The following is a 576,716-nucleotide window of genomic DNA, read 5'->3' on the forward strand; positions in this document are numbered from 1 at the left end:
AACTCAATACTGAAGGCAATTCTATGCCAGTGAATGAGATTCAAATCCTAATTCGAACACTGCTCAAGTGTGCAAGATCCATATTATGTTTGAATATCATGGGAAATTGAACATCTCTAATGAGCTTGGAAGGTAAATCTTAATCTTCAGGTGAAATTGAGAGTACACAATGGTGTGCAGCCCGGAGAATCACATGCCTGTACGGCTCTTGGGATAGTGATTCAAACACTTAAAATGTGAAATAGCAGAAACGAGCGAGGAAGAGCAATTGTTATGGCACTGGACTCGCATTCATGAGGGGTGATCCTCATCTGGCCATCCAGATAAAAAATTTTCTGATTTCTCAAAATCTGTTAAGGTGGTTGTCAGGATGGTTCTTTTGAGAACCACAAGGCCGTTTTCTTTCCCCATTCTCCAGCTACCAATGCTTATCTACTTTCTCCAACGATCTTAACGTCGACAGGAAATTAAACAAAATTTTTCTATCTTCCTAATTTTCGACTGATGGACACTCAAAGAAAGAAACCTAAGATTTTACGCAAACCTACTGAGACAATTCCAAAGAACGGGTTTCCGAGAGTTAAGGTAGGCTATACGGAAAACTTCACCTCATTGCATATCAGGCCTGACGACAATTTGAAGATAGCATGAGACTTATAATAAATCGCACAACGGCATGGAAAAAGTTATTATTACTAAGCTCTATCCATGAACGAAACGCCGTAAAACCGTTATACTATAAAACGTACCTGTTGCGGGACTAGTTGTATTTACTTAATTGCAACATAAAAACACACCCTAACTCATACGACACGTTTACTAGAAAATTAAACAACAGAACAGCATAAAAACAAATGAGGAAACATAAGTCAGAGACTGCGCCAGAGATAATAATTACAAATGGCAATCACTCGCCCACAGCATTACACTGCACGTAACACTGCACTTCACCACTCCCCCCTTAGTGACAGCGGTACTTTCTGTTGAAACGAACATGTCGTCCGGGCCGAGTTACAATGGGTCGTGCACAGGCTGCTGATGGTGCATTAGAGGTAGTCTGAGACGTCCGCTGAGGCTGACCTGTGACGTGCAGTGGAGTGGCTGGAGCTTCACTCATGTTCTTAGTGTGTGTACCAGTGTAGGGAGCGCGGAAAGCTGGTTTGAACCTGTCGACGGAGACAGTGGTTTGTGTACCCATCACATCGACATTGACTGTCTTGTCCTCCCTACTGACGACACGATAAGGTCCGTCGCAGGGTGGCTGCAGCGGCGTGCGTTTTGCGTCATGCTGTAAGAAGACATATTGGCATTCCCGTAGCTCGTCAAACATAAATGGGCCACGGGTCTGCTGATCCCTTGGGGCATCGGGGCTTAGTTGCCGGATTTGTGCACGCAGCTTTTGTACAAAATGCCGTTGCCTGGCACATTAGTAAAGAACTCTCCGGGAAGTCGTGGCGTTCAGGTCTTGCTTTAGTGACGCACGGAGACCCAGGAGGGCAATGGGCAATGTCTCTGTCCATCGCTGTGAGTCGTGACATCGAAGCGACACTTTCAGTTGGCGGTGCATGCGTTCGATTAAAACATTTGCTGACGGGTGGTAAGATGTCGTTCCAATGCGCCTTGTACTCAGTAGGATAGAAAGTGCTTTGAACAAATACGACTCAAACTGTCCTCCTTGGTCTGTTGTGATTCGTAACGGCGCTCCGAAACGGGCGTGCCATCCCCTGAAGAATGCAGTCGCAACAGTTTCGGCGGTGATGTCAGCGATCGGGAACACCTCGGGCCAGTGTGTAAAACGATCGATGGCTGTAAGGCAGTAGGTGTATCCTTCTGATGATGGGAGAGGTCCTACTAGGTCTAGGTGGACATGTTCAAATCTCTGATTTGGAGGAAGAAAGAGGTGACCTAACGTGCCGGCTAACTTTATTCCGTTGACAGGACACACATTGTCGCACATATTGCTTGCAATCTTTGTCCATGTGTGGCCAGACAAAAGCTCGCTTCACCATGTTGGTAGTGGCTCGTATTCTAGGGTGCGACAAGATATGTAAAGAGGCCATTGCTTGTTGGCGAAAGTCAGTAGTCACAAAAGGTCTCGGTTTGTTGGTGGCGACATCACAATACAGCATCACATTTGACAGTGGCGGTGTAATACGGCGACAGCTACAATGGCTGCCATCCTCTAGAATCCGCCAGTTGAAATTAGAAAGGGAACAGTGGGTCCAGAATATATTTCTTGCCATTTCTTCAACGAAAATCGTTAAAGCGACCTAAGAAAACGGGACCAAGATCATCCAATGATGCAACACCTCCACCCAGGAACCGCTTGCACAGCATATGGAAATCGAAGTCTACTTAACAGAACCATAAACTCACTCATTCAGTTTTCTGGAAGTCGGTATCAGTAACTTATTTGCCCAAGGATCAGTATACAATAATAAAGGATCTATTTCATTAATACAAAGAAAACATATCCATTTAAATCTGATGCCCCTATTTTGTCAAAATGCACTAACTCAGTCGGTTTCACCGTAAGTACAGTTCTCTTATGCCTTATATATAGATGTACTCGATTAGTTCAGTAATATAAAAAAATAGTTATGCACACATCAGGGAGACTGGTTCCCCATCTTGTCTAAAGAAGCGTGTAACAAGAAGTTAAATTTTGCCTTTGAAATTGCTCCCACTAAGCAAAACGAACATATTTAGTAGATCTATATACACCGAGAGTAAAAATAAATAAATAGATAAACGACAATTGCCACAGCGACAAGGAATAACAGCGGAGTAAGATTACAATTTAAAATTCTGTCAACGATGGAAATGGAAATGCCGTGTGGCGAGGGCCTCCTGTCGGGTAGACCGTTCGCCTGGTGCAAGTCTTTCGAGTTGACGCCACTTCGGCGACTTGCGTGTTGATGGGGATGAAATGATGATGATAAGGACAAAACAGCACCCAGTTCAAATGGTTCAAATGACTCTGAGCACTATGGGACTTAACAGCTGAGGTCATCAGTCCCCTTGAACTTAGAACTACTTAAACCTACCTAACCTAAGGACATCACACACACCCATGCCCGAGGCAGGATTTGAACCTGCGACCGTAGCAGTCGCGCGGTTCCGGACTGAGCGCCTAGAGCAGCTAGACCACCGCGGCCGGCCACCACCAGTCCCTGAGCGGAGAAAATCTCCGACCCAGACGGGAATCGGACCCGGGCCGTTAGTTATGACATTTCCGTCGCGCTTACCACTCAGCTACTAGGGGCGGACTGTCAACGATGAGATCATTAGAAACGGAATGCGAATGCGGTTGCTAACGAACCACTTTGGCACCTTGCAAAACTGGGAAAGAATTAAATTATGATGTGCTGACAGTGATTTGAACACTATTCCTCCCAATGCAACTAAGCACCGGTATCTTAAAAACTGTGTAATCCCATTCGGTTATCAAGAAGAAGTGGGCTGTTGGCTGTAAAATACAGCAGGCAGGTAAATTGAGAATACATAATATTTTGATAGGTAAAGAATGTTGTATTGTTTGGAACCGTACGGACTATCACCCATCGCTGATAAAAAGGAGCTCCATAGCAACTGTTTAATAGTGGAATGGAATTCTGATTCCACTTTTTGACGATCTGCTGAAACAAGGGACGAGCTTAGATATCGCCTTCAGCGTAATTTGACGCTTATTTTTACTAAATGCTCATTACTGTACTTCAGGAGACTGACCAAGAATTCTGGACTCAATGGATACTTGAGGGTAGACGTAAATGACGGCCAGGATCCGAGTGGGCTCTTCAGACTCCTCGAAGACAGTGCCATCTGATCTGCTAAAGAATTGAAACAGGTCGTACTGTTTCATTTTCTTTTGTCCAGTCACAGGTATAAACACCGTTCCATATTCTGCAGCCTATTCGTATTATTTACAAACGTTTAACGGAAGAACAGCTGATGTCCCAGAAATCATTACAAGTCCTTTCGCTGTCACCTGACCACAGTCGCTCAGTTTGCAATGGTGTCATGGGAGGGCACGTAAGACGGCAACAAATTGAAAATGAGATGTCTTTAGCGAAGAATCTAATTTGTTTGTGGGCATTACCGAGGTCCAGATCGTGCTTTGTGGTGAGAGCTTCAGTCTTGATTTGGCTGCGTCGTGGAGCACTGTCCCCAATATTTTGGTATATTGTTCTCCGTGGCTGTTAAATACGACACAGTGTCACCTTCATTAGAGATAATAGCGGAAATGACAACGTAGTTTTATGCGCAGGACGTGTTCCAGTCACATATGTTAATTAGTACGTGGGTATCGAGAAGGTATTTTCAAGCTGGATAGCTCGTGACCTCACACGGTTGAGTGACGTAGTATTTTCTAATGTGTGTATTTCCTTCATAGAGTGTCCCACAACTACTTTTCTTGATCGCCCACTGAATCTTTTTTGTCGCTATGTTGAATGTCCTCTCTCGAAACCTGCAACAAGTGTCAGTAACTGAACATGAGGATTGATAATGGCACATGCAGTACAAACCGAGGCTTCTAGTAGCGATTCCATCGCCAGGAATCTTCTGTTCTACGACTGTAGCCTCTATGATGAAACAATTTACCTTTTTGTGGGGTACTGTCCTTTAGTCTTCCATTATTAATACTGCAGCATAAATACAAACTATGACTGTGTAACCAACACATAAACATTATAGATAATCCTACTTTAGTCCTTATATTCCAAATATTCCTCGTCTTTCTCGTGCTGTTGTAGTTATGGGGTGTTACCTTCTTATTGGTGTTGGCTGTGACGCCCAAGTACGAGTAGCTTGTTCATACATTACATGCCTAAAAGACCATTCTGCATTCTACGTTTTAGCGTTTCTTTACCACCTGGATATGGGCTGTTTTATAAATCGTGGCCTGTCATTCTTAACATGAACACAAAGTTTTGTACCTCTGTTTCAACATTTTTAGAAAAGATGAGAACATTGTGCATCCCGTCTAGTAGCGGAGAGTTCCATTGATGGATAGAAGTAGTTCAGTTTCAGGCTTTCTCGTGCACATAAGAGGTGTTGACATAATTTACAGACTTCCTCTGTTGCATCATAATTTTTACTTCCCTACAAAATGAATACCAAACTAACCCCTGCTGTGTTGTTAACTCTCTCTCTCTCTCTCTCTCTCTCTCTCTCTCTCTCTCTCTCTCTCTCTCTTTGTCTCTCTCCCCATCTGCTTCTGCCTGGCATATTTTTGTTACACCCCTAGTAATTCCCAAATAAAGAGATAATCTTTTGGTTGGTTGGTTGATTTGGGGTAGGAGAGATAATGTCTTATGTTTTTGTTCATACATTCTAGTGAACGAATTCCTTCTTTTTCATATTTTGCTTTTTCGGAAAACTGTACCACACACAACAATGGAACTAGAAATTAAAATCTGGTATACAGATTATTTGTCAGACGGAATATTTTATTACATCTTCATTTACTTGCTCTTCTTACAATGTTGAGTGTGCTCCGCAGCAGCTAAGTAGGCAACGCATTTGACTGCTATGCGCAGGACATCTACATTTACATCTACACGCATACTCCGCAAGCTACCTTTCGGTGTGCGGTGGAGGGCAACGGTGCCCATATGATAGCTCGTAGGAGGGGAGGGCTACGCATGGGAGTATGGTGTATTTTTAATATTCTGGAAGACGAATGGCGACTTGTAACCATTCACAAAAAAGTTCAAATTAAAAACTTGCATAATACCGACTTTCTAGCCATTTTCTTGAAAAAAAAAACACCTGGCTGCACTGCATTTTTTTCCCCTGGTATGGGAGACCTTGGTGGAGGGTACTTCTGGTACCGTTATCTTTTCTTCCTTTCCTGTTATATTCACAATTGTCGCTTGGAATGAATTATTTGAATTATTGTCGATAAGGCTTTGTATGACATCTAATTCCTCTTACTTTTTTGTCGTGATCATTCCGCAAGTCGTATGTGGAAGAAAGTCATAGGCTGCTCGACACCGCTGGAGTTCTTTGAGGATAATGCTCCAGACGTTCTCAACTGGACAGAGCTCTGGCGACTTTTCTGACCAAGATAGTGTTTAGCGAGCACGAAGACAAGGAATAGAAACTCTCGCCGTGTGCGGACGGGCATTATCTTGATGAAATTTAAGCACAAAATGGCTTGCCATTAAGAGCAACAAAATGGAGAGTAGAACATCTTCGATGTACCTCTGTGTTGTGAGGGTGCCGCCGAGAACCCTGTTATGAAAAGAGTTGGTACCCCAGACGATCACTCCTGGTTGTCAGGACGTATGGAAGGCGACAATCCGGTTGGCATACCACTACTGTCCGGGGTGTCAACAGACACGTCTTTGGCCTGCAATCTGGATCTTGGTTGGAGTAGACTAGTCGTCAGTGACGAGTTCCGCTTCGAACTGAGCCCCAGTTACCAGTGGATATGTGTCTAGAGACGTCCTGGACAGTGATGGGATACCAGATTCACTGTCACCTGCCTTACCGTCCCACAACCAGGAGTAGTGGCCTGTGACGCTATTTCTTTTCATAACAGAGTCCCTTATAGCACAGTGGTATGTCGATTGGTTCAAATGGCTCTGAGCACTATGGGACTTAACATCTGAGGTCATCAGTCCCCTAGAACTTAGAACTACTTAAACCTAACTAACCAAAGGACATCACACACATCCATGCCCGAGGCAGGATTCGAACCTGCGACCGTAGCGGTCGCGCGGTTCCAGACTGAAGCGCCTAGAACCGCTCGGCCACCAACGGCCGGCTAGGTATGTCGACAATGTTCTATTCCCTGTTTGTTGGCCATCACCGCAAGCCATCCTGGCATTACAGTTCAGCTAAGTAATTCCTGCTTGCATACGACGAGAGTTTCTACTGCTTGTTTTCGTGCTTGCCAAACCTTACCTTGGGCTGCAAGGCCGCCAGATCTCTCCCCAATTGAGAATTTATTGAGCATTATGGGCAGTGCCCTCCCACCGTCTCGAGATTTTGATGATCTAACGGGCCAATTGGACAGAATTACAGTATTTGGTAACCCTTTGGAGGACATGAGACAACTCTGTCAACCAACGCCAAGCCAAATAACTGCAAGCATAAGGCCCAGAGGTGGACCATCACATTACCGACTTGCTCAATTTGTGAAGCTGTTTCTCTTGAATAAATCATCCATTTTTTTCTGAAATTTTAATCACTTTTTGTTGATACAAGTACATCACATCTACCGATTTCTGTACCTTTCGGATAATTCCTTCGTGGTGCGTCGCTTTTTTTTTTGGTTAGTTTATTAACTTACGTTCAAGGGCAACTACCAGTCCTTGCACCAACCATCAATCTCTGCTGGTCTTCCTGCATATTACTACAGCCTTCTGGTGCTGCAGTCAGTTTATAGAAAACAGCATCGTCCGCCAATAGCCTCAGGGAACGTCCGACATTATGCACTAGATCATCAACACAAATTGTGAATGGTAGCGGCCCTAAGGCACTCCCTTGGGATACTATCGAAAATACCTCTACATGTGTCGATTTCGTTCAGTTAAGAACGACGTGTTGAGTTCTATTTGCAAGGAAGTCACAAATCTGGTCCGATATGACCGGTAAACTAATCACTAATCACTAATCATCAGTGCGGAAGCTATCGAATGCCTTCCGAAAGTTAATCAACATGGCATTTCATTACCTGAGTGCCTTTGTCTACGGCGCTCTGAGCGCGCTGAGTTTCGCAAAGATCTCTGTGTCAGGAATCAATGTTGACGTCATAAAACTTGAATGTCAAACACGTTCCATAATCCTGCTACAGTTTGGCGTCAGCGATATGGGTTATAACTATGCGCGTGACTATGACGACACTCCTTGAAAACAGGCATGACCTGCGCTTTTTTTCCAGTCGCAATGTACCCTTCGTTGTGCCAGTGATCTATGATATACTGCCGCTTGAAGATGAGCAAGTTTTCTCACATCATCTCCTTGGAACCTCACAGGTATCGGTAAAGAATCTGGGCCAATTGCCTTTCCACTATTGAGTAGTTTAACATGATTTTCTATTCGACGATCGCGTACTTCATAACTGCCGTTTTGGTATTGGCTCGATGACTGAAAGGAGAAACCGTATTCCGATTTTCTGTGGAGAAAGTTTCAGAAGACTGAATTCAGTATCATGCTTCTCTACGTAATCTTCTGTTTGGTCACTGAGGGACCGAATGGGTGATATCGATCCGCTTACTGACTTTACATTAGAACAAAACTTCTTAAGATTTTATAGTTTGGCATATTATTACTTTGAAATTTATTGAACGCTTCTGGTATCCCTCTCCGTATGCTCAGTTTTGCTGCTTTCAACTTCCGTTTGTTTACTAAGTTTTAACTTCGCTTTTGAATCAACTTTCTAACACAGCTATTGATTCATGGTGCATCTTTTCCATCCCTCACAATCTTGCTCGGTACGCACTTGTCTAAAGCACATGCTTTTGAGTTTTACCGATTTGTGCTTCACTTCTTCGTCCTCAGATCTGAATGTTTCTTATTGACTACGCAGATACTCTATAATTTGTATCCTGTCACACTTGCTAACAAAAAAAGATGCTTAACTTCTTTCAGCGTTCTTTTATGTGTAGTCATTGATTCCGTCGCAACATTATGATCATTAATTCTGTCCTCGTTGTTAACTGATTCTAAAAGTTCGGGTCTGTTAGTTACTAGGAGGTCTAGAACATTGCCGTCACATGGCGGTTTTTTTAATTATCTGCTCGAAGTAATTTTCAAACAAGTCATTAGAACAATTCCAAACGAATCCCTTTCTATGGCACCCGTACAGTTCCCGGCATTGCCAGTGATTTTTCCTAGGATTCATTCGGCCTATTAACGTCATTTCAGGAGCGACTGGAATGAGAAGTAGTGGCTCCAAGGTATGGAGAGCTGACAACGACCAGAGCGGTGTGCTGACGTTACGCCCCTCCATATCGCATCCGAATAACAACATGTGGTAAAGGATTGCACGCCTGCCATCCAGCATCGTGCGGTCCTCTGGGACTGATCGCTGAAAATGGCTCTGAGCATTATAGGACTTAACATCTGAGGTCATCAGTCCCCCAGAACTTAGAACTACTTAAACCTAACTATCCTAAGGGCATCACACACATCCATGCCAGAGGCAGGATTCGAACCTGCGACCGCAGCGGTCGCACGGTTCCAGACTGAAGCGCTTAGATCCGCTTGGCCACACCGGCCGGCACTGGTTGCTGAGTTTGGTTCTAGTTTTAGAATGCTGATTATGACGGATACACCATTTGCAGGTAACAGTAGCTTTTCATCGCTTCAAATGTGTTTTGCACTGAAGAACTGGCAGTGGGTGAAGGGGTGAAGCCATCCTGCACAGTAACAAGACCTTGTATATGCCGCCTATTCGTTTAAAGAAGGTCCTGGAACTCCTCCACGAAAGAAACTGATCTCAAAGAGAGATCACATTTCATTGGTGGAGATTAGCATTGCTATCTGACAAGAGAGACTCTCGGGAAAAAAGCTGTACACATGACCTGGGTCGGCTGTACACCGTCTGAACGTAAACGCCACGGAAGGAGCGATCCTTACACTCAAGGAAGACCGCTGGGTAGCGCAAAGGATCAAGGGACACTCAAATATTACATCAAGATTACGTTACCAGCATTACATCTCTAAGTAAAATAATACAATATATCGTTGATCGACGGAAGATCCATCAAGAGGAGCTCATATAATACTAAGTGCAGAAACCTGGCTAAAACCCGATACTGGCAGCAGCGATATTTGTCAGATATTTTTAGAGCGTAGGCAAATGGGAATTGGAAGTGGTATACTTGTCGCAGTAGACAAAAAACTCAGATCCCTCTACACAGAAATTGAGAGTGCATGCGAGAATAATTAGGGAAGACTTCGTCGCAACAGTGGGCATGTACTTATAACTGGGTCTTTCTAATGTCCACCAAACCCACCATCAGGCGTAATCTAAAATTTTACAGAAACCTTCAGTTCGCTAACACATATGTTCCCTAATAACACTGTCAGCATGGGAGGCTCTTTAATCATCCAACACACTATTAGGAGAATTAGGGTTTGTAAGTGAAGGCGTGACAACACATCCAGCGAAATAATACTAAATTATTTTAACTACTTGGAACAAAGAACTAGGGATTCCATTCTTAACAGAAATATCTTAGATCTAATGATAACAAGTAAATCTGACCTCTTAGAGGATGTCCACAATGAAATTGGTATAACTGACCTTCAGGCAGTTATAGTAACAATGCTTATTGAAGGATGTAAGGCGACTAGAACAAGTAGATAGTTTTTCACGTTCTGTAAACTACATAATGGGGCTGTAGTGTCATATCTAAAAGAGGAGCCCCAAAAATTTATCTCTGGACAGGCGCATGTAGAGGAACTATTACTTAACTTTAAAAGACTATTTCACCAAGCAGTGAATAGATATGTACCTTTTTATTTGTATAAATCAAATGTCCCCTAGTATTACAGGTAATTCTAAAATATTTCTGTTTGCTGATGATACTAGCTTGGTAGTAAAGGATGTTGTGTGCAGCATTGGCTCTGTTTCAAATAGTGCAGCTCATGACATAAGTTAATGGCTTGTAGAAAATAAGCTAATGCTAAATCACAGTAAGACTCAGTCTTTACAGTTTCTAACACACAATTCAACAAAACCCGACGTTTTAATTTCACAGAATGGGTATATGATTAGTGAAACTGAACAGTTCAAATTTCTGGGTGTTCAGATAGATAGTAAGCTGTCATGGAAAGCTCACGTTCAAGATCTTGTTCAAAAGCTTAATGCTGCCATTTTCACTATTCGAATGGTATCTGAAGTAATTGGTCGTTAGACACGAAAAATAGTCCACTTTGCTTATTTTCATTCGCTCATGTCGTATGGTATTATAATTTCGGGGTGCTCTTCCCATTCTCAAAGGACATTTGTGGCTCAGAAACGGGCAGTTCGGGCATTAAGTGGTGTAAATTCGCGAACCTCTTGTCGACCCCTGTTCACTAGTCTGGGTATTCTGGCATTGGCCTCTCAATATATATATATATATATATATATATATATATATATATATATATATATATATATATATATATTGTCGTTTCTTGTCAACAATATCAGCTTATTCCTAAGAGTTAGCAGCTATCACTCAGTCAATACTAGGCAGAAAATCCAATCTGCATTTGGATCGCACTTCCTTAACTCTTGTGCAGAAAGGTGTGCGGTATACTACTGCTTCCATTTTCAATAAGTTACCACAAGAATTCAAAAATCTTAGAAGTAATCCAAATCGTCCCTGAAGAATTTCCTCATGGGTCACTCCTTCTATTCTGTTAAGGAGTTCCTTAAAAAATTAAGCTGATTCCTATGTTATGTTGTTGATCGCGTTTACTTAATCTTGTAGTTTGACCTTTTTGGGTTCATAAAGATTTTATATTAGTTGTTATTACTTTTATGTTGTAATTTCCTGTACTGACACGTTCCATGACCTTGGAGGTTTGCTCCTCAATTTGGTCCTACGGAACCAGACGTGTAAATAAAATAAATAAATAACAGTTCAGGATGGGAAGGACTCTCCACGGTACACGGTCACTGTAAAGAAACGCTACCTGACAAAAAAGATGAAGCACTCGAAAGACGTGGTCGGATGTTAACGCAACTTCTTACTCGTACACGCCATCGGTAGGTATTTAAATGATTACAGTTGAAAATTCCCTGTGACTAGTAGTGGTACGTGATACCCTCCGCCATGCACCATACGGTGGCTTGCGGAGTATGTATGTATGTACGTAAACCGGCCACCAAAATGCACTAACAACGTTCATGATTAGTGTTGTTACCAGTTCTGGTGGGGCATATAACGGGTAGAATCAGCGTCTGATGTTGAGCGATCACTGTGAAGTACATATATATATATATATATATATATATATATATATATATATATATACTAACATGTCCGAAAGAACAGAGACGTGGGAGGCGTGCCAGAGATAAATCCTTGGAGTCGCTCTGTCCTATGTGTCCTCGGTGGCTCAGATGAATAGAGCGTCAGCCATGTAAGGTCCCGGGTTCGAGTCCCGGTCGGGCCAGACATTTTCATCTGTCCACGTCGACGTATGTCAACGCCTGTAAGCAGCTAAGAGTGTTCATTTCATTGTAATGAACACGTATATGCCACATACTCGTGTGACACAGCGTTATCATTTCCTGACATAGTTTGAAAGTGATCTCAGTTTGGGTCTTCATTTATCTGGATTGTCGAATCGTGAAATATACAGATTTGTGAGACATTCGGAAGTAACAGTGGCCCGATGTTGGACTGCATGGGTACGTGAAGGTAGGCCTACTCGTCGTGAACGTTCCGGTCGACCATGTGTGACCGCCACCAACAACATCGTAACCCCTTCACATCTGCCATCCGAGAACAAGAACTCCCCGCAACGTTTTTACCATCCCACTCCATTTATCGGAGACTAGCAGCAGCCGAACAGGACAATAATTACCGTCCTATGCGTAAGCTGCCGCTAATAACACAACACAAACGGCTGCCATTACAATGGTGCCGTGACCGGGAAGCATCGACTGCTGATTAATGGCGTCGCACTGTGTTTGACGACGAATCGCAGTTCTATGCTACCTCGGATGACAGTTGTCCACGAGTATGCCGGCGACCTCGGGAGAAGTCACATTCTTTTCATATTTTGGAGAGGCACAGAAGTGTTACTCCTGGCGTCGTGGTGTGGGAAGCCATCTAGTATGATTTGAGGCCGTGGCTGATTGTGATTGAGGGAACTCGGCACAACAGTGCACCACGGACATCCTGCGTCCTCATATGTTTTACCAATCATGTGACAGCATCATGGTGCAGATTTTCAACAGGACAATGCTCGTCTACACATGGCACGTTCCCCCATGGTGTGGAACAGGGTCGGACGCCAACTCCGTCCCATTGCCAGTATCAAGGATATCAAGGACCAGTTAACAACAGTTGTGGGTCAGTTTGTATCACGAGAGAATATAACGTCTTTATGACACCCATCCCGAAGGGATCAGTGCATACATCCAGTGCAGAGGGGGGTGCAACTTCATAGTGGTAAATAGGCTCATACTGCAAATCTTTGTAAATTTGACTGGATATTGTAATCACTGATGTTACATTACATAAACTGTCAATATGAGAAGTTTCATTTCGCTTCCTCCTCCCCTTCTGGGTGCTTTACTTTTTTATCAAGCCGTGTAATTGTGAAACAAAGCATAGCACTGTAGATAGAGAGATGCTTAATGAAATGCGTATGACTGCCAGGAGGGGCATACGTGAAACCTTTAATGATTAACGTACTAGAAACTTATCGAAGAAGCTCTCACAAGCCCCAAAGAAGTTCTGGACATACGTAAAGGCCATCAGTGGCACCAAATTTAGTGCCCATTCAGTGATGGATGACAAATGATACGAAACTGAGGGCAGTAAAGCAGGAACAGAAATCCTGAACTCCTGTTTCAAATGTTTCTTTAAGAAGACAGTTACAAAAGTAGGCCTACTGCTTCAGTTTAATACTTGCACAACTACAGAAATGATCGATACAGAAATTGGTAGCAGTGGCTTTGAGAAACATCTGAAAAGGTTAAATTAAATAAGACTCCCTATGGAATCCCTATATCTACATATAATTTACTGAGCTCAAATTTGATGAGGTGTCTCGGACACATCGACCTCTTTCGTGTCAACCACATGGATTCAGAAATCTTTGCTCGAGTGAATTGCAACTCGCCATACCCAGGAAGCCATATATCAGAGTTATTGGTTGGAGGCAGTGTTTATTGACTTTCGAAAAGCATTTGTCTCACCACCACACGAACGATTATTAACGAGAATATGAACATATGGGCTGTCAAACAAAATTTGTGACTGAATTGCGGATTTATTGGAAGGGAGGACACAACATGTCTTTGGATGGATAATCGTCGACAGAAATAAACCTAACGTGAGGAGTGACCCAGGGACTCGTACTGGTACCCTTGCTGTTCATCTTGTGTATTAATTATTTGTGAGATAACAGTAACCTCAGACTTTTGCAGATGATACTATCTTAAAAAACAGCAGAAACTCCCAGGTAGAACTTATAAGACTTCAATGTGGTGCTAAGACTGACAACTTGGTTTAAATCTACAGAAATGTGAATGCACTTATAAAACATCAGAGTAGTCAAACGTCGTAGTTCGATAAGTTACAGAACGAGTCGCAGGAAAAGACGTACCTCTTGCCAATTAGCTTACCAGAACCTTTTACTTATTCACACATCTAGTGCAGGCGGACCTGTTACTCTTCCATTCAGTGGCGACAATTCCCTGCTCAGGATATGTACTTAAGAGCGCAGCTGCAAGTTACTTGTAGAACCTGACTCAGCTCCAAGACTCTGCTGTGTCTTACGATCTCCGTGGTGTTTCAACACAAATGCTACTGAGACCTGCATCATTCAACATCGCAGTGCGGACAGTAGTCCTTCATTTTCTACTATGAAGTAAAGTTTAATGACAGAGATTAGTTATTTGTTTAGGTGTATAACATTTCGATCCCTGAGTCGTGAACAAATGTCAGGGTGTTAAGTTTCTTCCGCTACCTGCAGTATTCATATATACTAAAAATACTGTTTCAAATGGTTCAAATGGCTCTGAGCACTATGGGACTTAACATCTGAGGTCATCAGTCCCCTAGAACTTAGAACTACTTAAACCTAACTAACCTAAGGACATCACACACATCCATGCCTGAGGCAGGATTCGAACTTGCGACCGTAGCAGTCGCGCGGTTCCGGACTAAAAATACTGGAGGAGAGTTTCTGCGACAGAACTCTACTACAGTAGTTCTTCACTAATTATCCTCCTAATATTGAAATTTGTTTCGCATAACATTTCTACTGCAACATCAAAAACTGTTTAAAAACAATTTTCTTCCCAGATAGATTGTGAAGTACGTCTTTTCTGCCATTACTGTGGTGATAGCAACAAGTGCTACAGCTTGTACATAAATGCAGCTTGTAAGAAAAATCGGATGGAGGAGATGAGTGCAACGTTATGCACTGAGGTGACAAAAGCCATGGCATACCTCCTAATATCGTGTCGGACCCCCTTTTGTCCGGGGTAATGCAGCGTCTCGACGTGACATGTACTCAAAACGTCGTTGGAAGTCCTCTGCAGAAATACTCAGCCATGCTGCATCTATATACCTTTATAACTGCGAAAGTTTTATCGGAGCAGGAGTTTGTGGACGAACTGATCTCTCGATTATGTACCATAAATGTTCGCTGGGACCCACGTAGGGCGATCTGGGCGGCCAAATCATTCACTCGAATTGTCCAGAATGTTCTTCAAACCAATCGCGAACAACTGTGGCCCAGTGACATCGCGAATTGTCATTTATAAAAATTTCATCGTCTGTGAATAGCTGAAAATGACCTCCAAGCAGCCGAACATCACCATTTTCAGTCAATGATCGGTTCAGTTGGACCAGAGGACCCAGTCCGTTCCATCTAAACTCAGCCCACACCATTATGGAGCCGCCACCAGCTTTCACAGTGCGTTGTTGACAACTTGCGTTCATGGCTTCGTGGGGCCTGCGCTACACTCGAACGCCACCATCAGCTCTTACCAACTGTAATCGGTACTCATCTTACCAGGCCACAGTTTTCCAGTCGTCTAGGATCTAACTGATATGATCACGAGCCCAGGAGAGTCGCTTGCAGGCGATGTTCCGTTAGTAAAGGCACTCGCGTCGGTCGTCTGGTGCCATAATCCCTTAACGCTTCATTTTGCCGCACTATCACAACACGTACTTTCGTCGTACGTCCCACATTGATTTCTGTGGCTATTTCACGCAGTGTTGCTTGTCTCTTAGCACTGACAACTCTACGTAAACGCTGCTGTTCTCGGTCGTTAAGTAATGGCCGGCGGCGACATAATAAGAGATAATGCCTGAAACTTGGGATTCTCTTCACACTCTTGACACTGTGGATCTCGGAATATTGAATTCCTTATCGATGCCCGAAATGGAATGTCCCATGCGTCTAGCTCCAACTAGTGTAGCCGGCCGGTGTAGCAATGCGGTTCTAGGCGCTTCAGTCTGGAACCGCGCGACCGCTACGGTCGCAGGCTCGAATCCTGCCTCGGGCATGAATGTGTGTGGTGTCCTTAGGTTAGTTAGGTTTAAGTAGTTCTACGTTCTAGGGGACTGATGACCTAAGATGTTGAGTCCCATAGTGCTCAGAGCCATTTGAACCAGCCAACTAGTGTTCCGCGTTCAGAGTCTGTTAATTCCCGTCGTGCATCCGTAATCACGTCTGTAAACATTCCACGTGAATCACCTAAGTGCAAATGACAGCTCCGCCAACGCACTGCTCATTTATACCTAGTGTTCGCGATACTATACTACAGCCGTACATACACTAAGTGATCACAAGTATCCGGACACCTGGCCGAAAATGACTTACAAGTTCGTGGCGCCCTCCAACGGTAATGCTGGAATTCAGTAAGGGGTTGGCCCACCCTTAGCCTTGATGACAGCTTCCACTCTCGCAGGCATACGTTCAGTCAAGTCCTGGAAGGTTTGTTGGGGAATGGCAGCTCATGCTGCACTGAGTGCTGCACTGTGGAGAGGTATCGATGTCGGTCGGTGAGGCCTGGCACGAAATCGGCGTTCCAAAACATACCAAAGGTGTTCTATAGTATTCAGGTCAGGATTCTGTGCAGGCGCTTTTGATATGTTGCAACCGAGGATAAAGTGCAAAAAAGTTATATACTCGAATTCCATGATTCATACCTTCTTCGATGCGCGGCAACGTTTATGTTTACAGAATATACACATTAAGTCATAGGAATAGGATTCCCCGACTTCCTTGATTGCACAGGCAAAAGCACTGGTGCGCAACTTCCGTAATTAATCAGTAATGAGGGCGGCTATTGGACAGCACGCGCGACCAATCAGAGAGGGCGGCGGTTGTTATGGTGACAGGGCGGCCGCCAGTGTCACTCGGCGCTTCGCCTTAGACGCCAACAGGTACGCTACGAGGGCGCACGTCGCTGTCAGCCGGCTCGTGTTTCAGAACGCTCCAGGCATATTTCTGTGCTCCAGGGCCATTCGCAGCTCTTTCTTTGAATTGCTTGTACGGGTAAGTGACAGTTAATTTCAGTTTTAAATGTCTATGCTTAAATCGTACTGGTTCAGTATTTGTCGGCACTAAAATACGTCGTACATTCGTGTAGGAATGATGAGAAGTGGTTGACGGAGGCAGTCTGACAGTTGTTTTTGAAACTGTAGGATTCTGGAGTCTGTACTGTTTTATCAAGGCTATTTGTCTTTTTGACTATTCTTTAGGTTAATTATTGTTTGTGACTATGTGCGCTTTCCCTGAAGTTTCTGTACAGTAGGTACTTCTTCAGTCTTGTCTGCTTGGTTACATATTATTGCCTTTAGCCATTAATATTTTTTCTCCTATAATGCGTTTCTCAATGAGAACTGCTTTGGTGTAACTGCCTTTTGTAAGGAAATTAAATGTATTTGGCTGTTGTTGAAGTAGCTCTATATTATACACGGGGTAAAAACAAGTTTCTTCAGTTGTGTTAAATTTTGTGGCGGCACTTTCTTCTATATTAACGACTACTGAAGTGTTTCATTATTGCAATTAACTAATGTTAAAAAGTAAAAATAAGATGCCAAGTATAGACATTATATATTCCTGTTCATTTCGCTCCATCTGTAATGCATTAGAGATAATGTACGTTGCAGTTACATTGTTAAACACTACCTCAACCTTACGTTTCTTTTTTGCGCCTGACTAAAACGGTCTTTGACGGTTTAAATTTTGTCTGGCATTATGAATGGAGTTATCCACGTCTAAGTTGATGCACGGGACGTGTCTGCTCTCTCATTCCTTCCCTTCCTATGTGACCATCCTTTCTTTAAAAGAAGTATTGCAACAGTGCAAGTATTTCTTCGAGTATATAGCTATGTTACAGCAGTCATATTGAGAACAAGTGACGACGGTGTTCCGTTTTAAGCTCTTAATGTATTATGCTAACTGATTATACCGGAAACCACCAATGTAAGAATGTTGCATTGCCAGGAATGCACCAGTTAATATCTTTCGATATACCGCTGTACGACTGCGTTCTAAAACTAGAAACGATTGTTAACCGAGGGTATTAATTCAGTGTCCATATTATTGTTGTTGCACAACCTATGGAAGTCGGAAGAACACGGCGATTCATTTCTAGAAGCGCGCAGTTAAAGCAAGAAGAGTTCTGTATTAAATTAGAGTTCATCAGTTTCTCCTTCGTTTTTTCTCACAAAGAAAGAAAGAATATTGGTTCTTTGTGAGCAAACGACGTTCCTGAAAGGTCCTCCTGAAACTATAATCTTTCCCCTGAGTCAGTCATCCTAAAGGGAAATTCTACGAAAGGGAGTAAATTCTCACGAGCTGAAAGCATTGTTTACGCAGCGTTGTATTATTTGACTAAATCACTCTAGAACCAGTCGTAGATACCCCTATAATTGATAATGTATATGTATGCTTATTTGATTCATTTAGGACTCTTAGTCAAATAAGAGAACATTTCACTGGCACCTTTTTTTCTTGTGGTTGTTTAGTTTTTTGCCGCTTATTGTTACGTGTAGCCAACGAGACCATGCCACTGGTATGTTCTGGAATGGGACCACACTCTGTGTTGTGGAGTCCCCTGAAAAGACTATCTACATATTAAATCACCTTTTTCTTTTATACTGTTATAGTATAACGTTGACTGGATGCTGTAAGATAAATAAGACGGTTTAAGTACATACTGCGCTTCGTTTGCTCCTAGAGACATTGACTTCTTTATTATTTGTGCAAGGATGGCAGTTGTGATTGGTTTATGCTTTTCCATTTTACACACAGGGTGAGGTACCTATCGCTTTTACCTCAGATGTCTTTTGATGTCAGCGAGATACTGAAAATCTACTTTCACTTTAAAGAATAGTCACAAGGTAGCCTATTCGTAAAGAGACCAAAGCGTGTTTTCTTAACATTATTAACCACCGATACTTAGACTTCGACAACTCATTTTTCAAATGAAATTATGCTATTGTTTGGTTGCTCAACAGTAATGCTCATTGAGACAAATTCAAAAATATTACTATTTTGAACATGTGACAGTGAATTACAGAATAAATATGCATTTAAAATTTCCATTTTCCTCTGTTTTTGTGCTTTTCCTACATTGCATTCTACACAGAAGCTTTACAATACTAGCAGTGGTCACTTCTACTAGCCTTTAGAAAATTGACGTATCAGTTAAAATTATTAGTTTGCGCACAATGTACGATTTGTCTGCTGTCTCTGTGTTTACTATTACGGTTAATGTATGGTTTGGCTTGAATTATTGTTAAGTATGTTCTGTTTAATTGCTTCATATTCTACTATCGTGTAATTACCTTCTTCTGCAACGATGTAAAAAATATAACCTTAAATTTAACGAAAATACTATCTACGTTTAACGTATGCTTTGCCTTGCCGCGAAAACAGCACCTTTGTACACATCGCATTTAGTGACGGTACCATCTCAAATAACTTGTGACGCTTTCGTGTGTTGATGAACGTTGCTGTTCTTCATGATATAGTATCGATGTGCTAATTATCACAAGAAAAGAAGTATGTTAGCTCTCCCTCGAGGCGAATACCGGGCTAGGTCCTTAGAAAAGGACACGTCTCTTCGAATTTGTGTTGCGTCTTCAATGACCTCATCGTCAACGGGCTGTTAAATCCTAATCTTTCTGCTTTCCTTCATTTCACGGAAGTTCAAATCACTCAGAGTAACAATAACTATGGAGCGACCGGTGTTCGCAGCAGCAGGGTGAACGTCGATAATGCGATTTATGTATACCATGTTGTAAAGAATTGGTTCCGTCACGTATAATTTCATAAAAATATCAGTGAAATTTTACTGACTGGATAATGAAAATTTATACAGGTGAAAGTAGTGTAGATTATAGATAGCCTCGATAAAGCGTTAGATCTCTAATCAAAAAGTGTAAAATTACCTCAGTTTAAAAGTATTCGGCGTAAAACTAATTGTATCACTTGATTTAGGTTACCAGAATAAAGAAGAATGCAAGCAATTCAAAATTTATCCTGTTACTGTGAGCTACCAAGAAACACAGAGATCTTCACTATTACAAATCATTTAGTACGATAATCGGTGAACATAAATGGAAAGTTCACTGTTTGTGAATTTCACTTTCTTTTCAACTGGCTGTTAAAAAAATGAACTGTAGTATTTTATTTAACTGTATCCAGTATATGAATAGTAACACTTAGCCATTTTGCGAAAGAAAATGCAAAGGAGTGAGGACGCTCGAAAGAAAGTATTGTCTGAGTGATAAAACTATTCTAAATCATATGACCGTTCGGAAGTTTTGAGTATGTTCATTGTACTGCAAGACGGATTTTCAGGTCTAGTGACACAATTAATTACGTTCATTTAGAAACACAGCTTTTCCATCTACATGCGGGATTTTTTCCGGAGGAAAGATAAGGTCTTGGCAGTATGGAAATTATGCTGCGTTGATCGATACGAGTGTTTATTTGCCTTGGAATTTTCATTCTGTGAACCAAGTACTGCAGGGTGGTTATCTCGAACGGCCTATCTCCCGAGCATGCGAGGGGAGATAGCAGCGCCAACGTAGCTACTTCTGTTCATTGTGTTCTCTTTGCTAGTTGGGAAATAATTTGGCAGTATGAATTACTACAGTCATGTTTTGCATTAGATTTAGGCTCAAGGTTCCACATGGACCTCCTCGTGGGAAAAGAAACTGACAACCACACTTGTAGACACATCTATAATCCCCATATCTCCCTATAAAATCGACGCCGGTAACTGATATGTTAGTTCTTTCAAAAGATTTCGGAACATTTATACGCCGCATCTTATCTCAGTTAAGCAACGCTCATTATTAATGATGGGAGGTTAATGCCATATAACAGAAATATAATAAATGAATTCACCAATGCCATTCTAACATATGATGCCTTAGCTGAGCAAGAAATTTGTGTTACTTATCGAACGAAACGCACTAACCTGTCTCTTGCCCTATGAAACGAAAGCCCAGATGATGATGGCAAAGACTGGCTTACGATTTCATTGTGGCAAGTATTTATCTTCTGTGTACAGAATCTCGAAGTATCCTGTTCGGTATAGTTTTCTCATGGTTATTACTATTAAATAAATACCTCTTGATGGACAGCTGCACAATGCTTTAGGTACTATCTATTGTCTGCAATTTACTTTGAAAGAATGTTCCTCTTAAACTCATCATCGCCGGTTGAATTTCGCTACCACAATGTATACCCTAGTATATCACGTTCCCCTGGAATTTGTAAGTTATAAACAGTGGTGGATGCTCTGTAAGAGCACAGGAACCCGTGAACACTCTAACTTTCGACACCTTGCGGATTCTTTTTTTTTTTTTAATGTTGCTAAACGTAACACAGCTGCAATCTGAAAGATATGGCACTTAAATATACCGCGCTACTGCTCCTCTAGACTCCGTGAAACTTGGCATCAGTGTCGCTAGCACACCTCCAGTTGTGCACGTTTTAAGGAGCTTTTACACATGCACAACTAGCGTGACGTAAAATACGAGGGTAAGTCAATTATTATCCACAAAGTAGTTATAAAATTTTATTCTAATCGAATAGGAAACTTACAAGAACATCATTTTTCGACATAGTCTCCTTGCGTTTCAACGCATTGGTACGTTGTTGTACAAGCTTTCTGATGCCCTCATAAAAGAAGGTTCTCTGTTGAGCTGCGAGCCAGGAATGCACCGCTTCTTTCCCTGCTTCGTCCGAGGGAAATCAACGCCCCCTTAATGCCTGTTTGAGTGGACCAAACAAGTGATAGTCAGAAGCGGCAAGATTGGGAGTATATGGAGGATGATCCAGTACTTCAAATTTGAGTTTCTGGAGCGTTTCAGCAGTGTGGGCAGCAGTATACGGACGGGGACTGTCGTGCAACAACACAACACCTTTTCAGAGCAATCCTCGGCGTTTGTTTCGAATTGCAGGCTTGCCTGGCAGTAAGCATCTCACTGTAACGTACGCTGTTTGTTGTTGTGCCCCTTTCCCCATAATGTTCCAGTACTGGACCTTGTGCGCCCCCAAAAAAAAAAACAGTAAGCATTAGTTTCCTGCGGATAGTTGGGTCTTGAACTTTTTCTTGCACGGCGATATGGATGTTTTCATTTCATACTCTGCCGTTTACTTTCCGGCTCGTAATCATGAATCCATGTTTCGTCACCAGTAATGATCCTGTCTAAAAAGTTGTCCCCTTTGTTATCACAGCGATCCAAATGTTTGGTGCAGATGTCCAAACGCATTTTTATGCAACCGTGTGAGTTGTTTTGGGACCCATCTTGCTCAAACTTTATGAAACCCAAGTTTGTTGTGGATGATTTCGTAGGCAGAACCGTGACTAATTTGCAGCGTCATGTGCCACTTCGTCAATAGTCAATCGTCCGTCTAAAAGAATCATTTCATGTGAACACTCAATGGTTTCTTCATTTGTGGCGGTGAACGGTCGTCCAGCTCCTTCATCGTGCGTAACACTTGTGCGGCAATTTCCGAATTTTTCAATCCATTCGTAGACACTCAGTTGTGGCAAAACACTGGTCCCGTACTGTACCGAAAGTCTTCGATGCATTTCGGCCCCTGATACGCCTTCCAAAAACAAGAAAAGGATCTCTGAACGTTGCTCTTCTTTGGTGCAAATAGACAGTGGAGTAGCCATGATTAACAGCACGGCAGTGATATCGAAACTAACCTAGAAAATTGAAAATTGCAAGGATATAACAACAAATAAACAAAGCATGCATCATCAACATAAAACGACAGTACTACCAAAATAAACAAAAATATAACTAAATTGCGGAAAATAATTGACTTAGCAGGCCGGAGTGGCCGAGCGGTTCTAGGAGCTACTGTCTGGAACCACGCGACCGCTAAGGTCGCAGGTTCGAATCCTGATTCGGGCATGTATGTGTGTGATGTCCTTAGGTTAGTTAGGTTTAAGTAGTTCTAAGTTCTAGGGGACTGATGACCTCAGCAGTTAAGTCTCATAGTGCTCAGAGCCATTTCAACCAATAATTGACTTACCCTCGTACATACGGATTTGATGAACAATGTGCATGGGTCACGATGTGCACAGCTCTTGCTACTCAACTAGAAGGTTACGTCAGTGCCACCAAATGGTAGCATACTGTGGCAGACTTTTATCCCCGTTCTCTCGGATATAAACCCTGCTAGATGATGGCACACTGCTCAGTTACGCTAATTCACACACTATGTAGTAAAATTAGATGACAGCACACTGCTCAGATACGCTAATTCACACACTATATAGTAAAATTAGATCGGACTTCAGTATATGTTTAAGTTGTACTGATAGTAAACCTACTTTGCGGGTATCTGAATGAGTTATAGAATATTAAATTATGAATTTTATTGTACAGTAATCCATTTGAGGCGCTGAGAATCATAAGGTCCCAAAGCACATCACCGTCGACTGTGAGACTGTGGCATTCATTCATGCTTCTGAAATGTGAAAATTCACGAAAATCCGTGTAACTAGTTTATCTGATATTCACTTAAATGTTGGATCGACGGCAGTGTGCTTTGGGACCTTTATGGATCTCAGCACCTCATTTCTATTCTAGTCAAGTGACGATGTCGATAGACTTACTACTTGAGTTAAATCATTTCCACAAACCGCACTTCATGTTTGGAGTTGGTTATTTACTGTGCGAGAATCGGCTTTCGTGTGCAGTGTAAAGTTGAACTATATTGAGTCTATTTTAAATGCCAACAGGAAAGTAAAGCTGTGAGAATGGGTCGTGAGTTGTGCTTGGGTTGCTTAGTCGGTAGAGCACTTCCTCACGAAAGGCAAAGGTCTCGAGTTCGAGTCTCTGTCCAACACACAGCTTTAATCTGCCAGGAAATTTCATATCAGTGCACAATCCGTTCCAGATTGAAAATCTCATTTTGGGCACAAATAGGTAAATTACCAGGAAAAGTTAGCCGCGAAGGAACTAGGGCCTCCGAGAACAGATCCTTTGATTGACAGAGTGACGAAATCAAATACTCGTGACTACAAGCGAACATATAACAAGGAGGTGTACAGTTAGCACAAGCTGTTATGTGGATGCAGTGTAAGAATATCTGATTTTCAGCCCGAAAATAATTTCGACAGTTAAAACATCTGTTAGGGATTTTGTACATTTTTCCAAAAAAATAGGAAAGCACAAAAACTCACAGGGTTGCGAAAGCTTACACATTATTTCGTTATTGCAATAACCTGTACTTAATTATGGATAAAACAACAAAATTCTACAAGAACGATTCTTTCTTTTGTCAGCTAAGTTATGCGTATTACTATTATTATTATTTTTACTGTTGTTATCCCCCCCATGAACCACAGACCTTGCCGTTGGTGGGGATACAGCGATACAGATAGCCGTACCGTAGGTGCAACCACAACAGAGGGGTATCTGTTGAGAGGCCAGACATACGTGTGGTTCCTGAAGAGGGGCAGCAGCCCTTTCAGTAGTTGCAGGGGCAATAGTCTGGATGATTGACTGATCTGGCCTTGTAACACTAACCAAAACGGCCTTGCTGTGCTGGTACTGCGAACGGCTGAAAGCAAGGGGAAACTACGGTCATAAGTTTTCCCGAGGGCATGCAGCTTTACTGTATGGATAAATGATGATGACGTCCTATTGGGTAAAATATTCCGGAGGTAAAATAGTCCCCCATTCGGATCTTCGGACTGGGACTACTCAAGAGTTCGTCGTTATCAGGAGAAAGAAAACAGGCGTTCTACGGATCGGAGCGTGGAATGTCAGATCCCTTAATCGGGCAGGTAGATTAGAAAATTTAAAAAGGGAAATGGATAGGTTAAAGTTAGATATCGTGGGAATTAGCGAAGTTCGGTGGCAGGAGGAACAAGACTTCTCGTCAGGTGAATACAGGATTATAAAAACATGGACGATAAACAGTTTGGATAAGAAGAGAATAGAAGCTTTCGAAATGTGGTGCTACAGAAGAATACTGAAGATTAGATGGGTAGATCACATAACTAATGAGGAGGTATTGAATAGGATTGGGGAGAAGTGGAGTTTGTGGCACAACTTGACTAGAAGAAGGGATCGGTTGGTAGTACACGTTCTGAGGCATCAAGGTATCACCAATTTAGTATTAGAGGGCAGCGTGGAGGGTAAAAATCGTAGAGGGAGACCAAGAGATGAATACACTAAGCAGATACAGAAGGATGTAGGCTGCAGTAGGTATTGGGAGATGAAGGAGCTTGCACAGGATAGAGTAGCATGGAGAGCTGCATTAAACCAGTCTCAGGACTGAAGACGACAACAACAACAACTGTTATTATTATTGGCAGTACCCGTAGTTGTATAAGTTTGTTCATAAGCATAATTGTTATACAGCAGATGCTACTAATTCCACACACTCAAATTTATGTGAATCTAAAAATTTGTGAACACCCAGGATGTATACTCACGAGCCGCCACTGGTTGTAAACAACTTTTTCGTAATAGTGTCACATGAATATGCCTAAGGGTAATTAGTCTACGTTCTGAGTGCTAAATCGTGCTTCATATTTTGTGGTATTGGTGCTAAGTTAGATGTTCGTAATGGCGTTATACCATGTAATAGTCCGATGTTAATGTTAACTATAGCTTAGAGCAAGTCTTCACACCACGTATTTTGTGGATTCCCTTCCCTGTGGCAGCCAGAATAGCCCACAACGTGCATTACTCCAGAAACACATAATTAAACGTGAATACGAGAGATAGTGAGGGGGGGGAGGGAGGAGGGGAGGGCAGGGGATGAGAGGGAGGGGTGAAAGGAGAGGAAATAATAACAAATAACTTTGCGTGAATTTATATCCTAATATAGTGGATGAGCTCAAAAATACGTTACATATTAGAATCCAGAATTTTTTAAAAAATCGTTTTGTGCGAAGATAATACGAAATTAAAGGAAACCTGGACAGAAGTTTGCGAGTTTATTTGCGTTAACAACTCCACTTAAGAGGAAGATTTCTTTTCTCTCATGAAAATTTTTAGATCCTGTTTCTGTTGAGTCCGCCCCGATAACTGAGTGGTCACCGCGGCGAAATGTCACGCCAAGGGGCCCGGGTTCGATTCCCGGCTGGGTCGGAGATTTTTTCTGCTCAGGGACTGGGTGTTGTGTTGTCCTCATTCTCATTTCATGATCATCAATGGAAGGCAACGGGAAACAACCACTGGAATCACTTCCCTAGATGCTCATGCGGTGGACCTCTCTGATGAGGCTTCCTCCATGACACGACTTGCCGTAAGGCAGAACACAAAGTTAGTTTGTGTTGAATCCATCATGGGCGCAAAAGAACTCTACATACACTGGTACAGTTAAGACGACTTCAAACATGATGTAATCCGTCATTTTGATAGTGCCACTTTAAAAAAAAGTTCTGAAGCAGACCTGAGGACGTTCATAATAATTGAGATACTTTGTAACTGGCAGTTGAGAAAGTCTGAAAAGTTAATGGAAACAAATCACAGTGAAATTTTATGAACTGGACGACAAATGCCACGTGTACTCTACGTAAAAATAACACATATTAATAAATAAATAAAAATGTGTGTTCGTCAGCTAGAAGAGTGTCTAAGAACTATATCATAGTGCCTGTTGGGGGCAGGCTCTTTGTTTGCATGAAATAATTCAAAAGCTGCCCGGGAAATAATAAGTGCGGTGGCAGGACAGAACGCTGAGTTTATTTCCGGCTCCCCAGAGTGCGCGCCACACCACTCGGTTCGGCCGAATGCCAGGAAGCTGCAGTCAGGGGAAAATCTTCGCACTGGGGCTTGGCGGTTCGATAATGCCTTGGCGTCAAGCCCGGTCGTTGTCTAGGGAGGTCACTTTTCAAGGAAACCCACTGTTGTAGATATTCTATGAATTTTTATGCTTAACAGTAATCTATCTGCCCTTTCTGTTTTCCTTGAAACACACCCTCCATGATATTCACAGTGCACCATCGCCAATAAACTTCTGCTTCATTTTAGTGGAACCCTACAGTCATGCCGATTCTACTAGTAGTTTTGTCATACGGAACAAGGAGATAACATTTAAAAACTGAAGTAATTGACGAAAAATATGAAAATAACTAGCTCCACCCCGCGATCTTATCCGCAGTTAAACAATTATTTGTAAGAAAAATGACAGGATATGTATTTATTCCAGTCTTCCACTAGTTCATCTCCTACTTACGCCTCTCTCTGTCGATCTTTTCTTCCCTTTTCTCCCTGTCCATCTCCCCCCCCCCCCCCCCACCTATTCACTGTCGACCTCCTCCTCTCACTGTTCATCTCCTCTCTCTCTCTCTCTCTCTCTCTCTCTCTCTCTCTCTCTCTCTCTCTCTCTCTCTATATATATATATATATATATATATATATATATATATATATATATATATATAGTAACTAATACGTCTACCAGATTGGACTGAAATCGTTCCAGGGGCTTAGAATCAGTTATTTACCCGTGGCTTTGCCCGCGTACACACATGTCAAATACATTTCACATATGTTTAACATATTATGACGTCGTATCGTCTGTACTATGCGTCGCACAATGGTACAACTTTTGAGGTACATCCAGTGGTACATTTGGCTACTATCTGCGCAATGTGTTTTGAATAGAGCTAGCAGTAAAGAAGCAACAAATTTAAAAGTTGTTTATGTTGCCGCAGTTTTTCAGGTATCTCGGTGATTGTGACATCATATCTCTTGAACTATGTGTCGTGTAGTGACATATTTTTGTAGGTACATTCAGTCACGTATGCGGATACTGTCAGCGAAATGTACTGCAAATATACGAGGGTTGTCCAGAAAGTAAGTTACGATTGATCGCGAAATGAAAATCACAGTGAAAATCAGAAATGTTTCATTTGTAACAGTTAGCTACACCTTTCAGCTACTTCTCTACGTAGTAGCCGTTCTGACTCAGACATTCGTCGTAGCGTTGTACCAACTTTCCAATACCCTCATCAAAGAAGCTGCCGTCAGTGCTTTCCGCCAATTCTCTTCTCTGGCCTAAAGCTCGTTGTCTGTTACAAAATGTTGTCTTCATAGCCAGCGATTCGTTTGAGCAGAGATGAAACTCAGTGGGAGACAATTACGGGCTGTATTGTGGGTAACCAAACATTTCCAATTGAAACGATGCAGGAACATCTTCATTGCCCCTGCAGAATGAGGCTGAGAATTGTCTTGAGGAAGTAACCGCACGACAGTTATGTAATGTTGGTTGCATAGCTTCAGGGGAAAATTCTCACCAGGCCCTCGTACTTGGCAGGAGACACCATTTTCTATAACATCTTTACGCGCTCACTAAGAGCTCAGGAATGAGAAGAACGACATAATTCTACCTAGAGTCATACTAGAGACACTGCCCAACACATCTTTGCAAAGCTTTATCAGATTTTCATAGTCGTTTCCATTTCGCGACCGATCGTAACTTACCTTCTGGACAGCCCTCGTAGTTAGTAGCAGAGAAGTAATAAATTTAAAAGGCATACATGCTGCGACAGTTTTTATCAGCTCCGTGTTTATGACGTCATATCTCCTGAGCTATGGATCGTACAATGGTATAATTTCGCTGATATATACAGTGATATACACTGATAAGCCAAAACATTATGACCACTGCCACCGCGATGGTCGACGCCGCCTGGTGGCATTGCGGGCACGTGACGCAGTAACAAATGGCTCTGAGCACTATGGGACTCAACATCTGAGGTCATCAGTCCCCTAGATCTTAGAACTACTTAAACCTAACTAACCTAAGGACAACACACACATCCATGCCCAAGGCAGGATTCGAACCCGCGACCGTAGCGGTCGCACCGTTCCAGACTGAAGCGCCTAGAACCCCTCGGCCACTCCGGCCGGCGACGCGGTAACGAAAGTATGTAAGCGGAGCCGACACGGACGGGTGACCACCCTGCCGAAGATATGAGCTGCAAATGTGGAAAACCGTTGAGATAAGCGACTTTGACGAAGGGAAGTTTATTAGTATGCAGTAAACGAGTATCTCGAAAACGGAGAAGATAGTCGTATGTTCACGTGCTGCTGTCGTGAGCATCTAAGGAAAGAGGTAGGACAGTGAAACTACCACTAGGCGCCAAACTGTTGGACGTCCACGGTTCCTCACAGAAGGTGGTGTGCGGAGGCTTGTCTACTCTTTAAAGTAGGATAGGCGGTGATCTGTGGCATTAATGCCGAAAGAACACAATACGGGTGCACGCACAAGTGTTCTGGGGCACACCATTGTAGAACACAGAGCTCTGCAACAGACCACCCTTACGTGTTCACTTGTTGACCCAACGACATCGTCAATTACGATTACAATGGGCACTGCACCATCGGCATTCGATCGTCGATCAAAGGAAACGTGTCGGCTCTTCGGGTGAGTCACATTTTTGCTACAATAGATCGATGGTCGTCTCCACAAACGCCGTCATCGAGGTGAACGGCAGCTCGAAATGGGCAGCGCGCCTCGGACGCAAGCTGGTGGTAGCTGTATTATGCTATGGTAGGCAAACCACATGCATCCCTTCAGGCTTGATGTCTGCCCCGACGGCGATGTCATCTTTGAACTGTATAATTGTCCATGTGATGGAGCCAGCACCGTGCTACAGCGGTTTGACGAGCGTTATAGTGAACTCACGTTGAGGTCTCGGTGACCAAATTCGCCTGATGTATATCCCACGAAACCTATTGTTGTTGTTGTTGTCCTGAGACTGGTTTGATGCAGCTCTCCATGCTACTCTATCCTGTGCAAGCTTCTTCATCTCCCAGTACCTACTGCAACCAACATCCTTCTGAATCTGCTTAGTGTAGTCATCTCTTGGTCTTCCTCTACGATTTTTACCCTCCACGCTACCCTCCAATACGAAATTGGTGATCCCTTGATGCCTCAGAACATGTCCTACCAACCGATCCCTTCTTCTGGTCAAGTTGTGCCACAAACTTCTGTTCTCCCCAATCCGATTCAATACCTCCTCATTAGTTATGTGATCTACCCATCTAATCTTCAGCATTCTTCTGTAGCACCACATTTTGAAAGCTTCTATTCTCTTCTTATCCAAACTACTTATCCTCCATGATTCACTTCCAAACTTGGCTACACTCCATACATATACTTGCAGAAATGACTTCCTGACACTTAAATCTATACTCGATGTTAACAAACTTCTCTTCTTCAGAAACGCTTTCCTTGCCATTGCCAGTCTACATTTTATATCCTCTCTACTTCAACCATGATCAGTTATTTTACTCCCCAAATAGCAAAACTCCTTTACTACTTTAAGTGTCTCACTTCCTAATCTAATTCCCTCAGCATCACCCGACTTATGTCGACTACATTCCATTATCCTCGTTTTGCTTTTGTTGATGAACATCTTATGTCCTCCTTTCAAGACACTATCCATTCCGTTCAACTGCTCCTCCAAGTCATTTGCTGTCTCTGACAGAATTACCATGTCATCGGCGAACCTCAAAGTTTTTATTTCTTCTCCATGGATTTTAATGCCCACTCCGAATTTTTCTTTTGTTTCCTTCACTGCTTGCTCAATATACAGATTGAATAACATCGGGGAGAGACTACAACCCTGTCTCACTCCCTTCCGAACCACTGTTTCCCTTTCATGTCCCTCGATTCTTATTACTGCCATCTGGTTTCTGTACAAATTGTAAATAGCCTTTCGCTCCCTGTATTTTACCCCTGCCTCCTTCAGAATTTGAAAGCGAGTATTCCAGTCAACATTGTCAAAAGCTTTCTCTAAGTCTACAAATGCTAGAAACGTAGGTTTGCCTTTCCTTAATCTAGCTTCTAAGATAAGTAGTAGGGTCAGTATTGCCTCACGTGTTCCAACATTTCTACGGAATCCAACTGATCTTCCCCGAGGTCGGCTTCTACTAGTTTTTCCATTCGTCTGTAAAGAATTCGCGTTAGTATTTTGCAGCTGTGACTTATTAAACTGATAGTTCGGTAATTTTCACATCTGTCAACACCTGCTTTCTTTGGGGTTCTAATTATTATATTCTTCTTGAAGTCTGAGGGTATTTCGTCTGTCTCATACATCTTGCTCACCAGATGGTAGAGTTTTGTCAGGACTGGCTCTCCCAAGGCCGTCAGTGGTTCCAATGGAATATTGTCTACTCCGGGGGCCTTGTTTCGACTCAGGTCTTTCAGTGCTCTGTCAAACTCATCACGCAGCATCGTATCTCCCATTTCATCTTCATCTACATCCTCTTCCATTTCCATAATATTGTCCTCAAGTACATCGCCCTTGTATAGACCCACTATATACTCCTTCCACCTTTCTGCTTTCACTTCTTTGCTTAGAACTGGGTTTCCATCTGACCACTTGATATTCATACAAGTGGTCCTCTTTTCTCCAAAGCTCTCTTTAATTTTCCTGTAGGCAGTATCTATCTTACCCCTAGTGAGATAAGCTTCTACATCCTTACATTTGTCCTCTAGCCATCCCTGCTTAGCCATTTTGCACTTCCTGTCGATCTCATTTTTGAGATGTTTGTATTCCTTTTTGCCTGCTTCATTTACTGCATTTTTATATTTTCTCCTTTCATCAATTAAATTCAATATTTCTTCTGTTACCCAAGGATTTCTACTAGCCATCGTCTTTTTACCTACTTGATCCTCTGCTGCCTTAACTACTTCATCCCTCAAAGCTACTCATTCTTCTTATATTGTATTTCTTTCCCCCATTCCTGTCAATTGTTCCCTTATGCTCTCCTTGAAACTCCGTACAACCTCTGGTTCTTTTAGTTTATTCAGGTCCCATCTCCTTAAATTCCCACCTTTTTGCAGTGTCTTCAGTTTTAATCTATAGGTCATAACCAATAGATTGTGGTCAGAGTCCACATCTGCCCCTGGAAATGTCTTACAATTTAAAACGTGGTTCCTAAATCTCTGTCGTACCATTATACACTCCTGGAAATGGAAAAAAGAACACATTGACACCGGTGTGTCAGACCCACCATACTTGCTCCGGACACTGCGAGAGGGCTGTACAAGCAATGATCACACGCACGGCACAGCGGACACACCAGGAACCGCGGTGTTGGCCGTCGAATGGCGCTAGCTGCGCAGCATTTGTGCACCGCCGCCGTCAGTGTCAGCCAGTTTGCCGTGGCATACGGAGCTCAATCGCAGTCTTTAACACTGGTAGCATGCCGTGACAGCGTGGACGTGAACCGTATGTGCAGTTGACAGACTTTGAGCGAGGGCGTATAGTGGGCAAGCGGGAGACCGGGTGGACGTACCGCCGAATTGCTCAACACGTGGGGCGTGAGGTCTCCACAGTACATCGATGTTGTCGGCAGTGGTCGGCGGAAGGTGCACGTGCCCGTCGACCTGGGACCGGACCGCAGCGACGCACGGATGTACGCCAAGACCGTAGGATCCTACGCAGTGCCGTAGGGGACCGCACCGCCACTTCCCAGCAAATTAGGGACACTGTTGCTCCTGGGCTATCGGCGAGGACCATTCGCAACCGTCTCCATGAAGCTGAGCTACGGTCCCGCACACCGTTAGGCTGTCTTCCGCTCACGCTCCAACATCGTGCAGCCCGCCTCCAGTGGTGTCGCGACAGGCGTGAATGGAGGGACGAATGGAGACGTGTCGTCTTCAGCGATGAGAGTCGCTTCTGCCTTGGCGCCAATGATGGTCGTATGCGTGTTTGGCGCCGTGCAGGTGAGCGCCACAATCAGGACTGCATACGACCGAGGCACACAGGGCCAACACCCGGCATCATGGTGTGGGGAGCGATCTCCTACACTGGCCGTACACCTCTGGTGATCGTCGAGGGGACACTGAATAGTGCACGGTACATCCAAACCGTCATCGAACCCATCGTTCTACCATTCCTAGACCGGCAAGGGAACTTGCTGTTCCAACAGGACAATGCACGTCCGCATTTATCCCGTGCCACCCAACGTGCTCTAGAAGGTGTAAGTCAACTACCCTGGCCAGCAAGATCTCCGGATCTGTCCCCCATTGAGCATGTTTGGGACTGGACGAAGCGTCGTCTCACGCGGTCTGCACGTCCAGCACGAACGCTGGTCCAACTGAGGCGCCAGGTGGAAATGGCATGGTAAGCCGTTCCACAGGACTACATCCAGCATCTCTACGATCGTCTCCATGGGAGAATAGCAGCCTGCATTGCTGCGAAAGGTGGATATACACTGTACTAGTGCCGACATTGTGCATGCTCTGTTGCCTGTGTCTATGTGCCTGTGGTTCTGTCAGTGTGATCATGTGATGTATCTGACCCCAGGAATGTGTCAATAAAGTTTCCCCTTCCTGGGACAATGAATTCACGGTGTTCTTATTTCAATTTCCAGGAGTGTATAATCTATCTGAAACCTGTCAGTATCTCCAGGCTTCTTCCATGTATACAGCCTTCTTTTATGATTCTTGAACCAAGTGTTAGCTATGATTAAGTTGTGCTCTGTGCAAAATTCTACCAGGCGGCTTCCTCTTTCATTTCTTTGCCCCAGTCCATATTCACCTACTATGTTTCCTTCTCTCCCTTTTCCTACTACCGAATTCCAGTCACCCATGACTATTAAATTTTCGTCACCCTTCACTATCTGAATAATTTCTTTTATTTGATCATACATTTCTTCAATTTCTTCGTCATCTGCAGAGCTAGTTGGCATATAAACTTGTACTACTGTAGTAGGTGTGGGCTTCGTATCTATCTTGGCCACAATAATGCGTTCACTGTGTTGTTTGTAGTAGCTTACCCGCATTCTTATTTTCCTATTCATAATTAAAGCTACTCCTGCATTACCCCTATTTGATTTTGTATTTATAACCCTGTAGTCACCTGACCAGAAGTCTTGTTCCTCCTGCCACCCGAACTTCACTAATTCCCACTATATCTAACTTTAACCTATCCATTTCCCTTTTTAAATTTTCTAACCTACCTGCCCGATTAAGGGATCTGACATTCCACGCTCCGATCCGTAGAACGCTTTCTTTCATTCTACTGATAACGACATCCTCTTGAGTAGTCCCCGCCCGGAGATCCGAATGGGGGACTATTTTACCTCCGGAATATTTTACCCAAGAGGACGCCATCATCATTTAATCATACATTAAAGCTGCATGCCCTGGGGAAAAATTACGGCCGTAGTTTCCCCTTGCTTTCAGCCGTTCGCAGTCCCAGCACAGCAAGGGTGTTTTGGTTATTGTTACAAGGCCAGATCAGTCAATCATCCAGATTGTTGCCCCTGCAGCTACTGAAAAGGCTGCTGCCCCTCTTCAGGAACCACACGTTTGTCTGGCCTCTCAACAGATACCCCTCCGTTGTGGTTGCACCTACGGTACGGCTATCTATACCGCTGAGGCACGCAAGCCTCCCCACCAACAGCAAGGTCCATGGTTCAAGGGGGGGGGGGGGGGGCGAAACCTATATGGGGTCATTATCGGGCGCCGTTATCGCAAATCAGCGGCCCGTTATTTATGCGAATTGCATGACCTATGCGTAGATATCTAATGCCACAAACCTACCAACAAACTGTCCGATCTTTGGTACATAGAAACAGTGATGTATTTCGTTGCAAAGCCGGACAAACAAGCTATTAAGCAGGTGGTCATAATGTCTCGGCTCATCGGTGTAAGTGAATACTGTCTGCAAAATACATCGCGAATACGGTAGAAGTAAAAAAGTGCGGTGGTTTAACTGCATGAACAGCGAAAAAGTTGTAAACGGTAAACTTGTTTTCTTCCATCATTTTGTGGGGTCTGTGAGCGAAAAAAGTTTCATAAAATTGTAAAGTTAGTTGCAAGTCACTAAGTGCTCTCATTCTCAAATACTGGATAAATAAAGTCTGGGCATTCACGCGTCGTGAGCTACGCTTCTTTACACCCCCACCCCGACACCTTTGATAGGTAGCGTACATATTAATTCAGGGTATAAGCTATCTCCATTCCAAATTTCATCTAAATCCGTCGAACGGCTTAAGCGTGAAGGAGTAACAAATATACCATTTCATACACATACACACACGCAAACACACACACATAAACTTACAAACTTTCGAATTTATAAAAGAGAGGGCTATTCTTTTATTCAGGTCCGATCTATCTCGAAATGGAAACCACGGTGAAAATCAAAAATGATTTATTTGGAACAGTTTGCTACACGTTCCAGCTACTTTTCTGCATAGTCGCCGCTCCGACGACATTAGTCGTATCGTTGTACCAATTTCCCAATACCCTCGTCATAGAACGCAGCCGCCTGTCCTTTCCGCTAATTCTCTGCGCTGGTCTGTAGATTTTTGTGTGTGTCAAAATATTGTCATAGCCTGCGGTTCATGTCAGGAGAGACGAAACTCAGAGGGAACCAAATTCGGGCAGCAGGGTGGGCGATCAAACACTTCCCATCGAAATCGCTGCAGGAGCGTCTTCATTGGCTCTACAGAGTGAGGCCGAAAAATGTCATGAAGCAGGAAATGACAGATGCGTTATGTGGAATGCATAAAATCAGGCGTAATCTTTCAGCAAGCACTCATACTTTGCGGAAGACACTATTTTCTAGGCATCTTTACGTGCTCACTGTTAATTCAGAACTTACAAGAGAGACGTGAGGCGATCGACGAGCATACTAGAGAGCGTGACCAACACATCTGTGCAAAGCTTCATCGGAGTTTCACCGTGGTTTCCATCTCGCAGCCGATAGGATCTTAATAAACGAGTTGCCCTCGTATGTAATACTAGGAAACGTATTACCGAGTGTCCTGGCAGGTAAACTATTCCATTCTTTTGCTCAGTTTTTGGGTGAGTTGAGCTGACCGTCATCGTCTAGTGTGTGAACCATGATTTTAGACGTGCACACTACCTGGACTGTGAAGTTGAAGTGTCCAGACGGTGATCACATCTAAGATTACAGCATATACTCAAAGCTTTAAAATGATTTTATTAGCTCATTGTTTCAGTTATTGTTATATTTACAGTCTGTATTAAGGAAACTGAGTTAGGTAAGAAGATTGCAGATTTTCTTATAGCAGCAATACATAAATAAATACTCGTAACACTCGGCGAAGACAGTCAGTCCATTTTTCAAAATACTTTTATCGCTGAATAATAGCATCGTTCACTGAGCTGGACATACTTACGCTACAGGTTACTACAATTGCAACAAATGGAAAGATAAAAAATAACGAAGTTTTACTTATTGTGCGCTCATTTGGAAGTAAGGTATATACATGATTAAAAATTGCAGGTGATTTGGAGGCATACAGAGTGAGAAATTTAGTACCCAGAAGAGCTGTCAGCTCTGGCAGCAACAGTGGCTCAGTTAAGTTGGGTATCGAGTCGAACTGAGCTTGGATGACAGATACAGATACGTCATTACGTGCTCCTCTACCTCGATACCAGAGTTTATCAGTCATATTGGCTGGCGACTGTTGACGTTTCAGTGTGCAAGATCCCCTGCTGAAGTATCTCAACCTAGCTAGCGAGTCCGTGGAAGATGGCATAAGAGGCGTACAGTATGACTGGCCTGCTTTTCCTTCCTAGATTTGCAGAGATTACGGCAATCCGCCCTTGAATTATCTTACTGAGTCTTCACCTATTCGCCTTCGAAGCCCTCATGATTAACGTCCCTCGCATAAGCTGTAGCAGCGCCATCGAACTCTCTAGAAAGAGGAGTTCTACATCTTGCAATTTTAAGTGACGATGTGGGTAGTTACATTACTTGAAATACACTTATGTATGACATTATGACCTTTTTTTCAGAAAAGCTTTAAACTGATAATAATGAAACAATATATAACTTATTAACTCAAAAACTAGCACTTCTCGAGAGCGTGATCTTACAAGATTTTCTCGGAAGACAACTTGCGAGTATGGCGCGCAGTCGAGATCTCGTACTTCACCATGTAAATTTAAACTGCGGGCAACCGAATCCAAATTTCCACATTTTGAATGAAATGATCCGCACTGGCTGTAGAATACTTTTTATTAAAAGTGACGACCACTTTCCTGCTTGTGGCACGATCGCCTGAGGATGCGTTTTCAATTGACGCGAAGCTGGTGGTCACTTTTAATAAAAAGTATTGTACAGTTAGTGCGCATCATTTCATTCAAAATCTCGTACTTAACAATCGTGAAACATCGTAGCTGTTCGTACAATTTCGTTAACTTAAAAATTAATTTGTTTATTCAAATGACTGGCCGGCCGCGGTGGTCTAGCGGTTCTAGGCGCGCAGTCCGGAACCGTGAGACTGCTGCGGTCGCAGGTTCGAATCCTGCCTCGGGCATCGATGTGTGTGATGTCCTTAGGTTAGTTAGGTTTAATTAGTTCTAAGTTCGAGGGGACTGATGACCACAGCAGTTGAGTCCCATAGTGCTCAGAGCCATTTGAACCATTTTATTCAAATGACTAATTTCTTGCTTAGTAAAATTGGTGTAAGAAAGTACTTGTGACCGATATGTTTCTCCTAATACCTATAGTAGAAAAAATGGCTTTTTTAGTAAATAATTATTTCAAAAATCACTTGTTTCGCTCCAGAATGGCTAGGGCTGCCCTACGTAAAGTGTGCTGATATTCCTGTCTTTCTTACCGCCAGCAACTGCCCCTCACCCCACCATCTACTGGAAGCGGCATATGGTCCTGCGGTTATTCAGCAAGCGTGAGCAATGAAATCGTACGCCCTGCAATTGCGTTCTGCAGTACTACTTGAGTTCACTGAATGTTACTGATATCTGCAGACACGACATAAATGCAATTTTGGAAAATAAGATGTAGTCCAAAAATGAGGCATACCTTACAAGTGCCTCGGTAAACCATGACCAGATGTTTACAATGGGCGAGAGATCTGCAGAACATGATGGCCAAGTCAACAGGTCAGAATGCCATAGGCAACCTACGGTCTTGTATTAGCTTCATGGAGAAAACTGCTATGGATACCTGCTGTATATGGTACTCTTATGGGACTTAGCACTTCAGCCTGCTATTCAAGTTACCGGCAATACGAACCAGAAGTGATTGCCTGTGGGGTATCGTGATCTATTGGTACCACGCCGCACCAATCCACGTCTAGAAGTTGGCAGCAATCCATGTGACTGCACCGCCGATCTGCAGCCGGTTCCGAGACAAACCCTCCTGTGCCCAGGTGGCCAGCACCGCCACGGAGACGACTCAAAGAGCGCCGCACCGAACTCTTCAGTCTAGTCTGTCAGTTCAGCTCTGTCTGTCTAGTCTAAGCGTTGGCTCTCAGCCTCTGTTGGTAATGTGGATATCAGACTCGTCCTAGCTCAAGGACTTGTATTATATATTGATCTGGACTTGCATTGGGAAACCAAGTTAAGTTAAATAAGTCTATTAAAAACTAACGTGTGCATATTATTATTTTGCTCCCTATATTAGTATCCACCAGCGGGGTGGCCAAATAGTTTGTGCACTCAATGGCAATCCATACCATCACGCCATGTGCTGGGCCTTGAGACGATGACGAATGCTATCTGGCAACGTTTGTCATACTTAGGCTCCACACATGGATCGTGATGTACGTAGAACTAGGACTCCTGTGCCCAGTGTAGTTGTTGGCGCTTCACTGACAGCACTGTCCACTCCAGTCGACATCGCGCTGTCTGTGTAGAGACTGGTATTTCTGCAAAACAGCTAATTTCCTGGCTTAAAGTAAATGTCGTGGCTGAAAAATGCTGCATGGAAGAGCAAACAGTATTTATATCCTACAGGACACTAATCTGGTGGGGCCATTGAGATCCTACATATCGTCGGTTACAGTTCTCCTCATCCTATTGTTTCCATATTCGCTTCACAGTCGTGGGATCCCGACCAATGAGAGTAACAGTATCGCAGAACAATAAAATACAATCTCTAGTGAGCATCATCCAGCCATCGTAGAATTCTGACACGAACTGATAAATGTTTCTCCTTCTTACATGGGACATAACACAATCTTGTGGCAAGTAACTGCTTTCAAGTGCCATTTCTAAATTAGAAGTCCGCTGCATAATCTTTTTTTGTAGGTGGGAATAACGCCATCTACATTCCGTATACTTGGTACCATAGTGCTGAAATGTTAATCATTTGCATATACAAGTAAGTAGTGCGCTTCATGCTGCCTTAATGGTCCTGCAATTTTAAAGACTTGCAGTAGAAATTTCTGTATGTAAATAAGGCTCAAGGTGGATCGTGGTGCCTGTATGTTGTCGATGAAGTGACTCGGTCGCCTTATCTGCTGCTACATGAACTTTCCCCCAAGTACAGCTTCTGAGGCACACACGTAGTCCTGTATTTTTGTGTCTGAGATCAGAATCAATATTTTTGTCACACTTAGTAATACAGAACTTACCGTTTAAGAATGGCCTGACGCCGAAACCAATAATGGAAAATAATAAAAAGTATCACTGCTACAATGGAATCACGATTTTGTCGATAACATTGTAATATCAGAACGTTCATCCTCTGTGAAAATGGGTAAACATGCAGGATGCCGCAAAGCTTCAGTCATAAAGCAATCATAAGGCACAGACTGTAAAAGAAAACAAACTCATTAATTGTGTGATTGTGTGTTCTGATACATGTGTTAATGTGTTGGACGCACAACAGGAGTCATTTATAGACGGCAACCAATCATTCTTTCAAGAATATTTTTGAAAATTTGTTTATTTTAATTGATGTTCTTTGTAACCCCTCAACATATAGTGGACATTCTTCAGAAGGAAAGTAGTTTGTTGGAAATCAAATTAATTATTTTATTTTATGAATTTTGCTCTCCTACTTGTATAAAGGATGGCAGTGATCTATTAAATCTCATAGCGAACCAGATGTCTTTCCAATAATTTATTTACATCTTACGAGAATGACGTGTTAAAGCAGTTAGATTACTGATAACACTTATCAGTTTGGCACAACTGTACTCTTTATTGAGAAGTCAGAAGCACTGTAAAAGCTACATAGTTTTGTAAGGATACAAATAAATATACTGATATAATAAATATCATAGACCTACAGTTTATGAAGTCAAACCTTACTACCATTTAATTTGATCCTATTTTTATTGAAATAGAAATTGTACTAAAGTTAAAGACTGGAAATAATATATATATAACAAAAAACAGGTGTATTAGATCAATCAACTAAAATGAAACTAGCTGCATTATTTGTAAAATATATGATCAATATCCTAATGATGATAATGTGAACAGAAAATTGGCTAAACAGTTAATTGAATCAAAAGTATATAACTTCAAAGCAAAGAAAAAGATATGGAATGAATGAATGTATGTCATAAAAAATAAATACAGATATGTTTTCAGAACTTGATATTGAAGACATTACAATACACTGGCTAGAAAATATTTTTGGACATTAGTCCATTTATTGTAGTATTTATATACAATGCATATTTTAACAACATTCAGTTCAGATAGATAATTTGCAGTCTCATTAGTTAACTGACTTATGAACATAGACACAGCATCATCATCAGCATAACTAATGGATAGATAAACTGAAATGTCAACTTCATAATTTATTTTATATAATAACATTATCTTTAGTTACCCACTATTACATGAATCATAAAGCCCTAACCACTTTACACATAATTTGTCTCCTTTTTTTCAATAATTGCTGCCAAGTAGATCACATGCTAATTTGTTAATTAATGTGTGTATTATACCTTTTTTATATTTTTCACTTTTCCAAAATGTATATGGTAAATTATTCTGAGATCTAATTCAACAAGGTATACCCTCTGGATTGTTCTAATGAGGTAATTAAATGTACTATTAACCTTTTAGTTTTCCAATTTTTCCATTGTGATAATTTTTACTACCAGCAATCTCGCACTATGAATAATCATTAACCTATCTATTAATGGCCTAACACCGTTCAACCATACACATTCAACTGATTTTTCTGTATACTTTTTAATAAATGCTTCAGCTTTCTTCTCAACTTCTGATGAAGAATCTGTAGTTGGTCTTAATTTTGGTCAACGAACATCAACAATTTCGTTTCCTCAAATTATTGTGTTTCATATCCCTGCTTGATTTATTCTATTTCTGTTTTTAGCAGTGTATAATGATCCCAAGTTCTATATTATATCTGCAAAGTTTGAAAAATCACTAGATTTAAATTTTTCTGTATTCAAAAATTCATAGTAATATATTTTTCAGTTAATAGATCCCTCAGTCTCTTTGTTCCTGCAGGTTCTTCTTCACCAATAATTAATTTATCTCCATCAAATTTAACTGCAAAATTACCAAAATACTTAAACATACTGACAGGTCTGCTCCAAACACTGTGCCTTCACTATTGTCCATATAATTTAACATTCTTTCAGTTATATTTTATTTAAGATTTTTTACATTTTGTCTCTTCTTCATATTTAGTCACTACAACCCATATTTGTGATTCAGTTAATTTATAACCTGTACTACTGTTTCTACACAACATTTTAAACCCAAAATGTCACATCAAACATATTGTTGTATTGTGATAGCGAAACAATAATAATTCCTGTTGGTCAATACACATTAAAATCTTTAGAAAATTTTAATCACACAAAAAGCCTAATATTTATATTGAAGTAGATGAATGTTTAAATCAACTGAGAGTGATGTTGAGTTGCATATCGATTCAGTTAACAAATTATTGAAGCTAATGAAACAACTATTGCTAATTATATTCCTAAAATTATTCCATTTGAATTAATAAATATTAATTTTAAATAAGGTGTTGGAATTTATATAAAGCATACTGATCATTTTCACAGCAAAACAAATATTATTTGTTCACTTAAGTATAATGTAAAATTTTGTGCAACAGTGATTTATGAACCAAACCATCATTTATTTGTTCCAATTGATGAGAAAATTCAGGATTTAGCAATTACTATAGCTAATGAATAAGATAATCTAATTATTTTCGACAGTGCAACTGTAACAGCTATGTAAGAAATGAAATAATGATTGTTCTCTATTAAATGAACAAAATTTAAACCATCAGTTTCATTCATTTTCTGTGAATGGAAAGATTAAAAATAATGTCAATATTCTTAACACGGATACAGAAATTACCTTTCATATTGGTGATGAATGGGTACATCCTAATCATGTTCACTGGCATTTGAATTTCGAAATTGGTCAAGCTAATGAAACAGATGACCAACATAAAATGGAAAATACAAAAAAGCTAATTGATAATTATGTAGCAAAACGATTTGTCATTATAACAATAAAAAAGGGAATCTAGAATTGAACATCAATTTATTTGATCATCGGGTAGTTACATGTGACTTCATACCTTGTTGATAGAATAAGCATAGAAGGGGATATAGTTAGCAATGCCAAAATAAAAAGCAAGCATAAAGAAATAATTTATGCATTTGATATATGGTGGATTTTATAAAAATGGTACATGAGTAGGTTGTATTACTGTATATTTCACAGAGTCTAGTACAAATGACTGTATTCATTCATTAGCAGATCATAATGATGGTTGCAGTGACGGTAAAGATACTCTTCGAAAAGAAGTTAAAATTGTTGTAGAAAATATGGAAATTCGAATACCAGTTATTAAATGTGTACCTGATTATGAACTTGAACTATGAGGGAAAAGTTGAAAAATTCTAAAATACTGAAATCATTCTATGAATTACAAACTATGGAGGTTACTGGATTAAGTAATCAGAGAAAATTTTGAAATATATATCACAAATAACTATAATGCCAAATTTTGAAATATATATCACTAATTACTATAATGCCATCGAATACTATTTATATTTGTCATATTTCAAACTAATCATAATAATAGCCAAATGATAGATGCATCATTGAACTTTGCATATTATATTTTAAAAATGGAAGAAATAAAATATTTCCACAATAAATGTGGAATTTAGAGACACAGATAATTATTTTAAAGTTTCTGGTGCATTCCATGATTTTAAATGTGTTAGTCAGTTAGAATGGGAGATGCTGGTATAAATCCATATAGTTATATAACAAATTACCCAGTCTATGTTATTAATGTGACATGCATAAAAATATAAGTAACATAAAACCTATGAAATTGTGTGATACTTTTAATGATAACATATTAAATGATACACTAGCCTACCTAATTAAATATGGTAACAAAAATCTCATGTATGGTGCACAGCATAGAATACTAAGTGAAAATTTTTCATTCTGATCCATCCAGGTTAGCTAATGTTATTTCATCATATGTTACTGGTACTGTACCAACTCTAAAATGAGAATCCATATATTCATCCAATTCCTTCTGATTTGAAACATTTCAAATGGATTCATCTTTAAAATATGCACAATTAATTAAAATTATGATGGGTGCTATGTATTTTGTTAAGAAACCAATATTGTACAATACAGCAGTCCTTCCAATAAAATATTTATGTGGTAAAACCTTCCCTTTATATCACTTGTTAAATATATAAACAACTCCTCAGTACAGTAAATTCCATTTGCTTTAAATGTAACCATATGCACTTCCTCATTATCAGTTTAATAGAAATTCATTAAATTCTTATGAAAATATTAAGATTACACCACACCACTTAGTACAATTATTACAAACATTTGGTTCATTATATTCAGCCTTTTTCAAACTGCATCATTGAATGTATAATATGTATAACTTCTGAAAAAGTTTGTCCTACACTAACAGCATGTTTATATCTATTTCAGAAATGATTTAAGAAGCAGAAAGTAATAAAAATAGAACTATATTTTCCCACTTTTGGAGTGATTAGTGATTTTATTGAATTACATATTGCTGAACAGGTCTTTTTGCATAGATACAGTTAGTACGTAGAATTTTTCAAAATCGTTTGGTACTTGTCTGAAAAATTAACAAAATAAAATTTACCCTTTTCCCCTGCTAGGTAGGCAACCAAACCCACAACCATGTATTCAAGGTAGAATTTTTAGGGGTGGTATTATCTAGAAAAATAAAAAAATTATAACAAAAAAAGTTTCATGCACCTTGAGTCAGGCAACCAAACTTACACATGTAACTAATGAAATCACTGACTGAGAGGAAGTGAACTAGAGTGGTGCCATCTATGAGTAGCATAGTCAGCATACTGCCATTTAGTAGCTAACTAGCTAATTGAACTTAAACTGCATTTTCAGTTTTCACAATAATATATATAGTTTTCAACATTTATATGTGACATGTTTCCTGTGATGAAGTATGAAAACATGTTTCCATATATTTTCTTTTTACACCTTCCAAGCATAACATACACTGCACGTTTGGAACAACCATATTATAAAATCTTTTTGCATGCACAGCATATGGTTTGTCGAGGAGCCATTTCACATCCCCCATACAGTCCCAATCTCTCCTTATGCAATTTCTATATTTTTTGAGCCTTGAAGGAAGACATTCAGGGCCGCTGATTTGATTTGGACGAAAAGGTGCGTGGCTGTTACAATTATGGTTCCTCAGGCAACTACAAACATTTTTCCTTGAGCTTGTCTGACAGTTGGATAAATGTATTAACTTTAATTCCAGTTTCTTCTAAAATAATGAACAGTTTACTTACTTTTTTTTACACCTGTTACGTTTCCATTTGACTGAGCCTTATATTTGCAACCACTGTGCGCACTGACATGGTATTTCTGTATGCGTTTTGTAATGGAGACCCTGCTGTTGCTTATAAAAATATAGTAGACGATTTCCTAAATGAAGAATACTGGATTCCAGAGTCAATACTCGAGGTTGCAGTAAAATTCAGAAGTGAAGTGCAACCTGCAGCAGTCATGTTTTATCTCAATAGGCAAATGAACAAAGTGTGTACAATGTAGCAGACTTTATTCAGTTGGTCGAACGTAGTTCTTCAGTTAGCACATGCAGAATTTCTGCTCGTATTTGTGTTCCACATAATGGAATATGGCAGGCAATACCTATACATGATGGATTCAACACCTTAGAGAAGGAGATGAAGGTAGACAATTGGAATTTTGCTGTTTCCTAGTTACAAATTGCCTAGTACTTACACTGATACTATTTACCAATGAAGCCACTTTCCCTTCACACCAGTGGTCGTCAAACTGCGGTCCACGTGCTGCACGTGTCCCAAATCAAGTATTCATGCATCCCACTGTTCTCATCCGTGTTTTAAAATAATATGCATCAAGCAATCAACAGCCGAATTCCAAAACGTAAATTAAGGTTAAAGTTAAGGTGTGTTAAAGTGGCCAAGGTGGGAAATATGGTCATTGCATATTTTTTGCCTTGAACAGCGCTGCTGTCTGCCCAGATGTGGTTAGAGTAGTTCGAATGCGTATCGCCGTGTTGACAGTGAGATTGACGGAGGAAGCTTTTTCTGTTAATTTTTAGTTTTGTTTTCGAGTCGTCTGATGCAAAACAAGTCATTTATAGCATACTTGTTACCTCATTGCTATGGAAAACAATACTTTCTTACATTATCACTCTTCAAACAACGTCATTTGGCTTACAGATGTAGCTCCTTGTTATTTATTATAGTTTAATAGTTTCTTCTGTGTATAACTAATGACGACATTGCTTCCGATCTGGAAAAGTGACTAAGTTGCACATTCCAATAAGAGTTGGTTACTTCCAAAAAAATGCGTAATAGACTGACTTCTAAACCCTATTATATTCAAAGCTGTCATCCACACTTCATGACAGATTTGAATTAATTATTTAAAACCATTTCTGTTCTATTATATTTGGCTGTACAGTCACTTGATCTTCTTTTGGGTAGTTGCATGTGAAGATCCCTAGCAAAGGTAGCTGGAAATGAGAAAAACAAACATGGGACACTGCTGCGATTGCACTGGTCACAGTACACGTTTAGGTATGGAAAACTGGTCATTACGTGAGCCTTTAGAAAAATATTTTCTTTTCTATTGCACTTAAAATGTGTGGTGTGATACATTATAACAATTCAAAATGTGTAAGCAGTAGGCCCGTGTCTATAACCAGGTATTGGTGAAAATTACATTTGTCTTTGGGCGACCACTTTACTCCCCCCTTCCTATGCAGCCCGAAGTGTGGTCCTACAATATCAATGTCGCTCTTAAGCAAAACCATTTGACGGCCACTCCGATCTATGGACGTAATTAGTAACACTCGTAACTCACATCAGTGGTCCAACAAATGCCTTAAATGGGAAAGAATTTCAGGAACGCTTCACTGTAAATATGTGATGTGCTATGATAATCAATCAGGTGACTGAGTCTGTTGTGTTACTGCTTCGTCTAATAGACCCCTTTATCTATATTTTCATAGGAGGGGCTACAAAAATTGCCATTTTTAGAATAGAGAAATCCCTCCATACAGCAGCTAAAGATACGCTCAGATTTCAGAGTGTGAAGAATTCAATTTCAATTAAAGAGAGTAGCATTCGTCATCGAAGTTCAATAAAGAGAAGGAATTTGTTAATATAATATTAATTAACTGCAGGGTGTTTACGGAAAGAACCCGGACTTACCTTCACTTATAAACGTAACAATGCCCACATAGTACTCGAGACAAACCTAATTGAAACCAGATGTTAATAGCAATTAAATTGTTAATTCCCACTGGAATGTGTATCACAAAGATAAGGCCTCGCTGCGTGTTTATAGCCGTAAAAAATACGATAGTATCTAGTGAGGTTAGTATAGATTCCGAATGCGAAAAGATTTGGGTGGAGATAAGTATTAAAGATTCATCAACGATGGACGTAGGATGCTTTTATAGTTCCCGTGCCTCAGGAGCAGTAGTGACGAAACAAATTAGGGGAAACTTGAAAAATATTTCTCGTAAATTTGCTGTTCATGTTATCGTGTTAAGTGGAGATTTAAAATTAGCAACTATAGAATGGCAGTCTTAAGTTATTAAGGCAGGTAGATGGAACAGGCAAGCATGTGAAGGTTTTCTAAACGCCTCATTCGAAAATTACTTTGAGCAGCTAAACAGAGAACAGACACATGAAGGCTTCATATTAGATCTCCTGGTCACCAACAGGGTAGAACGTTTTGACCCATTGTTGAACAAGGAGTTAGTGACAGTATGGTCATTACAGGATCATTGAATATAATTCTAAATAGGAATGTAAAGAACGGTAGGAAGATATTTCAACACAGTTCGTGAGAAGAAATAGATTTCAGAGTGTCTAACTGGTAAACAAGAAAATTTCATCTACAGCGCTTATTATCTTATGCATAAATAGACAAAGTTCAAGAGTATCTTAAAATTCCCCGTAGGCAGTTTTGTGCTGAGAAACGTTGTGAGGTATAGGAAAGACCCGCCGCGGTTCAACAGCCACGTTAGAAAGCTGCAACGAAAGCAAAAGGCCTCGCTGCAAATTTAAACGTAGCTAAAACTTCAGATACAAACGAAAACTGAACTAAGCAAAAAATAACACCAAGGGAGCTATGCCTTAAGCGTTCAAAGAATTTGAAAGTAAAATCCAAAGAAGTTTTTCTCTTATCTTAAGTCAGTAGAGAGATTGTAGCCACGTATCCAGGAAATAATTTTTACCCGTTGCTTCAGTGAGGTAAGCAACCAAACTTGCATCCTACTTTTGCGGGTAGCACTTCTTCAGGAGTGGTAGTGGTATCCAAAAATTCAATCAGAACTAAATTATCATTCAAAATAAGAGATTTACAACAAAAATGAATTTCATGCTGCTAACACTAGGCAACCCAACTTACATGTCTAACTCGCGGGACCTTTGAGTGAGACAATGTGAGCTAAAGTGACGCCATCTATAAAAAGTAGTATGAATCAACATGTGTTAGAGCCATCTGGTAGCTACGTAGCTAATGAAACTGAAACTATATTTCCAGTTTTCACTAAATGTATATAGTTTTCAACATTTATAGGTAATGTGTTTCCTGTGATGAGGTATGAAAACATATTACCATGTATTTTCTTTTATTATTTTTAGTATTTAATTTTCTGAGACCATTTGTGTTTTCCATAACTAAGTTTATATACAGGGTGATAATTATTAAAGTTAAACTTCCAAAACGCGGTAGAAATAATACCACTGGTCAGAATGACGTCAAATTGCAACAGAATATTATCGAAGCAGGGGGAATCGTATGGGAGAAGAAAAAAATTGTGTGAAAATTGGTGAATAGATGGCGCTGTATGTCTCAGAATATGTAAATGAAAATGCCCATCATGTGCACGACCCATTTAAGTTGGTACAAACACGCTGGGTACAGGCCTTTTCCTCCTTCCACGTCTGCGACGTTCGCCATGACTGTCTCAATGCAGGATCGCACTCTCCTTGTAAAGCTGTATTACAAGAACGGTGACTGTGCACACGTCGCTCTGCAGAAGGTCCGGACACTGAAGGGTTTGAAAAAAGGTGTTGGTCCGATGACTGCCGTGGGCCTGGAGAAAAGATTCGAAAATTTGAAAAGTCGGGTTCTTTTGGCGTGCAACCTTGTAGAGGGAGGATACGAATTGATTCGACGTCAGTGAAAGCAGTGGCCACAGCAATGCAGAAGGAGACGAGTGGGGTTGTGCAAACATGTAGTGAACGGAGAGTTGCCCGAACATCGGACATACCCGTGGGATGGTGCGTAAAATCGTACGAAACATCCTTCTTTGCTATCCATCCCAAATTACGCATGTGCACGAGGTGCTCTATGTTGACCTGCCAGAGAGAGAGACCTTTAATTTAGAATTTCTTGCTCGCATGGAAGTGCCCGACTTGAGAAAAAATCCAAAGAAGTTTTCCTCTTAAGATAAGAGTGAGCAGACCCGTTGCTCCTGCGAGGTAGGCAACCAAACTTACATCCTAGACTTGCAGGTAGCATTTCTTCATGGGTAGTAGTGATATAAAATAATTCAATTAGAACTCAATTCTCTCTCAAAATAAGAAAGCTACAACAAAAATGAATTTCATGCAGCTAAGACTATGCAACCCAAATTACACATGTTGATTCATAGTACTTTGTATAGATGGCACCACTTTAGTTCACAATGCGGCAAATGTGCCTCAACTTGACGACCACTGGTCTGGAGGGAAAGGGGCTTCATCAGTAAATAGTATCAATGGACTTACTCGGAGATTTATAATTACGAAACAGCAAAATTCCAATCGTCTATCTTCATTTCCTTCTGTAAGGTGTTGAATCCATTATGTATAGGTAATGGCCGCCATATTCTATCATGTGGAACACTAATACATGCAGAAATTCTGCGCGTGCTCTATGAACGACTACGTTCGAACAATCTGCTACATCATACACACACTGTTCATTTGGCTGTTGAGATAAAACATGGCAGTTTCCACATTCCAGAGGGCATTTGTGGCCTTTGATTTGCTTCGAATGAAGAGGTGCGTGGCTGTGTACAATCATAGTTCCACAGGCAACCGCAAACATTTTTCCTTGGCCGTCTTGTCTCACAGTGAGATAAATGTATTAACAGTAATAGCGGTTGCTTTTAAAATAATGAAGAGTTTACTTACTTCTTTTACGTCTGTCATATTTACATTTGACTGCTCCTAGTATTTACAAACGCTGGGCACAGTGACATGGTAATTCTGCACACGTTTTGTAATGGAAACGCTGCTATTGCTTCTAAGGAATATGGTAGACGATTTCCTAAATGAAGAGTACCAGATTCCAGAGTCTTCACTCGAGCTTGCAGTAAAATGCGCGAAAGAAGTGCAAGTCGCAACAGTCATGTTTTATTTCAATGGGCAAATGCACAGTGTGTGTATGATGCAGCAGACATTATTCAGTTGGTCGAACGCAGTCGTTCAGAGAGCACACGCAGAATTTTTGCACGTATTGGTGTTCCACATAATAGAATATGGAGGCCATTACCTATACATGATTGATTCAACACTTTAGAGAAAGAGATGAAGATAGACGATTGGAATATTTCTATTTAATAATTAAAAATCGCCTAGTAATTCCAGTGATACTGTTTACTGATGAAGCCCCTTTCCCTCTAGAGCAGTGGTCGTCAAATTGAGGCCCATGTGCCGCATGTGGCCCGAATCAAGTATTCATGCGTCCAGCGGTTCTCAGTCGTTTTTCATAACAATATGCATCAAGCAACAGGCAGCCGAATACTCAAATGTTAACTAAGGTTCAGATCTTCTTAAGGATATAATTTTCTTGCGTGAAGAAACCTAGGAAACGGAGCCAAGAAATGAAAAAGACAAACATGTGATACTGTTGCAATGTCAGTGGCCACAGCACCCGATTAGGAACGGAGAAATAGTCACTATGTAAGCCTTTAGAAAGTGAATGTTGGTACACTATTTTTTATTGTTTTTCAGTTAAATATATTTGGTGGAGTACCTTGTAACAAGTATATTCAAAATACATGAGTGGTAAGCTTCTATCAGTATCCAAGGTTTGGTGTGATGGCATTCTTTTTAGTGACCGCTTGACTCGGACAACTGCTCTAGACGTAATCAGTAACACTCGTAACTCACATCGGTGGTCCTACGAATGTCTTTGAGGAGGCAAAATTTCAGTAAAGGTTCTTTGTTGACTGGGCTTGTTCTGTAACCACACTGTCTGATACAACCCGTTGTCTATATTTCTTGAAACTAACTTGCTGCAATTTTGGATATAAGATGCTTTTACAGATCCCGAGTCACAGGAGCAAGCAGTAGTGACGCAAAATACGAGGGGAAACTTGGAAAATAATCCGAGTAAATTCGCTGGTTATGGTACACTATTAGAAACAGATTTCAACCTACCAGCTATATACTGGAAGCCTCAAGTGATGAAAGCGGGTAATAAGAACAGACAAGCGTGTGAAAGTTTTCTAAACGCATAATGCGAAAATTACTTTAAGCAGCTGAACAGAGAACGGACTCGTGAAGGCTACTTCTTACATCTCCTGGTTTCAAATAAGCTTTTCGATTCAGGATTGAACAAGGAGTCTGTGACAGTGAGTTCATTATAACATCACTGAATACGGTTCTATATAGGAATATAAATAAATGTAGGGAGACATTGGTAGTTAGCAAGGGGTACCAGAAATAGATTTTATAGTACCTGACTGGTAAACAGGAAATTTCATCTCCAGCTCTTACAATGTTGAGCATCAATGAACAAATTTCAAGAGTATTTTACAATACGCTGTAGACAGTTGTATGTTGAACGAAGTGGTGAGGTATGTGAGAGACACGCCGTGGTTCGACAGTCATGTTAGATAGCCACTAGAAGAGCAAGGAGCTCCGCTGCAAACTTACATTTTGCTTAAGTCTCACATACAAGCAGTAACTGAACGAAGCCGATAACAGCTCAAGGAGAGCCATGCGTGAAGCATTGAAGGAATTCCAAAGAACTTTTCGTCTTATCTTATTTCAGTAAATGTATCAAAGCCATGTATCCAACCAATAAATTTTACCCTTTGCCCCTTTGAGGCAGGCAGTATTTTGTAGAGGTACTAATGCTACCCTAAAATTCAACCACAATTCAATTATCTTTCAAAATAAGAAAGCTACAACAAAAATGAATCTAATGCAGCTAAATCCAGACACCCTAACTTATGTGTCTACCTTGTGAAATCTTTGAGTGAGTCAATATGAGCTAAAGTGATGCCATCTATGAACAGTAGTTTGAATCTACATGCGTTACTGCCATCTTGTAGCTAACTAGGCAATGAAACCGAAACTATACTTCCAGTTTTCTCTTAATGTACATAGCTTTCAATCTTTATTAATAACTTGTCTCTTGTGATGGAATTATGAGAAAAATTTTTCCATATATTTTCTTTTATTATTTATACTATTATACCATATTCTCAAATGTTCTCAAACCAACTTTGTTTCTCTTAATTAACGATATATACAACGTGATAGAATTCTCTTCATTGTGACATCTGCTGTGTATGCGAAACTCGTTTGGTAATGTCTTGCTCAGATAGTACCAAACCGGTTTCTCATGCACAGCAGTTCTCACGTTGGAGACCCGTTGCCCAACCCCCGTACAGTCCCAGTCCGTATCTATGCAGTTTCCACATTTTTCGAGTCTCGAGGGAAGACATTCATGGCTGTTTATTTGCATCAGATGAAGAGGTGCGTGACTGTGTACAATCATGATTCCTCAGACTATTGGAAATATTTTTCCTTGAAGCACTCACAGTCTTCTCACACTGTGGTATAAATGTATTAACAGTAATACCGGTTTATTGTAAAAATAATGTATGCATTACCTTTTTTTTACAATTGTCACATTTCCATTTGACTGCTGGGTGGGGTAGCCACGTGGTCTGAGGCGCGTTGTCACCGTCTGTGGGTCTCGCCCTGTCGGAGGTTGGTGTCCTCCCTCGGGCATAGGTGTGTGTGGTGTCCATAGCGTAAGTTGGTTTAAGTTAGATCAAGTAGTGTGTAGGCTTAGGGACCGATGACCTCAACAGTTTGGTCCCATAAGACCTTACCCCAAATTTGCAGTTTTTTTTTCCATGTGACTGATCCTTATACATACAACCGCTGAGCATGCCGACATGGTATTTCTGTATGAGTTTTCTAATGGAAAAGCTGCTGTTGTATATACAGAATACAGTACACGGTTTCCTAAGAGCAGAATACTAAATTCCAGAATATTTACTGCTCTAGACATAATCAGTAACACTCATACGTCACATCGGTGGTCCAACGAATGCTTTTGATGAAGCTGAATTTCATGAATGTTTCTCTGTAAAGATGTGATGTGGTATGATAAACAACCAGTTGTCTGATCTTGTTCTGTCAGCACAGCGTCTGATAGAGCCCATTATGTAGATTTCTTGAAAACTAACTTGCTGCAATATTAGACAGTGTTTCCTGGGGTACAAGCATGGACACCCTAAGAATAGAGAAGTCCCTCCACACGCATGATAAAGATACTTTCTTATTTCAGAGTGTACCAAATACTGTTTCCATTAATTAAAGAGAACAGCATTCGACATGGAAGACCAGGAAAGAGAGAGAAATTGTTAATATAATATTATTTCGCTGCTGGGTGTTTGTGGAAAGGTCCTGGAACTAGCCACGCTAATGTACAAGGTAATGCCGACTTATTACTTGGGTCGAACCTCGGTGAAGCCAGATGTCAATAGCAATTACATTGTTAATTCCGACTGGAATGTGTATAGCAAATATAAGTTGAGCGCTGGTGCTTAGGAAGTATATTTATATCTGTATAAAATACGATAATATCTAGTGAGCTTAGTATAGATCCCTAATGTGAAATGATTTGGGTGGAAATAGGTTCTAAAGATTCATCAATTATGGGCATAGGATACTTTTGTAGATCCCGTGCCTCAAGAGCAATGGTGACGCAAAATACGAGGGGAAACATGGAAAATACTTCGAGTAACTTTGCTGGTCATGATACAGTATTAAATAGAGCTTTCAACTTACCAGCTATATACTGGGATCTTCAAGTGATGAAGGCACGTAATAGGAACAGTCAAGCGTGTGAAAGTTTTCTAAACGCATCATGCGAAAATTACTTTGAGTAGCTGAACAGAGAACAGACTCTTGGAGGGTACATCTTACATCTCCTGGTTACCAACAAATTTTATCTTTTCGGCTCAGTTTGCGTAGAACAAGGAGTCAGTGACAGTGAGTTCATTATAACATCACTGAATACGGTTCTATATAGGAATATAAATAAATGTAGTGAGACATTGGTAGTTAGCAAGAGCGACCAGAAACAGATTTTATAGTACCTGACTGGTAAACAGGAAATTTCATCTCCAGCTCTTACAATGTTGAGCATCAATGAACAAATTTCAAGAGTATTTTACAATACGCTGTAGACAGTTGTATGTTGAACGAAGTGGTGAGGTATGTGAGAGACACGCCGTGGTTCGACAGTCATGTTAGATAGCCACTAGAAGAGCAAGGAGCTTCGCTGCACACTTATATTTTGCTTAAGTGTCACATACAAGAAGTAACTGAACGAAGCCAAAAACAGCTCAAGGAGAGCCATGCGTGAAGCATTGAAGGAATTCCAAAGAACTTTTCCTCTTGTCTTATTTCAGTAAATGTATCAAAGCTATGTAACCAACCAATAAATTTTATCCATTGCCCCTTTGAGGCAGGCAGCATTTTGTAGAGGTACTAATGCTACCCAAAAATTCAACCACAATTCAATTATCTTTCAAAATAAGAAAGCTACAACAAAAATGAATCTAATGCAGCTAAATCCAGACACCCTAACTTATGTGTCTACCTTGTGAAATCTTTGAGTGAGTCAATATGAGCTAAAGTGATGCCATCTATGAACAGTAGTTTGAATCTACATGTGTTACTGCCATCTTGTAGCTAACTAGGCAATGAAACCGAAACTATACTTCCAGTTTTCTCTTAATGTACATAGCTTTCAATCTTTATTAATAACTTGTCTCTTGTGATGGAATTATGAAAAAAGGTTCCATATATTTTCTTTTATTATTTATACTATTATAGCATATTCTCAAATGTTCTCAAACCAACTTTGTTTCTCATAATTAACGATATATACAACGGATAGAATTCTCTTCATTGTGACATCTGCTGTGTATGCGAAACTCGTTTGGTAATGTCTTGTTCAGATAGTACCAAACTGGTTTCTCATGCACAGCAGTTCTCACGTTGGAGACCCGTTACCCAACCCCCGTACAGTCCTAATCCGTATCTAAGCAGTTTCCACATTTTTTGAGTCTCGAGGGAAGACATTCATGGCATTTTATTTGCATCAGATGAAGAGGTGCGTGACTGTGTACAATCATGATTCCTCAGACTATTGGAAATATTTTAACTTGAAGCACTGACAGTCTTGTCACACTGTGGGATAAATGTATTAACAGTAATACCGGTTTATTGTAAAAATAATGTACACGTTACCTTTTTTTTTTACAGTTGTCACATTTCCATTTGACTGCCGGGTGGGGTAGCCACGTGTTCTGAGGCGCGTTGTCACCGTCTGTGGGTATCGCCCTGTCGGAGGTTCGTGTCCTCCTTCGGGCATAGGTGTATGTGGTGTCCATAGCGCAAGTGGGTTTAAGTTAGATCAAGTAGTGTGTAGGCTTAGGGACCGATGACCTCAGCAGTTTGGTCCCATAAGACCTTACCTCAAATTTGCAGTTTTTTTCCATGTGACTGACCCTTAAATATACAACCGCTGAGCATGCCGACATGGTATTTCTGTATGAGTTTTCTAATGGAAAAGCTGCTGTTGTATATACAGAATACAGTACACGGTTTCCTAAAAGCAGAATACTAAATTACAGAATATTTACTGCTCTAGACATAATCAGTAACACTCATACGTCACATCGGTGGTCCAACGAATGCTTTTGATGAAGCTGAATTTCATGAATGTTTCTCTGTAAAGATGTGATGTGGTATGATAAACAACCAGTTGTCTGATCTTGTTCTGTTAGCACAGCGTCTGATAGAGCCCATTATGTAGATTTCTTGAAAACTAACTTGCTGCAATATTAGACAGTGTTTCCTGGGGTACAAGCATGGACACCCTAAGAATAGAGAAGTCCCTCCACACGCATGATAATGATACTTTCTGATTTCAGAATGTAACAAATACTGTTTCCATTAATTAAAAAGAACAGCATTCGACATGGAAGACCAGGAAAGAGAGAGAAATTGTTAATATAATATTAATTCGCTGCTGGGTGTTTGTGGAAAGGTCCTGGAACTAGCCACGCTAATATACAAGGTAATGCCGACTTATTACTTGGGTCGAACCTCGGTGAAGCCAGATGTCAATAGCAATTACATTGTTAATTCCGACTGGAATGTGTATAGCAAATATAAGTTGAGCGCCGGTGCTTAGGAAGTATATTTATATCTGTATAAAATACAATAGTATCTAGTGAGCTTAGTATAGATCCCTAATGTGAAATGATTTGGGTGGAAATAAGTGCTAAAGATTCATCAATTATGGGCATAGGATACTTTTGTAGATCCCGTGCCTCAGGAGCAGTGGTGACGCAAAATACGAGGGGAAACATGGAAAATACTTCGAGTAACTTTGCTGGTCATGATATAGTATTAAATAGAGATTTCAACTTACCAGCTATATACTGGGAGCCTCAAGTGATGAAGGCAGGTAATAGGAGCAGTCAAGCATGTGAAAGTTTTCTAAACGCATCATGCGAAAATTACTTTGAGTAGCTGAACAGAGAACGGACTCTTGGAGGGTACTTCTTACATCTCCTGGTTACCAACAAATTTGATCTTTTCGGCTCAGTTTGCGTAGAACTAGGAGTCAGAGTCAGTGAGTTCATTAAAACATCACTGAATACGGTTCTATATAGGAATATAAATAAATGTAGGGAGACATTGGTAGTTAGCAAGGGGTACCAGAAATAGATTTTATAGAACCTGACTGGTAAACAGGAAATTTCATCTCCAGCTCTTACAATGTTGAGCATCAATGAACAAATTTCAAGAGTATTTTACAATACGCTGTAGACAGTTGTATGTTGAACGAATTGGTGAGGTATGTGAGAGACACGCCGTGGTTCGACAGTCATGTTAGATAGCCACTAGAAGAGCAAGGAGCTTCGCTGCACACTTATATTTTGCTTAAGTTTCACATACAAGCAGTAACTCTACGAAGCCGAAAACAGCTCAAGGAGAGCCATGCGTGAAGCATTGAAGGAATTCCAAAGAACTTTTCCTCTTGTCTTATTTCAGTAAATGTATCAAAGCCATGTATCCAACCGATAAATTTTACCCTTTGCCCCTTTGAGGCAGGCAGCATTTTGTAGAGGTACTAATGCTACCCTAAAATTCAACCACAATTCAATTACCTTTCAAAATAAGAAAGCTACAACAAAAATGAATCTAATGCAGCTAAATCCAGACACCCTAACTTATGTGTCTACCTTGTGAAATCTTTGAGTGAGTCAATATGAGCTAAAGTGATGCCATCTATGAACAGTAGTTTGAATCTACATGTGTTACTGCCATCTTGTAGCTAACTAGGCAATGAAACCGAAACTATACTTCCAGTTATCTCTTAATGTACATAGCTTTCAATCTTTATTAATAACTTGTCTCTTGTGATGGAATTATGAGAAAAAGATTCCATATATTTTCTTTTATTATTTATACTATTATAGCATATTCTCAAATGTTCTCAAGCCAATTTTGTTTCTCATAATTAACGATATATTCATCGTGATAGAATTCTCTTCATTGTGACATCTGCTGTGTATGCGAAACTCGTTTGGTAATGTCTTGCTCAGATAGTACCAAACCGGTTTCTCATGCACAGCAGTTCTCACGTTGGAGACCCGTTACCCAACCCCCGTACAGTCCCAATCCGTATCTAAGCAGTTTCCACATTTTTCGAGTCTCGAGGGAAGACATTCATGGCTGTTTATTTGCATCAGATGAAGAGGTGCGTGACTGTGTACAATCATGATTCCTCAGACAATTGGAAATACTTTTCCTTGAAGCACTGACAGACTTGTCACACTGTGGGATAAATGTATTAACAGTAATACCGGTTTATAGTAAAAATAATGTACACGTTACCTTTTTTTTTTACAAGTGTTACATTTCCATTTGACTGCCGGGTGGGGTAGCCGCGTGGTCTGAGGCGCGTTGTCACCGTCTGTGGGTCTCGCCCTGTCGGAGGTTCGTGTCCTCCCTCGAGCATAGGTGTGTGTGGTGTCCATAGCGTAAGTTGGTTTAAGTTAGATCAAGTAGTGTGTAGGCTTAGGGACCGATGACCTCAGCAGTTTGGTCCCATAAGACCTTACCCCAAATTTGCATTTTTTTTTTTCATGTGACTGACCCTTATATATACAACCGCTGAGCATGCCGACATGGTATTTCTGTATGAGTTTTCTAATGGAAAAGCTGCTGTTGATTATACAGAATAAAGTACACGGTTTCCTAAGAGCAGAATACTAAATTCCAGAATATTTACTGCTCTAGACATAATCAGTAACACTCATACGTCACATCGGTGGTCCAACAAATGCTTTTGATGAAGCTGAATTTCATGAATGTTTCTCTGTAAAGATGTGATGTGGTATGATAAACAAACAGTTGTCTGATCATGTTCTGTTAGCTCAGCGTCTGATAGAGCCCATTATGTAGATTTCTTGAAAACTAACTTGCTGCAATATTAGACAGTGTTTCCTGGGGTACAAGTATGGACACCCTAAGAATAGAGAAGTCCCTCCACACGCATGATAAAGATACTTTCTTATTTCAGAGTGTACCAAATACTGTTTCCATTAATTAAAGAGAACAGCATTCGACATGGAAGACCAGGAAAGAGAGAGAAATTGTTAATATAATATTATTTCGCTGCTGGGTGTTTGTGGAAAGGTCCTGGAACTAGCCACGCTAATATACAAGGTAATGCCGACTTATTACTTGGGTCGAACCTCGGTGAAGCCAGATGTCAATAGCAATTACATTGTTAATTCCGACTGGAATGTGTATAGCAAATACAAGTTGAGCGCCGGTGCTTAGGAAGTATATTTATATCTGTATAAAATACGATAATATCTAGTGAGCTTAGTATAGATCCCTAATGTGAAATGATTTGGGTGGAAATAGGTTCTAAAGATTCATCAATTATGGGCATAGGATACTTTTGTAGATCCCGTGCCTCAGGAGCAGTGGTGACGCAAAATACGAGGGGAAACATGGAAAATACTTCGAGTAACTTTGCTGGTCATGATACAGTATTAAATAGAGATTTCAACTTACCAGCCATATACTGGGAGCCTCAAGTGATGAAGGCAGGTAATAGGAGCAGTCAAGCGTGTGAAAGTTTTCTAAACGCATCATGCGAAAATTACTTTGAGTAGCTGAACAGAGAACAGACTCTTGGAGGGTACATCTTACATCTCCTGGTTACCAACAAATTTGATCTTTTCGACTCAGTTTGCGTAGAACAAGGAGTCAGTGACAGTGAGTTCATTATAACATCACTGAATACGGTTCTATATAGGAATATAAATAAATGTAGGGAGACATTGGTAGTTAGCAAGGGGTACCAGAAATAGATTTTATAGTACCTGACTGGTAAACAGGAAATTTCATCTCCAGCTCTTACAATGTTGAGCATCAATGAACAAATTTCAAGAGTATTTTACAATACGCTGTAGTCAGTTGTATGTTGAACGAAGTGGTGAGGTATGTGAGAGACACGCCGTGGTACGACAGTCATGTTAGATAGCCACTAGAAGAGCAAGGAGCTTCGCTGCACACTTATATTTTGCTTAAGTCTCACATACAAGCAGTAACTGTACGAAGCAGAAAACAGCTCAAGGAGAGCCATGCGTGAAGCATTGAAGGAATTCCAATGAACTTTTCCTCTTGTCTTATTTCAGTAAATGTGTCAAAGCCATGTATCCAACCGATAAATTTTACCCTTTGCCCCTTTGAGGCAGGCAGCATTTTGTAGAGGTACTAATGCTACCCTAAAATTCAACCACAATTCAATTATCTTTCAAAATAAGAAAGCTACAACAAAAATGAATCTATTGCAGCTAAATCCAGACACCCTAACTTATGTGTCTACCTTGTGAAATCTTTGAGTGAGTCAATATGAGCTAAAGTGATGCCATCTATGAACAGTAGTTTGAATCTACATGTGTTACTGCCATCTTGTAGCTAACTAGACAATGAAACCGAAACTATACTTCCAGTTTTCTCTTAATGTACATAACTTCCAATCTTCATTAATAACTTGTCTCTTGTGATGGAATTATGAAAAAAGGTTCCATATATTTTCTTTTATTATTTATACTATTACAGCATATTCTCAAATGTTCTCAAACCAACTTTGTTTCTCATAATTAACGATATATACAACGGATAGAATTCTCTTCATTGTGACATCTGCTGTGTATGCGAAACTCGTTTGGTAATGTCTTGCTCAGATAGTACCAAACCGGTTTCTCATGCACAGCAGTTCTCACGTTGGAGACCCGTTACCCAACCCCCGTACAGTCCCAATCCGTATCTAAGCAGTTTCCACATTTTTCGAGTCTCGAGGGAAGACATTCATGGCTGTTTATTTGCATCAGATGAAGAGGTGCGTGACTGTGTACAATCATGATTCCTCAGACAATTGGAAATACTTTTCCTTGAAGCCTGACAGTCTTGTCACACTGTGGGATAAATGTATTAACAGTAATACCGGTTTATTGTAAAAATAATGTATACGTTACCTTTTTTTTTACAAGTGTCACATTTCCATTTGACTGCCGGGTGGGGTAGCCGCGTGGTCTGAGGCGCGTTGTCACCGTCTGTGGGTATCGCCCTGTCGGAGGTTGGTGTCCTCCCTCGGGCATAGGTGTGTGTGGTGTCCATAGCGTAAGTTGGTTTAAGTTAGATCAAGTAGTGTGTAGGCTTAGGGACCGATGACCTCAGCAATTTCGTCCCATAAGACCTTACCCCAAATTTGCAGTTTTTTTTCCATGTGACTGACCCTTATATATACAACCGCTGAGCATGCCGACATGGTATTTCTGTATGAGTTTTCTAATGGAAAAGCTGCTGTTGTATATACAGAATACAGTACACGGTTTCCTAAGAGCAGAATACTAAATCCCAGAATATTTACTGCTCTAGACATAATCAGTAACACTCATACGTCACATCGGTGGTCCAACGAATGCTTTTGATGAAGCTGAATTTCATGAATGTTTCTCTGTAAAGATGTGATGTGGTATGATAAACAACCAGTTGTCTGATCTTGTTCTGTCAGCACAGCGTCTGATAGAGCCCATTATGTAGATTTCTTGAAAACTAACTTGCTGCAATATTAGACAGTGTTTCCTGGGGTACAAGCATGGACACCCTAAGAATAGAGAAGTCCCTCCACACGCATGATAAAGATACTTTCTTATTTCAGAGTGTACCAAATACTGTTTCCATTAATTAAAGAGAACAGCATTCGACATGGAAGACCAGGAAAGAGAGAGAAATTGTTAATATAATATTATTTCGCTGCTGGGTGTTTGTGGAAAGGTCCTGGAACTAGCCACGCTAATATACAAGGTAATGCCGACTTATTACTTGGGTCGAACCTCGGTGAAGCCAGATGTCAATAGCAATTACATTGTTAATTCCGACTGGAATGTGTATAGCAAATATAAGTTGAGCGCCGGTGCTTAGGAAGTATATTTATATCTGTATAAAATACGATAATATCTAGTGAGCTTAGTATAGATCCCTAATGTGAAATGATTTGAGTGGAAATAGGTTCTAAAGATTCATCAATTATGGGCATAGGATACTTTTGTAGATCCCGTGCCTCAGGAGCAGTGGTGACGCAAAATACGAGGGGAAACGTGGAAAATACTTCGAGTAACTTTGCTGGTCATGATATAGTATTAAATAGAGATTTCAACTTACCAGCCATATACTGGGAGCCTTAGGTGATGAAGGCAGGTAATAGTAGCAGTCAAGCATGTGAAAGTTTTCTAAACGCATCATGCGAAAATTACTTTGAGTAGCTGAACAGAGAACAGACTCTTGGAGGGTACATCTTACATCTCCTGGTTACCAACAAATTTGATCTTTTCGACTCAGTTTGCGTAGAACAAGGAGTCAGTGACAGTGAGTTCATTATAACATCACTGAATACGGTTCTATATAGGAATATAAATAAATGTAGGGAGACATTGGTAGTTAGCAAGGGGTACCAGAAATAGATTTTATAGTACCTGACTGGTAAACAGGAAATTTCATCTCCAGCTCTTACAATGTTGAGCATCAATGAACAAATTTCAAGAGTATTTTACAATACGCTGTAGACAGTTGTATGTTGAACGAAGTGGTGAGGTATGTGAGAGACACGCCGTGGTTCGACATTCATGTTAGATAGCCACTAGAAGAGCAAGGTGCTTCGCTGCACACTTATATTTTGCTTAAGTCTCACATACAAGCAGTAACTGTACGAAGCCGAAAACAGCTCAAGGAGAGCCATGCGTGAAGCATTGAAGGAATTCCAATGAACTTTTCCTCTTGTCTTATTTCAGTAAATGTATCAAAGCCATGTATCCAACCGATAAATTTTACCCTTTGCCCCTTTGAGGCAGGCAGCATTTTGTAGAGGTACTAATGCTACCCAAAAATTCAACCACAGTTCAATTATCTTTCAAAATAAGAAAGCTACAACAAAAATGAATCTAATGCAGCTAAATCCAGACACCCTAACTTATGTGTCTACCTTGTGAAATCTTTGAGTGAGTCAATATGAGCTAAAGTGATGCCATCTATGAACAGTAGTTTGAATCTACATGTGTTACTGCCATCTTGTAGCTAACTAGGCAATGAAACCGAAACTATACTTCCAGTTATCTCTTAATGTACATAGCTTTCAATCTTTATTAATAACTTGTCTCTTGTGATGGAATTATGAGAAAAATTTTTCCATATATTTTCTTTTATTATTTATACTATTATACCATATTCTCAAATGTTCTCAAGCCAATTTTGTTTCTCATAATTAACGATATATACATCGTGATAGAATTCTCTTCATTGTGACATCTGCTGTGTATGCGAAACTCGTTTGGTAATGTCTTGCTCAGATAGTACCAAACCGGTTTCTCATGCACAGCAGTTCTCACGTTGGAGACCCGTTACCCAACCCCCGTACAGTCCCAATCCGTATCTAAGCAGTTTCCACATTTTTCGAGTCTCGAGGGAAGACATTCATGGCTGTTTATTTGCATCAGATGAAGAGGTGCGTGACTGTGTACAATCATGATTCCTCAGACAATTGGAAATACTTTTCCTTGAAGCACTGACAGACTTGTCACACTGTGGGATAAATGTATTAACAGTAATACCGGTTTATTGTAAAAATAATATATACGTTACCTTTTTTTTTACAAGTGTCACATTTCCATTTCACTGCCGGGTGGGGTAGCCGCGTGGTCAGGGGCGCGTTGTCACCGTCTGTGGGTCTCGCCCTGTCGGAGGTTGGTGTCCTCCCTCGGGCATAGGTGTATGTGGTGTCCATAGCGCAAGTAGGTTTAAGTTAGATCAAGTAGTGTGTAGGCTTAGGGACCGATGACCTCAGCAATTTCGTCCCATAAGACCTTACCCCAAATTTGCAGTTTTTTTTCCATGTGACTGACCCTTATATATACAACCGCTGAGCATGCCGACATGGTATTTCTGTATGAGTTTTCTAATGGAAAAGCTGCTGTTGTATATACAGAATACAGTACACGGTTTCCTAAGAGCAGAATACTAAATTCCAGAATATTTACTGCTCTAGACATAATCAGTAACACTCATACGTCACATCGGTGGTCCAACGAATGCTTTTGATGAAGCTGAATTTCATGAATGTTTCTCTGTAAAGATGTGATGTGGTATGATAAACAACCAGTTGTCTGATCTTGTTCTGTCAGCACAGCGTCTGATAGAGCCCATTATGTAGATTTCTTGAAAACTAACTTGCTGCAATATTAGACAGTGTTTCCTGGGGTACAAGCATGGACACCCTAAGAATAGAGAAGTCCCTCCACACGCATGATAAAGATACTTTCTTATTTCAGAGTGTACCAAATACTGTTTCCATTAATTAAAGAGAACAGCATTCGACATGGAAGACCAGGAAAGAGAGAGAAATTGTTAATATAATATTATTTCGCTGCTGGGTGTTTGTGGAAAGGTCCTGGAACTAGCCACGCTAATATACAAGGTAATGCCGACTTATTACTTGGGTCGAACCTCGGTGAAGCCAGATGTCAATAGCAATTACATTGTTAATTCCGACTGGAATGTGTATAGCAAATATAAGTTGAGCGCCGGTGCTTAGGAAGTATATTTATATCTGTATAAAATACGATAATATCTAGTGAGCTTAGTATAGATCCCTAATGTGAAATGATTTGAGTGGAAATAGGTTCTAAAGATTCATCAATTATGGGCATAGGATACTTTTGTAGATCCCGTGCCTCAGGAGCAGTGGTGACGCAAAATACGAGGGGAAACATGGAAAATACTTCGAGTAACTTTGCTGGTCATGATACAGTATTAAATAGAGATTTCAACTTACCAGCCATATACTGGGAGCCTCAAGTGATGAAGGCAGGTAATAGGAGCAGTCAAGCGTGTGAAAGTTTTCTAAACGCATCATGCGAAAATTACTTTGAGTAGCTGAACAGAGAACAGACTCTTGGAGGGTACATCTTACATCTCCTGGTTACCAACAAATTTGATCTTTTCGACTCAGTTTGCGTAGAACAAGGAGTCAGTGACAGTGAGTTCATTATAACATCACTGAATACGGTTCTATATAGGAATATAAATAAATGTAGGGAGACATTGGTAGTTAGCAAGAGCGACCAGAAACAGATTTTATAGTACCTGACTGGTAAACAGGAAATTTCATCTCCAGCTCTTACAATGTTGAGCATCAATGAACAAATTTCAAGAGTATTTTACAATACGCTGTAGTCAGTTGTATGTTGAACGAAGTGGTGAGGTATGTGAGAGACACGCCGTGGTACGACAGTCATGTTAGATAGCCACTAGAAGAGCAAGGAGCTTCGCTGCACACTTATATTTTGCTTAAGTCTCACATACAAGCAGTAACTGTACGAAGCCGAAAACAGCTCAAGGAGAGCCATGCGTGAAGCATTGAAGGAATTCCAATGAACTTTTCCTCTTGTCTTATTTCAGTAAATGTGTCAAAGCCATGTATCCAACCGATAAATTTTACCCTTTGCCCCTTTGAGGCAGGCAGCATTTTGTAGAGGTACTAATGCTACCCTAAAATTCAACCACAATTCAATTATCTTTCAAAATAAGAAAGCTACAACAAAAATGAATCTATTGCAGCTAAATCCAGACACCCTAACTTATGTGTCTACCTTGTGAAATCTTTGAGTGAGTCAATATGAGCTAAAGTGATGCCATCTATGAACAGTAGTTTGAATCTACATGTGTTACTGCCATCTTGTAGCTAACTAGGCAATGAAACCGAAACTATACTTCCAGTTTTCTCTTAATGTACATAACTTTCAATCTTCATTAATAACTTATCTCTTGTGATGGAATTATGAAAAAAGGTTCCATATATTTTCTTTTATTATTTATACTATTACAGCATATTCTCAAATGTTCTCAAACCAACTTTGTTTCTCATAATTAACGATATATACAACGGATAGAATTCTCTTCATTGTGACATCTGCTGTGTATGCGAAACTCGTTTGGTAATGTCTTGCTCAGATAGTACCAAACCGGTTTCTCATGCACAGCAGTTCTCACGTTGGAGACCCGTTACCCAACCCCCGTACAGTCCCAATCCGTATCTAAGCAGTTTCCACATTTTTCGAGTCTCGAGGGAAGACATTCATGGCTGTTTATTTGCATCAGATGAAGAGGTGCGTGACTGTGTACAATCATGATTCCTCAGACAATTGGAAATACTTTTCCTTGAAGCACTGACAGACTTGTCACACTGTGGGATAAATGTATTAACAGTAATACCGGTTTATTGTAAAAATAATATATACGTTACCTTTTTTTTTACAAGTGTCACATTTCCATTTGACTGCCGGGTGGGGTAGCCGCGTGGTCAGGGGCGCGTTGTCACCGTCTGTGGGTCTCGCCCTGTCGGAGGTTGGTGTCCTCCCTCGGGCATAGGTGTATGTGGTGTCCATAGCGCAAGTAGGTTTAAGTTAGATCAAGTAGTGTGTAGGCTTAGGGACCGATGACCTCAGCAATTTCGTCCCATAAGACCTTACCCCAAATTTGCAGTTTTTTTTCCATGTGACTGACCCTTATATATACAACCGCTGAGCATGCCGACATGGTATTTCTGTATGAGTTTTCTAATGGAAAAGCTGCTGTTGTATATACAGAATACAGTACACGGTTTCCTAAGAGCAGAATACTAAATTCCAGAATATTTACTGCTCTAGACATAATCAGTAACACTCATACGTCACATCGGTGGTCCAACGAATGCTTTTGATGAAGCTGAATTTCATGAATGTTTCTCTGTAAAGATGTGATGTGGTATGATAAACAACCAGTTGTCTGATCTTGTTCTGTCAGCACAGCGTCTGATAGAGCCCATTATGTAGATTTCTTGAAAACTAACTTGCTGCAATATTAGACAGTGTTTCCTGGGGTACAAGCATGGACACCCTAAGAATAGAGAAGTCCCTCCACACGCATGATAAAGATACTTTCTTATTTCAGAGTGTACCAAATACTGTTTCCATTAATTAAAGAGAACAGCATTCGACATGGAAGACCAGGAAAGAGAGAGAAATTGTTAATATAATATTATTTCGCTGCTGGGTGTTTGTGGAAAGGTCCTGGAACTAGCCACGCTAATATACAAGGTAATGCCGACTTATTACTTGGGTCGAACCTCGGTGAAGCCAGATGTCAATAGCAATTACATTGTTAATTCCGACTGGAATGTGTATAGCAAATATAAGTTGAGCGCCGGTGCTTAGGAAGTATATTTATATCTGTATAAAATACGATAATATCTAGTGAGCTTAGTATAGATCCCTAATGTGAAATGATTTGAGTGGAAATAGGTTCTAAAGATTCATCAATTATGGGCATAGGATACTTTTGTAGATCCCGTGCCTCAGGAGCAGTGGTGACGCAAAATACGAGGGGAAACGTGGAAAATACTTCGAGTAACTTTGCTGGTCATGATATAGTATTAAATAGAGATTTCAACTTACCAGCCATATACTGGGAGCCTTAGGTGATGAAGGCAGGTAATAGTAGCAGTCAAGCATGTGAAAGTTTTCTAAACGCATCATGCGAAAATTACTTTGAGTAGCTGAACAGAGAACAGACTCTTGGAGGGTACTTCTTACATCTCCTGGTTACCAACAAATTTGATCTTTTCGACTCAGTTTGCGTAGAACAAGGAGTCAGTGACAGTGAGTTCATTATAACATCACTGAATACGGTTCTATATAGGAATATAAATAAATGTAGGGAGACATTGGTAGTTAGCAAGGGGTACCAGAAATAGATTTTATAGTACCTGACTGGTAAACAGGAAATTTCATCTCCAGCTCTTACAATGTTGAGCATCAATGAACAAATTTCAAGAGTATTTTACAATACGCTGTAGACAGTTGTATGTTGAACGGAGTGGTGAGGTATGTGAGAGACACGCCGTGGTTCGACATTCATGTTAGATAGCCACTAGAAGAGCAAGGTGCTTCGCTGCACACTTATATTTTGCTTAAGTCTCACATACAAGCAGTAACTGTACGAAGCCGAAAACAGCTCAAGGAGAGCCATGCGTGAAGCATTGAAGGAATTCCAATGAACTTTTCCTCTTGTCTTATTTCAGTAAATGTATCAAAGCCATGTATCCAACCAATAAATTTTATCCATTGCCCCTTTGAGGCAGGCAGCATTTTGTAGAGGTACTAATGCTACCCAAAAATTCAACCACAATTCAATTATCTTTCAAAATAAGAAAGCTACAACAAAAATGAATCTAATGCAGCTAAAACCAGACACCCTAACTTACGTGTCTACCTTGTGAAATCTTTGATTGAATCAATGTGAGCTGAAGTGATGCCATATATGAACAGTAGTTTGAATCTACATGTGTTACTGCCATCTTGTAGCTAACTAGGCAATGAAACCGAAACTATACTTCCAGTTTTCTCTTAATGTACATAGCTTTCAATCTTTATTAATAACTTGTCTCTTGTGATGGAATTATGAGAAAAAGGTTCCATATATTTTCTTTTATTATTTATACTATTATAACATATTCTCAAATGTTCTCAAACCAACTTTGTTTCTCATAATTAACGATATAGACAACTTGATAGAATTCTCTTCATTGTGACATCTGCTGTGTATGCGAAACTCGTTTGGTAATGTCTTGCTCAGATAGTACCAAACCGGTTTCTCATGCACAGCAGTTCTCACGTTGGAGACCCGTTACCCAACCCCCGTACAGTCCCAATCCGTATCTATGCAGTTTCCACATTTGAGGGTCCGTTGGGAAGATATTCATGGCACTGACAGTCTTGTCACACTGTGGGAGAAATGTATTAGCAGTCATACCTGTTAGTTTTAAAACAACGAAGAGTGTACTTTTTTTAAAAGTCTCACATTTCCATTTCATTGCCCCTTATATATACAACTACTGAACATGTGCAAATGGTATTTCTGTAGGCGTTCTGTAATGAAAACTCTGCTGTTGAAAAAAATATGAAGAATATAGTACACGGTTTCCTAAAAGGAGGATACTGGATTCCAGAGTCTTTACTCAAGCTGGCAGTAAAATATAAGAGTGAATTGCGTCCCACAGCAATCATGCTTTATCTCAACGGGCAAACGAACAGAGTGTGTAAGAATCAGAATACGTTATTCAGTTGGTCAAATGTAGTCTTTCAGCGAGCACACGAAAATTTGCTGCACATATTACTGTTCCATATAATAGAATATGGCAGTCATTACCTGTAAGTGATGGATTTAAGACCTTAGAGAGGGAGATGAAGGTAGACCATCGGATGTTTGCTCTTTCCTAATTACAATTCGCCTAGTATTTCCATTGATACTGATTACTGATGAAGCCTTTTTCCATCAAGGCCAGTGGCCGTTAAGCTGTGGCCCATGTGCCACATTTGGCCTGACTCAAGTATTCATGCATCCAGCGGTTCTCAGCGGTTTTTCGTAATAATATGCCTCAAGCAACTAGCAGTCCAATGCAAAAACGTTAACTAAGGTTTTGATCTTCACAAGAATATGTGCTTCATTTTATTTCAGATTGATGAATTTGGCCAAGCTGATAAAGTCTGCCGCTTAAGTGAAGTGTGGGGTGGTACATAGTGCAGCCTCTGCAGGGTAAACAGAAGTGAGAGGGATAATATTTCATTGTTTTTCTACCAATGCTGGGAACTCACATGCGTAACTAGCACCGATCAGCTGATGTGGTATTAATGTCAAGCGAAAGTGGCATGGATTCGTAAATGCGCATACAGAAATGTTCATTTTCAAATGTGCTACACGTTTGTAGCACGTAATATGCAGGGAAATGAAGGCTTTTGTAGTACAGTGGAATGAGTGAAAGAAAAATTATATCCAAAAGATTTAGGCCGGCCGTTGTGGGCGAGCGGTTCTAGGCACTTCTGTCTGGAACTGCGCTGCTCCTACGGTCTCAGGTTCGAATCCTGCCTCGGGCATGGATGTGTGTGATGACCTTAGGTTAGTTAGGTTAAAGTAGTTCTAAGTGTGGTGTCACCGCCAGAAACCACACTTGCTAGGTGGTAGCCTTTAAATCGGCCGCGGTCCGTTAGTATACGTCGGACCAGCGTGTCGCCACTATCAGTGATTGCACACCGAGCGCCGCCACACAGCAGGTCTAGAGAGGCTTTCTAGCACTCGCCCGAGTTGTACAGCCGACTTTGCTAGCCATGGTTCACTGACAAAATACGCTCTCATTTGCCGAGACGATAGTTAGCATAGCCTTCAGCTACGTTATTTGCTACGACCTAGCAAGGCGCCAGTATCCGTACTATTGATACTGTGAAGCATGTACCATAAAGAGCGACGTTCTCCATTAATGGATTAAAGTTAAGTATTCCACCAGCTACGTCCGTTTTTCTCAATTCTAACTCCCTTGTAATGTTCCCAACCCCACGCCAGCCTGCGTGAGCTAAAACGCGTGCATTTCGGCCTCCTGTAGTAACGGTGTTGGCTCTCCTGCCAACCACAACACTAACTCTGGGTGGACTGATGACCTCAAATATTAAGTCCCATAGTGCTTAGAGCCATTGGAAACATTTTTTAACCAAAAGCTTTAGTAAACGTTTGTGATTGTGTCTCATATTGCAATTACTGTTATTAACTAATATAACATATTAATTTATTTAGGTTACCAATTAATAGTGAGACCGATAGAGGAAATTGTGGTAAAGTGGGCAAGATGGGAATAGTGGTCATTACATATTTTTTGCAATGAAGAGCGCTTCTGCCTGCCGAGATACGGTTAGACTACCTCCAATATATGTCACCATGTTGTCAATGAGACTGACTGAGAAAGCTTGTTACGTAGTTTTTTGTTTTTGTTTTGAGTCATCTGATGTGAGACGTGACATTTATAATTTTCCTGTTACGTCAATTGTATAGAAAACAATAATTTCTTATAATATCAATGTTTAAACATCTGTTGGCCTACAGATATAGTTCCTTATATTTATTTCAGTTTTATAGTTTCTTCCATGTATTACTAATGTCGACAGGGCTTCAGATCTAGAAATGTGGCCACACTAGTCGTCGTGAAAAGTGCCTAATGAGCATATCCCAAATAGGGATAGTTATTTCCAAGAAACATGCATAATAAAATAAATAAAACTGACCTGTAAACCCTTTTGTATACAATTCTATCACCCTCCCTTTGTGCCAGGTTTTAATTAATTGGATTATATTATTTAAAATCGTTTCTCTTCTGTCATATTTGTGCTGAAACTGCTTCATATTATTTTTATAATGGGGCGTTAAGACCCCTAGGAAATGGTGCCAGGAAGTGAGAAAAAGAATCATGGGATACTTTTGGGATGGCACTGGCTACAGTACGCAATTAGGTACAGAAAAATGGTCACTATATAAGCCTTCAGAAAAGTGAACGTGGGTCCAATATTTTCGTTCTTTTTCATTTAAAAATATTTGATGTGAGACCTTGTAACATGTACATTCAAAATGTGTCAGTGGCAAGCTTCTATCAATGTCCGTGGCTTGGTGAGAACTTAATTTCCCTTTGTGTGACCCTTTTATTCCGAGCACTGCTCTAGACGTAATCAGTAACACTCATACGTCACATCGGTGGTTCAACGAATGCCTTCGACGATGCTGAATGTCACGAACACTTTTCTGTTTAGATGTGATATAGTATGACAGACAAACAGTTGTCTGAGCTTGTTCTGTTACCACACCGTCTGATAGAGCTAATTATCTAGATTTCTAGATAACTAACTTTCTGCAATATTGTAAAGAATTTGCTGGGGTACAAGAATGGACACCTTTAGAGTAGAGAAGTCCCTCCTCACGCCCGCTATAGATAAATTCTGATTTCAGCGTGTGAAAAATACTATCCCCATTAATTAAAGAGAACAGCATTCGACACGGAAGACCAGGAAATAGAAAGAAATTGTTAATATAAGATTAATTAACTGCAGGGTGTTTGCGGAAACGTCCTAGAACTAGCCACGCTAATAAACATAGTAATTCCGACTGAGTACTCGGGTCAAACCTGCCTGAAGCCAGATGTTAATAGCAATTGAATTGTTAATTCTGACTGGAATGTGTATCACAAAGATAAGTTGAACGCTGGTGATTAGAAAGCATACTTATAGCGGTAAAAAATACGATAATATCTAGTGAGGTTAGTACAGATTCCGAATATGAAATAATTTGGGAGTAAATAAGTTCTAAATATTCATCAATGATGGACATAGGATACTTTTATAAATCCCGTGCCTCAGGAGCAGTAGTGACGCAAAATACTAGGGGAGACTTGGAAAATACTTCGAGTAACTTTTTGGTCATGATACAGTATTAAATAGAGATTTTAACTTACCAGCTATATACTGGAAGCCTCAACTGATGAAGTCGGGTAATAGGAACAGACAAGCGTGTGAAAGTTTTCTAAACGCATATTCCGCAATTACTTTGTGCAGCTGGACAGAGAACCTACTCGTGAAGGCTACTTCTTACATCTCCTGGTTAACAACAACCTCAATCTTTACGACTCATTTAGCGTTGAACAAGGGGTCAGTGACAGTAAGTTTGTTACATCATCACTGAATACAGTTCTAAATAGGAATATAAATATAGGTAGGGAGATGCTATTAGTTAGCAAGAGCGACAAGGAACAGATTTCAGCGTACTTGACTGGTTGTTGTTGTTGTGGTCTTCAGTCCTGAGACTGGTTTGATGCAGCTCTCCATGCTACTCTATCCTGTGCAAGCTTCTTCATCTCCCAGTACCTACTGCAACCTACATCCTTCTGAATCTGCTTAGTGTACTCATCTCTCGGTCTCCCTCGACGATTTTTACCCTCCACACTGCCCTCCAATGCTAAATTTGTGATCCCTTGATGCCTCAAAACATGTCCTACCAACCGATCCCTTCTTCTAGTCAAGTTGTGCCACAAACTTCTCTTCTCCCCAATCCTATTCAATACCTCCTCATTAGTTACGTGATCTATCCACCTTATCTTCAGTATTCTTCTGTAGCACCACATTTCGAAAGCTTCTATTCTCTTCTTGTCCAAACTAGTTATCGTCCATGTTTCACTTCCATACATGGCTACATTCCAAACAAATATTTTCAGAAATGCCTTCCTGACACTTAAATCTATATTCGATGTTAACAAATTTCTCTTCTTCAGAAACGCTTTCCTTGCCATTGCCAGTCTACATTTTATATCCTCTCTACTTCGACCATCATCAGTTATTTTACTTCCTAAATAGCAAAACTCCTTTACTACTTTAATTGTCTCATTTCCTAATCTAATTCCCTCAGCATCACCCGATTTAATTGGACTACATTCCATTATCCTCGTTTTGCTTTTGTTGATGTTCATCTTATATCCTCCTTTCAAGACACTGTCCATTCCGTTCAACTGCTCTTCCAAGTCCTTTGCCGTCTCTGACAGAATTACAATGTCATCGGCGAACCTCAAAGTTTTTACTTCGTCTCCATGAATTTTAATACCTACTCCCAATTTTTCTTTCGTTTCCTTTACTGCTTGCTCAATATACAGATTGAATAACATCGGGGAGAGGCTACAACCCTGTCTCACTCCTTTCCCAACCACTGCTTCCCTTTCATGCCCCTCGACTCTTATGACTGCCATCTGGTTTCTGTACAAATTGTAAATAGCCTTTCGCTCCCTGTATTTTACCCCTGCCACCTTTAGAATTTGAAAAAGAGTATTCCAGTCAACATTGTCAAAAGCTTTCTCTAAGTCTACAAATGCTAGAAACGTAGGTTTGCCTTTTCTTAATCTTTCTTCTAAGATAAGTCGTAAGGTCAGTATTGCCTCACGTGTTCCAACATTTCGACGGAATCCAAACTGATCCTCCCCGAGGTCCGCATCTACCAGTTTTTCCATTCGTCTGCAAAGAATTCGCGTTAGTATTTTGCAGCTGTGATTTATTAAACTGATAGTTCGGTAATTTTCACATCTGTCAGCACCTGCTTTCTTTGGGATTGGAATTATTATATTCTTCTTGAAGTCTGAGGGTATTTGGCCTGTCTCATACATCTTGCTCACCAGCTGGTAGAGTTTTGTCATGACTGGCTCTCCCAAGGCCGTCAGTAGTTCTAATGGAATGTTGTCTACTCCGGGGGCCTTGTTCCGACTCAGGTCTTTCAGTGCTCTGTCAAACTCTTCACGCAATATCGTATCACCCATTTCGTCTTCATCTACATCCTCTTCCATTTCCATAATATTGTCCTCAAGTACATCACCCTTGTATAAACCTTCTATATACTCCTTCCACCTTTCTGCCTTCCCTTCTTTGCTTAGAACTGTGTTGCCATCTGAGCTCTTGATATTCATACACGTGGTTCTCTTCTCTCCAAAGGTCTCTTTAATTTTCCTGTAGGCAGTATCTATCTTACCCCTAGTGAGATAAGCCTCTACATCCTTACATTTATCCTCAAGCCATCCCTGTTTAGCCATTTTGCACTTCCTCTCGATCTCATTTTTGAGACGTTTATATTCCTTTTTGCCTGCTTCATTTACTGCATTTTTATATTTTCTCCTTTCATCAATTAAATTCAATATTTCTTCTGTTACCCAAGGATTTCTAGCAGCCCTCGTCTTTTTACCTACTTTATCCTCTGCTGCCTTCACTACTTCATCCCTCAGAGTTACCCATTCTTCTTCTACTGTATTTATTTCCCCTATTCCTGTCAATTGTTCCCTTATGCTCTCCCTGAAACTCTGTACAACCTCTGGTTCTTTCAGTTTATCCAGGTCCCATCTCCTTAATTTCCCACATTTTTGCAGTTTCTTCAGTTTTAATCTACAGGTCATAACCAATAGATTGTGGTCAGAGTCCACATCTGCCCCTGGAAATGTCTTACAACTTAAAACCTGGTTCCTAAATCTCTGTCTTACCATTATATAATCTATCTGATACCTTTTAGTATCTCCAGGGTTCTTCCACGTATACAACCTTCTTTCATGATTCTTAAACCAAGTGTTACCTATGACTAATTTGTGCTCTGTACAAAATTCTACTAGGCGGCTTCCTCTTTCATTTCTTAGCCCCAATCCATATTCACCTACTATGTTTCCTTCTCTCCCTTTTCCTACACTCGAATTCCAGTCACCCATTACTATTAAATTTTCGTCTCCCTTCACTATCTGAATAATTTCTTTTATTTCATCGTACATTTCTTCAATTTCTTCGTCATCTGCAGAGCTAGTTGGCATATAAACTTGTACTACTGTAGTAGGTGTGGGCTTCGTATCTATCTTGGCCACAATAATGCGTTCACTATGCTGTTTGTAGTAGCTTACCCGCATTCCTATTTTCCTATTCATTATTAAACCTACTCCTGCATTACCCCTATTTGATTTTGTGTTTATAACCCTGTAATCACCTGACCAGAAGTCTTGTTCCTCCTGCCACCGAACTTCACTAATTCCCACTATATCTAACTTTAACCTATCCATTTCCCTTTTTTAATTTTCTAACCTACCTGCCCGATTAAGGGATCTGACATTCCACGCTCCGATCCGTAGAACGCCAGTTTTCTTTCTCCTGATAACGACATCCTCCTGAGTAGTCCCCGCCCGGAGATCCGAATGGGGGACTATTTTACCTCCGGAATATTTTACCCAAGAGGATGCCATCATCATTTAATCATACAGTAAAGCTGCATGTCCTCGGGAAAAATTACGGCTGTAGTTTCCCCTTGCTTTCAGCCGTTCGCAGTACCAGCACAGCAACGCCGTTTTGGTTAATGTTGCAAGGCCAAATCAGTCAATCATCCAGACTGTTGCCCCTGCAACTACTGAAAAGGCTGCTGCCCCTCTTCAGGAACCACACGTTTGTCTGGCCTCTCAACAGATACCCCTCCGTTGTGGTTGCACCTACGGTACGGCCATCTGTATCGCTGAGGCACGCAAGCCTCCCCACCAACGGCAAGGTCCATGGTTCATGGGGGGGGGACTTGACTCGTAAAGATGGAAATTTCATCTCCAGCACTTAACAATGTCGAGCATCAATGAACAAATTTTAAGAGTATTTTACAATACGCTGTAGACATTTGTGTGCTGAACTGAGTGGTGAGGTATGCGAGAGACACGCCGTGGTTCGACAGTCATGTTAGACAGCCACTAGAAAAGCAAGGAGCTTCGCTGTAAACTTGTACTTAGCTAAACGCTCACATAAATCAATAACTAAACGAAGCCGAAAACAGCTTAAGGAGAGCCATGCGTGAAGAGTTCAAAGAATTCGAAAGTAAATTTCTATCTAGCGACTCGACACGAAATCCAAAGAAGTTTTCCTATTATCTTAAATCAGTTAACGTATTAATGCCATGTATCCAACTAATAAATTTTACCCTCTTCCCCTGTTTGGTAGGGCAGCATTTTGTAGAGGTACTAATGGTACCCAAAAATTCAACCACAATTCAATTATCTTTCAAAAAAATGTTACAACAAAAATTAATTTCATGCAGCTAAAACCAGGCATCCCAACTTACTTTTCTAACATATGAAATCTTTGACTGAGACAACGTGGGGTAAAGTGATGCCATCTATGAACAGTAGCATGAATCTACATGTGTTACTGCCATCTTGTAGCTAACTAGCTAATGAACTGAAACTATATTTTCAGGTTTCTGTTAACCTAAATAGCATTTAACATTTATTAGTAACGTGTCTCTTGTTCTGGAATTATGAAAAACATGTTTCCATATATTTTCTTTTATTATTTATACTATTGTGGCATATTCTTAAATGTTCGTCATAACTAAGGGTACATACAACGTGATAGAAGGCTCTTCATTGTGACATCTGCTGTGTATGCGAAACCGTTTGGTAATGTGTACCTCACATCTTACCAAGCCAGTTTTGCATACGCAGCAGATCTCACGTTGGAGACCCGTTACGCATCCCCCATACAGTCCCAATCCATCTCTATGCAGTTTCGACATTTAGAGAGTCCGCCGGGAAGACATTCATGGCTGGTTATTTGCTTCAGATGAAGAGTTGCGTAGCTGTGTACAATCATGGTTCCTCAGACAACTGAAAATATTTTTCATAATAATATGCATCAAGCAACTAACATCCGAATGCAAAAACCTTAACTACGGTTTTGATCTTCAAAAGAAAATGTTTTTCATTTTATTTGACATTGATGACTTCAGTCGAGTTAATAAAGTCTGCCCCTTACGTCAGGGGTGGGATTGTATGTAGCGTGGCCACTCCAAGGTACGTAGAAGTGAGAGGGATAATGTTTCACTGTTTGTCTTTCAATGCTGGAAACTCACATGCGTGCGTAATTATCACTGATCTGCTGATGTAAACGAAATGAACAGGGGTTCGTAAATTCGTATTATAGAAGTGTTCATCTTCAAGATTTACTAAACATTTGTGTTTGTGTCTCAAATTACAGTCATTCTTATTAAGTAATATAACATATTAATTTATTTAGGTTACCAATTAATAGTAATACCGATAGTGGAAGATGTGGTGAAGTAGCCAGGATGGGAAAAGTGGTCATCGCCTATTTTTTGCTCTGAACAGCACTCTAGTTTGCCGAAAGATGTTTAGATTACCTCGAATATATGTCGCCGTGTTGTTAGTGAGACTGACTGGGTAAAACTTTTTCCTTCATGCCTCAGTTTTTTTTTAGTCATCTGAAGTAAGAAAAGTCATTTATACTTTTACTGTTACGTCACTTGCATGAAAAATAGTAATTTCTTATCATATCAATGTTTAAACATCTGTTGGCCTACAGATGTAGTTCCTTGTATTTCTTTGAGCTTGATAGTTTCTTCCATGTGTCTCCAATGTCGACAGGGCTTCCGATCGGGAAAAGTGGCCACCGTACTCGTCGTGAAAAGTGGCTGATGAGCATATCCCAAGTAGGGATAGTTACTTCCAAGAAACACGCATAATAAAAAAGATACAGCTGACTTCTAAACTCTTTTGTATACAAGGCTATCATCCACCCTTTGTGCCAGGTTTTAATTAATTGGATTATATTATTTAAAATCGTTTCTCTTCTGTCAAATTTGTGCTGAAGCTGCTTCATATTATTTTTATAATGGGGCGTTAAGATCCCTGGGAAATGGTGCCAGGAAGTGAGAAAAAGAATCATGGGATACTTTTGGGATGGCACTGGCCAAAGTACGCAATTAGGTACTGAAAAATGTCGCTATATAAGCCTTCAGAAAAGTGAATGTGGGTCCAATATTTTCGTTCTTTTACATTTAAAAATATTTGATGTGAGACCTTGTAACAAGTACATTCAAAATGCGTCAGTGACAAGCTTCTATCAATGTCCGTGGCTTGGTGAGAACTTAATTTCCCTTTGTGTGACCCTTTTATTCCGAGCACTGCTGTAGACGTAATAAGTAACACTCATACGTCACATCGGTGGTTCAACGAATGCCTTCGACGAGGCTGAATGTCACGAACGCTTTTCTGTTAGATGTGATATAGTATGACAGAAAAACAGTTGTCTGAGCTTGTTCTGTTACCACACCGTCTGATAGAGCTAATTATCTAGATTTCTAGATAACTAACTTTCTGCAATATTGTAAAGAATTTGCTGGGGTACAAGAATGGACACCATTAGAGTAGAGAAGTTCCTCCTCACGCCCGCTATAGATAAATTCTTATTTCAGGGTGTGAAATATACTATTCTCATTAATTAAAAAGAGTAGCATTTGTCATGCTAGATCAGGAAAGAGAAAGGAATTGTTAGTGTAATATTATTTATCTGTGGATAGGTCCTGGAACTAGCCTCGCTTACAAATCTAGCAATGCTCACTTAGTACTTGGGACAAACCTGGCTGAAGCCAGATGTTAATAGCAAATATTGTAAATTTCGTCTGGAATATATATTGCAAAGGTGAGTCGAACGCCGTTGGCGAAAGCGTGTTTATAGCCGTAAAAGTACGATAATATCTAGTGAAGTTAGTACAGATTCCGAACGCTAAATAATTTGGGTGGAGGTAAGTGTTTAAGATTCATCAATGATGGACTTAGGATGCTTTTATAGAACGTCTGTCTCATAAGCTGTAGTGGCGGAACATATGAGGGGAAAATTGGAAAATATTTCGCGTAAATTTGCTGGTCATGTTGCAGTGTTACCACCTATATACTGTGAAGCTCAAGTGATTAAGGAGGGTTGTGGGAACAGGCAAGCGTTTGAATGTTTTCTAAACCCCTTATCCGAAAATTACTATGGGCATCTAAACAGAGAACCGACTCGTGTAGACTAGATGTTAGATCTCCTGGTCATCAACAACGTCGATCTTTCGACTCAGTGTTGAAGAAGACTCGGTGACAGTACCATCGATACATCATCACTGAATACGGTTCTAAAAAGGAATATGAAGAAAGATAGGAACACATATCTAATTAGCAAGAGCTACAAGAAACAGATGCGAGTACCTGATCGGTAAACATGGAAATTTCATTTCCAGCACTGACAATGTTGAGCCTCGGTGAACAACGTTCAAGAGTATTTTACAACACGCTGTAGACGATTGTGTGCCGAACAAAGTTGTGACGTATGCGAAAGACACGTCTTGGTTCGACAGCCACATTAGAATGCCGCTACAGAAGCAGAGAGCTTCGCTGCAACTTCAAACGTAGCTAATTCCTCACATACATACGAAGACTCAGTGAAGCCAAAAGCAGCTCAAGGTGAGCCATGCGTGAAGCGTTCAAGGAATTTAAAAGTAAATTTCTATTTACCGACTTGACAGAAGATTCAAAGAAGTTTTCTTTTTATCTAAAAACAGTAAACGGGCCAAGCCACGCAACCAGACACTTTCTGACCATAATGACAGCGAGACTGAGGATAACACAGAAAAGGCCAAAATACTAAATGTCTTTTTCCAACCCTCTGTCACTGAGGAAGATCGTACTGTAGTTTCTCCTTCAAATCGTCACACGAACGTCAAAATGACACATATCGAAATAAGTGACCATGGGATGAAAAAGCAACTAAAGTCACTCAACAGAGGGAAGGCCAGTGGTCTTGGTGGGATACCAGTACGATTCTACACAGAACATGCGAAAGAGCTTGCTCCTCTTCTGGTCGCAGTGTACCGTTGGTAGCTAGAGTGGCAAGTGTTCCTAGTGATTGGAAAAATGAGCAGGTTTTATCTTTAAGATGGGTTTTCAAATAGACACACTTAACTATATCTTTGACTTTGTGTGTTGCAGAATTTTTGAATATGTTTTACGCTCTCGTATTGTAACACTTCTGGAAATCGAAAATCTCCTCTGTAGGAATCGAAATGGATTCCGAAAATAAGGATCGTATGTAACACAGCTCTCTCTGTTCACCCACGAGTCCCAGAAGGCAGTAGATATTGGCGCTCAGGATGCATCCTCATTCTTTGTCTTCCGGAAGGAGTTCCATGCAGTTTCGCACTGCCGCCTAACGTACGAAATACGAGCGTACGGAATATCAGACAAGCTGTGTGTCTGGATTATGGAGTTTTTAGTCTGCTGAACACAGCATGTCATTCTCAACGGAGAGAAATCTTTAGTTGTAAAAGTAACATTTTACGTACCCCAGGGGTGTGTTAATAAGACCATTATGTTTCACAATATACATAAATGACCTAGTGGATAATGTCGGAAGTTCCAAGAGGCTTTTACCTGATGATGCTGTTGTATATAAATAAGTCGCAGTGCCAGAAAATTGTAACAAAATGGAGAAATACGTACAGAGGATTGTCGCTTGTTGTAGTATAAATAGTTGGTTCTTAACAGAAACAAATGTAACTGATACTGTAGTTCAATAACTAATGCCCCACATTTTTTAAAAGAGCTGTTAATATACATAGACAAACGTCCTTTTTGTTGCTTAACGTTGGATGTTTGTTCTGTGCGCCGGTGAAGTTTCGAACCGTTCTGGCAGATGGCAGAGCCGTAGTACAGCGTTAAAATGGCGTCTACACACGATTCACGTTACAAGCAGCGTGCTGTTATTTAATTCTGGTGTTCAGAAAAATAAATCGTGGTGAACATCCATAAACGTTTGTGCGCAGTGTATGGCGATGCTGCAGTTGATAGGAGTACAGTTGGGCGATGGATAAAGAAAGTTACAGCCTCAGGAAATGCAGACAGAGCTCCATGATCAGCCACGCTCGGGACGTCCTGTCATAGCCTCCAGATATGCTGAATCGTGGGGATGTCATTATTCGTGCCGACCGGCGCATCACAACTCGACAATTGGCTCTACAGTCGTCGGTCAGCATTGGAAGCGCATCTGAAATGATCGAGAATTCTGATATTTAAAGAGATGCTCACGATGATGGATTCCACGCATGCTCACAGCAGACCACAAGATTCAAAGAAAGACCATTTCATCTGAGTTGTTGGACCTTTTTGAGACCGACCTAGAGGCGTTTCTGTCACGGATCGTTACAGCTGACGAAAGGTGGGTGCACCACTTTGTGCCAGAAACAAAAAGGCAGTCCATGGTGCGACATCATCATCATTCACCATAAAAGAAATTCGAGACTAACCCCTCTGCCAGAAAAGTCATGGTGACAGTCTTCTGGGCTTGAATGCGTCATTCTCGTGGATCTGATACCAAGAGGGTCAACCATCAATTCAGAGGCATACGTGAAGACTCTGAATAAACTTAAGATCCATTTTCGACGTTTTCGATCGGACAGGAATCCAGCAGAAATCTTGCTCCAACACGAAGATGCACGCCCACACACATGTCTGAGAACCCGGAAACACATCATCAATTTGGGGTGGGCATCATTGCCTCATCCACCATACAGTCCACACCTGTCACCCTCGGATTTCCATCTGTTTGGGGCGCTTAAAAATTCTCTACGGGGAACACACTTTGAAGATGACGACAGTCTCAATCATGCAGTGAAAACATGGCTACGCCTACAGGACAAGAGCTTTTACCAGCAGGGAATACATGATCTTCCACAACGTTGGCTTACGGCCATAGAACGTGACGGAGGCTACGTAAAAAAAACAGGACATGGACAAGAGATATTGATGTATATTGTCACCAAATTCTGACTCTTAACAATTAATATGTTCTGAGAAAAATGTGGGGCATTGCTTATTGAACGCCGAGCGAGGTGGCGCAGTGGTTAGACACTGGACTCGCATTCGGGAGGACGACAGTTCAATCCCGCGAACGGCCATCCTGATTTAGGTTTTCCGTGATTTCCCTAAATCACCCCAGGCAAATTCTGAGATGGTTCCCCTGAAAGGGCACGACCGACTTCCTTCCCTAATCCGATGAGACCGATGACCTCGCTGTCTGGTCTCCTTCCTCAAACAACCCAACCCAACTTATTGAACGACCCTCGTATTTCGCACAAATCAGCAGGATTCATTCTTGTATGATTACATTACTGCAGAACAATCACTGGAAGCACTCACATCCTTAAAATATGTATGAGTATGCGTACCACGAAATTTAAAACGGAACGGTCACATAAAAAAAACGTAGTAACGCAGATGACAGACTGAGGCTAACTTCAAGAAGCCTCAGGAAATGTAGTTGACTCACAAAGGAAGTAGCACACAAAAACCTCGTTCGACCATTAGTTGAATATTTGCTCGTCAGTTTGAGATCCAACCCTGATATTATTGATAGAGGAAAAGGAGAAGATTCAAAAATGAGCATCGCTTTCTTTACAAGCTCATTCAGTAAGTTTGGAAATGTCACTGAGATGCTCAGCCAGTTGCAGAGGCAAAGGCTGCAAGAGAGGCGTTCTGCGTCAGGGTGTGGTTTACTGTTGAAATTCCGAGAACTTGTGTTTTTAGAAGAGTCAGTCAGTGTAGTGCTTCGTCCTACGATTGTTTCGTGAAAAGACGATGGAAGTAAAACTAGAGAGATTCGAGCTCGCATGGGAGCTTACCAACAATCGTTGTTCCAGAGAAACATTTGCGATTGGAACAGTAAAAGGGGGACTTTAGAACGGTACACGAACTACCGTTAGTCACACACCGTAAGGTGGCTTGAGTATACGTGTATACATGCAGATGTAGATTACGTTCTTCCAGCGTCACGGGCCCCTGCACATTGTTGTCAGGTGTGACACATCGTCTAAACCTAACACTCTCTGGAAGATGGATCGGCGGAAATGGTCACGTTACTTCGCTACCCGTGACCCGGACTTTACCCTTTCAGATTGTTGTCTGTGGGGAGGCTGAAAGGCAAATTCTAAAAAGAAAAAGTAAACACAGGAGACGAACTGATCGTTCGGATAATACCGAGACGACCTTGGAAGAGGTCTTGTCTTGAGTATTCGAAAGTGTATCGAAGTTGGAGATGGAATACATGAAAATAAACTTTCAAATTAATCGATTGGCGATACTTAACACCTTCTGCCAGGATTCGTTTGGGTTACATTCTAACAGCTGTGTCTCTGTAACAAATAAAACTGGGGTACCCATTATATGGATGTTTTATTCGATTTAGTCTAACCTACCGCCTCATAAAATATTCATTATCCATTCTGAAATTCTGTATATTCTTCGGTATGTTAACACAGGTTTAATCAGTGTCTTGTTTCTCAAGCGCTGCTAGCAAAGATTTTGAATCTGAGCCTAAAACTTTCAGTTTATGACTCCCAGTCAATGTGGTGATACATAACATACGCACTGCTCTGTTCAGTTATTTTGTTCATCACCTGTAAATGTGCTACGCGGCTGCTGAAAGTTTTCTTGAAAATGCTGTACATTACGTACAAGCCGCTGATAGCTGTATTGTTCCTTTTACGTATACAGTATTCTTTCTAGTGAAATAGAATAATTCAGGATCTGTTAAAGTTGTGGGGATCTGGCTTCATCCGCTAACGTTGCGAAAGTAATGTTACAAGTTCCGTTTTTATTTCCATATCTCCAGCTTCTACCTTAACTATTGAAACACCATTGTTTCTAGGCGCCTTCACTTCCTTCACATGTAAAGTGGCATTGTGTAACTTACATGGTATCGCTTCCGGAATAGCCTGACCAGACGTCGAATAGGCTGATCGGATGTCCCGGTTTTTCCGGGAAAGTCTCAGTCTTCACATAAATGTCCTGCTGTCCCGACGGAACCATTCCCGGTTTTTAATCGAGAAACAAAATACATTCAATAATATTTTTCATTTAATTAAATATTTGTGAAAAACAAGTTTCCTAGAAGTAAAATGCTACAGAAATATATATTTTCACCGCATGTGGTTTAACTCACTTTATGCCTAAAGAAATAAGAAGAAATATGTTGGAAAAAAGCAGGTATTACCAACCCTCGCCTCTAATTTGCCGACCTTCCACTTTATGACTCTCGAGACAAGAAAAAACAAAACCAAGGGACGTATAAAGGAGCACCCGTTAACTTAAACGATTTCTCTTAACCGAACTGCAGCCATATGAAATTTAATTTTGTGAAGAATGTGAGCGATCCGCGTGTGGTAGTAGTGCTCACTGTATATTGTTTGTCATGTATGCACGCTTGCTCTAACAGTTTGAAATCTTAAACTTTAATACGAAATGTATAATTTGTATTTGATAACTGATTAGTAATATTACATAGGTACAATTTGTTAATCCTAAAATACTAAGTGAATAGTGAGTGACTAAGCACTGCAGAAAATATATCCAGGCTACTACAATAAAGAAGTGTATATCAGCCTCTTTTATTTCTGAAGATAACTTTATTTATGTATGATGTATTACATTTTCCTTTCCCATTCGCAAAATAAAGATGTATTCTTGCTATGGGCTCTTTACCTGATGCATAGTCATACGCCTGTTGTCGATTTTAAAATATCAGGATAACCGACAAGAAAACTGAGCGTAAGTGCAGTAATGCAGTTAGATATAAAGTAAAAATACAAGGGTACCTGTTTTTCTCTCTGAAATCTAGTCAGCTTATTCCGGACTACCATTATCTTCAACGTGAATGATCTGGATTTGTCATTTATTTCATGAATTACAAAAACATTACAAGAAATTTTGGAATTCTTGTACAGTTGTCTCTATTTTGTCAGTTACTTTGCAGGCTGCCGTCTTAAGAGCTGAAATGTGGAGTGTACGGAACATGAATTTCTGTTTTATCTCCTTCATATTGCATGATGCAAAATGTGGGGTAGCTACACATGTTACGAATGAATTGGACAGTTGAGTCAGATTTCCACCATATCATATTTATTTTCAGACTCTGTACAAACCCAGAGCATTGTCCAGTTGTACACATTGTTCCGAGACGCCGCTGGAGTTTCAAAAACGCCGATTGGGAGACATTCGGTAAACATGTGTAAGATAATATGAGATGAATTAAACATTTTTCAAAGAACTATGGGAAATTGTGTGGCTTAATTAAAGCGACGTCCAAGAGAAACGTCCCATGTGGAGTCCGAAAAGATTTTATACGAGGATTGAATGTAGAGAAGAACAGACTGGCTGCTGAATTTATGGAAAAGAACTCACATGTAACAGCTTCGGGTCTCTTGAAATCGTTGAATCATGCCAGCAAAGATAAACTGGAGAAAACTGTCCAGAGCATGAATTTCAGTCACTCTAGCAGGGAAGGAAAGTCTCTCATTCTTATACTAGTCTCTATGTAAAACCAACGAGGAAGTGTGCTACAATTCAGCGAAAGGATCAAACCTTAACTGCGTAAGACGAAAAGTACAGCTCAGAGACATTATTTGTATTCTCAACCATTTACATCTTCAGAAGCGCTGATCTCCGAATTGGAACGACTGCAGGCTTCGATGGGATATTCTCAGAGCTATTCAAATGGTGGGGATCTGCTACTAAACGCTGGCATGCTTCCTTTTCCAGATGCATATCAGAATTAAATATACTACCACCAGTCCTCAAGAAGACTAAAACTGTAAAATTGACGAAAGTTTCTGACCATCTGCAAAGTTATAGGCGAATTGCATTGCCCTGTCGTATACAAATTACTCGTAAAGTCGTTCCCTAAACAGAATAGCTTCGACAACTGAAATGCTAACCCTATCTGAACAAGATGGATTCCGCCCCAGTCATGACTACACTGACTAAGATCTCTTCTTAATCACGGTTTTGCAAAACTTGCTTTGAGAATAAAGAAAAATTTTGCTGTCTCCCTATATCTAACCGGAGCATATGACGCAGTGTGAGCAGAGGGATTTCTAATGAGAGTAAACAAGGTATTTCCCGGCATAAAGATCTCCTTATTGGACAATATACTGAAAACCCACCTGTTCCAAGATTACTTAGAACACATGCAGCGTAGTTCCACGAACTGAAGAACGGGCTGTCTCGCGGTTGAGCTCTCTCCCCTACACTGTACAGTCTCTGCAGCTACGACCTGTCAGAAAGACTGCGTCTCGCAGATTTACGTACACAGAAGATATCTGTTTAATGACACAATGATTCAGTTTCTTAGAGGTAGAAGAAATAGTGACGGAGGAACTGAGCGAATTATATTATTTAAGGAGCTGGAAAATAAAACATAACTTGCTGAAGACAGAAGTTGCAGCATTCCATCTGAGTAACAAATATTCAAACTAATGCCACAGGTGTAGAGCTGCAATTATTTATTGCAAAAGCTGACTAGAACTTGTAGAAGAGGTAAAGTAAACCCTTTGACAACGACAGTAGTGGCATTAGTCTTAGTGACTTGCAGTGTTACGCAACATCAGTCCACCTCACGTAAAACGACAGCAAGCTCTTGCTCAGTTTTTTTCCGAGAATACAGAAAAATCGGCATTTTTCCATAGATGATCTAATTTAGCAAGTTTCTCCAGCCCGAGTGAAATCTCGCTTTCAATCTAGTGAGTGCCTAGAAATCTAAGAAGTCATCTTCACCCCAGCAAGCCTCTTGGTGAATCGGAAGAGGCAACCATAAAAATCCAGGGCTTTAGTTTTCCTAGCAACACCTGGCTCGAACTGAATCGAATCACACGAGGGTCAGAGCGAACAGCTGCTACTCTCAGCAGCTGGGGGTGGTGATACTCGTCAGGCTGTGCCTCCGGCAGACTACAGACGCTATTACACATCGTTCAGGACTGCATCGCACGTGATTTCGCCAGATCCTTGGCAAAAGTTCATCAGATTGGCTCTAAAGCTACTGATTAATATGAAAACATGGATTCAAATTCAAATGGCTCTGAGCACTATAGAACTCAACATCTGAGGTCATCAGTCCCCTAGAACTTAGAACTGCTTAAACCTAACTAACCTAAGGACATCACACACATCCATGCCCGAGGCAGGATTCGAAGAGCACTATAGAACTCAACATCTGAGGTCATCAGTCCCCTAGAACTTAGAACTGCTTAAACCTAACTAACCTAAGGACATCACACACATCCATGCCCGAGGCAGGATTCGAACCTGCGACCGTAACGGTCGCGCGGTTCCAGACTGAAGCGACTATAACCGCCCGGCCACATCAGCCGGCTGGAAACATATACATTCATGTTTGATTCCCCTCTTGTTTATTTAACCGTTTTTTTAATAATATATTTGTTTATAATTGTTAATAATTGTCCAAGAGCGTCTACGCTAAATAAACTGCATCTTCCCACATCCTCTCGAAGACATTTCCGAATAGTTTTGTTTAATTCAGCATGTTCTATCGTATTCCTGGTATCATTTGCTTGAAAATGTCGCCTTCTATTTAATTGTATCCTCCTTGCATTCAAAATATTCATTTTTTTGGACTCTTCATACCTGCAACGTCTTTTGGTGTTTGCACAAGTCCGTTTTTAAGCAATGCCCTTTTGGTCTACCTCTGCAGAGCCCTCATATTCTAAGTTTCTGAAATTGTTACTTAATATGATCTGTGATACCTCACTATTCTTAAATATATTTACATAATCTATATTTATGGTTTCCCGTAAAATGAATCTGTTACCTTCTGCATTCAACCTGGATCTTAGTAGCTCATAAACGGCTTAAATATAGCCTCGGGACGGAATAAGTGTAGTTAACAAAAGAGGGGACTAGGAGTCTGTCTGACAGATAAATTAATTTGTTCAAAAATTGTATTTACATATTGATTCTTCGCCAATCGTCTTCCTTAGTTACTCTCCCAGGTTACTGCAATTTCTTCGATGTGAGGTCAATAATGTTATTACCTCCTTATCACTGCTGTGCTAGATTTCGTCAAAAAAAATTGTAATATACCTCTACGAACAGAAATTCTATCGTGTATCCAGTTTTACTCATTTGTCTTATATTTTTCATATTGAAAATGTTATAGTTACCCTTAAAGGTAGTATGCATACCCTATCTTTGGTAGACGCACTCCAACTCACTGCACTCTTATCAACTGATGTCGCTGAAAATTGGTAAGGGGTCTTTTCTGTGTCATCTTCATCGCGCCAATTACACGGTCACTACGTAGCGAAACTTCCTTCACTGGAAAATACAAACGTGTGTCGCAGATCGGATCTAACTAGTGGCATTACCTGAAATAGATGGTGTATTTCAGAACGCAGATATTTCAATTAGTTTTTATATCATACGCAAATAATTACTCTTTACGATAAATAAAAATCACTTTTTAGTCAGTGACTTATGATTAATACTCTTCTATCTTTATCGAAGAGTTGTCCTTTGCTATTAAATGAAAAAGCTCACTTTAAGGTCTATTTCCCGACAAAGCATCAGACATTTAAAGCAGTATTCCAATTGCAATTTATGATTATTTTGATTATTTTACGACTTATTTCCTGACACTTTCTGACAATGCCAGCAACCATGTAGGCATCAATGTGTTACTTCAGCAGTACGCCCTCGCTCAGAACACTTTCCCAGCGAAAATCCGTTTCCCTTCGTTAGAACTGCTACATTTCCTGGAAGTGATTAAAAACCAATCGGCGGAGCGCATCGATTCATTTCAGGCTAAGCGCCCTACCGTTTCTGCTGAAACGTCGAGCAAGAGTTCCCCTTCCACTGAAAACAGAATTCGGTACCATCTATTACAGTACGGACTCGCATTTTATCCAGCAGTATTAACAAAGACATCGTAAGCTATGTATATACACTCCATAATTGATGGTCGGTGAGTCGATGGACAATGTAATTTCGTTTGGCCTGCACTTTGACTGAAGACAATTTACGTCGAATCATTCTATTTCTGTTATTTTTATCCGTATGCAGTTAAGAGTGTTATCCACCAATGAAGATATTAGTCTAATAAAAAATAGAAGAAACGACGGCACATGCGCATACCATCACAGAAAACTTCAAATTGAAGAACGACACATGTTTCTTTTTGGATTTGCAAAGAACAGTTTGTTATCGAAGATTTGTTCGAGGACAGTTTTGATACTCACTTAGAGGCTTTATAAAAAATTATGCACTGATTTTGAAAGCAAACACTGATGGCTTTTATAGTGGGAAATGTGCTTTATTTACGAAAACATATGTCCACACACTGCACGGGCTAATATGAACCAAAGCAGTTCTTCGGATGGCAGATTTGGAACATTCACCTTTCAATTCGTGTGTTGGACGTAGTCCTTAGTCAACAAAACCAACTCATTTGTCCCTGATACGCATTTAGTTTTTTTTATTTCTTTGCTCACTACTAGTTTTTAGGTCACAGCCCTATTCTCAAGAGCTCATTTTCGTCTAGATCACTCAAAGTATAGGTAAGAAAGAAATTAAAAATGAAAAAAAAGTCGCTGAGGACCTGGTATTTTCAGGGAGAATTGTTTAACAGCTACGAACCTACACAAAAAATAATGGAGAAGATCATGAGGAAGCCAGCTGAGTTCAGCGTTGTAGCGGAAACTGACTTGGTCGAGTAACAAGGTACAGCCATGCCCAGAGTAACGCATATTATTGAAAAATCACTGGAGGTATGTACAGTGATCAGACATAACATCCCCGTGGACGTGTGCGACGATTTTCTTTTAACGTCGAGGCGAAGAAACGAGTGGAATGGCTGACCATATGAGACGAACTAACGTGTTAGTAAAAAATTGAAGTTGGGAGAATCGACAGGGTGCGAATCACAAATTACGGGATGAGAGACGCAGTGCATAGACTAGTGGAATTTAAATAGCTACCTGAGCAAAGAAAAGGCGAACTACTTATAGTAAGAATTCTGTTGGCGATATGGATACACGCACTGTTAGCTGAAGTGGTTCGGGTGTAGTGCAGAACGTGCTTGCACGCAGCCGGACAATTGCTGGGGCCGACCGGAGCTACCCACGTTCTATGATAGTAAGGAAAAATATAAAAGTTCAAATGCAGGAAATGCCTGAAGGAGAAATTAAAGAATCATCTACATCCCCTTCTACATGATTATTTTGCAATTCACAGTTAAATGGCAGGCAGAGGGTTCATCGAACCACTTTCAAGTTATTTCTCCACCGTTCCACTCTCGAAGAGCACTCGGGAAAAAAGAACCCCTAAATCTTTCTGTGTGAACTCTGATTTCTCTTATTTTATTATAGTAATCGTTCCTCCCTATGTAGGTGGGGGACAACAAAATATTTTTACACTCTGAGGAGAAAGTTGGTGATTTCATGAGAAGATCCGGTCGCAACGTCAAACGCCTTTGTTTTAACGATTGCCACCCCAATTCTTGTATCATATCTGTGGCACTCACTGCTCTATATCGTGATAATACAAAACTAGCTGCACTCCTCTGAACTTTTTCGAAGTCCTCCGTCGATTCTATATGATGCAGATCCCACGCCGCACAGTAATACTCCAGAAGAGGGAGGATAATCTTAACGTAAACAGTCTCTTTAGTAGACCTGTTAGATTTTCCAAGTGTTCTGTCAGTAAATCGCAGTCTTTTCCCCACGACATTATCTATGTGATCGTTGCAATGTAAGTTATTCGTAATTGTAAATCCCTAAGTATTTAGGTGAATTTACAGATTTGCGTGTTTTATTCTGTAACCGAAATTTTTAGTACCCATGTGGATAACTTCACACATTCCGTTATTTATAACCAGTTGCCACTTTTTGCACCATACAGAGATCTTGTCTAAATCATTCAGCAATTTGTTTTAATCATCTATTATTTTATATCTGCAAAGAATCTAAGAGGGCAGCTCAGAATTTCTCCTAAATTGCTTATGTAGATCAGGAACAGCAGAGGGTCTATAACACTTCCTTGGAGAACGCCGGATATTAATTCAATTTTTTTTTCGATGACTGTCCGTCAGTTACTAAGAGCTGTGACCTCTCTTACAGCCGGTCGGTGTGGCCGAGCGGTTCTAGGCGCTTCAGTCTGGAACCGCGGGACCGCTACGGTCGCAGGTTCGAATCCTGCCTAAGGCATGTATGTGTGTGATGTCCTTGGGTTAGTTAGGTTTAAGTAGTTCTACGTTCTAGGGGACTGATGACCTGAGATGTTAGGTTCCACAGTGCTCAGAGCCATTTGAACCATTTTGAACCTGTCTTACAGGAAATCACGAATCCTGTCGCACAACTGAGACGATATTCCATAGGCACGCCATTTGATTAGGAGTCCCTTATGAGGGACGGTGCCTTAAGCCTTTTGGAGTTGTAAAAATATGGAACCAATTTGACATCCCCTGTCAATAGCACTCATTACTTCGTGAGAAAAAAGAGCTACTTGTGCTTTCGAAGCACGAAATTATCTGAAACCGTGCTGACTATGTGTCAACAGATCATTTTCCTTCAGGTAATTCATAAAATTTGAACACAGTGTATGTTGCAAAATCCTACTGAAAATCGACGTTGGCGACATGGGTCTGTAATTCTGTAATTTTTTCCTTGGGTCTTGGTGTGACTTTCGCAATTCTCCAGTTTTTAGGTACAGATCTTTCGACGAACGAACGACATAGTCGCTAAATGTGGAGCTATTGTATGACCATACTCTGAAAGGAACCTAACCTAGTATACAATGTGGACCCGAGGCCTTACATTAAGTGATTTAACCTGCTTCGCTACACCGACACCTACTTCTAAGTTACTTGTATTGGCAGTTCTTGATTCGAATTCAGGGATATATACATTGTTTTCTTTGGTGAACGAATTTCGGAAAACTGTGTTTACTAACTCTGCTTTAGTGGCACCGTTATCCGTAACATCACCATTGTTATCACACAGTAAATGTGTTGATTGTAGCTTTCCGCTGTTGTATTTTGTATTCTACTATAAATCTTTGGATTTTCTGCCCGATTTCGAGGCACAGTTTCGCTGTAGAAACTCTTAAAAGCATTTCGCATTGAAGTTCGCGCTAAACCATATCACAGTTTATATTTTGTCCTTTTAGTTAGGAAAATAACATATTTCCTACGGATGTGAACTGATGATTTTGTAACGCTACCTGTATCCATTACGCAAGTAAAGGATTTTTATCTATCTCTGCAAACTCATACTTACACTCATAAGTCAACGGAATCACAGGCACCTCCTGATGTCGTGGCACGTACTCCTCGATACATGGCAATCGTTGGGGTGACGTGCAGCTGCCTGGCCGTTCAACTATCAGTCATAAATCACGAGAATTAGTTTAAGCTGGATCTAAGGGTTACACTACTCGCTCGATGGTGTTCCGGACTTCTTTAATTGTACTGAGGTCAGGTGACTTGCAGAGGGGTTGGGGGTGTCGTCAAACTATCACACTCATGTCCATGGAGTGTTACCCATTTCTCTCTCTTTATTTCTCTTACTGCCTCTCTCTTTGCTAGCCGTTATTCCGTCGCACAAGGACAACCGTTTTCATGATTTCACAAATCTATTTTATGTTTTAACTTTGAGTTCAATGCTCTTCCTGCTTCACATTTGTCAGTTATTCTAAAGGAGTGAAATCGTGGGCGCCATGTGCTTCTGAATCATGTAGACTTTATTCTGCATGTTAACGTATTTTAACTGTTTGTGCATTGTACACACATCAAAAAAGTTTTGCATCACCTCTGTTCCGATAGTTCCGAAGTCTGTACAGAAAATTGGAATAGAGATCAACATAAACATCATTTCCGCCATTTTATTGGTAATGAAAACCACACATTGCCTATTGTACAACCATACAGCGAAATCTTCAGAGGTGGTGGTCCAGATTGCTGTACACACCGGTACTTCTAATACCTAGTAGCACGTCCTCTTGCACTGACGCATGCCTGTGTTCGTCGTGGCATACTATCCACAAGTTCATGAAGGCACGGTTGGTCCAGATTGTTCCAGTCCTCAACGGCGATTCGGAGTAGGTCCCTCAGAGTGGTTGGTGGGTCACGTCGTCCATAAACAGCCTTTCCCAATCTATCCCAGGCATGTTCCATAGGGTTCATCTCTGGAGAACATGCTGGCCACTCTAGTCGAGAGATGTCGTTCTCCTGAAGGAAGTCATTCACAAGATGTGCACGATGGGGGCGCGAATTATCGTCCATGGAAACGAATGCCTCGCCAATATGCTGCCGATATGGTTGCGCTATCGGTCGGAGGATGGCTTTCACGTATCGTACATCCGTAACGGCGCCTTCCATGACTACCAGAGGCTCACGTCAGCCCCACTTAATGCCACCCCAAAGTAGCAGGGAACCTCCACCTTGCTGCACTCGCTGGGCAGTGTGGCTAATGTGTTCAGTCTGACCAGGTTGCCTCCAAACACGTCTTCGACTATTGTCTGGTCGAAGGCATATGCGACACTCATCGGTGAAGAGAACGTGATGCCAATCCTGAGCGGTCCATTCGGCAGTTGTTGGGCCCATCTGTACCGCGCTGCATGGTGTCGAGGTTCCAAAGATGGACCTCGCCATGGACGGCGGGAGTGAAGTTGCTCATTATGCTGCCTAGTGCGCACAGTTTGAGTCGTAACACGACGTCCTGTGACTGCACCAAAATCATTATTCAACATGGTGACGCTGTCATGGTTCCTCCGAGCCATAATCGGTAGGTAGCGGTCATCCATTGCAGTAGTAACCCTTGGGCGGCCTGAGCGAGGCATGTCATAGACAGTTCCTATCTCTCTGTATCTCCTCCATGTCCGAACAACATCGCTTTGGTTCACTCCGGGACGCCCGGACACTTCCCTTGTTGAGAGCCCTTCCTGGCATAAAGTACCAATGCGGACGCGATCGAACCGCGGTATTAACCGTCTAGGCATGGTCGACTTCAGGCAACACAAGCCGTGTACCTCCTTCCTGGTGGAATGACTGGAACTGATCGGCTGTCGGACCCCCTCCGTCTTATAGGCGATACTCATGCGTGGTTGTTAATATCTTTGGGCGGGTTTAGTGACATCTCTGAACGGTCAAATTGGCAAGGTCTGTGGTACAATATCCACACTCAACGTCTACCTTCAGGAGTTCTGGGAACTGGAGCAATGCAAAACTTTTTTTGATGTGTGTATTTTATGAGGCTAAGACTGGGGACGAGCGCAGAATTTGTCTAAACGAGCTTTGAAAATCACCCAAAAACCACACTCAGGCTAACTTGCGTACCGGCCTGACTTTCGGTAATTCACCACGTGGATTCGATCTGTTGCTAGCTTACCTTCCTGTTTGAAAATCAATGTTTCATCGCATGTAGACATCCCCCGTGCTGTAATATATCCAACACTTGCCCAGTTAGTAAGCTGGATGCATCAACTCATATAGTGTTTTTTACTTGTGCCGTGCTATCAGTGTGTACCAACATGGCGAGCGTCCAATAGGGGCACCCCTCCACCCATGCCAATATATGTGGCATCTGACCTATGTTGCACATGCGTGAAGTGCTGAATTCTAAATTCTATAGCGATGTTGTGTTTCTGGACAGCACAGATACTTAACATTTGTTGCATTTAAGCACTGAGTAGAGTATGTTGTACTGCACTGTGGTCAACATATCTGCTGTTTCTTATTAAAATAATGGACAATAGTCTTTGTCATCAGCACAATGTCAGGTAACGCTGGCGACAGCGGATTTTCCCAAATCGAAGTACTCGCAATACACCCTTAACACAGAGGCACGTGAAACGCCCAGAGATTACATTTTGTAAGAATTATAGTGTTCCATTCGTCATGCGCTAAAGTGTTTCCACTATAAAACGCTTTGATGTTACACGTCTTGCCAATACTGTGCTCGACTGTTACGCCATATTTATCTTACTGTGCGTTTAGATTATAGTTGGAAGAATAAATCAGTAGGGGATGTATGGGTATACAGGGTGTGAAATTTAGTACCCAGAACTACCACCTGTGGGAGCAGCGATGACTCTAACCCGGCTGGATACTGAATCGAACTAAGTTTAAATGACCGTTACCGGTACGTTATCAGCTCTTATTTTTAGTCGCTGGCGAATGGTGGCACGCCAGTCTCTCAGCAAACCATGACCAGATGTTTCCAATGGGTGACAGATGTAGAGAAGCTGCTGACCGTAGGTCAGAACAGCACGGAAAGCGTGCGGTCGTACGATAACTTGTTGAAAAATAACGTTATAGAAACCTCAAAATTAGGACACAGCTACTGGCTTTAATACGTCAGCAATGCAACTGCCGCTTTCATGAATGGAAGTCAGAGGTGATCTTGTTGTGTTCCCAATAGCGCCAGGTGCTTAGCTAGCATGACAGTAACTAATGCAAGCTGGCAATGTTCCTTCTTCTTCGAGCCTCCACATACAGCTACGTCGATCATGGTAGTGTACGCAGAACTGAAACTCGTCTGAAAAGACGAAATGGTGCTACTGGTGTGTCCGTTATTGTCGTTTGGCCCGCGGTTATCAGTGTGTCACTCTCTGCTGCCACATCAAAGGAAACTGCAGCAACTGTCGCCATGCTGACAGTTCGCGCTTCTGCAGACGTCGTCGCACTGCTGGCGTGGATAATTATCTTGTTAAAAACATACACACTTCCTGATTCGAGATACGTTGCGTGGCTGTAGGATCCTGCACGATCGAACGAACAATATGGCTCTCCTCTGAAGCACTAGGGTAGCAGTTCCACTGAGATGCTGCATACAGTAGAGTTGACTCTCCTGAGCCTATTGATTCCATATTCAGAGGATAGTTGTGGCATCCTGACTAGCTGGGGCATCAGTGCCACAGAACAATAAACCCCAGTCTCGATAAGACACGATTCGGCCACCTTCGGATTCCAGTGAGTGTTATGACATGTTCTCTTTCTTACATGAGGCATAACATGATTTTTTCACAAACAGACAAGATTGAAATGCAATTTTTTTTAACAAGAAACCCACTACCTAAAATTCCCTTATATACTGAAATCCAAAGAGACTGGTACACCAGCCTAATATCGTGTAGGGCCCTCGCGATCACGCGGAAGTGCCGCAACACGACGTGGCATGGACGCGGCTTATGTCTGAAGTAGTAATGAAGGGAACTGACACCATGAATCCTGCAGGGCTGTCGATAACTCCGCAAGAGTACGAGGGGGTGGAGATCTCTTCTGAACAGCTTGTGGCAAGGCATCCCAGATATGCACAATAATGTTCATGTCTGGGCAGTTTGGTGGCCAGCAGAAGTGCTTAAATTTAGAAGAGTGTTCCTGGACACTCTGTAGCAATTCTAGACGCGTGGGGTGTCGCATAGTCGTGGTCGAATTGCCCAAGTCCGTCGGAATGTACAATGGACATGAATGAATGCAGATGATCAGATAGGATGATTACATAAGTATCACCTGTCGTATCTAGACGTATCAGGGGTCTCATATCACTCCAACTGCACACGCTCCACACCATTACACAGCCTCCAAAAACTTGAACAGTACCTTGCTGACAGGCAGGGTCCATGGATTCATGAAGTTGTCTCCATACCCGTACACGTCCATCCGCTCGATACAATTTCGAATGAAACTCGTCCGACCAGGCAACATGTTTCCAGTCATCAACAGTCCAATGTGGCTGTTGACGGGCCCAGGTGAAGGGCCGGCCGGGGTGGCCCAGCGGTTCTAGGCGCTACAGTCGGGAACCGCGCGACCGCTTCGGTCGCAGGTTCGAATCCTGCCTCGGGCATGGATGTGTGTGATGTCCTTAGGTTTGTTAGGTTTAAGTAGTTCTAAGTTCTAGGGGACTGATTACTTCAGATGCTAAGTCCCATAGTGCTCAGAGCCATTTTGAACCAGGTGAAGCGTTAAGCTTTGTGTCGTGCATTCATCAAGGGTATACGAGTGGGTCTTCGGTTCCGAAAGCCCATATCGATGACTTTTCTTTGAATGGCTCACACACTGACACTTGTTGATAGCCCAGCAACGAAATCTGAAGCAATTTGCGGAATGATTGTGAACGATTCTCTCCAGTCGTTCTTGCAGGATCTTTTTCTGGCCGCAGCAGTGTCGGAGATTTGCAATTTTACCGGATTCCTGATATTCGCGGTACACTCGTGAAATGTTCGTACGGGAAAATCACTACCTCGGAGATTCTGTGTTCCATCACTCGTGCGCCGCCTATAACACCAGGTTCAAAATCACTTAAATCTCGATAACCAGCCATTGTAGCAGCAATTACCGATCTAATAACTACGCCACACATTTTTTGTCTTATTATCTCCGACTGCAGTACCATCTTCTGGCTGTTTTCATATCTCTGTATTTGAAGACGCATGCCAATACCAGGTTCTTTGGCGCTTCAGTGTATACAGAATTAGCAGACGTTACTCCAGTGTTCGTTGTGCTGTTGCACTGAAATGGTTATCATGTGTGCACCCAAATATATGCCACAATTCATACTAATTTGACTAATTTTGTATGATATCTTCATGGTGTTGCACTTTTAATGGTCAGCATTTTATTAAAATGTTTCAGCTCCCCGTGAGACCCACGTTCCCAACTTAATGTCCTCACACTATATTCGTAGTGCCCCTGCCCATTACACTCATTACTCGTCTCAAACAATCTTACCGAGTCCCGTAAGAGTTCGGGCAATACGAGTGCATTCGCACTGAAGGAGAAGGTCAATGGCCGATTAGTCTTAACTATATGAAGATGGTATCTGTTCTTTCGGACATGTCCGAAAGAACAGATACCATCAGTGACCATGCAGCGCTCTAGAATGAAATGATAATTAAATCAAGACCCTATGAATGTGGGTCTCACGTGGAGCGTGCAAGGGATAAGTCCCTGCAGTCGCACTATCCTCTGTGCCCTTGGTGGCTCAGATGGATAGAGCGTCTGCCACGTAAGCAGGAGATCCCGGGTTCGAGTCCCGGTCGGGGCACATATTTTCAATTGTCCTCATTGATGTATGTCAACTCCTATCGGCAGCGTAGGGTCTTGATTGAATTATCATTTCATTCTAGAGCTCTGCATGGTCACCGATGGTATCTGTTCTTTCGAACATGTCCGAAAGAACAGATACCATCTTCATATACCATCAAGTACTGGTCTGCCTTCCACTGCCTTAGTGGCAGCCATTCCACCACGCATTATTCCCTTCTTCACGATCACCACCACCACTTCCCTGAGAGCCTCAGTAAGCTAGCTATTTTGCTATCCACCTCTCTTAGGTCTTCTCCATTCCCAAAAATCCTCACTTTGATTACTCCATCTACCCCACAGTCCTTGAATGCTCCAATACATATGCCCCGCCATTCGCCTCCAGTTTCCTACTTGGATCAGTTATCCCCTCAGACATAAACACTCCCATTACTGCACACAATATCAAACTCATACTCAACTTCAAAAGCAACACCATCCCAGGTCACGACAGTGTCACCTACTGCCATCTTAAGGAATCCTCCCCTCCTTCCTGACTGTCCTTGCTACCCTGCGTAATATCCTCCTCTCCACCATCTTTTACCCTGATCTGTGGAAGACTCCCCACATCCTGCTGTTCCCTAAACCCAACAGACCCCCCTCTGACATCTCCCTATCTTCCCATCTGCCTTACCTCCATATTCAATAAGGTCTTCGAGTCCATCCTCTCCCACCATGTTCATCACCAACGCAACCAGCAACATCTCCTTCGCCTTACGCAGTGTGCCTTCTGGCCCTCCTTCTCAACCTTACCAATCTTATTTCCCTTGAACTTAACTCTCATCAATCTGCTATCTTTGCTTCCCTCGATCTCCAGAATACCTATGACCACATCTGGCATTCTAGGCTCCTTTTTAAACTCCCGATCTACACGCTTCCCATCAATTTCGTCCATCTCGTTTTCCTCTCCTGTTGTCCCTCCTATGTCACTATCCACAATACCAACTCCCATACTTTCTATTCCATTGCTGGTGTGCCCCAAGGCTCTGTCTTTCCTCTATCTCCTGTATACTGCAGATATGCCCAAAACCTCCCCTGCCTGTTCACCACCTCCAATTTGGTGATAACACCACCTTCCTGGCCCTTTAACCTACCCTTCAAGGCCCCAAAATACCCTTCAAATCCATCTTGATCAGTTCACCTCTTGGTGCAACCAATGGCTCCTTCACATCAATCCTTCCAAGACACAGGCAATCATCATAGGTCATACCATCTGCTCATTCTGGCTCCATAATTTTTAACTCACCATTTATGGTGGTCATATCTACCTCACTCCTACCCTGAAATAGCTTGGCCTCACCCTTGACTGTCACCTCACCTGGACTCCCCATCTCTCTATGATAAAACGCAAAACCCAAAATAGACTCTGCCTCCTGAAATTCCTGTCAAGCCAGGCATGGGAACTGCATCCTTCCACCATCCTTCACACCTGCAAATCGTTGATCCATCCCATACTTTTTCATGCTAGCGTCACCTGGATTTCTGCACCACCCAGATTCTATAAAGCCCTCCAAATCCTTGAATACCATGCACTCTGCCTCTCCTTCTGTCTCTGCCTCCCGTCCTCGACACAGATGATCTATGACCTCATCCCCTTCCCACATCTCCTCCTTTTCCTCAAACATCATCTGCACCCTATACATCATCTGCAGACTCGATCTCACCCCCCCCCCCCACCCAACCTCTCGTGTCTTCTATCCGCTCTACCCCCACCCCATTGCCACACCTTTACCATCGCGTCCTGCCCTCTCTTAACACTCTCCACCTCCATGCCCAATGCAACTTCCAGCACCTACCACTCCTGGATGATGAGCTTCGCCCTGATATCTACCCCTCCTACCAACTCTAATCCGACCTTCTTCCTCCTCAGCATTCCCTCTCCCCTCCTCTTCACTTCCCCTGAACGGTTTTTTCCTCCCTCCTCCACCCCCTCCATTTCCATTGCACCCCTTGTGCATCTCTGCACTCCCTCCTGATTTTTCCCTCTCCATCCCTCACCCCATCTATCTTCCGTCCCTTGGTGCATCTCCGAGCCCCATGTTTTTCCTCCCACCCTCTCCAGCCTCCCCTCTCTCTGCCCCCTCCTGTGCCCTGTTTTTCCTCCTCTCGGGCCTCCCTTCCCCTGGCAGGTCCCTCCTGGCAGTTTTTGCTCTTAGTCATATATGCTCCGTCTAGTGAAGTGGTTTTAAAGTGTCGTCGTTCTGGTGTGTTAGATGGTGGCCAGCCTTTTGCTTGTGTGTGTGTGACTTCAGTGTTTTTTACGTACTACGCAAATCACCTACTGTGTTTTTTTTTTAATTTTATGTGGACTGTTTTTGAAGTGTCTCACAATGAACGTTTCCGAGTATGTGTACATTTTAACCCCCACTGTCTCCCCTTATTTTTTCCTTATGCCCCCATTTATCGTCTTTTACATATATCGTTGTCATCTTTCTATCAAATGTATCACTCAGCTAAAGAGCGGCGAATTGTGCTGCTACCAGCCCTGGACTGCCCGTATGGGACAGGGGAATGAAATCACAATAACAAAAAAAAAAAGACAGTTCACGACACTCAGTTTCCGTCCCTGACGAAGATGATGGTGGATATCATCGAAACCTTGGAATTTTACTCGAATTTGACGTGGCAAGTGAACTGAGAATTTCTTATGCAAGGACTATGCAGAGAAAAACTTCGTAGCCAGCTTGATGTGTATATTGCTTCTCTTCTGTAACTTATGTTACTACCAACAGAAAGTCCCCATCACACCCCCCTCAGATTTAGTGGTAAAATGGCTCGGTGGTTAGCCTGTCAAAAACTGAACACTGCGAACAGACACGTCAATGACCGGTCGGACAGTTCAAAATTTTGTGGAAAAACAAATATGAGGCAAGTGACCTGGAAGTTTGAACTCAGATCTCCCCCTTCGCAGGCAAACACGATGACCACGTTACCACGACGACGTCGCTGTTCAAATGCGCTTGATGTTGCACGTCTTGAGCTTGGACCATTTACTGTTTCTATTTTGATTCTTTTTTTCACACTTCAGTAAACTTTCTTTGCATTTCCATTCTTGATCTGTGTTCAGTTTTTGACGGGTCTATCAATTGGGCCATATTACCACTATATCTGGGTTGGGGGTGGGGGAGGGGGAGGGGTGCGATGGAGAGTTTCTCTTATGAGGAACGTCGTGAAGCAGTTATCAGATTACTTAAATCGGAGGGAAAATGGCTGTAACTTAATATCAAAACTTTAAAGCCATTTGCAGATTTCTAAAACTAATGCAGCTAAAAAAGTTTACGACTTTTAATGTAAAATATTTTGAGAAAGAATAAAACGGAAGATGATGAGCAGCTTCCTCTTAGAAATATTGTGCAGTTTAGGCAATACCATCCAGTCCTACGATCGCAAATATTTCTCACACTCGAAATGTTTCAATGCGAATTCCGATTTCTCTGCCCATTTCTCCCCATGTAGGTGTGAGTCAATTACGTATTTTCACCTTCGGAGGAGAAAACTTGTGAAATTTCGTGCCTCGCCACAACGAAAAAAGCATTTGTTTGAATGATAGCCACTCCCAATATCTCATCATATCCGTGACTCTCTCTCTGTCGTGACAACAGAGAAGTAGCTACCCTTCTTTGAACTTTTCCGATGTCCTCTTTGAATACTATCTTGTAAGAATACCCTCCCACGGAAATAAAACTTCAGAAGATGACACGAAAGCTTAATTAAACTAGCCAATCTGTACTGTGGATTTGTTGCACGTTCTGAGTGTTCTGCCAACAAAACATATACTTTGCTTCGCCTTACCCGCAAAATTTTCGATGTGATGGTTCTAATTTAAGATGTTCGTAATTGTAATCCCTAGGTATTTAGATGAAATTTAAATTTGTGTGACTTATTGCGAAATCGATTTTTTGAGTATTCGTATGAAGGGCAATAGTCTTTTTGTTGTTCTCATTTTTGGCACCGTACAGAGATCTTGTCTAAATCATTTTGTAATTTGTTTTGATCATCTGTTAACTAGACGGTAAACGATAGTGTCATCTGCAAACAATCTAAGGGGGTGGCAGTTCAGATTGTCTTCTAAATGATTAATATAAATTAAGAATAGTTGAGGGCCTCTAACGCTTCGATGGAGAATCTTACAGTTATAATTTCAGTTTCACTAATTGACTTTTCGTCAGTTCAAATGGTTCAAATGGCTCTGAGCACTATGGGACTTAACTTGTCAGGTCATCCGCCCCCGAGAACTTAGAACTACTTAAACCTAACTAACCTAAGGACATCACACACATCCATGCCCGAGGCAGGATTCGAACCTGCGACCGTAGCGGTCGCGCGGTTCCAGACTGTAGCGCCTAGAACCGCTTGGCCACTCCGGCCGGCTTTTCGTCAGTTACTACTAACTGTAACATTTTTGGCAGCAGATCACGAATCCAGTTGAACGTTTGAGATGATACTCCTTAGGCAGGTAATTTGTTTAGGAGATAATTCAGTAACTTCGTAAGATACATCTGATATGAGGTTCTGAACAGACAAGACGGGCCTCTGACGGAACTACTTATGTTTGAGTATGATCCAGAGTGGTCGAAACAGGTCATGTAAATAAAAATGTGCAGCTGAGACTCAACGATAAAAGAATTTTTTAAATCTCAATACAGTTGCTGATTCTCTCGAAACGAATACGTCGGCTATAGTAAAAGTACTAACATCCTAGACAACAATACATCTGTACTGAAGCTATTTGTTGATGTCTTCCTTTATAACTCAAAAAACACAGACCTCACATACTCGTTCCATTTATTATAGCTTCGTGGCGTTTCACCCAGATATCTAAACGACTTGAATATGTCAAGCAGGACACTACTAACGCTGATCCGGATATAACGGGTTTATTTTTCCTACTCATTCGCATTAATTCGCAAGCTCTCATTCATCACACCAACTAGAAATTTTGCCTTGCAGCATCATCAGCAAACAATCGAAGATTGCTACCAACACTGTCCTCCAAATTAATATGTATATAGAGAACAACAGCGATCCTATCACACTTCCCTGGGGCACTCCTGACGATACCCTTATCTCTGATGAACACTCCCCGTTGAGGACAACATGTTGGGTTCTATAACTTAGGAAGAGAACGAGCCACTCACACATCTGTGAACCTAATCCATATACTCGGACCTCCGTTTACAGCCTGCGACGGGGCACTGTCAAATGCCTTACGGAAATCTAGAAATATGGAATGTGCTTGTTGCCCTTCAGACATAGTTCGCAGTATCTCATGTGAGAAAAGGGCAAGCTGCATTTCGCACGAACGACGCTTCCTAAAACCATGCTGATTTGTCGAAGTAAGCTTCTTGGTATAAAAAAAATTTATTTTATTCGAACTCAGAATATGTTCAAGGATTCTGCAGCAAACTGATGTTACCGTTATTGATCTCTAATTTTGCGGGCCCGTTCTTTTACCCTTCTTATATACAGGAGTCATCTGCGCTATTTGTTCCAGTCGCTTGGGAATTTGCGCTATCCGGGAGATTCGCCATAAATGCAAGCTAGGCAAAGCATACTCTTTGTAAAACCGAACTGGGATTCCAACCGGACCTTGTGACTTATTTTATTTCAACTCTTTCAGTTGTTTCTCTACACCATGGATCCTTATTACTATGTCGTATACCCAGGAGTCTGTTCGATAGTCAAACGTCGGTATGTTTGTACTATTGTCCTGCTTGAACAATGTCTTCAACGCAAAATTTAAAACTTCTACTTTCGTTTTGTATCTTCAATTCCTTGCACATACGGCGGCTTAAATGTTTAATATAGTCTATATTCAATTGGAGAGAAGTCTCCTGTTGAAGAATGTTCAGTAGAAGACATGGTTTCACTCACTTCTCGCTGCACGGAGCATCGCATTATCTTGAAAAAAAAATGTTATTTTAACTAACGTAGACCGTTAAACTTGTAATTTTTACGCATGTCATTGCACTGGGAACATTATTTCCCAATATTAATTGTTTTATAAGCGTTTCAGAGAGAAGGAATGTTATGTCTCTTAATCAGGTAGCGAGGTTAGAAAATTTAAAAAGGGGTATGGCTAGGTTGAAATCAGATATAGCGGGGATTAGTGAAGTTTGGTGGCAGGACGAACACATCTGGACGGGTGAGAGCTGGGTTACAAATACACAGTCAAATAGCGGTGATGCAGGAGTAGCTCTGATAATGAAAAAGAAAACAGAAATATTGGTAAACTGCTAAGAGAAGCATAATGGACTTATTGTCGTAGTCAATGTAGACACGAAGCCAACACTCACCAATGTAGTAAAAGTTCATATGCCAGCTGGATCCGCAGATGATGAAGAGATTAAATAAATTATTCAAATAGTTGATGGAGAGGAAAATTTAATTGTGATGGGGGATAGGAATTCGAAACCAGAAAACGGGAGAGATGGCAAAATGATAGGAGGATATGGACTAGAGGAAATGAATTAAGAAGGAAGTCGCCTGGTTGAATTTTGGAGTTCGCTAACAACTGGTTTAAGAATCATGAAAGAAGTCTGTATACGTGGAAGAAACCTGGAGACACCAAAAGGTTTCAGATTGATTATTTAATTGCAAGATAGAGATTTCGGAAACAGATATTAAACTGTAAGACATTACCAGGGTCAAATGTGGACACTGAACACAATTTATTTTTTATGGACTATAGATTAAAACTGCAGAAATCGCAAGAAAATAGAAAATTAAGCAGATTGGACCTAGATAAGTTGAAAAAACCAGAGGATGATGAGAGTTTCAGAAGGATTAGTAGGCAACGAATGGACAGAACAGGAAACAGGGAATAAAGAAGACGGCTGGGTAGCTTTGAGTGATGAAATATTGAAGACAGCAGAAGATCACGTAAAAAAACAGAGCCTAGTAGAAATATTTGGACATAGCAGAAGGTGTTGGATTCCATTGACGAAGCTGAAAATATAAAAATGCAGCAAATGAAGCAGGACAAAGGGAATACAAAAATCTAAAAATTGGGATTGATAAGAAATGCAAAGTGGCTAAGCAGGAATAGATAGAGGATAAATGTAAGGATATAGAAGCAAATATATACTGCCTATAGGCGTTTGGAGAAAAGCAAAGCAGCTGCATGCAAAGTGGCTAAGCAGGAATAGCTAGAGGATAAATGTAGGGCTATAGAAGCAAATATATACTGCCTATAGGCGTTTGGAGAAAAGAAAAGCAGCTGTATGCATATAAAGAGCTCAGACGGAAAACCAGTACTAGGGAAAGGAGGGAAAAGATGCAACGTGGAAGAAATACATAGAAGGGCTATACAAGGGAAATGTGCATGAAGCCAGTAATGCAGAAAGGGAAGCGGACGTAGATGAAGATGAGATGGGAGATTTGATACTGCGAGACGAATTTGACATAACACTGAAAGACCTAACTCGAAACAAGTAGTAGAAGTAGACGACATTCCCTCAGAAGTACTGATAGTCTTGGGTGAGCCACCCATGGCATAACTGTTCCACTTAGTGTGCAAGAAACAGAAGAAATACCATCAGACTTAAAGAAGAATGGAATAATCCTAAAAAAGAAGGTACTGATAGGTGCGATTATTACCGAACCATCAGTTTAATAATTCGTGGTTGCAAAACACTAACGCGATTTTTTATAGAAGAATCTAAAGGCTGTAGTAGTCGACCTCGGTTAAGATCAATTTGTATTCTGCAGAATTGTAGGAACACGCGAGGTGATGCTGACTCTATGACTTATCTTAGAAGATAGGTTAAGGAAAGGCAAACTTACATTTACAGCTTTTGTAGATGTGGGGGAAGCTTTTGATAATGTCGGCTGATTAGATTCTTTGAAATTCTGAAGCTAGCAGGAGTGAAATACAGGGAGTGAAAGGTTATGTGCAACTTGTAAACAAACCAGACGACAATTTATAAGAGTCGATGCTCATGGAAGGGAAGCAGTGGTTGAGGGAGTGAAACAGTGTTGAAACTTATCCCCGGTGGCATTCAGTCTGTACACTGAGTAAGCAGTAAACGAGATCAAAGAAAAAAATTTGAAGAACGAAGAGAAATAAAAAGTTTGACGTTTGCCGATGACTTGCAATTCTGTCAGAGACAGCAAAGGACTTGGTAGAGCAGTTGAAAGGAAAGGACATTAACATAAAAGGAGGGTACAAAATGAACTTCAACAAAAACTAAGCAAGGGTAATGGAATATAGTCGAATTAAATCAGGCGATGCTGAGGGAGTCAGATTAGGAAACGAGACATTTGAAGTAGCAGATGAGTTTTGCTATTTGAGCAATATAAATACTAATGAGTGTCGAAGCAGAGAGAAAATAAATTACAGACAGAAAATGAGAAGAAATGTGTTTCTGAAGAAGAGAAATTTGTTAACATCAAATGAAGATTCAAGTTTTAGGACGTTGTCTCGAAGGTATTTGTCTGGAGTGTGGCCTTATTAGGAAGTGAAACGTGGACAATAAAAATTTTGGCAAGAAGCTAAAAGAAGCTTTTGAAATGTGGTGGTACAGAGGAATGCTGAAGATCAGATGAGTACATCATGTAACCAATCAGAAGGTACTGAATAGAACTTACTTAGTTACATGTTCCATAGATCATTTGAACGATTCTTTTATCTAAATGAAGTGGAATGACTCAGTTTACAGGATATGTATACATGATTAGTGTTAACATTAATGAACACATTTTTTTTAGTCTTACTAATGAAACTACACTTAACAGTTTTTTTAACTGGCTATCAGTTTTTAAGTAGAAATTCATCAATGAAATAGAAGGCGAATTTCAGGAGAAGTGATTTTAAGTTTAATTTAAAACTTACTTAACTACCTGTCAGGCATTTAGAGATTTTTTATTATTATTGGGAAAAATGATCAAAGATTTTTGTTGCTGCATACTAAACTTCTTTCTGAGCCACTGACTGCTTTAAGAATGGGTAATAAATGTTCTTTTCAAAAAATGGTGGATTATTTATGACGAATTTCATTAGCAAATATATGCACTGTGACGGCACAGTTAAAATTCCTAGTTCCTGAAGAGGTACATAAATGACGTCTGTGGGTGAACACCATATATTATTCTTACTGCTCATTTTTATGTAATCGACACTTTCTTTCTGGGTGGTGAGTTAACCCAGAAAATAACTCCACAAGGCATTACTGGGTGGAAATATGCAATATACTGAAGAAGGTTGATTCGTCTGTTTCCAAGATTAACAATTATACGAAGAGCAAAAGTAGCTGAATTTAATTGTTTGAGAATCTCTGTTGTATACTTCTTCCACTTCAAGTTTTCTTTAATATGTACACCCAAAATTTGGAGCATTCTACGCTATTTAGTGACTCCTGCTCAATTGCTACGTCAAATGTTGATATGACTGATGTGTTTTTTCCAAAATTTAGTGACAGTCCATTTTCTGAGAATCACTTTATAATTGTTTGGAAAATATCATTTACCATCTCTTCTGTTGCCTTCTCCTTAATGGGATTTATTGTAACACTAATATCTTCTGCAAAACGAAGCAATTCTGTTTATTGAATATTAAGTGGGAGGTCATTCACATATAAAAGGAATAGGAGTACACACAAGATTGAACCCCGTGGGACTCACACTGTGATTTTTGAATTGGGGCATATTTTGCCCCCCCCCCCCCCAAAAAAAAGAAATTGGTTGCTAGGGCACAGTCTGAGACATCAAGGGATCACCTTTTAGTATTGGAGGGAACTGGGAGAAGGGGGGGGGGGATTGTAGAGGGAGCCCAAGAGATGAATACAGTAAGCAGGCTCAATAGGACGTAGGTTGCAGTAGCTATTCGGAGATGAAAGAGGAAGAGGCTTGCTCTGGATAGAGTAACGTGGAGAGCGGCGTCAAGTCATTCTTCGGACTGAAGAACACAACAACAACAACAACAACAACAACGCAACAGAAAGAATATAGCAGCCAATCGCTTAACATGTAATATTCACTCTCTGGAAGAGATACGTACAGCGTAAATGGGCCCTCACCAGAATATGGACATTGTACGTAGAAGCGATGATTATATTATGTTATCTATTTTTCATCGTAAGTAATTGATAATCGGAACATTTATATCTCGGAAATAAGGACGAAAGCACACTTTTTGTCAGCCTGACAGGTGATATTCAGAGGTCGAAAGCAGGTAGTTGTATTTAGAGCTTCATCATTATTCCAAAATCTGGTAATTTGGTGGAGAACACGGTAATAATACCATTGCTGTATCTTGCGGCATATGTCTCCTATAATGTTCTATGTTCCTATCTGTTGGTGTTTCACAATGAATGTCGCTTGTGTCAGTCCTAGAGCTCGTACCTTTTATTACGGAACATTGCATGGTTCGTTCATTCACTACGACAGTTTAAAACGCCCCTCGCAGTTATTAGTTTCGTCTACTGCGTCTTAATCATACTTTAGGAGAAACTGAGCGGAAATATAATGTAGCACAAAGGCTATATAAACGCTGCCGGACGTCAATAACTTTACAGACACGTTTGTGAGATGTTACCCATGGTACACTCTGCGCAGATTAATATCAACAAACGTTTTAATGGGCATCCCGTATCAGTACTCACACGCACTAATCGCCAAGTGCATAGCCCTGTTCTTGTGCGCTTTTATCGATTGCAGGGCTTTATATAAAGACGCGGGGGTTGAACGAACGGTCAGTCTAGCCGAGGTGTTACTGGCATGACGGGAGGCAGCAGCTCGCAATGTTCAGGAAAAAATGGAAGGTTACCTCTCACAGTAAGTGCTTGTGTTGTCGACAACAGTAGTGTTGCATGGCTCTTCGCTTTGGTGGTGTGACTAGCTCTGTATCAGTTTGGAGCTACCACGTATGAATTCTGCTGTTTACTGTTGTGCCGCATATCTAACAGGAATTAAACAACACCCAGTGCCCATGAGAACAGCTTACGTCGATAAACTTGATACGTTGCCGTGCATCGTTTCATTGCTAGGGAAATTGACTATCGAGACGAAGTCCACGTGACAAACATGAACGATAGAATTTAATTAATGAAATGTTAGTTACATCAAGCAAAACAACTTTTTGCTGTTTCATGCAGATTTATTCTCATGCATATCAAGATCTAGGATTAGATTCTGGGTGAAAGTACAGCAAAAATTGAATTTATTAGCGTTTTACCGTCATCACATGTTAATCTGATTGCATTCTCAAAAATTATCCATTGCTGCTAGAGAAATATTATTTTATTTCTATAAGTTCTGTCTTATTGTCACCTGTTCACACTTCAACATTTTCACTGTAGCGTCATAAACAGCACTTTTTATGGTACAGCGTTCACTGTTGAAAGCTGCCACTGTATGAGACGGATAAATACCGTTAAAATAACGTGGCAACTGTGGTTATCATTTTGTAGCTCCTTTTGTATGCAGATAGTAACAGTAAGAACTGTGTTGAAAAGTAAGAATACACATAGCAGCAGCCAAATGAGTTTATTTTTCTTTTTTGTTGTCTGTATATAACCGTGTAAACAGGTAGAGATGCACACGTGCTCGAGACGTATTTTTATAAGTTTAGTGTATACATGATGTTCCGAAATTTCCGTTACAAACCTTTAGGATTTGTAGAGGGGAGTGAGTACATAATATTTTGAATAGGAACTCACGTCCAGAAACGTACCGATTCCGCTCTACGACGGCTTCATTTCAGATGTTTAACTAATCCACGTCTGCTTGAGGAATTAAATGAGGGAATCACACAATAAAATTATTACATAACAATTCGAAAGGAAACACAATGAACCACTCATTTATCACTTAAGCACACTTGTTTGCATTAACACTTAAACACTGTCTGTTTACATTATTCCGAATCAACCATACTTTACGCATAGAACGTGATGTTCAAGTGTTAATGCAAACAATTGTGCATCAGTGATAAATGGATGATTCGTTACGTTTTCTTTCGAATTGTTATCTAAAAATTTTACTGCGTCACGCCTAATTCAGTTCCTCAAGCAGAAGCTGATGAGTTAAACATCTGAATTGAAACCGTCGTAGAACAGATACGGTACGTTTCTGGACGTGTGTGTGTGTGTGTGTGTGTGTGTGTGTGTGTGTGTGTGTGTGTGTGTGCGAGTGAGAGAGAGAGAGAGAGAGAGAGAGAGAGAGAGAGAGAGAGAGGGTGGACAGAGGCATATACTCTCGTTTCTTGCATTAGTAACATCTGACATATCTGCTGTAGCTTCAGGCAAGGCTTTCATTTTCCCGAAACTAACTGTTTCGTACTGTTGTGTTCCTCATTTAGGTAAAGAGTCGACGTTTGTCCAAAGCTTTTTTCCAGTTCCAATGGATATGATTTCACCTCACTCAGGATGAATTCGCTTCCATTACTTCGACGGCTGATTTATTTTGGAATTAACGTCAGCTGTGGAACCGCTCCGAATGGTAGTTTTCTTAATTTGATACTAGCTGCATTTCATTTATCGCATGGATACGGGTAACTAATATTAAAAATGTAAATAGATTCCTCATTCTCTAATCGCTTGTTTTATGTCTTAGGCCTCTGTGTATCACCGCTCCTTCTACTACGAAACCCACCAAGCGAGCTGGTGCGCTGGTTGAGACATTGGATTGGCGTTGTGGAGAGCGGGACTCAAATCCCCTTCAAGCCATCCAGTGCTTCCATAAATCGCTTAAGACAAATGCCAGGATGACACTCTTGAAAAGAACACGATCGATTTCCTTTGCCGTCCTTGTGCATACCGAGCATGAACCCCATCTCTAATGATGTCGTTGTCGTTGGGACGTCAAATCTTTTTATGATATATCCTCTGACTGACATCAAATTAAACATTTCTGTTCCATTGTTGTGTGTGGTTTGGTGGCTGTGCGTGTAAGGCAAACCACATTTCCTAATGTCTGGGGTTCGAGTCCTGTTTGGTCTTTTTCTGGTAACGTTTTGACAATGTTTTGTGTGTGTTAAAAAAAATCGAGTTGCATAACGGCTGGATGATGCAGTTTTCATATCACTGGAAGGCAAGGACACACAATCTTCAATAGAACCATGTGCAGTAACACTGTCGAGTACCGCGACCGTTCTGAGTGATGATAGCTTTCACTTCCTTTCACGACGTAACTAAGCCACGGAACTAAGACTAGCTAATACCGCGTCTCGATTTCGTGTCTCCGTTCGGCTATTAATTTCTAGTTCTATTCGACTATCTCGGAACCAAGTCCAAGGGCAGGTTGCTTGTCTAACGGAATCCAGGGCCAGAAAAAACTTGATTTGTATACTTCGCGTAATTATTGACCGAATTTAAAAATTTTGAATGTTGTCACAACCTACTCATTAAAAGGTGTAAAACGTTTCAAGCAACAAGACAAGTATTAAAGTAAAAAAACGTTATGGTATGTTTGTCTTGAGGCAGCGTAAGTGGCCATGCGGAAATACTAAGATTATACTCATTTAGTATTGGAGAATGAGAACACTTAGCGGCTTCCATCGAACTTTACACTTAATTCCACTTCCTTACGAAACCTTTTATCGCTGACACCCCCCACAAAATCATGAAAGGAAAAACGTTTATCGCTAGCTACATTTTTACTGTTCATGCAGTCAGACTTCAGCTCCAGGCATGACGTTTTAATTTATTACTTCTTTGCTTCAGAGACTAAACGCAACATATTTTGCACGCAGTATCGACATAAGACTTGCAAAATTATATCATTGCTCGAGACATTGTTCAGGAGACCAAACGTTATAAACATTCCGATGCATGAAACACGTCCTTTGGCTTAAAATGGAGCGGAGATTACCCAGGCTATATACATCAAGTGATTTATAGCGAGACAACTTAGCAATTTCCAATAAATTGTAAGTATAATTTTAAATCTTTTCTATACATTTTTTCGCTTACCTACTTAACGTCAAATATTTAAAACATTAACTAATTTGCAAAGTAATCAGACGTTTGAAGCTGTTTTGTACATGGGAGTCCGATTCTTTTAGAATCGCGGATTTACCGGTTGTAATGACAGTTGATTAGGATTTTTCAGAAAATTCTGAACGCATATGATAGCACTTTACACTAGTTATAGCGAAAGCGCAGTGTATGGACGTCTCGGAGCGTCAATGTCTTTCGGAGACAGATGATTTAGACAGCCCCCACTCCGAGATTTTTTGTTTTTAGCTATAAGAATCGTTATACGTATATGACAGAGTCTTACAATCAGAGAGCAAAAATACTCCCAGTTACAAGTAAGGACGATGTGTTCCGCTTGTCCATGTTAAACAAGCGCGAAGCTATAATGACCTGAAAAACTGATATTTGTTTTTGACAAAATATTCTTCTGTAGCCCTTAATGTTATTTGGCACTTGATAATCTGAAACTGTATTAAAAAATGTGACCATGCGCTAAACATCTCACTTATTCTTCGAAAAGTATCATTAAATTGTTACGAAATGCCGAATACACTTTTAGGACATTATATTCTCAATATCTGCAACCATTCTTCCTCAGCTGCTATTTAAAATCTTTTTTCTCTTGAAGATAAGAATTTACTGCTTCTCGTCGTTTGCAAATGAATTTTTTAATTATTTTTAACCAAACATGTTCCACGTTATTGTATTAAATGTCTTCAGTGGTCTACAAAGACCGTTGACTGAATACACCTAAGCTCGTCAAATGAAAAATATTTGGTTAAAAACTATACTAAAAATTAGTTGCAAAGGAGGAGCTATAATTGTTATTTTCTACAAGATAAACAGCACTTTTAGAAACATTTTATTTCGGCCACCTCGTGTTTAGTAGACAGATCTATAACCCATCTACTACATATGAGCTGACTTTTTTATGTGGACTTTTAGCTGGACGATATAATTTGGTTTTACTCTCGTGATTTCACCGTAGCACGGTCGTTGAACTCCCAATGTCTACACTCACTTTCGCACTCTGCATGCAACGGGCGATCGATAGCTGCGCCACTGCCCCTAGCACGCTCCACCTTTTTCGAACTGCTCTAAGAGTCTGGAAGGCCAGGCGTTTTAAGTTCCGTACTCTCTGCACGATCACAACAATTATCTGCTTTCACCGTTGTGCCACTGTACCATGGAGCTTATGTCATTCTGAACGGAGAGAAGTCCTCAGACGTAAAAGTCTCACGCGAGTATTATAGGGCCATTCCTTTTTACAGTATACATAAATTACCTAGTAGATAAAGTCGGAGGTTCCATGAGCTTTTGCAGACAATGCAGCTGTATTCAAACAAGTCGCGGCTGTATAAAATTGTAGCGAAATGCAGGAAGACTTACAGAAGATCAACGATTCGTGCAGGGAGTGGCAATTGACTTTCAACATAAACAAATATAACGTATTGCGAATACATAGACAGAAATACCCCTTAATGTACGATTACAAGATTTCAGAAGTGACTGGAAGCAGTCGCATCCTTAAAATATGTATGAGTATGCTTACGAAGCGATTTGAACTAGAACGACCATATAAAAATAATCGCGAGTGAGGCATGTGCCAGACATATTCATTGGTAGGATCATAAGGAAATGTAGTTCATCGACAAAGGAAGTAGCTTACAAAACATTCGTTCGACCAATCCTTGAATATTGCTTATCAGTATGGGATCCGTATCAGATGGAACTAATGGGACAGAGAAGAGCAGCACGTTTCGTAACAGATTCATTTAGTAAGCGCGAAAGCGTCACTGAGATACTCAGCCAACTCCAGTGGCAGACGCTGCAGGAGAGGCATTCTTCATCTAAGTTATGGCCAACTGTTAAAGTACCGAGAATGTACATTCCTCGAAGAGTCAACCAATATATTGATTCCTCCTACGCATGTCTCGTGAAAAGACCATGTAGATAAAATTAGAGAGATTCGAGCTCACACGGAGGCTTAGTAGTAATCGCTCTCGCCCCGAACCATACGCGAGTGGAACAGAAAAGACGGAAATGACAGTGTGCACAAAGTACACTGCGCCAGGCACCGTAAGGTGGCTTGTGAAGTACAGATGTAGATGTAGATGTGACGCACTGTTTGTACCAATTGTCTCCCATGATCAGCATTTCTTTATAAGCGTAAGTGTACCAGATTTTTTAAAAAATTAGATGTTAGAATCGAACTGTTAATTTTATTATACGTAAAGCTGTAAATACGATGCGCTTTCCAAATAATCTTAGCCTGATTACTAACTTTATTTACTTTTATCGTACACATGAAAGTGTGTTGTGTAACTAACAGATATTAATGGACAACAGGAAAATAAATCAATAAATGTCCATGTGAGCAACGGTGACAGCACGTAGCACATTTAGTCGATATTAAATTTCAGTCTCATGTATTAGCCTGTGTAATGAGAGAGGTCAAACGGGATATGTTTCGTTTCAGAGGGCTCGTTTTCGAACGTAGATCCCTGGAATCTCACAAAAATAGTTGTTGAGCATTTCCGTGACACTCTCACGGTGACTAAACGAAGGGCGCAGTTCTTCTTTGTTTTTTTTTTTTTTTGTCTCATCTATGAATACAACTTAGTAAGGGTACGAGACGGTCCAACTACTCAAGAATTGATCGATCGAGGATTTCACATGCGGTCTCTTTAGGTCGCGAATTATAGTTCCTAGGGATTCTTCAAATAAAATTAAGTCTCACAACTGCCATCATCCCTTGCTAAATTGCATATGTGTTCATTCCACTTTACATCGCTTCGCACGTATACTCCTGTATATTTCACGATGGTGAATTATTCCAGTAACTAGGCAAAGGAGATCACATATTTTTGACTAGTTATTCTCTTAATCTCACATTTGTGTTATGAGATAGATACTACGAGAGTAGCTGTAAATAACGGCAAAATATAGTGACGAAGTATTTTCGGGTAACAAAATTACATTTATAGATAAAGTAATTTGTTAAGCTCGCCAAACAAACTCACAATGACATCATTTCGTAGCAGATGGCGAGCTATATAGTAATGCGAAGAAGGTTCTATAGAACTTAACTTTCTAGAAAGTAGGGGTAATAATCACAACTGACATAAACTGAAGAGTGGTAATGTTATACATTCTAAGTGCTAAATATCACAACCACCAGGAGAATCAATAAGCACTGTATCTCTTTTTGTACATAACTTATCTCTATCCAAAAGTAGTGGAGAAGATATTCTGATTCCACGGAATTACGCTACTCACCTCATCAGTGGAAAAATAATGAGACAAATTAGAAAATAAATTACGTATTAATAAGGTTCTAGGTGCCACACCAGAGAACTTATAATACAAGTACAGAAATATAGCAGTAATGTTTTAACTATCAGAACTGAAGTCAACAAAAACCGTGTCTGATATCGTTCAGATTTTTACAGGAGACTAGTAAAATTAAGGTAAGCAAAAAGTCTTTTAGTATTGACTTCTTTTTCTTATAGAATACCATTTGTGGGACCGTATGCAAAGTTTACCGTAGAACTCGCTCTACTCTTGAGGTAGATATGGTAACATCTGCAATAGGTCTTTCTGTTTTTCAGCATAAACATGGGTGGTCTTTCAGATGAAGTACGAGATGGCATACATCAACCATGGAATTCCCTCCTCTTTTGGACACATGGATATTTTTTCATTCTTCTGTTTCAGAGCAAGACATTTTAATAGCTGCTTGATATGGATGAGTGTGAGATACTTCGATAATACTGCTTTTTGCTTTTTATGCTATTTCTGAAACTCAAATTATCTCCTTTTATTGTAATGATGTTTTATTGATACAAACAAAAGCTTACATGCACACTGCTTAACGCACAAAGTACGCATCAATTAAACGGAGGAGACCTCGACAAATGACACTTGTAACTCCTGAGGGAAGCTTTGCTTGGCAGAAAGACCATGCACCATTTAGTAATGAATCTTTGAAACATTTTCTCTATGATTTGACAGTTGGAACAGATATAAAGACATTCAACAGAGTACCGAGAATACAGCTGCACTGAAAATGTGTTTTGTGAAAAAAAATAACATGAAGGACGTTTGACATTTCCACTCTTGAGTTGTTTTTAGGCCTAATTTCGTTGCAATAATTATTACTTAAAATATGTTTGCATTTTACAGACATGAATAAAAATGCCCACTGATGATGGCCCAAAAGATACTGAAACATGTTCGAGCAGTAAAAAGAACAGTTGTTTGTCTACTAGGAGGCTTGAATTCCCGTTATTGGTACATATTTTTGTTAGGAAGTCTTCATTCTCGTAACATACGTGCTCGGTTATTCTGTATTAATGTATTCTACTAGCTAGAGATTGTGAAAAAATTTATAGAAGATTTTTGGACGTCAAGGGGCGTGGCATCAACCTGAGATCTCTGTTTACTGTCTTCTGGATCTCAAGAACGAATGCAGAAAGTTGCGTATCACACGACCGGATCATTCCAGAAAAATCACCATACACAAGCACAAAATACGTCCCATCACCCTACCATACATGGACGTCAGTGAGATAGGCCCATAAACCTGAAAATCATCTTAGAGATTTGAATATTCTGCTACTTTGCCCAGTCACATGGCATGAAACCCGGAGTCGTTGCAGTGACTTATGATGCACTGTTGCAGGAAGTGGGACTATATCTCCCGCATAGTCGACGTACACTATCTGAATACTTGATGTCATGCTCCTTGACGTCCAAAACTCTTCTATAATTTTTTCACAATCTCTAGCTAGTAGAATACATTAACACAGAATAACCGAGCACGTATGTTACGAGAAAGAAGACTTCCTATCAAAAATATATATCAATCACGAGAATTTAAGCCTTCTAGTACGCAAACAACTGTTCTTTTTAATGCTCGAACATGTTTCAGTATCTTTGTGCCATCTTCAGAGGGCATTTTTATTTAGGTCTGTAAAATGCAAACGTATTTTAAGTAATAATTATTCCAACGAAATTAGGCCTAAAAACAATTGAAGAGTGGAAATGTCAAACGTCCATCATGCAATTTTTTTCACAAAACATATTTTCAGTGCAGTATCCGAACGCTCCAAGTAATGCAGAAATGTCCACTAGATGTCACGAGAGGTGGACCTGCAGGTCTAAAAAGCAGTCAGGGGGCATTTGTTGTCAGCAGAGAAGCAGTAACACCAGAATGGATCGGCCAGGAGAGCTCAATGACTTCGAACGTGGGCTAGTCATTTGACGTCACCTAAGTAACAGATCCACCAGAGATATTTTAGCCCTCCTAAAGCTGGTGATGTGACTGTGAAGTGGATGCGCGGAAGAGCAACCGTAGCTAAACCTAGACCAGCCGGACCTTATGCACTAACGGACAGGGAACGTCGAGTATTGCGGTGGGTGGCTATAACAAGTTGTATGAAATCACCAAAAGGAACCACTCGTGAGTTCCAAAGTGCTACCAGCAACCCAGCTAGAACAGTGACTGTGTGTAGGCAGTTAAAAAGAATGAGGTACATTGGTCGATCTGTTCCTCATAAACTACACATTTCTGCAGTCGCCACTCGACAGTGGATGACAGGAAGCGAGATTTGGAGTGATAAATTACGCTGTACCAAATGGCAATCCGATGGAACAGTTTGGGCTTGGTGGATTCCTTGAGAACGTTACCTGCCATTATCTGCAATGCCAACAGTGAACTACAGACGAAGAGCTGTTGCGGTATGGAGATCCTTTTTGTGGTTAAGGTGGTTGACACCATTGTGTAAGCGTACAGTAGGGGAACAGTTTCGACACGAAGATTGATTGTATGAGCATGACAATACACCTTATCATAAGGCAGATTTTGTAAGGCAATTGCTTGTGGACAACAAAATTCCTGAGACAGATTGGTCTGCCCAGAGTCCAGACCTGAACCCTATGGACCGCCTTTGGGATGAATTAGACGTCTATTTCTCTCCAGACCCTATTGACTAACATTGTTACCTTCTCCGGTTTCGACTTTGAGAAAGAATAGGCTGCCATTCCTCCCTAGATATTCAGACACCTCATTGTAAGTGTCCCCAACAGAGTTCAAGCCGTCATAAAGGGCTAAGGGTGGATATAAAACACATCAATGTGCAATAATAGGTGTCCCGATACTATTGATCAGATAGTGTAGAATTTAACAGGAATACCGTCAGATACAGTGGCCTTTATCGAGCTACTTGAACTAATTTTCATTTCCGGGCTCGCATGTATCCATATCTGAGATTTTCACGTCTGTGTGACTGTCGAATTCTGAACTACGTTATGGCCTTCTTCGATTTAGTATTTCAGCTTTCATTTGATCATCTTCAGTTCCAGTGCAGTCTTGGTCAATGTGAACCTGTGCAGACGATTTTGTTCCATCGACTAATTTTACGTGATACCAAGCCGTTTGAGATTTTTTTGACAGGCAGACAGAAATGCATCTCGTATAGTTTTCCTTTCGCTCGTTCCGTTACTGTTTCGAGGAAATGGATCAACATACTGTTCACTGTCTAGCACACACACTAGTTGTTGTTGGAGTCGCACCTGCTACGGCGACAAGATTCATACAGTTTGAGTTAACGCGTCGTCGGTTGTAGAGGAAGACAGTCATCGCCACGGACTTCGCTCACCTAGCTACACCTACAGATGTGTTTTGTCGTGTAAAGGTGTCGCGTTTGTCTGTCCCTTCTGTCGCTCACGAAGGACGCGACGTACTTTCTTTATGCACGCTATATAGCTCGCGGCAGTGACCTACATTATTTGTTTCACTTTACTTTGGACACTTCTGTTAATCAATAACACGTGAAGGCAAAATATTGTTGCGGTTCGACGAGAATCACTACGGCAATTTGTTCGTCGTACATCTTACTCCTGCTGCGACGTCGATGTGAAGATAGGAGGTATAATGTCGTGAAAGAAAATTTACCTATTTTCGAGACAAAGGAAGTACGGTGGGTCTGGGTGTAAGTCGAGACACATTCCAATAGTGCGTGAAGGTTTCCAGCAGAGCACATAGACGAATACCAACGGTCAAGTGGAACTATCAATATCAGCGTTGAATAAAATTAAATGGAAGGCGACTTCCCATCCAGTCCAGATAATGACTGCTGTAAGAGACTTGGAGGTATTGGTTTAAGATACAAAGAAGAGCAATCACAGAGGAGACTAATGAAACCCTGTTACTGTACTCAACTGCTGAGCCTATAGCAACAAAGTGTCAAGAGTTTAAAGCGCTCCTAAAAGGCATTGATCTTCCACAAAACTAGATACCGAAATGAGACTAAAACTTGAAATCGATATCAGTGGGGTTTTGTGGCTATCCCTAAGCGTTTATCGAAAGGATATGCTATTGGGAAATACAGGTAGTGTAGGGGAAAGAAGGTAAAATGGCCAAGTTGGGAAAAGTGGCCACTCTTTATGTCTTCAACAGTGCTGCTTCCTGCCGAGAAATGGCCAAACTAGGTGTAACCGACACCATTATTATCGTCAGTGAGTTGACAAAGGAAGCTTGCTCCGTTGTCTTTCTGTGAAAACGTTTAGGTTTTCCGATCGTTTGATGAAAGTAAGTCACTCATATTACTTTACTTGTTTCATTTTTTTGCGTTATCGCGGCTCACTCAATGTCTTTTGGCTTCCAAATGTAAGTCACTGTCGTTTCCTTCTGTTGTATTGTTTCTCGTGTTAACCACTGATACAGACATGGCGTCCGATCGGAAAAACTGACCACACTACATGTCGGGAAAAATGTCCAAGATGGCTACTTTTCCCGACGATTGGCCTCTATTCGCGACAGTTCATCTTCAATGTGTTTATCCCAGTGAGAATTAGCTAATTCCATATTTTGTGCCTCGTATAACAATTGAAATTAAAGCATTACAAATCTTTTACATACAAAAGTAATATCTGTTACTCTGCACTTCTGAAAGGGTTTGTAAGACAGTTTCTCAAGCATGAGATCGAAAAGTAGTATTACGAAATTTTTATATAATTTGGAATCGTCTTTTTCTTCGATATAATTTATGTGATGTCCTCGTTTCTTCTCTTTCCACTTTCTAACAAACAATCTTGTCATCACGAATTCTGTAACTATTCCTGCCATTGTCAAAAATTATTCTCCGGTTAACTTCACTAACCCTCCCAGAATTACCCTCGTTTATTCCCCGGTTAGGCATTATTATGTATTTGTGCACTTACGACAACTGAACTTACGCGGCTGTTGAGCGGGAACTGTATAACTGGCCCTTAGTAGTGTAGCGATTTGGCAAAAAAATTCTGTCAAAATTTCATTTTCTTGCATACACCGAGAAGATCACATGTAATCTTACTTATTTCTTATTTCTGTTAGCCGTTTATTCCCACTCTAGCAGTCTGAATCCATGGATTTCACTAATAATTATAACAACGCTGATCATTCGCACACCCAATCAACCACATAAACAAACAGCGATTGGTATCCACCCGTTCCGGTTTATTCGGCTCAGCTGGTATAGACCGTCCCCTTTTGTCTGTGGGAAAGTTTTTTGTTTCTAGATGCGACGGGAATTCCCCTGGCAGAGACAGCACGTACATTATGCACTCATTCAAAAATCAGCTTGTGAAGAAATCAACTTAGAATGTGTTCAAAAATGTTCAAAAACCAACAGGGATGCGTTTCAAAATCATATGAATAATCGACAGACCAACGTGCGCTGGATGCTAGCCGTTTTTTTAAATTCTTCAGTAATATGAATTTGGCGCCTCTGAAATTGCCGCCCGGGCAGGTACGCCGGTGCACCCCCCCTTCCCCCCCCCCCTCCCCCAGCGCTGTTGGCATTAGCATTCAATACTGCGGTTACGGTGCCATGGTAGACGAAATGCGGGTGTCGAATATCATTGTCCCTTCGCGATCTCGCACTCAAGGGGCTCCTTGTCAGTGTTTATGGCGTGGTATCTCCTGAACTGTGTGTCGCATAGTGATATAATTTTGCAGGTACATTAAGTTGTATATGCGGATACCGTCTGCAAAACGTGTCGCAAATACAGTTAGTGATTAAGAAGTAATAAATTAAAACGTCATGGCTGATGCAGCAGTTTTATTGCATGAATGGCGGAAATGTAGTTAGGGGTAAACTTTTCCCTTTCTCGTATTTTTTGGAGGGGAGTGTCAGCAATAAAAAGTTTTCTGAAGGTTTTTAATTACGTGTAAAGTTTATTGCAAGTCACTAAGTGCTTTCATTCTCAAATATTGGACGAATATAGTCCGATTCATTGAGCTGCTCATCAATCATTGTTGTGAGAGCGCTGTTTTCCCATACAGGAGACTAATATTCACCAGCAAAATTCATAAGAGCGAGTGCACCAGAGCGTAGAGTATTGGCAATCTTGAACCAAGCTTCTTAGATAAGATCCAAAGTGGTTTCTAGATGTATTAGAGTGTAGTTGTCTTTTGCTTTTGTAACGGTCTCCAATATATCAAAAGTGTGTCTGTTAATCTGCTTGTCGAATTTTCGGTTTTGACTGCTAAGGTTGTTGGCACGTGTTGCAGGGATGTGGAACCGTCCGCAGTCAGCCAACTCCCGCCAAGAGGCGGACATGGTGAACAAAGCGCGGCGGCAGTTGTCGGCCGCAAAGGACCCCGTGGACAAGCTGCGCCTACTCTGCCTCTCCAGGGGCACCACGGGAATCCTCGGCCTCGGCAGGTACAGCGCTGGGGCCTCTTGCTCTTCTCTTTCGAGTGCCGTCCTTTACATCCCTTACCTCTTCCTCAATCTCCCATCGTCATCTTCATTTTACATCCTTCATATTGGCTTTCTCTTAATAGACCAACACCGTATGGGTCACAACTCTTTATTTACCGACAATCGGTTACAATCTACGCAGCAGATCATCTTCAGGTCTAGGCTGGAACAAAAAGGCGATAACAATAATGGTATTACAGAAGTGTGATATTACGAACACTTATCTCTGGATAGTAGAAACAACAACAAAATATGATGAACTGACCTATATCTGGGGCCGCAAAACACAATTTGTCAACGCTGTGTGAAACTAACATAAAAAAACAAGGATGTGGTGGGAAAAAAATTCGTACAGTCACTTGTCATGTGCGACAGTCATAGATGAGTACATTAAATCAATGTAACACTTTTATTCCATATATAACGAAATTTTAAAAAATTTAAAAAAAATTCAGACGTTTAGGACAGTTAATGAGTACATTTCGGCATGAATGACGCCTTACACAGTAATAGATTACAAACAAACATTGCAGCGCGGAGTGGACGCGCGGTTAGAGCCGCCATGCCACTGACTGCGCGACCCGTCCCGCCGAAGGTTCGAGCCCTCCCTCGGACATGGGTGTGTGTTGTTCTTAGCATAGGTTAGTTTAAGTAGTGTGTAAGTCTAGAGACCGATGAACTCTGCATAAACATTTGAAGATTTTGAACAAACATTATAACCATACTGAGAAGAAACTGTGCATCGTACATTTTCGTTCTTCTACACATATTATGAAAAGCCAGTGCAAAGTTACCGAACATGTCTGAGGCTTTAAGATACTGTCTTCATTTTAATGAATAAGAATAGAAATACACTGATGTCTCTTACTATAAGGTAAAACGAGGGGAAGATAAAAAGAAGACTAGTTACGAAATAACTGCGTTAATGTAGTAAATTTCAGCGTGAATGATGCGTTACACGGTAAGATATAAAACAAGTGTTACATATATACTGACAGCAACCTGTGTATCGTAAATTTTTGTAATTATTTACATATTTTAAAAGGCTGTGCAAAATCACCGAACATACCTAAGACTCTTCGAATTCGCCTTCTTTTTAATAAATAAGAACAGAAGTAAACTGAGGAGACTTTCTGTAAGCTAAAAACGGTGGAAGAAATTGGAGATAAGTTTCGAAATAATCACAGAAGAACTGAAAAAATTAGCCTAATTACGAAATAACCATTGACACTTTTAGCAAACAATTAATACAAATTACCGAAGGTGTTACGTGATAATAGTTTGAGAATCGGCCATTATGTAGGCGTTAGGCCGGTATTACACTATCAAATATCTTTGTCAAAGATATTTGATGGTGAATAGGGAACTTTGTCAAATGTCATCCAATATTTGATCAAATCTAGGGTCTCGCTGTAGATTTGATCAAAGAAGTCACTTGTCTTCTGTTCACTGCAATGTGACATGTTACCACGTGGAGCGCTAGCATCGCAGCAGCGTTCTGTCGTCTGTACTGTTTTTATAAACATTGAGGGTAAATACAATTGGTGTGTGCCGACGACTACAGAATTAATAGAGATGTATGGAGCTGATGAGGCGCTTTAAAACGTGAGGCACCCTGAATACAAAAATAGATTAAGAAGATTGGAGACCTGACCTGACCTGACATAACCTAACGTAACCTTACCTAACCCTCTCCTGTAACAAGAAATCGGAGTGTTACAGTGAGCCTGTCTTCCGCAGATGTAGAAGTTCTTAAGTGAATATTGTGCTTTGTGATATGAGGATCCACTTCACTGAGCACATACAGAAATGTGCAATTGATGTACGACTTGACGTCCTCCACTATAAGCTCATGTAACAAGTTTTGTTGAATGCTTTTATCGTGTTGTCGTAAAACCCATGGCTTCGCCCAGGTATATTTCTTTTTCTCCCCCGCTTTTCTTCGGCATGTGCACACGATACGATTGTGGTACATGCAACTGCTGCGGTTAATAACAAGTTGTTGTTGTCAGCCATCTTGAACTTTGATGAGAAATATGATGACAGTGTAATACCCCTTCTAGCGCTACGTCAAAGATCGTTGTCAAATATATTTGACAGAATATTTGATCACACCTTTGATTAAATCTTTGACAAAGGAAGTTGACAGTGTAATACCGGCCTTAGCAACACAACAGCACTCTACTTTTCAAACTGCTTATCCAGTTCCTTCTTTTGTTTGAGTACGAGAGGTATCATAAAATTTTAATAATCAACTAAAAAAAAATAAAGATAGATAATTTTTTCCTCGTTTGGAAGTACACATCCGCAGCCCTGACACACATTGAAATCCCAGTGGAAAGTTACTGTAAAATTACTCGATTGACGAGAAGCAGAACACACGAGCTGACCAATTATATTCGTGGACATAGCAACATAAAACTTTGAACAACAGCAGGAAAGAGATCGTTCCAGTGAGGAAATTCTCAACTAGACGTCAGAATAGAGACTTCGATGCGAATCTTGACGAGAGACACTTCGCAGCAGCTTGCTGGTCGCTCAAGATTTTCTTCCGAGCGTCACTACCGATAAAGTGGAATAGGTACAGGGGCTGCAGAAAAATTACGCAACACAGCGAGAAGTGCATGCTTGAACACAAATGCAAAAAATGTTAAAATGTGTGAATTCCTAAGGGACCAAACTGCTTAGGTCATCGGTCCCTAGACTTACACACTACTTAAAGTAAGGTATGCTAAGAAAAACACACAAACCCATGCCCGAGGGATGACTCGAACCTCCTGCGGGAGGGGCCTCGCAGTCCGTGACATGACACCTCAAACCTCGGGGCCACTCCGTGCAGCGAACATAAATGTAGATGTTAGCTAAGCGTACAGGCTGTGCTCTTGTATTTGACCACGAGCTGCACCTGTGCAGTATCTCAAACACGTTATAAGTGTCAGTGTGGTAACAGTGTTTAGTTGTGAGTGCACTACGTTGGAGTTAAGCGAATTCAAACAGGGGCAGATTGTTGGTGCTCGTTTGGTGGATTCTTACCTAACCAAGTTAGACGAAGTGTTTGCTATTTCAATGGCCACAGTACCGAAGATTTACATCGCATAGAGGCAAAAACATCATCCGCTAAGTCACAAAGCGGATGAAAATGTGCCTTGAGTGAGGGTGAGACGGCCAATGAAGAGATTTTTGACGAAAAATAAGCTGACGACAGCTGCAAAAATCACTGCAGAACTGAACGTTGCCCTCGCGAACCCTGTCAGCACCAAAACAACACGAAGGGAGCTCCATAAACAGGAATTGCAGGGCGAGCTGGAATTCCAAAACTACTCATCAGTGATGCGAATGCTTGTAAGAAGAAAACCTGGAGCCGAAACCATAAAACTTGGACTATAGAGCAATGGAAGAAAGTCATTTGGTCGGATGAGTTTTGTTTCACACTGTTTACAACTTCTGGCTGGGTTTAGGCCCCAAGAGTGAAACATTGTGGGAGTTCGGTGATGATTTGGGCAGCCACATCGTGGTATTCCAAGGTCCCATGGGTACTCTGCAAGGTCGCGTTATTGCCAAGGCTTCTGTGAACATTATGGCTGATCAAGCCCATATCATGGTACAATGATTGTCTCCTAATGGCAAAGACGTGTTCCAAGTCGACAGGGCCCCTATTCAAACAGTGCGCATCGTCCAAGACTGCCTTTGTGACAGAGAGAGTGAATTATCACATCTCTCCTAGCCAGTAGATCCCAATATTATTAAGCCATTGTGGTCTGCTTTGTAGAGAAGGGTACCTGGTCGCTATCCACCTCCGTCATCGTTACCTGAACTTGCCACTATTTCGCAGGAAGAATGGTATAAGATTATATATGAAGATGGTATCTGTTCTTTCGGACATATCCGAAAGAACAGATACCATCTTCATATATACGAGGGGGGACCCAAAAGTAACCGGAATCGTAATGCTGCACATCGTGTACTTGTAGTAGCAGGTTACACCACCAGGGGGTTGTAGTAGGAGCTCTGCTGAGTCATTCTGCCACGCGGCGTCACCCAACAGTGAGAAGTGTGATTTCTTTGGCAGTTCTTTGAGTGTGCGTACAGTGCAGACGTGATACGAGGAAATGGCTAGTTCTTACGAACAACGTGTGACAGTGAAGTTTTGTTTCTTGCTCGGCAAGAACGCAGCAGAAACTGTTGCGATGATTCAGACAGCCCACAAAGACCACGCTCTTAGTAAAACGCAAGTGTACGAATGGTTTTCTCGGTTTAAAAAGGGAGAAGTGGTGGTTGAAAATCAGCTCCGTTCCGGTCGACCTTCAACTGCTCGAAGCGAAGACAACATCGACAAAATCTATGATCTCATCAGTGAAGATCGACGCAGGACAATCGACCAACTCGAGAACATGTCTAGGTTGTCCTGGAGCTCAGTTCAGCGCATCTTGACCATCTATTTGGGAATGCAAAGAGTGGTAGTAAAATTCGTGCCGAAGCTTCTTACTGGTGATCAAAGGGATCGTCGTGTTCAAGCCTGTCTCAAAATGGAGGACGCATTCAAAGATGATCCACATTTTTTTAACAAAATCATTACAGCTGATGAGTCATGGTGATATGGGTACGATCCAGAAAGTAAACAACAGTCATCACAATGGAAGTCACCTGGCTCAGCTCGACCAAAAAAAGCTTGAGAAGTGAAATCGAATGTGAAAAATATGTTGATCTGTTTTTTTTTTGACATCAAAGGGATAGTACACTCTGAATTTGTCCCTGAAAACCAGATAGTAAACCAATAATTCTATTTGGAGATTATGAAACGGCTTCGCGGAAGTTTGTCGCGAAAACGTCTGGCTTTGTGGGATTCTGGCGTGTGGCTCCTGCATCACGACAACGCTCCCGCGCACACAGCTCTCAGCGTTCGCCAGTTTTGGGCCACAACGAAGACCATTACATTGACCCACGCGCCCTATTCGCCGGATTTAGCACCCTTGGACCTCTTCCTATTCCCGAGGATGAAAAGAGACTTGAGAGGGAAGCGTTTTGCGGATGTGGAAGACGTAAAACGCAATCTCATGAAAGTGCTAGCAGGTTCAAAGAGGGCGAATTTAAAACGTGCTTCGAACACTGGAACGAACATTTGGACAAGTGTATTAATCCTAATGGAGAGTACTTTGAAGGAGATTAAAGTTGTATTTGAAAACAATAAAGTACATACCTGAGCTTCTCCTGGCGTAAACTATGTTCAAAGTACTTACGGGCATTCAGCCAGGTTGAATTTTCGACAACTGCCGATATTTCGGCGGATGCACCCTCCGGCATTTTCAAGGCTTAACTGCAACGACCAGACGAAGTGCAGAAAACACGAGAGCTCGGTTCTGCGAGTCTAACAGAAAAGATAACACACACCTAAACAAAAGCCTACCGAAACTACATAAGGAGGGGGTCCCTCTCCGCCCCATAGTCAGCAATATCGGTGCTCCAACATATCGTGTGGCTAAGCACCTTGCTTCAATGTTAAGCCCACAAGTTGGACGTTGTGAACATCATATTAAGAACTCAGCTGACTTCTTACGGCGTTTGGAGGGAATGCAGTTGAATGACTCTGATATGTTAGTAAGTTTTGATGTGGTCTCGCTCTTTACTCGTGTTCCTTTGTCTGATTCGTTGCGGTTAATTGAAGTGAAGTTTGGATTGGAACTAACTAATTTGTTTCGACATGTGTTGACGTCCACGTATTTCTTATTCAATGACCAGTATTACGAGCAGACAGATGGAGTTGCGATGGGTAGCCCGTTATCTCCTGTGATTGCAAATCTGTTCATGGAAGACTTCGAGGAGCGTGCATTGGAGTCGGCGCCATTGAAACCTACCTGTTTTTTCAGATACGTTGACGATACTTTTGTTGTTTGGCCGCATGGCAGGGAGAATTTGAATGCCTTTTTAGAACATCTAAACTCGATCCACCCTAATATTCGTTTTACCATGGAGGTGGAAGAGGATGGTTGCCTTCCCTTTCTTGACGTTTTGGTTAGGAGGAAGGTGGATGGATCGTTGGGACATGCAGTTTATAGGAAGCGTACTCACACTGACTTGTATCTGCAGGCGGACAGTTGTCATCATCCGGCCCAACGTGAAGGGGTACTTCGTACCCTGGTACACAGGGCAATATGTCATCTCCGACGTTGAGACTTTGCCTGCTGAGCTGGCCCATCTTGAGGCTACCTTCCGCCACAATGGGTATAGTGAAAGACAGATGGAACGGGCGTTGCGATATCAACCAACTGTGCGCCAGGTGACTGATGATAATTCTCAGTTGACTCCTAAATCTATTGCCTTTTTGCCCTACATAGGAAGCACTTCAAACAAGATAGGTCGTATTTTACGGAAATACAATGTGAAATGTGTTTTCCGACCTCCATCTAAGATTAAAGCGCTTTTGGGGTCTGTTAAGGATGATCTTGGTTTACGTAAGGCAGGTGTTTATCGCATTCCTTCTAGCTGTGGCATGGAATACATTGGTCAGACCATCAGGACCGTGGAGGACAGGTGTATTGAACATAAACGGCACACGCGACTACAGCAGCCTAGCAAATCTGCTATTGCCGAACATTGTTTGGACACTGGTCACCCCATGTGGTATAATAATACTGAGATATTAGCATGCACGTCCGGCTATTGGGATAGTGTGATTAAGGAGTCTGTTGAAATTAAATTGGCTAGCAACCTTGTGAATAGGGATGGAGGCTTTTGTTTAAACTCGGCCTGGAATGCTGCTCTTTCACTTGTTAAAAAACATAGGGACAGAGTTAACGTTTCCTCAACTACCAGTCCATAGTTTCTTACTATCGATAGCTCTGACTTCGTTCATCTTTGGTGGCTTTTGTTTAGGTGTGTGTTATCTTTTCTGTTAGACTCGCAGAACCGAGCTCTCGTGTTTTCTGCACTTCGTCTGGTCGTTGCAGTTAAGCCTTGAAAATGGCGGAGGGTGCATCCGCCGAAATATCGGCAGTTGTCGAAAATTCAACCTGGCTGAATGCCCGTAAGTACTTTGAACAATAAAGTACATACTTTTTAGAAAGAAATTCCCGTTATTTTTGGGTCCCCCTTCGTACATAGTTAAGGCTCACCGACCATTTGACCATCTTCCCCTGTGCGGATGCACGAACAGATCCCGAACTCTTACGGGAATCGGCAGTAAAGCTGCGAGTAATGAGTATGATGGGCAGGGGCACTATGAATATAGTACAGGACAGTATGTTACGAATGTGGGTCCCACGGGAGGTGTGCCAGAGGTAAGCCCCTGCAGTCGCCTCTGTAATAAACAAACTGAGTGGAAGGATCAACAAACGAACTTGAACGGATGTCATGTGACGTCTGCAGCGATCAAACACAACGATCAAAAAAATAAATAAATAAATAAAATGGATAGAGCATCTGCCACGTAAGCATGAGATCCCGGGTTCGAATCCCAGTCGGGGCACACACTTTCAACTGTCTCCGTTGATTTATATCAACGCCTATATGCAGCTAAGGGTATTCGTTTCATTGGTATAAGATTCCCTCGAAAACCACACAGGACAGGTATTTATTCATTCTGAGGCGACTGAAAGCAGTATTGAATACTAACGGTTTTCCTGTACCATATTAGGCGTGGTAGTGTGTTGTGTTTTTCGTGTTTCCCATTTTTTTATTCACCCCTGTGGCTCTCGCCGCATTTTCTTTCACTGCCACAACTCACCCGCGCAACGTGAGTTGCCCCGCGTCGTCGACAGACCATCATCGCCTGGTAAGGATATGTACTTAAATGCTCCCCGACATAGTCCGCCTGCAAATATTCCGTTTGTCTCTTAATAATAATAAATAAAATCACTGGTGTTGGTCGCGAAATACGCCAGGTAGTCGAAAAATTTAATATCACCTCAAAAAAATAAAGTTATATAAATAATTTTTTGTTTGTTTACCGGTGAATGTTCAAATGTGTGTGAATTCCTAAGGGACCAAACTGGTGAGATCATTGGTCCATAGATTTGCACACTACGTAAAGTAACTTATGCTAAGAATAACTCACACACACAAACGCCAGAGTGAGGACTCGAACCTCGAACTGCTGCGCAATCCGTCGACTGCAGGTAAATGTCCGCAGTCCTTGTACACACTGAAATCCCAGCACCACAGTACCGTAGCACTCCGCTAGAGGATCCGCAACAGAATAGTGAAACCCATTTGTGAAATGGACACCACTGCAGCGTTTCCGATTCTGTCGAAACCGAATTGTCACACTATACCCCACTTTATCAATGGGCTGCACCATTTACTTTTTTCTCTTCTATCGAGATGCTACGACACTATGGCGCGGAGACTTCAGTGTGTACCAGGGCTGGAGACAGGTAGTTAATGTCGGGCTGTTCGCGCCAGGGATCTTCAGCTGAGAAGCCTACCGCAGCTGGCCGCGCCACTGGTGTCGGCGTCACAGCGGCGTGTCGGAATAGTTCCACATCCCCGTCGGTACCTTCCACAGCTTCCTGCACGTCTCGCGGCGGTTCGCGCTGCAAAAGGTGGCTATTCAGATTCTTGATAGGTATGACATTAATTGACTGGACAGTGTAAATTCTGGATCGAAGCTAAGAACCGGTGCTATCACCGAGAATCCCGGGTTCGATTCCCGGCGGGGTCAGGGATTTTCTCTGCCTCGTGATGGCTGGATGTTGTGTGTTTTCCTTAGGTTAGTTAGGTTTAAGTAGTTCTAAGTTCTAGGAGACTGATGACCATAGATGTTAAGTCCCATAGTGCTCAGAGCCATTTGAACCATTTATCACAGAGAAAATAGTGACTAGGATCAGCCTGTGTAATTCCCAAGCACTGGGATCGAGCTGGCGAGGTGCGCCGCTACCAGTCTGCACTGACGTAGATGCAAAAAGAGATCTAATCATTTAGTCGACGTCGAGAACATTAGAAGCGCAGCATTAACAAAACTGGACAAATGTGAGCAAGTAACTGGACAAGGCCTTGTGGAAAGGACTGCCACAGGATGCACCTGAAGTGATTAAGGGAAACCACTAAAAGCCCAAATGAAGATGGAAGAAACGAAGCTTCAAAATAAAGCCCTCAGTCATACAAGTTCTGCTCTCTATACGCCTCAGAAAGAATATGGGAGGCCGATATGAGTTAAATATGTTAGATATAAGGAGCACACCTAAATATTAGGAAGTTAAAAATGAAACACTGCTTATAACAGGATTTTTTTGGTATCTTGTACGCATTTTGAATTTTGTTATATTTTTGTCTCTGAGAATGGGTGTATATCTTTATATATGACGAATCTTATGTAACATAATACAAATTTGAGGGCAGTTGTTAAAAAAAAATGGTTCAAGTCTTGATGACAGCTTCCACTCTCGCAGGCATACGTTCAATCAGGCTGGCTAACTAACCTAAGGACATCACAGACATCCATGCCCGAGGCAGGATTCGAACCTGCGGCCGTAGCAGCAGCGCGGTTCCGGGCCGAAGCGCCTAGAACCACTCGGCCACAGCAGCTGGCACGTCGTTGTCAACATCTGTTAATGTACGTCTATGCAATTCAATTTTGTATTAGATTACAAAATTGGGTTTTGAAACCAACTGTTTGTCACATTTTTCGTTTTCCGTGTTAGATGCAACTCTGTTGACGTTGATGGCTGCCACTGCGGCGTTAACTTCAAGTGTAAAGAAAAAGTCCATACTGAGGCTAGAAAACTGCGTGGTGCGCTAGTACTCAGTTGATTTCTTGTTCACTTGCAGATTCGTGTATCTATGAATCTCCCATTTACTCTGATTTGCAGCACAGTTTAGAAATATCCAGATAACGTTATTCTTAAATGGATTGTATATTCAACAAATCAACAGTGTCGTTTATCCTGATTTCAAACTACTGTTTTCACTCATATTGCTCTATGAGGATTCCATAACGTCGTATCGTACGTCTACATCTGTCATAAAAGTTGCATATTGTCGTCAATATATTCCGACAATGTTGTCTGACAACATTGTGGGCACAAGTATTGCAGTCACATGTATTAAAACATTACCGGCCACTATCTCCAGGTACAGTTTGGGGGAATGCATTTCAGGGTCAGATGTGTTTACAAGGGGCCACTGCTACAAAATGGACGATCGGGAGCTAGTGGAAGTCAGTGCAGCTATAACTGATTTTACATCACACAAGGAATCGAGTTAGAAAGACTAAGAGACTTAAGGCTTTGTGGATGCCTTGTTTTTTAAGTCAGCAGAATGCTTCGGAGAATTTAACTACTGATTTGATCCTGGATGCACACTTGTTCCTGAATTTTACCAGGATGTATAAACACAGGTTCTGATATCTTGTACAAGCAATTTGTCCGAGAACTGCGAAAATGATACCTATGTGAGAGAGCGAATACCAGTTACAACCCGTTTGTCGATCACCGTTTGCTTTTTAGCTACAGAAGATCAATGTACCTCTTTAAAGTTCATTATTTATCAGTATGCAACATGGTACCAGGCAGGCCGGAGTGGCCGTACGGTTCTAGGCGCTGCAGTCTGGAGGCGAGCGACCGCTACGGTCACAGGTTCGAATCCTGCCTCGGGCATGGATGTGTGTGATGTCGTTGGGTTGGGTGGGTTTAATTCGTTCTAAGTTCTAGGCGACCGATGACCTCAGAAGTTAAGTCGCATAGTGCTCAGAGCCATTTGAACCAGCCATGGTACCAGAAATATACAATGCTTTTGTAGAAGGATTGGAAGATTTCACTAAAGCAAGTTTGGAATAAGAATAGAATTTTCATTCTATTTTATTGTTTACTACGCATCATGGTTTACTACGCACCACGGTTTACACTATCAGCTCCTGTTTCTGGTACATCTCGAGATATTTTGAAACTTGGGGTATCAAATGCATGTCAAATGGATGAAAAGCCACATGCGCTTCCATTCTTGCTATGTAACTTATCTGGCATAGGTTCGCGGCTTAGGAATTTTTTGTATGCTTCATCAAGCGTGATTCCTGGCCAACGGCTTGCCAACTGTGTGTTGAATACGATCTTTGCATACATTACTTTCTGCGTCCCATAGCTCTGGTCATAGATAGATCACATTCATAAAATACATAATTATCTCCTTCGTTCTCCATTCTGTACGCAAAAACACACCACAGCGAACGAGTTAAAAAACATGTGGTATGCGTAACAGCACATGACAGTATAGGTCTGACGAGTTGCATAGATCGTCTCCGGTGGAAGTGAGTTATTGTTTCATACTAACTAAATACTTCATAGTTACACTTTTAAATACAGTCGAGGTCTTCGATAGCATATAACAAAGTTAAAGGATTTAGGGGGTACCTTTTCATTCACATACTGATTTTCCTTCCTGCCCCCAGACACAGCCAAGCGTTCACAATATACGTCAGGCAAGGAAACTAGCATGACGTCAGTAGTTCGTTGCGGGTCAGTATTTTACGTGGGCCCCAGGCCATATGTACGCCCACAAACGTTCGAACAGAAGCAAAACGATACTGTTTACACTCAGATAACCACAGGGCTGCTGGTGAAAGAAGTAGGAAACAAAGTTGAGAGCGAGAGGAAAGCGTTTACAGACAAGGGCATAGAGAAATCTTGCCATACAACACGAAATATTCTCCACGCTTGGTGGACAACACTACCAACCAATCGAGAAATTTTCTATAACAATCTGCAACATCAGCGGTATTTCCAGCCATACCGCTGAATCGCTGTCTGTTGCAGCTAAGTTAACGTAAGGCTACAACAGCCAAATATTGTCATACAAATGACTCATCTCAACGCACTTTACATTTTAAAACACGGCTAACGTACACATAGAAGTGGTAGCACTGTCTCCAGTCGTTGGAAGTCCATTTCTCTGCACTGTCCCGGTTTCCCTAGTCCCCTGTGACGCCATTTTGGAAAATTTGTTTACTGCCTTCAGCGTTGTGGCCATCCAGTTAACAATTCTCTCGCCTCACATAAAAATGTAAGTCAAGTATTCAAAAGTCAAATGGTAATAGGTATTGTCTGATTAATGCATCAATTCAGAGAGTCACTGTACACACATTTAATGTCATATTACGCATAGCTTGCTGTCATGAATGAATTCGTCAACTAGATATGGAATAAGTTTCCTAAACTGATGCATTCAAACTCTCCCTCGTACAGTGCCAGTTAGGGATAATGCAGACTCAAATGTTGTTGAAACTTCCTGGCAGATTAAAACTGTGTGCCGGTTCGAGACCCGAACTCGGGACCTTTGCCATTCTGTCAAATGTTGTTGCGGTCTTCAGTCCGAAGACTGGTTTGATGCAGCTCTCCATGTTATTGTATCTTGTGCAAGCCTCTTCATCTCCGAGTAACTACTGCAATCTACATCCCTCTGAATCTGCTTACTGTATTCATCACTTGGTCTCCCTCTACGATTTTTACCCCACACGCTTCCCTCCAGTTTTGTGTTGACTGTAGCAGAGGACACATGGCAGCCCCTAGTGGCTTGCACCTCTGTTGCATTTTATTTTAATTCCGACTATCTGACGCTGTCAGGTACGACGCAGTTTTCATATTTTTTGGTGCGTTATGCTGTAACATTTAGTTTTAATTTTGTCCGAAGTAGGTGTCCCTTGTGACACCGAAACCTAGGTCACAAATTAATTGTGTTCGCGACTGAGGGCTGTGTTTTTCAAAATTTTATATTATACCACAGTCGCTGATTGACAGCCATGTTAAAAACCTTTACATTTTTGGCGATCCCCTGATGTCTCAGAATGTATCCTACCAAACGATCCCTTCTTTTGGTCAGGTTGTACCACAAATTTCTCTTCTCCATAATTCTATTCAATACCTCCTCATTAGTTATGATATTTTTCTTTCCGCGATCCAGTTTAGATGAAATAAAGGCTATGCGATACCACAAGCTACGTTCACATTACCTGTGAAACCCCCACGAAAATTTGCGTAGTAGTTTTGCAGATTCGGGTGTTCAAACAGACAGACACAACAGTTTTGCAGTTTTATTAAATCATAAATCTTCTTTTTTGTGTGTGAGAGCTAGTATCTCACTGAATTTAATTTAAATAGAATAATATTTAATATATATAACAGCAAAGACTGAGAAATATTTAACATTGCTTATGCTTGTGCTAATCTGGGACATGCGCGGTGCTGTTGCCAGGGTCGGTATTATACGGTAGTTTTCTGTTGTAATGCTCGTGTGCAAACAGTTCTGTTCACTGTTAAGTGACTGACGGACCTCGAAGTAGCTTGTATCGGCCTCCTACATTACCGAGTGGCGTGTAAGAAGTAGAAATCCAGCGATGCACCGAATGCTGAATAGCGATCCTTAGTGAAGTTTTTCTTCTGGCACTGAGAAATTTATAGCTTCGCTACACTCACTCTCTACTTCAAGCTCCCGAATCTTCTAAAAGAATACATGAGGGTATTTGTGATTCATATGTTCCTTTCTTTGAGTGAAATTTGGAGGCTCACTCTCTGTCTCTGCTCGGTCATAGGCGCAACTTTTCCCCGTGATTTTTTCGGCCTGGACAGCAAGCAGTCTGCGTGACGGAGCGAGTTCAGGGGGAGGCGTCGTGCCTATTACGTACGCCAGGAATTCTCATCTACATGTAAACAAGGAATAGGCCACAGGAAATAAGACTGGGGACCCTGAAAGCTGTGGTGTTCCTGCAGAGCCCATGTATGTGTGTCCACTGTATCTTCAAAACGTACCATTCGAGTTCACATATGTTATAATAAAACGAAGAAGAATGTCCCATTTATTTAAAAGTCATACATGTGCGTGGAATATCATTGCTACTTCCAAGTCATATGTCTTTTATATTCTCAAAATTTTGTGGCGGAAAACCATGTAACTTAATTTTCCAGAAAATCCTGTCTTTTTCGATACTTGCCACCATAAATACTGAACAGTATTGGGGTTTTTACACATATCAGTAATCTGTAAAATCGTAATTCATAAATTATTAACATGGTGTTTAGAATTCATTAACTAAGTTCTTAAAGGCTCATTAATTAAAGGTTTATGACGCTAACTTGATAGCTATGAATTGTTCACGGAAAAGGAAGATGCCACGCTGCACTCTCATATTCATGTTGTCTAAGAAATGATCTTATGTTCGATAATTTTCCACTCTACATTGGCAGTTATCGGGTTATTTCATGATTTTCGAAGTCTATCCAGCAAGGTGGACAAAAAGAAACTCACAGTTAAAACAAATGCTTCACTTTATTACTGTAATGACTGCCCTCCAGGACTGCTCCCAGAGTAAAGACAACGAGCAGCATATGCGTGCTGCTTGTGTCACAGAGAGTATAGCAAGTAGATGACCACCGATGACAACAAATGTTAAATTCCCACACACTCTGGCATTCTAAGGTTAATCCTAAATGTTAAATTTAGTGTTGTACTTCTTAATGAAATACAGTTATTACGGTCTAGAAAAACAGGGGACAATTATCCTTAACGTGTGACACATGATACAACCTCGCTCATAATGCCTACGAGCTCGTAACTTCCAGTGTAGACAACTGATAAGCGCAACTAGTATCTTTAAGATCTTCAGAGTCTCCAGGAATTCGACCTGGTGGAAGTTAAAGATACTATTGTAACGCTATAAGTTTAAAGGTGCTCATTACAGTAATCGGAATTTCGTCAGTGAAAGTTTTAAGCCGTCGATTTCTTTTACGTGATTTTATGAATGAATTAGTATTTAACTCGTGTTGGCATTTACCAAGAACTTAAGTTAGATGAAACTGGGAAGAGACTGTAATCTTAAGAAGTGCCTTCCAAACTTGTATTCCTACATATTGAGTCCTGAAAACTGAATAATTAGCTAATTACTTTAACCAAAAGGCCTTCTCGCATGATCATAGTAACAGACTAAATTGCTGCTCGTTCTGTTCAGCGACCCATAACAGACAGATGGCATGTAAAAGAACGAATATTTATGTATTTTCTCTTTACAAATGTATCAAAACTGATGAAAGACTGTTTCACGTTGTAATATTACAGGAGTAACACAGTAGATGCATGCCGAAACACTAGCGACGGGCGTCACAAAGAACAGCTTCGTTCTAACAGCAGATAGTCACGCGATCCAGTGTCAAGGGGCGTGAGTTGAGTATCGGGTCTCCCCCTTCATGAATCACGCTCACTAAGTTTGTCAACGCTGAGCGGCATTGAGATACTTGCTACTAACCTAGGGGAAAACGTCGTTGCTAAAATTCTTCCCTAATATACGTTAATCAGATAGCTCAGAGTGGAAACGCATCACGAATGGTAACGGAGTTAGTACATTCGGCAATGTCTCGGCAAAGACAAGTTTGTACAAGGTAAGACAAGCGCAGGCGACTCACGAAATTTGAGACGTGACATTTCATTTCAAACTTGGTAGCGTGTCACCCCCTGATGGTTTATAACTCTTCGTGTTAGGCCGTGAGCCATGTCGTGTGTTGCTAAGAGATATAGCGCGTCGCGCAGGTCGATATTTGTGTGTATCGCTTCCTGCTGGCCTGACTCATCCACGACACCTGGTCTCACAGCGTGCTTCATTTCGCACACGTTTTCCATCGTCTCTGCTTCCTGAAAGCTTAAGCTTCTCCTCTAGAAACTGTCGCACGCTAACCGCAGAGTTAGTTCCGAGCAAGTAAACAGGGTCCATTTGCAAAGAAGAGTTGTCAGGTTTATTCAAATAAAAGCAGACATGAGAAAACTACTGAAGTGAAAGCGAGCAAGAAAGTATGTTTGTATTTACAAATTTTGAACTTTTCCTGTTTCCAGCAACGCAGGTGGTTTCAAAAAATAGCTCCAAGCACTACGGGACTTAACATCTAATGTCATCAGTCCCCTAGACTTAGAACTACTTAAACCTAACTAACCTAAGGACAACACACACCTCTATGCCCGAGGCAGGATTCGAAACTGCGATTGTAGCAGCAGCGTGGTTCCGGACTGAAGCGCCTAGAACTACTCGGCCACAGCGGCCGGCTTGCAGGTGCTTTCGTAAGCCGGGATAAACTACTATTAAGCCGGAAGAGAAATTTCAATTGAGTTCTGGAAGGATGGAATAACGTGTTGGGCGTTAGTACGTACAGAAGTAGCACACACATACATATTACTTCATACATACGTCAGTACATAGATGATTTAAAACAGATAACCCAAACATATCCAGGTCGATAAAATATATCGAGATACTGGTTTTGCTGAATTACAGTGCAGAATGTGGCGAATTTTCTGACATATGCATGTAATTCTTAACGTTTATAGCGGCCGAATTATTACTCCGACTTTTTTGTAATGGAACTATATTCACGGTCTAGTAACATTAATGTGACCACCCCCCTCTGTTCGATGCCAACGTGTAGTAACAACTCGCAGAGAGCTGGTGACAGCATCAGCAGTGGGGGTACATAAAGCGTGCCGGGGGCACACGGAAAACAGTGCAGTTGTTGTCGTAAGGAGAAAACGGAGCGATTTATCTGACGTCCAAACGAGTATGATCATTGTCCTTCGGATCAAGGTTGGAACCATTTCCGAAACAGCTAAGTTCGTAAACTGTTCGTGTGCCACCGTGGTTAAAGTATACTGTGTATGGCAAAATGGCGGTATCCAAAAACGACGCCAAGGCAACTATGGTGCATCACGGGCCACAGATGACACGGATGATAAACGACTTCGGAGATGCATGCAGGCGAACAGACATTCAACTGTTCAGCAACTGAGTGCCCAGATGAACCAAGGAGCTACTGACAGTGTCCCCTCAACGACCGTTCAGCGAATGTTGCTGATTACTGGGCTCGGGAGCAGGCGCGTGACTCCTGTACCCATGATGACTGATGTTCATATCTACATCTACATCCATACTCTGCAAGCCACCTGACGGTGTGTGTCGGAGGGTACCTTGAGTGCCTCTATCGGTTCTGCCTTCTATTCCAGTTTCGTATTGTTCGTGGAAAGAAGGATTGTCGGTATGCTTCTGTGTGGGCTCAAATCTCTCTGATTTTATCCTCATGGTCTCTTCTCGACATATAAGTAGGAGGGAGCAATATACTGCTTGACTCTTCGGTGAAGGTATGTTCTCGAAACTTTAACAAAAGCCCGTGCCGAGCTACTGAGCGTCTCTCCTGCAGAGTCTTCCACTGGAGTTTACCTATCATCTCCGTAACGCTTTCGCGATTACTAAATGATCCTGTAACGAAGCACGCTGCTCTCCGTTGGATCTTCTATCAACCCTATCTGGTACGGATCCCACACTGCTGAGCAGTATTCAAGCAGTGGGCGAACAAGCGTACTGTAACCTACTTCCTTTGTTTTCGGATTGCATTTACTTAGGATTCTTCCAATGAATCTCAGTCTGGCATCTGCTTTACAGACGATCAACTTTATATGATCATTCCATTTTAAATCACTCCTAATGCGTACTCCCAGATAATTTATGGAATTAACTGCTCCCAGTTGCTGACCTGCTATTTTGTAGCTAAATGATAAGGGATCTATCTTTCTATGTATTCGCAGCACATTACACTTGTCTACATTGAGATTCAGTTGTCATTCCCTGCACCATGCATCAATTCGCTGCAGATCCTCCTGCATTTCAGTACAATTTTCCATTGTTACAACCTCTCGATACAGCAAAGCATCATCTGCAAAAAGCCTCAGTGAACTTCCGATGTCATCCACAAGGTCATTTATGTATATTGTGAATACCAACGGTCCTATGACACTCCCCTGCGGCACACCTGAAATCACTCTTACTTCGGAAATCACTCTTACTCCTGCAGAGTAGATTGCTAGTCTCCAGAAAAGTCATTATACTCGACCTCATTATACTTGACCACATAGGTGACGAATGCTGGAATTCTCAAGACAATACCGCAAAGCAACGTCCAGTGAGTGGTGACAGATGGCCTTTCCAGATGAATCACGTCTTATGCTCAGTCTAAAAGATGGCCTTTGGTGCGCGCGGCTTGAAAGTAAATACCCTACAACAATCGTCGGCAGGGACCACGCTGGAGAAGGGAGCGTTATGGTCTATGGTCTCGGTTATCTCGTTATTCTGGAAGACACAATGGATCAACACAAGTATGCATCTATCCTCGGGGACCATGTCCGCTCCTACATACAGCTCGTTTTTCTTCGGCACGATGGCACCTAGCAGCAGGACAACACAACGTGTCACACAGCTCTTAGAGTACGTGCGTGGTTCGGAGAATACGGGGATGAGTTTGCCGTATTCCCCTGGTCACCAGACTCCCCAAATTTAAACCCAAACGAGAATTTGTGGGGCCACCTCGCTCGGGCTCTTCGCGCCATGGATCCTCAACCGAGAAACTTAGCCCAGCTGGCCACTGCACTGGAGTCGGCACGGTTGCACATCCCTGTCGGAACCTTGCAGAACCTCGCTGACTCTCTCCCTGCACGCATCGGAGCGTTCCGCGCTACAAAAGGTGATTATTCAGGCTTCTGACAGGTGGTCACTTTCATGTCATGACAGCGAACCTTAGCTGCGGAGTTTCGAGGAATCTTCTAAAAAACTTCAGCGACATTACAGTTGTAAAAATTGATCAAACAGGGACAAGATAACACCGCCGCAAGCCACTGTCCTGCCGCCAGGAGAAAATATAGCACAAACGTCTTTCCTACTATACCACGTGAAAACAAGCACATAACTCAGGTCATGTGTTTATTGCTATGACTAGTATAACAAGTTCTTGTATCGTTGACCTTGAGCACTGATATGTACAGGCTGAAGGCAGAAATAAGGGAAAACCACAAACACAACACATTACCATGTCTAACACGGTGTAGGAAAGCCGTTGGTAATTAAAACAGCTTCTTTTCATCTCGGAATGGATAAATACAGGTCCTGTATAATCCTCAGAGGAGATTTACACCATTTTCCCAGCAAAAATAGTGGGAAGTTGGAGTAACGATGATGTAGGAGGATAGCGATCACGCGCCCTTCGCTTCAAGACAGGCCAAAAAAGTTCAATAATACTGAGATCTGGAGATTGTGGTGGCCGGGGGAGATGAGACAATCCATCCTCCTCACAAAACCAGTACTGTGTGAACAGGGGCTCTGTGGTCTCGGAAGACAGTATCACCACTGGGTAAGAAACATTGAACCAGGGGATGAACCTGATCAGCCAAAGTGGTCACATAATCCTCGGCAGTAATGCGACTTTGGAGAGTATCCATAGGTCCTGTGGAAACGCACGATACGGCTGCCTAAATCGTCTCCGAACCCCAACCATGTTTCACTTTTGGGACGGAAACTTGGCCGGAAGTTGAAAACACTGTGAAATAAGATCCATCCGACCAAATGACTTTCTTCCGTAACTACATGGTCCAGGTTTCATGGCTTCAGCACCACGTTTTCCTGTTACGGATATTTGCATCATTAACGAGTGGTTTTGGAATTCCAGCTCGCCTTGTAATTCTCTGCTTATGTAACTCTCTTCACTTTGTTTTCGTTCAGAATGGTTCAAATGGCCCTGAGCACTATGGGACTTAACATCTGAGGTCACCAGTCCCCTAGAACATAGAACTACTTAAACCTAACTAACCTAAGGACATCAAACACATTCATGCCTGAGGCCGGATTCGAACCTGCGACCGTAGCGGTCGCGCGGTTCCAGACTGAAGGGGCTAGAACCGCTCGGCCACACCGGCCGGCTGAGTTGTTTTGATGCTGGCAGTGTTTACGGCTGCGAGATTCACTTCTGCAGTGACTTTTTATGCTGTCTCCCACTAATTTTTCGTTACAATCCTCTTCAATGGCCGTTTGCGACGATCATTCAGCACACATTTTCGTCCGAGTTTTGGCTTAGCGGATGATGTTTTTTCTGCTTTATCTGTATGCAGTATAAATCTTCTATACAGAGGTTCTTGAAAATCAAAAATTTCGGCAAGTTTGGTTACGCAACCACACATCATACGCTCACCAAAAATTTGACAATGCTAGAAATCACTTAGATCTAATACAATGCAGTCACAACAATACAGAACACTGAACAGTGACACAACTAAAATATGCAATACTTGTGAAAAATGCACTTAAAGAATTGTATAAAACTTACGTTTAAATAGTATAAGCTTCCTTTAAATTTCAAGTAAATTTCAAGTAAGTATTTTTGACAGTTTATTCCATTATATTCTATACAAGAGTAATATGGACATTTAGTTCTTTGAGTTTTCACTTTTCTTGTTTTTCTAAAAATTATTTTGGTTTTGTTATGACCCATCATGACTTAATCACTTTTTCACAACATGCATACTTTCTGTAATATAGGACGGCGTTCGAACCTCCGCCAGGCAAAGCTAGTCCTCACTTTAAAATAAAAAATGAAAGAAAGTTGAAAGTGTTTCATTAGAAAAATACGAAAGAAAAATTATAATTTATGAAGATTAATACAATTTAACAACTAACATCAGTTAGGTAAAATTTAAAGAACTGAACTTATGAAAACATACAATCATAAATTGGTCTATGTAACGCAGAAATACTTTTCGCCGAGTAAAGGGATACAATATGAATCTTCTTTATGGCAGAAATTTCCATTTTTTTCTTGTCCGCTGCAACGCACGAATTTTCGTAACATCTACAACACCTGTAATCGTCAAAACCGGGTCTGTTCCTTCTGACATGCATGCATGTCTCAAGAGCATTGTAATGTAAGATACAGTATACAGACACTGTATAAAGCAGACAGCATAATAATCAAGGACATTAAAAATTACATTCATTTTTCTTATACGTGAAAGTGTCACAAATCAGAATGCGCCGCTGTTCTTGAACGACCCGTGAATCCTGCCTGTAGCAACGCGACACTATTCATGCCGTGGCGAATCGTGCAGTAGCTTACGACAAAACTGACACCACTGCCCTGAAGTGGACAAATTGCGAGATAGAGGTGTGAAGTTTGTCGTGCACGCTGGGGCACGTCACACGTATTTTTCAGTGACATAAAATCAAAATTTCCGTTTATATATATATGTTTATTTACTTGTGGCAATTTTTTACTGGGGTGCCAGTTGCAACATATTGAGGACATTCTACAGCTGCCGTTCGTCACCATTACAACGGTGTAACCTGCAGGCTTATGTTCAATCATGCGTTTCTCGTGGTGTTCCATATTTTTGCCCCACCCCTGTATTACAAAGCGATTCCTCGCTGTAAGAAGTGCCTGTGGGCTTATCACAGCACAGGCCTGGTTATACTGTATTTCACGTTGTTGGCAGCCGTTGGTGTTTCCTTGCATATCTCTCATTTTAATTTTTCCCGGCGATAAAACTCTAAAGTGTCAAATGTGGGAAAATTACAGGCCATTTTGTGTTTTCCGAACGTTCTGTTAAGAGGAAAGACCACAGAGTGATCAGAAAAGGGTGTTGCACTGCATATTGTGCTGAGAAATAATTGTTAAGAAAAAATTCTATTCGTTGTTCCGTTTCCGACTAAATTAGAGTTGAAGTTAGCCAATCAGACCGTTGCGCTCGCAAATTCAAGCAGCTCGCTAGAGACGGTGTCGCCGAACATTTATTTCGTTTGATTTTCTAAAACCGAATAAGCGAGCGATACAAAAATCGAATAAGAGGCGGTAGTAAGGAACGAACCCGAGGCAAAAGCCAAGCAGTTTCGCGAGCTATTATCTACGCTCTGAGAACAGCTGAACTAATTATGAATCTGGTGGGCTGCTTGAGTTTGCGCGCTTAACGGCCTGATTAGCTAGTTTCAATCCTAATTAACTTGTAAACGGCTCAAGGTAACGAAATTTTTCTTAACAATTATTTCTCATCAAAAGCTAACCTGAAACACCGTTACAAGCGTTTCTGACTGTTTCTGACCACTCTTTATCGTTAGCTGTGCGGAACGGCCCGAACATCTGGCATGTTCGTACCATATGGACTACTTTATCACTGCAACCAATTTTGAAAGTCATTGCCATGAAGCTATTGATGGAGCTAAATGTGGAAAGGACGAGATCCGACTGGAATGTAGTGATGGCACATCGCTTCCTTGGCTGATCTCACTTGAACATTGTCCGCCGCTGGTAGCTGAGTGGTCAGCGCGACGGAATGTCATGTCTAACGGCCCAGGTTCGATTCCCGGCTGGATCGGAGATTTTCTCCGCTCAGGGACTGGGCATTGTGTTGCCCTTATCATCATCATTTCATCCCCATTGACATGCAAGTCGCTGAAGTGGCGTCAACTCGAAAGACTTGCACCAGGCGAACGGTCTACCCGACGGGAGGCCCTAACCACACGGCATATCCTTATCTTGAACATTCAAGGTGCCTCTAAGTGACAGGAATTGTGTGTTACTACTACAAAAATGTTATCTGCGTTTCTCTCATCAGTTACTATTCTGTTTCAATGGTGTATTTTATTCTTCAAGCTTCCAGTTTCCTACATTCTTTTGTAAGGTTTGCAAAGGCTGGTCGTGAGGGATTTATACAGTAAGGGTATCTACCAGCTTACAACCGCAACGCTGCCCAACCTCTCAACATTCGCCATTAACGAAAACTATGTCCAGTTTTTCGACTGACTTGTACAATGAGAAAGGCTGAATAGCTTCTTGAGCAGGTTGTCTCACTACTACAAAAGCGGAGTAAAGACTGATGAGCTTCAAGCTCACAGGCAAAGCCACAACTCCGTACATGAGATGCGTGTTTGCTAAAATTTAGTACACCAGTGCAGATGTCTTTTGCGACCTCTTCTCCAGACGGCAGGACAGGGGATTGCGACGCTGTTACCTTATTACTCTTTGATCAAATTCTTCACATGTTATGTCTTTGAAGTCCTCTTCGCAGGCTCTTTCCGATGCCACATAATCTGGTATCTGCGAACGGTAAAAATTAATTGCATTCGTCAGAAAATTAACCAAATTGCCGACTATAACTTAGCGAAAATTGCATGTTGATTTATTTACTTATACTGGATATATCTGGGGGTGATCTATCTTAGCTTCCTTATCCTGTATAATAAACGTTACAGTGAGGCGTGCTAATGTCACACTCGGTGAAAGAAGCAATAAATAAATGTTCCAGTTTCAGTAACCATTACTCAGTCTGTGTTTATTTAAGTAGAGGCTGCTTTCTCTTGCCCCCGGAAAAAAGTGTATCCACTAAAAGTATTTCAGAATATTCAATTTTACGTTGGTGTAATCATATAGGTTAAGATCACATTTGCCTACGGAGGACAAACTTTGGAATATAAGTGGATGCACACATGAAACAAAAATATAAAACTGTGTCATCAATATGGCCAATGACTGCGCAAAAGGTTAATGGTTTATAGAGAAATCCAGGCAAATCATGAACAAACATCAGTACAGTCATATAGGTGGATATCCACCAGGTTGGGGATTTTATCTGCCCAGGGACTGGGTGTTTGTGTTGTTCTCATCATTTCATCATCATTTGTGGCAGTGGCTAGAGGAGACTGTGAAAAAATTGGACTGTGTAACAAGTGGGACTTTGTACGGGCGCTGATGACCGCGCAGTTCAGCACCCCACAAACCAGACATCATCATCTAGATGGATGATGGGCACAAATAGCTGGCTGTGAAAATTAGATCTGAAAACGAAACTCTGATGCAAATTTACTGACTCAACGCTTCCCTCGCCTCAATGGCTGCAAACGACGGCCCGTACTTACCACTTTTAAGATGTATGAGGGCAGAGGACGGCTGAAAATTTTAAGTTCAGCATGACCTCTGTTCTCTCCTCTAAGACAGAGACATCTTACTCTGCAGCTCTGTGATCCAGCGTACTGGCTCAAGCCCTGGAACAAGTTTCGTCTGTGGTGGCCTAAGGAGAAGTGTCTTCTCTTCGATCTCCCTGAAGTAAGTGTCTTCTAACTCTTCTCAACAATACATAGCTCGTTCTGTCAGCTTCAGAATCTTGGAGGCCAATTGCGCCAGACCTTCCGACATCTGACCGATGACAATTAATTAAGTAAGCTTAATAGATTCCTACTAGTGCAGATTTTGTCATGGTTAACCAGTAAGGTATATTTCTTTGGTGACATGGGGGACAATATAGAAGGTCTCTCCCAGTACATGACCGATTTTCAATCCAAGAACTGTCCCATATATATATGCACGGGAACTCACACCTACTATTGAAATAATTTATATGAGCCAACCATAGATCCCGTTACTAAAATTTGAACAAACATTCCAGGTGCCTCTGATGGGCTTAATAGCTGGTCCCATGCTTTGTAACTCATGTTTTCTCCTGTATTTCCAGTTTCTATCTTAGCTAAAAAGGATTCGGATTCATTTCACTTCTTGCACAATGCAGTTTTATGGCACACTGCCCATCCTCACTCCAATGTCCTGCTGGTCTGGGGTAGTAGACTGGCCTCCTCTGCTTTATACCTGACGGTGATCGGTTTCCAGCAAAAAACAACTCCATGACCATCCCGTTTCCCTAAGTGAAACTTCCCTTTCGCAAGCCCGCTAAAAGCCCCAATGCTACCGTAATTACAACACCTCTCACCATACCAAGAGGAAAATATATATAGAAATAAAGAAATGCAATCATTGACAATGGTGAATACTGCTTACAGTCATGCATCATTAGTGATTTGACTTGATAGGCTATTAGGATCTACATAATAAATTATAAAACAGGTTACGGGATAGTTTGGGAATAAACTGTCATGTACAGCACACACACACGTACACAGTATAATGTACCACCACTGAAAATACTGTACTATCTCATAATTTAAATTTCATCTACAAAATATTTCCAATCTGTCTCATCATTATAACATATTACACAGGCAATGAAACGAAAAAAATATGTAGATATAAAGTTTATTATAAATTTTTTTCGCAGTGAACTTCTATACTTTATATTGTCACACGCACTGGAAACATACGACTTTAGTGCAAATACTGCTTTATCTTCAACGCGTTTTGGAATATCATCTATTGCAAACAGTTGGTTGTTATAATCTGAGTAAATATTTGAGATATTTCCATCAGATAGCCAAATTTTGACTGTTGTATCTGTCTTAATAAAATCTATATGGCAATGAATTGCATTTAGAGGGAAAACTGTATACAGCGTGAATAACGTATCGTTAATGTAACAGTAAGCCAGTTTGGCATACTGGAACAGGAACATTTCAGTGTAAAACATGCATTCATTCATATCGTACACTTAAAGTATTCAGAATGTGTAAAGCACTTTCTCTTAAGCAAGTGTATTATCATTGCATTCACTTCTAAAAAAATATTTAAATCACCAATGTCTTTATATATTTTCCAAATTAAACAAGGAGCCACTAAAGTCCCCTTATACAGTTCTAATATTTGTATTTCATAGAACCATAGCGTGCTACTCTGAATAGATGCGACTTGTTTTTCTATTAGCAAGTTTTCTATCTTGTTGCTGACACAGCATCATCTTCCGGGTTTCCCATATTTGCAAGAACATGATCAAAGCTTCAAAATACCTGCACAATCAAGGAAAATCAACCTCTACAACAGGGAACAGATCGGCGTATTTTGCATCTCTGAGTACAACTTTTGCAGCAAAAAATTACACCCTTGAGGCATGTATAATAATCTGGACACCACACATCTTAAGACACAACACCACTAGTTAACAGTTGCTCACCTCTCATTCAATACGATAGGTACCCTAGCTGAGCGCGTTTATTTGTATGCGAGACTCTGCAGACGTAATACTGTCTCTGCAATTCTGCATATATTTTCAATTGCTCTGCAGAATCGAATATGATCTGTCCAACAAGATCCTATGCGTGCAATAATTATGTGAACTGTTTATACACTTTTTACCGACATCTCTCAACACGTTGAATGTTCCCAAACGCAACTACAATTCGTCATATAATTCAAGAAATAATCTCTATTTCGCAAAGCCAACTCCTATGAACATTCTACCTAGTTTACACGAGCAATCGCAGGCGATATGCCAGAGTTCACTACCATTCGTTTGTACACGCATTTACACTGGAGGAAATGGAAGAGAATACGAGCATAGTTTATGAACACTGCATTGTTGTTTCTTCACGTAAATAACTTGCGGAAAGAATACAATACACTGATCAACCAGAACATTATGACCACCCTCCTAATAGCTGGTATGTCTACCTTTGGCACGGATAACAGCGGCGACGCGTCGTGGCATGGAAGCAATGAAGCCTTGGTAGGTCGCTGGAGAGAGCTGGCACCACATCTGGCCACACATGTCATCTAATTCCCGTACATTCTGGGGAGGGGGACGATGAGCTCTGACGCCACGTTCTATCACATCCCAAATGTATTCGATCGGGTTCAGAGCTGGCGAGTTGGGAGACCAGCACATAAATTGGTACTCCCCACGGTGACCCTCTAACCGCTCCATCACACTTCTGGCCTTGTGACATGGTGCATTATCTTGCTGAAAAATACCATTGCCGTCGGGAAACATGATCGTCGTGAAGGAGTGTACGTGGTCTGCAACCAGTGTACGATACTTCTTGCCCATTATGGTGCCTTGCACAAGCTACAGTGGACCCATGGATGCCCATCTGAATGTTCCCCAGAGCATTACGGAGCCGCTGTCAACTTGTCTCCGTCCCCCAGTACAAGTGTCAGGGAACTGTTCCCCTGGAAGACGACAGATTCGGGCCCTCCCATCGGCATGATGAAGACGTTATCGGGATACATATGACCATGGACCTATCTACCACTGCGCCAACGTTCAGTGTCGATGGTCACGTTTTCCAACCCAACGACGTCTGAACGTGGTTTCACTTTGGTTTAGCCACGTGTTGAAGACACTCACCACAGCACTCCTCGAACACCCGACGAGTCGTGCAGTTTCCGAAACGCTCGTGCCGACCCCTGGGCCATCACAACTGTCTTCGGCCAAACTCAGACAGATCGCGCGCCTTCCCCTTCTACGCACGCATAGGACGCTCGCTGGGAATACATGCACCTTGCGTCTGTCTGGCTAGCAGTCATCCCTCGCCAGGGGACGCTGCTATCCCCTGGACGAGTTAATATTGATAGTGGGTCGATGGTCATAATGTTCTGTTTGACAAGTGTAATTACTTTTTAGCAAAATGGAGTAGGGAAAGAAGAATTTAGGTGATTCAACAAAAAACAGTCAATCTAGATCGCAAATTATGTTAACCGGCTTGATTGGAAAGAAATCGCATTGTAAACTCATACGAAGTTTATCATTTTGTATTTACGTAAGATCAGATGGCTCCAAGCCGTATGGAACTTAACATCTGAGGTCATCAGTCCCCCATACTTAGAACTACTTAAACCTAACTAACCTGAGGACATCACACATCCCCATGCCTCCGGCACGATTCGAACCTACGAAAGTAGCAGCAGCGCGGCTCCGGACTGAAGCACCTAGAATCGCTCGGCCACAGCGGCCGGCTATTTACATAATAGTTACTAGTGAGGAATAACGAATATTTGGTTACTCACATGTATATTGGTGAGACAGCTACGATTGTATTTAGTCTAAGGCAATGGTTTGAAAATGGACGTAATGGTCCAAGACTAGTCACCACAAAGAAATGACTTATCGCAAGTCTGACGAATATTGGAAGAAAATGAAAAAAGCGGACGTAGAATCTTTGGTTGGAAGCATCAGTATTTTGCTATGATGTCACACAGTCTAGTAATATGGCGTTGGTTCAGCAGGGAGTTTACCTATATATGTATGGTATTTCTTATAAATACAATATCTTTGGCTGTAATAGAGTAGTACTTATAGAATTTGCTATGTTGTTATCAGTACGACGTGACGTTATTATTTGTACCAGCATGTTCGTTTCTAACACACACATTGTGACGTCACACACACTAGTAATGAAATGGTGACTCAGTAATGATAAATAAATGTGGCCATATTGTATTTTGAATAGCTGAGTGCATCAGGACGTCAGCGTGACGTTGGGAGCAGTGGAATGGACTCACGTTAGTGGATATGATTTTGGAAAAATATGGAAAAATACATAAATTGTGGAAAATATGGCAGAAATACGAAAGTGGGAGAAATATACATAAAATTGGGGAGTGATAAGAGTACTTACATATCTGCCTAGGTTTGGTACCTCGAATGACTAAATATTAAATTATTATTAACAAATAGACCTCGAGTCACATTACTTAAGGTAATTTGTTATTAATAAATAGACGCAGCCTGATTCTCTCCGTATGCTACCCTACTCCAGAGTGAATCCCACTCACTCAGTGTCCCAGTTTTAAGAGATGATGATAAGGGTGAGTACGAGTGGGCGCTTGATCTTCATTGGTCCAGTAGTTTTCCGCCATTTTATTGTGCTCCCATTGTCTGAGAGATAGAGAGAGGGTCTTCCGTCATTCTTATATCATGTGACCACTGCCGAACAATTACCTAAATATTGTGGGGAGTCCCCTACATCTACATCTACATCTACATCACTACTCTGCAATTCACATTTAAGTGCTTGGCAGAGGGTTCATCGAACCACAATCATGCTATCTCTCTACTATTCCACTCCCGAACAGCGAGCGGGAAAAACGAACACCTAAACCTTTCTGTTCGAGCTCTGATTTCTCTTATTTTATTTTGATGATCATTCCTACCTATGTAGGTTGGGCTCAACAAAATATTTTCGCATTCGGAAGAGAAAGTTGGTGACTGAAATTTCGTAAAAAGGTCTCGCCGCGACGAAAAACGTCTATGCTGTAATGACTTCCATCCCAACTCGTGTATCATATCTGCCACAGTCTCTCCCCTATAACGCGATAATACAAAACGAGCTGCCCTTTTTTGCACCCTTTCGATGTCCTCCGTCAATCCCACCTGGTAAGGATCCCACACCGCGCAGCAATATTCTAACAGAGGACGAACGAGTGTAGTGTAAGCTGTCTCTTTAGTGGACTTGTCGCATCTTCTAAGTGTCCTGCCAATGAAACGCAACCTTTGGCTCGCCTTCCCGACAATATTATCTATGTGGTCCTTCCAACTGAAGTTGTTCGTAATTTTAACACCCAGGTACTTAGTTGAATTGACAGCCTTGAGAATTGTACTATTTATCGAGTAATCGAATTCCAACGGATTTCTTTTGGAACTCATGTGGATCATCTCACACTTTTCGTTATTTGGCGTCAACTGCCACCTGACACACCATACAGCAATCTTTTCTAAATCGCTTTGCAGCTGATACTGGTCTTCGGATGACCATACTAGACGGTAAATTACAGCATCATCTGCGAACAGTCTAAGAGAACTGCTCAGATTGTCACCCAGGTCATTTATATAGATCAGGAACAGCAGAGGTCCCAGGACGCTTCCCTGGGGAACACCTGATATCACTTCAGTTTTACTAGATGATTTGCCGTCTATTACTACGAACTGCGACCTTCCTGACAGGAAATCACGAATCCAGTCGCACAACTGAGACGATACCCCATAGCTCCGCAGCTTGATTAGAAGTCGCTTGTGAGGAACGGTGTCAAAAGCTTTCCGGAAATCTAGAAATACGGAATCAACTTGAGATCCCCTGTCGATAGCGGCCATTACTTCGTGCGAATAAAGAGCTAGCTGCGTTGCACAAGAGCGATGTTTTCTGAAGCCATGCTGATTACGTGTCAATAGATCGTTCCCTTCGAGGTGATTCATAATGTTTGAATACAGTATATGCTCCAAAACCTTACTGCAAACCGACGTCAATGATATAGGTATGTAGTTAAATGGATTACTCCTACTACCCTTTTGAACACTGGTGCGACCTGCGCAATTTTCCAATCTGTAGGTACAGATCTATCGGTGAGCGAGCGGTTGTATATGAGTGCTAAGTAGGGAGCTATAGTATCAGCGTAATCTGAAAGGAACCTAATCGGTATACAATCTGGACCTGAAGACTTGCCCGTATCAAGCGATTTGAGTTGCTTCGCAACCCCTAAGGTATCTACTTCTAAGAAACTCATGCTAGCAGATGTTCGTGTTTCAAATTCTGGAATATTCCATTCGTCTTCCCTGGTGAAGGAATTTCGGAAAACTGCGTTCAATAACTCCGCTTTAGCGGCACAGTCGTCGATAACAGTACCATTGGCACTGCGCAGCGAAGGTATTGACTGCGTATTTGCCGCTTGTGTACTTTACATACGACCAGAATTTCTTCGGATTTTCTACCAAATTTCGAGACAATGTCTCGTTGTGGAACCTATTAAAGGCATCTCGCATCGAAGTACGTGCCAAATTTCGCGCGTCTGTAAATTTTAGCCCATCTTCGGGATTTCGCGTTCTTCTGAACTTCGCATGCTTTTTCCGTTGCCTCTGCAACAGCGTTCGGACCTTTTTTGTGTACCACGGGGGATCCGTTCCATCTCTTACCAATTTATGAGGTATGAATATCTCAACTGCTGTTGCTACTATATCTTTGAATTTGAGCCACATCTCGTCTACATTCGCATAGTCAGTTCGGAAGGAATGGAAATTGTATTTTAGGAAGGCTTCTAGTGGCACTTTATCCACTTTTTTAAATAAAATTATTTTGCGTTTGTTTCTGATGGATTTGGAAGAAATGGTATTGAGCCTAGATACAATGACCTTGTGATCACTAATCCCTGTATCAGTCATGATGCTCTCTATCAGCTCTGGATTGTTTGTGGCCAAAAGGTCAAGTGTGTTTTCGCAACCATTTACAATTCGCGTGGGTTCGTGGACTAACTGCTCGAAATAATTTTCGGAGAATGCATTTAGGACAATCTCGGAAGACGTTTTCTGCCTACCACCGGTTTTGAACAAGTATTTTTGCCAACATACCGAGGGTAGGTTGAAGTCCCCACCAACTATAACCGTATGAGTGGGGTATTTATTTGTTACAAGACTCAAACTTTCTCTGAACTGTTCCGCAACTGTATCATCGGAGTCTGGGGGTCGGTAGAAGGAGCCAATTATTAACTTAATTCGGCTGTTAAGTATAACCTCCACCCACACCAATTCGCACGGAGTATCTACTTCGACTTCACTACAAGATAAACCACTACTGACAGACACAAACACTCCACCACCAATTCTGCCTAATCTATCTTTCCTGAACACCGTCTGAGACTTCGTAAAAATTTCTGCAGAACTTATTTCAGGCTTTAGCCAGCTTTCTGTACCTATAACGATATCAGCTTCTGTGCTTTCTATTAGCGCTTGAAGCTCAGGGACTTTTCCAGCGCAACTACAACAATTTACAACTATAATTCCGACTGTTCCTTGATCCAAGCACGTCCTGTAATTGCCAAGCACCCTTTGACATTGCAGCCCATCCCGCACTTTCCCGAGGCCTTCTAACCTAAAAAACCGCCCAGTCCACGCCACACAGCCTCCGCTACCCGTGTAGCCGCCAGCTGAGTGTAGTGAACTCCTGACCTATTCAGCGGAACCCGAAACCCCACCACCCTATGGCGCAAGTCAAGGAATCTGCAGCCAATACGGTCGCAAAACCGTCTGAGCCTCTGATTCAGACCCTCCACCCGGCTCTGCACCAAAGGTCCGCAGTCGGTTCTGTCAACGATGCTGCAGATGGTGAGCTCTGCCTTCATCTCGTAAGCAAGACCGGCAGCCTTCACCAAATCAGATAGCCGCTGGAATCCAGAGAGAATTTCTTCAGATCCAAAGCGACACACGTCATTAGTGCCGACATGTGCCACCACCTGCAGCTGGCTGCACCCTGTGCTCTTCATGGCATCCGGAAGGACCCTTTCCACATCAGGAATGACTCCTCCCGGAATGCACACGGAGTGCACACTGGATTTCTTCCCCTCCTTAGCCGCCGTATCCCTAAGGGGCCCCAATACGCGCCTAACATTGGAGCTCCCAACTAGCAGTAAGCCCACCCTCTGCGATTGCCCGGACCTTGAAGGCTGAGAATGATCCTCTGAAACAGGGCAGGCAGCTGCATCTGGCTCAGCCAGAGACAGTGCCTGAAACCGGTTTGTCAGACGCACCGGGGAGGCTTTCTGATCAGTCTCCGGGGACGCCTTTCGCCGCCTGCCACGCCTTGGAACGACCTCCCAATCAACTACAGGCGAGGACTCAGCCCCACTGCGGGCAGCAACCGGGGCAACCACAGCGGCAGACCGATCTGGGGACAGACGGGACGAGGTTGACATCCCCGTGATACCCGAGTCCGGCTCCCCACAGTGGTGCCCATTGGCAACAGCCTCAAGCTGCGCGACCGAAGTCAGCGCCGATTGCAGCTGTGAGCGAAGGGATACCAAGTCAGCCCTCATCCGAACACAGCAATCGCAGTCCCTGTCCATTCTAATCGATGTTTAACAACAGTTACCGAAACACGAGTCCGTGCCTAGATAACGCAAGCGGAACACGCAAAGAATGTATCAACTAACCTGTACAAATGCCTAACGACTGCGCTACAATCTGCTGAATTTACGATTACAGTAACTAAAACTCGAAATTGCACCTCCTATACGAAACTCACACGCAATTTAAATAAGAATCTACGAAGTAAACACTAAAGCGCGATGCTACAACTGTCAAATACTATAATACGCCCGAAATATATGAATTAAACAATGCAAGTACCCAAAAACACGCAAAGGAATTAATTAAACTATCTAACAAATAAGTAAGCTAGGGTTATACGACTTGCTGCTGCAGCTGCTTATCCAACGGCGGCAGGGAGCACAATGGCTGTGACCAACCGACACTGGCTGTTCACAACAAAAACAGAAGACAGAGGACTACGCGAATTTACACTATTCAGGTACTAAGGCGCGATGCTACAACCCTCAAATACTATAATACGCCCGAAATATATGAATTAAACAATGCAAGTACCCAAAAACACGCAAAGAAATTAATTAAACTATCTAACAAATAAGTAAGCTAGGGTTATACGACTTGCTGCTGCAGCTGCTTATCAAACGGCGACCCTAAGTGACCTTCCAATCCCTGGTGGTCTCTGGGGATGGGGAGTGGGGGTTGGAGGTGGGAATGGGGGAGAGCGGGGAGAACCTGAATATAAGTTAGCCAAGGGGGCAATATGACACCAGTTGTGTAACCTAACACCGGACAGCCAAGGGGGCAATATGACACCAGTTGTGTAACCTAACACCGGACAGCCAAGGGGGCAATATGACACCAGTTGTGTAACCTAACACCGGACAGCCAAGGGGGCAATATGACACCAGTTGTGTAACCTAACACCGGACAGCCAAGGGGGCAATATGACACCAGTTGTGTAACCTAACACCGGATAGCCAAGGGGGCAATATGACACCAGTTGTGTAACCTAACACCGGACAGCCAAGGGGGCAATATGACACCAGTTGTGTAACCTAACACCGGATAGCCAAGGGGGCAATATGACACCAGTTGTGTAACCTAACACCGGATAGCCAAGGGGGCAATATGACACCAGTTGTGTAACCTAACACCGGATAGCCAAGGGGGCAATATGACACCAGTTGTGTAACCTAACACCGGATAGCCAAGGGGGCAATATGACACCAGTTGTGTAACCTAACACCGGACAGCCAAGGGGGCAATATGACACCAGTTGTGTAACCTAACACCGGACAGCCAAGGGGGCAATATGACACCAGTTGTGTAACCTAACACCGGACAGCCAAGGGGGCAATATGACACCAGTTGTGTAACCTAACACCGGATAGCCAAGGGGGCAATATGACACCAGTTGTGTAACCTAACACCGGACAGCCAAGGGGGCAATATGACACCAGTTGTGTAACCTAACACCGGACAGCCAAGGGGGCAATATGACACCAGTTGTGTAACCTAACACCGGACAGCCAAGGGGGCAATATGACACCAGTTGTGTAACCTAACACCGGACAGCCAAGGGGGCAATATGACACCAGTTGTGTAACCTAACACCGGACAGCCAAGGGGGCAATATGACACCAGTTGTGTAACCTAACACCGGACAGCCAAGGGGGCAATATGACACCAGTTGTGTAACCTAACACCGGACAGCCAAGGGGGCAATATGACACCAGTTGTGTAACCTAACACCGGACAGCCAAGGGGGCAATATGACACCAGTTGTGTAACCTAACACCGGACAGCCAAGGGGGCAATATGACACCAGTTGTGTAACCTAACACCGGACAGCCAAGGGGGCAATATGACACCAGTTGTGTAACCTAACACCGGACAGCCAAGGGGGCAATATGACACCAGTTGTGTAACCTAACACCGGACAGCCAAGGGGGCAATATGACACCAGTTGTGTAACCTAACACCGGACAGCCAAGGGGGCAATATGACACCAGTTGTGTAACCTAACACCGGACAGCCAAGGGGGCAATATGACACCAGTTGTGTAACCTAACACCGGACAGCCAAGGGGGCAATATGACACCAGTTGTGTAACCTAACACCGGACAGCCAAGGGGGCAATATGACACCAGTTGTGTAACCTAACACCGGATAGCCAAGGGGGCAATATGACACCAGTTGTGTAACCTAACACCGGATAGCCAAGGGGGCAATATGACACCAGTTGTGTAACCTAACACCGGATAGCCAAGGGGGCAATATGACACCAGTTGTGTAACCTAACACCGGATAGCCAAGGGGGCAATATGACACCAGTTGTGTAACCTAACACCGGATAGCCAAGGGGGCAATATGACACCAGTTGTGTAACCTAACACCGGACAGCCAAGGGGGCAATATGACACCAGTTGTGTAACCTAACACCGGACAGCCAAGGGGGCAATATGACACCAGTTGTGTAACCTAACACCGGACAGCCAAGGGGGCAATATGACACCAGTTGTGTAACCTAACACCGGATAGCCAAGGGGGCAATATGACACCAGTTGTGTAACCTAACACCGGATAGCCAAGGGGGCAATATGACACCAGTTGTGTAACCTAACACCGGATAGCCAAGGGGGCAATATGACACCAGTTGTGTAACCTAACACCGGATAGCCAAGGGGGCAATATGACACCAGTTGTGTAACCTAACACCGGATAGCCAAGGGGGCAATATGACACCAGTTGTGTAACCTAACACCGGACAGCCAAGGGGGCAATATGACACCAGTTGTGTAACCTAACACCGGACAGCCAAGGGGGCAATATGACACCAGTTGTGTAACCTAACACCGGATAGCCAAGGGGGCAATATGACACCAGTTGTGTAACCTAACACCGGATAGCCAAGGGGGCAATATGACACCAGTTGTGTAAGCTAACACCGGATAGCCAAGGGGGCAATATGACACCAGTTGTGTAACCTAACACCGGACAGCCAAGGGGGCAATATGACACCAGTTGTGTAACCTAACACCGGATAGCCAAGGGGGCAATATGACACCAGTTGTGTAACCTAACACCGGACAGCCAAGGGGGCAATATGACACCAGTTGTGTAACCTAACACCGGACAGCCAAGGGGGCAATATGACACCAGTTGTGTAACCTAACACCGGACAGCCAAGGGGGCAATATGACACCAGTTGTGTAACCTAACACCGGACAGCCAAGGGGGCAATATGACACCAGTTGTGTAACCTAACACCGGATAGCCAAGGGGGCAATATGACACCAGTTGTGTAACCTAACACCGGACAGCCAAGGGGGCAATATGACACCAGTTGTGTAACCTAACACCGGACAGCCAAGGGGGCAATATGACACCAGTTGTGTAACCTAACACCGGACAGCCAAGGGGGCAATATGACACCAGTTGTGTAACCTAACACCGGACAGCCAAGGGGGCAATATGACACCAGTTGTGTAACCTAACACCGGATAACCAAGGGGGCAATATGACACCAGTTGTGTAACCTAACACCGGACAGCCAAGGGGGCAATATGACACCAGTTGTGTAACCTAACACCGGATAGCCAAGGGGGCAATATGACACCAGTTGTGTAACCTAACACCGGATAGCCAAGGGGGCAATATGACACCAGTTGTGTAACCTAACACCGGATAGCCAAGGGGGCAATATGACACCAGTTGTGTAACCTAACACCGGACAGCCAAGGGGGCAATATGACACCAGTTGTGTAACCTAACACCGGACAGCCAAGGGGGCAATATGACACCAGTTGTGTAACCTAACACCGGATAGCCAAGGGGGCAATATGACACCAGTTGTGTAACCTAACACCGGATAGCCAAGGGGGCAATATGACACCAGTTGTGTAACCTAACACCGGACAGCCAAGGGGGCAATATGACACCAGTTGTGTAACCTAACACCGGATAGACAAGGGGGCAATATGACACCAGTTGTGTAACCTAACACCGGATAGCCAAGGGGGCAATATGACACCAGTTGTGTAACCTAACACCGGATAGCCAAGGGGGCAATATGACACCAGTTGTGTAACCTAACACCGGATAGCCAAGGGGGCAATATGACACCAGTTGTGTAACCTAACACCGGATAGCCAAGGGGGCAATATGACACCAGTTGTGTAACCTAACACCGGATAGCCAAGGGGGCAATATGACACCAGTTGTGTAACCTAACACCGGATAGCCAAGGGGGCAATATGACACCAGTTGTGTAACCTAACACCGGATAGCCAAGGGGGCAATATGACACCAGTTGTGTAACCTAACACCGGATAGCCAAGGGGGCAATATGACACCAGTTGTGTAACCTAACACCGGATAGCCAAGGGGGCAATATGACACCAGTTGTGTAACCTAACACCGGATAGCCAAGGGGGCAATATGACACCAGTTGTGTAACCTAACACCGGATAGCCAAGGGGGCAATATGACACCAGTTGTGTAACCTAACACCGGATAGCCAAGGGGGCAATATGACACCAGTTCTGTAACCTAACACCGGATAGCCAAGGGGGCAATATGACACCAGTTGTGTAACCTAACACCGGATAGCCAAGGGGGCAATATGACACCAGTTGTGTAACCTAACACCGGATAGCCAAGGGGGCAATATGACACCAGTTGTGTAACCTAACACCGGATAGCCAAGGGGGCAATATGACACCAGTTGTGTAACCTAACACCGGATAGCCAAGGGGGCAATATGACACCAGTTGTGTAACCTAACACCGGATAGCCAAGGGGGCAATATGACACCAGTTGTGTAACCTAACACCGGATAGCCAAGGGGGCAATATGACACCAGTTGTGTAACCTAACACCGGATAGCCAAGGGGGCAATATGACACCAGTTGTGTAACCTAACACCGGATAGCCAAGGGGGCAATATGACACCAGTTGTGTAACCTAACACCGGATAGCCAAGGGGGCAATATGACACCAGTTGTGTAACCTAACACCGGATAGCCAAGGGGGCAATATGACACCAGTTGTGTAACCTAACACCGGATAGCCAAGGGGGCAATATGACACCAGTTGTGTAACCTAACACCGGATAGCCAAGGGGGCAATATGACACCAGTTGTGTAACCTAACACCGGATAGCCAAGGGGGCAATATGACACCAGTTGTGTAACCTAACACCGGATAGCCAAGGGGGCAATATGACACCAGTTGCGTAACCTAACACCGGATAGCCAAGGGGGCAATATGACACCAGTTGTGTAACCTAACACCGGATAGCCAAGGGGGCAATATGACACCAGTTGTGTAACCTAACACCGGATAGCCAAGGGGGCAATATGACACCAGTTGTGTAACCTAACACCGGATAGCCAAGGGGGCAATATGACACCAGTTGTGTAACCTAACACCGGATAGCCAAGGGGGCAATATGACACCAGTTGTGTAACCTAACACCGGATAGCCAAGGGGGCAATATGACACCAGTTGTGTAACCTAACACCGGATAGCCAAGGGGGCAATATGACACCAGTTGTGTAACCTAACACCGGATAGCCAAGGGGGCAATATGACACCAGTTGTGTAACCTAACACCGGATAGCCAAGGGGGCAATATGACACCAGTTGTGTAACCTAACACCGGATAGCCAAGGGGGCAATATGACACCAGTTGTGTAACCTAACACCAGATAGCCAAGGGGGCAATATGACACCAGTTGTGTAACCTAACACCGGATAGCCAAGGGGGCAATATGACACCAGTTGTGTAACCTAACACCGGATAGCCAAGGGGGCAATATGACACCAGTTGTGTAACCTAACACCGGATAGCCAAGGGGGCAATATGACACCAGTTGTGTAACCTAACACCGGATAGCCAAGGGGGCAATATGACACCAGTTGTGTAACCTAACACCGGATAGCCAAGGGGGCAATATGACACCAGTTGTGTAACCTAACACCGGATGTGATAACATCGTTATCTGTCCCCATACTTTGATAACCTACTAATGTAATTTGCAGTTTCTACAATTCCATGCCATTTCCGACACTTTGTTTTCATGATACTTTATTCTTTGTACACAAGTTACCTGTGAAACTTATAAATTGATTAGGTGCACAATTGCGAACGCTTCTTCTATTCCTTTTTTTTCTTTTTTTGAGGGAAGGTATCATGACACCCGTTATGCACTACAGCGAGAAATGAGGAGGAAGAATGTAATTGGTAGAGAAAACGAAAAATGAAAACATATATTACCTTACAGACTCATGAAGCCAACAGTAAACAAAGAAAAATCCAGCTGGAACAACTTATTGAGCTGTATGGTAGTATGAAACGCGAACAGACAATTATCCAGAATTTAAAGTGGGATACAAATAATATTTTTCTCACATTTGTTTCTCCATCACCATGCGAATCATTTATTTTTACTCAAACGCGTTCCGCAAAGTGTTGTGATTTTTATTGTTTTTGCTTTTTGTGAAAAAATTTCCTGAACGTATTTGCGTGAAAACAAATGACGATGCTTCTCGTCAGTTAGACTTTACGAATCGAGTAAGTTTTGTGTACGCTTCTGTTGCATGAATAAATAAGCCCTAAATGTTGTCTCGTGTAAAACATGAGATCTAATTTTTTACAGCTTTCAGCAGCTGTTGATGGCTGCTCATTCAGTTCACAAAGCCAATTAAGTGGTTTGCACATAAAAATTCACTTTCTACTCGTTCGCACCTGAGGGAGATTACGGATAGGCGGAATCTCATCTGACTGATTCAAATAGGACTTTAAAACCAGTTTTACTTTTGTTTTTATTGTTATTCCGTGGCCAAAACAGACGTATCATGTGCATTTTGAAACCACTAGATGTTAAGTACATCTTTGCTTATTCATTTGAATTCTTTTACCTAGCGAGGAAGCTAATACCTACTATAAAATGTAATACATAATGTTCTAATTATCAGTGCCATAATTACACCAACAGTCTTGCTTCCCTCCAAAGGATGCTTTCCCTAAACCGTTTAAAGCAAATGCGGGGACTGCTCCTTTGACAAGGAGAGAGCCGGTTTTCTTCCCCATCCTTGCCCAGTGAAAGATTGTGACACATCTCCGATAAACTCGTCGTCGACGATACGTTAAACCCCAGCCTTCACTCCTTCCTTCCATGTGAAGTACGCCGCTGTACGGTCCTACCCTCATTGCCTGGTATGCATTTCGCTTGATCGATTTTAGGGAAGAGCATGATCTAGTTTGTCCAGTTGTTTTCTCGATTTTTATCCTTTCCGTCATCCGAGAATGTTATCGAAGAATTATTTGGAATGCACAGTAGACACATCCTTTCACATTTCCTCGTAATATCAATTCGGATGTTACATTTCATCGTAGACTTATCTTTGCCAGAGTCATCTACTTGAAGTTCTGTTAAGTTTTATTTATGTCTCTTCATAAGCGCCTTCTTGTACCTTCTTATTATCATTATGTTATCAATGTTTTACTAGGCTAATTTTTTCATTACTACTTTGACCTCTGCTAAACATAAGTCCAGACCGAAATGCTGAAAATCATTATAAATTCATTAATATTTTATGAAAGATTTCATCGATGGAACGATAACTAGAAAGGGAATGCTATGTTAGGGTATGTGGATGCGAGAGTTACTTAGCTGTGCAGCCAATGAAGGAATCAGCGTGATATTCACCTGGTGTGATTCAAGAGAAGCATGGAAAATTTCATACAGAGTTCCTAGAGTGTGTCTTTGACGCAGCACTGTCCAGTTAAGAGCTCAGCATTTTACCGATATGTCTTTTAACAATAAATGGTTTTCGATTAAAAAGACAAATTGGAGCAGATTGTGTATGGTGGTCTTCAAATAAAGCTACACAAGTAACGAAAAACTGTCATCTCAAAATATATCTGCAAGATTAGCACATTTTTGTAATAACAATGAAATAAAATGACAAAGAAAAAGTTGATGAAGGAGTCCCACACTAACAAGTAATACATATCGAGACAAACATCACTAGCTATACAGCTGCTAACACCACTCGCACATAGGCCCTGAACGTTTACTGCACGACGAATCAAGCACGGTAACGATTTTTCGATAGCTTGACACAGGAACTACGACGTACATGCTGCTCAATAGCAACAGACGTCTCTATCGCTGTGCTAGGAAGGACGCGCCAAGCGAGCAACCAGCACCTTATTTGCATAACCTCATGAAGCGAGTGTATTTTTGAGATGCTTTACCCAGTGTATGAGTATAGTCAAGGAGTGAAAATAATTATTTCAGTTTGGAAGCTTGCTGGTCCTCATTTTGGAAATTATTCCAGGTTTTTCATCGAATTAGTCTACCATAAATTTCTACATCAGCTCAACCACAAACGCGTTGCAAGGGAGGCGGCATACTTGTTTTGAGAGACGACTTTCTTCTGAGTAGTCTGGCGGGTCTTTCTGAACAGATGGTTCAAATGGCTATGAGCACTATGGGACTTAACTTCTGAGGTCATCAGTCCCCTAGAACTTAGAACTACTTAAACCTAACTAACCTAAGGACATCACACACATCCATGCCCGAGGCAGGATTCGAACCTGCGACCGTAGCGGTCTCGCGGTTCCAGACTGTAGCGCCTAGAACCGCTCGACCACACCGGCCGGCTTTCTGAACAGACACGGCTGTTTTCTTGCAACAAAAACGGATTCTTACAACATACTGTTAACTTTGAAAACATTCCATATCTTACCATAAATTATTTTTTAGGAATGAACTACATCATTGAATTACTGTAATATTTGCCATTGACTAACAGCTACATCAGCATTTTATGGAGTTATTAACGTGTTACCTTATAGTTAGTACTATTAGAATCTATCAAACAGATGTAAATAAGTCGTTAACTGGCGGCGAGCTTGAATATTACATTTGGTTGTTGGGTGTGGTCGAATTGAAAGTGGTGTGCGCTTGCCTTCCGTCGATCAATAAGCCTGCTTAGCGGGCTACTTAAGAGAGCCCAGAGTTTACTATGCCGTCCTAATAATGGTGCAACTTAACGGATAAGACCTTTGATTTTCTTGTACATTGTGAGAATAAATTCCTCCGTATTGACGCCTTTAACAATTGTGTTCAAATCACAGGCTAGCAGTTTACAGTGTTTGATTTCCGTCTATTCCGTTAAAATATATGCTTTAGCATAACGCTTTTACCATAAAAAGTTTATGGTTAATATTATTTCCTTCAATATTTTAACCCGTCCGGTATGTAATTTTTTACCGGCTTTCCTCTGCTACAGTATTACATCGTGATTCTTCGTGATTTCAATTAAATTACACTCTAAAAAATTAAAAATACGCACCATGAAGGAATTACTCGAATGGGATGGAAATCCGTAGATGTGATACATTTATAAAGACAAAAATATGATTACAATTTCAGCAAAATTGGATGATTTATTCAAGAGAAAGAGTCTCACAAATTGAGCAAGTCAGTAACGCGTTGGTCCACCTCTGGCTCTTACGCAAGCAGTTATTCGGCTGGGCATTGATTTATAGAGTTGTTGGATATCCTCCTGAGGCATATGGTGCCAGGTTAGGTCACATTGGCAAATTAGATCGTCAAATTCCCGCTGCCAGGCACTTTATTGTGAATGGCAGAGTAATCACGTAGATGTAAATGTAGATGTAGGTGGTTGGAGGACCCTGCCCATAATGCTCCAAACATTCTCAACTGGGGAGAGATCCGGAGACCTTGCTAGACAAGGCAGAATTTGACAAGCATGAAGACAAACAGTAGAAGCTCTAGCTGTGTACGGGAGGACATTATCTTGCTGGAATGTAAGCTCAGACTGGCTTGCCATGAAGAAAAAAAACGGGGAGTAGAATATCGTCGAAGTACTGCTGTTGTGTAAGGATGCCAAGGATGACAACCAAAGAAGTCATGCTGTGATTATGAAAAGAAATGGCACCCTAGACTATCACTCCTGGCTGAATGGTGGGTGACAGTTAGGTTGGTACCTAACTGCTGCCTGGGACGTTTGAAGATACGTCTTCGTCCTGGAATCTGGATCTTGGCTGGAATAGAATTGTCTTCAGTCATGAGTCACACTTCTAAATGAGCCAAAATGACCAAGGAAGACGTATCTAGAGACGCCCCACACCAACCTAACTATCACGAACCATACGAACTGACAAACAGGAGTTTGGTGTGCCATTTCATTTCATAGCAGAACCCCTTTGGTTGTCATCCGTGGCACCCTTATAACACTGCGGTCGACGACCTTCTACGACCCGTTTAGTTGCTCTCCATTGGTAGGCATCCTGGGCTTACATTTCAGCAAGATAATGCCCGCCCGTACACGGCTAGAGTTCCTACTGTTTGACATCGTGTTTGCCAAAACCTAGCTTGACCAGTAAGATTGCCGGATCTCTTCCCAACTGAGATTGTTTGGAGCATTACGGGCAGGGTCCTCCAAGCAGCTCGGGAATTTGACGATCTAACTTGCCGATTGGACAGAATCTGGCACGATATCCTTCAGGTGAACATTTAATAACTCTATAAATTAATGCCCAGCGGAATAACTGTTTGCATAAGAGGTAGAGTTGAACCAACGCGTTATTGACTTCCTCAATTTGTGAAGCTCTTTCTCTCGAAAAAATCATCCAATTTTTCTGAAACTGTAATGCATCACATATACCGATTTCAGTTCCCATTCGGATAATTTCCTAGTGATTAGAGTGTGGTTTACACTGTTATCTATATCTTTGGATAGTTCGTGGGATGTACTGAAACACTAAATTCAGGCTACTCCTTTTTTAGCGAAATGCCACACGTATATTGTGCCTTATGGTTAGTAGTTAGTACTCAAACAGAGTAGGATTGTGACTGTTTTGTCATGGATGTTTATTGAAATGGGAGGAAGCGAGAAACCTTTCCTTACTATCTTAAATCGTCGCTTTCCGCTCTAGGAATGTGAATTGTCTCACGGATAGTTGTGTAGTGTAGATGAATGCGAAGAGAAGCAAGTTTGCTGTCGGTGGCACAAGTGGAAGGGTGAAATCCGGTGCCGGCACTTCATTGACTTCTTCGAATTCTACCAAAGGTACTAACAGAGATTAACACTCATCCACCGGACGGATCCAGTTTACAGTGTCACACATGCTAACTCCATGAGGGATTGCAGATAGGTTTGAGGAAGAACATTGACACGCAATCTGGTAATAAATAATTGTACGTCACCACTCCTATTCCCCCTTCTGCTCACATAACGGCCGAGAGAAATTTCTTCTGGCGCTAAGATTAGAGCTGGTTACGTCATGGTCGAACGCCACAGCATCATTCTTTGGTAACAGCCTCGGCTGAGCAGTGGGGTTATGATTTAATTGAGGAATTCTTTTTAGTTAGAATTATAAAACAGCATAAATGGAAGAATAGTGAAACTAAGACAAAAACGAGTGTACCCCTTATTCTATTCAAACTAGTGGCCTTTGTGTTACGCCAACCTCACTCTGAACATTACAAAAAATCGTAAGGATTCGGGTAAGATCTGAGATGTCAAAACATGAGACGAAACAATGCCAAAGACATTTTGAAGGAACCGCCTCTATATCGTCTGAGGCCCAAGTAACACATAGCAGCTATCCCTGCTCCGTATGTAGGCTACTTCGTCCGCTTCCGTAACTGAGGGTTCAGCGCGGCTGACTGCCATCCAGGAGACTCGGGTTCGATTCTCTGTATTGCCAGGGAATTTTCCTTAGTGGGAGGACTGGTAAGGGGTGCACTGAGCCCCGAGATCCCAGCTGAGGAACTGATCGACCGATTAGTAGCGGTTCCAAGGTCAAGGAACCCGACAACGATCGGGAGAGCGGGGATTCGAGCAAATGCCCTCCATGCGGCACCCAGTAAGGCCATTTGCGGGAGATGACAAGGCTATCGGTCAGTACAGGACCAGAACGCGGAATTTTAAATTTATCTTTATCTAGACTACTTCGGTAGCTCGTAGGAATGAACAGTTAAGACATGAGTAACACTAACTCTGTTAAATACGAGGGGTACCGCGCGACTGCTACGGTCGCAGGTTCGAATCCTGCCTCGGGCATGGATGTGTGTGATGTCCTTAGGTTAGTTAAGTTTAAGTAGTTCTAAGTTCTAGGGGACTGATGACCACAGCAGTTAAGTCCCATAGTGCTCAGAGCCATTTGAACCATTTGAACGAGGGGTAATAATGCAATAATTAATGAATAAATTTCTGTTTTAGGCCAGTTTCCGTTGCAAAATTGGAAAAATGCGGAATTTGTAATGGGACATCGTGGAATACCCTTTGCCCAGCTCCCCACCTCACCCCCCCCCTCTTGGACCATGGACCTTGTCATTGGTGGAGAGGCTTGCGTGCCTCAGCGATACAGATAGCCGTACCGTAGGTGCAACCACAATGAAGGGGTCTCTGTTGAGAGGCCAGACAAACGTGTGTTTCCTGAAGAGGGGCAGCAGACTCTCAGGTAGTTGAGAGAGCAACAGTCTGAATGATTGATTGATCTGGCCTTGGATCATTGACAAAAACGGCCTTGCTGTGCTGGTACAGTAAACGGCTGAAATCAAGGGGAAACTACAGCCGCAGTTTTACCCGAGGGCAAGCAGCTTTACTGTATGGTTAAATAATGATGGCGACCTTTTGGATGAAAAATTCAGGAGGTAAAGTAGCCCCCCATTTGGACCTCCGAGCGGGGGCTACTCAGGAGGACGTCGTATCAGGAGAAACAAAACTGGCGTTCTACGGATCGGAGCGTGGAATGTCAGATCCCTTAATCGGGCAGGTTGTTTAGAAAACTTAAAAAGGGAAATGGACAGGTTAAAGTTATATATAGCGGGAAGGTCGGTGGTAGGAGGAGCACGGCTTCTGGTCAGGTGAATATAGGGTTATAAATACAAAATCAGATAGGGCTAATGCAGTAATAGGTTTAGTAATGAATAAAAAAATAGGAGCGCAGGTAAGCTATTACGAACAGCTTATTGAACGCATTACTGTAGCCGAGACAGACACGAAGCCCACATTTACCACAGTAGTACAAGTTTATACGCCAACTAGTTCCGCAGATGATGAAGAGGCTGAAGAAATGTATGATGCGATAAAAGAAATTATTGAGACCGTTAAGGGAGACGAAAATTTAATAGCCATGGGGGACTGGAATTCGATAGTAGGGAAAGGAAGAGAAGGAAAAGTAGTAGGAGAATATGGAATGGGGGTAGGGAATGAAAGAGGAAGCCACCTGGTAGAATTTTTCACAGAGGATAACTTAATCATAGCTAACATTTGGTCTAATAATCATGAAAAGAGGCTGTATACGTGGAAGTGGCCTGGAGACAATGGAAGGTTTCAAATAGATTATATGATGGTAAGACAGAGATTAAGGAAGCGGGTTTTAAATTGTAAGACATTACCAGGGGCAGTTGTGGACTCCGACCACCATTTATTGGTTATGAACTGTAGATTAAAACTGCAAAAAAGTGTGAATTTAAGGAGATGGGACTGGGTAAACTGAAAGAATCAAAGGTTGTAGAGAGTTTCAGAAATAGCATTAGGGAACGATTGACAAGAACGGGGGAAAGAAATACAGTAGAAGAAGAACGGTTACTTTGGGAGATGAAATAGTGAACGCAGTAGAGGATAAAGTAGGTAAAAAGACGAGGGTTAGTAGAAATCCTTGGGTAACAGAAGAGATGCTGAATTTAACTGATGAAAGGAAAAAAATATAAAAATGCAGTAAATGAAGCAGGCGAAAAGGGATACAGACGTCTCAAAAATGAGATCGACAGGAAATTCAAAATGGCTAAGCAGAGATGGCTAGAGCACAAATTTAAGGATGATCAGGCATATATCACTAATGTTAAGATAGATAATACCTACAGGAAAATTAAAGAGACCTTTGGAGACAGGCGGACGAACTGTATGAATATCAAGAGGTGAGATGGAAAACCAGTTCTTAGCAAAAAACGGAAAGCAGAAAGGTGGAAGGAGTACATTGAGGATCTATACAAGGGCTATGTACTTGAGGGCAATATTGTGGAAATGGAAGAGGACCTAGATGAAAATGAAATGGGAGATATGATATGCGTGAAGAATAATACAGAGCTGTGAAACACCAAAGACGAAACAAGACCCGAAGACAACATTCCATGAGAACTACTAATAGCCCTGGGAGAGCCAGCCATAATAAAACTCTACCATCTGGTGAGCAAGATGTATGAGACAGACGAAATACCCTCAGACTTCAAGAAGAATGTAATAATTCCAATCCCAAAGAAAGCAAGTGTTGACAGGTATGAAAATTACCGGACTATCAGTTTCATAAGTCACGGCCCTCAAAATACTAACACGAATTCATTACAGACGAATGGAAAAACTGGTTGTATCCGACCTTGGGGGAGATCAGTTTTGATTCCGTAAAAATGTTGGAACACGCAAGGCAATACTGACCCAACGATTTATCTTAGAAGATAGATTAAGGAAAGACGTTTGAAGCATTTGTCAATTTTGACTGGAATACCCTCTTTCAAATTCTGAAGGTGGCAGGGATCAAATACAGGGAGCGAAAGGCTATTTACACTTTGTACAAATACCAGGTGGCAGTTATAAGAGTTGAGTGGCATGAAAGGGAAGAAGTGGTTGGGATGCCAGACTAACAATCAACAAAGCGAAGAAGCTCATGCATAAACTTGCAGACTGCGCCTGCAGACAATGAGGACATATTACACAGCGTTCTTTGAGTCAATAACTTGTTTTTCGGCTTGTGCTTGGGTACATCGATTATGCTAAGGAGGCATAAAACCATTGTGAGGCGCTGCCAGAAGAGTATTCTACTCAGAACCTCGGGAGCTTTCAGCACGACCTCGATTGAGGCTCTGTGTAGCACTGGGTATACCCTACAGGTATTACTATTCGCCACATAGCAGCGGTCTACTGAGTGAAGAGGGGAAGACTCGACAAAGTAAGAGAAATAACTGGACAAGATATAACCGACAAACGAAAATGAAACAAGTGGAGAACTGATGCGTGGCAGACAGAATGGGACACAACTGATAAGGGAAGACGAGTCTACTCTATCTTCCCCAATATCCGAGAGCGGATGAACTTTAAGTACATAAATCCAATACGCGGCATGGGCCACGTTCTCACGGGCCACGGCCTGCATCCTGTGCATCTCCACAGGTTTGGCCGAAAACAGACTCACGCTTGTGCCTGTGATGAGAATGGCACACCTGAACACATAGTTCTTATCTGTGGAAGCCGTATGTGGATGATACAGAGATTATTAATGCAACAACACGTTGGCTCCGGCGTCGACCAGTAGCGTGGTATCATACGGGCAGAGAGTCCCCCCAGTAAGATGGCGTAAGGCCATTCCATTGAACGAAGATTAAGTCGACAAATAGATTATTGTAGCCAAAAGAGTGGGAAATTATACAGTACATTCGAATCCTCATAAAACCAACCTGCTTTCAGAAAAAAGTAGTGCATTACTTACTGAACGCCCCTCGGAGCATCAGAACACGAACCCTGTAAGAGAGCTGCAGATGCACACGCTGACGAAAAATGTTTGAGCGTGAAGGAAGTAAGAGCATTTGAACAGAGCACATACTAGGACTCGATCAGGTTCAAAAATGGCTCTGAGCACTATCGGACTTGGGACTTAACATCTGAGGTCATCAGTCCCCTATAACTTAGAACTACTTAAACCTAACTAACCTAAGACAATACACACAGCAATCCCCGAGGCAGGATTCGAACCTGCGATCGTAGCAGCAGCGCGGTTCCAGACTGAAGCGCCTAGAACCGCTCGGCCACACCGGCCGGTACTGGATCAGGACGGAAAAGACGACTATGGCCTTCTTTTGAGGAAGTACTCAACCATTCAATTTAATTAATTTAGGAAAATCATAGAAAACTTAAATTATGTTCGCCAGGTAGAATTTCAGGTCCCTAACAGGTATGGGAGTATCTCAAAATTCTGATTACGATTGCTCAAGAACGTTACCAATGTTAATCGTAGCTCTTTGGGTTTATACATTCTTTTATTCTCGCTCTCATTACGTCAGTCGTTATACATCACTTACAGTTCTTCCGCAGTGTTCGCCATCTGCAAGAAATTTAGTACTTTCGCATGTAAACGTGTGACTCACAACACAACTCCAAGCAGTCCACGCCCATAATTTGGTGTTCTCGGTAAGCGTGGCCAAGGTGTCACGCAAAGACAACGTGCGCGTTGCGTGCATGTCACTTACACGTTCCTGTGACTGTTGAATCTAGTGGATTAATGTAGCCCTACAGTTACCATCCTCGGGTAACGTTCTATAAGGAAAACGTACTAGAAAAATCCCGTAAATCACTACAGTGTTAGGCACTTAAGACAGGTCATCCCAAAATATATCGAGAACGAGTGAATATAGCGAGATGCGGCTTTCACTAAGGTATGGTGGACAACGCGATGAATTTTCCGACGTATGGAAGGAAGTTGTAATGTTCATAGCTATCGAATTATAACACCTAATTTGTGTTTTTATGCAGTTGTATTCTTGTTATGTGGTAACGCAAAGATCATGCGAAAAGGACTTCAACAACAAATTATTTGAGGAACTTGAACAAATATTAAGAAGTTACCAGCACCGTAAAATACTTTCCCGCCGTCAGGAAAAGTGGCTGTCTGCCCTACTGTACCAAATATACGCCAATTTGTAACTCAAGTACGGTTCGCGTCTTTACCCCTGCGTCTGAAGGCCAACAGTCTGTGCTCTGTTGTTATAGCGATGAGATCGCTTGCTCGAAGCTATTAAAACTTTCATAACGTGTACGAAATTCTAAAAAGTGGAAATCGTGTTCGTTTATGGCGTATGTGGTCAAACAATTGGAGCAGCTGTGCATTTGTATGCAGAAAGGTCTCCTGATCGTGCCAATCTGTCACTATCAGCCTTCGTAAACATTATAAAATATTCAATAGACTGGAAGTGAGAACAAAATACGGCAACGTAAAACAACAGCAAATGCAACTAAAACTTTAGCTCACAATTCGTATGTCGCAAAGAGGCACCTTGAATGTGCAGTTGGGATCAGCTGGAAGAATGTTCTACGAATACTAATATTCCAGCTCATTTCATACTTTCCGCATTTCGCACCATTAAAATCAACAAGGCAATGACATTCTCGATCGGTTATAGTTCACCAACTGATGTCTACGAAAACGACAAAGTGATGCGGCGTTTCTATGCGAGAATATGCTTCCGATTGTCAACTATGGGAATAGTGTATCTATAGAAGACTTACCATACGCCCGGGATAGTTCGGACAGTCCAGGTTTTTTAATGCTGTGCGGTTAATGGCCGTGGTTGCAAAAATGTCCAGGTTTTGAGAATGTCATGAATGATGACGAATTTTTTGTTTTTAACTTTAGACATATATGTCCGACATAGCGTTTTTAAACATTCTCTTACAGCCGTGCTTCTCTCAGCCGACTTTGAAGCAATTGCTGACATCTATGATGATTTGTGGCCACCGATTCCGCTACAAGTTTTCACTTAGTCATTTCGTAACATAAGAGGGGCAATAAGTTTGTTATTTTCATCCGTGAAGTAACTCGTCTAAAGGTTTTTGATCTTTTGATATCTATTCACTTTTTGTCTCATCGTGTAGAAAAGGGCAAACGAAAGTGCGTGTTTAATGTTAATCTGCAACAGGAACGCAAATTTTGAAATTGTGTAACGACAGTGGTAATGAAATGTTTATTGCACACTGTGTACTGGAGAATTTTATGTTGCACATAAGGAAAAGGTGATAAATATTAAAGACTATGTGAAAACAGCTAAACATAAAAGTGCTATTAATGCTACTGCTTCACCAAACACAAGAAATTTTTTTTAATCCAAAGATGCGAATAAAAGCGATCTGGAGTGTTCTGCCAAAAAGGCAATTTTTAAGGTGGCGAAGGATTGATATTTCAAGTTGCAATGTTTTTAAAATGGCTGAATTTGGGAGCATGTGATCTGCAGAAAGTGATAGACTTTCAGTATCTACACGTCTGCTACATGTTAAAATTAACTTCCGTGTTGTGAATTTCAAAAATATGGTAAACCTAATCCATGGGGTGTCCACCACATAGTTCAAGTTTCCATCACTAGTCGCCACTGCTGTCGCAGCACTGCAATCGTTGACAGTGGTAGGAAATTAAAAACTTCAAGATGGCTGCAGACTCTCCACCTCCCCCCCCCCCCCTCCCTGCTCTGTCTCCTTAATCAACTGACATGAATTCATGTGAACACCTTTTGCCAGCCGGGATAGCCGAGCGGTTCTAGGCGCCATAGTCTGGAACCACGCGGTCGCTATGGTCGCAGGTTCGAATCCTGCCTCGGATATGGATGTGTGTCATGTCCTTAGGTTAGTTAGGTTTAAGCAGTTCTAAGTTTTAGGGGATTGATGACCTCAGCAGTTAAGTCCCATAGTGCTCAGAGCGATTTGAACCATTTTGAACAGCTTTCGATTTCTTTGGCAGGAGAGATGTGGGATGCTTACACTGTGAGCTCTGCCATTTGCCCTCGGGCTGTCGAACGGAATTATCCTGTTGCCCGATAACGCCCGCCCCCACACTGCCAGTCGGAAGAAAAGCTATTCTTCAGCTGTACGAAAGACATTTGTGGATGTCGGTTTCAGTTGGACGAGAAACGGCAAGAACGTGTGCGGTTGTGGATCCGTCAGCGAGCGACCGCAGTCTACTAGACAGGAATTGATCGTCTCGTCTCCCACTGTGATAAATGTCTTAACGTGTGCGGCGATTACTTTTGAATGGAACCATACAACGGTCCCGTTGTGGCAAGTTTTCAGTTTTCATTTGATTGACCCTTAAAAAACCTAACAGTACACTCACCATTACCAGTATTTTATAAAATAGTAGCGAACCCAGAAATGCTTCGCAATTGCTAAATATGTGTGGCAAGTGCATATATGTCCTAATCTCCTTCTCTCTCCTGTCTCCGCTCATCTCCTTCTCCATCTCTGTGTCCAATCTCCACCCCACCCCCTCCTCCCCTCTCAATCCCGTGTCCTTGAAATTTGTGGTAAGGTCTTATGGGAGGTCATCAGTCCCCAAGTTTACACACTATTTAATCCAACTTAAACTAATCTACGCTAAGGACGACACACACACCCATGCCCGAGGGAAGACTCGAACCTCCGACGGGCCGATAAGCCATATATACAACTTAACTGTTTTCTGTTAAAACCGACTGGGAGGAAGAAAACAAAACAGCTTGAAATTATACAGGTTGGTCTATTGATCGTGACCGGGCCAAATATCTCACGAAATAAGCGTCAAACGAAATAACTACAATAAACGAATCTTGGCTAGCTTGAAGGGGGAAACCAGAGGCACTGTCATAGGTCAAACGGATATCAACTGCGTTTTTGAAACAGGAACACCCATTTTTATTACATATTCGTGGTGTACGTAAAGAAATATGAATGTTTTAGTTGGACCACTTCTTTCGCTTTGTTATAGATGGCGCTGTAATAGTCACTAACATATGGCTCACAATTTTAGACGAACAGTTGGTAACAGGTGGGTTTTTTAAATTAAAATACAGAACGTAGGTACGTATGAACATTTTACGTCGGTTGTTCCAATGTGATACATGCACCTTTGTGAACTTATCATTTCTGAGAAAGCATGCTGTTACAGCGTGATTACCTGTAAATACCACATTAATGCAATAAATGCTCAAAATTATGTCCGTCAACGTCATCGCATTTGGCAATACGTGTAACGACATTCCTCTCAACAGCGAGTACTTCGCCTTCCGTAATGTTCGCACATGCACTGACAATGCGCTGACGCATGTTGTCAGGCGTTGTCGGTGGATCACGATAGCAAATATTCTTCAAAGTTCCCCACAGAAAGAAATCCGGGGACGTCAGATCCGGTGAACGTGCGGGTCATGGTATGGTGCTTCGACGACCAATCCACCTGTCATGAAATACGCTATTCAATACCACTTCAACCGCACTCGAGCTATGTGCCGGAAATCCATCATGTTGGAAGTACATCGCCATTCTGTCATGCAGTGAAACATCTTGTAGCAACATCGGCAGAACATTACGTAGGAAATCAGCATACATTGCACCATTTAGATTGCCATCGATAAAATTGGGGCCAATTATCCTTCCTCCCATAATGCCGCACCATACATTAACCCGCCAAGGTCGCTGATGTTCCACTTGTAGCAGCCATCGTGGATTTTCCGTTGCCCAATAGTGCATATTATGCCGGTTTACTTTACCGCTGTTGGTGAATGACGCTTCGTCGCTAAATAGAACGCGTGCAAAAAATCTGTCATTGTCCCGTAATTTCTCTTGTGCCCAGTGGCAGAACTGTACACGATGTTCAGAGTCGTCGCCATGCAATTCCTGGTGCATAGAAATATGGTACGGGTGCAATCGATGTTGATGTAGCATTCTCAACACCGACGTTTTTGAGATCCCCGATTCTCGCGCAATTTGTCTGCTACTGATGTGCGTATTAGCCACGACAGCAGCTAAAACACCTCCTTGGGCACCATCGTTTGCTGCAGGTCGTGGTTGACGTTTCACATGTGGCTGAACACTTCCTGTTTCCTTAAATAACGTAACTATCAGGCGAACGGTCCGGACACTTGGATGATGTCGCCCAGGATACCGAGCAGCATACATAGCACACGACCGTTGGGCATTTTGATCACAATAGCCATGCAACAACACAATATCGACGTTTTCAGCAATTGGTAAACGGTCCATTCTAACACATGTAATGTATCACGAAGCAAATACCGTCCGCACTGGCGGAATGTTACGTGATACCACGTACTTATACGTTTGTGACTATTACAGCGCCATCTGTCACAAAGCGAAAAAAGTGGTGCAACTAAAACATACATATTTCTTTATGTACTACACGCATATGTAATAAAAATGGGGATTCCTATTTTAAAAAACGCAGTTGATATGTTTGACCTATGGCACCGCCATCTAGCGGGCCAACCATAGTGCCATCTGTATTTCCCCTTCAAGCTAGACAAGTTTCGTTCTTTGTAGTTTTTTCGTTTGCTGCTTATTTCGTGAGATATTTGGCCTGGTCACTATCAATAGACCACCCTGTATATAAGGAGAAAGAATACAAATGGGAGAAACAATTTGTCTAAAAGTTTAAATGCCCTTCTATCGTAGAGAAAGAAAAGAAATCGCAAGTCATGCACTTTCACGGGACAGCATAATACAGCATTTTCTTTCTCTAGTCGGTTTTAACGGAAAACCTGTACATTGTTGGTTAAAAAAACATGTAACCTATGTCATTCTAAATGTTTATTAGAGAGATATGTACAAATTTGAAGTAAATCAGTCAAGAACTTTTAGGTACTTTTGCTAAAACATTTTCCTGGGATTTTTGGTAACAATGTTTACTCTTTTATATTATGCATAGTGTGTCTCTCCTAAGAAATGTCAGGCGCATTTCCTCTGAAGTTTCAGCAGACACTTACATTTTATTTTTTGCAACGTGTAGCTGGAGTCAGTCCAAATAAACATTACCCATCACGTCTTTCATGCGTCGCCCAGCGTCGATAGAAAGTGTGGGTTTGTTTCCCGTTACGAACAGAATTACTTGTCAGTGAATTACAGGTATCCATCTCACGGAGCAGTCCGAAATTAGTCTAGTGCGATATTCCTTTTATCGTTATTCATTAAAAGGGACAGTGAAGCGCGAAGAATAGCCAGTACTCCAGCAGCACTGACTGCTACCGTCATGCAGAAGCGCTTCGGGAGAATTGATTATTCTTACTGTTAATACATATCGATAAAACGAATAACCCAGTAGACTAATCTGGGACCGCTCTATCGAATGGGTACGCGAAATTTCATTGTAAAAATCATTTTGTTTGTAATGGGAAACAAACCGACGTTCTCAGTTGATGCTGGGCGTCGTACTAAACACGCGAGAAGCAGAATTTGTTTGGGCTGATTCCAGCTACAAGCTGCAGAAACAAAACTGCAAATACCTTTCGAAACTCCAGAGAAAACGTGCCTGACTACTTATAGGAGGGGCACCCGGTATATATTTTTTTTATACTACATGAAAAAAATATGTAGGTTCTATCTATCCGAACGTTCATCATAGTAACGTGTAAAAATTTGAATTAAATCTGTCGAGATTTTTGGTAACAACATTAAACAACCTTTTGTTTGTATGTAATAGTATAGACTACGATTAAGAATGCAGGCCTGTAGATTTTTGCTTTGCGAACCTGTAAATGAAGGTAATGCTGTTTCTTTCAGTCATTTTTGCCTGCGTTCGGGAAGTCGTCTTTTACGTTTTATCCTTTTTGCAGTGAGGTGCCCTTTCCTTTGTCTTCCGTTACTCAGTTTCCTGAGGTTTGTTGACAGCAATCGCGGTCAGCCTTTGAATGTGCGCCTTTACCTGACCAGGCCACGAACCCAACCCCGGTGGGGAGTCACTCATGCGAGCAAGTGAAGACTATTCTGTATTAATCGTAGCTTATTGTTTCTAGAATTCCATGCCGAACCGAGACTTTTAAATTTCATGCTACTTTCTTGTCTTAAAGTAATCTGTCGCATTTTTAATTGAAATATGTGAACGCTTCTACCATTTTTTTTTTTTTTGAGAGGGAGTTATGACTCCTCCCCCCCCCCCCCCCCCCACACACACACACACCCCAGCGTACAGTTTCTAACACTACAGCATTGCGGCAGCTATTAGCAAGAACGCTGAAAAATCGTCATCTGTTACTGGTACATTAATTCTTTTTCCTATCTTACTGGTGGGTTTTCCCATCCCAGAATTACTATCTCCTTTTGTGTGAGTCAGTCCACCTATTATTAGGAATTTTCTTTCTGCTGCCTAAATTGTTTCAACTTATGCTCTGTTTTTTTACCAGTTCACGGTTCTGTTTTTAATTTATGGTTTGACACAGCAGTTCTGTATGAATATGGTCGTCTTTGAAATGGCACCTCCCAGCATAGGCGATCGAAGCACTGAAAGAAATTAATCTGAATCGGTAAACCGGTTTCCATATTACTACAAGGCGATCAGCACTATAGTACAAAAGCATCGAAAATCACGTGAGACCTCTAATGGCTCTTGCCGGGAACATTGAGTATAGGCCAGTTGCACATCTTAGCCGGCCGCGGTGGTCTCGCGGTTCTAGGCGCGCAGTCCGGAACCGTGCGACTGCTACGGTCGCACGTTCGAATCCTGCCTCGGGCATGGATGTGTGTGATGTCCTTAGGTTAGTTAGGTTTAAGTAGTCCCCAAGTTCTAGGGGACTAATGACCTCAGCAGTTGAGTCCCATGGTGCTCAGAGCCATTTGAACCATTTTTTTTGCACATCTTAGTACGTACACTGAAGCGCCAAAGAAATTGGTATATGCATGTTTATTCAAGTGGTGGTAATCGTTTCTCCGCCGTAAAATCGGCACAACAAGACCTCCTTATCAACAGCCAACCTTTAAGTACCATTCCTGAATGAGGAATCCTCTGCATGATGTTTCCTTGTACACAGAGTGTAGATTGTGTTATACATTGCAGTGCCAAAGAAACTGGTGTAGGCATGAGCATTCAAATACAGAGGTAGTAAACAGGCAGATTAACGGCTCTGCGGTCCACAACACCTATATAAGACAACAAGTGTCTAGCGCAGTTGCTATTGCTACAATGGCAGGTTATCAAGATTTAAGTGAGTTTGAACGTGGTGTTATAGTCGGCGCACGACCGATGGGACACAGCATCTCCGAGGTAGCGATGAAGTGGGGATTTTCCCGTACGACCATTTCAGGTATGTACCGTGAATATCATTAATCCGGTAAACATCAAATCTCCGACATCGCTGCGGCCGGAAAAAGATCCTGCAGGAAGGGACCAACGACGACTCAAAAGAATCGTTCAACGTGAAAGAAGTGCAACCCTTCCGCAAATGGCTGAAGATTTCAATGCTGTGCCATCAACAAGTTTCAGCGTGCGAACCATTCAAAGAAACATCGTCGATATGGGCTTTCGGAGCCGAAGGCCCACTCGTGTAACCTTGATGACTGCACGACACAAAGCGTTACACCTCGCCTGGGCCCGTCAACATCGACATTGAACTGTTGGTGACTGGAAACATGTTGCCTGGTCATACGAGTCTCGTTTCCAATCGTATTGAGCACATGCACGTGTACGGGTATGAAGACATCTTCATGAATCCATAGACCCTGCATGTCAGCAGGGCACTGTTCAAGCTGATGGAACTGCGTAATGGTGTGGGGCGTGTGCAACAGGAGTGATGCGAGACGCCTGATACGTCTAGATATGACTCTGACAGGTGCCACGTACGTAAGCATCCTGTATGATCACCTGCATGCATTCATGTACATTGTGCATTCCGACGGACTTGGGCAATTCCAGCAGGACAAAGGGACACCCTACACATCCAGAATTGCTACAGAGTGGCTCTAGGAACACTCTTCTGACTTTAAACACTTCCACTGGCCACCAAACTCCGCATACATGAACATTATTGAGCATATCTGGTATGCCTTGCAACATGCTGTTCAGAAGAGATCTCCACCGCCCCACCCCCCTTACTCTTACGGATTTATGGACAGGCCTGCAGGATTCAGAGTGTCAATTCCCTCCAGCACTACTTGAGACAATAGTCGAGTCCATGCCACGTCATGCTGCTGCTATTCTGCGTGCTCGCGGGGGCCTATATAGTTTTAGGCAGGTGTGACAGTTTCTTTTTCTCCTCAGCAGGGAAGAGCCGCTGAAATGTCGGAACATAGATGCTGTTGATGACCTCCTGAATGCTGTTTTCAGCTCAGCGATGGTTTTGGGGTTATTGCTGTGCACTTTCTCTTCAATATAGCCCCACAGAAACGAGTCGCCTGTGTACAGATCTGGATAATATGCTGGCCAATCAAGGCCCATGCCAGTGGCCTCTGGGTACGCCAGTCAGAATGCTGTTCCCAAAGTGCTCCTCCGGGGCATCCTGTTTCGATGGGGTCGAGCTCCGTCTTGTATGAACGACATCTTGTCGAAATCAGGGTCACTTTGGATAATGGGGATGAAATCATCTTCCAAAATCTTCAGTTACCGTTCAGTAGTCACCGCGCCATCAAGGAATATGGCATAGATTATCCGTGACTAGATGTTGCACACCGCACGGTCACCTGTAGATAGTGATGAGACTTCTCGATCGCGAAATGCGGATTCTCAGTCCCCCAGATGCGCCAATTTTGCTTGTCGATGAACCCATCCAAATGAAAAGGGACTTTGTCGCTAAACTAAAGCATACTATTTCTCATCGTGCCCCGCTGCCAACCGTGCAGTTTAAACGTCCTAACGCAAACCGTTCAGAAGTTATGACGATTTTATTTCATATAGTTCAATAACTGTCACCCTGTACCTATAATATTTATATACGTGCAGAATAATAGAAACAAAAGAAAATTCTAATATAATGCGTTACACAGAATATATCTATATTATTGACGGAACAGGTCTATGCGTACTCTATGGATCGTTGATGAGCAAATTTTTGTGGGAGAGTTACGTAAATATATTGATTTCTGCGAAAGTAAGCAAATTCGTGTTAGCTATACACCGGTTCTCTAACTTTCTGTGTACACTCTTTGGGTTTTGTACTAAAGACTAGGCATCTAACAGTCCAGAGAGAAACTAATGCGTGAATGGTACAGGAACAAACGTTAAATTATGCATTCCATTCAACAGCATCTGCTGGGTGAAATGATAATAATTCTTACATTGGTAATCAACTTGGTTTTGTGATAACAATGTCCACTACTGAGGGACAAACAGTAACTGTTATACGTTGTAGTTATCCTGATGAGTTGAGCCGATGATATTCAACACGGGGTATAATTTATAGTTTCGTCTAAGATTCTATCTCCTTCTTGAAGAGGTGCTTGTCAGGTAACCTTTTTTCTTCAGTTAGTGCAAAGTTTATACATATTTTTTTCTACATCTTTTTGAGATAGGTCTGTTATATATCTCCACCAACTTGGTGAATGGTAAGCATTTCTTGAGAACAACTAAAAAACAAAGTTCATCAAAAATGTGTTACCTGATGTAATGGTGGGCGTCTCAAGAGATGAAAATTTTTACCATCACATTGAAAGACAGTAAAAAACATGAAGTGAAACTATGTCTACCTGTCCCTTGTAGGTGTTCGCACTCGAGTTGTGTGCAATTCATTTAATTGATTACTATTTTCTTACACATATTATCGGAGGTATAATTGAATTTTGAGCTGAGAAGCAGTTACATCACCAATTTAAAAATAAAGTAAAAGTTGTATGCATGATATTCATTTATTATTGTGAAGAGTTTATGGTTGTTACTGCTGTGTATCGACTATGTTAATATCTGGAGAGGAAGTTGCTAACTGCCAATGTTAAAAAAGCGCAGATGGATATGTATGAATAAGGACCGTCTGCAATATGTTTCGAGAGCGCACAGTTGGCGATTTGTTGTTTTTCTCAGACGCCCAGTGCGTGATTTCTAATTTAAATTATTACCGACATTCTGTCAAACGTAATAACGCGATTAAATCATTCGTGGCAATGGAGCACTTTCTGCGTAAAAATCTGCACCCGATAGCAGCGGCTACAGCAGAAGCTCACTTTAAATTAATACTAAAATCAATCAGTATATCATTGGTATTCTCCAAGGCCAGTTCATTAGCTATATATGAGAAGAAATAATATGTTGTCTGTCTCTTCTTGGAACACACCCTCTCGGAATTTTAACAGTAAAATTCTCTGTGATTCACATCAACTCTCCTGTGGCGTGTGCCAATGAATTTTGAGGAGTATTTCCGTGCCGCTCTTGCGCTCACTCAACGAACCAATGACAAAACCCGTCGCATCTCTACATCCCCTACTAATCCTGCCTTTAAAGCTCCCATGCACACGGGCGAAGCTCAAGAATCAACCGAACAAATATCTTGTAAGATACCTCTTTTGTGGGTGAATTACGTTTCCCTAGGATACTTGCAGTGGTTCTATCTTGTATCTGACTTTCTCACAACTCCTTTAATATTGTCGTTTCGTTCAAAAACATTTGATGGTTCGGTATTGTTCTCGGTGATTAATAGCTGATAATGTAATCAAACAGTTATTAGTCTTTTAGTCAGTTTAGGGACATTAATTTGCGTTAAGGGTCACTTAACCAAGGAGCATCCAGCGTTTCCCATCACATCTACGGGCTGCTGAACATTAAAATTACTGTTAAGTTGCATGCAGTCTTATAATTCTTACACTGGTCAATAGCTGGGCTCCTGGAACCGCTGTCGAATGATTAGTACATTCTTATTGAACATTCTGTTAATAGAGCACCACAAATCCACAACGTCCACTCCAGGTATAACACCCGTCAGAATCTGTCCTGGTCGAGACTAAGTACATTACACAATAAGACATTTTCCAGAAGCTATCACTGTCCAGAACTAAGTCCGTTATCGACGTCTGTGAGCGGACGTGGCTGCAGCGGCTGCTGTACCCGTGAACTGTAGACAGCTGATTCCACATTGCCACTAACTCGCTGGGGTGAGAGTTGAATACCCGCGAGGATTGATACTGGGAGACTGCATGACTGGCTGTGGCCGCTGAGTGATAGCATGCGCCCAGTCATTGGTTCCTCAGACAGAGTGATGTCATCCCTCTGCCTGATTGGTAACGTGACAGCGACGCTTAAAGTATTGTGGCCTCTGTGGAACAGAGACAAAATACTAACGACTCTGGCTTCGCTTTAATGTTGGATGAACCCACATGCCGCCCGTGACACGAGCGGAGAACGCAGCAAGGCTTGTGGCGTAGGACACAACAATTACAACACCATGAAGGTGACTAGCAACAAACGCCAAATTGGCATGAAATGTATTAATCTTCATAAGATGCTCACGACCATTTTGACTCACAAGGATTTTTGGTGGTCTATAATTTTGAAAATATTTATTTTTAATAAACTGCATTCATCGACTTTGTTTGTCCCTTAGTTAGTACATTCTGACAAAAAAAGAACATTTTAGAGCTTTAATTTGGCATCACCAGAAATAGTACTTCTCAAGCTGTTTGGGTCTCTTTAGACGCTGCGTATTTTAACCTTCCTTATTACAGCAAATTCTGTCAATATTCAATTTGCTAATATTGGAAGGTGTATGGATGAGCAGTAAGATGTGTATAAAGAAGAGGATTAATCGTTGTTTTGAACAATGGAATGTTTATTTCCGTGGAAAGGAGGGAAGTGGAGTTAGTCTTTGTTTTACCCTGTAACCAAAACAATTTGTAAAGTGATTCACTTCTACTCAGATCATTAGGTTTCTACCTTTACAATTCACATAGTTTGTAAGTATTTTTCTTCACGATAATAGACTCATTTCTGATAGTGATAAAGTAGTTTCGGAGAAAGATGATCTCGTTTCGGAATGCAGCTCTTCATCTTCACTAGAAAGCGCAGATAATACACCAGAAGAGCAAATGGTAAGCAGTGCTATTACGATGTCAAAGGGTAAATCATTTGAATGGAAGACAGAACCCCTACATCAACTGTGCGGTTCTAGGCGCTTCAGTCTGGAACTGTGCGACCGCTACGGTCGCAGGTTCGAATCCTGCCTCTGGTATAGATGTGTGTGATGTCCTTAGGTTAGTTAGGTTTAAGTAGTTCTAAGTTCTAGGGGACTGATGACCTCAGATGTTAAGTCCCATAGTGCTCAGAGCCATTTTTGAACCCTACATCAACTCGTACGGCATGCAGCATGTAATACTATACGTGATCAAAAGTATCCGGACACTTCCAAAAATATACGTTTTTCATGTTAGGTGCATTGTGCTGCCACCTACTGCTAGGTACTCCATATCAACGACCTCAGTAGTCATTAGACATCGTGAGAGAGCAGAATGGGGCGCTCCGTGGAACTCACGGACTTCGAACGTGGTCAGGTGATGGGGTGTCACTTGTGTCATACGTCTGTACGCGTGGTTTTCACACTCCTAAGCATCCCTAGGTCCACTGTTTCCTATGTGATAGTCAAGTTGGAACGTGAAGGGGCACGTAAGCACAAAAGCGTACAGGCTGACCTCGTCTGTTGACCGACAGAGGCCGATGACAGTTGAAGAGGCGTAATGTGTAATAGGCAGACATCTATCCAGACCATCATACGAAATTCCAAACTGCATTATGATCCACAACAAGTACTACGACAGTTAGGCTGGAGGTGAGAAAACTTACATTTCATGGGCCAGCAGCTGCTCATAAGCCACACATCACGCCGGTAAATGCCAAATGACGCCTCGCTTGGTGTAAGGAGCGTAAACATTGGACTATTGAACAATGGAAGAACGTTGTGTGGAGTGACGAATCACGATACACAATGTGGCGATCCGATGTCAGGGTGTGGGTGTGACTAATGCCCGGTGAACGTCATCTGCCAGCGTCTATAGTGCCAACAGTAAAATTCGGAGGCGTTGATGTTATGGTGTGGCCGTGTTTTTCATGGAGAAGACTTCCACCCCTTGTTGTTTTGCACGACACTATCACAGCACAGGCCTACATTGATGTTTTAAGTACCTTCTTGCTTCCCACTGTTGAAGAGCAAGTCGGGGATGGCATCTTTCAACACGATCGAGCACCTGTTCATAATGCACGGCCTGTGGCGGAGTGATTACACGACAATAACATCCCTGTAATGGGCTGGCCTGCACAGAGTCCTGACATGAATCCTACAGAACACCTTTGGGATGTTTTGAAACGCCGAATTCATGCCAGGCCTCACTGACTGACATCGATATCTCTCCTCGGGCAGCACTCTTTGAAGAATGGGCTGCCATTCCCCAAGAATCCTTTCAGCACCTGAGATTGGACGTATGCCTGCGAGAGTGGAAGCTGTCATTAAGACTAGGGTTGGGCGAACACCATATTGGATTACAACATTACCGTGGAGTGTTCCTCGAACTTGTAAGTCATTTTCAGATAGGTGTCCGGAGACGTTTGATCACATAGTGTATACTTGTACTTGACATGACTCCAGGATGAACAAGATATGCCACTTCTCGCATTACAAATGAATACTCAGCTTTCAAATTGTTCGCCGCGCGGGATTAGCCGAGCGCTCTGAGGCGCTGCAGAAATGGACTGTGAGGCTGGTCCTGGCGGAGGTTTGAGTCCTCCCTCGGGCATGGGTGTGTGTGTTTGTCCTTAGGATAATTTAGGTTAAGTAGTATGTAAGCTTAGGGACTGATGACCTTAGCAGTTAAGTGCCATAAGATTTCACACACATTTGAACATTTTTCTTTCAAATTGTTCCTTTCTCCGTCAACTGGTAACATTATACTTACCCATTCTAATGCCGAAGGGCTACTTTTACACGGAGATAAGCGGAAAAAATTAGATGTTCTTGATCTGAATGCTTACATAGGTCAGTAGGAGTTTATAAGTCACATAATGAGTCTACTGAAAGTTGACAGGATGAGTACAAAGGTCGCCCAGTTTTCACAGTTGTAATGCCACTAGAAACGTTGGAAATAATATCTAGGACTATTCGATTTGAGGAGCTTGAGATAAGACTACAAAGACGTGAACAAGATAAGGTTGCACCTATAAGGGATTTGTGGGTCAAACGGGTAGAGATATTACCTAAATTATACAATCCCAATTTGTTTGTTACAGTAGATAATCAACTTGTTGCAGTCGGGGAAAGCTGCCCCTTCCGCCAGTAAATGACTAGTAAACTGATAAAGTATGGCATCACGTTTTGGGTATTTTGTGACAATAAAACAAGTCCTGTACGGAATATTCAGCTGGGAAACGACTAGGTAGTGCTCCTGAAAACAACCAAAGTGTAAGTGTTGTAACTGACTTGCCTTGTGGCTTGAAAGGGCATAACAATACCTGAGACAACTTTTTCACCTCCTACGATTTACGACTAAAGCTGATGAAAAGAAATATCACAAAGATTGCAACTGTGCGAAAAAACTAAGCCTTTCATCCCACCAAAAACTATTCCAGACAAGGGGGATTCCTAATTACAGATCAACATTTGTTTTCACAAAAGAGAAAACACTTCTATCATACACTCTGTGCCACTATGCAAAAGTCAGTGACTGTACCAAGAAGAAACCTCAAATTATTTTAGACTACAGCGCTACGAAACGTGTTGTAGACACCCTTGACAAGACAGTGGTGAATTATACAGTAAAGAGGAAGACAAAAAGATAGCCTAGTGTTGTGTTCTCAGATATTATCTACATATCCGCATATAACTCTTACGTGCTATGCATTGCAACTTATCTCCAATGGAAAGCAAACACCCTACAGCAAACAATAGTATTCCTACAAACACTTACCGAGAAGCTAACTGATGAGTATATGAAGAAACGAGGACATCTTCCAAAGGAAAATGCTGCAAGAGAAGCTGTAGATAAAAGAACGTCGTTTGAATCTACACCCACAACATCATAAGAAAACGATCCTAGGGGTAAGAAGAGAGGCAGATGTCACCTATGTGGAAAAACTGATAACAAAAGTTCTGTTATGTAAGGCGTCAGTATTTTACGGACCTTACATGAACTCAGTCCATAACAACAGTACAATACAGTATGAGATCCTAGGAAAACTATATTATCAGCAAAAAGCAATTGCAGTAATCTCATGTACCGAAAACTAACAAAACAATATCTACCAATATAAGGACAGGGGCATGCATAAATGTGAAACGCATTTTGGAGACGAACCGAGCAGATGGTTAATGGCATTGGTAAACTCCACTGAATGGTTCGCACGCTGTCACTTTTTGATGGCCCAGCACTGAAATCTGCAGTAATTTGCAGAAGGGTTGCACTTCCGTCACGTTGAACGATTCTCTTCAGTCGTCGTTGGTCCCGTTCTTGCAGGATCTTTTTCCAGCCGGAGATATGATGTTTTACCGGATTCCTGCCTGATATTCACGGTACACTCGTGAAATGGTCATATGAGAAAATCTCCGCTTCATCGCCACCTCGGAGATGCTTTGTCCCATAGCTCGTGCGCCGACTATAACACCACGTTCAAACTCACTTAAATCTTGATAACCTGCCTTTGTAGCACCATTAACCGATCTAACAACTGCGTCAGACACTTGTTGTCTTATATAGGCGTTGTGGACCGCAGCGCCAACTTCTGCCTGTTTACATATGTCTGTATTTGAATACTCATGCCTATAATAGTTTCTTTGGATAGTTTCTTTGGCGCTTCAGTGTATAACACAATCTACATTCTGTGTACAAAGAAATATAATGCAGATGATTTCTCATTAAGAAATGGCACTTAAAGGTTGGCTGTTGATAAGAATGTCATGTTATGCCTCGTCCATGGCGGAGAAGCGACTACCACATCTACCGAAGTTCTACAACCTCATGATCGTGGCCTATTGAGACTCCTCGACTTGTTCATGGTTTCCACGACTGTCATGCGAACACTCAGCGCAAAGTAGAAGCCTGAAAGATCGAATAGGGAAAAAATTGGTGTAGTTGCAAATTTTTGTGTAGTAGCAGGATGGGATACTATGAACAACATACTAAAAATACCCACAGGTGGTGTGTAAGCGTAGGGGTAGGGGTAGGGATGGGGGGGGGGGGGTCTCCTGAAGGACAGTTATTTACGTTTCTCTTGAATAACTCGAAAACCGCCGCTTCAAGTGAAAATATTTTCCAGTACAAAATTGAACTACATTAAATTTCTTCCACAAAAGATCTTATTCGTTTTTCTCTAGAACTAACAGTTTTCGCGTTCCAGGAGATGAAAAAATTGCATATTATTAAAAATAATGTTTTAATGGTATATAATTCATGTTTGTTGTTAAATGAAGTGGGTTAACAACAAATATTGTTTGTGTTTAACATGTCTAAGTGTAGTAGGGCCGTATTAATAGATACATTGCGTTCTGGGGACGTAAGATGTTTGAGGGGGAGGGAGGAGAAGGGTAGAAGCGTGAGGGAAGGTAGGGTGCTGATTTGTGGTTGTACTCATTCCTCTTTCATATGTCTGAAAACTGAATAGCGAGTAGAGGATTCGCCGCTCTATCTGCCACATTACGCCTCAAGAAGCAACTAAATGGTTTTCACATAGTTATAGTGACTCGCGATTTCTTGACTTACGAATCACTGGCGAGACAGTGCGCAGACATGTCCCGTGGCTGATTATTTTCCGCGAAAGGCGTTAACACTACACAGAATACAGATATGAGGTACCAACAATACTAAAACAAGAAATGCCTCTGGACATATTCCACGTAAATCTATGAACACTGTTCTACACTGCCAGTGAGAAAATTGAGTTTTGGTCATATTTGACGGCAGCTATAGTGTTCTTCTGGGAAAGAGAGCTTGCCCCACCATTAATGAGTTCGTTATTCAGTTTATAGACTATACCTACCCAAAATTTCCTGTCCAGTTCTCTTAGACAAAATAATTTTACTGACACGTCTTTATGCAGTGTAGTTATTTCCAGTTAATTGACTGTTTATTTGCAGTTGTTAAGTGAGCTATTATGTAAAAAAGCTCAGCAGTTGGAGCTGTCAACTGTCTACCACATTGAAGAACTGTCCCAAGTGTAGCATGCTGTCAGTATGTGTTCGGCAACGTCGATTCATTATCTCCACTATCAATGGCTGGAATACGTTTCATAGCATTAACAGTATGAAACACATCAACCCAGACGCAGCTGTCCCAACGTCTGAAGAGGCCCAGAGTCTTGCATTGTCTCAAAATGAAACACAAGTAGATCACCTATGTGTTATGGAACTTCCGATATTTCAATCAGTGCTTTACAGCAGATTACTGTACTGTATTTGATCAGACATATTAACACCAACCTTGAAAGGTATACTGTGAATGCGTAGTAAGTGGATCCAGTCAGTGCAGCCTACTCTAAAAGTGCCAACAATTCCTGAATGGAAGAGATTTATGCAGTCTACCTGTCAATGAATGGTGAGAGAAGTGCAGTAACTTTCTGGTCATATGTTTATTTACCGCCAATTGACTACAGTTATACGGCTTTATAATACGCTGTAAACGATAGAAGGAAGCAAGGTGTCACATTTACCAGTCTCATTCTTTTCGCACCAACACTACATACGTCACTGACAACATCACACTTATAAATTACACACTTCTCAGTCATCGTTTATAGGAACGTATTTTACATAGAACATCTCTAAAAAACTGAAATAATACCACTATATAAACACGTGCTTGTTGTTGTTGTTGTTGTTGTTGTTGTCTTCAGTCCTGAGACTAGTTTGATGCAGCTCACCATGCTACTCTGTCCTGTGCTAGCTTCTTCATCTCCCAGAACCTACTGCAACCTACATCCTTCTGAATCTGCTTAGTGTATTCATCTCTTGGTCTCCCTCTACGATTTTTACCCTCCACGCTGCCCTCCAATGCTAAATTTGTGATCCCTTGATGCCTCAGGACATGTCCTACCAACCGATCCCTTCTTCTAGTCAAGTTGTGCCACAAACTTCTCTTCTCCCCAATCCTATTCAATACCTCCTCATTAGTTACGTGATCTATCCACTTCATCTTCAGCATTCTTCTGTAGCACCACATTTCGAAAGCTTCTATTCTCTTCTTGTCCAGACTAGTTATAGTCCATGTTTCACTTTCATACATGGCTACACTCAATACAAATACTTTCAGAAGCGACTTCCTGATACATAAATCTATATTCGATGTTAACAGATTTCTCATTTCCTAATCTAATTCCCTCAGCATCACTCGGTTTAATTTGCCTACATTCCATTATCCTCGTTTTGCTTTTGTTGATGTTCATCTTATATCCTCCTTTCAAGACACTGTCCATTCCGTTCAACTGCTCTTCCAAGTCCTTTGCTGTCTCTGACAGAATTACAATGTCATCGGCGAACCTCGAAGTTTTTACTTCTTCTCCATGAATTTTATACCTACTCCGAATTTTTCTTTTGTTTCCTTTACTGCTTGCTCAATATACAGATTGAATAACATCGGGGATAGGCTACAACCCTGTCTCACTCCCTTCCCAATCACTGCTTCCCTTTCATGCCCCTCGACTCTTATAACTGCCATCTGGTTTCTGTACAAATTGTAAATAGCCTTTCGCTCCCTATATTTTACCCCTGCCACCTTCAGAATTTGAAAGAGAGTATTCCAGTCAACATTGTCAAAAGCTTTTTCCAAGTCTACAAATGCTAGAAACGTAGGTTTGCCTTTTCTTAATCTTTCTTCTAAGATAAGTCGTAAGGTCAGTATTGCCTCACGGGTTTCAACATTTCTACGGAATCCAAACTGATCCTCCCCGAGGTCCGCATCTACCAGTTTTTCCATTCGTCTGTAAAGAATTCGCGTTAGTATTTTGCAGCTGTGACTTATTAAAGTGATAGTTCGGTAATTTTCACATCTGTCAGCACCTGCTTTCATTGGGATTGGAATTATTATATCCTTCTTGAAATCTGAGGGTATTTCGCCTGTCTCATACATCTTGCTCACCAGGTGGTAGAGTTCTACATCTACATCTACATCAATAATCCGCAAGCCACCTGACGGTGTGTGGCGGAGGGTACCCTGAGTACCTCTATCGGTCCTCCCTTCTATTCCAGTCTCGTATTGTACGTGGAAAGAAGGATTGTCGGTATGCTTCTGTGTGGGCTCTAATCTCTCTGATTTTATCCTCATGGTCTCTTCGCGAGATATACGTAGGAGGGAGCAATATACTCCTTGACTCTTCGGTGAAGGTATGTTCTCGAAACTTTAACAAAAGCCCGTACCGAGCTACGGAGCGTCTCTCCTGCAGAGTCTTCCACTGGAGTCATTCTATCATCTCCGTAACGCTTTCGCGATTACTAAATGATCCTGTAACGAAGCGCGCTGCTCTCCGTTGGATCTTCTCTATCTCTTCTATCAACCTTATCTGGTGCGTATCCCACACTGCTGAGCAGCATTCAAGCAGTGGGCGAGCAAGCGTACTGTAACCTACGTCCTTTGTTGTCGGATTGCATTTCCTTAGGATTCTTCCAATGAATCTCAGTCTGGTATTTGCTTTACCGACGATCAACTTTATATGATAATTCCATTTTAAATCACTTCTAATGCGTACTCCCAGATAATTTATGGAATTAACTGCTTCCAGTTGCTGACCTGCTATTTTGTAGCTAAATGATAAGGGACCTATCTTTCTATGTATTCGCATCACATTACACTTGTCTACATTGAGATTCAATTGCCATTCTGTGCACCATGCGTTAATTCGCTGCAGATCCTCTTGCATTTCAGTACAATTTTCCATTGTTGCAACCTCTCGATACACCACAGCATCATCTGCAAAAAGCCTCAGTGAACTTCCGATGTCATCCACAAGGTCATTTATGTATATTGTGAATAGCAACGGTCCTATGACACTCCCCTGCGGCACACCTGAAATCACTCTTACTTCGGAAGACTTCTCTCCATTGAGAATGACATGCTGCGTTCTGTTATCTAGGAACTCCTCAGTCCAATCACACAATTGATCTGATAGTCCGTATGCTCTTACTTTGTTCATTAAACGACTGTGGGAAACTGTGTCAAACGCCTAGCGGAAGTCAAGAAACACGGCATCTACCTGTGAACCCGTGTCTAAGGCCCTCTGAGTCTCGTGGACGAATAGCGCGAGCTGGGTTTCACACGACCGTCTTTTTCGAAACCCATGCTGATTCCTACAGAATAGATTTCCAGTCTCCAGAAAAAACATTATACTCGAACATAATACGTGTTCCAAAATTCTACAACTGATCGACGTTGGAGATATAGGTCTATAGTTCTGCACATCTGTTCGACGTCCCTTCTTGAAAACGGAGATGACCTGTGCCCTTTTCCAATCCTTTGGAACGCTTCGCTCTTCTAGAGACCTACGGTACACCGCTGCAAGAAGGGGGGCAAGTTCCTTCGCGTACTCTGTGTAAAATCGAACTGGTATCCTATCAGGACCAGCGACCTTCCCTCTTTTGAGCGATTTTAATTGTTTCTCTATCCCTCTGTCGTCTATTTCGATATCTACCATTTTGTAAACTGTGCGACAATCTAGAGAAGGAAGCACAGTGCAGTCTTCCTCTGTGAAACAGCTTTGGAAGAAGACATTTAGTATTTCGGCCGTTAGTCTGTCATCCTCTGTTTCAGTACCATTTTGTTCACAGAGTGTCTGGACATTTTGTTTTGATCCACCTACCGCTTTGACATAGGACCAAAATTTCTTAGGATTTTCTGCCAAGTCAGCACATAGAACTTTACTTTCGAATTCATTGAAAGCCTCTCGCATAGCCCTCCTCACACTACATTTCGCTTCGCGTAATTTTTGTTTGTCTGCAAGGCTTTGGCTATGTTTATGTTTGCTGTGAAGTTCCCTTTGCTTCCGCAGCAGTTTTCTAAGTCGGTTGTTGTACCACGGTGGCTCTCTCCCATCTCTTACGATCTTGCTTGGCACATACTCATCTAACGCATATTGTACGATGGTTTTGAACTTTGTCCAGTGATCCTCAACACTATCTGTACTTGAGACAAAACTTTTGTGTTGAGCCGTCAGGTACTCTGTAATCTGCTTTTTGTCACTTTTGCTAAACAGAAAAATCTTCCTACCTTTTTTAATATTTCTATTTACGGCTGAAATCATCGATGCAGTAACCGCTTTATGATCGCTGATTCCCTGTTCTGCATTAACTGATTCAAATAGTTCGGGTCTGTTTGTCACCAGAAGGTCTAATATGTTATCGCCACGAGTCGGTTCTCTGTTTAACTGCTCAAGGTAGTTTTCAAATAAAGCATTTAAAAATATTTCACTGGATTCTTTGTCCCTGCCACCCGTTATGAACGTTTGAGTCTCCCAGTCTATATCCGGCAAATTAAAATCTCCACCCAGAACTATGACATGGTGGGGAAATCTACTCGAGATATTTTCCAAATTATTCTTCAGGTGCTGAGCCACAACAGCTGCTGAGCCCGGGGGCCTATAGAGACATCAAATTACCATGTCTGAGCCTGCTTTAACCGTGACCTTCTCTCAAATCATTTCACAATTCGAATCTCCGTCAATTTCCTTCGATACTATTGCACATCTTATCGCTATAAACACGCCTCCCCCTTCACTGTCCAGCCTGTCTCTGCGGTATACATTCCAATCTGAGTTTAGGATTTCATTACTGTTTACATGTGGTTTCAGCCAACTTTCTGTCCCTGGTACTATATGGGCGTTGTGACCGTTTATTAATGAGAGCAGTTCTGGGACCTTTCTATAGACGCTCCTGCAGTTTACAATTAGCACATTAATATTGTTATTCCCTGTTGCATTTTGCCTACTCCTGCCTTGCCGCGTCTCAGGAGGCGTCTTGTCGGGCCTAGGGAGGGAATTCTCTAACCTAAAAAAAAACCATGTGCACTCCACACGTACTCCGCTACCCTCGTAGCCGCTTCCGGCGTGTAGTGCACGCCTGACCTATTCAGGGGGACCCTACATTTCTCCACCCGATAGCGGAGGTCGAGAAATTTGCACCCCAGCTCTCCGCAGAATCGTCTGAGCCTCTGGTTTAAGCCTTCCACTCGGCTCCAAACCAGAGGACCGCGATCGGTTCTGGGAACGATACTACAAATAGTTAGCTCTGATTCCACCCCGCGAGCGAGGCTTTCCGCCTTCACCAACTCCGCCAGCCGCCTGTACGAACTGAGGATGACCTCTGAACGCAGACGGCAGGAGTCATTGGTGCCGACATGAGCAACAATCTACAGTCGGGTGCACCCAGTGCTCTCTATCGCCGCCGGTAGGGCCTCCTCCACATCTCGGATGAGACCCCCCGGCAAGCGGACAGAGTGAACACTGGCCTTCTTCCCCGACCTTTCCGCTATTTCCCTATGGGGCTCCATCACCCGCCTAACGTTGGAGCTCCCAATAACTAATGAACTCCTTCCCCCATGTGCCTGCTCGGACCTTGCTGAAGGAGCGGCCACATGTCCACTCACAGGCAGAGCGGGAGATGCCATACGGCCAGCCTCCACATTGACCCTCCGCCTCGTGCGCCGCGAACGCCGCTGAACCCGCCACTCCCCTTGGGGAGAGGGTGGCCCAACCGCGCCCGGTACCCGCGAAGATGTCTCGACAGCAGGGACAGTGGGTGAAGCATGTAACACCTTGGGTGTACCTTGCGATGGACCAGACTCCCCACTGCCGCTACACTCCGAGGCAGCAGCCTGAAGACGGCTGACCGCGGCCATCAACACGCTCAGCTGTTCGCGAACAGTGGCCAGCTCCTCCTGCGTCCGTACACAGCAGTCACACATCCTATCCATCCTAAGGAATCAATGTACTGAAGAGACTTAATCAACTTTTAACTAGACTGCTAATTCACTAAAGGCGGCTGATTATTGACTAAACTGTGATTGCTAACCACTTCTTGTAGAAAACAATGAAAATAGCACTACCTGTCTCTGACTTGTATTCAAAACAAACACTAGCACTACTAGCACTATGACTGACTAAAGGGACTCTCTGACTGTATTCAAAACAAACACGAAATCTATGGAACACTATTACTAGCACTCGACAATTAAAGCTTCCTAAAAGCAAAAACACACGTAAGAAGAAGTAACAAGTAAGAAAAATACAGTTAATACTTAAATTAAGGTAGCTCGCTGCACAGCAGACGTGAAGCAGACGGTGGTTAGGGCGACATGACTGGCTCTCCTAAGGCCGTCTGCAGTTCTAATGGAATGTTGTTTACTCCCGGGGCCTTGTTTCGACTCAGGTCTTTCAGTGCTCTGTCAAACTCTTCACGCAGTATCTTATCTCCCATTTCGTCTTCATCTACATCCTCTTCCATTTCCATAATATTGTCCTCAAGTACATCGCCCTTGTATAAACCCTCTATATACTCCTTCAACCTTTCTGCTTTCCCTTCTTTGCTTGCTTAACGAAGTTATTTTGTCTGCTGACCTAAGAGACCTGATAGGAAAACTCTAAGCAGATTCAGAAGGATGTAGGTTGCAGTAGGTACTGGGAGATGAAGAAGCTTGCACAGGATAGAGTAGCATGGAGAGCTGCATCAAACCAGTCTCAGGACTGAAGACCACAACAACAACAACAACTAAAGTCTGCGTGAGACCGGGTCATTTAGCAGGTTACCTGGAGAGGGACGCCGCCGCACGGTAAGAACGCTGCAATTTGAGAAAGCTGTCTTGCAGCATGTGGAGCGAGATCCTTCAATAAGCACTCGTGCAATTGCACGTAACATGGGGACGAATCAGACGAATGTAAGAACAGTCCTTCGAGAACAATTGTTACGACAATTTCACTTACAGCGTGTCCACAACTTGGAACCAATTGATTATCCACTCAGAGCACAGTTTTCGCAGTGGTACCTGAAACAGTGTGAAATGCATCCTACATTTCCATCCTCTGTGTTGTTTACCGATGAAGCAACGTTCGGTTGTGATGGAGTCTTCAACATGCACAATTCGCATGTTTGGAGTGAGAATAACAGACATGCCACAGATACTAGCGCTCATCAAGTGCTGTTCTTCGTTAATGTATGGGTCGGTGTTGGAGACTGTTTAATTGGGCCGTATCTGCTACCTAGGCCATTAAATAACAGGCACTATTACAACTTTCTCACCAGAGTATTGCCAGAATTGCTAGAAGACGTCCCGCTCCCTACAAGACAACGCATGTGGTTCCAACATGACGGGGCGCCGGCACATTTCAGTCGTCGTGTGCATCGATTCCTGGACCGACGGTTCCCAGAAACGTGGATTGGCAGAGGTGGTTCTGTACTATGGCCTGCTCGATCCCCAGATATGTCCCCTCTGGACTTTTTTGTGTGGGGAGTGATGCGCAACCTTGTTTACGCAACCCCTGCTGCACCACAAGAGGATGTGGTTGCCCGGACAGTAGCAGCAGCAGGAACAATTCAGGATACTCCTGGGGTTTTTGCCCGTGTCAGACAGAACATGATCCGACAGTGTAACCTTTGTTTACGTGTAAATGGAGGCATTTTCGAAAATCTACTGTAATTGAAATTGGGTTGTGTTACTGCGCTGCCTCTTGGACATAAAAATGGAAAAGTGTTTGTTGGTTTAATTAATTTGCCGCCATAGAAATCTTCCTCTACCGGTTTAAATACTCCTCATAGGAAAAAATGACATTAGGGAAAAATATTTGTTTTGATGTCCCCTACAACCTCCCAGAGTTTGTCGGTTTCGATACCTTTCACCCTGTAGTGGCTTTGTGATGTAGTCGGCTAGATAGAGTTGGTGAATCACCTGCTCGATCTCCACCTATGAACGTCGGAAGTGGATGGCTACATACCTGCGACCTGCCTTCCCTCGTGCTCGCTTCCCCACCAGACCCATTACACAGTTTATAACTTAATACGGCTGTACTGCACTTAGTCGTCGCATACAAATTAAATATTTGTTCATTCCACACTTCATTTAACAGTAAACATTAATTTTATACCATTAAAACACAATTTTAATAAGTTGCGAATTTTCCATCGCCTGCAAAACGAAAAGTATTATGCCTAGAGGAAAAATTAATACGAAGTTTTCCATAAGAAATTTATTGTAGTTCAATTCTGTACTGGGAAACATCTTCGTTAGAAACCGCAGTTTTCGAGTGATTCAAGAAAAACATAAGAAGTTACCTTTAAACGCCCCACCCCCAACCGCCTTTTCCCTTCACGCACACCCCACCGGAAGGGGATTTCTAGTTGTTGTTCGTGGTACTTCCTCCTACCACTATACAAAAATTTGCGACAACACGAATTTTTCCTTTAATTTTCCTTCGTTGACTGGACTGCTAAACGGCCCCAGGCGGCTACTACACTTGAGGACAGACATGAGTCAGGAAATTGGCTTGTTTGCAGCAAGACCAATATCCACACAGACGGCGCGACGTCATCCGGAGCTTGGTTCAAATAGCTCTAAGCACTATGGGACTTAAAATCTGAGGTCATCAGTCCCCCAGAACTTAGAACTACTTAAACCTAACTAACCTAAGGACATCACACACATCCATGCCCGAGGCAGGATTCGAACCTGCGACCGTAGCGGTCGCGCGATTCCAGACTAAAGCGCCTAGAACCGCTCGGCCACAATGGCCGCCCATCCGGAGCATTATGGAATGTCAGTACGGCAATCACTATTACCTTGATTCGGCCTCAGAGAGAGGAACAGGCCCTAATTCTGCAGATAGAGTCACGACAGACACATTGATGTGTGGAGGTCCCAAGGAGAACGAATATTACCAGATTACTTTCGTCATCATCATATGAGTCAGGAGAAGGCGTGATGGTTTGGGAAGTGTAGACAATGCGATCACCTCTGGTTCAAGCAGTCTGTAATTTGACAAGAAGGAAACTTGTTGAAACGTTGTCACAGAAGATCCCTTGACCTGGCTGATAACCCGAAAATACTTCATCATAGAGATTCACCAAGAAAGTCTAAATTCGCATGTGTAAGGGTCTACGCAGCTGTGCGTACGTTAACACGCGCTCGCCAGCCGACCTGTCTGGAATGCTGACAATTTGCTTGGTCAGTAGACGCGCGTCCGGCCGCACTCCACAGCGCAGCCTCGGGCGTGATATGTCTCTTTTCTTAGCTCACCATGGAGCCTTTCGATAAAACCGTAATTAACCGGTGTTAGGATTTCAGACACAGTGATGATGGGTGCGCGAAACGTGCGTGTTTCATAATCCGCCTTTGTTAATAAAACTGTTTAAACTTACTTCTCGTGTTCGCGTAAGGCTGTACCTCAAGGACCCACCGCTTACAAATCCTGACAAAGTATTCGTGTAATCATCACCCGGGGCAACAACACAAAAAAACCTTATAGAAGTGGTGTCAGCATGGGGATAATTATGGAAAATCTAGTCCTGAAGAGGCGCAGTACAATGTGAACTTCGAGCAGCAGCAGCATGAACATCTCCCGACTACGCGGGGACATCCAAGACTGGAATTCAGGTTGGTCTACTCCAGTTTGGCTAGAATACGAAAGGCAGTGATGGATTTTTATTTCACATTTCAGTAACTCATTGGTGATAAATTAGACAAAATGTCGCAATCCAGTCAGAGTAACTTTGTCGATCTACAAACTGTTATTAAAAAAAGAAGTGAGCGTAAGATCCCGAGAGACTTCTCACATAATAGTTGATACAGTACAGGTATAACTACGACAAAGAATTTTTCATTATTGCTATCAGTACCAGAGTTTAGCGGTAAACCTGAAGAATACGTGAAAGTATTTTTTTCGTAAACTTGAAGGTGCCGCCCTGTTAGGATCATGGACAGATTCCGATAAGCTAGTGGTTGCCAAATTAAGAATTCAGGGAGCGGCACGAGATTTCAATAGCGCGGAGCCTACTTGCGTGAAAACAGAAGATTACAACGAGTTTAGAACGATTGTTGTTCAGAGATTTAAACGTAAAAATGCGATCAGATTTTACAGAGAGCAGCTTTACAGTTTGCGAATGCGACGAGACGAATCTAGCGAGCAGTTTGCCGACAGAATTCGAAACATCAAAGCTCAAATGTACGAATTAGTAGAAGATGAAAATGAAAATCGCATTCAGTTGTTCGAAGCCGACCAGAGAGCCTTGGACACATTCATTCATGGGTTGCACGGAGAGGAAGTAAGCAAAGCTGTTAGATTGGCGAGATGTAAAACGTTTCAGGAAGGAGTAGAATCAGCTATTGGTTTCGTTGAAGCACTAAGACGACCGAATGAGATGCAGAAACAAGAACGCAGAGTTTTCAACACAATAGTACAATGCTACAGATGCAATAAGCTGGGTCACAAGCGTATGGATTGTAAAGAGAATCGTATCTGCTATCATTCGGGAGGACGGCGGTTCAATCCCGTCTCCGGCCATCCTGATTTAGGTTTTCCGTGATTTCCCTAAATCGCTTCAGGCAAATGCCGGGATGGTTCCTTTGAAAGGGCACGGCCGATTTCCTTCCCCATCCTTCCCTCACCCGAGCTTGCGCTCCGTCTCCAATGACCTCGTTGTCGACGGGACGTAAACACTAATCTCCTCCTTATCTGCTATCATTGCGGGATGCAGGGTCATGTGTCGAGAGATTGTCGCAACAATAAGAAAGGTAATGCGAACAACAGACAATCTGCCAGATCTTTAAACGGGTACAGGTACGTACGGGCCACCACTCCGTCTGCCCCTTGCCAGAGGCAGTGATTCCTGATAATTCCAAAGAAAATCAGACCGAAAATGAGTTCGTGATAGTTGCTGTATGTCGTGGGAGAAACAACAAACTACTTATTGACACAGGAGCACAGACCTCATTAGTGTGATATTGCATAGATAAACGGGATAAATTGAAACCGCCGCTATTAGAAGTGAGAGGATTGAACGGAGGAAAGCTACGTAACTTTGGAGAAGTTGATGTAAAATTAATTCTTGGCCAAGGCCAAGATGAAAGTGAAAATAAAGATAAATACACAGCATGGGTGCAAGTAGTTTCAAATAACGTAATGCGTTACGACGCTGTTCTTGAATTTGATTTCTTGTCCGCTAACGAGGCAGACATATTTGTCGCAGAAAGAAAGATCAGACTAGGCCGTAGTAACTACAACCTTGGAAATCATTCTTCAGATCGTACTCAAAGGAGCAGCAATACTGACGTCGTGGGAATGGACCGCCCAAACGATGCATCAGTTCAAACCGTCTGAGTCGATGTTCAAATTGATCAGCCTCAGCAAATTCCCATCGGAGCAGGAAAGACAATCTAAATTGAAGTTAAGTCACCCCGATGCAAGGAAGGAACTTTGTTATTAATTTAGCGATCCGAGAAAACTGAGTTATTGGATACAATGTATTGTTATGTTGCTAGAAGTATAGGTGTCGCTACAATGGTGAGACAGAATGTCACAAAAGTTCCGGTTACAATAACGAATATGAGCAATGAGGATGTTGTTTTGCCACGAGGAACGAAAGTCTTCTTGATGCAATAATTTACCACCAGCCGTATGTATTATAGAAATTTATTTTATTTTATGAACTTCTATGTGCTACCAGTTTTGGCATTACATTGATGCCATCTTCAGCCCCCACTCGTCATAGCCGTAAAATCGCTATACACGGAAGTAGCCATATAACTGGATCCGTGAATGAAATCGTCCTGCAACAGCTCCTGGTGGCCAGGCGACTCAGACTCAGTGTTAAGTAAAAGTGACCTAATCCAGATTCCAGATGAGGTAACAAATGGTTCAGTTATAAACATAGATTTTTGTAACACTACCGCAAAATTACAAAGAGGAGACGAAGTTAATAATGAACTGAAGCGCAAGATTTGGAAGAAGACAGAACATTTGACAGTTGATGAACAGAAGATTTTAGTGCCTGTTTACTTGGAGTATGCAGATTTATTCCGAGAACGTGTAAATTTACCAGTCACTCATTTGGTTCAGCATCGTATTCATATAGGGAATGCAGCCCCAATCACACAGAAACCTTAACGAATACCATTCAGTCAAAGAGAGTTGGTAGAAGACATGGTTAAAGAACAATTAGAAGCCAGAATTATAAAACCAAGAGATCCTCAGGCCCACCGTGGTGTTCGCCTGTTGTAATTGTAAAGAAGAAATCAACTTCTGGAGAACCACAGTTCCGTTTTTGTGTTGACTACCGATCTGTGAACGTTGTGACCACACCCGCCATTTACCCATTACCAAATTTAGTGGAAACCTTGGCTTACTTGGGCAGATGTCGATGTTTTCAGTATGTGGTTTAACAAGTGGTTATCACCAGTTAACAGTGCATCCAGATGATCAAGGAAAAACTTCATTTGTAACAGCAACAGGAGTATACAAGTATCTTCATATGCCATTTGGACTTCGTAATGCTCCAGCTACATTTCTACGCCTGATGGATTCAGTTTTACGAGGGCTCACCCCATCACAAGCACTTGTTTACCTTGATAATGTAATAATTTTTGTGGAAAACATGAAACAACATACTGAGAGGCTACAAGCTGTTTTTGAGCGTATAAGAAGCGCAAACCTGTCTTTATCAACAGATAAATGTCATTTTACACAAAGTAAAGTTAACTATCTTGATCATGTTATAACTAGAGAAGGTGTTCCACATGATCCAAAATTAACTGAAGATGTAAATAATTTCCCTGAACCACAGAATTTGAAAGAACTACAATCATTCTTGGGAATTTCAAATTTCTACAGACGATTTATAGCCGGTTATGCGGATATAGCACGTCCAATTACACAGCTATTGAAGAAAACAGCCACATTTAATTGGTCAACAGAATGCAAAAAGGCAATGGAAGAACTTAAAACTGCTCTAACCACAGTCCCAGTGTTAACATATCCGGATTTCAGTAAGCCTTTTATTCTTTCAACGGATGCATCCAGTTTTGCCATAGGTGCAATCTTGTCTCAAGAAGTTGATGCTCATGAGTATCCAATCTCATTTGCTTCAAGACAATTAAACAAAGCAGAATGTAATTATACTACTACGGAGAAGGAGCTTTGTGCTTTGGTTTTTGGTATAACTCATAACAGATGTTTCTTAACAGGAAGAGAATTTACAGTTATTACAGATCATGCCACACTTAAATGGTTATTGAGCTTAAAGGATCCAATTTGCAGATTAACAAGATGGGCATTGAGACTGAGTGAGTACTAATTTAAGACCTGGTAAACTACATGTGATTGCTGATGCAATGAGCCGAAAAGTCAATGTTTGTGTTACAATGAGTCGAGAAGAAGAGTTAAAGGAAGTTCAGGAAGAATGTCCACAATGCAAATTATGGGAAAATAATTAACGTTTTGTCGAAATAGATGGATTATTGTGCAAAATCACTAGTAAAGGAAACCGCCTAGTTATTCCAGAAATCATGAAAGAGCAAATCATGAGAGAGCAACACGAGTCTTTATTATCAGGACATTGCGGTAATAAAGCAATAAACATTAAAATAGCTCAAATTTTTTCGTGGCCGAGCCGAAAATCTGACGTTTTCGAGTTTGTTTCACAATGTGATTCCTGTAACAGACGGAATAATGTAGGAAAAAGTAGAGCAGCATTGCAAGAACTGCCAGAGACAAGTGAACCATTTGAACGAGTAGGACTAGATGTCGTAGGGCCGTTGCCTAAGACTGAAAATGGAAACAAATACGTATTGACAATGCTAGATCATTTCTCTAGATACCTTCTCATGATACCAATACCTGATCAGAGCGCTGATACTATACCTAAAGTTTTTGTAAAAGAATGGATTCTTAAGTTTGGATCACCATTAAGTATAATTAGTGATCAAGGAACGAATTTGATGAGTGAATTACTTAAACAGTCTTGTAAGCTCATGCAAATAACTCAGTTATAGACTACACCAGCACACCCTGAAGGAAATGGAAAAGTCGAGCGGGTCCATAGAACAATTGTTAATATGGTTAGCCATTATGTGAGCAGTAAACACGACAATTGGGATGTCTGTTTACCGTACTTGGTAAGTTGTTACAATGCCAAAATGCACAGCTCAACTGACCTAAATCCATATGAGATCGTCTACGGAAAAAGAATGCATTCACCCTTGGACTTTGCACGATCGACTGCCGAAATCAGCAATGAACACGTAAGGTATTTAGCACGCAAGCGAAAGAAAGCATGGATGGGAGTGAAACAGCGGAATCATCAATCCTTTCTTCAGCAAGCAAGGCAACACGACCGCCAAGCAGCAGTGTCACAGTATCGAGTTGGAGACCTTGTGTATCTGAGAAACGTGATGTTAAAGAAGAGTCAAGTCAAAAAGTTGAAGAAGTTTTGGAGGTGTTGTCGCCAGTCACTCTTAAGGTCCAACTGCCCTTTCGTTCGATTGTCGTTCATGTCAATCGTGTAAAGCCATTTCTGGCTAGATTTCCTGCAGTATCGCAAGGCGACGAGGACCGACCGAGAGGCAGACCTGCTGTTCTCAAACCCAGGAAGTGAGAATTGCGAGGTCGCAGTCCAGACTTCGAGGCCAAGGCATCGCCACGTTCCGAGCGATCCTGTTCCAGACACCCCTACAATCTTCGTAAACATGTGTAGTGTGTGAGAGTGCAATGTGTGTGTTTATTTCAGCCACGTGCTTATGTGAATGTATTGTGAAAAATTAGTACTGAAGCTATTGCACGTGTGCACAAGTGAAACTAAACCTTTTATTCCACAGATTACCACAACAAACTCATTTATTTTATGTTCATTGTTAACTCTAGTATTCAGAACTAATTAACCATGTTCGTTTTTATTCTAATGCTTGCTATGACAGCGTATTCTAATAATGCTGTAGTAATAGTACCACAGAGTACAGGTGTTTTATTTGAACCACGATCAGACATGGTAATTTCAACAAGTAATATAAAACTTGTCCTCAAGTGTAATCTGAGTGAAATCCAAAAGAAGCAAATTGACCTAATTCGTTCTGTTAAGGGTAATGATACAATTTTGGAAATGGGTACATCTTGGTATAACAACTGGATCACAGCCAAAATGCAGGTAGAGACTACATTTGCTAATTGTGAACAAGAGATTTACTGTTTTTCAAAGCTTTTGACATACGAAACTTTAATTAGGCATAAACGTACCTGGTTTGATTTTGGAGGGAGTATCCTTCGTACTGTATTTGGTACTTTAACTAGTCGAGATTTACTGGAAGTTAAAGGCAATATATTAGCTCTTGAACAACAGTCCAGTGCAGATTCAACTAACCTCTCTAATGAAATTATCGTATTAAAGAATATGCAAAGAACCATTACTAACCACACAGTTTTCATTGAACAGATTGTAAAGCAATTTATTTCACGTTTCCACGTAATTCGTAATGAAACGAACGCAGATATCCAAGAACTATTCCAAGGATTAAATGATTCTAGTGCACACTTAAATTTAAACACTCTTTTGTTAAGGATAACTGATAGTTTATCAAATGCTGCGATTGATGCCCTTGACTTAAGAACAGCCATAGAAAGTAGTTCAAATGATTCTTTGAGCAGTGTACTACTACATCCAGAACAATTTTTACTGATAGTACTATCAATTGAACGAAAGCTAGATGCAACATATACTATGATTTACCCTGCTAACGCTTACAATTTATATTCTTATTATAAGTTAACCACCACACACTCCTTAATGATTGTAGATGAATTAACTGTTATTGTTTCTATTCCCATTGCTAGACAAAGAGTAATTTTGAAATGTATAAGATTTATACTTACCCTGTGAAGTGGAGACAGGCAGGTATTCGTGTAAAGTATGTACTGAATGATTATCTACTGATCAGCAAGGATCGAAGATATTTTGTGTACCTAAATGAAACTGATTTGCATCTGTGTAAACATAGTCATAAACTAATTCGCCCTGAATCGGCAGTATTTTTTAGACAGTAGAGTGTACAGTTGTGAGAAAGAATTGTTTATGAATCATCTCCCAAGAGATGATTGTCCAAGAATTTTAACGCATCGTTATCATCCATTTCTTAAACGATGTTCTGAAGGTATAATTTTCTCATTTGACTCCACCCTTGACGTCACATTTACATGTAAAAACAATGATAAACCTGAGATACCCTTTACACTAAATTTGAACAATAGTGGATTAATCTTGAATGCCACACATTGTGATTTATCATCTGAGCTATTTGATATGCCTAGTGTGTTGCTGACTACATTGCATGCAACTGGACATTTGCCATTAACTAGAATGTTATCTGTTTATTACAGTGATTCATACATACTAACATATGGAAAGCATTCGTTCTCAAGTTTTTCTGAAGACAATAATTTAATTAAGGACATCGGGCTGCACGTCACACAGATAAGTGGAATCATGCTTCCAAGTTCTCTACAAATTTAACTCGGTATTGCAGTCACCGGAATAACATCACATACCTTCTAAACCCGTAGAATTTCTTTTCGTTTCCTTCTCCTCTTGTGCGTGCTTCACTTTTTTTCAGGCAGTGTATTTCATGAATAGTAACGATCTTATAACTTTATAACTCTCCTGTGGTGTACTCTTGAAATACTTTTATATTTGACGATTTCACCCCTTCCTTTCTTTTCATCCCTACATTATTTTTTCTATGATATTTGTACCGCATGTCGTTTATGGACAGTGTGATTACTGCGTTATGCGTTCTTTTATATATATTCTCTGGGGATTGAGGGCCACTGGGTTGCAACAAAAGATTCTCAGTTCTTGCGTTGATTTTCGGAGGCTGATAGTACAATCACTATATTCTTGTAATCTTTGGATATACCGGGTGATCAAAAAGTCAGTATAAATTTGGAAACTGAATAAATCACGAAATAATGTAGATAGAGAGGTACAAATTGACACACATGCTTGGAATGACATGGGGTTTTATTAGAACCAAAAAAAATACAAAAGTTCAAAAAATTTCCGACAGATGGCGCTTCATCTGATCAGAATAGTAATAATTAGCATAACAAAGTAAGACAAAGCAAAGATGATGTTCTTGACAGGAAATGCTCAATATGTCCACCATAATTCCTCAACAATAGATGTAGTCGAGGAATAATGTTGTGAACAGCACTGTAAAGCATGCCCGGAGTTATGGTGAGGCATTGGCGTCAGATGTTGTCTTTCAGCATCCCTAGAGATGTCGGTCGATCACGATACACTTGCGACTTCAGGTCACCCCAAAGCCAATAACTGTACGGACTGAGGTCTGGGGACCTGTGAAGCCAAGCATGACGAAAGTGGCGGCTGAGCACACGATCATCACCAAACGACGCGCGCAAGAGATCTTTCACGCGTCTAGCAATATGGGGTGGAGCGCCATCCTGCATAAACATCGTACGTTCCAGCGGTTGTTTATCAGCCAGGCTGGGGATGATTCGATTTGTAACATATCGGCGTACCTCTCTCACCCGTCACGGAAGCAGTTACCGGTACAAAACCAGAATCACGCATTTCCTCGAAGAAAAAAGGCCCGATAACGGTAGATGTGGTAAATCCAACCCATACCGTGACTTTCTCGTCGTGCAATGGAGTTTCGACGACAGTTCTAGGATTTTCGGTAGCCCAAATTCTGCAGTTGTGGACGTTGACAGCCCCTCGGAGCGTGAAATGAGCTTCGTCGGTCCACAACACGTTACTCAACCAATCATCGTCTTCCGCCATCTTTTGAAACGCCTACACAGCAAATGTCCTCCGCTTCACTAAATCGCCTCGTAACAGTTCACGTTGCCGATGGATTTTGTACGGATAGCATCGGAGGGTTTGCCTCAGTGCCAACCAAACAGTAGAGAATGGAATGCTGGGCCGACGTGCCTCTGCACGAGCGCGTTCTTCCCCGTGCATAGACGAACCCGCTACAGTCTCCATTTCTTCCTGAACTGTCTCTGCAGCATTACGCCTTGTGCTCGGTCGGCCACTACGGGGTCTGTCATCTAAACAACCTGTGGCTTCGAACTTCGAAATCATTCTCGCCACAGCTGCATTTGTCAACGGACCTTTATCCGTTCGAATCCCCTTCCTATGGCGATTGGATCGTAACGCTGAACTAGCACATTCCCCATCCTGATAATACAGCTTAACTAAAAGCGCAATTTCAGGTAAAGCCAACATGCTGCGACTGCTGGCGCATCTGATTCTCTCTCTCATTACAGCTCCTTTTATACATGATTTTCATGCGCAGTCACTGACGTTTTGTTGTCCAGCGCCATCTTTCCGACATTTTGTGAACTTTTTTTTCTAGTAAAACCCCATGTCATTCCAAGCATGTGCGTCAATTTTTACCTCTCTATCTACATTATTCCGTGGTTTATTAAGTTTTCAAATTTATACGGACTTTTTGATCACCCGGTATTTAGGTTCACTGACTTTATTGACGCAATATACATATATTTTTGGTTTTCCACTCTTGTGACAGTTTCGCCGCACAGTACTTCGACAACTGCACTAGTCACCTCTGTCGGATGCTGCGAACGGTGATCTTAGAAATGCTCGCAGCATTACAGCAAATATACTTCTCTTGCTAACATGTTTTTGATAGATAATTAGTAGTTTTGTCTTCTTGCGAGATCAAATTGCGTTGGCTGTCACTTTGCAAACGATAACGGGACACATGCGCGAATAGAACTGTTCCCAACTGATGTGCCAGGTGAGGTGCAAATAGTCCTTCCTGTGATGAGTAGTGAACGATAAATACATGTTACCTTGCCTCTTATACATGAAGCTCTCTGCTCACGAGACTGCACGATATTATCCTAATGCTTCCAATATATAACTGCACATATCGACCGACGGCGCGTCTCTTATCGTTTGGCCACCCTTGACTGAATCTTCTGAATGCTGAACCAGCAACATTTTTGCCATCTGCATATTTCGGTGTGAATAGTACTTGCCTCCTTATTGTCAGAGGTAGCTTAACGCAGTTCGTCAAACAAATAATGCCTCGGTGTCATTACACCAATACGATTATCCTACGTGCCTTCTTCTACTTCTCTGCGTATCAAAGTATCAACTGCCCTCGTACTCTCAAGCACAAAGATAAATGCTTTCTGTGTGCAAATGGCGCTAACTGATTGCAGCGCTGCTGTACAGGTGTTATCATTTGCTTAAATTCTGCACCTCCTATTTTATGAATATTAACGTAGAATAATAGTGAACGAACCTATGTATAAATTCTGCTGCCTGCCTTTGTTATTGTATCAAGAAATTAACGCAGATTGACAGTAAATATAATTATACAGGGTGTTACAAAAAGGTACGGCCAAACTTTCAGGAAACATTCCTCACAGACAAATAAAGAAGTGATGTTATGTGGACATGTGTCCGGAAATGCTTAATTTCCATGTTAGAGCTCATTTTAGTTTTGTCAGTATGTACTGTACTTCCTCGATGCACCGCCAGTTGGCCCAATTGAAGGAAGGTAATGTTGACTTCGGTGCTTCTGTTGAAATGCTACTCATTGCTCTACAGTACTAGCATCAAGCACATCAGTACGCAGCATCAACAGGTTAGTGTTCATCACGAACGGGGTTTTGCAGTCAGTGCAATGTTTACAAATGCGGAGTTGGCAGATGCCCATTTGATGTACGGATTAGCACGGGGCAATAGCCGTGGCGCAATACGTTTGTATCGAGACAGATTTCCAGAACGAAGGTGTCCCGACAGGAAGACGTTCGAAGCAATTCATCGGCGTCTTAGAGAGCACGGAACATTCCAGCCTATGACTCGCGACTGGGGAAGACCTAGAACGACGAGGACACCTGCAATGGACGAGGCAATTCTTCGTGCAGTTGACGATAACCCTAATGTCAGCGTCAGAGAAGTTGCTGCTGCACAAGGTAGCGTTGACCACGTCACTGTATGGATAGTGCTACGGGAGAACCAGTCGTTTCAGTACCATGTACAGCGTGTGCAGGCACTATCAGCAGCTGATTGGCCTCCACGGGTACACTTCTGCGAATGGTTCATCCAATAATGTGTCAATACTCATTTCAGTGCAAATGTTCTCTTTACGGATGAGGCTTCATTCCAACGTGATAAAATTGTAAATTTTCACAATCAACACGTGTGGGCTGACGAGAATCCGCACGCAATTGTGCAATCACGTCATCCACACAGATTTTCTGTGAACGTTTGGGCAGGCATTGTTGGTGATGTCTTGATTGGGCCCCATGTTCGTCCACCTAAGCTCAATGGAGAACGTTTTCACGATTTCATACGGGATAGTCTACCTTTGCTGCTAGAACATGTGCCTTTACAAGTACGACACAACATGTGGTTCATGCACGATGGAGCTCCTGCACATTTCAGTCGAAGTGTTCGTACGCTTCTCGACAACAGATTCGGTGACCGATGGATTGGTAGAGGCGGACCAATTCCATGGCCTTCACGCTCTCCTGACCTCAACCCTCTTGACTTTCATTTATGGAGGCATTTGAAAGCTCTTGTTTACGCAACCCCGGTACCAAATGTAGAGACTCTTCGTGCTCGTATTGTGGACGGCTGTGATACAATACGCCATCCTCCAGGGCTGCATCAACGCATCAGGGATTCCATCCGGCGGAGGGTGGATGCATGCATCCTCGCTAACGGAGGACATTTTGAATATTTCCTCTAACAAAGTGTTTGAAGTCACGCTGGTACGTTTTGTTTCTGTGTGTTTCCATTCCATGATTAATGTGATTTGAAGAGAAATAATAAAATGAGCTCTAACATGGAAAGTAAGCGTTTCTGGACACATGTCCACATAACATATTTTCTTTCTATGTGTGTGAGGAATGTTTCCTGAAAGTTTGGCCGTACCTTTTTGTAACACCCTGTATATTAATTGTACATTTCCTATTGATTGAACGTAAGTATTTGTTGTCCTGTTCCTTTGTTCTTGTTAATTACAAATAAGATAACGTTATTTCAATCTTCATCATTTTGATGTGCAGCTCCTTGTATTGGCCGTGTTTGCAGTTAAAAAATATTTTGGATTTGAGGTCCGCCAGTTATGCAAAACACCGTTTTTCTTTAACACCCAAACATGTTTCGGCACCACTGTGCCATCATCAGTGGGTTTCCTTTTTATTTTGCACTGTAATATGAACATTTATGTTAGAAGTTTGTAAGGTTATGTTAATATTTAGTAGAAACAATCGATCGCTTTTTTGTATATACCTTTACATTTGATGAATGTGAAATTTACAGATCCCTTTTATGTTGTAACTTGTCATCTGTAACCAAACAATGTTGTTTAGTTCTAAACAACATTGTTTGGTTACAGATGACAAGTTACAACATAAAAGGGATCTGTAAATTTCACATTCATCAAATGTAAAGGTATATACAAAAAAGCGATCGATTGTTTCTACTAAATATTAACATAACCTTACAAACTTCTAACATAAATGTTCATATTACAGTGCAAAATAAAAAGGAAACCCACTGATGATGGCACAGTGGTGCCGAAACATGTTTGGGTGTTAAAGAAAAACGGTGTTTTGCATAACTGGCGGACCTCAAATCCAAAATATTTTTTTGTTATTTCAATCATAGCCCATAAACCCATTATGCTTATTGAGAAATAAATAAAAGTTTCAACCGTTTAGTGACTGACCTAGAAACTGAACTGTTGAAAATGTAACTGTTGGGGAAGGGAAGTGGGCCCATTGATAGTATTATATTTACCATTATCATCATAATTTAGCTAACAGTGTTACTACTGCTTCAATGAAAAGCTTAAACAGTTCACTCCATACTCAAGGCCCCATGTATTTATTACCTTCCCAACTGAGCTATAATTCCCACATCATAATGAATTACGTATGAGGCTGGAAGTGACCTGAGAGATCATATAGAAGGCTCCGGAATCTAGGAGTGAAACAAGTAGGAAAAGATATATAGAAGGACACAAGCCCACTGTGGCTGCAGTGGTGTTTTAACTTTGTCCATTTGGCATACTTTGAATTGCTCGTCATTTTAAGGGTTTCGTACCCCAACTGGCAAAAACGGAACCCCTATAGAATCCGCCTGTCTCTTTATCCGTCTGTTAAGACCTTTATCTGAGGAACGGGTAGAGGTATGTACACCACTGGCCATTAAAATTGCTACACCACGAAGCAGACGTGCTACAGACGCGAAATTTAACCGACAGGAGGAAGATGCTGTGATATGAGAATGATTAGCTTCACAGAGCAGTCACAGAAGGTTGGCGCCACGGGCGACACCTACAACGTGCTGACATGCGAAAAGTTTCCAACCGATTCCTCATACACAAACAGCAGTTGACTGGCGTTGCCTGGTGAAACGTTGTTGTGATGCCTAGTGTAAGGAGGAGAAGAGCGTACCACCACGTTTCGGACTTTGATAAAGGTCGGTTTGTAGCCTATCGCGATTGCGGTGTATCGTATTGTGACATTGCTGCTCGCATTGGTCGAGATCCAATGACTGTTAGCAGAATTTGAAATCGATGGGTTCAGGAGGGTAACACGGAACGCCGTGCTGGATCCCAACGGCCTCGTATCACTAGCAGTCGAGATGAGAAGTATCTTGTCCGCAAGACTGTTAACGGATCGTGCAACCACGTGTCGATCCCTGAGTCAACAGATGGGGACGTTTGCAAGACAACAACCATCTGCACGAACAGTTCGACGACGTTTGCAGCAGCATGGACTATCAGCTCGGAGACCATGGCTGCGGTTACCCTTGACACTGCCTCACAGTCAGGAGCGCCTGCGATGGTGTACTCAACGACGACCCTGGGTGCACGAATGGCAAAACGTCATTTTTTCGGATGAATCCAGGTTCTGTTTACAGCATCATGATGGTCGCATCCGTGTTTGGCGACATCGCGGTGAACGGACATTGGAAGCGTGTGTTGGTCATCGCCATACTGGCGTATCACCCGGCGTGATGGTATGGTTTGCCATTGGTTACACGTCTCGGTCACCTCTTGTTCACATTGACGATAGTTTGAACAGTGGTCGTTACATTTCAGATGTGTTACGACCCGTGGCTCTACCCTTCATTCGAACCCTGCGAAACCCTATATTTCAGCAGGATAATGCACGACCGCATGTTGCAGGTCCTGTACGGGCCTTTCTGGATACAGAAAATGTTCGACTGCTGCCCTGGCCAGCACATTCTCCAGATCTCTCACCAACTGAAAACGTCTGGTCAGTGGTGGCCGAGCAACTGGCTCGTCATAATACGCCAGTCACTACTCTTGATGAACTGTAGTATCGTGTTGAAGCTACATGGGCAGCTGTACCTGTACACGCCATCCAAGCTCTGTTTGACTCATTGCTCAGGCGTATCAAGGCCGTTATTACGGCCAGTGGTGGTTGTTCTGGGTACTGATTTCTCAGGATCTATGCACCCAAATTGCGTGAATATGTAATCACATGTCAGTTCTAGTATAATATATTTGTCCAATGAATACCCGTTTATCACCTGCATTCCTTCTTGGTGTAGCAATTTTAATGGCCAGTAGTGTAGTTGAAATTTAAGTAAAATACTAATGGACTACGGTTCCTTGGCTGGGTAAAGAATTTATGCTTGTTAGTCCATCATATCCAAATATACGCCCATTTATGTCACATATTTTGATACCCACAGACTCACTCCTCAAAACCTATAATGAACAATCTACATACATTATTAAGTTTCTAAGGAACAGTCAGAGCGCGACTCCTACTCACACTTGTCCGGTGGTCTACAGGTATTTGCTCCATGTGCCTGAGCTGGAGAAATTGTGTAGTATTCAAACTTTGATCCAGTACTATAGGATAGCTACAGTTAGACGATCCTTCTGTTGGGTATACAAATGGTCTAGCCCAAGGGGTATCCAAAACACTTGATACTACCTTTCTATCACCAGTAGAACCCGAGGTATTAGCTCCACTGTCGCATGCGTACCGGTTTAGTAGTAGAATTGGTATATTAGCTTCGACTTGGATTTCTCTGAACTTTTCTCTTGTTGAACTCTCTAAATACGTTAAGAGCTTTTCTTCTTTAGCGCTTTCCAGTACCATAAAATCAACTTGGATGGAGGCTCAGGCCTAGAAACAAGAATACTGCTATGTTTGGCCAAACCAAATACCGTTCTGTTATATAGAATGTGGCTTTCCAACGCGTCCCTTCATCCATTTAGAATACCTGCTATTTTCTGCTCTTGTCTCAAATGTATTTAACAGTCTCTCTGATCTTCATTACTGAGTTATTAATTACTAAATGTTCCTCATAAAGTGTTATAGGTAAGTATGATAGCAGAAATACTTTAAGAATCTTCTTTTTGCTAAGTTCGATAGGACGTGTGAAAAACAGTGATGGTCTACCTCTAATACCCAGTGGAAGTGTACATAAAATATACATGAAGTAGAAGTATACATAAAGCCCGATGTGTCGTTGAAATTTGTCGATATAAAAGATATATCCGTAGTATAACATCGATGTGCGAACTTCGATATTATTTCTGTGAAAGATAGATATTTCAGCTACACTGATATATCATTGTCCTTCTAGTTTCGAAATAGAAACACTTCACCGATCGTCTCTAACCCTGCTTAGGCCGATAATATGTCATCCCAAGAAGCTTGCTCCTTCTTTAAATATTCCCAATCTCTCCCGGTAATCATAGTCAGAATCTCAAACTGACAAACAATACTGAAAACTGTTTGAACGAGGGGTTTATAAGCGACCACTTCCTCAGATTAATTTCAAGTTCTTAGGATTCCTCCGATAAATATCACCGCCACATATGCATTCCCAATTTATTTTTTTCATTGCAAGTTCAAGCACACCTTGTGTACTACACCTATTGCACCAGAAAAAGATGACTCCTTAGTGTCTTGTTTTATTGGAAGACACTTTTTTTCTAATTATTTGTTCGCTACTTGATGTGACAATAAGTGCATCAGTGTAGTTTGAAACTGTTCGCAGAATATTTCGTCGCATGGATGACGATGGCAGTAAGACGCTGAACCTGGAAGAATTTACAGAGGGCATGAATGATACCGGTATGGAGCTGTCAAAAGAAGAGGTCGAAGAACTCTTCAAGCGATTCGACAGGGATGGCAACGGTAGCATCAACATGGACGAGTTCCTTATCGCCATACGGGTGAGTTACCTCAACACCGAAGATACTTCGTACAGCTAACCAACATTTGTAGCATTTCAGCTGAAAAGTAGTCAAAATTGCTTTTATATGAGTACTAGGACTGCTTCACAAGTTATTACCATTAAAAACTCCATACTGAGGAAGCTGTGCATATGTCGAACATTGATGCAGAAAGGCGCATTACGCGGACTAGCACACTACAGTTACCTGTGAAAGACGAGAGCTGCGGAAAAAAGATACAACCCATGGTGATGTTGGACCAGAGAGTAAATGGAAAGCCGATTGTGAACGTTCACGAGCCCACGTCATTTTGGCGAAGGCAAGCATTCCTACCATGAGTGAAACAAAATTTCACTTAATGGAATGATCTAAAGGCACGTTATGGTGGATGTATTAATGTAAATTTTTGAAGCATTACAGCAAATGATTCCATTCCCGGAGCTAAAAGCACAAACTCGTCAATCAAAACAACATATATCGAGTGCACGATTTTCCTTGAGGCCAGAGACAGAGAGAGAGAGAGAGACTTTTGCTTAGGACCTTTTATAAGAAGCATTGCCGACGATCACGTTTCGGACTCGATCCTCATTGATACTGCTTTTGTTTTCACATTTTTGGCAGCAAGTTTCACTTCATCAGTGTTCATTTAATTTTATGCGAATCATGAAACTCATAAACTGTTCTTTTACAATCTTATTATCATTTGTGAGCTATCAACACCGCTGCGTGTAATTGTGTTATAGAGTCAGCTGTGACGAGTGTCAATAAGAGCTATGTTTACATAGTTGTGGATGTTCATGAAACTGAAACAAAACCCGGTTCTAGCAAATAAGCTGCTCTCCGACGAAATGTTCGAAATGAACGAAGGCTTTAAACTCACGGTACTAAGATGGGTGAAGTATCAACCCAGTTGAAGTCATACTCGGCTCAGTGTAGTTCCGCTATGTTTGCCATTTAACTGAAGATACTGGTGCCAAATCTAGTGGGTAGCGGCTGCATACTGCCCCCTCCCTCCATCTGCCAGTCCAATACCTGCAAAGAAAACATTTTCTCTGTCTGATTTGAACTGATTGTCAGCCGTGTTCAGCACCTCAGCTTTATTACGATTTTGAATCGCGGTCACGTTTACGAACTTAGTACATGTAACGTTTTTCTGATTCGAATATTTTTTTTACTAACTGTAATAATAGAGGGGACGCAACAACAGCAAGCAGGGCTCATGCATTTTGAAGGAGCGTGCTTAGAATACTAGCTGGATTCAGCCCATTTCCCTGTGTACGTAATTTCCGTGAATCATTTAAGTGATTGTGCAGTAGAGTCTGTAACCGTAAAGACCTTATTGTCAACAGGCATAAAATATTAATCTACAGGGTCTATTGCATTATTCTGAGGTACGTAGTTGCGTTACACAATTTTGTACCGTGCTGCATTTGCAACATGGCCTTTGTTTGATACTGCGACTTTGCCTTCATATTGATATCTAGGTAAATGGGCCATGCACGGTTCTGCTCTTAAACGATGGCTCAATAAAGTCGTAGGGTCGTACACATTTGCTTTCATGCCTTGCAACCAAACACGCGGCAAATAACATGTACCTGTGATCCTGCTGTCAAATAATCCATACATTGGTTAGACTTGCAAATTATTAAATAGTCAGAAATATAAAATAAAAGAAAAATGAATAATGAATAAAAAGGTTTTATTCTAACATCTGGAATTGATGCAGACGACTCAAAGAATTATGCTGAATGATTTTTATCCAAGTAAGTAATCTCAAATGAACGGGAAGTGGTCCTGCAATTAAGTCACACTCAGACCACTTATAATAATTATAAATAATAGTTCGTTCATAAATAAATAAGTCAGGATTTTCGCTCGCGCATGTCCGCTCATATTAAATGACAGTACAATGTTGTTAAATATTGGTTAAACAATTAAGTAGTCCTGCTTGATAGAAGCATCTTTTGAAACTCTTGTGGTATCAGGTAAAACATGCGATTGACCTCTTTTAAATAACAGTGGTTTTTAATATCAATTAAAATCATGATTTAAATAAAGTTACTTCCAAAAATAATAAAATACTCATAAAATAACTACACTAGAATGACAAGGTATGAGATATACATGCTGCATTCAGTTGGTGTGGTGGTGTGGAGAATATGATGTTCCGGAAGACATTGGCATAATGAAAAAAGTATACAAACACAACAAATCAATAAAGAAAATAAAAACAGATGAGGAGCTTTCAGGGATGATGTTCTGGAATTTTCCATCTCTGGCCACAGAGTGACTGCCTTTGTTCCTGAGCTCACCTCGAGAGACTGATCGGCATCTTCGCCGTGCCGACTCGCACCCAGCCAAGGAAGCAAGTTCACGTCTCCTCAATACCACCCCTAGACGGCAGAACAGCTAGCCTAAATACGTGTAACGTTACAATATTTACATATGTTTAACATCAAGATGTACAGTGAGAGTTGGCAATGTTTGAGGGACTTTATAGAGAGACCCTCCTTCTGTCACATATTTGAAACAATTCAGCCTGTTTCACTGTCAGAAACTCCCATACAAGTATTGAATATTGTCACTGATGAAATAAAAATTTGTTATCTGTGAATATCCGTTATTTATCAGATCTTGGGTAGTTTGCAGGTTCTGTTAGTTAGAATAACACAACTGCTATATGTCAACTAACAAAACAGCTATAGCTATACATTCACTCAGAGCATTTAGTCTTGGTAAATATTCAGCGGACGCAAAATTGAAAAGCGATGGATAAAAACCTCCACAAACGTAAATATTCTCGTCGTCTCGGTTCTGGTTGGAAATTATATTAACGTTCATGCCTGGATCGACACATCGGATGAACAATCATCGTTGACAAAGCAGTGACTGAAGCACAAATTGAGATGAATGTGGTAACAAGAGTGTCGGTAAATAACGTTGGGAATCGCGTGCTGGAAACTGTACTATACAAAAGGAAAACGCTCGCCATGCCTCCTTTCACACCGAGCAGATCGATTATTATTTCCGAGAGACAATCATCACTCTTTCCAAATTAACAATGTAAGTGTAGACGAGATGTGGCTTGAATTCAAAGAAATAGTAGCGGCAGCAATTGAGAGATTTATGAGAAATAAATTAATAAACGGCGGAGCTGATCCTCCTTGGTACACAAAACGGATCAGAAACATGCCAAATTAAAACGGACCCAAAATCTCCAAGATTCGCGATCTTTTGCAGAAGCTCGAAATTTAGCGCGGACTTCAATACGAAGTGCCTATAACAGTTTCCACGACGAACTTTTGTTTCGAAATATGGCAGAAAACCCAAAGAGATTCTGGTCGTATGTGAAGCAAGCTAGTAGCAAGACACAATCAATGTCTCCTCTGCGCGATATCAATGGGGATACTGTCGATGAAAGTACTGCCAAAGCAGAGTTACTAAAACAGTCGTCCGAAAATTCCTTCACCAAAGAAGACCAAGAAAATATTCCAGAATTCGACTCAAGAACATGATTACTGTAGAAGTAGATATCCTCGGAGTGGCGAAGCAACTTAAATCACTTAATAAAAGCAAGCCTTCCTCTCCAGGTTGTACAACTGTTAGGTATCTTTCAGAGTATGCTGATACAATAGCTCCATACTTAACGATTATATACAACGGTTTGCTCGAAGTAAGATCCGTACCCAACGACTGGAAAGGTCACACCAATATTCAAGAAATTCAGTAGGAGTAGTCCACTAAATTAAAGGCCCATATAATTAACGTCGATAAGCAGCAGGATTTTGGAACATATATTGTGTTCGAACATTATGAATTACCTCGAAAAAAAACGGTCTATTGACACGGTCAGTACGGATTTAAAAAACATCGTATGAATGGTGCAAATTTGTGTTTAGCAATGAGACCATATTCTGCCTTGGCATCTGCGATACTAGCTTTTGATAGCAGTATAAACGAGGAGACGCACAGGACAAATTCTAGACAACATAGTGTATTAGTTTAAAACACTGTGAAAACTGCAGAACAGCTCCGGAAAGCCTTCGAGTACATTCATTTCCATTCCTATGTTGTCAGTGGCATGTCCGCTTTCAGGATGTCAGTGCCCATGTACTATTATGCTCAAAAGAAATGGAACGACCTGAATTGCGTTCCGCCTGATTTGCATGCAACCCACGTAACTAATTGCTTTGAAGGTCCTCTAATCACTTTTCAATATAGTCATTTGACTATTGAAAATGGATACCATAAGAGACTACTAGAGAACATTGTTCTGTATCACAATCAGTCCAGGCGATGATTAAAACCACGGTAATGCAAATATCAGGAAAAGTATTATTGGAAGTGACACAGTCTTTAACGCTTACAAACTCAAATTTATTACAATGAATAACATATCAAAAAGCAACTGTTAACTAACCACGAAGGATCTTAAATATTCTTTCATTCACAAATGACGAAGTGCGCAATTTTTTTTAAGTTTGAAACGACTTGTAAAGTTTTGTGTTGGATGGGGATTGGAAACCAGCACCTAATCAGTTGTTAGCTAAGCACAATGAAATACTGGATATGGAAATTTTTCACGAAATGCGAGATGATTGAAGCTGGAATCACGAGACTGAGAAGTTTACCCTTACCGATATTCGAACCCGGCATCTATCGCTGTTGTTTTCTAGCTACGAGTAGACATTAAATAACGGTATTTTAACAGAAGCGAGATGTTCGTAAGTTTGAACTGGCAATAACAGGACGAAAGGTTGTCTGCTGACTGGGGGACGAATCCTCACACATCATCGTTGCTGACTACACACGAAGAGACGTTAACTATCGAATTCTTTTTCACTAGTATCTAGGAGTGGCAGTTTGAGCCTGAAATGATATAAAAGTTTTATGTTTGACTGGAGTTGAAAAGAGCCCAAACTTTACTGTTAGCAATATGCGGAGACATGTTTGTCTTGTACTTGGTGAGAATGCTACAGCTCGAAGTGATATGACGAAGATTTTTGTGCCAGACTAAGATTTGAACCCAAACATGCGTCTTATGTGGTGACCTTGAGGAGGTTTGCATATAGGGGAAACAGCTAAATGACGGAACTGTACGGTCCCGAAGGGGTTAAATCCCATGAAAGAGGAGATATGAGTTCGAATCACAGTCAAGTACCAATATTTTCAATCAAAAATAAGTGTCCTGTTATATTACATAAAGAATGGTTCATTAATGAAATAAAACTTCTGGTGTAAGAAAACATGCCGATGACAGAGATTCTGCTTACCGCGATGTCCGCCTCTGGCATGTCATTACCCAACTTGCTCCGACTTTCCTCTACTCGGTAGCCGAAGAACATCCTCTTTAATGCGGACTTGGAACCATGATGCAACCCTGCTTTGTTCAACTAACATTACCAGAGTTGAAGTGGGGCTGCTTGAGCCTGTTAGAAATGGTTGCCTGAGGTGTGGTCGAACGCAGACTTTAAACACATGGAGACAAAATCATTGCCACAGGCCACCGGACTACATTCATGGCTGCCTCGTGATTTTGTCGTAACGAAGGATACTCCATATTTGATGAGAATTCTGACTTCCTGAAGGTGATTACAGTCTGTTCAAAACATTCGTTTCCTTTTTCGTCTCTATAGCCATTCACTACCTGCCCTGTCTACCGAAACGAAGTGAATGGCGCAATGATTAGCGCACCTGATTCAAGTTTGGGAGGACGATGACTCAAATCCGCATCTGACCATTCACATTTAGATTTTCTGTGATTTATCTAAATATCTCCACGCAAATGTCAGGATGGTTCCTTTGAAAGGGCACGGCCGAATTCCAGGTTCAAAATTATCCTGCTAAATTCACTTGTTATTGCCAATAAATATCCTACATGATTCTTATTTGGGGTGTAATATTGTGTCATCAAATTTATGATTTAGTTCCAGGAATGTCTTTCCACACAGAATCTACAAATAGAGTCATATTTTACTGGGAGTATGATCTGTGTTATCATTTACTATGGGATTGAGAGCATACGGCACGTAGTACTGGTTTGCTAGCTTAGTGGTAATACCTCCACTTTGTGGAGAGGAAAATGTGTTAGTTATTGTTGTAACCCAAATGGAGATAAAGATTAAATGTTGGCTTCTGTCTCTCCTCTTACCGAATTACAAGCTTCCAGATCGAAAATAAGTAGGTAAATCTTAAGTTCTTCATCTTAATTCTTCTCGCAACTTCGATTTACTACTCCATTGACCGAAAGCTGAAAAATTCAATAAATTATGACATTGCACAGTTGCCAAAACTTACATTTTTCTGCTTGTACCGATATTATTTTTAGTTTCTTTTTGAATAAACAGTTTGATGAATTTCGTGTGTGGCAGTGCATAATATATAATGGTAACTGCGTTGCCATTCGGGTCTACTATCACAGCCTGATTTACATATTTTAGTGGTTGTCCAGAAATCCTTCTTCGGCAGGTCACGTACCACACGTGGGCAAAGCCCATATGGATGGCAAAAGTGCCTAATATCTTACTAATGGGTAACGTTTTGGGAAGGCTCGTATTACAAAAACACTTTGTTTTATTACATTAGACTTTCGTCGTGAGGTTATCATGGTACGCTGTAATTCATTTTTATTGGAACAGCGTATATTTTGTATAGCACTTTCTTCGGTTTATTAAATATAGCAGGAAAACGTACAGAGAGAAATTAATTATCAACAACATATTGTCTCACATATAAGTATGATGCTCGAACAGTTTTTAGATTCTACGCCTGTAGAAAACTCTCTGGTTCAGAGATAAAGATAACCTCAAAAAAAAAAGTGCGTTTTCATCTGCAAAGATATTTTGTTGAGGTTGATCGATAAGGAGCAAGAAAGGTAAACGTTTCATGGCACAAGATTAGAAGAATAAGTGTGACAGGAATAGATTTCCAATCAAACTCCTGCATAGGTTGTTTTGTGAAGTCAGCGGAGTGCAGAACTTAATTCTCGTACAGTAGCAGCATTTGATTCAATTTCCTTGGTCGGTTTTCTTACATTGCGACCGAAAGGCGTCTCAGTTGTTGGCAACATATGCCAAACGCAGTGGACATACGCTTTGGATGCAGCCCATAAGACAAAGTACATTTTCTTGCCACTAGATGAATAACATTACATTTTGTATAATTACACTTGCATCTGCTTCAGATATGTTTTGGTAGGTCCAACCATTACTTTCTTTTTATGAAATTAACACAGGGTGGTTCAAATCACCGTCTGGTCTTTCTGATTAAGATTCCAGTTATTTCTTCAGATCGAATCAGGCAAATGCTGGATTGTTTCCTTCGAAAGGACACAGCCGATTTCCTTCCCCGTTCTGCTGAATGCTAGCTTCTGCTTCATATATAATGAACTTATCGCCAATGGGATGTTTAACTCTAATCACCCTTCATTTATTTTCTCACATATTGCCCATTGAATACAAGCGTCTCTCGAAAGTTAAATGCTTGCAGTTCATCACATTTACCAATAATCGGGTCGACCATAGTGGTAAACCGTAAAACCGTCCTTCATCAAAGCCCATTAGTCTTCTTGAATGTTGTATATTATCCACGTGAAGAAGATTCTATTTGAAGCTAGAAAAAAAGTGAAATGATCGTGTGGCATTGATGGCCCGGAGGCCCCATCCGGGGAAGTTTGGCCGCCGAGTGCAAGTCTTATTCTAGGTGACGCCACGTTTGACGACTTGCGCATCGGTGATAACAACACTCCGTCCACGAGCGGAGAAAATTTCCAGCCCGGCCGAGAGTCGAATCCGGGCCCGGTGCATGGTAGGCAAACACGTTATCACTCAGATAAGCAGGCGGACTGAAACGGGAAAATCATTTGGCCACAACCCTAGGACCTCAAATAAACAATGATTGATAAATATACTTACAGTAATCTGTGTGAAAACACGCCAAACAAAATCTGTGTGATGTTATGCACCAGTCTACTTCAGGAGAATGTTGCCTACTGTGGTAGTTTACAACTTCAGTACCTATCACGAGATATGTGCAATGTTCAATAGTCACAACTTTTTTATATGGACGAAATGCAGCTTACAAAGTAAAGATTATTTCAGCTTTCCGTTTACACTGTGCCATATTTACCACAAGACCACTAAAACGTTCAGCACCACAGCAGCGGTAATGGAAAGCAACTCTTCCTGCAGAAATTCCCGCGTCCTAGCGTGCTGTCATTTCACTTAAATGTCCATTATGTGATTCTATTTCAGTAAGTGCAAAATGAAGTCGAAAGTATGCATTGGGTAATCAAGGCAGCTGGGAAATGGCGATGCAGACGAACAACTAAAAGAATGTTTTGAACACGTTGTAATCCAGAATTTTCATTCAGAGTGGAGCAACCTTCGTTACTAAAAAATTATCAGCCAGTTTGATGGTCTATTGGAATGTTTCTGGCGATGTATGATTGAGGTCTGGGTTCGATTCGTACTTCAGGCTACCATTGGACTTGCGCGAACAAATTCTCGTCGCCTATGGCAAACCCAATTTAACAACGTAGGGTTGCATAATGGTTCCAGATCCACATTAAACGTGATGCCCCTTCACTATCGACTGGAGGGGAGTCGGTGTAAGTTGGGTAATGACAGAGGCGGAAGTCGCGGCAAGTAGTAGCTTTGCCACCAATAAGGTTTCTTCCACCAGACCATTTGTTAAAAAATGGTCATTGATGTAAGTGTAAGGATAAATACCTAAGAAGCTGAGATTATCTTTGCCTCGTCATCATGTTTATCTGTGTATTATCATCTTTGGGAATCAATAATGTAGTTGAAAATGGGCTTACAACCGGAAACCTAGATTGTGCAATAACATTAATAATAAATTGTGAAACGAGCCTAAAAAACAGTGTGTGTTTAGTTAATTTACAATGTTTCACCAAGACTCCGCAGTTGATTCAATTAAAACAAATCTAGAAACTTTAGTGGGTAGTCGTTTGAATCGGCTTGATAGGACTGTATCACCGACTGAAGTTTTACGTCGATCTCCTGGAATACCTGAACTCGTCAGACAACTCATGGTGCGTTTCTGTACTTTTTATTATGATCCTTTCGGTCGACGTGTTGCCTAGATTCAGCAAGGAAATAGTTCTGCAGTATTACCTACTACACAGTTGTTGTACTACTTCTTTTTGTAAGTTTTCATTGTCTGTTCCAGTTGTGCGTTTTCGGAAATGAGTATCTCGCACGGTGACGGGAGATGTCATTAGACCGGACGAGTTTTGGAATCGTGAGTCCATACCAACTGCTGCCTGAGCCGTACACTCCGAATTTGCGATAACGCAACATCTGTAGTGAACATCAGTGAAAAAAAGCAGTCCTCTTTAAGAAGATCGTCATTTACACTTATTTTCATTGCTCGTTTGACGACAACTCCAGCATTTGCCACCAGGTCCTTTCTCTGGAATAAATTCATCAACTGATTAGAACACTCACTTCCGAATGGACGCGATTGGTTCTCCTGATGTTCAGCCAACAGATCCTGAGTCAATAAGAGATTAATTTCTGCAGGATACCACTATTTTGCCTGAATGACGTGTAGGAAATTTGTCGAAAGTTTGCATCAAGACGATGATGATTTCGTCAGAGCAATTCACCGAAAACGCCTACATTCGCATACATTGTATCTCAAAGGTGATTTCAGTATTCCTTGTTCATTCTACTAGAGCATTCTTGCTATTTCGGTTGTAACTTCCCAGGAACGGACAGTTACAATTCATCACTGGAGCTTAGTTTCATTTAGTTTTCAATAAAACTGAAAAGAAAAGTACACTGATGTTAATGAAAACTGCAACACCAAGTACGCATGAAGCGACCGAAAGCAAAACTGGAGAATGAGTAGACCGGTTGAGATCTACCTAATACACATTTTTGCCGAGTAAACTAGTTCCCAAGAATACACATTTGTAGATTTCCAAATTAACAACTCCCAGGGATATACTTACCTTTTTGATAATGTCGTTTATCTCAGAAGTGCAGGTACACGACGTCTTTTGATCTTTTGGTTTATTTACTGATACGTCACTACTGAATAACGAAAGAAATTTTATGTAATGTTTGATTGTTTTTTCACTTGTAGCGCCAATAAAAACATACGAATGACATACACTAATATTGGCTTATAATTACAAGATCGCTGACATCAGTGTTGTCATCATAAAATCTTTTGAAACGAATTTATTTACCCAGCTCAAGTGTCATATTTTTTCAACCTTCCCTTGATGCTGCCAACCACATACTGATTCCTTCCATCAAGGAAGCTTATTTTGAGATGCTGTTTTGTGGCTTCACCCAACCCATAGTCATAATTTCATATCTTTTAGTTGACTCGATATTTTACATAATTTTAAATTAAGCTGGAGGTACCGTTTTCTGCATGATTCTCTGCATCATAATAGAAATGGAAATTGCTAGCAGAGTTCCCGTTCTGTATTCATGCAAATAACGTTCATAATACACTCTACGATAAAAAAAAAGTGCACCACGGGGGAGTTATCCGAATGGGACGGAAATCTGTAGAGGTGACGTACCTTACAGACAAACAAATGATTAAAGTTTCAGAAAAACAGAAGATTTATTCAAGAGAAAGAGTTTCACAAACTGAGCAAGTCAATAACACGTTGGTCCACCTCTAGTCCCTATGAAGGCAGTTATTCAGTTTGTCATTGATTTGCAGCTTTGTTGGATGTCCTCCTGAGGGATTTCGTGCAAATTTCTGGCCAACTGGCGCGTTAGATCGCCAAAATCCCGAGCTCGATAGAGGACCATTCCCATAATGCTCCAAACGTTCTGAATTGGGGAGAGATCTGGCGAGCTTGCTGGCCAAGGTAGAGTTTGGGAAACACAAAGACAAGCAGTATAAATTCTCATCGTGGGCTGTAGGGGTGCCGCGGATGACAACCAAAGAGGTCTTGCTATGAAATGAAGTGGTACCCCAGACCATGACTCCCAGTTGTCAGGCAGTATGGCGGATGACAGTCAAGGTTGAATCCCACCACTGTCTGGGACGTCTCTAAAGATCCCCCGCTGCTCATTGGGGCTTGGAATCTCATTGACTGGAGTGGAATTGTCTTCAGTGATAAGTCCTGATTCGAACTGAGCCCGATGGTCAAGAAAGACTTGTCTGGAGACGCTCCGGACAATAGTGGGATACATACGTGACTGCCACCCGCCATTTGCCCCGAAAACCTGGAGCGATGCTCTGGGCTGCCACTTCATTTCACAGCAGAACCCCTTTGGCTGTCATCCGTGCCACCCTTACAGCAAAGCGGTATGTCGACGTTATTCTACGCCCCGTTTTGTTGCCTGTCACGGTAAGCCAACCTGGGCTTACATTTCAACCAGATAATGGCCTCCTGAACACGGAAGGAGTTTGTGCTGTTTGTCTTCGTGTCTGCCAAACCCTGCCTTGGTCAGAAAAGTCGCCGAGTCACTCCCCAATTTGTATGTTGGGAACATTATGTGGAGGGCCCTCCAAGCATCTCAGGATTTTGACTATCTAACATGTCAGTTGGATAGAATTTACCACAATATCCCTCAGGACGTCCAACAACTCTGTCAATCAGTGCCAAGCCGAATAATGCTTGCATAATGGCCAGAGGGACCAACACGTTATTGAATTGCTCAATTTAAGAAGCTCTTTCTCTTGCATAAATTATCCAATTTTTATTAAATTGCAATCATTTTATGTCTGTACATATACGTCTCCTCCACGATTTCGGTCCCTTTCGAATGATTTCTTCTTGACGGGTGGTTCCTTTTTATCTTAGAGTTGCCATTCATTGCACCCAGTTGACGTGAAGACAAATAGGCTAGAAACCTACGAATCTAGAGTCTGATTTTTGTAAGATAATGTTTAATGGAAGTCATTTGTGTACTATTATTGATGTGTCAATTAATTAATATTATAAAATATATTATTCATTTGAAACTAGTTGTTTGAATCTAGGCATTCCTGCCTACTGCGATTGCTCAGTTGTTTCACAAGGCTGTTTTCGGAAATAGTAAAAAATAACTGTACCATTTCTCTTACAACGAGCTTTGTAGGATTTTCTACTGAAAGCTATCCACTACAAAACACACTCACTCTTGCGCGTAAGATGTGGTTCTCAGTTTCTATAAATGTTAACTAAAGTAGGCATAAGTCTAAGAAGGAAGCCGAAAGCGAAATCTTGAACTACACCTAGACAACCGATAGAACAAATTTTAGTAAATTGATTGATATGAGGGGAGATGGATAATTTCAAGAAATGGTATGTTGTAGCCGCCACACCAGAACCACCTTTTACTATGTGAAATTTGAGGTTATAAGAAACAAAGAGCATTAGTCGGAAGCAATTGATCTGAATTCAAACGACTGCTTGAAGTCAATGGCTCTGAGCACTATGGGACTTAACATCTATGGTCATCAGTCCCCTAGAACTTAGAACTACTTACACCTAACTAACCTAAGGACAACACACAACATCCAGCCATCACGAGGCAGAGTAAAGTCAATGTTTCACTATTAAAGAAATGTGTATTCAACTAAATTATATCACAAAATGTACCGACAACAAGTAATTAAGGCTAGATAGAGTTATTGTACACGTGGGCTCAGTGTTAGTCCATTCTTAGTTAAGGGCTGTGAAACGAAGTGGAAATGTCAAAAACAGCTGCTTTAAAACATCAAACGGTGCAAATGCATGCGGGTTAGAAGAGTGATGTGATGTGTGTGCAACCTGTGGGTAGAAGAGGAGAATAGGCATCGATGAGCATACTATGTGATGCAATTAGATTACACTATTGAGATTACAGCCATCTTGTCGCCTTGGCCGTAACAGGCTATAAAACTTTGTCCATAGATTTGGTTTGACGTTGGAGCACTGCAATGCCTCTCTGCGTCGACGGGTCGATGATGTCTGCGGCGGACTGCGTGCCTTTGTGTGGACCCACGTTCTCCAGGAATCAGAAATGTCTTACTCGGCAAGGGGCACGTGAACACCATCGTTGTTGGGATGAATAAGAGTAGGTAGTGTTTTCAGACTAATCCCCATGCAAGAGGAGAACAGTAGATTTTGAAATGTTGTGCTGCAGGAGAATACTAAAGATTCCATAAGTAGATCGGATAATTAATGAAGAGGTACTGATTCAAACTGAGAAGAAAAGAAATTAGTGGCATAACTTGACTAAAACAAGGGATCGGTTAACAGAACACATCCTGAGCCATCAAGGGATCGTCAGTTAGATAATGGAGTGAAGCTGAAACGCTAAAAATTATAGAGGGAGAGGGAGACCTTGCTACAGTAAGCAAGTTCAAATGGATTTAGGTTGCAGCAGTTATTCAGAGACCGGCCGTTGTGGCCGAGTGGTTCTAGATGCTTCAGTCTGGAAGTGGGCGACCGCTACGGTCGCAGGTTCGAATCCTGCCTCTGGCATGGATGTGTGTGATGTCCATAGGTTAGTTAGTTGTAAGTAGTTCTAAGTTCTAGGGGACTGATGACCTCAGAAGTTAAGTCCCATAGTGCTCAGAGCCATTTCAACCAGTTATTCAGAAATGAAGGTGCTTGCACAGGATAGATGAGTGTGGAGAGCTGAATAAGGACCAGTAATAGGCTCGGTGGAAGTTAAAGACAATGACTATTGATGCTGCATACGCGTGTAGCAAGCCAGAACGGCTGGTTGTGCTGGTGGAGACACAGATACATGACTCAGCTGCGTCCTTGTTACGACGTCAAGTAGTGTTGAAGAGGTCAGTAGTAACACATACACTCCTGGAAATTAAAATAAGAACAGCGTGAATTCATTGTCCCAGGGAGGGGAAACTTTATTGACACATTCCTGGGGTCAGATACATCACATGATCACACTGACAGAACCACAGTCACATAGACGCAGGCAACAGAGCATGCACAATGTCGGCACTAGTACAGTGTATATCCACCTTTCGCAGCAATGCAGGCTGCTATTCTCCCATGGAGACGATCGTAGAGATGCTGGATGTAGTCCTGTGGAACGGCTTGAAATGCCATTTCCACCTGGCGCCTCAGTTGGACCAGCGTTCGTGCTGGACTTGCAGACCGAGTGAGACGACGCTTCATCCAGTCCCAAACATGCTCAATGGGGGACAGATCCGGAGATCTTGCTGGCCAGGGTAGTTGACTTACACCTTCTAGAGCACGTTGGGTGGCACGGGATACATGCGGACGTGCATTGTCCTGTTGGAACAGCAAGTTCCCTTGCCAGTCTAGGAATGGTAGAACGATGGGTTCGATGACGGTTTGGATGTACCGTGCACTATTCAGTGTCCCCTCGACGATCACCAGAGGTGTACGGCCAGTGTAGGAGATCGCTCCCCACACTATGATGCCGGGTGTTGGCCCTGTGTGCCTCGGTCGTATGCAGTCCTGATTGTGGCGCTCACCTGCATGGCGCCAAACACGCATACGACCATCATTGGCACCAAGGCAGAAGCGACTCTCATCGCTGAAGACGACACGTCTCCATTCGTCCCTCCATTCACGCCTGTCGCGACACCACTGGAGGCGGGCTGCACGATGTTGGGGCGTGAGCGGAAGACGGCCTAACGGTGTGCGGGACTGTAGCCCAGCTTCATGGAGACGGTTGCGAATGGTCCTCGCCGATACCCCAGGAGCAACAGTGTCCCTAATTTGCTGGGAAGTGGCGGTGCGGTTCCCTACGGCACTGCGTAGGATCCTACGGTCTTGGCGTGCCTCCGTGCGTCGCTGCGGTCCGGTCCCAGGTCGACGGGCACGTGCACCTTCCGCCGACCACTGGCGACAACATCGATGTACTGTGGAGACCTCACGCCCCACGTGTTGAGCAATTCTGCGGTACGTCCACCCGGCCTCCCGCATGCTCACTATACGCCCTCGCTCAAAGTCCGCCAACTGAACATACGGTTCACGTCCACGCTGTCGCGGCATGCTACCAGTGTTAAAGACTGCGATGGAGCTCCGTATGCCACGGCAAACTGGCTGACACTGACGGCGGCGGTGCACAAATGCTGCGCAGCTAGCGCCATTCGACGGCCAACACCGCGGTTCCTGGTGTGTCCGCTGTGCCGTGCGTGTGATCATTGCTTGTACAGCCCTCTCGCAGTGTCCGGAGCAAGTATGGTGGGCCTGACACACCGGTGTCAATGTGTTCTTTTTTCCATTTCCAGGAGTGTATATATTATCCGATCAAAAGAATCCGGACACCTGTTAGTGGATATTAATATGGGATGTGTCCAACTTTGCTAGATACACTTTTAATGACGCGTCTGAACGTATGTGGAGGAGAATCAGCCCATTCGTCCTGAAGAGTCGAAACGAGACAGGGTAGCGATATTCGGTAACTAGGGTCTGGAGCGAAGTTGATGTTCTAACTCGTCCCAAAGGCATTCAGCTGGATTCAGCCGAGTCCATTGCAGGAACATTATTATAAAAAAAAAAGTTTCAAATGGCTCTAAGTACTATGGGACTTAACATATGAGGTCATCAGTCCCCTATACTTAGAACTACTTAAACCTAACTAACCTAAGGACGTCACACACATCCATGTCCAAGGCAGGATTCGAACCTGCGACCGTAGCAGTAGCGCGGTTCCAGACTGAAGGGCCTAGAACCACTCGGCCACAGCAGCCGGCACATTACCTTCCTCAGATCATTGCCTCACGAGAGAATGCATTGTAATGCTGATACAATCATCGTCTCTGAATTGTTCGACTAATGCACACAGTACAAAATGCTATAAAATTTGTTCATATCCGACCACATTTAGTGTTTTCTTAAGCAAAATGAGACCACACCCTAACCACGAAAAAACTCCCATATTAGAACACCTCCATCTCTGTACTTTACTGTTTGTACTACACAGAATGGCAGGTAACGTTCTCCAGGCATTCGCTAAACTCAAACCCTTCCATCTGATTGGTACGGGGTTTAGCGACATTCATTACTCCAAATCACTCTTTGCCAGTAATACACTGCCCAGTGACGTCGCTCTTTACATCGCCTCAAGCGTTCCTTAGCACTGACTACCGAAATGTGCAGCTTATAAGGAGCTATTCGAACACAGAACCCTATTCTTTTTTACTTCCTACACACAGTCAGTATGCTAGCCGGCCTGCTGGTAGTTCCACAATGTTTGATAGTCCCTTTCCGTCAGTACATGAGGTCTATCTGGTCTTGGTTTGGCTGTGGTCGTTCCTTCTCGTTCCCACTTCACAGGCACATCATCGACAGTCGACTTGTGCAGCTGTAGAAGGGTTGAAATGTCTCTGATGGATTTGTTTTTCGGCTGATATCCAACTACCAGTCCACGTTCGAAATCACTCAACTCTATTGACCGACCCGTTCTGCTGTTACTGTTTCTCTACCGACAACGCAATACTTCCCGCCTCCCTTTATACTGGCGGGTCCGCCTCTCGTGACATCTAGTGATCAATTCCACTTGCCGTAGTAGTTTCCGGATATTTTTGATCAGATAGTGTTCGTAGTGAGGTGCCAGAAATGTGGCGTAGCAATGCCACGTCTAGTAGTCCACCGTGGCCAAGGATCCCAGAATTATCATTACGAAATCAGTATTTCACGCAGATATTTTTCAATCTTCCAAACACAGTTTACACGGCCTCAGTCTTTGTGATAGAGGTATTCTTTCCTGAGGCCACGTACTTGGTCCTTTCTGAGAAGTTTCTTCTACAGTATATTTATTAGCCTGTCTACGGAACACGGTGTCAGTTGGTAAAGGACAGATAAACAAATGTGATTACTGATGCTTTGTATCAAACTCTTTGTTTAGGCTGTTTGTGTCAAGGTACTTCCTGTAGCCTCTGAAAGGCTGCAAACAGCCTCTTATGAGTAATGATGCTAGGCAGCACAGTGGAAGTATTTTCATGCTTTGCCGTTCACGAAGCGTGTATGATTCTCCCTGATGTCACCCCACAGAAAGCTACGGGCGTGGCACATGTAAGACAGCGGCACGCGTCGTTGATAACAATGTCTATGGTTCCGGCTCACGCGAATCATTCTTTTATTTCCGGTGGCTGGTCGAGGAGCAGAAAACTGTTGGTCGTCACTTAACGTAATTGTTCACTCACATGATGACAGCAGTTATTCCTCTCTTCTGGACCGTGGCTAAATCGATATTCTCAACTAATGAAGTCCACGATTCCTTGTAAACACAGGTTCTAAAAATCATGTTCGACACAAGAAAATTAAAGTCTCATTACAAAATTTAAGTTATGTCTCGAAAAATACCATACCTTTCACGCCCATGACGCGAAAAGTGAAAATGGAAGATTCTAATTAAGGAATTTAGCTTTCAAGGTTTCGTAGTTGGAGATGAGCATCAACCGAAATAATAATGCCATAATCTTATAAGAGTCACCTTTTAGGAAAACAAACAAATCTAATTGTAACTGAAATGGAAATTCCCACACTTAAATGTCAAAAGAAGGATGCAAAATTGGAGTTTAACATCCCGTCCATGATGACGTCATTTTAGATGGAACAGGGGCTCGGATAGAGTAAGGATGGGGAGAGAAAGCGTTCGTGTCTTTTTTGAGTTAACCATTCCGGTACACTCCTTGAACGATTTACGAAAATCATGGAAAATCTTAATCATGATGATCGGACGAGAGTTTGAACCCACTTCTCGAAAAAACGTGTAGGAAGCCTTACCTCCGCACTAACCCCTCAGTTTATTAGCCTGCATGCTTACAGGCTTCTTGAATTGCTGGCTGTATACTTTGATGTGGAACAGAGTATTTTTTTAAAGTCAGGATCACATTATAAATTTTCGACAACTACCATTTCCGGTTTTTTTCTTGCGATCTTCTTCACATCTTACTCTACATCTCCGAGTATGCTGTATAAAAACAATCATTGGATAGACCTATTATTGTCGCAGTGGTATGTATGAACATGGTTGCCTAAAAAAACGAATTCGATGATTAGCGAAAGTTGGTATTGTAATCCTGGCTATTAATAAATATTCTGTTAACATAAGATTCGTCACTGTGGTCTACTGCAATCAATGTCTTTTCTGTATAATTTTATTTTTATTGGTTATCAAAATCCGCTTCTTCAGTTGGTTCTATCAATAATTTCCAACCTCATCCACCAGTTGTGCCCACTGGGTTCCTCACCGCCAAACAGAAGATCATAAAGAACAACGAAGGATCATCTGTCCGTAATTGCTTTTGCTTTACAAGGCTGATTGTAACAGTTTTTGTAGGACATCGTCACAGGCGACGAGACATGGTTCATCACTTCACTTTAGTGATATTGCAAGCGGCGTTCAATAACTAATGCAACTTATTTTTTCGTCCAATTTCGGTTTAAAAAAGAGCGTAATTTGTTTTGGGATGTATTACCGCGTCAGCCCCTATAGCTTCATTAAGCTCCACTAGGTGGCGGCTCTGTACGTCTGTAACGGAGGTGAGTTCCAAATGGAGATCTGTTATTGAGTTTCTTTTAGCGGAAAACAAGAGCGGTGCAGATAAACATAGACGATTGCAGAATGTCTACGGAGACTTAATAGTGAACAAAAGTACGGCGAGTCATTGGGCGATGCGACTTTTATCATTGCAGCAAGGTCGTGCAAACCTGTCCGATCTCTCGCGTGCCGGAAGGCCGCATACAGATGTGACTTGTGCAACGTTGGAACGTGCGGACACTATCATTCGAGGTTATAGACGGATCTCAGTCAAACACCTCGCTGCCCGACTGGACGTCTGTTGGCAGTCCTGACAACCTCATCCACCAGTTGTGCCCACTGGGTTCCTCACCGCCAAACAGAAGATCATAAAGAACAACGAAGGATCATCTGTCCGTAATTGCTTTTGCTTTACAAGGCTGATTGTAACAGTTTTTGTAGGACATCGTCACAGGCGATGAAACATGGTTCATCACTTCGAAGAGGAAACAAAACGGCAGTTCAAGGAGTGCCGCCACATCACCCGTCCTCCGATGAACAAGTTCAAAGTCGCACCATTATTTGATGTCCTCCCTTATGATGCAACGATCAACTCTGAAGTGTATTGCGCTACCCTCAGGAAATTGAAGAAACAACTTACGCGTGTTCGTCGCCACAAAAAAGCAAACGAACTTCTCCTTCTCCATGACATCCCAAGCCTCACGCAAATCTTTGCACCTGAGAGGAGCTCACAAAAGTTATTTGGCCTGTTCTTCCTCAGCCACCATGCAACCCGGACCTCGCACCTTCCGACTTCCGTCTGTTGGCCCATTTGAGGATTCATTGCGCGGGAAGCAGTATGTGAATGATGTGGAGGTTATTGATGCACTAAGACGTTGGCTCTGACATCGACCAGTAGAGTGTACCTTGCGGCCACTAAACCTTGCCAGTAAGGTGTCGTAAGGCCGTAGCATTGAACGGAAATTATGTTGAAAAACAGGGTTTCGTAGCCAAAGAGTGAGGAGTAGTATGGTGTATTGGAATCCTGAACGAAACCAACCTGATTTCAGAAAAAAAGTGTTGCGCTACTTATTGAACGCCACTCGTAGCTAACATCATACTAGGGACTATTCTTACAAAGTAGTTACTGTTCCACTTTTCCAAAAATTCTGTGGGGTACTTTATATCTAGAAGCACTTTGTTCTTTACAGAGCCTGTCAGTGCTTGAAACTGGTGGAAATGCCACATTCCAACTATGTAATACTATATCATCCTTCACAGGGATTATGCTTCCTTCCCACAATGAGGACTGGCCGATTTGGAAATCTCTGAACAGGCTGAGATCGGCCCTAATCAAAAGTTAATCTTGCCAAGTGGAGCTACACTGAAGAAAGCAACATTCATTATAATTGTGAAGAAGGCCAGACTCAACATGCGCTACAGTTTTACCTATGTACAGCTGAGTGTATAGAAAATGTGCAAAATATGTATGTTTCTGATTTGAGCATAGCAAAAAAAGTGCTGCATGTGGTCGGATGCTTATTAACTGGTATGCACAGCTGAAGGATGGAAGTAACTTTTGCCTGATACATCACTGCCAAGGTCGATGAAACTTGGACCATACATAGAAATAACTGATACAGTATAGCACAAAATGTATATTAAAGAAATGCGTGATGATACTAATAGAAAAGATACTTTCTTCAGAGACAATAATTACACGAAAGTCACCGTGATTTATGAAGGTCCCCTGGGCAGTCCTAAAAGCCGCACATAGTTCTTAATAGAGTATATGATCACCACGGACGGTATTGCATGCTCTGCAACGTACTCCCGGGCTGGCCACAAGGTGGGAAAAGATTTCGTGTTGTAGGGCGTTCAGTTCCTACACCAGCGCGGGCGGCAACTGTTGGGGGGCCGTTATTGCATGTGGACGTGCTGCAATACGTCCCCCAGTGCATTCTACTCGTGCTCGACGGAAGTGAAGTCTTGGAATGAGCTGACCAGTCCATTCGCCGAACATCATCTGGTTCCAATAGCCTTTTCACCTCGGTTCTTCGACGAGGACATGCATTTTCATCCATAAACATGAAGTCAGAGCCGAATGCACCCCTGAAAAGACGAACGTGGGGAAGGGCAACAGTGTCACAATTACATTGACCGGTGAGTCTACGTTGTTCAAAGTTTTTGAGGTCCGTACGTCCTTGCAACGTTATGCCTTCCCACGCCATAACATCTGGACTATCAAAACTACCATGTTCGGCTATGTTCGTCCGTGCATTACGTGTTTCCACCTCTCGACTTGTGAGGGTATGTCCAGTATTGTCTGTGTTACACACATTTTTGTGTTTAATAGTATGCAAACTATAGAGAAAGAAGCGTGAATGTAAAACCACCCGGTCATTTTCCAAAACAGGCGCTGAAAATCGAAGAAAAGCAACTGTGATTTGCGGGTTGCTGTAGATTGGGTGGGTGTTTATACTTGCTTGGTCCACTTCTCTGTCTTAGAATCATGCAGTTAGAATAAAAAGGTGTTTGGAGATCCCGATAAATATAAAAAAATCTAGTGAACTACGGTCGACCACATCAGCAAGTATACGCATCGAAAATGGAGTCTCCCGCCTGGCCGATCTGACCGTCACACAGTAGATACACGGAGATTAGGGCTTTCGAAGGTCAGGGGTGGCGAAAAGATGTAATGTAACCCATTAAGTGGAGAGTCTGTAAAGGCGGCAACAACCACTGTCGAGGTCCAGGTCCGTGACGGTAACATCTCCCCTTCCGATGAAATGTAACTCCTTAACTGCGGCGGAGTGTATAAACCAAGCGAGGGAATACATCTGCTGAAAAGTGCAAAAGAACAGTGACAGATGGACCAAACTTGCATAGAAAGTCACCGGCCTCTTTGTAATTCAGCTCTGTTGATGATCAAGGATTTGTCGCCGGAAAACACTACTTTTCTTGCAGACTATACCGGCCCAGACGGCGTAGTGATTAAGGTTGGTTAATTCTGATCCTAAAGGAACAGGGTTCAAATTTTCTTCCCCAGATTTAGGTTTTCTGTGGTTTCCTAAACCTCTTAAGGCGAATTTCGGGATAAAGCCTTCCCTATTCCTATGTAATTCTAGCTTTAACTCAAACTCGAACGACCTTGTCGTGAAAGGGTCGTTAGTTCCTAATAATCTTTCCTATTGAAGATTATCACGGAAGATGGTCTTCATTGGCCTCATTACCATTAAAATCATCATGTTTACTTATACACAATGCTCATAAACAGTTTGAAAATCTCGTGAGAGTGTTTCACGGTAGGTTGTGCTAAAAAATAATTGTTAAGAAAAAAATTCGATACGTTACGCCTCTACCGAGTTAATTAGAACAAAAGTTACCCAATCAGGCGGCTCGCCAAATACAATCGGTGTCAGTTGCTCCCATAGCGAAGATGATAGCGCATGAGACTACTCACCCTTTGGCTCGGGTTCGATCCTTACTAACGCGCCATGTCCAATTTTTCTATTGCTCGTTTGTTCAGTTTTAGGAAACCAAACGAAGTGCACGATTGGCGACTCCGTCTCTGATGGCCACTTGAAATTGCGCGCACAACGTCCTCATTGGCCAACTTCTATGCTAATTATCACGCAAACGGTATCGACTTTTCTTCTTAACAATTATTTTTGAACACAGCCGACCCTGAAACACCCTTACAAGGTTTCCAAACTATTTCTGACAATCTTGTACATACCAGTAAATGAGACCTTACATTTCGATTATGATGAGATGACATGTACGTAACCTCTGGTGAGAAACATTGGGCTACATCTTTACCACTTAAACAAGAGAATCGTAACAGGGATTTCTTAGAAGTAGATACCTTAGGGGTTGCGAAGCAACTCAAATCGCTTGATACGGGCAAGTCTTCAGGTCCAGATTGTATACCGATTAGGTTCCTTTCAGATTACGCTGATACTATAGCTCCCTACTTAGCACTCATATACAACCGCTCGCTCACCGATAGATCTGTACCTACAGATTGGAAAATTGCGCAGGTCGCACCAGTGTTCAAGAAGGGTAGTAGGAGTAATCCATTTAACTACAGACCTATATCATTGACGTCGGTTTGCAGTAGGGTTTTGGAGCATATACTGTATTCAAACATTATGAATCACCTCGAAGGGAACGATCTATTGGCACGTAATCAGCATGGCTTCAGAAAACATCGCTCTTGTGCAACGCAGCTAGCTCTTTATTCGCACGAAGTAATGGCCGCTATCGACAGGGGATCTCAAGTTGATTCCGTATTTCTAGATTTCCGGAAAGCTTTTGACACCGTTCCTCACAAGCGACTTCTAATCAAGCTGCGGAGCTATGGGGTATCGTCTCAGTTGTGCGACTGGATTCGTGATTTCCTGTCAGGAAGGTGGCAGTTCGTAGTAATAGACGGCAAATCATCGAGTAAAACTGAAGTGATATCAGGTGTTCCCCAGGGAAGCGTCCTGGGACCTCTACTGTTCCTGATCTATATAAATGACGTGGGTGACAATCTGAGCAGTTCTCTTAGACTGTTCGCAGATGATGCTGTAATTTACCGTCTAGTAAGGTCATCCGAAGACCAGTATCAGTTGCAAAGCGATTTAGAAAAGATTGCTGTATGGTGTGTCAGGTGGCAGTTGACGCTAAATAACGAAAAGTGTGAGATGATCTACATGAGTTCCAAAAGAAATCCATTGGAATTCGATTACTCGATAAATAGTACAATTCTCAAGGCTGTCAATTCAACTAAGTACCTGGGTGTTAAAATTACGAACAACTTCAGTTGGAAGGACCACATAGATAATACTGTCGGGAAGGCGAGCCAAAGGTTGCGTTTCATTGGCAGGACACTTAGAAGATGCAACAAGTCCACTAAAGAGACAGCTTACACTACACTCGTTCGTCCTCTGTTAGAATATTGCTGCGCGGTGTGGGATCCTTACCAGGTGGGATTGACGGAGGACATCGAAAGGGTGCAAAAAAGGGCAGCTCGTTTTGTATTATCACGTTATAGGGGAGAGAGTGTGGCAGATATGATACACGAGTTGGGATGGAAGTCATTACAGCATAGACGTTTTTCGTCGCGGCGAGACCTTTTTACGAAATTTCAGTCACCAACTTTCTCTTCCGAATGCGAAAATATTTTGTTGAGCCCAACCTACATAGGTAGGAATGATCATCAAAATAAAATAAGATAAATCAGAGCTCGAACAGAAAGGTTTAGGTGTTCGTTTTTCCCGCTCGCTGTTCGGGAGTGGAATAGTAGAGAGATAGTATGATTGTGGTTCGATGAACCCTCTGCCAAGCACTTAAATGTGAATTGCAGAGTAGTCATGCATGCATGTAAAGGGAACAGTTTGCATGGGATTCCGTTCCAGTTCTACCGTCTCTAGGTTCTGACTGGTTTCCTCAACTTTCTTTAGAAGTACCTTGAGAGAATTAGATTAACAACCCACACTTAGTTGCCACAATTTTAAAACTCAACTAATTGTTGACCTATGGTTTTCTTGCTATCGGTAGGCCACTGACTGGCAAGATAAAAGATAAAGTGAGCTCCTAATTTGAAGACGTAGGCCTATGACGGGCCGGCCTTTGTCAAAAAGCATGCCGAGGATAAGAGATGCCTACATCTAGGATTCGTTCACCCATCGTTATCCAGATCATGATTATCATCGGCTGCTATGGTAAAAAAAACCTGTGCCGATGGGAAAATATCTTAAACAAGCTACGTATCAGAGCCATTAATGAAGTGGTTGTGACAATGCTTTAGCATTTTATATGTTAGTTTGCTGAACGTTACAGACCTGTCTCCCTCTCAGAGCTATTGAGCAGTTATGTTGCAGCGAAAGTGCGCAGAGTGGCTATTAGACAATGACCGTACCATCGCTATATCAGGATCATACGAAAGAGAGCTCCACGGTTCAGCATGACTCAGTTTTTACCCTTGAGCGAACTGTAGGCTGTGGGCTAAGTTTCATTTATTGCAAAATACGTCATGTGTTTCAAGTGAAGACTAACTGAACGTATAATTTTGTCCACTGACTATCAATAAAGACTTGCGAGAAACATTACAAGAAACGTGCAGGATCATTTAAAAGAAATTATTCAAAAGCATACCAAAGAATGTATGATAAACACATCCATTAGCATAAGCTTTCCTCGTTGAACATTCAGAACTAGGAAGCAAATATTAATACAGAGCGCAATGATGCAGTGATTTAGATACTTGAGACGCGTTTCGGAAGAGCATGACTCAAATCCCCGTCTGGCTATTCAGATTTGTAATTGCGTAACTGAAGTAAGGTGAATTCCTGTTTTGTTTCTTTGTAAAGCGCATGATTGATTTCCTCCTCCATCCTTCCCTATCCCAACTGTGCTTTTTCTTTAAACAACTCGTCGTTGACAGGGTGTTCACCCCTAGTCTTCCGTCCTTTACCAGTTGTTGAATATTGAAGTAAGACTGCTTAGTCAATGTTTCGATCTCGAACGTTGTGACCCTTTTTAATGGGTTTTCGTGTTATATACTGGTGAAAAATCGTCGATTTTATTCAGAGTAATATTCCAAATGTATATCTGTGTCATGTAAATGACTATGAAGAATGTTTGTGCAATTTAGTATTGTGTTGTGTTTATACTGTCATGGATACTTATGGGAATGAAGCCTGGTCTTCTCTAAGTACACCTCCTTAATACCCCTTCCGGCGGATTGATTATTATCAAAATGGGCCGTTTGCTGTTGTTCTTTCTCGATAAAACACTGGGGAGATGTTTAAGATTTAACGCACGATAGTGATTACCAATCGTATATTGGTAGTGAAAATATTAATAACCTGGCAAATGAATGCGGCCCATTATCCATAGTGCATTATCTCAAAATCTACCATTTCATGCGCAACGAACCATTAGTATATACATGAAACAATACATCAGTTTCGATAGTGAAAAGAAGAAAACAGAACACTAGCACGGTATTCACAGAATATATACAAGAGAACAGTATCATGAACAGTTTACGTAACTGTGGCTATACCCGAGAGCATTCATGGAAATAAGCGGGCGTGCCGCGTGTTCAAAGTCGATACGCAGTGGGTCGAATTAAACTGGGTAACCTACAGGCACGTTACAAGCTCTTTACTGTGCATTATTTATGACGTAATCTCCTTGCTAGGACGCGGTGAAAATCAATGGCGTTTCACTTTCAAAAGGGGAGAGTGTCTTGGGTTGAGTAATTGTTGTTGCTTTGCTGCAGAGCAATTTAATATAAGAGTTCACTAAGATCGATACGCGATCTCATTAGACGATTAACTTACGGAAAAAAATTACCAATTTCTGGAATGGTAATGTGTAATAAGAAGTTTCTCCGTACAGAACCTGATGCAGGTCTCATTTATTATGAACACGACAATGTTTCGCACTTCGAAAAGTTCCTTTGCATTGTGGATATAGCGCATATTATCTGCTGTGCAGCTCGAACTTCAACTGAAAAGACGTATTAAATAAGACATATTTATCCTTTGGAATGAACTAAGTTACGTTCGTCCATGTTATTGCGAAACAGTAGTGACCAAGATGTGGTTAGCTTACAAATACACCGATGATGGACTATACTAGAGTATTGATTGTTTATAAAGAAATTTCAACAAGTCAGGATGCATAGTAAGAAAGTCTTACAATTAATGCGTTTAAGATACGTTGCAACCAATAGGTGGCATGCGATGCGTATGCAGGCTGTCCATAAAGATGCATTTCTTTTCCTCTACTTAACATGTTCATCAGAAATCACCACCTGTGCACAGACCTCTGGAGCGGAACGCTAGAATTTAAGAACAAAGCGTAATGATTGGTTTCACTTCGTTGTAAACGGAAACATGTTTCCAGTAATGTTTCCAGTAGAGAGTTTATTTAGTAAGAGATGTTCGAAACACCCTCTGTGGTGCGACCATTGCTGCGAATATTGTCCTGGTTAAGGCAAACATTCCGAGGAATCGCTCTTGAAAATCTGGACTACATCGTAAGATACACAAATATTACGATATATGGGGTGTTACTTATTAACGTTTAAAAATCTCATAGCGACGTAGATGATTCTGAGACAAGTAATTTAATATAAGGAGACGCATGGCGCCACAAATGTCGGAAAATACGCCACAAGTGGATGACAAATGTTGAACGTATGACGCTGCATCCAAAATGCAGGCGGTATTTTCGAGCGCGTTCGTGAAAGGATGATTGAGCGATACAATATTTGCATTCACGGTAACGGTAAAAATTTCAGACACCTTTTGTAAATATTATTTGTTGTAAAGGTAGAAATTTACAAAAATTATTGTCCTCGCTGTAACCAAGAAAAGCTGTTGGCATTCTGTGTTTCTCTGTTCATATTCTGTGTTTCTTTCCTTTTCTCCCTTATTTTTTGTTTAGAGATATTATGTTGTAGGGAGGTGGTACTCATTTATTTGTGATGCAATACGGTATATTATTGTTGTTCTGTATATTTCAATAAGCCAGCGGATAATATGAGACTGGTAAATGCAGTAATAAATTAATATCTCAATGTAAACAGCTAATTGTCTCACGCAATAAAAAAAATACTGCCTCTTACAGACGCATCACTCGAACGCTGATCCCCACGCAGTAAGTTCGCGCGCGTAAGTGAGGAGCCACACCGACGTCAATACTTGACTTTGGTTGGGATGTTCAGATGCGACAGACCGATAGGCTCAACCATTGTATGTTCGGTGAGGTACGTCATCTGATGACGTTACATATTCAGCACTTGTCGTCTACTTCTCCGGTTGCGTTTCATTGGCAGGACACTTACAAGATGCAACAAGTCTACTAAAGAGACAGCTTACACTACACTCGTTCGTCCTCTTTTAGAATATTGCTGCGCGGTGTGGGATCCTTACCAGGTGGGATGGACGGAGGACACCGAAAGGGTACAAAAAAGGGCAGCTCGTCTTGTATTATCACGTAATAGGGGAGAGAGTGTGGCAGATACGATGCGCGGGTTGGTATGGAAGTCATTAAAGCAAAGACGTTTTTGTCACGGCGAGATCTATTTACGAAATTTCAGTCATCAACTTTCTCTTCCGAATGCGAAAATATTTTGTTGAGCCCAACCTACATAGGTAGGAATGATCATCAAAATAAAATAAGAGAAATCAGAGCTCGAACAGAAAGGTTTAGGTGTTCGTTTTTCCCGCTCGCTGTTCGGGAGTGGAATGGTGGAGAGATAGTATGATTGTGGTTCGATGAACCCTCTGCCAAGCACTTAAATGTGAATTGCAGAGTAATCATGTAGATGTAGATGTATTTCCCAAAATTTACTACCCCAAGTGTCTTCTGCCAAATTACTTGTTTCAACTTCATCTACGTCGCTGCTTCGGAGGTTATTAAACGCTAATAAGAATCACCCTGTATAGAGTTGGCAGACTAAACGACGTCGGTTAGTTTTGCCATAGTAATACTTTACTCGTGATTCTTTTCCCTTTGGGATTCAGTCCGAGGACTGGTCTGATAGTGCTCTGCATGCTAGTCTATTCTGTTCAAGCTTCTTCATCCCTGTGTAACTACTACTACTTACATTAATTTGAACCTACTTACCGCATATGAACCTTGGTCTCCCTCTACAATTTTTACCCCCAGCACTTCCTTCCATTACCAAATTCATGCTACAAGTTATATCCTATTATCTGATCCTTTGTTTTAGTCAAGTTGTGACATAAAGCACTCTCCTGATTTATTCGGTACCTCTTTATTAGCTATCCGAGCTACTCACCTAATCCTCAGCATTGTTCTGTAGTTCCGGACATCAAAACATTCTATTCTCTTTTCGTCTGAATCGTTTGTCGTCGGCATTTCACTCCAGTACAGGGTCAGAGCCCAGACAAATAGCTCCAGAGAAGACATCTTAATGCCTAAATTTGTATTTGATGTTAACAAATATTTTTCAGAAATGCTTTTCTTCTATTGCTGGTATGTTTTATGTCCTCTCTACTTCACCCATCATCAGTTAATTTGCTCCCTAAATTAAAAAAATCTTATCTACTAGTATTAATGTCTCATTTAAGCTAATAACTACATCATAGCTTGATTTTTTTCGAATACGTTCCATTACCTAACTTCAATTTTGTTACGATTCGTTTTATAGCCTCTTTTCAAGACACTATCCATTCAGTTCAATTGACTTTCCAAGTGCTTCTCCGTCTGTCATACAATTATAATGACATCAAAACTGTTCAAATGTGTGTGAAATCTTATTGGACTTAACTGCTAAGGTCATCAGTCCCTAAGCTTACACACTACTTAACCTAAATTATCCTAAGGACAAACACACACACCCATGCCCGAGGGAGGACTCGAACCTCCGCCGGGATCAGCCGCACAGTATATTGTCATCGGCAGACCTCAAAATTACTATTTCATCCCATTGAACATTTAGTCCCTTTCCTAATTTCTCATTGGTTTTCCTTATTGCTTACTCACATCCTGAGCAAATTGAATAATATGGGGAACAGGTTACAACATGATCTCACTCCCTCGTCAACTACTGCTTCCCTTTAATTTCCTTCGGGTCTTATAAGTCATGAAGTATGGAGGTCCATATCAAAGGTTCCTTTAAAAACTAACAACCGCAGCCTTAGTCGTCAGATTAATTGTTTGAAAAACAGCCTTACATGAACATGGTATTCTCTGTGGACTTATTGGAAACTGCTACATACAATAAACAATGGTTATTTATTGACACCATATGAAAGGCAGGATTGCGTGATTTCTATGAACAGGATATTTAGGTGGTGAGACATACACGGTCCAGTCACATTAATGTGACCCCCTGTAAAAGACTGAACAACAACCTTTTTCATCATGGACTTGCAGAGAAAGAAAGTACGGCGACGTTCTGTAAGGTACCGAAAGGGATATGGAGCCACGCCATCTCCATTGCCGTGGGGCAGGTGCGTTAGGATTCTGGACTGAGGATTGATGGCGCAAATAGCTCGACCGAGGTCGTCCCACCGGTTCTAAATTGGGTTTAAATCCTGGCGATCTGGTGGTCGGGGGAGTACGGTAAACTCGTCGTGGTGCTCTTCGAAACACGCGCCTACATTGTGAGCCTACATTGTCCTGCTGGTGGATGACATCCTGCCAAGGAGAGTACAAACTGCATGTAGGTGTGATTATGGTCCCCAAGGATAGAGTCATACTTGTGTTGATCCATTGTGCCTTCCAGAATAACGAGATCACCCAGGGAATGCCAGGAAAACGTTCCCCACACCATAACGCTGCCTCCTCCGGCCTGGACCTTTCAGACGATTGTTGCAGGGTCGTACACACCAACGGCCATCTGTCCGATGGGGCATAAAACGTGATTCGTCTGAAAAGGTCACCAGTCGCCATTCAGTGGACGTCCAGTCGCGGTACTGGCGTGCAAATCGCAACCTTCTTCGCCGATGAACAGCAGTCAGCATGGGTGCATGAACCAGGCTTTAGCTAGCAACGTTCGCTGAACAGTAGTTCAGGAAACACTATTGGACCCCCTTGGTTCATCTGACGGTCGATTTCTCAACAGCTGTACGTGTATTCGGCCGTACACATCTCCGCAGTTGTTGTTTACCACTGTCATTATGGCTCCTGGAGTGTCACAGTTGCCTCGGCGCTGGTTTTGGATAGCGCCGTTTTGCCATACACGGTATACTTTAACCGTGGCGGCATTCGAAGAGTTTATAAACTTAGCTTTTCTGAAATGCTTCCACCCTTGCCCGAAAGCCAATCATCACGCCCTTTTGGACGTCAGATAAAATGGTCCGTTTCCGCATTACGACAACTAGCTATGATGACTATGTTGAGAAATAAATAGGGCTCTAAGAACTATGGGATTTAACATCTGAGGTCATCAGTCCCCTAGACTTAGAACTACTTAAACCTAAGGACATCACATACATCCATGCCCGAGGCAGAATTCGAACCTGCGACCGTATCGGTCGCGCGGTGTCAGACTTTAGCGCCTAGAACCGCTCGGCCACCCTGGCCGGCGATGATCCTGTGAAGATATATATGAAATGAGACGACTACATATAATAAATATTAGGGAAGTCTTGGATTTGGTGGTAGAGTTCTGGGAAAGTGCGATACTTCGACAAAGGAAATCGCACACAAGACGCTACTGTGATCAATTCTACTTTCGTTCCAGTGTTTGCATTCCTTACCAAGGAGACATGGCAACACAGATCGGACGATTCCGTGACGTGTTGGTCGTAACACGTCGATACAGATAGTACGAAACTATAACAGAAATGCCAGAGGAACTTAGAAGGGAGTGCTTGGAAGAAAGGTGTAGTCTTGTGTATACATTTTTATCGTCGATAAGAAAATTTAAGAGAGGACTTGGAGAACAAACGCAAAGTGTGATAGTTCAAGTCGTCAACGGACCCAACACGTCGTCTCGGTTCCTATACATGGGGAACAATTTCAACAGAAAGAGGTACATCAGGGAGGTTCTAGACCCGACGAAGTATCGCTCACGTCGGAAATACCACAGGCTATATTTCAGTAGAACAATGCCCAGCCATACAAGCCGAGGAATGTACAAGCTTTCTTCGAAGAACTACGGAAATCAGTAGGTCTATGATTTGGCCTATTTCGACAATACACAAACTTTGTGTTAGGAATGTTGTAACAGAATGTTATTATTAATTTAGCCCAAACATCCACGATAGCAGGAAACTGCTATAGTTCATTAAAGGTAATCATTGCACTCTGTGATTAGTGAGTAAATATTTGTTTTGCAGGGCAGCACTATAACAGAAATGAGTCAACACCATAAGGTATAATAAATAACATTTATTAAGACTGCTAACTGAATAATCGGCGTTGCCAGGGTATGTATTTATTCGAATCGTCTATTAACACGTCTCCTCGTTCCCCCTCTCTTTGTGCACCTCCTCCACCCCCACCCTTCGCCACTCTTTGTCCAGCTCACCCTGCTTTTCTCTCTGTGCAGCTACTCGTTCCCCCTCTATCTGATCCTTCCCCTCTGTCCATCTGCTCCTTCCCCTTCTGTCCATCTCCTCCTCCCCCTCTAAATCCATCTCCTCCCTCCCGCTCTCTTTTCTCTACTTCACCCCCTCTCTCTGTCCATCTTCTCCTCGCCTCTCTCACTGATCACTTCCTCTCCCCTTCTCTTTCTCCATCTCCTCCCCCCCCCCCCAATCAGTGTCCATCTTCTCCTTCCCTCTTGCATCCTGTCCATCTCCTCCTCCCCACTCCTCTCTCTATGTTATCACGCTCACGCAAACAAAAGGCAAGCGCTTCTTACCCCCACAGTATTTCTTTCCAGATCATAACTAATGAGCGTACCAAAATTAATCGAAAACATTCCAGGGGTTCAGGAGAAGCTTTTTACCTATGGCTTTGCCCGCGTACCCACATGTCAAATATATATCACATATACTTAACATATTTCACAGGTATTTGTACACACATTTCACTTGTATCTATAGCGCATTTCGCCCTTCAGTTTCATCTTCACGCAGCTCAATGTTTATGACGTCGTGTCTCCTGAACTATACACTCTACAATCATATAATTTTGCAGGTGCACCCAGTGGTATATGTGGCTACTTTCTGCTAAATGTGATGTGATAAAAGTCAGTTGTAAGAAAGTAATAAATTAAAACGTCACTCATGATGAGGCAATTTTTCACGAATTTGTGTTTATGACGTGTTATCTCCTGAATGTGTTGTACAAAGACATATTTTTCTAGGTATATTCAGTGACGTATGTGGATAATGCCGGCGAAAATGTGTTGTGAACGGAGTTAGTAGTAAAGGCGTAATAAATTAAAAAGGCATGCATGATGCAGCAGTTTTTCATTCATCTCAGTATTCGACGCCATATCTCCTAACCTGTGTGTCACATAATGATATATTTTTGTAAGTAAATTCAGCGGCAGATTTGGATATTATCTGAGAAAAACGTTGCAAATAGAATTAATAGCAACGAAGTAATAAATTTAATCGTCTTGTGTTATGTCCGACTTCTTGGACATTGAGGTGTCCAGTAACAATACAATTAATCAGAACACTCTGAATCAGTAATATTTTATCTTCGCTCGCCAGGCTCAGTTGTAGTTATGAAACTGCACACTTCGATTTGCGGTTGCGGTTCAGAACACACTAAATGAGCCACGATTACTGTGTGGCAAATTGATATAAGTTGACAATGGCCGAATTGTGGTTCCACTATAATTACTGGAAAAAACAAGTTCGCCGACACTTGTCGACTATATTCTGACAGCGTTTGCGTGGAGGTACAGCTCGCAGAAGACGAAAGTCTCTTCACTCCCCGACGGTTGACACAGGCTGTGCCAGGGCGCGTAGACAGCACAACGACGTTACTCCGACAGGAAATTCCTGGAAGTGGGCAGGATCCGGCATTTACCAGAACTCCCCTCTGGGCCTCTGAAGACGCTACTTGAAGGTAGAAGCGCGGCGATGGCACCTTTGAACTACGGGAGTCACGGTTTTTTCCCAGAATCTCATTGGCGCCTCGTAATACCGCTTTGCTGTGCAGTATCTCTGCAGTGGTCAATACTTCTTGCGCCCCTCTCGATACTAGCATCTTACGTGATACGTCAGTTTTTCACGCACCTCAGAGATTATGACGTCATACCTCCTATGTGTCGTACAATGATATAATTTTGCTGGTACACGCATTAGCATATGTGAATACTATTTACAAAATGTGTGGAGAATAGAGTTAGTAGTAAAGAAATAATAAATTAAAGCGCCATGCTTCAAGCGGCACTTTTACTGCATAAATAGTGAAATTGTACTAAGGCATAAAAATTTTCCCTTTCATCATTTTGTGGGGTTGTCTGCTAGAACAAGTTTCGTGAAGGTTTGAAATTATGTGTAAAGACTGTCCCAAGTTTCTACGTACTCTCATTCAAAATACTGGATGACTAAAGTATAGGTATACTCACGTTGTTGGCTATACCGCTTTTTCATCCTAACCTCACTCCTTTGATAGTAGGTTGTTCGTACTGCCACAGAATTCCTTCCCAGACAATGTGTACGAAATTTAGTTGAAATCGGTGCAGTGGTTTAGAAGAAGATGTGTAACATACATGCGTACATACATACATACATACATACATATGTGTGCACATCCATGTCGTAATATGTATGGGCTGTGTAAATTGAAGGTGGATGCGGGAGAAAGGAAAGGAAAGGAAAGGAAAGGAAAGGAAAGGAAAGGAAAGGAAAGGAAAGGAAAGGAAAGGAAAGGAAAGGAAAGGAAAGGAAAGGAAAGAAAAGGAAAGGAAAGGAAAGAAAAGGAAAAGACAGGAAAGAAAAGGAACTAATGATATCAGCTGCGTCAGGACTTTATGCAGAATCAGTTATATGAATGCGTGGTGTCTGCTCTTTCGGACATGTCCGAAGAAACGACACAACGCAAAATCGGCAGCTGCGATACATTATATGTAAATTGAAGATGGAGAGGGGAAGGAAGGAAAGGGAGGGGATCACTGCTGTCAAATTCATCGAGACATTATGCGGAATCAGAGGCGACGATTGAAAATGTATGCTAGGCCGGGATTCGACCCGGTATCTCCTGCTTATACTTAATTGATTGATTCTCCTAGCTGGGCAATGGATCCACCTTCTTCAGTGCGATGCACAAATACGTGCGAACTTCTCTGGGAATCTCAGACTAGCGAACATGCAAGAAATGGACAGGGTCTGTGGACAGGTGGCGTTCGATGGGAGTGTAGTTCGGCCGTGATGCGCGCCGAGATAGTCCGCTCAGTGGTGATAACGCCGTGTCGCGGATGGCGCAGTGATTAACGCACCTACCTAGTAAGCAGGAGATCCTGGGTTCGAATCCTCGTCTGGTACACGTTTTCACTCGTAGCCGCTGATTCGGCGTAATGTCTGGATGCAGCTGAGAGCATTTCGTTTCTTCCCCTCTCCACCTCCACATATTATGCAGATTCAGCGATGACGAGTGAAAATGTGTGCTGGACCGGGGCTCGAACCCGGGATCTCCTGCTTAGTAAGTAGTTGCGTTAACCACTGCACCGTAGGTATACAGTGTTTATCCCAAATGCATGGGCTATCCCGGTACACTCCCCGGCTAACACACTCCCACCTATCTGCAGTCCCCATCTTCCATGCTCGCTAATTTTACATTCCCAATGGAGGTCGGCACACATTTTCACTCGTCACCGCTGATTCCGCATAAATTCCCGATGCAGCTGATATCATTAGTTCCTTCCTTTTCCTTTTCTTTTTGCCATTCCACCTTCGATTTACATAACATGTACCGCAGCTGCGGATTCCGATTGTTGTCTGTTCTTCCGGACATGTCCGAAAGAACAGACACCACACATTCATATAATATGTATGGATGTTACAGTGTAGTACTTTGATACAGTTTGTTTTGTGGCACTTGGTATCCGATACCCAAGACACTGAAATCTAAATAACTTTGCTGTCTGTTGCCAGTCTACGATAATGTCACTACAATACTGTAGTGATGCAGACAATCTTGGTTGCCATAGTACCCCTTAAATAGCGACTGCTAACTCGGAAGGTAGCCTTGCAGACAACTATATTGAGCTGGCTGCAGGAACGGAACTGAACTGTCTCAAGTATATTAAAAGGAGGAACAGTCTAACTGCTGGACTTGATAGTCGGAACGTCCGCAGAGCGTCGTGTTTTGTGCCTATAGACGGAAGAATTTCCATGTTTACCAGAACGCAGGCGGAAGCAATGTAGCTTACGGTTGGCAGCGCCCCCTTTGGCGGCTGTGCACACTCCCAGCGGACGAGTACGAAGCGCAGCCAGACGTGGCACACAAGTAGAAGATGGTCCGAAATGTTGAGCGCCATCTGGTGGCTGCTGCTGGGAACTGAGAGGCGCCACATGAGTGGTTGTGCACGAGTGATGCCGTCCTCTCGCAGTGTTTGTTGTGTACCCTTAAGCCTGGTGAAAAACTTATACCTGGATCATCCCAAGGAGTTTTGAATCATCTTTCTACAGACCGAGAACTCAGTGCCTCAACCACTTCGCTATTTCGCTCAACATTTCGTCGGACTCAAGGGACGATACATGGTTAACATAATCATAATAACAATTTTTGACACATTTCATTATTCTGTGCATAAGCGAAAAACAGCCATGATTTCAGACTACAAATCATATATTGATCAAAGAGCTTACAGGTAACTTATTTATCCAAATGTCGACCTGTCACAGCTTCGAGTGCCGGGGATTGTGTAATGATGCACACCTGACAGAAGTAGAACTGCATTGGAGCTCGCAGTTTGTCAATGTCGATGTTACTGTGTGTTTAAACTGTTGACGTTCAAGGCTCAACTTACGAGATAGGAACTTTTTAATCGATTGCTTTTTAGGTCATTCCGTTACCGGGTCAGATGTGTGTGATACGCTGATGTTCGTTGCCAGCTTTGCGTGAGCGTACTCATACCATGTTGAAACCCATGTAGGAGAAGCAGTTACATCTGACCCAATTGTATGTCATGTCTATACCAATGCACTACATGCAACTGATAACTTAGTCAAATGTTTATATGTACCCATTCCTTTCTGATACATCTGGGCAAATGCAAAAACCAGATCCAACATGTGGCATTTCAAAAACCAGTATTTCATGTAGAGAATATAACGTGAAGCAAAATAATTCCCTGAGCCTTAAATCACCTGGAAATAATTTTAAAATAAATTGATTAAGAACTTATTATTTCACTACGTAATTAAAGAACCAAAGCGACAACATTTCATTGTTTTATTTTACGACTTTTATCTTATGAATTTGTCTAGTAACCAAGAAAGCAAGTCGGCCGTTGGTGGCCGAGCGGTTCTAGGCGCTTCAGTCTGGAACCGCGCGACCGCTGCGGTCGCAAGTTCGAATCCTGCCTCGGGCATGGATGTGTGTGATGTCCTTAGGTTAGTTAGGTTTAAGTAGTTCCAAGTTCTAAGGGACTGATGACCTGAGATGTTAAGTCCCATAGTGCTCAGAGCCATTTGAACAAAAAAGCAGCGCTGCTGCCTGGCGGCAACTGTCCGAACAGATCAGGGCGGTATTGTCGCTGCTGAAGTACTTTTACTTCGTTGTGTTTTACTGGCCCTGTAAAAACATATCGAGAAAACTAATATCGCGTTAGACTAATTTTGGACCATTCTATCGAATAGGCACGTAAAATTTGGCTTTACGAAATCGTTTTGTTTGTAACAAGAAACAAACTGACGCTTTCATTCTACACAGGGCGTATACTGGTATACCTGCCTAATATGTATGGCCCCCGCAAGCACATAGAAGTGCTGCAACACGGCGTGGTATGCACACGACTAACGTCTGGAGTAGTGCTGGAGGGAACTGACACCATGAATCCTGCAGGGCTGTCGATAAATCCGTAAGAGTGCGAGGGGGTGGAGATCTCTTCTGAATAGAACGTTGCAAGGCATCCCAGATATGCTGAATAATGTTTATGTCTGGGGAGTTTGGTGGCTAGCGGAAGTGTTTAAACTCAGAAGAGTGTTCCTGGAGCCACTCTGCAGCAATTCTGGAAGTGTGGGGTGTCGCATTGAACTGCTGGAATTGCCCAAGTCCGTCGGGATGCACAACGGACATGAATGGATGCAGGTGATCATACAGGATGCTTAGGTACGTGTCATCTGTCAGAGCCGTATCTAAACGTATCAGGGGTCCCATATCACTCCAACTGCACACGTCCCACACCATTACAGAGCCTCCACCAGCCTGAACAGTCACATGCTGATATGCAGGGTCCATGGATTCATGAGATTGTCTCCATACCCTTACACGTCCATCCGCTCGATACAATTATAAGTGAGACTTGTCCGACCAGGCAACATGTTTCCAGGCATCAACAGTCCAATGACGTTGTTAACGGGCCCAGGGGAGACGTAAAGCTTTGTGTCGTGCAGTTATCAAGGTTACACGAGTGGACCACCGACTCCGAAAGCCCATCGATGATGTTTCGTCGAATGGTTCGCACACTGACACTTGTTGATGGCCCAGCACTGAAATCTGCAATAATCTGCAGAAGGGTTGTACTTCTGTCTTATTGAACGATTCTCTTCAGTCGTCGTTGGTCCCGTTCTTGCAGGATATTTTGCCGGCCGCAGCAGTGTCGGAGATTTGCAATTATTCCGGATTCCTGATATTCACAGTACACTCGTGAAATGATCGTATGGGAAAATCTCCACTTCATCGCTACCTCGGAGATGCTGTGTCCCATCGCTCGTGCGCCGACTATAACACCACATTCAAACTCACTTAAATATTGATACCTTGGCGTTGTAACAGCAGTAACCGATCTAACAACTGCGCCAGACACTTGTTGTCTTATATAGGGGTTGCCGACCGCAGCGCCGTATTCTGCCTGTTTACGTATCTCTGTATTTGAATATGCATGCCTGTACCAGTTTCTTTGGCGCTTCAGTGTAATTAAACTAACCGTGTGCTGCAGTGCGGGCTGAATACATTACATTATGCTGAAAGATCGTAGGTCTCTTCATTAGTCGTTGCGTTCGCAGAGTATGCTAAAAAAAATAGGAGGTCCACTTTCTACTAACAGATGTAAATATGGCGCTCTTAACAGTCAGAATGCGAAAAATTCGTGTTCTGACGTCAGTATGCTGTTTGCCGCTAGGCAAGGCACATTGATTTCTTTTGTGAAGTGACTGTTGGTGTAAAGGGTTAAGATGGTTGGAGTTTTCGTAGGAAACGCAACGTCTATTGAGAAGAATGACCGAGCGTTACTGGTAAAGTAGTTTTATCAGAACGGCAGCAATAGCCGCGCAGCATTGCGGGAATATCGCCAACAGAAACAGCTGCGAATAGGCCCATGTCAATAAATGGGCATAATACGATCAAGAAATTTGAAGAAGCAGGTGATTCGGTGGTGTACCAGAGAGAGAGAGGCAGCATATTCCCATATCAGTGTTGATGGAGTTGCTGTGGCTATAACCGACCGCGCAGCACGTGGCTGATATTTTGCAAGCAACGCTCGAGCTGTGTCACAAGAATTTTCTCTTCCCTGGTCAGTAATTTAAAAGATTTAGGATGTATTTTACAATGGTATCCCTACGAGATTCAGAATGTGCAGCAAGCGAAGTCCCAAGATACGTTACGAAGCCGTGACTTTTCCCTTCGTTTTTTGGCGCACATGGAAATGGATGACATGTTTCTGGGCAATATACTTTGGATGGACGAGATACATTTTACTCTACACGGTGCCGTGAATGCACAGAACTGTCACATATAGGATTCTACTTAGTCACATGTTTTGCAGGTACATCCAATTCACTCAGCTTATGTGACTGTGTGTGGGGTTTCACAAGCTTCTCCATTCTCGGTCTGTTTTTCTTCGAGGAGATGGCATCTCACAGGCCTGTTAGGTATACAGTGACATCTGCACGTTATAATGACCTTCTTGTGCAACATGCGATTCCAGCTTTGCTACTACGCAACTGTGTCCTCGCCATTATTTCCATGCAAGATAGGGCGACGCCACATGTCGCATGTCAGGTGAAAGATTTAGTGTAACGGCACAGTTGGAAACTGAAAAAGAAAAACATAGTAAATAAGAAAGCGAACAAAGGGAACAGAGAGAAGGAGCAACAGAAACATAAGAAATATTGTAACTTTAATAATATGCAAGCTATAAAAGCAAATATTTAAGATTTATCAATCAGATTTCAGTAACATTTCAATTGAAGAATAGGGTTACTGCTTGAAGCGATGCACCATAAATGTTAGATTGTGCTGTGGAAGCACGTTTGCTTGTGACGGGGTATGCAGACTAAATACTAGTCTCATCCTAACATTCGTAACAGGTACCATTCTGAAGTGGTCGTCAGTTTGTTGCGCTTGGAGGTTATTCTAATCATTTGTGCCAACACTGTAACAAGTATTGTAGGGACGCTATTTTCCTCAGAATGTTTGGTTTAGTGACTGGCAAGTTATAATATTCTTTTTAAATTCCGGTGATGCTTCAGTATTTGTCATTTCCTCACTGTGAGTGCTGCAGCACTGTAGTACGTTGTTAAACTTTTTTGTGCAACGAATTTCTTCTTAAGTTGACTGACGAAAATGTTCTTACGCATTGTACATGTTTTTCAATATATTTTCCATAATTTTTAAGACTTATCTCGTAACATATATGATGACGTCAGCGGAGTGTGTAAGTGGGAGGAGTGGGGGGGGGGGGGCTAGGTGCACTCAACGACGAGGATACCAGAGCTCACGTGAGCTTAAGGCAAATTAATGAATGCGTTAGTTGCTCAATATATGCCTCACCAACAGTTATATTGCTGCTGGCCAAAGATGTCAGCCCAGTTCTTGTATCAAAATGCTTTCCTTTACAATGAGTAAAAAGATTAATCATAAGGGAAGCGATATCGTGGCAATCGTCGACCTGCTCCATTGAGATGGAGTCGATTGATTGAATTAGGTGATGTATTCTTAGGATTAGGCCTGCTTCAGTAGTATACCTTCTGTCTAAATGACGAGCAATGTATATGAATTTTGATTTCGCAATGGGTATTATTTTATTGTGGCTCAGGCTCGTAAAGAATTATGATATATGATCAAAAGCATCTGGACATCCATATGTAATGCAAAATTGACCATTAGATGTCACGAGAGGCAGACTTGCCATTATAAATGGAGGTGGAAAGTATTATGTTGTCAACAGACTAGCGCTAAAAGTTACATGCGTCGGTCAGGACAGCTTAGTGACTTACAACGTGTACTAATCATTGGACGTTACCTAAGTAACGAATCCATCAGGAACACTGAAACCCTTCTAAAGCTTCACAAGTCGACTGTGGGTGATGTGATTCTAAAGTGGAAACGCGAAGGAACAACCACAGCGAAAACAAGACCTGGCACACCTCATGTACTGAAGGACAGTGATCGTCGTGCACTGGGGAGGATAGCTATGAAATCAGCAGAAGGAATCACTCAGTGTAGGTAATTAAAAAGAATGTGTAGCAATGGTCGAGCAGCTCATCGTAAGCCAAACATTTCTGTAGTCAATGCTAAGCTATACTTGAGGTTGAGCAAATAGCTACGCAACAGGATAATGGACGACTGGCAAAGAGTGGCTGAATCACACTATACGCTGTGGCAATCCGATGGAAGGGTTTGCCTTTGCCTTACGTGCAATGGAAACTTCCCGAAAACCTTGATCGGAATTGGGGCATGGGAACTATTTTTAGTTTGATTTTGAGACAATATGTGTCAGAGAAAAAATTTGAAACCGTAGTGTATGTGAAAGTTTATTTTTTGAGGTGTATGCGGAGTAAAGTCCATGACATTCTCGACAAGTGCTATATCGCTATTGACTACAGCCGATGTGAACAACAGTGAATGATGCAGGAGGGATGACTCCTTTGAAGAGGATGTGGCCTCTTTCATTTCCGATCTTTCTACACTTCGAGCTTATGCTCTGCCTTGGTGCGTGGTTCGAAGAGCACCAGTATGAGGTTTCGTACTCCCTTGCTCACCAACCCCCCCCCCCCCCCCCTCCTCCCCCGCTCCGAGTTTAAACCCAATCGAGAATTTTTGGACCATCTCGATCGGGCTGTTCGCGTCATGGAACATAGTGGAGCTGTCCACAGCACTGTAGTCGGCTTGGTTCCACATTCCGGTCGGTACCTTCCAGAACCTCACTGACACTCTTCCTGCTCGTCCGCGCTGCTTAATGTGGTTATTCAGGCCTTTGACATGTTCAAATAGTTCAAATGGCTCTGAGCACTATGGGATTAAACTTCTGAGGTCATCAATCCCCTAAAACTTGGAACCACTTAAACCTAACTAACCTAAGGACACCACACACATCCACGCCCGAGGCAGGATTCGAACCTGCGACCGGAGTGGTCGCGCGGTTCCAGACTGAAGCGCCTAGAACCGCTCGGCCACAACGACCGGCTTTGACAGGTGGCCACATCATTGTAGCTAGACCGTGTAATATGAAAACATGATGAAAATATTTTTTAAACCCCTACCGCCTCCCATGGAAGCTAGAATACCAATTACTGGGTGGTATGTACAAGATTGATGACCACTGGTCTACAGTAAAGCACGTTTTCAAGTGTGAGATCGTTTTCTACATGTTTGCGCATCATGTATCTGAAGCGGGACGTGAGAACCAGCCCAGTATTTACTTACGTGGATGTGGGAAGTAGCCTAAAAACCACACGCCTAAAAACCACATTAATCTGCGGGGCGGATTCAAAAATGTTCAGATGCTTGTGAAATCCTATGGGACCAAACTGCTGAGGTCATTGGTCCCTAGACTTACACGCTACTTAAACTAACTTATGCTAAAAACAACACATGCACACCTATGCCCGAGAGAGGACTCGAACCTCCGGTGGGAGCGGCCGCGCAATCCGTGACATTGCGCCTCAAACCGGGAGCCCACTCCTCGCGGCTGGGGAGGATTCATTCCGGAACTTAGCGGGGTTGCTCAAATCCCATAAGCGGTGTGTCAACGCGCTTTCTCTCTCTCTCTCTCTCTCTATCTATCTCTTCATTTTGTTCGTCATTTATCTGGGCGTTTAGTCTGGGTGAACGTCACATGACAACCCTTCAAGTTCGTCGTTGAATACTTCACTCAGTTTTTTTTTCATGTTTTTAAATTACAGACAGCAGCCAGCCCTCTAACCGAACACGCTGAGCTACTGCGCCCGCATAGGTCTGATGTCCAGCAGTATACTTATTGAGCTGTAATGGCTGGTATTCGGCCGTCCGGGAGGCAAGGAACTGTGAATCGCCAGGAGGACGTCTGATGGGGTCAGCCATGTAAGCCGAGAGCTGAAAGCACAGGCGCGTCATTTGCCTGTTGTCCCCGATGACTTGCTCGCAGCCGTCTTATAGCGGACGCGGCACGCCCACTGTTTTGAGGCACGGCCTGTTACGTCCGGGGCGGGCCGTCACGCCCCTCTGCCTACTTGCGCTCCGAGACCTTTATTCCCCGTTGTCGTCATAACACAAGTGCCTGCCGAGGCCCAACTACCACACGACTCTTTCACATCAAGATGTTCGTTGCAGTCACCATAATAAGAGTGAACGATTTTAAATAGTGTCGTAGTTCCTTTTCTTTAGTTTTCTAATCCTCTTACGACGATCCTTTACAAATCCCTGTTCAAGATATCGCTCAAATACAGAGAGGAGTGGTATAGAACAGTCGAATAACTGGTAATGGAATGTTGTTATTCCATGTCTTGTACAATAGTAACAGCAAATTCGTGTGGCTCAACAGCCGAGTACAAATCTTTCAATTGGACACCACTTGGGCGATTTGACTGTCCCTAATTTATCCCAGTTATCCATCCGAGAAAGGAGACCCACTGTTTAACGTAGAATCCGAACCAAATGGCGTTGTTATCTGTTCCTCACATCGTTGAGTGGTGAAGGCTAGATTAAAGGCACAGTGAAAATTCCGTCGTCCGATCGGGATTTTCCGCAATTTTTTTTTTATTTTTTTTTAGCAGACAGCCGCATTGCGGTTCAAAGAATAAAGGTAGGAATCGCGACTCTGACACGAAGGCCTCCATACAAGCGTGCGTTAGCCCTGATTCTTTAATTTTTTTACCTGGGGCCTACGTGGAAGGACAAGAACGAGGAATAGTGCCCGCCCTTATCCTATATTGAACCCGGACATCTGGGACTTGAGTCTAGTGCTCTGCCCTCTTTTTTACGTCCTTAACCACTTTTTCCCAATAAATTCGGAAATCTAACTAAAACCCATGCAAACACACCCGTTCTTCACCACCTCATCTCTCAAATGCCATATATGCAAGACAATACGACTAATGGTGAAAAAAAAAGAAAATGATATATAAGTACTACTACTGAAGGAAAAAATGAAGGAAAACTTATAGTATAAATGAAAGACCTTTTTTTGTTAAACTGAAATTGCAGCAACACACAGCTAAGGGACAAAACAACTGCTTCAATGCCAACCATTTTTGTTTTTTTGGCTAAACCGAAACTGCAGCAACAAACAGCTAACGGACAAAGCACGCACCTAAATGTGCTTTCCCCCTATATATAACACAGAACACAACCGACGAAACAGCTTGCCAAAGATATAAACGAGAAACGATGAGGGTCATGTTCCCCAACAGGGCGCCTCGACATTTCTATCAGGTAAGGACCACACCCGCTGACAACCTTAACCACACCCTGCCTGGTAAACGTGAAATTTAGCATGTTAGCAAAATTGTCCCGATGACAGGGCAATTGCGAGGCGTCCCAATATACAGTAAACACGTAGTGCTGAAATGCCAAAAAGTAATCACTAAACACAAAAATGGCTCTGAGCACTGTGGGACTTAACAGCTATGGTCTTCAGTCCCCTAGAACTTCGAACTACTTAAACCTAACTAACCTAAGGACATCACACAACACCCAGTCATCACGAGGCAGATAATCCCTAAACACACCAGCAACAACATAATGCATAAAATGAGCAGTTAACCACATCACGGAATTAGTGTACGACTTCGGAAAGGAGGTGGTATCCGACCACAGGATGTCAGTGTTGTAAGCCGTAACAGACGTTCTGGAGAGGAAAGTAAGATGATTCCGTTGCCAGAGACAGTTCTCCACGTGACCGCTGCAGGTAGATCAATGTGCAAACGCGTCTAAGGACGCACACTGACAACCGACAGCCATGTCTCGAAGTCCAAAACGGTGTAGATGTTCATTACTAGGTAATAAGTCATTAATGACTCTGTAACAAGAGGAAGGATCCATCGTATGGATCGGGAGGCTGATTTTGGTCCATACAGCCTTCCAATGAACATGCGAGCCGGCCGCGGTGGTCTCGCTGTTCTAGGCGCGCAGTCCGGAACCGTGCGACTGCTACGGTCGCAGGTTCGAATCCTGCCTCGGGCATGGATGTGTGTGATGTCCTTAGGTTAGTTAGGTTTAATTAGTTCTAAGTTCTAGGTGACTGATGACCACAGATGTTAAGTCGCATAGTGCTCAGAGCCATTTGAACATGCGATGGTAACACGGAATTGTGGCAGACCACCCCGTCCCACGAAGCAAGCAGGAATTGTGTCGTGACGACTTGCCGTCCGAAGATGTCGTCCCCCAGATAGCTCACTGAAATATAAAATTCTCGAACGTGACGCAGTTTGAAATGAATGCGACTTACGTCAACAGGCGAAGTAAGACTCATTGATCGTACGAGAGTGAAGAGCCGTGACGTGATAGTATGCAGTTGACGGGTAACAACCAGCATTATGCGTCGGACATGCAATGCAGACGCCTTTCGTGTGATATCTGAGAGCTAAAAGCCTCTTCTGTGTGCGGCTTCATCAGAATTTCGTAACGTACTTTAAATGTATGGTCAGTCCATATAAGTCGGTAAGACAGTTGCCACCATTGCTACCATTTTCGGAAGGGGAAAGATCTGCGCGATATGGCATGCCCTACATGAAATACAGGTATACAATATTAGTACTTTCTGCAAAATGGTATGTGAGCCTCGTTCACGTTCCACTACGGCACCCTAAATTTTATCGCTAACAGATTGCCGATTCGCTGTCATCTTCAGTGGGCAACGATCAACGACAATCTCCCAAAGATGTACGCCGATCCATAAAACGTCTCCAAGAAAGGACAGCGCCCTCGAAGCTGGGTACGTTGAGAAATTTGCATTTGTCTTCATTTAATAGCGCACCTGAAGTACGACAAAAACATCAATTATCACTTTTAACGAAGGTACTTCCTCACCTCGTCGAAGGAGGACCACCAGGTCATCAGAATACGCCATAACTGTGAGGTTCCTCTCTGAGAGTTTTAAAAGTTTTAAATCCAACAGCTGATCAGCAACTTGCCACAACGACGGTTTGTCCGCAGCTCGTGGTCGTGCGGTATCGTTATCGCTTCCCACTCCCGGGTTCCCGGGTTCGATTTCCGGCGGGGTCAGGGATTTTCTCTGCCTCGTGATGACTGGGTGTTGTGTGATGTCCTTAGGTTAGTTAGGTTTAAGTATTTCTAAGTTCTATGGGACTGATGACCATAGATGCTAAGTCCAATAGTGCTCAGAGCCATTTGAACCAACGACGGTTCAGGAAACAGGATAAACAAAGACATATATGGAGCGGATTGCCTTGAGGCGCTCCCATAAAGAAAACATGGACCATCACTGACACTGCAATGTTCCTGTACACGTTAGAAAGAACAACACGTCCAGAAGCGGTAAAGCCAACAATCTCCAACAGGCGATCGAGATACGCTTGACTAACGCAATCAAATGCCTTAAATAAATCCAAGAAGGCAGAAGCAAGCACAATGAATAGATGTAACAGCCGACACCGAAACCACCTCCCTATGTTCTGCCACCGGAATCAGAATTTTTCGCCACGCGGGGTAGCCATGCGGTATAGGGCGCCTCGTCACGGTTCGAGCGGCTCCACCCCCCCCCCCCTCCCCCAGCTCCCGTCGGAGGTTCGAGCCCTCCGTCGAGCATGGGTGTGTGTTGTCCTTAGCGTAAGTTAGTTTAAGTTAGACGAAGTAGTGTATAAGCCTAAGGTTCAAATGGCTCCGAGCACTATGGGACTTAATAAGCCTAAGGATCGATGACCTCAGCAGTCTGGTCCCATAGGAACTTACCACAAATTTCCAAATTTTCCAAAATTTTACGGCCAGGGAGGAAACATTGATGTTTACCAACCAAACGACCAAGCAATAAGGATAATCTTCTGTTCACAGCCCGTGCGACAGTTTTATAGTCAAAACAGGGTAACGTGAATTGACGAAAACCAGCCGCTGTTAAACGTGCATTATGCTCCGAAATGAGAACAGTTTTCCTCACTTTGAAGCTCGCAAGCATAGCTCTCTTCCGCAGCATCTCGTTTGAAATGGAAGTAAAAAGTAGCACCCAAAAGATGCCAAAAATGTAAATAAAATTCTTTCCAAAGGCAGTCCGGATTAGAAGATTTATGGGAGGGGGAATTAGCAGTAAAATGAAACACTTCATCTCTTTGAAAAGCCTCTAAAATCTCAACATTCTGGTCAGACGTAATCACTTCACCGAGGGTGCCAAAACTAGCATCGGAAGGGATGCCCACGGTGTCATCCGCTGCATACAGCTGTGAATTGTACTAATGTAAAGCTTCAGTCTCCGTGAGAAGTCAGCTGGTAGCCATCTTGTGCAGTGAGGGAGATAATAAGAGAACGACGACGACGACGAGTGTGACTTCACCCTCAATCCTTCCATCTGTCACTTCATAACCAGCAGAAACTTAGCCGAACGTCAGCGATCCTCAGACAAAAAAAAATGTGCAAATGTGTATGAAATCTTATGGGAATTAACTGCTAAGGTCATCAGTCCCTAAGCTTACACACTAATTAATCTAAATTATCCTAAGGACAAACACACACACCCATGCCCGAGGGAGGACTCGAACCTCCGCCGGGACCAGCCGCACAGTCCATGACTGCAGCGCCATGGACCGCTCGGCTAATCCCGCGCGGCGATCCTCAGAGAGGCATCACGTCCTCATATACATAATTCACGAAGTGCAAAATGAAAATCATACTTGTTCCAAAAGCCTCTCGGCCTTGCTGCACAATAACATATCAGCGTTTTCTGGGTTCGCGGCTTTGATCACTCAGATCACCATTCCAGTGTCCGCACCCGGTAGCTGAGTGGTCAGCGCGACAGAATGTCACTCCTAAGGGCCCGGGTTCAATTCTCGGCTGGGTCGGAGATTTTCTCCGCTCAGGGACTGGGTATTGTGTAGTCCTAATCATCATCATTTCATCCCCATCGACGTGCAAGATGCCGAAGTGGCGTCAAATCGAAAGATTTGCACCCAGCGAACGGTCTACCCGACGAGAAGCCCTAGTCACACGACCATTCCAGTGAGAATGGGTAACGCTGTTGCGAGCGGAGGTAAAATTCCCACTAAGGGTCAGTCACGGCACCAACGGACCTATCAGCGACATTGGGCATCCTCTGACCATGACAGTATTTCATAGGTTGTCGGGAGAGGTTGATAGTCGCTGCAACAGCACAGTGGTCAGTGAAAGATGTAGGAATGACGTCGACAGCAAGAATCTGAGGACACAAAACATCTCACAAATAAAACCTGTCAAACCTGCTAATAGACGCAAAAACCGTGAATTTCATCAACGATTCAATTCATGGAGATCACCAATAAAATTAAAATGAGGGGAGTGATCAATGAGACGTAGCACAAACTTGAAGTCACCACCCAGCAGAAGGTTCTCAGGATTCTTTCGTAAAAGATAAGGCAGCTCCTCTCTGTAACACTTCGAGCGCGCCACCGCTTGACCCGTGCCAGACGGTGCATAAAGCACAACTAGGGTATGGTCAAAAAGACGAGAACCAATCCAGTCGCCGGCATCAACTACTTTCATTTAGTGACGGAATGCGCACTCCGTCTTCAGGTCACAAGTGGCCCATAGGGACCATCCGACCGCCGTGTCATCCTCAGAGGAGGATGCGGATAGGAGGGGCGTGTGGTCAGCACATCGCTCTCCTTAAAAAAGGTCTGAAAACCGGTAAGAGAAAAGGTTGTAAACAATACTTCCTGCAAGAATATAATACGTGCACTATAATCATAAATAAACTGACGAAGAGGAGCGAGGTGTAACTCACGTTCAAAGCGATTGACATTCAATGTAACAAAGGTGTACCCTATGCCTGAGTCATCTACCAAAGTGGGACAAAAGTAAAGCCCTTCTATGCCACATTCCGACCATCAATCCTCTCCGGAGTCCATATACGAGTTCGAGGGAGGGGAACTAGTCTCACGCCCTGCAGAATCCTTACGTCGTGATTTCTTGCACCAGACAGCACTATACCGTTGGACACACCGTGTACGCCGGTCGCCAAGCAAAATCATCTGAGAGCCCCAAGAGTAGGAGGATCAAGCACAGGATCTGACTCTGCCCGCTGTGGATCAGGAAAATTAATCTGCTCCGCAGACACGGACTGAACAACAGACTCACCAGACGACAAGACTGGAACAACGTGCGGCGACACCTACATTATCAGATTCGACGGCGGAAGCTCCGAAGTTTGCTTAACCGAAGCGCCGTCAATGGCGATCGACAGGGAGACATCGCTTTTCGTCAGAATGCGATATCTGGGGGGAGGGGGACGGATCAGACACATACGATATCTGACGTGATTCCATAAGGTCCACGCCACAAGCCAAACGAACGTCTCAATCCACCGTCCCTACAGCCTCCACAGGAGATCGGGAGGCTGTAATGCAGTTTGTATCACCAAGAGAGACACTTGACGCAGGAGGCGATAACCCGGGGGATTCCTCATCGGTAACATCTCAATCCTGGGTATGACTTCGCTTATGTTGAAGCACGTGAGCTTCGACACAGGCACCAAACGGTGCATTTGTCTTCGATTTTAACGGGGAAAAACTTCCCATGGATGAAGTGAAATCGAGCTGTGGATTGCCACTAGACTCAACACCAGGAGGAACGAGATCTGCTGCTATCAATTTATGTCGCTGTTGAAGAGAATTTTTGAGAACAAAAATCCGCTCGGAAAACTGAGTCGTCGATGACAAGTCTCATTAATGAGAAGCATGTCCCCACCTGACCACTACAAGTAACATGGACTCGGTAACCACAAATCTGAAGATGTGACCGAAGTTTCTGGTTAATGTACATCTCAAGGAAACGTATACTACTATAGCATTGAAGGGGATGCTGACTCGACCAGCGTTCCCAGTGAATGGCCTTAACATCGCCAGATTTAAGCAGCACATCCTTAAGATATTGATCATCTACTTTAGATGGCAAGCTGAAAACACGCACATTGGTATATGCAACATCAGCACCGACAAGGAGGCAAACACAAATGGACCCATCCCTATGGTGGAAAGAAACCTGATTGTCGTGTATAAGCAGCAGCCTGTCTACTTAGAGGGGGTTCATGAATTTTACAAAGAAAACGTAAAGCTCAGTGTCAAAATATGCGATATAAATCTGATTATAAATAATACCAAACGTTTCAACTAACCAGTCACAAATTTCGAGGAAATTTGTTTGCACATTACTGATGGTCTTGTCAAAAGCAAAACTAACAGTAGCTTTACGTGGTACCAACTTGGCCGACATGTTGGCAACGAAGAGTAAGAAACAGCTACCAACATCTGACGCCATCAGTCCCCTAGACTTAGAACTACTTAAACCTAACTAACCTAAGGACATCACACACATCCATTCCCGAGGCACGATTCGAACCTGCGACCGTAGCAACAGCGCAGTTCCGGACTAAAGCGCCTAGAACCGCTCGGTCACAGCGGCCGGCCATTGTTTTTACACCGTAGTTTCTTTGTGCTACTATATTATGCCTTATCGGTACTTTTTATTCTTGTTAGCGCGCAGTAATGGAGGTAGAAGCGATGGAGGACTAATTTAGCTGGACAACTATTTGGCAATAAATTAACCTCAGTGTTTCTAATGGTGCACAAAAGCAATGATGTGGAACGATTTTCGAGAACCACTAAAACTCATTATAATTTTTGCCACTATGTTCATTTCCACACGATATAGCGTGTTATCACAGCAGATCCTCACTCGGAGGGGGGGGGGGGGGGGGCAAAGTGCACTCATTTTTTTCTAGTATCGGCTATATCTCCTATCGATGGACGTTGTCAAATGCCTTCCTGAAATCGACGGAACTTGTGGATGCTACGGCATCTAAATTTCCACATTTTTATTTGTCACATTAGAAGATCTGATCCAGGCACTGATGAAAGGGCATCTGTCACACAATTTACGATTTTTGAAACACCGTATGGCATTACTTTTCTGGTATTTATGTATTGGAGCTAGGGCCAGATATTTCTTTGTTGCGAAGCCTGACTTGTGAACAAAATAGTTTTCTCTCAGACTTTTTCTTATTGTGTGTTTTGCACATAACTTCAACATATATACCCCAGAAACAGATTAGCGTTCCAGTGACAACATTGTCTTTATCTGGAGCTTTTTTCACGGAGATTCATTTCACAACTCACCTACAGAGTGTTAATTGGTGAATTTATTGTTTCCACATCGTACAGTCATATTAATACGACCATCTGTCAAAATCCTGAATAACTACGTTTTGCAGCGTGGACCGCTGCGAGAGTGCAGGAAGTGAGTCAGTGAGCTTCTGGAAGATACCTAAATGGATGAGGAGCCTTGCAGACTTCAGCGCCATGGGCAGCTACGCTAGGTTCCTCGGGTTAGAATGCTTGGTGCGAACAGCCCAATCGATGTGAACACACGGATTCTCGATTGGGTTTTAATTCGGGGAATTTAGTGGCCAGTGGAGTACGGTAAAATCATTCTCGTGTTCCTCAAATCATGCACGTACACTGGGAGCTGTGTGACACGTCTGGCGCTAGATGCCATCTTGCCGACGAAAAACAAATTACATGTAGGGATGGACATGGACCTCAACAGTCAATACATTCGTGTGTTGATGCATTGTGCCTTTCAGAATAATGAGATCACCCAGGCAATGCCACGAAGAACCCCAGACTCCTCCTCCGGATTGGAGCCTTTGGTTGCAGACATTTCATGCCGTACACAACGACCATCTGTCCGATGTAGCATAAAACGTGATTCATCTCGAAAGGCCACCGGTCGCAACTGAGTGGAGGTCCAGTTGCGTTAATGGCGTGCAAATTCCAGCCTTCGTCGCCAATGAACAGCTGTCAGCATGGGTGCATGACCAGGCTACTACTGAGGAGCTCCATATGCAGTAACGTTCGCTGCACGATCGTTGAGGAGGCACTGTTGGCAGCCCAGTGTTTCATCTGGGTGGTCAGCTGCTCAACAGTTGCACCTGAACTCGCTCGGACACATCCCCACAGCCGTAGCTCACCCCTGTCATCTATGCCTCGTGGAGCACTACAGTTGCCTTGGCGCTGCTTCTGGATAGCATCGAAAGTTAATGATAATGCCCTTTTGGATGTCAGATAAATAGTGCAGTTTCCGCATTACGATAACGACTGCATTGTTCTCCTGGTTCCCCAACACACTTTCTATACCCACGACATCTAGTGCTGCCACCTGCCGTTGACATGGAACGTAGGAGATAGTCACATACACTCCTGGAAATGGAAAAAAGAACACATTGACACCGGTGTGTCTGCACCGTATGTGCAGTTGACGGACTTCGAGCGAGGGCGTATAGTGGGCATGCGGGAGGCCGGGTGGACGTACCGCCGAATTGCTCAACACGTGGGGCGTGAGGTCTCCACAGTACATCGATGTTGTCGCCAGTGGTCGGCGGAAGGTGCACGTGCCCGTCGACCTGGGACCGGACCGCAGCGACGCACGGATGCACGCCAAGACCGTAGGATCCTACGCAGTGCCGTAGGGGACCGCACCGCCACTTCCCAGCAAATTAGGGACACTGTTGCTCCTGGGGTATCGGCGAGGACCATTCGCAACCGTCTCCATGAAGCTGGGCTACGGTCCCGCACACCGTTAGGCTGTCTTCAGCTCACGCCCCAACATCGTGCAGCCCGCCTCCAGTGGTGTCGCGACAGGCGTGAATGGAGGGACGAATGGAGACGTGTCGTCTTCAGCGATGTGAGTCGCTTCTGCCTTGGTGCCAATGATGGTCGTATGCGTGTTTGGCGCCGTGCAGGTGAGCGCCACAATCAGGACTGCATACGACCGAGGCACACAGGGCCAACACCCGGCATCATGGTGTGGGGAGCGATCTCCTACACTGGCCGTACACCTCTGGTGATCGTCGAGGGGACACTGAACAGTGCACGGTACATCCAAACCGTCATCGAACCCATCGTTCTACCATTCCTAGACCGGCAAGGGAACTTGCTGTTCCAACAGGACAATGCACGTCCACATGTATCCCGTGCCACCCAACGTGCTCTAGAAGGTGTAAGTCAACTATCCTGGCCAGCAACATCTCCGGATCTGTCCCCCATTGAGCGTGTTTGGAATTGGATGAAGCGTCGTCTCACGCGGTCTGCACGTCCAGCACGAACGCTGGCCCAACTGAGGCGCCAGGTGGAAATGGCGTGGCAAGCCGTTCCACAGGACTACATCCAGCATCTCTACGATCGTCTCCATGGGAGAATAGCAGCCTGCATTGCTGCGAAAGGTGGATATACACTGTACTAGTGCCGACATTGTGCATGCTCTGTTGCCTGTGTCTATGTGCCTGTGGTTCTGTCAGTGTGATCATGTGATGTATCTGACCCCAGGAATGTGTCAATAAAGTTTCCCCTTCCTGGGACAATGAATTCACGGTGTTCTTATTTCAATTTCCAGGAGTGTATATGTGCCTGGACCGTGTAATGTTTTTCCTAGTCGCGTTCCACTCAGTTACAATCTTTAGCAGCATTTTTTTCTGTACCTATGTTCTAGCTAATCTACATCTATTTCTACATTTATAATTCGGAAGTCACCTTATGAAGTGTGGCGAAGAATACTTCGTGTGCCTCTGCCATTTTCGTTCTTTCCTGTTACAATCGTTACTGTTATGCAGGCTGAACGATTGACTGTAAACTTCCATGTAACCTCTTACATTAATGGTCTTTCGGTGTAATATATGTAGAAGGAAACAAGTTATTGGTTTACTCTTTTGGGAACTGTTGCTCTCTGGATTTTAACAGTAATCCACACCGTAATGCGCACACCTCACTTTTAGCGTCAGCCATTGGAGCTCCACGAGCATTCCCCTGACGCTTACAAGCATGTTAAACGAACCTGTCACGAGAGGCGCCAGTGTTTTTTTTTTTTTTTTTTTGAGTCTTTTGTATTTCCTCTCTCAATACATTCCGGTATGGATTCTACACCTACGAGCAGTAGTCAAATATCTGGCGAACAAAGTTTTTGTGAACTACGTCCTTCTTGGATGGTCAACACTTTCTGAGCATTCTTCTAGTGAGTAAGTACGGCACCTGCCATTATTACGATTACTTTTATGTGGTCGTTAAACTTCAAATCTTACCGCGCACATACTTGCGGATATTTGCTGGATGTGACTGCTTCCAGTGACTGCTCGTCAAGTAGGTATCTAATGTATAGGTAATCACAAATTAATGTGTCTTTCCGCCTATTTATACGCAATACGTTGCATCATGGAGCTTCCGAAGTTGTCTGCTGGGTCTTTTAACTTTTCTTTGGGGTACGACTCAAGTTACTATTAAGTCTGAAGATTTCTCACCGTTAAGATTGACATATACATCTACAATGATACTCTGCAAATCGTACTTAAGAGCCTGGCAGAGGGTTCATCGAACCACCTTCACAATAATTCTCTATTATTCCACTCTCGAATAGCGTGCGGAAAAACCAACACCTATATCTTTCCGTGCGAGTGCTGATTTCTCTTATTTTATTATGATGATCGTTTCTCCTTGCGTATCGTATATTTTCGAATTGGGAGGAGAGAGCTGGTGATTGAAATTTCTTGAGAAGATCCCGATGCTTCGTGAAACGCCTTTGTTTTAATGATGTCCGCCCCAAATACTCTATCATCTCAGAGACACTCTCACCCTTATTTGTCGATAATGCAAAACATGTTGCTCTTCTTTGAACTTCCTCGATGAACTCCGGTAATCCTATCTTGTAAGCATTCTATACTGTGCAGCAGTACTCCAAAGGAGGACAGATAAGCGAAGTGGACACGATCTCTTTAGTAGATCTGCTCCATCTTCTAAAAGTTTTGCCGGTATAACGCAGTTTTTTTGTTTGCGTTCCCCACAACATTTTCTGTGCATCCTTTCCAATTTAAGTTATTCGTAACTGAAATTCCTAGGCATTTAGTTGAATTTATGGCCTTTAGATTTGGTTGATTTATCGCGTAACCGAAGTTTAACGGATTCGTTTTAGCACTCATGTGGATGCCCTCACAGTTATCATTATTTAAGTTCGATTTCCAATTTTCGCACGATACTGTTCTCTTATCTAAATAGTTTCGCAATTGGCTTTGGTCTTTTGTTGACTTTACTGGACGATACATGACAGCATCATCTGCAAATGACCTAAGACAACGAGTTCATCAGAGACGAAGTACAAGCTCGGATTAAGGAAGGATAGAGACGGAAACCGGCCGTGCACATTCGAAGGAACCATCCCGTAATTTGCCTTTAATTGATTTAGGGAAATCACGGAACACCTAAATCAGGATTGCCGAAAGCTGGTTTCAACAGTCGCCCTCCCGAATGCGAGTCTAGTGGCCCATAGCGATACAACGCTCAGTGTGAGTAAAGAGCTAGTTGTATTTCGCAAGAACGATATTTTCTAAGTCCGTGGTGACTATGTGTCACTAGACCGCTCTCTTCGAGGTGTTCTGTTTGCAAGGGACTCTTTAATCCAGTCGAAAAGTTGGTCTGATATTCCACACGCTCATATTTTTTTGATTAGGCGGCAATGCGGCACTGCACCGAAGTCAGTTTCTACTAACCTCCACGCCTGGTGGACGAACAGAGCGATCCACCCCTGACGCGAGAAATTTCATGAAACGCGGTACTGTAATGTATTATAAAATTCTACAACAAATTGTTGTCAGCGATATAGTCATGTACTTGTAAGCATCCACTCGCTAGCCCTTCTTGAAAACTGTACTGACCTGCGTATTTTTACAATTACTTAGAACGCCTTGGTCCTCCATCCACCTGCAATAGAAGTCTGCTACAAAAGGTGCAGTTTCTTTCGAATACCCTAATATAGAATCGTATAGGTGCCCTCTCATGTCCAGTCCTCTTTCCTCTGCTGAGAAAGTTTAGCTGATTTTACTACCCCATGGTCACTTATTTTGATCTGTCTTTTTGACGTTCGTGTCTCGATTGAAAGGAGCTACCACAGTACAACACTTCTCAGTGAGACAATTTTTTAAAAAGAATTTTAGTATCTACGTCTTCTCTCCGTCATCCTCCGTTTCGAAGTCATTATGGCCACAGAGTTTCTGGACAGATGGTTTAGATGTGTCTACTGATTTAACGCAAGTTAATTAGGATTTGCTGGCAGATCGGTATGTAGTATTTTATTTTTGAATTCTTGAACATTTCAAGCATGGGTCTCCTTATGCTAATTTTGGCTTCGTTCAGTTTCTTTACACCCTTCCTATAGGTGTAGCAGACAACGCATGTACAACATGGCAGGCACATATCCTTGGTTGTTGGTATGTCGGTAAACAGATAACACGGCACAGCAGTATCGTAATTTGTAAAGAAAATTTCAGTTTTCGTTGATAGTTTCTCTGAAACAATTGTTCACAGTTACTATTTACTCAAATTCGCAACTTATTTAATGTCCATAATAAATAGCAGTTGCCTTTGCCGTATTGCTAAGGTTTAACAATGAAGATAAAACTGTGTTAATTATCTTTGTTATTTTGTGGTATACGTTGCTAATAGCATCTGCCTTTGTGCAGATTCCGGAGTTTCACAGTAACGTGGAATCCAGTTAATGCTTTCAACTTTTCAAAGACGAAATATAGTATAAAGAACATGGAATGCAATCGAAATCATCTACTTCTACTCAAGACCAACATATGTGTTATTTATTAGTTAATTTCTTAGAAATTCGTCGACATTTCATAACCAATTATGGAAACATTAGAAGAAACAGGAAGCAACTCATGGGATTCCGTGAATTGAGTTTGAACGATGATTGTTGTGCTAATTGAAACCCAGAATAATAATCAGAATAACTTCCAAGCCAAAAAAAAAGACAGTAATAGCTTTTAGTGAGAAAAGAAAGGCTGTAAATTTTTTGATTAAACGAAGAAAGGAGAAAATGCTTAAACTTAAGCAGTGTGCAAAGCCGGTTTGGCTTCGTAAAATCTGAACATCAATTTTATGAATGGAAGAATGATTTACAAGAAGAACTATATATGAGCCAAAATGAAAATCACTGAAGTGTGAAATTAAAAGCATACGAAAGATTTAGAACTGCTCGTGAGAATCAGTGCATCATTACCAAGGGAGATCTACGACACTGACTGCTCTGAACTGCAGCTGAGATGAACATTATTGATGTCCAGGCTTCTTCGACCTGGTTAAACAGATTCAGAAAATTATACGGAAACGAAGTCGCAAAATTACTAAGTTTACCTCAAGTAAATATGTGGAGGAGATGTCGTTAATAGATAATACTGTAGACAAATTCGTAGCTTGCATAAAACGAAGCTTCTTGATACCCTCTAAAATTCTGTGTACAAAAGTCAACAGTTAGCATTCCTGCAAACCCACTTGATCAGTTCTAGGAAACAAAAGACAGTGCAGTCTATGAGTGCTGTGACACATTCACATACAACACTGCCAGCGATAAGTATCAATAGATTACAATTCCCGCAGCTTCAGCTCTGTCTTCAGGAACATCAAGACAAATTGGCACCAAAAATTTTAAAAAATTACTCTTTACTTGCAAAAATCTTTTAATCGGCATAGCAAAATCCGGAAAAATGGGAGAGAACAATGTTTAATGTTACAGTCAAACGTCTTCTTCCCATTTGCACAAATCAATGCATTGCTTCTGTTGGACTCTTGTCCTGGACAAAGTGACACCTCTGTCATTCGAAACACGACAAAACATATATAATTCTGATTCCACCTGGAAATAATAGGGTGATTCAGCGTCTCCATAGAAAAAATTTTCAACAATTTAAAGCATTTTTCAGAAAATTATCGGACAGTATAATTTCCGACAGCTCTTTGTCATTTTACTTTTATCTGTGGTATATTATTGTTAAACTTCACTCATTTCTGCATTATTTATTTATTTAGCGTATGGCATCACATATGAACAGCGACTAACAATTGTGGAACTTCCGCATTGTCACTCTGCATCGTCACATTTTACGAATTATCAAGTATGCCTGGTACACAGCACAATATACAAAACAAAGGGCACGACCATTTATTACTCCGTTCCAATTCTGACTAAACAAAACTAGCAATTACTGTGAAGTACTGAATGCATTAATTTCTCTTTTATCAGGTGTGCATGGTGTAAGGGAAATATTTGTTTTCGCCATCCAATAGCCACATCGGATAAACAAGCAATCAACAATGAACTTGTTCACTGTTAGCAAAATATTCATTATTCAAAAATTATCGTCTGTGCTACAGGAATTGTTATAAAATATTTGCCAACAAATTAAAGTCCCAATCGATTGAAGTCGTCTGTAATGTAACATCGTACACTACCTCGAGCTTCTTTCCTCTGCTAGTCTCTTGTGCAACAATCACATCTCTGCAGCAGTGTGCTCCCTGCCGCCGTTGGATAAGCAGCTGCCAGCAGAAAAACGTATACTCTTAGCTCACTTATTTGTTACATAGTTTAACTCTTCATTTCTTTGCGTGTTTTTGGGTACTTGCATTGTTTAATTCATAAATTTCGGGCGTATTATAGTATTTGAGAGTTGTAGCATCGCGTTTTAGTACCTGAATAGTGTAAAATCGCGTAGTCTCCTTCTGTCGCCGATCAGTGTGTCGGCAGTGCGCAAGTAGCAGCATTAGCGCATTTACTAGGCAATCTTGTATTTTAATAACCGTTTCAATTTTGTGTCGAATTGTTAGTGCTCTCTGTAGATTAGTTCAGACGTTCTTTGCACAACAGTATTTAGCATGGATAGGGACTGCGACTGCTGTGTTCGGATGTTGGGTGAGTTGGCATGCCCTCGCTCCCAGCTTCAGGCAGGGTATGCTTCAGTCACACAGCTTGAGGCTGTTGCCAATGGGCATCAGTGTGGGGGTCCGGGTGGGGGTTTTTCGGGGACGGCCAGCTCGTCCCACATATTCCCAGATCGGACTACAGCTGTGGCTGCCCAGGATACTGCCCACATTGAAGCTGACCCCTCACCCGAGGTAGAGTGGGAGGTCGTCTCGAGGTGTGGCAGGGGGCGAAAGACATTCCGAAGGGCTGAACAGAAGGCCTCTCCAGTTTGTCTGACGAATTGGTTTCAGGCTCTGTCTCCGGCTGGTACTGATCTTCGGCCGGAAATGGCTGCTGGTCCTGTTCCAGAGGTTGCCCCTCAGTTTGCAAGATCCGGGCGGTCGCAGAGGGTGGGCTTACTGGTAGTTGGGAGCTCCAACGTCGGGCGCATATTGGGGCCCCTTAGGGATATGGCAACAAGAGAGGGGAAGAAAACCAATGTGCACTCTGTGTGCATACCGGGTGGGAGTCATTCGAGATGTGGAAAGGGTCCTTCCGAATGCCATGAAGGATACAGTATGCACCCATCTACAGATGGTCGCTCATGTTGGCACCAACGATGTGTGTCGCTATGGATCGGAGGAAATCCTCTCTGGCTTCCGGCGGCTATCTGATTTGGTGAAGACTACCAGTCTCGCTAGCAGGATGAAAGCAGAGCTCACCATCTGCAGCATCGTCGACAGGACTGACTGCGTACATTTGGTACAGAGCCGAGTGGACGGTCTGAATCAGAGGCTGAGACGGTTCTGCGACTGTGTGGGCTGCAGATTCCTCGACTTGCGCCATAGGGTGGTGGGGTTTCGGGTTCCGCTGGATAGGTCAGGAGTCCACTACACACTGCAGGTTGCTACACGGGTAGCAGCGGTTGTGTGGCGTCGACTGGGCGGTTTTTTGGCTTAGATTGCCGCGGGAAAGTACAGAAAGGGCAACAGCCTCAAAGGGTGCGGGGCAAAGTCAGGACAAGTGGGGACCAAGCAGCAATCGGTATTGTAACTGTAAACTGTCGAAGCTGCGTTGGTAATGTACCGGAACTTCAAGCGCTGATAGAAAGCACCGAAGCTGAAATCGTTATAGGTACGGAAAGCTGGCTGAAGCCAGAGATAAATTCTGCCGAAATTTTTACAAAGGCACAGACTGTGTTTAGAAAGGATAGATTGCATGCAACCGGTGGTGGCGTTGTCGCTGTTAGTAGTAGTTTATCCTGTAGTGAAGTAGAAGTGGATAGTTCCTGTGAATTATTATGACTGGAGGTTACACTCAACAACCGAGCTAGGTTACCGACCTCTCGACTCAGCAGCATTAGTGGCAGAATAACTGAGAGAAAATCTGGAATATATTTCACATAAATTTCCTCAGCATGTTATAGTCTTAGGTGGATATTTCAATTTACCAGATATAGATTGGGACACTCAGATGTTTAGGACGGACGGTAGGGACAGAGCATCGAGTGACATTATACTGTGTGCACTATCCGAAAATTACCTCGAGCAATTAAACAGAGAACCGACTCGTGGAGATAACATCTTGGACCTACTGATAACAAACAGACCCGTAATTTTCGACTCTGTAAGCGCAGAACAGGGAATCAGTGATCACAAGGCCGTTGCAGCATCCCTGAATATGGAAGTAAATAGGTATATAAAAAAGGGAGGAAGGTTTATCTGTTTAGCAAGAGTAATAGAAGGCAGGTATCAGACTACCTGATAGATCAAAACGAAAATTTCTGTTCCGACACTGACAATGTTGAGTGTTTATGGAAAAAGTTCAAGGCAATCGTAAAATGCGTTTTAGACAGGTACGTGCCGAGTAAAACTGTGAGGGACGGGAAAAAACCATCGTGGTTCAACAACAAAGATAGGAAACTACTGCGAAAGCAAAGAGAGCTTCACTGCAAGTTTAAACGCAGCCTAAAGCTCTCAGACAAACACAAGCTAAACGATGTCAAAGTTAGCGTAAGGAGGGCTATGCCTGAAGCGTTCCGTGAATTTGAAAGTAAAATTCTATGTATCGACTTGACAGAAAATCCTAGGAAGTTCTGGTCTTACGTTAAATCAGTAAGTGGATAGAAACAGCATATTTAGACACTCTGGGATGATAATGGCATTGAAACAGAGGATGACACGGGTAGAGCTGAAATACTAAACACCTTTTTCCAAAGCTGTTTCACAGAGGAAGACCGCACTGCAGTTCCTTCTCTAAATCCTCGCACAAACGAAAAAATAGCTGACATCGAAATAAGTGTCCAAGGAATAGAAAAGTAACTGAAATCACTCAACAGAGGAAAGCCCACTGGACCTGACGGGTTACCAATACGATTCTACACAGAGTACGCGGAAGAACTTGCCCCCCTTCTAACAGCCGTGTACCGCAAGTCTCTAGAGGAACGGAAGGCTCCAAATGATTGACAAAGAGCACAGGTAGTCCCAGTCTTCAAGAAGGGTCGTCGAGCAGATGCGCAAAATTATAGACCTATATCTCTGACATCGATCTGTTGTAGGATTTTAGAACATGTTTTTTGCTCGCGTATCAAGTTATTTCTCGAAACCCAGAATCTCCTCTGTAGGAATCAACATGGATTTCGGAAACAGCGATCGTTTGAAACCCAACTCGCTCTATTTGTTCATGAGACCCCATAAAATATTAGATACAGGCTCCCAGGTAGATGCCATTTTCCTTGACTTCCGGAAGGCGTTCGATACAGTTCCGCAATGTCTCCTGATAAACAAAGTAAGAGCCTACGGAACATCAGACCAGCCGTGTGGCTGGATTGAAGAGTTTTTAGCAAACAGAACACAGCATGTTGTTCACAATGGAGAGACGTCTACAGACGTTAAAGTAACTTCTGGTGTGCCACAGGGGAGTGTCATGGGACCATTGCTTTTCACAATATATATAAATGACCTAGTATATAGTGTCGGAAGTTCCATGCGGCTTTTCGCGGATGATGCTGTAGTATACAGAGAAGTTACAGCATTAGAAAATTGCAGCGAAATGCAGGAAGATCTGCAGCGGATAGGCAGTTGGTGCAGGGAGTGGCAACTGACCCTTAACATAGACAAATGTAATGTATTGCGAATACATAGAAAGAAGGATCCTTTATTGTATGATTATATGATAGCGGAACAAACACTGGTAGCAGTTACTTCTGCAAAATATCTGGGAATATGCGTGCGGAACGATTTGAAGTGGAATGATCATATAAATTAATTGTTGGTAAGGCGGGTGCCAGGTTGAGATTCATTTGGAGCGTCCTTAGAAAATGTAGTCCATCAACAAAGGAGGTTGCTTACAAAACACTCGGTCGACCTATACTTGAGTATTGCTCTTCAGTGTGGGATCCGTACCAGGTCAGGTTGACAGAGGAGATAGGGAGGATCCAAAGAAGAGCGGCGCGTTTCGTCACAGGGTTATTTCGTAAGCGTGATAGCGTTACGGAGATGTTTAGCAAACTCAAGTGGCAGACTCTGCAAGAGAGGCAGGCGCTCTGCATCGCGGTGTAGCTTGCTGTCCAGGTTTCGAGAGAGTGCGTTTCTGGATGAGGTATCGAATATATTGCTTCCACCTACTTATACCTCCCGAGGAGATCACGAATGTAAAATTAGAGAGATTCGAGCGCGCACGGAGGCTTTTCGGCAGTCGTTCTTCCCGCGAACAATACGCGACTGGAACAGAAAAGGGAGGTAATGACAGTGGCACGCAAAGTGCCCTCCGCCACACACCGATGGGTGGCTTGCGGAGTATAAATGTAGATGTAGATGTAGATGCAGTTTATCTGTCGATATGAACTGCAAGTTACTCGAAAAATTTATGACTTGAGACATTGTTGGTATGGTTTAAGTGCTTAAAATTCACGTGTGTGCACTTTGGACTTGGCGCTAAGCGGCGCTACGTCCTCTTGTCACAGCTGCGTCCCTTTATTCGCCGATTTGTGCCCTGGGCAAGAATGGCCGTACAAACCGCTGTGTAAGCAGTTCTTCATGTGGCAAAAATGAGTAACTTTAACATTTTTTAAGAAAATACTTTCAATGTGTCTTAGTAGTTAACATTTTGACAGTGCATTTCTTTCGGTGTATTGTCCCTGTGTGAAACATTTCAGGTGCTACTGGACCATTCCCTTGTAAGATGTTACTTCATGAGTTGATTCTCTGATCAATTGCTCAAGGTAATGTTCGGATAAGGCATTTACAACAATTTCACACGAATCCCTGGCGTTATATTCACCTTGATCACTTGAACCTCCCATTTATAGCTGGTCAATTGAAATTTCCCACTAATACTATGACATCACCACAAAATTTACTCACAACTTTCTTGAAATTTTCCGAAAAGAGTTCCGCCACTACTGCTCTTCATGCAGGGATCTGAAAAAGAATCCGATTACCATTTTCAAGCCATCTTTGAGACGTATCGCCACCCAAATAATTTCCCATTCGGATTCAGTACTAACGTCACCAGATTATATCGTATTTTTACGGTTGTGAACTCTCTACCGGTGGCGTACAGCCCGTCTTTGGGATATATATTTCTGTCTGAATTCAGAACTTCGTTGCTACTAAAATTTGCTTTCAGCCATCTTTCTGCACCTAGAACTATGCGGCATTACTAGCGCTTATAAGCGAGACTAGTTCTGGAACCTTTCCATGGATTCTCCTGCAGCCAACTAATACTGTATTAATATTCTCTTTCTCCGATCTGCCATGAAGAATGCTAGTATCTGTACTCATAGTGGCTGATATTCTACCCTGTCTCAAATCTGTATGTAATTTGAGGCCTGTAGACGGATTTCTCTCTCCTTAGCAAAAAAAAAGTTTGCGCGACACCTGTAATCTCCTACCCTAGTAGCCGCTTCCTGCGTATAGTATACGTACATGTTAAGAGGTGTTCTGAAATTCCTCATCCGATAGTGTGGACTTCAAGAAATCCACATCCGACTTCGTCACAGAGTCGTCTAAGCCTCATATTTAACTCTTCCACGCTGCTACACATGAAAGTACTGTGACAGGTACTGGGAACGATGCTGCAAAACGCGACATCGCCTTCCACGCTTTCACTTCAGAAGACTGTGGTGCTTGACTTTCTACACTGGGGAGGGCAGCAGACCGACTCGTTCTCATAAGAGGCATGCGGACTACGGGAATGGCTTGTTAGAGTACTTGGTGTTTCCATCTCCCCACAGTGAGTCTATTACGATTGTGAAAAAGTTGAATTTAGTGTAGACTCCAATATGTTCAGACTTCGTAAAACACCATACTCTCTCTGTTATAGAGCATGCATTCTTGCGCGAGGCTCTCTTACGATATATTTTAGGTGACTTTGGTCGGTCTGTCACAGAACGCGATACAACGTTGCGGAACAATCATACCGTAACCATTGTTCTAGTTTAATCGACTATCACCATAATAACGTTTCTTTTTAATTCGGTAATTCCTGTTACTTCCCCCACCGACCAATTTTGGTAATGAACACTCGTTACAATTCATTGGTCCTAAAATTGATAATATACTCGGTACAAGATCGGTAGTTTCAAGATACCTATTTATTTTCGCTCTAAAGATACCTAACCGAGCGGGGTAGCCGTGCGGTCTAGGGCGTCTTGTCACTGTTCGCACGGTTGCCCCGTCGAAGGTTCAAGTCCTCCCTCGAGGGACCGATGACCTCAGGAGTTTGGTCCCATAGTCCTCACCACAAATTTCCAGATTTTCGAAAGATACCTACATGTAACTGTTAAACCTCTTTTTGTCACTACTACAGCGTTTAATGTCTCAATAAGGTATTGCAATAAAAGCGTAGAATATGTTTCCATTATTCGTGACGTGATGAATTCTAGCACCCGAATTCTCATGCCATTGATATATCAGACGCACGCTCTAGTTCATAGCTTTGTACTTCGACTAGGTTTGTGTCGAGATTCCGAGAAGATAAGACGATCAGATGCACTTTCGAACCACTCTACAACGGTATGGTTACCTTCCGGACGGGGGCATCTCCTTCATACTATCATAACGTATTGGCAAACACCTGCCAGCGACAATAATAGATTGTCCGAGTGCAAACCAAGAAAACTCATGAATACCATCACACCATATAACCTGTGTCGAATTTCACTGTCATCCTAACGCTCTCGGGTGAATACCACTTGTCACCTGTCCGTCTGAGTGCCACATTACATATCAGTGCATAACACCTTCATCTACTGCTTCAGAAACTAATTTCGATTGTTTATGCCAACAGGAGACATCTACCTGCTTTTTCGGGAATATTTTCGTCGTTGTACGAGAGGCGTTCAGTAAATAATGCAAGACATATTTTTCTGAAAGCAGGTTGGTGTTCTTCATGATTCCAATACACCACATTATTCCCCACTCTTTTAGCTACAAAACCCTATTTTTCAACTTAATCTCCGTTCAATGAAACGGCCGTACGTCACCTAATTGGGAGGGCGTACATGGCTACGTGATACCACCCTACTGGTCAACATCGGAGCCAACGTCTTGCCGCATCAGTAACCTCCCCGTCATTCATGTACTTCTTCCCAAGGAGAACATCCTTCATTGCGCCAAACAGCTGGAAGCCGGAAGGCGCGAGATCCAGCCTGTAGAGTTTGATGAGGAAGAACGGTCCAATGAAGTTTTTTGGGCTCCTCTCAGGTGTATTGCGTTGTCATGAAGAAGGAGCAGTTCACAAACTGCTTATTTGCTTCTGTCTCGGGTTCTTCGGCCGACGTTCGTGTGATGATTTTGCTGACGTTTCGCCAGCACGAGTGGCTGGCATTGTCAAAGCTTCACCCTCCATTGCCGGAGGTGAACTGGAGCCGGGCTCGCGGCCGCAGACTATATGTACCTTGCGCGCCAACGTCCGAGGGCTTCTCCGCGGTCATGTCCGCGGTCATTTCCGGTGCGTTTCTCCTCTTGCTACCTGCTACGGTCGTTCTCTGCAGTACGGGAAGCCAGGAGCCGTTTACCTTAAGGCTTTCTTCTTTCTTGTTGAAGCTGTTCCCGTGTTTGTGTATTTCTACAGCTTCTCTGTACAAGCGGGTGTGATAGTGCTTCTCTACAGCCAGAACTTCCGTGTCGGTGAATTTTATTACATGTACCCGTCGGTCTCACTCAGTGCGTGTTCTGCCACGGCCGATTTTTCCACCTGTCCCAACCTGCAATGTCGCTTATGTTCTTTGATCCTGGTGTTGATTGATCTTCCAGTCATTCCGACATAAACTTTCCCGCATGTGCATGGTAAGCGGTATATTCCTGACATTGCAAGTGGGTCCCTTTTATCCTTTGCCGATCTAAGACATTCTTTGATCTTCCTTGTCGGTTTGAAAATTGTCTTTACGCCGTGCTTGTGTAATATACGGCCGATTCTGTCCGTCACTCTGGGAATGTATGGCAGAAAGGCCGTACCCGACATTTCTTTTTCTGGTTTCTTACTTCGCCGGTGGTTTGGCTCTGTTACACTTCTAATATCATTTGTGGAGTACCCATTGCTCCTCAGAACACTTTCCAGGTGTTGCATTTCGCGTTTAAGGTGCTGCGGCTCACATATTCGTACTGCTCGCGTTACGAGCGTCTGAATCATGCCTCTTTTCTGGCTCGGGTGGTGGTTTGACAGTTTGTGCAGATATCGGTCCGTGTGCGTCGGTTTTCGGTACACGCTATGTCCCAGGTTTTGGCCATCCCTTGTGACCAGCACATCTAGAAATGGTAGTTTTTTGTCCTTTTCCACTTCCATGGTAAATTTTATGTTGGCGTGGAGGTTGTTCAAGTGTCTTAGGAAGTCACCGAGCTGTTCTTCACCATGGCTCCACACGACGAAAGTATCATCGACGTACCTGTACCACACCTTAGGTTTACAAGTCGCCGAGTCCAGTGCCTGTGCTTCGAAATGTTCCATGAAGAAGTTGGCCACCACTGGACTAAGAGGACTACCCATGGCAACGCCTTCCAGCTGTTCGTAGAAATTGCCATTCCACGTGAAATAGCTCGTGGTGAGACAGGCATGGAAGAGCTTCATGATGTCTTGCGGGAAAATGGAACCGATGTGCTCCAGAGCGTCACTGAGTGGCACTTTCGTAAACAAAGAAACAATATCAAAGCTGACCAGGATGTCGTTTGGTGCAAGTTTTAGTTTCTTCAGCTTCTCGATGAAATGTCCTGAGTCCTTTACGTATGTGTCGGTCTTCCCCACGTGCGGCTGGAGCAGAGAGGCCAAAACTTGCACCAAACGACATCCTGGTCAGCTTTGATATTGTTTCTTTGTTTACGAAAGTGCCACTCAGTGACGCTCTGGAGCACATCGGTTCCATTTTCCCGCAAGACATCATGAAGCTCTTCCATGCCTGTCTCACCACGAGCTATTTCACGTGGAATGGCAATTTCTACGAACAGCTGGAAGGCGTTGCCATGGGTAGTCCTCTTAGTCCAGTGGTGGCCAACTTCTTCATGGAACATTTCGAAGCACAGGCACTGGACTCGGCGACTTGTAAACCTAAGGTGTGGTACAGGTACGTCGATGATACTTTCGTCGTGTGGAGCCATGGTGAAGAACAGCTCGGTGACTTCCTAAGACACTTGAACAACCTCCACGCCAACATAAAATTTACCATGGAAGTGGAAAAGGACAAAAAACTACCATTTCTAGATGTGCTGGTCACAAGGGATGGCCAAAACCTGGGACATAGCGTGTACCGAAAACCGACGCACACGGACCGATATCTGCACAAACTGTCAAACCACCACCCGAGCCAGAAAAGAGGCATGATTCAGACGCTCGTAACGCGAGCAGTACGAATATGTGAGCCGCAGCACCTTAAACGCGAAATGCAACACCTGGAAAGTGTTCTGAGGAGCAATGGGTACTCCACAAATGATATTAGAAGTGTAACAGAGCCAAACCACCGGCGAAGTAAGAAACCAGAAAAAGAAATGTCGGGTACGGCCTTTCTGCCATACATTCCCAGAGTGACGGACAGAATCGGCCGTATATTACACAAGCACGGCGTAAAGACAATTTTCAAACCGACAAGGAAGATCAAAGAATGTCTTAGATCGGCAAAGGATAAAAGGGACCCACTTGCAATGTCAGGAATATACCGCTTACCATGCACATGCGGGAAAGTTTATGTCGGAATAACTGGAAGATCAATCAACACCAGGATCAAAGAACATAAGCGACATTGCAGGTTGGGACAGGTGGAAAAATCGGCCGTGGCAGAACACGCACTGAGTGAGACCGACCAGGTACATGTAATAAAATTCACCGACACGGAAGTTCTGGCTGTAGAGAAGCACTATCACACCCGCTTGTACAGAGAAGCTGTAGAAATACACAAACACGGGAACAGCTTCAACAAGAAAGAAGAAAGCCTTAAGGTAAACGGCTCCTGGCTTCCCGTACTGCAGAGAACGACCGTAGCAGGTAGCAAGAGGAGAAACGCACCGGAAATGACCGCGGACATGACCGCGGAGAAGCCCTCGGACGTTGGCGCGCAAGGTACATATAGTCTGCGGCCGCGAGCCCGGCTCCAGTTCACCTCCGGCAATGGAGGGTGAAGCTTTGACAATGCCAGCCACTCGTGCTGGCGAAACGTCAGCAAAATCATCACACGAACGTCGGCCGAAGAACCCGAGACAGAAGCAAATAAGCAGTTTGTCAACAAGTGGCCACGAAAGTCTTAACAATTTTGTAAGGAGCAGTTCGTTTGCATTTTTGTAGCGACGAACACTCGGAAGTCTTTTTTTTTCGATGTCCTGAGGGAAGCACACTACACTTTACAGTTCATCGTTGCATCATGAGGGAGGATATCGAACAGAATAACCCCTTCTGAGTCCCAGAAGACCGTCGCCATGACATTACCGGCCGAGGGTGCAACTTTGAACTTTTTCTTCGGAGGAGAGTTGGTGTGGTGCCCCTCCACGGATTGCCGCTTTGTTTCCGGTTCGAAGTGACGAACCTATATTTCATCGCCTGTGACGACGATCGACAAAAAAAAAATGGTCCTATCGACCTCGTAACGCGCAAGCAATTCCTCGTTGCTCTTCGTGGTCCTCCATTACGCGGCGAGGAACCCCTGGGAACACACCTTTGAATACCCCAAATGTTGGACGATTGTGTCAGCACCAGTGGCGTAGCGTGAGGGGGGACTTTGAGACTTAGTCTCCTTTGTATTCCTGCTTAAAAAAAGATGGAATAGTAATTCATAACAAAAATATAAACAACTTTCTACTAAGAGCGCTAAATGTGAGAAGACATAAGTTTTGTAGCCCACGACGCCGCACCCTGAGTATTGGTGTATCTGCCTGCTTGAGACTCGACTGCTCTGTCTCTGCCTCCCTTCCCTTACCTGGCTGTGTGCGCCTGAGTGTTAGTGGCATTCTCGGCTCCCCTCCACTTTCCCTCTCCCACGAAGGCCGGTGCGCTGCACTTGCTAGCAGGTATCGAGACTAGTCTCTGCCGCTTCTACGCTGACTTTTAACACGGAAGTGAACAGTCGCGCGGTTTGTGTTCATGGTCGTTCTTGTGTGATTTTTGTGCATATTTTCGTTGTGTTGCCAACGTGAGTGAGCCAGCAACTGAACACATTATAGAATTTTTATTAAAAACGCTTTTTTCTACATTAACGAACGAAGAAAAATACGAATTGAAGGACAAACGACCTACTCCTACACTCAATGTAGTTTTAAGTGAAGCCAAACAAAAACACACTTTTCAGACAGCCTGGTATGAAAAGTATGCTTGGCTGACTGCGAATGCAGTTAATAACAGATTATATTGTTATACATGTTTTCTGTTCGGTGATGAAAAGGAATGGTGCAATGAGGGAATTTGTCCAATAAAGAACTTTGACTGGAAAGCACAAAAGCATCGGATATCAAAACGTCACGTGCAGAACAAAGAATCATTTCATTTACCCCTTTCTGAAACCGCTCATCTGACAGCAATAAAACACAACGAAGAAGTTGCATCCAGCAGGAGAGTATTGGCTCGCCTTATTCAGGCAATTGTATTTCTTTGTAAACAAGAACTAGTCTTTCGCGGCCATCGAGAAGACGAGTCCTCGAACAACAAAGGTAACTATCTGGAATTGTTGGATTTACTAGCTCAAGGAGAGCAGTTAATCTGTGACTGTCAGTCATCATCTTCAACCTTTAAAGGTACTTCTCCAGATATACAGAATGATGTAATAGAAATGATAACTTTGGTAGTTAATGAGAAAATAAAATCTGAAATTCAGAACTGCAATTTCATTTCGATTCAGGCTGATGAAACATTAGACGTGTCATGCAAGAGTCAAATGAGTATAATATTCAGGTGCTGTATTGCAGACAAAATTGAGGAAAGATTCGCTGGATTTTACGATGTTTCTGGAGATAAAACTGCTGTAGGTTTGTCAAACATTATTCATGATCAGTAATGGCGGGCAAAGAAAGAGGACTACAACAATTGGTGAAGCAGTTCTGTCCCTATGCACTGTTTATTCACTGTTACGCACACCAACTGAATCTGATACTATTACACGCCTCCAAAATCATACGACAAGTACGCATGTTTATGAGTGATCTTACTGCATTCCATTCGTTTTTCAGCAAATCACCAAAGCGAACTGTATTGCTAACTGGGGAAGGATTTAATCTGCCACATGCAAGCAACACTAGCTGGAACTTTCGTTCCAGAGCAGTTTCAAGAACATCTAGTCATTTCTCAGGGCTATATAGTGTTTATAATGATATATTTGATGATACAGACTCTCAGTGGGATACAGAATCTTTGAGCTGTGCTGTGGGAATGAAACAACGGATGGATGATCCTACGTTTGTCTACTTGCTTTGCTTCTACCGATGGTGCTTTTATCATCTCTTTAATGTTCTTCAGTCAAAATCTGTTAGTACAGCTGCTTGCCACGACGAAATAAGAAATGTTTTGAGAAACTTACGACAATTAAGAACGGAAACATTCATTGATGAATGCATTAAATGCAGCTTGTGTTTGAATGTCAACTTATCATTCTGTGACAGTCAAAAGACATATCTCAGGGCACTAACTTACGAGATACTGGATTTGCAAATTGTTCAGATGGAAAGAAGGTTTCAAGACTTTCCCCAAATTCAGTTTGTTGAATTTTTTAACGAAAACTGTTTCCCGAACTATCAAAAAGAATTCTCAGAGTTGAAACTGCTTCAATTATTAGAACAGTACCCTTTTTTCAAACAAGAACAACTTGAAAATGAACTGTGTAACATAAACGCTGATGAGAAAAAATAATTATCTCTAAGAATCCTCTTACAGTACATTGTCAACAATGATTTGGACTCCGTTTATGAAGAAACAACGAAGTTCCTGCATTTGGTTTTGATCCTATCCGCAACTACAGCAAGCAGTGAACGAAGTATGAGTGCTCTTAAACGAGTGAAGAATTATTTAAGGAATTCAATGTCCAACATCCGGTTGTCTTGTTTGAGCACGTTAGCAATAGAAAAGACACTACTTCGAGAGCTATCCAGTGATCAGATCTTTGTAGACCGAGTTATAGACCTATTCGTGGAAAGAAAAGACAGGCGCATTGCACCTGTGTACAAGAAAATATTAGTGCTTCTTCTCTGTCTGCTATAATTCTACAAATTTGTCATCGTTTCTTGAACAAGACTATTTTGTCTCCCTATGATAGCTGCAGAGTCTCCCCAAGCTTTAAAACCACCCTACGCCACTGGTCAGCACTACCAACAGAGACGTCCTGTATGGTCCTCGCCCAACAATTCGCCGAGCTTTTGTTCACTGTCAGTTCTCCGCAGACATTCTGACATTCTGCAAGCGCCTGTGAGTATCTTTCATGTTCTGATTTTCCACCAAAAGAAACCCAATGACAGTTCTCTGCTTGGAATGCGTCTCCGATACAGACGCCATTTTGAAGGCTACATATAGCGCCACAACATATCGGCAATTCGTGAATCTATAGGGGCTGAAGCGGGAATGTTCCTCGATGTCCCACAACAAATTCCGTATTTGCAACCGGAATTGGTCGAAAAAATGTGTTGCATTACTTATTGAACGCCCCTCGTACGTACGTACTTTGGGCGCAGTGTGGGGACAGCTATCGACCAAATGCGCGCCTCACACGTTACGCTAAAAATTTCGGCAGCATTCTATCATCTCAGCATTCTTGCCAGCATAAAAAACGCAGTAATCCATGAAATTTTGCAAGTGCTAAGGAAATTTCGTACACAAATCACTCTTTATTCTAGAGTGTGACAGTAAGCTGTGCCTCAGAAAGAACGAAGGAATCGCAATTTAACTAACTTAAGATATTTTAGCAAATACAGCCTGCTAAAAAACTAGATTCTGATCACACAAGCGGCAGCCCGAGGAAAGTAATATCACATGTTTTTAGCTGAATTAATATTACTGAATTCTCCAAAAATTGGGTGCTAGCGCCAAGACACAATCAATGCCTTCTCTGCGCTATAGCCATGGAAATACTATCGATTACTATCGATGACAGTATTACTAAAGCAGAGTTAGTAAACACAGCCTTCTGAAATTCCTTCACCAATGAAGACGAAATAAATATTCCAGAAATCGAATCAAGAACAGCTGCTAACATGAGTAATTTGTAAATAGATATCCTCGGAGTAGTGAAGCAAGTTACATCACTTAATAAATGCAAGTCTTCCGGTACACTCTTTATACCAATTAGGTTCTTTTCAGAGTATGCCTATGCAATGGCAATACTTAACAATCATATGTTCCCTCGACGAGAGATCCGTAACCAAAAACTGGAAAGTTACATAGGTCACACCAATATTCAAGAGAGGCAATAGGAGTAATCCACTGAATTACAAACCTATATCATTAACGTCGATATGCAACAGGATTTTGGAACATACATTGTGTTCGAACACTATGAATTACCTCGAAGAGAACGCTCCGTTGACACACAGTCAACACGGATTTAGAAAACATCGTTCTTGTGAAACACAACTAGCTCTTTACTCACACGAAGTGCTGATTGCTATTGGCAAGAGATTTCAAATTGATTCTGCCTTTCTGGATTTCCATAAGGCTTTTGACACTGTACCTCACAACAGCTGCTTGTAATCAAATTGTGTATTTATGGATACCGTCTCAGTCGTTATTTCCTATCAGAGAGGTCACAGTTCATAGTAACTGATGTAAAGTCATCGAGTAAAACAGAAGTGATTTCTGTCGTTCGCCAAGGTAGTGTTACAGGCCCGCTGTTGTTCTTTATCTATATCAACGATTTAGGAGACAACCTGAGTAGCCGTCTAAGGTTGTTTGCAGATGATGCTGTCATTTATCGCTTGGTAAAGTCATCAGAAGATGAAAACCAATTGCAAAACGATTTAGAAAAGATGTCTTTATGGTGTGAAAATTCGAAGTTGACACTAAATAATGAAAAATGTGAGGTTGTCCACATATGTGCTAAAATAAATCCCGTAGACTTTGGTTATATGATAAGTCAATCAAGTCTAAAGGCCGTAAATTCAATTAACTACTTGGGAATTTCAATTACGATTACCTTAAATCGGAAAGAACACATAGGAAATGTTGTGGGGTGGACGAACAAAGGTTGCGTTACATTGGCAGAACATTTAGAAGATGCAACAGATTCTACTAAAGAGAGTGCCTACACTACGCTTGTCCGTCCTCTTTTGGAGTACTGCTGCACGGTGTGGGATCCTTACTAGATTGTATTAACGGAGTGCATCGAGAAAGTTCAAAGAAGAGCAGCACGTTTTGTATTATCGAGAAATAGGGGTGAGAGTGATACAGGATTTTTTGGTGGCCATCATTAAAACAAAGACGTTTCTCGTTGCGGCGGGATCTTCTCACGAAATTTCAATCACCAGCTTTCTCCTCCGAATTCGAAAACACACGATACGCAGGGAGAAACGATCATAATAAAATAAGATAAATTAGCACTCGCACGGAAAGATATAGGTGTTCGTTTTTTCCGCGTTCTATTCGAAAGTTGAATAATAGAGAATTATTGTGGAGGTGATTCGATCCACCGTCTGCCAGGTACTTAAGTGTGATTTGCAGAGTATCCACGTAGATGTAGGGATAGATATATGCTGTGTTTTCCTTTTTTTTCAGAAATTTCTCATGCACATTTATGTGCTTTCTCATAGTCTGAAACTGTCTACTGGTTCCCGATCTTGTATTTCGTCTTAAAACACAAGAAAAAGCCACGAGGTTTCAGATCAAGTGACTAGAGCGCCTGAAGCAGAACTACGATCTGTTCTGTTTGCAACCCGACGAGTCCCTGTTTGAGTCTATACTATGCATTGCCGCACTGCAAAAGGAAAGAATACCTTGACTACCTTGTCTTTCGGATATTTCAGAAATGATAACTGAGGCACACAGTTTGTTGCATATCATACAGCAGTCACTGTTTGTTGAGCAGGGAATTTTCCAGCGTCAGCACTGACTGCATTGGCTGGGTGGTGGGACGATGGTAAAATATAGTCTTCTATATGCAACAGTATTCAATGGAATAGTGATTATATTTTTTATTTTATTTTATTTTATTTATTTATTTATTTAACCTGGCAAGATTAGGGCCATCAGGCCCTCTCTTACATCTGACCAGGCATTCTACTTATTTTACATTCATATGTTTTAGTAGGCATGTTAAATTACATCTAATACAAAAAGTGAAATAAACAATTAGAAAGGTACACCTGGAAAAATACATTATTGAAGAGAAAGATTTTAGATAGGAGTGCTGGCAGCAGGGAGTATGAGGGAGGCTCATGGTGAAGGGAGGAGAAGAATAGAGAGACATGATGAAACATAATCAAGGAAATATAAAGGAAAAGAAGATTGCGTGGCTAATAGAGATAGATGAAGAGGAAGGCATCTCAGGAGCAAGATAGGAGACGCTAGCTTTGCTATTTGACAGATGAGAGGACTGGCCTTGTACATTAATTTTGTGGAGAACCTTATGAGGATGATAGTAGGAAATGCTTCAACTTCTTCTTAAAAGCAACAGGAGATTGAATTTTCCTCAAGGTAAGGGGCAGTTTGTTCCAGAGGCGGACAGCGGCAACTGAGAAGGAGTTTGCAAAAGTTTTTGTTTTGTGAGTGGGCACAGTTAGGATACCAGATAAGAGTGACCTCGTGTTTCGATTATGATGGCATGACAGGTTTTTAATCTCTGAAGCAAGGTACTGGGGTGCTTGCGCGACGAGGAGTCGGTGAAGTAGACATAGAGTGTGGTAGTCACGCAGTTTTGTCGCGTCCCAAGCGTGGGTTTTGCGAGGGATTGAGCGACACGGTTCGTAAACGGGAATTAGCCGGTTGACCTAATTGAGAGGGAGACTTTTGATCTGGCTAAGATGTTAAATTCCCTGGTGTGAAGGTACAAGGCTAGGATGTTGGTAGAAGTAAACTCGTATGGACGTTATAAAAGTTCTAATTTATTCATAAAGAATACAGATCACCCTAACTGCGTAGTGATTGTACCTACAGAATAGCCAAGCCCATTACAGAGACGGTGACTGACTTCCACCGTTCTGGCTGCCTGATAGAACTTCCCAGCACTTTGCTGCCCACACTAGCACCCTACGTCAGAGTCCCGCGGTCGCTGCCTAAACGCTTATCGGCGACTATCTCCAACTGTCTGCCTGCAGCCCGCCCTCAGCCCAAGTCGGCTGCTACTCACGCTGACTACCGTCGCTGCCTAAACCTGAGAGAGAGAGATCCCCGGAGCGGCGTGCCTCCGAGTTTTGTTAGCTCTTCCCCTTCGACCCCGCCAGCGCTTGGCATGACGTAGCGTCGAGTGCAACTTTTCCTTATTAGGGATTGTTTTAGTATTAACTTCAGTACTTTTCTTCAGAAGCTGGGTGGAGGGGTAGAGGGGCCTCTCCCTATATGGTCACGCACTGCGTCCTGAGCCCTTCATTGGCTCCTCATGACGTAGTGCGGTCCCCACCTAGGGCCCTCTTTCTTTCTCTCTCCGCTCCCAGACTTCTCCCTCTAGCCAAGAGTGTTGATACTGTAAGTTATTGCTTATTAAGGGACCTGCCCAGAGCGCCCTTTTTATCTTAATAGCTGAGTCTGCTTCCTTGCTTATCACGCGCAGCTGCCTGGCCGCTTGGACCGCCGCCTCGGCTATCTGGCTGCGTCGTTATCTTTTGTGACCCCTCTGACACGCCTGGCGTCCCCTGTTAACTCTATCTCCCCGTATGATTTCTGGTGTATCGTCTGAGAACAACTGCATTTAGACTTGGATTTTCTGCGGTTACAACACCTCCCACGCCAGGGATATTGGCGTTACTCCTCAGAGTAGCGTCAATTGTGACTCTTTTTTTTCCATTACATGCTTTGCAGATTTGTTTATTACATTAGCATCTGATATGTTATATTTTTCATTTTCATTTAGTAAAGTCAAATTCATTAAACACACAATAATACAATTACATTATACATGCCTAACATTCAGTTATGTCAGAAGCATTTGCATTAAAATCAAAAGACACTTTCATTGATACATACATTCACATTTCAATTAGAATTACATTTCAAATACAGTTACATTTCAATTACACATTTCAAATACAGTTACATTTCAATTACATATTTCAAATACAGTTACATTTCAATTACACATTTCAAATACAGTTATTTAACGTCTGTTTCTGAAAGCGACCGTATCACCTTGGTCTTTTCCACATCTTTCATAAATTACTATCTCTTCAGTTTCTTTATTACTGTGTCTTCTAGCTGAACTAGTCTCTGGGTATTGGTTCACTATGGTATTTCTTATAAATACTTTTCCACAACAATCACTGTCTTCAAAATATTTCCATATACTTTTAAAACAGTCTTTACAACATTTACAGTTTTTACAACAGCATGTTATTATGATTAGAATAACTATTGATATGGCTACATACGTAGTTATGGAGTAATGTGTGAAGTACCTGGAGTACTTCATTTCCTCCTCTTGTCTCTCTACCATCTTCTGGACATCATCCAGTCTTTTTCCTGCGACTTTCAAGTCGTCTAAATGTGTTATTACCTGGTCCAATGGCAAATCTAATGCTAACGTTGAGACATTCCTTTTTTCCTTGTTTACCACGCAACAATCGAATTCTAGATTGCTCTGCGGAACTATGTCTTTCTTCGTCACATTACTCTGAATCACTCTATCTGTTTGTATGAACACTCTAGTGCCATACCCCTCACATTTACTGTAAAAACTAATTTTTCCTACCCCTTTTATTACTAGGTCCTTTGGTGGTTCCCTTCCACACAATACTGTTAAGCCTTCTTCCTTCGGTGCTACATATAGCCATTCGTTACTGTTTAGATGAGTCCAAAGGCTCTGATTCAGTGCGACTATTTTTCGCACACAATCTTCCGGAATTTCTCTTACCGGTTGCAACAAGTTGGCTTCGCACTCTTCGTGGTCGAATGTTGACAGCAAGGCGAATGCTTGTTTGCACAGTCTCCTATTTTTACTTAGCTCCTTGCATTTTAGTTCCTCGGCAGAAAGTTTCGAGTACTGCCTTTTGGATTCATCTATTAGTAAGAATTCTTTCTCTGGCTGTGTGTACACATATTTACCTTTCATGTTTGGAATTTCTTTTGGTAGTGGGAGTACTCTATACAAATTGAAATTGCTATTATTTATTAATGGAATATTAATTACATATCCTAGTATGCTACCCGAGATGAAAACATCTAAATCAATTATTCTTAACAATAGATAACCTGAGGACTCCGTAAGAGGAACAGGAAACTTTACATCTTTTAGTTCTTCCCGTATTAAACTTAGGTATTTTACAATTTGGACTGGATTAATTATATGAGGATGTAGTATTCCCTTCTGAGCATTTACAATGGCATTTATCATTTGTTCGTATTCCTCTTCGATCTGACCAAACACTGCCGATAGTTGTAATACTTGCTCTGTTACTGTGGCGAAGGACGCTACACGTTTAAACCCTATATCGGTTTCCTTCACGTATTCCTTCATGAATCGTTCTAGTCTTTGCATACCTGTCTTCAGAACGTGCTCATTTGACTCTAGTGTATATACCGTCCTGTTTACTCCCGCCAATGTGGCTCTTACCACTGCCACCTGTTCCTTTGTTAGCCTCAACAACCCTTCTGAGTTTTTCTCCATAGCGTCTATTCTTTCCTTATAGTATGCTGCATCTGCTTCGTCCAACGTCCCGAACAGTATTTTACTTACCTGCCCGACGAAGTTGAATACTCCTCTCTTCCTTCTGGTCTCGTGTTTCGTTAGCTGCTGTACTAAAAGTTGCAATCCTGTGATTTTTTCCACATGATGGGTTACTTGTTGGTCTAGTACCCTGCATTCTATTAATCCTACATTTAATTGTGTTAGTGTTTCTCGGCACCTTTGTACCGCTGCCCTACCATACCTCTCTGCATTCTGAAACCTTTCTGTTATTATATCTAGATTTACGTATGTGACTATTCTCCATGTGGTACTGTATATTTCTACCTGTCCTCTATTATCGTAATATAGTCCTGATGAACTCGGAAATGGCGTCACTTGGTACTCATTTGTTGCATGCTCTGATGCAGTGATGTAGTATGCTGTTATCACTATGACGAATTTCACGACCTGCCACTTGAGTGCCATACCTGAAATTTAAAAGAATTGTTTCAGCCTGTTGGCATGTACTTTTGTTTCCTTATTTCTTTTAACTTTTATTACTACGTTAGGACCTTCCACTTTTACTACTTCAAATGGACCTCTCCATTGTGAATCTAATTTCCGAGATCTACCCCGTCTCACCGACTCATCGTGCAGTAATACTTTATCTCCTACCTTGAAGTTTTTTGGATTTTGTTTCATGTCATACTGTTCCTTACTGATTTTCTTACTTCTTATAATCGAGTCTCTGGCCACTCTGTGGGCTTCCTGCATTCTCGCTCTTAGTTTATTTACATACATTTCATAATTGTAACTTACCTGCTGTGTTTCTTGCTGCAGTACTCCTGGTATGTTAACCTTTCTTCCGTATAGTAATTCAAATGGTGTGTATCCTGTGCTGCTGTGTGGTGTAGTGTTGAACACAAAAATTGCATACGGTACCCATTTGTCCCAAGAACTTTGATCTCCTGTTACAAAGTGTCTGAGATACTCTACAATAGTTCTATGACTTCTTTCTAGTGCACCATTTGATTCAGGGTGGTACGCTGTAGTATTTATACGCTTTACCTTCAACAATTTACATACACTTTTAAATACATCACTCAGAAAGTTAGACCCTTGATCTGTTAATAATACTGATGGAATTCCATACCTTAATACTACGTTTTCCACAAATGCCTCAGCTACTGTTTCGGCATCTTGTTTGTCAATTGGGATTGCTAAGGTAAATTTACTCAGATCGTCTTGGAATGTTAACATGTACCTTTTTCCTGTATTAGATACATCTAGTGGACCCACTATATCCATCGCACACTTTCCGAATACTGTTTCTGCTGTGTCTGTCATTTCTAAGGGCATCCTAGTTTTCATTTGCGTGTTTTTATTCTTTTGACACGATGGGCATTTCCTAATGTAATTTTCTATGTCACGCTTCATTCCGCTCCACTGCTTGTATGCTTTAATTCTTTCGAGTGTCCTGTGCATTCCTTGGTGACCTCCCAAGGGATTGTCATGCATTTCCTTTAGTATATTTTCTTTTTCTTCGGGACTAATTTCCTCACCACTATCCGTTTCCTGTTCTATTTCACTCGACACTTGTGCTTGCCGCGTTTACGGAACTTTCTTCCCCATTTGCTTTTGCTGCCGAGATCTCTGTCTCCACCTTCTGCTTCGCATCTATCTCTTCCTTCCCTTCATGCCTTATTCTACTCAGCGCATCCGCATTACTATTTAACTTTCCTGGCTTGTATATTACTTCATAATCATACTCCTCGAGTTTCAGTCTCCACTTCAGGAGTCTCGAACTCGGATCTTTGACACTAAATATCCACGTTAGTGGCTTATGGTCTGTCACTACAGTGAACTTTCTGTCATATACATATGGTCTGAACTGTTTTACTGCGTAAACTATAGCCAACAACTCTTCTTCCGTTGTGCTATAATTTAGTTCGGCTTTGTTCAATGCTCTGGATGCATATGCGATGGGCAAGTCTTCGCCAATCTTCTTACCTTGCGATAACACTGCACCCAAGGCTGCGTTACTCGCATCCGTTGTAATGATGAACGGTTTCGTAAAGTCAGGGTACTGAAGTAACGGAGGGTTTATTAATTTCTCTTTTAGTTCTTCGAACGCATTGTTCTGACGTTCGCTCCATCGGTACTCCACTCCCTTTTTTAAGAGCTCATGGAGAGGTTTCGCAATCTTGCTGAAGTTAGCAATGAAACGGCGGTAGTAACCTATCAATCCGAGAAACCCTTTTAGTTCCTTAGTTGTCTTTGGCTGTGGGAAGAACTTCACCTTCTCCACCTTCGCCATATGTGGTGATATTCCTTTGTCAGTGATGCAATGACCTAGGAAGATTACTTCCTTCCTCAGGAATTCACACTTGTCTGGTTGCAGCTTCAGATTGTGCTCTCGCAACCTGTCAAATATTTCCCGGAGCTTTTCGTTATGCTCCTGCAGGTTTTTCCCATAGCATACTACGTCGTCTAGATATACAAAGCATTTCACTCCTTGTAAACCTGCCAAGACTGTATTCATCAGTCTCTGAAAACATCCTGGGGCTCCCTTCAGTCCCATCGGCATTCGTTTGTATTCGTAATGCTGATAGTTTGAGCTAAATGCCGTTTTCTCTCTGTCCTTCTCGTCCGTCAATATTTGATGGTACCCGCTTGCGAGGTCAAGCGTCGAGAAGTACTTAGCTTGCCCTAACTGATCCAGTATCTCGGAGATATTCGGTAGTGGAAATGCATGGCCTACAGTGATATCATTTAATCGTCTGTAGTCCACTACGATTCTCCATTTCTGTTTGCCACTAGCGTCTAGCTTCTTTGGAACTTACAGTAACGGTGCGTTCCAAGCGCTCTTACTCTCGACAATTATGTCATCTCTTAGCATCTGCTCTATTTGCTCCCTTAGCACTTCCTTTTGCGCTTCCGGGATCCTGTACGGTCTAGCGTTTACTACCTTTCCCGCGTGTTCCGGTGCAATCGGTATTCTGTGCTTCACTGCGGAAGTATAGGACAGGTTGTCCCCTGGTAGATGAAATACATCTCCGTATTCCGCGCAAACCTCTGCTAGAGCGCTTTTCTCTTCAGCGTTCAAATGATCCATTCTTAATTGCCTTCGCAACACACTAGTACGACTTTCTGTCTTTCCTATGACATTAGTACAACATTTTACTTCGCGTATTTTCCCTACTTTTTCTAATTCTTCCGTCATTAACCTGACGTTTCCTAACTGCACTCTGTCTTCTGACAAGTTTAATGCACTTACTATGCATTTCCCATTTCGCACTTTTACTAACGCTTAAGGTACATGTACCCCTTGTGCAATCTCCTGCCTAGGAATAATCATTTCCTTTTCGATTCCCCTTTTTACATTTCCTTCCACCTTTAATAACATTATTTTTTCCTCTCGGGGCCCTATTTCCCCGCCTACTTCTGAATCTTGTTCGCTCTCATGTCCCTTTGGCTCTTCCTCTACTACTAAGGGTATATCTCGCCCTTTTAGTCTCACTATTTTACCTGCATAGTCTAACTTAACTCTATGCTCTGTCAAGAAATTTCTGCCTATCAGTCCGTCGTACGGAATATCTAATCCTCTCCCGTACACGTGAAATTTTTGCCCTACTTGCTCAGAACCGTCCACACTTAAGTGTACCTGTACCGTACCTATTGTGCTGACGGCCTCACTGGTTACACCTTTTAGCCGAAGCCTTTCCGCTTCATTAATTGCAAGTGTACTATTTATCGGAATACTCGTTCTCTTGAGCAGACACAACTGTGCTCCAGTGTCTATTAGCAACTTCAAATATCTTTTTAATTCTATGCAGTATAAAACCAAAACGTCATTTTCTGTTGCACAGTCGATTACCCTAACTGAGGGTTTACCTATCGCAACAAGGCCCGACTGTGCGGCCTTGCCGCCTCTTAGTTTCCCTGCACCACTTTACCGGTTTTGCTCGATACTAGCACCCTGCCTTTTCTCCATGCGTGCCAGGGCCCTGCGTGACAATCTTTCGCGTAATGTCCCGGCCGCTTACACTTGAAACAAGCAACGTCTTTTACCCTCGTACACGGAACTCCACAGTTCCCTGGTAGATTACATTGTGGGCACCTCCACTCTCGTAACCCTCCATCAGCTTCCCTATGATTTATTCTAAAGTCTCTTGTATCTATCGGCTGAATTTTTCTTAATCTTACCCGGCATTCCGCGTCTGTATGTCCTGGCTTGTCGCACCCGTAACAAAAATTCGTAAACTCTTTGCCCGTCATTATCCGTACTCTTCCCTCTGGCCTATTCTTTCTACACTTGCTTGCCATGTGCCCTCTCAATCCACAATTGAAACATTTCACATCTCTAATATCTCTGGTATTCTTCACCGTTTCCTTTCCCCGGTTGAAAGTTACTCTTGGGGCTAGTCCCCGCTCTTTCATTGACAGTATTGCACTTTCTTCTTGCAATGCTAGTTCCACGGCCGCTGCTAGCGTGATTTCATCGCCTCTACTTCTTACTATCGTCTGTATTCTATCATTGCTTAACCCTTGTATAAAGCATGCTCTTCCTAGTGAATCAACCAGTTCTATTGCGCCCTTTAAGTTCTCCCTAGCCGTAACTCTGCTTACTGCTTCCCTGAAATCCCTTTGCATTTCATCTATTCGGCTTGCCCATGTCGCAATTGGCTCTCCTTGTCCCTGTCTCGATTGAAATATCTTGCACGCGTAGTAGTCAATGGTACGCTTACTCGCATAATTTTCCTCTAGAACATGTTTTACTTCCTGCCATGTCCCCGTGCGTTCCCTTACTTGCAGCCTCGATCTGGCCTCTCCGGTTATTTTGGCTTTAACAAACTTCAGTAACGTTTCGTGTTCCTCCGGTTTCACAAGTTCAAATGCAGCGTCTACATTTTCAATAAACTCCCTAAGATCTCTCTTATTTCCTTCGAACACTTTTGGAACTATACACAAGGCTTCTTTCACTGATATCTTACCGCTACTGGAGGATGACGGAACTTCGTTAGTTTGGGCCATCTTACCAACTTAACTATGTTAGCACTTTACAATACAAGATACAAAATTCTTAATATAATTTTATATGTACCGCTTCTCTTGTGGTGCGCCGTCTGTTCCGCTGATCCGCGTTGTCCCGCGTTGTGCCGCGCTGCTCCGCGCTGTCTCTGTGCTCTCTATGCCCGCGCTGTTCCGCGCTGCCGCGATGCGTCGGCCGCCGCTCTGCTGGGCTGTGCCGACCCCGTCGCTCGCCTCGGCTGCCGCTGCTACGGCTGCTGCCGCTGCTCGGCCCGGACCCCCGGTCTCGAACGCTGGCTGCTTAGGCACCTCTGTGCCTCGTCGCTCCGCGTCGTGCTGCCCTATCCTGCGTTGCCCTGCACCCGCGAGGACTACTTCTCTGGACTCTGTCGTAGTGGGGCTACTAATGCTGAAAGTTGCGAGTCGTCACAATTTCCTGCTAATTGCCACAGTCGCTGTAGCAAAATCTACTGGCTCCTATCTCCTTTTTGCCTACATGCCTTTGTGGTACCCCACACCTGGCACCAAAACTTTTATTTATGTCGCCTCCCAAGCGTGGGTTTTGCGAGGGATTGAGCGACACGGTTCGTAAACGGGAATTAGCCGGTTGACCTAATTGAGAGGGAGACTTTTGATCTGGCTAAGATGTTAAATTCCCTGGTGTGAAGGTACAAGGCTAGGATGTTGGTAGAAGTAAACTCGTATGGACGTTATAAAAGTTCTAATTTATTCATAAAGAATACAGATCACCCTAACTGCGTAGTGATTGTACCTACAGAATAGCCAAGCCCATTACAGAGACGGTGACTGACTTCCACCGTTCTGGCTGCCTGATAGAACTTCCCAGCACTTTGCTGCCCACACTAGCACCCTACGTCAGAGTCCCGCGGTCGCTGCCTAAACGCTCATCGGCGACTATCTCCAACTGTCTACCTGCAGCCCGCCCTCAGCCCAAGTCGGCTGCTACTCACGCTGACTACCGTTGCTGCCTAAACCCGAGAGAGAGAGATCCCCGGAGCGGCGTGCCTCCGAGTTTTGTTAGCTCTTCCCCTTCGACCCCGCCAGCGCTTGGCATGACGTAGCGTCGAGTGCAACTTTTCCTTATTAGGGATTGTTTTAGTATTAACTTCAGTACTTTTCTTCAGAAGCTGGGTGGAGGGGTAGAGGGGCCTCTCCCTATATGGTCACGCACTGCGTCCTGAGCCCTTCATTGGCTCCTCATGACGTAGTGCGGTCCCCACCTAGGGCCCTCTTTCTTTCTCTCTCCGCTCCCAGACTTCTCCCTCTAGCCAAGAGTGTTGATACTGTAAGTTATTGCTTATTAAGGGACCTACCCAGAGCGCCCTTTTTATCTTAATAGCTGAGTCTGCTTCCTTGCTTATCACGCGCAGCTGCCTGGCCGCTTGGACCGCCGCCTCGGCTATCTGGCTGCGTCGTTATCTTTTGTGACCCCTCTGACACGCCTGGCGTCCCCTGTTAACTCTATCTCCCCGTATGATTTCTGGTGTATCGTCTGAGAACAACTGCATTTAGACTTGGCTTTTCTGCGGTTACAACAGTTTGTCCGGCCGCAGCCACCCTAGCTCGGAGTATGAAGCACTAACATGATCATATCGGCGAATGTTGCAGGTGTAACGCACACAGGCATTCATGGTTAGCTCTAGCCGTCTTTTGTTTTCACTACTCATGCCTTGTTGAATCACATCACAATAGTGGAGATTCGGTAGAACGAGTGCTTGCACGAGCTGGCGTTTCAAGTCCTGTGGAAATATGTTCCGAAACTTTTTGAGAGCATAGAGACAAGCAGACGTCTTTCGGCACACTGCAACTGTATTCTCCGCCCACTTGAGATGCTCGTCCAAAGTTACACCCAAGTTCTTCACTGTTTTCTGATATGGTATTGGAGTACCGTCGAGCAGAATAGAAGGTAGCCGTTCGCGGAAATCTGAACTTATTAATTTCTGATGGGCTATTAAGATTACTTGCGTCTTTTTTGCATTTAATTTAAGCCCCATGTATATGTATAGTGATTATATGTATATGTATATGATATTACAGAAGAATGTTGTTGCTATTTTCCTCCTAGTTCATTTTCACGTTTTTGGGCGGGCGGAGCAGCTAATTGTGGTTTAGCTTGGGATTAATAGTAATATAACGACCATATATTGTCTTGGCCTCTATGTAGTTTGTTTCCTTAGAGTGCCATCTAACTAATATTTTGAGTACGAATTGTCACCGGTACACCTGCCAGGCTTTCTGTTGTTCAGCATATATATATTCTAGACACATTCAACAGATCGCGTTGTAATCGCAACCTATTTGATTTTTACACTAGCTGTCTCCAAATGTATGGTTGTAACTGGTCACGATTAAAAGGTATTATGTGAGTTTGTATACAAAAAGATAAAGTAATTGTATATCACACTTCAGTTAATTTTCACCATATGCAGAATGTTGTTCTATTAAAAAATTGCAGTTTTTCTGTCGGTGAATGAGACATTCAACAGTTACATCCCTTAGTAAGACCTACATGCGCATGTACAGTACTTTTTTGTGCAGCAGACTTAGTATCAAAGATCTTTTTGATCTCTACAAATTTTGCAGATAGATTCTCGTACCATCTTGTTTTCTTCCGAGATTGCTGTTGCAGGCTGTGCAGAGTGAGAACCATATAATAGAAAGAGCTTCTCTCTTACAAAAAAAAAAAAAAAAAATCGTATATTCCAGAAACACTCCTCTGTTAACAGTGGTCCTCTTCTACATTCTCAACTTTCTTTATTATTTCACAAAGTCACAACACGAGAAATGGTCCAAGAGGTCTACCTTTGGCTCTTCAAAAACATTTTTTTTTTCAGTTTCTTGACTGATGCCAGCGAATTCTTACGAGACAGTGACTGAGATTCTTCGGCTACCACACTCCTTCATGTTCACGCAGGTCTGTTGCTTTGTCAATTTTTGTTTGGATGCTGCAAAGTCGTTGTATGCAAGTCCTATACAAACACTGATAAAAATTTATGTTAAGTTCCTAGGAGGAATGATGTAATTGGGACATCGAGAAATTCGTGTGTATACCGTGGCTAATTATACAAATGACTAGAAATCACATGATGTGAACAGCACATAGCATTCATGCAAGTGTATAATGTGCTAACGCCCAGATGAGTTCTAACGCCACATGTGCAAAGCTGTTACTTTGCTTTGCTCTTAATATTTCCTCTTCCTTCATTTTATAGCTGCACTCGTGTCTCCTTTCCTGTTACAGAAACAACAAGCCAGCCGTTATTATCTTGGCCATAATCCACTATTTAAGCTTTATTTAAAAATTATCATATACCATCACTGCAACTACTTTCATTATTGTCACTGCAGCAGTTATTTTTAGCAGATTGTCGTCTGGTAGCATTTTAGCGATGTAGCTTGATTCAACATTAGCACTACAGATTATCAAACGCAAATTTGGTGACGCCGAGATGAAGAGGCGCATTTTGTCAAAGTTTTCAAACAATATATCAAGGTTACTTGTAGCACCATGGCGAAGGACCATTCGGTATGACTAAGAGCTGACTTTGATAACAATTTATCGGACTCCAAAGTCACAACACTAGATCATCGACACGCTAGATCTTCATTGTTTCCTTCTTATGAGAAAATATCTGGACACAGTTTTTCAACAAGACAATGGCCAACCAAACATGTTATAAAACGGTATGGGTCATTGGACGCCCCGTATCATGTTGAGGCGTTTATTTTTATCATCATTCCAGCCCTGTCTTCGTTCTATAGAATTTGTGTAGAGTCAACTAGGACTTGAGTACCTACCGACAGTCCACCCCAAGGGCATTGACAGTTAATTAATACATCTCTGGGGCATCTTTCCTTATGAAAGAATACGAGGGTTGTACGATAAATTTCTGAATCACTTAGAGCCATGTTTATAGACACCGAGGAGTATTGGCTTCTTTCATCATGCGTCCAACTCTAAAGTGTATTCTTTGTTTCATAATACAGTCGCATTACCTCCCAAAAATCACGGTTCGATTTCTTTTCCACTAAACTTAACGGATATTTAAGTTCTTTTTCAATGAGTATATTGGCGAAATAATGTGGAAGCAACCGTCAAACGAAGACCATCGGCATTGCTAACGTATGAAGTCAATGGACTTCACGCCGTCAACCTTTCTATTGCAAAAATATTTCTCACAAAGGCAGTGACTAAGTGTCTTCTGAAAACTGATAACTGATATTTCAGCGGGAACGTAGATATTGTACAACACAGCCGCATTTAGCAATTTAGTCAACCGTCTCGATGCGTAGTACCACCGTGCATCTCTAAATGCTAGAAAGATATCATATATCATGTTTCACCAGTGTTGGTGACACGTGATGTTCTCTCTGATATGCCACGTATTCTTTATTTTTTGACACGAAGAGTAGAGAATATCACGTAAGTGTGGGGTTACTCATGTAGCAAATTATTTACAGTGTAAGTACCTGAAACGTTAATTATATTCGGTGGCACTAAGGATTCAGAAGACGCTCCAGGATTCCTTAAAAGTAATAGTAAGTGGCGAGTCGTAACTTTTAACTTTCGAAAGTGTTAACACATTGGCATATTAAACGGAAGTAATGGTGCTCAAATAGCCTTCCACCAGCCCGATTTAGTTTCCAACGCTTTTCCTAAATCCCTTTAGGTGAATACTGGGCTGTTTCCTTCATCAAGACCATGGTCGATTCTAATCCCCTCTTAATCCACCCGATCTAGTTACCTTTATATCTACAAATCCTTAAACTGTAAACTTCCATTTTGTAAGAGGATATATTTTGCTTGGGTTTAAGACGATTTTCATGTAGCTGGTAGCTATTCATCTAGGCACAAATACTATCAGTATCCAAAGAACAACATGAAGGATAAGACCTTAAAGCCTCGTCGACGACGAGATCGTTAGATCAAAAGCTTAAAACAGGTAAGAATGACAATAACCTGTTGCGTCCTTTACAAAGGAACCGTTCCTGGATATCCCGTCGTCTACCTTCAGCGACTTTCGGGAACCAGGTATATTACACTACTAAGGTAACAGCAGAATTAATCTGAAGTCTCTTGTGTTATAGAAGATTTACTCAGTGAAAGCAGAGTACAATTTACTGTTGTCGAATAATGCACTTATTTGTGCTGAATTGAAATCGACGACGTAAATATAGCTGAAATATGTGAGGCATTCCCGCTATTTACAGCTCTCCCTTGACATGTTCATAAAAGTATTGTTACTGCAGAAACCCTTAAATCTTAAGCTTTCACCTACAACAGGCCTCTGGGGAACAAGCGTGGAGTGTCGTCAATATTCCATCAGAGTCTGCTTACTTAGCAGAAACACATCAAAACATTTTTTACTTCGTACTACATTGACATGGAGCCCGGCATGCTTCCGTGCAACTGTGTCACCTAGATTATGTGGCTCGATAGCCGCAACAGATCCCTCATTACATATTCATACACTACGGCGAAAGGTAGTCATGCAAACCGGACGTTACTGCCACTGGACAGGAAATACTCGTCATCTAGTTCAAGATACTGAATACAAAATTTTGTCTGTACTAAAGAAGAATTACTATCTACAGTCCTTATTATAGGAGCACAGATTTTTTTGTATTTGGACTTCAGCCTGATTACACTATTTGTCCATCAAAAGTACACTAGAACCCTTCAAAAATCAGACTATTTAGCCATCAACAATTACAAAAAATTAAATTATTTTCAAACATCGAAATGAACATATTAAAGTAAACAATTAAACTATTTTTTCTCTATTATCAAACAATCGAAAGCTTCTTCATTTCTGTACACAGATAATAAATGAAAAGCACTATATTACTTATGTTCTACAGGATTAATTTATTGAGTTAATCCGTTATCGGCTTACAAGGCTATCATCACTGCCGTCCTTTTCGAAGGAACCGTCCCAGGATATCCCGTCAAGTCTGATGATGGCCTTGTAAGCCGAAAATTGGTTACCCCAATAAATTAATCCTATAGAACATAACCAATATAGTGCTTTTCATTCGTTATACTCTAATCTTGATCTACCAAGAACCGACGATAGAGTCAGTTAACATCCAAACAAAGAAGAAATCATTCAATCTTTTCTACGAAAAATATTTGGAAACACGTTTCTAAAGGCACTACTTTTTGGGCTACAAATAATTTTATAATTAACCAGTAATAATGGTGAGAGCACCTTCTGCATAGGTCTGTGGTCAGATTCTGAAACTGCTAAAAATAAATCTTATCAGAATCAAAGACCTACATTATCATTCTTTATTAGAAGACCAGTGTAGGGAATATACCGCAAGCTTTCTTAATTCTGAGAGGAATTCTTCGCTAATGCTGGAACTTGGAACAAGAGAAGACTATCTCCAGCGTCTGAATTACTGCAATCACAGATGTCTAAATTTATTTATTTTAAACGATACAAATGAGCAGGCAATTTGCAGTGACTGAATCTCATCTGAGTAATTGTGGAGATACGTATGCTGTGCACTGACATATCATGAAACAAAGATAGCAAGGTATGTGGAGTTGAACACGTCTATAATACTTTCCTTTATTTACGTTTGATGTTTCCCATTCTTCTTGTCACTGGCACTTGACTTCCAATTTTACTTGCTGTAAGAAGTCAACGAATGCTAATTGAATATCAAGGTGGGCTCCGGATACAGCATCTTCCTGGGCCAACTCGCCCACTGTTTCATTGTAAAAAATGGGTGCATCACGTTCTATCCAAAGCAAATTAATATATTTATTTCTTAGAGCGCTTTCTGATTATTAGAGAGCTTTGTCAACAAGAAGTTTACTGCTGTGTTTTCCCCAGTTCCTGCTCTCTGTGGCAATGATGATACTTCTTCAATCAGAATACAAAATATTTTCGTCGTGCTGACTTAAAGAGCAACCGATGGCCTTCGTTGTGGCCACTTCTTCCGTTGTATGAGAAGAGACTAATGATGTAAGCTTATACTGTCAGTAGTGAGACGTTCCCTCCCTACGCGATTTTAGAATCATTCACTTCAGTTTTCACGGAGATACGATGTGGCTACCAAGTTGAGATTTATACCAATATCTACACTACGTTACAATCAGAACACTCGACTGGTAGACATGCAGAGGCGAAAAGGCCATTCTTCATCTACACCTACTTCCATACTCCGCAAGCCACCTGACGGTGTGTGGCGGAGGGTACTCTGAGTACCTCTATCGGTTCTCCCTTCTATTCCAGTCTCGTATTGTACGTGGAAAGAAAGAGTGTCGGTATGCCTCTGTGTAGGCTCTAATCTCTCTGATTTTATCCTCATAGTCTCTTCGCGAGATAAACGTAGGAGGGAGCAATATACTGCTTGACTCCTCGGTGAAGGTATGTTTTCGAAACTTTAACAAAAGCCCGTACCGAGCTACTGAGCGTCTCTCCTGCAGAGTCTTCCACTGGAGTTTATCTATCATCTCCGTAACGCTTTCGCAATTACTAAATGATCCTGTAACGAAGCGCGCTGCTCTCTGTTGGATCTTCTCTATCTCTTCTATCAACCCTATCTGGTACGGATCCCTCACTGGTGAGCAATATTCAAGCAGTGGGCGAACAAGTGAACTGTAACCTACTTCCTTTGTTTTCGGATCACATTTCCTTAGGATTCTTCCAATGAATCTCAGTCTGGCATCTTCTTTACCGACGATCAACTTTATATGATCATTCCATTTTAAATCACTCCTAATGCGTACTCCCAGATAATTTATGGAATTAACTGCTTCCAGTTGCTGACCTGCTATATTGTAGCTAAATGATAAGGGATCTTTCTTTCTATGTATTCGCACCACATTACACTTGTCTACATTGAGATTCAATTGCCATTCCCTGCACCATGGGTCAATTCGTTGCAAATCCTCCTGCATTTCAGTACAATTTTCCATTGTTACAACCTCTCGATATACCACAGCATCATCCGCAAAAAGCCTCAGTGAACTTCCGATGTTATCCACAAGGTCATTTATGTATATTGTGAATAGCAACGGTCCTACGACACTCCCCTGCGGCACACCTGACATTACTCTTACTTCGGAAGACTTTTCTCCATTGAGAATGACATGCTGCGTTCTGTTATCTAGGAACTCTTCCATCCAATCACACAATTGGTCTGATAGTCCATATGCTCTTACTTTGTTCTTTAAACGACTGTGGGGAACTGTATCGAACGCCTTGCGGAAGTCAAGAAACACGGCATCTACCTGTGAACCCGTGTCTAAGGCCCGCTGAGTCTCGTGGAGGAATAGCGCGATCTGGGTTTCACACGATCGTCTTTTTCGAAACCCATGCTGATTCCTACAGAGTAGATTTCTAGTCTCCAGAAAAGCCATTATACTCCAACATAATAGGTGTTCCAAAATTCTACAACTGATCGACGTTAGAGATATAGGTCTATAGTTCTGCACATCTGTTCGACGTCCCTTCTTGAAAACGGAGATGACCTGTGCCCTTTTCCAATCCTTTGGAACGCTACGCTCTTCTAGAGACCTACGGTATACTGCAGCAAGAAGGGGAGCAAGTTCCTTCGCCTACTCTGTGTAAAATCCAGCTGGTATCCCATCAGGTCCAGCGGCCTTTCCTCTTTTGAGCGATTTTAATTGATTTTCTATCCCTCTGTCGTCTATTTCGAAATCTACCATTCTGTCATCTGTGCGACAATCTAGAGATGGAAGCACAGTGCAGTCTTCCTCTGTGAAACAGCTTTGGAAAAAGACATTTAGTATTTCGGCCTTTAGTCTGTCATCCTCTGTTTCAGTACCATTTTGTTCACAGATTGTCTGGACATTTTGTTTTGATCCACCTACCGCTTTGATATAAAACTAAAATTTCTTAGGACTTTCTGCCAAGTTAGTACATAGAACTTTACTTTCGAATTCCTTGAACGCCTCCCGCATAGCCCTCCTCACACTACATATCGCTTCGCGTAATTTTTGTTTGTCTGCAAGGCTTTGGCTATGTTTATGTTTGCTGTGAAGTTCCCTTTGCTTCCGCAGCACTTTCCTAACTCGGTTGTTGTACCACGGAGGCTCTTTTCCATTTCTGACGATCTTGCTTGGCACATACTCATCTAATGCATACTGTACGATGGTTTTGTACTTTGTCCACTGATCCTCAACACTATCTGTATTTGAGACAAAACTTTTGGGTTAAGCAGTCAAGTACTCTGAAATCTGCTTTTTTTTCACTTTGGCTAAACAGAAAAATCTTCCTACCTTTTTTAATATTTCTATTTACGGCTGAAATCATCGATGCAGTAACCGCTTTATAATCGCTGATTCCCTGTTCTGCGTTAACTGTTTCAAATAGTTCAGATTTGTTTGTCACCAGAAGGTCTAATATGTTATCGCCACGAGTCGGTTCTCTGTTTAACTGCTCAAGGTAGTTTTCAGATAATGCATTTAAAAATATTTCACTGGATTCTTTGTCCCTGCCACCGGTTATAAACGTTTGAGTCTCCCAGTCTATATCCGGCAAATTAAAATCTCCACCTTAAGCTATAACATGGTCGGGAAATCTACTCGAAATATTTTCCAAATTTTCCTTCAGGTGCTCTACAGCAAAATCTGCTGAGCCAAGGAGCCTATAGAGGCATCCAACTACCATGTTTGAGTATGCTTTAACCATGATCTTCATCCAAATTATTTCACATTACGGATCTCCGTCAATTTTCTTCGATACTATTGCACTTTTTATCTCTATAAAGGCTCCTCCCCCTTCACTGTCCAGCCTGTCTCTGCGGTATACATTCCAATCTGAGTTTAGAATTTCATTACTGTTTACATCTGGTTTCAACCAACTTTCTGTCCCTAGTACTATGTGGGCATTGTGTCCGTTTATTAATAGGAGCAGTTCTGGGACGTTTCTATAGACGCTCCTGCAATTTACTATTACCACATTAATATTGTTATTCCTTGTTGCGTTTTGCCTGCTACTACCTAGTCGCGTCTCAGGAGGCGTCTTGTCGGGCCTAGGGAGGGAATTCTCTAACCTAAAAAATCCACTTGTGCACTCCACACGTACTCCGCTACCCTTGTAGCCGCTTCCTGCGTGTAGTGCGCGCCTGACCTATTCAGGGGGACCCTACATTTCTCCACCCGATAGCGGAGGTCGAGAAATTTGCACCCCAGATCTCCGCAGAATCGTCTGAGCCTCTGGTTTAAGCCTTCCACTTGGCTCCGAACCAGAGGACCGCGATCGGTTCTGGGAACGATACTACAAGTAGTTAGCTCAGATTCCACCCCTCAAGCGAGGCTTTCCGCCTTCACCAACTTCTCCAACCGCCTGCATAAACTGAGGATGACCTCTGAACCCAGACTGCAGGAGTCATTGGTGCCGACATGAGCAACCTTCCTGCTATTTCCCTAAGGTGCTCCATCATCCGCCTACCGTTGGAGCTCCCAATCACTAATAAACCCCTCGCCCCGTGTGCCTGCTCGGACCTAGCTGAAGGAGCGGCCACATGTCCACTCATATGCACAGAGGGCGATGCCACACGGCCAGCCTCCACATTGACTCTCCACCTCGTGCGCCGCGAACGCCACTGAACCCACCACTCCCCTTGGGGAGAGGGTGGCCCAACTGCTCCCGTTACCCGCGGAGATGTCTCGACAGCAGGGACTGTGGGTGAAGCATGTAACACCTGGGGTGTACCATGCGACGCACCAGACTCCCCACAGCCGCTACACTCTGAGGCTGCAGCCTGAAGACAGCTGAGTGCGGCCATCAACATGTTCAGCTGTTCACGAACAGTGACCAGCTCCTCCTGCGTCCGTACCCAGCAGTCACACATCCTATCCATCCCAAGAAATCAACAATTTACTGTAGAGAGTTAATCAACTTTTAACTCTACTGCTAATTCACTAAAGGCGGCTGATAGCTGACAAACTGTGGTTACTGGACACTTCTTGTTGAAAACAATGAAAATAAGCTCTACCTGTCTCTGGACTGTATTCAAAACAAACACAAGCACTACTGGCACTACAGCTGACTAAAGGGACTCTCTCTGATTGTGTTCAAAACAAACACGAAATCTATGGAACACTATTACTAGTACTTCAAAATTAAAGCTTACTAATAGCAAAAACACACGGAAGAAGAAGTGACAAGTAAGAAAAATACAGTTAATGCTTAATTAACTTAGCTCGCTGCACATCAGATGTGAAGCAGACGGCAGTTACGATGACACTCATACATAGGAAGTCACCTCGATGTTATGATACATCTGGATTTGATTTTTCAACGTTTGAGAACTTCCGAAAAAATCTGAAGTTCGATATAATATTCTCTTATCCTAAAGCTTGTGTACAATTTCATATTTCTTAATGACTCGGTGTCGATAGCACTATTCTTTCGAGTATTTATTTAGTGGCGAGCCACTGGCACCTAAAAGGAAAAGGCATTCCCTGTACCTCAACAAATAGTGCGTTTGTAGGACTTGATATTATCGTCTCAAGACAAGTTCAGATATAAAATTGTTGGAATGTATCTAATGTACACTCGAATTACTGCACACAGTACAAACATACTGCACCCTGGTCCTAATTAGTAGCCAATATATAGTCAATAAAATATTCGGCTTGGGACACCTCAAGGCTCTGATAAATGTTCTGATTATGTTCATGACAGAGAGGTAAGCGTTAGTAGTGGACATGACGTGACGAATCCTGCTGAGCCTGGAATCGAGGTCACAGTTTGGGGTCTCGTAACTATGCGACATTGTTCAATATTTCTGACAGTCTGTCGGACAATAATACGCTACTGGAAAGAAAAGCAGTAACACCACAATGGAATCGTCGCAAGAGTATTACTTTACGTCACTTACTCAATTTGAGAACTATCCGAAAATCCACATTAAATCGGAGTCAAAGTTTGCTTACCTCGCGTATTAGAGCATCGGAAGAGATTGCCGAGTACAGAACCTTTAATCTTGCTTTCACCATAGATGTTAGGTTGCAAACATCGAGCAAGTGTATTTATCATTAATTTTATTAGGATTATGATGCTACAGTAACAGTCGATTCTACAAGGATTCTACACTCAAACATATATACAAGGTACAAAATTAAATAGACCACAGGTGGGAGGCTTCGGACTCTCTGCCTGTCTTTTACATGTGAATGTCTATTCTTCTTTCTAGGTAAGTTCCATGAGGGATAACTGATTCAGCTTTTCCGTCGAACCAGCAAATGGTCCCAGAGAGCATTCCTCTATTTTGTGCGCGATAGTGTTCACTTCAGCATCAGTAACAAGCATGAGATTATAACCAAACCCACTCCTTCGAACATCACAGCATAACCTGTCTAGTATGAGTCGGGTGGAGCAAGATAGATTGAAACCAGACAGTTTTGCTCAAGGATCACAAGAGTTGAGAACGATGGGGATATGTAATTGAGACCATTCTTGTCCGCACACTTCATCAGGCATCAAAATCGCGACAGCCAATTCTTAGGGTCTGATTTGCGACATTTCACTCTCATTGCAGCACTTTCTTCTGTTTGTTGTAGATGGGGAGAAAGCAGTTTTTCAGTATCCTGGAACATAATCTAGAGAGGTGACACGATGTTAAGACACTAGACTTCCGTTCGAGAGCAGCGGAGCTTCAGCCTCTTCCCAGCCATCGAGAATGAGACATTTTGAAGTTTTCCAGCATAAAATGGAATGGATTCAAGGTTTCTCGTTGAAAGACTCACTAGCGATTTTCTTCCATATTCCTGTTCAACTGAACTAGGGGTCCGCGTATGACATTCTCAGCATCTGCGGAACATTGAACTCTAACATTCATTCTTTATGTGGCAAAGGGTTTCTTGGGAACAAGAGTGTAATCGATGCGAGATGAGGTAATGAAGAAAATGATACGGCGCGCAGCTGACGTTCTGTAAAATATTTTGGATTCTAGATCGAGTTCTGAGTAGGCGAGTCTATAGTTCATTCCTGTTTTCAATCTAAAATCAGTTCTATAAAACATGGAAAATGTCCGGTTACTGTTTCACACTGCTACTGCAGTAATTATTTTTTCGGAAACAGATACCGACTAAGTCGTCAGATTGTTCTAGTAACCGTTTGCCATGATGTTGCCGCATGCAAAAACCAGTCATAGCAAGGCACAACTGTCGACACTGTAGTTCATATGCTTTGAAATTTCACTGCAGCAGTCAAAATCTGCAGATGTGCCCCGATGGCTTACAGTGAATCGTTCTGTTGTTTCTCGGATGTGGCGACAGTGTATAGAGACTGAAACTGTATCGTAAAGACCAGGACAGGAGCGACCGTTTGTGATACCAAAAAGAGAAACCATTGCTTGGCTCTAAGGGTACATCGGTACCGCCTTAATACTGCACGACAATTGGCATCTGACATCGCAGCATCCACTGGAAGTGTTGGATCGAGGCAAACGCTGTGCAGAAGGCCGGCCGGTGTGGCCGAGCGGTTCTAGGCGGTTCAGTCTGGAACAGCGCGACTGTTACGGTCGTAGGTTCGAATCCTGCCTGGGGCATGGCTGTGTGTGATGTCCTTAGGTTACATAGGTTTAAGTAGTTCTAGGGGACTGATGACCTAAGATGTTAAGTCCCATAGTGCTCAGAGCCATTGGAACCATTTTTGAGCTGTACAGAAGGCTTCGGCAGAGTGGCCTTTACTGTTGGAGATTTGCTCTAAGTGTACCTCTGACGCGTCTTCAGAGAAGAGAACGTCTTGAGCAGTGTGGTCAATATGCCACCTGGACCGTCGAACAGTGGCCCAATGTTCTTCTTACAGATGTGTCCCAATTTAGTCTAGAGAATGATTCCCGAAGGATTCGCCTCTGGAAGGAACGTGGAATACAATTTGAGGACTCAAACAATGTGGAAAGCGACCGATATCGAGGAGGATCCCTAAAGGTTTGCGCAGGAATTATGCTGAGCACTCGAAGAGCTCTTCATGAAATTGTACGGGTGAACCGGCAAGGTTTAACTACTGTCAGGTATCCTGACGAGATCTAGGGACCTCATATGCGGCTGTTGCAAGGTGCTGTGGGCCCAGACTTTGTGTTAATGGACAATAATGCTCGATCTCATAGAGCGCGAGTGGTTGATGTTTTATTGGAAACGGAAGATATAGCACGCATGGCATGGCCTGCTCGCTCTTCCTATCTGAATCTCGTAGACCACGCCTGGAGCGCACTGTGCCCACGGGTTGCGTGACGTCAGCATCTACCATCTACGCCCCAAAACTTGCTCGCAGCTCTGCAGGAAGAATGGGCGTTACTGCCTCAACATGAGATTGATGACATCATTCACTGTCTGTCCCGTCGTTGTGGGCCCTGTGTTGCCGCCAGAGATGGTCACACCCCATACTGATCACATTAATCAGTTGTGGGATGCATGTCGGATCAGTTGTGTGTGCAAATCCGTTATGTTGGAAAAAACAAAGAACATTTTTGTCTAGAATTACGCACGTTACAGTTGTTTACATTCTGTATTCTTTGCATTGTTTCTACTTTACTATCATCTGTTAATACTGTTTTATTGCAAAATAAACGCAACTTGCAAAATATCCATACGTTGGTATTTTGGATACCAGTGTATATAGCCCTCTGCCACATTTTTTCCATTGTTTCAGCATACATCAGGTACCTGCAATTTCTTTTTTGTAACGTGTAGCTGGAGTTAGCCCAAACAAATGCTGCCTAAAACAACTTTTTCGTACGACACCTAGCGTCGATGGAAAACGCCGATTTGTTTCAGTTAAAAAGAATTTTTTTAGTGAAATTTTAAGTGTCCGTTCGACAGAGCGACCCAATACTAGTCTACTGCTATATTCTTTTTATCGATGTGTATTAACGGGAACAATAAAACACGAAGAATGAGTAGTACCCCCATCAGAGACAGCGCTGCGCTGGCCAGGGCTTACTGCTATCGCCATACGGAAGCGCGCTCCTCAGTCGCTCTGGAGTACTAATTATTTTTCATGTTTTACTGTTCCTGTTAATACATATCGATAAAACGAATAACGCAGTAGACTAATTTGGGACCGCTCTATCGGATGGGAACGTAAAATTCCACTATAAACTCATTTTTTTCTGTAATGGGAAATAAAGCGACCTTTCCGTCGTTGCTGGGACTATTATGAAAGACGTGATGAGCAGGATTTGTTTGGGCTGTGTTAAGCTAGACGTTGCAAAAACGAAATTTCATATATCTGCCGAATCACCAGCAAAATGCGGCTGACGATCCATAAGAGACACACCCGATATACCGGGTGATCAAAAAGTCAGTATAAATTTGAAAACTGAATAAATCACGGAATAATGTAGATAGAGAGGTACAAATTGACACACGTGCTTGGAATGACATTGGGTTTTATTAGAACCAAAAAAAATACAAACGTTCAAAAAATGTCCGACAGATGGCGCTTCATATGATCAGAATAGCAATAATTAGCATAACAAAGTAAGACAAAGCAAAGATGAAGTTCTTTACAGGAAATGCTCAATATCATCCTATCATTCCTCAACAATAGCTGTAGTCGAGGAATAATGTTGTGAACAGCACTGTAAAGCATGTACGGAGTTTTGGTGAGCCATTGGTGTCGGATGTTGTCTTTCAGCATCCCTAGATATGTCAGTCGATTACGATACACTTGCGACTTCAGGTAACCCCAAATACAATAATCGCACGGACTGAGGTCTGGGGACCTGGGAGGCCAAGCATGACGAAAGTGGTGGCTGGGCACACGATCATCACCAAACGACGCGCGTAAGAAATCTTTCACGCGTCTAGCAATACTTTGTTTTTTGTTGTTGTTTTTTTTTGTTCTAATAAAAACCCCATGTCATTCCAAGCATGTGTGTCAATTTTTACCTTACTATCTACATTACTCCGTGGTTTATTAAGTTTTCAAATTTATACTGACTTTTTGATCACCCGGTACACTGAAGAGCCAAAAAAACTGGTGCACCTGCCTGATATCATGTGGGGTCCCCCACAAGCACGCAGACGTGCCGCAACACGACGTGGCATGGACTCGACTAATGTCTGAAGTAGTGCTGGAGGGAATTGACAATATGAATCCTGCGGGAATGTCCATAAATCCGTAAGAGCACGAGGGGGTGGAGAACTCTTGCGAACAGCAAACTGTAAAGCATTGCAGATATGATTAATAATGTTCATGTCTGGGGTGTTTGGGACCAGCGGAAGTGTTTAAACTCAGAAGTGTGTTCCTGGACTCACTCTGTAGCAATTCTGGACGTGTGGGGTGACGCATTGTCCTGCTGAAATTGCTCAAGTCCTTCGGAATGCACAATGGACATGAATGTATGCACGTGATCAGACAGAATGTCAACTGTCAGAGTCGTGTCTAATGTATCAGGGGTACCATATCACTCCAACTGCACACGCCCCACCATTACAGAGCCTCCACGACTTTGAACAGTCCCCTGCTGATACGCAGGGTCCATGGATTCATGAGGTTTTCTCCATACCCGTACACCTCTATCCGCTCGATACAATTTGGAACGAAACTCGTCCGACCAGGCAACTTGTTTCCAGTCATTAACAGTCCAATGTGGTGTCGTCAAGGGTATACGAGTGGGCCTTCGGCTTCGAAAGCCCATATCGATGATGTTTCGTTGAATGGTTCGCACGCTGACACTTGTTGATGACCCAGCATTGAAATCTGCAGCAATTTGCGAAAGGGTTGCACTTCTGTCACGTTGAACGATTCTCTTCCGTCGCCGTTGGTCCCGTTCTTGCAGAATCTTTTCCGGCCTCAGCGATGTCGTAGATTTCATGTTTTACCGGATTCCTGATATCCACGGTGCACTTGTGAAATGGTGGAATGGGAAAATCCCCACTTCATCACTACCTCGGAGATGCTGTATGTGTCCCATCGCTCGTGCGCCGACTATAATACCACGTTCAAACTCAACTCTTGATAACCGGCCATTGTAACAGCAGTTAACTGATCTAACAACTGTGTCAGACACTTGTTGTCTTATATAGGCGTTGTCGACCGCAGCGCCGTATTCTGCCTGTTTACATATCTCTGTATTGGAATACGCATGCCTATACCACTTTCTTTGGCGTTTCAGTGTATATCCTCATTCTTTTTAATAGTTATTTGTAAATTAATAACGGGGGTTCAAAAAACTTTTGTGGAGGCAAATTATTATAACTTAATATTTTCAAATTCCTGTGGCTGATGCTCATAACGCCGTCACTATAAATTTGCACATGTTGTATTCATTGACCTCAACTAACCGCAACAGGACAATTGCTGCACATGGCGCCCAGTGGTCCAATCGAATTGTCCCCTCGCTTGTTGCTTGTCGTTTCGTCAGTCAGATATCTGCTCGCTCAACAGCCAAAGCAACAAACACTGTATTTATTTCCATACTGGCGCGCATTGTGAATGTCTTTAACATCGAGTTGTATGGAAGTGTTTTTATCGCACGAAATACCGTTGCCGCTTGCCTGCAGCCTCCGTAAGTTGGAGCTCTACCAACGCAGTAATGAAGTTGAGGAGGTTTCGACGTTCTCAGAACAGACATCGATAACTGACGTAAATAATGATAGCTGCTCATGCACAGATTAACGGTGCAGTAGTTTCGTGAATTTCTGTCGCGTGGGTGACAACAATGAAACGAAATAAAATATACACTTACATAATGATGCTGGATTCAGTTAATTACTCAACTCTACACTTGAATGCGCTATATTTGTTGTAATATCCACACTTAACTTATACTGACGAAAACAAACAATAGCGATTTATATTGCAGTAAAAATAAGTGTAGTTTGTCAACCACATACTGCAATATCTGTACACGAGTCTCTATAATACAACAATTAAACCAATGCTTCCAAAATTACTTTCTAACACAAGTATTACTTCAATCCTCACTGTCCAAACATATTTCACAAATTTCTTTTAAGTGATAGTGGAAAGTCCACATACCGTACGTAACACACCACTTTCTGGTTAATTTGCCTCGTGATCCACCATATTCGTAACATCTCTTTCCCTTTCTTTCGTGTTTCAGGCTGTTTACAATCCGTTCCATTCCAAGCAGTGTAAGTCAACGCTTCCTGCTCTCCTTAGGAATCTGTGATGCTTGACATCTCCTTTCTATTTGGGGCTTTGTAAGTTCGATGTTTGAGCTAACTGATCAGGCTTCTTTCTCAAGGTTCAGTCTCTTACATCATCGTAAGAGAAATCTTTTTCACTCACTGATAAATAACTTGATTCTCGGCAATTGCCTTTTGAATTGTCCCACATTGGACGATTTTTGCCTGGATTATATCACTGTCCCCGTAAGATACAGTAAACTTACCAATGCTCCATTTCTGTTCCATCCATGTTATGAGCATCTCGGTCCGTGCTAACTGGTAATTATGCTAATGGCTTTACCATCAAAGAAAAGCCATCTTCACAATTTATTTCTCGGGCTCTGTTTCTCGGTCCAAACGGATGTGTGGTTATATTGTGTGCCCGAGTACGTATAGTGGTTGAGGGATTTTGTTTCAGCCATTTTGGGGTCTTACCTGTACCTAAGAAATATCTTTTGTTTGAATCATCGCTGTAAACATTCTCTTCTTCATCTTCTGACATCCTCTTCTCAAACCATGAATGGTGGTCACTGACCACTTTCTTCTTCATCTTCAGAATCATCAGAGGAGATAAGGTCCTCCCCTGCATCACTAAGTTTGTCAAACCAAGCCTACAACATTGCTGGATCTGGAGTTTTCTCAATATTCCTCCTTTTATTTGATACAGACATTCGATTATTACTAGTAATTGTGACTGAAGATTCAAAGAACGTGTAAAACTGAATAAAAATGTAAACGCAGTGAGAAGCATATTACACAGTATTTAGAATAAATACAATAATGTAGATATTAAACACTAAAAAATAAATAACTTACGTATCGAAACAAAAGCGGAAATGATAACGCCAATAGTAGCGTGAGTGACCAAAGTCAACCAGAGCACACAATCTGGATAAACTTATTTTTATACTTCTTGTAATAGCCACATTCCAACAACAATGGTGGAATACTGATCTTTAAAGTGGAACTCGAAGCTATACAAATTCATGTCTGTGGACAACCCGTGCGGGAGACAACACAACAAATCGAAAATGACTGGGTGGCTTACGATGCCATCCGAGCGACTACTCAAGGGTTAAATAAGTCTCTGCTCGCCATATGTAATAGATGAGGTTTTGATAGAAATGTCGATGTTTTGGGGAAAGGTTGAGGGCAAGTACCCATTACTTGCGAAAAAAGACTCATTGCATTGACCAGAACTTGCCGAGGTTCAAGTGGATTTTCTTAGCGCATAACTTACGATGTGCATAAGGAGTCCGAATAAGAAAAGATTGTTACAAATAAGGTGTACCAATTTTCTCACTGAATCTTATTTCTTGATTAGGAGACAAGTAATTCTATTTGCTTGGACGTTGTATGTAAATGGATTTATGGTGTCTACCTGGAGAACATTTATACGAAATTTCAAAATTTCATCAGTCACGTGGCCCATTTCTAAGATCACCTTCATGATTAATGCGGTGTTAGCAAGACTCACTATCGTACTTTATGTCTTGTTAAATATCAGGTTAGTTATTTTGCCCACGTATTATACCAATTATGAATATCACTGACACATGCTCTAAATGTTCTATAGTTTTACACATTTACACAAAGCTCTGGCGCAGGAAATAACTAGGGCTCTACATTATTTTTCGATAGTCACGTGTGAACCCAGTGATACTGCAGCAATATACGGGACCGGTGCCGTGACTTAAGGGGTAGCAATAAAATGATAATCTTTCTTAAAATGGGACATAGAGGTTTACGTAAAGCGTTTTAAAATTTATCTACCATCTAGTACCCTTGATCCAGGCTCGACGAGAGATGGTAGGAACGCGGGAAGGGGGGGCGGGGGGGGGGGGGCAAAATCCCAGGGGCACAAGTCTAGTGGGGGTGGGGGGCAAGTCTCTCAAATGTTTGGATTTCCCAGGGTGCTCAGTTGGAAATTATCAGTGTGCTATTGTAAAATAAATTTTGTACCCTACTAGGTTTTACAACATGTCTAAAGATGGCAACATTCATCAGTCATCAGCTCATAATAGAGGTCAGTGTAGCCAAATCAGCAATATTATTGTTACGCCTCCACCATCATAAGGTCCCTAATGACAGTTCACTTTTAAACTGGCTGTTCTAGAAACGAATAAAAGAAAGAATTTGTGCATCGAGTGTCATCTAATAGACTAGTCCACGTACATGCATGCTACATGGCGACAACGTTATTAGCTCAATAATGCTTACCGCTTCTCGTGTCACTTGACTGTAGCTCAGGATTTTTATTAAACGAACATTGCTCCTTTACTTCGTTTTTTTTTAATAATCCAGTATTCGAAACCAATGGAAATTTTACCAATTAAAACTGTTTATTTATAAACTTCAAACTTGAGCGCCATTGACAAGGCGAGTTGGATTTTTGCCTGTTCTCTTTCCCCGTCTATTGGTTATTAGTTTTTTTAAAGAGATTATAGCAGGGATCAACAAACAATTGAAAACTGGTTAATAAGATTAAGACACCGCTTGGTTCTTCTCACCCCTATTTCTACAGTTCTCTTCACTTCAACGGCAGGCAGCATCTGCCAATGACAAAGCAGAGAATTACTATTAACTATGTCATCTCTCAGATTCCCCTTGTTGTTCATAAGATCACCGTTCTCGCCCCCAACTGTTAGATGTCAGCTGCACCCAGAACAGGGGAACTACCAGAGACTAGTTACATAGTAAGGTCTATGCTTCCATACATAGCTATACCAAGAGATGACTGCAATGCGCCTCCACTTCGTCTCGAGATCTTTGAGTTTGCAACAGTGACAGAGATTTGTTTTACAAACTTTTGACAGTTGTGGATTTGGTGTGCAAGAGTGCACTATTGATTGAAATCCTGTTAATATTATGGGTCAATGAAGAAAAAAGAAAAAAGAAGAAGAGACAGTGGATTAGGGGGAAAAGGCCAGACAAGTTTATTCAGCCTCGGATTTGTTTCAACCCCAATGTACAGTGATAAAGAAAACGACAAATCCAGTAGCGTGACGCTCAAGTTGCAACCGTGATGATGGTGTTGGTTTGTGGGGCGCTCAACTGCTCTGTCATTAGCGCCTGTGCTAAGTCCCAATTTTTTCACAGTCTAATCTGTTCACTGCCACGAATGATGATCATGATGAGGACAGCACAAGCACCCAGTCTCCGGGCAGAGAAAAACCCCAACCCGGCCGGGAATCGAACCTGGGACCCCGTGATTCAGAGGCAGTAACGCTAGCCACTAGACCACGAGCTGCGGGCAAATTGCAACAATAAAATGAAAGTGCTAAATCTCTTATGTGACTGTTCATTAATTACTATTTATTACGTTGTCATTCCGTATAAATTTTCGTCTTCGAGCGCACCCGTTGCAAACAACTTCCATTTTTGGCCAGACAGGTAAACAGCATGACATCTTTGCAGTGTCAAATGGCAATGTGGAAGACAGAAGTCATTCAATCGCTGTCCTAGATTCCTTTTAGTTCAATGAGAACTTTGCTAAAGTTGAATAACTGAACGACGGTAAGAACAAATCACTTTCTATTGTCTGCCAGCTACAATTTCGACCGTGCCCCTGGTACAGTTTATCGGAAGATATCGGAAGCTGTCGTTGAAACAACTGCCAATGTATGCTAATTAACAGTGGCTGGCGCTGTGTTATTACCAGTGTATTGATTCATTGTACCGTGATTGGAGGCGAGTCACCGTGTGTGCAGAGCAATGATGCGCTTTCACGGAACATTGACTCCCACGCGTCCTTCGTGCCCTGGTAAATTATTGATATGACACGCGAAGTTGTCAGTACTGCACAGCACTCTCCCTCCGCATCGTTCCTCATCGAGCAGCCGCCGTCGCGGCCAAACGGTATAATTTGTTCATCTTTTCTTGAGGCATGTTAATGTGTTGTGTATGGAATAAAGGGGTAGGCAGCATTGCCGCCTCGGGGAATGGAATGTTGCGGGCAAGATACCACGCGGTGCTGACATTTTCAGCTCGTTCTACTCTCTGATCAGTTGCTCCGATAAAAACGACGCACAGAAGTAGGTTTCGCGAAACAGTGACATTCGGATTCACACGTTACACTTGGTTGTAGCAATGAATATTAGATCTTATTCAGTGGCAGCAGTGGTGAAATTCTTACAATTATTGCACCTAAACTGGAAAAAGTCTTGGACAAAAATACCAGATACAACATTTTGTGTCAGATCTTATACTCTGAGGTAAACACTGCTCCGTGGATAGGAATGAGTAGGTTTTAACAGTCAAACGACCTTCTCCACTTCAAGTGCGCTCTGATTCGTCATCTGATGCTAAACGCAGCTTTTCGATGTATAAAATCATGTTGACCAGTAACAGATAATTTTCACGCTCGATGACCTGAGAATGACATTGCTATTCAACTCAAAGGCGAGTTAAAACATTGCTTATAGTACTGAAGGGTCAGCCGCTGTGGCCGAGCGGTTCTAGGCGCTTCAGTCCGGAACCGCGTTGCTGCTACGGTCGCAAGTTCGAATCCTGCCTTGGGCATGGATGTGCGTGATGTTCTTAGGTTAGTTAGGTTTAAGTAGTTCTAAGTTCTAGGGGACTGATGACCTCCGATGTTAAGTCCCATAGTGCTCAGAGCCATTTGAACCATTTCTTCATTTTACAAAGTATTTCCTTAAGATTTCGGTTATTTATTAAAGTACTTTCTGGCATCTTAAGTATATATTTAAACTCTTTCAACATCGGGGCTCTAGTTATAAGTGTTGCTATAAAGGTTTTGATGTTAAAACTTTAAGTGCTTTAAGTTCTACCTAACCATACAAAACATTTTCCAGCAGATTTCAATTCGCGTGCATTTCCTAAATCTCTACTCCGGTGTAAATTCCGAACAATGTATGTGTGCCTCATGACTAGTAAATTTGGAGTGAAAGTCAACAAGCATTATTTCGTTTTCCTTGTCATCTTCTTTCTAGTCAGGATGAGACAGTTTGTTCATAATTCTCTTCAAAATCGAGATGTTCATATTAATTAAAACGGGGAAAGGTATGACAGGAACCGATAACATAAATCAAGCAATCTTCATAAGAATGCGCACACTCCGCTGCAGAGTGAAAATCTCATTCTGGAAACATCCCCCAGGCTGTGGCTAAGCCATGTCTCCGCAATATCCTTTCTTTCAGGAGTGCTAGTTCTGCAAGGTTCGCAGGAGAGCTTCTGTAAAGTTTGGAATGTAGGAGACGAGGTACTGGCAGAAGTAAAGCTGTGAGATCGGGCCATGAGTCGTACTTGGATAGCTCAGTCGGTAAAGCACTTGCCCGCGAAAGGCAAAGGTCACGAGTTCGAGTCTCGGTCCGACACACAGTTTTAATCTCTCAGGAAGTTTCATATCAGCGCAAACTCCACTGCAGAGTGAAAATCTCATTCTGGAAGCATGATCTTTTCCGACTGTATTTCTGACAAAAAAGCGAATGTAGTAGCTGGAGTCGGAGGTCTTTGTTAATCCTGCCTTTTGAGTTCTTGTAGTGATACTTCAATTGAAACTCTCATCCCCTAACACGAAAACTGTCATCCCCTATTTCATTCCCTTAGGGGTTACATTACAAAAATATTGGAACACGTATTTTTTTTAATTTCTAACCGAGAATTCAAGTATCAGCTTTTATAGATGTAGCTTTAAAAATGCTGTAGTAGTATTTTAATAATGATTTTGAAAAAACTTTGATCCTTAGTGATTGAATTTCCAAAAATGCTGAAACATATTTTTATTTCTGACTGAGAAATCAAATACCATGTTTCGTAATTCTGGCTTCAAAATCACCTTAATAGCCACATATTTTCAAAAAGCCTTTCATTCCTTATTCACCCCTTAGGAGTGGAATTTCGAAGAATCTCTTCTTAAACGATGCCTAGAGTATAAGATCCACACCCTCTCCAAATTCAGAGCTTCCATTCTTGGTGGTTTGGGCTGGGTGATGATGAGTCAGTAAATCAGTGGATTAGGGATTGAATTTCCAAAAACAGTGAAACACGTATGTTTTCATATCTAACCGAGAAGCGAAATACAAATTTTCAAGGATCTAGCCTTAAAAATGCTTTCACAGTGAAATATTTTCATAAAACATTTCATCTCCTGAGGGGTTACATTGCCAAAAACAGTGAAATACCTATTTTTTTATTTCTGCCTGAGATGCCAACTATAAATTTTCATAGATTTAGTTTCAAAAATGCTTTTGTTATGAAATATTTTCACAAAACATTTCATCCCTTATTTCACTCTCTTCGGGGTTGACTCTCTGAAAGCTGCGAGACATGTATTTTTTTTTTTTTAATTTGCAACCGAAACGTTAAATGCCAGTTTTCATAGATGTAGCTTTAAAAATACTTTATTAGTTCTTTAATAATGATTTATTTTTTAAAAAGTTCACCAACTATTTCATCCCCATAGGAGCTATATTTCCAAAACTTTGTTTCTGACCGAGACACAAAATACTAATTTTCGTAGGTCTAGCTTCAAAACTGCCTGAATAGCGAGATATTTTCAAAAAACATTTCATCTCCGATTTCACCCCCTTAGGCGTGAAATTTCCAGAAAATCTCTTCTTAAACGACGTCTAAAGAATTAAATCAATATCCTCTTGAAATTTAATGTTCTATCCTTAGTTCCTTAGTGATCTGGGCTTGTGCGAAGATGAGTCAATGAGTCAGTCAGTTGGGACATTGCCTTTTATATAGAGATATTTCATCCTAATGAGTATCTTTGTGTAGTTCCAATGCTCCACAACTGTGTTATGTTTAAATCTTATTAACCCTTCTTTAAAATAACAATAAAATTGGATTGGTATATTTGGAGATGGGCCCCAATGACACATCCTGTTGCAGGTCCAATGCTGGCTCTCAGCGGCCCTGCCTTGACTTCTCTCTGTTGCAGAATCTTAGAAAATATGCTGATCTCAAACTTAATATGATATGTAAAACAGAATAACCTCCACCATACCAACCAGCATGGGTTCCTAAAACATCGGTCATATGAAACAAAACTCGCACTTTTCTTACATGACGTTCTGAAAGACATTGGTTGGGGTAGTTGGTTAGATACATAATTTTCTCACTTCAGAAAATCATCTGACTCAGTGCCGCATGTACGATTGTAAAATAAAGTATGATCGAATGTGTCGTACCGAAACTTTTGACTTGATTGAACATTTCTTGGTAGGGGGACGCAAATTGTTACTTGGATGGAAAGTCACCCATGGATGTAGAAGTAACTTCAAGGTGTCCCCAGGGAAGTGTGTTGGAAATCTTTCGGATATTTGTGGTAAGCTTCTATGGGACCAAAGTGCTGAAGTCATCGGTCCCTAGGCTTACACACTATTTAATATAACTTAAACTAACCTACGCTAAGGACAGCACACAGACTCATGCCCAAGGGAGGACTCGAACCTTCGACAGGTGGAGCCGCGCGAACCGTGGCAAGGCGCCTGAGGCCGCGCGGCTAAACAGGGCGGCGAAGTGTGTTGGACCTTTGCTCTTGATGTATGCTAAAGACCTTGCAGACAATATTACTGTCCAGAAATGATGCAGTTATCGATAATGAAGTATTGTCTGAAAGAAGCTGCACAAATATTCATTCAAATTTTGATCTAAAAGTGCGGCAAAGACTGGCAATTTGTTTTAAATTTTTTAGAAACGCTTTGCACTTTACCAGTCGAAAAACCATTAGTATCCAGTGACTAAAATATCAGTGGGCAAGAAATGGAATCAGCCAAACCAAACAAATAACCCGGTGTAATACTTTGTAGGCATATGAATTTGATTGGAAAGATCACGCAGTTCACGATGAGGAACGGGAAGTGCCATAACCGGATTTCCCAGAAACTTCGCTCAGTGGAAGATGGGTTAAAATAAGCGAACACGTCTCTTGACTTATCCGTAGATACTTGACCGTAACGAGAAAACGGCGGTCAAAGTTTTCGATGTATGTTATGTGAATTTTAGGGAGTAAATGGTTCACCTAAGCCGTGGCACAGTGACCAGCGTCGAGGCTTTACACTTTTTGCGCCCTGTGTTCAAAACCCGATTATTATTTTTTTTTTCATTTATCTTCCCATATCCGTAGAAGATTACTACACGAAAGTTTTCCAATGTATATTGAAATAACGTTATCCTCATTCGTCTACTAATTGTATATCTGGTGAATGAATTAAAAGAAAAACAATAAATAAACAAGGAAATTATCTGAAATTGTTTTCGGTGAAATTCCTGTTGATTCATAATCAACTGCAAGCGTCACTTTTCGGTAAAGTGATCCGTTATGCATGGTTAGCTCCGAAATTATTGCCAACGCATGAAATCTTCAGCAATGTTAACGACGTTCCTTTCTGAAGTGAGATTCATATGAAGAAACGTGGCTGTGGCGAACCTGCCCTCGCACGATGCCCGTAGTGTTCGGAATTTCTGCTTCGAATGTTTCTACAATCGGTAATATCCAGTGGAATGCACCAAATCTTCCTGAAGAAAATGGTTCAAATGGCTCTGAGCACTATGGGACATAACATCTGAGGTCATCAGTCCCCTAGACCTTAGAACTACTTAAACCTAACTAACCTAAGGACATCACATACATCCATGCCCGAGGCAGGATTCGAACCTGCGACCGTAGCGGTCGCGCGGTTCCAGACTGAAGCGCCTAGAACCGCTCGGCCACCCCGGCCGGCGTTCCTGAAGAATAAACTCAAGAATAAAACATACGAATTAACATATGAATTGATGTAAGAATGAAATGTAAGATTATGAGAATTTAAAAAGATTGTAACCTCTGAAAACACCATACACACATCATTTATGTAATAAATGTATTAGACTTGTTGTGCAGTCCAGTTCTAATTTTATAGTTGATAAATCGTCCTTGTACCCCCAAACTTGATATGAAACATTTGTGTAATAACCTTCTACGGACATGGGTAGGTAAATGATAAAATAAATAAAATAAAAAACAATAATCGAGTTTCGAAAACAGGCAGCCGCTGTGCTATCCTTTTCGGCTTCGCTTATCGCCCGCTTAAAGGCATCTAAATTGCGTCGAAAACTTTGGCCCTGAGTTTTCTCAGAAACGATAGAGTATCTAATGCTAAGCCGAGACACGTGTCCGCTAATTTTGACTCCTCTTCCACTGAGCGAAGTTTCTGGGAAGTCAGGTTATGGCACTTGCCGTGTTCTCCTCATCAGTCGTAGATAGAGCAGGCGGCAGATTCGACTCGTTGTAGGATACTAGGAAAATGCAAACAATCTATTAAACATTAGAATGCAGTCTGCCTCGGGAGCTGCAGGGTCAGCCCGACAGATTGCTAAATGAAGGGGCCCAAGCTCGTTTCTCGAGTGGGAGGTATTGTCCTTATTTTCGTATCGTCATAACTGAAATGAAAATCGCCTATACGGCGTCTCGTGACAAGTTACAGCTTATGAACGGCCTGCCCTTAATGAATGTTCTGAATTGTCGTATGGCCGGCCGAGGTGGCCGAGCGGTTCTAGGCGCTGCAGTCTGGAACCGCGCGACTGCTACGGTCGCAGGTTCGAATCCTGCCTCGGGTATGGATGTGTGTGATGTCCTTACGTTAGTTAAGTTTACGTAGTTCTAAGTTCTAGGGGACTGATGACCTCAGAAGTTGCTAAAAAAACACTCTTGCGACCCATCTTACGTAGAATATTGTTCAAATGATTGGGACCCTCACCAAACAGATTAACAGGGGATACTGAACGTAGAGAAATGACAGCACGAATGGTCACAAGTTTGTGTGACTCAGGAGACCGTCAGGGAGATATCGAAAAACCTGAACTGATAGGAACTTGAAGAGAGAAGCACACTACCCTGTGAAAGTCTGCTCACAAGTTTCCAGAAGCAGTACAAACTGAAGATTCTAGCAATATATTACAACCCCCTAGGTATTGCCCCCGTGCTGATCGCCAAAACAATAGTAGACAAAAAATAGCGCACAGAGAGACATCTGAGCATTCATTCTCCCTGCTCTCCGTACGTAAATGGAGCGGAAATAAGTCCTAATCCAGGAACTGGACAAGAATGTGTAAACACTGTGAGAAATGTATGCTTGCGCATAAATGTAGATATACCCATGCCTGTAGGTTGCGTATTTGTATTTCACCACGAACGGCACCTGTGCAATGTCTTCAACACGTTGCTAGTGCTAGCCGTGACGAGAACACTGTTCCCTGTCGTGAGTGCATGACGTCGGAGCTAAGTGAATTCAAACTTGGGAAGATTGTTGGTGCTCGTACTGTGCGTGCTTCCGTAACCACGGTAACCGAAGGTTTATACTGCATACAGGGAAAGCAGAAAAACATTATCCGCTAAATCACAACGCAGACGAAAGTGTGTGCTGAGTAATCGTGGTAGACGGTCTTTGAAGAGGATTATACTGCAGAACTGAATGTGCACTCGTGAACCTTGTCAGCACCAAAACAACACGCAAGGAGCTCCACAAGCAGCGAAATGCAGGGCGAGCTGGAATTCTAAAACCACTCATCAGTGATGAAAATGCTCGTAACAGGAAAACGTGGTGCCGAAGCCATTAAACTTGCACTATAGAGCAATTGAATAATGTCTTTCGGCCGAATGAGTCTTGTTTCACACTGTTTCCAACTTCTAGACGAGTTTACGTCCCAAGAGTGAAGCGTGGCGGTTGTTCTGTGATGCTTTGGGCTGCCATATCGCGATATTTCATGGGCCTCCTGTTTACTCTGCAAAGTCGCATTACTGCTTAGGATTATGTAACCATTCTGGCTGATCAGGTCCATCCCATGGTTCACTTTTTGTTTCCCAATAATGATGCTGTGTTCTAAGACGGCAGGGCCACTGTTCACACAGCTCACATCGTCCAGGACTACTTCTGCGAGCACGAGGATGAATTGTCGCGTCTCCCCTGACCAACAGTCACCAAATATCAATAATGAACGTTTGTGATCTAATTTGGAGAGAAGGGTGTGTTATCTCTATCCACTATCATCGTTACCTGAACTTGTAACTATTTTGCAGAAAGAATGGTATAAGAGTCTCTTGAAACCACACAGGACTTGTATTTATCCATTCTGAGACGACTGGAAGCTGTTTCGAACGCCAACGTTTCATACATCGTATTGAGCGTGGCAGTGTTTTTCGTGTTTCCATATTTTTGTCCACCCCCTGTAACTTGTACAATGCTCGTAACAGGAAAACGTGGTACCTTTTCCACGCACTTCATAGCGATCTTCCACCGTGGTTGTACATTCTCTGCTTTCGAATAAAAAGTTCGTAAAGCAGAGGCTGATACCTGAGCTCAGTTTCAGACAACCAATGATATGCACATCTTCTAGTTCTACCTTCTTATGTGATGCTGGCAAAGACCTAACGTTCAAAATTGCTTTTCGTTTTTTTTTTAAGTATACGTTTCTCTGCCAGTTGACTGTCATCTTCCTTTCGTATTGATAAAACGTTAAGCCTTCAACACAAAGAGCAACTCAAATGAACTCTACCAATAGGAACGTGATGACAGAAACAAAAACAAAAAACTTTTTGTCAAGTAAAGCATGCTTTATTCTCAAAGTCGCCGATAAAGCCGTGTAATTGATTTTTCCTGTCATTAAGGCACAAGCATATATCTTATATGATTGTTTTCCTGTCCATAAGCTGCATTAGTGCATCTTAATAATATACTTACTAGTCTAACGTGATATTCTCTAAGACCGAACCAGTTGTAATAAACGTGGTATCAGAATTTAAGAAGTCTGCATCAAATGAAACATTCGAAAAGTGGTAAGTCTTATTATTGTTGTGATTTAGTAGTTATTTCACCTTGCGCCTTTAAAACGCTGGGAATAATATGAACGATCAAGCGGTAAAGCAAAAGAGCGGTGAATGGTCTAGCTGCATTGTAACCATCAGAGTTCGCCGACCCCCAGTGGTCGATTAGCTTCGCACATCTCCTCGGGGAACACCACGCAACTGGTCGCGCTTTCGAATCGAGCATAAGACGCTGTATAAAACTCCTTCCTTGCAAGTACACGATCGTGCGTCCGGGTGCTTTAACGTAGAATTATAGTAAGAAACTTTCTCAACAGTGATACGGGACGTTTTCAAACCTTCAAACGGGATAAATAAAACAAAAAGCATGTTATTGGATCATATCTGAACGACCTTAGTTGTACAGTTGTCATTAACTCTTTGCGTCTAGTTCAGCTGAACTTCACCAACTAACGGGAGAACATTATTGTTATAATCAGACTGTTACAACGTATAATCATCACATCGAAAAGTAAATAGTACGAAGTAAAAAGAAGGCCATAGAACCATCTGCTGAGTAGTTGTATCTAGGGCAGTTGAAGTCAATGACCGGATAGAAAGTAAAAGAATTACGTGAAAATAAAATGGCCTGGAGTACTTCCGTCAAACTAAACAATATATCCGAACGATACTTCCAGCGCGTCTGAAACATTAAGTTTACAAAAAGTCTAAATTACCAGCTTTGACGTATGACTGTAGGACATTGGCTATGAATGGGAAAACCATTTCAACATTCAAAAGCTGAGCGTTTCTCAGCGATTAATGGAGAAATGCACTACTGGCCATTAAAATTGCTGCACCATGAAGATGACGTGCTACAGACGCGAAATTTAACCGACAGGAAGAAGACGCTGTGGTATACAAATGATTAGCTTTTCAGAGCATTCACACAAGGTTAGCGCCGGTGGCGACACCTACAACGTGCTGACATGGGGAAAGTTTCCAACCGATTTCTCATACACAAACAGCAGTTGACCGGCGTTGCCTGGTGAAACGTTGTTGTGATGCCTTGTGTAAGGAGGAGAAGTGCCTATCATAACGTTTCCGACTTTGATAAAGGTCGGATTGTAGCCTATCGCGATTGCGGTGTATCGTATCGCGACATTGCTGCTCGCATTGGTCAAGATCTAATGACTGTTGGCAGAATAAAGAATCGGTGGGTTCAGGGTTCAGGAGCGTAATACGGAACGTCGTGCTGGATCCCAACGGCCTCGTATCACTAGCAGTCTCGATCCCTGAGTCAGCAGATAGGGCCGTTTGCAAGACAATAACCATCTGCGCGAACAGTTCGACGACGTTTTCAGCAGCATGGACTATCAGCTCGGAGACCATGACTGCGGTTCGCAGCTCGTGGTCGTGCGGTTGCGTTCTCGCTTCCCACGCCCGGGTTCGATTCTCGGCGGGGTCAGGGATTTTCTCTGCCTCGTGATGACTGGGTGTTGTGTGATGTCCTTAGGTTAGTTAGGTTTAAGCAGTTCAAAGTTCTAGGGACTGATGACCATAGATGTTAAGTCCCATTTGAACCATTACTGCGGTTACCCTTGGCGCTGCATCACAGACAGGAGCCATACTGGCGTATCACCCAGCATGATGGTATGGGGTGCCATTGGTTACACGTCTCAGTCACCTCTTGTTCACATTGATGACACTTTGAACAATGGACGTTACATTTCACATGTGTTACGACCCGTGGCACTACCATTCATCCGATTCCTGCAAAACCCTACATTTCAGCAGGATAATGCACGACCGCATGTTGCAGGTCCTGTACGGGCCTTTCTGGATACAGAAAATGTTCGACTGCTGCCCTGGCCAGCACATTCTCCAGATCTCTCACCAATTGAAAACGTCTGGTCAATGGTGGCCGAGCAACTGGCTCATCACAAACTGTGGTATTGTGTTGAAGCTGCATGGGCAGCTGTGCCTGTAAACGCCATCCAAGCTCTGTTTGACTCAATGCCCAGGTGTATCAAGGTCGTTATTATGTCCAGAGGTGGTTGTTCTGGGAACTGATTTCTCAGGACCTATGCACCCAAATTGCATGAAAATGTAATCACATGTCAGTTCTAGTATAATATATTTGTCCAATGAATACCCGTTGCCGACCGGGGTGGCCGAGCGGTTCTAGGCGCTATGGTCGCAGGTTCGAATCCTGCCTCGGGCATTGATGTGTGTGACGCCCTTAGGTTAGTTAGGTTTAAGTAGTTCTAAGTTTTAGGGCAGTGATGACCTCACAAGTTACGTCCCATAGACCCATAGTGCTCAGAGCCATTTGAACCATTTTTGAATACCCGTTTATCATCTGCATTTCTTCTTGGTGTAGCAGTTTTAATGGCCAGTAGTTTATAACGGTGTTGTACATAATACCGCATTTTGTCAACTTTGCTCCACAAAATATCGAATTTCTATCAAGAACGATAAACTATGAAACTGATCTCGGAGTTTCCACCAAGAAGAGATATAATCTCGTTACTTAAGAGCGCTGTATTTTGGCAAACAACTAAGAAAAAGTCATACTCCAATCTCCCTTCAACCTGTAAGGTCGTTTTACACTCTTCTTCTTTCAATCTGAATTTGAACAGCAGCGCTTCCCTTAAATTCAACTGCAAGTAAGAACTGAGTTGATTAACAAAGCCGGCCGTGGTGGCCGAGCGGTTGTAGGCGCTTCAGTCCGGAACCGCGTGACTGCTACGGTCGCAGGTTCGAATCCTGCCTCGGGCATGGATGTGTGTGATGTCCTAGTTAGGTTTAAGTAGTTCTAAGTTCTAGGGGACTGATGACCTCAGATGTTAAGTCCCATAGTGCTCAGAGCCATTTGAACCATTTTTTGATTAACAAAGTAACAACTGAGCTCAAGTACTGCCAGCAATAGACAGACGTTGGTTTTCGCTGAATTATGGATAGGCGATAGCCGATGATGCTATCGACATATCAATAGCTTAAATCTAAAATATCTTTCAGTTACACTACACGGCAACTAGATTGTTTCTAATTTCATGTAGGTCATAGCGGGGGTGGGGGCTCCGAACTCCACTTTAGTTACGTCCCTGGTTTAGAGGTCGGAGCTTGCAATCCGACGTGACAGCCAGCCATACTACGACCTCTGTCTCAACACACTGTAGGGTACTTTGTAAGATGAAAGAATGACCTTTGCAGAAATCGTAGCTTGCTTAGTGAGAGCTTTTTATTTGTTTTGTCATTTCTTTTAACTTGTGTGAAAAGTGTACTAGTGGTTTGTTTACCAAACTACCATGAATTGAGTCCAAATGTCGTTTCTTTTTATTAGGAAGAATGCTTTCATTAGCTAAAACTTTCAAACTACCGATATTCAAGTAAATGTCGACATGCCGGTTGGTTAGAATTAAACTTTCCCTATTTAACACGTTATAACACCGAAGCCAGTAACCGTACGAGTACCAAACTTGGTAGCATTAATGTCCAGAGAATGGGCTGCATGATTTCCATGCATCACAGTGGCGCCGTCCAGTTCCAACTATGGCCACCAGGTGTCATGATCAGTCAGCATGATTCATAGTCTCATAGTGCACTTGTTGACATGTCAACATGAGCTTGGACAAAAGGAGCAGGGCATTATTGGTGAAGCTTTGTTTTCAAAATAACAGTAATGCTGCAGCTGCACTTCGAGAATATCGCCAGTTGAAAGGATTATGGAAGGATTCTCTTTCTCCACCTGCTGTGCAGAGCATGATGATGAAGTTCAAATCAACTGGAGAACTGTGCGTCACTCTGGGAGGAGCTGACGACCAGTTGCACCACAGGTAGTTGTTGAAATCTCAGTTGCTGTGGTAGGCAATGCTGTGTGCAATTTCCAATCATCAGGCAGTGCACGTGCTGTGTCCCAGCAGTTGAACATTCTGTGATCCACTCTATGGAAGCTGCTTCAGACCATTCTCAAATGGTGTCCGTACAAGATCCATATTGTATGCCAGATTGCACCACAGGATGCACAACGACCTGTTGACTTCGCTCTCCACTTTCTCACAAGGATTGAAGTTGACAAGGTCTGGCCCTGGACTATGCTATGGACAGACAAAGCTCATTTTCTCTGACAGGTAAAGTGAACACACAGGATTGCCAAGTGTGGAGATATTCACCTCCAGTCACTGTGCATGAAGTTCCTCTGTATGGTGAACATATTACCATATGGTGTGACTTCACAGCTACGTTCATCATTTGCCCATTCATTTTTGAACAGGTTGGCACTCATGGAGCAAAGACATGCAGTGTGACTGGCCAGTGTTACTGTGGTATGCTTCACCACCATGTCATACCTGCCCTACAGAAGATAGACACATTGAACTCAACAGTTTTCATGCAAGATGGGGCCCCACTGCACAACGCTCGAGAAGTTCACCTGCTTCTCTGAAACAAATTTGGAAATGATTGTTTCCAAACGCTTGGCCAGCACAATCACCTGATTCTCACTCCCTGTCATTTCTGGTTATGAGGCTATCTGAAGGACAGGATTTTCCAGGAGAACATTCGTACATGTGTTAATCTGAAGTGCAGCATATCAACACAGGTAGACAGCATATGTTTTCGACATACTTCACTCTGCTGTGCAGAGTGCAATCCTGCACTTTCAGACTCTTCTGGGCACTGATGGGCACCATATTGAGCCCCTTTTGTAGCAGTACTGATACCGGTATGTAATAGTGTGAGGTACCATAGCAGCCCATTAAAAGTGTTTCAATTTAATTGATTCTGCATTGATTATCTTCCTCATGTCCTTGACATTAATGCTACCAAGTTTGGTTCTCATACGGTAATGAGACAAATTTGATCCAAGGAGATGTATAACTGTAAATACTTTTCTTTTCTGTATATTTTTTAAAAACTAATTGGTGCCTTAAAAAAATAAAAAACCTGTATGTATGTATTGTATTGTGTTTTGGTACCTACCCTTGTATTTTTTGACACTGTCTATTACAACACTAAGTTGTTTAACGACAATAAAATTTTATTTGATTTGAATTAGTTTCTGTGTTATAAAGTCTTGAATAGGGAAAGTGTAATTATAACCACCCAGTACTTCCTACATTTTCGTCTATTCTTGTCCTTAGAACTGCTCAATACAGTTGAAATACCAGTAGTATCACATTTTGTACCATTATGTACATTTACAAATTTGTACATGTTGACAGAGAAACAAAAATCTCAGTACTGCATGCAAACAAAAATCAGAAACAATGTACTACTAATGGCCTCACTGTTTAGTCCCATAACTCCCTCAGTCAATCAATGAAATGATGTGCATTCGACAGAACTAACCTTCAAACTGATTATTATTGAATAGAAAAGAATGAGTCATGTGTAACGATTTGATTGTCAGCTACTACTCTGCCACAGTAACAACGCTTACTTGCTAGTCTGCTAGATATCACTACTAGCACACACATTGTTCCTCATTCAGAAAGCAAATAAGCCAAATTATTACTTTTATGAAACCACCATGAGGCCCCTTCTGTTAATTCACGACACCACTGGCAATCGTGACACACAGTTTGAAAACTCCTGCATAAACTTTCTTTCCATTCAATTTGTACTGTAATTCTTCTTCAGTTTCGCTGAGGATAATAATGTGATCAGTGATTCTTGTAACTGATATTTTTTCACCCTGAATTTTAATCATACTCTTAAATCTTTCTTTAATTTCCGTCATTGCCTCTTAGATATATAGAGTGTCCAACATCAGCAAAAGACAGCATCCCTGTCTTACACCCTTTTTATTTCAAGCACTTCATTCTTGGTCTTCCATTCTTATTATTCCCTCTTGTTTCTTGTAAATATTGTAAACTTGCTTTTTCCCTGTTGTCTCACTCGCATATGCATTTGACACATTTATTGAATACACCTCCTCTTCCCACTCTCTGTGTCCATCTCATCCTCCCTCTGTCTGTCACGCTCTCACCTCTTCTGTTTATCTCCTCCTTCCCACTCTCTCTGTCTCTTCCTCTCCTCCTCCCCCTCTCTTTATCCATTTCCTTCACCCCTTCTCTCTGACCACATCTTCCTCCCCCTTTCCTCTAACTATATCCTCTTCCCCCTCTCTTTCCATCTCTGCCTCCCCCTATTCCTTAACCACATCCTCACCACCTCTCTACAACTTTCACCTGCCTCATGAAAATCCTCTCCTGCCCTCTCTCTGTCCATTTTGCACACCCCATCACTATCTCCATCCCCTCCTTTAACCATCTTGACATGTCCCAATCCATGCTCATTAGGATTTGTAGCCCCTGCGGTATAGTTCAATAAAGCAGGTCAATACTACTCCCACAATACACCTGTCATGCAAGGCGTGCAACACATCTGGGGCTTGAAAATCACTTACTTGCCTCTGATGTACAGGCCGCCATACAAAGCAGGTCAATAAAGCAGGCATATGCAACTCCAACTCAACATACCAGTCATTTGAGGCAGCCTATATGCTAAAGGCAGGAAAAAACACACTTTGTCCCGTATCTCCCTTTTATTGGAGCTAAGAGGTTATAAACCACACAGTGCTGATACCTGTGAGGCCTGTTATTTCTGTTCCCAATTTGGCTGAAATTGATCCAGAGGTTTGCAATGAGATCCTGGATATTAACACCACACATTTTGATTTATAGATATCTACATCTAAATGCATATTCCACAAGCCACTGTATGGTGTGTGGTGGAAGGTACCCATAACTACTACTAGTAATTTCCTTTTCTGTTCCACTTACAACAGAGTGAGGGAAAAATGACTGTCTGTACACCTCCATATGAGCTCTAATTTCTCATATCTTATCTTCATGAAACTTATGCAAAATGTATTTTGGCGGCAGTAGAATCATTCTGCAGTCATCTTCAAATGCGTGTTCTATAAATTTTTTCAGTAGTGTTCCTCGAAAAGAACATTGCCTTCCCTTCAAGGATTCCCATTGAGTTCCCAAAAGCATCTCTGTAGTACTTGTGTGTTGTTTGGACCCAGCAGTAATGATTCCAGCAGCCCACCTCTTTCTTCAATCTGACCTGGTGCAGAATCCAAACACTTGAGCAGTACTCAAGAATGTGTCAAACTAGTGTCCTGCATGTGGTCTCCTTCACAAATGAACCACATTTTCCCAAAATTCTCCCAATAAACCAAAGTCGGCCATTCACCTTCCCTACTGTAATCCTTACATGCTCATTTCATTTCATATCACTTTGAAATGTTACGCCCACGTATCTAATTGATGTGACTGTGTCGTGCAGTATACTACTAATAATGTATTCAAGCATAATGTTTGTTTTTCCTACACATCTGTATTAACTAATGCTTTTCTACATTTAGTGCTAGCTGACATTCATCACACCAATTATAAATTTAATCTAAGTCATATTGTATCCTCCTACAGTCAATGATAACACACACCACACCATCTTCAGCAAGTAGCTGCAGATTGATACTCATTCTATCTGTGAGATCATTTATCTATATAGAAAATAACATCAATCCTTTCACACTTCCCTGGGGCACTCCTGATGATACTGTTGCCTCTGATGAACAGTAGCCATTGAGGACAACATAATGTGTTCTGTTACTTAAGAAGTCTTCAACCCACTCACATGCCAGGGAACTTATTCCGTATACCTATACCCTCATTAACAGTCTACAGCAGGTTCCATCTCAAATGCTTTTCAGAAATGTGAGAGTATGAAATCCACCTGTTGCCCTTTATCCATAATTTGCAGGATATCATGTGAGAGAAGAGCAAGCTGAGTTTTGCACAAGTAATACTTTCTAAAACTGTGCTGATTCATGGACAAAATCTTTCCCATCTCAAGGATATTTATTATATTAGAACTTAGGATATATTCAACAATTATGCTCCAGATCAATGTTAAGGATAGTGGTCTGTAATTTTCTGGGTCCGTTCTCTTACCCTTCTGATACACAGGAGTCCAGGAGTCACACACCCTTTTTTCTAGTCACTTATGACTTTGTGCCAGGTGAGAGATTTGCAATAAAGGCAAGCTAAGTAAGAGGCCAATGCTGAAGAGTACTCTCTGTAACACTGAAGTGGTATTCCATCTACCTGGTGACTTATTTCTTTTCAACTCTTTCCTCTACACCAGGATGCTTATTACTAAGTCTTCCTCAAATTTCATCATGCATTTTTTAGTTCTGAATTTGCTCTTAATACCTATTAAATTTCTTGACATTGCACCATATGTATGACATTGACTTGCTGGCTAACCACAAGTACATCATCTGCATCTGATATCATTAGCCAGCAGTCTTGAGGTGGCATGTGGCCAGCGCATCAATTCACCAGTTATTAATGCATGTTTCATAAACCAGAGCTGCTATTTGTTAATATGATAATACAAATTATTCTCTTTCTGTTTAGCCTCCAATGTCAGCATCTCGCCTCAAAGTAATTGATGAGGCATTTAAGAAATTGGATCGCACTGGAGATGGTGTAATCACTTTGGAAGATCTGAAAAATGTCTACAGTGTGAGAAACAACCCCCGTTATATTAGTGGTGAGGAGACTGAGGAACAGATTCTCACAAAGTTTCTCAACAACTTTGAGACCGATGATGGTTCTCGAGATGGCAAAGTAAGTGATACAACAATTAACTTGTTAAGTAAATGCAGGAAGAATATTTAAACTTTTTGTATTTGTCACCTGAATGCATGAATGAATTGTGAATTACTCAAATATTCATGGAAGTAATATTAATTATTGATTTTGTAATATCAGTTGAAGATTATTTATCATAACAACAGAGAGAAAGAGAGAGACAGACAGACAGAGATTGGAAGTTTTTCCGGAGCTTTCACCAATAGCACGTCTGGTATGTAATCCCACAATGTAGCATTTTGAGGCTAGGTAAGCAGTTATTGACATACAATAATGACAATCATAGGCCCTTGAAAATCTACATAACAGCTAAAAGGAGAAAACCCAGTGAGGTGCCAAAACATGGAACATGAATTCCAAGTGATATGGAATAAAACTCTTTCAGCATACTACTTTAGGTTATGAGTTAGTCAATTATTTCCAAGTGAAGTGCAAAGGGAATGCAGATATGAATCAAGTTAGGCATTGGTAAAATTTTCATCAGCTGAACTTTACTCCCATTGTAAGGATTTTACCATTGACATGCTTTAATAACCTGTTGTAAAGATTTTACCATTGACATGCTTTAATATCTGAAAAATCATCATCAATTCATTCAAAGTGCATTGACACACTCTAAATGTATAATGCTTTTTTACTAAAAAAACATCATGAATATCCCAAGTGAACCAGTTTCTTTTTTAATTCAAAGCATTTCCCTGCATAAAAATTGATTAAATTCTGTATATGTCTACTTCAGCACTCTGATAAAATCTAATAACAAATTGTTGTAATATTCATGGAATATACTCCTACAATTTTCCTTTTCCAATGGACAAAAAATTAAATTCTTGTGTTCACCATAGGATATGGCAGATTTTACTGCCTTGTATTTGGCAAGTAGTGTTTGGAAAATAGTGTCCACCTTCTTGGTCTTATGCTTTGACCACATAACACTAAATTACCTGTCACATGGTTGGAAGATCTGAAAAATGTCTACAGTGTGAGAAACAACCCCCGTTATTCTTCTAATTTATGGAGTAATAACTGCAGTATTATGAAAGAGACTACTCACCGCATAGAGGAGATTTTAAATGTCAATGAAATTTTCCATCAGCTGTGTAACTGACATGTTATTTTATTTTATTTTGACTATCAGTTTTGGCATTCCACTAAGCCATCTTCAGGCCCTATATTTGTCTCTCAAAATAAATGATACTATCATATAGTACGATGTATTTCTGGATGTCATGAATTCAAACTGTTTCACAAGTGCTTTATTTGATGACTTGATAGCAACTCACTATTAAGTCTTCGAATGAAGCACTTGTAAAATGGTTTGAATTTATGACATCCAGGAAAATAAGGCACTATATGACAATACCATTTATTTTGAGAGATGCATATGTGACCTGAAGATGGCATAGTGTAACGCCAAAACTGGTAGTCAAAATAAAGTAAAATAACATCTCAGTTACATGGCTGTTGGCATATTTCATTGATATTGACAGTTACTTGACCAGCTGATGTCCCCTGTCCATGTTGGATCAACAGAGATACAGAGGAAATGGTGAGTTTCAGACATGCACAATGAATAGACTGCTAGCTGCTATGGCCAGACTTCAGAAGAAGACCTTTTGACCGAAAGCTGAAATGTGTAGCAGTTATTTCATTGCGCATGTGTGCAACTCAACATCTCATCTGTGTGGTGAGTAGCAATCTGTCCCTTTCATAACACTGTTGTTATTTCATCCTGGACTTTCTACATCACTATCCTTTTCCATTGTACTAGGGGCAGCACCCTTTTCAGTAGTTGCAGGGGCAACAGTCTGGATGATTGACTGATCTGGCCTTGTAACACTAACCAAAACGGCCTTGCTGTGCTGGTGCTGCGAACGGCTGAAAGCAAGGGGAAACTACAGCCATAATTTTTCCCGATGGCATGCAACTTTACTGTATGGTTAAATGATGATGGCGTCCTCTTGGGTAAAATATTCCAGAGGTAAAATAGTCCCCCATCCGGATCTCTGGGCGGGAACTACTCAGAAGGACGTCGTTATCAGGAGAAAGAAAACTGGTGTTCTACGGATCGGAGCGTGGAATGTCAGATCCCTTAATCGGGCAGGTAGGTTAGAAAATTTAAAAAGGGAAATAGATAGGTTAAATCTGGATGTAGTGGGAATTAGTGAAATTCAGTGGCAGGAGGAACGAGACTTTTGGTCAGGTGAATACCGGGTTATAAATACAGTATCAAATAGGGGTAATGCAGGAGTAGTTTTAATAATGCATAGGAAAATAGGAGTGTGGGTAAGCTACTACAAACAGCATAGTGAATGCATTATTGTGGCCCAGATAGACATAAATCCCTTGCCTACTACAGTAGTACAAGTTCATTTGCCAACTAGCTTTGCAGATGATGAAGAAATTCATGAAATGTATGATGAGATAAAAGAAAATATTCAGGTAGTGAAGACAGATGAAAATTTAATAGTCATGGGTGACTGGAATTCGAAAGTAGGAAAATGGAGAGAAGGAAACGTAGTAGGTGAATATGGATTGGGGGTAAGAAATGAAAGAGGAAGCTATCTGGTAGAATTTTGCACAGAGCATAACTTAATCATAGCTAACACTTGGTTCAAGAATCATAAAAGAAGATTGTATGCATGGAAGAATCCTGGAGATACTAGAAAGTATAAGATAGATTATATAATGGTAAGACAGAGATTTAGGAACCAGGTTTTAAATTGCAAGACATTTCCAGGGGCAGATGTGGACTCTGACCACAATCTATTGGTTATGACCTGTAGATTAAAACTGAAGAAACTGCAAAAAGGTGGGAATTTAAGGAGATAGGACCTGTATAAACTGAAAGAACCAGAGGTTGTACAGAGTTTCAGGAAGAGCATAAGGGAACAATTGTCACGAATGGGGGAATGAAATACAGTAGTAGAAGAATGGGTAGCTGAGGGATGAAGTAGCGAAGGCAGCAGAGGATCAAGTAAGTAAAAAGACGAGGGCTAGTAGAAATCCTTGGGTAAGAGAAGAAATATTGAATTTAATTGATGAATGGACAAAATATAAAAATGCAGTGAATGAAGCAGGCAAAAAGGAATACAAACGTCTCAAAAATGAGATTGGCAGAAAGTGCAAAATGGCTAAGCAGGGATGGCTAGAGGACAAGTGTAAAGATGTAGAGGAGAATATGACTAGGGGTAAGATAGATACTGCCTACAGGAAAATTAAAGAGACCTTTCGAGAAAAGAGAACCACTTGCATAAATATCAAGAGCTCAGATGGAAATCCAGTTCAAAGCAAAGAAGGGAAAGCAGAAAGGTGGAGGGAGTGTATAGAGGGTCTGTACAAGGGCGATGTTCTGGAGGACAATATTATGGAAATGGAAGAGGATGTAGATGAAGATGAAATGGGAGATATGATACTGTGCGAAGAGTTTGACAGAGCACTGAAAGACCTGACTTGAAACAAGGCCCCGGGAGTAGACAACATTCCATTATAGCTACTGACGGCCTTGGGAGAGCCATTCCTGACAAAACTCTACCATCTGGTGAGCAAGATGTATGAGACAGGCAAAATGCCCTCAGACTTCAAGAAGAACATAATAATTCCAATACCAAAGACAGCAGGTGTTGACAGGTGTGAAAATCACCAAACTAACAGTTTAATAAGTGACAGCTGCAAAATACTAACGCAAATTCTTTACAGATGAATGGAAAAACTCGTAGAAGCTGACCATGGGGAATATCAGTTTGGATTCCATAGAAATATTGGAACATGTGAGGCAATACTGGCTCTAGGACTTATCTTAGGAGAAAGATTAAGAAAAGGCAAACCTACGTTTCTAGTACTTGTAGACTTAGAGAAAGCATTTGACAGTGTTGATTGGAATACTCTCTTTAAAATTCTGAAGGTGGCAGGGGTAAAATACAGGGATCAAAAGGATATTTACAATTTGTACAGAAACCAGATGGCAGTTATACGAGTCGAGGGGTATGAAACTGAAGCAGTGGTTGGGAATAGAGTGAGATAGTGTTGTAGCTTCTCCCCAATGTTATTCAATTCGTATATTGAGCATGCAGTAAAGGGAATAAAAGAAAAATTTGAAGTAGGTATTAAAATCCATGGAGAGGACATAAAAACTTTGAGGTTCGCCGATGACATTGTAATTCTGGCAGAAACAGCAAATTACTTGGAAGAGCAGTTGAACAGAATGGACAGTGTCTTGAAAGGAGGATATAAGATGAACATCAACAAAAGCAAAATGAGGATAATGGAATGTAGTCGAATTAAGTCAGGTGCTGCTGAGGGAATTAGATTAGGAAATTAGACACTTGAAGTAGTAAAGGAGTTTTGCTATTTGGGGAGAAAAATAACTGATGATGGTCGAAGTAGAGATGATATAAAATGTAGACTGGCAATGGCAAGGAAATTCGTTTCTGAAGAAGAGAAATTTCTTAACAACGAGTATAGATTTAAGTGCCAGGAAGTTGTTTCTGAAAGTAATTGTATGGAGTGTAGCCATGTATAGAACTTAAACATGGACGATAAACAGTTTGGACAAGAAGAGAATAGAAGCTTTTGAAATGTGGTGCTAAAGATTATATGGGTAGATCACATAACTAATGAGGAGGTATTGAATAGAATTGGGGAGAAGAGGAGTTTGTGGCACAACTTGACAAGAAGAAGGGACCGATTGGTAGGACATGTTCTGAGGAATTAAGGGATCACAAATTTAGCATTGGATGACAGTGTGGAGGGTAAAAATCGTACAGGGAGACCAAGAGATGAATACACTAAGCAGATTCAGAAGGATGTAGGTTGCAGTAAGTACTGTGAGATGAAGAAGGTTGCACAGGATAGAGTAGCATGGAGAGCTGCATCAAACCAGTCTCAGGACTGAAGACCACAACAACAACTGTTGTACCAATGGAGAGTATGTGGAAGTGTCACCACCATGACAAACATCTCTGTAACATTTGTGTGGCATCCATTACACAAATCCATGGTGCCAACACAATGTTTTCCCACTATGCACTTTCTGCATGTTCAATTAGGCATGAGGCCAACTGAAAAATCAAGTAACTCATGAATACATGTTAACCTTTGACAGATCAGGTAAAACTCTTGACCGTTAGGGGGAGGAAAAAAAAAGTTTTTTACACCAATGAGACTCAGACAATCTATCTCCACACCAAACAGACCTATAAAATTGGATATAAGTAACCTGAGGTACAGAGAATTGTAAAAAAATTGTAGAAGCCTATCTCACAGAAGATCAGTTTGAATTCCATAGATATTTGGATACATGTAAGGCAATACTGATCATAAGTCTTATCTTAGACTCCAGAAAGGTAAACCTACATTTATATCATTTTTACATTTAGAGAAAGCTTTTGACATTGTTGACTCGACTACATTCTTTGAAATTTTCAAGGTAGCAGGCATAAAATACAGGGAGAAAAAGTTATTTACAACTTGTACAGAAATCAGACTGGAATTACAGGAGTCATAGGAGATGAAAGGAAAGCATCAGTCGAGAAAAGAGAGAGACAGGGTTATAGCCAATCTCCAATTTTATTCAGTATGTGTAGTGAGCAATCAGTAAAGGAAAGAAAGCTGGATTTCAGAAAGCGAATCAAAATTCATACAGAAGAAATAATATGTTTGAGGTTTGCTGATGAAGTTGTAATTTTGTCAGAAGCAGCAAAGAACTTGGAGGAGTAGAACATGCACTGGGAGTCAAACCTGGGACCTTTGCCTTTTATGGGAAACTGCTTTACCAACTGAGTTATCCAAGTATGACTCATGACCCATCTTCATGGCTTTCTTCGCCAGTACCTCATCTCCTACCTTCCAAACTTCAAAGAAGATATCCTGCCTACATTTTGAAGCAAACACTCCTGGATGAATAGATATTGCAGAGACTTGGCATTGACACAACCTGGGGGAGTGTTTCCAGAATGAATTTTCACTCTGAAGTGAATATTACACTGGGCCTCAGGAGAACTGTGAAGTTTGTGAGGTAGTAGATCAGGTACTGGCAGAAATAAATAAAAAATAAAGTAAATCTGTGAGGGGAGGATAGCTCGGATAACTCTGTCAGTAGTACACTTACCAGCAGAAGGCAAATGCGCAGGTTCCAGTCCCAGTCGAGCACACCATTTTAATCTGCCAGGAAGTTTCAGATTAGTGCACACTCTGCTACAGATTGAAAATACATTCTGGAAACAATCCCCCAAACTGTGGCTAAGTCATGTCTCCACCGTAGACAAGACATCCACAAGAACTGTGAAGTTTGGAAGGTAGGAGATGAGGTACTAGTGGAAGTAAAGCTGAGTCCTGCTTGCCTGTGAAAGGCAAAGAACCCAGGTTCTAAACCCAGTTATGCACACAGTTTTAATCAGACAGGAAGTTTTGAAATTATGAGTGTCTTGAAATGAGATTCTAAGGTGAACATCAACAAAAGTAAAATGAGAGTAATGAAATGAAGTCAAACTAGGCTGTGTAATACAGAGGAAGTTAGATCAGTTCAACTGGGGTGGACAGTAATATGTAAACACCAAAAACATAACATATTACCATGCCTAATACTACGTAAAAAAAAAACTGTTGGCATTCAAGAGAACTACCATTCATCTTGAAATGGATAAATATATATCCTGTATGGTTTTCAAGGGATCTTATACCATTCTTCCTGCAAAACAGTGGCAAGTTCACGTTGTGCTGATGAAGGTTGATGGTGGTCACACACATTTCTCTCCAAACTAGACTACAAAGGCTCAATAATATTGAAATGTGGTGCCTTTGTTGGCCATAGAAGATATGGTAATTCATCTTGTACTCACAAAACTAATCCTGAATGAGGTGCTCTGTGTGGAGGGGGGGCCTGTCATCTTGGAAAACAGCATCACCATTGTGGTAAAAACATTTTACCATGGTCCACCACCATAGCTGAGTGGACAGTGCACTGGCTTGTCATGCAAGGGGGCCTGGGTTTAATTTCTAGCTGGGTTGGAGGTTTTCTCTGCTCAGGGACTGTGTGTTTGTGCTGTCTTCATCATCATCATTTCATCCTCATCGATGCACAAGTTGGCGAAGTGGAATCACCTCAAAAGACTTGCACCAGATGACCAGGTCTACCCACCGGAAGGCCCTCGCCACATGTCATTTATTTATTGCACCTTGGGATGGGCCTGATCAGTCAAAATGGTCACATAATCCTTGGCAGGACTGCAAACTTACAGAATAACTAGGGGGACCATGGAATATGATGGTATGGCTGCCCAGATCATCACAAAACCCCCATCCCATTTCATTCTTGGGGCATAAACTATAAACTTGGCCAAGAGTTGGAAACAGTGTGGAACAAGACAGATTCAACAAAACAACATTCTCCCATCACTTCATAGAGCAATTTTTATAGCTCTGAGCACTATGGGACTTAACATCTCAGGTCATCAGTCTTATAGCTTTGACACCATATTTCCCCATTATGAGCATTTGCACCATTGCTTTGCAATTCCAGCTTACCCTGCAACTTCATGCATTCCTACTTATGCAGCTCACTTAACTTTGTTTTGTTGCTGACAGGATCTGTGAGAGTGACATCAATTTTCAGTGACTTTTGCTGCTGTCATCCTCTTATTTTTTGTCACAGTCATCTTCAATGGCCATTTGTCACAGTCACTCAACACACACTTTTGTCTGCATTTTGACTTAGAAGATGACATCCTTCCACTTTCCTTGTTTGCAGTATAAGGGATCAATATAGTGCCTCTTGCAACACCAAACACTGTGGCTACCTTGATTATGAGAGCACCCATCATATGAGCAACAACAATATATCTGATTTCAAATTCAGTTAGCTCCAACGTAATGCTACACAGAACACTGTTCTGACCACAACTGGCACTTGCAATGGATTGATGACATTTCACGGTTGCTATTCATGGTCAAATACAACAGTGTTACCTGGAGGCTTGGCTAGCATCATATGAGCAACAGCAATATGCCTGATTTCAAATTCAGTTAGCTCCAATGTAATGCTACACAGAACACTGTTTTGACCACAACTGGAACTTGCAATGGATTGATGACATTTCACAGTTGCTATTCATGGTCAAATACAACAGTGGAACCTGGAGGCTTGGCTAGCATCTCATTTACATTTATTTTCAAGCACACATTTCTCATAGCATTTCCATATTTTTGTCTGTCCCACATAGGTTGTAGTAGTTATTCAGAGATGAAGAGGCCTGTACAGGATAGACTAACATGGAGAGCTGCATCAAACTAGACTTCAGATTAAAGAGCACAAAGACAGGAATGTGTTACATAACTCTAGATATTCAGTCATTTCTAATACATATTAATCACAGTTTATATCATATACATACATCACAGGCAGTAAGTGAAATACACTAGTGATTGTGAAAATTGCAACACTTAGAAAAAAATCACTCAAATGAATCCAGACATGGAAGATGTTCATAACAAAGCACTAGTAGTAAGCGATTAAGACTCAAGGCATACATGTAGGACTGCCTGCTTTGCCCAGTCTTAGTGTCAGCTTAACCTGAAGCACTAAAACAGACATGGATTTGTCTGTACCAATACTTCAGCATCATCTGCTGCTGGCTGCACTGGTAACACACATGTAGTTCCATTTTCTTCCATTGTCAATAAACCAATAACACTTCAGCCTGCAATGGGAAAATGAACAACATCAATGGTGTACTTAATTGGCAAATGTACTATTTTCTGTAAGTCTTAGCTCAAATTGTATTACTGTGATGATCACATTGTATATGTTATGAACTACTATGATAACTACGGTCTGGCATCATACACCGATGAGCAGCAGGGCAGGCAAATGCCAGGCATGATGGTTGAGGCACCACTGGATGCAATCTCGTTTCCTACATTATCGATGGTAATCCCAAATCTAACTATTACATCATGGGAGATTTAGAACCTGAAGTACTGTCCCTCCATCAGGAAAGTTCATGTGCTACATTTCACCAGGACAGTGTGTGGCCACACATGGTGTGGTACATCCAGGCCTTCTTCAAGGAGCTAAAGTAACTTGTCCACGTCTACTGACATTATTCAAATAATTTCTTAGTTTTTTAATGTCATTATAATTAAATTTCCAGTTTAAAAATGTTGTAAAAAGTAATCACTGTTCATAATGACATCAAATTTGAACAAAATGTTATATAAGAGTGGGAAAATATCATGGAAAAAGAAAAAAAAATTGACAAAAATCTTACCATTAGATGATGCTGTAAGCAGCAGAATTTGCAAAACAAAAGGTATATGGTACACAGCTGATTCTCAGTTTGCATCTGAAAGACTCACCATGACTGTCTCAATGCAGGATCATGCACTGCTGGTAAAGCTCTTTTACAAGAAGGGAGTAGCTCTATAGAAGTTTTGGACACTCAAGCATATGAAAAAAGGCATTGGTCCAATATCGGGTGTATGAAGAAAAAGATTCTTTGAAGGTAATGTGGCATAGGGTGGAAAATAATTTATCTAATTCCAGTAGAAGATATGACCACAGCATTGCAGAAGGGGTCAAGCTGTGGTGCAGAAACATGCAGTGCTGGGAGAATTGCCCTAACTTTGGACATTGAGCATGGTGCACAAAATTTTATGAAGTGTCCTGCATTGTTATCCATACAAAATTACTCAAGTTCAGGAGTTTCCTCATGCTGACCTGCCAATAAGAAAGACATTTTCTCTAGATTTTCTTGGTCTTGTGAAAGTGGAAAATGAATTGCCATGAAAATTTCTGTGGAGAAATGAAGTCAATTTCATCTCTGAGTACATGTCAGTACACAGAACTGCATAATGTGGGCAACAGAAAATCCACTCATTCATCAGCCATTACCACTTTACTCTGGAAAGGTAACTGTGTGGAGTGTGCTGATGGCATTGTTTATCATAGGGCCATATTTTTTCAAGGAGAGGGGTCCTGTGGTTCACAGATAAAAATGGGAGTGTTTTGCACACTATCATTCCAGCCTTTCAGTTGCCTGAATGTGTCTATAGGACCATTTTTATGCAAGATGGCACTTCTTCACACATTGCACAACCAGTAAAGCAGCTGCCACAGAGGCATTTTGAAAATGGCAGATGTATCAGTCATCATTTCCCTACAGACTGGCCATCCACATCATCTGATCTTAATCCACATGACTTCTGGTCATTGATTTACCCAAAAGATGTTGTGTTCAGTGCTCTCATTATAAATATATCTGAACTGAAGGCACACACTGTGCAACATATTCTGAATGTGAACCCTGAGACACTCCGATCTGTTGTGGAACATACTGTTTCTTGATTTCACCTTGTGGCAGAAAATAGTGCCTTGCACCAGTTTTGTCACAGATAGAACTCAATGTCATTGTTTCTTTTTATGTGGTTTGTGGCCTCAGGACAGTTAAAAAACAAGTTTCCCATCTGATTTGGTACAACCTTCACATTGTGGACAGGCTTACCTCACTAGCAGTGCCACAGCTGTTGAATGTCCAACTTGTGTGATTGTGCACATTCCACAGTACAGTTGGTTTAGTAAGAAAATCTCACACCATAGCTGTCATACTGCAAATCATCAGTCATTTCTAGCCAAACCCATTTATGTCATGACTCTTATGGTGGCATCCAGTCGGAAAATTTTAGTTAAAACTTTCTTGGTTCCGTATTGATTCCCCCTTCTTTCATAATATTATATTCAAATTTGGTGTCATTCTGAGCAGCAGTTCTTTTTTACAGCGTTTTGAAACTGGAACTTCAATTATATCTTCCATGTATATTGAAATAATGAAATATGCATTATCTTCCACATGTTTTAATTCATTTTATTTATTGTAAAATAGGTCCTATTTGATATTATTAATTAATTCACTTATAAGTCAGATGTGGTACAAAATTCACATCAGTCATATGTATCCTTCTTGGCGTTGCAGTTTTTCTAAATTTTACTGTAAGTATATCTCTTAAAAATGCAGAGCACCATATTTCCTAGAAATATTTATAAATAAACAAAACCAAAAACAGCTATCTGTAGTTACTGCCTGATAAAATCCAACTTTATTACCAAAGAACGGTGCTAATAGGATTAGAAACACAGTAAATTCGCTAGTATACTTCTCTCATTTGCGTTACTAACATAAACTGGCCAAATACATTAACAGCCAAAGAGTAACTGTCCAACTTTTATCACAGCAGGCTAAAGGATTAGTATTAACTGATTTTTCACAAAGAGAATCATTTGTTCTCAGCATGCATTTAACCAAAAGACTTACCAATGTGGAATTCATGTATGTGTTTTCTTGTCCATTTTAGGTAACCAAGGAAGAATTCATTAATTACTATGCAGGAATAAGTGCATCTATTGACAGTGATGCATATTTTGATTTAATGATGCGTCAGTCTTTTAAACTGTGAACTGAACGTTTAACTTCACAAAAATTAAACCAATGTATGTTTATGTTATCCCACAAAGTAAGTGTGTCAAACTTTCCTCTCATCAATTTAAAGAGAACCAAATTTATTAAATTTTACATCTACTATGTTTAACAGATAAAGAATTTTTCAATAATAAACATTGTATCTATAATAATTAAACTTCAAAAGTTTCTCAACAATGTGTGATTTGTTGAGTTTACTTCATATCCTGCATTTACTGAAAATACACAAATTTTTCTTTGTCTTATTTGAACGTTTTGGTACTTTTATGCACAAAATTGAGATACTTTGATGTTGTTGGCAGTTATGCGGTGAAAAGAAAGATGAAAAATGTTAAATAAAAGTTTTTCTGTGGCATGGTTAATAAGATGTACCTCAGGGTAGCTACAATCATTTCTCAGGTTGCCTTGCAAATTGTAAAACAGCCATTTTTGCTGGTATCATATCATCTCACTGCACTGCTCTACAAAAGAATAAGTTGCTAAGAAAACGGAATAAAATTTGATTCACACACATCTTCAAAATATGAGTTACTACTTAATCTGTGTGCAGTGTGCCATGATTAATAGTGGATATCTTTTGTAGTAAGCTCTGTTACGTATTTATTACAGTTGTTAAAGTCATCAGCACTTGCTTCATTCTCTCATACCTTTGGCAAAAGTGACTATGAGCTACATCCATTCCTCAGAGTTCTCATGTTAAATATATGGCAATCTGGGGTGACAGTGAAAACTTGCAGAATGGTGCAATAAACTGACAAATATGAAAACAAGTTTAAACAGGCAGACCATGAGTGGTAATACTATCAAGTGATACGGTTACTCTTAAAGGTACATTTAATAAATCTGTGAACCAGTTATCTGGACAATGTTTATTAAAATACTGCTAATTACAGGATATTGTAATAATCATAATTTCAAGATTCTTAATCACACACAATTTTGGCATTATGTGTGGACTGAGATTTATGACACTGCCTTACTATTTTCTATTAAGTCTGGTATAGAGTTATGAATGATGACAAAGTGGAAATAAATATGATCATTCCTGTGTCTTAAGATTTTACTTTGATGGATGTGTAACTTTATATGAAACTAATGTACAGAGTTTCTGCAACTGTAGCAGTAAACCAAGAGTTACTATTTGTTGATTTCCTACTATGAGTGTTATCAAAATGTTACTTACACTAGCTTAATTAGGTTAACTTTGTTGTCAGCTATTTTGTAACTGAAAATTGCAAATGAATAGAAAGTTTCTGATAATATATTAATGTCCTATTTATTGTGCTTGTTTGTTGTGCTTGTTATATATGTGTTGTAATTTATTACATGAAAATAAAAATAGTTCAGTAATAAATAGGCATGTTGAAGTATGCCAGAAAAGTCAACAGTATTTATGGTCAACATTTATTCAGTTGTGAATCCCTTTCAGTCTAGGGTCAGAGAGTTGCCTCCATTTCCAACCTCTCTAACCAGTCCCTCTTTCCTCCCCAAAAAAGAAATGTCTAAGTCCTGAAAACTAGCATTAATATTTTCCACTTTAAGTGATTGGCAGTACTACTAGGAACTTCTTCTTTTGGAGGTAAGTATCAGTCAACTATCCCATCTTTCTGTGAATTTAACAGTCTGTTGGCAATATACAATTGTATTTCAAATAATGCTGAATTACTGCACCCACAACAGACTGATGAAAATACCACTAAATTATGAAGGTTACTGTAAATTAAGTCAAATGCTCTTTCAATGCTGTCATATTCATAAAGAGTAAAATTCAAAAAGAAAAATTATTGCTGATGCAAAAATAGGTGACTTTATTGGTTTAAAAAGTAATGTACATGTTAATAACACATTGTACTGTATCATTTCAATATTGTGATGTCAAATAAGTTTGAAAATCTCAAACAACAAATAAGAAGTGTCACCTATGGGACAAAACTCTGCTTGTTGCTACTGCTTTGAAATATACACTGAATTTCAAATTCTAATTCACACATATTCCCTCTAGCCTTAGAGGAGGATGTAGGTGGTGACATGTATTTAAAAAGCTATCAAGTCTAGAAAGAAAAGAAAATAAGAATCGTCATGCACAAGCTTGGGGTAAGGAACCATTACAGAGACAAGTGAGGAGAAAGCAAATATGACTGATGACATCTTTATGTGTGATGAACATTTGTTGCTGGGTTTTTGGAAAACTAATCTGGCAACCAAACAATATAAACCATGATATGAAAGTACCAATTGGGTACTTCCTTAGACTGTATAATTAAAAATGTTCATATCAGTTCAAAATTATGAGTATTGAAAGTAAGCTAATTTATCAATTGAATGCAATGTGTAGTACAATATGTTAGTGGGCAATAAACTTTTCTGGTGACTCCTGACAGGCATAAACACTAGTGTGACTGAAGATAGTTGTGCAAAATCATTGGAGCTAAGTACAAATGATATATCTGTTTTCCTTGCTGGAACACATGATGTAGCAAAGTACAATACTAAGGAACTCACAATTTCTCTTAAGCAAAGATTGCAGGATGCGGAAACACAAATGTGACTGTTTTTCCAGTTGCACATCACCATGATATGATACTAGTCCTGTGTAAATCAAGAAGTACGAAAAACAAACAAAGAGGTTCAAAATACATGCAGCCAATTTAAGAATGCAACACTCATGGATATAAGTGAACCTGGAAGAAGATTTCACACAACTCACATCTTCCATCCCAACAGAGTGTGAAAGAAATTCATTACCTGCAAGATTTTAGAAATAGTAGGTAAAAAATTAAGTCTGAAGCATGACCTCTCAGAAGCCAATACCTCTCAATGACAAAAGTGATGTGTTTAATTATATAAATAAGAACTATGTCGTAACACAAGTGATAGCTCTCAAGGCTAGAAGTGAGCCATTGAGTGCTATGCCTGAAGAGATACAAAACCATAAAATGAAAACAGACAACAATCCTGAGCAGCTTACAGAAATCTGTGAAAATGATGAGGTGCAAGAAACCAACTACAGCATTACTAATGAGGCAGCCACATGAATGGGTATCCCAGGAGCAGAAAGCACTCAGAAGTCAACAAGGCAAAAGAAGACTCTGAGTGTCTGCACAGATGAGTTTTTATGGACAGAATCTCTCCAAATAAAGCTGAGATAAGTGATGTAATATAAATTCTCTTAGGAAATTGGCATGTTAATTAAAAATCCTGTAGACAAAGAAAAGGCAGTGACAAGCATCTCTTCATATACCACCAGACTGTCCAGTCAGTCACAAACGTTTTAAACCCTGAGGTTTTGCTATATACTCAACTTCATTTTGTCAGTGTTCTGTTTCTGTCAGAACACTGCTTAAAGGTAGAACTGAATGATTCATTTTTGATTCCAGGCTACACACTTGAAAATTACTTCTGTAGAAGAAATCTCAAAAATGGAGGTACTGCTGTTTTAATTAAACTAAAACTAAACTGCATACAAACAAGCCTCTGAAAGCTCAGTTGCTGACTGACTGCCATGTTATCCTCAGCCAATAGGCATCACTGGATGCAGATAAGAAGGGTCATGTTATCATCACACCACTCTCCCAGCCATTGTAAGTTTTCATGACTAGAGCTGCTACTTCTCAGTCAAGTTGTGCCTCAATTGGCCTCACAAGGGTTGATTGCACCCTGCTTTCCAACATCACTCGGCCGATGGTACAGTCACTCATTCAAGTGCTAGCAAGCCTGACAGCACTTAACTTCAGTGATCTGATGGGAAACAGTGTTACCACTGCAGCAAGGCCATTGGCTGCTTTAATTAAAAGTGGTTTGAAGCACAAAAAAATTGAGTCTTTGGTTCAGAAAGAGACTTCAAAGCAACAGTTGTAGAAAGCAGTGCTGCAAATGCAGTTGTCATGTGTATCTATCACTTTCCAAATGGGAAATTAGAGGCATTTATCAATAACAATCAAGAATTGAGAATTTTTATTCACCATTGATCATTTTACAATGAAATAGGCTTCATCATTGTAATATAAAACAGGATGTAGTAATTCATACTGGCACATAGTAATATAATACACTGATGTAAATAAACCATAGTACACATATTAAGCACAGAAATAATAAAATACCCTACAGAAAAATTTCTAAAAGCCACTGTCAATAATTTACTCTGTAATATTGAATGGTATAAACCCTGTGCAATAATAACTGGATAGAGTATACATGACATAATTGTATAAAACATGGAAGCATAATTATGCAAAACAGAATGACAACACATAATAATACTATAAACTGCAGGAATATTTGTTAAATGCTAATATGCTACTCAGGAATTTCAAAGAATTCTTTAATATGTGAAATGAGTGGTGTGATAGCTAGCTGTACCACACAATTTTAAAAATTTTTAGATCCACAGACCAAACATACATTGATAATTTGTTGAAAATTTTGAGGGGATTCACTATGTGAGAATCTTCAGTTCTTGGTAACCTGTGAATTGGTATATCTAAATTAGCCTTAGCTCTGGTGTTGTGTTCATAAATTTCCCCTCTAGCAGTAAATTCTGAAATATTGTTTTTAGTGTAGGGTATAGAAACATACACATTTAGGTGACAGATGTTATGGGATGCCTCCTTATATGATGTCAGACTTCCTTTGCATGGTATGTTGCAGCAGCTACATGTGTGGTTCACTCAACAAGTCATTGGAAGTCCTCTGCAGAAATATTGAGCCATCCTGTCACTACAATCATCCATAATTGTGAAAATGTTGCTGGTGCAGGATGTTGTGCATAAACTGATGTCTCAATAATGTCTGATAAATGTTTGATGGGATTCATGTTGGCTGAGCAGCAAAATCATTTGGTCAAATTGACCAGAATGTGCTTCAAACCAATTGGAAACAACTGTGACGCGAGGATATGACATTGTTGCCTGAAAACATGAAGTCCATTAATAGCTGCAAATACTCTCCAAGTAGCTGAACATAACCATTTACAGTCAATGATCAGTTCAGCAGGACCAGACAACCCAGTCCATTTCAAGTAAACACAGATTACATCGTTGCAGACCCACCAGTAGCTTGTACAGTGCCTTGTTGACAACTTGAGTCCATATCTTTGTGGGATCTGCACAACGCTCAAACACTAACGCCACTTCTTACCAACTGAAATCAGGATTCATCTGACTAGGTCACAGTTTTCCAGTCATCTAGGGTCCAACTAATATGGTCACACCCAGGAGAGGTGCTGGAGGTGAAATTGTGCTGTTAGCAAAGGCATTTGCATCAGTCTTCTGCTGCCATAGCTCAGTAACACCACATTTCGGTCCGCTGTCTTAATGGATACATTCATTGTACGACCAAATTGATTTCTGTGGTTATTTCATGCAGTGTTGCCTGTCTGTTAGCAGTGATAACTCTATGTAAATACTGCTGCTCTCAGTTGGTAAGTGAAGGCTGTCAGCCACTGTGTTATCCATCGTGAGAGTCAATACCTCAAATATGGTATTCTCAGCTCACACTTGAGACTGTGGATCTCAGAATACTGAATTCTGCAATGACTTCCAAAATTGAATGTCCCATGCATCCAGCTCCAACTATCAGTCCACATTCAGAGTCTGTTAGTTCCTGTCATGCGGTCAGGATCACATTGGAAACCTTTTCACATGAACCACCTGAGTACAAATGACAGCTCTGACAATGAACTGCCCTTTCATACCTTGTGTACACCATACTATTGCCATCCGTATATGTGCATATTCTATCCCATAACCTTTGTCATCTCAGTGTATATATAAATTTATAATTGAGCGTATTCCGAGAATGAAAAATGAGGACGACAATGATTCATATGACCTGTTTTACAAATTATGTACAAGACTTTACTGTGTTTTTAAAATATTCTTACGTAAGGGGAGTGTCCTGTTCGCCCCGATAGCTGAGTAGTCAGCGTGACGGATTGCCGTCCTACGAGCCCAGGTTCGATTCCCGGCTGGGTCAGAGATTTTCTCCGCTCAGGGACTGGGTGTTGTGTTGTCTTCATCATCATTTCATCCCCATCTGGCACACAGGTTGCCCAATGTGGTGTTAAATGTAATACGACCTGCACCAAGGCAACTGGATCTGTCCCGCAAGGGGTCTCCCGGCCAATGACGCCAAACGCTCTTTTACATTTCCAGGGGAGTGTCCTCATTTAATCAGAGCAGATAGTACATGTGACTGGAACTACCTAAAGTATGTCACCCTAAGGTAATCCAAGCTCACTAGACCCTTAAATTTCAAAATGAGGTATGACATCTGAGATATTTTTCACATACCTGATTGATATGTTCCTCCCAGTAGAGTTCTGCGTTAATGTAAATATCTAAAAGTTTTAGTGACTCATTTTCTACTTCATTTGACATTCTCATCAGGTGTTGTCGGGTTTATCAGAATTACACAGGAATTTATTAGCTTCAAATCGGTCCAAGGCCATATGATTTTTTTAAATTTTTTTTTAATTTTTTTCCCCCTCCTATCCAGATCTGAAATACTCTGATGTGTGGGAAGTAGTGCTGTATCATCAGCATAACATATAACAGAGTGAGTTATGTTATTGGGCAAATCATTGAGTGCTGTAATGAAGAAGAAGAGTCTGAGAATAGATCCTTGTTGAACCCCTGTGCTGATTTCCACTCAGGAGGAATTTACATTTCTAACTGAGACAATTGTTTGTGTTCAATAAATAAGAATATATCATAGCTAATATGCTCTGATGCACCCCATCTTAGTAGAGCATCAATAGGAAGGCAACTGAATTCCTTGCTTGGATAACATAATAGCAGTGATACCACATTTTTGTCTCCTAGAGCTCTTAAAGTTTAATCTTTAAATTCCAAAACAACTACTGTTGGTTTCTTCCCTTGTATAAACCAAACGTATTGCTACATAGGAGATCGTTTTCTTTGAAATAGCTGCTTATTTGTGTGCAGAAGTACCTCAAACATCTTTTGGTGCAATTGAAACGATTCTGGAGCTTTGGAGGCGCAATTGAAACAATTCTGCAGCTTTGGAGAAGTTGTTCATTCCCTATTTCAAAAACGAATAATTTTCATACTTTGCATGATTCCAGTAATATTCCAAATTCTACACATTTATTAAAAATAAAAGCTAATGGGGTAGAGATGGAGTGTATTGTCTTTTTAATTATGTGATCCATCAACCAATAGCAGTCCATATCTTCAGAATTTGAAAATTTGGTATTATCATTTATAATATCAGCAGATGTGACAGTGCTCCACTGAAATACATGGTCATCCAGCAGTGGGGGTCCAATCAGATTAATTCCTGAGAAACTTGCTGCTTTAATACTGTTTCCTACTTCTTTAACAGAATTTAAAAAGTAGTGATTTAATTCCTTAGGATTGAGCAGATCTACTTGTGTGCATTTTGGTGTGCCCCCTTGTTTTATTATTTGCCATGCACCTTGCATTTATTGGGATCCCTTGTATTGCTAGTATTTTGCCAGAGGGGCTTAGCTTTGTAGAATTTTTTGCATTTTAGATATGATCTAGGAATGTTCTTGCTCTGTTCTGTATTTTGGGTATAGGGATGCTTATGCATCTGGTAAAGTACTTTCTACAAGTTCTTTAGAAAACCACTTCAGCCTTTTAATTTTTGGTGCACTTGGAGACTGGATTTTTGTTACTGGTGAAGAAGAGTACCATAAATCTGTATATTTCTTAGAAAGTTATCAAAGGCCATTTCAGCTCCCTTTCCCCTGACTGACAATTAAATACAAAGTTCCAATTTGCACTACCTAGTCTCTCAATAAACAATCTGCTGTACTCTTCATTATCAGTACCAATTTAGGTTCTTCAATTTTAATTTGTTGCCTCTTATACATTGTGAGGAGTAAAGGCACATGACTCGCCAGGCCCTGTGCTTCAGGTCTGATTGTAAAGTCTTCCTTATGCAAATTGATGATAATATTATCTATGCAGGCATTCTTACATGTAGCACAGCTATTTGTACAATACAGGCCCAATAATCATAGCATATTCAGAAATGTCCTTGTGAGTTGCCCCTCTGTGTTTTTCAGTTCTATGTTAAAATCACCACAGATAGCAATTATTGACTTATTTTTCAGGATTTTCTAAAGTATTAACTCATATTTTTCAATAAACTAATGTACATCTGGATACCCATACAGACTAACTACAACTATATTTTCATTCTCCAGTCTTACACAACTCAACTCCCCATCCAGTTCTCCTTGATAGTGGTTTCTTTCTTTGGGTTGACCACTGTATATCACCTATTGGCATTCCCATTCCCTGTGCTTAAGTTCTCCTTATTCTTCTTCCTGCAACTTTTTCTGATTATAAGATGTCTTCTTTTCTGCCACACTTGCTGCTGTATTATTTCCATTCAATAATCTTTTTAACTTTTGCATTGATCTCTTGGATATAATTTTTTCCTTGAGTAATTGTACTATCTACAGATATATTATTTGATTTTAAGGTTCTGTTTTTCTTTGTGTGACAGTTGTGCCAGCAACTGTTTTCACTGGCTCTTGACTTGAAACATTACTAAATAGGATATACGTATGCAAGAAATCAGTAGTACTATGTAAGGATTTCAACACTGACTTTCTTGCAACAAGCAGGAGAAAAGAACTGAATCTTCCTGGCACGTTAAAACAGTGTGCTGAACTGAGACTCAAACTCGGGACCTTTGCCTTTCACTGGCAAGTGCTCTAGCAGCAGGCAAAGGTCCTGAGTTTGAGTCTCAGTCTGGCACACAGTTTTACTTTGCCAGGAACTTTCATATCAGCACACACTCCACTGCAGAGTGAAAATTTCATTCAGGAGAAAAGAACTGTTGCTCAACTTGACAGATGTTTTCAATTTAAAACAAACAAGAACAACCCCAGCAGAATTGCAAAAGCTTCTGCACTATTCTGGAGCAAATATTTGTTAACACAACCTATACATAAAGTTGTGTAAATACAAATTTTAGTGGCCATGAAGCCCAAGGGGTAACCTTCTCAGGCTATTCACTACCCAGAAAAAAACATAAAAGAACTGTGACTGCAAGAAGGTACAATACAGAGAGCACAGAAACACTCAGTCATGTATGGTCAGGGGAAAGGTTGGAAGAATTTTATCGTATGCATGATACCAACAAATGTGCTCATGCACAGGTGATACTCCACAATCTAATCCCTGAACAGTAGCTCTGTTTTCCCTTGCCCTCATTGAATATTGAGTCAAAAAGAACATAAATCCAGTTAACTACAAAATCCATGCATTCTGCCCACTTATTTGCATATATAAGCTGAATTCAACTTTTTCTTTTGAGTGATTCCACATGTATGGGTTGGCTTCTAATGGTCATGACATTTTTCACCCTCTATTATTGATTGTGTTCTATCTTGGGCATATTGTGATATATCATGTATTTTCAAATGTTCACAAGTTCCACACAATATTTGTATCATATTTTAAGTTGTAAATTACATTTGTGCTTCCTACAAATTTTGGCAGAAGTGCCTAGTATAGACAATTGCTCGCCACTATTTATATCATTAAAGTTATATATTTGAGAACTTTGCAAGCGGTGCTCGATTCCAGACAGTAGCGCCTAGAACTGCTGCGTCACTTCGGCCGGCTAACTCGTACAAGTACCTGGGTATAACAATTTGTATAGATATGGAACCAAATGATCACATAGGCTCATAGCCAAAGCAGGTGGCAGATTTAAAATTCTTGGTATGATATAAGGAAAATGCATTCAGTCTTCAAAGAAAACTGCTTACAAAACACTTATGTGTCCCATCTTAGAAACTGCTAAAGTGTGTGGAATCCATTTATATAAGACTAACAAGGGATATTGAATGTATTCAAAGGAGGGCAACACAGATGGCCATAGGTTTTTTTGACCAATAGAATAGTGTCATATAAATCTGAAAAATGTGAACTCATGGACACTTCAAGATAGGCACTATTTATTCCATGAAAACGTAGCTACAAAATTTCAAAAATCTGTATAAAGTGAAGATTCTATGAATATACCGGTACTACAGCCCCCTTCATATCACTCACATGAGCATCATAATTACAATAATCAGTTACCTTGAGGTAAGCTAGCAACCAGCCCCAACTTCAGCTAGCACAAAGTATCTATGACTGAATGTTTTGTCTGGCATAGCAGTAAATATTTTTTATGGACAACTGTCTAGAGTTGTGCATAAAATTCTGAGAACAATTATAGGTAACTGAAGGTCATCAGTTTCATATGACTGAAATGATTTAAGTAGAACACATCAGGAAACTTCTTAGGAGACATGAATGTTATCTGTTCCATTTGTAATTGGTATTTGGAGTGACACCTCATGGCAAAGATGGGAGCCCGTCATGAATTAATTAATATATGTGCAACCAATGTAAATAGTGTGTGTGTGAAGGGGGGGGGGGGGGGAGGGTGTCTGAAAGAGAGAGAGAGAGAGAGAGACTGGATATGTCTTTGAATTTGTAGTATATTATGTATCAGAGACTGACTGAAGGTCAATGAGGCTCCTTGCAAACTTTGTCAGGTGCTGATAATGTAGTCTCTCAAGAGTATGCAGTAGCTCTTTGTCCTTCACAGTGATCACTGAACACTATTGCTGTTCACATCCATTATATATCCTACCAGGCCTGGAAACAAAAGCAAACACAGTCAATGTTAAAGTATTCTGGTGGCTGTCCTATCTGTCACAGAGAATTGCAACTCTAATCGTTTACATGCCTGCTGATGGTGTGTACATGTATGAAGTTATGTTGACATCTGACAAAGTCTTTTTTTCAATCAGTGTAGTTAGTTTTTAAGCACTAAAAATAATAAAAATGAGTGTATGGCATTGGTGGCCGGGAGACCCCTTTAAAACCACTACGGCGACTTGCGAGTGAATGAGGATGAAATACACACAACACCCAGTCATCTCAAGGCAGAGAAAATCACTGACCCCACCAGAAATTGAACCCAGGACCCCATGTGTGGGAAGCAAGAATGCTACGACAAGACCACAAGCTGCATACAGTTTTTTAGCACTGATAACCCTGCAGTTCACCAATCCTTTGAGAAAATTCTGAGTCTTTGAGAAATGGGCTATCACAGGATTCTGATGATGTTCTCTTAGGAAATTACCTTTGCCTCACAAGGTGACTATTTCACAGTGAGGCTGATGATACTATTAATTATAGGTAACTGTATAGGTTGGTGGCATTGGAGTCAGTTGAATGTATACTCCTTTATTTAAGTGACTAAATAACTGGATGACAATTCACAAAATTGGAAAGTTAGTATAAAAGTAGATTGAAGTGATGATGCAAACTTGCTTACAAGCTCATGTAAATTCAGTTTAGAGATCAATATTGTCACATTTCAAACACACTCAAGTCCAACTCTGAAAGGAGGTTCATCAATAAAAGACAACACTTGCACTGAAACCATGGTTATTATGAACACCAATGTGCAAGCAGAACAGAACTGACCACCTCATCAGAGACTGCAACAATTTATGCAAACATTGAATATTCTAGATTATAAAAATTTTAGATATTTCAAGAACCTTCCAGAAATGATAAATACTAAACAACAAATACTTACTAGTTTTTGGGTTTTAGCTGGTGACCTGTAACGTGGATGGCTAAGCACTATACCACATTGCATGCACCATGGCTCATGGTATTTCTCCTTCCCTGGAAACACAGTGACCCACTGTTTCCCAAGTTCTTCTTGGTACCAACTACAGTACCTTGGTTCTAAATCCTGTCACTAGTCCTTTGTATATTGGTACTGGTGGATCCTCAGATTCTGGTCATATTGTTACATTCTCTTCTCTATGGTAAGCACCAAAGGTTAAAGCTTCGTGATCACTGAGTGAGTCTTTTATTTCCTTGAACCTTCCATCATCAAGCTGTTTGTCTGGGCTGTAGAAGTGTTTCATATGGAGGACATGGACAATGTCTCTGTACTTTCATCTTCTTGATGAAGGATCGTAATCCTCAACTTCATATGTGACACCTGGAAAGCAACAAAGGATATAGTACAGCTCAAAGTAGCACTTAAGTAACTTTTATAATAGTCTCACTTCCTATACAGATATAAAAAAAAATCCATACCAAATATTCCAGGCTGCCTCTTACTGGTCAGTGTTTGGAGTTATAACCCTCTTGGTCTTTCTTCTGGACATATCAGGTCTACTTGTGAAACAACTGCCTTGGTTTTTTGGTCCTGGTGATGAGGTGTTTCATGTTGTCATCCTGAGTATTGCCCATTGTCATTCTGTCCACATGACCATGGTGCAGAAAGAATGGTGTGAAGCCTGCAGTATCTTGCTTTGCTGTGTCATATGTGAATGTCACAATGGGCAGTATTGTATACCAAACTCTCTGTTTGACATAAATGTGCATCAAAAGAGTATCTGGCAACTTCTTATCAAAGTGTTCTGTGAGGCCATTCATCTGTGGATGTTTCACAGTGGTCAACTTGTAGATGAACTCATAATGTGAAATAATCTCTGATTCTAGTTTCGAACAGAAAACTTTTCAGCAATCAGAGATCATCACACACAATGCTCCATCCTTCAATATTACATCTTCTACAATGGACTCTACAATTTCCAGAACTTCAGCAGTTACTACAGCTTTGGTGTCAGTGTAGCAGATGAGGTAGCCACTGGTGTCTACTATCCAATTACTACCATTTGTTGACTTTGGGAACTTCCCCAATAGGTTAATTGCAATTTGGTGGAATGGTGCTACAGCAGGCATTGGTACCAGATGCCTTGGAGGTAACTGTGGCATGTGCTTCCATCCTTGGCGTTCCTTACAGTGGCTCACATTGTGTTTAATGGATTGGTAGACTCTTGCCCAGTGATACTTGTGTCTGATTCTGCCTGTGGTATTCATGAATCTCAGGTGACCAGATGGAGCATCTTGGAAGTACTTCAGGGTAGCTAGCTTCAGTTGAGTTGAGATGAGAAGGAACCATTTCCACTCCATTGGATCATACTTCCGCATACACAATAGTCTATTTACTAACTAGAATTCCTTCTTCTGCAAGGCTTCTATGGTTTTCAGCAGTGCTGGGTCTTCCCCCTGTTCAGCATTAATGTCATTTATGCACTTCAATTCAATTCAATTTATTAGCGTCCTTGTAGTACATCATCAAAGAGACTAAGGGATTGTCAATAAACATTGCAATTTAAAATACATGTACATGAAAATTTATAATTGAATTTACTTGTCACTTAGATATTACAATTTTGATAGAACTATAAGAACATTAACATAAAAATATACAAGTAGGATAACAATGTACAAAAAAAAAGCTAGTGATTCTCACATCAAAGATTATTTCCATTCTTACATCAACAATGTTTCACACTTTCATAGGAACAGCAAGTATTTAAATGTGGGCAATATCACATATTTATTATGACAGGGAAATATTAACTGCGCTTTTATTGTCAATGATTCATAAACTCTTCAATACTGTAAAAACTATTGCTCAATAACATGTTTTTTAATTCTCTTTTAAATATTTGCAGTTTTGGTATTATTTTTAGTTCTTTGGGGAGAGCATTGTACAGGATTTTGGGTTGGTATAGTACACTTTTGTGAAACATAGCTGTTTTATGAATTTCTCTGTGGAAATCATTCCTATTCCTTGTTTCGTAGTTGTGAATTCCTCTGTTTAATGTAGAAAATTCCTCGTGTTCCTTTAAGAAACATATGCTTTCATATATATATAAGTACGGTAGTGTCATGATTTTCAATTCTTTGAAAGCATGCCTACAAGAGTCTCTATATCCTATACCTTTTATTATTCTGACTGCCTTCTTTTGTAGTCTAAATGAATGTTTTGTTAGACTGTTGTTCCCCAAATCTATACACCGTACCTTAATAGGCCGTGCATGAATGAGAAATAAACACATGACACTGTTTTAATATTACATGAGCTTTTAAGCATTCTAAGTATATAATATGTTTGACTTAATTTTTTGTTCAATGATATTACATGCTTTTCCCATCTTAAGTGTTCATCAAAGCATACTCCCAAGAATTTAGTGTATGATGCTTGTTCACTCTTACACTTAACCAGTTTGACTGTAAGGTTAGTTTTTATTTGCAATATATCTGAGGTTTATCCATGTTGTTTTTTTGGCATTCACAATGAGTCTGTTTTCATTAAACCATCTGTCTGCTTCATCTGTTGCTAATGTGACTTTTTCCTGTAAGTCAGCTTCACTATTTGCTTTAACAAACAAACTTGTATCGTCAGCAAACAGTACTGCCTCTGCTTCAGATAGTTGACTTGGTAGGTCATTGATAAATATTAAAAACAGTAATGGCCCTAATACAGATTCCTGGGGTACTCCGTACAAAACTCTCTTGAATCTTGATGAATATGTCCTACCTGCATGGCTTATCTCCACCTTCTGATACCTGTCTGACAGACATGATTCAAACCATTTGTGGGCAACTCCATGTATCCTATAAGCATATAACTTCCTAAGCAGTAACTTACGGTCGATGACCTCAAAGGCCTTTGATAAGTCTAAAAACAATCCACAATTTAATTCCTTTCTATTTATGGAATTAAAAACAAATTGCAAAAAAATTGAAGATAGCTGTTTCAGTTGATTTATTTTTATGGAAACCATTTTGCGCATTAACCAATATTCTGTTTTTAATAAGAAATTTGTATAGTCTATGATACATTATCCTTTCTATTATTTTTGAGAAACCTGACAACATTGATAAAGGCCTAAAGTTACTAACATCATATTTATCACCATTCTTGTAAAGTGGCTTTATAGTTGACATTTTAAGTTTTGATGGAAACACCCCTGTCTTAAAAGATTCATTTATAATTTCAGTGAGACGTAAGGCTATGTTTCTTCCACTTTGCTTAATGACTTTGTCAGGAATCCCTTCACACTCATATGATATTTTATTTTTTTAACTTATTTATAGCATTTAGTACATCTGATTCAGTTACTGGATAAAGGAACATTGTCATGTCATTCATGGTGATTTTTACCTTGCTATTGGAATTGCATTTAGTTTTAATTAAATTTATGGCTATATTTGTGAAATGTTTGTTAAATATGTTGGCAATCTGAAGTGGGTCCTTAACAGTTTTACTCCCACTTTTAATGACAAAGCTGTTATCTTTTCTTTTGTGTCTACGTATATTTTTATTTATTACCTCCCAAGTTTACTTCATTTTGTTGTTACCTTTCTCAATATATGAATCATTATCAAGCTTCTTAGCTGCAATTAGCAGTGATGACTACTGCTGTGTTCCGCAAAAGAATTCCTTGAAAGACAGTTGACATCCTTCTATACTGTTGTGATGATACAGTCCTGACACTTCAGTATCCATCTCACCAGTTGACACAACAGATCCTTCATGCTAAACAACCAGCTTAGAAAATGGTTTGCCAAATAAATGTGGCCAGGACTTGTTGATAACTCAAATAACAGCAAGGCACTCTTTCCCAGTTATAGAGTAGTTCATGTCCAATGTGGTTAGTACACTAGAAGCATAAGTTATCACATTTTCAGCATCTTCCTGAATTTGTGCCACAACTGCTCCTATCCCATAGCTGCTAGTTTTAGTGTGTAGTTCTGTCTCCACTTCTTATCACACAATGCTAGGACTGGAGAAGATGTCAACACAACCTTAAGGACAAGGAAAGAACTTTTACATGCCTTGTTCCAGGAAGAGTTAGTATTTTGCTGCAATAGTTCTTGCAAGGTACATGCTTTGGCACAAATTCCTTTACGAATTGCCATTAGTATGAATACATCCTGAAGAAACTTCTCACATCACAAATGTGCTGAGGAGCTGGAAAATCTGTGACTGCTCTGAATCTAGACGGGCTACCTTGCCAATCATTAGATACCCAAAGATTTCAATTTTTTGAGATGTGAAGATACACTTTTTCGGTTTCAGATGAAGGCCTGCAGTCTGAACATATTTCAACATGGTTGTCAGGCATCATGGATGTATTTCAAATTTTCAAATATCTCTGAAAAAATGGTAGTGTCATCTGGATTACAAAGACATGTCACCATTGAATTGATCTGCCAGCAGTCTGTCTGCATGTTCATAGTTGGGAAATACACTCCTGGAAATGGAAAAAAGAACACATTGACACTGGTGTGTCAGACCCACCATACTTGCTCCAGACACTGCGAGAGGGCTGTCCAAGCAATGATCACACGCACAGCACAGCGGACACACCAGGAACCGCGGTGTTGGCCGTCAAATGGCGCTAGCTGCGCAGCATTTGTGCACCGCCGCCGTCAGTGTCAGCCAGTTTGCCGTGGTATACGGAGCTCCATCGCAGTCTTTAACACTGGTAGCATGCCGCGACAGCATGGACATGAATCGTATGTGCAGTTGACGGACTTTGAGCGAGGGCGTATAGTGGGCATGCGGGAGGCCGGGTGGACGTACCGCCGAATTGCTCAACACGTGGGGCGTGAGGTCTCCACAGTACATTGATGTTGTCGCCAGTGTTCGGCGGAAGGTGCACGTGCCCGTCGACCTGGGACCGGACCGCAGCGATGCACGGATGCACGCCAAGACCGTAGGATCCTACGCAGTGCCGTAGGGGACCGCACCACCACTTCCCAGCAAATTAGGGACACTGTTGCTCCTGGGGTATCGGCGAGGACCATTCGCAACCGTCTCCATGAAGACGTGTCGTCTTCAGCGATGAGACTCGCTTCTGCCTTGGTGCCAATGATGGTCGTATGCGTGTTTGGCGCCGTGCAGGTGAGCGCCACAATCAGGACTGCATGTGACCGAGACACACAGGGCCAACACCCGGCATCATGGTGTGGGGAGCGATCTCCTACACTGGCCGTACAACTCTGGTGATCATCGAGGGGACACTGAATAGTGCACGGTACATCCAAACCGTCATCAAACCCATCGTTCTACCATTCCTAGACTGGCAAGGGAACTTTCTGTTCCAACAGGACAATGCACGTCCGCATGTATCCCGTGCCACCCAACGTGCTCTAGAAGGTGTAAGTCAACTACCCTGGCCAGCAAGATCTCCGGATCTGTCCCCCATTGAGCATGTTTGGGACTGGATGAAGCGTCGACTCACGCGTTTTGCACGTCCAGCACGAACGCTGGTCCAACTGAGGCGCCAGTTGGAAATGGCATGGCAAGCCGTTCCACAGGACTACATCCAGCATCTCTACAATTGTCTCCATGGGACAATAGCAGCCTGCATTGCTGCAAAAGGTGGATATACACTGTACTAGTGCCGACATTGTGCATGCTCTGTTGCCTGTGTCTATGTGCCTGTGGTTCTGTCATTGTGATCATGTGATGTATCTTACCCCAGGAATGTGTCAATAAAGTTTCCCCTTCCTGGGACAATGAATTCACAGTGTTCTTATTTCAATTTCCAGAAGTGTACATTGCTCCTTTCAAGAAGTGCAAGGTGTCATCACTGCATATAATGGGTGGATATCTTTAGTAGCGATTTTGTTCAGTCATTAGTAGTCAACATAGAATGCCATGTGCTGCCATTCTTCTTTACTAGGACCACAGGAGAGGACCAAGGCCTCTCTAAAGGTTTAATGATGTCATCTCACAGCATCTTCTCTGTCTCCTCCTGGATTACCCATCATTCAGCTGGTGACACTTTATATGAGTGGTGGATAATTGTTGGATGATCACCAGTGTCACAATGGAGTTTTACCATTGGCTGCTTGGTCTGTCTTTTCTCCACTGTAGAATTGAAAGCATCCAAAAACTGAAGCAGAATGGCTAACACTCACTGATGTTCTTCCTCAGTCAGGCCAGATCGTATTGACAGCTCAATAATAGTTTCCTCACATGCATCATCTGTAATGGAGCATAATTCTTCATCAATGAGACTAAGTTGCCATTCCTGGACTGATTCACCTGTCCCTACACAGATACATTTAGGAATGAATTGTGGCTACTCACACAATTCGTGATCCAAAATATTTTGTTCCGATGGTGCTTCTGATCATTGCTCTTATGTAGATTTCTTCTTTGAGCCTGAGTAGCTTTTTGCAATTGGCACAAGTTTCACAGTTTAACTGAGCATCTAGGTTAATGACTGGAACTTGTATCATTAATGATAGCAGAATAACAATGGCTTTAAGAGACAATAACCTTCTGGAACAATCTTTGTTATGCATGCTTGTTGGAATAGTTTTATCAGTCGGGAGCTCCAATCTTCCACAGTCTATGACTTCTTGTGATGCCTGCAAGAAGTCACATCTGAGAATAACATTATGACTGCATTCTGTGAAAATGATGACTTTGAAGTGTTGTATTCTGTCCTTGATAGTTACTCTTGCAATACATGTTCATTTTGGCTGTATGTATTTTCTATTTGCGGCTTTCAGCACAGTCACTTTCATAATAGGGAACATAGTATTCTTTAGCTGACAATGATACATATCTGACAATTACAGAAAAGGATTCCCCTGAATTCACTAGCATCCAGACAGACTGGCAACTGATGGTGATGTCACTGGTTTCCTGACATCTTGGTGACTGTTTCCCATGGAGGATTTTCATCTGTGGCAGCCTGACTAAAATAGATGGTTGCCTCAGTTAGCTTTCCTGAATTTGGTGGTTAGGTGAGTGGCTGGAACATTTGTATCGCAATGGGGAACAACTATGACATGTCAGAGAGTGATCTTGTGCAGGGTATGATGATGGGCTTCATCACAAAGATCAACTATAACACAGTGCAACGAATTTGAGTTTTATGTCTTGCCATGAGCTAAAGGAACAAGTGCTTTACTAAAGTGCATATGCTGATTGCAAAAACGAAATCAGAAATGGTCCATCACATACCAATATTCCTGGAGAAGGATGCCATATATATCACTTTTGAGAAACTTGAAAACAATTCCATAACAACACAGGAGGAATTTTTAGTTGATTGATATACAGATCCTGTATTACAAAACATAAAACAAAATGAAAATAATATGAGAAAGCTTCATAAAGCTTGAAATGAACTTACAAGTTATAAACGTTTCCTGAAAACTTTCTGTTTCTGGGTGGATGGGGATACCTATGTAGAAGTGTTCAGCAGTAATCTGCCAGACGTTTTGGTGACCATCTTCCCTGATATTGTCCTTCCATGGCAGTGATGTCTTGGTGAAATCACTTACCATGTTTGTCACTCACATTTTCAAGATTAGACGGGATTAAATCCAAATTGGAATGAAAGAAATGTAATGTCAGTGATATGTTACATTCCAGATCCCTGTACCAGTCTAGCAAGTGTTCCATCAATTCCCTATAATTCTCATAAATCACATCTCCCAATAAACTGTAACATACATCTTTAAATGCAAGCCAAGTAAACTTCTCAGTACCAGTCAGCAACTGTTCAAGGGTAATATCTTTTTCATCAAGTCATGGATGTGAAGCTGAATGAAAATTCCTTCTTTAATTTTTGCAGTACGAATTGCAGGAAATTTAGGTAGTCAAAATCAAAAACACTGGGCATTTTTGTCCATTGCTTTCACAAAATTCTTCATAAAGCCCAGCTTCAGATAGAGTGCACTGTCTTTGTCAACAATGGGTTCATGTAATACTTTTCCAGCATCAGGATTGAAAATTATTTCAGAGGCCACTCTCTGACTACATAATGGTCTTTACTTGTGCTACTCTCCCAGTCACACAAGAATCAGCAATATTTTCCGCAACCAGTCTGTATTCCTAGAAGAAGTCCCAGTACTTTGAGATTACCACAGGTTTTTCATTCGTTATTTAAATAGTCAGTATACTTCAGGAGTAGTCTCATGTTCTCATAGATTTCCTTTAACTGCAAGGAATGGGCCACTGGTATGAAAGGTTTCTCATTTCCGTTATGCAAGAGAAAAGTTTTGAGACTACTCTCTGAGGACTCTATATATAGGCACTGCTCTTCCAGATTGTGAATCATCACAAAATTTGTAAGCAGCCCATGTGTGTCATTACAATATACCAAACTCTCTGTCATTGAGAAAAAAGTGGAAATATCAAGCTGTTGTTTGCAGAAGGTGATACTAGTGTCTTGAAGACAAGATCCAAGCAATTCTACTTGTGTCTTTGAAAGATTTAGATCCCTTACAATGTCATTCAGTTCTGCCTGTGACAATGGCTATGATTGTAACCATGTTGCAGATGGCATGTACTAAAGAGCTTCACAGTGTGTTGGTTTGTCACTATCGTCATCTTTTTCATCTTCCGATGTCCATTCCAATGGTGGTTTTGGAACTGGAAGAGAATCAGAATGTGGAAATGGGTAATATTCCAGATTTGGATAACAAACTGTGTGTTTTGATTTAATTGAGATTGCCTTTACCTTTGTTAAACAGAAGTGGTCTCTAAGTTCCCTCCACAACTCTGGGAAGGCAAATGGCATAGATAGTGGGTTCCATGGAATCAGCCTCTTAAATAGTGGGAGCAATATGAGCAACAGGTCTGTGGTGCCCAACACTGACCCTCTTCTACCTTTGATTCAAAATGCAACTCATATGCTATTTTGATGATTAGTCGTAAACTTGGCACTCACACAGCAGAAAATATTTGACTAATTAACACACTTCCTAGACATTGCTGAGTATAGGAAACATATGAACTCACACAAACCATATTCTTTATGTTAGTGGATGTAAACATGACAAGAGTTGATACTGTGAAATCTATAGTGAGATAGTTGATGATCGATAGTCAATTGACTAATGCCACTGCAACTTCCTATTACCTACTCCAACTGGCATCTCCCCACCTCTCTCTACTCCCACCAATAGGCAATAATATTCTAAAAAAACAGAATGTGATAAACACCACAGCAACATAAAAAATGCAGTCAAGTGCAGATAAAATTGTGTTTTCAGAAGAAAGTTTGCATGATAGTGAACAATAGTTTTCACCATAGTCATGAGGGCACTGAATTACTTAACAGCTACATATTTTTATTCTGTGGTAAATTTCATTGTTGTACTGTGTAATCATCTGCAGCTGGCAAGCATGAATAGAACTGCTGTGATAGTTGACGCCTGGTGGCATAGTAGTCACTGAAAACTCGCCTTCTCTCTCCACAGTGGAGTACAACATTTTCAGGATGTCCACAATGGAAACACAGTGGTGTGTTGCCCTCTGTTCTCTGAATGTGTATTCTACAGGGCACTGCATTGGACGCAGGAGTTGGTAGTGATGGATTGCCATTTGATGACTGTGACATAATTCCAAGTTGGTGGAGTCCATTCTTCATGGCACATTCAGCTGGCAGCAGTGATCAGTGATAAAGATTGATACAGCACTTCTTCAACATTCTCTATTACCTCATGATGTATCTGATCAACATTCATGGTTGTTTTCTCTTGCTAACTCAGTCCTACAGTTCTGGTTGCCATAAAACACTTAGTCTCTTCTCCCACCAACTGACATATGAGGGAGGCGAGATCACGATGGTCTTCTACAACATTCATAGGGACCACATTCAGGAGGCAGTCATACTTCTTTCACCTAAATCTTTTAAACTTCCTTGATGTGCTGACATCACATGATGAATTCCTTGATTGTTGTGTTATCCTTCACCAGAAGAGTTTGGTAAATTTCTTCTGCAGCTCCTTCCATCAAGTGTAAGATTTTGTCAGCTTCTGTCATATTTGGATTCACAATGTCACATAGGGTTGAAACAATCTTTTTTAGAACTGTGTCATTTCCCCCATGATATTGGGCCCTGTTCTTCACTTGGTCTTCCACTAAGTGATCTTCCTGTTGATTGTCACCAAATCTTTTCCTCAATTTGGCTGGGAATCTATGCCAGGTATTGAATTTCTCTTCATTGTTCTTGTACCACTGCTGGCCTGTGCCATCCATGTAAAAGAACACATTTGCTGACACACATCATGTCATCCCACCTGTTGTATGTGGTGATCCAGTCGAATCCCTTAAGCCATTTCATTGGGTCCTGACCTGCATCTACATCCACATCTGTCATGACCCATCAAATTGTGCATGGTGGAGGATACCATGAATACCACTAGTTATTCCCTTCCCTGCCCTCCACACAAATAGAGTGATGGAGAAACGACTGTCCTTATGCCTCCATATGAGACTAATTTCTCATATCTTATCTTCATGGTCCATGCACACAATGTATGTTGGCGGCAGTAGGATCATTTGGCAGTCAGCTTCAGATGCTGGTTTTCTAAATTTTCTCAGATAGTGCTTCTCAAAAAGAACATTGCCTTCCCTCCAGGGATTCCCATTTGATTTTCCGAAGCATCAGTGTAACACTTATGTGTTGTTCAAACCTATTGGTAACAAATCTAGTCGCCCCCCTCTGAATTGCTTCGAGGACTTCCTTCAATCTGACCTGATACAGATCCCAAACACTCAAGCAATACTGAAGAACAGGTTGCACCAGCATCCTACATGCAGTCCCCTTTACAGGTGAACCATTTTATCCTAAAATTCTCCCAATAAACCAAAGTCGACCATTCGCCCTTCCTACCATAGTTCTCATAAGCTCATTCCATATCACATCACTTTGTAATGTTATGCACAGATATTTAAATAAATTGACTATGTCAAGTACAACAATAGTAATACCATATCCAAACAATTCAGGTTTGTTCTTCCTACTCATACACATAAATTTACATTTTTCCACATTTAGAGCTAGCTGTCATTCAACACACCAACTGGAAATTTTGTCTAAGGTGTCTTGTAACTACCTATAGTCACTCAACTTTGACTCCTTAACGTACACCACAGCATCATCAGCAAACAAATGCAGATTCCTGACCACCCTATCCACCACATCATTTATGTATATAAATAACAACAGCAGTCCTCTCACATGTTGCTGTGGCACTCCTGACAATACCCTAGTCTCTGATGAACACTCACTGCCAAGGACAACATATTCAGTTCTATTACTTAAGAAGTCTTCGAGCCACTCACATACCTGTGAACCTACTCCATTTGCTCATACATTCTTTAATAGCAATCAGTGGGGCACCATATCAAATTATTTCCAGAAATCTACACTCCTGGAAATTGAAATAAGAACACCGTGAATTCATTGTCCCAGGAAGGGGAAACTTTATTGACAAATTCCTGGGGTCAGATACATCACATGATCACACTGACAGAACCACAGGCACATAGACACAGGCAACAGAGCATGCACAATGTCGGCACTAGTACAGTGTATATCCACCTTTCGCAGCAAGGCAGGCTGCTATTCTCCCATGGAGACGATCGTAGAGATGCTGGATGTAGTCCTGTGGAACGGTTTGCCATGCCATTTCCACCTGGCGCCTCAGTTGGACCAGCGTTCGTGCTGGACGTGCAGACCGCGTGAGACGACGCTTCATCCAGTCCCAAACATGCTCAATGGGGGACAGATCCGGAGATCTTGCTGGCCAGGGTAGATGACTTACACCTTCTAGAGTATGTTGGGTGGATCGGGATACATGCGGACGTCCATTGTCCTGTTGGAACAACAAGTTCCCTTGCCGGTCTAGGAATGGTAGAACGATGGGTTCGATGACGGTTTGGATGTACCGTGCACTATTCAGTGTCCCCTCGACGATCACCAGAGGTGTACGGCCAGTGTAGGAGATCGCTCCCCACACCATGATGCCGGGTGTTGGCCCTGTGTGCCTCGGTCGTATGCAGTCCTGATTGTGGCGCTCACCTGCACAGCGCCAAACACCATACGACCATCATTGGCACCAAGGCAGAAGCGACTCTCATCGCTGAAGACGACACGTCTCCATTCGTCCCTCCATTCACGCCTGTCGCGACACCACTGGAGGCGGGCTGCACGATGTTGGGGCGTGAGCGGAAGACGGCCTAACGGTGTGCGGGACCGTAGCCCAGCTTCATGGAGACGGTTGCGAATGGTCCTCGCCGATACCCCAGGAGCAAGAGTGTCCCTAATTTGCTGGGAAGTGGCGGTGCGGTCCCCTACGGCACTGCGTAGGATCCTACGGTCTTGGTGTGCATCCGTGCGTCGCTGCGGTCCGGTCCCAGGTCGACGGGCACGTGCACCTTCCGCCGACCACTGGCGACAACATCGATGTACCGTGGAGACCTCACGCCCCACGTGTTGAGCAATTCGGCGGTACGTCCACCCGGCCTCCCGCATGCCCACTATACGCCCTCGCTCAAAGTCCGTCAACTGCACATACGGTTCACGTCCACGCTGTCGCGGCATGCTACCAGTGTTAAAGACTGCGATGGAGCTCCGTATGCCACGGTAAACTGGCTGACACTGACGGCGGCGGTGCACAAATGCTGCGCAGATAGCGCCATTCGACGGCCAACACCGCGGTTCCTGGTGTGTCCGCTGTGCCGTGCGTGTGATCATTGCTTGTACAGCCCTCTCGCAGTGTCCGGAGCAAGTATGGTGGGTCTGACACACCGGTGTCAATGTGTTCTTTTTTCCATTTCCAGGAGTGTATAAATATGGAAACTGCTTGTTGCCCTTCATCCATAGTTCTCAGTATATCACGTGAGATAGGGGCAGGGTGATTTTTGCATGAGCAATGCTTTCTAAAATCATGCTGATTTGTGGACATAAGCTACTCAGTCACAAGAAAATTTAATACATTTGAACTGAAATATGTTCAAGAAATCTGCAACAAACCAAAGTTAGGGATATTAGTCTGTAATTTTGTGGGTCCATTCTTCTTCCCTTCTTATATACTGGAGTCGCCTGCAATTTATCCAGTTGCTTGGGATTTTGTGCTGAGCGAGAGATCCTTGATAAATGCAGGCTATGTAAGGGGCCAATGCCACAAAAGTACACTTCCATATGGCCCTCATAATTTATTTGCTTTCAAATCTTTCAGTTGTTTCTATACGCCAGGGCTATGCATTGAAACACTATTCCACTCATCTAGCAGTAATGTTACCTCAAAGTCAACATACCGCAGAATTTCAAATACCACTACTGAATAGAACTAAGAATCCTGTATCAGCCTCAAACTGCTGTGTTTATAGGCACTCTTGTTTAAGCTGTAACTGACTGTAAACACCACTATATGTGATAACATGATTAGTCTTTGAAAGTTATTGTGTGGCAGGGAGAGCAATATATCGACAGCTGTTAGTGTGCTCCCTGCCACCACTGGATAAGCAGCTACTAGCAGCAAGTCATATACTCTTAGCTGACTTATTTGTTACATAGTTTAATTCTTAATTTCTTTGCGTGTTTTTGGGTACTTGCATTGTTTAATTCATAAATTTCGGGCGTATTATAGTATTTGAGAGTTGTAGCATCGCGTTTTAGTACCTGAATAGTGTAAAATCGCGTTGTCTCCTTCTGTCGCCGAGCAGTGTGTCAGCAGTGCGCAAGTAGCAGCATTACTGCATTTACTAGGCAATCTTGTATTTTAATACCCGTTTAAATTTTGTGTCGAATTGTTAGTGCTCTCTGTAGATTAGTTCAGACGTTCTTTGCACAACAGTTATTAGCATGGATAGGGACTGCAACTGCTGTGTTCGGATGTGGGCTCAGTTGGCATCCCTTCGCTCCCAGCTTCAGGCAGGGTATGCTTCGGTCACACAGCTTGAGGCTGTTGCCAATGGGCATCACTGTGGGGGTCCGCATGTGGGTTTGTTGGGGACGCCCAGCTCTTCCCACACATCCCCCGATCGGACTACAGCTGTGGCTGCCCACGATACTGCCCACATTGAAGCTGACCCCTCACCCGAGGTAGAGTGGGAGGTCGTCTCGAGGTGTGGCAGGGGGTGAACGGAAGGCCTCTCCAGTTTGTCTGACGAACAGGTTTCAGGCTCTGTCTCTGGCTGATACTGATCTTTGACCAGACATGACTGCTTGTCCTGTTCCAGAGGTTGCCCCCCAGTCTGCGAGATACGGGCGGTCTCAGAGGGTGGGCTTACTGGTAGTTTGGAGCTCCAACTTCAGGCACGTAATGGGGCCCCTTAGGTATATGGCAGTAAGAGAGAGGAAGAAAACCAATGTGCCTTCTGTGTGCATACCGGGGAGAGTCATTCCAGATGTAGAAAGGGTCCTTCCGGATGCCATGACGGGTACAGGGTGCACCCATCTGCAGATGGTCGCTCATGTTGGTACCAATGATGTGTGTCGCTATGGATCAGAGGAAATCCTCTCTGGCTTCCGGCAGCTATCTGATTTGGTGAAGACTGCCAGTTTCACTTGCGGGATGAAAGCAGAGCTCACCATCTGCAGCATCGCCGACAGGACTGACTGCGGAGATTTGGTACAGAGCCGAGTGGAGGGTCTGAATCAGAGGCTGAGACGGTTCTGTGCTGCAGATTCCTCGACTTGCGCCATAGGGTGGTGGGGTTTCGGGTTCCACTGGATAGGTCAGGAGTCCATTACACACTTCAGGTGGCTACACGGGTAGCAGGGGTTGTGTGGCGTGGACTGGGCGGTTTTTTGGCTTAGATTGCCGCGGGAAAGTACAGAAAGGGCAACAGCCTCAAAGGGTGCGGGGCAAAGTCAGGACAAGTGGGGACCAAGAAGCAATCGGTATTGTAATTGTAAACTGTCAAAGCTGCATTGGTAAAGTACTGTAACTTCAAGCGCTGATAGAAAGCACCAAAGCTGAAATCGCTATAGGTACAGAAAGCTGGCTGAAGCCAGAGATAAATTCTGCCGAAATTTTTACAAAGGCACAGAGGGTGTTTAGAAACGATAGATTGCATGCAACCGGTGGTGCCGTGTTTGTCGCTGTTAGTAGTAGTTTATCCTGTAGTGAAGTAGAAGTGGATAGTTCCTGTGAATTATTATGGGTGGATGTTACACTCAACAACTAAGCTAGGTTAATAATTGGCTTCTTTTACCGACCTCCCGACTCAGCAGCATTAGTGGCAGAAAAACTGAGAGAAAATTTGGAATACATTTCACATCAATTTTCTCAGCATATTATAGTCTTAGGTGGAGATTTCAATTTACCAGATATAGACTGGGACACTCAGATGTTTAGGACAGGTGGTAGGGACAGAGCATCGAGTGACATTATACTGAGTCCACTATCCGAAAATTACCTCGAGCAATTGAACAGAGAACCGACTCGTGGAGATAACATCTTGGACCTACTGATAACAAACAGACCCGAACTTTCCGACTCTGTAAGCGCAGAACACGGAATCAGTTATCATAAGGCCGTTACAGCATCCCTGAATATGGAAGTAAATAGGAATATAAAAAAAGGGAGGAAGGTTTATCTGTTTACCAAGAGTAATAGGAGACAGATTTCAGACTACGAAAATTTCTGTTTCGACGCTGACAGTGTTGAATGTTTATGGAAAAGATTCAAGGCAATCGTAAAATGCGTTTTAGACAGGTACGTGCCGAGTAAAACTGTGGGGACGGGAAAAACCCACCGTGGTTCAACAACAAAGTTAGTAAACTACTGCGAAAGCAAAGAGAGCTTCACTGCAAGTTTAAACGCAGCCAAAACCTCTCAGACAAACAGAAGCAAAACGATGTCAAAGTTAACGTAAGGAGGGCTATGCGTGAAGCGTTCTGTGAATTCGAAAGTAAAATACTATTTACCAACTTGACAGAAAATCCTAGGAAGTTCTGGTCTTACGTTAAATGAGTAAGTGGCTCGAAACAGCATATCCAGACACTCCGGGATGGTGATGCCCTTGAAACAGAGGATGACACGCATAAAGCTGAAATACTAAACACCTTTTTCCAAAGCTGTTTCACAGAGGAAGACCGCACTGCAGTTCCTTCTCTAAATCCTCACACAAACGAAAAAATGGCTGACGTCGAAATAAGTGTCCAAGGAATAGAAAAGCAACTGCAATCACTCAACAGAGGAAAGTCCACTGGACCTGACGGTATACCAATTCGATTCTACACAGAGTACGTGAAAGAACTTGCCCCCCTTCTAACAGCCGTGTACTGCAAGTCTCTAGAGGAACGGAAGGTTCCAAATGATTGGAAAAGGGCACAGGTATTCCCAGTCTTCAAGAAGGGACGTCGAGCAGACGCGCAAAACTATAGACCTATATCACTGGCGTCGATCTGTTGTAGAATTTTAGAACATGTTTTTTGCTCGTGTATCATGTCGTTTCTGGAAAACCAGAATCTACTCTGTAGGAATCAATATGGATTCCGGAAACGGCGATCGTGTGAGACCCAACTCGCTTTATTTGTTCATGAGACCCAGAAAATATTAGATACAGGCTAGGCTCCCAGGTAGATGCTATTTTCCTTGACTTCCGGAAGGCGTTCGATACAGTTGCGCACTGTCGCCTGATAAACAAAGTAAGAGCGTACGGAATATCAGACCAGCTGTGTGGCTGGATTGAAGAGTTTTTAGTAAACAGAACACAGCATGTTGTTATCAATGGGGAGACGTCTACAGACGTTAAAGTAACCTCTGGCGTGCCACAGGAGAGTGTTATGGGACCATTGCTTTTCACAATATATATAAATGACCTAGTAGATAGTGTCGGAAGTTCCGTGCAACTTTTCGCGGATGATGCAGTAGTATACAGAGAAGTTGCAGCATTAGAAAATTGTAGCGAAATGCAGGAATGCCTGCAGCGGATAGACACTTGGTGCAGGGAGTGGCAACTGACTCTTAACATAGACAAATGTAATGTACTGCGAGTACAAAGAAAGAAGGATCCTTTATTGTATGATTATATGATAGCGGAACAAGCACTGGTAACAGTTACTTCTGTAAAATATCTGGGAGTATGCGTGCGGAAGGATTTGAAGTGGAATGATCATATAAAATTAATTGTTGGTAAGGCGGGTACCAGGTTGAGATTCATTGGGAGAGTCTTTAGAAAATGTAGTCCATCAACAAAGGAGGTGGCTTACAAAACACTCGTTCGACCTATACTTGAGTATTGCTCATCAGTGTGGGATCCATACCAGATCACTGAGCGAGGTGGCGCAGTGGTTAGACACTGGACTCGCATTTGGGAGGACGACGGTTCACTCCCACGTCCGGTCATCCTGATTTAGGTTTTCCGTGATTTCCCTAAATCACTCCAGGCCAATGCCGGGATGGTTCCTCTGAAAGGGCATGGCCACCTTCCTTCACCATCCTTCCCTAATCCGATGAGACCGATGACCACGCTGTCTGGTCTCCTTCCCCAAACAACCAACCAACCATACCAGATCGGGTTGACGGAGGAGAAGATCCAAAGAAGAGCGGCGCGTTTCGTCTCAGGGTTACTTGGTAAGCGTGATAGAGTTTAGCAAACTCAAGTGGCAGACTCTGCAAGAGAGGCGCTCTGCATCGCAGCGCATCGTGGTTTAGCTTGCCGTCCAGGTTTCGAGAGGGTGCATTGCTGGATGAGGTATCGAATATATTGCTTCCCCCTACTTATACCTCCCGTGGAGATCACGAATGTAAAATTAGAGGCTTTCTGGCAGTTGTTCTTCCCGCGAACCATACGCGACTGGAACAGGAAAGGGAGGTAATGACAGTGGCATTTAAAATGCCCTCCGCCACACACCGTTGGGTGGTTTGCAGAGTATAAATGTAGATGTAGACGTATTTTAGTGGGAAATTATGGTTTATTTCACTATTAATGCAGAATGTTGTTCCTAATCACTGAGTTGCTGCACAGTGATCTTATCTCTGCCTCGTACCATGCATCAGGTGCAGAGGCTGGCAGGTGCCAACTGGCACTCAATGCATAAACATCTGGGCTAGCATTGTCGAGTATACAGACACAAACGTAATTATAATCAGGTGTGTGTTTGAATACACACCACCCATTGAGTATACAGACACACATGTAATTATAATCAGGTGTGTGTTTGAATTTACACCACCCATGGGTATATTTATATGTATCTTAGTAAAATACATCTTGGGACCATTACTAGGTTCTAATACAAATACTTACTTTACTATGGCCACCTAACTTTATAGGAATGATGTCCAGAGTGAAACTTCCTGCCAGATTAAAACTGTGTGCCGGACCAAGACTCGAACTCGGGACCTTTGCCTTTTGCGGGCAAGTGCTTTAGGAGACGAGGTACTGGCGGAATTGAAACTGTGTGGATGGGGCGTGAATCGTGCTTGGGTAGCTCAGTTGGTAGAGCACTTAGGCAAAGGTCCTGAGTTCGAGTCTCAGTCCGGCACACAGTTTTAATCTGCCAGGAAGTTTCATATCACCGCACACTCCACTGTAGAGTGAAAATTTCATTCTGATGTCCAGAGTGTTTGCCATTTGACAAAACAACAGCAATGATACTGCTCCTCTTTCTGCAGGGCGGGGGGAGGGGGGGTGTGAACAATATGAACTGTTGAGAATGTGTGATTTTTGAAGAGGTGAACATTCCACAGATATGCAATATAATTCAAATATGCAAAAGTTTCATTATAATCAGCATGTATTTATGCATTTTTTAGTATAAAGCAACTTATTATGTGAATATCAGGATCATAGGAAAGTAGTTTTTTTAATGTTTTTCTGCATGCAACGTGAAGTGGCTGCTCATATGACATTGTGTGCATGGGCAGTGCCTCTGGCCCGCCATTCTACGCTTTCAGAAGAATCTTAACAAGGACGTCATCTTGCTGTGTTCCCAGAATCACACATTGGCAGAGTGTTAAAGGAGCTCTGTGCAACACTACACTTGCACAAAAATTGCAACATGTGTGTGCTGCAAGTCCAGGAAAACTTCATAATGATGGTAGAGCACAGATGAATACTGTGCATTATCTCGGTGTGTTTGTAAAATCGTGCACTTGTAGCATGTTGGTGGATGTCGACAACACTGTTGTTGCATAACTGCAACCATTTGTTTGACCACTAAAAAATTGTTCAAAGGGTCTTCTCACCGCAGAATACAGAATTCGACTGATTCTTATTAGATGAGAGCAAAATGGAGGAGGGGTGGGAGGGAATTCGATCCCCATTGGATGACTTTCCTCTCCCTTCCCCCTCTGTCTTCCCTCACTTCCTCATTCGCATGTGTCCTTGCCACATGTCGACAGTGAATCTCAATGTGACATGCACAATTGCGTCAGCTGTAAATTCACAACCAAAGGCGATGTGAAAGTTATCTAGTTCTTTATTTGACAACGTACAGACCAGCTATAGTACAAAGTTCCCTCCCCCATGCACTGTATGGTGGCTTGATGAGTATGTATGTAGATACAAATGTACAGATATAGCTGTAGATGTAGACATGAACAATCAACATCATTCATCACTGGAGCTGAAAATGTTAAGTATAAATGGTCAAAGTTCAAGAGTATTGTACAATATGCCGTAGACAGCGATGTATCGAGCAAAGCTGCGAGGGATGGGTAATATCTATCATGGGTGATTGGAAAAATTCCGAGATACTGTTTTCGATCAGACACGCACATCTATAAGTCTGGATCACTGATCTTGGCCTGTTCTAAAATTCTGGAACGTGTTTGATGCTCATAAATTATGTCCTTTCTTGGAGATGGTAAATGCCATCTGTAAGAACCAACATTGTTTCTGTAAACAATTTTTGCATGAATCTACCATCGCTCTGTTCGTCCATAAGACCCAAATGCAAGTATATAACTGGCACTCGGGTCGATGCCATGTTGCTTGACTTCTGGAGGGTATTTGATATAGTTCTGCACTTAAATCTGTTTCTTGTTACAGCTACCATGCAGAAACATCGTACTACCTTTCTCTACATTCCCACTGACACCTTACTATAACGGCCTTATGATCACTGATTCCCTGCTCCATGCTACATCGAAAACTTCAGACTTATTTGTAATCCGGTGATCTAAAACGTTACCCTCATGAGTCGATTCTCTGATAAACTGATATGATCAGCTTTTGGAGAATGCATTTAGAACAAACTGGCATTATTCTTTGCCGCTACTACTAACCATAACCACAAGTCTCCTAGTCTATAGCTGGTAAGCTTAAGACCTTACCTTAATACTTATTAGCTTCACCCTAATTATTAGTATCTATACTAGAAGTCACTAGAATGACCAGGGAAAGCCTCGTCACTTATTTCTGTAAATAATATTAACAATCACTACACTCAACACCCAACAAGTATCAACACTACATTCACAATAGTTTACTTATTGTTATGTCGTACAATACTGTTACCTAGATAAGTTTGGCCACAAGCGCAAGCATTCCGGAGCGGCACGAAGTCAGCCGACTTCTACCGATCGCAGAGAGGCCAAGCAAAAGTGTGTGATCAGTATACATTATCACATTATTTAGAGCTATAAAATTGCCTGCATGCATCCAGGTTATCATTACAATGTACATTCCAAAAAGAATTTAGAATCTTATGTCTAATAACATCTTGATTGAGTAAGAGTTCTGTCTCTAGTACTTTGTTGGCATTATTGCCATTAATAAGCGAGAGCAGTTCTGGTATCTTTACATGAACGTTTCTGAAGATAGCTCATTGCTTTTTTAAAATTTCTTTTCTCTGATCTATGATTACGAATACTTTCGTTTATTATTCTTGGGGCTGCTATTCTTCTCTCTCTGAAATCAGAATATTTATAAGACCTACAGAGGTGTTTCTTCACAAGTGCATGCCGTACATACTCTGTTACTCTAGTAGCCGCTTGCTGTGTGTATTGCACCCTTGACATCTCATCCACTAATGATGACCAAGAAATCTGCAATCAAATTCTTCACAGAATATTCCTAAATCGCTCCAGGTAATTGCCAGGATGGTTCCTTTAAGAAAGGGCACAACCAGTTTCCTTCCCATCTTTTCGTAATTGTGTCTTATGCCCCATCTCTAATGACCTTACTGTCGATGAGATGTTAAATTATAATCTTCCTCCTTTCTTTTCACAGAATTGCCTCAACCCCTGTTGAACCTGGGAACCGGATAGCACGAGTGAATCGAAAGGCGCTGCAACATCAAGGAACACAGTTTTCCCATCTGTAGCCTCAATGCCAATTCAGACCAGGGCAGCAACCTGAAGCATGTCAGCTGTGTCAAATTCCAGCTATTTCCGGACAATGGCCAATTCCTCCTGTATCCATACACAACAGGCTTCCTCTTGGCTCCAAATCAGAGGACCGCGATCAGCTTTGGGAATGATCCTGCAAAACATTGAGTCAGATTTCAACCTGTACACGAGGTTAGCCGTCTTCCAAATGCAACTTACCGCCTGTATCAACCAAGGATAGCCTCTGAACTCAGGTGTCAGTTCTCATTAGTGCTGATGCAAGCCACGATTTACAGCCAGGTGCGTTCAGTGTTCTCCATAACTTCTTGCAGGGCCTCCTTCACACCTCTGACAACACCACCTGGAAAGCATACAGAGTGGTCACTAGTTTTTCTTCCTGATCTGTCTGCTATTTTGCTAAGGCGTTCCGTCACCAGCCCTACATTGAAACTCGCAATCACCAGCAAATCCTCTCTTTACAGTTGATCAGACCTTTCAGAAAGATCGACCTCAGTCCCAACAATTGGCTTAGGTATACTTTCAGCAATAGGTAAGACATCAAACTTGCTTTTGAGGTGTAAGGAGACAACTATGTGGCCCACATACATTTTCACCTTCTCCCAGAGATTTCCGACCCTACAGATGTTCACTGTTCACACACAAGTGAATGGGAACCGGACAGAACGAGTGAAATGGAAGGCGCTGCAGCATCAAGGTCACAGTTTTCCCACCTGGAGCCTCAATGCCAATGCAGCCCAGGGCAGCAACCTGAAGTATGTCAGCTGTGTCAAATTCCGACTGTTTCCGGACAGTGATCAATTCCCCCTGTATCAATACACAACAGGCTCACTCCCTATCCGTCACGCAATTAAGTTCACCTATATAACAAAGAACATAACACTAACCGAGCAATTGCTACATGCAGTCTCAGTCCTGCTGTGCTAAGTCTGGCTAACTGTCCACTAAAAAGTTAGGTTACCCAAGTTAGGTGCTAATGGCGGCTCCCGCCTCGAGGGGAGAGAGATGTACCAACAGAATGTTAACGACAGGTTCCCATGAGCTGTTGAGAATACACAGTGCAACCAACTGCAGATTGGAGCACACATTAGGATGAATAAATCATATGAGCTCCGTAGTTCAGTCATTCCAGGGAATGGTAAAGAAGGTTGAGAACACGAGCCCTGCTTATGGAATTCCAAAAAAGTTCATAATCTGTATGCAACATTCTTCCAAAAATTTATCATGCCTTCGTGGTTTTAAGAGGAACAGAAGGTCTGAACCAGAGGGACTATTAAAATCCTATGGAGCAACTGCCAAATAATTCAGAATAAGGTGACTGAGCTGGAAGAAATTCTAAATAGCCAAGGAGCTCATTTAGTATTATGTACAAGAAAGCTAACTTGAACCTGAAACTGGCAGCAATAATATTTTTGGAATAAATTTAAATGTGAATCAGAAGGACAGGTGGATCATTCCTCGCACTACACAAGTAGGGGAGAATGGGGCTATAAGTTCCGATTTTTAGTTTACCTCAAAATTCGTTAAGAATACTTAATTTTAGTAGGCCTACTCAAACGATGCAATCAAAATTAATTTAGACATGTAAATTTGATGTTAAGACCGTTATTTGTGTCATTTGTTGTGAGATTTTCTTAGGTATAAGGTTTTAATGTCGAAAGTCGTAAAATAACAACTTGCCCCAACTTGGGGAAAATTGTTAACAAGCCAGGGTAGGTTGTTACCATATTTGTTAAAGCTATTATTTCTAGAATAAAAATCAATACATGATTAAACCATGTCTGTTTATTTAAGTAATACTCAAGAATGTCGCATAAATCATCAGGTAAACATTTGTATCTTATATAACAAGTAACCATAATTTTTACTTAAACGATTATTAAACCTTTAGTAATTAACAGTTTATCAAATAACTTGTAACTACTCAGCCTTGATAATTCAGTCTTCAATCATATTGTCCTTGTCTTGGGCTGAAAATATCTATCATATTGCCGTCATAGGAAGAAAACATAATTACTTATAACTATGGAAATTAATCATCAGAAGATATATCACAGTCACAGTTTGAGCATAGGTAGATTAATAAGTCTTGATTCTGCCTGCATCTGGAATGGACCCAGTTCTTACATTCTTGACACTGAACCCATTCTTTACCAGAACATGAATTAGAATAACTGTCACAGCACACTAGACAATAATACTCTAAACTGTCCTCTTCACTCTCAGACCATTCACTACTCATTAGTAAAACCTATCATTTAACAAACTTCCCCTTCCCTTTGCCTTTTCCTTCTCCATTTCCTTCCGTTGTTTTACTTTTCCCTTTTCCTTTATTTTTTTCACTTTTTAATTGTTGATGTTCACTTTCCTTTTCTTGCTTTGCTCTTCTGCTAAGCCTTATTTGACTGGAGTAGAGGTTAAATAGCGGCTTTTCTCAGATGTCTCTTGTTTGTTCAATCTTTGGCGGTGCCTTCAGAAAAGGACGTACTGCTTCTGGAGAGGAAAGGACTTGATCTCTAAGTTGTTCTTCTATGACACCAGAAGATGCAGGCACATTAACAACCCCTGATGGCCCTGGCGCATCAACAATTTGCCGCGTATCTGTACTAAGGTTTATAATTTCAGATGCGTTAACATCTAAGCTAATAACAGTCTCTGTTACTCCTTCCCACCTATTGGTGATGATGTCATGTGAAATACCTAAAGTCACATCTGATGCATTTACTAAACCTAAGCCAAACTAGGTGGCGCAGTGGTTACCACATTGGACTTGCATTCGGGAGGACGACGGTTCAAACCCGTGTCCCACCATCCTGATTTAGGTTTTCCGTGATTTCCTTAAATTTCCCCAGTCATATATCGGAATGGTTCGTATGAAAGGGCACCGCCAATTTCCTTCCCCATCTTACCCCAATCAGATGGGACCAATGACCACGCTGTTTGGTCCCCTCCCCCAAATCAACCAACCAACCAACTAAATCCAAAGGACGATCTTCAATATACGATGGAGCATAGTCGTTTTCTGTAAAAACAATGGAGAAATAAGACCAAATGCCAGCTTTTCTGAAACGCACGAGGTAGCGCGTATCTAACAATTTCTGGGATCTCATATATCAACATTGTCTTGCCATGATTATTGTAAATCCAATTTCCCTGAGCCTTTGCACAATAGCTTTTGAAAGGTGCATTTACTCCAACATCCAGTGGCTGTAAGCAGTGTGTACAATAAGGCAGGAATGACAGCATTATAATGGAGTTAGATTTCGCATTTAACACCACACTGATATCAACATGAGATTGGTGATTATCGAGAAACAACAAAATCGGATCTGCAGGTGATGGCTTAGTATGTTTGATAAAATGATCCATATATTTCACGAACTCCGTAGTTGTCATCCATCCTGAACTATTTCCTGCACCAATAAATTCTGGTGGTCCACCTTTTATAGACAAATCCTTGTAGTTAAGCCTGGGGAAAATAAACATGGGAGGGACTGCATGTGTGTGAAATCTTATGGGACTTAACTGCTAAGGTCACCAGTCCCTAACCTTACACACTACTTAACCTGAATTATCCTAAGGACAAACACACACGCCCATGCCTGAGGGAGGACTCAAACCTTCGCCGGGACCAGGGACTGCATGACCTAATTCATTTATTGCAAGTTCCACTCTAACAAATGTCCCTCATTCAGCAGATATTATGGCTCAACTTGCTTCATTCCCTTCTTGGCAATAACTTTCCTAGGCTTTAGCACTGTGGTAAAACCTGTTTCATCTGAGGCTGTCATAAAACCTGGACTATTGAGCAATGGAAGAATGTTTTGAGTGACACCAGCAAAATGGCTATGTGTGTTGTCATGAAGCCACACAATGCCTTGACTGAGCATTCCACACTTTTTGCTTCGCGTTTTATGCCGGTGTTTTGTCAATGATTCACAGTACCATACTGCACTGATGGTTTCACCTCTGGGAAGGAACTCAACAATCAGGGTCCTGACTGTCTCAGAACATAGTGCACGTGATTTTTTGGGCTGACAACATTGTTTTGATTATGTTTTTTTTTTTGAGGGAGTGTGAGTGCCTTCACTTCATAGACTGTTGTTTTGATTCTGGAGTGATATGAAAAACCCATGTTTCATCACTGGTCACAATTCTGTTTAAGAATTCATATCCCTCATCACTGTATCAGGTAAGAAATGTTTAACCAGTGCCAAGTCGCTCCATTTTGTGGGCATCTGTAAGTATTTTTGGAATCCAACTGGAAAACAATTTGCGAAAATTTGAGCTATATGTGACAGTCTCATGCAAAACAGTTTTTGAAATTTGTGGAAACTCAGCACAAAGCATTCTTATTGTGAACTGTCTGTTTTTTTACAAATTCTCTTATTCACTTTCTCAACCAAACCATCACTGATAACAGAAGGCCACACACTCCATGCTTCATCATTAACATTGGTTTGTCCACCATTGAATTGTCTTACCCACTTTTTCATAATTCCTTCAGCCAACAGATTTCCACAATAAATATCTTCAAGGTCACTATATCTGTGTTCAAAAACCGTATTACAGAACACATTTCACTGTAAATGGGCTAGGAGATTGTCTTCAACGTCTTTACCTATCACTAACAAATTTAAACACAACACAATCTGGCTGTAAGGGCGTCTGAGTAAAGACAATGAAACAGAGAGACCAGCGCAAATATGTGGAACTGTGACACTGTAGTGCTGTGGTGGTAGGAAAACGAAACGGTACTTACTTTCTGGGCACACCTTCAAAATGTTTTTGATCTATCCAATATAACTACAGACAGTGATAAAAATATTTCAAATAAACTGACAGATAAATAAAAAGAAATGGAATAATAAGAGACAAACTTTCCAAAAAAGCATTTGTATTACTTTCACATTGCAAATCTTTGTGTGGTCAAATATGATTGCAGAAATATCACTCTCAGGACTGCCTGTATTCCACATTTACGAGTAGAACAACAATACATGCTGGGGAAGATAGGTCCTATGGTATGAAGTGAGATGGAAAAGGAGTGAAACAATACCGGTACTGCTGCTTCTCAAATTTCGATTATCATGTTTTCGTTTCCTTCTAAAGCAGCATTTTTTTGTACTGTAGGACAAATGGGCCAGGGGGAGAGAGGTGTGGTTCAACATTCACCAGTGTTCATAGCAAATAACCACCAGTACAAGTGCACAGGCTGTTCTAGGCTCTTTCTGACTGGTGTCTACCATTGTTGAGTAGATTCCAGTGGCTACCGATTGCCTGGCCAAAACAGTAATACTTCTGCTGCATGTTGACAAGGAGGCGAAAATACTGACGACATAACCAGGCATAAAACCACGTGAAGCTCAGAATGTAAACCACACATTTGTACATCATTAAAAAATTAAGTCCTCCGTGATTGAAAATGACAGATCAAAAACTGTCTGTACATGATTATGATTCATTTGATTATATCCATCACAATATCCTGTTTTATGATATATGTGGTTCAGAACATACTCAGTTAGATTATATTTACGGAATAGGATTTAGAAGTATTCAATGCGATGTGTAAATAATACAAACAGGGTTTCCACATCATCTATTTGCTGAGAAATCAAAATGGACATTGCACAAGATTCTGTCCTACTCCCATTACTATTCTTGATTCGTATTAGGCCTTTTTACAGACAATACATACATTATTGTCAAGCTCAGCAAAGAAGCATCAGCAGGGAAAATGGTTCATTATGATTTTGTTAATGTTATTGACTGATGTTGCACAAATGGGCTAGCTTTAAATTTTTTTATTGTTAATCCAGTCTTTTACAGACAGAATTACTACAAAACATACCAATGGAGCGTACCAAAAAAAAGGTAGAACAGGTCAGAGAATTCTAAGTCTTTGCATGTACATGTTGATGGAAATTTGAACTGGAAGAACATTAAAGTGCTCTAGCAAAAATGTTTAGGCTCAACTATTTTTCCACAAGAATAATTTCCATTTTGCTTACATAACAATCGATGAGATGACAAGTTGTTGTTGTGGTCTTCAGTCCATTTCCACACATGGCTACACTCTATATAAATACTGTAAGAAAATAATTTCTAACACTTAAATCTATATTCGATGTTAACAAACTCTTCTTCTTCAGAAACGCTTTTCTTGACACTGCCAGTATATATTTTATACCCTCTCTACTTCGGCCATCATCAGTTATTTTGATATCCAGATAACAAAACTCATCTACTACTGTAAGTGTCTCATTTCCTAATCTAATTCCCTCAGTATGACCATATTTAATTCGTCTACATTCCATTATCATTGTTTTGCTTTTGTTGATGTTCATCTTATATCCGCCTTTCAAGATACTGTCTATTCTGTTCACTTACTCTTGCAAGTCATTTGATGTCTCTGACAAAATTACGACACCATTGGCAAAGCTCAAAGGAAGTTTTTATTTCTTCTCCCTTAAATTTTATTCCTACTCCAAATTTTTCTTTGGTTTCCTTTACTACCTGTTCAATGTACCGATTGAATAACACCAGGTATAGGCGACAACTCTGTCTCACTCCCTTCTCAACTGCAGCGTCCATTTCATGTCACTCAACTCTCATAACAGCCATCTGGTTTCTGTATATGTTGTAAATAACCCTTTCTTCCCTGCATTTTAATCCTGCTACCTCCATAATTTCAAAGAGATTATTTCAGTCAACATTGTCAAAAGTTTTCTCAAAGTCTACAAGTGCTATAAACGAGGGTTTGCCTTCCTGTAACCTATGTTCTAAGATAAGTCTTAGAGTCAGTATTGCTTAGTGTGTTCCTTCATTTCTCCATAATCCAAACAGATGTTACCCGAGATTGGCTTTGGGCAGTTCTTCCATTCTTTTGTAAAGAATTTGTATTAGTATTTTGCAACCATGGCTCATTAGACGGATAGTTCGGTCATTTTCTCATCTGACAGCAAGTGATTTCTTTGCAATTTGAATTACTACATTCTTCTTGAAGTCTGAGGGCACTAGATGTAAAAGTTTTGTCATGGCCGGCTCTCCCAAGGCTATGAGCAGTTCTGACAGAATGTCGTCTAGTCCTGGGGCCTTTCTTCGACTTAGATCTTTCTGTACTCTGTCAAATTCTTCTCACAGTTTCATCTCTCCCATCTCACCTTCATCTACTTTCTCTTGCATTTCTATAATATTTCCTTCAAGTTCATTTCCCTTGTATAGACCATCTATATACAAACTTTCACCTTTCAGTTTTCCCTGCTTTACTTATCACTGATTTTCCGTTTGAGCTCTTAGTATTCATACAGTTGCTTCTCTTTTCTCCAAAGGTCTCTTTAATTTTATTCTAGGCGGTATCTATCGTTCCCCTATTGAAATATGCTTCCAAATACTTACATTTGTCCTCTAGCCATTCCTGCTCAGCTATTTTGAACTTCCTAAAAATTCTCGGTTTTAGACATTTGTATTCCCTTTCGCCTGCTAAATTTGCAGCATTTTTAAACTGTCTCGTTTCATCAATTAAATTCAACATCTCCTGTGTTATCCAAGGATTTCTACTAGGCCTTGTCTTCTTAGCTATTTGATCCTATTCTGCCTTCTCTACTTCATATCTTAAAGCTACCCATTCGTCTTCTACCGTATTTCTGTCCACTGTTTTAGTCAACTGTTGTCTGATGCTCCCTCAGTAACTCTCAACAAATTCTGGTTCTTTGAACTTATTTGGGTCCCATATCCTTAATCTCCTACCTTTTTGCAATGTCTTCAGTTTTAATCTACAGTTCATAACTAATAATTTGTGGTCAGAGTCCACATCTGCCTCTGGAAGTGTCTTAATATTTAAAATCTGGTTCCTAAATCTCTGTCTAACAATTGTATTATCAATCTGAAACCTTCTGGGGGTCTACAGGTCTCTTCCATATGTACAACCTTCTTTCATTATTCTTAAACGAAGTATCAGCGATGATAAAATTATGCTCTGTGCAAAATTCTACCATTTGGCTTCCTCTTTCATTCCTTTCGCCCAGTCCATATTCACCTATTATTTGCTCTCGTCTTCCTTTTCTTACAATAGAATTACAGTCCATCATGATTAAGTTTTAAGTATCCTTTAACAATTTCAATAATTTATTTTATCTCATCATACATTTCTTCAATATTTTTATCATTTGTGGACTTAGTTGGCATATGAATTTGTACTACTGTGGTAGGTGTGGGCTTCATGTCTGGCTTGGCTATGATAATGCATTCGCTATGGTGTTTACAGTAGCTTACCCACATTCCTATTTTCTTATTCATTATTTAACCCACTCCTACATTACCCCTACATCCCTTTGTATTTGTAGCCCTGTATTCACCTGACTGTAAGTCCTGTTCCCCTGCCACCAAACTTCGTTAATTCTCACTATATCTAACTTCAACCTATCCCTTTCCCTTTTTTAAATTTTCTGACTTACATGCACAATTGAGGCATTTAATGTTACATGCTCTGATCCGCACAACGCCAATTTTGTTTCTCCTGATGACACCCTGCTGAGTAGTCCCCATATGGTAGGACTATTTTACCTCTCGGAAATTGTACACAAGAGGATGTCATCATCATTTAATCATACAGTTGCGGTGCATGCCTTCAGGAAGAAACTGCAGCTCTAGTTTCTCCTTGATTTTAGCTGTTTGCAGCACCAGCTCAGCAAGGCCTTTGTGGTTGATGCTAAAAGGCCAAATCACTTAATCATGCAGACAGTTCCTGCTGCAACTGTCGAAAAGGCTGTTGCCCCTCTTCAGGAACCATACAGCTGTCCGTCCTCTCTACAGATATCCCTCCACTGTGATTGCATCTATGGTACAGCTATTTACATTACTGAGGCATGCAAGCCATGCCACTGATGGCAAGGTCTGTGGCTCATGATGGGGCGGGGGGGGGGGGGGGGGCAGTGACATATCCTACATACTTTCATTCACCGCATGATAATACTCTAAATTAACCACTCATTGTGGTAAAATGTCTTCACTGTATTAAAGATTAGGTTCAGTTACATACATATAACAGACATCTGTTTAACCAACTGGGAATGTATACCCATGCACACAATACATTTATTCACAGTGAAATTTGTTGTCAACAAACCATTTACAATTTGAGAGAAATACAAATATTCAAAAATAAAATACGAGACTGAAATATGATCTGCAGTTGCCTCTAGTATATCCTCTTTTGTACATAAAGTAGATAAATGCTATGTAATGTCTTGATACTCTGCTCCAAAAATTAAATGTTTGGTAAACAGTGCAAGTCGTTTGAAATGTAGATTGAAATTGGTTTTCACTAACAATTCTGTTAACACCATAGAGGTATCCATAACTGGATATATGTAATCAATTACAAATGTAAGTGACCAACATGTTTGCAATTGCCTATAGAAAGGTTTCTCTAGTTCACAAGTTCCACATTACAACGTATATGTAAATATGACCTATGAAACAGGGAATTAATTAAGTAGCTGACTGCTCTCCCCCTGTGCCAAGGTGGCAGTTAAAATTTGTAGACTGTGTAAATAAATGATTGGGACAGTTGGTTAGTTATTTGTATGTTCCATGAATAACAATTGCGACCTCTCACTGTGATGTGGCACTAGTCACTTTTCCAATTATAATGCACTTCCTCAGTGAAACATAGGGAACTTTCTGACCATTTACATGATTTTATTAAGTTACATTTTTGTACTCAATGATTTGTTCTTAACTGTAATCAAATATCTCTCTCTCTCTCTCTGTCTCTCTCTCTCTCTCTCTCTCTGTCTCTTTCTCTGATACTTGTATGGAGCCGAAGGAGTTGTCATGCATACAGGATTACCATTATTTTGAAGTTAGTTTTATTGTCTATTGAATTCTTTCATCACCGAGTTAATGATCAACAATTTTTATGGCTAATACCTTACTCATTTCTGTGATACACAAGGCTGAGTGAAGAATAAAGTAAGACATTTCTCCTTTTACCATTCTATATACTAATGCTACAGTTGTTTTCAAACAGTGATTAGTTGTTGACAGTAAATTTCATAAGAGAGTATACGTTCTGTGAGGCTGTTGAAATACTGTTTACAAGAGCTTCTAGAGCAGACATCACACATTATCCTTATTACACACATCTGGACAACCAAATGACGCCACAAGAATGTCTTTTATATTTGGTGCTCTGCAGCTTGTAGAAATTGTATATTCACCATATTAATAATTAATTGTTTGACAGAAGCTACTTGTTTGTAATAGTTTCTTTTACTGGCATTGCCCAGCACCAGTGGTTTCTGTATTACGCAACAGACACTTATTTCTTATAATAAATTACTTATGGGGTATTTAGTATTTTATATACATATGTGATTTTTCAATTCGTTGTAATGTGACTTGCCTTATATGTAATGTTCTCTAGGGTAAGACAATAACAATAGTTAGAAATATTCATATAATAATACAATCGTGAGATTTATATATACAGAGAATGCAACATTCATTTCCTTATATATGACCAACATGTACACTAAAGAACCAGTTAATTCAACTATTGAAATTATAAAACATAATTACATACCTGTGGGAAAATGTGCACAATCAAAAAAATTAATTAGTTCTTTAAAATAGACATGCTTCCATAGCTATTTTAATTTCATCAGCCAACGATATATACAAGTTCGCAATTTATCTGTGATAAATTGTCTTGCTGGTACAATAGCTAATATTTTTCTTTACAACATCAATAATTTTTTTCTTAAACCATCCAGAATGGACTAATAGAATTCGATACTACTGCCAATATGTAGATGATAGATTAATTTTATTTGAAGGAACAGGAAATTAAATACACATCTTTCATTCACAGTAGAATAGCGTACATAAAAATATCACAATTACAATGAGCACAAACAAGGTAATAAAATAAATTTTCTAGTTTCTGAAATTACAAGAAATGAACTAATGCACAAATTCCAAATCTGCCAAAAATAGCCAACCACAGACTGCATAATGCATAATAATTCTAATCATCCAAAGCACACAAAAATGCAGTTTTCTTACCTGTATAGAGAGAATAATAAAGTGTCCATTGACTAATAAACACGCAACACTTGTATTAAAGGCACTATGAAGAATATGACGATTATAACCCCATCATAGTCCACAATGTGTATATCAGAAAACTACACACAAATGAAAACAAAATAAAAAAAACAACATTGCCTTGACAACTACAAATTATACCTAATACACATAGTTTATATTGAGGAAAAATTTGTTGTAACAGAACAGTCCTGTAAATATGCACATTCAGGTGTGTATTAGTTAAAATGCACCCTCATGCTGAAGCTGCTGTCGGCACATGAAACGAGATAGCTAACATTGATATGGCGCTCCAAAAGTTTTGTGATGTCACCGCTTGCTAGAAGCCATTCCAATCACGTGAAATACAAAATAACACATTGATATTTCAGCAACGTGTCTCTTAAAGTAGAACCAATAAGAAGCAAGAGTGCTCTCTGCATCACATCATAATGTTCGCGCTAAGTTCAGACTTCATTTGGTTGCAATATGGCTACAGTGTGGACGAAGGAGCAAATGTGTGTTTTGATCCAAACAATGAAAGGAAAACAGTGTCTGTATAATGTAAAACTCAGGAATTATTATAACAAACATTGTTGTATGGAAGCTCTCTTGTGTTTTTTTTTCTAACCTGAAGCGTATTAGGCGTCAACTGAGCAAACCAAAGGAGTACCAAACTAAATTTTATAACATGTGTAACATGTATAATGTAGAAAGCAGGAAGAGGAAAGAATGTATGAGAAATAGAATAGGGACAGTAGATGTAAGTGTTCACCGCTCATCTACTGGATTATTAATAACTTAAGTATATAGTGGTATTTGCTATTACAGTGCGACCAGAAATTGAAGTGCAGCACGTTTCAGAAATCGTTTCGAATAATTTTTGGGTGTATACGCCAACTTTGTGGTATTTCCACAAGCTGCAATTTCTGGACAAACATTATACACCACAAAATAGTGTGGCAACATCATTATCTTCAACCATCCCATCAATGGAGCACAGTTATAGTGTTCAGGGTTGTACGTTTACTTGAAACTGTCTTTGTCCGAGTGTTCAGCATTCTGAAATCCATTGTTAAGTACATGGAAATATTTTACGGTTGATCTTGTCGTTATATTCAAATTGCTGACTATTTGTGATCTTTTGAAACAAATGTCTAGTGCAGTGATCCCCAACATCTGGTCCATGGACACCCAGGGGTCTGTGAGCTTTGCCAGTGGGGTCTGCAAGGTACTATTAGCATAGTACACTTGAAAGACCAATACACTCATTTTTAATTTTTTCCTCTCAATTTCAGTTCATACTCTATTTCTATTTTTTTAAAGGGGTTTCCTATACTAAACACCCAGATTTGAAGACAAAGATTTTGAGCAATAATCAAAAATTTAACAATAACAACGATGGGTAAATTGAAAAAGTTTTAATCTAAATATTTTTTCAATAATGAATATATCAATGTTTTTTCTAAGTACCAAAAATAGAAAACGTATAAAAAGACTCTCGATCTGGCTTTTTTACATTCTTGATACTGTGATATGACAATGTACCAATCATGCTCGATGAGGGGGTCCTCGAGAAAAGTTTGCATGTACTTACATAAGACAAATGTCTAGTGCAGTGATTCCCAACATCTGGTCCATGGACCCCCAGGGGTCCGTGAGCTATGCTAGTGGGGTCTGCAAGATACTATTAGCATAGTACACTTGAAAGACCAATACACTCAGTTTTTGTGATTTGAGTTCAAAGTGCAGTACTGAAAATGAGAGTTTTACTTTCTAGAGAAATATCACCTTTATATGTGAATCTGCACTTGTGTAGAAGTGAAGACTTCGTTTTTCACTTCTACTGTCTGTCTCTATTTCATTTATTAGTATGCATGATTCTTTTTTTTTGTTAGGTAATACTGTTGTTTACTGATTGAATTCAATACTCACCAGCAGCAGGAGTGTACAGATTACTTCATAAATAATCTTAATTTGGACTTTCTGTCTCCATATTTTTAAAATCCGATTTGGATGTTCTTTGGCAACATATGTAACCCATCTAAAAGCATTTTTTGCAGCTGCTGGTGCAAACACTACTACTGCTGCTACTACTACTATTATTACAAGTATGCATTTATTGTCACATGTTTATACAAAATAATGTTTGTACACACCATCCTAACAGACAGAGCTGAATACTTTCATCTAAGTCGTTGTTTCATACATATTTCAAAGAGATGAAAGCTCTAATGAGAACTATTCTGTGGGACCTTCCACAACTAGTGGAATACATGTAGAGGATAATGATATCGACTTTGCAGAAGAAACATTGTCGTTGAAATCTCTTCGCCAGCAACGACAGGTGTAGGGCAAACTGCTGCAGCAAGAAAAAGAAAGAACAGTGAAGGAGTTTATTTTAGTGAGACTCAGTTGATTGCTGAAAGAGTGCAATCAAACACCAATGACGATGTTGATGCATTTGGTAAATACTTAGCCACAGAAATGAAAACCATCAGAAGCCACAAAACGAGGATGCTTGTAAAACAAAAAATTTTTAAACTTGTTTATGATGCAGTAATCAATCAGTAAATGTGTGAATTTCATGTGCTGTTATTTTATTCTTTCGTGGAAATACACAAAATCCTTATTGCCTCCTGAGAGATCAGTGTAATAGAGAGTAAAAATTGTATGTAAGAGGCACACATTACCTTTATGCATTTCTTTCCCAAATTATTAAGATTTTCTTGCAGGGTTTCTGAGGTGATTTTTGACAATATATTTGGAATAATTCTTCTAGGACAAGCCAGACACTGGAAAAATCTTAAAGTGACTGCCAGACTACATCAAAATAAGTATAAGCATCACAAAATTACACAGAAGATATTTTTGCTACCAATGAACGTTTGTAGAAGATAGTTACCTATCCTTTGGTTTTACTGATTCTCTCATAATTGTGTCTTGGCAGCAAATGTCATTGTTAATTTACTCAGTAACTTTGAAAACATGTCCTCATCCATTCTGGTGAAGTTCCAAAAATGCTCTGGGTCTTGAAATTTAAGTGACAAAGTAAGTTACATTAGACCAGTAATTCTATAAAATATCGAGAAAAATGCAATTATTTAAGCAAAAGCGGAAGTTTAATAATATATTTTAACTGTATCCAACCCAAGCTAGAATATCCGACAAATTTGTGTTGTAGAACAACTACCGGTAGCATATACCTCAGTACATTGTGCAGCATATGAATTGTTCCTCTACCATTATCACACACAAATCCAGCAACGTGACTATAATCTTCTGTGGGGTTTCCAACGCTCATCTTCATCAATAGCCAACAAGGCTGTGCTGGTACTGCGAACGGCTGAAACCAAGGAGAAACTACAGCCATAATTTTATCCGAGGGCATGCAACTTTACTGTATGTTTAAATGATAATGGCGTCCTCTTGGGTAAAATATTCCGGAGGTAAAATAGTCCACCATTCGGATCTCCGGGCGGGGACTATTCAAGAGGATGTAGTTATCAGGAGAAAGAAAACTGGCGTTCTATGGACTGGAGCATGGAAGGTCAGATCCGTTAATTGGGCAGGTAGGTTAGAAAATTTAAAAAGGAAAATGGATAGATTAAAGTTAGATATAGTGGGAATTAGTGAAGTTCGGTGGCAGGAGGAACAAGACTTTTGGTCACGCGAATACAGAGTTATAAATACAAAATCAAATAGGGGTAATACAGGAGTAGGTCTGAAATGAATGGAAAAATAGGTGTGCGGGTAAACTAATACAAACAGCATAGTGAATGCATTATTGTGGCCCAGATAGACACAAATACCATGCCCACTACAGCAGTACAAGTTCATATGCCAACTACCTCTGCAGATGATGAAGAAATTCATGAAATGTATGATGAGATAAAAGAAATTATTCAGGTAGTGAAGGGAGATGAAAATTTAATATTCATGGGTGACTGGAATTCGAAAGTAGGAAAAGGGAGAGAAGGAAACATAGTAGGTGAATATGGATTAAGGGTTAGAAATGAAAGAGGAAGCCGCCTGTAGAATTTTGCACAGAGCACAACTAAATCATAGCTAACACTTGGTTCAAGCATCATAAAAGAAGGTTGTATACATGGAAGAAGCCTGGAGATACTGACACGTTTCAGATAGACTATATAATGGTAAGACAGAGATACAGGAACCAGGTTTTAAATTGTAAGACTTTTCCAGGGGCATATGTGGGCTCTGACCACAATCTATTGGTTATGAACTGTAGATTGAAACTCAAGAAACTGCAAAAAGGTGGGAATTTGAGGAAATGGGAACTGGATAAACTGAAAGAACCAGAGGCTGTAGAGAGCTTCAGGGAGAGAATTAGGGAGCGATTGACAAGAATGGGGGAAAGAAATACAGTAGAAGAAGAATGGGTAGCGTTGAGAGACGAAATAGTGAAGGTAGCAGAGGATCAAGTAAGTAAAAAGACGAAGGCTAATAGAAATATTGCGTAACAGAAGTAATATTTAATTTAATTGATGAAAGGAGGAAATATAAAAATGCAGTAAATGAAGCAGGCAAAAAGGAACACAATGAGATCGACAGGAAGTGCAAAATGGCTAAGCAGGGATAGCTAGAGGACAAATGTAAAGATGTAGAGGAGCATATGACTAGGGGTAAGATAGATACTGCCTACAGGAAAATTAAAGAGACTTTTCGAGAAAAGAGAACCACTTGCATGAATATCAAGAGCTCAGATGGAAACCCAGTTCGAAGCAAAGAAGGGAAAGCAGAAAGGTGGAGGGAGTATATAGAGGATCTGTACAAGGGCGATGTTCTGGAGGACAATATTATGGAAATGGAAGAGGATGTAGATGAAGATGAAATGGGAGATATGATACTGTGCGAAGAGTTTGACAGAGCACTGAAAGACCTGACTTGAAACAAGGCCCCGGGAGTAAACAACATTACAATAGAACTACTGACAGCCTTGGTGGAGCCAGTCCTGACAAAACTCTACCATCTGGTGAGCAAGATGTATGAGACAGGCGAAATACCCTCAGACTTCAAGAAGAATATAATAATTCCAATACCAAAGAAAGCAGGTGTTGACAGATGTGAAAGCTACGGAACTATCAGTTTAATAAGACATGGTTGCAAAATACTAACACGAATTCTTTACAGACAAATCGAAAAACTAGTAGAAGTCGACCTCGGGAAAGATCAGTTTGGATCCCGTAGAAATATTGGAACAAGTGAAGCAATACTGACCCTACGACTTATCTTAGAAGCTAGATTAAGGAAAGGCAAACCTACATTTCTAGCATTTGTAGACTTAGAGAAAGCTTTTGGCAATGTTGTCTGGAATACTCTCTTTCAAATACTGAAGGTGGCAGGGGTAAAATACAGGGAGCCAAAGACTATTTACAGTTTGTACACAAACCAGATGGCAGTTATAAGAGTCGAGGGGCATGAAAGGGAAGCAGTGGTTGGGAAGGGAGTGAGACAGGGTTGTAGTCTCTCCCCAGTGTTATTATATCTGTATATTGAGCAAGCAATAAGGGAAACAAAAGAAAAATTCGGAATAGGTATTAAAATCCATGGGGAAGAAATAAAAACATTGAGGTTTGCCGATGACATTGTAATTCTATCAGAGACAGCAAAGAACCTGGAAGAGCAGCTGAACGGAGTGGACAGTGTCTTAAAAGGAGGATATAAGATGAACATCAACTAAAGCAAAACGAGGATAATGGAATGCAGTCGAATTAAATCGGGTGATGCCAAGGGAATTAAATTAGGAAATGAGACACTTAAAGTAGTAAAGGAGTTTTGCTATTTGGGGAGCAAAATAACTGATGATGGTCGAAGTAGAGAGGATATAAAATGTAGACTGGCAATGGTAAGGAGAGCGTTTCTGTAGAAGAGAAATTTGTTAACATCGAGTATAGATTTAAGTGTCAGGAAGTCGTTTCTGAAAGTATTTGTATAGGGTGTAGCCATGTATGGTACTTAACATGGACGATAAATAGTTTAGACAAGAAGAGAATAGAAGCTTTCGAAATGTGGTGCTACAGAAGACTGCTGAAGATTAGATGGGAAGATCACACAACTAATGAGGAGGTATTGAGTAGGATTGGGGAGAAGAGAAGTTTGTGGCACAACTTGACTAGAAGGAAGAATCGGTTGGTAGGACGTGTTCTGAGGCATCAAGGGATCACCAATTTAGTATTGGTCTGCAGTGTGGAGGGTGAAAATCGTAGAGGGAGACCAAGAGATTAATACACCAAGCAGGTTCAGAAGGATGTAGGTTGCAGTAGGTACAGGGAGATGAAGAAGCTTGCACAGGATAGAGTAGCATGGAGAGCTGCATCAAACCAGTCTCAGGACTGAAGACCACAACAACAACAACAAGAAATTATTGAAGGAAAATAAGGAAGGTAAGTCAGCCATTTGAGGTTTCATCTCTAATAACTTATATTATCCACAACAGAAATGTTCAACAGTTTAGATGTTTAAGAAGATCTATCTACACTCCTGGAAACTGAAATAAGAACACCGTGAATTCATTGTCCCAGGAAGGGGAAACTTTATTGACACATTCCTGTGGTCAGATACATCACATGATCACACTGACAGAACCACAGGCACATAGACACAGGCAACAGAGCATGCACAATGTCGCCACTAGTACACTGTATATCCACCTTTCGCAGCAATGCAGGCTGCTATTCTCCCATGGAGACGATCGTAGAGATACTGGATGTAGTCCTGTGGAACGGCTTGCCATGCCATTTCCACCTGGCGCCTCAGTTGGATCAGCGTTCGTGCTGGACGTGCAGACCGCGTGAGACGACGCTTCATCCAGTCCCAAACATGCTCAATGGGGACAGATCCGGAGATCTTGCTGGCCAGGGTAGTTGACTTACACCTTCCAGAGCACGTTGGGTGGCACGGGATACATGCGGACGTGCATTGTCCTGTTGGAACAGCAAGTTCCCTTGCCGGTCTAGGAATGGTAGAACGATGGGTTCGATGACGGTTTGGATGTACCGTGCACTATTCAGTGTCCCCTCGACGATCACCAGAGGTGTACAGCGAGTGTAGGAGATCGCTCCCCACACCATGATGCCGGGTGTTGGCCCTGTGTGTCTCGGTCACATGCAGTCCTAATTGTGGCGCTCACCTGCACGGCGCCAAACACCATACGACCATCATTGGCACCAAGGCAGAAGCGACTCTCATCGCTGAAGACGACACGTCTCCATTCGTCCCTCCATTCACGTCTGTCGCGACACCACTGGAGGCGGGCTGCACGATGTTGGGGCGTGAGCGGAAGACGGCCTAAAGGTGTGCGAGACCGTAGCCCAGCTTCATGGAGACGGTTGCGAATGGTCCTCGCCGATACCCCAGAAGCAAGAGTGTCCCTAATTTGCTGGGAAGTGGCGGTGCGGTCCCCTACGGCACTGCGTCGGATCCTACGGTCTTGGCGTGCATCCGTGCGTCGCTGCGGTCCGGTCCCTGGTCGACGGGCACGTGCACCTTCCGCCGACCACTGGCGACAACATCGATGTACTGTGGAGACCTCACGCCCCACGTGTTGAGCAATTCGGCGGTACGTCCACCCGGCCTCCCGCATGCCCACTATACGCCCTCGCTCAAAGTCCGTCAATTGCACATACGGTTCACGTCCACGCTGTCGCGGCATGCTACCAGTGTTAAAGACTGTGATGGTGCTCCGTATGCCACGGCAAACTGGCTGACACTGACGGCGGCGGAGCACAAATGCTGTGCAGCTAGCGCCATTCGACGGCCAACACCGCGGTTCCTGGTGTGTCCGCTGTGCCGTGCGTGTGATCATTGCTTGTACAGCCCTCTCGCAGTGTCCGGAGCAAGTATGGTGGGTCTGACACACCGGTCTCAATGTGTTCTTTTTTCCATTTCCAGGAGTGTACGTCTATGTCTACATGGATACTCTGCAAATCTCATTTTAGTGCCTGGCAGAGGATTCATCGAACCACATTCACAGTTCTCTATTATTCCAATCTCGTATAGCACACGGAAGGAATGAACACCTATATCTTTACGTATGAACTCTGATTTGCCTTATTTTATCGTTGTGATGGTTACTCCGTATGTTGGTCGGTGTCAACAAAATATTTTCTCATTCAGAGGAGAAAGTTGGTGATTGGAATTTCGTGAGAAGATTCCGTCACAACGAAAAACGCCTTTCTTATATGATTTTCAGCCTAAATCCTGTATCATTTCTGTGACACTCTCTCCCATATTTCGTGATAATACAAAACGTGCTGCCTTTCCTTGAACTTTTTCAACGTACTCGGTCAGTAGTATCTGGTAAGGATCCCACACTGCGCAGCAGTATTCTAAAAGAGGACGGACAAGTGTAGTGTAGGCAGTCTCCCTAGTAGGTCTGTTACTTTTTCTAACTGTCCTGCCAATAAAACGCAGTCTTTGGTTATCCTTTCTCACAAAATTTTCTGTGTGTTATTTCGAATTTTAGCTGTTCGTAATTGCAATTCCTAGGTATTTAGTTGAATTTACGGCTTTTATGTTAGACTGATTTATCGCATAACCGAAGTTTAACGAATTTCTTTTAGCGCTCTTGTGGATGCCCTCACACTTTTCGGTATTTAGGATTAACTGCCACTTTTTGCACAATTCAGATATTTTTTCCTAAATCGTTTTGCAGTTTCTTTTGATCTACTGATGAATTTATTAGTCGATAAACGACAGCGTCATCTGCAAACAACAGAAGCCAGCGGCTCAGATTGTCTCCCAAATCGTTTATATAGATAAGCAACAGCAAAGGGCCTATAACACTACCTTGGGGAAAGCCTGAAGTCATTTCTGTTTTGCTCGATGACCCTCTGTCAATTGCTATGAACTGTACCCCCTCAGACAGGAAACCACAAATCCAGTCACATAACTGAGAGGATATTCCATAAGCACGCAATGTCACTACAAGACTCTTGTGTGGTATAGTGTCAAAAGACTTCCGGAAATCCAGAAATACGGGATCGATATGAAATCCCTTGTCAATAGCATCAACACTTAATGTGAATAAAGAGCTAGTTGTCTTTCTCAGAAACGATGTTTTCTAAACCCATGTTGACCGTTTTCTTCGAGGTAATTCATAATGTTCGAACGCAATATACACTCCTGGAAATGGAAAAAAGAACACATTGAGACCGGTGTGTCAGACCCACCATACTTGCTCCGGACACTGCGAGAGGGCTGTACAAGCAATGATGACACGCACGGCACAGCGGACACACCAGGAACCGCGGTGTTGGCCGTCGAATGGCACTAGCTGCGCAGCATTTGTGCACTGCCGCCGTCAGTGTCAGCCAGTTTGCCGTGGCATACGGAGCTCCATCGCAGTCTTTAACACTGGTAGCATGCCGCGACAGCGAGGACGTGAACCGTATGTGCAGTTGACGGACTTTGAGCGAGGGCATACAGTGGGCATGCGAGAGGCCGGGTGGACGTACCGCCGAATTGCTCAACACGTGGGGCGTGAGGTCTCCACAGTACATCGATGTTGTCGCCAGTGATCGGCGGAAGGCGCACGTGCCCGTCGACCTGGGACCGGACCGCAGCGACGCACGGATGCACGCCAAGACCGTAGGATCCTACGCAGTGCCGTAGGGGACCGCACCGCCACTTCCCAGCAAATTAGGGACACTGTTGCTCCTGGGGTATCGGCGAGGACCATTCGCAACCGTCTCCATGAAGCTGGGCTACGGTCCCGCACACCGTTAGGCCGTCTTCCGCTCACGCCCCAACATCGTGCAGCCTGCCTCCAGTGGTGTCGCGACAGGCGTGAACGGAGGGACGAATGGAGACGTGCGTCTTCAGCGATGAGAGTCGCTTCTGCCTTGGTGCCAATGATGGTCGTATGCGTGTTTGGTGCTGTGCAGGTGAGCGCCACAATCAGGACTGCATACGACCGAGGCACACAGGGCCAACACCCGGCATCATAGTGTGGGGAGCGATCTCCTACACTGGCCGTACACCTCTGGTGATCGTCGAGGGGACACTGAATAGTGCACGGTACATCCAAACCGTCATCGAACCCATCGTTCTACCATTCCTAGACTGGCAAGGGAACTTGCTGTTCCAACAGGACAATGCACGTCCGCATGTATCCCGTGCCACCCAACGTGCTCTAGAAGGTGTAAGTCAACTACCCTGGCCAGCAAGATCTCCGGATCTGTCCCCCATTGAGCATGTTTGGGACTGGATGAAGCGTCGTCTCACGCGGTCTGCACGTCCAGCACGAACGCTGGTCCAACTGAGGCGCCAGGTGGAAATGGCATGGCAAGCCGTTCCACAGGACTACATCCAGCATCTCTGCGATCGTCTCCATGGCAGAATAGCAGCCCGCATTGCTGCGAAAGGTGGATATACAGTGTACTAGTGCCGACATTGTGCATGCTCTGTTGCCTGTGTCTATGTGCCTGTGGTTCTGTCAGTGTGATCATGTGATGTATCTGACCCCAGGAATGTGTCAATAAAGTTTCCCCTTCCTGGGACAATGGATTCACGCTGTTCTTATTTCAATTTCCAGGAGTGTATATTCTAAAATCCGGTGGCATATCGACGTTACGATATGGGCCTGTAATATAGTGGATTAGTCCTACTACCTTTCCTGAATATTGGTGTGACCTGTGTAACTTTCAAGTCTTTGGGTACGGATCTTCCGTCGAGCGAATGGTTGTATATGATTGTTAAGTATGTAGCTAATGCATAAGGATACTCCAATAGGAACCTAATTGGTATACAGTATGGACCAGAAGACTTGCTTTACCAAGTGATTTAAATTGCTTCACTACTCCGAGGATATTTACTTCTATGTTACTCATGTTGGCAGCTGTTCTCGATTCGAATTCTGTAACATATGACTTCCAAATTCTGTTACATATGACTTCCAGTTCATATACTTATGAACATAAACTCTTGTGATCTAAGGATATTCTGCCTCTTTTGTTTTTTTTTACCCTCAAGCACGGCTTCAGATTGTTTCTTTATACATGTATTGTGTTTTATCTAAATTCAGTGACAGTTCACTTCCATAGAACCAGTTATTAATTGTAAATAAAACTTTATTTGACTTTTATAGTGTTGAAGATCATCTATTATGATTAATCACGATACTTTGCAACATCAGCCAAGACAACTATTTCTGATTCATGGATATAAGATAGCACATCATTTATATACATGAAGAGCAGATCCAAGGACCCAATATCGATCCATGTCATTCACTTATGACTATTACTCCGCATTGCTGTGTACACTCCATGGGTTTCTTAATGCAACAATCTACAGTGTTTTGGTCAGATGGAATTAAAACCAGCTTTTACACTCTGAGACAAAAAAAGAGATGCACTATGGAAGAATCACCTGCGTGGTAGGTGTTGATATACAAATAGAAGGAAATAAATGATCCAGAAAAACTGAATGATTTATAAAGAGGAAAGAGATTCAGAAACTGAGCAAGTCAATAATGTGCTGATTCAGCTCCGCTCCTTATGCAGATAGTTTTTTGTTTGACATTCATTGAGTTGTTCGATGTCCTCCTGAGACATTTGCGCCAGATTCTGCCTAATTGTCACATTTGATCATCAAAATACTGAGCTGGTAGGAGGGCCTTGCCCATAATGCAGCAAACGTTGTCAATTTGGGAGAGATTCGGCGATCTTGCTGGCGAAGTTAGAGTTGGGCAAGCAAGTAGACGGCAGAAACTCTCGCTGTGTGTGAGTGGGCATTATCTTGCTGAAATGTGAACTCAAGATGGTTTGCCATGAACTTCAGCAAAACGGATTGTAGAATATTGTCAACTTATTGCTCTTCAGTAAGAGATTCCTGGCTGGTGATGTGTTTGGAGACGTGCCCATTGGACAGATTTTGTTACGATACCCATCAAGAGGACATCCAACAACTCTATCAATAAATGGCAAACCGAATAATCTTGCACTAGGACCAGAGGCAAACTAACATGTTATTCACTTCCTAAATTTGTGAAAGTCTCTCTCTTGAATAAGTCATCGAATTTTTCTGAAATTGTAATCGTTGTTTGCCTGTATAATTATATACATCGCATCTACCAATTTTTCTCACATTTGGATAATTCATTCGTGGTGAATGTTTTTTGTTTTTGTTTTAGAGTGTGTATTAACTGTAGGAGACAAACTAGGAGAATTCTGTGCACTGTATAATCAAATTATTTTGAAAAATCACAAAAAATATCAGTTAAAACAATTTTAGCATTTAGATTTTGTATCATCTGTTTCATGAATTGAAAAATGGCATGTTCTGTAGAGAGACGTCTTTAAAATCCAAAACTGAGCCTGACAGGCGTTTGTTGTGACTTTTGCATACTTAATGTATCTCTGTATCTTTGAGAAGGAGATATGCAATGAGACTGGTTAGTAATTATTAGTATCTCCCTCATACCCTCTCTAGTAAAGAGGATCTGTCTGCAGCGAGACTTTATTTGGTTTTGAGCGAGTTAATTACATTTGTAATTTATTTCTCATAGCACTGAGTGATCCTGATTTTTCTATTTGTATATCCCATTCGCACTATTTGTTGTATCTATCGCACGCCCCTTGAACTGCCTAAATCATTCTTCTTAGCTACAGGGTATTCAGTATGTAACTATGCAGTTCATACCTTGCCATATTAAAGTATAAGGTCATGGAAGTTATAAGAGATGCTGGAAGTGATCCCCTTGAACTTGAAGGCACAGTTGTACACATTTCTGCACGTTCTTGAAGATTTTTGCAGAACTTCAGGAGTCATGTTCCAAATGTGACATATCAGTGCAGCTTGGAGTTCTTGTACGGTGTGCAGATTTCCTTCATAGTCTTTTCCATTCAGTGCACCCCATAGAAAGTAATCTGTTGGAGCCAAGTAAGGTGAACGCAGAAGCCAGAGTCCTCGAGAGATGATGCGGTCACTGAAGTTGTCCATTAAAGAGTTCATCACCTTGTGGGCAGTATGTGCAGTCGCCCCATTATGTTGGGACTGGGCATTCTCAATTTCATCGTCATTCAGTTAACCTAGGAAGGGCTCCAGAATGCCGGTGCTGTAGCATTCTGCATTTATGGTGTCCTGAAAGAAGGTAGGCCCAATGATGCAGTCACGAGTCACGGCACACCAAATACCAACCTTTTGATCATGCAGTGGCGACACCTCAAATTCATGTGGATTTTCTGTAGTGCACTCATTACTATTCTGGCTGACCACTTAACCAGAGATGTGAAACCATGCCTCATCCGTGAAAAACGTTGTATCAAGAATCCCCTCACCATTGTACTGCAGGAAGGACAGAAACCAGCTGCAAAAGTTAACAAATGCTGGGCGATCGGTGTCTCTCAGTTCACACATGACCAAAAATACATGGACAGTGACTCCCGGAGAATCTCGTGAGTAGAACCCTCTGACATGTAGGCCTGCAGAGCTACTCATCTAACTGATTTCTTTGGACTTTGCTGCATCATGTCTTGCACCTCTGCCACCTTCTCTTAAGATATGACTGTGGATGGCCTTCCTGATTTTGGAGCATTATGAACGCTTCTGGTCTTTCGAAACTTGGTGATGAGGTTCCATACAGCATTGCAGTTAGGGATAGTCACTCCTGCGAACTTTGCTGCAAATGCAGCTTCTACTGCTGAGTAAACTTGTCTCCACTGTGGAACACATGCTCCACAAGAAACACTGTTTGTTCAACATGATGACCTGGGTCACAACGGTGTCACACAAGGCGATGGTCTTCAAATCAAACTGTACTTACAAACAAACACAAATAACTTTTCAAATATGGTACAAATATGTTAAACAATGGAAAATTTATTTATAATTGACGATCATATCAGTCATTACTTAGCACACCACAATGTGGCACTGCATAGTTACTTTCAGAACAATTGGTACTTCTGTACATTTGTCATGGGAGTGAAGGAAGGATCCATTTGGTTCAGTTTGCAACAGTATGTAAATCTTCTTCTACATACATACTTTGCAAGGCACTGTTAAGTGCACAGCAGATTGCACTTCGCATTGTACAACATGATAAAATTTGTGCCCTTGCAATCCTGTATGGACAATGGGAAGATTAACCGTCTCTATGGGGGTGATACATGGTGGGTTGAAGGGTACTTCTAAATTCATTACTTGATAGTGGCTCTTGAAACTTTACATGCAGGTTTCTGCGGAATAGTTGATGTCTATCTTCAAGAGTTTTCTGTTTAATGTCTTACAGCTCTATAGCTGGACCCTGTCTAATAACATGTTTATAGACAATGCTCAGCCTGAAACAATATAATTGTACCAAATTATTAATGACCTATCTGATCATGATCCACAATTAATGAGAGTAAACAATATAGCACCATAAAGCACAGTGGCATATTCACACTAAGCAGTGACTCTTATTAATGAGAACAGAATACAATGTTTTAATAATATGTTAAAAGAGGTGATATGGGATGAGATTCAATACAGAAGGAGATGATAATATGAAATTCAGTAACTTAGACTGTAAATTTGTATCAATATTTGAAAGTAGCTTTCCTAAAACGTTATCCAGAAAGCACATTAAAAAACACATAGTCTGTGGATAACTAAAGGGAATCTCATGTAAGAGAAAACAGGTAATTTATATACAGGCCAAAATATAGTATTTTACAGAAAGCCATTGAAATGTCCTGAAATAGGCACATGCTGGCAGAAATTAATAATGCAGGTGATAAGATTAAAACTATATAGGATATTGAGAAACAGGAGATATGGCAACCAGTCAGTGTAAATGATAGCATAACAATTAAACTAAATGAAAATGTTGTGACTGATAATTCTTAAGTCACAAGTATTTTTAACAGTGAGTTTCTAAGTGCAGCAGTAAACATAGGACAGATAGTTAAGATGAAGAAGCAAGAGAATATATTAAAAATGTGACTCCACAGAACTTGCAGCAAGTAGAGTGAAAATCTCATTCTGGAAACATCCCCCAGGCTGTGGCTAAGCCATGTCTCCACAGTATCCTTTCTTTCAGGAGTGCTAGTTCTGCATGTTTGCCAGAAGAGCTTCTGTAAAGTTTGGAAGGTAGGGGTCGGATACTGGCAGAAGTAAAGCTGTGAGTACCGGGCGTGAGTCGTGCTTCGGTAGCTCAGTTGGTAGAGCACTTGCCCGCGAAAGGCAAAGGTCCCGAGTTCGAGTCTCGGTCGGGCACACAGTTTTAATCTGCCAGGAAGTTTCATATCAGCGCACACTCCGCTGCAGAGTGAAAATCTCATTCTGGAAACATCCCCCAGGCTGTGGCTAAGCCATGTCTCCACAGTATCCTTTCTTTCAGGAGTGCTAGTTCTGCATGTTTGCCAGAAGAGCTTCTGTAAAGTTTGGAAGGTAGGAGACGGATACTGGCAGAAGTAAAGCTGTGAGTACCGGGCGTGAGTTGTGCTTCGGTAGCTCAGTTGGTAGAGCACTTGCCCGCGAAAGGCAAAGGTCCCGAGTTCGAGTCTCGGTCGGGCACACAGTTTTAATGTGCCAGGAAGTTTCATAAATACTGTGTGTTAAATAGTCCAGTCAATGAAAAAAAATTAGGGGGACAAGTTCAAAATTTTTTTATAAAGTGATAGGGGGGTGTCATGAGCAACATAGTAATAATACAGACTGGTGGGGTGTGAACATGAGGGTGGGAGCCATGTAAAATTCACTTTTCTAGGTTTTTCTTGACTATGTCGAAAAAACTGCGGCATCTAACGAAAATGTTTCCGGTTCAAAATTGACCAACATGAAACTTCCTCCAAAAAAGGTTCAATTCACTTTTTCTCTATGGTTAATAGTTCCTGTGTTGCAGGAGACGGTAAAATCACAGTTTATTAAAAATTGTTTTAATGGCATAAAATTGAAGTATATTGTTAAAGAAGAAACATTGAAAGTTTTTACCACATCTAAATGCAGTGGAGCTGTATTAATGGACAGATCGTGTTCTGGCAGTGTAACAGGGTGGAAAGTCGGGGGTTGACGTTATAAGCATGACAGAGAGGAGGTTTCTGGATTGCAGTCATGCACTTCTCTCCTTCGTAAGTCTACAAAATTAAGAGAGAGCAGGCAATTCTCCATTCTCTTCACTGCACTACATCACAAAAAGCAATTATGGGGTACAGTACTGACCCTTCTGCAGATCATCTTGTGTCATAGCTGACTGAGTGTGCAAACAAACCGAAGCTTTTTATGTTCCACAAAGTGCGACTCACACTACATGGAATATAAATATGAATTACTAATGGTACTAACGCAAGTAACACATATGGACAGAATCTACGCTAAGTTCTGCACACAGTTCTACAATGCTAGAAGGAAATTGATTCTTAGTCATCATTTACAGCAGCTGTAGCGTTCTTCCAAAAAAGGCAACTTCCCCACTATCACTGCTGCTCACTTTTCAATTTACAGACAGACTATACCTCCCACTATATCCTCTCCAGTTCTCCTATATGAGTAGACAAAATCACTGAGCTCGCGTTTATATAGTGGTGTTATTTTTAGTTTGCTGAACATTTATTTACAGTTGTTAAATTATCTATTATGTAAGAAAGCTCAGTGGCTGGAGATGTAAATGGTGGAGGAGATTAATGTTTAAAAATTTCATCGACAGTGAGGTCATTAGAGACAGAGCACACACTACTCAATTCAGTGTTAACACACTTTTTGAAAAGACCCTACACCTCTACCAGGATTGTCCGCACACTGTGTCGCCAGTGATTCATAAGGTGAGCTGCAGAAGGGTCGGTAGAACATTGTGAACCACACTATAGTTGCTTTTTGAGACATAGTGCGGTAGGCAGAATGCCTGCTGGCTCTTACTTTTGCAGGCCTATGAAGGAGGGAAGTGCATGACCACAATCCAGTGACATACCTTCCCTCGTGCTTCTAACCTCAACTCCCACCTTTCTACTTTGTTACACCCTCAGAACACAATCTATTCTGTAACATGGTTCTATTGCACTAAGGTGTGTCACATACATTTAATATTTGTTCTTGACTGACGTTACATAAGAATACATATCGACGATATTTCATTGAAACACTATTGTCAATATATGCGATTTTTCCATCTCCTGCAACACCCAAAGTATAAGCCCTACAGAATAAATGAATAGAATCTTTTTTGTACGAAATTTAATTTAGTGTTTTCTTTCCTGGAAAACGTTTCCACTAGATGCCATGGTTTTCGAGATATGAAAGAAAAACCTAAAACACATGACCTTTACATGGCCCCCTCCCCCAACACTCATATCCCACCAGTCAGGCATTTCAGTATGTTGTTCATGACACTCCTCCATACCATTGTACACAAATTTGCAACTACACGAATTTTTTTCCCTAGACGCCATTAGTTGGGGTAAAAGTTAAAAAAACAGAAGCAGTCTAATAAAGTGATTTTCCTGAATATGTATTTTCACTTCTGTAATCTGAGAAGTTGGAAATTATGTAGAATGAAATTTTTAAAAATTCCCTGGCTTTCTTTGGAATTTATTTATTTTATCCATCTTTCAGCATTAACATGCAATCGATGTCATCAGAAGAGTTACAGCTACTTGTACATTATGTTTTACATATCAAAATATTACATAGTAAAAATATAGCAATGTTGTAAACTATTAGTTTACAACAGCCTCTACACCTAGATCTATACATAACAGTAAGCCATAATTTATCAGAATTAACATGCAATCAATGTTGTCAGAAGTATTATAGCTATTTGTACATTATATAACAAAAATAATACATGGAGAGAAAAAAATGACAGTGTTGTACCCTATTAGCTTATAGCTAGCTGCCTCTACATCCATAACTATACATAACAGTAAGCCTTAGTTTATCAATAAATTAGATCATCTTTACAACTATTCTGAAATTCTTCTATACTGTAGAAAGTATTTTTCTTCATCCACACTTTGGTTTTAGTTTTGAAAATATCCATTGAAACTAACTGAGCCTGTACGGGTAAAGTGTTGAATAATTTTATGCCTATGTATTCATAGCTAGATTGGGTTTCTTAAGCCTGGTTGTGGGTATATCAATCATATTTGTTTGTCGAGTATTGTGTTGATGAACTGATTTCCTTGTAGTGTAGTGGTGTAAGTTTTCTTTTATATTTAATAGGCAACAATATATGTAAAGAGATGGGACTGTGAGAATTTTTAAGTCTCTAAAATAAGGTCTACATGAGGTCTTGTTGTCAGTGATTCCGTAAAGATGTCTAATTGCTTTCTTCTGCCCAGTGAAAATTTTTTTGGATCCTGGAGAGTTACTCCATAAAAGAATGCCATATTGTAGATGGCAATGAAGAAAGGCATAGTATGACTGAAGCAATAAATCTTGTGTAACACATATGTGTAATTTGGCTAGTAGGTAGATAACTCGTGATAGCTTTTGACATACATAATCTGTATGTGTATCCCAAGTTAATTTTGAGTCAACGTGTATTCCTAGTAGTTTAACAGGTGATAACTCCGTGGAAGTACTTGAGTAAACCCATTCAAAGAAATCACACAATGGCAAGTATTTTTCGTTACAACATGATATGGTAACTATCAATTTTGAAAATATTAGTCTGGCAGTCAGTAGATTATCTACATCAGGCTAATTGAACAGCATAACTGGAAAGGGCCAAGTTATATTTCTATCAGTTACACTTGGGTTTAAATTAAAATGCATGAGTGCCATACTACTATTCACACATAAGTCACAGTTTTTTTATTTAAATAAAAAGTTTCTCTATCTATGTGAATGTATTGGATATGTGACTTAGCATTCCACTTTCTTCCACACTTTTCTAGTGGTGAATCCAAATAATTAACTCCTGTCACAAGTAAATGTTTGCATCAAGTAGGTTGCAATTTCTTACTTTGTACACTAGGGGCCACTGTATTTGCGTAACATGATTCTACTGTGTTGCTTGTTCAACTTTTCTTGATGCAAATTTCACTAGCATGGCTCAGTATTCACTGACAAAATTCAAAGGTTCTTGTTATGCTTGCCACTGCACTTGCCCAAAAGAAAACTTTGTTGCTGGGGAAGGGGGTGGGGGCTGTTGGATGCTCTTGTCATCATCCCTGTATCTACACCCCTGTTCACAGAAATAATAAGAATTAAAAAATTCTAAAAGACAAAAGCTCATATTGTGTTAATAGATTTTCAAAAGATTTTTGAAACATTGGTCTGACTTAATAAATAATGTCCCAGTGATGTAAGTAATGCATAATGGGTTATCTTCCAAACATACTAAAATATTGGTCTGACTCAATAAATAATGTCACAGTGATGTAAGTCATGCATAATGGGTTATCTTCCAAACATACTAAAATATGCAACTGTTAAACTTCTTTGCCATAAAGGTAACAAGAAAGACTTAAATAATTATTTTCCAGTTACCTTCCTTATGTCTTTTTCCAAAAGGTTATAAAAAGTAATATACTCAAGAGCAGTCTCACATTCAAGCAGAAACAATTTACTTAGCACATCACAGTTTATATTTCAGAAGGGCTGCTCAACTGAGGATGCTATTAATACATTCACTCACCAAATTCTGCAAAAATCAAAAAATAAAATATCGCCTATTGGTATTTTTGTGATCTTTCCAACACATTTAATTGTATTGACTATGTTCCTCTCTCAGAAAAGCTTAACTTTTATGAAACTGATGGTTCTGCACACAACTGTTTTGAATCATACTCAATAAATGTTCTGCAAAACGTTGTGGTGAATAATTCAAGCATTATTGTAAGGAGAGAATGTTTTAATGACTGGGGAGAAATCACAAACAGGTCCCACAAGGTTCAATTTTGAGTCAACTTATATTCATTATATAAGTGTCTGACCTTCAACTTATCATTGATCAAACTTAACTGGTACTTCTGCAGATAAAATTAGTATTATAATACCTTCCTTTGGAAAGAAAGCAATGGAAGGGATTTTTAACAGTTTTTCAGGAATTGTAAGTACTTATCTGAAAATGAACTCTCCCTAAATCATAAAAGAGAACAATACACTATAGTACAAGTAAAGATGTAGTACACGTTCAGTCACAATGAAGTTGTAAAATCACACTTACCGCAACAACTTAAAAAAGAAATCTTATTCTCTTCGATTTCAGGTCACAATCAGAACAATTCGTACATCTGAAAACCACACAAGTTACCATAACAGCTCAAAATGCTTCCAAAAACGAGCGACAAGCCTATGCACACAAGCTTACAGCAGCAATGTTTTGGTCAGATCATGATGGCTACCCTCAGCTTCACACAGCTTCGCAGGTGTGAGGTCACAACATCTCCCTTTAATCTTACCTCCACACATTCCAAGACGCATTCCATTTCAACAAATTACCTCATTGATGGAAGTCGTCTGTGAAATCAAACACTGCCATGATTTAATTTTCTCTGCTAGCCACTTTCATCAGAATTACATGTGCAACAATTGAACTATTGATATGAAGTTATTTAAAAAAAAATGTTTGTACAGTTTAAGCTAGGTGTTCACCAGGGCAAACATGCTAAACACGTACGAGCAAAAGAGAATTCAATCTGGTGTAATCGGTAGGCTTCTTGCAGGTCTTTCAATTGGACGCCACTCCAGCTACTTAAGGAGTCCCTAACCTTCTCCAGTTACCTAATCAGAAAATGGAGACATGCTGTTTAAAGTGGACTCCAAATGACATTTCTTTCATGGCCACTCCAACATCTGAGAGAAGTAAATGGTCGGTTAAAAATCACAGTGAAAAAGTTGTGGTCTGCATGGGATTTGATCCTAAGCTCCTGGATCACAAAGTATGAGCTTTACCATTTGACCATTTTTTGTTTTAGAAAAAAAACAAAAAGAATATGACCATTAGACCTTACATGCGTACTGCAAATGCAGGCTGTGTCACCTCTTGAGGTGGTGCTCGACGTCAGTAATTAGTGTTCCATTTATAAATGTACCCTCAATGGTAATGAGAAGTCAGTGAAAAATGGCATCCGACATACAAGAAACATTTAGGTACAGTGCTAAGGAGAGATGGAGATACAACTCAGTGTAAAACGCACGATCTCCACGTGTTTCACTCTTCCATGCAAATGTAGACCGTTAAATTCTTCCTTCCCTGCTCCATTTTGCGTACTCTGTCAAGAACAGTGCACACGCCATGCAAAATAATCCTAACTGAATACTTAACTTTCGTGTTGTGGCTCTAAGAAGATAGAGTTGTATCCTGTATGACGAATATTAGCTCCAGAAACTAAAAATTAATAACACAGTATTCATAAGCAATGTTTGCTACCTTGTATTCTCTTTCGTTCCGTCCAGTATAAACGATTCTACCCATATACAAGCCAATGGTAGTGAATTTTCTGCAACTGCTCCATTGGCTCCATTGTAAGCCAGGCTTTAGCTACTTAAAATTGGTGTCTGTGAACTATGGATAATTCTCCTTCATGGTGCTGCGTGAGTGATTCACCGAGTCACTTTCTAGGTGGGCAGGGCTGTACAAACTGTTGTTATAAGCTGTTTTTCACGCGGGAAAAATATGTAACTTCAACGTTTTTTACAAAATACTTGCAGTGCCTCTTAGCAGCTAAAATTTTGGCAGTGAATTTCTTTCTTTGTCTTCTTCCTGTGTAAAAAAATTCAGGGTAGGTTTTGACATGTCTTATTGCACCATTCTCTCGTTAGATAAAAGAGTTTAAAAATTTTATAACTTGAGTTGAATATACAAATGTTTTAATACAATTGACTAACTATGTTACTAACAATACATAGAAAACAATTAAAAATGTTTTAACTAATATCAACAGCAGAAATACAATTTATGATGGTGCTATAGAAGACTAACATAGGAAGATAAATAATATCAATTCAACACTCAATTATGCTTCAGATGAATTTAATGGATTTTAAAAAAATTGAATATATATTTATAAGTAGAAATGAACAGAAAACACTTAATTTTGTGAATGTATTTTGCCTTAAAAAGACGTTGTTAGCAGTAAAACCACAAAAAACTATCTTCAATGATTTTACTATTTTGTTAAGTATGTTTTATAATCTTTACAAAATAGCTACTGGTAAGCAATCAATAAAGATATTACATAAATCGAATTTTCTAACTGTAAAATTAACAGATAAAGTTAAAACTATTCCAGTCCTTGTGAAAATAATTTTATTGGTGAAATATAATACTATGTACATGAATTACCTTAATCACATTTCAGACAATCATATTTAGTGTCTAAAATATAAAAAACGTTTTGAACACAACATCAGAACAGAACAACAGCAATAAATGGAAGATAAAGAATTGAAGGAATTGTTCTATTTGCAAAAAGGTATATTTTTTATGGGAGTTGTAGGTAATGGTTTACAACATAATTTTCAAGTAGAAATTATTAATGAATTAAAGAAACTCTTGGAAAAAAATGCTAACAAAGAAATGTTATTTCTCTCTTTGTAGATGATTTATGGTAAGCAGATATAATAAAAATGAATTTCTTTAATTTAAAGGAATATCGCAGGAAATATCATATACAAATACTTATTTTCTGTAATTGAGATGTTTTAGAATATGCTTGGGCTATTCCAGTTAAATATGAAACTACTAAAAATGTAGCTGATGCTTTTCAAAAAATATTTAAAATAAAAACTTCAAAAAATTTACAGGCAGATAATGGAATACAGTTTTATAGCAGATATTTGAAGAAATTATGAAAAAATATAATATTAATCATTATTCTACGTTTACAGAAGAAAAGGACCTGTTGTTGAAAGACTTAATACAAAATTACAGGAAAAAAAGGAAAAAATTAGGTCTTCAAGAAAATTTCAAATAGTTCGATTTAGTTAAGAATGTAGTTGACAACTATAACCATACAAGACATTTGACGATATTAATGAAGGGAATAGAAGTTAATGAAGATATATAGAAATTTTTTGCTGTATATAATAATAAGCCTAAATATAAAATATTCAAAAAGTAAGAATAATAAAATTAAAAGCAATCTTTCAAAAAGGATACACATCTTAAATTTTTGAAATTAACAGCATTATTTATTCTGATCCAATTACATACAAATTAAGTGAATTAAATAGAGAAAAAATTTTCTAAAAAGTTTTAAAAAAGAACATTGATAAAATTTTTGTTAAATGGATAAGATTTGCTAATTCCATAATAATTGGATACCAGAAATTATGTTATAATATAATTGATAAATTTTAATCTTCTAAATTTTGAAAATTTTAATCTTGACAAATTTCATTGTTTATAAATCATGAAATTAAAAGTTATCAATTTTAATCTTTTACAATTAATCTAATATTCCTAATGGAGCTGTAGAAATTTATATAAATATTGGAGGAGAATGTGTTCAGTCTAATCATTTATGAGTTTTAAAATTATTCAGGTTGATGATCCAGAATGTCCTACATATGATATAAAATCCAATAAAACACTGACGAACAATTATGTGGCAAAGCTATTTGATTTCATAACCATAATAACTTGCCCAGAATAGAATATCCTTTTATTTCTTCTTATTAAATCTATCTTTGTGACTTTCTGATAAAATGAATGTGGAATGACATTTACGTAATAATGGTACATTAAAAAGTAAAGAAAATGAAGTACTCTATAGTTTAGAAATGTCTGGTGCATTTTTTAAAGATTATAAAAAAGTTTTCTGGGAACAAAGTTTGTCTGTAAGTTTTACTTGGAGTTCTAGTGCTACACATTCTATTCTTAGATTGCCTGAAAAAAGTTATAATGGAGTTGTAATATGAGATACTCTTTAAAAAAGAAGGAAAAAGTATAGTTGCAAATATGGGAATGAAAGTACTATTATCGAATATGATCTTGATTATCTACACCAATTGCAAGAAGAAAGACTGAAAAACTCTAAAATAGCAATACATTTCTATCAGTTACAAACTATAGAAATCGCTGGGTTAGGTAATAAAAGTAATTTCGCATTAGGTGCAACAAATCATTATCTTCAGCATAATTCCCTTACTATATTTTTATTGTTTTCCAGACAATCATCAATTGGTTCACTCTTCATTATTTCATTATGTTAATTTACAGAACATGTATTTTAAAAAATGGGAGAAATGTAATTATTCACCAAGAAATGTGGAATTCAGACTCTCCAATTAATTATTTACTAGTTTGCGACTCTCTCTGTGATTTTAAACGACTATCACAATTAAAAGCAGAAATTAATACAAATACCTGTAATGTTATCTCAGATTATCTTATTTGTATTTTAAATGTTGTGGTGACACAAAAAGCTGCTACGAAATTATGTGCTGTTTCAATGACAAAATTGTTGATGATATATTAGCTTATGTAACATGTTACAGATCAACAATTTAGCATACAATATATAACACAGAATATTAACTGAGAATTTAAAAAATTATCCTCAGTTTTTACATAATTACTTCAGGAAATTTCTAAAAACATGGTATACATTTCTATATAGTCTTTTATTATTTTTGGCAAATTACAGTACTCACATCATCATGGGAAAAACATATTAATATAAAGATGTAACAATGAATGATCACGTTTTGTAAGATAATTTATGACTTGCTTTACAGTCATATAAGACAGAGAATCTGACTTTCATATTTCTTCTCAAATATCTATAATATTATCTTCATAAGTAAAAAGAAATTCATCAACATAATTTTTCATATAATCAATTCCCCTTTATGTTTTTTTACTTCTCAAATGTTCTATAATTAAAGACAGTTCAAAATAATTTTTCGAAATATTAATTTTAATTAATTTGTCTCTTGGTTTATTAAAAAAATTTGTTATTTTCAAAATTCTATGTTATTAAAAGAACTTTAATTTGGTTTCAGTATTTTCATTCCCAAATTTTTCTCTTCATCTCTATTGTAATAAATCTACATTTAGTATTATCCCAATATTTACTATGCATTGCTTTAAAATTTCCAGAATTTAAATCTCCACCAAAAAACTTGTGGTAAATGTGATTTAAATTTGTATCAACTTGCCTGAAAACATTTAGAAAATTTAAATGATCTTTTACTAGTTGTTTTGGCGTTTTAGAATATGTTTGGCCAAAATCAAAACAATCTTTTCTTTTATATTTTCCTCTAATAAAATATTCTTAATCTATATCTTGTTTTGCGTGGGTAAATTTATCGAATAGTACAACAAAATTATCTTCACAATCATCTAATGTTATAACTTGATTGAAAAGTTCTCCTTTGTTCCTCCTAAAAACTTTGACTCACGGAAGATATCTGTGGTAATAGGGGATTTTAATAGCCACAGCCATACCTGGGGATACACCCAAGAAGATTAAAATGGAGAAGCCGTTATATCTTGGGCGGAAACTAACTCCCTCTCCCTCATTCATGATAGTAAACTTCCTCCATCCTTTGACAGTGGAAGGTGGCAACGAGGGTACAACCCTAACCTCTTATTTGTGAGTGAAAATACAGCGCAACAGTGCCACAAATCAGTGTGTCAGCCCACACCTAACACACAACATAGACAAATAATGTGCCGATTTCTTCCCATCGTAAGACCCCGAGAAATTGGTTTTAGACGAAGGTATAATTTTAAGAAGGCAGATTGGCCAAAACTTTCTAAAATGCTGGACGATAAAGTTCAAACAATTAAGCATGTGCATAAAGAGTATGAACACTTTGTTGAGCTTGTTAAATTCTGCTCACGAGCATGTATCCCAAGAGGCTGCAAGACAAACTACCTGCAGGGCGTAACTTCAGAAACAGCTACACTGCTCAAGGGGTATTATACCCAATACTCTGAAAACCCATTCAGTGAGGAAACCTTCCAAATAGCTAGATCTGTCCTCTCCTCTATCTCCAAGGCATAGAGAAGACAGTGGGAGAAACTGATGGAAGACTGTGATATGAGTAGAAATAGTCAAGAGGCCTGGAGGCTTCTAAAACGCTTGAATAATGACCCTTCACAGGCGAATAGGCATGCAAATGTCCGATCTGATCAAATTGCACACCAACTCGTACAAAATGGGAAACCACATTATTCAGCCAAGCCTGGCAAGAAGACATGTGAGAGACGACCTGACCAAGAAACTAATACTCTGCTTCAACCATTTACCCAGACTGAAGTGAATCTCGCTCTGAGTAAGTGCAAAAATGGGAAAGCGGCAGGCCTCAATGACATAAGAGTTGAGCAGATAAATAACTTTGGGCCGATAACAAAAGCATGGCTGAGTGACCTAATGAACAACTGTGTCCAATCCTGCAAGATTCCTAAAATCTGGAGGAAAGCCAAAGTTGTAGCTATCCGCAAGCTAGGCAAGGACCAAAATGATCCTAAAAGCTACCGCCCTATATCTCTCCTATGTCATCTGTATAAACTCCTTGAAAGACTAATACTGCACCGACTAATGGAGAAGCTAGAGACAATATACATCCCACAGCAGGCTGGATTTAGACAGGGAAAGAGCTGCACATCACAAGTTTTGAAACTAACACAGCACAATGAAGATGGTTTTGAAAGGGAAGAGATCACAGGAGCTGTATTTATAGATCTAACAGCACTTATGACACAGTTAATCAAGAAGACTTCTAATGAATCTGTACAATGCCACTAGAGACTGCCAGCTAACCTGTTTCATAAGGATTCTCCTTGAAAATAGAAGAGTTTTTGTTAAATTCCAGGGCAAGAGAAGCAGATAGAGGTCACAGAAAAACAGATGACCCCAGGGAAGTGTGCTTGCTCCAGCTTTGTTTAACATCTACACAAATGATCAACCACTACCTGAAGGAACACAGAGCTTCATCTATGCAGATGATTGTGCTATCACCGTCCAAGCCCGCTGCTTTGAAACTGTTGAAGAGAATGTGTCCAAAGCATTGAGAGAACTGTCAGCTTACTACAGGGAAAACCAGTTGAGACCAAATCCTGGAAAAAGACAGACTTGCGCTTTCCGTCTTAAAAACCGACAGGCAGCTAGAGCTCTCAAAATCACCTGGGAAGAAACATCACTGGAACACTGTACGTATCCCAAATACCTAGGGGTCACCCTTGACCGTGCATTAACATACAAGAGGCACTGCCTAAATACCAAGCAAAAAGTGGCAGCCAGGAACAATATCATCAGAAAGCTAACAGGCCCAACGTGGGGAGCACACGCCAACACTGTGAGAACCTCTTCCCTTGCGTTGTGTTACTCTGCCGGAGAATATGCAAGCCCAGTGTGGTTCAATTCTTGCCATGCCAAAACAGTAGATGTTGCTCTTAATGATACTTGTCGTATCATCACCAGGTGCCTGAAGCCTACTCCTCTGGATAAACTGTACAGCCTCGTGGGAATTGCACCCCCCGACATCCGCCGGGAGGTAGCAGCAAAAAGCGAGAAGGAAAAATCAGAAACTTCTGCAGCTCACCCCCTATATGACTGTCAGCCAGCAAACCCACGACTAAAATCCAGAAAGAGCTTCCTCAGATCTACTGAGGCTCTAGTTGGGGCACCACAGCAATGCCGAATCGAACTATGGCGTGCAAGGCTTACCAGTACTGTGGGATAGATTACACCAAGCGAAAGACTACCACCTGGCTACACAGAGAGTTGGAGTACATGGGGATCCCTCAACAGACTACGCTCGGGTGTCACGAAATGTAAGAGCAATCTGACCAAATGGGGTTTCCTAGAGGAGCCGCCACTCTGCCAGTGTGGAGCAACGCAGACGACCTTCCACCTGCTCCACAGTGTACCCAATGTCCAGCAACATGCACAACAGAAGACCTGCTACATGCAACGCCAAATGCAATAGAGTTCGCTAACTTCTGGGTGGCAAAAGTGTAAATAATTATCTTGTAAATGTATCTACAAACAACATGTAAATATTGTACATTATTTTATATATTGTAAATGCTTCTGACAAGAATAAATAAAATAAATAAATAACTTGATCAATAGTTTCAATAAAAGTAATAATATGGGTATTTTATTTAGCTTAAATTTATTACATTTTTTTAAGTTCTGATTGTTTTGGTTGATCTGAACTTTTAGAATAAATATATTAATTCGTAGTCTCCATAAGGTGAATAATGACATATAGGTTTTTCCACATTTATTATTGATGTCAAAATACACTCCTGGAAATGGAAAAAAGAACACATTGACACCGGTGTGTCAGACCCATCATACTTGCTCCGGACACTGCGAGAGGGCTGTACAAGCAATGATCACACGCACGGCACAGCGGACACACCAGGAACCGCGGTGTTGGCTGTCGAATGGCGCTAGCTGCGCAGCATTTGTGCACCGCCGCCGTCAGTGTCAGCCAGTTTGCCGTGGCTTACGGAGCTCCATCACAGTCCTTAACAATGGTAGCATGCCGCGACAGCGTGGACGTGAACCGTATGTGCAATTGACGGACTTTGAGCGAGGGCGTATAGTGGGCGTGCGGGAGGCGGGTGGACGTACCGCCGAATTGCTCAACACGTGGGGCGTGAGGTCTCCACAGTACATCGATGTTGTCGCCAGTGGTCGGCGGAAGGTGCATGTACCCGTCGACCTGGGACCGGACCACAGCGACGCATGGATGCACGCCAAGCCCGTAGGATCCTACGCAGTGCCGTAGGGGACCGCACCGCCACTTCCCAGCAAATTAGGACACTGTTGCTCCTGGGGTATCGGCGAGGACCATTCGCAACTGTCTCCATGAAGCTGGGCTACGGTCCCGCACACCGTTAGGCCGTCTTCCGCTCACGCCCCAACATCGTGCAGCCCGCCTCCAGTGGTGTCGCGACAGGCGTGAATGGAGGGACGAATGGAGACGTGTCGTCTTCAGCGATGAGAGTCGCTTCTGCCTTGGTGCCAATGATGGTCGTATGCGTGTTTGGCGCCGTGCAGGTGAGCGCCACAATCAGGACTGCATACGACCGAGGCACACAGGGCCAACACCCATCATCATGGTGTGGGGAGCGATCTCCTACACTGGCCGTACACCTCTGGTGATCGTCGAGGGGACGCTGAATAGTGCACGGTACATCCAAACCGTAATCGAACCCATCGTTATACCATTCCTAGACCGGCAAGGGAACTTGCTGTTCCAACAGGACAATGCACGTCCGCATGTATCTCGTGCCACCCAACGTGCTCTAGAAGGTGTAAGTCAACTACCCTGGCCAGCAAGATCTCCGGACCTGTCCCCCATTGAGCATGTTTGGGACTGGATGAAGCGTCGTCTCACGCGGTCTGCACGTCCAGCACGAACGCTGGTCTAACTGAGGCGCCAGGTGGAAATGGCATGGCAAGCCGTTCCACAAGACTACATCCAGCATCTCTACGATCGTCTCCATTGGAGAATAGCAGCCTGCATTGCTGTGAAAGGTGGATATACAGTGTACTAGTGCCGACATTGTGCATGCTCTGTTGCCTGTGTCTATGTGCCTGTGGTTCTGTCAGTGTGATCATGTGATGTATCTGACCCCAGGAATGTGTCAATAAAGTTTCCCCTTCCTGGGACAATGAATTCACGGTGTTCTTATTTCAATTTCCAGGAGTGTATGTTAAATAATGAGATTCCTTTTCTGGACAGATGATTATGAGAACAACACAAATACCCAGTCCCCGGGCAGAGAAAAACCCCTATCCGGCTGGTAATCGAACCTTGAACCCTGTGATCGAGAGGCAGCAATGCTATCCACTAGACCATGACCTGCAGACTTCTCTGGATCGAAGATTCTATGACTACAGTTTTTAGTTCCAACAAGATAAATTCTTATTGTTTTAGGAGACGAATGTAGAAAGAAATGGGATAACCTGAAAGAGACGTTTGGGAAGAATGTGCAAACTCTACAGTGTAAATCTGGTTCTGCCTTCAGACATCCACTCAAGAAGCGGAGATCTGTAACTCTCATTGAATTCATCTCGGACATAGTTCTTCTGAGTCTGATGGTAGGAAACCTTATGTGTCCTTCAGTGGAAGGAGAAGAAAGAGAAGAAACAAGGAAGAAGAAGACACCACTAACACAGATTACAAAATCACAGAGGCTGATGTCACATAATATAACGAGCAACAAGGCACAATGCCTTCCCGTACTGAAAATGATGATAGGTTTTCCACAACACATTGTTTCAAGAAAAGCATAAAGAAAAAATGACATCTGGAAAAGCAAATAATGCAAGTGGAAGAAAAAAATGAGGAAACAACCGATGTCATAATTTCTTTTTAAATTAATAATACACACATTTTGTCTGTGTTATCAAACAATGTATTTGGGATGTTCAAGATATTTACAAGAGATATAATTTTAGCAAATAAATATCTCCTATACCACATGATATGAACACTATGAAATATATATTTCTGACTCATACAATGCATCAACTAAGGACACATGTACTAATGAAGCAGTCAGAATGTCTAATGAGGTGCTCTAATATGATACATTAACTACAGAGAAAACATTTGCACAGCTTTGTTTAGCTAATGTCTCAGTATTTATATTTATTTAGCTGACTGATATCAATACAAAGTGCTTGTAAGAATGACACATTTTAGAACTATTGCATGTATACTGAATATATATGAAAGATATTAAGAACTAACCCTTTCTGCAGCAGATTGCTACACATGGAAGAAATCCAGTAATTGTCCCAGTAAGTAGCATTCCAACTAGTCGATGACTGGCAACTAAAACAAACTTTAAAACTATTAAAATATACAGTAGGAATTGAATTTCCCTGCTCCACACTATTTTACAGCTGGACAGTGATCAGAATGAGAGCACTACAGTCTGACATTAATGTCTGACTGAGACTGTGTGTGCAAGTTGGCTTTGTAGGTAGGACTGCAGTCAGAAAAAAATATACACAATGGTTGTAATATGTTGTGCTTAAAACCAAACTAATTATTCCAAACATATATAGTGTTTTCATATGAAACAAGGGAGGAGGGTGGGATGATCTAAACTTTTTTACATTAGAGAACACAAGCCTAATGGTACTATAATGTATTACTAACACCCCTGTATTAAATGCCCAGAATCAATACCCTGATCATAGCTTAACTAATTCCTAAATTTTATTGTTGTCTCATAAGTGATAAGAAAAGGAAAATGTTTTTCTGAAGTAAGTAGCTTACCTATGCAGTTTCGAAACTTCCATAGTTTATCAAAACTTGCTGCTATTTGAAGTCAGTCCTACTCAGTTGTTGGAGCCTGTAAGAAAACAGAAGTGGAGTGAAAAATCTCAGGAAAAATGGACCTTCAAATACTTATCCCTTAAAGCGTTACTGATTTCGCACCACACGTCTGTTATCAGTTTCGACAGACTCGAAACTGAAATACGATGCGCAAATGAAAAGCTCATGTAGGATTCGCTAATCGCCAGAAATTGTAATTTAACTGCTAACCTAGAAAGGAACAAAATATGAGTTTTCAGCTAATATATACGTAGTTGAACAAAGAATCATATGAAAAAATATATACACAACATTAAAGTCTTGCCTTCTGCTTGGCGAAATTGATTCCCTCATAACAATGTCTCTCAGGCGAATATTCGGCTCAGTGGAGGTAACAGCTTGTCGAAACAAGCTGGAGCCATTCTCACAAAATGTTTGAAATGCAATAGATCCTCCAACCTCAACTCCTTCATCAATATCCGTGATTTCCATAAATCGCTCCAGGCAAATGCTGGGATGGTTCCTTTGAAAGGGCACAGCCGACTTCCTTTCCCATCCTTCCCTAATGCGATGAGACCGATGACCTCGATGTCTGGTCTCATCCCCAAAAACAACCCAACCCTTCATCAATAACGAATACTAGTCCTTTTTCTGGTACCATCTTTGAAGCCAGGGCCAAACCCAGCAGCTTCTATTTTTGCCGCGTCTCTCTTCCGGCTTTTTCTTTACGATGAAAGCTGCAGCTACGGTAATAAGCGCCAAGGCGACATCTTCCTCCATCGTTCTAAGGCTCGTCTTTATGAAGTATTCAAATGCCTTTTGTAATGAGAGCATTTACCCATGTGGGCGACTTATAGTTTCATATAAACTACATGAAAACAATAGAAGCATCTAGTGACCATCTACAGAACAAATTAATGTAGTGCCCTTACAAAAAGATGTAAACTACCTGATAGTCTCCAATGTGAACTAAAGCTGTCAATTCGCGTTCTGGAAGCTGTCAGCAAACGAGCAAAAACGTAGAGCAGACGACTACAAACACACGCGTCGTATAAATGCTGATTTGGTTGAACGATCTACCGCATAGAGCGCTGCAGTAGAAGACGACTTTCTTGTGAGAGTCACGCGTCTGGTGTAAACCGGGCTTAGGAGCTAGAAGCAGTTCTTCATCTCCCATACAGTGAAGCAAATCTCTTCCACTTCAAGCTGTTTGCTTTCCATATTTAGGGAGGAGCAAAACAAGAAGAAATGGTTTGGTAACCATGGACTCTAAAGCGCATCCTTATAGAAATATGAACACTTGTTCAATAGAAGAGATGTGTCTCACAGTAGTGAAGAGAGACATGCGCTTATAGCTCTTGCAGTATGCATTTTAGATCCCATGTTTTCTAGACTTCTTTTTTTCTTGTTATATGAGGAATCCATTCTTGAAGTTCTGCCATCGACTTTCTTTTGAAACACCCTATAGATGTAAATTGGGAAATAAGACGAACTTTCTGTTACCTTAACAACAATAAATATTGTACTGAAACTGAAAATAAATTTATTATATTTCAATTTTTATTTTTTAAGGATTTTTAAGTAAAGTGTCAGTTATTTAGTAAATCTCTTTTTTACATACCGCAGCGTTACAACGAATTTCTCTTCTGGTGTCGCTTGGAGTGGTAGGCCTGGTCTTTTCTCGTCAAGCGCCGAGTTATTCTCTGGTGTATGTAATCGGATATTCGGGTAGACATTCTTGTATAAGCTAAAATACCTACTTTCATCCTTTCATCATTTCTTAAATCACGAAACAGATGTTGCTGTTCTCTGTAACCTTTTCTACAGATATCAACTACATGAAAACCATGATTCCTATTGTCCTTCAATAACTTACGTTCCCAAAAAGGACTGGGTTCACTCAAAATGAGGAGCTTAATTGTTTGTTAACGTGGCGACGCCTTGTTAAGAAATGATGTAAAATGCCGCTTTTCCAATCCTATCGTAACCGACGCCACTCTTTGCTGTACCGTTCTGTCGCTTTGACGCCCGCTGCTCACCGCTCGACTACTCATATCGTAGCCGAGCCCATTTGAGTGTGTCGACACATCAGTAATATTTGATACATATACCAACAGTTTCTTATGGGATGTCTCTATCTTTTTATACTTTTTTTGATAACTTTTGCAGTTCGAGCTTGCTACATCGAAAACAATATTTACAATTATCAATTTATGTAGGGTAGCGATATCTCGACTACAGGTATTCGATACCAGTGTCGATGTGGTTTGTGTAGAGACGAGAGGGTGTGTGTTGTTGAAGCGAAATGTGTACAAATAGTCACATTGGCAAAGCAAAGATTCAGTTAACAGTTGACGGAAGTTTTATTATCAGGTGAAAATCGGATATTTGAAGTGAAGTGGTGCTTTTCTTGCTCGGCAGCACATGCGTTAGTTTATTTCAAGAAAAAAAGAACAAGTGAGCAGAATAGTTTACGTTTTGCGGCAATCATTTTTAAATGTATACGTACTTACTGATAGCAGCTGTAGCAAGACATTCTTCACAGCATGAACTCCGAAGTAGAGTTCCACATACGAAACAATGATACTTGGGCGAAACTCCCTGCTAATGTTAAACAGGTAAAGAAAAATTTCATTCAATATTGCATATTAGTGTATCCATGTCAGTCAATGCTTGACACTTATTTGATAGTTAAATGTCAGTCCAGTCATGGGATTTGACACTACATGGTGACTAGAGTTAGTCACTTGGTATGTATCATAAATGCTCTCTTCCAAATGATTACATTTGGAAGAGACCATTTATGATCTGAAACATTTAGACCCGTTCCCAAAAGAAATATATTGTTTTTTATATAAGGTATTTGCTCAACAATTTTTTGTTCGTAGTAGTAGTAGTACTAGCAACGTCAGTAATGGTAATCTTCATACGTAGAACATTTCTACAAGGATAATGCACATATGTTATTACAGTTTAAGAATTAAAAAAAAAAAAAAAATACATATCCCTAAAACCTAAATCAGGTTGTTCTCATGGGTGATGTAATCCTTAACTTCCTCAATAAACTGCCAGCCCATTAAAGGCAGCCCAGTCACATTTGGTTTATCACCAGTGTGTAATGCTGTTTTGTTTATTCATTTACAAAAAAGTTATTTCCTAGTGTAAAAAGCTAGTGATATACTGTTCATCTATTTCCAAGCACCAGTCGTTACACTAACCCATTAGCTGAAGCATCTGATACCGCTTTGCCAGGTCTTAACAATACTTTAACCATTGAACTTATGTTTTACCTTTGGCTGTGCTATAGATCAACATATCTACACATCTTCTCATATTCACATTTCTTTTCTTAGGCAACTGACAGCCAGATGGGGCTTCTTTCCCCTGAACTCTTGGTTGTGGTGAGAAACTGATCTGTAGTGCAGCCCAATGTCTAGATTGGGTTGGAAGGTGATATTTTGCTTGTGAGTTGTCAAAGCTAACAAATGAGAAAGCAAAGCAGAAATTTTGGTTCTGCTAAGAAACTGACCGGTGACAAAGAGTAATGTTTATGTCCCTACCACATTGAACAATGATGTTGTAGGTCCAATAAGCAAATTTTACCCCAAATTGTCACCTCCCAACACAATGAAGGTTTAGGGCCATGCTTCACATCAATCTCACCACAACCTGCATTCCAAAAGCTAATGCAGACAAAATAAATGTTGTCAGTGTTCTGTTATTTTTCTGTTAGTACACACATGATGTCACATGTCACACCATCATCACATTTTGGATGAAGCCGATGTAAGGTATCGGTATATTAAGACACACTGTTAGGTAGTCAGGAATGTGTTGATGATCATCATGATGATGACTGCAGTTTATTCTTCCAAGTATCATTTTCTAATGTTAGGATTTGACAGTTTAATGCAAGGAAAAAGGAAGTAATGTATACACCAATAGTAATATGGATTATGAGGTGAGTATATGTGGTGTCATGGCTTTGTTTAAAGGACCATCCTGCTGTTTGCTTGAAGTGATTGAGGAAAACACAAGTCAGTATTGTCAGACAGAGCATGAGCCTTCATCCTGCCAAATCTGAAGTCTGTGTCTTAAAAAAAAAAAGTGCTATTGTTTGTCATTTCATTATACCTAACATACAATGGTTTTATGTTTTAAATACTTGGAACATGAAAATATATCAAAACTAGACATGATTGTCTCAATGGGAATTCCATGATCGTTCAATAAATAAAATATGGCGTTTCAGTCTTCGATCGCTATTCTTTATTTTCAATTGCCGGTTACAGAGTAACTTGTCCGTACAGAACACTCGGTTCGCTGTTATGACAGCGAACCGAGTGTTGTGTACGGACAAGTTACTCTGTAACTGCAATATATGATCTGAAGATGGGCAGCTAGCCCGAAACCAGTAATTGAAAATAAAGAATAGCGATCGAAGACTGAAACGCCATATTTTACATGAAAATATAATGATACAAAATTGAATACTTACCACTGCACTCATCACACACACTTGCAGATGACTTTAGGATTACCACCATGCTGCCTCTCTTCCATCTCCATTTCTTCCTGTCAGCTTGTTTGAAAAAAAAAAAAAAAAAACTGAATTGGCATTTTCTCCTGGTGAGTGAGATGGTGAGTTGAGAATAATGGCCAGACATTATTATGTACTTCCAATCTTGAAAAAGTGTAAATACTATGTGATAGAGATGTTGAAGTTGTCACATTTTTATGAAACTCTACTCTGGTGGGAATTTAAGAACATGGGACCTGGATAAACTGAAAGAACCAGAGGTTGTACAGAGTTTCAGGGAGAGCATAAGGGACCAATTGACAGGAATGGGGGAAAGAAATACAGTAGAAGGAAAAATGGGTAGCTTTGAGGGATGAAGTAGTGGAGGCAGCAGAGGATCAAGTAGGTAAAAAGATGAGGGCTAGAAGAAATATTGAATTTAATTGATGAAAGAAGAAAATGTAAAAATGCAATAAATGAAGCAGGCAAAAAGGAATACAAACGTCTCAAAAATGAGATCGACAGGAAGTGCAAAATGGCTAAGCAGGGATGGCTAGAGGACAAATGTAAGGATGTAGAAGCTTATCTCACTAGGGGTAAGATAGATACTGCCTACAGGAAAATTAAGGAGACCTTTGGAGATAAGAGAACCACTTGATGAACATCAAGAGCTCAGATGGAAACCCAGATGAAAACCTCTTTCATCTCACTGTGTAAATTATTGTACAGTTTTAATCCGTGATAGAAAATGCTGTTTAGAGTTTTTTAAATTTGTTTTCCGTTGGTAAATGTTACGTCCAGACTATTTGTGAAAACTCGTATTTACTCTTATTTTTCATCATATACACAATGGACTGGTAGATGAATTCAGTTGGTGCAGTAAAGATACCTAGTGTTTTAAAATATTTCCTTACACAATTAATATTCTGCTCTAGTAACTATATGTTTGCTACATAGTTTGTAGATAACATCATTTATGTTTAATATGTTAGAATTGTCTTCCCTGTTTAAGCTGACATTCATGTTCCTTGTTTCTTCATGTGCAGTTTCAATGCATTATTTAGCTACTGACCAGTCGTAGACTCATTCATATGCCTTCTCAATTATGAATTCTGGCGTTTTATCAGTGGCTATAGGTCTAATGTTGCTGTTTCCAGCAAAATTAATTATCATTTCATTTCTTATATTGTCTGAAAAGTTATTGATATAGATGAAGTATAGAATTGGTCTTAATCTACATCCCTGAGCAACACCAATGTCTGGCAGCCATTTCACAAAAAAAATTAGTTTCATCTTAAGTGTGGGCTGTCTCTATCTGTGACACCCTGCTTATGACTGTAACCATTCCTCTTATACTTAATGATTCTAATTTGTTTATCATCATTTTATGGTTAATAGTGTAAAACTTTGGACAGATCTAAAAATATGTCAGTAATACAGTCATCCTTTTCAAGAGCTTCAGAACTACATTTGTAAACCCCTATTATGGCTGATAGTGTACTTCTGCTACCTTGGAAATCAAAATATGATTCTTTAAGAAGTCAGTGTGTCTTTTGTGATTCTTTTTTTTATGACGAGAGCAGAGAAACTACCTGATAATATTTAGTATTTTCTGGATTACTTTTCTTTAGTAGGGGCACGATTCATTTTGCTGCATATAATCCAGAAGGATATCATACTGAAAAGACTCATTTAATATGTTTCCTAATGGAGTTTCTATGCTGTCAATTCAGGTTTTCACCTCTTCTAGGTGGGCTGTATTGTCATCCTAACTGCTTGCTCTGTTGTGGAATACAACATCATTGTGCTGGCACAAGAATCATTGTGGGTGCTACAGCTGCAGGTTCCCCGCAATAGCTGAAAAATAATCATTTATAAAATTTGTTAGTTCCTGGGGCTTTTGTATTAATCTACATCCATGTTTCATTTGTGTTATTGATCTTGTATCTTCCAGTTTTTTGGTTCATGTCACCCTTTATTTTTAGCAAACAGTACCCTCTTGATATATTTGTGTAAATGTGATAATAATTTAGAAACTGTGGATTAGTGCAGTGTTTTTGTAAAAGGTTTGCAGTTAAATTTTTGCAAAAAGCTAGTTAGTTCTAATTATGGTACATTTTCCAAGGCATAGAGCAAGACACACTCTCTCCTCTAAATGTTTTAACGTAAGCTGAGCAGCCCTCAGCTCGATGCCTGTATTGGTGCTTTACCTCTGCACTTGGGACAGTGAAGGCTGGATGAAATTCAACAAGGACAAAACCTCTGTCCTCATGACAGTTATTGACAATAACTCTTTTTTTTAAAAAAAATATATATGAGTTGCATTGCCAGTCACTATTTAAAAAAGCTTTGAGTTGTGTGTATCTTGTCTGTTTCTCAACACTAATTGGTGACTAATCATATGAGGGGCAGGCTACAAATCCCAAGGTCTGTGGTTCAGTCATCTCTTTTTCTGTCACTTATTGCTTCTTCCACTTTGGCAATGATTTGTTAATATGGAAAGTACTAAGTTGATATTTAACTGTATATACCTCCGTAACTTGTTGGGTAAGTCAGTTTAAAGGTCAGAGGAAGGTGGTGACATATTACCTCCAACAAGAACATGCCTAATAAAATACTATGGTACTCTACATGACCGTCAGTTTGATGGCAGCTTCACTTTAAAATGTGAAAAGGTCCATTCTGAGTAATAAAATATTATAAATTACAGTAGTTTAACAAATTTGCTAAATGCTACAGTTTTTCCGTAGTGGGAAAATGACTCTCCTACAACTTTAAATGATCGAAACAGGTATTCATTTAGTATAACAACATTTTACAGTGTGCTATTTTGTGGTGTATTTTTGATCTTGGTTAGTAAAAGACATAAACAGTATAGAAAATAAAAATGTGGGATAAACAACTATAACATAAGCATACAAAACTTTTTTAAAATGATGTCATTGGTGCCGTTTAAAACTGTTTTTCAAAGTTCCCCACAGGCGAGCAACTGTGCCACCATGTCCTGTTCATTACTTTGGATGTGTTTCATTCAGTATTTGCTTTGATACTGAATGAAAGTAGTAACTCAACTATCATGATGAAACCACATAACATTAAGGGTATTTACAAGAACACTTACCAAAATTTCTTTAAGGATATTAACAAGTGTGGCCAGTGAGAGGTCCTTTCAGTAGAACATGATCCAATGATCTACATCCTCATCTTACTCCACAAGTCACGTTATGGAGTGTGGTTAAGACTACTTTTACAATGACAATTATTTCCCTCCTATTCCTGTTCATTTTGTGAATGGTGCATTCCTCCATATCAGCTCTGATTCTCTTATTTTCTTGGCATAGTCATTTTATGAGGCGCATTTGGAAGGAAGTGGTATGTTGTCTGACTCTTCTTGGAACATACACTGTTGGAATTCCAATTCTAAGCCTCTCTGTGATTCACGATACCTCCCTTATATAGTCTGTTGCTGGAGTTTGTTGAACACCGTCGTTATGCTGTCACATTTTCTACACAACCTCATACTGGAAAGTACCACTTTGCATTGGATCTTTCCTATTTCTTTTATCGGTCCAATCCAGTAATGTTCCCAGATTGATGAGCAATACTCAAAAATCAAGCAAATGAGTGTTTTGAAAGCCACTTATTTCGGGGATTAATTACATTTCCTTAAGATTATTCCAGTGAATCTCAGCCAGCCATCTGCTGTACACACAACTAGATTTATTTAGTCATGTCACTTTAGGCCATGATGGACAGTTACTCTTAGTGATTTACCACCAATGTAATCAAACAATAATGCATCTCATTACCTGCTTATGTACAATAGTTTGCGTTTATTTATGTGTAGGGTCAACAGCAGGTCTTCCTGCACTTCATGCTGCAATCTTCATACAGGCAGTAGCATCATCCATGAACAGCCACAAAGAGTTTCTAACATTATCTGTTAGATCATTTATAGATATTGTACACAGTAATGACTCTACAACATTCTCATTGGGTATCCTGAAATTACTTTTACATCATTTGGTTTCACCCTGTTAAGAACATGTTAACTTGCATCTGTAAGGAAGTCCTGAATCTAATCACGGATCTGATCCATTACTTGGTAAGCTTATATTTTGTTCACTAAATGACAGTGCAAAACTCTATCAAGTGCCTTCCAAAAGTCAAGGAACATGACATTCACCTCAACACCGTTATTTACGGTGCTCTGCATCCTGTGGACATGTGGAGTAAGCTGAGTGAGACAATATCTTTATTTGCAGAATCCATGTTGATTTTTATAGCAGAGATTTTCATTGTCCAAAGAGGTCTTAATGTGTGTGCATAAAACATGTTTCATAATTCTACAACAGACTGATGTGAAATCACCAACAACTAGGAAGGATTCTGTACCATCTCTTAATGCATAATGCTCAAATTTTGATGTCCCTGGTCCGTGAATGCGCTTTCATTAGTAATCAGTATCATTTTTATGAAAGATGTTTCATCTTGTATGTACATCAACACAAATCTACAAAATGGCCCATTTTTAGAATTCAGTTTCATGCAAGTAGTAGTGTAGACTGACATGCAAAGGATGAAACTTACACTGGTGCAGTAGTTGAATGATTCTGTCGGCAGAGTCTGGCTTTAGATGCAATATCTTACAAACTGCTTGGACCGCTAGAGGTAGCTTGTCATGCCAATTATCTTTTGTTAGTAATTTTTTGAAGTGTTTATCTGTCCTTTATTGTGATATGAACTTCTGATTATGATGTAGTTTGACAGTTTCTTTGCCATTCCTACCACATTTGCCGTAAACTGAAAGAATATTGAGTGCTTCTCACACTTTTACAATCTACATACAAAGAAAACGCTTCTGTGCACTCTTTCTGGTACCAGGCTGAGGGTTGTTCAGCAATGTTTCCACCTTCAGTGGAGGAGAGATGTATATTACTACCTGCCTTGGTCCAAGTAAAGTATGCTCCTGATTATTCAGACATGCAGTCTCTGGTTTGAGGATTATCTGGGATTGTTTTAGCAGTTTTCAAAAACATAAAAACTTAAGGCTAAAGTATTGTATTCATAAGTAGCGACAGTATTTTTGTTTATAGTACACTACTATGTATGTGGCTCATGTTTTACAGCTAGAAGACAGTGCAAGCCCCACTCACTGTTGGATACCCCTGAAATATTTTTCCTTTGTTTCCCATTCCATCATTCGGGAAATCAGTGATTCTACTCTTATAACATCTCCAACACCGATTCCCCGTGTGTATGTTTACATGACATTTCTTTCAGTAGCTAAATGTCGGTTGTTTCTGTATACTTTCCTCACAAAGCTAATGGTAGGACATTAGTTATTACTGTGCTATTATCTTCCCCCTTAATTTTCAAAGAACAACAGAATTAGTGTGTAGCACTCAAAAAAGATTAATTTGATTACCAGTTGCATCTGGTAACCCAAGTGACTAAAGTTATTTATATGTAGTTTCTTAGTTGGCTTGAACCTATTGAGGTGACACACTTTTTTAGTGCACAGGAATCACATTTGAGAAGGCAGTGATTCAAATGCCTGTTCAACCATTCAGATGTAGGTTTTTTGTGGTTTCCTAAAATTGCAAATAGTTGCCAAAGGAATCAATACTATGGTTGAATTTCTTTCACACCCTTCCCTCAATCTGAGCTTGTGCTCTGTATTTAATTACCTTACTGTTGCTGGGACGTTAAACCATAATCTTCCTTCAGTTGGCTAAAAAGAATGATTGTACATTTGATACTTACTCCAGTCCAACATTGGAGCACTTTCTACAGACACCCTATAAGATATTATTCAGTATCACAGAGAAGAGTCTTAAGTTTGAGATTCTGTTTCTGTGTGTGAATCAAGATGTATGTTTTTATGTGCTCTTCTGAATATCACCAATGCCTCAGTTCATATTTAAGAGAAATCAATGAGAAGTATGAAATTTTCTCTCATTATTCGGCAGTGTGTGTTTTATGTAGTGCTTTAGTATATGAAAGTAACACTATCATATTCACCAATGCCTTAGTATGTAATTCACAGTGTACCATACTTTAATTTAAAAAAGTGTGTAATTATGATGCTGATCAGAACTCCACTTACATTCCCCCTTTTTATCTTATGTGATTCAGATTCTATATCAGATTTTAATTTTTCTAGAGCCTTGGAAACTCGCAGAAAGAATACGAAAAATGGATAGTCCAATTCAGCCTCGGAAATCAATTGAGATACAAAGGAAATCTCATCAGATTGGTTCGGAGAGATGAACGCCGTTATTATGAAGATGTGTTGGATTATAGCAAACAAAATTTAATGCTATATCCTTACCATCTATCTGATGTTGTTGTAAAGGGGCTAAGAGTAACGCCTTTCCAATACTACACGGCAATGATGGAGAGTATTATGGCACAGGAGAAGAGCTATGATTCTCTTCCTAACTTTACAGCTGCTGACTGTGAGTACTGTGTGAGATATTGAAGATTCTCATGACTACATCTGTGTAAAAAATGTTTTTAGTTTACTTGCTGCATCAAATCTGGGTAAAATCTTGAGCTTTTGACAAAATCCTCCATGTTTGCGAGGAACTACTGACTTTCATGGCTGTTGTTGTGGTGACAACATAGCTGTCTTGTGACTGGTCAGTGTAAGTCATCATTACGCCATGCTGCCAAGGATTGTATCCATGCCTACGCTGGTGATGTGTCTGCTGTCTTAGGAATGCAAACAGTTCATTACATTTCTCTGCATCTTGTCAGCATCGGGAACTCGCTTCCACGCGCCGCTAAATTTATAGTCGCTATCCTGGCTGGAGTCGTTTTCACACATTCTAAATTCTACAGCTTCTTTAATAACAGAATCCAAGTATGTAGAAGCATGGGACTAGATATTAGTTTCAGCAGACTTTATTCTTTCTTTATTTGTGAGACTCCTGATTTCTAAAGTTCTCATTTTTTGTTGTGTCTCTGATGTTCTGTGTACCGGTGACTAAAGGTACTGATAGACTGACTGATGTAGTTGGTTCTGCGCTCACAATTAGGTTTATAAAGTCCAGGGAACCTGAGACTGAGACAGTACTTGACTGAGCTCAGTTTTATCAGTATATTGACAACACACATATGGCCAGGCCACCTGGCACTGAAGCTCTGGAGCAGTTCATCGATCATATAGGTAGCATGTATCCAAACATCTTATTTGCTGTTGAGGCAGAGAGAGAAAAAAGCTAGGATTTTTAGACATTTTGCTTCAACAAAAATCAGATGGACGGTTTGGCCACTGTGTCTACAAGAAGTTGGTGCACACTGATTTTTATTTAAACAAGCAGATTTTCCAGCACCCAGTCCAGAAGAGAGCAGTTTTAAGTGCTTTAATGTACAGGGTAGCCTAGGAGGAATGGTCACTATTCAGGAATGTTACTGAACAAGTGCTTGTAGTTCTTAAGGTATGCATTTTAGAGCCCATGTTTACTAGATTTTTTGCTTAAATGATCATTCTGATGTATCCCGCAGTACTGTTCCTGGGTCAGCCTATATGTAGTTGCAACTGTTAGTTACTTGGATTCCAAGATTGATCATCTGAAGTATTTCGTTCAGAAGAATGACTGTGGAGTATATATAGTGTTAATGCTCTCCAAGAAACAAAAACACGATAATGTTGCACTACTACATCTAGAAAAATAGATAGTGTCCTGGGAAGAAGAGGCGTAAGACATATTTTCGGACCACGTAAGAAGGTAGAGGAGATGCTGTATCCAGTTAAGGACAATCTGAGTCTCAGGGTTGCTGATATTTATAAGATTCCTTGTGGAAACTGAAGCAACTACATCAGTAAGTCTGTTCGTACTGTTATGTCAACCACTGTGCAGAACGCCAAAGTTACATTAAAAATTGAGAACTTGAAAAATCAACTGTTACTGAGCACCCTATCTCAAGTCAACACAGAATAATGTTTTATGAAACTAAAATCAGTACCATTTTTCCATATATTGGGATTCTGTTATAAAGGAAGCTGTAGAATGTAGAATATGCAAGAAAAATCCCAATGAGGAGAGCAGCTATGAAAGTAGTGGCGTATGGAAGTGAGCTCTCAATGCAGAGAAGACAGAGAGAAAGGTGCTGAGTTCTTTGTTATTATGAGAGCAAGGGCACCATCAGCATAGGCATACATGCAGCCTCTGGTAGCATGACGTAAAGATGATGTATGCCGACCAATCAAAAGCTGTCTATGCGCTATATATGATACTGACAACAACAGCCACAAAATTCTATACTTTCTGGCAAAGACTTTGTAAGATTTTGTTAAAAGCTTGAGCTATTACCCAGACTTGATGCAATAAGTAAACCAAGAAAGTTTTATACACTGTATAACTCTCTTCATAACTATGTGGAAACATAATTATTAAAAGTAAAATTGTATTTTCTTTTGTCAGTGTTATATTAGAGTAGTCAACAACATTTTTATTACTGAGAATGCAAATGACTTTCTTTGTTAAGTCATGAGTGCTGTATTCGAAAGTGAAATCAATTTTTGGTTATATGGCTTAGTTTTCATGACGTGTTATCCACTATTTATTGTATTCCTTGGAAACACCATGTATTGGACATTCTTCTGTAGCTTGACTTAAATATTCTTCAGATTTAAGTGTTAGCAAATTTTAAAAATAATCGAAATATGTACAGCATTTGTCGTATATGGCCCCCAGTTTAGAAAATTACCTCCAGAAAAGAAGACAGTTTTATCGTACTGTGGGTGAACTTTGCTTGAACATGTGAATAACATTGAGGTGTTTTGTTTTTTTTTTTTCCCTCTCCTCTTAAATGTCTCGGCATGAGAGCTCTGATAATTGTTGGAAGTGACTGCTTGTTCTAAATTCATGAAGGTTTGGGATTTGTGCTAATTCAGAATAAATGGGTCATACTTGTGAAAATAGGAAATTATTTTATATGTCTTTGGAGAGTTAATGCTGAAATCACAAAAATAGAAACATGATTCTCTTGTAAAGAAGACTTTTATTTCGGGTGTAAGATTGCCAACTAGAAAGAGAACTGCTTTCTCCCACCTATGATATTCCTCATGTACTACACTCTGGACAGGCTGGTCAGGGAGATCCCATCACATGTCGTTTGCTGTTTGTATGAATTACAGAGAACCAACAGATGACGCAACTGACTTTCATGTCTGTCGGGGGGGGGGGGGGGGGGGGGAAGAGGGAGATGGAATTATGTTGAAACCAAGGATAACTGTGTAATATCCAAATTTACTATGTGTTGTAAGAGCTGTGAGTCACAACGAAGAACTGCCAACACCACTGTCCCCTTAAAATGTGACAGTGAGTGGAAATGAGTACAGTAATGAACATGCAGAAGATAGTGAATGAGGTATGCTCCAAAATTATAACGCCACCATGAATCAAGTGATCCACATTTTTTGTCTTGAGGGGAATCTTGCTGAATGCAATTTAAAGTTATAAAGGCAACAGGCAGAGCTTTAACTTCTTGATTAAAATGACGGAATAGTCTTCTGTCTGAAATGAAAGTGGCAGTTGTGCTATTTATTGTATTTCTACAAGGAATTTGACATGGTGTTTTGTAATGATGTCATATCTGATGTGAAGACTCTTGGTCGTGATTTAAGTGTGAGTGAGTGGTGATTATATAAGTTCTGGGGCTTCAACGGCCAGTGTTAATTTGAATAAAGCTATTTTGAGTCTTTAGCCGTGTCACAATAAAACAACTATACCGCAGACTAGTGGTTCTCTACAGGGCAACTAACTGCAAAGATGGTCAAAATGTCAGCAGGATAATTTCTTTATTGCAGTCTAACACCCAAAGTGATTTTATCCAAAGATTGGCACATGTTCATAAATTCTAGCAAAGTTAATCCAAAGGCAGCACTGCTCCATAATCTGAAGACATTTCAATTTGTTCACATTAAACATGCAGTTAATCTGAAGGAAGGCTACTCACACTTCTTCAGTATGAGAAATACAAATGATGTGTATATGAAGATCTCAGAGTAATTGAAATTCTTCTTCGCCTGCAGCTCGGATATACAAAGCACTGCTGCTTTCATGTGAGTGGGACAGCAGGAACTGAAAAAACACTATCATGGAAAAAGTCCTGTTCAGAATGAACTGCTGCTTGTACAGAAGACTGTGGTGAACACCCTACTTGAAGACTACAAAAATGTGTGTCTACCGCCACTGCACATTAAATTGGTCTCATCGTAAACTTCATGAAAGTCAACGACAAAACTTCCTGTGAGATCATGCCCTTGTCAGAGACATTTTGAAGGATCAGTGAAGCGAAAGTAAAGGAAAGAATATTTGTAGGATCATAAATTAGGGAATTAATGTCTGAAGATGAATATTTTCTTGATTTGTTGACGATGGTGGAAGAATGGCACGGCTCCCTTTCACAAATGACTACAAGAATATTTTAGGCCTCACACAAAAGAGATTCATCTTGATATTGCAAAAGAACCACTGGGATTATACATCCTTATGGGATATAAAATGTCACTTAAACTACATTTCTTGAATGGCCATTTTAACTTCTTCCCCTATAACTATTAGCACTGTTAGTGACGAACATGGAGAACATTTCCACAATTACTTTTTCAAATAACAAATGGAGTACCACAATCTTGCATGACTACTGCTGGCCATTACAAAGTGACATTCCTGAGGCAAAGTATACCAGAAATTTTAAAAGGAATATTTTTGGTATGACTCTGTACTAGTCTTTACTTTTTTATTTTATTCGTTTCATTGGTTCCATTGTGTTGTGATGGATTTTGTTGTTGTCTGAATTTTGATGTCTTGTTGTGAGAGCCTGTCATTTGGCCAGATGCTACATAAGCTGCCATAAGCATTTACAAAAATCATTATTGCATGAAGACAGAGGCGGGTACCAAACTTTTGAAACCAGACGTGGATTTTTTTTTTTTTTTTTTTTTTTTGGGCGGGGTGGAGTGAATTGCCTACCAGTTATGCTATATGTTGTTCTTATAACTGGAAAAAAAAACCTTTGGATGCCAGTGTTTTTGCTAAACCTTGGGAAGATATTGTTTTTTTTTTTTCTATTTTAGAAACAGAAAAAATAACTTTAAAGTATTAATTTACGTGTGAAACCACAATCATATTGTGTGTGTGTGTGTGTGTGTGTGTGTGTGTGTGTGTGTGTGTGTGTGTGTGTTTGCAGTTATAATATATCAACTTTATTATTTCAGCTTTCATGCTGTAATGGAGATTATTCTGTATACCTTGTCATGATAAATTTTAAATCAAGTCTAATATCTTCTGCAGAGGGAAATTGGAAACTGATTATCCATTGTAAAATGGCATCATCCAGACAGAAGCTTTGGAATCTTCTTGGTGTTTATCATTTGTATATTTCTGTCAGTTTTGTTCACAATTTTGATTACAGTTCTTCCATAAATGTGCCAGATTTTTAGTTATTCAGATGGACTCTTTTCTTACGAGTGTGGTCTTTTCTTCTTACTGGGCAAAATTTGACAATTGAAAATAATACCCTTAGATTGCAGAAGATAATGGGAGAAAGTTATAATAAATAATAAAACATTCCCCCCCAGGGGGCTCGCGGTCCTTTCGTGAGTACGTGCGTGGCGAGCACGGGGCCCCGAGCTATTGCAGCCTTCCTTCTTTTTCCGGGCTGCATTTCCTTTCCCTTCCCCTCCTTTCCTGTCCTTCATCCTTCCCTCCGACCTCTCCTCTCCCTCTCTTGGTGTCCCTACTTATGGTGTCCCTCCTTATGTTGGCCCTGCTATTCTCCTGGTTCTGTTGACCTTGCAATTCGGCCTTGTTCTGTAATTCCTTCATCCTTTTGGTATTCTCTGGTCCCCTCTGGGGTTTGACCTCCATCACTAAATTTTCTTCCATAGTGTGAGCCATTTGGGGAAGAGCGCCTTACCTAGTGTCTCCGGCGTGTGCCATCATCATTGATTCCATCGTTTCCTTTACGTCGTTGTTTGACGCTAGGGTCCATAGCCAGCACGGTAGCCAGCCCGTGTGGTGGGGTCGCTATGTACCCTTTTGGTTGAGCCCCCTGAAAACACAGGGATCACACGTCTGATACCTGAGCTGTGACCACCTCATGTAAGCCTAGGAGTGGTTGCTTGTCGTCCTGGAGCATCGGAACTCCCAGCAATGGCCGCCGTGCCAGACAGCCCTTGCTGTGGCTGGGTGGCGCCCATGAGGAGAGCCCCTGATCGGAGTGGGTGGTATCAGGGCGGACACTATGCTCATGAAACACATAAGAGTCCACAACTCTGGCCGTTCTCCGGCCGTCTCTTTGACTGGAAAAGATTCTTCACGTGCTGCTTCCTCTGCCCCTTCCGCCTTCCCTTCCGTGGCTACCCCCTGGGAGGAGGGCCAGGCTCGTCGGCTGGGGGCGAAACCTTTCCCTCGCTATCTGGTTTGCACCAGAACTGATGGGGATACTTTTACTCATACGAAACCTATGTTTTTTGTTGAACACATCGAAGACAAGTTTGGCGAGGTGGACTCTATCAGCAAGATGCGGTCTGGGTCGCTGTTGATTAAAACCGCTTCAGCTACCCAGTCTGCAGCTCTCCGTGCCTGTACCCATCTTGGTACGATTCCTGTGTCAATTACCCCACACCAGTCCTTGAACATGGTGCAAGGTGTAATTTTCCATAGAGACCTCCTCCTTCAATCTGATGATGAACTTCGGGACAATCTAAGCCGGCGGGGGGTTCACTTTGTTCGGCGGGTTCAGAGGGGTCCGAAGGACAACCGCGTTGACACTGGTGCCTTTATCTTGGCCTTTGAAGGGGACACCCTCCCTGAGAAGGTCAAGATTATGGTCTATCGGTGTGACGTGAAGCCATACATCCCACCACCTATGCGATGTTTCAAGTGTTTGCGTTTTGGCCACATGTCTTCGCGCTGTTCGCAGGCCCCCCTCTGTGGTGACTGTGGACATCCGTTCCATGAGGGAAGTTCCTGTGTTCCCCCTCCTGTGTGCGTAAATGGTCGTGGGAATCATTCTTCACGGTCACTGGATTGCCCAGTGTATCAGAAAGAGAAAAAGATACAGGAGTATAAGACTCTTGATCGTCTCACCTATACCGAGGCCCGTAAAAAGTATACACGCCTTCATCCAGTGACCCTGACAACTAGTTATGCTTCAGCAGTATCTTCACCCCCTCCTCCTCATTCCTTACCCCAGTCCCGAACCCCTTTCCTCCCCCCTCCCCCTGCGGTTCCCACACCATCCCCTCCGGGCACCGCTTCCTCTCCCCGGCTGGAGAAGTGTCCTGCTTCTTCGGCGTCTGCCGGTCATGGGTGCCCCTCGCGGGATCCCCCTTCCCGGCACCTTCCAGGCCAAAGGTCTGCTGCCACGCGGCCACCACGAGAACCACGGTCTGCGGGCCCCCAGATCGCCCGCTCTCTTTCTGTTCCCGATCTTGCTGTGGCTGGCTCCATTTTGTTGCACAGCCCTCCACGATCCCAAACAGAAAGAAAGAAGAAGCACAAGTCCCGGGACAAGGAGTCTCTGGTGTCGCCAGAGGTCTCGTCCCCATCTTCACAACCTGACTCTGACCTGTTATTCATGGATGTCGCCCCCTCCTTGTCGGTGACGGGTGGTGACCCACCGGCATGACTGACATTAGCCTGTTCACCCCCCAATTGACTCATCGTTCTTTGGCTATTCAATGGAACTGTAATGGCTATTACCGTCACCTACCGGAGTTGCAATCCCTTCTTTCGTTTTACTCTGCGGCTTGTGTGGTTCTACAAGAAACTCATTTTACTGGTGGTCACTCACCAACCCTCCGTGGCTTCCGTGCTTTCTGTCGAAATCGGGTCGGCCCCCTACGGGCGTCTGGCGGAGTTTGCACGTTGGTCCGAACGGACATTGCCAGCACGTGGATTCCTCTCCAAACTACATTGGAAGCAGTTGCTGTTAGGATCCACCTGGACTCTGGGGTCACAATTTGCAATCTGTATCTCCCTCCTGACAGAACTCCTACACCTGCCTCCTTAAGTGCCCTCCTTCAGCAACTTCCTCCTCCCTTCCTTATACTTGGCGATTTTAATGCACATCATCCCTTGTGGGGCAGTGCATTTCCATCTAGTCTGAGGTCATCTCATTGACCAGTTTATTACCGACCACGACTTGTGCCTTCTTAACGATGGCTCCCCTACCCATTTCAGTGCCGGTCATGGTAGCTTTTCTGCCATTGATCTTTCTCTCTCTTCTCCCTCCCTCCTCCCTTCCCTACAATGGTCACCGCACGACGACCTTTGCGATAGTGACCACTTCCCGTTGATTCTCTCGCTCCCTTCCCGCTCCCCCATGGACAGATCACCTCGTTGGTCCTTCCAACGTGCCAATTGGCCTCTGTATACTGCACAGGTCGTTTTTTCTCCCTCATTGTCGGATGGTATTGATGATGTCATACGTGACATGTCTGACGCGATTGTTCACGCTGCTAGCCTTGCTATCCCGCGCTCATCTGGACCATTTCGCCGCCGGCAGGTCCCTTGGTGGAGTTCGGACATTGCCGTTGCCATCCGTGATCACCGTCGAGCTTTGCAACACCTTAAGAGGCATCCATCCGTTGCCAATCTTATTACCTTTAAACGCCTTCGCGCAAAAGCCCGTTACTTGATCAAACGGAGCAAACGGATGTGTTGGGAACACTTTGTTTCTTCCCTCGGTTCTGCTGTCCCTCTGTCGCGGGTATGGGCTACACTTCGCTCTCTCCAAGGTTGCCATCGGCAGTCTACCCTCCCGGGTCTTCACCTCCCGGATGGCCTTTGCACGGACCCGTTGATTCTCGCGGAACACCTTGCGACCCATTTTGCAACAGCGTCGGCATCAGCCTCCTATCCGGCTGCTTTCCTTCCCCAGAAACAGCGGGCCGAAGCTTCCGCCTTATGTTTTACCCCCAGCCAGTCAGAATCATACAACGACGCTTTTACTGAATGGGAACTTCTTTCCGCACTCTCCTCTTCTCATGATACGGCCCCTGGCCCAGACTCCATTCATAACCAACTGCTTCAACATCTCAGTGCTCCACAACAGCGACATCTTCTCCGGGTATTTAACCGTATTTGGCTCCAGGGTGACTTCCCTTCTCAATGGAGGGATAGCATCGTGGTTCCCGTCATTAAGCCCGGTAAGAACCCCCTGTTCGTCGACAGCTATCGGCCAATTAGTCTGACGAACGTTGTTTGTAAGTTACTTGAACGGATGGTAGCCCGTCGGCTCACTTGGGTCCTCGAATCTCGGCGTCTGTTGTCCCCTTACCAGTGTGGCTTCCGAGAGGGACGGTCTCCGATCGATCATTTACTTTGCTTGGAATCCACAGTTCGGCAGGCCTTTTCCCAGCGCCGCCATTTGGTTGCTGTATTTTTCGACCTTCGCAAGGCCTATGATACGGCTTGGCGCCATCATATCTTACTTACACTTCATGAGTGGGGTCTTCGGGGCCCACTCCCGATTTTTATCCGCCAGTTCTTGTTTCATCGTTCGTTTAGGGCTAGGGTTGGTACAGTTTTAAGTTCTCCGCGAACCCAGGAGAATGGCATCCCTCAGGGTTCCGTATTGAGTGTACTTCTGTTCCTCATTGCTATAGATGGACTTGTGGCCTCCGTCGGTCCTTTGGTCACTCCTGCTCTGTATGTGGATGATTTCTGCATTTGGGTTAGTTCCTCTTCGATGGCCGCTGCAGAGCAGCAGCTTCAGGGTGCTATACGGCGTGCCTCTGCATGGACCATCTCACACGGATTTCAGTTTTCTCCTTTAAAATCGCGAGTGGTCCACTTTTGTCACCGTGTGACAGTCCACCCCGATCCAGAGCTCTATCTCAATGCACAACGATTACATGTGGTCCCACAGTTTCGTTTCCTTGGCCTTCTTTTCGACAACAAGCACACTTGGCTGCCTCATATCAGACGCCTGAAGATAGGATGTTTCCGTAAACTAAACGTCCTTCGCTTCCTTGCCCACACCTCTTGGGGTGCTGGCCGTTCCACTCTCCTCCACCTTTATCGGGCCTTAGTGTTGTCTCGCTTGGACTATGGTTGTCAAGTTTACGGTTCAGCTGCCCCTTCTACATTGCGCCTCTTGGATCCGGTCCACCATCGTGGTATCCGTTTGGCCATCGGTGCCTTCCCGACTAGCCCTGTTGATAGTCTCCTGGTTGAGGCTGGGATCCCCCCCCTTTCCATTCGGCGCTCCCAGCTTCTGGTTTCGTATGCAATCGCTGTCCGTTCCTCTCCCACTCATCCTTCCTATTCTATCCTCTTCCCTGCCCAAGGAAGTCGCCCACCTGACTCCCGCCCTCGGGCGGGTTTACCGGTTGGGCTCCGCCTAGCGTCTCTTCGCCGTGATTTTCAGCTTCCTTCCTTTTCCTGTATCCCACGTTCCCTCCCCAACACACCTCCTTGGTTAGTTCCTCGGCCCCGAGTTCGGATGGATCTCTGCCGAGGTCCGAAAGATTCCGTTCCCCTGATGGTGTTCCGTTGTTTTTTCCGCCGCATTTTATCTGAGTTTCGGGATGCTGTTGTTTTTTACACTGATGGTTCTAAATCTGCTGATCGTGTGGGCTATGCCTTCACCTCCTCTGTAGGCATGGAAAATCATCTCCTGCCAAATGCATGTGGGGTGTTCACTGCGGAATTGATGGCGGTCTCCCGGGCCCTGGCCTTTATTAAACAGTCCAAGCTCAATCGCGTTTTGTTATGTACAGACTCAATGAGTGGCCTTCAGGCACTTGACCAGTGTTTCTCCCGTCATCCCTTGGTCTCCTCCATCCATGACCATCTCGCTGATCTCCACCATGCTGCTTGTTCTGTTAGCTTCCTTTGGGTCCCTGGCCATGTGGGCATCCAAGGAAATGAGCTTGCTGATCGTTTGGCTGGGGGAGCAGTCACTTACCCCCCATTCCCTGTCACCCCTCCTGTGGCGGATTTACGGCTTCATCTCAAATCCCACTTTGCGCAATCATGGGCCACATCCTGGGAGGCTACCTCCTTGTCTAATAAACTTCGTGCGATTAAGGTGACACCTGTCCCATGGCGTTCTTCCTTACGCCTCTCGCGAAAGGACTCAACCACCCTCTGTCGTCTTCGCATCGGCCATACCAGGCTGACCCATGGTTTTCTTTTGCGTGGTGAGCCACCCCCACTTTGTGGTTGTGGAGCTTTCCAGTCAGTGGCCCACATTTTGGTGGAATGCCCCCTTCTTTTAGCTCTGCGTACTAAGTACAGACTTCCCTGCACTTTACCCTTAATATTAGCAGACGATTCCCGGATGGTTGAACTGGTTCTCAGTTTCCTCCGTGAAAGTGGTTTTTATTCTCAGTTTTAAGGATTTTCATCTCCCTCTGGAGTAGGGGCAGGGCGGTGAGGGTTGGGATGTCTCCCACTGTAGGCTGTGCTTGGAGATTCCTGACTCCCCTCCCTGGCCATGTTCCTTCTTTTTTCCCTTTTACTGTTTTTATCGCCTTTTAGGTTTGTTTAATCCCTTTTACAATCTGCCCTTTTACACTCTGGCGGTTGAACGCTTTTTAAATAGCATGTGGTCTTGCTTGTACTGCATCACAGGTGGGATATTTCCTCTCTTGAGGTTGCCCATTTACTGACTTCCCTCCTTGTGTTTTTATCATTGACGACACAACTGCACTTTTTTAGCCTTTTACCTTTTATCGTTTTTGACTCTTCTGAGCTGTCCCTCTGTCGGAACTGACCGCCTTTGTAACAAGGGACTGATGACCTTGCTGTTTGGTCCCTTCAACCCCAATCAACCAACCAACCAATAAAACATTCATTGCCATAGTCTTTCATTATTTTTAAGAGGCACAAAAAAGTCTCTAGAATATTAGGCGTCTTGAAGGAGAAGGAAATTGAGAACAACAACAAACCATCCAGGAAGAGGATATGCACATTATAAAACCCATCAAATAAACTGAATTTTTGACAGACACTTAAATAAAAGAAAGTACATCACACCACCACCCTCCCTGCCCCGTCCCCCTTCCTACCTCTCTCTCTCTCTCTCTCTCTCTCTCACACACACACACACACACACACACACACACACACACACACAGAGAGAGAGAGAGAGAGAGAGAGAGAGAGAGAGAGAGAGAGAGAGAGAGACTGACATATTGGTGGCTACAGTTTCATTAAGATGTTTGGCTTAGTATTTAGTATACAGTCTCACCTGCACTTAAGTTTATTGACAATCAGTTCTGAGGACAAACACCCACTATTCAAACTGTGATGAAGCTATATTCTGATCGCTTGATATTGCTCTGTGCGCCCATGGAAAATATTAACAACATATGGCTTGCCTAAGGAAGAGTTACAATTTCATATCAGCGGTACTTTCCATTGAACTAAATTATTCAGATTGGAATAATGGGCATGTATGAAATTGATAAATATAACTTGCAGCTGCCTATGGCCACACTGATGTAGATAATGAATGCAGGACTCATTATACAGTAACTACCTTCATTGATTACCCAATTCAAGATGGACCATATCCAAGCTTTTTGTTGCTTTTGGATTTGTTGGTGCCAAGCTACTCTAGTCAACATGTCAGCAGCATTCTTCAGATAAATAGTTACAACATGTAACATTATCATAATGTGACTATTGAGCATAACAAAGTTAGTTTTTAAAATTTTGATTTACATTAAGGAGGCCTCTGGTTGTATTGTGTGGTTAATCTGTAAATGCATATATCTGCAATGATGTGATGTTATTGCGAGATTTCAAAGTGCAACTGATGTTTGAAGATTAGCTGAATGTAGTGTTACGTGAAACATGATATGAAAAAAAGAGCTAAAAATGTGCAACTCTCAGAGTATCAAATAAATACATTCAGAACAGTTGCAGGAAAACAAGAAAAAATGTGTCTAAGTAACAAAGTATTAACATTATGATCATTTGCAGAACATATCTTTCACCTTCATTAGAACACAGAAAAACACTACTTCCAAAATGGCAAATGATTATTGTATAATAGTATTAACATTCTTTTTGTTCTGTTTATATAAGTACAACATGGAGAAAGATTGCCTAAATGCCTCAGCTTGAGATGTAATTTTTCTGGCCTCTTCTTCACAGTCTCTATCAAAGCAGTAGCTGGGAGCCAGCAGGCTATCCTGGGTTACCAACTAATTCCTGGCTATGGGAAATGTGTAAGCTTAATTTTTTAAGATAATGGACAGCTTTCTTTCTCTGTTGCCCAGTTTCACGGTATTTGATTTTCAGTAACTCAGTTGATTGAACCAGTGATGTTCCTTCTACAGTTTCAGTGTTCCTTGTTAATCCAAACTGTCATGAACAAGGGTAGTGCTGTACAGTAGGTTATAACAGCCACTACAATTTCAAATGTAGCATGTGGTAACTCAGAAGTAGAAGATAAAAAAACCCTTCTATAATAATAATAATAACGTAGTTTTAGAGTGAGGGCATTATCTAAATGGGGTGAAAGGGAGAATTACAGTCTCCTTCTGCAGTGCTGATGAATATCTGTTTATCAGACTAATTATTAAAGTGCTGCATAGGCAAGACGTTGAAAGCTCAATTAACTGTCATGTTAATGCAAGTTCTTGAGTCTAGGAACTTAATAGCTGCTTCCGTTCTGAAAATACTCTTCAGTTCAGGCATTTCTGGTGCTATTCATATGGAAGTCAGAAGGTCCTATGCAGACAGCTTCTCATAAGTCTTTTTCAGTACCAAGGGGATTCTCGTTACTGTATAAATGTAAAGCAACTTATAAAAAATTCGTAGATAGATATGATGGAATAGAGGGTGAGATATGTCCAGGAGGAGCATGTCGTAAATCGTGTTCACCCATCCTGATTAATGTTTTCCATGGTTTCCCTGTATCTGAGTATATGCTGGGAAGGTTCTTTTTAAAAAACCGTGTCTTATTTTTTCCCCTTTCCTGGTACACCTGCACTTAGGCTTTGTCACTACTGACTTCAATGTTGATGAAGTGCTACTGTTACTTTCATTCCTTTCTGAACCAGTTTCTCTTTGAGTGGTAGCCACTGTTTATATGGTATACAGGATTTATTGACAAACTATTCTCCATTTCAGAGTTCAAAGAGCAGTCTTAAAAGGTTTCTGTTGGAGGCTGGTCCTGTTTGTGGACTACTGAACTAGTGTGTGTCACTGCTGAATGAATAGCAGTTGAAGCAGATTCTTATGAGGATAGAGTAATGGTTCATTGATTTAAACGTCAGTGCATTTTTGTGTGTTTTTTAAAAATTTGACACAGTTATCACCAGTTTTTAATTTAAAAAAAAAGGTACCATAAGATTTCTTGCTTTCTGGCAGGATACGAACATTATTTGATTGCCACATTTGAGGATGTTACTGTAAAGAGTCGCACGGCACTGATTATCTTTAAATTCCACAAAGGTAGAGCTTGAGAGACAGATGAGTTATGCCTGTTACAATTTTTTCAAACCATTATGTGGTTTTGTCATGCATATCATGGGAAATTTAGGATAGAAGGGATAGTTGTGTGTTGGGGAGACTGGAATTTGTCTTCTTTGTGTGTCCTGATATGCACTTTAAGTGCGAAGTATAACAGGATAATGTAGTGGTGGTACTCAGAAAGTGGGAGTTTAACTAGATGGTTATTTTTGTGAAGAGGAGAATGTTCAGTATGATGTATTTTGTGTAGTCAAGTGTGCAATATTTCATTAAGACACAAATATTTTTGCATGTGTGTGGAAGATTATTAAAACATTTGTTGTTGCAATGTAGTTGGAATCTTAGTAACAGTAGCATAAAATACCCAACTTCCTTCTCTCTTGCTGCATCCTGCTGTCGTTTCTAGTTTTATTCACTAAAACTGACATCTCATTGTCTGCTGATATGCTTGTGCTTGAGCTTGCGAAATTCTCTATTGGAAGTGCTTCATCAGTCATCTTGCCTCCTTACTTTATACGTTTTGCTTATCTTTGATAACCCAGAGCTAGTATAGGAATTGTGTCAGTAAGAGTACTGTGCTGCTATGGCATTGTACTGTCCATTATGAGCAGTTATGCTGTTGAAATGACTGGCTCGTTTGCGACTTCCAAGAGTATTAGCATACTATTGTGATATCCTGGCCTAGCAGTTGTGAAAATCTCTTCACAGCAGTGCTGACCACAGAGTAATGCCCATCTTGTCACCTGATTAATGCTCGGTCCACACTATAAATCTAGCATCGCAGCGGCTCTGTCTTCACTGTGCTCTTGTCTCATTCTCACTTCACGTTGTTGTTTTTGGCCACATGACTCATAGGCCTTCAGTTTTCACTCTTGGATAACTCATTTGGGCTTGTTATTCGACAATGCTGTCTCTGTTGCACATGTTTCTCTTGTTGTTATCCTCCTGTTCACAATCGGCAACTTGCCAATCAGCCAGTTTCTGTGGATTCTTGAGTTGTTCCCATCTTATCAGACTCAGATCACTGTAGTTGACGATAGCAGCAGTCCGTGGACACCAATCTTGTACAGCTCATTTAACAACAGCAGCAGCAGCAGCCCCTTCACCGGCAATTTCAACAACAACAACAACAAAGTACCAGGAGCAGCAGCAGCAGCAAACTGAATTGCTCCATCAGAAAATTCAACTTTTGAAGGAGCAACTGCATGTTCCAGGGTACCCATCACATGTAGGCAGTTGTCACTTTTCAGATGGACAGCCACTCACCAGTGTTTCCACCTTTTAACAATGCCAAAGAGGATTGGTACATATATTTGGAGTGGCTGCAACAGCACTTCACTTCATGACGGGTCTCTTACGATGCCCACCAATGATTGCTCTTCCTTTCTTGGGCTTGCTTCAAGATGTTTTTCTTACTGAAGAAGGTGGCTGCCTTCTCAAATCCAGTCACACTCAGTTTCAGGGAGGTGCATCTGTTGTGTTTGATTGTTATCTGCAATATTTCCATGTGTTCACATTTGACTCAAGTTTGATCTGTGCCACAAACAACCTGGTCAGTCGTATGACTCATGGGTGACTGACTGAATGCCTCATGGCTTGACCACAATTAGCAGCAGTCTAGCTGCCACATCGTGCCATGTGGGGGAGGAGGACCAGAAGGGGTGAAATACTTGTGAAAATTTTCTCTGATGAAGGTGTCATGATTCATCGAGTTATGATGTGTTGATGGCCTCTCAACAGTCAGTCACACCCTGTCATTGTGATCTTCCATCTTGTCCTGACTGCTTCGCAGTACATCCGTGCGTGGGCTGTCCAGATAGTTGAATGCATTGCACCTGCTGTAGCAAAGATGGACATCTCCAAGTGGTCTACCATAAGCTTCAGGCCAGTCATTCTCCAATCTACACTTGGGTCAAGGGTGGTGTGTGAACTTCAGGTAGGTCTTGCCCAGTGTGATCCTCATTCTGCCAAGTTGTTTATTGACCTCACAGTTATCAGTTTAAAATGTCTATTTCTAGGTGAACATGGGAGCTACCGTTTTGTTGGTGAACCTGCAAACATATGCTCGTCTGAGTTGGTCCCAGCCTCTTATGCGTTGTCACGAGTGGTTTATTTATTTATTTATTGTTCCGGGAGACCAAATTAAGGAGAAGTCTCCATGGTCATGGAACGAGTCAATACATGAAATTATAACACGATAGTAGAAACAGATAAAATGGAATATAAGAAACATATTCAGGCGACAAGTAATAAGTTTAAATAAAGAAAATCAACAGTGTAACACTGGAATTTGCTTAATTTTTCAGTTCTTCCAGGAGCTCCTTGACAGAATAGAAGGAGTGAGCCATGAGGAAACTCTTTAGTTTAGACTTAAAAGTATTTGGGCTACTGCTAAGATTTTTGAGTTCTTGTGGTAGCTTATTGAAAATGGATGCAGCAGAATACTGCACTCCTTTCTGCACAAGAGTTACGGAAGTGCATTCCACATGCAGATTTGATTTCTGCTTAGTATTAACTGAGTGAAAGCTGCTAACTCCTGAGAATAAGCTAATATTGCTAACAACAAATGACATTGAAGAAAATATATACTGTGAGGGCAATGTCAGAATTCCCAGACTGTTGAATAGGGGTCGACAAGAGGTTCTCGAACTTCCACCACATATACACTCCTGGAAATTGAAATAAGAACACTGCGAATTCATTGTCCCAGGAAGGGGAAACTTTATTGACTCATTCCTGGGGTCAGATACATCACATGATCACACTGACAGAACCACAGGCACATAGACACAGGCAACAGAGCATGCACAATGTCGGCACTAGTACAGTGTATATCCACCTTTCGCAGCAATGCAGGCTGCTATTCTCCCATGGAGACGATCGTAGAGATGCTGGATGTAGTCCTGTGGAACGGCTTGCCATGCCATTTCCACCTGGCGCCTCAGTTGGACCAGCGTTCGTGCTGGACGTGCAGACCGCGTGAGACGACGCTTCATCCAGTCCCAAACATGCTCAATGGGGGACAGATCCGGAGATCTTGCTGGCCAGGGTAGTTGACTTACACCTTCTAGAGCACGTTGGGTGGCACGGGATACATGCGGATGTGTATTGTCCTGTTGGAACAACAAGTTCCCTTGCCGGTCTAGGAATGGTAGAACAATGGTAGATGTTGGGGCGTGAGCGGAAGACGGCCTAACGGGATGCGGGACTGTAGCCCTGCTTCATGGAAACGGTTGCGATTGGACCTCGCCGATACCCCAGGAGCAACAGTGTCCCTAATTTCCTGGGAAGTGGCGGTGAGGTCCCCTACGGTACTGCGTCGGATCCTACGGTCTTGGCGTGCATCCGTGCGTCGCTGAGGTCCGGTCCCAGGTCGACGGGCACGTGCACCTTCCGCCGACCACTGGCGACAACATCGATATACTGTGGAGCCCTCACGCCCCACTTGTTGCGCAATTCGGCGGTACGTCCACCCGGCCTCCCGCATGCCCACTATACGCCCTCACTCAAAGTCCGTCAACTGCACATACGGTTCACGTCCACGCTGTCGCGGCATGCTACCATTGTTAAAGACTGTGATGGAGCTCCGTATGCCACGGCAAACTGGCTGATACTGACGGCGGCGGTGCACAAATGCTGCGCAGCTAGCACCATTCGACGGCCAACACCGCGGTTCCTGGTGTGTCCGCTGTGCCGTGCGTGTGATCATTGCTTGTACAGCCCTCTCGCAGTGTCCGGAGCAAGTATGGTGGGTCTGACACACCGGTGTCAATGTGTTCTTTTTTTCCATTTCCAGGAGTGTAGATCGAACAGCCCGTTTTTGAGTCAAAAACACCCATTTTGAATCAGAAGAATTATCCCAAAAAATAATACCATATGACATAAGCGTATGAAAATATGCGAAGTAGACTACTTTTCATGTTGAACTGTCACTTATTTCAGATACTGTTCTAATGGTAAATAAAGCAGTATTTAGTTTCTGAACAAGATCCAGAACATGGGCTTTCCACAACAGCTTACTATCTATCCGAACGCCTAGGAACTTGAACTGTTCTGTCTTGCTTATAATATGCCCATTGTGTCTGATCAAAATATCGGTTCTTGTTGAATTGCGAGTTAGAAACTGTAAAAACTGAGTCTTACTGTGATTTAGCATCAAATTATTTTCCACAAGTCACGAACTTATTTCATGAACTACATTATTTGATACTGTTTCAATATTACACACAAGACCCTTCACTACCAAGCTGGTGTCATCAGCAAACAGAAATATTTTTGAGTCACCTGTAATGCTAGAAGGCATATCATTTATATAAATAAGAAACAGCAGTGGCCCCAGCACTGACCCTTGGGGAACGCCCCACTTAACAGTACCCCATTGGGACTGAACATCACTACCACTCTCAATATTGTGGAGAATTATCTTCTACTTTCTGTTCTTAAAGTAAGAGGCGAACCAATTGTAAGCTACTCCCCTTCCTCCATAATGGTCCAACTTCTGCAGTAATATTTTGTGGTCAACACAGTCAAAAGCCTTTGTTACATCAAAGAAAACACCTAGCGTTCGCAACCTTTTATTTAATCCGTCCAAAACCTCACAGAGAAAAGAGAATATAGCATTTTCAGTTGTTAAACCATTTCTAAAACCAAACTGTACATTTGACAGCAAATTATATGAATTTAAATGCTCCAGTAACCTTGTATATACAACCTTCTCAATAACTTTAGCAAACACTGATGGCACAGAAATAGGTCTAAAATTGTCAAAATTATCCCTGTCTCCCTTTTTATAAACTGGCTTCACTACCGAGTACTTTAATTGGTCAGGAAACCGACCACTCCTAAAGGAAAAGTTACAGATATGGCTTAGTATTGGGCTAACATACATAGAACAATACTTCAGTAATCTGCTAGATACCCCGTCATATCCATGAGAGTTCTTGGTCTTTAGTGATTTAATTATTAACTCAATCTCCCTCTTGTCAGTATCATGGAGGAGCATTTCAGGTAACAGTCTAGGAACACTTTTTTGTAAGAGCGGTATATGATTCCCTGTTTGGACTAGGTTTCTATTTAGTTCACTTGCTATATTCAGAAAGTGATTATTAAATACTTTACATATATTCGACTTATCAGTAACACGGACATTCCCACTATGCACTGATTCTATATCCTCGACCTGTCTCTGCAGACCAGCCACTTCCTTTACGACTGACCGTATGGTTTTAATTTTATCCTCAGACTTAGCTATTCTATCTGCATACCCCATACTATTGGCCTTCCTAATAACATTTTTAAGCACCTTACAGTACTGTTTGTAATGGGCTGCTGCATTTAGATTTTGCCTGTTTCTAACATTTTGATATAATTGCCACTTTGTTCTACAAGATATTCTTATTCCTCTAGTCAGCCACCCAGGATGCCTGTTAGTGCTAGTGCCCTGTTTTGAATGTTCTAATGGAAAGCAACTTTCAAAGAGCACGAGAAAAGTCTTGAGGAAAGCATTACATTTATCGTCTATTGTATCAGCGCTATAAACATGTTGCCACTCTTGTTCCTTGATAAGGTTTACTAAGGTCTCTACAGCAACTGGATCAGCTTTCCTAAACAGTTGATAACTATATTTAACATCTTTTAGAGTTAAAATTTGTGCATCATGAGCTGAAAGGCCATTCACCTTTTTGCTAACAGAATTCCCTTCTAGTAATGAGGAATGAACAAAGATGTTGTCTATGGTTGTTCTACTGTTCCCTTGCACTCTCATTGGAAAGAATACGGTTTGTATAAGATTATATGAATTGAGGAGGTCTACTACTATCCTTTTTCTTGCACAATCACATAGAATTAATATCGAAGTCACCACATATAACTAACTTTTTGTATTTCCTATAAAGTGAACCAAGAACCTCCTCTAGCTTTAGCAAAAATGTTGTGAAATCGGAGTCTGGGGATCTATAAATAACAACAGTTAGAAGTTTAACTCCATTAAATTCAACCACACCTGCACAACATTCAAACACCTTTTCAGTGCAGTACTTTGAAACATCAATTGACTAAATGGAATGCCGTTTTTCACATACATGGCTACTCCTCCACACCTCAAAGAGCTCCTAGAAAAGCTGCCAGCCAGCCTGTATCCTGGTAAAGGAAACCTCTGAATTATCTCCTTATTTAAGAAGTGTTTATATATACCAATAATTTCGCAGTCAACATCCATAAGCAGTTCACTAACTTTATCTCTAATACCTTGTAGCCGGCCGTGGTGGCCGTGCAGTTCTAGGTGCTGCAGTCCGGAACTGCGGGACTGCTACGGTCGCAGGTTCGAATCCTGCCTCGGGCATGGATGTGTGTGATGTCCTTAGGTTAGTTAGGTTTAAGTAGTTCTAAGTTCTAGGGGACTGATGACATAAGATGTTAAGTCCCATATAGTGCTCAGAGCCATTTGAACCCCCTTTTTTTAATACCTTGTATATTTTAATGAAATATACTAATTCTCTCATTACTCGGATACCTAAGCTTTGTCGAAAGTGGTTCCTTTGTTAGAGAGACTTCCCTTAAGCAGGAATGCCTATCAGCTGACTTCAATCTAAAAACGGTGCAGCTCTAACACCCACTACTACCGGAATTTTCCCGTGAGTGATCCCAGCACCCCCACCTATGCTGTCACCTATAACCTTTGGCAACCTCCCCTTCCCATACCTGTTGAGGTGCAGGCCATGTCTAGTGAAACCCGTCCTGCTGATAGACTCCGCCGACACCACTGACCCACGCCTTCTGTCATCATCGCACTCCCAAGTCTCATGTTATTACGTCTGACGGCTGTATTAAGGTGAGGCCGATTGTGACGCTGAAACAGTCCCATGAAATGTACATTCATGTTGCCAGTCTGAGTGGCTATCTTTTCCAGGTCACCATCTATGTCATACTCTCCATCCCTATCAATGCTATTACCAGCCCCACCCACAATCACTACCTGATCCTCTTTAGTAAAATTCCTACATAACCACCCTATGTTAACAGTCACCTGAGCCAATCCTGCATTAGACTTCACAATGCTGGTGACCTGGTACTCACTCCCCAACACTTCCTGCAACTGCTGGCCTACACCTCTGCCATGAGAACTACCTAACAGCAGAACCTTCTTCTTTCTCTTCGACTTTGCAACTGTATTAGCCACCGTAACTGCTGAGGTCTGCTGCGTACTTCCTACATCTACAGCTACTAGAGATTCCTCTCCACTAGACTCTGACAGTTGGTCATATCTATTGCAAACACCAATAGTAAAACTATCTGAAAATCTCCTTCTCCTAGCAGATCTCTTGCCAACAGCCAGCTGCAGTTCCCCAACCCCCTTCTCCCTTCTCATCCTATCTAGCTCCTCCTGCGTGTTTTTCAACTGCACCTGAAGGGCACAGATCTTACGCTCCTGCTCCTCTATCAACTTACTCTTGCTACATAACTTGCAGTTCCAGGAGAGGATCTCACCAGAATGCCCATTGGCTTTCTCACTGCATTCCCCCCAGTAAAAATACTTCGAACAAGTCTCACACCGCAATCCACTACTCACGAACCTACGGCAAAGCCCACACTTCTCACTAATGGTAAAATTTAACAGCTATTGAAACAAGAAAACGACTTTATCTAAGTTCCGCTACTACAATAAGATGATGTTAAAAACAACTGACTACAATAATCGCAGACTTACTCTACAAGGGAAGTAACTACTGTTATTAACAGTATTAATCGACAACAAATGAGAATATAACAAAAGACTAACACAGAAAGAAAATCAAAAGTCTAATGACACAGTAACGAAACTGAAAACAGTTCTCAAAAAGTTCTTCTGAAATTATTTCACCAGAAAACACCAAGAACACCTGCTGAAGACTATTAAAGTTCCTAAATGAACCACTATACACAAACAATTAATTAGTATTTAGCTTTCGATGCACTGCTACAGCTGCAACTGGTCAGCACGGAATGTAAACATAGGTAAGAGGTTAAGCTGAGCGATACGAAACACTCACAAATATCAGGTCGCAACACAAGAAAGGCAGTGGTGAATGAAGAAACCACTAATATGTCACTTATATAGTAAATATTATCACAAAAACTGTTAAAATATGTATCTGAAACCTAAAAATATATAAAAACTTAGAGAGCGATCTCACACACAATCACGTGCTTATGACACCACACCAAAGACGTATAACGCAAATGGTGACCGATTCCTCTCTGGGGTCAACTCACAATCACTGCTGCATACAAAATGGTCACACAGCTGATTAGGCTGTTTTTTTTTTTTTGTCTATTGACACTTAGCCAGAAACATTTTTGGTCTGGATGCTTTGTTGTTTGTTGTTTGGATGCATCATCACTGATGAGGCTCAGGTTGTCTTGACATGGTTCCCTTCTGGGAACTCGATGACCTTTGTGCCACTTTCACACTTACATTTCAATGTGTGTGGCGTGTTCTGGCCCATGAGCTATTGCAGTCTTTCATCTTTTCCAGGTCAGTTTTCCTTCCCCTTCCTCCTCCCTCCCTGACCTTATTCCTTTCCCTTTATCCCTTCTTTTCCCCCTCCTGGTGTTCTTATTTATGTCAGCCGGGCTATACTCCTGACTGCATTTTGTGTTGCAATTTTAGTTTGTTTGCTTTTCCTCCTCCTTTTTGGCTATTCTTTTTTGGTCTCCCTCAGATTTGAAATCTGTAGTGTGAGCCAGATGGGGAAGAACTCCCTCCCTAGTGTCTTTGGCGCGGATTCCTCACCTTCTCCTTGTCCTCTTCTCCCTTTTCGACCCTCCGCCTCCCTCTCCTTCCCAGCCATACCCCTTTCACCTTCTTGGTAGGTCACCAGCTTGGTAGCCAGTTTGTGTGGCTTTTATGTACCCATCTGGCTGAGCCCCCTGACACCACACAGATCACACTGCTGGTACCTGCACCGTGAATGTCTCATGAAAGCCGAGGAGTGGTTGTCCATCTTTTCAGGGCATTGGAACTCCTGGCAACAACCATCATGCCAGGTGGCCATTGTTGTGACTGGGTGGCACCCACGAGGCAAGCCCCTGATCAGTGTGGGTGGTACCAAGACTGATGTTTGGCAAATGAAACATGTTAAACTTTCCAGCCACTCTTCCATGGCCATGTTTTATCCTAGGATTAGTTCTGTCTCAATTCCCATTTCTGCCTTCCGGCCTCTCCCCCCTTGGCTACCCCTTGGGAGGAGGGCCAGGCCCACTGGCTAGGGCAAAACCCTTTCTGAAGTTCCAGGGCTGACAGGGAAACTTTTGCCACCACCAAACTTCTTTTTTTTTTCTTTTTTTAGCACACTGAGGACAAGTGCAATGAAGTTGAGTCCTTAAAAAAAATTAGATCTGGCTCCCTCCTTATAAAGACAACTTCTGCCAGCCAGTCTGCCTCCCTCTGTGCCTGTGACCACTTGGTAGACATCCCAGTGAATATCACTCCTCACAAGTGTCTCAATATGTGTGTGCAATTTTCCATAGGGATCTTGTCCTCCATTCCAATCAACTTACGATGAATCTGTAACAATGTGTCCAGAGAGGCCCTAAGGACAGTCATGTAGACACGAGCACTTTCATCCTGGCCTTTGAGGGGGATACCCTGCCTGAGAAGGTCAAGGTGGTGTGCCCAAGTTCAGCCACATGTCTCGCAATGTGATGCCACTCCCGTCTGTGGTGACTGTGGCTACCCTCTTCATGTGGGTAGCCCTTGCTCCCCACTGTCTGTCTGTGTAAACTGCTCTGGTGTACATTCTCCCCACTCACCAGAGTGTCCATTGTATACAAAGGAAAAAACAATCAAAGAACAAAATATCCTTGACCATCTCAGCTACTTTGAGAACATAAGAAGTTTGACAGCCTTCACCTTGTGGTTCTCTTATCTATTTTTGGCTCTCGTAAGTCTTCCCTCCTCCTCCTCCTCCTCCTCCTCCTCCTAGTTACCCCCATCCTCTCCCTCTTCCCTTTCCTCCCCCTCTCCCTGGCGGCTCCTCTCCCTTTCCCCCAAGGAACCACTCCTAATCCTACTATTCGGCCAGAGAACAAATCTCTTCTCTGGCTCCTGCTAGCGCTTTGGCTCCCCATTGGAGCACCCCTCCCCAGTGTTCATGGGATGAGGGACCCATGCTCTGAGAGCCCCAAAGAGCTTGCTTTCTGTCCAATCCGGACATCGCTGCCACCTAGTCCCTTAATCATAACACCTCGTCCCTACCTTTGAGGGAGAGGGCCCTGGGTCTTCGCCCACTCCTTCTCACTCCAAATCAGACCCAGCTTTTATTGATGTCACCCCATCCTCATCGACGATGACCACTAACCTGGTCACGTGACCTGCCCTCGGCTTCTTTACGTCTAACCTGGACTCATGCCACACATGAATCCACTGGAATTGCAGTGGATATTACCATCACATCCTGGAAATTAAACAACTTGTTTCCTCTTATTCTGTGTTCTGTTTTGCCCTTCAATAAATGCATTTCTGTGATGACCACTCTCCAATGTTTTGTGGGTATTGAGTGTTCTGTCAGAACTGTGGCAACCCCAAGGTGGCATAGGGATGGGTCTGCACTTTGGGTCCTGCTGATGTCACTAGTGACTGTATCCACCTTTGTACCAACCTGGAAGCAAGTGCAGTATGAGTGTGAACGACCCTAGCAATCAACATTTGCAATGTCTACCTCCCTCCAGGTAGGCCACTTCCTTATGTTGAACTGCCTGCCTTAATTCAACAACTCCCGCCCCTGTATCTCCACCTCAAGGACTTCAGTGCAACCCAACCCCCCTCCCCACATGGAGAAGTTTCACCTCAACGTGTGGGGGTCTTCTGATTGACCAACTTATTACAGACTTTGATTTTTGTCTCCTCAGTGTCAGTTCTCCTACCTACGTAAGTTTCGTTCATGGCACCTTTTCTGCTATTGATTTGATGATCTCCTCCCCTGGTCTTGCGGCTTCACTACATTGGTCACCCCATTTCCAGTGACTCTATCATTACCTTGCCACCCCAGGGAGACAGGCCCCACGCTGGGCATATCACAGAGCCAGTTGGCCTTTATATATGTCTTCTGTGCACTTTGACACCTCTCTCTTGGACTGCATAGATGTGGTCGTGCAAGACTTGCCTGCCACTATTGTTCATGCTGCTAGCACTGCTATCCCTCTATCCACAGGACCCCCTCATTGTCAACTGGTACCTTGATGGACCAAGGACTTAGCATTCGCTATCCAGGACCACTGCAACGATTTAAATGACAACCTTCACAGACCAACCAAGTGTCTCCATGCTAAGGCTTGCTATCTTATTAAGCAGAGGAAAAAGGAATGCTAGGAACACTATGTTTACCTCTTCATCTCAGGTTTGGTCCAAGCTCCATAGCCTTCTGGGCGACAATCAACTGTCCTGGGCCTTATCTTGCAGGGTGCTCTGTGTACTGATCCATCGGTCCTTGCAAACACCTTGCATCACACTTTGGAACAATGCCAATGTCCTCTTCCAATCCTGCTACCTTTCTCCAGCAGAAATGATGAGTTGAAGAAACCGTCCTCTGTTTAAACCCCCCACAAAGCCGAAGTTTATCATGATCCTTCACTGAATGGAAATTTTTGAAGGCTCTTACCTCTTCACATGACTTGGCCCCAGGTCTGGATTCCATCTGCAGCCAGATGATCCAACACTTGGACATTACCTGGAGACAACATCTACTCAGGGGCTTCAGCCAGATTTGGCTCAAGGTGTCTTCTCCTCACAATGGTCAGACAGCATAGTTATCCCTGTGCTTTGCCTGGGAAGAACCCAATATATCTCAACAGCTACCGACCAATTAGCCTGACCAACATACTTTGTAAACTGCTCGAGAGGATGATTAGCCATCAATTATGTTGAATATTCAAATGTCGGGGCCTTTTGTCTTCGTATCATTGTGACTTCCGGGAAGGATGATCTACAACAGACCATTACTCAGATTGGAAACAGCAATCCAGCATGTTTTTTCTAAACACTGACACCTTGTTGTGGCCATCTTTGACCTTGTGGCTTGGCACCATCACACTTTAGTTATTGTCCATAATTGGTGATTTCGTGGCCCCCTTACAATTTTTATCCGCGAGTTTTTATCCCACTGGCTCTTCCGGGTTAGAATTAGCACTTCACTCAACACCCCTCCGCTCCAGCAGGACTGTATCCCACAAGGTTGTCTGTTATGTGTCACTCACTTCCTCATCGCCATCGAAGGGCTTGTAACCACTGATGGGCCTCTGATTACCCTGATGTTGTATGTCAACAGTTTTTGCATCTGGTGCAGCTGCCAGTCAGTAGCATCTGCTGAATGTCAGATCCAAGCTGCCATCCGATGGGCGTCTGTCTGCACCCTTTCCCATTGCTTCCAGTTTTCTCCCTCGAAAACGGGGTTTTGCATTTTTGCTGTTGACCCACAGTACACCCAATCCAGAACTTTATTTAGGCAACCAGCGCCTAGATGTTGTAGCATAGTCCTGTGTCTTGGGCCTTCTCTTAGATGAAAACTTGATGTGGCTACCCCGTATTTACCACCTGAAGACTACCTGCATGCAGAAGCTAAATGCTCTCTGCCTCCTGGCCTATACATCGTGGAGTGCAGATGGTGCAATTCTTCTCCATGTTTACTGTGCTTTGGTTTTATCAAGACTAGATTATGGCTGTCAGATTTATGGCTCAGCAGCTCCATCCACTCTGGAAATACTTCATCCTGTTCATCATTATGCAGTGCCTCTGGCTGTCAATGACTTTTGCACTAGTCCTGTTGACAGTCTCTGTGCAGGAGTGGGAATTCCCCCTCTGCAGATATGACAGAGCCAGCTTCTGGTTTCTTATGCAATCACCATTCGATAATTCCCTGACCATCCCGTGTGCCCTGCCCTCTTTGCAAACGAGGGACATCTTCCTCCTGATACCTGCCCTCAGGTGGGATTGCTGGTTGGACTGCATCTCGCTTCACTCTCTCAGGATCTCCATCTTCTGGAAAGTGCCCCGTGTATTGCGTCCCGCAGGAACTTGATTGCCTTCAAGAGACTGGGATGATTGTACCTGTTAAAACTAGTGCTTCAGCCACAACACTGGTAGTGATTGAGAAACCCAGTGGTTCCCCCCGACTATGTGCAGACTTTAAACTGACAATCAGTGCCAAGGCACAAGTGGAAACGTACCACATCCAGAGGACCTTGCTACAAAGCTAGTTGGGAGTGAATATTTTTCTAAGATAGACTTGTTCAACATTTGTACTAATGGAAATAAAGCATCACCAAGAAGGGCTTGTGCAATAAAAACAGAAGTTGGTAGGCATGTTTTTACATCTAAAAGATGATGTCTTTTCAAATTTTACGCCAGTCACATAAGAGTGGTGCTAGTAGAACCACTTTGAGGGTGCAAGTCAGGTTTGCTTTAAATACATGCTGTAATGGTCATGAGCATTAATTACCTTTGATATTAGATGTATTGAGTTGATGTTAGTCAAGACGCCATTATCAGCATCTCACTGCGCTTGAATTAAGTCGTGTAATAGGGCTAGGAGAAGCTGGATGTTCCTTCTGCGGGATTGCAGAAAGACTTGGCAGGAACATAGCCACTGTATACGATTGCTGACAGCAATGGTCGTGGGAATGTACGGTTTCAAGGAGACCAGTTCTGGCTGGCCACGTGGCACTGCCTAGAGGGAAGATCATTGGGTTTGGTATGTGACTCTGGTGTATCATACTGCATCAACAGAAGCAATTTGAGCAGCAGTTGGTACCACAGTGACACAACAAACTGTTTCAAATCAGTTACTTCAAGGACAGTTCCAAGCCAGATGCCCTGTAGGATATATTCCACTGACCCCAAACCACCATCATTTGTGACTTCAGTGGTGTTGAGCTAGAGCTCATTGGAGGGTAGTTTGGAGGTCTGTTGTGTTTTCTGATGAAATCTGGTTCTAATTCGGTGCCAGTGATGGCCTTGTGTTGGTTAGGCCGGCAACCAACCTGTCCGCATGCTAGACGCTCTGGACGTACACCTGGAGTTATGGTGTGGGGTGCTATTTTGTATTACAAGAGGAGCACTCTCATGGTTATCCCATGCACCCTGGCTGCTAATTTGTATATCAGTCTCGTGATTTGACCTGTTGTGCTGCCATTAATGAACAGCATTCCAGGGAGTGTTTTCCAGCAGGACAGCACTCAACTAAATAATACTGTTGTAACCCAACATGCTCTACTGAGTGTTGACATATTGCCTTGGCCTACTCGATCACCAGACCTGTCTCCAGTGAAGCACATATGGGACATTATCGGATAACAACTCTAGCGTCATCCACAACTAGCATTAACCATCCCTGTACTGACCGAGCAAGTGCAGCAGGCATGAAACTCCATCCAGTACGTGTACAGAATAATGCATGCATGTTTGCATGCTGGCATTCAACATTCTGGCAGGTACATCATTTCGCATTTGCAATGGGTTCTCTTGTGCTTACTTTAACCTGTGATCTTGCAGTGTTAATCACTTAAATATGTTACCTAGACGGGCAGTGTTAATCACATAAATATGCTACCTAGACAAATGTATTCCCAAAATTTTATTAGTCTAATCCCCCTCCCCAGTGTATTTGCAGATCTTGAAAGGTGAGGAGTCATAAAGCAACATGGTTATCAACACTCTCTTGGGCTTATACAAATGTAAGTACTCTCCTTTTGGAATCTCATCTGGTCCAGCAATCTTCCAGAGATACCTGCAACAGTTAACCATGTTATTCTGTCAAGACCACCTGCGCAACCTTTGCACCCTATTTGCACAATTGCCTCCATCTTCAGGAGCAAGTGGAGTACCCCAAACAATTGCCCAACTCTGACCACAATGTTACGGCTATTGAAAAGCTGTCCCACACTTGAAACTTAAAGGAGTGGCAGTTTTTTTTAGAAAAAGTGAATTATTATTCTAAGTTCATCCCACAAGTCACCCATATTATGCATTTGCTAAACCAGCTGCAGAAGAAAGGCATTCAATACAGGTGGATGGCTGCCTGTGAGTATACTATCACATAGTTCAAGTTGTGCTCAGCACCCTGCCTTATGCCCTTTTTGGCATCCATCATGTTCACTGGTTTTGGCCACAGATGCTTCTCCATATGGCATAAGTGCAGTGCTGGCACATAGGAATGATGATAATACTGAGCAATTGATTGCCTGTGCATCAAAGATGTTGACACTCACTCAAAATGACTGCTCACTGGTAGAAAAGAAGCTTTGTTTATTATCTTTGCAATTAAGAAGTTCCAAGTTCACATATTCAGTAATGAGTCCACATTCATGACGGACCACAAAATGCTGGTAGAGCTTTTTGGGCCACGCTCCCAGTTTGCAGAGAGGAGAGCCCAATGGCTCCAGCATTAGGCGCTTCTCCTCAACTCCTACAATAATACCATTAAATAAAAGCCCACAGTGCAACACACAGATGTGGATGCTCTATCTCACTTACCCACTGAACCAAATGCGGCCTTTGATCAGCAGTAAATCTCATTTCCTTATGGAATGGCAACACACCTTTGACAGTTGTCTGATTGCTATCGCGCGAAATATTGTAGACATGCGCAATGATGGTATCTTATGGCACACTGGGCAAACTGTGCTCCTTAGTTGGCCCACATATTTTTCAAAGAACACCATTCCAGAACTTCAGGTCTGGACTTGCCACTCCCACCATCTTTCAGTCATCACCGATGTTCTGCTGCTTGGCACTGAGGTATCATTCTGACTGCCCTGCAGCCTCAAGTTTTACAACTCCTCATTCCGGGCATTGGGGTACGTCATGGATGGAAACCTTCATGAGGCAACACTGCTACTGGCTATGACTGAACAAGGATGTGGAGGCCATGATGCACAGCTGTTTCACTTGTGCCTAGCACCAGCCCACTCTGCCCCAATCTTTCACCCACTGGCACATCCCCTGTTGCCTCTGGAACCACATTCATTTATACTTTGTGATCTCCTTTCTGAGCTTTATGTGGGTCATTTCTGTGGGCACTTAGTGTAACTATCCATATGTGGTCAGCAAGGTGTCCATAAACACTGACAACACCCTAATGCACTCATCCATATTGTAGCCATTGAAATGCTTCCCCAAACCATTGGGGCCCAATTCATGGTGATGGATTTTGAAGGATTCTGCAGCTCAGACTTCACATAAACAACAAATGTTAAAAGCAGTGGAAACCATCTCTACCACAGCTGTGCCTACAGTATTTCTGAGCACTTAAGGGGCAACTGCCATCGACAATCTTAGCCAAGTGTAGCTTCTCCATGGGCAGCAGCTGTGAACTATCCTTCATCTCCTAGCCCCACCATCCTAGAAACCCCAGACACAGAATGCTGAGCACTATCAGCCAGGCACTGCTTTGTGGGAACCCTCATATGGGGCTAAAGATGCATAGATGCTTGTAGTGTCCATCCATGGATAGCGCTTTGAGAGTTGACACTCTGAGAGGTTTGGAGTGCCATCATACTAGCCAAATCAATCCATCCATGCCTGCTGGCTGCACTGCTGCTGGTGGCTCGGTCCGACCTGGAAAGACCACATTTGCCAGCCCACAACCACAAAGTTATAGCTTGAACTTCAAATCACCAGTGGCAGTTCCTATGGATGCAGTCATGGAGGTGGAGATCTCATTGCAGCCCCCATACTCACAGCCAATGTTTCCCAAACTGCTATACCCCAGTGCATTGCCTTTGCCTGATACGGTCCCTGATTCCTTGCACCAGCTAGCAGGCTGAAGTGCCAGGACATCATCTGTGCTGCAGATTTGCCTTCCAAAGAACAGTTCAGGTCGCTTCAGCTCGTATGCACACATTTCAGAGGGGTTGGGGGAAATCTAGTATCCCAGCCTAGTGATGTTGGAGGGCAGGGAACTTGATTACGCCCACTATGCCCCACTGCTACATCTGCAAGTGCTGTCATGCCATTTCTGTTGCCTCTCTTCCTCTTGTTTGTGTCTTCCTGTTCACACTTGGCAATTCGTTTTGATGGCCCTTGGCTAGTCATCCAGTTTCTGTGGATTCTTGAGTCATCCCCGGTCTTGTCAGATTTTGTTCACTGTAAGTACCATGCGATGGTTGTTATGAAATTCTGTATCAGTCTTGCTTTTACTGTTGGCAGATCAGTGTGAGCCTCCTATATTGGTACTAGGAATGGGCCAGTATAACACAATCAATGTGCCAGTAGGAGTTAACAGAACAAATTACATTTCCAGTTTGTGTGCAGAGACAGATGAGCTGTGTCTTTCTGTCAAGTGGCAGCTCATAATGCTGTGCTGTGCATGTGAAATCAAATCCAGTTTCCAGAAAATACTACAGAAACTTTTTAGAGTTACTTGAATCACTCAGGAAGCTGTAATGCTATACATTACTGCCTGATGCAATGAGAGCCATTAAAGTAAACAAGCTGTTAAATGCTGTAACTGCAGAGCTAAAGTAAAGGTATTGTCAACTGTAAAAACAAAATTTATTCTGACACTAAAGAGCTGCAGCAAAACTGGTAAGATGGTAATGTAACCAAAGTTAGGGATATTAAAAGAGAGAGATGGTGAACTAGAAAAGACTGTTGCTTTTAGATTTTATCTTCAAAATAGTGAAGTTATTAGAGTACATTGCAAGAGATGCTGCTGCCTGAGAGTTAGATCTTTTACACCTATCATCATTTGCTGCTTTAAGTGCTGATAATTCTGGTACTCCACCATCGTGCACAAAGTCCAAGTCATATGGGACAAATGTGACTCACAAACCCCAAACTCATCCTGATGGTGGCCCATGACTTTTGTGGGAATGTGAGTGGCAAGCATTGGGCCCCAAGCCATTAATTTTGTATAATGCAATTCCTGCCTCCTATTGTAGTCCTCCAGTCACTCTACCTTTGCCCACTCTCCTAATGACGATGTAGCTCTCATTGAGGTCTTACCTTTGCTTATTTTCATGACATTCTACATTACTTCCTACGTTTCTTAACTTCCTTTGGTCCCTACCCACATTTCACCTTCAGTCTTTCCAGAATTTCTATGAGGTGTGAATTGTGTGGCGAAGATCACCGAACACAGTATGTGGGTATCCGTCCAAGGTATGACCATCGTGACACCCAGTTCTGTGCAGACTACCTGCCAGACTGAAAACCTAATGTGGTAACTAGTCCATTGTAGTTTGGTTGCCATTTACCCGCACAGTTTTAGGCCCTGACAATCCAAGGGTTGTACAGCTGGTGTCTGTGCTTTAAACTCTCCATACATGCCAACAGTTGGTGCCTGTCCCTATTGGTATACCCAAACTATGGCCAACACTCACCATGCCAGGTAACTGTTGTCATGGCTGTGGGGCACTTGTTTGGAATGGGGGACACCATGGTGGGCAATCTGCCATGAAGTGTCTCAGACATGCTCATGCAAGCAGTTGCTAGAGCCTGGCAGTCTCTTCAGTCCCACTACAATGATCATCAGTACAACTGCAAAGTTTACCAGCCCTTAACTCTGTCATGGAAGGTGGGACAGCAATTTCAACATGGAAAACTCTGCTCACCACTGTATTGGAATGGATGGCGAGCATTTTTGGCCAAATCTCAGTTGTATAAGGAACACACCAAAGATAAGTTTGGAGAGGTGACTGCACTAAAAAAGGAACAGAACGGCTTCCTCCAGATCAAGACATGGACTCCACCCAGTCTTGAACTGTTCTACTTTGTACTACTTTGGGCAACATTCCAGTTCTCGTACTCGTCCTAGAATGTTATTTGTCACCAGGACATGATATTTAATCAGGTGAAGAACTACATGTCAACCTTCAATGGGGAGTGCAGTTTGTATGCTGTATCCTGAAGGACTCAGAGGATAACAAGAGTGGGCATGGGAGGATTTATTCTGGTGTTCGGAGGGATCACTTTCACAGGAATGGTGAAGATCCCTGGTTTACCACTGTGATGTACCACCACCTTTGTGGTGCTTTAAGTGCGTCCATCTCTGACATACACCGTATTGATTTCCCAATGAACCCACCTTTGTCAATAGTTGATTTACTCAGTAAAATGAACCCACTTGTGTCCATGCTAAAACTTGTATCAGCTCTCAGGAACAGCAGGAGGCTTGCCGAATTTTTAACTGTGTAACAGTAATGACAGAGCCCCCTGTCCATTTCAGTGCAGTGCAAGGTTTTGTTCGTGTCCATTGATCATACACTTTGCTCACCCAGCTTAGCCAATTGGCTGTATGTAATGATCATTACAACCAACTGGCTGGTTGGGCCTTCCAGGGGACAAACTGGCTACCCTTTTGAATGTCACTTTTGCTGTTTCTCCATCTTGACCTATTGACAATATTCTTTGATATGAAACAACAACATTTACCAACTCTGCTGGTATAGCGACCAAATGAAGTGGCGCAGTGATTGACACACTGGATTTGGATTCGGGAGGATGAAAGTTCAAATCCACGTCCAGGCATCCAGATTTAGGTTTTCCGTGATTTTCCTAAATTGCCCCACAGCAACATCATGGTGGTTCCTTTGAAAGGTCAGGGTCAGTTTCCTTTTCCATTCTTAAACAAAACATTCTGAGCTTGGGCTCTGTCTCTAATTACCTCGATGTCGCTGGGACATTGAATGCTAATCTTCCTTCCTTTCTGAGGTAGTGAATTCGTTCTCCAAGAGCTCTCGTCACTGATGGTTGGGGTCATAGTAGGTCTGAGGGAAATGTGGTGACAGTTCATGACTAATGGTGAGCTCTTCAGTGATAAAATGACATCTCTCTGTGGTCATCGTTATAATATTTCAAATGGCTGTGTGTGAGGACTTAGTTTTAAACTAAACACCAAATAAAAAAAGTGCTTTGGATGATACCATAGTCCCCTGGAAATGCATGCACCCTTGTCTGAAACTCTATTGGTTTCTTGGCTACCAATCATTGGTGGCTGTCTCTGGTCTTCGGCTTCATTTTGGTATTTGCACTGCTCAATCTGTCCCTGAAGAACATATTGCAATCCACTTTGTGGCAGTATCCGTGACCATTTTGATCTCCCTGCTTTCCAGGCATATAAACATAGGGTGGAGGACACCTTTCCACCCTTTACTGTGAACTGTTTGTGGTCATATGTAAAACCATGTATGGAATGAGAAGTGCTTTGTCGCCTCAACACATCTAATGAAATGGCCCCAGGTGCTGACCTGATCCATAATTAAATAATCCATTGTTGGAATGTAGATCAGAAAAAATACCTTAATAGAGTTTTCAATCATATTGGGTTAAGAGGTGAATTTTCCTCACAGTGGAGAAATCCCATTCCGTAAGCCTGGAAAGGACTCAACCTTCATTGATATCTACTAACCAATCACCTGGGTCCTTGAGTCATAAGGCCATTTATCTATATACAAGTGTGATTTTTGGGAGGATTGGTCCACCTGGTCAGGTTAGAAGTGGCAATACAACAAGTCTTTTCTAAATGCCACCATCTTATTGCAGTTCTCTTCGACTTACCTAAACTGGATGACACAATTGGGTGCCACCATATCTTGACTATACCCGTGTGGTGCTTTACTGATATTTATCTACAATTCTTGCCTCATTGATTGTTCAGGGCTAATCTGAACACACGGTCGGATGAGAATGTTTTACCCCAGGGTTCCATCCTTAGTGTTGCCCTTTTTCTTAAAGCTACCAATGCCCACATGAACTTTGTTGAGCCAACAGTTTCTCCTGTCCTCTATTTAGATGACTTTTTTATTTGGTACAGCTTTCAGTCCGTGTCTGTCTCTGGGTATCAACTTCAATGAAGCCAGAAGGACATTGTCATGGGTCCATCACCATGATTCTCATTTCTGCCCATCAAAATGCAGTTCATTCACTTTTATTGTCTCACCAAAATCCACTCATAGTGGAATTTTTCTTAGGAATCCATTGTCTCAAAATAGTTGCACAGTCCAACTTTGCGAGCCTACTCTTCGATGATGAACTGATGTGGCTTCCTCCACTGTCAGCTCAAATTAAGTTGTATGTGGAAACAGAATGCACTCAGATTTTTCAGTCATACCCCTTGTGATGTGGATAATATAATACTATTACGATTCTGTAGAGCTCTAGTTTTGTTACAGTTGGGATGTGGATGCCAGGTGTACATTCAGCAGCTTCATCAGCATTAACCATCCCAGCTATCAGATCCTTCTCCTTCCCCAGCTGTCCTGACCCCTGACCCTCAACCTAGTGCAGGACTCTAACCCATTGAAAACATGGAGTTTGGGGTACCGAGAGACTTGCACCCCACTTTTCATCAGTTGCTATGATTAATGAATTCTGGCTTAGAGCTGGAACCATATGGAACAACATACACATATTCATCACACAAGCCCCGCTCGATTTGATGCCCAAAGGGTTAGAGGCATTGAAGCTGTCGGAGATGACAGCTGTGTGTACTAAAATTTACATTCTGTCCATCTTTAAATCACTGAGAAATTTAATCATTTATTATTCCTAATATAATGTATACTTGGAATAAGTAAAATTTTGCACTTACCTTCCTTCCTAGTCTTGCAGTTTGAACAGCCAGCAATGAACAACACTGTTCCAGTGCTTGGTGGGGGGGGGGGGGGGGGGGGGGTTCGGATGGTGCATATCTTGCTGCAAATGAGATCCAAGTTCCCCCACCTAATCCCCAGCCTATAAGACAACCTGATCCTCTGTTCACTTTATCTCTTGTGAAACTACTCTAAGCATCTCTTTTGCTCCAAATACCTTTACTAGATGGCCTTCGCCAGTAGTTTATGACAGTACCATTTTAGGGCTTGTTTCGTGAATATGATCTGGTGTGTGTGTGTGTGTGTGTGTGTGTGTGTGTGTGTGTGTGTGTGTGAGAGAGAGAGAGAGAGAGAGAGAGAGAGAGAGAGAGAGAGACTGACTTTTGTATATGATTTTTTCTAAATTTTTAATTATGTTTCAGGGTTGTTAACAATATTGTGTCTGATTATTTTAGGCATGGGTGCTGAAGATCATTATTGAGCACCTCGAAACAATCAAATCTAATTTGATCCAAACTACACAAAGGCATCTGCAAACCATACATGCAGATACAGGTCAGCTGGTGGTACCCACAGTGTGCATGCATTTGATTTAATGTTGTCTACCTGTTTGAGTGATAATACTATTGGCCCTATCATGACTTGGCAAGGCATTATACATCTAATGGAATTTTTTACACAATTTGCAGATTGCTAAGGGATGAAGATTTAGTTGCCTTTCACGATTTTCCTCATTTTTTTCCCTGCTTAGAATCTTCCAGTTGCACATTGCCAAATTTTTTTGGTGAGTTGTTAACTGCTAACCATTTTGTCTGTTTTACTCACAACTGCACTACACTAGCATTTTGACACAGCTGTACAGTTGGGCAATAAAGTTACAGCCGCTACAGCACTCGCATTCAGAATGCATTCATCATTCGTTACTTTTTATTGTGCTGTATACTAATATGCTTCTTCTCAAAACTTTTCAGCAATATACAGCTATTTATTTTTGTTATGGTAATGTATAAGACATATATGTGTCTTTCTTAAGATTCCGTGTTGCAAAGTGTTCTGATTCATTGCAGTCTTAAGCTCTTTACATATGTCCATATGCGATATATGTTAATGTGATAAAATGAAAGTGTGTTTTGTCTGAATATTTTTACTGCTATGCTCTTGTGTTATAGATGTTTAGACACTAATAACTCTAGCTTCAAGGCCCTTGGTAAAATGCAACACAGATCCAAAACTTAACTTCAGTTGTGATTCAGTATTCTCTCCTCTCCCTCCCCTCCCTCCCCCTCCCCATCCCTCCTCTCTCTCTCTCTCTCTCTCTCTCTCTCTCTCTCTCTCTCTCTCCCTCGCTCTCTCCCCCTCCCTCATCCCTCTCCCCCTTTCTCTCTTGCTCTTCCTTACTATCTCGTTTCTTGAACTATGTATTTAAATTTTAATCCCTGTGATACAGATGTTACTTAAATTCCAGGAGTGAAGTAGCTACAATGATGAGTGAATAAACAGCAATTGGCTAGTTTTACAGTGCATTTATTAATGCACTTTCATTTTGTTGCTATTAGTTTTCATTTTGAGGTCATTAGAGGCAATGCAGTCTTGAAGTTATGTCAGTACGAACATTGCTGTATGAGAGTGAATCTTGGGTTCTGAAAAAAAGATAAAATTATATTACAGGCCAATGAAATGAAATTGTCCAGGAACATAGCAGGATACATAAAGTTTGAGACATAATTAAAAAGGTGGAAGAAAATAGGGGAAAGTTGATATTCCATCTTTGTGAATGGAGGAGTCCAGATAATCACTAAATTATTCACAAGATATTCTGCAAGTCAAAAGATGCATTGGCAGATCAGCAAAAAGATGAAAGGGCCAAATGCAGATGCAAAATTTCAAGCAAGGGCCTAAAGCATGGCAGAAGAGAAAAAAAGAAATGTGAAATTACGTATTATAAACACATTACATTAAGAGCATATAACTGGCTTGTATGTACAGAGCAAAGTTAATGTATGGCGATGTACAACACTTATTTCAAATAATGTAGCACTGACTTAGTGTCAGTAATGAAACACACACACACACACACACACACACACACACACACACACACACACACACACACAGAGAGAGAGAGAGAGAGAGAGAGAGAGAGAGAGAGGTGTGTGGGGGGGGGGGGGGGGGGGGAGTTTGAAAGTGCCTTTAATTGTACGTAGATGTGTTCAAGAATTACTTTTCTTCACTTCACTTTTATTGTGAGTATTGACATAATCCATATGAGTATATTATAACCATCCCATGTTATATTTTTCAATGTAAACACATATTTCATTATTTTGTACAGCGTGTGCTATGTCAGAAAAGATATTTGTAATCTGACGTAGAAATGATGAGAGTTTTATTTGATTATGCGTAACTAGTTAGTCATTTTTACATTTCTTAAGAGAGCAGGGTTCAATTCTGTACTTACAAAATAAGTTAGATGGGTGTTTAGGTTGATATTGCCTCTTTGAAACTGGTAAAGTTGTATGCTCACAGTAAGCTGTATTCGCCAATGCTGGTAGATATGCTACATATAATTCTGAGAGATTGTGGTTCAGATATCAGTCAGATGGTTGCAGATGAGGGAAATTGTATCAGATGTGTTCTATACTTTCATTGAAACTAATGTGTAATATAATTCTGCAATAACTATTGTGTGTGGTGGAGAGAGGAGGGGCTAATTACTTGATACTGACAAATCATTCACTTCTTGAAAAGGGAAAACAGTATTACATCTTCTCTAACCAACACAGTCAACATTAAATTTTGAACCAGTGAAATGGTGTTTATTATGAAATAAAATTTTAAACATATTCCTGCTACGCCATTTTGTAAACTTTTGTAGCTTATTTTGGAATATAGAATCAAAATATAAAATTCACACACAACTCAATGTAAACTGACTGTATTTTAGTACAGTTGTGCTCTGTTGTGGATTTCTGTTGGGCAAATTTGTACCTACATTATATTTCTAGGTTATCAACTCTCCATTAATCGCTCCTTTCACTAAAAGTGATCAGTGTGTGTGTACACATCAAACGAAAACAATTCAGTTTGTCTTTACACTTCAGATGTACTGATGTTACCTGTTTACTGCATGTTTTGCAGCATTTGGTTTGTGGAAGTAACAGACTTTTCTTCTCTCTCTCTCTCTCTCTCTCTCTCTCTCTCTCTCTCTCTCTCTCTTTTTGCTGTGAGTTTAAATATATTTTGTAGTTTTATTTCTTATTAGTCTTAAAAAGAACTAAAATAGCTTCCTTGATTCTGTTGACATTATTTTGTTCTTTTGGCGATATATTGCTGCAGCTCGGTTTCAGAATGACACTTGGAATCTCTGCCTCTAGCATGGAAGAATATGGGATACCAAAAAGCCTGAAAGAATTGTTCATGTGAGAGTGGTTTTTTCCTCTCCTTGGTGTATGTGACATATTGTCACTCTATTTAAATCAAAGTTTCTGAACACAATCAGTGATGGTCTCGATTCACAGGTACTGCATTTTCAGCATCATCTTCAAAGAAGACTTACGCAGGGTCTGAACTCTACAGTCAAATACATATTTTTAAATATTATAACCAGTCTTTGTGTTTTGGATTTATCAGGTGCATTAGTCTGTCCAAGAATGCACCCAGTTTGTGATCTGTTTCAAAATATCCCCTGCTTTTGTAATATATTTTCTCTATAATAACACAGTAGTCTATTACTTTGTGACTGCTAATTGCAGAGAAGCCAGATGATGACCATGTGTGGTTGACCCAATTGAGCAAAAATTGGTGCACAATTCACAAGTTCCTGGGCATTGTACATATAGGTATGAGTTTACTGTGATTATACTGATTCTTCTCTGTTATCTAAATGAGGTTTTCTTTTGTTTCAGGTCTCAGATTATTAGGAATTGGCAGAAATGAGTATATAGAACTAATGAACCAGTATCGTACTCGGCCGAGGCTCTTTAGAAAGAAGACAATTAGGGATCTTTTGCCAGCAAAACCGGCAAAAATTATGGTTAAGCCATGGTGGAATGTTGAAGTTGGTTTGGTAATTGAGGATGATATAAAGGTCAGAATATCCTTCAAATGTTAACTGTGAGCATGCTGTTTACTTGTAATTATCATGAGTCTGTAAAACCTTTTTTCTATAAACATTTCCTGTACATGTGGTTTGTAGATGAACAATAGTTTCAGAACATCCCAAATACACACACTAACTACAAGACTAATAGAAAAGTTAATTCTGGTAATCTTAATATACAAGGGTTGCCAAGAAACTAATGCACCACATTTTTTTCTTCAACAATTCTTTATCGAACATAAGGAGAATTATACACATGAAAGAATCGTGTTTTATCTACACACCCAATTTTTCCATGTAATCTCCATCCCATTCTATAGCCTTCCTCCGTGAGACGAGGCTGTGTATGCCCTGTCAGTACCAGTCCTTGTCCTGGTGGCAGAGCCAGTGCCTCACGGCGTGAAATTCCTTTGCTGATTGACAGATGCAGCATCAACTGCTGAGTTGTAATGCATCTGTCCTCATGAGTGACAACATCAGCTTACTGCAAAATGTCAGGTTTGACAGCCGTGGTTGTCTCCCCCACTGCTGCAAATAGTGGAGCTGTGCCAAACCACCTTCTGATGACCTCACCCTCCGTGTAGAGCAACTAACTGTACTTATGTCGACAGCAGATGCTCTGCAGACTTTGCACCAGATTTTGTGAGTGTTCCCCACAGTTTCTTTCTCTACAGTGAGAAATTTGATGATGGCAGGTTGCTTGTAATGTACAGCACCTACAGACACCATTTTGAAACTGTCCTGCAGCTACGCTATCTATCGGAAGAGACGGAAACTTGGCATGTTCACTCAGGAGACTTCAAATAATATATACATAATGTTTCGTATTAGTAGCACTGTTTTCAGCTGGAAAAAAATGTGGTGCATTACTTTCTGGGTAACTCTCATATATTAAGATTACCAGAATTATCTTTTCTATTTGTCTTGTAGTTAGTGTGTAAATTTGGGATTTTTCTGGAATTACTGCTCATCTGCAAGCCATGTGTGCAAAATTTACACCTCTAATAAATATTCCATTAATGCTTGGTGTTACATTAATTGTGCTAATGGCTGCATGGAATTGAGTATTTACATATTTAATGTACAGATGAACATACTGTGAAGGAGAAAACAAAAATGGAATGATAAACATTATTGCCATATAAACATAGTTTCAGCTGATGTCTTCAGGAACGTGATTGTATAGACTGCTTGCATCAACAACAAGGAAGAGAGCCATGTTGAACCGTAGTTGATGTGGTGGGCTACACTCATACCACACAGCATCTGCCCCTCCACTTTGTTAATTATCATTGCACTGCTTACTAGATGCTCGACACTTAATTCATATGTGACCTCTGCTTTTCCCCATCACATACAGTTTTATCACAATGTGACTTCATTATAAACTAGGAATTAGCGACTGAAAAGTAATTTAATTTTTTTCAAACTTGAACATATGTTTCCTTTCTCTATTCTCATTAAAGCATGTACTATAGTTTTTCTCTGATGATTTTCACTTTGCAAATCTCAGTGAATTTACGAGCTGTAGTCTTCCCTCATATTGATATTCTACCATACCTGAAATAGAAGCAGAATTTCCATCATTTTTCACATCTTGATGAAATGCTAATTTGTTTCCTCACTCATAACACCTAAATACCCCTTCCCCACCTCAGCCCCCCCATCCTCACTCCTAGGTGGCTCATTCAGGGTGTATACAACCCGGGACAACCGGGAGATCCGGGAAAAACCCGGGAATTTTTTCATCTGGGAGAAGATTGGGAAAAACCCAGGAATTTTTTTGGATTTCTAGGAATTTTTCATTGTTTTAGTATTCAGTCAAATTCTCGTAATTTTGACTGGTAAGAACTGTTACTCTAACAAAGGATATTACTGCGGAATAATACTTCAACAATAAAACATAAACGAGAGAAAAAAAGGAAAATAACTTACATTGTAAAGGAAATGCGCCACATACAACAATGGCACATAGTCCTCATGCAAGCGTCTGCCGACAGCAAATGTGTCAAAGGCTTTAGGAAGGCTATGCAATACGTCATAACAACAAATTCCCTCCGATGAGCGTGAAGTCACAACTGTTTGTATTTGATTCATGTTAGCAGTTATGAGCGGGCTCATGCGCATGCGCTGTTGAGTCACGTTTGAGTAGTAGATTCTGCCGCTTCTGGCTACAGGAATGTGGCCGATGGCTGTGCAAGCAGTCTCAGCAAGCAGCTAGATGCTACCGAGAAAAGGGGGCACCAAATTCACATTATCGAGGAAAGAAAACTTGTTTTATAAAGCACCTAGCATCCAGCGCACGTTGACCTATCGATCATTTATATGATTTTGAAACTCATCCCTGTTGGTTTTTCAAGATTTTTGAACACATTTTAAGTTCATTTCTGAATGAATCATAAGTTGATTTTTGAATGCGTGCATAGTGTACATGATGTCTCAGTCAGGAGAAGCCGTGTCGCATCTAGAAATAAACTTTCCGCAGACAAAAGGGGATGGGGCCATATGAGCTGAGCGGAGTAAAGCCGAATGGATGAATGCCAATCGCTGTCGTATTATGTGGTTGATTGTATTTTCGAATGACCAGCGTTGTTATGATTACTAGCGAAATCAGTAGATTCAGTCTATCAGAATGGAAACAAACGACTACAGGAGTAACCTGTGAGAAAGATTACGTGTTATCTTCTCGTTGTATCCAAGAAAATGAAATTTTGACAGAAAAATTTTGGCCAGATCGGTACACTAGTAAGGACCAGTTGTACAGTCTCCAGCTAGCAGCTTAAGTTCTATTTTGGAAGTAACGCAGAAAACATTTTGTCCGAATATGTAACAATGCCTAACCGCAGAACAATCGCGGGGTAACTAAACTGATGATTCTCGCAGGGTTAGTGAAGTTAATCGGCGAACAAATTTGACAATGGCAGGAGAATAGCCACAGAATTGGTGATGACAAGATTGTTAGAACGAGGAAGCAGAAGAAATGGGGACATCACACAAATTATGGAAGAATAAGACGATTCTAAATTTATATAAACATTTCATAATACTACTTTCCGATCTCATGCTTGAGAAACTGGTGCCGATGAATGAAATGTGAAACTATTTCCTAACATAAATCTCTTTGCTTGCAGTAGGCCTAATAGGCATTTGATATTTGTACTTTGTGAATTATATTCTGTCGTGCTATAAAAATGACCATTTGTACCAAAACATTCTCGCTTATTTGGTGTGTGTTACAAAATTGCTACAATATTAGAAAGGCCTATTTTGTTTTATCTAGCATACAGTGACAAAATAGATGTAATCAGATCGAGAAACCACACCAGTCTTGGGTATTATTTGTATTAACACCTTTTTCAGTATTAGATAATGAAATTTCGATTTTTCATGTAGCAAAACGTTTGACGAACTTTACTGAGGTAATAGATTCTTGCGCAGAAAGGAAAGCATGCCATGTAAAGCTGTAGCAAGATTAGAGAGAAAAAAATGCTAGGAGGTAAGGATTGAAGAAAGGTGTACTTTATTGCTTGTCTCTCGTCTATATTGGTTTTATGTATCCTATATTTACTTTTATGTCACACAAAACATCAAGTTATTAGCTAATAGACAATGAAGAGTGTAAATTTTCTGAAGAGTTCTTGTTCGCCCGTTAGAAATAATCCCATCCGCATTAACGGCGAGGTGTTTTTTTTTTTTTTAAATAAAAAAGAGGGGCAGGCTGTCAAACCGGCCGACTGGGAGCAGGAGAGGCACCACAGGACATTTCATTTTCCACTGTCCTGAATATAGTTTGATGGCATTGATTACAAAATATACACGTTTCAATTCCACAGAGTGAAACACAGTGACGTGCGATAGAAGATGCTGTATGAAGTGGCGTGGCACTGCACTTCGGCACACTTAAGACCAAATAACATGTGTTACATTTTCTCGAACACATATGTTTTATGCTTCAAACTTTTCAGAATGATGTACCCTACAAGATACACATATTTTTGAAAATTAATTTTTTTTAGTATTGACCCAGTTTGCAAATATCGTAGATCCGGGGCTGATATGCAGAGCAGCCTGAATTATGGTGGGTAGTCTCCACGTGACCTGTGTTTACGGTTAGTGATTTTGCTGTTTCCCCTTCATTTTCTCTCACATCAAATGAAAACGGATATCTGTGGCTGGGAGGTATCAAGTGAATTAAAATCCATTCACATAATTACGGAAGGCTAAAATGCGTTAGTAGTTTCAGATTTTATTTTATTTACACCTTTCTGTCAGTCAAGCGTTAATCGTCTTGCAGAACAATGAAGTTATTTTTGTCTGTTTGCTAAAGAAGTTTGGCTTTTATTAACCTTTTCTGCAGAGGCAGTCAATGTATTTGAAACAAAATTTTTAATTCCACTGTACTGGCTAGTTTCAACTGTTCGCTGCGTTTCAAGTGCACATTTTCATCTTCTAGCACTTATGGCATTGCCATAATAAAGAACCACACCTTATGTAATACAGTACTGGCGCTCCAAGAAAATTTACACCCTGAAAACCACACTGAAAACACTGGACTCGTATTTGGGAGGACGACAGTTCAGTGTATGGGTTATTTCACACAAATGATCCTGCCGAATAATTTTACTTCTTCTTTGTATGTGTCCTTTCTAGTTCTCACAAAGAAACTGAAGATCTCTTGTATGCTATAACTGCTTTATATCTTTGCACTGCATGATAGCAAGTAAATGTTGTGTTACTTCATGAAAATGAGCATGATGGTTGTGATCAGGGATTAAGTGCACTTAACTGTCTTCACGATGTTAAAAAATTTATGTTTTCTCTACGCCAAAGTGACCCAGAGGGTGCAGTATAAACTTGTTGAGGATTAAGAGGTGGTTCATAGTATTCTTTCAGTTCTGAGTATTGACTCTCCTTCAATCTGTTAATTTCTTAAGCGATTTTCTCAAGAACTGAGAAAAGCTTTGCTAAAAAAAAAAAAAAACTAAATTAAAATAATCTCAATGTTAGCAGGCATGTCAAAATTTCTGAAAAATTGTGTTTCATTAACTGTATACTGTAATTAGGTATAACTAATGTTTCTCAACGAAAATCTCAAAACCATGAACTCAAACTTTGCAAATCTCTATTTGTAATCCAAGCTGCTTACTTACTTTAATAACCATCCTTTCTACCCATGAAGTATTCAAGTCACAAAAATCACTCTAAATATTATCAAACAATGGAAAATCTAGGAAGGAATCATGAAAAGGATAGTTTGCCACTCACCATGTAGTGGAGATGTTGAGTCGCAGATAGGCTCAACAAAAAGACTACTAAACACATAAGTTGTTGGCCAGATGACCTCCTCCTCCTTCTGAAATGGACAACCTCGGCAACCAGAGGCAGTGGTCGTGTGTGTGTGTGTGTGTGTGTGTGTGTGTGTGTGTGTGTGTGTGTGTGTGTGTGTGTGGGCGCGCGCCATATATATATATCACTAGCATGTTGGAACCAACCATGTGACTCCATCTACATAGATGCCAAGTAATTGTATCTCTAGGCAAGTGTAACTTTTCTTCCAATCGACTGTTCACAATGAAACAAAGCCTGTGTGTTACATGATGATTTAGTGAATGCAGTATTTAAAACTTCATCACAATCTGTTCACTAGTGTTTATATGTAATGCGTACAGAGATAGCCAAACACAAATATTCCAAAAACTGTGTTGATAAGTTTTATTGCTTGTCATGTAGCATTTTTCTCACTATTTTTAGTATACAAATGCTGGGTTCTTATAGTTACATCATAGGTGGTATTACTGTGAATGTCTGGGGGGAACAATCGAGAGAAATTCAACGTGCCACAAGTTCGGACAACATTCATAGCTAATAGTATTAGGCTCCATGTGTATATGAGAACTATAATTGCTGAAATGTTTTGTTACAGTTCAGCACAATCTGTACATGCTGTTTTAGTTGCTCAAGTACTCTAGTTCCTGTAGGCCAGTGAACATTTCACATGAAATTAATTGCATATTTAACCCGTGTGAAGCATTGTCGGTAATCTTGTGGTATATAGGCATCAGTACACTGCATTTAGTTGAAGCAGCTTCTTGTGGAGAGCATGTCAAACTTCAAGTCATTTGTCGATATCTTGAAGTACATATTTTATCAGTGAAGGTTTTAGGTTCTATCATAGTGAAACTTAGGAATTACCGCCAAAGTAATGGAGTGCCCATGCAGATCCAGTTGTTAGGGAGAGACATACTGGACAAAAATTTGAAATTCTTAGAAAGTGTAGTTCATCAGCAAAGAAGTCCACAGCACCCATTGCACCTGAAGTTCATGTGTTCTCTGTTTGGTGCCAAATGGTTATCACCTCACGGTATCATCCTTTCTTGATTATGATTGAGAATCATGGAACTAGGTTTCCTGAACTGTGAATTGGTCAATGCTACCTGCTCTTTATACTTTTAAGCTCTGTATCTGTTTCAGTAATCATCATTAGGCATGATAGTGAAGCATTATGTGATACAGGGAACAAGGATCTCAACTTAACTATGTAGATAATGAAAATTATAGAGATATCTTTTAAAAAAGGAGTCAAAGTAAGTATATGTGCTGCGGAGATGTGTGTTATTTTGGAAAAAACACTGTTAGTAGTTCATCACTGGGACGCATGCCACATGAGAATTCCATTGACTCCAACCATTCTTTCATCATTCTCACTGGGTGAAAGGGCATAGTGTTTGACATTGAACAGTGAGGATCAAATCAGAGTCTGATCGTCCATATTCAAGTTTCCAATGGTTTTATTCATAATGCCAACATTTCATTTTCGGAAAAAGTCCATAGCTAATTTCCTTCCAACCCTTGCCCAGTATGAGCTGGTATTCCATCCAACACTCCCAAATGAAGGGAAAATGTCACTGACTTGCAAAAGGGTAGAAGAAGAAATTGTGTTCTAAGTTCCTTAACACCATAAAGCATTCCAGCAAGCTGCAGCTACAAGAAAGACTGCCAGTCAGACTAGAGCTTTTACACTGCCAAATAGTGATCTGTAGGGCTGCACCTGAGGCTTCACTGCGACCTGTGATGTAGCAAATTACTGTCCATTCTTCATGGGACAGTCAGACTGTGCATTATCTGTCTCTTTAACATCTCACTAGGAACCTTAAATAAACCTACCTCAATATTTTCTATTTGTTGTAAGAAATGAGTCAGTTTCCTTATGGAAAGATTCAACCTGTCCTCTTCCTTGACACGAGGAGGACCAGGTCAGCCCACATAAAAATGATAATGTTGCCATCATTGGCTTTGTGGGAAAGATACTGAATAAATTGTGAACTACAGCTTCATCTGAGTTTTTCAATCCAGGTAGCTTCTTAAAATATTTCCTTGTGGGTTCATAAAATTTTATTCCGCACATGACACCATGACTACTCTGCTGGAGATGGGAGAATAAGAGTCTTCAAAAAACTCCTTAGGTGAGTCTTCCTGTGAACATATTTCAGTTTTTGTACGGTCCTTATTTTCCATTGTTACTTCATAATATTGAGTATATGGTGTGTTGTCTTTCTGGTTTAATCAGGGAAATAGTGTTCTTCAACAAGAAGTTAAAAGTCTGACAGTCTCTGCAACTGCAATTAATAATAGGGTTCTCAGTGCTTCTCCTCCTCCTCCTCCTCCTCCTTTAAAAAAAAAAATTCTATGTTTTCTTCAACAACTTACATGGATTATTTAAAATTTGCATAAAACTGGGGGAACTCTTTTATTTTTAAAAGACCTGATGAGATGATATATTCCTGACAAGCTTATTGGACTGTCTCACAGGAGAGATCCTATAGCACAAGCCTTTGAAAGATTAAGTGTTTCAAATTGCATCATTCACAGGGCATAACGAAGTGGAGTGAACTGCTTTATGCTAAAGTTTCTGTGAGCCTTTGTGTCAACACAGCTGTACTATAGATAAATAGTTGACAGGTCCTATTGATTGATCCATAGCTAGTTAAGACCAGTGGTGTGGCCACCCCCTCAGCGCCTCTTGCACATACTTTTCTGTAGGGGGGTAGCTCCCTCAGCCTTCAAAGTCCATCCTCTATTGACACTGACAGAAGTGGGTGGGTTCTTCTGCCATTTTCACCATACTGAGCTGTTTTTTTCTACCACCCTCTGCCGTTGATGGTGTTAAAAAAGTATGTAGTGGTCAGCCGCCCAATCTGAAAACACTCACTGTTTCTGTAATAGCCAAACATACTTAATTATCCTCGCCTGTACCATCAGGAGGCTGGCAAAGCTAGGCAGTTCAGCTGGCCTACAAATCAGAGGCACAGTTGTGTAATTCAATTGTGGCAACCAAGCACAACTTGAAGTTCAAAACAAAAGTGACAATTGATAAATAAACCTGTAGCAACTGCAGTAGAGTCCTGCGAGTGTGCGGCCCATCCATGTGGTGTGCAAGTGTGTGCGGTGTGAGAGAGAGCATAAGTAAACCACGCAAACATGGGCAGCAGTTGCCGAAGATGACCAATGCTGCTTCTGAGCAAGTGAGAACTTGTCAACAATCACACTGATGCCGTGTGCCTTTCCACAGCCATCCAGATTTCTCTCTGTTGCACACAACCGATGAATTAGCAGTATGTGAATGCACCATGTGCTTCCCTTATCACCAGAGTGGGACAGAATGTATTTGTATGATGAATAACAAATACAGATAAAAAATTTTGTTCATTATTTGTGAGTAACAAATGAAACTACGGTATTTATTTGAAACAGTATTCATTTACAAGAATAAAAATATGTATTTGTCATCTGGTACTAGAAAGTGTAATGAATAATTTGTAAATTTGAAATCCAGCAATATTTATTGGCCCAGTTCATTGTTATTTATGAAACAAATGTACATTTTCTTGCTTTTAAACATTTTGTTACTTTTAAATCAGTCTTTAGAACAACTCTCTTTTTTCCCCAAACATCTCACTGGAAAGTTTATTTCTTTCGAAGATTTGGCATTTTGACACACTAAAGAAAATGCATTCTACATCTTCAAAGAGTATATCTGTGTGTTATATGTTCTGAAATTGTCTTTATTTCAGAAAAACAATGGAAGATTTTCAAATCACCTGCAAAAATTGAGATATCATCAGTTCTGGTGTAGTTTTGGCAAAGAAATTCATTATGATTCCACATTAGCTTCTACTCCCAAATAATGTTCAAAATAAATTTTGTTGTTCAAGGACAGCAATACAAGTGAACTACGTGTTCTTAAATTATCAACAAGATGTTGCAACCATAATTGCTGTGGTTGTAAAGAGCTGAAAAAGTCTTCCAATAAACTCTTGACACTTTCTTGGTGAAAAAAGAATGCCAGTGTGCTGCAATATTGTAATCCATGTCCTCAAACACTCTGTGCCTCGAACTCAAAACTTTCAATCTCCACACTCTGATCAAAAAAATATTTCATCTTCTAATGGTCATCTTACTCAGAGTTAGCCCAAAGCACTTTCAGATGACTTTGGACATCCAGCAGCATTCCAAAAATGTTTTAGGAGACTTTAAATGTAAAGTGTTTTGATGTTCGTGGTTAAAAACCACTGAGTTCTTAATTTGTTCACTCATTTTTTAGCACTACCAACACAGATGATTTTAAAATTTTGTAACCCTGGCTGGAGCAGCAGCTGCAGGATAAAATCTTCATAAAGAAATAATAAACAGCCAATCAGTTGCAAAATGGGAAGTTTATTTAAACTCCTGGACCATGGATTAAATGTTTATAAAAACATCATGTTGTAGCAGAGATACATTGAAAAAGAGCTGAATCAGTAAAATATATAAATTTATAGATGTTGACACCATGGTCAAAGGGTTTAAATAAGCCTTCCATTTTATAACCGACTGGCTTTTATTATTTATTATGTGGGTTTCATCCTGTGGTTGTTGCTCCAGCCATGTACAAAATTTTAAAATTCTTACCTGCTGTTTCTAAATATATGGGCATTTCGTTGAAAATCATCAAAACAGTGCTTTCTCTCACCGGAAGCTTTCCTTAGCCCAAGCATCATGTATGCAACGCTAGTGCATAATCTGTACATTGGTGATGTACTATTTAATGATAACCACCATGTTATGGAAGTGAAATTTTATATTTTACTGACACTTTTCAGCTATTTTTCAATGTACTTCCACTACAACGTGTAACCCAGTTGTCACTATTATCCTTCTGAAGAAGACATTTTTATAAACAGCTGTTTATTACTTCTTAAAGAAAACACAAACAAATTGTTGGCTGCATCTCATCTTTAGCTACTTACATGGTATTTCAGCATGTTTTGTTTAGCAGAGGAATGGGGGAGTAGAGACAAGTGCAGAGTTTGTTAAATTGGGCCACAATTGTAGTGTAACTGCTAAGGCTGTACTGCAGTGGAGTATTTTTATCTTGCATAAGTTGGTTTGAACACTGTGTTGCTTTATTAGGCATAGTGGTGTGCCCTTCACTCCCCCCTCCCCCCCCCCCCCCCCCCCATCCCCTTCTGAACTTGTGCAGCCAGTTATATAGGAACCTACAGTTAAACATGTACTCTTGAAAACAGTGCAGCTTGACTTGGCAGCTTTGTCATTGTTAGAATGATAGAAGTGTTAAGTAAAAGAAAAAATTAAAGGACCAGTGGGGGATAAAACTCTTAACCTTAAGCTTTGTAGTCTGGAACTTTACTACTGAGCCCCTGAGACACATCTCCGAAGAAACTGTTCGTAAGTTATTTATGAAACAGAAACTGCATTGAGCAAAGGAAACAAACCCTACTTGTAGAATTTTGTACAAAAAGTAAACAAGGAAAAATGCGGTTACATTCTATACTATTTTGATTTAAGCTAAAAATAATTTATTCATGAAGAAATTTGTTTGAATGACCTACTTGTTCGAACAATTATCTAGGTAGAAATTTATTCAGATAATGCCCACTACTGCTTACCACTATGTCTTGTGCTTCCTTCCTCTTTATGGCCATTGTAGTTAATATTCTCAACTGTAATAAGTCCTTTTAGTTCATTTGCTCGACTGACTCATGAGAGCCAGACTACGGTGTAGCTTGGTTGAATTTTCTTGTCACTTACAAACAAAATTGATAATTATATCAAGTTATCATGCTCCTCAACCTAAATCTTTTACATTTGTTGTGTCCAAAATACATCTCTGTGTCAGTGCAATTTTAGCTGCAGACTGAATGCGAACATTACTCATTCAACTATTCGGTCACACAAATTTGCAGTTACACAACTAAATCAGTGACCTTCAGTAACTTTCAGTATTTGATTATCTGTTTAATTTTCATTATACATAACCATATTCAATTGCTGTGGTAATATTAGATGACTCTTAGATATACAGCATACATTTTCTCTGTAAGAAACACAGAAAATAGACAGCTACAAAATAATTCTAATTCTAAATGCATTCCAACATTTTCCAGGCCCATTAGTACTGATGTTTTGTGACAAAGTTGTGGATTTTCTCTGCCTGGGGACTGGGTGCTTGTGTTGTCCTCCTCCTCCTCCTCCTCATCATCATCATCTTTTCTTCATTTGTGACAGTGGCTAGATTGGACTGTGTACAAAAATTGGGACTTTGTATGGGTGTTGATGACTGTGCAGTTGAGTGCCCAACAAACCAAACATCAAGACAAAGTTGTGCAGAGTACATGTTTCTGTAGCTGTGTGGCAGGGCCATTCAGTGACAAGTGCATGCAGTGTGATACTGACTGTGGAAACTGCTGGCCTTGTGTTTCTGCAATGTATGAATAGTGTGTGATGGGGAATGAGCACTTGTCACACTGTTTCACCACACATATTCAGTGCACTAAACTTCAGTACAAACATGCAAAATGAAAATGTATATCTATAACCAGCTATATCTCTGTAAAGAGTAAAATTTGGACACATGTTATACGGGATGTTTTGTTTGAATTAATCTATATTACCACCTTGTAAAATATTTACTATTCCTCCTAAAATGCCCTGTATTCATAATACTTGATGGTGTACTAATGATTGGATTACCAAGCTGCCATGGGCAACATGTTTGTAATGATAATGAAGTAAAAGTATTAAAATATTTTGCCAATAACAGTTCTTACGATACAGAACTTGTCTGTTATATACACAAATCATGAATAAATAACCTATGGAGTCAGTACTGATACACAATTGACACACAGTGGATTATAAATACCTATATCCTCCCCCTCACTGAAAAATATAAATTTCAAATCAAACTGTTATTTACATATTTATATTAGTAATAGTTCATAGTTTTCAGCTCCATGAAGAAGAAAATTTATATTACTGTTTGTGAAAAATGCAACACCAAGAGAGACATGACTACAATGAAATTTATTCTGCAGTCAGGGACATGACACTATACAGATCATTAGATTTACAGAACTGTACACACACTTTGACTGCCAGGATTTAGTGCAGTACAAAGCTGCCACTTTTGGCACTTAGATCCTCTACATGTCATGTCATGGAATTGAAGAGGGTCTTGATCTGCTGCTGAAGAACACACTGCCACATGGTTTGTAGGTGCATCCACAAAGCATTGACAGTGGTTGCATGAAGACTTCAATGAACAAGTTTCCAGCCAGCCATATGCTGAAATGTTTGAAGGGCAACATGTCTAGCAAATGTGCAGGCTAGGGAAGCTGCAGTATCCATAATTCTTGAAAAAACATTTGCACATTCCTTGCCACATATGGCTGGGCATTGTCCTGATAAAATATGAGGTGTGAAGCTGCCTGCAGTGCCTTGGGCACTCCACCCTCTGTGATGTAGCTGTTACCATTCAAATTGCCTTCAATACGTAGGAAATAAGATTGCATGTTATTGCCAATAGCAACCCAAACAATCACACTTGACATTTACATACTATGCTACTGAACAATGTAGTCTGCCTGATTGTGTTCACCATTGCAGCATCTACCATATATGCAGCTGTCATTGTAGTACAAGTTGAAGTGGGATTAGTCCAAAATATCACATTTTGCCACTCAGCATGTTGGTGATGGTTTTTACATGCCTTTTGAAATGTTTGAGGTTTCTGGTCAGTGGAAGCCTACACAATGATGTGTGTGTCACCAGTCCAGCCCTCAGCAGATGGTGTCCAAACATTAACTTAGAGATGTCCACACCCGTTACGATGCTCCAACAATGAGTCAGCTCTGTGTATAAAGCTGTTCTGTTGGTTACAGCCATGCGGATAAGATAGTGGTCATCCTGCACTGTGGTCACATTGTGTGGTCCAGTGCCTATTCATTGCTGTGTATGACCCTTCTCTATCCACTGGTTCTGTACACACATTCATATCATAACAGTGTGCCACATACACACCACAGTGCCATTGAGAGACAAACCTGTTTTCCGGAGACCAATCATTCTGGCCCTGTTGGAACTTGCTCACATGCTGATATTACACCATTTGATGTCGACAAGGCACACCTGCACTTGCTCACACATTTCCATTTTGTTTGACAGCTCTGTACCAATTGAGCGTGGCATAACACTGACCTGCTCAGTCACACAAAAGAGGACACTACTGGCCCTATGTGCACGCTGTCTCTCTGCAACTTTAACTGCCTGTTATGGTTTCACTTTTATACACAACCTCTGATTCTGAAGTGAGTTGGGGAACTCCTTCTGGCTGTTGCAAGTTTCACAAACAGTAATACAAGAAATATGTTAAATGCAAGACTAAACCATTTTTTTACTGTTGGCAGTCTTAAGAAACGAAAACAGAACTGATCTTATAATGCCCAACTGAAAATATAAATTTTGTTCTTTGTTTATTGCAGTTGATAAGTGAAGAAGAGAAGAAAGTTATAGATAAAATTATTGATAATGGCACTCAGAAAGCTGGTGATCTTGATATTAATCTGATACATAATCTCTATTTGTAAGTATTGTCTATTGTATTGATGTAAATTTTCTTGCAAGAAAACTTATTTCAAGATAATTCTCTCATTACCTGTATTTCTTATCACAGGAAGGGCCTTATCTACCTGGATGTTCCTATTGAAGATGATGACTGTATAATTGTACCACCCTTGAAAGGATTTGTAATGAATCGTGTACTGGGTGATTATTTTGAAACATTACTCTACAAAATTTTTGTATCCATTGATGAACATACAACAGTGGGTGAGGTAATTATACAATATTAATATCCCATCACTTACAGTGTTCTACACTAAATAGAAAGTGTATATAAGATAAGTGATTGGTACATCATTACTGAACTTACAAATCTGTTTGTCATTTTTCTTCATAGTTAGCAAATGTACTCCAGATTGATCCTCAGGCAGTAAAAAATGCTGTTTCCTTGTATTGTCGTCTTGGATTTGCGTACAAAAAATGTGTTGAAGATGATCCAGAGGATACAAATGCTATCTGGAAAGCGGGTGATCCTTCTAGTAAGAAGTAAGTAACTGTGGTGGTTAATTTGTAATTAATATGGCTGCTATATTCAGCAATTATTTATAATCTCTTTTCCCCTCCCCACAGCTAGCTGAAGAGTATTAATGTTTCTCAGGATCAGGTAATCAAGAATACAGTGTGTACCTCCATTTAAACTGACACACAGAATTTTTATAATTCCCCTTACAAAATCCGAGGACATATTGAGGACACTGTATATGTGAATTGGAGAAAAATGTTTTTACACTAATGGAACAACCATATAAAATACTATGCTCCATACTTCCAAATCTATTGGGTGAAAGAGCAATTACAATGTTCCACGACTTTGGAAATTAATACATTTCTAACAGATTAACTGTGGTAACGATGTCTAATGCTAAGACACACAGAAAATGTTTATTGTCCATGTAAACGTACACATATAGTGTCTCTTATTGCATTTGCATGGTCTAGCTGCTCGCATTGCTGCCTGTAGATCATGGGGTCCTGGGTTCAGTTTCCAGCTGTGACAGATTTTATCCACTTGGGAATGGGTGTTGTGTTGTCCCCCACAGCATTTGCACAAGTTGCTGAAGTGGCATCAAATAAAATGGCTTGCATAAGGCGACTTAACTATCCCAGAAGGGCTCTCCCAGCTGGCATTGCCATATGATCGTTTCATTTTTTTAAATTTTTTTTAATGATCTGCAGCCTTTTCCACCATTGCAACAGAAGTTATTGTCAACAATTGTTACCACATTAATTGGCTACAAATGTCTTACAAAATAGACATCTTGCTCTTTGACCTAGCAGAGGTGAGAGTGGATCACAGTGTTTTACGTGTTCATTTCTACGGCACAGATACACGAACCCATTGCCAATCCCAGATACAATGTCTTTTTCTATCTGTTCTCTCATTTCCTATGAATTTGCATGGATAAACTAGAAACTTGCTATGCATTCTGCCTTGCCACCAAGACCTGATGAAGAATTCTTGGACTCAGAAGAAACTGGACAATTCTTCTTCAGCCTTTATGAAATATTTGTTATACAGTAATTAAGAATTAGAGCCCTTCGCTGTTAGTGTTTTTGACAAATGAAATTCCCACAGTATTTGTGAACTCCCAGCAGTGATATGATTCTTCTGACTGTCTCTACTACATACTGTCCCATCTGTGTAATACAAATATATTACTGCAATAAAGGGAAGTCCTGATTAAAAATAAACAAAACATCATAAAACAAAAATGTAGTGCCTTTATATGAGAGGTGGTTATTCCCACTAGGGCAGTAAAGCAGAAGGGCCAATTAGAGAAATGTTGTGGAAATTAGTGTGGAGCTTGGAAAGAGGGTGTGAAATTGTGGCAGTAAGGAGGATTGTGTGTGTGTGTGTGTGTGTGTGTGTGTGTGTGTGTGTGTGTGTGTGTGTGTGTCATGGGGAGGATGTGAGATTGGCAGAAGACCCTGAGCAAAGAAGATCAAATAAAGTGAAGTAATTTTACAAAGAAGATGGAGAGATTTAGGAAGACCAAAAGGTGAAGAATGAGATCTGAAAAATAGGAAGGGTCTGGTGTGACATCAGGCTAAGCATGTGAGGCATATAAGTGCAACCACAATTTGTAATATATACTTTTGCCTCTCAAATGACTCAATGGAGATAACTGAGTGAGTTTTAATGGTGCATTATTTTGCAACCCCCAGGCTATGGTTTACACTCTCACAGATCTCACATTTATGTTTGCATGGGTCTGCTGATACCAGGTTTATTGTGAAGGGAAATGTTTGGGAAATATCAAACTCCAGCATCATTCGGACAACCCTTAAAAATTTGCTCAGAGGAGCTGACAAACTGTAAAATGTACTGTATGAACCAACTACCAGATATTCTTGTTGGAAGACTTTCGTTGCAACTACTACAGAGATCAGTGAAAAAAATCATCTCATGCTAGTTGATAGGACAGGGTTTTCATGACCATATTACTTCCCAGAAGCTAGTGATCACAAGAGTCAATGCCTAATATGCAACAGGTATATTTAGTCATGGTAGGACAATGTGTCACTGATTCACTTGGTTTTCCCTTAGACCATTCAGTTGATGACAGAATTAATGTAGATGTCAGTAGAAACATTTCAGCCTATAGCAAAAGTATAATACTGTGGTAAAAGTGTCAAAACAAACCCTTTATATGTCAGCCTCACTCTGAGAAAATCTGGTGAATTTGCTGGATGACGTGCTAATAGTTGTGACATGAATACTATCGGACATTTTTGGGATAAAGTGGAGAAGTTCTAGGTCCAGTCAGTTTGTGACATAATTTGATAACTGGAATTTATTTTAGGAAGAATGGAAAAATATGTTCTTGATCATATCAGACCTCTGTGGAAAGCATTCCTTGGATGTCATGCACTGAAATTGTAGCAAGAAATAGTCCTACATACTGTTGGTAACATAGCTGGAATCTTTTGAATCAACAGCAATAGGGGACCAAAGACTTCTGGCCAAATACATTACTGGCCATTGAAATTGCTACAGCAAGAAGAAATGCAGATGATAAACGGATATTCATTGGACAAATATATTATACTAGGACTGACATATGATTACATTTTCACGCAGTTTGGGTGCATAGATAATGAGAAATCAGTAACCAGAACAACCACCTCTGACCGTAATAATGGCCTTGATACGCCTGGACATTGAGTCGAACAGAGCTTGGATGGCGTGTACAGGTACAGCTGCCCATGCAGCTTCAACAGGATACCACAGTTCATCAAGAGTAGTGACTGGCGTATTGTGACGAGCCAGTTGCTTGGCCATCATTGACCAGATGTTTTCAATTGGTGAGAGACCTGGAGAATGTGCTGGCCAGGGCAGCAGTCGAACATTTTTCTGTATCCAGAAAGCCCTGTACAGGACCTGCAACATGCGCTCTTGCATTATCCTGCTGAAATGTAGGGTTTCACAGGGATCGAATGAAGGGTAGAGCCACGGGTCATGACACATCTGAAATGTAATGTCCACTGTTCAAAGTGCCGTCATTGCGAACAAGAGGTGACAGAGACGTGTAACCAATGGCACCCCATAACATCTCGCCGGGTGGTACGCCAGTGTGATGATGACGAATACGTTCTTCCAATGTGCGTTCACTGCGATGTCATCAAACACGGATGCGACAATCATGATGCTGTGAACAGAACCTGGATTCATCCGAAAAAATGACATTTTGCTATTCGTGCACCCAGGTTTGTCGTTGAGTACACCATCGCAGGCGCTCCTGTCTGTGATGCAACGACAAGGGTAACCGCAGCCATGGTCTCCGAGCTGATAGTCCATGCTGCTGCAAACATTGTCAAACTGTTTGTGCAGATGGTTGTTGTCTTGCAAATGTCCCCATCTGTTGACTCAGGGATTGAGACGTGGCATGCTTGATCCGTTACAAGTATGTGGACAAGATGCCTGTCATCTTGACTGCTAGTGATACGAGACCGTTGGGATCCAGCACGGCATTCTGTATTACCCTGCTGAACTCAGCAATGCCATATTCTACTAACAGCCATTAGATCTCGACCAACGCGAGCAGCAATGTCGCGATACGATGAACCGCAATCGCGATAGGCTACAATCCGACCTTTATCAAAGTCGGAAACGTGATGGTACGCATTTCTCCTCCTGACATGAGGCATCACAACAATGTTTCACCAGGCAACACCGGTCAACTGCTGTTTGTGTATGAAAAATCGGTTGGAAACTTTCCTCATGTCAGCACGTTGTAGGTGTCGCCACCAGTGCCAACCTTGCGTGAATGCTCTTAAAAGCTAATCATTTGCATATCACAGCATCTTCTTCCTGTCGGTTAAATTTCTCATCTGTAACACGTCATCTTCGTGGTGTAGCAATTTTAATGGCCAGTAGTGTAGTATTTCCCTTACTGTAGATGCAACTCCTAATACCCTTTGCATTAGTGTTAACCAATTATAAAGACATCCCTTTCTCATACTATACCACCTCAAACTTGAACAATTCACGGGAGATCCTTTCTGCATCTCCTAAAACCACATACTCCAGCGACTAAATCTTTGGTAATGACCCAAGTTTATAACCCGCCTTGCAACCCTCCCACCCTCTGCCTCTCTCCAGTCTTGTGATGGATAGTTTTTTACCACCATTGGTAGAGCAACATATGAAGCCGTCATCTGTCAACTATCAAGTCTGCTACGGCAACTTGAAAACATCCTGCAAGGACTGGGTAATAAATCAACTGGCCATATGTATCAGATGCCACCTCCAAACTGGGCTTCAGATCAGAAGTAACCTTTTAGTTTCAGATCGTACTTATTAGGATATCTCACTTACATTATTAGAATCCCTCCCCCATGCCTTTTTCCTCCCCATGACCAGTTCCTCTTTCTGAATGGTGCATTATGGAACTATCCATGTCATCGTGTTCTGCATTCCAAAATCCCCTTTGAGCTGATCCTCTTTCTTGTTCTTTTAATCACTGTTTAACATACTTATGAAGTGTGACAGAATGAAAGCTGTTGAATGAAACTGTATAACAACACATATAGGTAATAAATCTATTGGTAATGTAGCCTAGACCATCTAATAATCTTTTTTACTGAGCAAAGTGGTGCAGTGGTTAGTGTACTGAATGTTTAGGAGAAGTGATGTTAAGATCTGTGTAAGGTTATCCAGATTTAGGTTTTCCATTTGTTCACTAAATGATTAAGGTCACTGCCAGGATTGTTTCTTTGAACAGGACATGGATGATTTCCTTCTCCATCTTGCCATCTGAGCTTATGAGAAGTTTCTGATGGCTTCAGTGTCATTGGGATGCTAAAACCTAACCTTCCATTATAGTCTTTAATAAGCTACGCAAAGCTAGTTTAAACTTACCAGCATGAATCTCATAAAATTTATTTCTTGGATATACCAATGCTTTATTATTTTTGTCATTGTTATTGCTGTAAGATGATTTTATACATAATTTGTTTTTATGCTCCTGAATGAGAGAGAAGATTGGCTATAGTTTTTATTGGAAGGCAAACCATATTGTTCTCCTCAAATAGTGAAATGAATAAAAAGTATCATTTAAGTAAGTGGTTACTTGTGTATTGCTGAAGCATGAACAGTTGGAGTGCCACTGACAAACACACAAATGAGAAAACATAAATTGATTTTGCATCTTTTGAAGTTTATAAATCTAAGGGTTATCATCTCTACTGTTAATTGTTATTACAGTGATACTCCCATGAGCTATACTGCATGCAATTTGGAGTAGTGGTTTGTGTCACTGGCTGGTGTGCTGCATGTCACTAGTTCAAATCTGATCCTCAGCAAATGTTTGTTATTTTGTATTTGTCATCTCTAGAAGGTTCTCAAAATTTTGCTGTTTGTAATGTTTGCACATTCTGCAATGTTAAACTTCGTGTCTGCATAAATATCAGCACTCTCCTTCCAGGAGGCAGGTCGGTTCTGGCTCTACGGTGGTTCCAGTGTTAAATGTTTTACTTTATTGACAACCCTGCTTTCAGATTTGGACTTGATTGTGGTTATGACATGACATTGTTTGGTGAAGACACCGGGTAGCTCAGAACATGTACATCACCATGCCTCTAATTAGGCAACGCAAAGGTCATTGGCTACAAGGACAGAAACAGATTACAAACAGTACTGTTCCCCATGTCCATATATTCAGTGGACAAATGGATTCTTAGTCAGCAGTACATTAGCTACACATCAGACATCCATCATAGTTTTCTAGGGATGTTGATCAGGACCTGACAAAACAGCAGAATGGCTTCAATAGAGGTGTCAAATATAACAGGAGGCATGGCATGATGTGATTGGCAAATGTATACTTTTACTTGGGCGGCACAGCCCAGCAGCAGTTTGAAAATAATGAAGAGAAGCTTGATAGATGGGACAAATTCAAGGCCGATCTGAATAAAAAATTTGGTTGATAAATAGCAACAAGTCGACTTCGTGGAAAATCAATTGAAGAAGAGGGCCCAACATATTGGGGAAATGAAATAGCCTTAGATGCATAATGTGTTGACAATATGCCACAATGTGATTCCAAATATGACAGATGTGACAAAATCTCACACTTGATGAAAGGAATCGCAGAAGGCAAGTAAAAAGCAAGCTCTTTTAGTAAAGTATGTCACAACAACAGAGAGATTCATCAGGTGGTGCCAGCATGTCAAGGAAAATAGAAAAGAGTTCCAACAAAGAACTTGTTGGATGAAGTCCGTCGCCATACCCTATCTGACATCCTAGTCTGCTTATAAGGGGCCAAGTATTTCGCAACAATAGACATGAAGAGGCTACTGGCAAATCAAGGTCAATGAGGCGGACTGGAAAGGCTGCCTTCAATGCCATTTGCACTCTGTAATGCTCCAGCCACCTTAGAGTGTATGATTGGCAACCTTCTTTGACACCTTCAATGGACAATGTGTCTTCATTGTCTGCATGGCATTGCTGTTTTATCAAAGACATCAGAAGAATGTTTAAGCCGTATCAAAACCACATTGAAGTGTTTTCTGACTGCAGGCTTCCACCTGAATAAGAAAAAGTGCCTCTTTATCGCCCAAGAAATAAAAATGTTGGGGAACCTAAGTTAATGGCAGTGGAGTGCAGACTGATCCAGAGAAAATAAGAGCAGTCACAGATTTTCTGCCCCCAGGTTCTCTCTCTCTTTGGTGGCTGGCGGGTTCGTGCTTGGTTACCACAGGGCACCAGCCTTTGCAACATCTCTTCCCTTCCATGCTGTATGTCTATCCTCTTGCTATTCTTTTTCCTACCTCTTGGGGAAAATGTCTGGGGTGTTTTTGGGAATGTTCCACATTGTTTGTAGCTGACATAAGAACAGTCATACCACTGTTTTTTCATTCCTTTTCCCTTTCCTTATTACCTTCTCACAGCCTTGCTGTGCTTTGACATTTTAGGCTCCTCTTTTTCATCTTCCTCCTCCCTGTGCACTCCTGAAGGCTAGCCCACTCGTCTGACATGCAACAGGTGACTGGGTAATGCATAATTCCCAGCCCCCCTTATCGACAGGTAGGGTTCACACATACCCCCTTGTATAGGCCAAGTCCAAGGAGGGTGATTGTCTGTGCTGTTACATTCCCAAATTGTGGATTGGTCCCTCTGTCAGGTGTTCGGGAGGTGTGACTTGAGGTGTAAACAACCACATAAGGCAGTTGTGTCCCCTTGTGAAAGGAGCTCACAGTTGGAAGAAGCATGCCATTGGAGATGCTGGCAATCGTGGGGTACATTCTTGCAATGAGCCACTCATCATCTTTGCAGTCCACATCTACCAAACGTAAATGGAATGAAGCTCCCAATTCAAAGATCCTCCCAGCTGCACGACAGTTCCTCATGGTTCCATGTACTGAAGATGGTCAGTCCTTTGCAACAATAAATACATTTCTAATTCAGAAAGTTGTTGATTCAGTTACTGGCCCTGTGAAATCCTGCTCTTGATACACAATGGCACTTTGCGTTTGTAGACTACTACTGATTCTCAAGCACAGCAACTGCTTGCCGCTTTACTGCTCCATGGCTATCCTGTTAATGTTGAGGCCCATAGAACTCTGACTTCTTCCCATGGTGTTATTTACATTAGGCTGCTCGATTTTCTGACAGACCAAAATCCAAATGTCTGATCAGGGTGTCATTACCGTCCATCGTGTGATGAAAAAGGTAGATGCGTCCTTAGTGCCCACACACACTCTTTTTCTCATCTTTGATAGAGTGGTACTTGTGTCCAAAATCAAAGCAGGCTGTGAAATTATCACAGTCCGACCGTACATTCCAAACCCGATACACTGCTACCAGTGTCATCATTTCAACCATTACCAGATGTGTAATCTGTGGTAGGTTGGCTCATGAGGGCAATTGCTCACCTCCTTCTCCCCACTGTATCAACTGCAGTGGCAACCATGCCGCTGCCTCTCGAGATTGTCCCGTGTATCTTGATGAGCAGGCTGTCCAGGAAATCTGGGTAAAGGAAGAAATACCGTACCTGGTCGCTCGCAAGTGATTGGCAAATTGCAAACTCTGCATTGCAGTGTCTGGCACTTACTGTACTGTTCTTGCTGTATCTCGCTCCATGAAGGACATGGCCACCCAGACATGTGACCTCAAATTCAGCTCTGAGGTTGTGAAATCTCCTAATGTCATGGTAACATCACCGTCTCTTTGTCCAGCTGTGCAAAAAGCCATCAAACTCTCACCTCATTGGGTGAAGTCACCAGCTGCACAACTGGCAGGCTGGAAAGGACAGAAGTAATATTCTCGTGAAGACTTCCTTCATCCCTCCAGCCAACCAACTCCTGAGTCTTCCTCTGGTAACCAGAAAGGCTTGAAGAAGTCAAACAAAGACAAATAGTCTTCTCCCTTGCTGACTAGAAGATCCTCTTTGACGATGTCACCACATGATACCCTCGCCCGGCTGGCCTCTGTGTCACCAGTGCGCACCACCAACTATTTTTCTGTGCTGGACTTCGCAAGCTGACAGCAGAAGAAAGCCGATGCTTCCGTAGACACAACGGAGCAGGATCCTCCTGCCTCTGTGCTCTGTAGCAGTGAGTCTTCACAGGCTGGCTATTGGCAGCTGCTGAGGTGACACCCCTTCATTTCTTCCTTGTGATGACTCACCTCCAATAAATGTTCATGGCCTTTGATCCAACAAAGAGGATTTACAGCTGCTCTTAGAATCACAATGTCCAATTGTTCTCTGCCTTCAGGAAACATAATTGCATTCTCATGACCACTTTGAGCTTTCACATTTCTTCCCAGTCTGGTTTGACCTTCCACCTGAAGTCAGCATTCCATCTCATGGGGGAGTCATGCTGCTCATATGGGATGATGTTCAGAGTCAACCCATCTTCCTGACTACCTGTCTTCAGGCTGTTGCAGTTCACCGTTTCCTTCTTAACGTAACCTTTTCGCTTTGTACTGTTTACATCACTCCATCACTCGATGTCACCAGGACAAACTTCCTCTAGCTTATTGGGCAGCTACCTCAACCCTTTCTGCTGCTTGGTGGCTTTAATGCCCACCATCCTCTTCGGGCTCCTCGCAGAACCTGTCTGAGAAGGGCCCTCTTGGCTGACCTTACCCAGCTTAACACCTTCAGCGTTAACACAGGAGTGCCCACGTTCCTTTCAGACTCCTCTCTCACATATTACCATTTGGACCTATCCTGCATTGTCCATCGTCTCGAGTGGTCTGTTCTCTCTGACATATACACGAGCGACCATTTCCAGTGTGCTGTCCATTTGCTGACTCATACCCCACCTCCGTACACACCCAAATGGCAGCTTACTAAGGCCAACTGGAGGCTTTACTCCTCCCTGGTGGCCTTCGATGAACAAGATTTCCCCAGTTGTGATGACCAGGTGGAGTATCTTACAAACGTCAACCTTAAACGCTGCAGAATGTTCCATTCCTTGCTCTTTTTCTTTTCCATGTGTCCTGGCCCCTTGGTTGACTGAGGCATGGTGTGATGCAATTCACCTTTTTTTTTTTACAGTTCCACTCCCTCTTCCATTATGTGGGCCAACCTCTGAGGGCTCTCTGTGTTTTTAACTGTCGTCCTACGACGGAAAACTACATTTGTTATAAACAGATGCGTGCACAGTGTTGTCGCGTTCTTTGGGATAGCTGGCATGCTGGATTTCATTCGCTTGTGGTTTTTTTATTTTTATTTATTTATTTATTTTTTTAAACACTTCCACTCCCTCTTCCATTATGTGGGCCAACCTCTGAGGGCTCTCTGTGTTTTTAACTGTCGTCCTACGACGGAAAACTACATTTGTTATAAACAGATGCGTGCACAGTGTTGTCGCGTTCTTTGGGATAGCTGGAATGCTGGATTTCATTCGCTTGTGGTTTTTTTTATTTTTTATTTTTATTTATTTATTTATTTATTTTTTTAAACACTTCCACTCCCTCTTCCATTATGTGGGCCAACCTCTGAGGGCTCTCTGGGACGAAGATCCATTCCCCAATTTCTACCCTGACAGTAACAGACAATGTCATTGTGGATCCTATTGCTGCCTCCAACACCTTGGGCTGCCATTTTTCTGGAGATTAAGAGCTGATCCCACTATCACCCTGCCTTTCTCCATTGGAAACAAGTGGAGGAGACCTGGGTGATACCCTTTGCTTCTCTGAATTGTGAGTGCTGCATTTCCACCTTTACTATGAGGGAGCTAGACACTCTCACTTCATCCCGATCCTCCTCCTCAGGGCCAGAAGCTGTTCACATTCAGATGTTACAGCACCTTTCTCTTGCTGGCAAGCACTTCCTGCGTAATACATACAACCACATCTGGGCAGATGGCAAGTTTCCCAAATGCTGGCGTGAAGCCACTGTCATTCCCATACCTAAACACCTTCCTTCTAGCTATCACCCTATTTCTCTCACCAGCTGTGTTTGCAAGGTGATGGAATGTATGATTCATGCCTGGCTGGCATGGTGGCTCAGGTCTCGCAATTTAGTAACCACTGCACTGTGTGGATTTTGAGCACGACATTCTGCAGTTGACCACCTCATCACTTTTTCCACCCACATAATGAATGGTTTTCTGTTGAAATCCCAGACTGTGGCTGTTCCCCCCCCCCCCCCCCCCCCCCCCCCCCCCCCCCCCCCGAGTTGGAGAAAGCCTACAACACCTGCTGGAGAATTGGAATCCTCTGTACTCTCTACACGTAGGGCTTCCGTGGACACCTGCCATGTTTCTTGCTGGAATTTTACCGAGTTTTCAAGGTTCGTTTGGGTTCTGCCTTGTCGGACACCTTTATTCAGGAAAACAGTGTGCCTCAGGATTCCGTCCAGAACGTTGTCCTCTTTGCTATTGCCATTAGCCCTATAATGGCCTGTGTCCCGCCGGGTGTCTCCTGCCCACTTTTCATTGACAGAACCGTTTGTATGCATTTCTGGCAGCGTGATTGGTTTCTTCCACCATCTTTACATCTTGGGCCTCTCGCTCTTCTTTTCATTGAAACTATGAAATTCCTGGGGCTCGTGCATGATAGGAAATTTTCTTCGTCCTCCAACATGTCTTACCTGAATGCCATCTGTATGTGGTCCCTCAGTGTCCTACGGGTCCTCAATGGTACTTCCTGGGGTGCAAATTGAAACACCCTCCTCCGTTTGTACTGGTCCCTTGTCTGTTCGAAACTAGACTATTGATGTTTCATTTATGCATCTGCATATCTGTCCCTCTTATGCCGTCTCAATACTATCCACCATCATGGCATCCATTTGGCCATTGCTGTCTTTTACACTCGCCTGGTTGAGAGTCTGTGTGCAGAAGCTGCCGAAATACCACTGTCCTACTGCCGTGACTTTCTCCTCAACAGATATCCATGCCATTTGTCTGCCATGCATGGCCACCCTTCCTATGCTTCCTTCCTCAATGACTCCTTTGATTCCCAGTATGGGGCGCATCCCTCTTCTCATTACCTCATTGAGTTCGCTTTCAGCTCTTGCTCCGGCAGCTTAACTTGTCGCTCCCTGCAACTTTCCCAGTGGGTGTGAACCCTTTACCGCCTTGGCTTGATGTGATGCCCTGTGTTCACCTTGGCCTTCGTTCACTTTCTAAGGACACTACTCCATCTTCACTTTATCACCTTCACTTTAATGACCTTCATATAGCATTTCGCAGTAGTACCTTTGTATATACTACTGGCTCTGGGACTGATTATGATGTCAGGTGTGCCTTTGTCATTGGCACCGACATTTTTTGGTATCGGCTTCCAGAATACTGCTCAGCATTTACAGCAGAGCTCTTCACACTGTTTCAGGCCATGCAGTATATCTGAAAACACTTTTCAATTGTGTCATGTGCTCGACGCTCTCAATGCCCTTCAAAGCCTCTGTGTGCTGCACACCATCCATCACTTAGTGCAATGGGTCCAGGAAAGCTGTCACTTGTTCACTCTTGATGGAGCCACTGTGATGTTTATGTTGGTTCCTAGTCACATCAGTCTGACAGGAAGTGAGGCCGCTGATGCTGCTGCCAAGGCTGCAGTTCTCGTACCTTAGCCTGCTAGTTTGTACACTTCCTCCGATGACCTCTGTGTTGCCGTCTGTCAGCAGTTACTGTCACTTTGGCATCACCACTGGCCCTCCCTTCATGGGAAAAAGTTCTGGGTTATTAAGCCTCTCCCAGCAGCTTGGATGACCTCATCTCAGCATTCTCGCCGTGAATATATCATTCTAACTAGGTTGTGTATTGGGCACTGCCTTTTTAGCCATCACCATTTGATAAGTGGTGCTCCATCACCACTTTGTGCACATTGCACCAAACTTTTAACTGTCCACCATTTCCTGACAGAATGCCCTTTCTTTTTGACTGCTCACATTCCCATCTGTGTTTGCCATCTGAGTTATCGGCTGTTTTAGCAAATGACACGTGGGCTGTCGATCATGTCTTACTTTTTATCCATCGTAGCAATATGGAAAAGTCCATTTAATATTTAGTTCTGGACCTCCATTTCTCTATGGCATATTTTATAGACCTTTCTCCACATCCCTGTTTTTAGCTGTCTTCTCTTCCATCAGTAGGGATTGACGTGTAGTCATCATTAACTCTTCTTATTGTCTTCGTGTTTTACAGTTTTGACATGGGCGCACATGACCCTAGTTGTTTGTGATGCAAGAAGTTTTCTTGGAATGTGCTCGTACTACTGGTGATTGCTGAAGAACTTCTGTAATAAGGCACATTCCTTTCAAGAACTGCTGCAGAGAGATGACAAATTTTCTCAGAATGAGGTGCAAGAAAGATCTTTTCTTATCCTTAGGAGGTGGTGACATCATCTCCAGTCCTAGCATTGTATGACAACAATTCTGAGATGAAACTTCATACTGACATTAGTGGTTATGAGGTAGGTGCAGTTCTACTCCAGATTCAGAAAGTTACTGAAAAGGTGATAGCTTATGCTTTCAGAGTACTCTCCAAGTCTGGAATGAACTATCTACAACCAAAAAAGAGTGCCTTGCTGTTTTTTGGGCCATCAAGTTCCATCTCTAATAATTTGGCAAACCATTTGCCATTGTGATAGACTACCAGTCTCTATGCTGGCTAACTAGTGTGAAGGATTCGCCGTGTCAACTGGTAAGAGGAGTGCTAAGGCTTCAGGAGTACAGTGTCACAGTGATATACAAAACTGAACACAAATGCAAGGACACCAATTGTGTTTCAAGGAATCCTTTAGCCGAACACAGCAGTGTGAATGAAATCTCAGTCATCACTGCATTAAATTACTTTCATGCTGAACAGGGGGAAGTTCCAACATTGCTGAAACCTGTAAAGCTTTAAAAATGAGGATCAACACAAAAGACAGTTCCAGTATTTAGACAGAACATTGTATAAGAGGAATTATGATCCAGTGACGCGGAAATTGTTGCTTGTGTCCCAGCTCATTTACAGCCAGCAGTACTGAAGTATTTCCATGGCGTTTTGACATCTAGTCAACCTGAGATTCTTGAAGACTGGACTGAACAGATACAGGTATCATTGGCCAGGTCTCTATCAATCTGGTACACTATGTGTGCCACTGTAAAGAAGCACATGCTGCAATTACCTCTAGGGCATATCATATCAAATCTGTCTGCAGCATCACCATTCGATCAGAGTTAAATCGCCCTCTTGTGAAGGTTCCTGGAAATTGTTGGATAATAGTGTGCCCCAACTATTTCAGTCATTATGAGGGCAGCAAAGTACACACATCAAAAAAAGTTTTGCAACAGAGGGTTCCGGAACCTATACAGAAAACTGGAATAGAGATGAACATAAACATCATTTCCGCCCTTTTTACTGCTCATGAAAACCACACATTGCACATTGTACCACCATACAGGGAGACCTTCAGAGGTGGTGGTCCACATTGCTGTACACACAGGTACCTCTAATATCCAGTAGCCTGTCCTCTTGCATTGATGCATGCCTGTATTCGTCATGGCATACTATCCACAAGTTCATCAAGGCGCTGTTGGTCCAGATTGTCCCACTCCTCAACAACGATCTATCCCAGGCATGCTCAATGCTGGCCACTCTAGTCGAGCGATGTCATTGTCCTGAAGGAAGTCAATCACAAGATGTGGACGATGGGGGCACGAATTGTTGTCCATGAAGACAAATGCCTCGCCAATACGCTGCCGATATGGTTGCACTATTAGTCAGAGAATGGCATTCACGTATCGTGCAGCCATTACGGTGCCTTTCATGACCACCAGTGGTGCATGTCAGCCCCGCATAATGCCACCCGAAAACAGCAGGAAACCTCCACCTTGCTGCACTCGCCGGACAGTGTGTCTGAGGTGTTCAGACTGGCCAAGTTCCCTCCAAACACGTCTCCGATAATAGTCTGGTTGAAGATGGACCTTGCCATGGATGTCAGGAGAAAAGTTGCGCATCATGCAGCCTATTGCATACAGTTTGAGTCGTAACAAGGCGTCCTGTGGCTGCCTGAAAAGCATTATTCAATATGGTGGCATTGCTTTCAGGGTTCCTATGAGACATAATCCATAGGTAGCGGTCATCCACTGCAGTAATAGCCCTTTGGCGGTCTGGGCGAAGCATGTCATCGACAGTTCCTGTCTCTGTATCTCGTCCGTGTCTGAACAACATCGCTTTGGTTCATTTCAAGATGCCTGGACTTTTCCCTTGTTGAGAGCCCTTCATGGCAAAAAGTAACAATGTGGACACGATCGAACTGCAGTATTGACCATCTAGGCATGGTTGAACTACGGACAACACGAGCAGTGTACCTCCTTCCTGGTGGAATGACTGGAACTGGTCGACTGTCGGACCTCCTCCATGTAAGGCGCTGCTCATGGTTGTTTACATCTGTGGGTGGGTTTAGTGACATCTCTGAACAGTCAAACGGGCTGTGTCCATGATACAATATCCACAGTCAATGTCTATCTTCAGGAGTTCTGGGAACCTGGGTGACGCAAAACTTTTTTTGATGTGTGTCGTACTATCTGCTGAAGCTCCGGAAACTACAAGGTTCTTTCTGGAAGACATCATTTAGAAAAACAGCAGATGCCATGCAATTGTCTCTGTTCATGAATATGATTTCCAGTCGAGACTAGTATCAGAAGTAATTTCACATTGCAATATCACCTACAAAATGACTACTGCCTGCCACACACAAATGACGTCGCAGAACAGTTTATGGCAGATACATTGATGTCGGAGGTATTGGTATTCAGTACTGTCTGATATGACATTTGTGTATAATACAGCAAAGCAAGACATTAAACGCTTCACACTATTCTTTCCGCTCCATGGCCAAAATGAGAATGGATGCACTGCTCCCCTTTCAACAAGATGATATCCAGGTTGACTATGTGAAACTTGTCGTCACTAGAACCAAAGAAGGAAGACAGCCGGTCCACATTCTGTTCCGTAGATGCCCACGAGAAGGATCAAGAATGCAATAACATAAAACACTGCCCAAACAGATACAGTGCAGGAGACTTGATATAGGGCTTTACATCTACATGGAAAGTGTGAGTATGGGAAAAGTTACTAAAATGCTATTTTGAGCTGCATCATATCCTTCGTTGTTTATCGGCCATCATATACAAAGTTGACAATTATGACACTTCATCAAGATGACAAAAATGTAGAAATGTCGTCCATCTCCCCCATATGAAACATTACTACAGTCATGAGGCACAGATTGATGTGGGCTTCTCGTTTAAGAAAATTGAAGGCTTGCTTGTTGATTGCAAAGCTTCGACAAGAGGGATTACCTTTGATGTTCATCATAGTGAGTAGGATGTGACAGTGTGACCTGAACAAGATAATTATCCAGCCCTGCAACACAGGATCTAGATCTAGATCTAGATATAGGTTGCTGTAATCGGCTCAGTTGGGAACTTCTGAAGGAGCAGGTTGTTGTGTTTCTCCATGAGGAGGAGCAATGCCATGAGCTGTGCTGCAAGCTCTGTGGAGTAACAGTTAGCATTACTGGCTGGTGTGCTGTGTGTAACTAGTTCAAATCCAATCACTAGCAAATACTAGTTCTTTAGTATTTATCATTTCTAGAAGATATATGAAATTTCTTATGTTTGTATATTCTGGAATATTCAGTAGCAGCACTCTGACCAGGAGGCAGCTCTGTTCTGTTTGTATATTGGTATCTGTAGTAAACATGCATTCAGTGGTAAGTTTTGTACTTCATTATTGACTTTGCTTTCAGATTTGGACTTGACGGTGGTTATGATGTGACTCTGTGTGTGTGCATTTAATTTGTGTATTAATCTAATGTAGAAATATTGTAGCACAAAGATTAAGCTTTAGTGTTATTTCCAGGAGCATATCAGTAGAACCAGTACCTCTTGACCTGACTTCGCCATTTAGTGAAGCAGTTACAACACCCACTGATGATGCATCAAGTGGTACAGAAGAGGTCGAAGCAGCCTTCTTATCAAACCAGCCACGAAGTATGCGCATTGCCTTCCTGTTTGATTCAACACTAACTGCATTCCTCATGATGGGCAACTTATCTCCAGTGAGTGCTGCCTCTAATTTATCCACAGATTTATTCAGGTAAAGAGTGTGTGGCTGGAGAAATGTCAGTGCCATTATTCCCAGTGAAAGAATAATATTTTCTGTCATCATTTAATGTCCCTAACAACCCTGGAAGTTGAAAAGAAACTACATGGTTGGGCATGTGGGGTGCACCAATAATTTAAAATAATGTGCATTTCACCATAAAACTGTACTGTGTTATAAGCAATTAAAAATCCCCAGTGTTTGAATACTTTCTTGAAAAAAGCATGACACAGTTTAAGAGCATGTTTGTTTCCTTTCAGTTTGCTGATAATATTAATTGAAAACTTCTTTTAAAAGCCAAAAGCTGCCACAAAAGAGACAGTATTTAACTGATAACTCAGTATTTTGTCTTCTCAACCAATAACTCTTTGATAACATGTTTACTTCAAACAGTAAAAGCTTAGGCTCAATTCCTTTTGAGGATGCAGATCATGAATGGAACTGACATGCTGACCCTCTGTTTGCCTGACTAGCGAAAAAAAAAAAAAAAAAAAATTATTTGTTATCATCACTTTACTTGACTCTGCATGGTCTGATGATGCAGTGTGGAATGTTTTAATTGGCATAGAATTATGTTTATCAGTTAGTTAATGCACTTTGACTGCATGTATTTATGTCTTTTATTACATCAGACTGATGTTATCTCCTATTAATAGTAATGCTCAGTTGCTATGGGGTCTTCAAAATGAACAGTATACACTTCTGGAAATGAAAAAAAAGAACACATTGACACCAGTGTGTCAGACCCACCATACTTGCTCCGGACACTGCGAGAGGGCTGTACAAGCAATGATCACAAGCACGGCACAACGGACACACCAGGAACCGCGGTGTTGGCCGTCGAATAGCGCTAGCTGCGCAGCATTTGTGCACCGCCGCCGTCAGTGTCAGCCAGTTTGCCGTGGCATACAGAGCTCCATCGCAGTCTTTAAGACTGGTAGCATGCCACGACAGCGTGGACGTGAACCGTATGTGCAGTTGACGGACTTTGAGCGAGGGCGTATAGTGGGCATGCGGGAGGCCGGTTGGACGTACCGCCGAATTGCTCAACACGTCGGGCATGAGGTCTCCACAGTACAACGATGTTGTCGCCAGTGGTCGGCGGAAGGTGCACGTGCCCGTCGACCTGGGACCGGACCGCAGCGACGCACGGATGCACGCCAAGACCGTAGGATCCTACGCAGTGCCGTAGGGGACCGCACTGCCACTTCCCAGCAAATTAGGGACACTGTTGCTCCTGGGGTATCGGCGAGGACCATTCGCAACCGTCTCCATGAAGCTGGGCTACGGTCCCACACACCGTTAGGCCGTCTTCCGCTCACGCCCCAACATCGTGCAGCCCCCCTCCAGTGGTGTCGCGACAGGCGTGAATGGAGGGACGAATGGAGATGTGTCGTCTTCAACGATGAGAGTCGCTTCTGCCTTGGTGCCAATGATGGTCGTATGCGTGTTTGGCGCTGTGCAGGTGAGCGCCACAATCAGGACTGCATACGACCGAGGCACACAGGGCCAACACCCGGCATCATGGTGTGGGGAGCGATCTCCTACACTGGCCGTACACCTCTGGTGATCGTCGAGGGGACACTGAATAGTGCGCGGTACATCCAAACCGTCATCGAACCCATCATTCTACCATTCCTAGACCGGCAAGGGAACTTGCTGTTCCAACAGGACAATGCACGTTTCGCATGTATCCCGTGCCACCCAACGTGCTCTAGAAGGTGTAAGTCAACTACCCTGGCCAGCAAGATCTCCGGATCTGTCCCCCATTGAGCATGTTTGGGACTGGATGAAGCGTCGTCTCACGCGGCCTGCACGTCCAGCACGAACGCTGGTCCAACTGAGGCGCCAGGTGGAAATGGCATGGCAAGCCGTTCCACAGGACTACATCCAGCATCTCTACGATCGTCTCCATGGGAGAATAGCAGCCTGCATTGCTGCGAAAGGTGGATATACACTGTACTAGTGCCGACATTGTGCATGCTCTGTTGCCTGTGTCTATGTGCCTGTGGTTCTGTCAGTGTGATCATGTGATGTATCTGTCCCCAGGAATGTGTCAATAAAGTTTCCCCTTCCTGGGACAATGAATTCACGGTGTTCTTATTTCAATTTCCAGGAGTGTATTTGTGTCACTTAGTAGATCTACTTTAACTGTTCACCAGCATCATGTTTGCCAACAACAACAACAACAACAACAGCTACTAGCATTGGGTATTGTTACTACAGTAGATGGTTACAAAAGCTGTAGTTAAGATACACAGTAAATTAGTATCACTCTTTCATGTAGGAGATGTGGGGGAGGGGAGTACATTACACTACATTTTTATGTTTCAGTAACCTGGAAATGTTACTGTTTCGAAAGTACCTATTCAGTTTCAACTAAAAGTCATCAAAGTTTGTAATGGGTGTTTAAAATATGATATATAATTTAAAAAAATCATAGATGCATGTATCTTCCTGTTGAGTAACACAACAAATGAAATATTTATTTATCATTGTTAATTTGTAGATGAATGTTTGAAATTTGCGAGAACAGCAAATAAGTCTGCACTCAATCTTTTATTGGATAATGGGTCAGTGGCTGTTCCTAATTTATGTGTAGCAACAAGACAATCAGCTTTGTGTATTAGTTTTATTAATTTGCGGCTGGGTTTGGTGATACAGAGAACATATCAGTATGAAAATATTCTTTAACTGAATTATACTGAACCAATTTACATCATACATGTGCATGTGACTATGCTCGTATTAAAACTGTAAAAATCAACAGCTACTGATAGTACTCCACTGCAACATATGTGAAATAGCTGCTAAAAGCGAAATAACCTACACCTTCTCATTAATATGTATATACTGCTCTTGCTGAGGAATACACTTGTGGTGTAGGCTATTTGATGGTAACAGTTATTACAGATATTTTACAGTGGAGCACTATCTGTAGCTGCCAGCCGCAGTGGCCGAGTGGTTCTAGGTGCTTCAGTCTGGAACCGCACAACCACAAAGGTCGCGGGTTCGAATCCTGCTTCGGACGTGGATGTGTGTGATGTCCTTAGGTTAGTTAGGTTTAAGTAGTTCTAAGTTCTAGGGGACTGATGAACTCAGATTTTAAGTTCCACAGTGCTCAGCGCCATTTGAACCATTTTGAACTATCTGTAGCTGTTTCCTTTTGCAGTTTTGATACTAGTATAGTCACATGAATGCATGTATGTAGTATAAATTGTTTCACTCTAATTCAGTTAACAAATAGTGTGATATTGATAAGTTTGCTGTATCCATCTAGGCACCTGTCAATTGTGGTTGTGCTTGTTTTTTTTTTTTTTTTTTTTTTTTATTGAGTTGTCATCAGAAAATTTGGCAGTGTTGAATATCCCCCAAAAGTGAAGTTCTTTACTTTTTAAGAGAGACAAAGATCACATAAAGAGAATTTTCACATCATACTTCACTGTTGATGTCTTATAATATTTTTACTGACAAATATGACAGGGAGAGTACCTTGGCTGTTCACAAACTGAATCCTGAAAATTAACTCACCAAATAATTTACCATTTATAATGCAGAGCTACTCAGGAAGAGGTCAAATATCACTGCTAAGAAATCCATCATCTACAATGATTTCATGACTACCATTGAAGCTATTCAGCATACATACTCATCTGAGAAATGTATCTTGATACTCTGATTCTGTTGGGGAATTCGGGGAAATTATTTAGTCGATAAGATATGACAGGTAAGATGACTGTAGGAGAGCCACAGTAGCACAATGTGTGGTCCACTACATCCCATCACATGAGTGTTAAGGTGCTGTGTTGTGTCATTAGGAGGCATATCCTCTTGAACATCAGGTTAGGAAGAGAAGGATATCAGCAGTTGAATACCTTTTGTTAAATGGCAACAAATGGAGACATGTTTTTGATGTTTAAAATATCTTAGTCATGTTCACTGAAAGCGAATTCTCCTGGGTTTGGAAACTCAAGTTGTGTTACACATTTTGATAGAGGGATTTGGAAAGAATGCCTCTCAATAGACTCTTGTTTCATAATATTATTTGGGTAATATGTAGAATCTGCTGATGAAAACACAAATCCAAAGAGATTGCAGGTAAACATGTAAAGAAAGAGAGAGAAATGAATTATTAGGAATGTGACAACTTTGGAGTGGCAGTTGCACAATGGCACACAGTCAGTCTGAAAACTATTTTTATTTTCAGCCTTCAGAAATGTTCAGCTATGAATAAGTATTTGACTGAGTCATTCGTAACCATTCTGAAGAGAGCTAATGTCTTTGGTAATAACGTGTGTTAATGTGTGATGTCAAGAAATTGTGATTAAATTGAAATAAGACTTGAGAAATATGAAATGTTTATAAATTATTGTTGTGTATGTTCTATAGTATACACTGTAGAATATATCCAATACTGTGCTTATCATTTATAATTATGAAGTTGTTCTACCAAGAAGTGACAGAAGACTCAGTTGATGGAATATAAAAGAACTGTAGAAATGTATTAGTTGATGATAAACCATTACTGTTGCCTATTTGTAGTATTCAGTGGTACAAGATATTCAAAGAAAGCTGAAAGTGTGAAGATCATAGCAGGATTGGGGGCAGACTCCCATTAGATATAGATTTGGAAATAATGATCATTTTCTCAGTATATATTATTATACTTGGGGAATAGGTCAGCACAGTGAAAATATGGTACATTACATTAGCCAAAACATCTTTAAATAAGAAAAAGACGGGTAAAATTTTGACTCGTAAATATCACATCTTGCTTTATCTGGTTTTTTTTCCAAGGAAATTATATTATAATCCAATCACAAAATGGCAAAATTTCTAATATTAGGGAACAAATATGGAATATCTTATTGTATATAACCCACAAGCTCAAATAAAGTAAGTGGTTATGTTTAAAAAATAAGAACACTATCATGAATTGTGTTGTATCAACTGAAATTGAAAATGGCAAAAGAACCAGCATTTTTTGGAGAAACTGGAATTGTAGGATTGCATTACTCCAATATATGACAGACATTCCAAGAGCAGACAGACATAGAATTCTTTCTGTTCCTGTATGTTCAGTATAGTTTTGCCTCATTATTCTTCAAACACAACATTTTCTGCTATCTGGATAGTATTATTTTCTACTGTTCTTAATATCCAGGGTTCCTCACTACCACAAGTAAGGCATTTAACTCAGATTCGGGAAATGTGAGATTCAAATACCTATTCAACCTTCCTAACTTAAATTTGCATCAGTTTCTCCAAATGCTTCAGATGAAGGGCAGGCTCATTCCTCCATTAAGGCCATGACTGATTTCTCACATTATCCTTGTTCAACTGACCTCATGTTCCTCATCCATTTTTTTCCTTTTCCTGTTCTTGTCTACATTCTCTTGTCCAACATCTGACTGTTTTGTCAGTCCTTGCACTTTACTTACATTCCCAAATTATTGCTTCCACTAATGTCTCTCCATCTTGCCCCCCACCTCCATTTTTTTCTGATTAGTGTTATATGAAGCTAACTATTAAACATCTTTCATCTCAACACTTCATTTCTGTATGCTCAAGTCAATTTATAGAATTTATTTTAGTTTTGGAGTTGCACTTATAGTGGTCCTGCATAAAAGAATAATATATGTCAAGAGTTTGCATTACTTGCACCATGTTCTACTACTTAATGACATAAGTTGTATCCTTCTGTGTGTGTTTACTGTGTGATTTACTTTTTTACTTTAGGGGTTGAAGAATCACGCAGTAACCATGTTTGAAGTGGGGAAGCTATCTGATGAATCACTAGATAGCTTTGTTACTGAACTAGATAGCATATCAACAGTGGATAGTGAAGGTGAAGCTCAACGATACTTTGAACATGCCTTCAATTTACGTTCTACCATTGGATTTTTACGGAGCAATCCTGCCATGGGACAAGATCTGAACTTGCCTCTAGATCTGGTACGCTGTGAAAGCTTGCAGTCTTTAGATCCTGCTACCTGCACTCGCCTGCTTGTTAAGAATTACAGGTAAATTCCATATAAAGTTTTCTTGTGCCTTCTTTAAGTTATGAAAAGTGAAGTGTTAATTAAAGTACAGAATTGCATGATCTCTAATGTATGGATGTTACACATTAACATAAACACAATTTGGCACATAAAAACAGCTTCTGCTTACCAGGTACAGAAACATTATCTGGAGCAGGCCTGACATGCACATAGATCAAAAGATATTTTATATTGTAACCTGTTAGAACTTGTAAATCATTTCCTTCTTTGTAAACAGAAAGATATAGCATGAAATGGAAAAAAAGTACAAGAAAGCTGATGAAACTGCTTTAAAGCTACAAGAACCCAAGGTTTTAATGTTCTCTCTTTTTTCCTCTGCTTTCAAAACTAGTAAGCACATGTTATTCAACCCTCAAATGCTTCTGATACCTTGTGTACATTGTTCAGCCAGTAAGCACTGCAAATTGTTGCAGCTAATGAAATTTCCTAATTTATTTCCACCCAAATTTGATGACACATGTTTTTAAAAAAATGACTAATGAACACGCAAATTTTTGTATTTTGTCTTTTGCTGTAACTATCCAATTTTTTCATATTTAGTCTCTCACTGTGTTTTCTTTTCATACACGTATGTTTTATTTTTGCTGAATATCTCATATTTGTGTGTTTCACCCTGTTATTGTGGTCTTCTGTCTGAAGACTGGTTTGATGCAGCTCTCCACATTAGTCTTTTCTGTGCAAGCCTCTTTATTACCAAAAAACTGCTGCAACCTACATTCATTTGAACTTGCTTACTGTTTTCATCCCTTGGCCTCCCTCTACAGTTTTTACCCTGCACACTTCCCTTCAGGTACAATATTGACAATTCCTTGATGCCTCAGAATGTGTCCTAATAAACAAACTCCTCTTTTAGTCAAATTGTGGCATTAATTTCTTTTCTCCCAAATTTGATTCACTACCTTCTCATCAGTTACATTATCTGTCCAACTTATTATCTTCAGCATTCTTCTGTATCACCATATTTCAAAAGTCTTTATGCTCTTCTTGTCTGAAGTTCTTATCGTCAATATTTCAATTCCATACAAAACTACACTCCAGACAGATACCTCCAGAAAAGACTTCCTAACACATTAAGTTCATATTTGATGTTACCAAGTTCCTCTTTTTTGGAAATGATTTCGTTGCTGTAGCCAGTCTGCATTTTATGTCATCTCTACTTTGGACATCATCAGTTATTTTGCTGCTCAAATAACAAAACTCATTTACTGCTTTTAGTGTCTCATTTTCTGATTGTATACTGACAGAATTGCCTGATTTTGTTCAACTACATTCCATTACCTTTGTTTTCTTTTTGTATACTCATCTTATAACCTCTTCTCAAAATATTGTCCATTCTATTCAACTGCTCTATCCAATTCCTGTGCTGTCTCTGATAGGACTATAATGTCATCAGCAAACCTTTGAGTTTTTATTTCTTCTCCCTGAACTTTAATTTCCAATCAAAATTTTTCTTCAGCTTCCTTCACTGCTTGCTCAGTGTATATATTGAATAACATCAAATGTTGTCTGCAATCGTGTCTCACCCCCTCCTCAACCACTGCTTCCCTTTCTGTCCTTCAATTCTCATAACTGCAGTCTGCTTCCTGTACAAACTGTATATAACATTGTGCTTCATGTAATTTATCCCTGATATCTTTTGAATTTCAAAAAACATACTCCAGTCAACATTGTCAAAAGTTCTATGAATGCTATAAAAGTAGGTTCACCTTTCTTGAACCTATCTTCTGAGATAAGTCGTGGTGTCAGTATTGCCTCTCATGTTCCTGCATTTCCTGTAACTCAAACTGATACTTCCTAGGGTTGCTTTCTACCAGTTTTCCCTTCTTCTGTAAATAATTCATGTTGGTATTTTGGAACCATAACTTATTAAACTGACATTTTAGTAATATTCACATCTGTCAGCACCTGTTTTCTTTGGAATTGGAGTTATTACATTCTTGGTGAAGTTTTGGGGGTATTTCGTCTATTTCATCTACCAGTATCTAGCACACCAGATGGAATAGTTTTGTCATGGCTGGCTCTCTCAAGTATCTCAAGAATTATGAGGGAATGTTGTCTTTTCCAGGAGCCTTGTTTTGGCTTATATCTTTCAGTACTTTGTTAAATTCTTTTTCCAGTGTCATATCTTCGATCTCACTGAACTTGTAAGTCATTTCCAGCCAGGTGTCTGGATACTTTTGATCACATAGTGTATGTTCCTCCTCCATGCTTGTACAGTCTTGCATTTGTTCTCTAGCCATTCCCACTTAGCCATTCAACATACCCAGTAAGGAAAGTGTATTGTGAGTCATCTGTGGAGAACAGTGTTTGTTTTTATTGATAACTGCATCAAGAAATATACAGGTATAAGGGAGCATTTTTTGCTGCTGTGATTATTTTTTCTGATTCTGTCTCTTTGTCAGCAGTTAACTTAAGAAATTATCTATGCCCCTTTTATCCAGCTGTATGTATCTGGTGTCTTTGTTGCTGCAAATTCCTGAATCTCTTGCCTTTTCTTTTGCAAGAGGATGCCTGTTTTTCTGAAATATTTTCTTTATTATCTTTTGAAAGTACTTTCCTTCACATTATACAGACCTCTACAAGGTTAGCCAAGAACTCCTTGTTGGTGCAGAAAACTGCTTCCATCTGAATGATGCACACTTAAGGTTTGTTTCACGTACATGTGTGTGTGTGTGTGTGTGTGTGTGTGTGTGTGTGTGTGTGTGTGTGTGTGTGTATAAAAAGAGAGGCATGAGAATCATATGGGCCAAAAGGTTGTTTTGGAAATATGTGGATTGTCTCTTGCCTGTTGAATGACCTATTTCCAGAGTGATGTAACAGTATTGGCACGAGATATGGTGCATGCTGTGTAGCGTAGTCTCTGACGTTGCAGGCTGGCATGCTACAGATTGTCAGTTCAAACCCAACCACCAGCAGTTATTTGTTATTTAGTAACTGTCAGTTGTGGAAAGTTCTCGAAATATATTTGTGTATTCTGGAATATTTGATGTATATACACTGAAGGGCAAAAGAAACTGGTACACCTGCCTAATATCATGTAGGACCTCCGCAAGCACACGGAAGTGCCGCAACATGACATGGCATGGACTTGACTAATGTATGAAGTACTGCTGGAGGGAATTGACACCATGAATCCTGCAGGCTGTCCATAAATTCGCAAGAGTAAAAAGGGGTGGAGATCTCTTCTGAACAGCATGTTGTGAGGCATCCCATATATGCTTAATAATGTTCATGTCTGGGGAGTTTGGTGGCTAGTGTAAGTGTTTAAACTTTGAAGAGTGTTCCTGGAGCCACTCTGTAGCTATTCTGGACATAGTGGGTGTCACTTTGTCCTGCTGGAATTGACCAAGTCCATTGGAATGCACAATGGATATGAATGGATGAGGTGATCAGACAAGATGGAATGCACAATGGACACAAATGGATGAGGTGATCAGACAGGATGTGTACATATGTGTCACCTGTCAGAGTCATATCTAGGAGCATCAGGGGTCCCACATCACTCCAACTGCACACACCCCACACGATTGCAGAGCCTCCACCAGCTTGAACAGTCCTTTGCTGACGTGCAGGGTCCATGGATTCATGAGGTTGTCTCCATACCCGTTCACGTCCATCCACTCAATACAATTTGAAACAAGACTCGTCTGACCAGGCAATATGATTCCAGTCATCAGCAATCCAATGTCAGTGTTGAAGGGCCCAGGCAAGGTGTAAAGTTCTGTGTTATGCAGTCATCAAGGGTACACGAGTGGGTCTTTGGCTCCAAAAGCCCATATTGATGATGTTTCGTTGAATGATTCACAAGCTTACACTTGTTGTTGATCCAGCATTGAAATCTGCAGCAATTTACATAAGGGTTGCACTTTTGTCACATTAAATGATTCTCTTCAGTTGTCGTTGGTCCCGTTCTTGCAGGCTCTTTTTCTGGCCACAGGGATGTCTGAGATTTGATGTTTTACTGGTCTTCTGATATTCATGGTACACTTGTGAAGTATCATACAGGAAAATCTCCACTTCATGGCTACCTCAGAGATGCCGTGTCCCATTGCTCTAGCGCCGACTATAACATGATGTTCAAACACACTTAAATCTTGATAACCTGCCATTCTAGCAGCAGTAACCGATCTAACAACTGTGCCAAACCCTTGTATAGGCATTGCCGATCACAATATCATATTCTGCCTATTTAAATATCTGTTTATTTGAATACACATGCCTATACCAGTTTCTTTGGCGCTTCAGTGCCTATATAGCAGCAATCTCTGTCCAGGAGACAGTTATGTTCTGTCTGTATGGTGTTGTCTGTAACAAATTTCCTATCAGTGCTAAATGTTGTACTTCTCTGATAACCCTGATTTTGGATTTGGACTTGATTGAGGATACTACATGACATTGTTAGGTGAAGATGCCAGGTACTTCAAAGCATCTGCAACACTGTGGCTCCAGTTAGACAATGTAATAGCTGTTGCCTACATGGACAGGAACCAGAATACAAGCAGTAAGTCATTCCTAAGATGTGTATATTGAGTGGACCAGTGGACTCCAAGCCAGCAGTAATTCAGCTGTACATCAGGCATCCATCAGTGTTCTTTGAAGAACATCAGGCATCCATCAGTGTTCTTTGAAGACACTGGTCAGGACCCATCAAATTCAGCGAAAGAATTCAACCGAGTCACCATACACAACAGGTGGGATTGCATGGTGTGTTTGGCACTTCTATTTAGGCAGTATAGCCCACCAGTGGTTTGAAAACAAAGCTCAAGAGCTGGAACAATTTCCAGGTTGAACCAAAGCAATCGTTTGGCTACAATCATCAGTAAGTCAACGCTGCAGGAATACAATCTAAGAACAGGCCCCAACGTCACAGAGAAATGACAGTATTACATGTAGAATATTTTCACCCTATGCCACATTGTGAGTCCAAATATGACAGAAGCTGACTAAATCTCACACTTGATGAAAGGAGTTGCAGAAGACATTTATTGAGATCATCTGATAATGGATGTCATAATGACAGAGGAATCCATCAAGTGGTGCCAGGGAATCAAGGAAATGTAATAGAAAAGAGTGAGACAAAAGCCGACCCCAAATGAGGCCCCTGTAGCAGTTGTAGAAGATCACCATGAGCTCGCCTCTCTTATAAACCAGACTGTATGAGAAGATATACAGCAATGAAGTAATAGAGAATATTGAACAAGAGGTGGCATGAGTCTCCATCACCAGTCGAGCACATCATGAAGAATGGGCTTTGACTTATCGCCTCCCTCCCCCCCCCCCCCCCCCCCCAATCGAACAACAACCCTACTTTGGACCACTGCAGGTACTACCAACTCTTCCACCAAGTAAAATGTCCCACAGAAAAACACACATTTAAAGGATGAAAAACAACATGCCATTCTGACATCTTGGGTTGTCGGGTGTTCTGCCAGATATCAGTGTTGTACTTGCACGATATTTCGGTCACATAGCTCGTAACCTTCATCCGACATCCCAATATGTCATTATATCGCCGGGAAAGCCTGAAGAGTTACAACATTGGATACCCAGACACACTGTGCACTACTGCAGAGAAAGGAGATGAGTGTTTGATGACTATTACACCACAAGACATCAACCATCACAACAGTCAACTGCAGGTGAATGTAGTTGACCTGTGGGACGAATCTCATTACTGTACCATGGATGAGGTTACTCCTCAGCATGTTGTAGCTTTCCCTGTCACCCTCGGCATGTTGTAGCTTTTTCCTGTCACTGCACAAAGGTACCAGCCACTTGCCTAGCCACCAAATTTAGTAAAATGAAGTGAGATGGCTGTCTATGGAGTTGAGTCTACTCCAGGGATGACAGTTGCCAAGATGACATGAACTTTCATCTACAGTCAACCAGTCTGGGCACTAGTCGATTTAGATTTCTATTTCTGTAATGTGGAACACTTATAATCATCATCAGCTAAAGAAGATTGTATTACATGATATGAAAGCGATTGTGCTGAAGGTCACAAATGGGAAATACACTGCTGAAGATCATAAATGGGAAATACAAGGCTGCTATAAATGATTCATTTGTTTTCAGAGTTCTGTAGTTTCCAAAGTATTACATATACAAATATGATTGGTGCATGAATAGAACTGTAAACTCACCGAATTTGCATTGTGCCCACCGGTTGGCATTGTGAGTGCAGTGCCTGAAAAAATGGTGACAAAGCAAGGAAAGAGTTTTTGTGTGTTGCAGTATGTGAGATATTTGTCTGTTACAACAGTGCAGCATGCATTTAGAACGAATTACGTAAAAGAACTGCCAAGTAAGCAGAACATGGTGTATTGGTCTCGGCATTGGGTGTCTCTGTAAACAGAAAAGTACCCTCGACCAAGTGTGCCAGCTGCAACCAAGGAGAGGGTGAGAGAAAGTTTTCAGTTGAAAAAAAAGAATCAACAGTCTGCATAAGCCACAAACTTCGAATACCACAGCAAGCTGTTTGGAAGATTTTGTGATGGCGGTTACATTGCAAACTGTACTGTCTGCAGCTTGTGCAGCAATTAAAATTGGAAGGTTGCCAGTGCTTTCCATTTTGCAACACAATGCAGTAAGCACTTGAGAATGAACATTTTGCCTCCAAACGGATGATCAGTGAAGAAGCACCATTTCTTTGTCTGGAAAGGTTAATCACCACAATGTGGGAGTGTTGGGCAGATTTGTCGAAGGTTAAGTTCCTGTTCAGTGTCACAGACGAAGCTGTATGGGCAGTTTTTCTTCTGTGAGAAGACTGTGATGAGTACATTTTACCTTGATGTCAATAACTATCAGTGGTTGTTGCCACAACTGACTGCTGATTCCAAGAATTTCATTTTTCAACAAGATGGGGCAACCCCTCATAGTAGCATCGATGTTCGTCGCTACGTAAACGGCAAACTTTCCATTCACTGCATTGGGCATAGTGGTAAATATGGTTGGTTGTTTGATTTGGGGGAGGGGACCAAATGATGAATATGACGTGGCTCTCTTTCCTTGAAATGCCCCCCAGATCACCTGACATAACGCCTTGTGATTTCCTTTGGGGGTACATTAAGGACCATATTTACATACTCCCATATGCAAGAACACTGGGACAACTGCGAGAATGCATCAATGCTGCCGTGATAACCGTTGACAGGGTGTTGTTACATGAGGTATGGAATAAACTTGATTACTGTTTAGGCATTTGTCATGTGACCAGAGGGGCCTCATAGAATCTTTTTAGAGAGCAAAATACATACTTTGTGAGTTTACAGTTCTGTTCATGCATCAGCCATATTTGTACATGTAATACTTTTGCAGTTGAATCATTTGCAGTAGCTCTGTACGTCCAGCCAATGGGATATGTATTACAGGAATAACTATCAGTGAAGGAACATAGCATTTTGAATTTGTCATTTAATAGAATGTGGTCTTAGTGGATGGGACTTCTTGCAGGCATTGCATGCAGTCATTGACTGTGGACTATCAGAGCTCCAGATTGATTAACCTATTCCAGCAAGCTCACATAACAAAGATTACTCTGTGCAGTTGTTTGCTGTTTAAGATACTGTTACCGCATCATCATCAAGACAAGTTTCAGTCTTCAGTTGAGATCCACAGTTCAAGTGTGAAGCTTTTGTTGATTGCACAAAGCTAATCAGGCTCACAAAAGAAATCTACATGCCAGTGATGATCGTAAGCATTGTAGGTGGTTAATGGGAAGTTTGGGTTACTGTCATGAGCATCCACAATTCACCGCTGAAGGTATGTGCATAGGGAACCGAACCAGTCCAGCAAGTGCACATTGGGATCATTGAGGAAGAATAGTGTGCTCTGCTACCTTTACAGACAGCACAGAAGAGGAAGCTACTATTGAACTACCATTAGGATATACCCTAGCTGAGGAACATCATCAGTGACTAACAGCTATCCAGCATCAGTTTTGGATGCTTTCAAATCTAAAGTGGAGAAAAGTATTTCTAAACTACCCACACACAGTCAGAATACTGGCAAAATCAAGATTGATGAGGCTGACAGGGAAAAGATTGCTTCATAATTCCCGATGACCTCTATAAATTGAAAGTAATGCCATTTGGACTATGTAACGCTCCAGCCACCTTTGAATTTGTGACAGCCTGCTTCAACACCTCAAATGGAAGATGCGTATTTTCTATCTGGATGACACAGGGTTGTTTTTTTTTTTTCCTTCCAGTGTCATTTGAAGTACACCTAAGACAAGTGACAACTGTGTTGAAATGTGTTCAGAATGCTTGTCTCTGCCTGAATCCCAAAAAGTGCTTCTTCATTGCCAAGAAATAAAAATCTTGTGACAAGTGAATGGCAGTGGAGTGCAGACAGATTCAGAGAAAATAAGAACAGTTACAGAGTTTCCAACTCTGTGGTATGCTTGTAATGTGAGAAGTTTCCTCAGAATGGGTTCATAATACTGCTGGTTCTTAAAGGACTCCATTCCAATGCATGTCCCCTGCAAGAACTACGGCAAGGGGATGCCACATTTTCCCAGAACGAGGTACAAGAAAGGTGTTTCCTTGTCCTTGTGAGGTGCTTAAATCTTCTCCAGTTTTAGCATTGCATGACAAAGTCAAGACAGAACTTCTTACTGATGCTAGTGATTTTGGGGTTTGGACAGTTCTAGTAAAAATTCAGGAAGAGGCTGAAAAGGGCGATAGTATATATTTCCAGAGTACTCTGTGTCCAAAAAGAATTACTCTACAACTGTGAAAGGGTGCCTTGCAGTTGTTTGACCCATCAGCAAGCTCTGTCTATGTTTATTTGGCAAACCATTCACTGTTGTCATGGATTACCATTCTCAATGCTGCCTCACGAGCCTGGAGGATCCATCAGGTTGACTGGTAAGATGGTGGAACACTGCAGTGTGGACAAAGTCTCAGTCATCACTGCATTAAATTATGTTGCTGCCGAACAGAAGGGAAGGTCCAACATTGCTGAAAACCATAGAAGTTTGGAATAATGAGGAACCAACCAGAGGACAATTCTAATTAATAGATGGAACATTGTATAAGAGGAACTGCGATCCATTGGTGCAGAAATCATTGTTAGTTATCCCGGCTCATATACAGCCAGCTATCCAGAAGTATTTCCATGGTGTTTCAACATCTGGTCACCTGGTATTCTTGAAAACTAGACAGAACAAACTCAGCTATCACTGGTCAAGTAGCTAGCAATCTGTTAGATTCTATATGAACCGCTGTAATGAATGTCAATTGGAGCAAATGCCACAATTATGTCCAGGGCATGTCATGCACTGTGGTATCATCAAAGCTGTGCTGACTGCCAAAACTCGAGAAATTGCAAAGTTCCTTGTAGAGGACATCATTTTGCATCACGGAGTACCCCGTGTGATGCTCTCTGATCGTGGAAACATTCTACCGTCAAGTCTAGTGTCAGAGGTAACTTCATATTGCACTTTTCCCTCATAACCACAATCCTTTGGATGCCTTGTGAAGTGCATATCGATTTCACATGATGAATGTTTTTGCAGTCTGTGCTGTTTAACCATGGGGAATGTAATTTTGGTCTAAATGTATTATTATGTTTGGACTTAAAAATTTGCTGTAGAATTACACTATAAAGAGAGAGAAGTTGTGTAGTTTATAAGTTCTGTAATCCTTTGTTGTTAACAAGTGTGACTTGGGTCATTTCTCAGTCTCTGGGAACTGTTATTTGCTCAAGTGATATGCAGTAAATGATGATCAAGAGTGGAAATAATTCAATAACAGTTTTGTTTCATAGAACCTGACAGGTGCTAGGTTGTGTCCTTGAGCCTTGTTATTTTTTGTGAATTCTGATGATTTTTCAACACCTTAGTTATTCTACAGTGTCATAATTACTCCACAATTCTCACTTAAGTACTTGGTAGAGGGTGCTAGACACCAATTCCAAACTTGGAATCTACTGTGAAATTTAAAACTTTCTCATCATATAGATTGTTCCATGAAATTTTTGAACCATTGTGGTTTAAATATGTTCACTTTATTTTTTAATAATGTATTATACAAGGACACAGAACAGCCTGAGAAAACATCAAAAGACAAAGCTAAGGAATAATTATATAAAACAAAGAATAAACATGTGTCAGCAATCATTTTGTGGAGCATAATCAACTTACTTCTTAATCACATATGTCATTATGGTGTACAATCACTTTACTTTATCACCCCCGTCCCCCCAAATGCTAACGATATCTTCTATTGAAGTGGACATGACCTCCACATCGCATGACAACAGGTTTTGCCATGGCAGCTGGTGAGTCAGCATGGTTGATGTCCAATATGTGTTGTGGCTTGTCTGTGATGGGTGCCAGATAATTCTGTCATGTCTGTGATAGGTCTATCAGATGTTTTGTTCGTACCAGCATAGAAAGTGCAGAAAACAGGTTTAAGGCAGTCAATGGAGATAGTAGTTGGCATACTCATAACATCAACCTTAAACATTTTCTCATCCTGCTGAGGACTGGATATGTTCAATCATACAGTGACTGCAGGGGCTTGGACGCAGTATCATGTCGAACAAAGACTTGGTCAAACTTCCAGAGGTCTGTGAAGATAAAAGGGTGAATGTGGAACAGAAAGAATGGTGTATAAAGTGAAGTGTCTTGCTACACTGTGTTGTATGCAAATGTCACAATGGGCTGTATTGTATCTCAGTCTCTCTGTTTAATATCAACATACATCGAGAGCATATCTGCCAATGCCTTATGTGAGTCCATTCATCTATGGAAGGTAGGCCGCTACATTCTGAATTATTTTAACTTTTTTTATGAACATTATCAGAAAATATCCAGGTACATGACTTTTGTCTAAGACAAATTGGTGCAGCCATCTTTTGTCAATCCATATTTTCTTTAACACCAGAATTTGTCTGACAGCATTAAACTTATTAACCATCTGATGACAGTACTTCAGATGCCAGGCCGTGTGTTCCAGAGTTAGACATTTTTGCCCATCAGCTACAAAACTTCTAGATATGAAGACCATCATTTGCTATTAGACACTTAAAGACAGAAATCTGCTGTCTTAAACACACACACACACACACACACACACACACACACACACACACACACGCGTGTGTGTGTGTGGTGTCTGTTCATGTGTTCTCTGTTTCTCTTTATATTTGCAGATCATTAAAGAAAAACACTGTGTGTTTGTGTTGCAGGCTGCTTGTTTCGATGGCACCACTGAGTAAAGAAATAAGACCAATTAGCAGCTGTATGCCACCTCACCTAGGACCTGCTATTCCGGAAGTAAATAGTGTGTGGTTTAAACTGTTCATATATTATATTACTGGATATGGTCCTCCATCTCTACTTCTAGTGAAAGGTAAGAATTTAATGTGACATTATGTTAAAGAATGTATTCTGCCTGGTAATTAATGCATTGCAACTTTTTTTCATTACAAAAATTATCACATGATTTATTTCAGCAAGAATTTTATACAGTGGTAAACCAGGAAGTTATTTCAGCTTGGATGTCAAATTAACACACTAATTGCAGTAGCAGTAGTGCTTATTTTATGTTCATACCTTCAGATATCTTTCTACAGGTGTTATACACAAATGTTGTATGGGGTTAGCTTTTGTGTACCTTTGCTATAGAAAATTTCTCTTATGAGGATAATACTTTTCATGCTTCTGTCACTATTAATGCATTCCACTTCTTTATATGAGATTGACTGAATGTTATTTGCAAAAGAGAGAGAATTTTTTCGAGTATTTTAAGTGGGAACAGAGAGTACAGTATTATTAAGGATTGAGAGAGAGGTATTTTTGGGTTTTGTTGTAAAATATGAAAAAGATATAAAAGATGAATACAATTTTTGAACATCATATACAATACCACACTAAAATGTTTGTTCTGCATGGTCATTACAAATAATTACAGTACTTGTTTTCACATTTGTAGAGTGTTGAGTGCTATACTACGGAGGTGGTGACTACCATGTCAACTCCATAAATTGTTAAATAGATCACAGTAACGCAGTGTGTTACAAATTTAAGGGCCGGCCAGTGTGGCCGAGCAGTACTAGTGCTTCAGTCTGGAACCGTGTGATCGCCACAGTCGCAGGTTCGAATCCTGCCTCGGGCATGGATGTGTGTGATGTCCTTAGGTTGTTGTTGTTGTCTTCAGTCCTGAGACTCGTTTGATGCAGCTCTCCATGCTACTCTATCCTATGCAAGCTTCTTCATCTCCCTGTACCTACTGCAACCTACATCCTTCTGAATCTGCTTAGTGTACTCATCTCTCGGTCTCCGTCTACGATTTTTACCCTCCACGCTGCCCTCCAATGCTAAATTTGTGATCCCTTGATGCCTCAAAACATGTCCTACCAATCGATTCCTTCTTCTAGTCAAGTTGTGCCACAAACTTCTCTTCTCCCCAATCTTATTCAATACCTCCTCATTAGTTACGTGATCTACCCACCTTATCTTCAGTATTCTTCTGTAGCACCACATTTCGAATGCTTCTATTCTCTTCTTGTCCAAACTAGTTATCGTCCACGTTTCACTTCCATACATGGCTACACTCCAAACAAATACTTTCAGAAACTACTTCCTGATACATAAATCTATACTCGATGTTAACAAATTTCTCTTCTTCAGAAACGCTTTCCTTGCCATTGCCAGTCTACATTTTATATCCTCTCTACTTCGACCATCATCAGTTATTTTGCTCCCCAAATAGCAAAATTCCTTTACTACTTTAAGTGTCTCATTTCCTAATCTAATTCCCTCAGCATCACCCGATTTAATTTGACTACATTCCATTATCCTCATTTTGCTTTTGTTGATGTTCATCTTACATCCTCCTTTCAAGACACTGACCATTCCGTTCAACTGCTCTTCCAAGTCCTTTGCCGTCTCTGATAGAATTACAATGTCATCGGCGAACCTCAAAGTTTTTACTTCTTCTCCATGAATTTTAATACTTACTCCAAATTTTTCTTTTGTTTCCTTTACTGCTTGCTCAATATACAGATTGAATAACACCGGGGAGTGGCTACAACCCTGTCTCACTCCTTTCTCAACCACTGCTTCCCTTTCATGACCCTCGATTCTTATGCCTGCCATCTGGTTTCTGTACAAATTGTAAATAGCCTTTCGCTCCTTGTACTTTAGGCCTGCCACCTTTAGAATTTGAAAGAGAGTATTCCAGTCAACATTGTCAAAAGCTTTCTCTAAGTCTACAAATGCTAGAAATGTAGGTTTGCCTTTCCTTAATCTTTCTTCTAAGATAAGTCGTAAGGTCAGTATTGCCTCACGTGTTCCAATATTTCTACGGAATCCAAACTGATCCTCCCCGAGGTCCGCATCTACCAGTTTTTCCATTCGTCTGTAAAGAATTCGCGTTAGTATTTTGCAGCTGTGACTTATTAAACTGATAGTTCGGTAATTTTCACATCTGTCAGCACCTGCTTTCTTTGGGATTGGAATTATTATATTCTTCTTGAAGTCTGAGGGTATTTCGCCTGTCTCATACATCTTGCTCACCAGCTGGTAGAGTTTTGTCATGGCTAGCTCTCCCAAGACCGTCAGTAGTTCTAATGGAATGTTGTCTACTCCGGGGGCCTTGTTTCGACTCAGGTCTTTCAGTGCTCTGTCAAACTCTTCACGCAGTATCTTATCTCCCATTTCGTCTTCATCTACATCCTCTTCCATTTCCATAATATTGTCCTCAAGTACATTGCCCTCGTATAAACCTTCTATATACTCCTTCCACCTTTCTGCCTTCCCTTCTTTGCTTAGAACTGGGTTGCCATCTGAGATCTTAATATTTATACGAGTGATTCTCTTCTCTCCAAAGGTCTCTTTAATTTTCCTGTAGGCAGTATCTATCTTACCCCTAGTGAGATAAGTTTCTACATCCTTACATTTGTCCTCTACCCATCCCTGCTTAGCCATTTTGCACTTCCTGTCGATCTCATTTTTGAGACGTTTGTATTCCTTTTTGCCTGCTTCATTTACTGCATTTTTATATTTTCTCCTTTCATCAATTAAATTCAATATTTCTTATGTTACCCAAGGATTTCTAGCAGCCCTTGTCTTTTTACCTACTTTATCCTCTGCTGTCTTCACTACTTCATCCCTCAGAGCTACCCATTCTTCTTCTACTGTATTTCTTTCCCCTATTCCTGTCAATTGTTCCCTTATGCTCTCCCTGAAGCTCTGTACAACCTCTGGTTCTTTCAGTTTATCCAGGACCCATCTCCTTAATTTCCCACATTTTTGCAGTTTCTTCAGTTTTAATCTACAGGTCATAACCAATAGATTGTGGTCAGAGTCCACATCTGCCCCTGGAAATGTCTTACAACTTAAAACCTGGTTCTTAAATCTCTGTCTTACCATTATATAATCTATCTGATACCTTTTAGTATCTCCAGGGTTCTTCCATGTATACAACCTTCTTTCATGATTCTTAAACCAAGTGTTAGCTATGATTAAGTTGTGCTCTGTGCAAAATTCTAACAGGCGGCTTCCTCTTTCATTTCTTAGCCCCAGTCCATATTCACCTACTATGTTTCCTTCTCTCCCTTTTCCTACACTCGAATTCCAGTCACCCATTACTATTAAATTTTCGTCTCCCTTCACTATCTGAATAATTTCTTTTATTTCATCGTACATTTCTTCGTCATCTGCAGAGCTAGTTGGCATATAAACTTGTATTACTGTAGTAGGTGTGGGCTTCGTATCTATCTTGGCCACAATAATGCGTTCACTATGCTGTTTGTAGTAGCTTACCCGCATTCCTATTTTCCTATTCATTATTAAACCTACTCCTGCATAACCCCTATTTGATTTTGTGTTTATGACCCTGTAGTCACCTGACCAGAAGTCTTGTTCCTCCTGCCACCGAACTTCACTAATTCCCACTATATCTAACTTTAACCTATCCATTTCCCTTTTTAAATTTTCTAACCTACCTGCCCGATTAAGGGATCTGACATTCCACGCTCCGATCCATAGAACACCAGTTTTCTTTCTCCTGATAACGACATCCTCTTGAGTAGTCCCCTCCCGGAGATGCGAATGGGGGACTATTTTACCTCCGGAATATTTTACCCAAGAGGACGCCATCATCATTTAATCATACAATAAAGCTGCATGTCCTCGGGAAAAATTATGGCTGTAGTTTCCCCTTGCTTTCAGCCGTTCGCAGTACCAGCACAGCAAGGCCGTTTTGGTTAATGTTGCAAGGCCAGATCAGTCAATCATCCAGACTGTTGCCCCTGCAACTACTGAAAAGGCTGCTGCCCCTCTTCAGGAACCACACGTTTGTCTGGCCTCTCAACAGATACCCCTCCGTTGTGGTTGCACGTACGGTACGGCCATCTGTATCGCTGAGGCACGCAAGCTTCCCCACCAACGGCAAGGTCCATGGTTCATGGGGGGGGGGGGGGCTCCTTAGGTTAGTTAGGTTTAAGTAGTTCAAAGTTCTAGGGGACTGATGACCTCAGATGTTCAAGTCCCATAGTGCTCAGAGCCATTTGAACCATTTGAACAAATTTAACCTTGAACTTTCCCTTTTGCAGGCAAAGCAGTTAACTGAGCAAGCCAAGCACAATTCACATCTCATCTGAGTTTCGATCTGTCAGTATATCTTTCTTATTTTCCAAACTCCACTGATATGCCATGTCAGGAAGCTTGTTATAGTGCAGAATCCCTGCAGAGTGAAAAATTCATTTTGAAAGTTCTGTTACTGAATCAGAACACTCTTGTGATGCAGCTCTTTTCACAGTATAGTCCAGCCACATTTTATTTTGCATTGCAATACTTGTCATTTGCATTTAATTGTTAACTGTGCATGTGTGTTGGCCTGTATCTGAAAAGTTAAGTAGAATAAAAATACTTTACATGTAGTTTGGAAAAAAATTGTTAAAAATATCTGTACCAATAAATTGTGCTGAAAATACCGCAGAAAAATATGTGTTATATTATCTGAAAAATAATGACAAGTATACGGTTGTAGAAAGTGGAAAACATGAAAAGGTACACATAGGCTCTGCTGCAGTTGTAAAAATGATGCAATGGTATTTCAAACAGATTTGTAAATTCTCACTGAGAATCACCGTGGAAAAATTTTAAACTAGCAAATTTGCAGCCCTTATTTCAACTGTGAGCTGAACTATATGTGAGAGGTATTGAAAATAGTTACTCATTATCTAAATATAATATTCACAACAACTTATTTAGAAAATAGAAAATCATTACTTTTTATATGACTCTCCGAGTTTATAGGGCCTAGTAAATTAAAAAGGAAGTTTATTTAAAGCCTTTACTATAAAATTTGGGAACTGGGTAAAAAATTATTTGAATATGGTGACAGTGAAATCATTATATACTGTGTGTTGTGGTTGTCAGTTATATACATTTACTGCCATCTGTGAGCAGTTTTGACATTACATACGTTTATGAGATCCTGAAATTGCACTAACAGTTTTGCACACAGTTCTGTTTGATCACCACCATGTACACAACTGTGCAGTAGCTGGCATGCCAGAAAAGTGCTTGTAATTAATCCACTTCATTTGTCCATACATAATAAGCAAATTACCAGCATTCCTCCTGTGTTCATCAGTGCTGGAAAAATACGCAAGAAGTTGGCACCCAACACAGTTGTAGACACAGCACATATGTTGGCACTTACTAAAACTCAGTTTTCATACATTGTGTTCAACAACATTTCATCATCCCATTGCTTGTCAAAGTACATTACTTGTCCAGTCGCCCTCCTAACAACTACTACTCCACTGCCTGACAACTGATACACTTGATAGTTGGGGTCTTACACACAAAGATTGGTATTATACAGCAAAAACCATTCTTTAACTTTTCAAAATTAAAAAAGAGGCAACTGTAGGTGATTATATGATTAATGCTAAATGATAATGTAGCATTGACAATAATCAGTTTTTGAAAATATAACCGTATAGACAAAAATCTACTCACCAAGCAATAGTAGAAGAAAACTCATATAAGTTAATGACATGTACAAGCTTTTGGAGCCATGGGCTCCTCCACCCATAGGAGGATTGAAGGGGAAGGAAGGCAGATGAATAAAAGTGACTGGTGAGGTTTAGGAAATGGGGAGGGATTGTGGAAAAGTTGCATGGAACCCCAGGCCAGAGGAGACTTATTGAAGAGGATGAGAAGGAAAGACTCTGTCTCACTGAAGGAAATTGTATTTTTGAAAGTTAAGTGATGGTTTGGTATGTTTGTGAAAGCATTCCATTGACTGCATTATAACAACATTTTTATGCAAAATGACAAGTATTGCTTGAAGTAACTTTAATCACTTTCATGCTATTCATCTATTCTCTCTGGATTTTACAGGTTCTCGAATTAAGAGGCTACCAGCTGTATTCTGTAAATATGAAAAGCTCTTGGTGACTACATGGGGACATGATCCTGGAGTTCTACCTGTCAGTAATATTATTTTTACCCTCAATGAAGCACTTTGCCATTCAGCTGTTTTGGTCCAGGTATGTTTAACAACACTGTCTGATTTATAATATATCTGATTTCTAAGAGTAAATTGAATTGAAGCTATATCTGGTTTTTAATTCCTCATATATTTATGAATACCCAGAGTTTACCGACAAAATTCTCAGACATTTAACATTCAAATAAAATTAATCTTCAAATAAAATTAATCTACACACTCTTGAATAATTTATCCCGAGTCTCCTGCACTAATTTCAGTACCTATACAGATTCAAAGTCTGTGTTTCTTATTTTCTAATAGAGGCTAGCATATACTATGGCAATGAGCATTCACTTGATCCTTGGATGAGGAAATTAAGTCTGACACATGCATCTACATACTCGACATGTGATATGAGACAGAGGGTGTATAGTGTACCACCAGTGCCATTTTCCACCCTCACTCTTCCTTTTCTATTTGCAGACACCATATTGAAAGAATATTTGTCAGTACACCTTCATATATCTTAGGCATACAAAGCTACTTGAGAAAGTAAGATTATTATACTGTTATGTAGTTATCTTACATAATGATAGCAGTTATTTTGTGCTGATAGTGTCACATGGAAAATACTGTTTGCAGTTTATCTGCAAATAACAGTTTTTTAAACATTACAAAGTCCTTATTTCATTTCACTTTTTAGCATTTACAGTTTCTGGTGCTGTTATCTTGTTGAATACAACAGTAAATATGTTAAGCAACCTATTTTGTCCATTGTTGCCGTTTTTGCTATTACCCATAATCTGAGCATTAATTACATTATCTAGCAACTGTGATGTGACAGGGCTGTCTCCAAACAATTGTAGGCTGCTTAAGGAACAGTAGAGCACTTTGTGATGGCAACTGCACTGTACATCTGTGGATAGTGGTGGATTCATTTCCAACAGGAGTGAATCCATATCTGCCTGTTTGCCAAGTGGAAGTTTGATTTAGTATTTTGATAATGTACCTGATCACAACGAAAACCTGTAGGACATTCTGCAGGACATACAAGCAGAATCTAAGGTATTCTCAACATGTGGGAATAAGTAAATTCGGTTCGCCTTCTCAATCTGTGGAAGAACTAAACCATCACCAGTACCTACTGAAGTGTGGCCTTACAAATTGGATATAGCTATTCTTTGGGGTTTCCTGCAAAGACATCATTTCATAGTCTTACTTTTTGACATTGGAAAGTCATGTGAAATCATTATGACACTACTTCAAGGTAAACTATTCTTGGATAGCTGCATTAATGGAACATCCGTGGCCATCTCCATATGGTTCATGTATTCTAATGCTTTTAATTATTCTAAGTTGGAAAATTTATTTCTGATACATTTGGAGAGGAAGAAGATTCTCTCAAGGAAGTATAGCCCTCTTCATCATTGACAGTTTAATGTCCACCTTAAGAAATCCAGTGCAGTGGACAATTTTGCAACTTTGTGTTGCTCTTCAAAGCCTCCAAAGCAATTTGTAAGTTGAAGGAGTGAGCCAAACATACCAATTGTTGACTTTTACATAGAGAAGAGTGTATTTCTTGATTTTTGATACTAAAACCACTGACTTTTTCAAACTCTATAAAATGTTTGCTGATACAAAAATGTCCCATCTCTAGTCAATGAACTTAGAATTTCTTCTTAGTATTTTTATTTTAGTGGATGAGTTTTTCAGTAGCAAATAGTCACTCTAATGGTCCGTCATTTTGTTTTAATTGTGAACATTAAGTAGAATAATACTAGATACTTAAAATTTATTTTAAAATATTTTCATGTAACAAAATAAAAACAGAATACTTTTAAAATTTTTGTCAAAATCAACTTAAATATGCAAGCACATGAAAATTCTTTGTAATATCATGAATATATCTTGTATTTATATATAAATACAGCCAACTCAAAAAAAAAAAAAAAAATTATTACAAAATGCTATTTTCTACAATTAAGCAAGAACATATTGGCATATTCTAATATCGCTTTACATTATGATACACATCTAAAAGTTAACATTACAGTCTATGTAAGTAACCATGTTCCTTTTAAATACCTGCAGATTGTCATCATTGGTAGACTAAGCTTCGCAATCTACACAGATATAGCAAACTGTAACAACACATTTCTTGCAGACTGGTTTGTTGCATGATGTACATTTATGAGTATATGAACTTTTCCCTTCATTGGAAAATGTTTGCACCTGACAGCAGTGACCATTTCCAACTACATCTGATTATTCAGTGTGAATAGCTAGAGCTCTAATCTGGGGTTTCTGTAAAAACTATGACAAGTTCCTCTGTGAAGTTGAGAAGGAAATCTCATCTTACTTTGATGTTTGTTACTTCTCTGTAGATTTTCCAAGCATTGATGCCTGCGAAGTGTAGAATATAGGAAAAAGTATGAAAAGGCCATCTACTTTTACCAGCTTTCACGGAGTACTTGCAAGCTATCTGGTCAACGTCATCTAATCCATTTGTAGTTTCAATATAACATTTCACTGTGTCAGACTTCAACTTGGTGTCAGGTCCAATTTGTAAATCAGCACTGAGAATTATTACATTCTTTTCTGGCTTTCCTTGGTACACTGTAAGGATCATTTCATGACTTTTGGAAGCTTCAGTCTTGTATAGGTCCTCGCACACTTTCATTTTGCACTTTGGCACATCCTTTCTAATTTTTCTTTCGAAAGTGGGGTGAAGAAGTTGTCTCACGAAACAGTCCTTTCTTTATTTAGGTTTTGGCGTAAAGATTTTTTCACTGCAGAGTCACTTAAATGTTCACCACCAGGATGAGTTTTTTCATTGCCAAGATATCGGAAAACATTAGCATATATTTGAATTATTTTTGAACAACCATTCCGTATTTCTGCCCATACTTGTCAGGTTTTGAAGCCATGAAGTGAGTGAACCGACATTTACACCTGGACAGAAACAACTGCTCATGAACATCAATATGTGGGGCAGGAATATACACGCTTTGACAGTTTTCTATGTAACTGACACGAGAATAGCCTTGTCATGTTTTGTTTGCTCTTGCACATGTTGACCTCAAATCAAACGCGAGGAACCTCATTACTCTGAAGCAATTGTGTGATATCACGGGCTTGTAAAATTATGTTCCTCACTTCTCTGACCAAAGAAGATCCACTGCTATTCCTTTGATTCAGTAGCTCTCCAAACAAACAGAGCAGCAACAAATGCATGAAGCTCCTCAATTGGTAATGACCATTCTTCCCATTCCGACACTACAGAACTCTGTTTCAGTCTGTCTTTGAAAGTGATTGAGAATAAGTTTAGCAGCTCTGACAGCACTGCCACAAACCATTGCAACAGCACCTTCTCTGCTAACTTTTCTTGTACCATGATTATGTGATTGCCCTTCGAATGAGGTGGCACTTAGGAATAAGTGAAATGAGTGTTTTTTGAGGAATGAACACTGTTGCAATGAAAATGGTGAAACAAAAATATATGATTTCAGAAATGTTTTATTTATTACCTTTTCCAGTATGATTCACTCATGGGGATTCGTCAGAATCTTCATGGCTGCCCTCTGATTCATCTGAGCTTCCTGCTGCACTTTGGTTTTTATCATAAACAGAATCCGTTGATACACTGTCTACATACTCTCCTTTGCATGTAACTTCTTCATTATTAATGATTGAAGCTAACATCTTTTTGTCTGTGAGACCACGATTATGAGCCACCGTGCACTACTTCACAGTGTCTGCTTATTATATTTATATAATTGTTTCTTAGTTTTTTCAATGGTACACAAATGTCTTATTGATGGTTCTAGTGTTAACCACTATTTTGTATGTTTTAACCTACCTAACTTTTAAATGAAGAGTACCATTTTAAGTTTTACAGATTTGGGAAAGTTTCTGTCCCTTATATTTGTATCTTGCATGATATTGCCACACACAAGTGATTCGAAGGTGAGGTTTATGGAAGTGCTGTACATCCTCAGGTCATTAGAAGTTGGTAGGGTGCTGGAGAAGATTCGATATTCATGCAGTGAAATTGCTCACCATCTTGAACTCCCTGAGTGCCCTCAAGCTATACAGCACATGGACCTGGAGGATGAACAAATCCCTTCTTTGCATGCAGGTTATGGTAAAAAGAGATGTCTTTTTACTTACGTGACTAAGAATGGAAATTCAAGAAAACAAATTAGCAAGTATATCAACTGTGGAAGAATGTGTGATAAATATGTGACCCAGTGTGCCATCTACTTACATGCTGTTGCCACACTGTAGAGGTACACAGTCATATATCATTGGGGAGAAGTGTGGCTAAGAGTGATGAACAGTAAGCTACATTTGGTAATGCTAACTACTGAGCCATGGTATATCTGCAGAAGGCCAGTCAGGTGGAATGAAGGCTTTATTACACATCTATGAGCAGGACAGTCTGTTGACTCACGATTTCCTGCTCTGCAAGAGGACCCACCCTAAATTTTTATGAATTAAATTTCAGTGTGTTGAATTTGTTGTTAGAAATAAACATTTGTGCCAGGGCAGGACTCACACCCAGATCCCTGCCTATTCTGAGCAGTTGCCAAAAATAATTAGGCCATCTGAGTATTCCTCCTAGGCTGACCCATAACTTCATTCTCACTTACATTTTCGTCATACTTTTTCATGAACAAACAATAGGAGTTTCTCCTTATTAGATATAGAATGAGCAAAGCAAAGAATATGACAGAGGACCAAGGCTTACCCTGCCATAGAGATAAACATCAACTGAAATAAAATGAATGGAATCATTGGAGATGAATACTGTGAAGCACAACTACTTTAAATTGCATAGGAGAATTCTGTTTTCAAATTCTGAACCTGAATTGATTATATTATTTTCATTTCTGTGTGTTTAATAACATGAAATTGCATGAATGAAATATAGTCTGAAATTCTGAATCTTAATTGAATGTTCTCATTTTTATGTCATTTCTTTGGTAGTGCTGTTAATAAAGATAAGACATATTACCTGGTAAGCCAAACTGAAGACCTGGCCAAGGTGGCAGCACTGCCTTGTTTATGCTAATAAGCAGGACAGTAACAATGTATGCCTCAAATCCCTACAAGTGGGACACCTCCACGCACTATATGTCAGTGCCCTGTATAGTGCAATAAACATAAATCAACACTATTGTGTCACAGTACTCCTTGGAAACTATTATTTTGCCAACATTTATTCACAAAGTAACAAGTATAAATCTATGTTTCACCTAAATAAACCACTGACCACTTAAATTCTTATGCCTCATATTTTCATAAATATCTAATGTATAAGGGGCAGTCAAATGAAAACCGAACACCAGCCGCAACATGACCATGGAATGGTTCTGTTCAAAAGTAATCACCGCACAAATTGAGACATTTATGCCAATGGGAGGTGAGACAATCAGTTCCTGTTTTGTAGAATGCAGTCAGCTGCTGACGGATCCACATCTGCACCCACTCTTGCACTTCCTCATCTGATTGAAATTGACATCTACGCATCTTTCTTCAGGTTGCCAAAAGTGTGAAACTCAAATGGTGGAAGATCTGGGCTGTATGGGGGATGTTGCTGTATTTTCCAACCAAATTACAGTTTCCAATCAGCAGTGTGGGGGCTAGCGTTATCATGCAACATGATGCTGCTTCTGATCATAGAGTTCCTCGAGCATTGAAGCCCAGTCAATGCACAGTGCTGTCAAGACACTTCGCAGGAAATGTGACTTGCCATAACGTCAGAATTGCCAGGAATGTTGTGAGATGGAATCATCCTGTTGCATGATAATGCATGTGCCCACAGTGCCAATTGGATGAAGGCTATGCTTTGGCAGTTTGGTTGGGTAACACTGCAACATCCTCCATACAGCCAAGATCTTTCACTGTGTGATGTTCACATCTTTGGCGACCTGAAGAAAGACATACGGGTTGTCTGCTTCTACTAGACAAGGAGGGCAAGAGGGGGTACAATTGTCTATCAGCAGCCCACTGCATTCAGTGAAACAGGATTTGATCATCTCATCTCCCAGTGAGATTAAATGTCTTAATGCATGAGGTAATTACTTTTGAAAGAAACCAACCCATGGTCCCATTGTAGCAGATGTTCAGTTTTCATTTGACTGCTTCTCATAGTTTGCCTTTTTGAAAGTAGGTATTCTTGTTCCTAAATGATAACTCATTTATTATGGCATATTTTACAAACAGATTTCATAAACAGAACAATTCTTCTCACGAGTGGAGAATGTAAGTTCGGGATGGGGATTGAACAACAAATTGATTGTTGATGAAACTTATGGTACTATCTCATAATAAAGCCATTCACACTGATGGACATATGTGCAGGAGATATCATCCTCAGTAATCAAATGAGATCAGTTTACCTACCACTCATTAAAACAGCACCCATATTAAACATGGTGAGACAGGATATATGGTGAGAGTATTGGTATATTGTAAGTAGTTGTTCCAGTACTAGTCAAATGGTGATTTTGTTGGTATTGAAACGGGTTTGAGTATATGACAAAAATAAGGGAGAACATCGCTGAGCGTAAGTTTGATACTGGTTTATGGCTGCAAAATTAATATTTATTGAAAATTAAATGCCACTGTTTCAAAGTAAACTGTTACACTATTCTGCACAATGTGGTCATTTTAATGGACAGTAAATAAATTCATGTCGTTGAAGCAAAGGTCACCTTCTTAAGAATGTGCTAAGAAAGGTCTGTGATAAATTGCAAAATCATAACGAGCTGCACTGGGATTTGCCCAGATAGCATATATTCCAAAGCCCAGGTCAGCAACATACTGATGGCAATCAGTTGAAGTGAAGAACAGCAAAGAAGGTGGCTGAGCCAGTGTGACTTTGTCTCATGTGCAGGCATGGGCCAGAGGGTTTGTCCCTAGCAGAAAACTGTGGCTCCATAGGTTTTAGCATACCCTTACAATTGAAAGTGTGTATACAGGACAGCAGATGATCTTTGTAACTGAAAATTGAGTTTTAAAAAATTCTTTGATAACTGTTATATTCACTTTATAAGTATGTACAAAGTGTAAATACAAAAAGGAAAGAAAAAAGAGATTATTGTTTATTTTCCTTAGCTCTCTGTAAGTTTCTTTTTCATTTATTTTTCAGGCTTATGGTATTAGCCGAGTAGCAGAAACATTCTTGGTACCATTTCCGATGTCTTCAAAACCACTAGCAATTGGTAAGAATTTTGAGAATTGTCCTGTTGTTAGTGTTTACTGTCTTCATATATTATTGGCTTTTTCTTTTTACAGGTGGCAGTTTTCAGAATGTGTGCACCACTGATGTTGATTGGAATTCCCATCCTGCTGTAAGGAAACTGTCTGACGTTATTGATCTGAAGTGCAGCTGTGGCTTTATAACTATGGTTGATACAGAGAACAGTATAGATGGCCATACTAATAAAAGTAATTTCTATAGGCACACTCCAGAAGAATCTAAGTGCATTTCGCCTATCTCCAGTTCAGGATCTAATGTTGAGAGCTTTGTAGAAGCTTGGGTGAAAACAGGATCCCCAGATGACACATTTGAAGAGCCCACTAGTGTAGATTTATTACCTAGCAATGGCTTCACAAATGGTGAATGTGCTTCTGTCTTAAAAAAAGAAATAGATAGCATATATCCTGAAAAATTAAATATTAAATCAAAGTCTGTTGACAATGAAATTAGGAATGACAGTAGCCTCTTGTCCTCAGAAAATGATAGTAGTGAAAAGAGAGATCTTGAGAATATATCTACAGATATAAATCGATGGACTCTTTTGGAGTGTAGTTTTGGAATTCCACTGTTTAACCAGGAAATAAACAGAGAAATTTGCAAGAATATCCTCCATTACAAACTGTATCAAGAAGATAGTCTGCGTCAACTTACTCATTCCAGTCGTAAATTGTGCCTCAACTTGTTGGACTTCATAGCTAAATTTCAGGTATGAATAATAAAAATAACTCTGTGAACTACCATCATAGAACATTAGTGTGTAATTTTTTGGTGTGTTACTGTGAACAGTATCTGTGGGCTTTACTCCATTCAATCCATTAAGCCATAATAATTGTTAAGTTTATGGTTCATACCCTCAACCTGGTTGGTTTGTGGAATTCTGAGAAATAATTCTCAGAAATGCATAGATAAGTAACAGTGTTCCTCTGTTTGCTGCCGCCTTTGCAATTAAATTTCTCCCAATTTTAGCATTATTTCTGTGATGTTGAACCAGTTAAGAATGCGATATGTGGAGACCGATCATTCCTTATTTTTTCATGTTAATATCTACTTTAAAAACAGTTACAGCGATACATAAACAGAAATTGCACTGTCCCCAACCCATTTATAATATTTGGTTTCAGTTGTTGGTGTCATACTCTAGCATGCATATTATTGCCTTTAATGAGTGGCACACTTGGAATCTTACAAGTATTTGTTTTATTTATTGATGAATGATAAGCTTCATATCCTTTCTAAAAACATGACTTCCTACATGTGAGATTGCCTTTAGCGCACTTTATTAATGCTCGTTTCCTTCCGAATGAAGCCAAATAACAGTTGTTGTTTTTCTGTTTAATTTAGTTATCTGCATTTTCTGTAGATCATATTTGTAATAACTTACTATAATGTGGAAAGTGGCAGCAATTTAACAACCAGACTACATTTTATCAGTAAAATATGGCTACATGCTGACAATTTGTGTAACTGTGTTTATAGTTCAGTCATCATCTACAATAAAAACTAATGAAAGTAAGACTAAGGTTCAGTTAGCAAACACTTATGAACACACTTCAGAACTCGTAGGTTTCTCTGTAATGAGACTGATAGAAAAATAATTGTATACTATAAAGGAAGGAAGTGAAGAATAGTGTGTTTTTACTTGGAACCCCTCCCCCATATTGTTGGTCAAACTCTTATGTTACTCTTTTTTTGTTTTTGTAGCTAATCATAAACTTCTACCAGAGTTCATAAGTACACAGGAAGGAATAAAATCACTCTAGCAGTTTCCAGTAATGATGTTAAGATAAATTTGGCTATTGGCTTCGATATATATTTACCGAATCTCAGAAAAGATTGTGATTAGTGAATTACATTTTCCATTGATTATTAGAACAGTTTCTATTAAACAGTTCTGAAACAAATCAGTGTACAGTCTTTGTATATATTATTTGTTTGTGCATATGGTTGAATGCTGGCCATATACAGAATACTAAATTACACAGTGACTTAAAGGTAATGAAAAGGAACTTGTTAGTCTGTGACATTTTCAGGCGCTGCAGACAGAAATAATACAAGAGCATTCTGAAAAGTAATACCTCCAAATTATTTGTGTGGAAACTCTTAAAGCTTGTTAAGTAAAACAAAAGTTATTAACATTCTAGATATGTGTGGAAGGTAGGATTGGTGCAAATATCACAGCGCTCTTGTGTGATCTGGCATTGTCTTACTGAAAGAAAGGGTGCTCCATGTGTGGATGAACCCTTCAAATTCTAAACTTGATTATACTACACTGTTTCCCGTGTATTGAGAAAGTTATATGACACACCATCATCTTAAAGGCGACAATTCAGGTCTCTCTTATGGCAGAGGGCTGTAAATAAGTAGACATGAAGAATAAAGATGTAGATTGCTCATTATGTCTGTTTTATTTAAAAAGGTTTAAAAGTTTTCCCACACAAAAATCAGAGGCATTACTTTTCAGCATGCCCTCATATACCATTATTCTGGGACACTGCTAAGTTTTGATTGAGGGAATGCACAGATAGTTCTGAGCAGTCAATAGTGTCAGATTTCAGACAGTGAACAATAAGCTGCAAACAAACACCATAGCACAGTGAATGTTATATTGGTAAGTGAGATCTGACCTTCTTAAGACCAGGCAAAAACAATTGCGAAATACAACAGTGTCAAATATATGTGGTATATAATGGATATTTTCATGGGACACACAGGAGTACAATGCTCTGTTTGCACTGGAATATTTGTAGGCAACTATAACCAGCTGACACCCATATCATATGCTGTATGTGCTTCTTTCGTTGTTGCTGGACATCAGCATTGCTTGATAGCTCAAGTATGTCTTATTCAAGTAACATATTGATGCTCAAGTTAGATGGGGTGTGGATTCCTGGACTGTGCTGGGCATGAATACAAAGGCACAAATAAAAATTTTCTGCTTCATTTATTAATCAACACGTAGGGCCAATAATAGCTCTGTTCATCCATGGTTTCACAAAGAAAGGAAGAGAGTGGTGGTGAGATCACCACCAATGGGTTCAGTGGTATGTCTTGGTTTGTAGCAGAAAGCTTATGTTGTCATGATTTTGCACCTGTTGCCCTGATATCTGACAAGTACAACTAGAGCCAGTCTGCAGGAGAATGGAGATTAGGAAATAGGAAGTGTTTAGCTCTCATGTGTTTCTCAATCTCCTGCCATGTAACCTGCATGAGGTATTGTGAGCAGAGGTCTAGTAGACCAAAATGGGAAGGGGGGGGGGGGGGGGTAGGCGAAGGGGGATTAGGCGATGGTAAATGCGTCGAAGTTTCTCCTCTATAGCCTCCCCTCCCATCTCCATTTGTCAATGACTGTCCCTGCTTTCCATGAACCTTTGTGGGGACAGAAGTCATAGTGACAATGTGGTGTAGTTGGAGCTCATTACTCCTATACCAGTAGTCAGGCTGAGTCATTGTGATTGTTATGGCCCCTTGTGGCACGTGTGAAGGGAGCATTGACTGTTGTCATGGCAACAGCTGATTATGACTGGCTGTGAACATTCGTTGTGCCCTATTGCTAACAAAGATGCTTTGGGTTTACAACAGGTTCTAGCTGAGCATATGAGTCCATATGCAGTAGCATGCATGATAACGGGATATGTTATAGGCATGGACACATGACAGGATGGCAGAAAATAGCTATTGTGTTTGGATGTGCCTGTGACTACACTGCAAATGAAGCTGTCCAATTTGTTGGTGTATCAAAGTAGGTTGTCCATTGTGTGTACAAGGAATGGTGTACCACTCACAGCCATGTAACATGGGATAAGAACAATGGGTCTGATAAGACTTTTAACCAACAGGGACCGAACTAGAGTGTAATGATTTGTCAATGGCAGTCAGATTCAAAACCATCAAGAGTTGCTCCTTTTAGTGAATACAGATACGTATCAACCAGTTTACTAGCATGCAAAGGCGAACAATATGCAATTGTTGTTCGGAGCTGAGTACCTCGCAAAAGGCCATTGTTCGCAGGAGTACATAAAGCTGCATGTTTTCAGTTCGCCAAACACCACAGAAACTGCATAGCAACTGACTAGAAAAAACATTAGGTTAGAGTTCATTGAGTGTAAGTCAGCCAGAAACAAGCATCTGAGCATAATGAGTTGATATTACGTTGGTCAGTACAGTGTGTAACGATTTGCTTCACAAGCCAAAATGGAGTGAAGTGCTAATCTTGTGATGGGTAACCGGGTAACTATATGGGTAACTATATCCCAACAGACAAGTCCATGTAACGTAACATATGCTCCTTGTTGTGCTGCCAGACATTAGTAATCCAGCTTGAGTATCTCTGATAAAGGTTCAATATTGAGCTGTATGGGCATGTGAGTTACTATCTCTTGGACATTTTATTTCATTGGGCTAATGATCAAATATTTTTATGGCTACCTATTGAACTCCTTTCTCAGCTGCCAACAGCTTCTTCTATACTCCGCTCACCATAAGAATAAACGTGATGTAAACAAACACAAATGTGATGATTGGTCGGAAGCTGTTGCACACATACATTGGTGTTGTTACACTCTTCAAAGTAGGTCCTACTTATGTATTAGATATATTATTACGAAGTTACATTAAATGAAACTTTAAGATATCCAAATGTATAAACAGCCATCAATGTTTTTTCTTAATCACACTTTTGCTGTGTAGTTTTTATTTCAAAAATCGTGTAAAGTCACAGCCTCTTCACTATTGTGCTGTGATTGTTGAATTGTTAATGTGCAGTATGAAAATTGCTGAGGCTGCTTCCTCTTTCGCAGTGAAACACGTGTGGAAAACAGTTAAAAAGTGTCGAGAAATAGATTGTTTGTAATGTTTTTTCTTAAATTTACAGAGATAATTATCTTTGAAGTTTTTCAAAGGCCTGTATTAGATACAGTTGAGACACACATACAGATTGGACGTATAGCAGAATCGGTAGCAAAATAGATTGATAATGTACTGCAGTTTGTGGTTCGCTGGTTCAAATCTCGCCAGAGTCAATTTTTTTCCTCGTTCATTTTGAAATACCTACATCTCATAACTGCAAAATTCATCATTTTTTTATGAATAATGCACATCTTCTTGTTTCTAATTACATATTGCATGCAAAATTCCTGATTTCATTTCAAAAATAAATTCTTAATTGTTTATATTTTATGAAAGACTTAATAAAAATTGCTTAAATTAAGAAAACACAACAGTTCAATTTTTGAAGGCAAAATTGAAACACTAAATACTCTTTTATTTGGACTATGTTCATTGTTTTATGCCACTGATGTAGAGTAGTGTTGTAGAAACATGAAGAACAATCATTCACGGCATTTAGCATATCATACAGGTGCTGCATTTTTAAATTTGCCTCTGTCTCATTAAAATATAAACCCAACAAAACTGATCTGGAGCAGAATTACAGGATTTGGCCCAAGAAGTAACAAGACTGTTAACCTGGCAGATGTACTGGAACTAATGCACGTAGCTTTTTTACACTTCACTGTTGAACGCTGGCAAAATATAGAACGGTTCATCATAAAAGAAAAGGACAAAATGCGGCACATGGTTGGCTTAATGGATTCTGTTGTTGATAGGCTTGTTATCAACATAGCAGATACTTACAGAACTGAAATGTATATCTTGGATTCGGATAAGGAAGGGACTAAGAGATTACCATATGACTGACTGTAATTAATACTTTCAGTGGCTTCAGTATCCAACAGTATGATGAAATCCCTGCAGTGTGCTCACTCAGAAAAATTAAACTGTGTTTAAATTAGAAATTTTCATTACTCTTGTTGATAATTAGAATACTATGTCAGGGGAGAACGAAAGCATTTTATGCTTTGTGTGTGGTCACCTAAGAAGAGCATGCTAGTGCTGGAGTTTTGCCAAATATTATTTCATTCTCTTTAAAAATTAAATGACATTTGTAGCTACGATGTTTCTTTGCTGTTCTCTTGTTACATCTGAACTGCAACTGCTCATATCATTGGAGGTTAGTTGGACCGCTGGCTGGTCAGTGCTGTCCAAGTTTAATGCGCCGGTAAAGCTGTTGTCTCACATTATCGCTCAGTCTGTGTGGGTAACACAGCATAAAGCATAACCTTGTGATTTTACTTGACTACTGATCACAGCTTGGCTTCCGCTCCACATGAAATGAAATCCAGTGAGATTCAAGCAAATGTGGAAGAATACATGGTGTAATGTTTAGTGTTGTTGCCAGGCCTGGTAGGATGTAAGGGGCATGAACAGTGTAAGGTATTCAATGACCACCGAAGGTCATGGAGGTGCTGGGTACTGATTAGAGACAGCATTATCAGCAACTGACAAAGTTTGAAAGGGGTCTCATTGAGTGTCTCCATTTGACAGGATGATTGAATTGTGCAATATCCAAATTTATGTGACATTCGGATGTGACAGTGATGCAGTGTTGGACTGTGTGGGGAAGATGAGAGCAGGTGTACTCATTGTCAAAGTTCCAGTCGACTATGTCTGACCATCACAAGGGAGTATTGCCATATTCTGCACCAAGCATAATGCCACCCATTCACATCTACAGTTACCATCCAAGAACAAGTAATGGAGTCCCTGCAATATTGTGTGTTACTCTGCACCATTGGTCAGAGACTAGCAGCAACCCGACTAGGGAATTACTGCCCCATACGTATACTGCCATTAACACTACAATACAGATGACTGCATTTGGAGTCGTGCTGTGGTGGGGAAGATTGAACTGCTGATGAATGGCATCGCATTGTGTTCATCATTCGTGGGTATGGTGGCAACCTTGAGAGAGGTCCCATTTTTCCAATGTTTTGGAGAGGCACAGCAGTGTTACTCCTGCCATTGTGGTGTGGGATCCATTGAGTATGACTTCAGGTCAGAGCTGGTAGTGTTTGAGGGAACTCTGATGGCACAACAGTACACCATGGATGTCTTGCACCCTCAGTTGTTACTTCTTGTGTGGCAGTATCATGGTGCCATTACAGGGCACACATGGCACATGTGTCTATGAACTGCCTGCGTGGCTTTGAGGTACTCTCAGGGCCAACAAGATCACCAGATATATCCGCGACAAAAATTGTGTGGTATCTGCTCAGACATCAACACTGTCACAGTTCCATTAGCAAGGACCACTTAACAAAGTTGTGGATCAGTTTGCCTCGGCAGAAAATACAATTTTTTTATGACTCCCTTCCCAACCGAATCAGTCTGCGCATCCAGGACAGAGGAGGAGTAATTTCATAATAATAAATGGGCTAGGACTGCCAAATTCTTTGTAAATTTGACTCGGTGTTGTAGTTGCCGAAATATTATATACCCCATGAACCTGTGAAGTTTCACTTCATCTCTTCGCCCCTTTGGGTTAGTTTTTTTTTGGTCAGACAATGTAACCTGCAAGACTATCACTCCTTTCTTCCAGGAGTGCCAGTCTCGCAAGCTACACAGAATTTGTGTGAAGTGTGAATTTTGAAAGATAGGAGATGAGATACTGGTGGAAGTAAATCTGTGTGGACAGATCGTGAGTCAAACTTGGGTAGCTCTGTTGGTAAATCACTTGCCAGCAAAAGACAAAGGTCCCAGGTTCAAGTTCTGTATACTCCACTGCAGAATGAAAATTCATTCTGGAAATGATTCTCCAGGTTGCGGCCAAGACGTGTCTCAGCATATCCTTTCTTCGAGTAGTGCTAGCCGTGCAAGTTATACAGGAGAACTTCTGTGATGTTTGGAAGGTAGGAGATGAGTACTGCCAGAAGTAAAGCTGTGAGGATGAATCATGAATTGTACTTGGGTAGCTCTGTAGTTTGAGCACTTACTCGAGAAAGGCAAAGTTCGCGGGTTCGAGACCCAGACAAGCACGCAGTTTTAATCTGCCAGGAAGTTTCATAATATAGGTACTTAATAACTTTTCTTATGAGCAATGAATAATTTTTCTAGTATGTGTTCTTGTAAACATATAAGTTTTCACTATATTCTTGTTGTGAAATGTGAAAACCAATTTATTTACCAAGATCATTGCATTAACACAATTACTGGATTACTGGTATTGGCCATTTGTATTTCCATATTCAGATCTGTGAAAAGAATATATGCCAAGGTTACATGCTTAGAGGCATACAAAAATGCAGGGGGCAAAAATTACATACCCATAAAACGGGGCAGTGGTTTTTACGTCATACAATGCTTAAATCACACTGTCACTTTGGGATTATACAATAACTCTCATAAAATTCTGCTCATATGGATGGATACAATCCAAAGTCAAAATATAATAAAGAATAATCTAACAAGTTAAATTTAAATAAAACATTCCATGAGAGAGTTGAGGCATTGCAAAGGCATGCCTGGGGTACTGTCATAATTTCTGTACAACATGGGAGTTCGAATGGCCCGAACAAGACAGCTACATGCCACATGTTGCCTCTTTGTGGTATGATGTGATGTTGATTGTGTCAGAGTAACTGGTGACTGGATTTGGAGTGTAATGGAAATTAGTACTGAGAGGTACCGCCAGATGGCAGTCTGCACTGCACGATGAAAATTACAACTAATGTTAGAAGGTCACACTTTTGTTTAACATTGAAATTAATGGAAGGAATTTATCATCACAGTAATATACACTAAGTAATCACAACGGCAAAGTTTACACAAATTTTATGTAAAGGAGATACAGCATGCCGTAAAGTGTCATAGATAGCTGCATACAACATCAGATAAATTGGAAACTTCTGTGATGTAATGATGACATGTTACATACATAAACAAAATTATGCTATACAGTCAACATTTACAGAAGTAGAAAATAGAATTTGACCTTATTAGTTGGTTTTGCTGCCAGCAGAGGACAATTAACAATTATATTATAGAAATCTGTAAAATGAGTCTCTACACAATGTAGGACAGAAATATAAAATACAGTTAATGTATAAAACTTTTATTAATAAAAAAAGTATACAATTATATATAAATATACCATTTATTTTTTTTTAATTTTCATCCTTAGCTCAACGTGTCATCACTGTATGAGTAAAATTATAGTTGATTTATAACCATTCGACACCATGCTGAAAATACATAGTAGGACTGTTTATGAGGTTTCTTTCCATATTTTACTCTTTTTGTATTGACTACCACTTCCCTCAGACTAATGTGTGACTAAGATCATTCTATAGACTGAATTTGTCTGTGACAAGCACATCCCTGTGTTCTACATCTACATACATACTACACAAGCCATTGTATGAGGTATGGAGGGTAGCTCGTACCACTACTGGTTGTTTCTTTTCCTGTTCCAGTCACAGATTGAGCAAGGGGAAAATCAACTGTCTATATGCCTCTGTACGAGCCATAATTTCTCTTATCAAACAATGGAAAATCCGGGATGGAATGTAACAATATTATGAGAAGGAAAGTTGTTACTCACCATGTAGCAGAGATGCTGAGACACAGGTAGGCACAACAAAAAGACTCTCACAATTATAGCTTTCTACCATTAATGCCAACAACAACAACAACAACAACAGCAACACACACACACACACACACACACACACACACACACACACACAGTGTCTCAGGCAACTGACCACGATTGCCTGAGGCTGCAGTCGTGTGTGTGTGTGTGGGGGGGGGGGGGGGGGGCACATGTGTATGTCTGTCTTTTGTTGATGAAGGCCTTAGCAGCCGAAAGCTATAATTATGAGATTCTTTTTGTTGTGCCTATCTACTACTCAGCGTCTCCGCTATGTGGTGAGTAGCAACTTTCCTTCTCCTATGTTATCCTTTGCAGTCCTTACATGAAATGAACATTGGCAGCAATAGAATGTTTCTGCAATCAGCTGCAAATGCTGCTTTTTAAATATACTCAATAGTGGTTCATGAAACGACATTGTCTTCCATCCAGGGATTCCAGCTGAGTTCGTGAGGCATATCTGTAATACTCACATGCTGATGGCACCTACCAGTAACAAACCTAGCAGCTTGTTTCTGGATTGTTTTGATGTTTACCTTTAATCTGACATGGTAGGGATCCCAAACATTCGAGCAATACTCAAGATTGGGTAACACTAGTGTTCTATATGAGGTCTCCTTTATATATGAACCTTCACTTTTCTAAAATTCTCCCAATAAACCTAAGTCAGCCATGCATTTTCCCTACTACTGCCCTTATGTGCTCGTTTCATTTCAAATCACATTGCAGTGTTATGCCTACATATTTGATTGATGTGACTGTGTCAAGTAGCAGGCTACAAATGCTATATTTGAACATGACGGGGTTGTTTCTCCTATCCATCTGCATTAACTTACTTTTTTTTATGTTTAGGGCAAGCTACAATTCATCATATCAGCTAAAAAGTTTGTCTAAGTCCAGTTGTATCCTCCTACAACCACCTCATCTTAATGTCTCTGACTACACAATAATGGGTTCATCTCTACATTGTTATGAACAGAAAACACATTGGCAGATATGTAGTACATAAATCAAATGTGCTTGAGCCTCCAGTAGTAATGTTTTCAGAAAAATGCAACATATGACACAGCTGTTGGCTCTGCAAACAATTATGTTGGATATATTGTTGACTTTTGTAATGTATGCAAGACCACACACTGCTCTTCTTTTGAAACAGCTACTCTAGGTCAACCATGTACTGACCTACACATTTTTTGTGTTGTAGAACTGTTACCAAAGCCTTTAAATGACATGTTGTTGCACTCGCAACTCTGCTGCAACTACTGTCTTTGTCATGCAGCATCTGAAATTTTGTCTGCGCAAAACAAAGTCCAGATGGCATCTTTATGATACATTGTTGTTAACTTCTCATAGATACTACATGCTTCTCACAACAAAAGTAGAAGCGTCACTGAGACATTATAGCTTTAACTCAAAACTTTTCATTCTTTCGAATGGAGTGACTTTCATACCTGGGAGTACTCCTTTCTCACAAAGATAATAGCATGATTCTGGTTTATGAGGAATGCATGCCAAGCATTTGCAGTGATTACTAAATTTTTCTCTCCTTGTTACTAATTTTACCTTAATGGACAGTAGTGACTGGTTGTACACATTGGTGAACCATTGTATGTTGGTCCACTTTTGGTAAGCAGTATAGGAGTGATTTTGGGTGGCGTGCGTTCAACAAGTCCCTGGTAGAGTTCCAGAGGTATGTGACACTAGGTTGTCTACCCAACAAGCCATGCAGTTCCTGTAACTTACAGGCCAGTGAATTGTAGATGTGGAGCTGGCACCCAGATGTGTTATATCAGGTTCAGGTCAGGCAAATTCGATGACTAGTAAATATACGTGAGTTCACTATTGTGCTCCTCAAACCAGTTGAGTATGATTCTCCTCTTGTGTGTGTTGTCCAGCAGTAAGGTTCTATTGCTCTCAGAGAAGACATCAAGCATGGAAAGATGCCGAGTCTCCAGTACTATTCCTGTAGGCCAGGGCCGGCCAGAAATTCTGCAAGCGTGCGGTGCTCCTGCACATGTGCAACTTCTGGGTCACAGTGTGCACGCCGCAGCCGTCAGCGTTCATGTAGTGCACGTGTCTACCCACAGGTGTCGCTTTATCCACTTGCTGGGATACTCTGTACCGGCGCATTCTAGTGCTCTTTCCACAGCTTGCAAGCCAACCATGGGAAGGTATTTCGCGTATTAAGCATTTAATATACTGTCACAGTCTACTCATTGAGACGTCTACTTTTACGTTAACAGTTTAACCCAGTAAGACAAGTAATACAGTTAACAACCGTGGGTGTTTATTAAGGCAGCTTGACTGATGGCATGTAAATGCAAGTAATGTTTTTGATCTTGTATTTAAGAAAGAGAGCACTTAGTGACTTCCAATGAACCTTATTCATGATTTCAAATAACATTAAACTAATGCAAAGTTTCCTATAACTTATTCTTGGTGCCCTCAGTTACACCCACATAATTTCTATCTCACTGACCTCTGAACAGAATGATAACCGCAGACCTCTTGATGATCACCTGTTATCTCAATACCATTATTGCTACATCTTTCATGAGCTCCGTGAACTCTGCATAATAACCGACAATTAGATAAATGTTACGTTTTATCGACTTCATCTGAGCGTAGCCCTTCACGCATTTAAAAATAAAAAAAAATTAAAAAAAACGTAAATATAAGTATACATTGGAACAATCGGTTTAATGACAAACTTTCCTGATAATAATATAACATGGAGCAGAATGAGGCACTAATGCACAGTTAGTAAACAATAATTTTTAATTATGAAAGGAATAAATCCAAACACGTTTGTCACTGGTCATGAGAAATGATGATCGAGTTGATGTGTCTCATCCATTCTCTTAAGGACATTTAATTTTGCTTGCCGTTCTTCACTCTTGAGTACACTACACTCGTCTTTGTGATATGTATTGTAGTGTCTTTCAAGTGAAAACTTACGCTGGCCGCCTATTATTCAGCGGCATAGCAAACACTGTGAGTTTTCACCAACGGCTACAAAAAAGAATTGCAGTTCCCAGTCATTTTTAAACGACTGAGAACATAGATCTCCCGTCCTTTGCTTTTCTGCCATTTCTCAGTACTTCTCTGTTAAGGTTATGGTTACCAGGGGTAAATGAGACTGGGTATGTTGCACTCTTGCTTGTACCACATAAACAGGGAAGTGGAGCCGCCGCCGTTCATTTAGGACACATGTCTAATAACAGATGTCGCTGTCGCACACGTGCGCACATGTGCAGCTCTTCCGCACATCTGCACACTGTATAACGTTTGGCCAGCCCTGCTGTAGGCCAAAGTAGTTGTGGTGCCTTTAATTACTACCACAGGTCCCGTGGAAGCTCAGGTGAATGCCCCCCCATTATGTAATACTGCCCCAACTGGCCCGCATCCTTGATGTGGTGTATGTTTGAAGCAGCCTAGGTACACCTATCTACCTGGTGTAACAAAAAATGTGATTCATCCGACGAGACAACATGTTTCCATTGATGTACAGTCCAATCTTGAGTATGCTGTTCTCGGTGCAATCATAACCGCTTATGTTAAACCTGAATTTCTGGCATGTACAATGTTCAAATTGCTTTGCGAATGCAGGTGAGTGACAACATCTATAACCGTCAATGTTTTAAATTCCCTATCATAATGCATCCTTGCTGCATTTGTACCTTGAAAATGACAGACAGTGCACCTGTTGAAATATCGGTAGTTGTCGAAGACATCACTCAGAAGCATTCCCATAAGTTATTTGAGTAATTGACACTGTCATGGGTCAGCTTGTTAATGCAGTGGCTCGTCTGCTGCAGAGCCCCACGTTCAACAGTTTTCACTGAACAGTGTGCTGCAAAACATTTGCACCTGCACAAGCATTGTACTCTGTCATCCGATCTGCCACAAATTGCCACCCAACGTGTTTTATCGAGTGGTCAAGCCTCTGATCTCCATATTATGTGATGAGGTATGGACTACCAACACCTTGCCATCTGCTCGTGGCTTCACTTTCAACTTCCACAGATGCTTAAAACAGCAACACGTGAACAGCTGACCATCTTTGTTGTCCCAGAGATGCTCATTTCTAGGTGCTAGTCCATGACAGGTTCCCTTTCATAGTCACTTATGTCAGTGGATTTCCTGATTTGTGGCCTGTATCATTAGTAGAATGACCCTATTCATCTTACTTTCCTGTGTCACCTGCCTGCTAGGCCACTAGGAGACAGTCTGTCTTGTGGAGGGCAGTTGCCATAAGATTTTGCATCATCATTGTGTGAATTAAAAACCCACAAAACTTCCATGATCTTCCCTGTTCTTGGATAACTGATCTGATTTTCTGATTTTCTTGACAGTTTTGATTATTAGTGTAACTTGTATCACTTCATTATGGTTTCAACCTTTGCCTACGGTTTGCTGTTGAGTACCCTACAGGATTCAGTGGCTGACTCTCCTGTCATCCTTATGTAAATCATGTAATACCTTCCTGTTTCCCATTAGAGTGAAGTTTTTAGAGTTGCACAGATGATATAAAGAACTAATCTTTTCTTTTATACACAGTTTGAAATGTGTGTTGTATGTTATTTCTCACTTCTGTTGCATTCTCGTTTTACTGAACCACACTTTTGCATTTCACATCAAATAATAAATTAATTCTTTTTTTGCTCATATATCTTCTGTCTCTTTTATTTTCTATTTCCTTGGAGATCATAAATCGTATAAGTTACAGTGATGGTAGCTTTGTATTTTGCTTCAGTTCTGATAAGTCATCCTATCACTGTTCTGTTTGTAGTAATGAGCACAGTACATAACTCTGTGAGCTGAAGGTTCTGTGTCCAGTGTAATAGGTTCTTAAAAGTTATCATCTAAAATTTTTCTAATGTGTTCAGCTCCTTCCATTACACCAATTTTTCACTTAGTTTGTCTCTAGACTATATTCCAGCTTGATTTGTAGTATGTGCTCTTGATTTGTAGTCTCATATCCCTCCCATCTTTCCCCTGAATACCTATATCTTTTTATGGAGTTAGGAGATGTCTCCTTGTCCAGACAATGACTGGAGTAATCTTCAGCTGTTCAATTTGAGAAAACTGTGGTAGTTGCAAAAAGTTGAGCGATTGATATTCAGTTATCTGTGGATTATTTTTACCTGAACAAAGTGAAAAGTCTTCAGTGGTGACAGGTGAAAGATAGATACAGCCAAGCATAGTTACCTGCCTCAGATAAAGTGAATTTGTCCTTTGTTTACTTGACTTGTTAGCATAACTTTTTACATTTTTCCACTGTATTGAAATTGTAAATACTGATTCGAGTTTCATAGAAAGTTGGAGTAATGTATAGCTCTGCAATAAGTCCCAAGGAACTACATATTGCTGACAAACTGCTGTGTCGTCCTCTATTGAGATGCCATTGGACTTTGATACTCAGAGATGTGTCTTGAACAAATGTTGCTCTGTAGCTTGCAAATATTGAAAATACATTATTTACATAAACTGCACAATACGTCAATATACATAAATTTAAATGACATCTTTCCAATAGGACATGTCTTCAGTGTTGTTATGGCTATTGATTTCAACCTTTGAACTGATGCTGCTGCTTCAGGTAGTTTTCAATTGTCCTCATAAAGCTTACATGTACTGTAATTTTATCCTCATGCCACATTTTTTTAAAAAACCTTGTGTACTCAGTGAGTGCTTGAAAAAAAAATGGGGATTGTGGTGCTGCTGTGACTGATATGGATTTACAGTTTGTATTTTGTCATTGCACTCCAACTTGTGTGTATTGTAATATCACACTGTAACACAACAAACAGTTAATATCATCCACGTGGCTTACAAAAGAAACTTTAACAGGTGACTAATATGTACAGACTGTACAGAAACCTATATTTGTGTAATTTTTTTATAACAGTATGACTATTGGTGACCAATTTGTATGCTGCCACAGGTTAGTTAACAGTTTGGGAGTGGTAGTTATTGGGAACTGTAAACTGTAGTTTGTGGGGAAAATGCACTGAGACAGAAGGAGGGGTACCTAGTGAGGCCTTCACATTGATATGTAGAACATATGTAAAAGACAGGAAGATTGCAGAACAAGAGGCAAAGATTTCCACCCCTCAGACAGAGATTGAGGCCACAAAAAATGAAATATAGTAGTTGAAGGAGGGGGGGGGGGGATGTGAAATAGGTAACAATGAAGGGGCAAAAAGGCAATAATTTTGGATGGGGCTCACATTGATTCTGTGCCAGTTGTTGCTGTTGGAGGATGGGATATATAAGACATGGGACACACCTTAACAGGAGGACGAACACAGATTAGCTGGACCAGTAACTGAAAACGTTGGCTGAGGGGAGGGGGGATGGGGAGAAGGGAGGGTGTGAAGAGGAAGGTACTGTCATCAATGGTAAAATATCTGTGAGAGGTGGCCTTTTTTAGGTTAAATAACTCATTCAGACAGATTACTCTAACCCTCAAGCAGGTGCGCGTATCTATAAAGTGCGCAAACCACAAAGAACATTTTCTTGTACCATTCCATTGTTGTTTTACGATTCTGAATCCATACCTATTCCTTCATTACTGCTTCGCATACCACAGTGATAATCTGTGCTATCATACATCCAAGTGAATAGAAGTAACATAAAATAAACAGCATGCTAGGTGAGAAAAAATTTACGATCTGTGCTAGAAAATTAGCCAGATTATGAGCTAGCAGCAAAATCCCATAATGAGGCTGTTACGTACAAGATGATAACGGAGTAAGTGTTTGGCTGGGATCTGATGTAACTGGGTTAGAGTGGGTTATTATTGTGGGTTAGTACTAGCACGCAGGAACAGAGTGATGTTACGAAAGTTTTTTTATTGTGATGTAATTAAACAATGCTTCAGCTCATATAATGTAAATTTATTATATATTTCTCTTTTTAAATTAAGATTAAACTGTGATTTTACTCATACATGGTTACTTGAGTAGCGTGTACAAAATACACTGCCATGTGCTCAAGGGTTAAGAGAGATCCAGTTAAAAGAATTATCACACACAAAATTAAACTTATGTGCCTAACCTTACCATGCTGCAACGTAAAGTTAAAGGATTCAAAAATAAAGTTGTTGAACTTCTTATCTGTTTATTTACACAGTCTAGAATGACAAAAGGAAGTTGATATACTACATGTGTTTGAGCACTGTGTAAATACAAGAATCCATATGTTAAACATAGAGAAATAGTAATTAGCAGCCCATTTCTGTAGGGAAAATATGGAGAAAGAAGGAATTGTCATGTATGTGAAAAATAAAATCAAGTTCAAATCTAGTGATAACAATAGCTGCTGCAGAGATGAACAATTGGAAATCTATGCTTGCAAACTGCTGCTACTGGAAAAGTCATCTATAATTGTCACAGTATACAGATTCCCGCTGGAAAAATTATAAATATTCTTAAAACATTGAATAATTATTATGCCACTTAGCAAACAAAAGGGAGTCTATAGAGAATTTAATATTAATTTTCTGTAAGATTCAGGTAAAAGAAATGTTTTGGAAATGTTACTTTAACGATTATAACATGAATTCTGCTGTTACATTTTCCCACCAGAACTAAACAGGACATTAGTGCACTAATAGAAAACACTTTTGTGGGTGAATATTTAATCAGTTATATGAATGTTTATCCAGTTTCAATGGCCTCTCTGACTATGATATGTAGCTTGTTATCGTTGTCTTCAGTCCAGACTGGTTTAGGCAGCTCTCCCTCTTGGTATATCCTCTGCAAGCCTCTTATCTCTGCATAACTATTGAATCCTACATCAATTTGAACCTTCTTGCTATATTCAAGTCTTGGTCTCTCTAGAATTTTATACCCAGCACATTTCCATCCATTACCAAATTCACAACTACTTCGTCGCACTTACAGTATATTGGATGTTAACAAATTACTCTTTTTCAGAAATGCTTTTCTTGTTGTAGGTAGCCTGCATTTTATATCCAGTCTAGTTTGGCCATCAGCTATTTTGCTGCACAAATTGAAAAACTCAGTCACTACTTTTAGTGTATCGTTTCCTGATCTTGTTCCTTCAGCCTAATTTACTTTTATTTAGATTCATGTTACAACCTCTATGCAAGACACTATCCATTCTGTTCAACTGCTCTTGCAGGCCCCTTGCCTTCTCCAACAAAATTGCAATGTTATCAGTAAACCTCAGATTATTTTACTCCTTTCCTCTGAACTTTAATTCTCTTTCCAAATTTCACCTTGGTTTCATTTACTACTTGCTCAATATACAGATTGAATAACATTTAGGGTAAGCAGTTTACTAGTCTCACTCCGTTCCCAATTACTGCTTCCATTTGATGTCATACTTTTATAACTGCAGTCTGATTTATGTAGAAGCGTAGAGAACCTTTATCTCCCTGTATTTTATCCCTTCTATCTTCAGAATTTCAGAGTGTGTATTCTAGCCAACATTGTCAAAAGTTTTCTCTAAATCTGCAAATACTATAAATGTAGCTTTGCCTTTCTTCAACCTATGTTCTAAGATAAGTCTTAGGACATTTTTCTAGAACTCAGACTGGCCTTTCCCAAGGTCAGCTCCTACCAGTTTTTCCATTCTACTGTAAATAATTCATATAAGTATTTTGCAACAATAACTTATTATAATTCAGTAATGTTCACTCCTGTCAATACCTGCTTTCTGTGGAACTGGAATTATTGCATTCATGAACAATTAACCATACTAAATAACATATTTGATTAGAATGAAGTGGTATTGTGTGAAAACAGTAAGAGTAATTAATGAACAGATAGCAAAAAGTTTCAAGACAGCCCTACAGGAAGCTGACAGGAGGGATGCAATTACTGTGATAGATGTCAATACCAGATATAAAGTGAGTATAGATGAGTTTCAGTCAGTTTTTACCAGGTGATTTTCCGAAGAAACAGTAAGGCTTTGGCACTAATAAGACCTCAAAAGTGCCTTGGATTACAAAAGGAATCCAGATATCTTGTGCATGGAAAGGGAAATTTTTAGAACAGAGAAGTAGGGCTTATTAAATGTTGCAAGAACATGATTATAAAATTTAAAAACTGGTTTATAACGTCTGAAATCAATAATTCATCTAAAATAAAATCTGCAGAGGCTACAGTTAAAACAGAAGTTGGGAAGTCTGTTAAAAACAGTGACAACCTCGTTGTTAAAGAAAACAACCAAACAATAAATTACAGCAGTCAGATGGCCAACATCTTTAATTACCACTTGATTGAAGTTGCCCAGAAGATCAACATGGACAGTTCATGGACTAAAGCAATAGAATACATGCAAGAATCAATGCTTTATACTAATCACAATAACTCCATGCTATGCCAAAGAAATTAATATATATTAAAAACAAAGATTCCAAGACTTACCAAGTGGGAAAGCGCCGGCAGACAGGCACAATGAACAAAACACGCAAACACACACACAGAATTACTAGCTTTCACAACCGATGGTTGCTTCTTCAGGAAAGAGGGAAGGAGAGGGAAAGACGAAAGGATGTGGGTCTAAGGGAAGGGTAAGGAGTCATTCCAATCCCGGGAGCGGAAAGACTTCCCTTGGGGGAAAAAAGGACAGGTGTACACTCACACACACACACACATATCCGTCCGCACATACACAGACACAAGCAGACATATTTCATTTTAGAGGCAAGGCTGGAAGTGAGAAATTCCTGGAAGGTTTGGAGAGGCTGATTTTGAGGAAGAGGAAGTGGGTCCCGCTGTGATGGAGGACGGAACTGTTCCAGGCAGGGTTCAATTTGGATAGTGTCTTGGGGAGTTGGATCATTAGGAGTTGGATCAGGATTATTTTTCTTCGTGGCAAAGTGATATTTCCAGCAGAGACTACGAGTGTAGGACAGTAAATCTTTGACAAGGGCAGTTTGGTTGAACCTTGGAGTGGGGCTGAAGGTGAGCCCTTTGGATAGGACAGAGGTTTCGGATTGGGAGAGGGGTTTGGAGGAAAGGTTAACTACTGAATTGGGGTGTTGTGGTTCCAGATTGTGTTGACTAGAATTTTGAGGTGTTGGGGGGAGTGGAGCTGGAAGTGGGAGATTGAGTAGATGGGAGAGACTGGGTCTGTGTGCAATGAGAGGAGGTTGAGGTTTGTTGGAAAGGTTGTGGAGGGTGAGTGAGTTGCCTTTCCGGAGGTGGGAAACCAGGAGATTGGATAGTTTTTTGAGGTGGAAGGTGGCATGCTGTTCTAGTTTGCGGTTGGCCTGTAGGAGGATGCTATGAACAGCTGGTGTGGATGTGGGAGAGGAAAGATTGAGGACTTTGATTTGGGATAGGAGTTGACGGGTGTGTTCATTGGCCGAGTCGATGTATAGGTGAAGGATTAGGCGGGTGAGGGCTATGGATTGTGTTGTTTGGAACTGGTATAAGGACTGATGGAAAGAAGGATTGCAGCCAGAGATGGGAACTTTAAGTGTGAGGCCTTTGGGGGTAATGCCAAATGTCAGACAAGCCTGAGTAAATAAAATATGGGAGCGTAATCTGGCTAGGGTGAAGGCATGTTTGCGGAGGGAATGTAAATAAAATTTAATGGGGTCGTTGTAGGGATGTTGTGAGGTTGACATGGTATTAGAAGGTGGAAAGGGTAATATGAGGTTAAAGTGAAAGTAAATAGAAATTTATATATGGAGACATAAAGATGTGAAAAAAAGTCGAAAAAGTGTTGGTTTGAGATGAGCTATGTTGATCTTGTGCTGAACTTAGGTTGGTGAACAACAATGGGTGCAAAGGTTAGGTAGTTATGTTGTCTCCAGATCACGTTAAAGGGTGGGGAAATTCAAGAAAATTTCGAAAAAAAAAGAAAAAAAATTTCGAAAAAATTTTTGGAAAAAAAAATTCCGAAAAAATAAAATTCGAAAAAATTTTTCGAATAAAATCTCGAAAAATATGTGTGTAAATGTATTCAAAGTACTGGTTGTGTACCTGCAGGTTATGAGAATGAGGCTAACAATTGTTTGATGAAGAAATAATAACGTTTAAACCTGTGGGAAGCTGCTAAAAAATGATCGGTTATGTGGGAGAAACGGGAATGGACATAAAACGAAAGTTGTTGGAAATAACTGAGATGTTTGTTTAATGGGTGAAAGGAACTGAAGCTGTGAAATAGTATTTACAAGTTTACACGAAATGTTTGTAAACTTGGAACAGTGGATGTTATAGCAGCGGTTATGTTGAAAGCGTTAAAAATTTTTAGGTTATGGTTTGGAAGTAAATTACGTATTATTGAGTATAATTAGGCAGGATAAAATGTATGGTAGATTACGGAAAAAGGGAAGATGAATACAAAGTGAAACTACTTGTACAAACAAAAAGAGAAAGTAAGATGATAGAGAAGATTTCGAAATGCAACAGAGACAATAACAGACGTAATTGTTGGGTTCAAATTAATGACAATGTAAATAAAATAGAAAGAAACTTCCACGTGGGAAAAATATATTAAAAACCAAGATTCCAAGACTTACCAAGCGGGAAAGCGCTGACAGACAGGCACAATGAACAAAACACACACACACAGAATTACTAGCTTTCGCAACCGATGGTTGCTTCTTCAGGAAAGAGGGAAGGAGAGGGAAAGACGAAAGGATGTGGGTTTTAAGGGAGAGGGTAAGGAGTCATTCCAATCCCGGGAGCGGAAAGACTTCCCTTAGGGATATATATATATATATATATATATATATATATATATATATATATATATATATATATATATATATATATATATATATATGACACGTGTGTGCGTGTGCTAAGGCCAGACAACTTTTTTAAAAAGGTGGAAAGACACATAATAATCACCGACAAGGCCCACTATGTTCCTCCATCTCAGAGGTGTTGGGAAAGGTTATTTACACATGAATCTCACCCAGAATGGATACTCAGTTTGACTTTCAAAAGAGTCTCTCCATAGAACACATTATTTTTCAATTCACAGATCCAATTATACAATATTTAAATGATAAAATATTGCCCACTAGTATTTTCTGTGGTTTCTCAAAAGAATTTTCTTATGTAGTTCGCAGTATTCTCCTAAAGAAGCTCAAATATTATACTATTGGAGATGTTGCTAGTAACTGGTTTTCATTGTATCCAACTCAAATGATGTAGAGTGTTGTATTAAGAAACTCAGGAAGTGTAAAGAATGAATCATCGTCTTCAGAATGGGGAATAATCACTAAAACTGTACCACATGGATTGATCTTGGGTCGTATGGCTCGTCTATCATATCTAAGAATCAGAAATAATTCACTTTGTTGACAGTGCAAGTACTATAATCGAGCCTAATTGAGGAACTTCAGCATTTGAAAATGTAAATCATATTTTCTTGTAAAGTAACAACTGGCTCACTGCAAATAGACTGTAACTGAATTTGGATAAAATTCAATACATGCAATTAAGTGCTGCGCAAGAAATGATCACATCATTGTAAATAATTCACAAGGGTAAATTAATAAGTGAAACAAAATTTTCTAAATTCTTGGGCATTTAGAACATGCAGTGCAACCCTCATATTATGGATCTAAAACACACAGGTTCTGGATTACAAATTTTGGAGATGAAAATGTAAAATAATTGACTTGAAAATTTCATTCACTGAGGTACTATGACATCATATTCTGGGATAGCTGGTCATTAAGATACAAAATTGTTTGGGGCACAGAAGTGTGTAATAAGAGTTGTATGTGGTGTTCACCCTAGAACCTTCCGTGCACTGCTCTTTAAATAGTTGAGCATGCTGACATTATGAAGTTTAGCAACTATCATCACAGATTTGTGCATCTGCATGTATTTAATCATTGTATGTATATAAATATAGTACTTTAGTGAAGTGTGTTGGATCTGGTAGTAATTGGAAAGTACTGTTGCCTGCAATGATGATGTACGTGGTCATTAATCAAGCCATGTAACAATATTAGTGATGAATTTCAGTAGTATTCAAGAACTGAACTGTGATTCTTCCCATGTAGAAATATGTTGATGGTACATCTCCACTGTTTATAAATTGTATTTCAGGGTCAAATAGAAAAAAATAATAATTTATTTGTTAAATAGTGAATTATCAATAATACATGCTGGAAACATCATGTGAATAGACAGCTCATTGTCATATTTTCTGTTGAGAAAATGTGCTATAAGGTCACAATTATGATCCATGGAGTATTAGAATAACTTAACTAATTTACCTATGGATGGTCCATATACAGACATCAATATCATTGTTGAAAATCCCGATTATATACGCAGTAGGCAAGTTTTCGAATACCACTCAATAATTTCAGAATGATACTAGAGAATGTTCTGATGACACTTGAATTAGATTAACCAATGCACTGTACATTTAAGAATGATTATGATTCCTTTAAACAGTTAATCATCCATGTGTGGCCAGCATTCATTATTGATCATTCATTATTCAACAAATAAATTATGATTATTTTTCTATTTGATCATGAAATACTATTTATGAACATCAGAGATAGACTGTCAACCTGTTTCTTCATGGGAAGCGGCACAATTAAGTTTGTGAATAATACTGAAATGACCATACACATTAACATTGCAGGCAAAAGTAACTTCCAATTGATGCCAGATTGAACACACTTCTGTAAATTATTACTTTGTTCATATAACAGCAAAATTTATTGGACTTGCAGAAGTGTTACAAAATTCTGCATAACTCATTTCACATCTCTGTCCAGCATTGTCTTTGAACAGACCCAGACCCAAACTCAAACTAACTGACTGACTGGCAACAAATATCTGCTTTGGTGGTAATACCTCAATGCAAATTTCTAGTAGCAGCATGTTGCATTAAATGTTCAAATACTGTGCTAAATGGGATAAAAATATGCTCACAAATGGCAATCATGCATCTGAATGGCTTGACAGGGATCTGAACTGCTGTTTCCCCAAGTCCAGTGTCTCACCATTACACTATAGTTTTCAAATAAGATTATTAATTAATTAATTAATTAATGTGTTGTACTTTCCATTCATGTCATGTTCACTGTAGTATTTTTGTCACTTCAATTCAATTTTTGACTTGTTGACTACCCTCCCGAACTCAGATTTTGTATATTTTGTATCCTGATTAATATTAACATTTAACATAAGGACATGCATGTTATGTTCTTAGATGCAATTGACTATTGATTCCATAACATTTTTGTTAATTAGACCTGTCTATAAAGATATTATCGGTGGTGGTTTTGTAGCAATTTGCTACCCTAGTTTTTGAGTTTACAGGCGGAATTTGTTTTTAATAAGTAGGTAATTTCTTCAAGGTAGTTTGTGAATAGATTAAAACTTTCTGTGGGTGCTTGGTATACACTTGCTGTTATAAAGTATGTGTTAATGTCTATGTTCTTACATGTATGATAATTTCTGATGAATGTAGGAATTCCTTTCTCTATTTATGCTCTAGAGAAGTGAGATACTAACCTAATTTCTGTAACATTTTGCATTCCCAAACCATAATGTTCAGAGAGGCAGATCAGTTGAAGCAGAAAACAGTAAATCAGTGAGAAAAATTATGGCTTGAACTGACTTTCAAGCAGGTGTGCCTGATGATGCCTTCTAGTTAACTGTGCCACACCTCCTTTTAATCACTTAGGAGAAGTGAATCAGTTTCAATGCACTATTAATAAGTTACAGTTTGTTGGTGCACGATTCCCTGTTCCTTCAAGAGAATTCACAAAAGTGAAGCTGCTATCATGTTTTATCTGTGGTAGATATTTGTGATATGAATATTAAAATTTCTTGAAGTGTCTAGTCATCATTCTAAATAAGTATGGAAGAAATTTTAATATCATCAATGAGACACATTTTCCTCTTTTGTTTTTCATCCTGCACAGTGGCATTTTGCCTGTGTTTTAACAGTGTATATTGGAGCATAGCCCATATTTACAGTTCTGCAATCTTTGTAGTTTTCATCTTATGTATATTTTTTAAGTTTTATATTTTTTTCAGTTTTATAAATTTTGAATACATTTATTTTATTTTAGCAGACAGTTGAGTGCTCTACAAACAACTTGTCTGTGTGCAAGTGTACAATGACTGATCTATCCCCCCCTCCCCCCCCCCCCCCCCCCCCCCCCCACACACACACACACACACACACACAACACACACACCTACATATTCATTTCTCAAATATATTATTTTCAGATTACTTATTACTTACATGTTTTCCTTTGTTTTATGAAACATCCCATAAATCCTCATTCTTTCTCTTTTCAAGGAGTTACCAGTCCTTCAGGAAGAGTTAAGCAATATTTACAATAAACAGCTCAGTAATGTTGTTTTGCCAACAAGAAATCTTCTGTTTATTGGTGGGGAGCTGAGAACTTGGGATGGAAAATGAGAACTGTCACAACAAAGGTAATCTTAATGGTTTTGATGTTAATATGGGTAAGCCTGTCAACTAAGTAAAAAGTTCTCAACAACTATTCTTATACTTTAAATTATCTAGTAGAAATTTGCTTTTTAAGAATGTGGTCTTTTAGTTGTGATGGTTTTATCAGATCTTTTGCCCATCTGCACTATGTTGTAGAGTCAGTGTAGAAGACATTCAGTAGCATAACATGTCTTTATATATGATAACTAATTTGTGCACTTTCTCTCCATAGTGTGGGAACATAGATAGGGATTTTGTGTGTGTGTGGGGGGGGGGGGGGGGGAGGAGGAGGGAGAGAGAGAGAGAGAGAGAGAGAGAGAGAGAGAGAGAGAGAGAGAGAGAGAGAGAGAGAGCAGTTGGATTATATTTGTTCGATTTTCATGAGCTAAATCCAAATCTAGCCTTAGTTTTTTTGTATCGCCCATAGTTTCTGAGCTATATACTTTTTATTACATAGTATAAAAATCTTATCCTATATGGTAAATGGGGAAATTAATCAATGCTTTAGTATAACATAAGCATGGTTTGTATTTACAGTAAGGTACTTAAAACAATGATATGTGTTTATAGAGGTTTCACTTGTCAGCTGGAATTGGTTTGTATTGTCTCTCTCTTTTTTCTTTGATGCTTCTTGCGTAGCTTTTTCTACAATGCGTCACTTGCTGAACTTCTTGGTGAAGTGACCAACAGTAGTCCCCTATCATGTTGGTGTTCCAGTGGCCTTGGTAGCATTTTTCCATCACTTTAATGTTCTGGTGAAAATGCTCTCCTTGCTCCTCTCTAACTTGTCCCATAGTGTCCAGGAAGTAATCAAGGTGACTGTTCAAAAAGTGAACTTTCAGGCTCATTAAACATTCTAAAGTCTCAAAATTCTTTAACATTGTAGCTGTAATAGATACATATTCTGGGTATTTTTCATGTCCAAAGAACTTTTTAATGACTTGCTTGAATGATAAACTTGCTTCTTTCTCATTTAAGGTCATTGTGGATTCAAAGTTAACATAAAGCATCAATTTTCTAATGTCAGGTCTGACAAAGATGCCTTCTTTTAGTTTTTAGTTTAGTTTCTGAAAGGTGTGGAAGCTTTTGGCAGAGATACTTAAAACATGGTCCATCTTTAGGCAAAGCCTTTACAAACTGTTTCATTAGACCTAACTTTATATGTAGAGGTGATAGGAGTACGTTTTTTTGGATCTACAAGGTTTTTATGTAGAATATTCTTCTCACCAGGTTTTAAATAGTCCATCACAGGCCAGTTTTTTCTGCACCAGTGTTGATCCCCAGCCATACTGTCCCATTCACACAAGAAACATTGAAATTTGGTAAAGCCACCTTTCTGACCAAGGAGCATGCATGTTACTTTTAGATCGCCATATATCATCCATGAGCAGAATAGCCTAATTTATTTAGCACTATTTCTAGGCTTTCATAGCTTTCTTTATCTTGATCACCAAGTTTAGATCCAAAGTGTGATAGATAAGCCTTTTTCACAAAGTCTGTAATGTTTCTTTAGTGTTTTTTAATCACAAATTCACCACAAATAAGGAAAAAACTGTCAGCAGATTTTTTTACAACCACGATTATACATTGTACTGAGCACATGTACAGGAACTGGGAATGTGAGGTTAGGTCGACAGTAAACAAAAAACCATCTGTTAACACAAAAATAGAATTGACCTTTTTTTGCCAGCAAATGTCTTTCAGCAGTGCTACCAATGTCATCTACATTTATTACACATTTTAAAATTATTTTAAGTGTATAAAAGCTTTTAATTTTTTTAAAAAAAAAATGCTTAATTTAATAAATTTAACTGTAAAGTGTGAAGAAATGGTGGGTGATAAAGTTTTTTAAGTATCATATTTGGAGTTCCCACCCTAAAAAAGTTTTTCCATCGTTGGCCTGTTTAATCAAAAGAGCCAGAGGAGCATCATAATATGACAAGCTTCCAAAAATATTCTGAATTGTCTTTGTGTGGAGGAAAGCAACCAACTTTCACAGAACATAGTTAGCATCAAGCAAATTAAGAAGTGCACTGTATCTTTTGGTCTCCAGTACCCACCTAAACTCATTGCTGTTAGCATAGTTTCTCTCTCTCTCTCTCTCTCTCTCTCTCTCTCTCTCTCTCTCTCTCTCTCTGGCTAATCAGACAGGAAGTCAGAAAAGTAGGTTATGGGAATTTATTTTAGGTATAGGGAACTATACTGGATGTTAAACTAGTAAAACATACTGGTAAATTAAGGTTATAGTTACACAGTAGCAATAAGTCAACAAATACCTACACAAACAGCAAAACATATTTTAGGTATGAGGAAGGTAAATGAAAATAAAAACTCAGGTGAAATGAAACAGCTGTTAAAGAGAATACAAGAGTTTCAAACAACTGATAATAGGAAAATAATAGTTTTGTTTACTTCAGCAGATTCTATTTGGAAATATCTGTGAGAAGATGTGAGAGTATAGTGAAAATTTGGTTAGGGTAACATGTGAAAATACAGATAGTATGAAGAAGACAGAACAGAAGTTTATGTTGGATAGACACATTATTTCATCAGTTAAGATAGCAGATGGCAATGTAACCAACAACAGAGACAAAATTGTACAAAGCGGTAAAAGATTTCTTTAACTCTTTGAGTATTTTGAAAGACGGATCAGAAACACACATAGTTATTGTATTTACTTGAATCTAAGCCGCACACGAATCTAGGCCACACCTAAAAAATGAGACTTGAAATAAAGGAAAAAAAATTTCCCGAATCTAAGCCGCACCTGAAATTTGAGACGCGAAATTCAAGGAGATAGAAACGTTTTAGGCCGCACCTCCAAATCGAAACAAAGTAGGTCCATTGTAATATGAGACACAATTTAGGTAGAATGAATGACGATACACCTACAGTAGTTTGGTTCGAGTCGTTAGCTTAACAGTTAAGCTTTACCAGGTAACCCTTGCTATGCGTCAGGCACTCCGTCCGTATTTATACGGGTACCCTTCCTTTTTCACTTGCTTCGTCTGGTTTGAATCGATTGCTTATTTCGCTTTGATCTGATAAGTGCCGTTTTCTTTGTTATAGGTGTTTACGTCACTCTAAGCTGAAAATGCATTACTGTACTGTGTCATGCATTGTTTGTCGCATTCTTATAGTGTGTGTTTACGGCCTGTCGCCGCTCGCGGCATGGCTTGCTTTTGTGCGTGCTACCGCCGCTTACAATTAAAAAAAGAGGAATCGTCTCGTTAGAGAAACAATGGCAAGAGACTGCTATTTGTTGTTACTTACACTGCTACTTTCTTTGATAATGATCGATAAGAACCAAACAATAGACTGCGTATGGTAGAACATGTTCTGAATGAGAGTTAGGCGAAAATTTTTCTCCGTTTGAAAATCTTTGCAGCCGCTTCTTTAGTACATCAAATTCTGCACAGAAATTCGAGTCATCTTAGATTTAAAAATCTAGTCAGTTGCCGTGCTTCATTTTTGACTGTATCACTATTAGGAATAAGAATAATACGAATATAAACATGACATGATATGTATATTCTTCCGCGTTTGCTGTTGTCTCACTCTAGTTTCGTAGTTTATTAGGCAGACAGGATTTAAATGAGATAGCAGCAAACACGAAAGAATACATGGCAAAATGTTTATGTTCGTATTATTCTTATGGCGAAGAGAATACTGTATGTGATTCACATTTCATCACGTTCCTATTAGCAACCATCTCTTCTCCTATTAGCAACTATCTCTTCTCACAGGTAGGAAAAAATTCAGAACGTAGATTTGGCCATATTGACAAACATCCCAAACAGTTTTGCCAGTCGGATTTTCGTAGTACATTGAAATTCTGCTACATTTGAAGATGAACAATACGGAATTTGTATTTACTTCATTGGATAATGTATGAAAATGTAGTGGTTGATACTCGGGGCGGAGAAAAAAAAGCTGGTCTTCCACCTATTTTTAAATTTATTTACTGACACAGAGGTTTTGGCCCCAGTATTTATCTTTGTGCCTACAAAGCATGCCTATGTAGCGCTACATATATTTGACGGCAGAAGTTAGTTGTGGCGGCACCTACCAACATTTTTCAGAACTTCCGCTTGCTTTGCACTCAATTTTAAGCTGCAGGTAGTTTTTTGGTTTGCAAAAACCGGAAAAAAATGCTGCTTAGATTCGAGAAAATACGGTACTAATGGAAATGAAGACTTTCCAAAAGTAATCCCAGAAGAGGAACTTGTTCAAAGCCAGTCAGTGTATGAAGAAAGGAGAGGTATCAGGAGACGATGTTTTGATAGAAAGTGTTGGATCTGGAAGAAAAGTAATGCAAAAGGGACTTACAATATTATTTACTGAATGTGTACAGAGTAAACCAGTTTCTCCACTGTGGAACGATGGTGTAGTTTTTCTATTTTAACAAGAAAGGAGGAACTAGAGTCCTGTCAATCCTATCTCTGTAATATGAAAGATGTTCACTAATGTTATCCCCAGCCAACAGAAAAAAATTGCAGGATTTCAGTTGGGAATATCCACTGCAATAGGTGAGTGGTCAGCATGGCAGACTATCATGGGAGGGGCCCAGATTCAGTTCCTGGCCGGATCAGATATTTTCTCCACTCAGATGGTGGGTGTTGTGTTGTCTTGTCTTGTCTTGTCTTGTCTTGTCTTGTCTTTATCATCATTTTATCCTCATCAACATGCAAGTCACTGAAGTGGTATCAACTGAAAGGACTTGCAGCCAGTGGGAGGTCACAGTCTCTCACACATTAAATTTCATTTCATTCATGTTGGAAAAGGAACAAGCTAGCTTAAAAACTGTGTATAACACAACAAAACATTTGTAAGTCAGGAACAAAATTATAGAATGGAGCAATGAGTTTGAATTACCAGAAGAAGGCCTCATCTTTGACATAGCATGGATGGTAGGGAAGCCAAGGTATGGGAACATCTCCCAAATTCACATGGTATATACACCAAGAACATGTTATACAAGAAATCCATGACAAGACTTCATGGTTTATATAGCTTGATAATAGAAAAATTTCAGAGAAGTGATAAATATAACGAAAAAGGCGAATGATGAACAAGAAAACAGAGCTACATTTACATCTACCTTCAATTCATCAGTCTTGCCCAAACTTGTAAATGCTGGCTTCTTTCACCTAAATGACGCATGCTCCTAATCCATTTGGCTAAAAACTTATCGTTATTTCATGTAAGGACCGTGTATCACGTGAAAAAACATGAAGAAATGAATATGAAATCAGAACACCTTATTAACTGTTATACATTTATGTAAACTGTTGCAGAAATCATGAAGTTGAGATCCAAGACTTCTGATATTTATATTAAAACCATATAGCAGAACCAGTAAGTCCCACAAACAACACAGTAACCATTGTAGCATCACCACCTTATGAAAAGATGGGGTAAAATAAAATGTGTGGAGTATTAAATGGATTCTGGGTACATATGGAATAATTCGTATTTATAGTACAAGGTACAGTTATGCACTTGTGTTAATAGAAATTGTAACCACTGCAGAAAGGGCAGCTACAGCTGGGGCAAAACTATAAGAACAATAGCCATCTTTGCTCATGGAACATACCATTATCCCCCTTCTCTCCTCTCCTCCCACCATTAATCTACAAGCGAAGAGTGTTACATTGAATTTATACCAGAAGATAACTATATGTTCCCTCTGCCTGTCTACTGGTGGGTTGGAAGATTCAAAAGGGTCTGTGTAACATTATATACAGCTCCCCTGCTCATTCCACCTTTGTATGTTGAACTATTAAGAACCACCTGTTGTCAGAGGATGTGTATCTCCTGAACATGGAGCAGAGCAGACACTTTGCAGTATGATAGTCATTCTCTGCCATTGGCATTTCTTTGTTTCCTTATACCCTCAAACCAATTGCTTTGTGAAAGTGGTGAAGTTTTAAGGGTCCTGTGACTATTTCCTGATCTAGATATATTTGCTAGACATAGGAGCACCCAATATTAAACTACGGAGATTGGTATTCAGCAAAATAAACTCTACAATGTATCACCAGTTATCTTTGTTTGAACATAGAGACAACATCCAAGAATATATGGATCATAACAACAACAACAACAACAACAACAACATCATCATCAACAACAACAACAACAACAACAACAACAACAACATGATCTGTCACACTGCCAATAAATCCATGACAAAATCTTACAGACAGCTCAGAAAATAGTATGAAACTTGATAGAGTGACAAGTTCCACTCTGCAGTCTAAGACAGAAGGTCTGATCTGCAAGGGTTCAAGAACAGCCAATTATGAAGGCTAAAACCTGATTGTATTGTTGTGAGCATTGTAATTGAACCAAAGTGTTACCAGTTGTTGCTGTGAGGAGGTCCAAACATTGTAAACCATTTTAAAAAATCATGGACTATGAGGTAAAAAATCAGAAACATGTCAGTTGAGAAGCTGAAGGTGTTCTGTTAATACTGTTATAAAGAATGGGATCTTCCTGGCCAGACACCTGTGGAGAATTTTGCTCAATCACTGTCATCAAGACTCCAGCTTTGTCATCCCCAACCAAACACTGAGAGAAGCAGTCAGGACTTCTGCAGATGCAAACAGTTAAGTTCACAACTGCACTTTCTCAGTGTGGCAACTGAATTTGGTAATGTGTGCAACATGTAACACGCTGTCAGGTGTGAAAAATCTACTGTTGTGTGTTACAGTACTGCTCCAGAAATGCTTCAGACATTTTCCCTGATCATAATGCTATATATGAAATAGGACAGTTTCTCAACTCACGCAAAGACTATTTAAATGTCCGCCCCTGTTTTAAATTATAAAGATTTGAACATGTTTTTGGTTCTCATTTCAAATGATAACCATATGTAATCCTGAAGGTATTGTAGTGGACTAGGTTTGACTGAGAGAAGTCTACTGTGATTCCCATACTGCCTTTAAGATGATTCAACAGATGCACCCACTGGAGGAAATAATATGGACGATCAAATAGTTCCTTCTTCTGCTATGAATTCAAGAGAAGGAATTAGCATTCTGCTGTGTAAGAGTGCATGTTGGTACGTGTAACAATGACATGTCAAGATTCCTGTGAAGTGGGTGTTTTATGGAAGGCTATTGCCTGTCCTACAATATTAGATGTAAGCAACAATTGTTGATGCTGTACAACAGTTCCCTTGTGGGTGGTTGTTTATGCTGGCAATGCTGGATTTTAATCAGCTGTTGGCTGATGAATACACATCCTCCGTTGGACAAAAGTATGTGGTTGATAAAGGAAAAAAATGTCCAGCAGTTGCACATATCTTTATTTTGTTTTTTATATGGAATTAGATGCTGAACATAATAAACTAAAATATCTAGCTTAGCTTCTTCAAGCAGGCAGTACCTCCAGCACTGTAAAATTTTGTGTCACGCTCTTGGATTTCTTGGCACAACAGAGAGCTCTTGACGGCAACAAAGCTATTCTGAAAGTAACCAATAAGACGCCATGCAGTGGACACAGTACTGCACGTGGCATTGTGTAAAACCAAAACGTATGTCAGGAAGTGCTGTGTTTGGCTGTTGATTACGTAAGAACACTGAGAAGGGAAGTTTAACTATCCCAACAAAGGGAAATTACTCATAGCCAACTTTACAACAATATGTCAAAGAAGACAATAAAGAAAGCTGACACTACATGAAAGAGTGGCTTTTTTCTGCCTTCCTCTGGTTCATTGTGCAGTAGTGAGCTAAGTAATATGGAAGGTAGTCTAACTCATTACTAAAGGAGACCCACAGTCCATAACTGAATGCCTGGTGTTACCTTTTCTGAGTACTTTTTCTAACAGAGAAGGTTACATTCTTCTCACTATAAATTAAAACTCTAAAAGTTATGCTCACATTTTCTTACATTCAAACATGTTAAGAAATGTTTGATAAATGTATGAGATGGACACATTACAGCAGTCTGGGCCTCCAGGGATAGAATACCATCCCTCCCCCTCTCATAGGGCTTAGGAGCCACGGAGTATTTAAGCAGGAAGCTGAATTCAAGTGAGACCTTGTTGGACTTTCTGTTAACTAGTAATTTAACAAAAGTACCAAATTGTATTTCCCTGTGGTTCTGGTTTTTTGTGAAAGATATAATTGTAACCTATATTCCCATTTGTTGCTTTTACTACCACCACCACTACTACTACTACTACTACTACTACTACTAGTAGTAGTAGTAGTAGTAGTAGTAGTAGTCAGTGGCTAGTTTTGAAAACAATTTTTAATTTCATTGTGCAAGTAGTAGTAGTAGTAGTAGTAGTAGTAGTAGTAGTACTGCCACTACTACATGCACAATGAAATTAAAACTTGTTTTCAAAACTAGCCATTGACATTTGGCTTTGCCCATCATTTTATGAGTACCTAATTCCTGAGATTTTGCCTTTTTCATATCTGGAACCTTTTTCTTTTCAGGTAGCTGTTTCTCAAGCAGACTGACATTTCCTGATCTTCGGTTGGATTCTTTGACAAAGAGAAATTCTGTGTTGCATAATATTCAACTATCCACCAAATATCAATTTGAATGAGTTTTTAAATTCCACTTGCAGTCAGAGGTACAAAATGCTATCTCTGATTGTTCTCTTGTGTGACAGCTTAAACAGAATTTAGTTTCTGTACAATTCAATCTATATTTTGTTTAGTTTTGTTTATTTGAGTATATACCTGTAGCTACTTTTACACCATTCCTTCAACAGCTGCCCTTCATTGTTGGTGCCAATAGGTTCAGCAGTGTGTTATCACCATTACTGTATTCTAATCCTAGTTTTGTCCGACCAGGTAGATAATAGCAGACTGCAGTTATCAGTTGTCATTACAGTACCAATGACATGTTTGTAACATTACATTTTAAGATATATGTATTACTCTATGGGCAAATATTTATTTCCAATAATATTGTAGTAAACTTTAATTTTATTGCTTTTGTTGGGCAATACAATATTGTTCTTTAATGGTATTGTTTGTTGATGTTCTTTTTCAACATATGTGCAATTGATATAATTTGACTTTGGTGCTTTTTCTCATTGCCAGATACTTATAGGGAGTTAGAAGTGAAAGCATTGTAATTCTATCTCACATTTTAGTATTGTTGTTGTAGATCATCACAGGAGCCTGTTGGAAAAAAATATTTAGTATTCTTTAAATTTAGTGGTTCATGTTCCTAGCTGTTCAATCAAACAGCTTTGTGCAAATTGTCTGGGCTTCATTCTTTGGTACAATTATATTAGATGTGTGACTATTGAACTCTAATGATTGTTGCTCTGTTTGGAAGACTCATCATCTGCTTCCATTGTCATGTGTATTTGTATGTAAAAGTTTTCTCTTTTGTTTTTAAAGATGCTATGCCTGAAACAATCTGAGCTTTCATGGCCTAAGTGTGTTGTGTAATAAGCAGGTGCAACATTTCTCATAAGGCTACATGGTTTTCTTCTATTGGTATTTTGTAAGGTACACATGGGAATAATAGCTATTGTGTATAACATTTTTAGTTTTATCTAAGTATTTGTATGACATGGACCGATCTGTTCAGTGTGTAAACTGAAAGATTAAATTTCACATAAAATGAATAATTGAAGTAACATAGACCACATATGTTTGTAGATTTCTGTATCAGGTAAACTGACATGGTTTCAGAGCGGATTATCCTCAAATGTCCCTTTTTTTTCAGTGTGTTATGTCAAAACCTTGTGCTTTCTGTCTGTTACACCATTTGCTGTTTTGACCTAGTATTCTCATAGTCAGGTATCAATCACAGCTTTTATTGGCAGAGATGAATATATAATTTAAAGTTCAAAATAGTATAATTATCATAAAAATCTCAATTTTCATACAATAAATTGCAAGAAGGCATGAAGGACATGGTGTACTGATAAACACATCATTCCACTTTTCTTAGTTGTAGATAATGTGATGATATTGATAATCTGCATATTTTGGCAAAAACTGTACCTTCATTAAATTAAATAATTGCATCCCTTTCTTTACATCCATGTGGTATTTATAACTGACTGGCAGCTACACAAGCTGATTGCATAATTTGGAATTTTTGCTTGTGAAAGTACAATGTTAGTATGGTTTCTTTTAGGTTTGTATTCTCACTGTTTCTTAAGTGAGGATGGTTGGAATAAAAATTATTCTTTTCATGCTGTATTAGAATATTCTTGTTCAATAAATCAGAATTATATGTAATGTGCTCATAAACTGACCACTGTAGAAGAAAACTGCAGTAACTGCAAGTATGTTTAATATTACAGTGTCAGTTATCTTTTTGTATGTTCAAGAAATATGGAATATAAAATTGGCAATATTCATTAAAATGACACACAGCAGCAACTTGTGGAACTGAAATATGTGGCACACCTGTTCTAGGTTTGTAGATATGGTGATAATTTGTAATTATTTGATTACAGTTGTAAGTTCTGTACAAACAGGTGGTCCATCTGTGATAGCAAAACCATTCCATGTGTGATGCTTATTTGTACTAGTACACAGTTTAACTTATGGAACCATATATTTATGTTATTGAGTAAATGTCCTTATGCTTTGGTTGTACAGCTGTATATATTTAATTCTTTTCTAGTCATTTTGAAAAACAGAGTTTTTGAAAGTGTGTTGGCTTCAGTGTTTATAACAACAGGTATTCATCTTGAAATTTTGCAAAGATTTTCACTGAAGTCCATCAAAGCAGAGTTAGTACAATCAAATATCTTTGATAAGTGCAAATGGTGCTAGAAGAGAAGTTAACTACTGAACAAAGTTACTTAACCCCAGTGACTTACATGTCATGATAGTGTAAAATTTAACTGTGTAATATTATTTTATTGATGTAGTGTCTTTTGTATGTGTTAGGGAGAGGGTTATGGGAAACTGCATCATAAATATCTTCATGTGGTAGTAATCTCTGTGGGGCAGTGTTCTGATAGAATTTTGTCAGTGACATCACAGATGACTATAGTTGTGATTATTGACTGCTACTTTAATTTTCATGTGATAACAAGCAGTAAGAGTATTGTCAGTTATGTTGACATCACATTATATTTGTACTTGAGACTTCTGATAATGTACCTTAAACAAATAAGTACTTTGGATTAAGTACAGTTAAGTAGTGACTGGTACATGAGTGTTGCCATAGGTGCTTTCCTTCCCATTCTGATAATGTTTTGTTTTGTGGTGGTACTTCATATTTAATCATGAAATGTGGCACAGAAACATTACAGTTACATTTATTCAGTAATATGCATCTGTCACTATCATTTCCAAAACTCAGTAATATGCCTAGTAACTGATTACAGTAACACATGTGCCCACATAGCTCTTTTGCAACAAGTATAGGCAGTATGAAAACTGTGTAATGGCCAGTCACTACTTAAGACATTTTACTGTTAGGCTTTATGTAATTAATTAGTAGGAATAACAAAATTAATTAATTCATTCCATTAGAAAGCTTTTTTTCCCCAAATTTAGTTTTAAAGTATTGAATTTCAAAGTTATTTGAAGTGTCCAGAAACAGTCTGTGATGGCGATATATGTAATGGCATAATTTGTGAAAGAATGAGGACTCTTTTTGGTGCATATTTGGATTAAAGTATCAAGTGAAATGTGATATGTAGTAAATATATTTCATCAAACTGGCATACAATATGTTGTTTGATTTTTCTTGTTGCATTGACTAGCCAAATATTCTAATTGAAATTGTCATAGTAGTTGTTACTTATGTTATTTTATAAATTTGCGTGTTTACATATTTAAAGTATTTATGTTCAGCTGTAGCTGATACCAAAATTTGGAGAGAACAAATGCATATGAACATACAGAGGCAGTTTAATTTAACAGACGGCTAGCAGTAAACAAAATAAATGACACATTTTAAGGTCATAAGAGTTATTTCGATGTAACAATGCAAAATAAAATTGTTTAGTTATGGAAAGAGAAAAATGTGACAGTTTTTTAGTATCCTGCACAGTCAATAAGTCTATCAGATTTGGAAAAATGAGCATATGTTTTATTTGCTTACTGTCTATTTTGTATGTAATTTCTTTTGAGTGATAAGGAGCTAATGAAATAAATTGGTAGGCATTTGTCCACTGTGTGTGTACTCATCAAACGACTGCATAATGTGATCCACAATTTTCACACATCATTGCATTACATTTCACTCTATTTTGTGAATGTTTTCAGATGTCTTTCTGTTGTACCAGTTTCTCATATAGAATTATTTTATTTATTTTTGTTGACATTGTTTAAGTGTCTGAGCTGTGAACTTTTACCTGTGATGTACACATTACAAGTGTTAAAACTTGCATGGAAATTTGCACACGTAGTGGAAAAATGTTGTAAAATGCCTTGTACAGGTCATTTCTCTTGTTGAAAATGAGAAAATTAGTTATTTGGAGTAGATGTGGTTAATTTTCATTTGACATCACACCAAATATTAATCATCTCATTAGTTTTGGTACTCAGAAACTGCAATTCTTCATAGTAATGTCAGTTATTCACATATTTTTGTGCAAATTCCTTTACTTTCTGTTAAAGACTTAAATATTGTTCCCTACTTGCCAGTAAATAGCATCAAGTACTTACAGTTCCCCAGTTGCAAGAATGGCTCTTGTTCAGTGTATCAGCTGAAACAATACAGTGTATGTAATCACATCTCTGGTAGTATAGAAAGTAATGTTTGTGACATTAAAATGCATGTCAATTTTGCTGTCCAGTCACCTGTGCAGAGAACAAGAAATAATGAAAGTGTTTAACTTCCAGACCAGGAAGTGTATCTCACCTTTTAATACAGTAAGATGTAATAGCTCAGGCTATACATGTAAGACCTTTGAATGTAAAAGAAAGATATTTTTGTATAAGACAGTTTTTTATTCTGTACCAAATTGAATAAAATGTTGAAGTAACACTGTATGGGTGTTTGTAACCCATCAGTAAAGACTCAGTGGAATGTTAGTTTTGTATTTACTGAACACATTAGTGCCTTTAGATGATGATAATTTTTTCTGGCTTTGAACAAAACTGCTACTACTGGAGCTAAATGGAGAAGAACTGTTACTGACAAAATGACACAAATTGAGCTCTAATTTTATTTCTCTCTCTATCCCACTCCCCCCCTCCATTACAGCAGAAATCCTTAATTCAGTTCTCCTGAGTGCATTGTTATACTTTTTTCATTAAGAGTTGTATTAGCAATATAACCCGTGTCCTTTTTACTGTCATTTCATATTTAAGTTGTTGTTGGTAAAAATTTTATAAGAAAACCAGGAAAAAAAAAACATTCTTGGAACATGCAACACAACTTTAGTATGTGGAAAACAGTACAGTGCATTTATTTCTAAAGATGGTTTAAACTTAGTTTGTGCAGTATAATTCCTTTTTTGTTAATAATAATTTGAATGGAAAGTCAAAGCACACATTCTGTGTTTGTTATGTGTATCAGGCAAAAATGTGGCCATTCAAAACATACAAGGGACTATTCTTCTGCCACAGTATGTGTGATGCACTTGATAGTGATTTGCAGATAAATATGTAAATCCTGCCTACTGTAATCAAATAGAGCAGTTCTGACTTTAAAAACAGTTCATTGATTATTATGTGCGCTCAGAAAGGGCAGCCCCATATTTAAAATTGGGTAAATTATTAAGAGTAATTTAGGGGAAAAAAATACTTTGGTTTATTGACAAAAGGGCACTATATCAAATAGGGATTTTTGAGCAAGAATTAAGGAGCTGATCCAAGTATACAGCCTCTGTGTGGAGGAGAACAACTGATAGGTATTAACAGGAGAACTGTGAATGGTTTCAGCCATGACGTGTGAAATTTACTAAGGCTACTGGTGCACCATAAGCATCAGAAAAAATGTCTTCTGCCATAGAGTGGGGTAGAGCAAATGCACACAGGAAGCCGTCATTCTGGCTATGATCAGAACACCGAGAGAGAACTCTCAGCTTGAATGACTTCACAGAAAAACCTGGAGTCATGTACACACCTTGTATGAATCTTTGCGAGGGGAGAACCACACTGGTTGGAGTTGACACTCTTCTCTGAACTTAGACAAAAAGGATAATAAGGAAATAAAAGTGACAAGTTCATACCAAGTTTCAGAATGAAACAGCCATGTTTTAAACATAATTTGTTGTTGGAATTAAGAAAGTAATATGAAAAGTTGACATGTGGAAGCAAATAGAGGCAAGTGATAGAGTGTAGTAACCTGAACCAGCTAAAAAAAGTACACACTTATTAGTAAGTGAACAGAAAAGCATTTCTAAAATAAAAAAAAAACAGGCAAAGACAAATCCATTAGTGTGTCTGCCACAGTTAAATGCAAACTGTCATCACCAAACTGTAAGTGTGAAACAGAAAGCAGAACAACTAAGAAACTGATTACAAATATTTTTGAACATTTAACCTCAGTTGTAGCCGACTACATGTCAGTGGATACTAAGGTCTGTGAAATCTGTCTGAAGGAACCATTGTGCCCATCAACCAGTACCCATGTTCCCCAATTTGACAGGAGGATGAAAAAAAAAATCTATTATCGCACCCTTACATCCTTGACTGTCACTGATGATTTACATTCCAGTGACTATTTCTTAGCCCGCATCTCATGGTCGTGCGGTAGCGTTCTCGCTTCCCACGTCCGGGTTCGATTCCCAGCGGGTTCAGAGATTTTCTCTGCCTCGTGATGGCTGGGTGTTGTGTGATGTCCTTAGGTTAGTTAGGTTTAAGTAATTCTAAGTTCCAGGGGACTGATGACCGTAGATGTTAAGTCCCATAGTGCTCAGAGCCATTTTTTTTACTATTTCTTAGTATGGATCCTTTGACTAGACAAACCACTCCTCGACAAGAAGCCACCATGATGCAGGATCAGCAGAGATAATGGATTATTGTACTGTCAGTTGGCCAATTTTGAACATCCAAAACTGGATGGCTCATATAACAAGCATGATCCACCAAGCCACTGATGACATCCTAAATGCCTGTGGCCACTTTAGGGGCAGCCTTCACCATGGTGGAACTAGGATTTTCATTATGCAAGCCAAGTCTGGCCTGCAGCTTTGTGATAATCCAAATACTGATGAACTCCAGAGAACTGCATAGTTCTCAGGGTCATGAGCAAATGAATAATTAAAGAAAACAAACAAGAGATCAGTGGAGAAGTTCTAGGACTCAGTCAACTAGTCCACTAGCTCAAGATAAGTATGAGAAGCCATTAAGAAGATATGCGGCAAATCAAGTTGTGCCAGATGTTCATCACTCTGGTGGTTTAAATTCCCATGCTCGATGGCACTGGCCTGGAACTCGCCTCTACATTGTCAGAAGAGTGCCTTCTATGAGAAGTGTGGAGTGCTTGGGGCTAGCAAATAGCAGCAGTTGCCTCTGGGAGTTACTCTTTGTCACATTGCCTCTGGCATGAGCGCACTTTGCTTGCAGCAAGGTGAATGATTTTTAATATTTTTTTCTAATTTTCAATCCCTTACTATTCTGTGCCCTAACAGTATTGACAGAGGTGTAGATAGAGCTGTCAGAGAGTTGGAGGTCAATGTCCAAGAAGGGGGCATGTTGGAGTGAGGAGGGCCAAGTGAAGTGGATGGGAGAGGAAGTGTAGAGGTTGTGAAGAAATGAGGATATGGCATTCTGGCCCTGAGTCCAGATCGTTAAGATATAGTTAGGGAACCTCAAGCAGGCAAAGGGTTTGGGGTTTTGCAAGGCTAGGAAGGTTGGCAGAGGAGGTTGCCATGTGAGTGTCCATGGCTGTGCCGACAATTTGTTTTTATACCTTCCCCTCAAAGGAGAAGTAGTTGTGTCTCAGGATATAGTCGGTAAGGTGTATGAGGAATCAGAGACTGAATGTAGATTCTGAAGGACACAGGGAGAGTTGATGTCTCATAGCAGTAAGGCAATGGGCATGAGGGATGTTAGTGTATAGTGAAGTGATATTAACAGTGATGAGCAGGGATCCAGGAGGTAAAGGGGTAGGGATGGTGGAGACTCTGTGAAGGAAGTGGTTGGTATCTATGATTCATAGGCTAGTTTTGGGCAATCAGCTGGAGGTGTTGGTCAATAAAAGCAGAAATCTTTTCAGTAGGAGGACAATAACGAGCTGCAGTGGGGTGTCCAGCATTCTTGGGGGTTATGGATTTTGGTGAGCATGTAGAATGTGCGTGTGTAGGGTGTTGTTGGAGTGAGGAAGTAGATGGTCTCAGGAGAGAGATCTTGGGATGGGTCTAAGTATTTCAGTATCAATTAGAGGTTATGCTGGACTTCTGGGATAGGATCACTATGGCAGAGCTTGTATGTGGAGGAGTGAGACAGCTGGTGGAAGCCTTCTGTCAGGCAGTCACTGCAATACATCACAGTTGTGGAGCTTTTGTCTGTAGACAGAATGATTAGGTAAGGATCTGTTTTGAGGTTGTGTATGGCTCATTTCTCCTGCCGAAAGGGGGTTGTTCATAGGAAGGGACCTGGGGGAAGGAAGATGAGACCAAGTTGGAGCTAACGAAGTCCTGGAAGGTGACCAGGGGATTCTTAGGTGGGACAGGAGGAGGTTTATGGTTGGATCATATGATGAAGTGGGAGAAACAAGATTCAATATTGGGATTAGGTTGGAGGCACTGGTGGAAAAGAAGTGTTTCCACTGTGGGGATTGGCAGAAGGAGAGGTCTTTGATAAGCCCAACATGGGTGTGGGGCTGATGGTGAGGCCTTTGGATAGGACTGATAGTTCTGTGGGATTGAGGTTTTCAGTGTAAAGGTTAATAACAGCTTTTTGGGTTTGGATTTTGGGAATTGCTTGGCAGGAGTTTTGAGGGATGTGTCAAAATGAAAAGGTCAGCTATGCAGGGTCTGGGTGCTATGAGGAGTTGACATGAGAGTTCACTGGGGAAGGATAGGAGTTGATGGGTAGTTGTGCACCAAAATGAGAGTAGGATGTCAATAGGTTGGGCAATTTATGGAAGAGGTATCTGGAATGCTCATACAGGTTTTGAAGGGCAAGGGTTTCACTTTTGGGGATGTGGAATATGTAGTTAAGGTTGTGCATAACAGTGTCTTGCAGAGGGAGCAGTGGAGGTCCTGACATGACTGTGCCATGGAGATATGTTTCTGCACTACCAGAATTGTGAGGGATAGGGGCTGGAGGAATCTGAAAAGTTAAAGATCATTGTAAAAGGGGAGGGGTGGGTGGGTTGGGGGATGGGACCCAGAAAAAAGAATTTTTACTGTTAGGCTATTGGGATGGGATTCCATGGCTTAGGCAGCACTTAAGAATTAGTATGTAGGATAGTGTTTCAGCTAGGGAAATGGATGCTTTCCTGGACTGACGCAGACTGATAGAGTAGAAGCCCATTTGGGTTGAGGTGGTGCTAGGAATATGGGGAATCATGTGTGGAAATGAATGAAGGAAAGCATTAGGTGGTTGTGAAGGAAACTGGATGATGATGATGATGATGATGATGATGATGATGATGATAATAATAATAATAATAATAAATAAGCACAACCTGATTGATTTCATTGGTGCTTCACAACCTGGATCATCTGGATCCTTCCCTCTCCCACCAATTGTGTACAAAAAATGGAATAGGATGTAAGTTCCACAAACGAAAATTTTCAGTATTCAAATAAATGTGTCTTAAATATTGGATTATTATATTAATTTTATGAAAAAATGTGTATATCAAAATTCCTCTACAAAACATGAAAACAGTTTTTTATGGATATGTATAAAGGAAACAAAACTTATATGGTAAAAGAAGTAAGTACCATCCTTTTGTTTTCTGGAAAATGCTGTAAGTGCCTTACTGTTTGTGAAAAGAATGTAAGTCAAGGGTTTGTGTGTGTGTGTGTGTGTGTGTGTGTGTGAGAGAGAGAGAGAGAGAGAGAGAGAGAGAGAGAGAGAGAGAGAGAGAGAGAGAGTGTATACCTGTCCTTTTTTCCCCCCTAAGGTAAACTTTCCGCTCTCAGGACTGGAATGACTCCTTGCCCTCTCCCTTACAACCCACATCCTTTTGTCTTTCCCTCTCCTTCCCTCTTTCCTGATGAAGCAACCATTGGTTGCAAAAGCTTGAATTTTGTGTGTATGTTTGTGTTTGTTTGTGTGTGTTTCATTTGGTAAGTCACATCATCTTTGTTTTTAGATATATTTTTCCCACGTGGAATGTTTCCCTCACTTTTTACAGGTATCAACTGCCAGAGCTTTAAATTTTAGGTTTGGAAAATCTTGTTTGAACACTTTTGTGTAAAAACTGTATGTAACATCACTTGCAGGATTTCGTTTTTTAAAAGCCACGTACTTTCGGTGTTTATTTAGATCAGGTGACAAAAACTCATTACTTGATTTTTTATGGCTGTAGTGACTTTCATATCTGGCGAATGAGTTTCTGTGATATCTCACAAGATTTTGATTATCTTCTGTAAATTAAACTTGTGAGCATTTGATGCAGGTGTCTTTTGTCTTCAAAAACCAAGCAACCTGATTCCTTTTTTGTTTGTAAATCAATCAATTTCCTTTCAGATATAGAAAAAATTTCTTTGAACTTTACTTTGCACACTTGTACATTTTTCCCTGTACCATTGGGGATGATATAAGCAAAAGTACAAGTCCGTCTACTCTGCCTACTTTCGTATGTCCCATGACGTCTGCAACCAATAGGTAACATATAAATATGTTTCAACAAATATGTTCCTTGGCTTTCTTCATCAACTTTATAAAACTACAAAAACAATAGCTGTTTTTGTTAACTGCTTATGTTTTTACACTTTTACTTACAGTAGCAGCTTGCCTGTTCTGCTGGTGGTGGTTTTGCAGGTTTATCGTTCCCATGACTGTTAGTGTACGGTTGGCCCTTTTCTCTTTCTTCACATCTCTTACGAACAGTCACCTTCTTCCTAACAGGCTTTTCCTATTTTCTGGTTAGTACACTAAACACACAACTGAAGAACATTCTAAAACACACGTGAAACGACCGAAATCACTGCCGTGTCAACATACTGTCACCAACTAAAGTAACTGTGTAGCTCAGGCACATACATTGTGGTGGTGGTGGTGGTGGCACTTACGTCTTTTCCAAACTCAGGCCCGCTGGCACTTGCACAGTGCTGCTATCTTTGAACTGCTCTTGAAACTAGTAGGAATTTTTCTGGCCCTTGTAACCTTTCTCATTTCATTATGCTTGGCTTATACAGCCCTTTTCACTATAAAAGTCAGTGTTTTTAATTTTTGGCACTTATATGCTTTTCCACTTTTTGTACTTAGTTTCTCTGAAGGCTCCAGATGGAAGCTATCTTTGCAACACATCTGTTGTACCTGTAACCTTTCCGGCCTCAGTCACTGTTAACCCATTGTCCCCACACAATCCAACCAGCAGTTTCCCCTTCCTCTGTCTTATCCCCCCTTCCCATTTCTTGTCCCCACATCACCTTTATCGTATGCCACCCGCCACCACCTCTGACACTTG

At 41.1% G+C, this 576,716-nt stretch overlaps 2 protein-coding genes and 1 non-coding gene across 5 annotated transcripts; all 3 read left to right on the forward strand.

Moving 5' to 3' along the window:
• Nucleotides 1–17,078: 17,078 nt before the first annotated feature.
• LOC126298906 (calcyphosin-like protein) lies at nucleotides 17,079–346,012 on the forward strand. 2 transcript variants are annotated; one of them, XM_049990449.1, is made up of 5 exons: nucleotides 17,079–17,199; nucleotides 120,986–121,139; nucleotides 212,000–212,177; nucleotides 332,920–333,132; nucleotides 344,503–346,012. In XM_049990449.1, exons 2-5 carry the CDS (start codon nucleotides 120,988–120,990, stop codon nucleotides 344,602–344,604), a joined length of 645 nt encoding a protein of 214 aa, XP_049846406.1. In that variant the 5' UTR covers nucleotides 17,079–17,199; nucleotides 120,986–120,987; the 3' UTR covers nucleotides 344,605–346,012. The 2 variants fall into 2 exon arrangements, with proteins under 2 accessions (XP_049846406.1, XP_049846405.1); XM_049990448.1 differs by lacking the exon at nucleotides 17,079–17,199 and adding an exon at nucleotides 108,231–108,286.
• On the forward strand, nucleotides 97,401–97,475 carry Trnat-cgu (transfer RNA threonine (anticodon CGU)). The gene has a single exon. It is a non-coding gene; the product is annotated as a tRNA-Thr (tRNA).
• A 76,110-nt stretch (nucleotides 346,013–422,122) lies between the features above and the next one.
• LOC126298908 (protein FAM91A1) lies at nucleotides 422,123–570,211 on the forward strand. 2 transcript variants are annotated; one of them, XM_049990450.1, is made up of 14 exons: nucleotides 422,123–422,487; nucleotides 430,555–430,849; nucleotides 470,314–470,495; nucleotides 484,328–484,428; nucleotides 484,519–484,678; nucleotides 484,804–484,952; nucleotides 501,276–501,474; nucleotides 507,258–507,541; nucleotides 518,777–518,940; nucleotides 524,949–525,097; nucleotides 532,196–532,268; nucleotides 532,342–533,012; nucleotides 557,073–557,212; nucleotides 565,679–570,211. In XM_049990450.1, the coding sequence occupies exons 1-13, from the start codon at nucleotides 422,416–422,418 to the stop codon at nucleotides 557,193–557,195; spliced, it is 2,622 nt and encodes an 873-aa protein (XP_049846407.1). In that variant the 5' UTR covers nucleotides 422,123–422,415; the 3' UTR covers nucleotides 557,196–557,212; nucleotides 565,679–570,211. The 2 variants fall into 2 exon arrangements, with proteins under 2 accessions (XP_049846407.1, XP_049846408.1); XM_049990451.1 differs by lacking the exon at nucleotides 430,555–430,849 and having other exon boundaries at nucleotides 422,401–422,487.
• Nucleotides 570,212–576,716: the final 6,505 nt, after the last annotated feature.

The sequence above is a fragment of the Schistocerca gregaria genome, chromosome X (genome assembly GCF_023897955.1).
Source record: "Schistocerca gregaria isolate iqSchGreg1 chromosome X, iqSchGreg1.2, whole genome shotgun sequence".
In the NCBI taxonomy this organism is placed as follows: Eukaryota; Metazoa; Arthropoda; class Insecta; order Orthoptera; family Acrididae; genus Schistocerca; species Schistocerca gregaria.

Excerpts from the sequence above, each read along its gene's own strand:
- LOC126298908 (XM_049990450.1), top strand. The coding sequence starts at position 422,416 with ATGAACTCCGAAGTAGAGTTCCACATACGAAACAATGATACTTGGGCG. Across the intron at positions 518,941-524,948 it reads ATCTCTACTTCTAGTGAAAG|GTTCTCGAATTAAGAGGCTA; the intron begins GTAAGAATTTAA and ends TGGATTTTACAG. Across the intron at positions 525,098-532,195 it reads ATTCAGCTGTTTTGGTCCAG|GCTTATGGTATTAGCCGAGT; the intron begins GTATGTTTAACA and ends TTTATTTTTCAG.
- LOC126298906 (XM_049990448.1), top strand. The coding sequence starts at position 108,253 with ATGTTCAGGAAAAAATGGAAGGTTACCTCTCACA. Across the intron at positions 108,287-120,985 it reads ATGGAAGGTTACCTCTCACA|GGATGTGGAACCGTCCGCAG; the intron begins GTAAGTGCTTGT and ends CACGTGTTGCAG. Across the intron at positions 121,140-211,999 it reads GGAATCCTCGGCCTCGGCAG|AATATTTCGTCGCATGGATG; the intron begins GTACAGCGCTGG and ends AACTGTTCGCAG.